Here is a 450,846-nt window from a genome sequence, read left to right as displayed (position 1 = left end):
CAAGTTGATAAAGAAACAGGTAAAAAAGAAATTCACAGCCGTACACGTGACAGTACTTCTACCAGGGGTGTCAAAAGTACCCAAGAGCAATACTTGAGAAAAAGTGAGGTCACCTTTCTGTAAAATGACTTAAGGAAAAGTAGTAGAGTGTTGCACAGTGTTAGCCATAGATTGATACAGGAGAAAGTAGAGTGAAATGACACCTTTTATTGGCTAACTAAATAGATTACAAATGCAAGCTAAACTTATTGACAAAATCAGACTCTGCCGTGAAATTTTTCAGAAAGGTCAGACTTAGAATTCTTCCATAATAAGGAGGACAGCAATACACAGGAAGCAAGCATGAGCTTAAAGGTTACACCTTGCACGATGAAGGGGCCTTAGCTGCTTCGAAAGCTTGCATTTGTAATTTATATAGTTAGCCAATAAAAGGTGCCATTTCACCCTACTTCTCCTTTAAGGAAAAGTAAAAATTTGCAATGAGCAAAGTATTTAAACAAAAGTTTTAAAGTAGGCCTATCTGATATTAACTGAAGGTAAGTAACCGTGGTAAAGTTAGCTTGAGGTTCGACATTCGTTTGACATTCAAACTTTGAAGTTTCGCATCACCGTAACGAAGCAATGTAATTAAAATTCACATTTTCCCACAGGGGCGGCACGGTGGCGCAGTGGTAGCGCTGCTGCCTCGCAGTTAGGAGACCCGGGTTCGCTTCCCGGGGAGTTTGCATGTTCTCCCCGTGTCTGCGTGGGTTTCCTCCGGACGCTCCGGTTTCCTCCCACAGTCCAAAGACATGCAGGTTAGGTAGATTGGCGATTCTAAATTGGCCCTAGTGTGTGCTTGGTGTGTGGGTGTGTTTGTGTGTGTCCTGCGGTGGGTTGGCACCCTGTCCAGGATTGGTTCCCTGCCTTGTGCCCTATGTTGGCTGGGATTGGCTCCAGCAGACCCCCGTGACCCTGTGTTCGGATTCAGCGGGTTGGAAAATGGATGGATGGATGGATGGATTTTCCCACAGTTTTTCCGGAAACTTTCTTTCTTTTGCAAGAAATGTCCCTATTTTTTGTAAAGATAAAACACAGCTATCAAAACGCAATAAAAGTCCTAAATCCGCCCGAAATGGGTGCAAAATACATAAAAAAGCGGTACCAATGTATAGAATACCACTTGTGAATTTTGTGACAGCCTTTACATTTTTTTGTGAACACTGTTTTCAAATATTTTATTTAAAATACCGCATAACTTACACCAATGTAAAGTCAAAAGATAAAACAAACATCAATGCAATTTTTGAAGGTCAATGCCTAATGTGCATTTCACAAATCATATTTTGCCTTTTTATTCCATCGAAGACCCAACAAATATTTTATAAAAGACCCCCGATTTCTGCAGCCTGGCTCTACAGCCTCGCTTATCAAACAGAAGGTATGCATTTCAAAATAAAAGACACCACATGATAACATGACAGTATTACAAGCCGTCAATTCAAAACAAATTGATGTCTGTTTTATCTTTTACGCATGTTAATTTACTTTGGTGTACGTTATGCTTTATTTGACAAAAGTATAAAAATAATCAGTATTGTTTACAAAAAATGTAAAGGCTGTCACAAAATTCACAAGTAGAGTTCTATACATTGGCGCCGAATTTAGGCGTATTCTGCAGTGATTTCTGATCGATTTCGGACTTGTGTTGCGTTTTGAGAGCTATTTTATATTTCTTTTTTAAAAAATACTGACATTTCTGGAAAAAATGAGCGCTTGTGAACAAATTGTGGGGAAAAAGTGAATTACTCCATTGCTGATTTTAATTGCATTGCTATTTTCGTTTCGAAGACTCAAAAGTCTTAAGATTAAACGAATGTGGAACGTCAAGCTAGTACAAGTAAATGTTGGATCTCTTCGTCTTTTATATATAATACTATCCATCCATTATCCAACCCGCTATAGCCTAACTACAGGGTCACGGGGGTCTGCTGGAGCCAATCCCAGCCAACACGGGGCTCAAGGCAGGAAACAAACCCCAGGCTGGGCGCACAAACACACTAGGGACAATGTAGAATCGCCAAACCTGCATGTCTTTGGACTGTTGGAGGAAACCCACGCAGACACGGGGAGAATATGCAAAGTCCACGCAAGAAGGACCCGGGAAGCGAATCCGGGTCTCCTAACAGCGAGGCAGCAGCGCTATCCACTGCGCATTTCAGCGAACTTCTTTTAGCGTGTGAGTCGTATTACAATCACAAAAGTAGGAGCCTTTAAAGCAGAGACATTAAGCGTAATCTGACTTCATATTGTTGTTTTATAATTCAGTAGTGTAATCGCTAAAAGTAGAGGCGTGCAGGCTTCCTGAAAACCGCTTTGTAAAGTGCATTTTCGTAACACAAACACCTAATTGCAATTATTTTTGGGAAAAGCATTTTAAGCGTTCCTGGCTGGCCTCCGTTTTTGTTCAAACTACACCGAAGTAAATGGAACTTGCCAGAATTAGTTTAGCCCAAATAGGACGTTGCCCAACATTAAATAATTTTGAATAAAGCACTGTACCTAGAACTTATCATTTGTAGTTTCACAGTTAAAGGAATGTCTTTTCCATGTCTTTCACGACGTAGGCCGTGATGCCCAGTATAAGGTGTGAAGACAAGTGAGCGACAACACGTGACAAGGTGAGTTTGAGCGCGCAAAGCACACCTCACCGCAGTCTGCCTCTCCAGCCCCGCCCCTTTCGGAAGGCTGCGATTGTATATTGGGACGCAGAGGCACTGCGACTGCGCATCACCAGCGTCCAGTCCTGCCCTGTTCAGTCTGGAGATTGCCTGGTGTGGTCTGTATCATTGCGCATGTGCGCACCCTGGACATCCTGTGATGGCTACGGAGGAACAGATTACAGACATGAATAGCGTGAAATTCAAGTGACAACGGCTGAATAGATGTTATAGGTACAGTATACCTTTAATCCTGCATGTGTTGACGGGGTGCATTTAATCCACCCACTTTACGATCACAGAGAGCCAGTGATTCTTGCAACAGCACTGGGTGTAGGGCCACGGTGCATAGTATACCAGTCCTTTGCAGGGCACAGCCTCACTGGTAATAAGAAAAGAATGTGCTGCATGCAATCCAGTAACGGAGACCTATAAATAAAATGGCAATTTATTATTAATCTAGTTGTTATTATTATTATCTCTCTATTATAAAAAAAATCTTGGAAGGAGATGAAACGTGATTGTCTCAGAGACACTTTCACGTCCCGCGAGATGAGTCTTTGTGCCAAGAGATGTAATCACGCATGGGGCTAGAAGTCACGCAAGACAAAAGATTATGCAAAGAGATTTGGAAAAGTCCTGCATGGTTATGTGACACATTTCTTGTAGAGAGAAAGAAACGATATTCACTCATTTATACGTCGCATTGTCATGATGTAATTCCAAACATGGAAACAAAATTCAGTGCGATATTGCGAAAAGAGATTGAATATATAGACATAGGTGATATGACAGAAGATGCAGATCACGCGGCACGGCAGCAGGAAGCCAGCAGCTGATCGAGCAAAGAGGAGGTAAAAAAATTGTATGTGTTTCCCATTGTATCACAGAATGAAACTCAAAGTGCAAGTTACAAGATGTGAAAGAAATAGAAGAAAAAAATTAAAATAAGTACTAAAAAATAAGTCAATACAAGCTTACATAACAAATATATAATCAGTAGAAAAGTAGTCTAATACTGTATGTACTCGCATTTAAGTTCTCCCACGGATAAGTTGGGGCTTGATTTTAGCGTATAATTTCCAGTATTTTACAATGTTGGTTGTATAAGTCGAATGAGGAAAACTCACGCTATTGGTGCAAGAGATTATGATATGCAATCGCCCACCTAAGAGAGTAACCACAGAGCACACGGCCTTTAATTTTTCTATGTATTGTGCCTACGTGACCACACAGTAATACCTGAACTATTTCAAAGCGACATTTGAACCGATTTGTGTTCTTTGTATCTCACACCCTCAAATACCTTTATTGTAAGAACATCCATTATCTATGATGGAGCATTCGACCAGAAGAAAATATGAAGCTGATTTTAAATTAAAAGTCATTGAAGTGGCAAAAGAAATTGGTAACTGCGCTGCTGCAACAAAATTCGATGTGTCTGAGAAACTGGTGCGAGATTGGAGGAGGCAAGAAGATGTAAAAAAAAATGTAAGTGTTGCATTTTTGAACGGGCATATAAGTCGGGGTCTGATTTTATGATTGATTTTTTTGGGTTTCAAGACTTATACGTGAGTATATACGGTATATAATATCATATTCCGAGTCTCTAAGGATGAGTCCGATGATAAGATCAGATGGCTGGGAGGACAGCAAAAACAAACAAACAAAAAAAAAAACTCCAGTTAAGGTGTGTGAAATGAAGAATGGCTGTGATATAAGAATCGTTAGGGTGCCAACCCAGTGATTCCCCGTTTAATTAAAGACCAAAACAAACAAAAAAAAACTTTGTGTCACAACAGAAAGTACTGTAAATATCACTGCTCTTGGCACAGAACAGTTAATTTCCAGAAGAAGAGCTCCATCTCTTTCTCTCTATTTCTCAGGTCCAAATGATGGCCATGATTTATAATAGCCACCTTCATATCTGCCTGCTCCCACGAGGGGTGTTTTTTTTCAATGCCTGGCAGGGGTGGGGCTAGGAGTCAACTCCCGGTGACAGTTCCACACTGCAGAGGAAACCAGAGACTTACTTAGTGGCAGCACCCCCTCCTGCCAGGCGGTGATCATGTTTGGCTTATCTGAGCCCACCTGGAGATTCCTAAGCTTTCCAGGCGTGACAGCTAATAGAAAGAAAAAAAAAATTTTGCATGGATGGTGCATATTTTTTTTTCTTTTTCATAAAGGGCAGTTTTTCTCACACCATTGGAGATGCTGCACATATTGGCAAAGCAATTGTGAAAGTATGCCTAACTTTGAAGCAGTGTCTGCTCACACACACATATGGGCTGTCATCCCGAGACAGAAACAAATAACAAAAGCAGCATCGTTTATTTATATAGCACATTTTCATGGAAATCGTGTATAAAGATGGCAAAGAAAAAGTTACAAGAAAAGTAAAAACAAATAAGATTAGGTAAGAATATTAATGAATAAGTAACAAAGATAAAAAAAAATTGGGAGTGTGCGCCCCTCGACTTTCTTGTATACTGAGATCGAGGAAAAAGTCATCATAACCACACCCAGTTGCGCAACATTTCTCAAATATCATATCTCTTTCTTTCTCATTGTAACTAATTGATAATATTGATACACAATCATTTATCTCTATTTATAATCAGATTTTATATTAAAATGATATTTACGCCCTGAGGGAGGTTGAAAATGGGAGTGGAATTTTTTCATGATTACATATGCATTACCTAGATTATGTGCAAAGTAAAGAGTTATAGTCACCTAAAAACATAGAAAAAGTGTTAGTATTATATAATATTTGTTGCAATAAATTGCTATAGGTAATCATATAGGTAGCATTAAGCTACGTTTAATTATGATAATGATGACGGACATAAAAAAAAATATATAAAATTAAATGTATTAGCAGAAACACAATGGGAACGTAGCAGTTTATTGTTCCCATTACATCTTTATATTTACATGGCATGTTCAATTACTCATTATGGTTAAACTGATGATGTATAAATTAAAATAAAATTAATAGTAGTTATTGAAAGAATATGCGTTATATCGAATACAGTTTTTAATATCGTGTACACATTTATATTTCCATGATGCAAAAAATTTGGGTAGGACTTTAATTAAAGTACACCTTCTGGTCGCACAATTCTCAAATTTCATATCTATTTTGTTTTTCATCATTGTAAATATCTATACAAACTTTCAATTAAGTAACTTTATTCAACACCATAGAGTGCATGAAAAAACTTGGATGGTAGTTTAAATAAAATACTACTTCCAGTTGAGTAATTTTTCTGAAATTTCGTATCTTTTTGCTTTTTATCATTATAAATATCTATACTAAATTTGAATCATCTATCTGTAATTATAACCATAGTTTAGTTGAAAATCATGAAATTACTCAGTTAAACTACCACTTCCGGTTTTGTGATTTTTCTCAAATTTCATATCTACTTATTTTTCTTCATTTCTAATATCCACACAAAATTTGAATCATATATCTTTATTTATATCCAGGGTTTAATTGAAAAAAATTGAAATGCGTTCACGTAAAGTACCACTTCCAGTCACCAGAATTACCCTAAAAGTTGATAGGATTCCTTATTTTTGATATAAAGCAGGTACTGTATACAAAATCTCATTGACCGAGGTCAAAGCAGTTTCCTCAAGTTATCGTGTTTACACACAGACAGACATCATTTCAAAAATCGGATTTTCGGACTCGGGAAGGTCTAAAACATCAAGATTCATCAAAATCTTGAGGTCAAATTTTTTTCACAATTCTTAAACTTTCTCTATATTATCCATCCACCCATCCATCCATCCATTTTCCAACCCTCTGAATCCGAACACAGGGTCACGGGGGCCAGCTGGAGCCAATCCCAGCCAACACAGGGCACAAGGCAGGGAACCAATCCCGGGCAGGGTGCCAACCCACCGCAGGACACACACAAACACACCAAGCACACACCAGGGCCAATTTAGAATCACCAATCCACCTAACCTGCATGTCTTTGGACTGTGGGAGGAAACCGGAGTGCCCGGAGGAAACCCACGCAGACACGGGAGAACATGCAAACTCCACGCAGGGTGGACCCGGGAAGCGAACCCGGGTCTCCTAACTGCGAGGCAGCAGCGCTACCACTGCGCCACCATGCCACCCTTCTCTATATTATGTATACAAGAAAGTAATCAATAAATCTACAGGATCTTATAAAACAGATATTAATTAGTAGAAAATAGCATCCTTATAATGCAATATTATATTGTTAAATCTCTAAAGATGAGTCCATTGATAAGGTCTGATGGCCAGGAAGACAGAAAAACAAATAAGTTAAGCTGGAGAAAAAGTTTAAAGTTTACAGAAGCTCAAGAAATATTTTAACAACTTTCAACAACAAGCCCCTTAGCCCTTCATTCCAAGGTGTCCTACAGGCACAGTGCATTTCTTTCTATTGCTCCATTGCTTTTTACAGTAATTAATTAACCCATTCTCCCATTAAGCACTCTGTGTCTAAATGTCTTTCCTTTACACACACACACACACACGAATCTAAGTTTATTCTTATTCTAAAAACTTCACCCCACCATTTTGCCATTATTTTGTGATACACCATGTCGCAGGGGTTCATGGACAGTTCTAACAGTCAGAGTCCTGGAGACCTCAGACAAGTGGCTATCTACCCCGTCCTGGACATCTTATAGTAGAGTCTGTGCTGGGCCGCCCACTCTGACACCAGAGTCATTACATCTGATGATTCCAAAACTCCCAGTATCTTAGGTGAGTTTATAATGGGCAGGAGCACAACGGCATTAAATGCCACATCACAATACCAAGAGAAACAGAATAGAGGAGGGTCAGTAACAAGATTTATAAATATTTTATTACTTATATTTTTTTTACAAATTACTCAGAGATGCAGTATGCACAGCTAATCAGCAGCTCTAGTCTGGGTATACTGGACTAAAGTCTGAGTTTTCAGCCCGATTTAAAAGCTGAGACTAAAGGGGCACCTCTTGTAGTAGCAGGCAGACCATTTCACAGCTTCAGGGCCCTGTAACTAAAAGCTCGATATCACACGGTTATTTTATTAATCCTTGGAATCTTAAGTAGGCCAGCATCTTAAAATTTTAATGTGTACTCAGGTTTAGAAGTAATGATAAGTTCAGATATGTAATCAGGCCCTTGGCCAATTAAGGCTTTGTGAGTTAAAAGGAGGATTTTGAAATCAGTCCTTAAGCTAACTGGGAGCCAGTGCAAGAACTTGAGAACTAGAGTTATGTGTTCAACCTTTCTAGCTAATGTAATAATTCTTATAGTAGCTTTTTTGAATTAACTGTAAGCTGCATAAAGAACAATTTGAACAGCTAGTGAGTAGTCAGTCCTACTAAAAATAAACACATTAATTAAATTCTCAGTATCCTCCATACTTAAAAATGTTAAAAAAAATTAAGATGGTTTCTAAGCTGGAAAAACATTTAAGAATATAAAAAATTTAACATCAGGAGACCATTCAGTCCAGTAAGTGCATTGGTTTAGCTACTGTAATTGCTAATATGTTCCAATGCTTCTATAAGGTTGTCAAGATTTTTGCTTCAACTCCCATGTCCCGGTAGTTTGTTCCAGAGTCTCTCAACTATAGGTGTAAAAAAGTGCTTCCTAGCTTCAGTCCCAAATGCACTTCTCCTTATCTTCCACTAGCATCCTCAAGTACGTGACTCAACATTAAGTTGAAAGCATTCTGCTGGATCTACTTTATCAATGTCTCTCAATAATTTTGAAAATATGGATCAGGTCCCCCAACACAGTCTACTCTACATGAGACTAAACAGGCTCAATTCTCCGAGTCTGTCAGAGTACGGCATGTCCTTAAGTCCTGGGATGCACTTGGATGTTCTCCTCTGCACAGCTTCAAGTGCTGCTATGTCTTTCTTGTAGTGTGGGGGCCAGGCCTACACACAATACTCCAACAACAGTATGTTATAGAGTTATATTACAGGAGGTGAAGGAGGTTGGAAGCAAGCAATAATGCAGGGCATTGCCACACCCACCACACAACGACCCACCTCAGGATCCCAAATTAGGACCCAAGCGCAGCTATGCAACGAGTGACACCTCGGCACCACATTAAATGTTGTAAGCAAAAGTGTAGGTGTCTGTTTTGTTGTCAAAAAGTCCACAGAAGGATCCTTTTTATTGGAGTACAAGTTAATCCTAGAAGTGCCTAAATTATTAGCCTATTTTTTTTTTGCACATACACCACACAATACATACCTATGGAATTGTTAACAAGGGGTGTATACCTTTGTAACGGATTCTGCACTAAACCTCTGAAATACCTTAATGGCCGAGGGGCCCCCTCGCCCCACAAGCAAGGACTTAACCTGAATATCTTGGCAAAGGCAAAAGAGACTTGCTCCTGCCAGGACACGTATTTTCTTCAGGTTCCAAAGCGCTACACTTTAAAGAGTTAAACCTGAACAAGGCAGTTTTAGTGAGATGGTAAACTAAACTTTTTCATTCTAAACTTTATTTACAGGGAAACTAGGCATATCAGACTCAAGTTAAAACAGAAAACAACCTGAATGATTCAATTCAATGTCCACACAGCAAGTTTCACATCAGTAAAACCAAGAGTCACCTGTGTAAAATGAGAGTTCTTTCTTCTAAAACCCAAGTAACTGTAAAAGTTTATGCCATTGCACTACCTTTTTCCTCTTAACACTAGTCTCCATTAGGGTTCATTTTTATTTTGTAAATGACACTGTACTTTGGTCTCCTGACAGCATAACGTTACATAACATCTGCATCTTTTCCAGATTCCCAAAATTGAGCAGCTACAAAAAAAAAAAAAAAAATTATTATTAATTAATTAGCTACTGAGTTGACATGGTAGGATCCAGCTCGAGTCAAACGCGTAACAAAAGAAATTCCTCAACCCAATAAAGTTTGTTTTAGTGAAAAAGCAGAAAGGTACAAATCACAAAAATAAAAAAAAAACGAAACACCGCACACACACAGATATAAGGCAAAAAAGGTTTAAGTTTCATTGCAATCTAGCTTTTTTGTGTTTAACTTTAGTTACTTTCTGTACTTAAAAGTTGTGTTACTTCTCTATGGTGAACTTACATAATCTTCACTTCAATACATTCATTATGTCCAGTCTGCTCTGTACAATTTGAAACTGTTTGTGTTCCGTGACTTATCAACTGCAAGGTTTTAAATAATTCCTTCTACCAAATGTGGTTTCACTTCACTGCACCTCCTTATTTGTGACCACGTCCATCCAGCTAATTTTGAAGATCCACATGTAACACCATAGTTCAAAGCCTGTGACTTTTTTTAACAGACATTTTAATGGAAAATGTTTCCAAGAATGAATCAGACCAGTGGCTGTAGCAGTCTTTTCAACATACGTAGAAGGAGATTGTTCCTCATCAGCTCGTTTCCCCAGAATCTTTGGCTTAGTTACCACTCTTTTCAAAATATTCCATACTACCGATTTTAGAATGCCTAAGTAGTTCACAAATTATTCTGAACAGGATTTGCTTTAATCTCATATTCAAAATTGCCTTCTTTTCTATCATAGTTAAACTCTACAGATTACATTGTGTTTTGCACCTTTGACGTCAAATGTAAACTCCAATGACTAAAACCAAGACTACACACTCAAGAGCTCTTTTATATGTTGAGAATTAAGGGAACAACTGAGCAATCAGTCACCTGGCACCCATTTGTCACAGTACTTCTGGGTGACTAAACAAAACAAATGTCACTTTTACTAATATTGATGATGTTGTATATAAAACATCACCCAGTAATAAAAGCTGATAATCATCTTTTAAAAATGGAATACACATCTATATATATATATATAGGATTATATATGTGTATAATATCATCAACATTAAAAAAAATAAACATCTGAAATACATCAGTCTGTGTGTAATGAATGAATCTAATATACAAGTTTCACTTTTTGAATGGAATTACTGAAATAAATCAACTTTGTGATGATATTCTAATTTTATGACCAGCACCTGTATGTGTATATATATATATATATATATATATATATATATATATATATATATATATATACACACACACACACACACACAGTGCAAACAGATAATCAGAAATAAAAAAATGGCTTCAACCCAAAAGTAAAATGGTTATTAAAATATTTATCATATAAATGAGCAGTACAATCAATTAAAAGGCAATTGCTATTATGCAAACATGTTTATTTCCATTGTTTAATTTCAAAATGCATAAACTCTAATCAAACTTAGACAACATATAAAAAGAAAAGTCACCACAAAACAAACAACAGTAAATTACAACATAAATAAATTTCATGTGATAAAACAAGAGGTTTACAAATTTTGAGATCAAGGCTGCAGAAAAGCAGACTACCTCAGAGAAACAAAAAAAAAAAAAACATATTTTTCAAAATGCTGAAGATCCTAGAACTTTACTTTGATCATATTACATGTAAGGACCCGTTTTCGTTTTGCTTCTGTACCACATGCTTGTATCATTTTAGTAGCAGCTCCTTATAATACCTGGACCATCACCAGAACCATAATGATCTATTTCATAAATAAGCTTAGTAAGTGTATGACTATTTATGTAAAAATAAATAGTAGCATGTTGGTTAGAACACAGTCTTGTATATTAAATACAAGTCTTAATTGAAAATAATCTTTGTGAAGATGGGCCAGATTACATAGCCAATCACAAAATGTGCAAGTATAAGAAATAAAGCTGAAGATGACCACCATCTTAGAGGGACCGAGATATCATACTACACTGTGCAGAAGACCATATTTGGCAAAGAGCAGACTGTACCGATGTAGACTACAGCCCAATTTCTGCTGACATCGCACATATTTGACTAAGTGATAAAAAGAACATTCTAATATGGTAGCAGAGTTTAACATCTTTCTTTTGGTAACAGTAATTAATTAGCACATATCACTACATCATTTGTATTTTCTGTCTTTGAAAGTAGGCCACCTGCATCTGCCATTGTTTTCATCAATCAAGACTGGCACTACTATGGGTTGAAAAAGACAGCAAATGTGCCAACATCATCTGAAATAAAGATGAACCCATTCGGTGGTCCAGCATTTACGTATTTTGTCCTGTCGCCCATGTTGATATGAAGAGCACCCATCAGATTATTATCTTTTCTGTATTGTTGCTCTTACTGGTAGAATGACATTTAGATCTTTCTTTGCTCGCAGTTTTTGCCAGGACTAAAAAAATAAATAAATAAAATACACATTATCAACATTTACATAAGCATCAGACATTATTGAAAAGCTTTTTATCTTAAACTTTATAAAGTGTTAAGGTTAAAAAGGATTGTTATAATTTTTTATTTCACTAACAGCCAAATCAATTACTATTAAGAACAGTCTATCCAATTCATAAGACTGAAAAAGAGATGAACAAAAAACAATTATTAAATATTTTAACATTTGATAAGGAGCACTTATGGCCATATCACATTACATGAATCTTCTATGGATTTTCAGTCTTAGGTTTTAATTACACAACTTTTGACAGTCGCCAGCTGTGGTGGCTCCTGTGACCATCAGTCTTACAGTTTGAAAGTCTATAAATGGTCCTGACAAAAGCAACCAGGTATCAATAGTTTTGATATCCATTGTGTATATTATATGTAAAGGGTATATCATTCAGTTGGAGAAAATGAAGGGAATAAATATATGTAAATGAAGAAAAAGCACAGTCCATCATCTCCGTGGTTCAATGTATTATTGTAATGCCTTACTCTTAAAATCACAATGAACCAATTTAGTACATAAAACTACAAATATGAAAGGACACAAATGAAAAGTCAGTTTGATCCTTTGTGACAAGGTCACGGTCCACATTTCTTTTAGTAATAGTTACTGTATTTTGATTAAGGCAGGTTAAAAGTAAAAACAACTGTCACTATGCATAGTCATAGTATACTACAGTTAAAGCCACAGCCCTGAAAAGTTTTTTTTTGTTTTTAATACTGGCACAACTCATCCAAGTCATGACAAAATAAAATTTATTTTTTAACTGCTTTCATTTAATTTTAATCTTGAGGATAAAAATACGAGCATACTTTACAAAACAGGCTATGCTTCTACACAGGGGCAATTATATGCAAAAAAGATGTTGGTCTGTAATGTAATGCATTTTAACAACTCGCCACTCTATACATACAAAATAAAAAAATAGTTGTCAATTAAAGTAATAATCAACATTTTCAAAGTCTTAAAAAGTACACAGCTGCCTTTGACTGGAAAACTAAAATCTCTTCCTAGAAAAACCGGACACTGCTAGTATGATCAGAACAGAACAGGTGTTAAGGGAAATGTGAGTGCATATACAATAGACTGCAAGAAGAAAAAACAAAACAGAAAATCTAGGAAAAAGTTCCATGGTCCTGCTCACGTTATCTAAAATCCAAGACTTGAAAAAGCATAATAAATGTAGACTGACTGAGGAAAAGATTTTTTGCTTGTTGTATAGAGCAAATGGCTTTAACATAATCAGACACGGTATAAATGAAGAATCATAGTTTTTCAAGGCATACTTATTCTGAAGCAGTTGCTAAAAAATGATTTTCAGTATATATACAGGGTGAGCCAAAATGAAGTACCATATTTCTCAAGGTCATTGCATGAGGTAGAGGCAGCCGAGTGGGTTGGGGTGGGGGCCCTTTCATAGGCAACCCCTTGTAGTTTTCAGTCTGCAACATGCCTTGGTTCGGTGTGCACCACATTCTTTAAGAATAACGAATCCATCATCACTATGCAGCATGCCTTCTGAACACACTTCAGCATTCCTCCTAACGGTGACGTCCCAAATTGGAAAACAATTCTTCAGTGGGTGGTTAAATTTAGACAGATGGGTACAACAATGAACAGAAAATCTCCACGCCGTCCTTGGACTGTATGAACGCCTGAAAACATCTAAGCTGTAAGGCATCAATTTTGCAGTCTCCCTAGACATTCAACGCACAAACATGCTTCTGCCTTAGGTGTTTCCAAAACGTCTTTTGAGGAGGATTTTGCATAGGACCGTAGTTTCCATCCATACACAAAATGACAGTAGTACAGGACTAGAGAGACTGGGAGAGCCGTAGAAAGTTCTGCAAAGCATTCATCGAGATGAAATCATCATGTGTAGTGACGAGGCACATTTCCATTTGAATGGTTGCAAAAATAAGTAAAACTTTCACTACTGGGCTTAAACCAACCCTCATGAATTTCAGAGACACCTGCACAGTGACCATGTTACAGTTTGGTGCACTGCTGCAAAATTTTGCATTGTAGGCCCTTACTTTTTTGAAGAGGGGGGCAACAGTCACCGTCACTTCAGGACATTACATTGAAATATGCTAGAGAACTTTTTGCAGCCCCAACTGGAAGAAATTGATGTGGTGGATTCCTGTTTTCAACAGTATGGAGGAACAGCTCATGCAGAACGGATATGCAAGTTTTGAGGGAGATGTTTCCGGGGAAGCTGATCTCCCTGCACGGCAATGTCGGGTGGCCTTCACATACACCTGATCTCACTGTGTGTGATTTCTTCTTGTGGGGCTATCTCATGTCGAAGGTATACACACACTGACCTCAAAACCTTGAAATGGCCCAACAAATCATACAAGTGTTCAGAAATCTTCTCAAAGGGTGTATCGCTAATGATGGCCACCACCTTGAAGACATCTTTTTTAAAACACAGTGACAAAAATCTATTCTGCATACCCTTTCTTGTGTTGTAATGAAATGTATTTTATCTTGTAGTGTTTGTGTCAAGTTCCTGGTTAACAATAACCTCCACCAGTACTGTTAGCCAACAGAGTGCTGTCAGAAATTGGGCTACTGTTGGCTAAAGGAGGAGAAGAAGGGGGGGGGGGGATGTGTCCGGAGGAAAGAGGAGAAGATGAGGGTAAAGAGAATGGAACTGAGGGTAGGAACTTTGAATGTTGGCGGTATGAATGATAAGGGGAGAGAGCCGATATGATGGAGAGAAGGAAAGTTGATATATTATGCGTGCAAGAGACTAAATGGAAGGGGAGTAAACCAGGTGGAACGGAGGTGGATTCAAAGTGTTCTGTCATGGTGTGGATGGGAGGAGAAATGGAGTAGGAGACATCTGAAGGAACAGTATGTCAAGAGTGTTTTGCAAGTGAAAAGAGTGTCAGACAGAGTAATGAGTATGAAGCTGGCAATTGGAGGTGTTATGATGAATATTGTTAGTGCATATGCCCCGCAAATTGAGTGTGCGATGGATGAGAAAGAGGATTTCTGGAATGAGCTGGATGAAGTGATGGATTTCAATGGACATGGTGAAGGGAACAGAGGAGACAAAGAGGTGATAGGTAGGTATGGTGTCAAGGAGAGGAATGAAGAAAGTCAGATGATAGTGGATTTTGCAAAAAGGATGGGCATGGCCATGGTGAATACATATTTCAAGAAGAGGGAAGAACATAGGGTGACGTACAAGAGAGGAAGAAGATACACACATATAGATTATATCCTATACAGAAGAGTCAATCTGAAGGATATTAAAGACTGCAAAGTGGTGGCAGGGGAAAGTACAGACAGACAGACACACACTTTATTAATCCCAAGGGGAAATTCATATACTCCAGCAGCAGCATACTGATAAAAAACAATATTAAATTAAAAAGTGATAACAATGCAGGTAAAAACAGACAATAACTTTGTATAATGTTAACGTTTACCCCACCGGGTGGAATTGAAGAGTCGCATAGTGTGGGGTAGGAACGATTTCCTCAGTCTGTCAGTGGAGCAGGACATTGACAGCAGTCTGTTGCTGAAGCTGCTCCTCTGTCTGGATAGGATACTGTTTGGTGGATGCAGTGGATTCTACATGATTTACAGGAGCCTGCTGAGCGCCCGTCGCGCTGCCATAGATGTCAAACTGTCCAGCTCCATGCCTACAATAGAGCCTGCCTTCCTCACCAGTCTGTCCAGGCCTGAGGCGTCCCTCTTCTTTATGTTGCCTCCCCAGCACACCACTGCGTAGAAGAGGGCACTCGCCACAACTGTCTGATAGAACATCTGCAGTATCTTATTGCAGATGTTGAAGGACGAAAGCCTTCTAAGGAAATATATTCGGCTCTGTCCTCTCTTTCACAGAGCATCAGTATTGGCAGTCCAGTCCAATTTATCATCCAGCTGCACTCCCAGGTATTTATAGGTCTGCACCCTCTGCATACAGTCACCTCTGATGATCACGGGGTCCAGGAGGGGCCTGGGCCTCCTAAAATCCACCACCAGCTCCTTGGTTTTGCTGGTGTTCAGGTGTAGGTGGTTTGAGTCGCACCATTTAACAAAGTCCTTGATTAGGTTCCTATACTCCTCCTCCTGCCCACTCCTGATGCAGCCCACGATAGCAGTGTCATCAGCGAACTTTTGCATGTGCCAGGACTCCGAGTTGTTTTGGAAGTCCGATGTATACAGGCTGTACAGTCCCCTGTGGTGCTCTTGTGTTGCTGACCACAATGTCAGACCTGCAGTTCCCGAGACGCACATACTGAGGTCGGTCTGTAAGATAGTCCACATGAATCTACTCCCATCTCTGTTAGCTTGTCCCTAAGGAGCAGAGGTTGGATGGTGCTGAAGGCGTGTGTTAGATAGCATAGCATGGTGGTCTGTAAGAGGACGTTGGAGATCAAGAAGAGGAAGAGAGTGAGGGCAGAGCCAAGGATCAAATGATGGAAGTTGAAAAAGGAAGACTGCAAGGTTGAGTTTAGGGAGGAGGTGAGACAGGCACTGGGTGGCAATGAAGAGTTACCAGACAGCTGGGCAACTACAGCAGAAGTATTAAGGGTGACAGCAAGAAGAGTGCCTGGCATGACATCTGGACAGAGGAACGAGGAAAAGGAAACCTTGTGGTGGAATGGGGTAGTTCAGGAGAGTATACAGAGGAAGAGGATGGCAAAGAAGAATCGGGAGTCAGAGATGCAGAAAGTAGACAAGAGTACAAGGAGATAAGGTGCAAGGTGAAGGCTAAAGAAAAGGCATATGATGAGTTGTATGAGAGGCTGGACACTAAGGAGGGAGAAAAGGACCTATACCAATTGGCTAAACAGAGGGACCGAGCTGGGAAAGATGTGCTGCAGGTTAGGGTGATAAAGGATAAAGATGGAAACATACTCACAAGTGAGAAAGGTGTGTTGAGCAGATGGAAAGAGTACTTTGAGATGCTGATGAATGAAGAGAGAGAGACACAGAGAGAGAGAGAGATGTTTAGATGATATGGAGATAGTGAATCAGGAAGTGCAACGAATTAGCAAGGAAGAAGTAAGGACAGCTATGAAGAGGATGAAGAATGGAAAGGCCGTTGATCCAGATGACATACCTGTGGAAGTATGGAGGTGTTTAGGAGAGATGGCAGTGGAGTTTTTAACCAGATTGCTTAACGGAATCTTGGAAAGTGAGAGGATGCGTGAGGAGTGGAGAAGAAGTGTACTGGTACCAATTTTTAAGAATAAGGGGGATGTGCAGAGCTATAGTAACTACAGGGGGATAAAACTGATGAGCCACAGAATGTTATGGGAAAGAGTAGTGGAAGCTAGGTTACAAAAGGAGGTGATGATTAGTGAGCAGCAGTATGGTTTCTTGCCAAGAAAGATCACAACATATCCAATGTTTGGCCTGAGGGTGTTGATGGAGAAGTATAGAGAAGGCCAGAAGGAGTTGCATTGTGTTTTCTGGACCTGGAGAAAGCATATGACAGGGTGCCTCGAGAGGAGCTGTGGTATTGTATGAGGAAGTCCGGAGTGGCAAAGAAGTGGTAACAGTTGTACAGGATATGTACGAGGGAAGTGTGACAGTGGTGAGCTCTGCGGTAGGAGTGATGGATGTATTCAACGTGGTGGTGGGATTATATCAGGGATCAGCTCTGAGCCCTTCCTTATTTGCAATGGTGATAGATAGGTTGACAGATGAGATTAGACAGGAGTTCCCTTGGACTATAATGTTTGCTGATTAGATTGTGATCTGTAGCAAGAGAGGGGAGCAGGCTGAACAGACCCTGGAGAGATGGAGATATGCTCTAGAGAGGAAAGGAATGAAGGTCAGTAGGAAAAAGACAGAATATATCTCCGTGAATGAGAGGAAGGTCAGTGGAATGGTGAGGATACAGGGAGTAGAGCTGGAGAAGGTGGAGGAGTTTAAATACTTGGGATCAACAGTACAGAATAATGGGAATTGTGGAAGAGAGGTGAAAAGGGTGGAATGGGTGGAGAAGAGTGTCAGGAGTAATTTGTGACAGACTGTTATCAGCAAGAGTGAAAGGGAAAATCTACAGGATGGTATTGAGACCAGCTTTGTTATATGGTTTGGAGACAGTGGCACTGACCAGAAAGCAGAAGACAGAGCTGGATTTGGCAGAGTTAAAGATGCTAAGATTTGCACTGGGTGTGACGAGGATGGACAGGATTAGAAATGAGTACATTAGTGGTTCAGCTCAGGTTGGACAGTTGGGAGACAGAGAGTCAGAGAGGCGAGATTGCATTGGTTTGGACATGTGCAGAGGAGAGGAAGATGGGTATATCAGGGAAAAGGATGTTAAAAATAGAGCTGCCAGAAAAGAGGAAAAGAGGAAGGCCTAAAAGAAGGTTTATGGATGTGGTGAGAGAGGACATTTAAGGGATGAGTGTGACAGAGCAAGATGCAGAAGACAGGAAGATATGGAAAAAGATGATCTGCTGTGGCAACCCCTAATGGGAGCAGCCAAAAAGAAGAAGCAGCAGCGTTTGTTGAATAAACGTTTGAAATGTGGTACTTCCTTTTGGCTCGCCCTGTATTTCATGCTTAAGAGAAAATGTAAAAAATTGCTTATACTGATTCAACCAGTTATTCAAGGCATATCACTTCTTTTCTTGCTTGCTTTTGTCCAAACTGGTTACCACTTTGTCCAGAGTACAAACCATATGCAATTACTATTTTAGAATTAAGGCAGATAATACATCTCCATACCTCCATAAACTCTGCTTTAATTGCATCAAACTTCACCTTTTCATGAACTGCTCTGGCAGTATTAGATCGGTCAAAAGGCTCTTAAAAAAAAAAAAAAAAAAAAAAAAAAAACACATTAAGACAAACTAAACTTTGAAAATGGAGACAAATTTTAAATGATGATTTAATCACAACAATCATAGTATATGCTACATGAATCATAAGGTCAGTTGTGACAAACTGCATAGCAATAAATAAGTTTTCCAATACCTTCCACACAAATGTACTTGTTCTTCCACTCAGCTCCATCTGGCCTCGGGAGAGCTTTGGCTTCACGAACTGAAATCATTAACTTTTCCCAGCTGAAGAAACAAATACAGAAATAAAAAGTAACTGTTATGATGCAAGACTCTCATAATAATTATTTTATTGCAAAGCTCTGTAATACTATGCACAGCAATGATAACCATTATATAACTATTCCACCTATTTATCAACCCAGTTTAAATATTTCAATTGCTACAATAACTTCAAAAAAGTCAAATGTTAAGAAACGTACACAGGCAAAAATGAATGCCGACTAAGCAAATGCTCAGACCAGGAAAAGATAAAACCCAGACCAATTCCAAAAAAAATAAATTTAAGTTGCAAAGGAAACTAGGAGTGCAGAAGTGGTAAGATCCACTCTGTAATACTTCTAGGGAACAAGGAATATATGAATGAACTACAACTGGGTGAAAAGGTGGCGGGGGCTCTGGCAGCATACAACTAAACTGTACAATGTTTTATGCATTTTTGAATAAGCCAATTTCTCACTTTTCTATTCTTGCTAGAGTATTACTCATTTTCTAAACTGTTTTACAGTGTGTAGGATGTCCATTTATTTCAGTATCTTTGATATTCTGCTTGTATGAGACACTTTATTACAGATTACAGATTCCAAGACACAGTGAAGACTGTCAATATGTGTACTACACAAAACAAAAGAAAATACAATAGGATATAATCAGTTACTACAGTTTTATAATTCCCTTTAAGTTGTCACAAGTTTCACATATTTCACAGTTTGTACACAGAACCAGCAGAAAACATCTAATGAAATCAAAGCAGGAAACAGGCATAGCCTTGATGCAGGGCTCAGAGATAAAACGATAAAGATAATTATTGCAAAATAACTTTTCCTCAATAGACGACATGGTCGATATAATGTTGATAGAACTCATTTCATCCATGTTTTGACAGACAACACGAATAGCCAATGATAATGAGAATAGCGCCATGCCGAACCATTTATGTGGCTGGAACAAAGTTACAATCACGTCAGGTTATGTTGACACACACAGCACTGAGCTTGGAGTAACAGCTGGCAGCAGTACACGCAGTAGCCCAAACATTAACACAAGTGTGGGAGCGAGATAAAAGAGAAAAAGATGACAGAAGGCTGGGTTGTGAATCAGCATTACCAAAGTTACACCCCAACACTTAAAAGATGAGGACATTGTTGAAAAGAAGGGTCTGAGGAATTCAGTAGTGTGGAGATATATTGGCTATTTAAGGTCCAACAAGAAGCTGAGTAGCGTGCACTGTAAATTGTGTCAAAAGCAAGTTCCCACAGACAGGTAATACCACTAATCTTTTGCACCATCTGAAGTAGTACAATCCTTTAGAGCATGCACAATACAGAATTTACTGCACTAATGGGGATTTCTCAGGCATTTCTTTTATTTTTATTTTTTTGCATTAGAGCCTAAGCTGACCACATTTGAGTGAATATGTCAATATTGTTTATGTTCTCTTTCATTTACATTTGAAAGCTGCTTGAATTTGTACTGAGGATATATACAGAAAGTTTGTCTATTTGTGGGTTTGTTTCCCAACCATTTCAATCAGTTTGAAGCTATACAAGTGAATGATAACAGTATAGTAGTAGTTTTTTTGAAATTTTATTTTGTATTAATACCTACTTTATTTATTTGGAACTGACCAAAGAATTTACTTTGTGATCTCATGTAAAATTTGAAAGCTTTAAGATTTCAGTTTTAGGTTTAAGAATTTTAGATTTTATTTATTTGGAGTTGACCAACAAATTTAGTATGCTCTCTTGTAAAACCTGAAAGCTTTTGGCTGGTCAGAATTAAATTTAGTTTATATATATATATATATATATATATATATATATATATATATATATATTTATATATATACCACAAGCGTTACCTGGTAGGTAACCACCCATACAATCAGATTGTGACACAGACTACGAATGTCGTGAATGTAATTACCCCGATCTACATGCTGTCAAATAAACGAACCACACGCCGTGGCGCAACGTTAGGGGCATCGCCTCTGGCGCGGACGTCCGAGGTTCGATTCCCGAGAGGGAGTGCAGTGGAGTGTGTACACCTGATGAGCCCAGAATGAGGGCGAAACACGTGTCGTGTACTCTTTGCATTTATTTGACAGTAAACTATTTCAACCATTCTATGATCTGCTCCTCACAAACTGAGGGCACCGTGGCGGATGTTAGCAGATTGCTGGCCAACCACAAGCGTTACCTGGTAGGTAACCACCCATACAATCAGATTGTGACACAGACTACGAATGCCGTGAATATAAATTATATATATATATATATATATATATATCCATCCATCCATCCTCCAACCCGCTGAATCCGAACACAGGGTCACGGGGGGTCTGCTGGAGCCAATCCCAGCCAACACAGGGCACAAGGCAGGAACCAATCCTGGGCAGGGTGCCAACCCACCGCAGTATATATAAGTTTTAGGCATATAAATACTGATTATTGTTATCAAATTACAAATTGCAAAGTGAGCGAATAAAAGAAAAATCTAAATCAAATCAATACTTGGTGTTACTACCTTTTGCCTTCAAACCAGCATCAATTCTTATAGGTACACTTGCACAAAGTCAGGGATTTTGTAGGATTATAGTCAACCAATTATACCAAACAGGTGCTAATTATCATCAATGTCACACGTAGGTTGAAACACAGTCATTAACTGAAACAGAAACAGCTGTGTAGGTGGCTTAAAACTGGGTGAGGAACAGCCAAACTCTGCTACCAAGGTGAGGTTGTGGAAGACAGTTTCATGTCATGGCAAGATTTAGCACAGCAACAAGACACAAGGTAGTTATACTGCATCAGCAAGGTCTCTCCCAGACAAAGATTTCATAGCAGACTGGGGTTTCAAGATGTGATGTTCAAGCTCTTTTGAAGAAGCACAAAGAAACGGGCAACGTTGAGGATCGTAGACGCAGTGGTCGGCCAAGGAAACTTAGTGCAGCAGATGAAAGACACATCAAGCTTATTACCCTTCGAAATCGAAAATGTCCAGCAGTGCCATCAGCTCAGAACTGGCAGAAACCAATGGGACCCAGGTACACCCATCTACTGTCCGGAGAAGTCTGGCCAGAAGTGGTCTTCATGGAAGAGTTGCAGCCAAAAAACCGTACCTTCGACGTGGAAACAAGGCCAAGCGACTCAAGTATGCACGAAAACATAGGAACTGGGGTGCAGAAAAATGGCAGCAGGTGCTCTGGATTGAGGAGTCAAAATTTGAAATATTTGGCTGTAGCAGAAGGCAGTTTGTTCGTTGAAGGGCTGGAGAGCGGTACAATAATGAGTGTCTGCAGGCAACAGTGAAGCAGGTGGAGGTTCCTTGAACGTTTGGGGCTGCATTTCTGCAAATGGAGTTGGAGATTTGGCCGGGATTAATGGTGTTCTCAATGCTGAGAAATACAGGCAGATACTTATCCATCATGCAATACCATCAGGGAGGCGTATGATTGGCCACAATTTTATTCTGCAGCAGGACGACGACTCCAAGCATACAGCCAAAGTCATTAAGAACTATCTTCAGCGTAAAGAAGAACAAGAAGTCCTGGAAGTGATGGTATGGCCCCCACAGAGCCCTGATCTCAACATCGAGTGTGTCTGGGATTACATGAAGAGACAGAAGGATGTGAGGAAGCCTACATCCACAGAAGATCTGTGGTTAGTTCTCCAAGATGTTTGGAACAACCTACCAGCCGAGTTCCTTCAAAAACTGTGTGCAAAGTGTACCTAGAAGAATTGATGCTGTTTTGAAGGCAAAGGGTGGTCACACCAAATATTGATTTGATTTAGATTTCTCTTTTGTTCATTCACTGCATTTTGTTGATTGATGAAAATAAATGATTAACACTTCCATTTTTGAAAGCATTCTTTGTTTACAGCATTTTTTCACACCTGCCTAAAACTTTTGCACAGTACTGTATACTAGGGGGCAGTGCCCCCTACTCGCTTTGGTCGCCCGCCCCACAACCCCCACTCCCAGGGGCACACTTCACGCTAGCCACTTTGCATCTCTGCCGCTCGCGTTGTGAAGGGGTGCTGAACGCACGCTAAAGACAGATCAGCTGCTGGCTTGCTGCTACCATGCTGCGTGACCTGCATGTCGCGTTGCGCGTCGATCATTTAAAAGCCTGTACAGCATCTGCTGCTGCCATGCTGCATGATCTATATATCTATCTTATTTTTATATATTTATTTGAAATACAATTATATAATGTTCTACAGTACATATGTCACATTCAACTTCTGACAAAAAAATTAACCTTATGATATCTTCACATCTCACTTTGGAATAAAAAGGGACCTTTAAGCTTGACAGAAATAGTGATTTGATTTATACTGTGATATATATCAATATCGACCGATATGAAAAAAAAAAAGTGAAACTTTTTCTACATCGCCCCGCTCTACCTTGATGTGATCAATACTTCATTGCTAATATAAATGTAACATTGTATACCTACCCATTCATGTCAGACTACGTATAATCATACTACGATTCTGAGAACTAACAAAGATAAAGAATGTCACCAAAAAAACTACATTGTGAAAAAAAACATAAAAGATTTTTTGGATGGTGTTCTACAGTGAAGGATGAGGTTCTTATCACACTGGTAGGAAACATTTGCATAAACAATTCATTTATCCAGTTCCTTCTGTTACAGGCCAAATGTCAGATTTTCACCTGTTGCAGTCAGTCATGGTAGCTAAGTATATCTTGAGCCTAGCATGGTAAAGCAGTCTCCTGTATCACACATAACACAGCTTTCATTTTGAGAAATATGCTCCTGCCAAATGAGAGCACAAAACAACATTGCATTTCAATTAAAAGATAAACAGGGATTTAAAAACCAGATAAAGAGATCACTCAACTTCACTAAGATAAGCTCACTGTGTCAGCATTCATATTACACATAAACTTTGTCATATATTGCAGGAAAGGCATTAATGCTTTAATGCAAGCTGTGATAGACGTTTATCTAGACATAACATACATGCATGTACATGCAGTAAATAACTCTTAATCATCCCACATTGTCTACTAAAAGGCAGATGAATCGATTTAAAAACATCTTTACTTTTCTCAACTTTAAGACCCACACATTCTAAGACAAGCAGTTCAACAGTTTTGTTATTTTCTCACTTATTTGCTCAAAGATTGTAGAATATCTGTCTCAAAAATTTTAAAGCAATTGCCCAGCCATCATCTGTACAGTAACCTAAGGGAAGCTTCAATTTTTTGAGTGTTAAATAAAAATATAAAACTGCTTTTAAAGAGGCAAAAATGCAAACATATGTCTACTATAGAATATGAAGCTGTTATGAACAAAGAAAGTAACACTAAAAACTCAGCTTCCTGACTACATTTCACAAATTATGCTGGATGCATTGTAAGTTTGGGGTATTTTGTTCTTTGTCTTTGTTTGTATTAAGCTTCTTTTTACTTTTGTCTGTTTAGTCTTATATACATTTCATATATTAATTGTTGTATCCTGAATTACAATCTTGCCACACCGAAGATTAAATATGTCTCAGTACGACCATTCCTAGATAACATACAATATAAAGATCAACAGAAAGGTTTATGAAGTACACCTTTCATTTTAAACACTTTTGTTTTTTTTTTGTTTTTTTTTTTAACTTTAACAATTTTACTGGAGTTGATGAGACCAAGTTTAGTCTATGGAATATACTACATGGCCTCATAATACAGTAATTACAAGGCCATATAATTTCTGTTACTGCAATAAATACATTATGTTGAAGGCCCAAATAATGCGCAATGAGAAAACAACTAATTCACTCAAAATTTAAACTCATTCTTATAATTACATATTTTTCAAGTCTGACAACATGCATGGCACTCTGACAAAAGTGCATAATTAACTGAATGAAATGAATGTAATAAAATGAAAAAAATATGGAAAAATATAGAAAAATATGATCCACTGTGGCAACCCCTAACAGGAGCAGCCAAACGAAGAAGAAGAAATGAATGTAATAAAATGAACTTGAAGACGCTTGTAATATTATTATTGTAATTGTATCATTTATGACTGTTATATTTCCAGAAAATAAAGTACTATGCTTAAACCAAAATCCTTAACTATTACAAAGACCACTTTAACAAACTTATTCAAAATGGGTTAGCAGTAACATTGTGGATGGTGATACAGAAATTCTGAACTTTTTCCAGAAATAGCATTAAACAATAAAGAACAAAATTAAATATTACTTTGTGATGACCACATCCTTTTTTCCACCCTATTAATATTAAACAGATATGTTCACTTTAGCATTTTGTGCATACTATCATGTTTTGGACTTTTTAACTACAGAGATATTTGTGTTAAAGCTTGAATAAAAATCTATTTGTTTTTAAAGGTAGATACGTCTTGTTTAAATGTAACCTACCACTAGACATTGTGATGGACTATAGGCAGAAGCGGGCATCCCGGCCAGGAAGGAGGGTGGTTCCTTAACTGAACGGGAGGCCAGCCCTATGCTACTCCAAGAAATGGAGGAAAGAAAACTCTTCCTTGCCCAGAATTGAGGCAGAGGATGTTGATGCCAAGAGGAATACATGGGCTTCCCGGCTAGGTTAGATCCAGGAACAATACCAAGCCAGGAGGCCTGTACAATGGAAGGACTGGAAAAAACAATGGATTTGGTACATTGCCTCACCCAGAACATTAGATAGCAGTGGTGCCCCAGGTTCCCACAGGTCACTATGGGACTTGGGAGTTCTTTGTCTCAGCCCTGTTGGGCACCCAGGGTACCTCTGCAATCCGGGGAAGCTGCCATCTAATGGATCTAACTCAGCCAGGACGCCTGTGTATTCCTTCTGCCATAGACATCCTTGGCCTCTATTCTTGGCAAAGGAAGAGTTTTGTTTGCCTTGTTTCTTGGAGTGGCATAGGACTGGCCCCCCGTCCGTTTAATTAACCACCCTCCTTCCCGGCTGGGACGCCCGCCTCTGCATATCGTCCATCACAACATACAAATTTGTAATTCATAATAGTTTTTTTTTTTTTAAGCAATATTTTTTTGAAAAGCTTCAATTATACATAAAATTTACAATGTTTATTTTTGGTTTTCCTCTTAAAGTCAACTTTCAGATTTTAAAAGAAATGATTAATTCTTGTATAAGTGGTTTGAAAGAGCAGGCAGATATACTTACTTGAAAACTGTAGCGTAATACTTAAGGAAGCCCTGGAAGAGTTCCCCGAGTGTGGATCCATTCTTGGAAATGTAAGGAGGAATATTAGATGGTCCTTCGTGAACAAGGTGCAGCTGCATAGTAGGATTAAAAGACTCCTTAAAATGAACAAAACATACTAGTAAGGTTATCATTCAAACATGTACCTACATTTTTTTTTTTTTTTTTTTTTTTTTTTTTTAACTGTAGTAAACTCCAGTCCCTTAAATTAACTTTTTACAAATATTGCAGTGTTAATATTTAAGTCATCTGATTCAATGAAAATATACCACAAGAGTCATACAAAAAAAAAAAAAAACAACTTCCACAGGAAAATGTGAATACTGTTTACTCTTAAGTTATGCAGTACAGGTCTTTTGATATTGATTTGTTAAACAGAAACTCACTATGTAAATAATGAGCCAAATTCCACATGCTTATAAGTCACAAACACTAATGAAAATGAGTTGGTGTCCTACTAATTTGATATGCTAATTTTTGATTATCATGAAGTGGTGTTATTTACATTATTTTCAACTATGTCTTCAAATGACTTAAAAAACAAACAGTTGTGTCTATGATTTGTATTTGATTATGACTGCAGCAATGCTGCATATTTTATAATTCAAATTACACTGCTTAATATGCACTCTTTTATTATTACAGATTTGTGTGATCATGCCAAACACTGTGTTGTATTAGAGGCCAAAATACATTTCTGCTTCTACTATGGAAGGTATTTTCTGCTTAAAATAAATAAAATAGTCAAGACTTATCTTCAGTTCACAGTTGAGCAATATATTGATGTGTGTAGCAAATTTAATTAATAATTTATTGGTTAGTGTGGATTATGCTTTAAATGACAATGCTACACAAATGTCCTTGAAACATTTGCGTGGTCTCCTCCCATTTGTCAATCTTCTTATGTATATGCTATATAAGCAGCAAATTAAGGCGTGTTTAAAATGTTTACTTACAGCAACACACAAGCAAACAAGATATTGTTGATGGTCAAGTACAAAACTTTTTAAATAACCAAGAACCTAGTGGGATATTCTAGTCACACAGAAAGAGAGGGAAGATATGGCATATAATATATATATATATATATATATATATATATATATACACACACACACACACACACACACACACACACACACATATATACATACATAATGTATCATTAGCTTAATCTTTACATAAGATTAAAATAAAGTATGGATGACAATAATTTAGTGGATAGTGTTGCTGCTTTACAGATTCACCAACCTGGGTTCAAATCCTGCACATTGTTAATGTACAGTACAGTCTGTTCTCCCCACTTCTATAAGAGTTCTCAGAGTACTCTGGCTTTTCCTTTTACATCACCAGGGTTTACTGGATTCCAAATTGGACTCTGTGAAGGTGTGAATGTGCGCGTGCAAAAGGTCCTGCAATGAACTGACACCCTATCTAAGGCAGTTCAACGCCTTGCACCAACTAGTGTCAGAATAGGATCAGACTCCTGCGACCCTGAATTGGACTAAGTGGGTTTGAAAATGTTATTGTTATTTGAATAAGAGCAATGCAACTACCCCACCTTGGCGGTTGTACAGTCTATTTGTCTCCATTCTTTAACAACTTCTTGGAGAAGTTCATCCAACACGTGGATGTCTTTTCTCCAAACAAAAACTCCATAATGGACAAGAAACTTTATATTGTCAATGTTGTACAAGAGACTCTTGCTCTCATGATAGCACTGCTTCACATATTTGCTTGTTTTTTTTATCTATGCTCAAAGTTAAACCAGCACTAAAAGTCAAGCTAAAAGTCAAAAGACTACTGCTTTTCTATAATGTTTCAAGTGTTTACTTCATGGACTGTTTTGAGTTATGTGGGTGTTTCGAGACTATCATGACTTTTCAAAATACCACTATAAGAAATTTAACAACCTGGCATAAAGCAAAAATAACCATTTTAAACCTTATGGTATACAGTGAACACTAAAAGATATTAATTTACTAAAACACTTTAATACATTTTTTCCTTAAAAACAGATTTAAAAACTTACAGGATATTCCTTTTGCAGACTAGGGATAACAGGTTTAGACAGTGCTGTAAAAACAAAATTCAGAAAAATATTTTTCTCAGGTGATGTCGCCTTTAGACTATAAAGATACAACTAAAATACATAAGAAATACAGCTAAATAATGTGCTGTATAGGTATATATAATGCTTACTCTGAAGATAATGCAGAACCATGAGTACTAAAGAGTAACTGCTTAAAGTTCCACGACTTGCATCATTAATTCCACGGTGCCGAGCCCATTTCTTTACTACAAGTATAATGGGGCGAACTCTTTTTTCAACTGCAGAGAAAAAACCAAAAAAAAAAGCATTAATTTTTATTAAGTCATTTCCTTTCTTTATTTTGCAGTATATGAAATTACTTGCACTGGCTTCAATTTTAACATGCTAAAGTACTGGCTTAATATTTTACACATATTTATATAGTACATCTTAGAAATTGAGGACTTTGCAAAGATTAGAATTTATAGATTAAGAGAAAGGATTAAAACTGAAAATAAGATGTGCCATTTTATGTTACATTTTGCAGACAAAAAATCCAAAATAATGGCACCCAGTTATAGCCAGCAGATCAAAGGAGGACAGAAGATGTACAAGGCACTACAGAACCACGTGAGGATAATAAGCTTCTCAAAGAATCTGAAATAATCTCAGCAAAATCAGCTTTTTGCAGTAGCCCCATAAGACAGTCAAACAACACATGGGCCATACGCTATAAAAAGCATTGTGTTTTCTTTGTATTTATTTTTGACACTTTAAACTCTACAAGGTTTTAAGAAGATATATGTAATACATAACTACTATGCTCAAAAGAAATGTAATGTATCAAATGACAGACAATACAGTATCTATTATGACTTGTTACTTCAATCAATACAATGTTTTTTTATGTGCAATGGATTGCTAGGGGGGCGGCACGGTGGCGCAGTGGGTAGCGCTGCTGCCTCGCAGTTGGGAGACCTGGGGACCTGGGTTCGCTTCCCGGGTCCTCCCTGCGTGGAGTTTGCATGTTCTCCCTGTGTCTGCGTGGGTTTCCTCCGGGCGCTCCAGTTTCCTCCCACAGTCCAAAGACATGCAGGTTAGGTGGATTGGCGATTCTAAATTGGCCCTAGTGTGTGCTTGGTGTGTGGGTGTGTTTGTGTGTGTCCTGGGGTGGGTTGGCACACTGCCCGGGATTGGTTCCTACCTTGTGCCCTGTGTTGGCTGGGATTGGCTCCAGCAGACCCCCGTGACCCTGTGTTCAGATTCAGCGGGTTGGAAAATGGATGGATGGATGGATTGCTAGGGTGTTTTGCGAACCATGGAAAATAGGACTTTCAGGATGTTACAAGAAAAAGCCATTCTTAATCTTTTTCAACTATAATGTAGAATTGCGCATATAGCAATTGCTGATTAAACAATAATAAAATAGTTGCTTGTAAGTTTTGAACATTTCCCATAATCTGGTCAGGTGGAATTCTGCCACCCAATATGTATGTAATTTGGTATGAAAGATCATACCAAAGAAATTAATGTGTGTTGAAATGGTTTCAGGACTCATGAGATGTCACTATAGCCCTAATGTCTATAGATTGTTAATAGCCAGCTAATGCCAGGTTATAAAGATAAAAAAAAGGCACTAACACTTTCACTCTACTGTTGGGACACAAGGTACACAAAAGGTGACTCAAAGAGACTATAAGACCAAAATAGTAAGACTGAGGACTGCTTTGGAAGTCCTGAATCATGGGCAAGCTTCCTAAACAGTAAATTTTGGGTTCATTCAAAACCAAGCCAATATGGTACAAATACTGATATCATACACAACAAAGATTTTTAGTATTTTATTAAAAAATAATGTCAAGTCAGGGAGCATGCACTGGTACAACGTGTTGCCGCTCCCACCTCACTTTAGACAATGCGTACGCTAAATGATATACTCATAGATAATTTTCACTGTATAACTAGTCAAGCACTAATTTGACTTATGGCTTTTGAGAACATCAGTCATATAAACAGGTACTAAACATCTACAGTGGAACCTCGGGTCACGAATGTCTCGGACCACGTACAAATCGGGTTACGACCAAAAAGTTTGCCAAACTTTTACATCTGTTTCCGACCACACACTCGGGTGACGAACAAGCCAGTTTCCCTTTCGGTTTGTAAGCGGCGATGATTTCCGCATGTGTTCAGTCTCTCCCTGTGCAGCGAGTGAGCAAGAGAGAGAGAGGGCTGGCCGCGTAAGGCCGAGAAGGCAAGTAAAGAATGCATCGGGATTGTTGTTAAAGAGACTGATTCGAGCATTGTTTTAACTTTGTATTTAATGAAGACTTTTTTCTATTGGATTTTAACCTCACTTCTGTTTACAGTGATCGGTTCGTAGCGTGAATTCTTGCAATGTTACTTTTCTCTGTTCAAGGTTTTCTCAGTGTTATTGAATGATTTTACATTTAGTTTACTATTACGCTGTGCATTCTATGGTATAATTAACTATTTTTGTGCTTAAAAATCTTTAAAAAAATATATATTTACATACAGTTCGTACTGTCTGGAACGGATTAATTGTATTTACATACAATCCTATGGGGGAAATTACTTCGGGTCACGACCAGAGTTTTGGAACGAATTACGGTCGTGACCCAAGGTTCCACTGTATAGTAAAAAATATAAGAGGTTCTACAGAATACTGGTTGAAAACATTCATAGCACTGTCAAAAGATGTTTTAATCAAAAATGCATTAACACAAGATTTATCAAAATGATGCACTAAAGGTAGGGTATGAAAAAAAGGAGAGACAAGACTCTTACAGTATATAAAGAGACCAACCTTTAAGTAATGAAGACATTTTCGATGAAAACAAATTCGGAGAATTAGTTTAAAAAGTTTAATTTGTATTTTTTCTGTTTTCTTACCAAATTAAATATCTACTGTACATAAGCCAAATAACTTTTATATTAAAAACAACCAGAAAAAAACATTACAAGAAAGTCAAATCCAGGGAGACTGCAGAAAAAGTTCAGTACTTACCATATGCATAGGTTCTGAGAAGGAAAGTATTTCTTATGCCCACAACATTGTTTACATTTAAGTCAAATTCAACTCCACTGGAAAAGGGAAAGAAAAAACTTCACTGTAGATGTCAAATTAATATTTTGTTAAAAATCCAGATATTGAAATAGAAGTTTCAAAATAAGATCATGGTTAATGCCAAAAATGTACTGAGCCAGAAACATCAAATGTTGATTGTTAGTTCTACATCAGGGGTAACCACAAAAAACTACAATAAGCTAAACATTTGAATTGAGCAATGTGTAGAATCCTCGGTCCAAGCATTGACATCCTTAAATATCTGTGACTCAGTGTGTTATTTGGGGGGGGGGGGGTATGGGGAGATCACCAATTTAACTGACTAAGACAACATTGCTCTTCTACAAATTCTGTAATTTACATTGTAAAAGTTGTAAAAGGAAGTATCCATGCAAGGCACTTTAAGTCTGTTGAAGCCGATTTGTTCCCACATGGCTGTAAATCCGAAATATTCCAAAAAACTGAATTTTTGTGAAAGATGCCAAGATTTTTTATTATTCAAATATTACTCATATTGTATATAACCTACACCTAATAAATGTATACCCATTCTATACAGTACATGAAAATTCTGAAAAATATATACCTTGCAAAGCAAATGACTACATGCATTAATATATTAGAGTATGTAATATGTGCTGTACTGATGACTTTTTTTTTTCCCTGTCTCTTACTGACTTTTGCTTCTTGTTCTCATAGGTGATAGGAAAATTGTGAAATGTGAATGTTTTAATAACACATACTGTAGGAGAATAAAAAATGTTCTACATTTGTCCCCACATCAGTTAAAAGGCACTCTAAAAATAATTTGAAATAATCATCTGATATGTTGGCAATAATGTACATCTGGACTCGACAAAAAGGTTTTCAGGGAAAAGTCTCTGGAAAAACTTCACAAACATCAGTCACAGGAAATTTCACTGTGATATTACTCTCCATCATGCTTGCAGACATTTCAGTGGCACTCCCACTTTGTTGTAAGAGTGAAAATTTTTAAGGATATGATGCAACAACTCTGAAACATTTAAAGAGTGCTAAAATTATGTACCAGTCTTCATTATCTGGTATACATTAAATGTGCCAACATCCCATCAACACAGGTGCTGCCATTGCAAAGTGTTTTATTTTTTAACTATGTCTTTTTATAAAAGAAAGGCAAATTTTTCAGCTTTTCAAATATTTCAGGAACACACATAAAAGCATAGGTTTCACAGAAAACCATGCATGATTTGGCAGATGTTCACAGAAATGCAAAGTTGTTTATGAAGAATGCATGAAAAAAGGCACAAGGCTTGTAGCCTTTTAAAGGGCCACTTAGAAATGTTTTCTAGTGCTGCAGCAACTCAAAAAGCTTTTTTTTTTTCTTTCTTAAGAACACATATCCTCTTAGCTTGACATGTTAAATTTACTTTAATTTACGTTTAATATTAATCCTCTTCTATTTTTGAATCATGATATTAAGAAAACTGGCAAGCATGAAGTCTTGTAAATGATGGCATACTTTGCTAACCATGTCAGCTTAAAATCAGAATTAATAAAAGATTCATATAACCGTGAAGTTAATGCTATGACCGTCACTAGTTAACATAATTAAAAAAGCCAATATTTATACAGAACATAAATATACCTTTTCTTAAGAATACTCCACGTTTTTACAAACGAGAAAACAGTAAAAAGAAAATAATTACTACTCGGACAATCAAACACATACCTGACTTTATCCCTGAATTTTAATATGGGCACTTTTGCTCGAATAAGATGAGGTCTCTCTATATAAGCTGTGAAAACAAATCGGGCTTTGTTATAGTAGGAGAAAAATACATTGTTTAAAAACATTATAGACCATGACTAATATCACTTCCTTACAATGTGCTAATTTTCATATTTTAACAGGGACTTGTGGAGATATAATTTTTTTATTCTTAATCATCCCCTCTTAAAGCACTTGTCTGAAAAACGTAGATGCAGTGTCACACATAATGAAACTCTGTTCCATGTTATGACAGTTGAGCAGTAGCAGTTAGGAATATTAAAAAAAATGCTTTGATTGTAATGAGACAGAATTTGGTGTAAAGAGCAAAAATTCATGAATCCATAGTGCCTCATGTAAACTGTGCAAGCCGGCAGTTGCAAATCCAGTAAGAATTTTCTTTTTCACATGTACTAAGCCTCTAAATACCTCACTTTATTTTTGCTTTATAATTGCATTAGTGAAAATGCTCTAAATTGTGAGTTTTAAATCTGAAAATGAAGTTAGTCTATAGCAATCCAAAAATTAAGAAAAAAAATCCAAAGTAACTTACAATTCTAGTATCTATATATATATAATTCACTAAGCAGCTGACCATGGCATGCAAGACAAAGACCATGGGATACGCACGACAGAGCCCCGCCCACCAACTCTAACCCTCCTCCCGTGTCGACCCTCGCTCTCGAGGCATGCACACTGCCTGCTCATGTGCCAGCAGGCAACACCTCACCAAACACCGCCTCACTCGCTTTCGTCTCTGCTACAGTCCACATGCACCTCTGAGCCACGTTGACTTTTCATTGTTCTTTTAGGTTCCGGCTGCTTTTCTATATATAATCCACCAAGTTGCCCGACCATGGGATATGCACGCACGCAAGACAGAGCCCTAACTGCCAACTCTAACCCTCCTCCCGCGTCATGGGATACGCACGACAGAGCCCTGGCCGCCAACTCTAACCCTCCTCCCGGAACACTACGACTACTCAACACAGAACAGAAACACGCTGTTGACAGTTTTACACGCTGCATACAGTGATTTCATCCCCGACAAACATGCTTCCTTCTTAGATGGTCCTGCAGGACCAGGGAAAACCTTTGTCTACAAAACCCTGATTCATACCATCAGAGCTAGGGGAGACATTCCTACAACCGTAGTATCTACAGGGATAGCTGCAACATTGTTACCGGGTGGACGAACTGCACATTCCGTTTTTAAAATACCTACCTCGCCACACATCTTCTGCAATCCAAATTGATAATATGGGATGAGGCGCCAATGACACATGCATACGCATTCCAGGCAGTTGACAGGTTATTATGTGACCTCATGGGTGACACGCAGCCATTTGGAGGCAAAACAATACTATTGGGAGGAGATTTTCGACAAATTCTCCCCGTCATTATGCGTGGCTCCCGAGCACTTACTGTTGCCAGTTGCATTAACAAGCAACCTTTGTGGCATCATATACATGTTCTTACACTGACGACAAAAATGAGAGCTCTTCCTGAAGAACAACATTTCGCAAAATGGCTCCTCCATGTTGGACACGGGACAAACGGAACACCTATGACATTGCCTTCACATTGTTTTCCTTTTATTTCTGATCCCGTTCAACAACTATATGGCGACATCGACTTCTCAACTGTCACTCTAGAACAACTCGGCACGCGAGCTATATTAAGCGTCACCGACGAAGACTCGCTACACCTTAATGAACAAGCGCTGAAACTTATCTCTACCGACGAAGTGACTTTCACCAGCATTGACTCTATCGTCACAGACAATTCTGCAGATCAACTTTCATTCCCTGAAGAATTTCTTAATAGTCTTACTCCCATTGGCATGCCTCCACATAAACTAAAAATGAAAATTGGTTCAGTCATCATGCTTCTCAGAAACCTCCTGCCAGCAAACGGTCTCTGTAATGGCACTAGACTTTCTGTTACCAGCATTCACCGCAATGTACTGGAATGTAAGACTATCGTAGCCGCTACCTCACAAACTGTCCTTATTCCCCGGATTTCCCTGACCCTATCAGATTCAAATTTGCCTTTTACTTTTACACGCAGACAATTTCCTGTTAGATTGGCCTTTGCAATGACAATAAGGCACAGGGACAAACTTTCAAAAAGATATGCCTGTATCTGACAAAACCAGTTTTCAGTCACGGACAATTGTATGTTGCTCTCTCCAGAGTTCCATCTTTTCATTCACTCACAGTCGTATCCTCAAACCCACCCCATATGGACAACTGTGTCTTTCAGGAAGTGTTCACCCATCAATACATAATTATGCGGCGTATGCTACGCCGTGGGTTGGCTACTGTAATATATTACAGTGTTATATCAATTTTATTGATAAGCAAGCAAAATACAAAGGACTAAAGCACTCACAATTTGAACATTTCAATCAATAATAAAACAATATACTTACGAAGCCGGTAGAACAACTGCTGTACAAGACTAAGAATATAAACAGCATCAGATTTTTGATTCACCTGTAAATGATAAGCATTTACTTATAAATACATTAAAGTATTGAGAAAATGTTATTGGAAGAAAAGGAAAATAACACGAAAACCAGACACTGATTTATACCATCATATGGATGAATAATATATTTAGAGGATACATTATACAGTACCTTTTCACATTGTCTTAAAACCATATCCAATTAAAAACCCTTCTATTAATTTTTACTCCCTGATTAATTCAGATTAAAAATAATGGATGGCCACTGCAAATCTTGACAGAATTATTAGAAAGAAAGGAGCCAACCCTGGACAGAGTACCATTTCATTGCGGGGCACATTAATAGACGAATGTTAGAGTGGTGGCGAGTGGCGAAGAGTAAGTGAGGATTTGACTGTTGGCAATTTGAGATGAGAGAAGGATGAGATGACTTAAGGTGACAGAAGGGAATAACTGAAGTGAACTGAATAACTTATTTGTCTGTATTTCATTCTTTTATCCTACCTCAAAGATATTTAGCTTTAGCGTAGAAACAAAGCATGACAATAAACAAAAAACAAAAAGCTAAAGTTACTACTTTGAAAGAAAAGGTTGGTTATTATGACATTCCTTCCCATTATGTGCAGCATTTGTGCATATATCACTTTGAGAAAGTTTAAAGTAATAAATATTTTGCATAAAGTTGTGTATATTTCCCTTTAAACTGGATGTAGACTTGAAACAACTGCTAATTAGAAAGTGTCAGTTTCAAAATGTAAGTGATAAGAATTTTTATAATGCCTTCCTTTAGTGAAGTAATACATTTCATCATGTTAATCATAAACCATGTGATGAACGGTTTTATATTTCAACCACATTTAAATTTATAAACCAATAAACCTACTTACCGGCCCATTTTGAACCACTAGGCACAGATCTGCATCACTACTCCTGGTACCAAAGCCATTTAAGGACGATCCAGCTAAATACACACGACTTGCTGAAAAAAATATCTATCATAACTCAGGATACCAGTTTTTAATTTCTTCAATTGATCAAAACCATTACCAGAAAATGGCACTGAACAGTCACAGAGAGTGGAATATACATGCAAGGTTATAAAGCATACTTTAAAGCTACCTAAAGTAAAGAAGGTGGGCTTGATAATAGTGCTAAATGCAGAAATGATGCTTGTTATGTAATTTCCAAACAATATGCAAACCTAAAATGCCTTTACAGCTACAAGATGATTTGGTCAAGCATGCAACGGAAAAAAAAATAAAAAACACAAAATAGGTTTTATTTGCAGTGGAGATGGGAAAAATAATTACTGTTGTCACTTAATTACTATACACTAAAATATCTATTGACTGACAATGTCAAATATCTTTTAAAATTCAAAGAAAGCAATATGGAGAACATCTTTGCTACTTGGCTTTTTATTTACAGCAGCTGGTGCAGTTTATAGTAAAGGGTTTGAGGTCTACAATTCTGATAAGCTAAGGAAAATCAGAGTTTTTTTTTATTTTGAAAGGTTATTACAATTGATGTATAAAGGTGGTCTGGATTCATTTTTTTACAATTTGTCGGTATTATACATTTCTTTTTTGAGAAATCCAAGTGAATTAACTATCCGCTCACCATTTAACCCATTTTATGCAGCACAGAATTACCGAGTGCTCAACATCAATGCATTGGGTGCAATATGAAAACAATCATGGAGAGGTGTCATTCCATCAAATATGAGTCACTGAGAGGAAAGCCAGAGTACATATGAAAGTGTACATACACATTCGTTAAATGTGCTATCTCCACAGACCCGGTCAGACTTCAAACCCTGTTTAGTCAACTAAAATTACTTCTAATTGCACAGGTAAACATTAGGATACTTAAACATAGCTGAAGTTGTAAGCTTACGGCATTTATTAACTGTTCTCTTACCAAAATATATTCAATTTTGTGTATTACTGTAAAATGTGTGGGTTTTTTACCCCAGTGAATATAATGTTTCATATAAATGCTGTTATTTCATATGTGATACAATTTAATGAAATTTTTGTTTTACATGGAGTATCAAACAGATGACTATTTCCCTATGACAAGAACTTCTAGAGATTACATCCAAGCAAATGACTGAAAAAAATAACAGGTTAGTTTGTAATCTACAAAAATAGTGACCAATTAGATGACATGTCCTTGGAGGAATACTATCCTTGACTAATGTTTTAGTTTTCTTTCTTTCACTCACTCTTCAGTTGATCATTTCCCATTAATTTTCTGTTTCTTCTTGAAGATGTATTTTTGGAAAGTAGATAACTGGTCTATACTTCTAAGCTCAATGTCAAAGGTAATATTTCAACCAGACAACACTTTTTTTTTTTACATTTATTAAAAATTGAAGGAATTTATAAAAAGAAAAAATACTGTCAGAGACTAATTAACCAGTTTTGAAAGGCAGGCAACCCACAGCCCTCCTTATAAAGAAAAAAAGGAAAGAAAATTGCCCAAGTACATACATGATGACACTTTGCAATCTTTCTTGGATGGATTCAACATTTGCCGATTGTTTGGCCTATAAAAAATGGCCAGTCTGATTCTATTGATAAGCCATTGTTTTTTGGCCACTGTTCACGTCTTCTGATTGCAAATGAGTTTATTTGCTGTCTTTCTTTGTAGTATAATAGTTTGAATACTGCATGAATGGGATGAAAACACAGACGGGTAACTCCAGACTCAACACAACTTTTTTTCCCCCCTGTATAACTGGCCTCCTTCTAAAACTCGCGCTGGCCTTCTTGTCCCCAGCAGCCCCTGCACCCTTGACAGTGAATTACTACTAGAATTGAATATTACAGTTGAAAGCATAATAAAACAAAGTGTGCTATAGTTAGTATTATTGTCTTATAGTACCATGAGACCATGTTTGAATCCTCTCACTTAGCATGAGCTAGTATAGGAGAGTGCATTACTATGCCCTGCCATGAAGGTTAATGTTGTAATGAAAGTCCCCAATACTCAGTTACTCCCATTTACAAAAAACTGCTTCATATGTAGATAGATTAATGGGTTGATATTTTGTTTTCTTTATTTTGTGTAATGTTATTCAAGGAAAACAGAATTATATTTGCATTGCCTACACCCTTTTCTGCAGAAATTATAATGTTATATATAAAATCTCATTTTCATGCACAATAACTTTTTCATGGGGCCTGACAGGTAGACCCTTTTCACAGTAATACTTTGAATATGATTAATTGGGCCATGTCACAATATACATAAAAGTATAGAAGGTTGCTTAATTGAGACAGTTACCTCTTTCCAGTATATTGTGAGAAAGAAATACAGTCTTCCCACTGATATGAAAAGAAAGTAATCTTTGCCAAATAAAAACTTTGCAGATTATTTTTTAAATACTCTGCAATTATTGGCACTCCTAAAGGACGTTGGTTAAAACTAACATAAAATAAGCAGTACATATAATGATTCAAACATTCCTCATAAAGTTTGGAAAAATTGCTTATCATTAATCCAATAAAAATAATTGATACAAGAACTTCTATTTTTGAGAATAGTTCTGGATGTTCCCGATGTTGAGTTTGCATGTTCTCCACATGTCTGCATTGGTTTCCTGCAGGCACTCCAGCTTCCTCCCACAGTCTAAAGAAGCCTATTTTCCTTACAGGTGCCAAAAATTGTGGAGTTGACTGCATATTTTTTGATTTATTAAGCAAGTCATCATTTATATACTTGAGTAATTTTCTTTCTTTTTAATTAGGGGATTGTGAATGGCCTGCCTTTCAAAGTTGATTAGTCAGTCTGTTAAAAATGGTTCATGCTGCTTCCTTTCACCTGCATTGTATATGAACTCCCATGACCTCTCAGAAAGTAACAGATGCTCTGCACTATGAATACTGAGATACAGACTTTGCTATACCTAACAGCTGCATAAATTAAACAAGAAATTACACCTTACTTGGAAATAATGTCTGGATTTCTCTTTGTAATTGTGCTCTGCAAAATTCTTTCTTCTCAAGATCATCCTGCTGTTGTTGGCAAGTGTGGAACAGATCAAATATCTGTTGACTTAACTGTTTTAAATAAACAGGTAAAACAAAGTAAAATACAATGTTTTACTTAAAAATCTGTCTAATACACAAGAAGTTAACTATTGGAGGAGTGTCCACTGACATGTACAGTTAGTTAAGCAAACTTTTCATATGTTTAGGTTCAAGAACAAAGAGTTACGCATCAAGTCTGGATAAATCATGTTTTAAACATTACTGTAACTAATGCAAAATTAACATTAATAATAACTGTCCAAAGTTAAAAATGTTAGTATATAAATGAAATGTAGACAATTTCTTAAGTTACTTTTCATTTAAACAAAACCTTCCAATCTCTGCAATAACTCTTGTAAATTAAGTGGTGGCATACTAAAGTCAGATATTACTTTAAGTCATATTATTTTATGTCAGATATGATCCAAGACAGTTTTTTTTGTCAAAAAACTATATGCTATTGTGTTAAAAAATTTGCTGTTTGCATAAAAGTTTTCAATTTCTATATTATGGAAATACAGGTGAAAAAAATGTTTTCTGGATAAAAGCCCTACAGTTAAGGAATCCTTATTTAAATTGTGAATCTAAATCTAAAGAGCATTACAAAAAAATATAGATAAAATAATATAACTACATAAATCAGGAAAGAGGTACAAACAAGTGTCTGGATGCTCTGGAGGACACTGTTGGTTGGGGTAACATTTTAAATGGTAGCTCTATCAAATCACTGAGATGCTGTCTAAACAATAAACAGTGCAGACAAAATGGAGACTTGACAGAGGTCACTGAGAGGCCAATAATTGCTTTGAAGGAATTGTAAAGTTTAGTGGCCAAAACTGGAGTAATGCTGCACTTGTCATCCATATCAATGATGACACTAAGAAGCCATTACAATAAAAAAAATGTATACAATATTGCAATTAATTAAATTTTCATAAAAGAACTGGTACTGTAGGTTTAGTGCTACTTATGACTAGATACTTATAAATCAAATTACAGCGAAACAAGTTAAACATGCTAATATAGAAGTTTTAACTTGTTTGTAAAAGCTTTTTATTAAAATAAAGTTAAATATTAACAAAAAATGTGTATTACAGTAACAAGATGTATTGAGTGTTAAATAGTACAGTACATGCAAGTAAGAACTTCACTGTACAGGTTACAATAATTACCCTATAAAGTTAATACATCCAAATTTAAATTTATTTTTTGTTTCCTGAGTTAACAATAAACATGACTCCAACAATGGTGAACCTTTTATTTCCTGCTTGAATGCCTTACTAACCCATTAGTTGTGGGTCTTGACTAGACCTATGAAGTGGTTATATTCATTATTTTTAATGTTAAATTCCTTCCAAAAAAAAAAATAAATGAGAATGTCAATCATAAAGCTGAGTCCCTCTCCAATTTACAATATCAGGTTCAAAACACAGGGACAGACATATGATTTGACTAGAAAAGTAAGTGTTGGGAATCTGTCTGCTTTCTGTCTGGCTGGTAGAGGACTGCTGTTGAGTGCAATGCAAGATCCACTGCTGTACAATCTCTCCTTGCTGTAATCTGTTCCTATTTCGGAATCATATCAATGAAATGTGTGTAGATGTCTACAGCTAACTACAGCTTGCTACTCTCAGTCATGGTTGAACAGATCATGAGAACTGTTTGAGTATGATGATAAGTTTGTGCTTTGCTGATCCTGATAAAGTTCAATATGAAAATGGGCCTGTGGATATGCTTGTGCATTCATGAAGCTATGTTGCAATTCCCCATATTCCTGCAAGGATGCAGATCACTAAATTGTGTGTGCGAAAAGCATAATTTGCGGGCAGAGTCCACTTTCACGTAAAATGATGTCTATGTTGTGCACAGACAACTTTCACATTTACATCATTATGCAGATGGTGAACAATTCTACCGAAGTAGTCAGTTTGCCACGGTATAACTTAGTTCTGCTTTCTCAGTCAGGTGTTTACATTTCCTGATTTCAAAGTATTTGTTTGCCATTGTCTTTCATTACAGTCATGTGGTAATGTCTCATGTCTTATGACAATGACTTGGTTGCAATGTTAACATTAGAACAGTCCAGATGAGAACAGGCCATTCAACTCGCCAGTCCAATCCACAAATTTATTATTTTAAAAAAAAAAAGTCTTACTGTCTACCATGCTATTTGGTGTGGGAAAATGTCAGGTCAGATATGACCCAATAAAGAGATTTTTGTTAAAAGAAATGTGTGGGTGAAATGTAGCAGTGTCCATATTTAAAAAAAACAAAAACACCGTATCTATAGTAAAATATGGTGATGGTAGAATTATTCTGTAAAACTGCGTTTTACTGTCAGGGACTGGCCATCTGGTTAAAAGAGAAAGTTATGATAGTATATTTTGCCATCCATCATTCTGTTTTAGTCTGCTAAAAACTGAAATGTGTGCAAATGTTAATTTTTAAGTTGGACAAAAATCTCAAAAACAAAAATAACCTTTGAGGGACTTGAAATAAACTAAAAAAAATTGCTCTGTAACATATTAAGATGTGGAAAAAACAGAATATTTGTTTAATATTTTCCTCTGGCAAAAAAAATTCTGCTGCATTAAAAATGACTTTCAGGGTCTTAAAAAGTAAAATACTACAGTGAACATAATATCAGGAAGAGTAGGGTTTGTTATTCAGTAAAACAAGACTTGTTATGTGACTGAATACTTTTCAAAGGCACTGTATTTCTCGGATTTTGTCAAGCACTTCTGACATTTTTATTTATATTCATTTACAACATACTGATTGAACAATACATGTTAAAATACCTTATCTTTCCCACTGCTGACTTGGTTGCTTGATATGTTCCGGTTTTGGAAGCCATACAAAGGTGGTACACAGCCAGAAGGCTTTGGGGTGTGTGGGGATGCTACTGTGCTAGGTGATGGAGTCGAGTTTCTGCTTTCATTTTGTAAAGGCACTGCTGCATTGTTAAATGCTATGGAAGGTGATCCAGTTGCTGAAGACAAATGCAGAGCATGTGGTGAACTGAATCTTTGTCGTTTGATGTCATAAGGACTGTGTTCATCACTCCTCCTCCTGGAACAAAATAAGGAGAAAATGTACAAATGTTTTTTGTCAACACTATTTAAACTGTTAATACCGCACTTGAAAAGAAATGTTCCAGAAAACAAAACAAAATGCCACTAGGTTCTAAAGAATACAGATTTATAGAAAGACTACATTAGGATGACATTTGTGTGAATCACTGCACTGAAATTCCAGTATTTTACATACTGCACCAGAATGCAAGGTGAAAAGCCAGAAATAAAATCTTACCTCAAAACCCATTCAAAACGCAGAATTTGTCTTAGCAGTTTAGAAGGCATGGACAGTAAAATTTCTGATCTGGGTAGAAAAGAACCTGTATTCATTTACTAGCAATCTACACTGTTATAGGAATTATTTTTACACTTCCGTGGTAGCTATCATTCGCACAATTCAATTTAACATTGCCGTTGTTTCATATTTTTTAGAAATTTATACATTTACAGAAAAGCTATTAAAAGATTTGTTCATAATCAATTCAGTAGTTTTTCTGATAGATAGATAGATAGATAGATAGATAGATAGATAGATAGATAGATAGATAGATAGATAGATAGATAGATAGATAGATAGATAGATAGATAGATAGATAGATAGATAGATAGATAGATAGATAGATAGATAGATAGATAGATACTTTATTAATCCCAAGGGGAAATTCACAATTTTACAGCTATAAATACAAAAGTATCAATGAAGAAAGAACAGTGCTACACACTTTAAAGAAGTATTTCAACAGAATTGGACACATAAGCTACAGTATATAAGCTATAGATTAAATTGCCTGCTATCAGGTTGTGTCAGCTAGTCCTTTTCTTCAACACCAGGATCTACAGTACAGATTGTCTCAATAATAGACGGAAAGCAGTTCAATCTGAACAGGTAATGTACACAACACAGGTAAACAAATCTCAATGCATATATCGCCAAAACTCTAAAGTGATTGATGATAGCTGAATATTAGACTTTAGCAGTAGTGAGTTATTGTTAATGAGAGCGGATGGCATATTAGAAGCAAAGATTTAACAGACATTGACCACAGTACGGAAACAATGCTTTATCTCAGCAAAATGTCTATGAATGATTTGAAATATTCAAGAATGGCTACACCAGTGTCACTGATAAAAAATAACCAAGAGTCCCACCCACGTCTAACACTGCTGACATGTCATGATTCTAGCAAATGGGCTTGTTCTCATTAAACTAAGCATGTTAATAACCTAGGAGATTGTGTCCTAAAAATTAATGCAAAAGTAAACATTGTATTCTTTCCGCACTCATCTTTATATATACCGCACATATTTTTGACTTATTGTATATACATCCATAATAACATTCAAATTATTTGTTTATGCATGACCTAAACATTGAACCTCATCTTTTCCATACAAGTATTATCAATGGGTGTTAAAAAAAAAATTAAACAAGTTTTAATGATAATTAAAGCATGTGTCTCATCTATATATGTATCTGTATAAAGCTACATACCATCTAATTTACTGATTGCCAGAATGACAAGAAAATGTTGGCTTTTTGGAGATAACAAAGGGGAAATGTAATTTCAGCCAACCTCACATCCCTGATACCCAAAAAATAAGCCACCTTTCACAGAAAAGTTAATATAATCATGAAATGTAGGGAGAAAGTCACAACAAAGAAAACCACAAAGTTTCATATTTAGTAGTTGAAAAGGGCAATCTTAGTGCTGGTCATTGGTAGTCACAGAATAGCCAAAATGGCAGCACCATCAACTGCAAGTCAATGGTAGTGTGATTCAGATTCCACCAGTATCGTTATTATCTGAATTTTTCATGCTCCATATACTACAATATATGCAGAAGAATAATTATAAACATGATGCAATACCAAAATCAAAAAGTATCAAAAGTATTTATTAATATAGTCATATATCATTAAAAAATAAATGTAAGATATGTACACCTTTCAGTCTTCATTCTATCCATTTCTTATGTATTAAGATGTATACTTATATCATTTTTTTTTTGTCTGAAAACCTAACAATATTTTATAAGAAATCAGAACCATCACCATCTCTATCTGTCTAACAATGTTATTAGTTATCATGTTGTAATTTTAGTTGAAAGTTAGCAATGACCACTCCAGTTAATAAGGATGTCATTAGTATGTTATATGCTTCTCTGTTCTTGCATCGAATATCTTTTTAAAAATGAAATGATTTGCATTCTAAAAGTCGAACCCTTAACAACAGGTGCAACACAATATTTTGTAAACCCTTTAAAACTATTTCACATTTTTCAGTTCTTTGCTATTATTAAATGGATCCATATATTAAAGCACCAGTAACTTCATTCCTACCCAAAATGAAAAAGTAGATTTGTCAAGTATTTAGTAGAAATGCAAGTTTTACAAATTCAGACCAACTCAAACCAAATTAGAGCTACGAAAGATTTTTCTCATTTTTGAAACACTTCCATCCATCCATCCATCCATTGTCTCCCGCTTATCCGAGGTCGGGTCGCGGGGGCAGCAGCTTGAGCAGAGATGCCCAGACTTCCCTCTCCCCGGCCACTTCTTCTAGCTCTTCCGGGAGAATCCCAAGGCGTTCCCAGGCCAGTCGAGAGACATAGTCCCTCCAGCGTGTCCTGGGTCTTCCCCGGGGCCTCCTCCCGGTTGGACGTGCCCGGAACACCTCACCAGGGAGGCGTCCAGGAGGCATCCTGATCAGATGCCCGAGCCACCTCATCTGACTCCTCTCGATGCGGAGGAGCAGCGGCTCTACTCTGAGCCCCTCCCGGATGACTGAGCTTCTCACCCTATCTTTAAGGGAAAGCCCAGACACCCTGTGGAGGAAACTCATTTCAGCCGCTTGTATTCGCGATCTCGTTCTTTCAGTCACTACCCATAGCTCATGACCATAGGTGAGGGTAGGAACATAGATCGACTGGTAAATTGAGAGCTTCGCCTTGCGGCTCAGCTCCTTTTTCACCACGACAGACCGATGCAATGCCCGCATTACTGCGGATGCTGCACCGATCCGCCTGTCGATCTCACGCTCCATTCTTCCCTCACTCGTGAACAAGACCCCGAGATACTTGAACTCCTCCACTTGGGGCAGGATCTCGCTACCAACCCTGAGAGGGCACTCCACCCTTTTCCGGCTGAGGACCATGGTCTCGGATTTGGAGGTGCTGATTCTCATCCCAGCCGCTTCACACTCGGCTGCGAACCGATCCAGAGAGAGCTGAAGATCACGGCCTGATGAAGCAAACAGGACAACATCATCTGCAAAAAGCAGTGACCCAATCCTGAGCCCACCAAACCGGACCCCCTCAACACCCTGGCTGCGCCTAGAAATTCTGTCCATAAAAGTTATGAACAGAATCGGTGACAAAGGGCAGCCCTGGCGGAGTCCAACTCTCACTGGAAACGGGTTCGACTTACTGCCGGCAATGCGGACCAAGCTCTGGCACCGATCGTACAGGGACTGAACAGCCCTTATCAGGGGGGCCGGTACCCCATACTCTCGGAGTACCCCCCACAGGATTCCCCGAGGGACACGGTCGAATGCCTTTTCTAAGTCCACAAAACACATGTAGACTGGTTGGGCAAACTCCCATGCACCCTCCAGGACCCTGCTAAGGGTATAGAGCTGGTCCACCAGGACGAAAACCACACTGTTCCTCCTGAATCCGAGGCTCGACTATCCGACGGACCCTCCTCTCCAGGACCCCTGAATAGACTTTTCCAGGGAGGCTGAGGAGTGTGATCCCTCTGTAGTTGGAACACACCCTCCGATCCCCCTTCTTAAAGAGGGGGACCACCACCCCGGTCTGCCAATCCAGAGGCACTGTCCCTGATGTCCATGCGATGTTGCAGAGGCGTGTCAGCCAAGACAGTCCTACAACATCCAGAGCCTTGAGGAACTCCGGGCGTATCTCATCCACCCCCGGGGCCCTGCCACCAAGGAGTTTTTTGACCACCTCGGTGACCTCAGTCCCAGAGATGGGGGAGCCCACCTCTGAGTCCCCAGGCTCTGCTTCCTCATTGGAAGGCATGTTAATGGGATTGAGGAGGTCTTCGAAGTATTCCCCCCACCGACCCACAACGTCCCGAGTCGAGGTCAGCAGCGCACCATCCCCACCATATACAGTGTTGACACTGCACTGCTTCCCCTTCCTGAGACGCCGGATGGTGGACCAGAATCTCCTCGAATCTCCTTGAAACACTTAATACAGATAAAAAAGGACTTGTATTATTTAAATGAAACACAAAATACAAAGAGCACTGTGATATGGTTTATTGATATTAAACTTTTCTGTGTCATTATTTAATTCATTGTTATTGTCAGCTTAGTGAAGTTCCTCATTCAAATTAGAAGTCACGGAGTTACAAAAATGGTACACAAGAATATAATGAAAACAAAAAAATGTACATCTGCACATTAACAAGACTGCATTTTACCAACCAAATGCATCAGAATAGCTCTTAAATTTGATATTGAAATATATTCCTTCTTTATTCTCCCCACCCCAACAGGGTGCTACAAGGGAATCAAACAAGTTTGGTGACTATAGCTGTCAACCATTCAAGTCTTCTGAGGAACTAAAATGTCAGCCAGTTTCTCTAGGGCATTACAAATGTGACATTTTATTATGTGAATAAAACAAAGCATATGAATCAATAGCGTGTGTGAGCGTCAGGTGTTACTAATAATATAAATCTGGCTCTAGAAAATTTTATTCTTTAGGACAATAATAAAAACCCATGTGTAGCACAGTATTAACTACTCCAAAAAAAAAAAAAAAAAACTATTCTTTCCTTACACAAAGAGTTGAGAGTTTTTCATAACAATCATGGATTTTCTTTACGTGATTGCTAACAGTTATTTTAACATTTTTTTTCTTTATACAACACATTTTGGAAATATATTTATGACATTTTTTTTCTGTATTTGTCTTCTTTGGTTGTTCACTTAATTTTAAAAATCGAAAAAATAGCAAAACATATAGTTTGTTAATGTAACTGACAAAATTCCACATGATGCTTTAAAAATAAATAAAAAGTTTACAAACCAATATATATAAAAAACACAGTTTGTTGCTACATCTACAAGTGCAAGTTAAAACTCTACCATGCAAAGCGAAAGCCATATATCAACAACACCCAGAAACGTCGCCGGCTTCTCTGGGCCCGAGCTCATCTGAGATGGACTGACGCAAAGTGGAAAAGTGTGCTGTGGTCTGACGAGTCCACATTTCAAATTGTTTTTGAAAATCATGGACGTCGTGTCCTCCGGGCCAAAGAGGAAAAGGGCCATCCGGATTGTTATCAGCGCAAAGTTCAAAAGCCAGCATCTGTGATGGTATGGGGATGTGTTAGTGCCCATGGCATGGGTAACTTGCACATCTGTGAAGGCACCATTAATGCTGAAAGGTACATACAGGTTTTGAAGCAACATATGCTGCCATTCAAGCGACGTCTTTTTCAGGGACGTCCCTGCTTATTTCAGCAGGACAATGCGAAGCCGCATTCTGCATGCATTACAACAGTGTGGCTTCGTAGTAAAAGAGTGCGGGTACTAGACTGGCCTGCCTACAGTCCAGACCTGTCTCCCATTGAAAATGTGTGGCGCATTATGAAGCGCAAAATACGACAACGGAGACCCCGGACTGTTGAGCAACTGAAGTTGTACATCAAGCAAGAATGGGAAAGAATTCCACCTAGTGTCCTTAGTTCCCAAACGCTTATTGAGTGTTGTTAAAAGGAAAGGTGATATAACACAGTGGTAAACATGCCCCTGTCCCAGCTTTTTTGGAACATGTTGCAGGCATCAAATTCAAAATGAGTGCAGATTTGCAAAACAACAATAAAGTTTACCAGTTTGAACATTCGATATCTTGTCTTTGTAGCGTATTCAATTGAATGTAGGTTGAAAAGGATTTGCAAATCATTGTATTCTGTTTTTATTTACGTTTTACACAACGTCCCAACTTCACTGGAATTCGGGTTGTATATATTTATATATATCGTTGTCTTGGGTGGAAAGCAAGGAATTCTGCCCCCTAAAGGTTATTTCATGGCCAAAATTGTGGTTTCCTTCCTCGGGCCTCTCCAATGGTGCTACCTCTAACCTGATTTTGCACAGCTCTGTCCATGCAGCTGCTCATGCTCTCATATGAATTACACAGTGCTCTTTTAGAGCGACAGGTAGCACTTTCTGTTTTCATTCCCCTCCAACTCCATAACCTAATCAAAACCAGATCCATCCACATACTTAATGGCAGCCACACACAGAGGCCTATGGATTTTAGCAGCAGAGAAATGCTTGCAGGTAAATATTCTCCATCAGTAACCTCCCTTCCATGCTCTCCATCAGAATTTCTCCGTGCTTCTGCACATGGAGAAAGAGGGTTGCAAAAGAACAAAATATATGTAGTAAAACAATCTGTTTTCTCTGATTTTTTTGCAATTCAAAACTCCAAGATCATTGTTAAGTGTATCCTATATTAAATCAGTAGTATTAGTAGTAATAGTAGTAGTATTGTAGGTGTAGGGAAAAGAAACAAACTGACTTCAAGTGACATCTAATGCAGTTTGATAGATGGACTACCAAGAAATTATGGAGACATTTATGTGGACCATGATTAAAAGTTCATAACAGAGAGAAAAAAGACAAACAAGCATCCAAATGGAAATGCAAAGTGTAATTTTCATTACTATTCTGGGCATGCAAATATTATTAAGAGTTCATATAACTAAATGCAATAGTTTTAAGTCTTCAGAGAAGATATCGACACTGTTCTCATTGTCTATTTATGAACAACAGAAAACCTAAAATCTGAATGAATAACACAATCTCCCTTTACCAGGGCAAACCAAAGGAAGCAAAATGAAAATTTCGAATTTGGGTATACTATTCCTTTAAGATTCAAAAAAGAATATTTTCATAGATAGAGTGGCTACTGTGCATAAAATAAATCTCACCATTAAAATTATTATTTTTCAATCTCATTAAAAATATAGTCTGAAATATGACTTCATAAAGATAGTGTAGATAAAATGTAAATCTCTGAAATATACAAAATGCAAAACTTAAAAAGGTAAAAATAAGAAGCATAAGAACAAAATGACTTAACTTACTTTCTTCCTTGAGATATTGTTGGCACAGTAGGTGAGCAAGGAGAGTTACGATGGCTAGGATTCACGTTATGCACTGGTCCTGTGGGGAACTGGCAAAGAACATTCAGCGGTGTATGATGAAAGCTGCGTAGAAGTGAAATTCATAAAAATGCAAACAGTGAACATTACTGGTTTACAACAGAAATTCAACACAGGACTAATCTTGTAGGATTCCTTGCACAATGCAAGAAGTTTAAAGAAAAAAAAAAAAAGAAAAAAAATAACACCACAAAAATAATAAAATATGGACAGTTTTACACTGAAGAACTCTCTTAAAAGAGAATTTAGCACAAATAATGCATTTGACCACTTACAATAAGTTTCATTGTTATTTCTCGGTTACTTAAAAATTTGCATTACTATACATTTTATATTAATGAATTCTTGCTAAATTCTAAAAGAAGCACTTCAAGGTTCATGACAAAGAATTTTATTTGTTTCTAGTATATCTTTCTCCCATGGAGTTATGGAGTGTTCAATAAGATTTCTGTCCAATAGGATTCTTTCACTTAAGTAAAATTAGGCAACACACTAATGCAGAAAGTATTAAGAGCTTATTGTTAAGATTGTTCATTTCGATACCAAGTATCTTCATCCAAAAAGTCTTTCCTTTAGGGTATTCCTAGAATATGTGATCTGATGAAGTTGGATCTACATGGCATCATTCACAATTAACATCCAATGCTACCAATATTTTTCTAATGACTAATCAAAGTATTTCCGTGTATCAATACTGAAGAATTAGGGAAGCTAGCAGAGTTTTTTATAATAAACATACTAACCTGTAAACAGAAATATAGTCATGTGAAAAAGTGTATGCCACAAAATGCATTTTCTTTTTTTCCACATGTGGACATTAGATTTAACCTTCATTTAAACAGTATTTACAGATAAAGGGAATATAAAAAATAAAATAAATAAAAATCACACCACACTTACATTTTCTAGTCCATTATATCATTTAAATTAACATAAATGCAACTTTTGCATCTGAAAAACAATACACCTCTACATTTTTCACTACCTTAAAATGCCTAAAATTAGAATTGGGTGCAGAAGATTAGTTGCAAATGATTAGGACATCATTAGAAAGATTTTGTCTGAACGGTTCTTATTAAATCTTCATACATTTTGTTTTGTTTGCTCTTTGTTTATGAAGCGCTCACCATACCTACAACGAAATAACTCTCAGGTCTTCAGAAAGAAGGTTAGTGGTGCCTAGGAGTCTGGAAAGGAATTTTAAAAAAGCCCAAACAATTATAGATCAAACATTCCGCTGTCCAGAAGATCTCATACAAGTGGAGAGATTTTCTAACAACTGCCAGTTTGTACAGGCCAGGCTGGCCCAGCAAATTCAGCCCGAGAGCAGAAATCAGTCACCAAGGACACCAGAATTTTATCATGGGAACAAAAGATAGCACTTGCCACTGTTGCTGTCAAAGTGCATAAGTCTACCATTAGAAAGAAACTGCACAAATTAGATCTAGGATGTGAAGAAGAAACATGTGCTGCCCAGAAAGAACATCCAGGCAAAATTAAAGTTTACTCATCAACACATAGGCAAAGAAAGGACTTCTGGAATAATACACTATGGAAAGACGAGGGAAAGAGAGAGTTATGTGGCCACAGAACAAAAAAAACATGTTTGATAAAAACCAAAGACAGCATTAGTGGAAATTTTTGGTGTTGCTTTGCCCCATCGAGGGCTAGACAGCTCACAATACTAAAATTCCCCATAAATTCTTCATTATACCCAGAGGGTACCAGAGAACAATGAGAGACCATCTCTCAGAAGATTAAAGCTCAACTGAAAGTGGACTTTAAGATATGACAATGACCCTAAACATACCAGTAAATCCAACAAAAAATGGCCATAAAAAAAAGAAATGGAGGGTTTTGTTATAGCCAAGTCAAAGTCTGGATTTGAAACAGGCTGTGCATGCAAAACAGCCCTCAAACATCATACAGCTGAAACGATCCTGTACAGAGGAGATGGGAGAAAAAAAATAAAGAAAAGAAATAAAACAATTTTTTGATGTCAGAGACTGGTAGACACTTATAAGAAATGCCTACTTGAGGTTGCTTCTGCAATAGGGAAAAACACTGGCTATTATAGCCAAGGGTGTGCTTACTTTTTCAATGTATGGAAATTACAAATCTGCTCTTTAAGTTGAATACATTATTGCAAAGTCAAATTGTCATTCCTTTTTTCCTTTACATTTTTCATTTCAACAATATCTATAGATAATCAAATCTTGATATGCCCACATATATAAGAAAAAAGAAAAAACATTTAATGAAGTGCACTTACTTTTTCCACATACAGTGGAAAACTAATTTTCCGAATTTGTTTTCATTGAAAATGTCTTCATTACTTAAAGGTTGGTCTCTTTATATACTGTAAGAGTCTTGTCTCCTTTTTTTCATACCCTACATTTAGTGCATCATTTTGATAAATCTTGTGTTATTGCTTTTTTGATTAAAACATCTTTTGACAGTGCTGTGAATGTTTTCAACCAGTCTTCTGTAGAACCTCTTATATTTTTTACTATACAGTGGAACCTTGGGACACGACCGTAATTCGTTCCAAAACTCTGGTCGTGAACCGAAGCAATTTCCCCCATAGGATTGTACGTAAATACAATTAATCCGTTCCAGACCGTACGAACTGTATGTAAATATATTTTTTAAAGATTTTTAAGCACAAATATAGTTAATTACACCAGAGAATGCACAGTGTAATAGTAAACTAATGTAAAAACATTGAATAACACTGACACAAACACCCAGTCTCCCTGCTCAGCTGCACGAGCAGGCTCGCTCGCTCTCAGCTGCACGTGCCCTCTCTCTCTCTCTCTGTAACATTGCAGCAGTTTGCGCTATAGCCTTGCAACCGATCACTGTATAAACACTTTTTTAATGAGTTTTAAGCACAGGGGGAAAAAAAGGAACATTTAAACAAATCCGAACTTTATTTAAAAACCAACCACAAGCAACCAAGAAAGTAACATTTACAGGAGTTCGCGCTATAGCCTTGCAACCGATCGCTGTATAAACACTTAGTTTTGAGGGAGATTCTTTCTGCTTTAGAATAGTCGAAATCGTAGGTTTTGACTTCTTGTACTCGGCGGCAAGATCAGTAACACGAAAGCCACGCTCATACTTTTCAATAATTTCTTTCTTTACTTCGATTTCAATTTTCTGCAAAACTTTCTTCTCACCACTCTTCACTTGCTTAGAAGCCATGGTTAACTGCAAAAGCACACAAAATACTGTAGAGCACAAAGAATTCACAGGTAAAGAACGCACGTCTGACTGAGAACAATGAACAGGGAGAGGCTGAACACGTGCTTAAATACAGTAATCGGCGCGTACCAACCGGAAGGGAAATGAAATACAGTACAAAGAGTTCACAGCGAAAGCACGCACACACATGCAAGCACGCACGTCTGACCGAGAACAATGCAACACTTGCGGAAATCATCAGCGCGCACAAACCGAAAGGGAAACTGGCTTGTTCGTATACCGAGTGTGTGGTCGTGAACCGAGGCAAAAGTTTGGCAAACGTTTTGGTCGTAAACCGAGTTGTACGTGTACCGAGACATTCGAGAACCGAGGTTCCACTGTAATTGTATTGGTGTTGCGGGAATTCCATTTCTACAACATAACTTATCAAAGGATGCAAACACATTATGAATAAAAAGATCTCTAAATACTGAGATACAAAATGAGTCCCATTACTTGAATACTGTGTAACTGTGGGATGGTTCAACCACAAAGTTGTAATGTAACTGAGCAGCTGACAACAGTGTAAATTGTTTTCTACATTGGTTCCATAGTTTGAGTGAGGCACAATATGATTACTAGTAAACTGGCAATAACTACTGATGATTGAAGCTCAAAGTAAAGCATACAAGAAACAGTTATTTCAAGATCTGCTTTCCAGATCCAATAATACATATGCATTGTCAGCACTTTTCATGTTCTATTGTCTCAAATTATAATTATTCATAACCAAGTAGTAAAGAGGAGTCTTTATAGTGTATTTTGTTTAAACGTAGTCTTTCTGCCTTCCATATAAACCGTACAAGGGAATCATGTCTCTATAATAAAAAAAGGGTCCATTAACGAATATATGAATGCTCAAGGGAGATTATTGAGTTTAACTGAATTAATTATGCTCAATACAGAGAGCTGAAGAGTTGACCATCTATTAACATCTTTCTTAGTGCTTTCCAACAAAGTTCAGAAATGGAGATTAGCAAATCTTTAGGTTTCTTTGTAAATTTAACTCCCAAATACGCCAACAGTTGTGGTTGGGAATGTCGGCAGAAAGCGCTGTAATATACTAACACATGTTAGTGAGTATACTGGAAAAATTACACTTGCTATTTAATGTTTAACAGAAATTGACAAAAATTAATTTAGGTCAGTGATGAACACAACTACATCATTATTGTGAAGAAACTGTTATTCCTTTCCATTATAATTCCCATCATTTGTGAGTTTTATGGGGAAAACAAAATGGTGAGCAGTTTAATAACAACTGCAAATAATGTAAAACTGACAACAGTGGACAATCCTACTCGATTCTGAAATCATCTGAATTTATATTGTACCCTTACAATGTCTTGAATAAAATTACTTGTTCCAGAACACATCTCTGAACCAAAACCAAAATTTCACCGTTTTACAGCGGGATCCTTCTAAAGCATTTTGTTTTTCCCGAATCCACGTAGCATCTCTTTTGGTCAACGACCTAATTTATGCAAATTTCCTGTCCACAGTTCGTTTCACAAATCAGAACCCCACTTCACCATCAGGCTCTTTCTGTTGTAAGACGAGCGGCTGTATTACTTGCAAATATGTTACCAACAATACTATCATATCAAGTCTCTTTGGAAAATTTGTTGTTACTCAGCAAGTCTCCTGCCAGTTCAAAAAAAGTTATCACAGATTTCCTGAAAAAAGTACTTTGCTCATCTACAAAGGTGAAACAGACAGTGGTTTTTATAGCTCACTTCATATATGAGCCGTCAAAATCAAACACCTCACAGTCACAATGATCTAACTTGGTTTGTGTTCTTTCATTAGGTCTCAAAGACAGGCAGAAGTAGTCAACCTCATTCTCAAACTATGATCGAAGGCTGCTACAATTAATTGGTGTAACTGACTAAACATTTTAGTTGAATTATGTTCTTAAGAGACTAATTGTTCCTGCCCCTCCCCACATTGCGTGCTGGCAGGCTACGACTCTGTACTGTTTCTGAGCACGCTAATCAATGGCAGTTGCACCACATTCAGCAGAAGATTCCCACAAATATACGGAAAAAATTATCCTGTATGTGTATATTACCCAAAAATTTGAGAAAGTGGTTGTTTGATCATTGTGTAGTGTTCCACAAATGCGCTAGCTCAATGCAGGAAAGCCATAATAGGAAGTACATTTATTTATAGCAAAAGACGAACCAACACTATCATAAGAAACCTTCTTATACTTATTTAGAAATTTATGCTAGTTAAAGTTTTTTTAATCCAATGCAGTTGACAAAATTGATCCAAACTGAAAGAGTTTGTGGCAAAGCAACAGCATAAGAAAGCTGCAGCTGCGCCCATGGTGTTTGTTTCTAAAAACTGTACTCCAATTTCCCCTAGCCCATGCAATTTAAATAGCAGTGGTTGCCAGTTTCGCTCAACAGTTGAAACATTTTGACTTTTAATAAGTAAAAGGTATGCAGACAGAGAGCTTGTGTTTTTTAGGCTATTTGAATTTGTGATGAACATTAAATTTTCATTATACGTTAGCAATATTTAAAACAGTGTCATTTATATACTGAACACCAGACGGTTTTAACGGTTGTAGATATCCTTTGTGATATTGTAAGTTATTGTTTTCATCTTGGGCAGCACGGTGGCGCAGTGGTAGCGCTGCTGCCTCGCAGTTAGGAGAGCCGGGTTTGGTTCCCGGGTCCTCCCTGCGGGAAGTTTGCATGTTCTCCCCGCGTCTGCGTGGGTTTCCTCCGGGCGCTCCGGTTTCCTCCCACAGTCCAAAGACATGCAGGTTAGGTGGATTGGCGATTCTAAATAGGCCCTAGTGTGTGCTTGGTGTGTGGGTGTGTTTGTGTGTGTCCTGCGGTGGGTTGGCACCCTGCCCGGGATTGGTTCCTGCCTTGTGCCCTGTGTTGGCTGGGATTGGCTCCAGCAGACCCCCATGACCCTGTGTTCGGATTCAGCGGGTTGGAAAATGGATGGATGGATGGATGGATGTTTTCATCTTCCGCACTGTTTCAGCATAGTCTACTGATACACATTTAATCATTTTGCTGTGTTACTGATCAACATTTCTGTAAATTCTGTAAATTAGTTTGACTTCCTCGTTTCTAGGTGCTAGGATTGCCCGTGTACTCATTTCTTCTGTTGATAACCCTTCGGGATGAAATTCTTCAATAAGATTTGGACATAATACGTCTTCTTTAATTGGGAACTTAAAGTGAGGAAAACGTTAAAATTTATAAGAGCTGAGAGCGCAGAAAGTGTGTCTGACAAAGGCATTCACAAGACAGAGGTGAGAGTACTGTGGTCTTGTTTAAAAATGGTTGCTAGGAGAACGTGACTTTTAAAAAATATCATGGCAATATTCTAGTCCTTTCCAAAAAGACAATTCTCATCTCCTAAAAAGTCTCATCAAAAGATTTTTTTATATAATAGAGAGACATGCTGGAAGAAGGTGGATACTGGGCAGCATCCTCCGTGATTCTGTTGGAGTGGTGTCAGTTTCATTGAGCACATTTACTGCTTTGAGCGTTTTCAGTAACAAAATCTGCATCTCCATTGGCTGTTATGAACTCTATTACAGACGGTTCTTTTTGCCTCCTTTTGATGAGGTGTGACAGACTATTTTGAATACAAGTTTGGAAATTCATATTTTCACAAACATAGCTGCCAATTCTTTCAATCTTACATCAAGTATGTCGCTAACAGCACCTGCAGCAAAATCCATTGATATCCACAAGTCCAATGATGTCTCCAAATACCAACGTATAATCTGATTTTACAGCAACACATTAGGTTTACTTTTAAGACATGCAATGTTTAGCACATAAGACACACAAATATGTTTAACTGGGGGCTTTTTTGGAGACTTTGCTGTAGACAGTGCTTGCTCTTTGTCGAACCAAGTTAATGAAAGCACCTTTGCTTTTTGCGATTCAAAATCACCGCCACCTTCATTAGACATTAGATTGGTTTAGAAATGTGACACTTGGTGAGCTGTTCAATTGTTCTCACAAACATTTAAGCAAAACTCGATCATCGTTGTCTCTAGATGTATATTAAATATCTGACTCCGTAAGATATTGTGGTAGTGACTTGCTAAACAAAATACTAACATAGTGAAGATTTTTGTGTTTATTTGCAAATGTCAGGAGTAATTTGTGACAGACGGGTATCAGCAAGAGTGAAAGGGAAGATCTATAGGATGGTTGTTGAGACCAGCTTTGTTATATGGGTTGGAGATGGTGGCACTGACCAGAAAGCAGGACACAGAGCTGGAGGTTAAAGAGTTAGAAGAGTTAAAAGATGCTAAGATTTGCATTGGGTGTGATGAGGATGGACAGGATTAGGAATGAGTACATTAGAGGGTCAGCTCAAGTTGGACGGCTGGGAGACAAAGTCAGAGAGGCAAGATTGCGTTGGTTTAGACAAGTGCAGAGGAGAGATGCGGGATATGTTGGGAGAAGGATGCTAAGGATAGAGCTGCCAGGTAAGAGGTAAAGAGGAAGGCCTAAGAGAAGGTTTATGGATGTGGTGAGAGAGGACATGCAGGTGATGGGTGTAACAGAAAAAGATGGAGAGGACAGGAAGATATGGAAACATGATCTGCTGTGGCAACCCCAAACGGGAGCAACTGAAAGAAAAGGGACACAAAGGAGAAGAAGATTTGCAAGTACAACAAAAGTCTGATAAAAGAAAATTGCTATTTGTAAAAATACATGTAACAATCAAGGATTCAATAAAATAATTACAGACTACTTACTTGGCATTCATAAAGTTGTATTCTGACTCAATCAGTTGCTGAGTAGGGAACAGAACAGGTGCAAGGTTAACTGGAAACCGAGTGAAACAGTCATTGCTTTGCTGTTGTTTAGGAGGATATGGACAGCGATCCAGGAGAGATGAGTTGGGGAACATAATCTTCTTCTCCGTCTTCACACATTTATTCCTCTTCCTATTGGAAAATAATTACATAGTTTATCCATTATAAACACATTTTTATAAGCAAAAGAACAAAAAAAAGAAAGAGAAGAGCATGGTGTTTTTGGAAGACACTGCCTCCACCTACACTCAGGGTAGGGCTTCCTTTTGCTCTCAGAACAACTTCAGTTCTTCATGGCATGAATTCCACATTCCTTTGAGATTCTGGTCCATGTTGACACGATTGCATCATGCAGTTTCTGCAGATTTGTCAGCTGTGATGTTGTGAATCTCCCATTCCACCATATCCCAAAGGTGTTCTATTGGATTCAGATCTGGGGCCTCATGATTAAACGGTGCGTACGTACAAAAATGTTGCGTAAGCGCGTTTCCACACTCAAATCGCAATGTATAAAACCTAAACTTTGTGTAAAGCCACGCACATTTTCACAGTAGCTCCAACCCTGACGTACGCAAGTTCTCTGCTCGGTTTTGCAAACTGTCGGCACCGAGCATCAAAGCAGTGCTACTGTTCCAGTGTGGTTACCCTTTCTTTTTTAGATCCACATCCCTGACGTGGCTTTATAAATACAAGTTAACTGCATATTGTTTATTAGTTTAATGCATCTGATTGTAATTAACCTGTAACAATATAATGGTCCACAGAATGGTCAAACTATTCTGAATACAATAGTTGCTTTAGCATTGTTACTCTCACTGCACCTTCTTCTTCTTTCAGCTGCTCCAGTTAGGGGTTGCCACAGCGGATCATCTTTTTCCATATTACTCACTGTACCACTCGGAGTATTTATATCACTGTATCTGAGTGGGGAATCACAGCTCTACAACAGATGATCGGAAAGAGAATTATCGGTATACAGCATCAAGCACAAGCTGCCTCAGTCATGCGGTCTATTGAACTGCTCTCATACGGCAAACACTTCAGAGCCTTTCCTCACGGTTCAGAAACAGTTTCATCCCAAGAACTATAAACGCACTCAATCAGTCCATCAAGTGCTCCTTGTAGTACGCTTTGTACTTATAAGTACAATTACCTCACTGTAAACTTGCGATACCGTTATAATATTGCACAACCTGAGCCACTTTACATATGATGACGATATCATTTTTAAGATGAAATGCAGGAAAATATGTTTATTATATTATACAGATGAAATGTTAACATCATTTAAATCAGGCATGTCAAACTCACTACCATTGGTGGGCCGCTTCGACTGCCATACGTGCGTCAGCAGGCCATACTGTAACAAATACTATTATACAAAGTTACTGTAGCATTCTTTCCAATCCTGAAAACTTTAAAAAATGTAACACAAAGTTTAAAGGAAAGCAATTTATTTCCATGCAGTCTCTATACAACACTGTAGAATTAGAGTCTTAACCTCTTAGCTAGGTCCTTATTATATTACTAGGCTCACCCGCCTTTTAAGGCGACCGACTTTTATCCTCAATTTGTGTGCGCTCCATGTGTACATCAGGCATGTAAGTGTAGGGAATGAGAACATCAAAGTGCCCATTCATAACATCTCCCGAAAACCTAAGTTTTTTTTATCCCCTCGAGTGCCTGTCCAAACTTGGAGTGTAGGACTCCATAATAATATACTTGAAACTCATTGGGGAACAACTCTCCCGCTGCCATTAGCTCAGAAATGGTACCATAAGTTTGAGACTTTGACATTTCAGTGAGATACTGAAGCTCATTTGTAGGCCTATAAGAGATTCCTGACGGCATCATTGTAAATGGCTGAAACCTTGACCAATTACTTAAAACATGTCGTACAATGTCAGCCCGAATCTCTTGTTAGTAACCAGTTCGTCAATATCAGGCTTGAAATCTTGTGCAGCTGCAACTTTTATGAGGGATGAAAGGTGCTCGACGGTAAGTCTTGAGCGATGTGGGGTTTTGGTAGCTTTCATTAACAAAAACAATTGCTCATAAAGGTAAGTGCTTCTGAACATAGACAGTACTCTCGATGCCAACTTACGAGGGTGACAGGAAAGCATACAAGCCTGGCACACCAACTTCGTTGTATTTTGCCTTCAGAATAGAATCTGACTGCACTTCAGTCAATTCCATTTGGATATTCTCAGGCGCATTCTCAACGTTGTAAGAGAACAGCGCAATGCCCTGTTTGTGTGAACTGAAATCACGAAAATGCTCACTGAATTCATTGCTCAGTAATTCAAGTTGGAAAACAAATCCTCCAAAAATCAAATTTTACTTTACTAAGTTTACTTCAAAGTTTATATTGTAAAATAAGCCGATATGCAAAAAGCCACCTGACCTACAATAATTTTACAAACTCAAAATCACAAAAATATGTTAATAAACAACTCACCAACTTCTCGCATCCACTTCAGATCTTCAGCTGTAGTCTGCACTAACTGTTCGTTACAATACTATCACAAATTTTCATGAAACTAGAGCAAAAAACGTGAAAATATGCGGGCTATTAATACTCGTGATGGTCAGTTCTGCCCAGTGGTCAGTCTCAGCAGCCCAGCCAGTAGTGTAGCCTGCCAGGGGCGGCTCTAGGCGGCCCTGGGCAGAGAAAGAATCGGTGGCCCCTTCGTCTGGCAATGTCAATATGGTATCTTATGAAAGCGTTTTTCAGACACTGCATAGCCGCCTCGTGCTCATGACACGCTTCTATATACGCGTGTCCGTAACTTGAAAACCAAGTTGCGGGCAATGATATTCTCATTACGGCAAAACATTATAATACTACATATAGCTTACTGCTCCAACTCTAGCGACATTTGTAAATACAGCGTACTAATTAACAAGAAACAGAATGCTTTTCGGCCACATTGCCGTCAGCTGTGTCGTTATTTTCTCTTTCTGTTTTATATTCAATATATATTGGCGTGGCGGACCCTGGGATTTGGCGGCACTGTGCAGGTGCATAGTTTGCACATGCCTAAGGCCACCTCTGTTGCAGCCTAGCACTTCAGTTGTGACGCTGCGGCTCATTAACTTTGGACAAGGCTCGTGGCTATACTAGCAGATGATGTTTCCGGTACCGTAATGCCATGGGAAAACGCGCTTTTGTCAGAAGGCAGAAGTAAGAAAAGTCAATAAGTAACACCAATGATGCAGAATGATTCAATCACAAACGATAGTAATAATTTTGTACAAGTTCAGTGCTAATTAGGATCTGTCATGCGGGCCGCACAGATTTCTGTTGCGGGCCGCATGCGGCCTGGGGGCCGCGAGTTTGACATGCCTGATTTAAATAATCTGTATTGTTAATAATTAAACATGTGAGGACACTGTGCTGCAGTGCTAGTTAGGAGCTGGTGCTTCGTTCACAGATTGTTCCTGCCTCGTGCTGTATTCTTGCTGGGGCTGGCACGACACTGGAAGGATAGATGGATAGAGTAATTAAACATGTACAGTAATCCCTCGCTATATCGCGCTTCGCGGCTTCACTCCATCGCGGATTTTATATGTAAGTGTATTTAAATATATATCGCGGATTTTTCGCTGCTTCGCGGGTTTCTGCGGACAATGGGTCTTTTAATTTCTGGTACATGCTTCCTCAGTTGGTTTGCCCAGTTGATTTCATACAAGGGACGCTATAGGCAGATGGCTGAGAAGCTACCCAGCTTACTTTTCTCTTTCTCTTGCGCTGACTTTCTCTGATCCTGACGTAGGGGGATTGAGCAGGGGGACTGTTCGCACACCTAGACGATACGGACGCTTGTCTAAAAATGCTGAAAGATTATCTTCATGTTGCTATCTTTTGTGCAGCTGCTTCCTGAAACGACATGCTGCATGGTGCTTCGCATACTTAAAAGCTCGAAGGGCACGTATTGATTTTTGATTGAGAAACAGACTCTGTCTCTCTCTCTTTGTCTGCTCCTGACGGAGGGGGTGTGAGCTGCCGCTTTCAACAGCTTTGTGCCGCGGTGCTTCGCATACTTAAAAGCCAAACAGCCCTATTGATTTGTTTGCTTTTCTCTCTCTCTCTCTCTGACAGCCTGTGCTCCTGACACGCACTCCTTTGAAGAGGAAGATATGTTTGTATTCTTTTAATTGTGAGACGGAACTGTCATCTCTGTCTTTCAAAAGTTTAAACTGTGCTCCATGACAAAAGAGACAAATGTTTGTTTGCAGTGTTTGAATAATGTTCCTGTCTCTCTACAACCTCCTGTGTTTCTGCGCAAATCTGTGACCCAAGCATGACAATATAAAAATAACCATATAAACATATGGTTTCTACTTCGCGGATGGCTCTGGAACGCAACCCCCGCGATGGAGGAGGGATTACTGTACTACGAAGATATTTTGAAGAATCTGCGTTCTAAGCTTACAGATGGCTTAACGTCTATTACAGAGCTGATTGTGTGGCGATTGGGTATTTGGAGAAAGAAAAGTAAGGACAGGAATTGGGGGGGTTAGTATGTAATATCACAAATGTAATGGATTCTGTGTCCTGTTGGAGAAAGAGAAAGCCCTTTAAGAACACATAGTGATTCACACACATAGCAGATCAAACACAAAACAAAGCATTTAACGTGCTACTTTTGTTACAATGGGATTTGAGAAACTAGTAAATTAAACAATTTTAAGATGAAGTTTATGATGTTCTACTTTGATGACAAAATAAACTACATGATTAAAGTGGAAATTTCGAGATTAAAGTTGACATTTCAAGCTTTTTTCCCCACTGTGTGCCTATTTTTTTTCTCTGTACCCTAATGAGCTTTCATATGACACTCAGAAGGTGGGTTACGACTCGCCTTTTCACAGTGACTTTGATATCTGACAACTTCTTTTTTATTTCAGGCACTGTGCGACTTTGTGTACTTGAGCTTCGAGTTTCTCTTACACTCTGTCACTCGATCAGCTTCCTTTTGTTGATTATACCACTGTTTAAACCAACAAATAGTACGTTTTTCCTCGCCTCCACTTGGTATTCGCTGAACTTCTTCTATTTTCCCCCGTTTTTTGCCATTGTCTTTTCACAGAAGGCTGAGCTTAAGAGCTATTTATATTGATTTGCATATTCAAAGAGGCGTAATTCTGGGAGGAGTTGGGGTGGGACAGCAGGCGCGTGCATGTGCGTTACTTTTCACACGGACCGGAATTTATGTAGCGAAAGAACGTGCAAGTTGGCGAACGCACAGATTTCTGCATCTGGATTTTTTTGTGCATACAAACATTTCCACTTTTGTCCGTACGCCATGTTATAGTGTGAATTCTACGCACAGTGTTATACGTGAGGCCCCTGGTGACTGGGAAGGCCACTGAAGAGCACTAAACACATTGTCATTTTCATCAAACCAGAATGAGATGATTTTTGGTTGTAGCATGGCAGATTAATATATTGTAAGTAGCCATTAAGATGATGGGTAAAATGCGGCCATGAAGGGATGCATCTGCTCAGCAACAATACTCAAATAGGCCATGGCATTCAAGTGATGATTGCTTGGACATAAAGAGCCTAAAGTGTGCCAAGAAAACATTCCCCATACCATTACACCAACACCACTGCCTGAGCCGTTAACACAAGTAGATTGGGTACATTGGCTCACGCTATAAAGTCTGACCCTGCCATCTGTGTGTCTCAGCAGAAATCAAGATTCATCAGGCCAAGCTACATTTTTCCAGTTTGTAGCCTCAACTGTTTGTTCTTGGCCAATTCTGCCGTTGCAGCCCATCAGTCTCAATGTTCAACATGTTGTATATTCCAAGATGATTTTCTTCTCACCACAGTCATTGAGTGTGGTTGTCCGAGTTACTGTAGCTTTTCTGCTAGTATGAACCAGTCTGGCCATTGTCCTCGGACCTCACTGATTAACATATTGTTTCCATCTGCAGAACTGCTGCTCACTGGAGGTCTTTCGTACCATTCTGAGTAAACGCAAGAGGCCGCTATATGTGAAAAGAAATCAGCAATTTCAGTAATACTCAAACCAATCCATCTCACACCAGAAAATTAGGCCAGAGTCGAAATTCTTTTATATTATACTTTCCCATTCTGGTGCTTGATGTGACCATTAGCGGACACTCCCAACCTGTATCTACATGATTTTTGGCATTGTGCTGCCGCCACATGATTAGCTGACTGCATAATAGCATGGATAAGCAAGTGTACAAGTGTTCCTAATAATTTGTTCAGTGTGCATATGTAAAAATAAGCTGAAACTTGAACGCTGGCTACTCTGAGATTTAAGTGTCATCATGGATCCTTTAATATTCAAATGAGCCCTTCTTGTTAAATGAACGAGACTATCAAAGAAAAAAAAAAAGGAAAAACAAAGGCAATCATTTCGAGTAACTACCACCTAAAAACACTATCCCTGGTAATGTTGTCAATACCAAAAGCTTAGGTTCTGTTAAATTTAAAATAAACAACATTTCAAATAGTAACGTTTTACCACATAAATCAAACAGCAATTTCTAATCATTGTCAATCATGGAGCGCTCACATTCACAGCACGTTTAGCAGACGAATCGACCAACTTCTGAAGAGAGGGAAACTGAAAAGGGAAAAGTACTCTGCAAGAAGCAAACAACCCAAAGGCATCATGACATGGGAAAACGCTCAAAAAAATAAAAAGACGATTCTGCAATTCCTCCCATGACTTTAAAACAATACACAACAAGAAGGACCGTAGTACACGTTTAACGCAGAGTTTGAATGCAGAAAGGACACATGCGCTTACTCTTCACACAAACAGAAGAATACACAAAATGCAAACACTAATTAGCTGTGTATTTTTAACCAATTATTTCCTTTCAGAATGTTTACTTAGCTCGTATCGTCCAATTATCCTCAAAGCGTGGGTCGACCCATAAACATGCGCAGCCCTGTTCCACAAACTGCTCAGACACGGTTAAATGCACATACGTACCTCCAACACTCATTAATTCATGGCGTTACACTGCTGTCTTAGTAACGGAAGCTTGTTTCACACAAATTCTTTCGATTTATTCAGGCGCATATGCTTTTCAAGGAAGGGTTAAGGAAAAACCAAGAATCTTTACTTTACAAACAACCAATGCACCGAGACTTCCGTGTGACGCTAGAGGTCAACGGGAGTTGTTCCGGGTTTCGTAATCACATGATTTATCACGTGTCTGATTATGTTTGACAACGACTGTCAGCGCAAAATCAGAAGGTGATGAGTGTCTGTGTATCTGTGTAACAGTATGTTATAATAAATAGCGAGGAAGGCGAAAAAAGGGCACAAGCTTTTCATTTAGTCGTATGAATTCTTTAAAATTAGCAAACGTGAAGAAAGCAGAAATAGTTGACATGCAGTCAGTAAAATGTCTTGCCTTTTAGTAGTTCTAGTGATGAAAAAAAATTTAACAGCTTCAGAACTTAGATTTAGTGAGTAAATAAACACAATGTATGTATAATTCCAAGTGATAATTAAGACAATGCAATCGTTCATTTTAAATATGCTGACGAGTAGGAAGGAACTGAAAGGAAAAAGGTGGAAAGCGACGGTTCGTTTAAAATCACAAGGAAGAGTGAAAGAAAGATTGCTTTTCGTAATTTTACTTTTGAGTAAAAGTCTGTGTTTTGTATGTTTTAAAGTGAGCATACACATAATGTCACTTGTCTTATAATAAAGGTATTGTCAAGGTTATTAAAAATAGTGATTTGTAAAGGGATTGCCAGATGTGTCGGAGCTAGCGGGGCGCTTAATTAAGTAAAATGCTAAATAAAATGTGGAGTTGAGAGAGCGCATTTAGTAGTATATTCGGGTTGAAAGAAAGCAAAGTAAGTGTAGACCTTGAGAGCCGAACAAATGTAAAACATTCTGCTGAGGTAAATTGGGTAAAATTATCCATCCATTTTCTAAACCCGCCTTCCCCACAGCAGGGTCAAGGGGAAGCTGGAACATATCCCAGCACTTATCGGGCGCATGGCAGGAACAATCCTTGGACAGCCCATCGCAGGGCGAGATCAAACATACCTTGTTGCGAATCAGCAGTGCTGCCACATTGCAACTATACCTCCCCAGTGTAAACAAAAAAGAGCCCTAAAAATTAAGATAGTGCAACGTCAAGATGAATGGGAAATATCTGTTAAAACTGAATACTGTACATTTAAATTCTTTTTTGTTTTCTTGGTTGACTATGATCACTGAACTGATGAATTGCACTGCTCAGACATCAAGTAGCATGAAAAACGTACAAGTACTTGGGGTTCTACATTAATGACAGGTTAGACTGGTCTTGTAACTCAGACCAAGTGTATTTTTAAAAGGGCCGAGCAGGCTCTTTTATTGTGGGAAGTGACATCCTTCACATCTTCTACAACTCTGTAAACAACATCTTCTACAACTACTGTGATTTCCATCCATCCATCCATTTTCCAACCCGCTGAATCCGAACACAGGGTCACGGGGGTCTGCTGGAGCCAATCCCAGCCAACACTGGGCGCAAGGCAGGGAACCAATCCCGGGCAGGGTGCCAACCCATCACAGGACACACACACCCACACACCAAACACACACTAGTATAGTGTACATACACTGTATAGTGTTCTGGACTCATAGCATCACTTCAAGAGAGGCCCACCAAAATCAACAAGCTAATTAAAAGGGCAGGCTCAGTAATAGGACTCACTCTGGACACCCTGGAGTTCACAGTAAAGGAGAGAATTAAAATAAAACTGAGTGCCGTTAGGAACAATGCTGCACATCCTCTCTCTAACACCCTAATACTGAGGACTGTAGTTAGTGTTACATTTTTTCTCAAAAAAACATATAAAACGTGTTGCATGTTTTGGCTTGAAAAGTGACACTTTTATTAAATGTCATCTTTCTATTGTCCCCTCCTTTAACCGTCACCTTATCGTGGTGGAGGGGTTTGCGTGTCCCAATGATCCTAGGAGCTCTGTTGTCCGGGGCTTTATGCCCCTGGTAGGGCCACCCAAGGCAAACTGGTCCTAGGTGAGGGATGAGACAAAGAGCGGTTAAACAAACCTCCTATGAAGAAAAACAATTTTGGACGGCGTTTTCCCTTGCCCGGACGCGGGTCACTGGGGCCCCACTCTGGAGCCAGGCCTGGAGGTGGGGCTCGATGGCGAGCGCCTGGTGGCCGGGCCTGCACCCATGGGGCTCGGCCGGGCACAGCCCGAAGAGGCAACGTGGGTCCCCCTTCCCATGGGCTCACCACCTATGGGAGGGGCCAAGGAGGTCGGGTGCAGTGTGAGTTGGGTGGTGGCCGAAGGCGGGGACCTTGGCGGTCTGATCCTCGGCTACAGAAACTGGCTCTTGGGACGTGGAATGTCACCTCTCTGAAGGGGAAGGAGCCTGAGCTAGTGCGCGAAGTTGAGAGGTTCCGGCTAGATATAGTCGGACTCACCTCGACGCACAGCTTGGACTCTGGAACCAATCTCCTTGAGAGGGGCTGGACTCTCTACCACTCTGGAGTTGCCCCCGGTGAGAGGCGCCGAGCAGGTGTGGGTATACTTATTGCCCCCCAACTTGGAGCCTGTACATTGGGGTTTACCCCGGTGGACGAGAGGGTAGCCTCCCTTCGCCTTCGGGTGGGGGGACGGGTCCTAACTGTTGTTTGTGCGTATGCACCGAACAGCAGTTCGGAGTACCCACCCTTTTTGGAGTCCCTGGAGGGGGTGCTAGAGGGCATACCTTCTGGGGACTCCCTCGTTCTGCTGGGAGACTTCAATGCTCACGTGGGCAATGACAGTGAGACCTGGAAGGGCGTGATTGGAAGGAATGGCCCCCCTGATCTGAACCCGAGCGGTGTTTTGTTATTGGACTTCTGTGCTCGTCACGGATTGTCCATAACGAACACCATGTTCAAGCATAGGGGTGTTCATATGTGCACTTGGCACCAGGACACCCTAGGCCTCAGTTCGATGATCGACTTTGTGGTCGTGTCGTCGGACTTGCGGCCACATGTCTTGGACACTCGGGTGAAGAGAGGGGCGGAGCTGTCAACTGATCACCACCTGGTGGTGAGTTGGCTTCGATGGTGGGGGAGGATGCCGGTCAGGCGTGGTAGGCCCAAACGTGTTGTGAGGGTCTGCTGGGAACGTCTGGCAGAGCCCCCTGTCAGAAGTAGCTTCAACTCCCACCTCCGGCAGAACTTCGACCACATCCCGAGGGAGGTGGGGGACATTGAGTCTGAATGGGCCATGTTCCGTGCCTCTATTGTTGAGGCAGCTGACCGGAGCTGTGGCCGTAAGGTGGTCGGTGCCTGTCGTGGCGGCAATCCCCGAACCCGCTGGTGGACACCGGCGGTGAAGGATGCCGTCAAGCTGAAGAAGGAGTCCTACAGGACCCTTTTGTCCTGTGGGACCCCGGAGGCAGCTGATAGGTACCGGCAGGCCAAGCGGAATGCGGCTTTGGTGGTTGCTGAGGCAAAAACTCGGGCGTGGGAGGAGTTTGGGGAGGCCATGGAGAATGACTTTCGGACGGCTTCGAGGAGATTCTGGTCCACCATCCGGCGTCTCAGGAAGGGGAAGCAGTGCAGTGTCAACACTGTATATGGTGGGGATGGTGCGCTGCTGACCTCGACTCGGGACGTTGTGGGTCGGTGGGGGGAATACTTCGAAGACCTCCTCAATCCCATTAACATGCCTTCCAATGAGGAAGCAGAGCCTGGGGACTCAGAGGTGGGCTCCCCCATCTCTGGGACTGAGGTCACCGAGGTGGTCAAAAAACTCCTTGGTGGCAGGGCCCCGGGGGTGGATGAGATACGCCCGGAGTTCCTCAAGGCTCTGGATGTTGTAGGACTGTCTTGGCTGACACACCTCTGCAACATCGCATGGACATCAGGGACAGTGCCTCTGGATTGGCAGACCGGGGTGGTGGTCCCCCTCTTTAAGAAGGGGGATCGGAGGGTGTGTTCCAACTACAGAGGGATCACACTCCTCAGCCTCCCTGGAAAAGTCTATTCAGGGGTCCTGGAGAGGAGGGTCCGTCGGATAGTCGAGCCTTGGATTCAGGAGGAACAGTGTGGTTTTCGTCCTGGTCGCGGAACAGTGGACCAGCTCTATACCCTTAGCAGGGTCCTGGAGGGTGCATGGGAGTTTGCCCAACCAGTCTACATGTGTTTTGTGGACTTAGAAAAGGCATTCGACCGTGTCCCTTTGGGGAATCCTGTGGGGGGTACTCCGAGAGTATGGGGTACCGGCCCCCCTGATAAGGGCTGTTCAGTCCCTGTACGATCGGTGCCAGAGCTTGGTCCGCATTGCCGGCAGTAAGTCGAACCCGTTTCCAGTGAGAATTGGACTCCGCCAGGGCTGCCCTTTGTCACCGATTCTGTTCATAACTTTTATGGACAGAATTTCTAGGCGCAGCCAGGGTGTTGAGGGGGTCCGGTTTGGTGGGCTCAGGATTGGGTCACTGCTTTTTGCAGATGATGTTGTCCTGTTTGCTTCATCAGGCCGTGATCTTCAGCTCTCTCTGGATCGGTTCGCAGCCGAGTGTGAAGCGGCTGGGATGAGAATCAGCACCTCCAAATCCGAGACCATGGTCCTCAGCCGGAAAAGGGTGGAGTGCCCTCTCAGGGTTGGTAGCGAGATCCTGCCCCAAGTGGAGGAGTTCAAGTATCTCGGGGTCTTGTTCATGAGTGAGGGAAGAATGGAGCGTGAGATCGACAGGCGGATCGGTGCGGCATCCGCAGTAATGCGGGCATTGCATCGGTCTGTCGTGGTGAAAAAGGAGCTGAGCCGCAAGGCGAAGCTCTCAATTTACCAGTCGATCTATGTTCCTACCCTCACCTATGGTCATGAGCTATGGGTAGTGACCGAAAGAACGAGATCGCGAATACAAGCGGCTGAAATGAGTTTCCTCCGCAGGGTGTCTGGGCTTTCCCTTAAAGATAGGGTGAGAAGCTCAGTCATCCGGGAGGGGCTCAGAGTAGAGCCGCTGCTCCTCCGCATCGAGAGGAGTCAGATGAGGTGGCTCGGGCATCTGATCAGGATGCCTCCTGGACGCCTCCCTGGTGAGGTGTTCCGGGCACGTCCAACCGGGAGGAGGCCCCGGGGAAGACCCAGGACACGCTGGAGGGACTATGTCTCTCGACTGGCTTGGGAACGCCTTGGGATTCTCCCGGAAGAGCTAGAAGAAGTGGCCGGGGAGAGGGAAGTCTGGGCATCTCTGCTCAAGCTGCTGCCCCCGCGACCCGACCTCGGATAAGCGGGAGACAATGGATGGATGGATGGATCTTTCTATTGTAAAACGTGTAAACCACTAAAAGTACAATATCATTAGTGTAGAAAGTATAATAATGATAAAATAATAATATGAACAGCACACTGCACTTGTGTGAGTGACACTAGCATCATTTTCGGATTCTCCGAATCGCTTTCGGTTTCACTGACTGTTTCAATTTCACTGCCTGAAGACAGACTCACTTCGTCATCACTTGTGATGAGAGGTGTTTCTTACAAGATACCATTATGAAGCTAGGAGAAGACACATCTACACTGTTGCCCAGGTAACGCTCGGGCCTGACACTTGGGCAAAACATGCCTTTTCTGTTGCACGAGTAATGCTTCGGCACTCACGCTGTTGGCACTTTTATGGCCCGAGTAATCCTTAGGTCTTAAGCTTGACATGTCTCTATACCGTTATACGAGTGACACTCGGGACTAACGCTTTTAGCACTGTTTTCACTGTTTTTAGGTCTAATGCTAAGGAGGTTAAGCCAACAAATTGCTCAGCAAAAGTGTCAGGAAACACAACGGGGGCTCCTTTATACCAATGGCAATTCGCAGGCATATTGTGTCACTGGAACTGTGACAGCCAAGGTGGAAGTTTTCTTTCTTTTTAATTTTCTTGAATTTTAGTCATTCTGGGTTGTTTTCAGAACATATTGTTTGTGTGTGTGTATATACATGTATATAATTATATTATATATATACGATATATGTATATATATACAGTATATATCCATCCATCCATTTTCCAACCCGCTGAATCCGAACAAAGGGTCATGGGGGTCTGCTGGACACAATCCCAGCCAACACAGGGCACAAGGCAGGAACCAATCCCGGGCAGGGTGCCAACCCACCGCAGAACACACACAAACACACCCACACACCAAGCACACACTAGGGCCAATTTAGAATCGCCAATCCACCTAACCTGCATGTCTTTGGACTGTGGGTGGAAACCGGAGTGCCCGGAGGAAACCCACGCAGACATGGGGAGAATATGCAAACTCCACACAGGGAGGACCCGGGAAGCGAACCCAGGTCTCCTAACTGCGAGGCAGCAATGCTACCACTGCGCCACCGTGCCACCTCCTATATATATATATATATATATATATATATATATATATATATATATATATATATATATATATATATATATATATATATATATATATATATATATATATATATATATATATATATATATATATATATATATATATATATATATATATTCATGTACTTATTTATGTATTTATTTATTTAGATAGCATCTGTTAAAAGCCAATTTTCTATCTGGGGATAAATACAGTTTTATCTATCTACATATCTATCTAAAATGTTAATTTTATAAGACAGAAGGAAAGTATGTGGATATTCCTAATATAGCAATGAAAAATGTGTTTATTTTTGTTAATGGCATGTTCCCAAATATTGCGTGTTAGATGGCCATGCAAGTAGAATTTCACTGTACTTACTATGTATGCGTGACAATATTATTATTTAATCAAAATATACAGTTAAGGTCATAATTATTAGTCCCTTCTCCAAAGTTGAACAAAACTGTTAATTTTATTTAAAAAAAATAACTAGTATTTAAAGTGTTTATGAGAATTGCTTATAAAAGAACAAAAACACAATTTCCAAGAAGTTTGATGAAAATATTTTACTGATGCACTTAATTGAAACAAGGAAAGCACAAAAATAGCATGGCCAACATTATCAGGCATCAGTGTACCTCTGTGTACCCTTTCTGACTCACAACTGGTAGCATCCTCTCACTGTAGTTTCTCACAAGGTTAGCACAGGTCTCCTGAGGGATCTCTGACCATTCCTCCATGCAAATTAGATGGTTTTTCTGCGTGGACCTTAATCTTGAGCACTCTCCAAAGACTCTCTATAGGATTGAAATCTGGGCTTTGAGATGGCCAATCCAAGTCCTTGATTTTGATGTTCCTCAAAATGGTATGGGCCTACTGTGATGTGTGCTTTGGGCCATTATCTTGCTGAAAGACCTTGTGATGACCCCAAGCCAGACTGGCAGTAGATTTCTTCATATTGTCCTTTAAAATGTCAATGTAATCTTCTTCCTTCATTATACCATGCATCCAAACAAAGTTTCCTGTGCCTGAAGCAGCAAATCAGCCCCACAGCATTAAGCTCCCACCACCATGTTTAACTGTGGGAGCTGTGTTTTTATGGTTGAAGGTCTGTCCCTTCCTTCACCAAACAATAGTGGTATAATGTGCCCAAACAGCTCCAGTTTTGTCTCATCAGACCAAAGGACAGACTTCCATGTTTCAAATGGTCCTGGGCAAACTTCAGTCTAGCCTTGATATGCCGCTGTGTAACCAATGCAGTTTCCCTTGGCTGATGACCTTGAAGCTTCTCACAATAAAGAACCCTCACAATGGGGCTCTTTTTTGAGACTTCAAGTCCAGAAGAGGTTAGTTGGTGACATGGCATTTGTAATGATCTGGGGGTTCTTGTTGGCATCTCTGATTATTTTCCTCTCCAAACGCTTTGAAATCTTGCACTTGTGACCATGCCAAAGTTTATTTCTGACGGAATTGGTCACTGTGTTTTGCAATATAAAACATTCAGCTGTTCTGGACACAGTGAAACGCTCGGAAATGGCTGTATAGCAATTCCCCTTAAGATAAGCGTCCACTATCCTTTCTCTGAGGTCCATATTTATTTCTGTGGTCTTTGGCATGATAAAACTACTTTTTTCAAAGAATGTAAGCGTGATGCCTCTCAATCCTGCCCTTAAGTACCATTAGGCCTGATCATTTCAGTCCATTTATTAGTGTGGGGTGCTAACTGATTGGGCCAATCAGGTTATCTGGTATTCAGGTGTGGTTTGACAACAGAACATTTAACTTTAATAATTTTGACCACTCCAATTTTCTATAAAGTTGTTATACAGCAATATAGAAGTTATTTTTTAATAGGGTTTTTACATTGATGAATGTTTTACTTTGTAAAGTTTGAAAAATTATGTTAAAACTGGAACATAATTGTAGGAAATGTCCCAAGGGGCTAATAGTTATGACATTAACTGTACGCTTTCCAAAATAGCACTCTTACTTTTCAATGGAATATTTGTAGTTTAATTGCAAATGTAAGTGCCACATGGGATGGACAGGAATCCCGACCAGGAGAGGGGATGGTTCCTTACCTAGACGGGAGGCTCCAAGTGGACAGCCAGGCATCCTGGCCAAGAGAGAGAAAGATGACATAACTAAGTGAGATTCCCCAGGTGTATGGATGAACATCCCAGCCAAAGGAGAAGAAGATTCCTTACCCAGTTGGGAAGTCCCAGACAGACAGACAGACAGGCATTCCTGATCAGGCATATTTTTAGTACTTTCCCTGACAGGGATAAAAGGACTGCGGTGGGTTGGCACCCTGCCTGGGGTTGGTTCCTGCCTTGTGCCCTGTGTTGGCTGGGATTGGCTCCAGCAGACCCCCGTGACCCTGTATTCGGATTCAGCGGGTTGGAAAATGGATGGATGGATGGGATAAAAGGGAAGGGCAGTCTCTGGGGGATGTTTATTCCCTAGATCACGGGTGTCGAACTCCAGTCCTAATGGTCATTCTAACCATCTTCTTCATTAGTGAGCTGTTTTTGCTGCTAATTAACTTCTTTTGCCTTAAGTTTTAATTAACTTGACTCAGACCCCTTAGTTGTTTCTTTTTCCTTAATGACCAGCCAAATAATAATGAGACACAAAACACGCTGCCACATGACCAGCTAACCTGAAATTAAAGAAAGGTGAAGATCTCAGTCGTGTTGGTCTGCTCAGGTCACCAAATCATCTTGACGGTGGTCTTAGAAAAAACAGAAAATCGACAGTCTGCTGTGGCAGAATGAGAGCAGCAACAAGTCCTGATATTCAATAACGGCTTTAATTAACAGTAAGAATCGGCTTCTCATTAAGAAACTGAGTGGAGTGAAATTGGCTGGAGTTTTGATGTTCCAGATCAGCAGGTTATCTGTTGGCTGTTTTCACATCTCATTTCTGTTTGGCTGCCAATGAATGAAGAAATGAATCATTTCAGAAGACTGAATCCTTAAAAACAGGGCTATTGAAATGAAGGGTAAAGGAGTTCATTAACAGTGAAAACTGGTCACTGATTAGGAAAAAAGGTTAGAATGAAAACCTGCAGCCACTGCGGCCCTCCAGTCCAGGAGTTCCATAGCGGGGAATGCCAATTATTGTATTCTAGTAACGCACCCCTGCTGGGGTCCATCGGTGCCACAACAGGGCGCTGCAGGGAGATACAATCCCTGTTATTGGGGGTTTCCATATGACCCGGAAGTTTTTCCATTGGGCCAGAGCCCTGGCACCAGATGTACTCCCGGGTCCTTAATAAAAGGGACCACACTGCCTTGTCCAGGTGAGTCGCAGCTGGGAGGAATGCAGGCAACACTCGACTGGAGGAGAGCAGTGTGGTAGAGAAAAGAGAGCAAGGGAAAGAAGAGACAACAACTGGTTTATTTGATTATACAGAAGTATTGTTGTATAATGAACACACTTTACTTGAACCCGGAACTATTTTGTGTGTTCATGTTTGGGGTTTGGGGCTCCCTGGTTCCCCCTAGCCTTCACATAAAATACAAGGAATTTAAAGATTCTTTGGTCACATATGAAGCCTTTTCTGTTTAAAACAGGTAATTGAATTGGAACTACAAAGCAAAGAAAAGAGGAAATAGCGTTAAGGTGCATTATTATCAAGAAACACTTAATTATTTATTCTAAACCGTTTTAATTGCAACTTAATGTCTGCAAATTTAAACTCATAAAAAATGTTTTTTATTGTGCATAGTTATTTTTATTTGCATTAATGAGCGCAATTAAAGAAATATAGTTAGAATGTTTCCATCATGTCACATTTAAGTACACAATTAAAAACACATTCAACTAAAATTACAAAAAACAACAATTTATTCATGTATGCAATATTATCCTAAATAAATTTAACATGAACATAGTCCATCTAATATTTTAAACATATATGTAAATAAAACAACAATCTGTATTCACTGACTTAGATATAACGTCTCTGGTTTTTGCCAGTTGTTTGTACACTTTTTCTGGTGCATCCCTATGAAACATCCAACAGTAGTCTGACATCCCAACGTCCCTGGTACCTTCTTTCCATGTCCTTGATATTCTGATGGAATCTTTCATCCTGCTTTACAGGATGATTATCCATGATTTTCAGAGAAAAATTCATAATGTAAGGCTCACGCCACAACCCAATTCCTTAAAATCAACTAATACATTTTTTACAATTTCTTTATAATTTGGACCTTTAATGTTACCTAAAAACTTGCATGTTAAATTAATTGGTTAAGCTAACCTGGAATGGCCCAGCGTGAGTGGGCACTGTGAAATGTTGGAACCCCTTCAAGAGATGGTTCCCACCTTTTGCCCAGTGTTGTTGGGAGAGATTTTAACTCCTAGTGACATTGACCTGGATAAAAGAATAAAAAAATGGACGGATAGAAGCAATCTCTGAATAGTCCAGTTTATTTTTCACATGCCAAAAATGTGTGTCATGGTTTAACTGGCAGCTCTAAATTTTATGTGTGGTGTAGTGGTTAAGGCATTGGACTTCAAACCCTGCGGTTGTGGGTTCAAATCCCACTGCTAACATTAATGTGGCCATGAGCAAGTCACTTGACCTGGAAATATGAGGAGGTTTTAGTACACGTTTTGTATATTATAGACCATACATTTAAAATAATAGAAGTACTGTACATTTAAAAGCATTAATAAGGGCAACATGGTGGAGCATGCATTGTGGATTTTAATCCCACATGGGGTTTGTATTTTTTCCCCACATATCTTCATGGGCTTTCCACCCACATTACTAAAAACATGCATGTTGGGTTAATGGATGATTCTTCATTGGCCATGTGTGTGTGTGAGTGGGGCCTGTGATGTGATCATTCATGGCTGGTTCCTGAGTTTCATGAGATGCTGCCAGAATAAGTTCCAGCTCTCCCCATGACTGTGAACCGCAGTAAGTACAGTATGTTTGAGAATGTTATTGTAATAAATGCGGTCAGTCTGATTTGTTTAAATGACGAAACAGGAATATGCTGATATATAAAGTACAAGGTGATCAAAGGTTTGTTTTCAATTGGCTGGTGAATGGGATTGGGAAATCTGTAAGGAGCTTTATATGTCGTGACCATTTCCCAATATTATAGTAAGCAGACCTGGATTAGGTGCTGTAAGTATTTCCTAAATTCAGTTTTTTGTATAGAAAATGTGTTTTAAACTAAGTGTTAAAATTAGAGATTAGTGATTTTATAGATGACTATTAGATACCAATCAAAAATGCTGGGCTAAAATAAAATTTAAAATAAAAATTAAATAAACTGTTGGGTATTTATTAGAGAAGCAGATTCTATTTGACTAGCAGATAGTTGTGCCAATACTTCAGCAACTTCTTCAGAAGTCAGACTGGCATGCCAGGACTGGTGGAGCGGAGTCTGGAAAGCACCTTCTTGTGCTCGTCTGACTGACCCGCTGCGACTGGCAAAGCTCTCTCATTCTTTCATCATTTAAAAGGCGAGGTTCTTCAATTTTTTCTAGAATTTAAAGTGTTTGTCTTAGTTAGCGTATTGCTCTTATAATCTCAGCTGTGGACTCCCAAGAGGATACTTTCACTTTTGGTTTCACTTTAACCGACGTATTTCTTTTGAAATAATAAATAACTACAAGGAATGTTAACTCATAGACAAACAAGACAAAGCAAGTTATATGCAGTTTGTTTATAGATATTTTTAAAATTAACATATAATATATTTAAATATATTTAAAAATAAAATTCAGTTTTGTTCTGATATAGATAAAAGGACATTATCTAATAAGTGAGTATTCAAAGGGTAAATAGATTGAATAATCCTGTAAAACAACAATAAAGTAATGTTACTAAAATTGATATAAGTTGTAATCCTGATGGCAAATATTTTGACTGCTTCTTTTAGGAATACTCCTAGTAATGATGAGTTATGAAGTTCAGAGCAATTTTTGTCAGTGATGATTAAACAAATCAAGTATTAACAGATAACGGTTACATGTAAACCAGGTGAATTGGCTTTGCTACATTGGCCCAAGTGAGTGTGTGTGTGTGTGTGTGTGTGTGTGTGTGTGTGTGTGTGTGGTGTGTGTGTGTGTGTGTGTGTGTGTGTGTGTGTGTGTGTCTGCATGTCTATGTTCACCCAGCCATGGACTTGACACCCTGTCCAGGGTTTGTTCCTGCCTTGTGCCCAATGCTTTCTAGGACAGGCTCCAACATCCCCGCACTCCTGCTCTTTATAAGTGATTTGGAAAATGGAATGGAATGAATAAAACTACCCCAAGGTTACTGACTGGTTCCATTCCATATATTATATCAGATTTCAGGATTGAAGCTAGAACTTGTGTTCTACGCATGTGCAAGATGAGAATCTATAGGTACTTTTAAAATTAGTTAATAAAATTAGGATAAGTAGTAAACAGCCAGTTGAGTAGAAAACAGACAGCTGGGTAGAAAAGAAAGATTTATCAGGTCCATATGATTATTAATAGTAGAGGACTGGAAATCTATGTGAGAGTAGTCTTCTTAATTTAATTTCAAAGGTAGCTGCTGGAAGATGGTATGTGAAAGACGCTAATAAATAATGAACTAAGGTGGCTATTATTCATTAAAGGAGGAAATAACATACAATAAATCTCAAGCAAAAAAGTACATAATACTAAACAGTAGCTATTTGATTTAGTAACTGTTTTATTTAATTACATATTTAACATTAGAAATGCAAAGTCAAACTATAAAGGGGAAATGTAAAACTTTGCTAAATCTTTTGAGGATAATATTAACAAATATTTATCTTTCAGTAATTCTTTCATAATTAGATGTTAAGTGCATGGCTTATCAAATAAATATTTATTATGCAGATGGAACGTAATTCAGACTGAAGCTTTCCAATTATATTCCTTACTACTCCTTTACAGATAGTAAAAAAAAAACTACCAATAAAATGTACAGTGTGATTGATTGTCGCAAACCTTTCACAGCTGGGACATTATCATGGTGGAAGGACAGGGGAAGACAGCATATACATGGCATTGTCTACCCTGGCAAACTAGATGCCAGCCCCCCGAGTTGCAGCAGCGCCCCGGTTTCCCCCATCACAGTATGGGAACTGGAGTCCCAGGGCAGAGAAGGGTCTAACTACAGCCTGTAATACCTATGACGTAGGTCAGGTAATGGCCACAACATCAGTCACGAAACACCCTTTGAGTCAGGTAACCCTCCCACAACCCCAATCTTAACCATAGTGTAACAGGACCCTATTGTTAACCATAGTCTAATGCGATGGCTGTTTCGTGATGTTGGGGCGTTACATGACTGACCTCATAGGTACTGCGGTCTAAATTTTCACTCTGTTGCCAGGGTATGCTTTGAGGTCCAGTGAGCCCTGCTTTGAAGGGCTCCCGCCTTACCCAGAAGTGCTCCGGGGCCAAGCCTCTGGGACACCAGAAGTACTTCCAGGGATTTCTTAAAAGGAGCTTCCAGCCTCACATCGGGCAGAAAGGGTCAGAAGGAGGAAAAAGAAGCTTGCTGGGAGGAGCGCAGAAGTCAGTGACAGAGAGTGAGAGAGACAAAGAAGGAAAAAGAAGACAAAAGTGTTACTGTGTACTTTATACTCTGCTTTGTACTTCTAGCTGTGGCATGGGAAACACTTACCAAGGAAGAGTTTTCCATAATAAAAACTCTGTGTTTTTATACTTGTGTCCAAGCCTTTGTGTCAGGTGTTAGGGGAGCTGGAGCTCCCTCTGCTGTCCACAACAGATACATGAAAGTTTAAAATTTAAAAGAATTACTTTGCAGCTAGAAAGACTTAACCTTAATAAAACTTTTCTTGTAATGGCACAGCAAACAAACATTGGAAAAAATAATATAAGTGAAGTTAATTTGTGCAGTAAATGGTCCTGATGTATTCAGATTTTTATTTATGCTTCAAAAAATACGAATAAGTCAGCAATTTATTAAGATATACCAAATGCACTCTTGAAATTAAAGGTGCCAGAATGGTTCCTTAGAGCAATGCCGTAGGGGAACCATTTTTGGTTCCCAAAAGAGCAATCCACATAAAGGTTCGAAAAAGAACCTTTAGATACATAATAGGATCCTTAAATAATCATGAATAGATCATAATAGATTTGTAAAATTCAGATGGGCTCAAATGAAAATAACAGTATAAGTTCAGGTTTTCTTGATCTGTTAGTGCCTGCACTATACATTAAAGGTTTTATATTAGCATTACTTATTATCTGGCTGACACTCTTATATCAAGGTGACACACAATATTGGAGAGGTGGTCACATTTCTTTTGATTGATTGATTTTTTTTCATTTGGAGCACAGGTAGGTGAAGTGACTTGCTCATGATCACACAGTGTCAGTAGCCAGATATGAACCCACAACCTCCAAATCTTTAACCACGACGCCTGCCTAACATGCTCGGAACCTTTTCTAAGCCCAAAGAACCTTTCCAAAAATTAAATTATTCTTAGTGAGGCGATAGTTCAACGAGGAACCACACAACCCAATAAAACGCTATTAAAGAACCGTTATTTTAAAAGTTGTGGCTCACGAAAAACTAGCTCAGACATATATCTCTATAAATAAAGCTAAGAATGTCTGTGTGAGAGTATTTAATTAATATCCAGACATCACTCGAGAACGGCTCAACTGACTTTCACGCACCTTCTCGTCCTGGTCCTGATCAGCGGATAGGTCTTTTTTTTTTTTTTTTTTTACTTCTTTGAGAAATCTTGCTATGCGACACATTATTTTCTTACATTTTGAGTCCCAAATCAACGATCCATACAAACAGATTATCATGGAAGTTAAGAGATAAATTACAGGCAGACAATGACTGTAGTGTATACATTACCTCGGTACTAACCCTGGCTGGGAGCGAACTAGCGGACTTGAAAAGTTAATCATTTTCGCCGTTTCTGTTTCGTTTTTATTCATTTTCAAATAATATGCCTTGTAGAAAGAGAACCAATTTAAATCCAAGATTTGTTGAAGGCGTGTGATGCAGGATACTGAAAGCCAAGAAAAGCGAAACAACTGTTTAGCTGCAGACCGCCAGTACGGTATTTATTATATTTATTGAAGAAGAGGACTGAGCTGCCTCGAAAACTTACATATTGTAATTTCTTTAGTTGGCCAATAAAAGGTGTTATTTTCCTTTACTTCTCATTGCATCCATAATGACTGACAAGGTACAACACCCTACTACTACTTATTCAAGAACTGAAGTCAAATATTGTTTATTCTTCTACAATTCTGAAGCTGTAACCCTAGCCGTCATAGACGGGTAACTCAACTAGATAAAAAGTGACATTGAAACAAGTTATTATTATTATTATTATTATTATTATTATTATTATTATTATTATTATTATTATTATTATTATTGTTGTTGTTGTTGTTATTGTTATTATTATTAGACACTGTTATTGAAAGGTGTTACTGACCGTTTTAAAGGCTGTGCTGATCGTTCTCCCCACCGGCGCCGATACCAGATTCTCTGCGCCCTAACTCGCTCACGTCGACTTGACTTTCGTGACACGCCTGTCTGTCGTGATAATCCTCGTGTCGACCCGTAAGGACTTCTTTCCATGCAATCCACAGTGTCGGTGACAGCCTGCGGGTTACGGGTGGGTGTCTTTCTAGATCCCGTTGCACTGCTCACAGAACCCGTCGTACGCCACTTTTCCACAAACGTCTGAATGGTGCGTTTCGAAGGAGCGCACGTCACAGGGTATTGTTCCAAGAATCCTTCACATGTCGACCAGAAGGAGCCTGTTCGCATGTACAGCTCCACGATCAAAATACGCTGTTCTAAAGAATACGACATGTATCGTACAAGTACCCCTAGATAACTGAACTCGTAGAGCGGGCACGGGGACTTTCCGCTAGGTACACCTGAACGCGCTCGATGCTGCTAAGACGGGTGGAGCTCCTTACTGAGCGCCTTACCTGGCCTATGGCGCTCCTCCCCAAACTAACTGCCTTTATTTTGAATTTTGAATGATTAGAAGTGAAACTATCGGTCTCCCGTGTTGCTTTGCTTTCGGTAGAATCTGTAGCCAGCAGTTACTTAGCCAAAATATAATTTCAGAAATATTACATTTAAATAACTATCACTTTTTTATTTGTGTGGATACATATGGAGATAAATTGCAGACAGCAAAGACAAGAGCAGAATAAAAAGGAGGTGGTGGACTTGGAATAGTAGATTGTTAAAAAAACATTAAATCAGAATATGCAATTACAGCCAAAATAATGAGAAAAGAGAAAACGCAAGCCATCATTTACAAGGAAACAGATGAGGTCATTTAAATTAGTGACCTTATTTAGTGGGTGAAGTTGAAGATGGGACATTAATGAAACGCACAACAACAGACTAATTTTTCTGATCAGAGTTACTGACCTGTATTGTACACTCTTTAAAATAATGATTCTTTATTTGCACTTTATGGATCTTTAATAGGTTGTGCAGTTCCTAGTAGCATCATTTCATACTGGGATTGGGTCTTTGCATTTGATGTAAATTCTTTGTGCTTTGAAAAACGTCCTAATATGCAGAAAAAAAAAACGAAATCTTTCATTTACAGTAGGTAGGCTACTTAGCAAGACACTAAGAGATTAAGAAAACATGGGTTTAGGTAGTGTTCTTGAATGCTGCAAGAGTCATTTTCAAATCATGGTGACCCATTGGTATTTCACATATCAGTTACCATCTGTTTGTGGTTATTGATTTACATGGAGCCTGGTACAGATCTACAGAGCTAAATAACCTTCATGTAGATGGGTCTTTTGAGAACCAAAAAATGTTTCCCTTATGGCATCGCTCTGAAGAACACCTCTGGCGCGTGACTATTATCTGTTAGTTTTTTCTTGTTCGCTTTTGCTGATTGTTACTGTTGTATTTTTGTTGATATTATTTATTGCCCTTGTTTGTGGATCATTCATCTTTGTTTTCTGCATAATACCTTTGTACATATGCCACTGGTGTAGCTAGGTGGGGGGCGACTTTTTTAGGGATGTCACTTTTTAAACAGACTTTAGTAATAGACTTTTTTGATAATTTTGTTTGCACCATTTTTAATGTTTAATGTCTATTACAAATACACAGAGCTGGTTCTAGGATTTTTGCTGCCCTAGGTGAAGTTGTAAATGGCGCCACGCCATGCCACCCACTTTGCTTTGAGTGGAATCATCACTGCCAGACCTGGACATTGAGACCTGGAGACAGGACTGGGGACAGCGAAGTTCTTAGGACCTCAAATTCACAGTTTGAGAATGTTGAGTTATAGCAACTTCTTTTTACAAGACTGTCTCAGAAAAATATGCTCTTGAGGGGTACCATTTCAGAAAATAAGTAGGATTCGGGCTGTATTATTAGTCTTTATTTATTGTTTTTAATGTTTCTCTGAAGAAAATTATGAAAGAAACATTGACGTTATTGCTAAAACCATACTGAATGTTTTATAGACTGCTCAAAAAAAGTAAAGGAACACTTTAAAAACACATCACATCTCAAAGGGGAAAAAATCCTGCTGGATATCTCTACTGATATGGACTGATTTGGTAATGTGTTAGGAATGAAAGGATGCCACATCCTTTGATGGAAATGAAAATTATGAACCTATAAGAGGGCTGAATTCAAAGACACCCCGAAAATCAAAGCTAAAAATGATGCAGCAGGGTAATCCATTTTGCCGAAATTTCATTGCAGCAACTCAAAATCGTACTCAGTAGTTTGTATGGCCTCAGCATCACTGAGCTCCTGGCCAGTCTGAGGTGCAACTTGGTGGCGTTGGATGGCCCGAAAACATAATGTCTCAGAGGTGTTCTATTGGATTTAGGTCAGGCGAGTGAGCATGGGGGCCAGTCAATAGTATCAATTCCTTCATCCTCCAGGAACTGCCTGCATACTCACGCCACATGAGGCCGGGCATTGTCATGCACCAGGAGGAACCCAGGACCCTCTGCACCAGCATAGGGCCTGACAATGGGTCCAAGGATTTCATCCTGATACCAAATGGCAGTCAAGGTGCCATTGTTAGCCTGTTAGAGGTCTGTGCATCCCTCCATGGATATGCCTCCCCAGACCATCACTGACCCACCACCAAACCGTTACAGGCAGCATAACGTTCTCCACGGTCTGACCAGGCCCTTTTGCGTCTGTCACATGTGCTCAGGGTGAACCTGCTGTCATCTGTGAAAAGCACAGGGCGCCAGCGGTGGACCTGCCAATTCTGGTATTCTATGGCAAATGCCAATTGAGCTCCACGGTACCGGGCAGTGAGCACAGGGCCCACTAGAGGATGTCAGGCCCTCAGGCCACCCTCATGAAGTCTGTTTCTGATTGTTTGGTCAGAGACATTCACACCAGTAGCCTGCTGGAGGTCATTTTGTAGGGCTCTGGCAGTGCTCATCCTGTTCCTCCTTGCCCAAAGGAGCAGATACCGGTCAGTCCTGCTGATGGGTTAAGGACCTTCTACGAGGGACCCTGTCCAGCTCTCCAAGAGTAACTGCCTGTCTCCTGGAATCTCCCCCATGCCCTTGAGACTGTGCTGGGAGACACAGCAAACCTTCTGGCAATGGCATGTATTGATGTGCCTGCCATCCTGGAGAAATATTGGACTACCTGTGCCACATCCGCAGGGTCCAGGTATCGCCTCATACTACCAGTAGTGACACTGACCATAGCCAAATGAAAAATTAGTGAAAAAAAAGATGAGGAGGGAAAAATGTCAGTGTCCTCCACGTGTTAAACCATTCCTGTTTTGGGGGTCGCCTCATTGTTGCCCCTCTAGTGGACCTGTTGTTAATTTTATTAACACCAAAGCAGCTGAAACTGATTAACAACCCCCACTGCTACTTAACTGACTGCATCAATAGCCCAGAAGTTTCATTGAATTGATGTTATACTCTGATACAAAAGGGTTCCTTTAATTTTTTTGAGCAGTATAGTTATATTTTTAAACCACCAGCTAAATGTGTGCCTTTGGATGATGATGACATTTTATGGAGCCTTCATTTTTTATGGCACCATATGTTTTTTTCTTAATTGCAACATTACCATAACTTATACCTGTCATTTAAATTAATAAAATACATTGAAAATATAATGATTATCTTTACCCACAATTCAAATTTACAGTATGCTTGTATATGGAAATAATGCAATCTACCCATCCAAAAACACACACAACTACTTTAGCATACCCAGAGCAAATCTCACAAATGGTGCTGACCAAGAGAAGATGATATTTGCTAAGTTTTAACATAAGTTTTCATGTATGCACCGCTCATCACAGTGCTCCTGTTTAACTGTCAGAGCGCGAAACGCACGCAAAGTCAGAACTTGACTTGAACAAAAACCAGAAACCAGAAAAGAAACCCTCCAATGTTAAACAGAAAGGATTTGTGCCAACCACAGAGCAATAATGCCTGCTCATTTTCCAGTATAATAACTTTATATAATTTCACCATTAGTTTATTTCACTGGTTCGTTGCTCTGAATGCCAGGCTAGGCAGCAGGCCACTGGGAAAGCTCCCGCTGATTGTAAGTTAGTCTGGCTCTGGCCACCTTGGACAGACACACTGCTGATGGCCGTGCCCAAGAGGTCATTAAAAGCCTGGATCTTGGTTTTTATCCAGGACACTCTCAAGCCCAGACACTCAGACTCCTCGCTCAGTTTCTCGAAAGCCCTGATCAGAGCCTCCATTGACTCAGCGAAGATCACAGCATCACCAGCAAAGTCAAGTTCCGTGAATCTTTCTTCACCAACAGATGCCCCACAGCCGCTGGACCCCACGACCTTGCCCAACACCCAGTTCATGCAAGCATTGAACAGAGTAGGAGCAGAACACTCCCCTGATGACTTTCCCAGAATCAACTGGGAAAAACACAGAGGTTCTGCCTCCACTCGGCACAGCACTCACAGTACCAGTGTACAGGCCGGCCATGATATCCAGCAACCTTGAGGGGATCCCGCGAAGTCTCAGGATGTCCCGCAGGACAGCTCGTCAACTGAGTCAAAGCTTTATGAAAATCAACAAAGGCTGCAAAAAAACTCTGCCGATATTCGTGTATGCGCTCCATGAGAACCTTCAGTATCAGGATGAGGTCAATGGTTAATTTCTTAGGTGTAAAAACAAACTGCTCTGGTCGATGGTAGGTGAGCAAGTGATCACGGATCTTACTGAGGATGACCCTAGCAAGGACCTTACCTGTCACCAAGAGCAGTGTTATCCCCCTGTAGTTGCCACAGTCCAGGTGATCACCCTTCTCTTTCCAGATAGGGATGACAAGTCCTGTTTTCCAGTCAGTTAGGATGATATAAAGCAATGTAATCGGACATTCTCTTTGACTCCAAGGTTTGTAGGTCAGGATCGTTTAAATGTTGTATCATCCAGAGCCGTTTCTGGGCAACGGATTGTGTTGTGCATTGTGCAGACAGTGCAGGCGCTGCTGAGGAGCACAACATAAACATTTCTTTGTGTTCCAGTCCGGTCCGGACAAATTTTTTAAGCAAAAATAGCATATGTTGCAAAGTTACATTTTGCAAATGTGAATCTTGACCAGTTCGCTGACTCATTCGAGAAGGGTATCGCTGCAGACTGGAGGCAGGATATCCGTCAATCAAATTTGCCTTCAGCAAATCATATTGTGCTAATTCAGAACTTCAACAAATCACATTATTATTATCACATGTCAGTCAAAAACTTATTCTGAGTGTAAGAGAAGAACCCTTCAATCTTTTTATTAATATTTTATTATTATCTCAATCTCAAGATGAAAGAAGCAAAAGAGAGCAGTGCTGCTTTTAGAAAAAGAGAAAGGCTGGGGAAGAAGTATTAAAAAAGAATGAAGGAGCATTATTGAAATACCTCAATTGTGACAGATGATTTAAAATGAACATAAAATTATCATCGTTTTCATTTTTTATATGATATGTGTTATGTTTTATTTTGCAAGGGTGAGGGGGGGCAGGCAAACTCGAAGACCGCCTCAGGTGACAAAAACAGCTATGCCACTGACATACTGTATGCACGGTTTTGTCACTGAGCCATTTTGGTTTCTCCACAAGTTGGACTAGCAAAAAATAACTTCATTTGTAATAACAAGAAATTTATTTATATTCAATGTATTTCTTTCTAAAGAGAAACAGAATCCCTTTTTGAGTGGCTAAGTACAATTAAAGTGCCCAATACATCAATAGTTAATCATACTTCTAAAATTTTTATTTTTATACTGTATTGAGGATTTGTTCTGTGTATTGTATTGTATTGTCCACCTTCTTTTTGACAGCCACTGCACGCCCAAACTACCTGGAAAGGGGTCTTTCTTGAACTTCCTTTCCCAAGGTTTCTTCCATTTTTTCCCTAAAAAGGTTTTTTGGGAGTTTTTCCTTGTCTTCTTGAATCAAGTCTGGGGGGCTGTCAAGAGGCAGGGCCTGTTAAAGCCTATTGCGGCACTTCTTGTGTGATTTTGGGCTATACAAAAATAAATTGTATTGTATTGTAATATAATTTTGCTTTTTTTCTTTGTATCACTATCTTTTTTTTGTTTTCTTTGTATTGATTTTGAAGTAAATGGTTGTAACTGTTATTATTGTAACGCCAGAATTCTGAGAAAGTCACACAAGTGAGGTCGGTGCATCAGCGGGCGAAGGGGCGGAGCTGTGACCGATGTGACATAAAAGGTACAAGGACAGTCACCTGCCTGACAGAGTCCTCTTGAAGAGCTTCTGCTAAGGAAGATGCTGCGTAATTGGAACTGAACTGAACTGAACTGCACCGTAGCACAGCGCCTGACGCCCGGAGCTGTTCTGACAAGGAGATCGAGACGACGGTTTGACATCCACAGCTGGACAAACAATAAAGCAGTTAGCAATTCTTAGTGTCTCTTCTGCAGTCTTCTTGAGCCGCGGGTCGTTATGTTATTATGTCTTTGATTAAGTAGTATGCCATTGTAATGGTTTGCTTTATTCCTGCCATGCGCCCGATGCTTGCTGGGATAGCCTTCAGGATTAGGCGGGTTTATAAAATGGATGGATGTATTTGAGAAAAGTTTTACTTATTAACTAAGTGTTGTATGAGCATGTATGACCCAACCTATTGGCTTACCCGTCATTTTTTCCACATTTTGTCGCTAGAGGAAATGAAGGAACACCTCAGTGTTGCCATTTGACGAATCAGACCACAGGTATGACAGATCTACCATCAGGTTGACTTGGGAGTATTGCGATGGGGGTGCGGGGTGGGTTTTTGAGTTTGCAAACTCAGGGGCTCATGGGGGGTCTTACTTCGGCCTTGACTACATGATTGACAAGTGCCGCTCCAGGCATCAGTGCATTTAGCACTTGTGACATTAAGAATAACTTGTGAGAGTTCCCTTACAAGTTGGTTTTAAATTATATATAACACATCTTTGAAAGTGTTCAGTTGTTTTTCAATTACCCTTTACAGAATCTGATTTTTTTTCTGCATTAGAGAACAGAATTTGGTCTATTAAGGATTCTGTGAGCACTTCACGCTCCATACAGCAGGTGGCAGTATGTCTCCTTTTTGGCATTAGAGCCCAGTTTTATTGTTAAGTGATGTCCCTTTATTAGCAGTCATTTTAATGTAAACTAGACAAAATTTACAATCGAAGGGCACACATTAACAGCAGGAAATACATATTCAACATTTAAATACAGTATACGTGATATATCAAATATTCATGGTGCTCGTCCATAAATAACTCGACATGCAAGTGTTTACTACTGAATTACATTTACTGTCCATTTCCCTTTTTAATTAGTAACCTGGGCTTGTCTGATTTTCACGTTTGTCGAAATCATGGATAAGTGAACAGAGTGCAGAAAGTAATATGTTTTAATTTGCTGGGACTGACTCTTCTAGAATTTCAGTGCATGTATCTACAAGGCAAGACGAGCTTCTCTCAGGGCCGTCTTAATGTATGGGCACAATGGGCACTGGCCACGATGTTTCTGATGCCAATTTATGTTTCTGTTTTGCTATCAAAACAGGGGCTCCAGCGGACTACAGTACTTTGCCCGGTGGCCTATGATGTTGGTAAATGGCCCTGCCTTCTCTACAATTGCTTGCGCTTTCTTTTTGGTTTGGTAGTTCAATGTGCATTGAGATGATGATCCAAGTACCCGCAGGCTTGCTGTACAAACATGCTAAAATTTGTTTGCAAAGCCTCAAGATTTTTTCATTTAAATAAGTCAAACGGTTTCCTTTTATAAGAGGCATGCTTTGTTTACAAATGTATTTATGGTATGGAAGTCTTCATGCTTTCGTTTGGTGGTACTACAACGCAGATAACGCACAACGGCCGATGCTCACTTCACAGTAAAAGTAAATCTATACAGTTAGGTCCATAAATATTTGGACAAAGACAACTTTTTTCTAATTTTAGTTCTGTACTTTACCACAATGAATTTTAAATGAAACAACTCCAATGCAGTTGAAGTGCAGACTTTCAGCTTTAATTCCGTGGGGTGAACAAAACGACTGCATAAAAATGTGAGGCAACTAAAGCATTTTCTTAACACAACCCCTTCATTTCAGGGGCTCAAAAGTAATTGAACAATTGACTCAAAGGCTATTACATGGGCAGGTGTGGGCAAGTCCGTCGTTATGTCATTATCAATTAAGCAGATAAAAGGCCTGGAATTGATAAGAGGTGTGGTGCTTGCATGTGGAAGATTTTGCTGTGAACAGACAACATGTGATCAAAGGAGCTCTCCATGCAGGTGAAAGAAGCCAACCTTAAGCTGCGAAAACAGAAAAAACCCATCCGAGAAATTGCTACAATATTACGAGTGGCAAAATCTACAGTTTGGTACATCCTGAGAAAGAAAGCAAGCACTGGTGAACTTAGCAACGCAAAAAGACCTGGACGTCCACAGAAGACAACAGTGGTGGATGATCATAGAATCATTTCCATGGTGAAGAGAAACCCCTTCACAACAGCCAACCAAGTGAACAACACTCTCCAGGGGGTAGGCGTATCGATATCTAAGTCTACCATAAAGAGAAGACTGCATGAAAGTAAATACAGAGGGTGCACTGCAAGGTGCAAGCCACTCATAAGCCTCAAGAATAGAAAGGCTAGATTGGACTTTGCTAAAGAACATCTAAAAAAGCCAGCACAGTTCTTGAAAAACATTCTTTGGACAGATGAAACCAAGATCAACCTCTACCAGAATGATGGCAAGAAAAAAGTATGGAGAAGGCGTGGAACAGCTCATTATCCAAAGTATACCACATCATCTGTAAAACACGGTGGAGGCAGTGTGATGGCTTGGGCATGCATGGCTGCCAGTGGCACTGGGACACTAGTGTTTATTGATGATGTGACACAGGACAGAAGCAGCCGAATGAATTCTGAGGTGTTCAGAGACATACTGTCTGCTCAAATCCAGCTAAATGCAGTCAAATTGATTGGGCGGCGTTTCATGATACAGATGGACAATGACCCAAAACATACAGCCAAAGCAACCCAAGAGTTTATTAAAGCAAAGAAGTGGAAAATTCTTGAATGGCCAAGTCAGTCACCTGATCTTAACCCAATTGAGCAGGCATTTCACTTGTTGAAGACTAAACTTCAGACAGAAAGGCCCACAAACAAACAGCAACTGAAAGCCACTGCAGTAAAGGCCTGGCAGAGCATTAAAAAGGAGGAAACCCAGCATCTGGTGATGTCCATGAGTTCAAGACTTCAGGCTTGCATTGCCAGCAAAGGGTTTTCAACCAAGTATTAGAAATAAACATTTTATTTCCAGTTATTTAATTTGTCCAATTACTTTTGAGCCCCTGAAATGAAGGGATTGTGTTAAAAAATGCTTTAGTTTCCTTCATTTTTATGCAATCATTTTGTTCAACCCACTGAATTAAAGCTGAAAGTCTGCACTTCAACTGCATCTGAGTTGTTTCATTTAAAATTCATTGTGGTAATGTACAGAACCAAAATTAGAGAAAAGATGTCTCTGTCCAAATATTTATGGACCTAACTGTACTTGAGAAATTCTGGCTTGTGAATGAGTGATGGATGGATCTTGTAAGGATGATTCGGAATTGGAAGAGTATATTCTAAAAAATACAGTCTCTTTAATGGTACTTTATGGTTCTTCATTGGGTTGTGTAAGTTCTTTCTGGCACCATTACTTGACAAAGCACCATTTCATTCTGGGAAGGGTTTTTGCATATTAAGTTGGTTCTTTGTGCTTTGAAAAACTTCCAAATATGTAGAAAAAAAATGAAATGTTTAATTGACAGTAGGCTACCTAGCAGGACACTAACAGATTAAGAAAACCTGGACTTGGCCTGTGTTAATGTATGCAGCAAGAGTCCTTTTTAAGATCATGACCCAAGATAATGCACTCTACCGCACTGCATAAATTGTTCAAGACTGGTTTGAGGAGCATGACGGGGAGTTCAAGGAATTGACTTGGCCTCCACAAATCTCATTCTTATCGAGCATCTGTTGGATGTGCTGAAAAAACAAGTCCAATCCGTGGAGGCCGCACCTCACAATTTATAGGACTTAAAGGATCTGCTGCTAACTTCCTGGTGCCAGATTAGGGGTCTTGTGGAGTCCATGCCTTGATGGGTCACAATGGTGTTGGTGAGATGAGGAGGACCTATACAATATTAGCAAGGTGGTTATAATATTGTGGCTGATCTGTGCTTATTCATAAACAATCTTACTAATAATCGGAGCATACAAAGACGTAGTTTAAACAGTGCAAAGATTTGCTCTGCTTATTTACATCAACAAGTCAGATAATCATACATTGTTCTAAGAGAGTGATTCCTAAGTTCTGTGTGAATTTTATCTAATGTCAGTTTTGAGTTATGCCATCCAGACCTACTGGTTGGACAGGAATTCTCACACTAGCCATCCATCAAACTCTTTGCTGTCAACACCTTTTTGTTAGCCTGAAGGCCTGGGAGTACATTAAACATCTGCTCCAGTGCACAGTGTTAGAGAAAGACAGAGGGGAAGGGAGGATTAATAAAGAAGGAACGTTTTATGAAAGATGTTGACTTGGCCTCCTAATTCCCCAGATTTCAATCTGATTGAGCATTCATGTGATGTGCTGGAAAAACAAATCCAGTGCATGGAGGCCCCACCTCGCAACTTACAGGACTTGAGGGATCTGCTGCTAACGTCTTGGTGCCTTCAGAGGTCTAGTGGAGTCCATGCCTCGATGGGTCAGAGTTGTTTTGGCCACCTACACAACATTAGAAAGACGGTTTTAATGTTCTGGCTGCTCTCTGTATATTGTATATACCCATATAATACATAGCATTCATCTAACATTCATTAATTGTTCACTCATGGTTCTATTAAAAAATAAAACTTTTGGATTGTTTTTGGAACATTTTGGCTGAAGTTGTTGATAAACCACTATGTTACGCTCATACCTAACATTTTATCGAATATTGAATTAAAGATTTTGTACTGACCAACCAATGTGTATTTACCTAGAAATCGCATGAAGGTATGAGGTGTCTTTATAGTAATTATAGTCTTCTTCTTCTTCTTCTTTCGGCTGCTCCCATTAGGGGTCACAACAGTGGATCATCTTGTTCCATATCGTTCTGTCCTCTGCATCTTGCTCTGTCTCACCCATCACCTGCATGTTTTCTCTCACTACATCCATAAACCTTCTCTTCAGCCTTCCTATTTTCCTCTTCCCTGACAGCTCTATCCTTAACATCCTTCTCCCAATATACCCAGCATCTCTCCTCTACACATGTGCAAACTAACGCAATCTCGCCTCTCTGACTTTGTCTACCAATATTCCAACCTGAGCTGACTCTCTAATGTTTTCATTTCTAATCCTGCCCATCCTCATCACACCCAATGCAAATCTTAGGATCTTTAACTCTGCCACCTCCAGCTCTGTCTCCTGCTTTCTGGTCAGTGCCACCATCTCCAACCCATATAACATAGCTGGTCTCACTACCGTCCTGTAAACCTTCCCTTTCACTCTTGCTGGTACCTGTTTGTCACAGATTACTCCTGACACTCTTCTCCACCCATTCCACTCTGCCTGCACTCTCTTTTTCACTTCTCTTCCACAATCCCCGTTACTCTGAATTGTTGATCCCAAGTATTTAAACTCATCCACCTTCGCCAACTCTACTCCCTGCATCCTCACCATTCCACTGACCTTCCTCTCATTTACACACATGTATTCTGTCTTGTTCCTACTGACCTTCATTTCTCTCCTCTCTAGAGCATATCTCCACCTCTCCAGGGTCTCCTCAACCTGCTCCCTATTATCGCTACAGATCACAATGTCATCAGCAAAAATCATAGTCCACGGTGACTCCTGTCTAATCTCACCTGTCAACCTGTCCATCACCATTGCAAATAAGAAAGGGCTCTTTATAATAATAATAGTAATAATAATAATAATACATTTTATTTATATAGCGCCTTTCCCATGCTCAAGGCGCTACAACACTCTATTACAGGATGCTCAGCTTCCACAATAAAAACATAAGGGACCATTAAAAATAAAAAAAGCATAAGTTTATTTCTGAATAAAATTTGAAGTTTGGGATTAATATTGTTGCTAACAATGAGAGAGTAGTGTGGGGAAGAGGAATTTTGGCAGTGATATATCAGTAACCTTCATTAATTTATGATTAACTGTATTAAATATTTACATAATATAATGTCCTGATGAAATTAATTTTTTTATTTGATCTTCTTCCAGCACTGAGGTCCATTGGTGGTTAAGTTTCTTCTGGGATGAAGAGTTTGATGAAAAACCTTGCAGAGAACGTTTGTGAGTTGTTCTGTGTTCATGGGATAAATGAGAAGGTACTTTTAAAGGTGACGTCCATTTATAAAGTGATTGCTAGTAAGTGTGCTTTATTTTAATTCATCACTGCTTAAAGGATAAGTTTGGTATTTTGCAAATCAATGTTATTTCTTCACACATGGTGTGTATATACATTTGCCATGCAAAATTGCATTTAAAGTTTCACTTTCTAGAAATTAAAAAAGATATGCCTTGCCCACTCTGGTGTTTCACATTGTAGGCTATGAGATACAGCGGAAAAGCTTAAAAATCAAATATGTCCATTTCTCAAGGTAAGACAGTTGTCGAGTACAGGCCTTGAGAAGCTGAGGACTGATGACATCTGGTCCAATGGCTTTTTCTGTGTGTTGCCTCCTTAAGGTATTGTGGACAGTATGGTTGACAGTGCATAACCTACTAAGTGGTTTGGAAACAAGAGTAAGGAATCCATCACTTAGGACAGCGGTTCTCAAACTGTAGAGCGTGCCCCCCTAGGTAAAAAAGTAACAAAAAAGGGGTGCAAAGATATGAAAAAAAGACAGCAAGAATCAAAAATATGAAAAATACATCTATTGAAATCAAAACAAATTAACGTAAACTACATTCTGATACTAGAAAAATAAATATAAAGTTAGATAAATGTCGATAAAAGTTAAGTAGGTATAATAAAATATGCATCTATGATATTCGTTAATTAAAAAAGAACAAATTGATATTAGTGGGCTCCTTTCAAAAAAACCTTAGGGAGCGCGATTAAAACTGTTATGAAAACTCAGGTTGCAAGTACTTAAAGGCTGAGAAACGCTGCCTTAGGAGATTTCTGTATTCCACTTGTAATGCAAAAAGCTTTTACAGTATGCTAAATACAACTCATAATAATTAATTTGTTTGTTTTGTTTCATTGTTTTTATTTTATAATTCCATAGATAATGGCTTTTACACTGTGTGACATCAACTGACATTCTGAAATAAAAATGTTCTGAAACTGAAATAGCAAGCAGGTACAAATGACCTCATTACATCGTTAACATTCATGAGGGAGTTTTCCAAGAGCATCAAATTTTGGAAGTAGATAAAATTCTGGGGTGTATGCAAAATAGACATAGACAGCAATTCTGGGAAATTAAGTACAAATTGCTAAAGAGATTAATTGTTTATTAGAATGTATATGTTTACACTTAGATAAAATGACCAGTGTGTATATGATTGCAAGAATATGAGAAACAGAGGCTTGAGACTTTAAGATTACCATGTTTCATGTCTAGCCAAAAGTAACTTAACTAACAATCAACCAGACCAAGGGAACTTATCGGTCATCCCAAATTTTCGACTGATGCAATATCTTACATAGGGCAGTGTTTTATTGTGAAAAGGGGCAGTCAGCAAGACACTAACAATTCAAAAGATTTTAAAAGGTACTATCAGAGGACAGCATAACTGCCAAGACTAGTAGGAGAGGGAGACACAACTGCCAAAAAGAAGACAACTCGTTCAGGATTTGCCATCTACAGACTGCCCCTTCGCTCCCAAGCATCAGGCCTGGTTTAAAAAAACAAAAACTGCAACTCCACCAGAAAACAAAGCTTTCTGTTGTTATAGTAGGTTTTTTTATTTTTAATGTCACTGTTCTCTGTGCCCACTGTTATGGACTCATTCATACAGGCAGACCAAGTATGGTACACAGGGGCACCGCATCTTCATTTAGAATTGCCGAGCCAGGCACAGGACTAGAGAGCCAAAAGACAACGGGAGAACTGAATAGTGAGCCTAAAGACAGACTAGTATATTTCTGTCCTCTGTCAGCACATTATCCTTGTTGGGAGAATGAGAACTGTATGTAGGCATTGTGCTATTCCTGTATTTTTGAAGGTGGGGTTTGAGTCCTTTCCTGTCCTTGTTTGGATCCAAGAGAAGGAGCCTGCACATGGAGCAACCCGAATATAAGGATGGACCTACGGCCAACACTTTGAAGCTGCTGGGCGGAAGATTATGTCTTCCGTCCGAGGCCGGGCGGAAAATTATGTCTTCCGTCCGGTAAAAATCCTTTCAGCGTGGCAAACGAAAGATGGCAGACTGCGTAGGTCAAGATACCCACATGCTTGATATGTCTGTCATAAGCTTCCCATTTGTAATACCGCGTGAACCCGTCAATAAAGAGCTAAATTATCCTTTTTACTTCTCGTGTAATCTTGTAACCGTCTTATTGCATGCTGGAGGGGGATAATACCTTTTTATTTATAATTATTTAAATTCAGGTTAATTAAAACACCGCAATTAAAAGAACACATTTCCAGAGAGCTAATGCCTCTTACGGAAACAGCTGTGTGACCCTTATTTAAATCATTCAGGTTGTATGTTTTCACATCTAGCGTTTACACCTGGTTTCTCTTTCAAATAACTATACCGTATATACTCGCGTTTAAGTTCTCCCGCGGATAAGTTGGGGCTCGATTTTACTGTACAATTTCCGGTATTTTATAATGTCTGTGCTGAGCGAATGTTGAATAGGTAAGTTTTGCAAGATGTCCATGTGAATCAATGCTAACAGTTTAGGCGTTTCCAGTATTAATCTGTCCACAAAAATAAAAAGAACCTAAGAGGTTAAAGTGCATTTTCTGGACACTATTACACCACAAAACACTACAAAATACAATAAAATTATATATTTTAGTACTTCCTTTTTTATCATATACATCTTGCCTGAAGAAGGGGCCTGAGTTGCCTCGAAAACTTGCATATTGTAATCTTTTTAGTTAGCCAATAAAAGGTGTCATTTTGCTTGACTTTTCTCTACATTCATAATGGCTAACATGGTACAACACCCTAGTACTATCATAATGCCAGAGATTCGTGAAGTATGGCATTATAGCCTGAACTGTAAGTAAGAATTCATTGCACTCATGTACACATGGCAGTACTGTTTCTGCTACTACTTCTACTACTACCAGTAAACCCCTGATTCTCTAAAGAATCGCAAATCCAAGAATGGCAATCACTTTCTGTTCCCTCCGATCTTTGGAGGGATGAAAAATCATGGAGGATGGGAGCGTCCTGGGAAAGTTTTCATTTAATTAAATAAATATATTTGTACTAACTTTAACCAATTTATTAAAACTAAAATTGAAATTTAATTGTTATATCATTTAAGTCCAAAATGTCTTTGAGTTGCTGCACTCATAAGTAAAAAAACAATATCGGAGTGCAAAGGTTTAAATGAAGTAAATTGGAAATAGAAAATTAATAAAATGGTACATTCAAAATAGTTAATCAAAAATTTCCTTATAAACAATATTTTTGGTAAAGATGGTTTCCTGTCCTTGAATCAGCTGTCCCTGGTATGGAGTAGTTAAAACCTTCACTTTAACGTCATACGAACGCTGGCAGTATGGGATCCAGTAAGCACTTGTGCCTCAATAACAGTTTGTCTCATGCTGTTCACGACCAACCATGTACCGTTGCATAACACCTTGTTTAGTATTAAGGTTTCTTAATAGCATGACTATTGTCCGTAATTTAAGGTTAAGATTGTGTTGTGGTAATCCGGCCAGGTTAAAAGTGTTTAAATATTCTAATGGGAAATTAAGATGCTCACTTTCGTCTTCAGAATCAACACTGTCAGTACTTAGGAAGACATGGCTTTCTCCAGGAAGCAATACAATCACTTGGTTATTTATCCGGTCAATGTCAATATTCTTTGGACATAATATAGCCCAGTGCATCAAAAGTGGTATCTGGTCCAATGATATTGCTTTACCAAAAACCTCTGTTACCAAGTCGTCACAAATAAAGGCGTGAGGGATTTCAATGGGTTTGACTCTGGGGCACTGAGACGCTGTGCGCGTGCGCTTTCGGCACGGCTTGCTTCTGGCGTCTGGCATCCATGCATATATACAACCTTTGTTTAGTAATGTAGATACGATCCCTTCATCTCGAGCAGGAACAATGTCAAGGCCTGTTGAAGGCATCTAGTATCTTCTCCAAGTCTTCAGGCAAATTCAACCTACTGGGATGTCCTTCTTAAGTCAGGCTCTGCACAAAGTGACCTGCTGAATGTGCACAAGGGGTGACCCATGTCACAGTAGGTAGCCAACAGTCTGTTGTGCCTCAAATGAAATGGAAGGCTGCAAGGAAGACAGTTTTGGGAATAAACAGAAGTTCAAAAAAACTGTAGTAAAATTCACGATCAAAAAGTCAAAAACCAAAACCACAACCCAAAGTAGAAGTCAAAGAATTGAACTAAGTCAAAGTCCGAAAAAGAAAACCCTTAAGAAAATAACTTGAGAAGAGTTTGTTAAGTTTTAAAACTGTATCGACAAACTTGGATAAATCCAAGGTTAAAGTTCCCATTTTTTATATGTAACAACCCATTGTAGTGGGCCCACATGGGGGGCTGTATTTTTGTGTACATACTGTATGTCCTGTTGAGTGATTATTTAATGTGAATTACAACACTGGTCGCACAGATTCCTGTTTGTAAATTGGGTTCTGTGTCTTTAGATAGGTTTGCACAGCTTGTGGGATTTATAGTTTGTGTTTTGCAGGCACTGTACAGTTAAAACAGGTACGCTTCCGAAGACTTTTCTTCCTCTGAACTCTGGTGGTAGGACTCTGTTCATTATCCAAGTTCCGGGAAAGACGTTTATTAAAAGAGAGTATTCCGCCACATCTTTCCATCCTTTAACCATTGTTTATGTTTCCTGATCCACTTTCATCACCTACACTAAAGACTTTTTCCAGGACTGTTAATAATGATGTATGGGGTGTGGCATACAGCCGGGACCCTTGCCCTGGTGTGATGCCTCCACACTGGAAGGACCGAGGGAGGGAGGGAGGGTATCCGGAGCATTACCTCCCCCAGTGTGCTAGGTGGCATCCCCTCTGGGTTGCAGCGGTGCCTCAGACTCCTGCAGGGCTCCATGGGAGCTGAAGTGTGATACAGCCCTGTTGAGTTCCATGGGCAACACCCAGAGGTGGGTAGATTAGCCATAAATTGTACTCAAGTAAGAGTAGCGTTACTTCAAAATAATATTACTCAAGTAGAAGTAAAAAGTAGTCATCCAAAAAATTACTCAAGTAAGAGTAAAAAAGTATTTGGTGAAAAGACTACTCAAGTACTGAGTAACTGTTTGAACATAATAAATTATTTATTTTTTTAGAAATGTTGTAATAAGACAGACAAAAATATAAAATAATGTGCAACTTCTGCTATTTCCAAATAATAAAAAATGAGCAAAAATACAGTAAATAACATCTTTACAAAATAAAGATGAACAAATAACACAAAGCTCCAAATCTCAGTTTTTCACAACAAAGCTTTTGAAGCCAGTACCTACAGTAGGTAACATGTATGTTTGAACAGTGCACACTACTTACAGTGACAAGATATACTGTACACTGACAGTATAATACTGCGTATTCACTTTGTGGTGTAGCGGGTCCGCAGCTTCAAAAAAAAAAAAAAGGCCAGTTTCAAATCCATAAAGCCGTGTCACTCTCCGTAGGCGCAATTGCAGGGCCGCGGGGAGTTAATGAGGTAGTTGGAGTGAGTCACACCTGCACGTGCGGGTGCGATCGTTCTCAATTGCTTCATTGGCTTTCTGCGGCATGTGATTAAGGCCCATGGAGACAGGAGTGTATATACACGGGTCTGCACAAAAAAAGAAGGGAGAATCAAAGAAAAGAGTCTGTAGGGGACCGGCATCGTCACAAACTTGCCCTCCAAATAGCACAGCTGATAGAAAATAACATTAGAACAAGGCAGCTTGTGCACATACAAGAAGTCTCACTTTACCAGGACTGTCTGTGTCTGTGCATGTATTGGTTAAAACCTGCTTGCTCTCCACTCAGTGAAGTGATGGTTAGGTTTCAGCAGGTGTTGGCTCTCAAGGTTCTTGCAGTGAAGCTGTGACCGTTTAGCAGTCAACAGGAGCCAAGCATGACTAAAAGTCTCTCACAGGCTGCAGACGCAGGAAGTTTGTGTGTGGTCATGTGACTGCATGGCTACGTCTGATTGGTGAAACGGAGTCATGTTATTATTGTTGCTACATCTGATTGGTGAAATGTAATTATGTGATTATTGTTGCTGTGTCTGATTGGTGAAACAGTCATGCAGTAGATCCACCGGCGACTTCTCTCTGGCAAAAATATAGCGTATATAATGTGTAAATGGAAAAAAGTAACGAGTTGAGCGTTGCTCAATGTAGCAGAGTAAGAGTAGCGTTTCTTCTTCACAAATGTACTTAAGTAAAAGTAAAAAGTATGGTGCAGTAAAACTACTGTTAGAAGTACAATTTTTTTTAAAAAGTTACTCAAGTAAATGTAACTCGTTACTACCCACCTCTGTCACTGCCTGCTGCTGCTGAGCCATTATGGGCAGCTCTTCCGCTACAACCGGAAGTGCTGCCAGAAGTAGGTTAACGAGCACATGGAGTACTTCTGGGTGCCTTATAAAAGGAGCCAGCAGCCATTACTCGGAGAGCCAGAGTCGGGAGGAGATAGACAAAGCTTTCCTGGAGGAGTGGAGGAAAGAGGAGGAGAGATAGAAGACAAAGATTTGGTGCTGTTGTGTTTGAGACTGTGCTATACTGGTGGGAAATGGGGGAAGGCGTTTCCCACGGGAAGAATAAAAAAAATAAAAAGTGTGTGTGCTTAGCTTATGTTCTGCGTCTGTCTGTGTCGGGTTTTGGGAGGCAGGAGTGTCCTCTGCAGGCCGCAGGAGGTTTGATCATTGTGTTTGTTTGGTACTTATGTCATTATTTTTCTTTACCATGCTTGTAAGCTCTTATCATAGTAAATAAGGAATATTAATATACACTATTTGTTTGTTGGATGTGTTTAATCTGTATGGGCATTTTCCTGGGGTATTGTTAATATTCCGGTGTCAGGGTGGATATAGTGTAGGGCTTTGGTGTTGGCCTGATTCTGTCCCTCATTTTAATAGTGTAGCGGCTTCTTTGCTACATAAATCTGGTGGCATCCTCCACACTTTCTAGAAGTTGGGGTTCACTACAGTGCGACATCACACGGTGTGCAGCTGCAGACATCACTTCATAGCAACCATTATACAAATCTGCACAAAACGGTGCTGCCAATGAATTTTAACCTTGGTGTCCTGGGAAGACACAAAAGTTTTTTTTAAAAAACTTAAAGCAAAAATGTAGTCAGTGACCGTGAAAATAAGTATAGGAAACAGATGCACATGAAGCTGGGGTGTAGGCTTACGCCTGACCTCTTCAGCTTCCACTTGGTGTCATCCTTGGGTTATAATGGATGGGTACCTCTTTTACACTCTTTTACGCTTCAATCTGTACAATTCCCTAAGCAGCTCTATTGGTTTGACTGCTGTCATTGCACCCATACCATGGCCATGAAAGAAACAGTGATACCTCTAGAGTAGGGTCACATTCTGCACAAACATCCCCACCAGTCAGGCAGTGAAAGTGGAGGCTCAACCCCGTCTTTAACACCAGCTTTCACCAACTGGAAACCATAGCTAGAGGTGAAGTGTCACTTGTCCTCTTTCAGCAGACTCAGGATGACTCTGTTTTTAGACAAAAGGTGAACCAGACCATCATCTTTTGCATCCTTCTGTACAGCTGCAAAACACTGACCTTGTGCCATAGCCATTGTAAAATAAAGAAAAAAGGTTTGGGGGGATCCCCCACATACTGTAGCATAAGCAAAGGAAATGACATCTTCACAGAGAGAGTTCAAATCGGAACTGACAAAAGAAGAAATGAAGGCAATATACTGTATATACTAGATTAGCAGGAAGTGATGTCATAGGTGAAAGGCATTCTGGCCTGTTATGAAGAGGTGGAATCTTGAGGGTTGGAACCGGAAGTGATGTTACTGTGTAGATTCGTCAGTTGTTCTGCTGGGAGAGAAGAAAAAGAGTTAGAGGGCAGCGCCAGCCACTGGTTTGGTGGGTAACTGTATCTATTTGAACCTGTAAACTGTCTCCCAAACGCATGTGTGTGACACCATATATGAATGCTCACAGCATTTAAGAAATAACCTAATACCATGTTAAACCTCACAGTGAAATACTGCACTCATATTGAGTTCATGACAGTATAACATTAACTGTTCTGTACTGACCATCTGGATCTTTGGAGACAGCCTCCTACAGCAAATTCTTTATGGCCAATGCCACTTCAACAGTGTGGCAGAACAAAACGGTATAAGAACAGCATCCCTGAAGAAGTGTGGAATCCTGGGGAGCAGCACATTTGTGTATCCATCTGGTGTCAACTCTGCTAATAAGCTAACTGCAGGCCAGAAGATGAGAGGACTATGGCGTCAAATATCCACATTATACAGTATGTGCCTCACCAGATATGTTAAATAATGCAATTACACCAAGATTGAACAAAAAAGCAAAAACATCTCTAGATTACCAGAAAGAGGGAGAAATAGCCTGCTCCTCCTATTATCTACAGTAGCTACCCATAAAAATATAAAGCAAACAGAAATGGTTAGGACATTTAACTGTTGTTCAAACAAACAAGACAGGTGATCTAAGGGACTTTGATGGAGGTACAATTGTTGGCGCCAGACAAGATGTTTCCAGCATGTCACAAAGAACTACCTTTCTGGGTATTTTAAACTAAAGTCTGTACATTTCACAGAGAATTCTGCAATAAACAACAAAAAACATCCACTGAGCAGTAGTTCTGTAGGTGAAAACACCTCGTTAACAAGAGAGGACACAGCAGAAAAGCCAAGCAAGGACAATACATTAAAAGCTATTTATAACAGTGGTGTGGAGAAAGGCAACTCTGAATGCACAAAACATCTGGCATGGAAGTGGACAGTAAGCAGTAGCAGAAGACCTTGCTGGTTTCCACTCCTGCCCACTCAAAAAGAAACATCAGTCACATAATCAGCAAAACTAGACAACAGAAGATAGGAAAAATATTGCTAAATCTGATCAATCTTGATTTCTGATGCTACATGCAGATAGAAGGGTTGGAATTTGGCACAGTCCATAGAAATCCATGGATCCATCTTGCTATGTGTCAACATTACAGATGGAAAGAGGTGTTGGTGTTGGTAATGTAACTGTGTGGGGGGTATTTCCTAGGCAGACATTAGGTTTGAGTGTCATTAAGATGCCACACTATATCTAAGCATTATAGCTGTTCATGTTTGCTCTCATTTATGCCCATAGAGAAACCATTTTGTAAATTGATTCTTCACAAAGTGTGTATCACCTCAAGCCGTTTCCATGAATATGGTAATTGCTGTATGAACTCGCGTTTACGTTCTCCTGCATATAAGTTGGGACTTGATTTTACCATATAATTTCTGGTATTTTATAATGTCGGTCATACAAGTCAAATGTGGAAAACTCACGCTATTGGTCCAGAAGATTATGATATGCTAATGGCCACCTGAGAGAGTAACCACGGAGCACACTGCCTTTTTTATCTATGCATTGTGCCTATGTGATCACACGGTGATACCCAAACTATTCCGATGCGACAGTTGCACTGTTTTGTGTTTTTTGTATCTCACACCCTCATACACCTTTATTGTAAGAGCATCCCTTATCTACGATGGGGCGTTCAACCAGAAGAAAATATGAAGCTGGTTTTAAATTAAAAGTCATTGAAGTGGTGAAACAAATTGGTAACTGCTCTGCTGCAACAAAATTCAATGTGTCAGAGAAACTGGTGCAAGATTGGAGGAAGCAAGAAGATGTAAAAAAAAAATTAATTATAGCATTTTTGAACGGGCGTATAAGTCGGAGTCTGATTTTATGATCTATTTTTCAGGTTTCAAGACCTTACTTATACATGAGTATATACGGTACTTCAGTTTAATCCAATGGCTTCCACAGTCCAATGACCTCAATCCAATAAAGCACCTTTGCATTGAGGTGGAATGAATGTTTCACAGCAAGAATGGGTGGCCAAAAAAACTGCAGTGACTGTGTGATGCTTTTGAGTCAGCATGGTCCAAAATCTCTAAGAAATGCAGTTTACACTCACACTCACATACAGAGAGCCACCAGTTTACCTTGCTGAATCCATGAATCAAAAATTCAGGCCATTCTGGAGGTTAAAGGGATCATACACGGTAGAAGATTGTTGTACTTGATAAGGTGTTCACTGAATGTATATGAACCATACATCTGGTAAATCCATTCATTTCTCAGATGTGGTAGTCAAACCCAGGGCACTGGAGCCATGAGGCCTCAGTGCAATCCATTGTGCTATCTCTAGGTGTACAAAAACCTCAAGGTATTATATTATGCATTCAAGTACTTAATATCCAGAAAAGAATGGACTAAATACTGTAAATTTGTCAAATACATAATATGGATACATTTGTAAATTCTACTTTCTCCATACTTGGTATAAAAGAAAATATTTTATCCATCCAGCCCACAGTTACTGTATCAAACCTTTTGATTCCAGTACAATGTTGTGGAAGCTGGAACTCACCTTAGTACCTCTATAACATATCCTAGTTAGATCATTACAGGCCACACTCACACTCACATACAGAGAGCCACCAGTTTACCTAACACACACTCTTTGTGGATGCAGTGTGAGAGAAAGACCCACTGAAAAGAGGGAGAACCTGCCCTCTTACATAGAAACGGTACTGAAAAGTCATTAGGGTCTCATCTGATTGACACCCTCGGAGGCAATGAGATTCAACAACTGACCTGCCATCCAACTTAAAGTCCTGTGGTGTCACCTCACCCTAATGAAGTACAGTGATCCCTCGCTATATCGCGCTTCGCCTTTCGCGGCTTCACTCTATCGCGGATTTTATATGTAAGCATATTTAAATATATATCGCGGATTTTTTGCTGGTTCGCGGATTTCTGCGGACAATGGGTCTTTTAATTTCTGGTACATGCTTCCTCAGTTGGTTTGCCCAGTTGATTTCATACAAGGAACGCTATTGGCAGATGGCTGAGAAGCTACCCAACTTACTTTTCTTTCTCTCTCTCTCTTGCGCTGACTATCTGTGATCCTGACGTAGGGGGTGTGAGCAGGGGGGCTGTTCGCACACCTAGACGATACGGACGCTCGTCTAAAAATGCTGAAAGATTATCTTCACGTTGCTACCTTCTGTGTGCAGCTTTTAAGTATGCTGCACGGTGCTTCGCATACTTAAAAGCTCAAAGGGCACGTATTGATTTTTGACTGAAAAACAAACTCTCTGTCTCTCTCTCTCTCTCTCTCCCTGCTCCTGACGGAGGGGGTGTGAGCTGCCGCCTTCAACAGCTTTGTACCGGCGGTGCTTCGCATACTTAAAAACAAACAGCCCTATTGATTTGTTTGCTTTCTTCTCTGTTTCCTTTGAAGAGGAAGATATGTTTGCATTCTTTTAATTGTGAGACAGAACTGTCATCTTTGTCTTGTCATAGAGCACAGTTTAAACTTTTGAAAAAGAGACAAATGTTTGTTTGCAGTGTTTGAATAACGTTCCTGTCTCTCTACAACCTCCTGTGTTTCTACGCAAATCTGTGACCCAAGCATGACAATATAAAAATAACCATATAAACATATGGTTTCTACTTCGCGGATTTTCTTATTTCGCGGGTGGCTCTGGAACGCAACCCCCGCGATGGAGGAGGGATTACTGTATTGTTAAAAAGCAATGGACAAAAAAAGCATCAAAACTAGCCAAAGACCATAATGTTTTCATGGAGGAATTCCTTTATAATTACCAAGGTACTTTCTTTTGCCAGTTTCAGCTGACTTGTTTTTAGTTGTGTTTGCATATAATGCACGAAGCACCTATTGCGATAGCCATGTCTGTCTGTCTGACTTGATGCATTAAAAACCTTGGCCCCCTGTGGACTAATTTGGTTGAAATGAGACACACTTATTCTTCAAGGAAATTTGTCAACTGAGAAATGTCAAACATTTTGTGTTGTACACAGTTTTAAAATTTCAAAATCTCCCATTGAAAAGTATTGGCAAATTTGCGAACTTATCTCTCTATTATATAAAAAAATCTTTCTCAGAGAGACGAGACATGACTTTCACAGAGAGACCCTTTCAAGTCCCACAAGACAAAGAGTAGATGACAAAGTAGAACGTCGTAAAGAATTCAAAAATGTTGGCACGATACACATACAGAGCAGGTTAGATGTAATAGAAGTACAAAAATTCAAAAGTCTCCAAAAAATGATAGTAAAGATTGCATTAGCGCAAACAAATGGAAATTATTATTCAATGAAATAATGGAACAGTAAAAAGAGATCAAATATATTATTCGGATTTAAACTTTAAGTCAGAGACTTGTAGATCATCTAATTCATGTTACCATCAGGGAAAAGTAGTGTTTCTTCCCAATGAAGAGGCATATCCGCGAGAATTAAAAGATCTGTTGTTTGGTGAAAGGACCTGTACCGATTGGCTAGACAGAGGGAGCGAGCTGGGAAAGATGTGCAGTAGGTTAGGGTGATAAAGGAAAAAGATGGAAACATACTCACAAGTGAGGTGGGTGTGTTGTGCAGATGGAAAGAGTACTTTGAGAGGTTGATGAATGAAGAGAATGAGAGAGAGAGAAGGCTGGATGATGTGGAGATAGTGAATCAGGAATTGCAACGGATTAGCAAGGAGGAAGTAAGGACAGCTATGAAGACGATGAAAAATGGAAAGGCCATTGGTCCAGATGACATACCTATGGAAGCATGGAGGTGTTTAGAAGAGATGGCAGTGGAATTTTTAACCAGATTGTTTAATGGAATCTTGGAAAGTGAGAGGATGCCTGAGGAGTGGAGAAGAAGTGTACTAGTGCAGATATTTAAGAATAAGAGGGATGTACAGGACTGTAATAACTACAGGGGGATAAATTTGATGAGCCACAGCATTAAGTTATGGGAAAGAGTAGTGGAAGCTAGGTTAAGAAGTGAGGTGATGATTAGTGAGCAGCAGTATGATTTCATGCCAAGAAAGAACATCACAGATGTGATGGTTGCTTTGAGGATGTTGATGGAGAAGTAGAGAGAAGGCCAGAAGGAGTTGTATTGCATCTTTGTTGACCTGGAGAAAGCATATGACAGGGTGCCTCGAGAGGAGTTGTGGTATTGTATGAGGAAGTCGGAAGTGGCAGAGAAGTATGTAAGAGTTGTACAGGATATGTACGAGAGAAGTGTGACAGTGGTGAAGTCTGCAGTAGGAGTGACAGATGCATTGAAGTTGGAGGTGAGATTACATCAGGGATCGGCTCTGAGCCCTTTCTTATTTGCAATGGTGATGGACAGGTTGACAGATTAGACAGGAGTCCCCATGGACTATGATGTTTGCTGATGACATTGTGATCTGTAGCAATAGTAGGGAGCAGGTTGAGGAGACCCTGGAGAGGTGGAGATATGCTCTAGAGAGGAGAGGAATGAAGGTCAGTAGGAACAAGACAGAATACATGTGTGTAAATGAGAGGGAGGTCAGTGGAATGGTGAGGATGCAAGGAGTAGAGTTGGTGAAGGTGGATGAGTTTAAATACTTGGGATTAACCGTACAGAGTAATGGGGATTGTGGAAGAGAAATGAAAAAGAGAGTGCAGGCAGGGTGGAATGGGTGGAGAAAAGTGTCAGGAGTGATATGTGACAGACGGATATCAGCAAGAGTGAAAGGGAAGGTCTACAGGACAGTAATGAGATCAGCTGTTATATGGATTGGAGTCGGTGGCACTGACCAGAAAGCAGGAGACAGAGCTGGAGGTGGCAGAGTTAAAGATGCTAAGATTTACATTGGGTGTGACGAGGATGGACAGGATTAGAAATGAGTACATTAGAGGGTCAGCTCAAGTTGGACGGTTGGGAGACAAAGTCAGAGAGGTGAGATTGTGTTGGTTTGGACATGTGCAGAGGAGAGATGCTGGGTATATTAGGAAAAGGATGTTAAGGATGGAGCTGCCAGGTAAGAGGAAAAGAGGAAGACCTAAGAGAAGGTTTATGGATGTGGTGAGAGAGGACATGCAGGTGATGGGTGTGACAGAACAAGATGTAGAGGATAGAAAGATATGGAAGAAGATGATCCGCTGTGGCAACCCCTAACAGGAGCAGCCAAAAGAAGAAGAAGAAGAAGTTGTTTGGTGAAAGTGAAATCCACATACAATGTCACGCTTGGGTCACAGAGTTGCACAGATACACAGGAGATTTTTGAGACAGAAACGTTATTCAAATGCTTCAAACAAACAAAAGTCTCTTTCAGGAGTGAATCAAGCTCCATGTGTAGTCAGCACCCCTCTTCACAACGGCAGAGACGCAAAGTGGCTGACGCATAGTGCAGGCATCAGCATGGGGGTTGGCGAGCGAAGCGAGCAGGGAACAAAGCCCCCTAGTCTATCCTAAAATGGAAAAACATTCTGTGTGACTTCAACTACAAATTAGATTAATATTTCAGTTTTACCTTGACTGCAGTTACACCACCTTGTATATTTGGTACATTTTCCTCCTCTTTTTCACCTCCAATTGCCTCTACTGATGACAGAGAGATCCTAAATACAAGTTAATGAAACATCAGTGGACTGCATGTATGGGGTAGGAAGTTAATTTAAGTTACGACAAGAACCTTCTATCTTGAAGTCCAGCTCAGTGCACACAGAAACCTCTGCATGTATCTCCCTCCTGTCCATGTTTTAAGTCTTAACAGGTAAGTTACATAGTAAGTAAGTAAGTAGGTCAGGTAAGTAAAGTAAATTAATCTTACAAAACGCAAACATATAAAATGCTGCAAGGAAGCAAAAACAAAGGGTTATCTACTGTAGATATGAATGACATACCCTGTGGTGTGTAAGCAGTTGTGCATAGAGCATATGAACATTTCATTAGTACTATTTAACTTACATGAAACCAAGCTCACAGCTCCATTATATGCAGATTATAACATTTCACTATTTTACTATCATTGTAATTTACTAGTGTAGCCAGTGTGAAATGAACAGCCATCGACACACACAAAAAGGTTTGGGGCACCACCCATATATTGTCCCTGGCTGCAATGGGTTTTTTTTTTGAAGCACTCATGTGCAATGATTTCAGTCCTGAATTGAGCTGTCGGATGTTGAAATGATGGCAATTTTAAAGGCCAAAACCAGAAGTGACATCATCCATGACACCAGGACCGGAAGTGGTGTCATCCGTGATACTGGAGCTGGAAGTGATATCATCCATGCCACTGGAAAACAGAAGTGGCATCATTGGTGGTGCGTCTGGTAGGTTTTCCCATATCAGGCCTGCAGAGATAACAGAAGTGGGATTAGTGCACCCTGCCACCCCCTGGCCTGGTCGGTAATTACCTCCACTTGGTCCACTCAGCTTCCCCCTACTCGCACATGTGTGACATGAGGCATCCAGGTAACAGGGACAGTCTCAATTGCAAGCTATAACTGAAGTAATAAAACATCCCGGTTTTAACAGGGTGCTCGTCTAATAAAACATTGCCCTGCCAAAGCACCCTTACAATATATGTAGGAAACTGCAAGCACCGCACCGCCCCACACACACACTAGAAATGCTATTGTGAAAGCCTAATTACATTTGAACAGCATCAGGAGGACGACAAAGAAGTGAACAATAACAGATAGTCTTCTTTCTCTTTATCTTTTCCCACATCTGTGTGGGGTCAATGTGCTATTCAATCTTCTCCATACAGCTTGGTCCTGCACCCAAACCCTAGTCAGACCATTTACCTTTTGATCTTCTTTTACTTTATCTGTCCACCTCAGCTATGGCTCCTCTCTCTTTCTCTTCCCCTGTACTTCCATTCCCATTTTGCTTTTGCCCACATATTCCTCATCTCTCCTTATCACTTGTCCATACCACTTCAACTTACTTTCCTGTACTTTCTTAGATATCTCCTCCACTTTTGTTGGACTTCTGATTCTTTCATTTCTTATTCTGTCCTTTTTGTGTAACTAAAGATATCCATCTCAACATTCTCATTTCTGCCACATCTAACTTCTTCTCCTGTGCTCTCTTTACTGCCCATATCTCTGCTCCACACATCATTCCTGGTCTTCCCACTGTCTTTAAACTTTGCTTTTATTCTATGATCACACAATACTCCTGATACCTTCTTCAATTGTTACATCCTTGCTGCACTGTATGGCTTATCTCTGCATCTAATTTTCCATCTTGGGCTACCTCTGATCCTAGATATTTAAATGTATCCACTCCTTTCAATAGCTCTGATTGCAGGCTGACTTCTGAATCTTGATCATCATTACACTTTGTCCTATTTATCTTCTATCCTCCATCTTCCAAACCCCTACTCCATTCTTCCAACTTCTTCCCCACTTCCTCTTTTCTGGTGCTACACAACACAATGTCTTCAGCAAAAAACCTGCACCAGGGGACTGGTTTTTAATCCCATGACTCAGCACATCCAGAACCAAATCAAAGAGGTAAGGACTTCAAGAAGATCCCCAGTGCAGACCTACTTTAACTGGGATCTTCTTTGTTGCCTCAGCATGGGAATACATGCTACACGATTGTCTTGGTCTGGCACTTTGAAAATCTGGACACCCTTTAATCTACCATCAGAGTGCCACATTCACCTGATATCCATAATGGTCAGTCACTGTAGTAAATTAGCCTTTCACTTCTTTAATTTCTTAATTTCTAATCAAGGACTTTGTTAAATGGTGCGACTCAAACCACCTGCACCTGAACACCAGCAAAACCAAGGAGCTGGTGGTGGATTTTAGGAGGACCAGGCCCCTCATGGACCCCGTGATCATCAGAGGTGACTGTGTGCAGAGGGTGCAGACCTATAAATACCTGGGAGTGCAGCTGGATGATAAACTGAACTGGACTGCCAATACTGATGCTCTGTGCAAGAGAGGACAGGGCCGACTATACTTCCTTAGAAGGCTGGCGTCCTTCAACATCTGCAATAAGATGTTGTAGATGTTCTATCAGAGGGTTGTGGTGAGTGCCCTCTTCAATGCAGTGTTGTGCTGGGGAGGCAGCATAAAGAAGAGGGACGCCTCAGGCCTGGACAGACTGGTGAGGAAGGCAGGCTCTATTGTAGGCACGGAGCTGGACAGTTTGACATCTGTGGCAGAACAATGGCCACTGAGCAGGCTCCTGTCAATCATGGAGAATCCACTGCATCCACTAAACAGTGTCATCTCCAGACAGAGGAGCAGCTTCAGCGACAGACTGCTGTCACCGTCCTGCTCTACTGACAGACTGAGGAGATCGTTCCTCCCCCAAACTATGCGACTCTTCAATTCCACCCAGGGTGGTAAACGTTAACATTATACAAAGTTATTGTCTGTTTTACCTGCATTTTTATCAATCTTTAATTTAATATTTTTTTTTTATCAGTATGCTGCTGCTGGAGTATGTGAATTTCCCCTTGGGATTAATAAAGTATCTATCTATCTATCTATCTATCTATCTATCTATCTATCTATCTATCTATCTATCTATCTATCTATCTATCTATCTATCTATCTAACATATGTCATAACTGCATAACTTTGCAAGTCCCATTTCAAGAAATTTACTACGGCCAGATGTGGTCAAGCAAAGAAGTAATTAGAAGTTATTGTTTTTTTTAGGTTCTGTAAATTGGCAATTGCAAATTGTCAGCATGTGTGAATATGGGGTGTATGAGAGAGAGTGGACTTTGTAATGGACTAAAGTCCTGTCCAGGCCTGTTTTGCCCAATTCTGGTGAAATAATTTCCCCTTGGGATTAATAAATGCATTTTCTGACTTGTTCATATTTAACACTAGCAAAATACCCGCGCTTTACAGTGGCGAAGCAAGTTTATGTAAAGGAGTGAGAGAGACTTTACCACCATTACAGCACAAACCAGGAAACTCACATTTCCACCTATGAGCTTGACAATACTCACAGTGAACACATGGATCCAATGTGTACTGTTTTGTCAGATTCATAATGTATGTTTGGGTCGTACGCAAATCCATAATCGGCTTTTTTGAGCCAAACCTGTTGTTTTCATATGAGCCGCTTTTCATTATTGGGATCATACCTACAAACAAGCTCTATTAACTTGTGGATTTGCCTGCGAATATTTAGCGGCAGTGTGTCTATGAACTTGTGGATTTGCCTGCGAGTATTTGCAGCGTCACGAAGTTGTTTCCGTCTAGCTGCATCAGAAAATGTACCATGACGTCTGACACGCCTCCTTTTTACTGTTTTCTCACAGCTTGGATTGCTGCTGTCATAATTGGTTTGAGTTTCATGGTTTGTTTCAATTACGTTAGTATTTGCAGGACTTGTTATGTTGAAGTGGCATTCAGCATCTGTCAACCGTTGTAAGCATACAACCAGTTTCATCGATAACTTCACATCCAGCTTTTGAGAGTTGAAACATTCATAAACATCAAAGTGTCCACTACTCAAAGCGTCACTTGTGAATCTAAGATGTTTAAGAGGCATTGGTGGTTCTCCAAAGGTGTAAAATATTTGGCCATTTCGGTATACTTGAAAGCGACAACCGAACAATTCAGCGGCAGCCATCAACTCACATGCAGAACCATAGGTGAAGGGCTTAAGCATTTCACTCTTATAGTGCTCCTGTGTAGTATAATTATCTCCTGTACCATCATCAGTCCACACCTTGAACCTGTCCCAGTCATTCAATACATAAGACACAATCTTCCTCCAGATATCAAGAGTGAGCCTGATATGGCCGTGCAATATGTAGCACAGAGAATGGAAAAGGCAGGCGCCATCTCCTGGCATGGAAACCACTTGGTGGCAGTTGTTTGATCGATGGTGATCACCTCAATAGACATATTAAAGGGGATACGGTTGGAACAATAAAGGAAATGGGTATCTGAATAATGTAAACTAAGTCTAAAATACCTACACAATAACTATAATCGTAATAAAGCGGAGAAGCCGTGGATTAAATAAAAAGGCTGCAGTTATCAGCAGGGAGACGTGAACACCGTGGCGAAGCAAGGAAGGGAATGAAGAGACCGTAACGACGGACAGCCTTATAAGGGCAGGCAGCCAACTACGTGGGAGGCGTGGGGATGGGGGACGCAACGGCGCCTCACACGGCGACCGAGCTGCAGGCTTTGAACATATATATATGTACGAAAGTAGGATTCAGTTAGCGTTGAGAACCTGCGTACCAAATTTCTTGAAGATGGGCCCATAAGTAACAAAGACCGTTGGAAAATTCAATATGGCGGCCATCATACCACTGAAATAAGTACGTACATCGGTTTCAATAAGCGCAGGAGTGCCGCCTACCAAATTTCGTGAAGATGGCGCCATAAATAAGAAAGTTTAACATGGTGGACGTTGTTGACCGTTATGACCGTTACGTGTAGAATTTCGAAATGAAACCTGCTTAACTTTTGTAAGTAAGCTGTAAGGAATGAGCCTGCCGAATTTCAGCCTTCTACCTACACGGGAAGTTGGAGAATTAGTGATGAGTGAGTCAGTGAGTCAGTGAGGGCTTTGCCTTTTATTATTATAGACTAGCAAAATACCCGCGCTTCGCAGCGGAGAAGTAGTGTGTTAAAGAGGTTATGAAAAAAAAAGGAAACATTTTAAAAATAACGTAACATGATTGTCAATGTAATTGTGTTGTCATTGTTATAAGTGTTGCTGTCTTTTATATATATATAGCAAAATACCCGCGCTTTGCAGCGGAGAAGTAGTGTGTTAAAGAGGTTATGTAACCATATATATACATAAACATATATACATATATATACATATCTACATATACACATATCTACATATACATATATATACATATACACATCCACATATACATATATACATACAGTGGTGTGAAAAACTATTTGCCCCCTTCCTGATTTCTTATTCTTTTGCATGTTTGTCACACAAAATGTTTCTGATCATCAAACACATTTAACCATTAGTCAAATATAACACAAGTAAACACGAAATGCAGTTTTTAAATGATGGTTTTTATTATTTAGGGAGAAAAAAAATCCAAACCTACATGGCCCTGTGTGAAAAAGTAATTGCCCCCTTGTTAAAAAATAACCTAACTGTGGTGTATCACACCTGAGTTCAATTTCCGTAGCCACCCCCAGGCCTGATTACTGCCACACCTGTTTCAATCAAGAAACAACTTAAATAGGCGCTGCCTGACACAGAGAAGTAGACCAAAAGCACCTCAAAAGCTAGACATCATGCCAAGATCCAAAGAAATTCAGGAACAAATGAGAACAGAAGTAATTGAGATCTATCAGTCTGGTAAAGGTTATAAAGCCATTTCTAAAGCTTTGGGACTCCAGCGAACCACAGTGAGAGCCATTATCCACAAATGGCAAAAACATGGAACAGTGGTGAACCTTCCCAGGAGTGGCCGGCCGACCAAAAGTACCCCATGAGCGCAGAGACGACTCATCCGAGAGGTCACAAAAGACCCCAGGACAACGTCTAAAGAACTGCAGGCCTCACTTGCCTCAATTAAGGTCAGTGTTCACGACTCCACCATAAGAAAGAGACTGGGCAAAAACGGCCTGCATGGCAGATTTCCAAGACGCAAACCACTGTTAAGCAAAAAGAACATTAGGGCTCGTCTCAATTTTGCTAAGAAACATCTCAATGATTGCCAAGACTTTTGGGAAAATACCTTGTGGACTGATGAGACAAAAGTTGAACTTTTTGGAAGGCAAATGTCCCGTTACATCTGGCGTAAAAGGAACACAGCATTTCAGAAAAAGAACATCATACCAACAGTAAAATATGGTGGTGGTAGTGTGATGGTCTGGGGTTGTTTTGCTGCTTCAGGACCTGGAAGGCTTGCTGTGATAGATGGAACCATGAATTCTACTGTCTACCAAAAAATCCTGAAGGAGAATGTCCGGCCATCTGTTCGTCAACTCAAGCTGAAGCGATCTTGGGTGCTGCAACAGGACAATGACCCAAAACACACCAGCAAATCCACCTCTGAATGGCTGAAGAAAAACAAAATGAAGACTTTGGAGTGGCCTAGTCAAAGTCCTGACCTGAATCCAATTGAGATGCTATGGCATGACCTTAAAAGGCGGTTCATGCTAGAAAACCCTCAAATAAAGCTGAATTACAACAATTTTGCAAAGATGAGTGGGCCAAAATTCCTCCAGAGCGCTGTAAAAGACTCATTGCAAGTTATCTCAAACGCTTGATTGCAGTTATTGCTGCTAAGGGTGGCCCAACCAGTTATTAGGTTCAGGGGGCAATTACTTTTTCACACAGGGCCATGTAGGTTTGGATTTTTTTTTCTCCCTAAATAATAAAAACCACCATTTACAAACTGCATTTTGTGTTTACTTGTGTTATATTTGACTAATGGTTAAATGTGTTTGATGATCAGAAACATTTTGTGTGACAAACATGCAAAAGAATAAGAAATCAGGAAGGGGGCAAATAGTTTTTCACACCACTGTATATATACATTATATATATATATATATATACATTTACATATACATATATATATATATATATATATATATACATACACATATACAAATTTACATATCTACACACACACACATATATATATATATATATATATATATATATATAGATATAAATATAGACATACATATATACATACATACATTCACACACATATATATAGAGCAAAATACCCGCGCTTCGCAGCGGCGAAGTACTGCTTTAAAATTTTATATAATAAACTGAGGGAAATTATACCAATAATTATTTGTTAAGGATCTCTTTGTATACCATGTTGTCAGTTCGCCCCTCCGGTTGTAATATGACCAAGTTGTGCGCTGAGCTTACTCTTGAGCATGCAACGTATACTTGGCCATGTGAAAAGCAAATCAAGAACAGCAAGACCGCGCCAACTGCGGAGCTCAGCTCGAGCGAAATGAATTGAATGAAATGAGGTGAATGGGAGGGGAGATGATCACGTGACTCCAACACCTGCCTTAACTCTCCATCCCTCCACAAACACACAAACACAGTCTCTCGGATCCCAACTCTCCTTTATATAAAGAGATAAATAGCAAAATACCCGCGCTTCGCAGCAGAGAAGTAGTGTGTTAAAGAAGTTATGAAAAAGAAAAGGAAACATTTTAAAAATAACGTAACATGATTGTCAATGTAATTGTGTTGTCATTGTTATGAGTGTTGCTGTCTTTTATATATATAATATGCACACACACACACACATAAACATATATATACATATACATATATATATACATATCTACATATACACATATCTACATATACATACGTATATACACATCCACATAAACATATATATACATATACAAATTTACATATCTACATATATATATATAGACATAGATATATACATACATACATTCACATATATATATATATATATATACTGTATATATACATATCTACTTATTGGCTCCTGTATTTAGGATATGGCAGGTTGGATAATGGATGGATGGACATTTGTATGCATAGCCCTATTTGCCCATTTTTGTTTTTTTTCTTTCTTCAGTAATATTTCAGCAAACCCGGAGCTTGTCAGTTCAAATCCTGGTACTGACACCACTGTGTGACCCTGAGGAAGTCACTTCACCTGCCTGTGCTGCAAAAAACAAAAGTAATGTAACAAATTGTACTTCAGATGTTGTAAGTTGGTGGAATAAAGGCATAAGTCAAATAGATAAATATGTATTATACACATAGGAACTATTCATTTATTTTCAGTTAAGTCATCTGCAGCAAACTTTTATAAATGAGGGTTTCTCCTTTTTAGAATGTTTCTTCTTCATTGACGTTTTCTCTTGGAGAGCTTTTTTCATTTCATTGAAAATGAAAGCAGCAGCTGCCAAAATATGTAGCTTTCTTATTAATTTTTCAACATTGTGTAAAATAAATGTATAAAGTAACATAAAAGGTTTAAATACTGGTTATTCTTTTACACTAAAATATTACTACAGAGATACAAAAAAAGTAAAATGGATATGTTCTTTTTCTTTAAGGAGATTAAATATTACTGAAGAAAGAAAAAAAATATTAAACAGCCAAATGGGGCTATGCATATGAACTTAAAAGGTTTAAATAAAACAGAAATATATATTTTATTTTTACTTGGTTAACTTGTGGAGGGTGTATCCTGTAGCAAAGCCCTAACTTTTTTCGTGAAAGCCCGTTTCAGTCAATAAGTCTTATGTGTGTGTTTATGTATGTGTGTATATATATGTAGATATGTGTATATGTAGATATGTATATATATGTATATGTATATAAATGTTTATGTGTGTGTGTATATTATATATATAATATATATATATATATATATATATATATATATATAAAAGACAGCAACACTTATAACAATGACAACACAATTACATTGACAATCATGTTACGTTATTTTTAAAATGTTTCCTTTTTTTTTCATAACCTCTTTAACACACTACTTCTCTGCTGCGAAGCGCGGGTATTTTGCTAGTATATATATATATATATATATATATATATATATATATATATATATATATATATATATACAGTATATATCCATCCATCCATTTTCCAACCCGCTGAATCCGAACACAGGGTCACGGGGGTCTGCTGGAGCCAATCCCAGCCAACACTGGGCACAAGGCAGGGAACCAATACAGGGCAGGGTGCCAACCCACCGCAGATATATATATATATATATATATATATATATATATATATATATATATATATATATATATATATATATATATATATATATACATACATATACACACATACATGCAGTTTCAATAACATAGAAATCAATATAAACATTAACATCATTATCATATGAGAATATGAAGTAATATATAAGAAGCACATTTCATATAAATATAAATTATTAAACAGTAAAATCTTCTTCTGTAATTTGCTACCGTGGCAATTTGTGTGTCTGTCCAGGATTTTAAATCACCTGTAGCTCGCAAACCGTTTCACCTATTGACTTGAAATCTGGTACACATATAGTACGTCACGTCTGCTATACGCTTTATGGGTGATGATTGTATTACTCTTTTTATCTTTATTTTATTTTATTGTAGAATCAACTCCTATCTGCGCACACCAGGGCGGCCGTGGGCGGATGCGTATGGTGTATTCACTCCATGTTATCGTGCATTGCGCTGTCACTGGTATTTTGATAAAAGAATTTGAACAACATATAAGAAGCGTATAAATTATTAAACAGTAAAACATTAACATTTAAGAAGTAAAGTTAGATTAAGTACTACTGCAGTGCCTTCGGGTATACTTCATTTTTTGTTTGCCCATTACATGCTTAAATGTATACATTTTTTGGTGTACCTACCCGGGAACACGCGACATATAACCGAGCGTGGGAGAAGCATGGATTTTAAACACGCGTTGAGTTCATCTGCTGGTCTCCCTCGTGGAAAAACTGGTAATGTTTGACTAAAATCTACAGCGAGTAAAACGACATTACCTCCTATTTTTTTTTTACGATCTCTGAGATGTTGCTTTTTTCGGTTCAAGGCTTCATAAGCTCTTTTATGTTGTATGGTGTACTTATCCCAAACCATCATCTTTGAATGTTGCAAGACTTTCGCCTTGTATGTAGATCGGGGTAATTACATTCATTGCATTCCTAGTCTGAATCACAATCTGATTGTATGGGTGGTTACCTGGCACTGTAGGGTTGCCACCCGTCCTTTAAAATACGGAATCGTGCCGCATTTGAGAATGAAATTGCGCGTCCCGTTTTGAATCAATACTGGACGGGATTTATCCCGTATTTTTTTTATCATTTTTTTTAAAGCAGCGTCTCATGCAAATCATCCCACACGCATTTTATGAAGATGCCTCCTTTCCTACTTTTGATTGGGTAATACTTGATGTCATCGTTAGTTTGATTGGTCTTTTTAACTGTCCAGTGAGGAGGGCGTGTCTTTTAAGTAGAGTCTGCAAAGTGTTGGCACTGAGATGTGGCGTCAGCACCAGAGTTGAAGCCCCTAATGTTGCGGTCAGCAAGTCGGCTAACATCCGCCATGTGCCGTTTTTCAGTTGCGAGAAGCAGATCATAGAATGGTTGAAACTGTTGCCCCTAACGTTGCGCCACGGCGTGTGCTTCGTTTATACCTCGTGTCTTCTCATTAAACTTTTATCTCGCGAATATGTTATTGCAATCCGCAGCGGGAGCGTTTCTATAAACTTAATTTAAACTTACGTTTTACACCGTGCTTTGTTTCCCTTATGAACATGCTTGTATGCTTCACTCGCTCCCTTCTCAATTGTTTAATTAATTTTTTGCTCTTCGCTGTTTGCGGTTCTTCCATCATTTCCCCCTACTTCGTTCTTTTATCTCGCGAATATGTTATTGCAATCCTTAACGGGAGCGTTTCATTAAACTGATTGAAAATAGTTTTGCATTTACCTTTTTAGTAAAAGGCGAGCTTTTAAGCCTGAGAAATCACCCCGTAAATGCACACGTTTAATTGCACATGTGTTAATATGTATGGTTACACAGTATTAAAAGACAGTGAACAACGTCAGTTACCTTTGTTCCCGCGTTTGATAAAAGGCGAGCTTTTAAGCCTGAGAAATCACCCCGTAAATGCACACGTTTAATTGCACATGTGTTAATATGTATGCTTACACAGTATTAAAAGACAGTCAAAAATTAACGTCATTTACCTTCGTTCCCGCGTTTGACTCGTGCTGTAAATCTCTTCCTTGTTTTTAGTTCACGTGATTACGTAGGAGGCGTGATGACGCGATACGTGACTCCGCCTCCTCCATTACAGTGTATGGACAAAAAATATGTTCCAGTTATGACCATTACGCGTAGAATTTCGAAATGAAACCTGCCTAACTTTTGTAAGTAAGCTGTAAGGAATGAGCCTGCCAAATTTCAGCCTTCCACCTACACGGGAAGTTCGAGAATTAGTGATGAGTGAGTCAGTCAGTCAGTCAGTCAATCAGTCAGTCAGTCAGTCAGTCAGTGAGTCAGTGAGTCAGTGAGGGCTTTGCCTTTTATTAATATGTATAGATTAGCTGACTCAGTTTCGAAAGATGTCAGTATTTTTAATACTAGATAATGTAAATTAGCTATAATCATATAAAATAACCAGATTTGATCTACAGTATGTTTCCCTAATGACTTTATAATGAAGACATAAGACACTGATAAAGAATTGGGGCACCATAGTGATAATTGCCAGTTTGAAATACAAATGAAAAAAGCAAGTTTTGGGTCTTTTCAAACACAAGTCTATTTTCAACTGACTCCACAATCTGGAGGAGAGGAACAGGCGGGTTCAGAGAGTCAGGAACTGGAAGTGACAGCATTAGGGAATGCAACTCGCAATCACTGCTTCTGCAGAGGGTGGAACAGAAAAGGCATTAGGCAACAGCGCCAACCCCTGGTTGGGAGTGTAATTACATTTATAGTATATGAACCTTGAAGTTGTCTCTGAAGCACACTTGTGTGACACCATCTTCTAAAGTTTTGTCATGTTTGTTGTATGTGAATTATTAAGTTCCTGCAATGAAATTTGCAATTGTACACCATTTAAACTTACAGCAGAATGCAGTTGCATTAAGTTATATATACTGACCAGAAAAAGGTGCCGTTGCATGACTGGCGTGTTGTTGTCTGTCAGCATGGACTCTCACACTTTAACTCTGAGACAAACATTTACCCTTTCAAATCCTGATTGCCATGTCAGTACGACACCAAAGTTGCTCCAATTAAAAAAGCCACAACATCAACTTTAAGGCAATGCATTTACATACTCAATTGATTTAAAGTGCTGGTGACAGTCTTAAGTGCTGCCAAGACATATGAAAAATAAGCTCCATTATCTCTTTTTATTGCTTGGGTATAGTAATGGCTGTAAGTAACAGGATGGGGATTCCTTGTGACATCTTCCTGCATCCAGAATAACACCACAAATATAAAAAATGGTTTGTTTATTCTTTAAATACTCAAGAGAGACATGAATAGAAGTGGCCCTAAAATCAGAAACAGAAAATTATGGCCAATGCACCATGGCACCAGTGGGATCATTCTGTACTGCAAATGGCCACCGTGAATTGCTGGAACTGATTCAACAATTGTAAGGGCTTACCTATTTATTTAGCCATTTTTAAGATCTAACAATACCCAGAACGACACGTAAAGAGTGACATCCTCAACAGCTTTGTCTTGTTGCTTTAGTTTTTTCTTTTCTTCACAGACATCCATAGTAAATCTTGTACTGAAGAGCACCTACTATGATCTCCATACCTGTCTGTTTGTCTGCATGAAACAGCTTGGCTCACGGTTGGCTGATTCTGTTGAAATTTGGCACACTTATTCTTCAAGAATGTTTGTCAATAAAATTCCATTCTCTTTGAGATATCTTGAACACATTGCATTTTACATGTTCTTGAAATCTGATAATCTTGCTTTGAAAAGTATTGATGTATTTTTGAACTTGTCTCTCTATTATAAAAAAAAAAACTTGGGACGAGATGTGATCTTTTGAAGAGAGACAGAGAGACACTTCAGAGAGACACTTTTACGTCCCGCGACACAGTCAAGTCACATCATACTGAAATTCTTTGGAAGCAAGTCCTGTTAGACGGTGTCCTTGGCAAGTCACGCCCTACTTACAAATATTTTCAAACAATCGTGACGATTATCTCCTCAGCGATAACCAGGAAAGTCAGCCTTAGTCATATCTGTTGTTTGAATGAACACTTTTTGAAATGTCTTTAAACACTTTTTTTATTTTGAGTCCCAACATACTGAATCTTTTAAATGTGGTCTGTGAGACATGTGTTTAAAGACTTTGTACCATAATTCAAGATAGGTTTCTCTGTTTTGAATTTCAGCACAGACAAACCGATCTACATATACTATACTTCCTTAGAAGGCTGGCGTCCTTCATCATCTGCAATAAGATGCTGTAGATTTTCTATTAGACAGTTATGGCGAGCGCCCTCTTCTACGCAGTGGTGTGCTGGGGAGGCAGCACAAAGAAGAGGGACGCCTCACGCCTGGACAAACTGGTGAGGAAGGTAGGCTCTATTGTAGGCACGGAGCTGGACAGTTTGACATCTGTGGCAGAGCGACGGGCGCTGAGCAGGCTCCTGTCAATCATGGAGAATCCACTGCATCCACTGAACAGGATCATCTCCAGACAGAGGAGCAGCTTCAGCGACAGACTGCTGTCAATGTCCTGCTCCACTGACAGACTGAGAAGATTGTTCCTCCCCCACACAATGCGACTCTTCAATTCCACCCGGTGGGGGGGTGGGGTGTAAATGTTAACATTATACAAAGTTATTGTCTGTTATACCTGCATTATTGTCAATCTTTAATTTAATATTGCTTTTTATCAGTATGCTGCAGCTGGAGTATGTGAATTTCCCCTTTAAAAAGTATCTATCTATCTATCTATCTATCTATCTATCTATCTATCTATCTATCTATCTATCTATCTATCTATCTATCTATCTATCTATCTATCTATCTATCTATCTATCTATCTATCTACATCATCAGCAGTTAATAATTTATTTTGCAAAGTAACCAATAAATGCATGTGAGGTAAACCCTGTTTTTGAAATTCATTTGTGTAAATTTGTATGCTCTGATTTGACCAAACACCATTTTTAGTTCATTCAATAAAAACAAAAGTTTCTGATTAAAACAATCTATTTACAAAAGTGGGAATATCCAGAGCCGATGTAGCTGGTGGCATTGTTCTCAAGAATTTACGGATTTTTGGCCATTGTGGATTGCACGTCATTGTAATAAATAAACCGGGCCGACCGATAGTTTGAGATATTGCCATTGCATCATGATGTAACTGTTGCAATGCTCTTGGACTACCTTGATATGATGATGGTAATATTACTGTTTTACCTATTTTGAATTTGTCTGAACTATTGATATTTGAATTTTGAATGTGATCAATGAGACCTTGCATATGTTCTGTTCTAAGTTTTGCTTGATTCGATTTAGTAAAGAAGAGACGATTAGCTTCCACTTTTACATACGCATTAATAATGTAATGTTGAGATAGACCTTGCTGATCTTTCTTCTTCGCTTAGTCGTTGCTTACTTTCCTTATTATCAGAATTTACACATAGATTATTATTGTTCTTTTTGCATTTTTTGGGCATTCTTTTCTCTCCAACTTTTGGGTCTCTTTTCGACGCGCTCCTCTTTCTTCTTCGCTTAGTCATTTTTAAAGTTCTATCCAACAACTGAGAGGTTAGATGACTGTGATCTTGTTTGAAAATGTTTGTAATTGGGCGTGACTTGCCAAGGTCACCATCTCATTCGACTTGCTTCCAAAGGATTTCAGTATGACATGAAAGTGTCTCTCTGAAGTGTCTCTCTCTGTCTCTCTTCAAAAGATCACGTCTCATCGCAAGTTTTTTTTATAACAGAGAGATATAAATAAAAGCAAATGTCAATCTATCTATCTATCTATCTATCTATCTATCTATCTATCTATCTATCTATCTATCTATCTATCTATCTATCTATCTATCTATCTATCTATCTATCTATCTATCTATCTATCTATCTACCAGTCAAAAGTTTTAGAAAACCTCAGTTTTTATGGACAGTTTCTTTGCATGTAACTATTTCTTTGACATCTTGTAAAGCTTTCTACTTTGTGTGAAAATACATTTGCTATAGAGATAAATTTTGCTGTTGCTCAGCATTCACAATACATTACACTAATAATCTATATATATGAAAAGACCAAGTCGCCTGACCATGGGGTATGCACGCACGCAAGACAGAGCCCCGTCCGCCAACTCTAAGACCATTGGGTACGCACGACAGAAACCCGCCCGCCAACTCTAACCCTCCTTCCGCGTCCACCCTCGCTCTCGAGGCATGCTCACTGCCTGTTCATGTGCCCGCCCCCAACTCCTCACCAAACACATCCTGAGTCGCTTTGCTCTGTGCTATGGTCCACATGCACCCCTGAGCCACATTGACTGTTCATTTTCCTAACTTGACCACCGCTTCACATGTATTTCATGGAAACAACTCTTCTTTCAAAGTTATACAAATTCCTGCATCAGGTAACTGTTTCTTTCTATCAGTCTGATATTTCTGGAAAAATGTCATCAACGAAACTGTTGCTCTCGAACTTCGCAACATGGCTGTAACCTTTGTTTGCCAAAATTGAGATAACCTTGGCGACGTGCTGTCCGTTGTTCTTAGTCACAGAAGCATAGTCATACAGTCTGCTCAACAATACGCTGATTACATGAATACTTCCAGAGTTTATGGTGGTGAGGCAGAAATTGTGGCGATGTCCCAAATACTTCCAGCTACTATTACCATTCACTTCTGAGAACGTCCTTCATTCCCCGAGAACGTCCTTTATTCCCCGAAGAATTTCTTAGCAGTCTTACTCCCACTGGCATGCCTCCGCATAAACTCAAAATTAAAATAGGTTCAGTCATCATGCTTCTCAGAAACCTCATGCCAGCAAGACGTCTCTGTAATGGCACTAGACTGACTGTTGCCAGCATTCACCACAATGTACTAGAGTGTAAAACAATCGCAGCTGCTACCTCACAAACTGTCCTTATTCCCCGGATTTCCCTGACCCCATCAGATTCAAATTTGCCTTTTACTTTTACACACAGACAATTTCCTGTTAGATTGGCCTTTGCAATGACAATAAGGCACAAGGACAAACTTTCAAAAAGATATGCCTGTATCTGACAAAACCAGTTTTCAGTCACGGACAATTGTATGTTGCTCTCTCCAGAGTTCCATCTTTTCATTCACTCACAGTCGTATCCTCAAACCCACCCCATTTGGACAACTGTGTCTTTCAGGAAGTGTTCACCCATCAATAAATAATTATGTGGCGGGTCGGCTAGTAATAATGATAATTCATTACATTTATATAGTGCTTTTCTAACACACTCACAGAACTTTGCATAGACATTGAGGATCCACTTTAACCCCCACCTAGATGATGTGATGGCAGCCATTCTTGTACCAGTACACCCACCACACATTAGATGGTGAAGGAATGAAAGCGATAACCAACCAGTAAGGGACAGCAAATGATCAGGAACCTGATTGGACAAGGCCATAGTGGGCAGTTTAGCCAGGGCCTCAGGTAGCACCCTCCACTTTTTGAACAATGCCCAAAGATCTTTTACGACCACAGAGAGTCAGGACATCAGTCTTACATTTCATGCGAATGACAGCTCCACATTTTACAGCATAATGTCCTCATCACTCCTTCGTTGCAATGAGAACCACATACAGACCCCGGGGTAAGGGTCCCCTGATGTTCTCAACAACACTCAATCCAACAGCAATCCAAGCTTTTCCTAGATGGTTTCCCATCCAATTACTGGCACAACCTGAATTGTGCAATTAGAGCTGACACTATACATTATCAACAGAGCTCCAGAACTGCTCTCCTTCGTGGTGCAGAGCACCCAACAATTTTACCTTGAGACCTACACAGATTTTAACAGGTATGGGTTTGTTTACATTTAAGAAATTTGAACGAGTCATGGACCCCCCTACAATGATCAACAGAGACATGAATCAAAGCAATTGTTGCATCACTTGAATTGAAATCTGCTGTCTATGAAAGCTACTGAATCACCACAAGCCTATATTGGCTGTGTTTTTGCCTACATGATGTTCTAAAGTACTGTTAAAAAGCCTGCATTTAAAGTAGCCTATTGATGCATGTAATTGCATTCAATTATTATGACTCACTGTTACAAAAATATTTAATAAACACAACTGTTAAAACTGACTCTTTGAAGTAAATAAAAAATGTAAAATGCTCAATCTTCCAAATCAGTTAACTTAACCAATTTCTAATTTATTTTTACTTGTGCCACCACCTTCACATCCAATACCCTACTAGGCTATCCGGAACTTTAAACATCACAAATACTCCTTTTTTCTTTTTAACTTCTTTTTTAGTATTCATTTATTTTGGCTCTTCCTGCCATGATATCACGGTCATTTCCAACTCTCACTTGTGTAATCATGTGTTTGCTTCCTGTGAGTCATAAGCATTAGCAGCCATTCTGGCAGACAGAACTCCTTCAGCTCATTTGGAAGACAGCAACAGCAACATTCTCAGACCCACTCAATCCAGTTCAGTGAAGCATGGGACCAGTATCAAGTGCAAGGCAAGAATCAAATTGGACTGGGGCACTACAAATGAATCATACGTCTTACATTTATTTGTTTACGACAGAAACCATTTATTTCTTGTATAGCCAGAATCACGCCAGGAATCCCTCAATGGCTTTAACAGCCCCCCTCACCAGCATTGACTCTCTAAGAAGAGAAGAAAAACCTTATGGGAAAACAAAAATAGAAGAAATCTTGGGAAGGGCAATTCAGAGAGAGAGAGAGAGAGAGAGAGAGAGACCCCCTTCCAGGTAGGCTGGGCATGCAATGGGTGTCAAAAAAATGGGGTAAATACAACACATTGAACAGAATACACGTAATTCTCTTCACAGAGCTAGATCTATCCTGGCCACTTCAGAAATACAACACAAAAGTCCCAACTTTGTTGTTCTTGCCCAGCACACCTCACCAAGTGAGGACCTAAAACGGAGGTGCTTATAGTGGGTCCATCAGCTAAAGCCCAAATTGGTCTTGGACTTCTCGGCTCTTTCTCTGTCTTTTGCAAACCTCAAGTCTGTAATCTAGGTGTTATCTTTGACAGTAACCTCTCTTTTGAGAAACAGAGTCATAATGTAGTCAAGAGTTGCTTTTTCCAGCTTTGTCTATTAGGTAAGATCAAGCCTTTTTTATCTTCTAGGGATCTTGAGATAGCTACTCATGCTTTTATCTTTTCTCGCCTTGATTACTGCAACTCACTGTATTCTAGGATTAGCAAATCCCTGTTACGCAGGTTACAGTTGGTCCAGAATGCTGCCGCTCGCTTTCTGGATGGGGCAAGAAAGTACGACTCTGTTTCTCTAATATTAGCTTTTTTACATTGGCTGCCTGTCAGTTTTCGATTTGAATTTAAAATCTTGTTGCTAGTTTTTAAATCTTTACATGGGCTTGCTCCTGCCTATTAATCCGAATTGTGTGTTTTACACCAGCCATCCAGAGTGCTTAGATCTTCTGGTCAGTTGTCTCTTGTTGTCCCTCATACTAAGTGTAAAACTAAGGGGGGACAGGGCTTTTGCAGCTGCTGCTTCTCGCCTGTGGAACTCTTTACCTCATTACATAAAGGAGTCGTCTACAACTGAACTGTTTGAAACAAGATTAAAGACTCATTTCTATTCACTTGCATTCCGTGACCTTCAGTAATACTGATGTTTTCCTCATTGTGATTATGTAACATTACTTCTATTTATTATTTATTTTATTTACTGTATGTTCATTTATTTTATTTCTATTTATGTTATTCATGTTAATTGTATGTTTTTCTTTAATTCAATTATTGTAAAGCACTTTGGCCACAGCATTCCGATGTTGTTTTATATGTGCTATATAAATAAAGTTGACATTGACACAGCAACAACTCTCAAGGCAAAATGTAAGAACAGATTACACCACTTACTAAATACCGAACTATCACATATGAGGATACAGACTTGTGAAGATCTGTGGTGGACTGCCTGGGGTTTGTTCCTACCTTGTGCCCTATGCTGGCTGGGATTTGCTCCTGCAGACCCCCATGACCCTGTGTTAGGATATAGCGGGTTGGATAATGACTGACTGACTTGTTAAGATACCTAACTAACATAAATGAAAAACAATAATATCTGTCCATCCATTAATTGTAGATCCACAGCCAGATTGTAGAAAAGGAGTCAGACAAGCGAAACACAATTTGGGACCTGGAGACCTCGACCAACAAGCCACCTCCCCTCTACTGGCCATTCTATGGCTAAGTCAGTTCTGGACTGGCCATACTGATGGAAGGACCCTTCTACCCAATTATTCCAGTGCTCCTTTATCTGAGATGACTTTTCCATAGGCAGATGTACAGCACAACAGTAGAGCAGTGTCACCAAGTGCCACATGAGGGTACCGTGATGAGAAACAGAATAGAGGAGGGTTAGTAACAGTTTATAAATATTGTATTTCTTATATTTTAGTACTAATGACTAACGAAGATGCAGTATGCACTTTCAGCTTCTTTTGTGTTCCTTTCATTATTCAGTCTAATTATTTCTGCCAAGCAAGGAAAACTTTGGTGACATTTTAAAGAGGTCTGTCCTGAGCATCCATAATGTGATGAATAAAAAATGCAGCCTTTTTTTTTCCTTGATTCAAATGGGGGTACAATCCAATTTCCTTGATTCCATCAAGCTGCTTTCAAAGCATTAGCCACTGTCGCGCAAAAAAACAAAAAAAACACAAGTTCTGATCCCCTCGGCCCCCATGGCTTCTGAGGGAAGCTTCACGTTAAAAGCTTTTTAATGAAAGTGTGAAACTTGTTGTGATTCTGAAGCTCATGGAGGACACAGAGCAGATCTGGCCAGCCCAAGTGTCCACACATCTGCCTCACTGGTGTGTTTGTGTCCATCGTAACAGAAAGGGGTATAAAGGGAAAGCCTTCCCCTTCTGTGGCATATTTTCACTTTTTTTGTATCTTCTGCATTTGTATTGCAGTTTTCTCACTACTCAAAGCCACTTCAATCACCTCTAGCATGTAGACTTATTTTAAAATGAGTTCATCAAAAACACAGGGACACCGTTGGAAACTTATTAAGGGTAAATTTCACACAAACATTAGGGAGTTTTTCTTTATACAAAGAACGATACACACTTGGAGTAAGCGACCAAGTAGTGTGGTAGAGACAGTAAGACTTTAGGGACTTTCAAAACTCGACTTGATGTTTTTTGGAAGAAATAAGTGGATAGGACTGGTGAGCTTTGTTGGGCTGAAGGGCCTGTTCTCATCCAGATTGTTCTAATGTTATAATCAGCAGCTCTAGTCAGGGTATGCTAAACTGAAGTTGTGAGTTTTAAGATGGCATTTAAAGGTTGAGACTGAGGAGGCACATCTTATAGTAGCAGGTAGACCATTCCACAGTTTCAGTACCTTGTAACTTAAAGCTCAACCTCCCAGTGTTATTTTGTTATTTTATGAATCCTTGGAATCATAAGCAGGCTGTCATCTTAAGATTTTAATGTGCGCTTTGCTTTGTAATTAAAGATAAATTCAGGTATCTAAGCAGGGCTTTGGCCGTTTAAGGTTTTATATGTTAAAAGAATAGCTTTGAAATCAGCCCTAAACCTGAACCAGTGCAAGGGCTTAAGAATTGGAATTATGTGTTCATATGTTCTGTTTTTTGTAATAATTTTTGCAGTAGAATTTTGAATTAACTGAAAGCTTTATAGAGAATGACTTGAGTAGTCAGTAAACACTGCATTACATTAGTCAATCTAACTAGAAATAAATACATGAATTTGCTTAGCAGATGCTTTTACCCAAAAGAGGTCAACATAACTGAGTAAACAACAGTCTGAAGGACTGTTTGGGAACAAATGTTACAGGACAAGGTGACAATTGATCATCACAAGTGAAAAGTTTGGAAGAAAGCTCATTATAATTCTTCTTTCGGCTACTCCCGTTAGGGGTTGCCACAGCAGATCATCTCTTTTCATATTGTCCTGTCCTCTACATCTTGCTCTGTCACACCTATCACCAGCATGTCCTCTCTCACCACAACCATAAACCTTCTCTTAGGCCTTCCTCTTTTCCTCTTGCCTGACAGCTCTATCCTTAGCATCCTTCTCTCAATATACTCACCACCTCTCCTCTGCATATATCCAAACCAACGCAATCTCGCCTCTGTGACTTTGTCACCCAACCGTCCAACTTGAGCTGACCCTCTAATGTACTAATTTCTAATCCTGTCCATCCTCGTCACACCCAGTGCAAGTCTTAGCATCTTTAACTCTGCTACCTCCAGCTCTGTCTCCTGCTTTCTGGTCAGTGCCACCGTCTCCAACCCATATAACATAGCTGGTCTCACTACCATCCTGTAGACCTTCCCTTTCACTCTTGCTGATACCCGTCTGTCACAAATCACTCCTGACAATCTTCTCCACCCATTCCACCCTGCCTGCACTCTCTTTTTCACTTCTCTTCCATTACTCTGTACTGTTGATCCCAAGTATTTAAACTCATCCACCTTCACCAACTCTATTCCCTGCATCCTCACCATTCCACTGACCACCCTCTCATTTACACACATGTATTCTGTCTTGTTCCTCCTGACCTTCATTACTCTCCTCCTCATATCTCCACCTCTCCAGGGTCTCCTCAACCTGCTCCCTACTATCGCCACAGATCACAATGTCATCAGCAAACATTATAGTCCACGGGGACTCCTGTCTAATCTCATCTGTCAACCTGTCCATCACTATTGCAAAAAAGAAAGGGCTAAGAGCTGATCCCTGAAACAGCCAAAATCAGTTAGACAAAAATTCACTAAACAAGAAAGTCTTCAAATGTTTTACAAAGAAATGGAGGGATTTAGAAGTCCAAATGGAGGTGGGCAGCTCATTCCACCAGGTTTAAGCTACACAAGAAAAGAGTCTGGATCGAGATTTGTTGTCAAGCAGAGATGGCATCACTAGACGCCTTTTATCACCAGATCTGAGTGGGCGAGAAGGAGCATAGGAGCTCAGGAGCTGAATACTCTGTAGGCAGGCATGAAGGATTTGAACTGAATGTGTGCTGCTACAGGGAGCAGTGATCAGAAAAGACGAGTGACATGTGCCCACATCGGCTGGTTAAACATCAGACATGCTACTGCATTTTGAATCATCTGCAGTGGCTTGGTGAGACTTGCCAGTATTTCTGTTAGTGGAGAGTTGCAGTAGTCCAGATGTGACAAGACCAAAGCCTAGACCCGGAAACTTCATCAGCTATGGTCTGACCTTGCAGATGTTGTAAAGGGTGGATCTGCAAGGACAAGGGACAACATGGTTAGTGAATGACATTTGGTCATTGATCCCCACCCCAACGTTACATACAGACTTGGCAGGTGTTAGCAATAATGAGCCAAGCTGAAAAGAGGTGGGGCTCTTTAATAGATGGGATAACAAGAAGGTCCAGCTTTGCCAGGTTGATTTGGAGATGATGCTCCTTCATCCAGATTACAATATTAGTGACAATTCTTGCTTCTTAATGTATTTGAGCTGTCCTCAAAACTTCTTTAAATGCTATATCACTCTTCGAGTACAGGAGCATTCTTATCAGTTATTTAATTGCTGAAATGAAACACTTAAGCCTTCCAGTTATACATATTGGCAATGTGAAGCACTGATAATCCTCACTAACTGAACTGGTATCAAGCAGACCTTCTGGCAAACCAATGCTAAGCACCATGCTGTCATATTTATTTGATTAAATGACCTTATTAATTACCCTATTAATTCAGTCAGTCATTAGTCAGTATCCAACCTGCTATATCCTAAAACAGGGTCACAGGGGTCTGTTGGAGCTGAACCCAGCCAACACAGGGCACAAGGCAGGAAAAATCCCTGGGCAGGGCACCAGCCCACCGCAGGGCATACACACACACACCAAGCACACACTAGGGACAATTTAGGATCACCAATGCACTTAACTTGCATGTCTTTGGACTGTGGGGGGAAACCAGAGCACCCAGAGGAAACCCACGGGGACACGGGGAGAACTTGCAAACTCCACGTAGGGAGGACCCAGCAAGCGAACCCAGGTCTCCTTACTGCGAGGCAACAGCGCTACCACTGTGCCACCTCCTATTAATTCAGTTTAAGGAAATATAGGCTGGAGCCTACACCAACAATAATGTGCACACGGCAGGAAATACTCTGGATGGGGTGCCAGTTCATTTGGGATAAGCTTTTTGCTCATCATCCAGCAGAATTAAACCATAAATGTTCCCTAATGTATTCTGAGTTGGAAACAAATTCAAGTTTAAGTTCAAACTTACTGTCATGTGTACACATCACAATGACTAGTGACGGATAGAGCACTGTCCATTAAATTCAAATTCAATCTAAATATGGAAGAAACATTCACATAGCTGTCAGTATGAGGGGCTGCTGAGTAGCCTTATGATTTGAGGAGACAAACTGTTCCTGAATCTACTGGTCTGAGTGGTGACGGAGGACAGAGAAAAGCAACTGTGTAGGATGTCTGAAATGTTTTATAACGCTACTTGATTTCGTAAAGCAGCATGTGCTGTATATAGTATGACCTGAAAGGTGGTGGCAGGAGTGACCTCCACATTGCTTGTCATCAAAGACAACATCTTTGGAAGGAACATTAGATAATCAGAACAATTTTTACAACACTGGGTCATTCAGGGTTGCGCAGTGGTTAGCGCTGCTGCCTCGCAGTTAGGAGACTCGGGTTCACTTCCCAGGTCCGCCCTGCATGGAGTTTGCCTTTTCTCTCCGTGTGTGCATGGGTTTACTCCCACAGTCCAAAGACATGCAGGTTAGGTGCATTGGTGATTCTAAATGTGGTGTGTGTGTGCCCTGCAGTGGGCTGGCACCCTGCCTGGCGTTTGTTTCCTGCCTTGTGCCCTGTGTTGGCTGGGATTGGCTCCAGCAGACCCCCATGACCCTGTAGTTAGGATAATGGATGGATGGGTCATTCAGCTCAAAAAAACCTTGTCAATAATACTCAACTAATTTATTTAAAATTGAGTTTTGGGGGTCCCTAAGTCTTACTACTTGTAATTTTCTGTGTGAAGAAAACCTTTCCATTGTTTCTGTAAAATTTGTTCTATCTGCGTCCTTGTGTTCTTGTTGAAAAACTCATTTAAAAATAACAGCTTGGATCCACTCTACTAAGTTTCTTTATAATTCTGAACTCCTGAATCATGTTACTTCTTAATCTGTTTGTTTGTTTGAACTAAAAAGCATCCTCGATTTTTTCTCATCGCTCATACCTCACAATACCAGAATCAGAATCGTCCCTCTTTTCTGGACTTTCTCTTATTCTGCCTTGTCATTTTTGCACAAAGTATTCCAGATGAAGTCCTGCTGATGTGTTATTTTGCTTAATCATACACTGCACATGTAACTGAAAACCCTGACAGTCTTCTTAATTACTCCTGTATATCTGGATGTCGACGGTGAGAGCTCCATTATAACTCCTTGCAGTATACGTTTGAGTTTCAATTCTCCCATAGCATATTCAGATTTAGCATTTTTATATCTTTTACTTCTATTGAATTTCATTTGCTACAAATTTGCCTTAATCTGAATTTTGACCAAGTCCATGGGCTAGCTCAGCTGACGGCGTATTATCTGCCAATCCAGCCGGTTTGGTATCATCTGAAACTTAAAAAGCATACTTACTGTATATACCTTTCTAGATTTGATTTATGTATATTAAATAGAGCGGCGGCCCTAGCACTGATTTTTGAGGGTCACCACTTTTAACATCACTTAATTCTGAAAACATTTCCTGCACTTTAACTCTTCGTTTCCTGTGTTCAAGCCATATTTTCACCCATCTGTGCACTATACATTGAGCTCCAGCTTCATTTAGTTTGATCACATGCCACCTTATTAAAAGCCTTCTGAAAATCAAAAAAATAATATCATATACAACTCTCTGAATGTACTGTATGCTTTTTTTACTTCCTCATAGAATTGGAGCATTGAACTTTAGAACAATCTAGACAAGAACAGGCCATTCAGCCCAAGAAAGCTTGACAGTCCTATCCATTTAATTCTTTTAAAATAACTTCAAGTCAAGTTTTGAAAGACCCCAAAGTCCTACTGTCTACTACACAACTTGGTAGCGTATTCCATGTATCTATGACTCTGTTTAAAGGAAAACTTCCCAATGTTTGTGCGAAATATGCCCATAACAAGTTTCCAACTGTATCTCCTTGTTCTTGATGAACTCATTTTAAAGTAACAGTCTCGACCCACTGGACTAATTCCCTTCATAATTTTAAATACTTCAATTTCTTCCCAAATCAAGCAACACTTAATACCCCAGAACAGGAGTGGGCAATGTTGGTCCTGGAGAGCCACAATGGCTGCAGGTTTTTCTTCCAACCCACCTCTTAATCTTCTTTTGCTTAAGATATAAGGCTTGACTCTTTTAGTTCTTCCTCATAATTCAGCCCCTATAGCCCTAGAATCAGCCTAGTCACACTTCTTTGGAGTTTTTCTAGCGCTGCTGTGTCCTTTTTGTATACTGGAGACCAAAACTGCACACAGTACTCCAGATGAGGCCTCGCCAGTGTGTTATAAAGCTTGAGCAGAACCTCCTTGGACTTGTACTCCACACATCAGGGCGCTGTATAACCTGACATTCTGTTTGCCTTCTTAATGGCTCCTGAACACTGTCTGGCAGTTGATAGTGTTGAGTCCACTACGACTCCTAATTCCTTCTCATAAGGGGTATTTTCACTTTTTAGACCTCCCATTGTGTATTCAACCCTCACATTTTTACTTTCTACATTTACTGACATTAAATTTCATCTGTCACAAATCTGTCCAAGACTGTGTGCTGCTCAAGTCCCTCTGTAATGACTAAACAGATTTTAGATTATCTGCTAACCCACCTGGCTTGGTATCATCTGCAAATTTAACAACTTGTTACTTATATTATCTTAGCAGGTCAGAGTGTACTCGCTCCAAAGAGACAGTTGTAGCCATTACCAACCACTCAAGCCAAAGGATTCTTCCTTTACTTTGGCTCAATGTGCTACTTGTATTCAAGTGTAAACTGATTCTACAAAAAATTGAACTTGGTTATGCTTCCAGATATTATTTTCTTTGTATGGTGTCTTTGCATGCAAATTACTAAAACAGTAAATGATGAATACTCCAAAATACATCTTTCATAAAATGTTCCTTCATTATTAACCCCCCCTTTCCCCTTTGACTTTCTCTAACACAGCACTCTGGAGCTGATTCTCATTCTACTCCCTGGCCCTCAGGCTAACAGAAAAGGAGCTGGAAACAAAGACTTTGATGGATGGCTGGTGTGAGAATTCCTGTTTAACTGGTAGGTCTGGATGGCAGAACTCAAAACTAACATTAGATAAAATTTACACAGAGCTTGCAAATCCCTCCCTCAAAACAGTGTTTGGTTACCTGACTTGTTTGATGAAAATAATAAGAGTAAATCTTTGCACTGTTCAAACCACAGCTTCTTACACTATGACTCTAAATAAGATTTTTTATGAATAAATATATACATCGATCAGCCACAACATGAAAACTACCTGGCAAATATTGAGTAGGCCCTCCTCATACCACCAAAACAGCTCTGACCCTTCGGGGTATAGACTTCATAAGACCTCTGAAGGTATCTTGTGGTATTTGGCAGCAGATCCAATAAGTCCTGTAACTTGCGAGGTTGGAACCCATGGATCAGAATTGTTATTCCAGCACATCTCAAGGATCCTCAATCAGATTGAGATCTGGGGAATTTGACCGTCAAGTCAACACCTTGAACTCTTTGTCATGTTCCTCCTGAACAATTTTTACAGGGTAGCAGGGTACTGCTGATACAGGCCACTGCCATCAGGGTATACCATTGCCATGAAGGGCTGAATGTGGTCTACAACAATCTTTAGATAGATGGTACGTGTCAAAGTAACATCCACATGAATGCCAGGTTTCCCAACAGAATGTTGCCCAAGGCATCGCACTTCCTCTGCTGGCTTGGCTTCTTCACATAGTGCACCCTGCTGCCATATCTTCCCCAGATAAACAGCCCACATGTACTCAACTATCCACATGATCTAAATGAAAACATGATTCATCAGACCAGGCCACCTTCTTCCATACTCATGTGCCCATTGTAGGCGCTTTCAGTGGTGGACAGGGGTCAGCATGTGCACTGTGGCTGCACAGCACCTGATGATAAATTAGACTGGACTGCCAATACTGATGCTCTGTGTAAGAGAGGACAGAGCCGGTTATACTTCCTTAGAAGGCTGGCGTCCTTCAACATCTGCAATAAGATGCTGCAGATGTTCTATCAGACGGTTGTGGCGAGCGCCCTTTTCTACGCGGTGGTGTGCTGGGGAGGCAGCATTAAGAAGAAGGACGCCTCATGCCTGGACAAACTGGTGAGGAAGGCAGGCTATATTGTTGGCATGGAGCTGGACAGTTTGACATCTGTGGCAGAGCGACGGGCGCTCAGCAGGCTCCTATCAATTATGGAGAATCCACTGCATCCACTAAACAGTATCATCTCCAGACATAAGAGCAGCTGTCACCGTCCTGCTCCACTGACAGACTGAGGAGATCGTTTCTCCCCCAAACTATGCGACTCTTCAATTCCACCCGGTGGGGTAAACGTTAACATTATACAAAGTTATTGTCTGTTTTTACCTGCATTGTTATCACTCTTTAATTTAATATTGTTTTTTGTATCAGTAAGGTGCTGCTGGAGTATGTGAATTTCCCCGTGGGATTAATAAAGTATCTATCTATCTATCTATCTATCTATCTATCTATCTATCTATCTATCTATCTATCTATCTATCTATCTATCTATCTATCTATCTATCTATCTATCTATCTATCTATCTATCTATCTATCTATCTATCTATCTATCTATCTATCTATCTATCTATCTATCTATCTATCTATCTATCTACGCAGCAAACTGTGATGCACTGTGTGTTCTCACACCTGTCTCTCATGGCCAGCATTAAGCTTTTCAGCAATTTATGGTGTAGTAGGTCTTCTGTGGGATCAGACTAGATGGGATAGCCTTTATTCCCTGCATCCATCAATGAGCCTTGGGCACCCATGACCCTGTCAGTGGTTGTCTTACCTTGGACCACTTTTGGTAGCTACTGCCTGATGCATACCGTGAACACCCTGAAAGACTTGCCATTTCAGAGACGCTCTAATCGAGTCTAACTGTTTGTGCGTATGCACCGAACAGCAGTTCGGAGTACCCACCCTTTTTGGAGTCCCTGGAGGGGCTGCTAGAGGGCATACCTTCTGGGGACTCCCTCATTCTGCTGGGAGACTTCAATGCTCACGTGGGCAATGACAGTGAGACCTGGAAGGGCGTGATTGGGAGGAATGGCCCCCCTGATCTGAACCCGAGCGGTGTTTTGTTATTGACTTCTGTGCTCATCACGGATTGTCCATAACGAACACCATGTTCAAGCATAGGGGTGTTCTATGTGCACTTGGCACCAGGACACCCTAGGCCTCAGTTCGATGATCGACTTTGTGGTCGTGTCGTCGGACTTGCGGCCACATGTCTTGGGACACTCGGGTGAAGAGAGGGGCGGAGCTGTCAACTGATCACCACCTGGTGGTGAGTTGGCTTCGATGGTGGGGAGGATGCCGGTCAGGCGTGGTAGGCCCAAACGTGTTGTGAGGGTCTGCCTGGGAACGTCTGGCAGAGCCCCCCTGTCAGAAGTAGCTTCAACTCCCACCTCCGGCAGAACTTCGACCACATCCCGAGGGAGGTGGGGGACATTGAGTCCGAATGGGCCATGTTCCGTGCCTCTATTGTTGAGGCAGCTGACCGGAGCTGTGGCCGTAACGTGGTCGGTGCCTGTCGCGGCGGCAATCCCCGAACCCGCTGGTGGACACCGGCGGTGAAGGATGCCGTCAAGCTGAAGAAGGAGTCCTACAGGACCCTTTTGTCCTGTGGGACCCCGGAGGCAGCTGATAGGTACCGGCAGGCCAAGCGGAATGCGGCTTTGGTGGTTGCTGAGGCAAAAACTCGGGCGTGGGAGGAGTTTTGGGGAGGCCATGGAGAATGACTTTCGGACGGCTTCGAGGAGATTCTGGTCCACCATCGGCGTCTCAGGAAGGGGAAGCAGTGCAGTGTCAACACTGTATATGGTGGGGATGGTGCGCTGCTGACCTCGACTCGGGACGTTGTGGGTCGGTGGGGGGAATACTGCGAAGACCTCCTCAATCCCATTAACATGCCTTCCAATGAGGAAGCAGAGCCTGGGGACTCAGAGGTGGGCTCCCCCATCTCTGGGACTGAGGTCACCGAGGTGGTCAAAAAACTCCTTGGTGGCAGGGCCCCGGGGGTGGATGAGATACGCCCGGAGTTCCTCAAGGCTCTGGATGTTGTAGGACTGTCTTGGCTGACACGCCTCTGCAACATCGCATGGACATCAGGGACAGTGCCTCTGGATTGGCAGACCGGGGTGGTGATCCCCCTTCTTAAAGAGGGGGATCGGAGGGTGTGTTCCAACTACAGAGGGATCACACTCCTCAGCCTCCCTGGAAAAGTCTATTCAGGGGTCCTGGAGAGGAGGGTCCGTCGGATAGCCGAGCCTCGGATTCAGGAGGAACAGTGTGGTTTTCGTCCTGGTCGCGGAACAGTGGACCAGCTCTATACCCTTAGCAGGGTCCTGGAGGGTGCATGGGAGTTTGCCCAACCAGTCTACATGTGTTTTGTGGACTTAGAAAAGGCATTCAACCGTGTCCCTCGGGGAATCCTGTGGGGGGTACTCCCGAGAGTATGGGGTACCGGCCCCCCTGATAAGGGCTGTTCAGTCCCTGTACGATCAGTGCCAGAGCTTGGTCCGCATTGCCGGCAGTAAGTCGAACCCGTTTCCAGTGAGAGTTGGACTCCGCCAGGGCTGCCCTTTGTCACCGATTCTGTTCATAACTTTTATGGACAGAATTTCTAGGCGCAGCCAGGGTGTTGAGGGGGTCCGGTTTGGTGGGCTCAGGATTGGGTCACTGCTTTTTGCAGATGATGTTGTCCTGTTTGCTTCATCAGGCCGTGATCTTCAGCTCTCTCTGGATCGGTTCGCAGCTGAGTGTGAAGCGGCTGGGATGAGAATCAGCACCTCCAAATCGAGACCATGGTCCTCAACCGGAAAAGGGTGGAGTGCCCTCTCAGGGTTGGTAGCGAGATCCTGCCCAAGTGGAGGAGTTCAAGTATCTCGGGGTCTTGTTCACGAGTGAGGGAAGAATGGAGCGTGAGATCGACAGGCGGGTCGGTGCGGCATCCGCAGTAATGCGGGCGTTGCATCGGTCTGTCGTGGTGAAAAAGGAGCTGAGCCGCAAGGCGAAGCTCTCAATTTACCAGTCGATCTATGTTCCTACCCTCACCTATGGTCATGAGCTATGGGTAGTGACTGAAAGAACGAGATCACGAATACAAGCGGCTGAAATGAGTTTCCTCCGCAGGGTGTCTGGGCTTTCCCTTAAAGATAGGGTGAGAAGCTCAGTCATCCGGGAGGGGCTCAGAGTAGAGCCGCTGCTCCTCCGCATCGAGAGGAGTCAGATGAGGTGGCTCGGGCATCTGATCAGGATGCCTCCTGGACGCCTCCCTGGTGAGGTGTTCCAGGCACGTCCAACCGGGAGGAGGCCCCGGGGAAGACCCAGGACACGCTGGAGGGACTATGTCTCTCGACTGGCCTGGGAACGCCTTGGGATTCTCCCGGAGAGCTAGAAGAAGTGGCCAGGGAGAGGGAAGTCTGGGCATCTTTGGTAGCTACTGCCTGATGCATACCGTGAACACCCTGAAAGACTTGCCATTTCAGAGACGCTCTAATCGAGTCTAACTGTTTGTGCGTATGCACCGAACAGCAGTTCGGAGTACCCACCCTTTTTGGAGTCCCTGGAGGGGCTGCTAGAGGGCATACCTTCTGGGGACTCCCTCATTCTGCTGGGAGACTTCAATGCTCACGTGGGCAATGACAGTGAGACCTGGAAGGGCGTGATTGGGAGGAATGGCCCCCCTGATCTGAACCCGAGCGGTGTTTTGTTATTGGACTTCTGTGCTCATCACGGATTGTCCATAACGAACACCATGTTCAAGCATAGGGGTGTTCATATGTGCACTTGGCACCAGGACACCCTAGGCCTCAGTTCGATGATCGACTTTGTGGTCGTGTCGTCGGACTTGCGGCCACATGTCTTGGACACTCGGGTGAAGAGAGGGGCGGAGCTGTCAACTGATCACCACCTGGTGGTGAGTTGGCTTCGATGGTGGGGGAGGATGCCGGTCAGGCGTGGTAGGCCCAAACGTGTTGTGAGGGTCTGCTGGGAACGTCTGGCAGAGCCCCCTGTCAGAAGTAGCTCAACTCCCACCTCCAGCAGAACTTCGACCACATCCCGAGGGAGGTGGGGGACATTGAGTCCGAATGGGCCATGTTCCGTGCCTCTATTGTTGAGGCAGCTGACCGGAGCTGTGGCCGTAACGTGGTCGGTGCCTGTCGTGGCGGCAATCCCCGAACCCGCTGGTGGACACCGGCGGTGAAGGATGCCGTCAAGCTGAAGAAGGAGTCCTACAGGACCCTTTTGTCCTGTGGGACCCCGGAGGCAGCTGATAGGTACCGGCAGGCCAAGCGGAATGCGGCTTTGGTGGTTGCTGAGGCAAAAACTCGGGCGTGGGAGGAGTTTGGGGAGGCCATGGAGAATGACTTTCGGACGGCTTCGAGGAGATTCTGGTCCACCATCCGGCGTCTCAGGAAGGGGAAGCAGTGCAGTGTCAACACTGTATATGGTGGGGATGGTGCGCTGCTGACCTCGACTCGGGACGTTGTGGGTCGGTGGGGGGAATACTTCGAAGACCTCCTCAATCCCATTAACATGCCTTCCAATGAGGAAGCAGAGCCTGGGGACTCAGAGGTGGGCTCCCCCATCTCTGGGACTGAGGTCACCGAGGTGGTCAAAAAACTCCTTGGTGGCAGGGCCCCGGGGGTGGATGAGATACGCCCGGAGTTCCTCAAGGCTCTGGATGTTGTAGGACTGTCTTGGCTGACACGCCTCTGCAACATCGCATGGACATCAGGGACAGTGCCTCTGGATTGGCAGACCGGGGTGGTGGTCCCCCTCTTTAAGAAGGGGGATCGGAGGGTGTGTTCCAACTACAGAGGGATCACACTCCTCAGCCTCCCTGGAAAAGTCTATTCAGGGGTCCTGGAGAGGAGGGTCCGTCGGATAGCCGAGCCTCGGATTCAGGAGGAACAGTGTGGTTTTCGTCCTGGTCGCGGAACAGTGGACCAGCTCTATACCCTTAGCAGGGTCCTGGAGGGTGCATGGGAGTTTGCCCAACCAGTCTACATGTGTTTTGTGGACTTAGAAAAGGCATTCAACCGTGTCCCTCGGGGAATCCTGTGGGGGGTACTCCGAGAGTATGGGGTACCGGCCCCCCTGATAAGGGCTGTTCAGTCCCTGTACGATCAGTGCCAGAGCTTGGTCCGCATTGCCGGCAGTAAGTCGAACCCGTTTCCAGTGAGAGTTGGACTCCGCCAGGGCTGCCCTTTGTCACCGATTCTGTTCATAACTTTTATGGACAGAATTTCTAGGCGCAGCCAGGGTGTTGAGGGGGTCCGGTTTGGTGGGCTCAGGATTGGGTCACTGCTTTTTGCAGATGATGTTGTCCTGTTTGCTTCATCAGGCCGTGATCTTCAGCTCTCTCTGGATCGGTTCGCAGCTGAGTGTGAAGCGGCTGGGATGAGAATCAGCACCTCCAAATCCGAGACCATGGTCCTCAACCGGAAAAGGGTGGAGTGCCCTCTCAGGGTTGGTAGCGAGATCCTGCCCCAAGTGGAGGAGTTCAAGTATCTCGGGGTCTTGTTCACGAGTGAGGGAAGAATGGAGCGTGAGATCGACAGGCGGGTCGGTGCGGCATCCGCAGTAATGCGGGCGTTGCATCGGTCTGTCGTGGTGAAAAAGGAGCTGAGCCGCAAGTCGAAGCTCTCAATTTACCAGTCGATCTATGTTCCTACCCTCACCTATGGTCATGAGCTATGGGTAGTGACTGAAAGAACGAGATCACGAATACAAGCGGCTGAAATGAGTTTCCTCCGCAGGGTGTCTGGGCTTTCCCTTAAAGATAGGGTGAGAAGCTCAGTCATCCGGGAGGGGCTCAGAGTAGAGCCGCTGCTCCTCCGCATCGAGAGGAGTCAGATGAGGTGGCTCGGGCATCTGATCAGGATGCCTCCTGGACGCCTCCCTGGTGAGGTGTTCCAGGCACGTCCAACCGGGAGGAGGCCCCGGGGAAGACCCAGGACACGCTGGAGGGACTATGTCTCTCGACTGGCCTGGGAACGCCTTGGGATTCTCCCGGAAGAGCTAGAAGAAGTGGCCAGGGAGAGGGAAGTCTGGGCATCTCTGCTCAAGCTGCTGCCCCCGCGACCCGACCTCGGATAAGCGGGAGACAATGGATGGATGGATGGATGGATCTAATCGAGTCTTCTACCCATCACAATATGGCTCATGTGGAAGTTGCTCAGATCCTTATGCTTGCCCATTTTTTTCAGCTTTTAAAACATCACCTTCAAGAACTGACTGTTAACTTGCTGCCTGATATATCCCACACCTTGACAGATACCATTGTAACGAAATATCAGTTATTCACTTCACCTGTCAGTGGATTTAACGTTGTGGCCGATGGGTGTAAATCTTATAGAAATAATATTGCATAAATACTGCAGTAACAAATATATAGTTATATAATAATAATGGTAATGCAATTTATGTTAAATAAATGTGCCGTACCGTAATGGACAGCTGGGGCCCATGCCTGGCCAGGACACCCCTTCTGTGTATGTGCCAGGGGAACAAGCATGGGCTACACAGTACCTCCCCTGGACCACTTGGTGGGAGCCCCCCTGGGTGACTGTGGTGCCTCAGATACCCGCAGGGCTCCATGGGAGATGAAGTTCTCCACAGCCCTGTTGGGATCCGGGGTGGCCACCCGGAGGTGCAATCGGAGGCAGGTGGTCAAGCACCTGAAACACTTCCGGGTGAACTATAAAAGGACCCAGCAGCCACCACTCCGAGAGCCTGAGTCGGGAGGAGGAGGAAAACGCTTGCCGGGAGGAGTGGTGGTGCAAAGAAGAAGAGTGTGGTGTTTTGGGCGTTTTGGTGCTTTTGGGACTGTGTTGGGTCTGTGGGACACGGGGAAGACATGCCCCACAGGTGAAGAAAAATAAAAGTTTATTTACTTTTATACATGCCTCCGGTGTCAGTCTGTGTCGGGTCGATGCCTATATATACGCCTATCTTACAGTAGCAATTTGTCTTATCTATTTGCACTATGCTCATTAAAGTCTTTAAAATTAATAAAACATAAAAAAGAAAAATCTGCAGTATACTGGGTTCAAACTGACATCCAGCCAACCTCTGTGTGGAATTTTCATATATTTACAGTGTCTGTTTATGAGTACTTTGGTTTAATACAGTGGCATGTGCTAGATTTTGTGCAAGTAAGCTCTGTGACAAAAATAATATTTATTTTTGTACTGTGGGGAACAGCCCAGACACAGACAGGCGGACACCACTGGTTTGCACCCAAACACACGTTTATTCATTTCACAATTATTTACAAGCACCACAACCCAGTGCCCCAGCACCAATCACCCACAAGTCCAGGCCTTTCCAATGCCTCTCTCTCTCTTCTGACCACCTCCACTCCTCTCCTCCGAGCTCTGTCCTCTTCCACCCAACTCCAGCCATCGAATGGAGGGAGGCTGCCCCTTTTAAACCCACCCAGACATGCTTCCCAATGAGCGACTGCCGGCACTCCCTGGTGTGGCCGAAGTGCCGGCTGTGCACCCGGAAGCACTCCGGGTGTCCCTGGTCTTCTTCCCCCCAGCACTTCCGGGTGTGGCAGAAGTGCTGAGGGTCAGGGTTCCTCAGGCATCTGGGCGCCCCCTGGCGGTGACCATGGGCCCCTATAGGGTTGAACTTCTAAGCTCTGTTCCTGTGGTCTCCAAAGCCACCAGGGCGGTCGCCCCATCATGGTCCGGAGGAGTCGTAACCCCCCCTCCAGTTCTTCTGGCCGTCCCGGCTGGGTACCACCCCCAGCCACTTGCAACACTACATGATACATTATCATACATGTGCTTTACAAACATTAAAAGATAATTAATGTTACAGAAGAAATAAGATGGAAGAGTCCCTATTTTGTAAATTTTTGATGTTTAAAATGGTGAAAATCAAAGTCCAGTTTGCTATGGTCATATGGTCAACAGTGGTTTATAAATACAGTGGATTCAGAAAGTATTCAGACCCCTCCAGTTTTTCCACTTTTTTTTATGTTGCAGCCTTTTGCTAAATCGTGTATATTCATTTCTTCCCAAATCAAGCAACACTTAATACCCCAGAACAGGGATGGACAATGTTGGTCCTGGAGAGCCACAATGGCTGCAGGTTTTTTTTCCAACCCACCTTCTTAATGAGAAGTCAATTATTGCCGATGAAGCACTTATTGCTTAAGTGACATTTTGATTGTTCATTTTAGTGGTATTTCCCGTTAAGGGTCCCCAACCTTAATTGCTTATTGCAATCTTAAACAGCTGCATTCACTGTTTTAATGGCTCCATATTAGCAATATGATGTAAATGACAAACAGCCATCAGTTCTCCATCTAGCTTGTTTCCATTTACATCTGTGTGTGTTCGTCATGCACCGTTTGATTTAATAAAACACTTACTGTAATAGAAAAATGTGACAGACTGACAATTATCTGTTTAAGGCTTCACATCATTTGGATGATATCTTTGGAAAGGAAAAAAAAATCTACTTTATAAGAACCTTGCATTGAAGACTAACAAGCCATAATATTAAATAAGTTTTGAGACTGGCAAGGATTGGTTTCTAATTAAGCAGCTGGGTTTGAATGAAAACCTGTAGCCACTGCGACTCTACAGGACCGACATTGCCCACCCCTGCCCCAGAATAACAAAGTGAAAATAGGATTTTGGAAATGTTTGCAAACTCGTTAAAAGTATAAAAATGAAATATAATGTTGACACCAATATTCAGACCCTTTGCTATGACGTTTGAAATATGTCTCAGGTGCATCTCATTCTATGGATCATCATTGAGATGTTTCTACACCTTGTTTGGAAAGACTCACACTTGTCTATAGAAGGCCATACAGCTGAAATGTGCATCAGAACAAATACCAAGCCGTGAGGACCAGTTGCCTTCCGGCTTAAAGACGGGATTGTGTCACAGCACAGATCAGGGGAAATGGAAGAAGTTTGGAACAACCATGATTCTTCCTACAGCTCGACTGGTCAAACCGAACAATCATGAGAGAAGGCCATGGTAAGAGAGGTGCCCAAGCACCCAATGGTTACTCTGGCAGAGCTCTAGAGAAACTGTGGGGAGTTACAACATTCCATTGATCTGGGCTTTATGACAGAGTGACCAGACTGACACCTCTCCTCAGTAAAACACACATTGAAAACTCCCAGTGTTTGGAAAAAGGCACCTCAGACTGTCAAACACAAGATCTGGTCTGATGAAACCAAGATTAGCGTCGCATCATCACCTGATCACATGTGCAATACCATTTCAAAGGTGAAGTATGGTGGTGGCAGCATTTTGCTTGGGGTTATTTTTTTAGTGACAGAGACCAGAAAACTACACAAAGTGGACAGATGAAACTACAGATATGTCCTTAATGAAAACCTGATCTGGAGAGCTCTGGACCTCAGATTGGACTTCACCTTCCAACAGGACTTTTACCCAAAGCACAAAGCATAGACAACAGTGGAGCAGTGGGGCCCTGACGCTTGACTATTATGGGGGCTCTATCGCAACCAGCAACATGGTCTGGGTAACCACTACTATCTTGTACAATGTGGTTGTTCCACAACAGATCACCACAATTTTGAATAACCATTTAATTTTTACTTTTAACTATTATTTTATATTGAATTACACTATATTAATAATTTTATTGTTTTTTAAAACCCCTTTTCATAGAGTAGACACTCAAAACAGTTAAGCAATGTGGACTAAAGTTGCTTCTGGGATTGGGGGCCACCAGGATTGGGGACCTGAAGCTTAAATCTCATTACTTTCATAGTATCAGAATCAGAATCAGGATCAGATTTATTAGCCACATATGCACGTATACAAGGAATTTGGTTTTGGTGACTCTGCAATCATAAGTTACAAAATCGACATACACACAACAGTTAATCACACACCTCAGATAAAAAAACACAAGATGGAGAATGTAACATATATATATATATATATTATATATACAGTGCATCCAGAAAGTATTCACAGCGCATCACTCTTTCCACATTTTGTTATGTTACAGCCTTCTTCCAAAATGGATTAAATTCATTTTTTTCCTCAGAATTCTACACACAACACCCCATAATGACAAAGTGAAAAAAGTTTACTTGAGGTTTTTGCAAATTTATTAAAGATAAAAAAATTGAGAAATCACATGTCCATAAGTATTCACAGCCTTTGCTCAATACTTTGTCGATGCACCTTTGGCAGCAATTACAGCCTCAAGTCTTTTTGAATATGATGCCACAAGCTTGGCACACCTATCCTTGGCCAGTTTCGCCCATTCCTCTTTGCAGCACCTCCCAAGCTCCATCAGTTTGGATGGGAAGCGTCGGTGCACAGCCATTTTAAGATCTCTCCAGAGATGTTCAATCGGATTCAAGTCTGGGCTCTGGCTGGGCCACTCAAGGACATTCACAGAGTTGTCCTGAAGCCACTCCTTTGATATCTTGGCTGTGTGCTTAGGGTCGTTGTCCTGCTGAAAGATGAACTGTCGCCCCAGTCTGAGGTCAAGAGCGCTATGGAGCAGCTTTTCATCCAGGATGTCTCTGCACATTGCTGCAGTCATCTTTCCCTTTATCCTGACTAGTCTCCCAGTTTCTGCTGCTGAAAAACATCCCCACAGCATGATGCCACCACCACCATGCTCACTGTAGGGATGGTGCCAGGTTTCCTCGCAAACGTGACGCCTGGCATTCACACCAAAGAGTTCAATCTTTGTCTCATCAGACCAGAGAATTTTCTTTCTCATGGTCTGAGAGTCCTTCAGGTGCCTTTTGGCAAACTCCAGGCGGGCTGCCATGTGCCTTTTACTAAGGAGTGGCTTCCGTCTGGCCACTCTACCATACAGGCCTGATTGGTGGAGTGCTGCAGAGATGGTTGTCCTTCTGGAAGGTTCTCCTCTCTCCGCAAAGGACCTCTGGAGCTCTGACAGAGTGACCATCGAGTTCTTGGTCACCTCCCTGACTAAGGCCCTTCTCTCCCGATCGCTCAGTTTAGATGGCCGGCCAGCTCTAGGAAGTCCTGGTGGTTTCGAACTTCTTTCACTTACAGATGATGGAGGCCACTGTGCTCATTGGGACCTTCAAAGCAGCAGAAATTTTTCTGTAACCTTCCCTGGATTTGTGCCTCGAGACAATCCTGTCTCGGAGGTCTACAGACAATTCCTTTGACTTCATGCTTGGTTTGTGCTCTGACATGAACTGTCAACTGTGGGACCTTATATAGACAGGTGTGTGCCTTTCCAAATCATGTCCAATCAACTGAATTTACCACAGGTGGACTCCAATGAAGCTGCAGAAACATCTCAAGGATGATCAGGGGAAACAGGATGCACCTGAGCTCAATTTTGAGCTTCATGGCAAAGGCTGTGAATACTTATGTACATGTGCTTTCTCAATTTTTTTATCTTTAATAAATTGGCAAAAATCTCAAGTAAACTTATTTCACGTTGTCATTATGGGGTGTTGTGTGTAGAATTCTGAGGAAAAAAATGAATTTAATCCATTTTGGAATAAGGCTGTAACATAACAAAATGTGGAAAAAGTGATGCGCTGTGAATACTTTCCGGATGCACTGTATATATATATATTTATATATATATAATTTGCATACAAAGTGCAGAGTGCAACTCAGTACAAGAAATGCTGAAATAAACACTGTAAAAAAACAAGTATTAAAAATACGGTATGTGTGAAAGATATTGCAATACGCTAGGAGGCCTGGGGGATGAAACTAACCAGTTGTGAGCTTGATGACCTGTGGGAAAAAACTGTTCTCATATCTGTCAGTTTAATCTATAACATCTGGCTGATGGAAGAAGTTCAAAAAAGGTTGTGGCCTGGATTTGAGGGGTCAGTAATGATTTTCCTAGCCTGATTCATGACTCTAGAACAATACAGGTCCTGTAAGGTGGGCGGACAGGCACCAATGATATTTTTGGCAGACCTGACTATCCGTTGTAGCCTGTTTTTGTCATGTTTAGTCACTGATCCGAACCACACTGTTATGGATGAGCTGAGAACAGATTCAATGGCTGCTGTGTAAAACTGAATCAGCAAATCCTTGGAAAGGTTGAACTTCTTCAGCTGTCGTAGGAAATACATTTGCTGTTGTGCCTTTTTTATGATGGATCCTACATTACCTGCACAGGAGTGGCTTAGGGACAACTCCAGGAATGTCCTTAAGTAGCCCAGGCGGTGCCCAGACTTGAACCCAATTGAGTATCTTTGGAGAGACCTGAAAATAGCTATCCTCCAAAGGTCTGCATTCAAATCACACAGAGCTTAAGAAGATCTGAAGAGTAAAATGGCAGAAAATCCCTAAATCCAAATGCGCGAAGCTTGTCACGTCAACCTACTCAATCCAATTTTAGAGGTTCAGGGAACTTCAGCCCACTCTAGTAGCACTGGGCATAGGCAGGAGTCAATGACACAGGTGTGTAATTCAATGTATTAAGTTAACACTGTTAGACTTGTTCTGCTGCGTTCATAACTAACGCCCTGATATCTTTAGTTTGTGATTTAATTTTAGAATGCTATGATAAACAGCTTCACGTCTCCAGGTTCGCTCATTTGCATGATCTCTCTCTTTATAGTAATACTTCCTGGGGTTGTTAGACGTCACGCTCTTGACGAGAGTGATGTCAGTCCCTGGAGCATACGGTGACGTCAGTGCGGTGGGTGGTGTGATGACGTCGGCCTATTTAACACGCCAGTGAGCGGAGGATGGAGACAGCAATTGCTAGTCACACCGCTGGAACGAAGGAAGAGCCTGCTGATGGGTGTTAGACCGTGCCTGTCAGAATTGAGCTGCTTCAAATCAACCTACGGCTCGCGGTAGCGCTTTTGTGGCTAACAGCTGCCCGTCAAAGCGTTGCCGAAAGACAAACAGTGAGACAGACTGGAAGCGGTTGCGCAATAAACGAGAGCTAGACGATGCCTGCCTGCTTGGATGCGTGGTTTGTGGAAATGCAACGGGTGATGGAGGCATGAATGCAGCAGCCCTGCCAACGTGAAAGAACGGGGGCGAGTGAAGGAGCCGCGCAGAGGCAGCCGCTTCGCAGAGGACGACTCAGGTGAACGTCGCTACATGCATCCCGGATGGGTACCGTCTCCATGTGACTGTGCGTTCTGTTATGGCCGGGGGGCATTTTGATGCTACGAGATAAGCGCGCTGCAACCACGAATGAAGGAGGAAGGGAACTAAAACAGGAATCTTTCGCTAGGCTTGGGGCGCGCTGGCAATCGCTCTTGCATTCTTCCAGACGGGCAATGCCCCTAGGCATTCGGCACAGGTTCCTCTTTTGGAAACTAAATAGAGCACAGGGTGTCGCGCAAGAGCGCGGTGCAGGGACACCCCGAGGAGATATTTAAGGGTCATTTGGAGATCAGAGGACGCGCTGGCGCTGGCCGGTCGGCACACAGACAGTGCAACCTGCTCCACGAGTCCATTTTAACTGCGTGTTTACTTCCCGTAAAGGCGAGATGGCACTCCTGTAAGATCGAGAAATCTGTCTGCCTCGGAGGTCGTAGCTGGGTCTGTCATCCTCATCATCACATCGTCATTATTCTTATGAATGGATATTTACAGCGGTGAATAACGCAGCGAGCATGCCCACGCCTTCCTGCATTTTTCACCTTTTGCAAAAATAGTCAGGTCTCCGTTGTCGAAGGAATGTCTCCCCTCCTGCAGAAGGGCAGGCGCAAGTGAAGAAGCGTCAGTTGCCACCGTACAGCACCCAAGGGAGCCGTGGACAAAGCGCGATGTGCCGCTGAAGGATCGTCTCCTACCGCCTGCATCGCAGCCCACTGGAAACCGTGCAATACAACGGAAAGTAACTAAAGCGCCCACTTCGGCTCAAAGGAACCCTCTGCTCGCCCACGGCTGCACGGACCGCCGCCTGCGCGTCCTGGCCAAGCAAAAATGGGGTAGGTTGTTTCGCCGATTGCTTTTCGAATTGTGGGACAGAGCTGGCCTTTCAGTGCAAGCTCAGATTTCGAGAGTTATTATTTTTTGGTATTTTGGTACATAAATATACAGTGCAAGTACTATTTTAATGGTTAAATCTGTGAACACACAAAAGTGCAGTGTGCTTTAAGGTTTATATATGATGATGTGTCATGAATGTCAGAGTGTGGGGATAAAAATAGTGGCGCTGTAATGTATGTGTCCACATACAGTATGCACACATATATAATTTATAGGTACTGTGTATACATGCATACTTAGAGGTACAGTATTTGTACCCATTCAAATATGCATACATTTTATAGACAAACACTCGTGTGCTTATAAACTTGTGTTCGTGAGTCTACATTTAAATAAATAAATGTATACATTTTTAAGCCTGCTTAAAAAGCAGGGTGACAGTGTTGCTGGGAAGTTGGAGCCTATTCCAGCAAGCATCAGGCTCAATGTGGAAACAAACCCCAAACAAGGGCTCTAATCCATTACAAGGTGCATACACATTCACATATACAGTATATCTTTATATTTTATGCAGGCATATACTATATATGTATGGGAATATACACTGTGTACTGTTATATACGTATATAAGGTATTTGTGAGTAGCACGGTGGCACAGTGATTAGCATTACTACCTCACAGCTCTAGGGTCCTGGGTTTGAATTGGTTCCCCTTCACTATTTCACTCATTCTTCCTGTATCTGTGTGGGGTGCTCTGGCTTTCCTCCTACATCTCCGACACATTCAGAATTGGTCCAGGAAATGTAAAACATTTTCAAGCCATTTTAGTCCAAATCAGGGTCATACTGAGGCTGGAGCCTACCCTGGCAGCATCAAAGTGACTCTGAATAGAGTGTCAGTGCATTGCATTGTAGGGTACACTCAAATCCCATAACTGATACTGTGTGACCATGACCCAATCACTTCACCTGCCTGTGCTCCAGATGGAATAAAGAAAAGAAATGTAACCAATTGTATCTTAAATGTTGTAAGTTGCCTTGGATAAAGGCGTCAGGCAAATCAGTACATAATAATAGTAATATTAATAATACACTCATTTGCACACCCACACTGCATCAGTTTAGGATTGCTGATTAATAGAGTGTGCAGATCTTTCAGATATGGGCAAGACTTTGTAAAGAAAAAGCTCACGTGGACACACGCTGACCCATTCAGGATCTGAACACTGAGTGTCTGTGAGGCAGCCATGTTAACCACTGTGCCACCATACTGCCAATGTTACTGTAATAGGTACTTCATATGTACAAGGAATATTGGAAATACACACACATATAAATATATTTATATATACAACATATGCTGTGTGTATATTAGTGTACATTATACCCAAATGTATTGGTTAAGGTAACTTTTGCTAAAAGTGAGTCATTTGTAAGTTCATATTATGTTATGTTTGATATTTCTTTGCACATAACAGTTGCAACACTTTTTCCACTCCTGCACACTTATGTTTTATATATCAATATTCTATTTATGAAAAACATCATTTTATGGGTCAGAAGCTACATAAAGTGAGCAGATTTTTGAGAAATGTGATTCTTTCAGTTGATATGGTTTGCTTCTACACTTGATCTTTATTTTATAACCCTTAGCAGACAACACTTCTTGTCTTACGTCTTTATATATAATACACTACCGTGGCTGTTCGTTTGTCTGTCCAGGATTTTAAACCACTTGTAGCTCGCAAACCGTTTGAACTATTGGCCTGAAATTTGGTACACATATACTACGTGACGTCTACTATCTGCTGTCTGGGTGATGATTGACCTCCAAGGTTATTCCTCTTTTTATTTTTATTTTATTTTATAGCAGAATCAGCTCTCGGCAACAGCCAGCAGGGCGGCCGTGCGGCGCATGTGTACGGGTGCCGTTCTCATTCCCTACCACCTTCGCCGTCACTTCCCTTACCTCTTCATATCTTAAATCATTCTTGAGGCAGATTGAAGACTTAAGTGCCAGCTTAAGTGGAAAATTAAGGAAAACATACTAAGTAATTGCAACACAGACTCTGACTTAATCAGTTTTAACGTGAAAAGATACAGACGAAAGAAGAGAAGAAGCGGGCTGCTAGTGTGGAGAAAAGAAGAGCTGCTCAGGAAACAGCAAGCGCAGCAACCTCTGAGCAAACGAATGCTAAACGTACAGAGAAAGAGGATGAAAACTATGAGTCAAGTGTATTCACTGTACGTTATCTTTACTGGTTTTATATAAAGGACAATAAATGGAGAGTTTAGTAAGTGTTAAGGGGTCAGACTACAGTATGTAGTTGAGGAAGTGTAAGATACTTGTCTGTGTTGTTTAAATTAAACTCCTAGTTATTTTTGCGTAATGTGCAAGCCAATCTGGGAGCAGACTTTTGTAATTGTTTTGTTTATGCGAAAGAAAATGCATTATAAATTCAGTAGTTGTGATATTTTTGAAAAATTGAAAGCTTTTCATGTTGGGTGATATTCTTCATTATTCTAAAGTGCTTTTTTTCCCTTATGTAATAGTTCATGATGGTAGTGTCTGCTGTAGGATTCAGTGTGCGGAATGAGATTTTTGTTGTTTATTACACATGTAGTGCTGACTTGATTAGAAGAGGAAGGGTAAAGAGGACCTGTTGAAAAACTGGATGAATGTGAAACCTTAATCTTCAAATTCATCATGCTGTTTTATTTGAATTTTAGATACATTTGATTCACTTTAACAGCTAGTACTTCTTCAGTCTTCACTGGTTTGTTGGCTAGTTGAGCCTGATAAGGGCCAGTCAGCCTGGTGGTTGTGATGGCTTTTGTAACAGTCCTCCAGGCCCGCTTCTACGTTCAGAAATATTCAAGATCCAATTCACGCTTGGATAGCTAGTGTATATCATGGCAGCACTGTGGGCGCAAGGCAAGAACAGCCTTGAATAGTCCATTGCAGAGCCCACTCACGCACACCACAAGTTATGCCAGTTTAGACTCTCAAAAAAAGTTGGTTTGACTGTGTCCAATGAGCGGTTGCTCATGGAGTCCCGAATGAGGCACATTACCTGCATTGTGCGGGGGTGTCAGTTACGGCACTACGGCCATGGAGCGCGTTTCCCCGAGGGTGATCTGGCTCGTAAGATCCTCCTTGTTGGGGACCTGAGTGGCTGGACCAGGCCAAGGGGTCGCCCACGTAACACCTGGCTGCGGCAGATAGAGGGTCATTTCTGGAGGGTGGGACTGGACCGCGTGTCTGCCTGGGAGGTTGCCAACGGAATCCCGAGTTGTTTCCTCATGTAGTGGGTACGGCAATGCACTGTATTAGTGCATGCTCCCCAACTTGACTTGACTTGACTTAGACTGTCTAGTTTGCCTAAGCAGCATGTCTTTGTGAATGTGAGAGGAAACATGGAGTACCCAGTGAAAAACCCAAGTTGAATCTGAAAACTCCACATAGACAGCTCTCAAGCTGGAATTCAAATCCAGGTCATTGGATCCTTAGGGGTGCTGTGCTTCCATGCACACACTGTCCCCTTTATACAGTAAGAATAATTGAAAGGATATGCCAGCCATGTATTACAGATTACCTTGGGATTGCTGTACTTCATGATTAAACCCCCTGTCTATTGCTTCATTTAATATTATACACATCTGCTGCTGAATCTTTTACTTTACACTCATGTGACAGTTTATTTACAGAAAATAATTGGCTCCAAGTGGCTGAAAATGGGTGGCATTTTAAAGTAACCAATACTCCATGGGCCTTTCTGCTTCAGTTTCAAGTTAATAATATGATGCTGACTCAGGTAATTCTTGAGTCTCACCCTTTGCTGTATGTGAGCTGCTTGACGTTTTCACCGGGGACACATCCGGACTGTAATTTGATAGCAGCTGGCTTGTGTGGTACTGTACATTACAGCCTAATCTCACACAATGTTCCCAAAGAGAAAGAGCCTTATAGTGTAAAGATTCTTAAGAGTGCATGCTGCTTTTCATCTGTGAATCACAGCTCTCTGATGTGTCGTGTAGTGTCAGGGGATCCAGAGAAACACAACTGTCTGTTGTATGAGAAAAAATTACTTTGCTCATAAAATAAAAAAAAACACATTGACTTCAGCAGTGTGTCATTATATTATTGTTAGTAGCAATTTCTACTTTTTTAAAAGTTGATGGGCAGCAGTGTGGCACAGTGGTTAGCAAAGCTACCTGATAGGTCCAGCGTCCTCGGTTTGAATACAGTATTGAGTCATTTCTATGCACAGTTTGCACATTCTGTGTTTGTGCTAATATCATAAAGTGAGGCAGAGGTATGAATTGAAACAGCAACTTATGATTTAAAATCCAGTGAATTAGCCACAGTATCACACTGCTTGACAGTTAACCTAACATAGACTTTAGGAATATGGAAGGAAATTCACACATACATGGAAATCTGAATCTACTAGCAAGCCTGCGATTCTCAAAAGAATCGCAAATCCAAGAATGGCAATCACTTTCTGTTCCCTCCGATATTTGGAGGGATGAAATATCATGGAGGGTGAGTGCGTCCTGGGAAAGTTCATTTAATTAAATAAACATATTTGTACTAAAGCGATTTCTTTTTAGAGCTGTGACTCATCTGGTTCTGGTGTTTCAGAAGCGCGTTGTAGGCGCCTTTGTTTATTGTTTTTATTCATGCAGTCTCTTTTTTGTTTTTCTCGTCATTTGCTGATGGCGGCGGATTCGCGTGCTGAAGTGACCATGGCGGCGGATCCAGGCATGGCGGGCCACATTACTAAACGAACGTGATATATGCGGTGGTGTGGGCGGTAGCATTCAGGCGGCTGTACAACCTGGCATGCACGCTTTACCTCAGGTTTAGTTTACAGGTCGTAGCCATGGTAAAGGTTTCATTTAATTAAATAAACCTATTTGTACTAAAGCGGTTTCTTTGTGTGGGTGCCTTCGTTCATTGTTTTTATCCATACGGGCTCGTTTACAGGTTGTAGCCATACGGGCTCGTGTTTGTATTACTAATCGTTGAGCTCCTTCCATTTGGAGCCGTGCCTCCTTTGCCTCTGCTGTGTCAGAAGTGCATTGTGGGCACGCTCGTTCATTGTGTTTATCTATACAGGCTTGTTTTGTATTTCTGTTAGTTGAGCTCTTTCATTGTGGATCCGTGACGTCTTTGCTTCTGGTGTGTCTGAAGCGCATTGTAGGAGCCTCCGTGTATTGTTTTTATCCATGCGGTCTCGTCTTTGTTGTTCTGTGACTGTGTCGTTAGGTAGACATCGTTTACTGTTTGGAATCATAATTGAACATGACACACCGACTGCTGGCACAGTGGATTAGAGCAAGTTTAGTTTACAGGTTGTGTTGTTTGGGCGCTACCTACTGACTCTGGGAAGCCGCTGCGTTTGACTCTGGGGCGCCGTGGCGCAGTGCGCATGCGCTTCGGTGCGTCCGCCGTGCATAAATTAAACTGTCATTTAGTAATATAGATGAGGTATCAGCGCTAACCATTTGTCTATCAGGCCACCTATTATGTAAAGTATCCATCCATCCATCCATTTTTAACACACGTATGCTCCTCAGAGTTGCTGGGAGCATTGGATACAACATTGGAGAAGGTGACAGTCGATTGCAGAGCGCAATTGTTTACGCAGCAGCGCTACAGGCCGGTTTATAGTTCATGATCAGAACGCTTACACGCACGCATCATGGCTGCCATGCATTCTCAGTGTTCTTTTGACATATCCTCTGAGCATGTCCTCAAAAATGAATGCGACAAATGTGCGAGCCGCTGTTCCAGCAAAAATATGGGTGGTGTGCGTGTTCAAGTCTTGATACGTGATGTCGGCACCATTCTTTACTATCAACATGTGATGGCAAGCTGCACTGTAGCTCCAACAGGATCAATCTGCGTGCTTTGATGTTGGATGAATGGCTCGATACGGTGAAGCAAATCGAATTGGAGAATTGGAGCTTTGTGGCACATTGTGGTCCGACTTCTAAGGGGAAACACCCCAGTTCTCTGCAATATTGCATATATTTCACTACCATGGGCCCGTTGTCCTCCATCCCGTTGTTTGAAGTATATACAGTACTGTATCTACTGTGTAACCTGTAGGGGGTGCCACTGAGTCCCAAACCTGAGACACAGTAAACTCCAACACATTTTATGAATAAAATAAAGGATATTTATTTTCACAGTGCACTGTTTCACATATACTGCTCTAGAAATCAGCTAAAATACACAATAATTACACAATTCTTCTTCCTTTCTCCTCCAGTTGTCTGTTGCTTGCTGCCTTCTAACTGTGGCTCATCCACATAAGGCAGCAGGTTCTCTTTTATGCCAGACCCAGGAAAACTTCCTTTGCCACAACATGTCTTCCGGGAAGGACTTCCAGGCCATAAGTAGAGAGGTCCTCTCGTGACAGCACACTCTGTTGGTACGTAGGGAACCGGACAGGACTGCATTTGCAGACTTCATATCCCAAGCACCCCTGCTGGTGTCCCAACTGAGTTCTCATGTGAGGAGCACTGCTATGTACTGTATGGGGGATGGAATTGGTCATGACTCCTGGCTATCGCTGGTCCTTCCTTTATTTTATACTGGCCAAACAGAAAGTTATTTTTTATTCCACTGGCCAATCTGTCTGTTGTTCTTCTCTGGCCTTCTCTGGTCTGGGTACAAAATCACCCCCTTTCCCGGTCAGGACACCTGTATGTAAGCACGATCAACAGTCCATGGTCAATAATCCATGGGAGATTAAGGGGAAGAGCCCTTCAAATTTGTATATATATTTTATACCGGGCGGCACGGTGGCGCAGTGGGTAGCGCTGCTGCCTCGCAGTTGGGAGACCTGGGGACCTGGGTTCACTTCCCGGGTCCTCCCTGCGTGGAGTTTGCATGTTCTCCCCGTGTCTGCGTGGGTTTCCTCCGGGCGCTCCAGTTTCCTCCCACAGTCCAAAGACATGCTGGTTAGGTGGATTGGCGATTCTAAATTGGCCCTAGTGTGTGCTTGGTGTGTGGGTGTGTTTGTGTGTGTCCTGCGGTGAGCTGGCGCCCTGCCCAGGATTGGTTCCTGCCCTGTGTTGGCTGGGATTGGCTCCAGCAGACCCCCATGACCCTGTGTTCGGATTCAGCGGGTTGGAAAATGGATGGATGGATGGATATTTTATACCACATTGTGACAAGTAAGAAGAAGCTGACAGAATTGGGATTACTGTGTGTACCCAAGAAGGCAACTTGCTAAGCATGAGCTTTTGTCCATCCTCTTCATTTCCAGTAGCAGCTTTCATTTGCATAAAGCAGCAGCCCAATTTGTTTGTGTGATTCTTTTACTTCTTTCATGGTGCTCTGCAGTCCCTAACAGTAGTCCATTTATGAAGCATTACTACAGACAAATATGGACAAATAAAAAACACATTTTGGCTAATTTTCTTTTTTCTATAACATCACCAAATTGCAATCAGAACCATCAAGGTGTTTTTGAGATTTTGCGGTATTTAGTTTTTGTTTTGTGGGGAGCTTTTACCCCTAAATTTTGATATATTGAAATGTTCTTTCTTAATGTATGGCTACTACCCTAGATATACCTTCTATATATATGGACCCTTGACTTACGAACTCAATTCGTTCGCGAGTGCTGGTTGTAACTCAAGTTGGTTGGAAGTTAAGACTATTTTTCCCATAAGAAATAATGGAAATACCCATAATGTGTTACAAACCTCCCACAGCAACACTTACTTAACCTTTTCATAATAAAAAAGGGTTGTATAATGTGCACAATTTACCAAAACACCAATAATTTTTTTAATGTATTAACCAAAAAGTTATAAAAAGTGCCTAGCCTACCAGAAACAAACAATTTCATACTGTACTCACCATTTAATTTGACATCTTTGGGTTGCAGGAAGGGAGGAGGAGAATGAAATGGAAGGTGGTTATTGTTTGGAAGGAGCCTCCTTATACAAATTTTTTCTTCGTATAATTGTCGAGATGGATTTTGTGATCGCTTTCTTTACCTTCGTTATCTTCTCTTCCTTCCTTAGCAATTATTGAAATAAATTATATAAATCATTGCACTGACCGAAATTACGTCCACAAACACATGTATCTGGGCTCCGACTGACGGTTACGAATGCTCTCGGCTGTTTGTTTACAATCGCACAAACGGATACACGTGACCGCATTTGGGTCATAACGCAAGACGTTGGTCATAATTCAAAACAAAAATTTTGGTCATAAACCAAGTTGTTCGCATGTCAGGCCAGTCGTATATCAAGGGTCAACTGTATAAATATTCATGGCATTCGTAGTCTGAATCACAATCTGATTGTATGGGTGGCTGTCAAATGAACGAACCACATGCCGTGGCGCAACGTTAGGGGCCGAGGTTCGATTCCCGAGAGGGGGTGCAGTGAGCGTGTACGCCTGATGAGCCCAGAATTAGGGCGAAACACGTGTTGCGTACTCTTTGCATTATTTGACAGTAAAACTATTTTCTATATATATATATATACAAGTATAATATATATTATATAATAAATATAATATAAATATATAAATTGTGAAAGCTAGGGGGCGCCAGTGAGCCCCAAACTCGATCAGACAAGACAGTCCTTGGTTCAAATAAAATGTGCTTATTACACAAAGTACTTTGTACAAAGCCAAAACAAGTTGCTTTTCTCTTGTTTCTCTTCCTGTCCTTGCTCTAACGCACTGATCTCCTCCTGTCGAATCTTGCCTTCCTTCCTCCCAGCTCCCAACTTGCTTGCACAAGGCAGTGTGGTCCCTTTTATTGAGGACCTAGGAGTACTTCCGGTGCCAGAGCTTTTGTCCATTGGAAGCACTTCCAGGTCGTATGGAAGTACTCTTATGGTACCCAGGGACCCCAGCAGGGCTGCATTTCCGGACTACAATTCCCAGCATTCCCTTCTGGCTTCTGACCAGGCACTGATATGCCATCTAGCATCCTTGGGGAATAAACATCCCCAGAGACAGTCCTTTCTCGTCCTTCTCTTTCGTCCTGGTCAGGGAAGGTACTACACATATATCCGGTCGAGATGCTTGTCCATCTGCATGGAGTGTCCTGTCCGGGTAAGGAATCTTCTTCTTTCCTGGTCGGGATGTCCGTCTATCCACCTGAGAAGTCCTGTTCGGGTCTGGCACCTTTCTTTTCCTTGCCCAGGATGCCTGTCTGTCCTCTTGGAGCCTCCCTTCTGGGTAAGGAACCATATCCTGTTCTGGTCAGGAAGCATATCCATTCCATGTGGCACTATATACTGTGTGTATATATATATATATATGTGTGTGTGTGTGTGTGAGAGAGAGAAATAGGTACAGACCTGTGTGGATAGCGCTTTGAGTTCTGAGAAAAGCGCTATATAAATGTAATGAATTATTATTATTATATATAGATTTGCTCATTCATTCATTTTCTGAACTAGAGTGTTCCAGCATAAGGCCATGTGTGGTCTGAACATACTTCCTTACTTGTACTGAAAGCAATGAAATGACCACCACTGGCTACCACTAGCAAACATAGACTGGGGTTGTGCTATATACCATTACTGAAAAAGTACCCAAACGCTAAATTTTTAAAAAGGTACAGTACCATCTTGTCATTAATTTCTGTATTGGAGGAAAACCCTATTTTTATAGCACCTTGCGCCCAGAGACACGTGTTAACTGGCTGTGGGATTGAAGCAGCTCTTAGACGTTAGGGGGAGTTATCCGTTATTTGCTAAAGTACCATTTTGGTACCAGTACTGAGGTCCAAAAAGTTGGTATAGTTAGCAAAGTCAGTATTTCAATACATTAACAACATTAACATACACCCACTCTCACCCAGACTTTAGAGTTGCCAATTAATGTAATCTATAAGGATGTATGAAGAAAACCAGAGTATCCAAATCAGGTTCATTCAAACTGGCAATTGAATCCGGGTACTACTGAGCTGTGAGCCGACACTGTAACCACTGTGCCTCTCCATAAGTATATAATACATGTAAAAATGTCTTTTTAAAAGGTACATCCAAAGCATACATGCATATAAAAGTACAGTTAGTGTTTTTTTTCTTTTATTCTGAGTAACTTCTTTCAGGCAACAAGAAATGTCTGTCTACCAGTGGGTCATTCTTTCTTCTCTCCTATGTCAGTGGCACCTTACAAATTCAAACAGGCTCAGTACAACATAGTGGCATGGCCTTTAGCTCTGCTTTGTGTTTTATTATACATGCTGTGTAGCATTCCTAATTCCCAACACATCCCAGTCTTTTTGAAATCATTGACAGTGGAAATCCCAGGGTGGCATTCCTTCTGCTTTTGTTTGGTTAAAGATGAAAACTTGCATATCCAGCAGATTGTCGATGTGTTACAAAACAGGCAGATTGGTGTGCACTGGCAACAGTGACTTATTCAAGGACTTGCTCTGTTTTAAAAGAGTGAGGAGAATATTCATTCTATGCCCTGCTGACTACTGTAGATAAGTGGTGTGTATCTGAATCATGTAGAGTTGCTTTTACAGATTACAGTGTCAGTGAGAGTGGCATTTTGTAGACGCCCAGTTGTCGTGTCTAGTGTTGTGTTTTGTCTTGCACAATGCAACAAGAGAGGGAAACTGTCATGGTAAAAACCCTGGACACACAAAGAATGTAATTAAATTAATTTATTAATCAAACATTAAGTCATACCAAAGATTCAGTTAATGCAAAACAAAATGCAACAAAATAATAGCCAAATGCAAAAAATATAAAGGATTCGATAAATCGAATCGAAATCAAAAAGAAAAGGAAAGACCTAACACAAGAAACTAAATTCACTTGTGGTGATCAGTATGTACCCTTGACCTGTAGCACTTATTCCAAAACAGTCCCCAGACTGATGTTTAGTTGATTATTTTGACCTCTTTTGTAAGTTGCTTTGGAAAAAAGCGTCTGCTAAGCAAATAAATGTAAATATTAAGAAAACATACAAAACTAATAATACATTCCTAAATATGGACAAAATACAAAAAGGGGGCAAAAATACAAAACACCAAAATGTCAAAAGGTCACAATTACAAAAACAAATCCAGATATAACCTAGCTAAAATCCACATTTTAGAAAACTAAAAATGTAGTCCAAAAGTCAAAAACTGGAAAATGTTCCAAAAAAAAAAACTCAAAACCTTAATGAAGCAAAAGACAGAAGTGTAGGAAAAGACACAGCAAATAGTAGCTAACTAATGCCGCACCGCAGGAAGAGTGAGTGGCAGACTAACATTTATATCGAATCAAACTGCAGCACCTGAGGGCAATTATCTCAACTGGTGACTCATTATAAAGCCAAATTACACAATTGACAAACTAATACACTAATATAAACACTAAACAAAGACAGTTAACAAAAGTGAACCCAAAATAGACCATTACAAACAGAACACAAAAAAACAATAAACACAGACAACAAAAAGGGAAAATGCACAAAAGATAACACCTGGGGTACCGTGCCTGTCCACAGTCATGTGACTGTCCAAAGACTTCATTTCATAGGGTCCATCAAGTGCAACTTAGGGTCAGTGTCCATCCATCCATCCATTTTCCAACCCGCTGAATCCGAACACAGGGTCACGGGGGTCTGCCGGAGCCAATCCCAGCCAACACAGGGCACAAGGCAGGAACCAATCCCAGGCAGGGTGCCAACCCACCGCAGGACACACACAAACACACCCACACACCAAGCACACACTAGGGCCAATTTAGAATCGCCAACCCACCTAACCAGCATGTCTTTGGACTGTGGGAGGAAATCGGAGCGCCCGGAGGAAACCCACGCAGACACGGGGAGAACATGCAATCTCCACACAGGGAGGACCCGGGAAGCGAACCCGGGTCCCCCAACTGCGAGGCAGCAGCGCTACCCACTGCGCCACCGTGCCGCCCTAGGGTCAGTGTTTGAAGACATTATACTATAACAACTGTGCATTACCTGTGTCGGCAGAGAACTAGTAACTACATTGCTAACCGTAGGGTATTACAGAACATGTGAAAAAGCATATTAGAAAAGCTATAAGGCAGTTGGAGATAAATATTACAGAAAAGGCAAAAGAGTTTCTTTCACTATTTTAGTAGTAAAAAAACGGTTAATGATGTAGAGTAGTAAGATGAAGAGTATTAGGAATGGTAAAGGTGAGTTATACAGACAATGAATTAGTAAATGCTGTCACCTTGCATTGTATTGTCTTATACTGTATATAAACATCTACGCGTGGAAGTGTGTGTGTCTGTCCAGCCCGGAAATGAGAGGTCGAGTTGGGGTAAGGGCTCCACCGCAGAGGAAACAGAAACTCACTTAGCTGCTAATACACAAGTGAGGTCAGCATATCGGCAAAACGAAACCTCCGAAGAAAGACAAAGCCACTTAGCCGCTAGTATCACAAGCGAGGCGAGCACATCGGTAAAATGAATCCTCCTAGGAGAGAGATGCCCAGAGTAGTTCCTTTCAATTACCTGACATCTCTACATTTCAATTTTTTTTCTGACGATTTCAATAGTTGCTAGGACCCCAGGCTTTTTACAGCATGGACTTACACAGCTAGTATTTTAAAAATGTGAATAGGCTGACAATCTTCCAAAAGTAACAGGGATTACTAAGGAGGTTCTGAGTGATTTGGAAATTATAGAGGGAGAAGTGCTGTTTAGATTAAATAGGCAGCAATCTAACAAATCACCAGGACCAGATTTAAGGCAGGAGGTTAGCATATATATAAACCCTTAGCACATATTTTTCCAAAGTCCATGCACACTGGGGAAATTCCTAAAGATTGAAAGCTGGCAAATTATTATCTCATCGTTTAAAAGTGTGATTGAGCTGATCCAAGTAGCTACGGGACAGTAAACTTAATGGAAGGAGTTATTAAGGAAAAGATTAAACAGCACACATGTAGAACTGGAGTGTTAGTAAATACTCAACATGTATTCAGACGAGGAAGGTCATATTTCACTAATATGCTGGAATTCAATAAGGATGCAACAAAAGCATATGATAAAGAATGTGCATATGATATTATTTATCTCGACTTGCAGAAGGCTTTTAATGGAGTACCACATGAAAGTTTAGTGATAAAACAACACTTTGCTGTACTGTTGAGCAGCAAGGGATGTGACTGATGATGCCAAAGTGTCCAATTTGATGGTTACTTTTGTTTGTCTGCCCTCATGAACCAGGGAATCTAATATATAAAGCCGAACGTTTGTTTCTGTGTTTGTACGTTTCTCTGGTATGCAGATATATACTGTCGAGCCTTTCTCTGCCATATTTTGCATCGATTATACGAGGGCAATCCCAAAAGTAAGGTCTCCTATTTTTTTAGAAATACAAACAACCGTTTATTTTCTATAATGTTTACATCATTTTAAAGGTTAAAGACTTATTTGTTTTTCTACACAATCGCCATTTCGGTCGATGCGTTTTTGTAGACGCTGTGGTAGTTTTAGAATGCCCATGTCATACCAGCTCGCCGCCATGTCCTTCAGGAAGCGTTGAACCTCATCTTTCACCTCTTCGTCGGAGCAGAATCGCCTTCCGGACAAATGTTCTTTCAACTTAGGGAACAGGTGGTAGTCACTGGATGCCAAGTCCGGACTATAGGGTGGTTGGGTGATGAAGTTCCAACCGCCGATCTTTACACATGTTTTCCTCAACCTTCGCAACTGTCTCGTCGGAAATTGATGGTCTCCTGCGTGAACTTCGCACTTGGCGGTATGTTCAACGGGAGCTCCATTTTCAAGGGCTGCCAAGCCAAGATTGAGCATCCCAGCGAAGCCGCACATGCTTGTTTGGGAGTAGAGGAAGCACCAATCACAACAGTGTGGCCACCAGCCGTACGAACAGTTTCTCTACGTCCCCACCGCTTTGGAGACCTTACTTTTGGGATTGCCCTCGTACATTAGTACAGGAAAAGACCAGTGAATCCACCCTTGGCAGTGCCATGGTCACCCTGCATGTATTTGTCTGGAATGCCAATCAACACCATTAAACCTGTCGCCATCAAATTGTGCACAGGTTTCCCATTTGAAGAGTAGAACACCAAAGGTTATGTTTCGTTCATAAATTTTGTTAATGTATCTCTACTTTTGGGCTTTACCAGTTGGTGCCCCTATCTGGGGCAGTGCTGGGTAGCCCTAATAGAAAAAAAATAAATTATCAAGCAGAAAAGGAAATCCACTGCATAGTGGGGAATAAATGAAAGGTGTATTAAGGAGCTGCGGTGGTTTGGCACCCTGCCCAGGATTGGTTCCTGGCTTGTGCCCTGTGTTGGCTGGGATTGGCTCCAGCAGACCCCCGTGACCCTGTGTTTGGATTCAGCGGGTTGGAAAATGGATGGATGGATGGATGAATGTATTAAGGAGATGTGTCAATGGTTTAATCATGCTCTCCTGCAATTATTCATAAGAAGTTTCATTGCCTTTACATTATTTCAAAAGTTGGCCAAAAATTAAAATCTGTCCAGAACAAGCGACGCTTTATGTTACCACAACCGATTTATGATGGCATAGAAGTATGGAATCATGCCTGAGCATAATGGTTTGTTATATTGGTGAAGAATACACGTTGAAAAGCAGGTGCTTGCAATGCTGCTTCCTGAAATGAGTGCGGCTTTAGTTACAATACTTTCCTCAAGAATGGGGATGCCACAGTTCAAGGAACAGCATGTATCAAGGTGAGCTTGCTGTATAGACACGTTGTTACATTTAATGTGGGTGGCATGGTGGTACAGTGGTAGCGCTGCTGCCTCGCAGTAAGGAGACTAGGGTTTGCATCCCTGCGATGGACTGGCGCCCTGTCCAGGATTTGTTCCTGCCTTGCGCTATGTGCTAGTGCGAGAGAGGCTCCTGCTCCCCCCGTGACCCTGTTCAGGACTAAGCAAGTTAGAAAATGACTGACTGGCTGAGTGACTGACATTTAATGTGTTTTCACACAGTTACTATCAGTGTCTTATACATTTTTGTCATTTAAAATGTTATCTGCTTTAATTTTGCATACACATGCAAGCTTTGTTTTCTTAATACATCAGAACCCCACTTTAACATTTCTGTGTTTAACATTTCCAACATTTTACATTTTGAACTGGTGAATGGTGGTGAATGCTGTTTTTTCAGAAGTAAAATATAATTTGGGATAAAAGGAATGTTTGTTGGGCGGCACGGTGGCGCAGTGGGTAGTGCTGCTGCCTCGCAGTTAGGAGACCCAGGTTCTCCCCGTGTCTGCGTGGGTTTCCTCTGGATACTCTGGTTTCCTCCAACAGTCCAAAGACATGCAGGTTCGGTGCATTGCCGATCCTAAATTGTCCCTAGTGTGTGCTTGGTGTGTGTGTGTGCATGCCCTGCGGTGGGCTGGCGCCCTGCCCGGGGTTTGTTTCCTGCCTTGCGCTCTGTGTTGGCTGGGATTGCCTCCAGCAGACCCCCGTGACCCTGTAGTTAGGATATAGCTGGTTGGATAATGGATGGATGGAATGTTTGTGTTATACTTAAATTTTATTTTATAAATATTCGAATATCAGTCTGTTACTGTATTAAAAAAACCGTAACACAAATTTTATAAGTGTTCTGTTTCTTTATTCTAAAAAGTGAAAAGGAAACATTATTAAGCACTAAATTTTGAATTTTTCAAGTAATCCAGCATTTAGCATTTTCATATTAACAATTTTTAAAGTGCTTTCCTACAAAGTTTGAGGTTCTACTGTACAATGTGTAACCAGAATACAGCATATGCTATTGGCAAGACAAGGTGCATTTTTTATTGTTCTTTTAATCCAAATGATTTTATATTGCTAATGTTAATAATCGTAAGTTATTAATTTTTTCATAATTGTGCACCCCTGTGATAGTGTGAAGGTTGGGGAAAGCAAAAGGTAGAAGGAAAAAGCAAGAATTGATTCCAACCAGTTGGCTGGAAATGAAGATGTTCTTGTTTCTCTTGGATACAGTTTAATTGCAGTGTTAACGTAAAAACACTTTTGACTGAATCTTTAGGTCATCAGCATTGCCTCTTGTGGCAAGATTTTAATCTGAGAATTTACCACAAGCGAAATCCTTTGCTTTGAAGCAGGTGATGACTGTTAGAATGTGATCTAGGAGTTGTAATTACTGTAGTGTTGTGTTCTGAGGTTCTTCACAGTGTATCCCTGGTGTGTTCCTAGTGTGTCATTTTTAAGTTAAACTGTAGTGGAGTTCTTAGGAGGAGTTTAATGAGCAACTGAGGCTGGGCATTGTCTTTTATCCCGATCCCAGGGAGCTCTTGAAGCTTCATATTACACTACGGCTCTGGTCATTATCAACATTGTTATAGTGCACTGATTTCCTTGGTGCTAATGCTTTTTTTTCACAGCAACTTGCAGTTCTTATTCTTATGACTGTTTAAATGTGTTTTTTCAATAAATGAACCACTAGAACGGGGTACTCATCTCCCGGATGTTTGCAGTGGGTACAAGTTTTTGCTTTAACCAAATTTTTAATTAGAACCCATTTAGAGTACCCTCCTTAATATTTGGGACAAAGACAAATTTTTCCTTGATTTTCCCTTCTGCTGCACAGTTTAAAATTACAATTCAGACGTGATTAAAGTGCACATTGCAGACATTGATTTATGGTATTTGCATACATTTCGGTCACATCATGTAGAAATGACAACACTTTTTCTACATGGTCATCCATATTTCATGGCACCATAACGTTTGGGACACAGCAATGGCAGGTCTATTAAAGCAGTCATATTTGGTACTTTGTTTCATATCCCTGGCATGCAGTGACTGTTTGAAGTCTGTGATTCATAGACATCAACAAGTAATGAGGATCTTCTCTGGTGAGGCTCTACCAAGCCTCTAATGCAGTCATCTTCAGCTCCTGCTTGCTTTGGGGGCTTGCCTCACTTACGTTTTCTGTTTGGCATATAGAAAGCCTGTTCAGTCATTTTTAAATCAGGTATCTGGATTGGCCATTCAAAAATGTTCTGTTTTTAAGCTTTGAAAAACTCCTGTGTTGCCTTTGCTGTATGTTTGGGATCATAATCCAAAAATCGCATTTTACCTCCGTAGCGTCACATTTACTCAAAACAAAATGCAAAAAGTTTGACATCCTTACAAAACACTAAAAGTACAAAATCAGAAGTGTAGAAAGTACTAATAATGATCCATCCATCCATTATCCAACCCACTATATCCTAACCACAGGTTCACGGGGGTCTGCTGGAGCCAATCCCAGCCACCACAGGGCGCAAGGCAGGAAACAGACCCCGAGCAGGGTGCCAGCCCACCACAGGGCACACACACACATACCCACACACCAAGCACACACTAGGGACAATTTAGAATCGCCAATGCACCTAACCTGCATGACTTTGGACTGTGGGAGGAAACCAGAGCACCCAGAGGAAACCCACGCAGACACCATGCAAACTCCACACAGGGAGGACCTGGGAAGTGAACCCAGGTCTCCTAACTGCAAGGCCACCGTGCCACTTGTGTAATAATGTTACAAAGTAATAATAATAATGATGTATAATAATAATAATAATACGAACAGCACACTGCACATGTGCGAGTAACATGAGGGTCACTTTCGGATTCCCAGAATCACTTTCGGTTTCAGTGACAGTTTCAACTTCAGTGCCTGAAGACAGATTCACGTCATCATCACTGCTGATGAGAGATGTTTCTTATGAGAAGCCATTATGAAGCTAGGAGAAGATGCTCCTATACTGTTGACACCCCAGTACTGTTGCCTGTGTAACGTTCGGCACAAACGCTGTTACAGTATATTCGGGTCTTATGCGAGTCACATCTATACTGTTGCTAGAGTGACACTCAGGACTAATGCTTTTAGCACAGTGTTTACAGCCCGAGCGATGCGAGGGTATACCGCTAAGGAGGTTAATATCTCTTTCAAAACAAAAAACATTGTGATTAAATAAACAGGCACACAGGAGCACTAGAGCACAAAATATCCCTTGGGTCTGTCTAACTGTGATCGCCATCCTCCTGCAAATTTGGGTCAAAGTGAGACGCCGCTTCCATGGACTGGCTCTTTTTGTATGTTTTTGACTGAAAGGGGCGGGAGTTGAGAAAGTGAAGGGCTGTGGTCAGTCAGCTTCTTGGGTCACTTTCTCTGTGCTGTGGAGGAAAGAGACAAGACAGTTCCTGACAGCTCTCCCTCTCACCTTTGGTTGGTACCACATACCTGATCAGAGCGAGTAAGGTGATCCTCAGACGCGCATGTGTGACACTGTATTATAATATACTATATTTATAAATGCAAAGAGTTCTGGGAAACATGTTTAATGATAAATGCTTAATAAAAGAATAAATAGAGTTCACTTAAAGCAAATGTTAACATGGTAGTGCTGTTGTACAGTACAAGTGCCAGCACAGTAAACCTATTGCTCACCTAAAGCTGTCACAAGGAAGTCTGCCAACTCATTCTAGATTTGCCTCCATCTGTCTTTTCTGTGTCCACTTTCTGTTTTATAAGGTTGCATAAATTCAGCTCATTATCTTTAGGCGTAATGTAGGAGCCAAACTTGGACTGGATGCCACTTTATAAGGTTGTAGTTTAGGCTCAAGCTTTGCAGTTAAATGTGAATCCTTGAGGAAATCACTTAACCTGTCTATGCATTAATTGTCATAAAAGAGAAAATAAGTGAAATACAGTAATTGTATTGCTTCCTATTCTTATAAATTATCATGGATAGTGATGAACACAAATACATAGTAATAAAAATAATTACAAGATATACAGGCACTCATACCAGACCTGTTTAGAGATACCATTCAACATGACATATTCATTGACTGTGGAGAGAAACGGAAGCAAATGTGGAGAAAACATGCCAACCATACACACACAGTGTGCTAAAATGTCACCTGTTATGGCCAGCTTTAGTCAGGCAGAGACAGATGTATAAAACATCTGTTTGGAGACAACCATGAGTAAATCTGGCTTAAAAGTGGGCGAGAACAAATAGACTGTTTACTCAATTTGAAATTTTTAAACTGATCCAACACCTCATGAAGGCAGAGCTCAGAGTAGGCTTGGGCATTTAAACAGCAAAGAGTAATTGTGCAGTTGCTGGTCCGGCATACAACATGCTTATGGTCACAATAGATCCATCCATCCATCCATTTTCCAACCCGCTATATTCCTAACTACAGGGTCACGGGGGTCTGCTGGAGCCAATCCCAGCCAACACAGGGCACAAGGCAGGAACCAATCCCGGGCAGGGTGCCAACCCACTGCAGGACACACACAAACACACCCACACACCAAGCACACACTAGGGCCAATTTAGAATCGCCAATCCACCTAACCTGCATGTCTTTGGACTGTGGGAGGAAACCGGAGCGCCCGGAGGAAACCCACGCAGACAACATGCAAACTCCACGCAGGGAGGACCCGGGAAGTGAACCCAGGTCCCCAGATCTCCCAACTGCGAGGCAGCAGCGCTATCCACTGCGCCACCGTGCCGCCTGGTCACAATAGATGAAAAACCTAATTATAATAATAATAATAATAATAATAATAATAATAATGCATTTTATTTATAGGGCACTTTACATATAAAGTGCGAGGTTGAGTGAAATTCCATCTACATTCTTGAAAAGATGATCTGTAAAGTATGCATGCAAACTAAATGGTGTGACTGGTACCCTGTCTGGCGTTGTTCCTGCCTGATGATTGCTGGGGTTCCAGCTGCCCCCACAACCCTGCCCTGAATTAAAGGGTTAAGGTAATGTATAGATTGATGGACTAAAGTTTTTTGTCTCAACCCAGTTTAATGGAGGCAACTATAACTGCTATTAAGTGAGATGTTAAAGTAGAGCCACAGGAGATGACATTTTTAGTCCTCAGTACAGCCATAATGTTCATAACAAGACTGACATGACTACAAACAAGACTGCACAGCTCCCAGCTAACTGCACACCCAAACAAATAACTAAAATATGTTATCATTACAGTTTGGAAATGCCAAACATGCCATACCTGAATATAGACCACAATCCTTCTCTAAACACAATTTGCAAATAATGATGCAATAGTTAAAATGACAAGAGGATATACAATACAATACAATACAATTTATTTTTGTATAGCCCAAAATCACACAAGAAGTGCAGCAATGGGCTTTAACAGGCCCTGCCTCTTGACAGCCCCCCAGCCTTGACCCTCTAAGAAAACAGGGAAAAACTCCCAAAAAAAAAACTTGTAGGGAAAAATGGGAGAAACCTTGGGAAAGGCAATTCAAAGAGAGACCCCATTCCAGGTAGGTTGGGCGTGCAGTGGGTGTCAAAAATAAGGAGGTCAATACAATACAATACAATACAATACAATACAATACAATACAATACAATACAATACACAGAACAGAACAAATCCTCAGTACAGTATAAAAATAAAAATTTTAGAAGTACGGAGCAGAATTTAACAGTAAATGATATCACATAAGAAGATTTGGGTATATTTAGAGTCCTGGAGACCTCATCCATCAAGCTGCCTCCCCCATTTGGCCATTCCATGGCTGAAACAGTGCTGGGCCAGCCAATCCGATGAAAGGACCCCTCCTTCCCATGATTCCTGCGATCCTCCATCAGGGATGACTTTACCTTAGGTAGGCAAAACAACTTGACAGGTGGGCTGTGGCACCAAGTGCCACATTTGAGTACAGAGAAGAGAAACAGAATAGGTGAGGGTTAGTATCCAATTCTAACTATCATGTTACTTATGTTTTAGTGCTAATGACTACAACAGAGATGCAGTCTGTACAGTTAATCAGCAGCTCTAGTCAGGATATGCTAAACTGAAGTAGTGAGTCTTCAGCCGGGATTTAAAAGCTGAGATCAAAGGGGCATCTCTTATAGTAGCAGGCAGACCATTCAACAGTTTAGGGGCCCTGTAACTAAAAGCTCGACCTCCCACTGTTATTTTATTAATCCTTGAAATCATAAGCAGACTAGCATCTTGAGATCTTAATGTGCGCTCTGGTTTGTAAGTCATGATAAGTTCAGACAAGTAAGCCGGACCTCGACCATTTAATGCTTTATATTTTAAAAGAAGGATTTTGAAATCTGCCCTAAACTTAACCGGGAGCCAGTGTAAGGATTTAAGAACTGGAGTTATGTGTTCATATTTTCTTGTTCTTGTAATAATTCTTGCAGCCGCATTTTGGATTAACTGGAGGCTGTATAGAGAACATTTTGAACATCCAGTGAACACCGCATTGCAGTAGTCAATCCTACTAGAGATAAATGCATGAATTATTTTCTCAGAATCCTGTTTATTTAGAAAGCGCCTTAATTTCCTAACATTTTTAAGATGGAAGAAACATGATTTGGACAACTTTGTAATACAAATTGTAATACAAGTTGATATACAAATTAATCAGTAAGCTTCAGATACACTTGAATTGAAAACAGCAATTTTACCTTTCTGTTTTCACTCAAGTTAAGTCCTTTTTGTTTTTGTTTTTTCTTTCCATAATTATTTTACATCTTTGTCTAATATATGAGTAGAAATGTGACTTTGCAAACCTGAATGGTTAAAGAGTATAGATTGGAGGAAATTGGGAACGGGTTTTTAGGAAGAAACTCTATGGGCGGAAATTGGGGGCAGGTTTTTAGGAAGAAACTCTGTGGGTGCAGCCTTCTCAGCAGTGGATTTCAGTGCTGTTCACTAAAAACTTTTGAGCGAGTTGTTCCCAGACAACTGTCGCGTGCTGTCATTCGAGAATCACGTCTGGCTTTGCGAGACTAGTCCAGCTTAAAAACTTTTAAGATTTATCCAATAGCTCAAATATGGGGTTAGCCCGGAATGAAATTCTATAACAATATTTAAAGCCTTGGGGACTGATTCCCATGCTTAGTAATTACAGACTTTAAGAAAATCTGTTCCTAGCAATTGCTGGAGAGTGAAAAAAATATTACTGAACAGTACTGCCAGTTGTGCTCTTATTTTACCTCAGAACCCACTATCCATTTTTATACTGGTTAACTGTGATTAATTATGTCAGTTGCTACAGGAGAAATGTAATTCAGACTTTAGTGTTAGCTGCGTTGTACTACAGTAACCACCTTCATACCCAGATGGATTGCAGTCGTCTCGCTGTATGTGACCTAAAGCCTTACAACCTGACTCATGTCGGATATAAATCAAAACAAGATGAAGCCATGTTGAGTTGTGTTCAGGTACAATATTTAGATCTGATTATACTTACATAACATTATGGCTTTCTGATTTTACCAGCACAAATAATAGGACTGAGTTGTTAAAGGTGTGGTAACAACACTGTTCACAAAGTCAATAGTGATAGAAGCCATACAGACTGGAGACATGCTCCTGAAGATCAGTAGGTTATTCATAGTCATTGATTTGTACCCTGCTAGCAGAACAACATTACAGAATAAAGCTTTTAGTGATGCATCATGGTTTTACCAATTTCCAATAATATTATACATCAAATTACTTCTCATATACCACAGTTTTTTCCATTTTTTTCCAGTTATTTTATCTAAGTATACATTTAAGCCATTTTGCTGCATTTTAAAGAGTTTAATTTAGAGAAGACTTCTACTTGATGTCCTCTGATCATCTATAATGGAAATGTTCTGAACTGTGAATACAGTTGATCATGTGTGCAGCAAGCATTGAAAGCATTTTTGTTCTAAAGGGATCTGCAAGGATTAGTTACTGTGTTTAGATTACATTAACACGTTTTCCTTGACTGTAATACAAGCTCTCAGTGTGTTAGAGAAAAAGGAGATCCAGATTGGCATCAGTGACCCACTTTAGGAGTGTCTGAGGCAGAATCAAACATAATCAGCTTTCGTCCCAGTTGAACTGTTTAAAAACAGAAAAGTAGTGGTAGCGCGTCTTTCCTGTGTGGAGTTTGCATGTTCTTCCAGTGTCTGTGTGGGTTTCCTTCATGTGCTGTACTTTCCTACCACTGTCCAAAGACATGCCGAAACTGGTGACACAGAATTGGCCCCAATGATGTATTTGATGTGTGTGTTCACCCTGAGATGGACTGGCACCCTGTTCAGGGTTTGTTTCTGCTTTGTGCCCTTTGCTATTTGGGATAGACTCTAGCCCACCCCAAGCGACCCTAGTCTGGATTAAGCGAGTTAAGAAATAACATGACATAATAATAATGTCCAGCACAGTGTTTGCCAGTGCTAAAGCACAGCTACAGATTTAAGGGTTTGGCACCGTCTGCTTAGATTTCACACATTCTCTCTGTACCCATATGGGTTTTCCTCAGGGTTTTGCTCCTACATTCCAAGAAGATGCATGTTATGCTGATTGGTGAGTCTAGATTGGCCTAACATGAGTGTAATTGTGAGTATGTGTGTGAGTGTGACCTGTCATGAACAAATTGATTTCCATTTTGTCCTTCATACTGCCAAGATCAGCTCTGGTTCTCCATTGCCGCCCTTGATTTAGCAAGTTTGAGAATGTTATGTTCTGTTATTCAAAGTGTGTGAGAGCTCCATTAATTGGCATTTCCATACTGGCCCCATATGACTGAGTGGCTATGTACACATGAGTGCCATGCAGTGGTTGGTTTCTGCCTGCTGCCCAGTGATACCAGACTAGACTTCACTGGCTGCATCCCAGAAACGACCCAGAATTGGACTGAACAGATTTAGTGTATCAATGAGTTAAGTGTCCCATAAAGGTTTTTTACCCATGGGGCCATACCACAGTTATGTGTTATATCGCAGTGTAGGAGCAGCCTTATCTTTTCCATGCTATCGTAGCAACAGCTTTGGAGTAGATTGCAATATTCATTTGGAGGTTAAAGAACACATTCCATATTTACATTTACTTATTTGGCTGACACCTTTATCCAAGAAGGCTTACAACATTTATGATACAATTGGTTTTCCAAACGGAGCACCTGCAGGTCAAGTGAGTTGCTCATGGTCACACAGTTTCAGTAGCAGGATTTGAACCCACAACCTCAAGGCCGTAATCACGACACCACACTGCCATATAATTTCATTATCAGGAGTGTTACAATTTAAACGCGGTACGGCACCTGGCTCAAGTATGGTTTTTGTTAATTTAACTTTTTTTTGTTGTTAATTACATATCTTTTTGTATATTTTGTTATTGGCATTGAGTTTATTCCTCTTGTGTGTTATGTTTTGAATATTATTTTGTTTATTAATTAATAGCCATTTTACCTGTTGAAGACATAATATAATAAATTAGAAAATAATTCTTATTTGATATCTCTTGCCCTACATATGCCTTTCGTATGCCTTTCCTTGGTATTCTCATGTCTCAACCTCTCTTGCCTGGCACTTCTCTCTCGAGCATGTTACCATAAAGCTTCCTTCTTAGCCTTTTGTCATTTCAAAATGACAATGAGCTGGTCTGTGTATTCAAGGCAGAGAGCTAGACCTCCAGACCAGTACTGAAGTTTGTGAGCATTATGAATATTTACTACTGGCTCTTGGTGTATGGACTAGACTTGTTTGCCTTTTTAGCGTACCCTTTTTTTGGTATTTTTGTGTTAATTTTTTTCTTGCTTTGCTATTTCCGTTCTTCTTTTGTTTAATATAAATGCATATTTGAAAAGAGTCTTCAATGACCTTGCCCTTTGACTCAGAGGTTTTTATGGTTTGCTCTACCTTGAAGGATATTTTTGATAACATTTTGGTCATTTAGGATATTTTTGAACTTTAAAAAAATTTGTAATCCATTTTTTGGGCCTAGACAGGCTGAAGTCTGCTAGTAGAGTATGGGGTCCGACTGCTTGGGTGGAGGCCTATTTTGGGAGGCAGAGTCATTGAATTTCTGGTCTTGCCTATATGTTTTAAAGCCCTAATACCCATTTTGCCATGTAGTTCACATAGATGACATAGCATTCAAGTAGAAAGAAATATGATTTTTTTTAAAGTAGAAGGGATATGTAATTCAAAATTCAAGCAACTATCAAGGAGGGCTCTAAGGCTAAACTTATAAAAGAAAGAACATGTTAACATTTAACAAGTTAGCACTTGTAAACCATTTTTTATAAAGCTCATCAATTGGCAGTGTGCCAAAATGTCTGGCTTCTAAGAAACATTGAATTGCTTATTTTGTTAGAACATGCAGCGGGGGCCTTTCAAATTGGTTTGTGGTAGGCCACAGCTGTTTCAGGTATAATAATCAAAAATAATGATCCATTCAATCTTATAATGATTAGATATTTAAAAGAATAATACATTCCCAATTTCTGAATTGTTTACTTATCTCGAAAAAATGTCCATAGAAGAGAGGTAACTGTGATTTGCATTAATTTTCTGAAACTGTTGTGACGGCACCCTGGCAATGGATTTACAGGGGCAAAGATGTTAACAGGATGGCACATAGACACAACAACTAATACAAAGAGTCCAAAATATAAGAAGGTGCTAGATTTCTCTGAACTTTATATAAAGTATAAAGCATGAGTATTTTAAAGTCAATGTCTAACGATACTGGCAGTCAGTGTAATGTGTTCAGATTTTTTTAGTTAAGTTTCTTGTTAGTATATTCAGGGTAAACTGCAGCCAAGTTATATTTTTAGGTAATCCTGATAGGAGTATATTGTAATAACCTAAATGGCTAAAGACAGATGCACGCATTAACGTCAGTAGCTTGCAGTGACATAAGAGATGTAACCTTTGGTATGTTTCTTAAATGAATGTGTTTAAATGTATGATTTTAAATTTAGCTCCAAATCTGTAATGGTACCCAGCAATGGACTGGCGCCTTGTCCTGGGGATTGTTCCTGCTTTGTGCCAAATGATTCTGCACTTACGGAATGGATTCATGAGGGAGATGAGACTGACTATAGGAGTCAGGGGGAGAACTTTGGTTCTTTTTGCAAAGAGAATTGTCTTCAACTAAACAACAGCAAAACCAAGGAACTGCACATCTGCTCTCTGACACACTAACACTGAGTATTTTTAGCCAACAAATTATTCACCAGAAGTGTGTCAAAAACACGACTGGGACTCCTTTATTCTAACAGTAATACGGCGGCAATTTGATTTAGCTCTCTTCTATGCTTTTTACTTTCTTGTATATGAAGTATAGGGAAAGTATTGTAATCATCCAAAGATTTGATGTCGAGATTTTGATGAATCTCGACATTTTAGACCTTCCTGACTTTCTTGTATACGAAGTGTAGGGAAAGTATTGGAATCCTCCAAAAAATCCATTTTTGGATTTTGATGAATCTCGATGTTTTAGACCTCCCTGAGTCCGAAAATACCATTTTTGGAATTCTGTCAGTGTGTGTGTATGTATATGTAAACATGATAACTTGAGTACGCTTTCACTTAGGTCACCCAAATTTTGCATACAAGTATTAGGCACAAAACGTAGATTTCTATCAACCTATGGACTATTTCCGTTGACCGGAAGTGGTACTTTACCTTTTATTCATGCAGTTGCAGAGTCCGATTTATTCAAATTAACTTTTATAATCATTGTTCAATATATTATTAATTTGATTTGATTTGTTGTTGATGATTATTTAATGTACATAATATAAAAATATAATCATTGTCTTGCAGTTTACTCCTCAAATATCCATCCCCATATCTGAGTATACGAGAAAGTCTAGGAGGGACCACTCCTGATTTTTATATATCATAGTTTGTTTTGCACAGTGCAATGGATGACACAGTGTGCCAGGCTTGCCCATGGATCTGACTCAGATATTCAAGTTTGGACAGGCAAAAATCACCTCATTTTAACAAGGGGTGTCTCTTGTCAGAAAACAAGGGCATATCTCTAGTCATCTCATGTCAGAGTGCATGTTAAATCCCACAGTCTATTAGTGTAGATAAGCGAGTGTGCCAAGCCTACCAATAAATTAAATTAGTGTACCTGCATTGGGCTGCACAAACTTCACATGCAATCAATATGTGAAGTAAGAATTGCTTTTGTAACGTGTGGGAGTAAGAAGCCAGCTGTGAGCTAGTAATTAGCTGCGAGTAGTTAGCTAATGAATATCATTTCCTTTACATAGTAGTGCAGTGCTTAGCTGTTGCTTCGCGGATCCAACGACCTGTGCTTGAATCTATTGCCTAATTTTACAGACTTGCCAATATGCATTTCTGTGGAGTGTAACTGTGTATGTAACGTCAAATGTCTAGTGCTTTGAAAAAGCATATATTTATGGACCTGAGACTCCTTCTATTGTTTAAGGAAATATAACCAGTCCCGGCTGGGACTCCCTTCCCTGCATGTGTTCCTTCATAGTAATCGACATTGAAAGAAGACAGCAGAAAGAAAAACTTTTATGGCTGATTAACTCATATTTAAGATCCATCATTTTAAGCAGCACCTTAAATCCTGTTTTTTCTAACTTTACTGATGGGGGCCTTGTCCTTCTCCTGACTTTGCGCTGTCTTTTTTGTAAGGTACAGTACACAATGAGAAAATGAAACTGCAAATGTAGCTTATTTTAAGACGACAAAATGGTGATTGGAGGCAGAAGAGGAAGAATGTGCAGTAGAAAGTTTTAAACATGCATTTTTTGTACTGAATTTTGTGTTGTTCTTTTGTAGGCATAGTTTGAATATGGCTGTGCTTTATTGCTCCTTTGACCTTTTGAAGACAAAACATTGCCATACAAAAATTCCATGCGTGTTCCCTTTTAACATATTGCTTGTTTAAAAGAGAAAGTATATGCATTCCTGATAGGTTATTTTAATGGCAAGAACAATTGTACGCTAACAACAGAGTCAAATACTCAACAGTGCTGCGTTGTACATACTACACAGAACTGTTGAGTGAACACTGTTGGCCTAACAAAAAATAAATCAATAAAGCAATTAATTCTCTGAAAACTTCAATCTTAAAATTGTACCGAATATAATCTCAGTATTCATTATCTCACCCAGCCCTAACATGTAGGTGTCATTAAAGGAAAATTTAACCTTTCTGAACATATTAACCCATTTTTAATTCTTATCAGAAGCTCTCTGGATACCCCTAACTGTTTTTATTTCTATTGCTTGTTCAGCAAGATATATATTAATAGCCTTAACCTTCCATTCTACTTTCCAGTCTCTATTTTCACATCAAGATCCAAAACCTGTGCTAGTTCTAAACTTAAATTGCGTAAAAATGCATTTTGCCTCCAACACACGTCCACTCCTGGCTGTCTCATCAGCCCCTGTGCCTTCTGGGATGTGTTTAATTGTTAATCAGAAAAAGAAATCCCCAGCTGAGATATTCATATAAATTAAGTCACACTTTATTACTGTCATATTCAAATATCCATTAAAAAACATGTGAGTAGTTTTCATTCCCCAAGTGCTTACACGATTCTTACAAATGAAACAACAAAAGCAAAACGAACACATTCACTAGGTAAAACCTTTGCTACACTGACAGTAATCGCAGTTGTGCTCACTTGTCTCCATCTCCTCTTATCTGAGCAACTCCTGGCTTTATAGCTGGATCCATGTAACTGAAGCATATCATTTTAGAGGATTAATTAAACATTAGATTAAAAGATAAATACTGAGCCCTTCATAATGTTTGCGAAAAAGACAAATCAAACAATTCAAATATGATTATTTGCACATTGCAGACTTTCATTTAAGGGGGATTTGCATAAATTTCGGTCCCACCATGTAGAAATGACAACACTTTTTACAATGGCCCTCCATTTCAGGGCACCATGATGTTTGGGACGATTACGACACAGCTGTTTGTGATGACTCTGGTTTGTTTCATGGCTTCATAAGATACCTGGGCCTGCTTCTACCCTTTGGAGTCTGTAGTTGCCAGACAAGAGCTGTGCCAATGAAAGTGAAAGAAGCCATTATAAGGCTGAAAAACAAGAATAAAACCCATAGAGACATCAGTAAAATCTCAGGATGACCAAAATCAAACTGCCTGGAATATTGTTAAGAAGAAAGAACACACTGGTGAGCTCAGTAATTACATAGGGACTGGTATGCCAAGGATGACCTCCACTGCTGATGACAGGAGAATCCTCACTAAGGTAAAGAAAAAGCCTCAAATGCATGTCCGACAGATCAGAAACAGTCTTCAGGAGGCAGATGTGTGTGTGTGTCAGAGACGACTATCTGCAGAAGACTTCATGAAGAGAAATACAGAGGTTGCAATGCAAGATGTAAACCCTGTGGCGGATGGGATGCCTGGAAGGGACAATACCTCCCCTGGGCCATGAGAGGGCAGCTGCCCTGGTCTGCATGGGGGCCACGGGAACAGAGCTGGGAACCGGAGCTCCACAACCGGAAGTGCTGCCAGAAGTAATTCCAGATACACCCGGAATGTATCCGGGTGCTCATACGGCACTAGCGCCACACCAGGAAGAGCCGTCAGAAGACTATCAGGAAGCACCTGGAGCACATCCGGGGCACTATAAAGGGGGCCGCCTCACACCATTAGATGAGCCGAAGTCGGGAGGAGTAAGACGGAGCTGGCGTGAGGAGGAGTGAAGGCGGCAGATGAAATAGAGAGAAGGAAAAGGACTGTGAGCCTGAAAGTTATTTGTGCACTGTATTGGTTGGGAAGGTGCTGACAGAAATAAACGTGTGTGTTTTTGGACATTTGGTGTTTGTCTGTCTGTGTTCATCTTCCACAACCCCTAGTTATCCACCAAAACAGGATGACCAGATTACAGTTTGTGAAAAAGGACTTAGAGTTCTGGAAAAAGGTCTTATGGACAGACGAGAGAAAGATGAACCTCAACAGAGTGATGGCGAGAGCAAAGTGTGGAGATGAAAAGGAACTGCCCAAAGCAGTCAACCTCATCTGTTAAACATGGCAGTGGTGTTGTTATGGCATGGGCATGTATAGCTGCCACAGGTCCTGGCACACTTCTCTTCATTGATGATGGAACTGCCGATGGTGGTGGCAGAATGAATTTTGAGGTGTACAGAAACATCTTATCTGCTCAATTTACAGTAAAGGCCTCCAAACTCATTGGACGATGCTTCATCCTGCAATAAGATAATGATCTAGACATACTGCTAAGGCAGCATAGGAGTTTTCAAATCTAAAAAATTGAAAATTCTTGAATGGCCAAGCCAGTCACCTGATTTAAATCCAACTGAGCAGGCCTTCAATATGCTGAAGAGAAAACCTAAAGGCACATGCTGCCAAAACAAGGAGGAGCGGAAGATGGATGCATTAGGGGCTTGGCAGAGCATCACCAGAGAAGATCCTCAGCACTTGGTGATGTCTATGAATCGCTGACTTTAAGCAGTCATTGCATGCAAGGGGATATGCGACAAAGTGGTAAATATGACCGCTTTAACAGAACTGCTATTGCTGTGTCCTGAACGTTGTGGTGCCCTGAAATGGGGGGACTGTGTAGAAAAAGTGTTGTCATTTCTACATGGTGTCACCGAAATATATGCAAATACCATAACTGAAAGTCTGCGATGTGCACTTTAATCACATCTGAATTGTTTATTTTGTAATTTTAAATTGTGGAGCACAGCGGAAAATGAAGGAAAAATTGGCCTTTTTTGGAGTGCACTGTAATAAAAGCTATTCTTTTAACAAATGCTAACACCCAAACTTTAAATGTTTTTTTCAAACATTAAAATTAAAGGTCACATTTCAGGTTAATTTCCATATCTAAATCACAAAGCTTTTAGGGCCCAGGTTTGACTGCTTTCACCCTGTGAATCAAATAAAGAGGAAGCCACAAGTCCATAAAGCCTTTACACACCCTATGCTCGAACCTGGCTGCCATTCTCAAACTCTCCCCTGGTTTGCAGCCTCAACTGTGGTGAATAATCAATTTAAATTTTAACAATTTTAATACGTACAGTTAAGTCAGTGTAAAAATACTTCATAACCCAAATTCTGGTTTTCTTTCCTTTTATTACACCATGTGAAACTCTTAAGGGGTAAACTACTGGTTTAATTGAACAAACTTACCCAATGCATAATATAAACTGACTGTGACAGTTTCCAGAGCATTAAACTAATTTAACCACTAACTAATAGAACCATCCATCGCACATCCATCCATTTTCCAACCCGCTGAATCCAAACACAGGGTCACGGGGGTCTGCTGGAGCCAATCCCAGCCAACACAGGGCACAAGGCAGGGAACCAATCCCGGGCAGGGTGCCAACCCACCGCAGGACACACACAAGCACACCCACACACCAAGCACACACTAGGGCCAATTTAGAATCGCCAATCCACCTAACCCGCATGTCTTTGGACTGTGGGAGGAAACCGGAGCGCCCGGAGGAAACCCACGCAGACACGGGGAGAACATGCAAACTCCACGCAGGGTGGACTCAGGAAGCGAACCCGGGTCTCCTAACTGCGAGACAACAGCGCTACCACTGAGCCACCGTGCCGCCCTCCATCGCACATGTTTTCTGAAATTATTGCAGACTAGCCGTACTACCCATGTAAGATGGGTTGAAATCTAAGTAATCAACGTGGACCTCAGCGTTAACGTTTGCAGTGCAGTGTGTCCGTCCAGTTGCTTTGTCTATGTTACATGCCATTTGGTATACAGGATTCATAAAAGCAATACTAATTTTTGTGATGCGCCTTCTGTTGGATAGGGGTGGCACGGTGGCGCAGTGGGTACCACTGCTGCCTTGCAGTTAGGAGACTCGGGTTCGCTTCCCGGGTCCTCCCTGCGTGGAGTTTGCATGTTTTCCCCGTGTCTGCGTGGGTTTCCTCCCACAGTCCAAAGACATGCAAGTTAGGTGCATTGGTGATCCAAAATTCTAATTGTTGCTTGGTGTGTGTGTGGGCTGGCGCCCTACCCGGGGTTTGTTTCCTGCCTTGTGCCCTGTGTTGGCTGGGATTGGCTCCAGCAGAACCCCGTGACCATGTAGTTAAGATATAGAGCGGGATGGATGGTGGAACTTACATCTGTTGGATAACTGACATATAGCAGCCGGATGGACACACAGACTCTTGTCCTTTTTGAAGGTGGATGTTTAAAATTCAGGCATCTTTGTTCTTTTTTAGCTGGACATGACAAACCTGTGTGTCATTCTCCACTCTGCTGCACTTTTCTGTTTTGTGTCTTGAAGACCAATAATAACAAAGACAGTTTCTCAAGCCTCTTGCCAGTACAAAAAAAGACGACTGAATTGATGTGCAGTGCTATTTTAAAAAATGATGATTTAAAGAAATCACTTTTAGAAAAGTACAATATGCCATTGGTGAGTAACATCATTCCTGGTGGGCCACAGTGGCTGTAGGTTTTTGTTCCAACCCAGTTTCTTAATGAGAAGTCAATTACTGCTGATGAGACACTTATTGCTCAAGCAACATTTTAATGCTTCATTTTACTTGTCTCACATGTTAAGAATCTCTCCTTTTATTGCTTATTTTAGTCTAGCTGATTTTGATTGCTCCTAGTTTAGTAAAACGATGCACATGACAAAGGAGCCAACAGTTCTCCATCTAGCTTGTTTCCACTTACACCTGTGTGTATTCTTCATAAATTATCTGGTTTATTAAAATATTTTGAAGGAAACTAAGGAGAAAATGTAAGTCCTAAGGCCAGGTTTATACTTCAGGCGATGCAATGTATGCTCCAGCGGACACTCCTGCTATGCAAGCGTTTTACTGTTTATGCTTGCGCGCGTACTTTATACGTAAATCTGGAAGAATCCACCAGGTGGCAGTGCGAGATATTATCATGGTGAGAACAGGTTCGGCATCGCTGTGTTGTGAATTGCCTGGAACACCCATTAAATTGCGATGACACCTTCCCGTAATATCTCTGAAAAGGATGTTTAATGCTTAAATCAATCTATCTAGGGATGCGCCCATTCCAGCAAACATTGGGCACGAGGCAGAAACAATCCCTAGATGGGGCATCAGCTCATCGTAAGGTGAATACAAGCACTAACATACACTAGTGTCATTTTAGTGTTACCAAATCTGCATATCTTTGGAAGGAAACCGGAGCCCACTGTGGAAACCCAGCAGGAAAACATACAAACTCCAGGCAGGGAATACCAGTGATGTGACTCCCTGTGAGACAGCAGCACTACCACTCCATCACCGAGTCACCCCCATGTGTGTAATTATTAACAGTATTCATTATTTAAATGAAATGAACTATTTATCAGTAAAATGTAACATACATACTTTAATGCATTTCATCATAAAAGTGATATCAAGTATAAATCTAAGGATTCTAAATGTGCAAAGAGTCAGAATATCATAACTTTAATGTGTACTGTGTGGCGATCTATTGCTGTTTGCTGCTGCTGTCAGGTCAGGAGGAAGCCCCAGAAAAAAAAAGATGGCACAAAAGATGGTATGTGAGACTTTTAAAATGTATCGTGTCATCACGATCAGGAATATGCAACGCTTGAATATAAAAGCACCACGAATGCATCTGTATGTCTGCATTTTGCTTCACCACATCGAACCATTCATCAAACATCAAAGCGCGCACGTCAACCCCGTAGGATCCACATAGAGGCTTTCTGTCACATGTAGATAGTAAATAGAGACTCTGACATCACATTACAACTTTTATCACACTGCATCCCCTGACTTTTTGCAGGTACTGCAACTCTCACACGCGTCGCGCTGATTTCTGAGGACGCGTCAAATAAACGCTGGAAACGCGTGGCGGCCATTATGCGTGCGCGTACACGTACGTGTTCGGATTGTGAAGTATAAACAAACCTTTAGAATCACTCATCTGTTTTAGGTTTCAAATCGTTTAGATGATTTCCTTGGAAAGGAAAAAATCTCCAATATAAGAATGACCTGACATTGCAGAGTTACAACACAACAAGCTGTGAAATGAAATAAGATCTGTTATTGGCAAGGATTTGTGTCTAATTAAGCAACTGGGTTGGAACAAAAACTTGCAACCACTGCGGCCCTCCAGGACTGACGTTGCTCACCCCTGCAGTATGCTAATAATAGTGTGGAACCAACTTGACTTTTACTCGATTTTAAATAATTTTGAAAATTAGAATTCTAGAGTGCAAATGATATTGATATCAGCATAAAAAGTAAAAAATATTAAAGGAAATGTTTATGTCAAAAAGAAAAAAGCTGAAGAAGAAATTAGAAAAACAACAGCTTCATATTTATATATATATATGTATGTATATGTATGTATATATATATCCATCCATCCATCCATTTTCCAACCCGCTGAATCCGAACACAGGGTCACGGGGGTCCGCTGGAGCCAATCCCAGCCAACACAGGGCACAAGGCAGGGAACCAATCCCGGGCAGGGTGCCAACCCACCGCAGTGTATATATATATATATTTTTTTTAACTAGACAAGACCTATTTTTACCATTCTAGACCACAATACTGTGTAAGTGCAACCAGTATGATAACAAAATTGAAATATATAGTGTGGCATATTAGCATAGCATACTATTAAAAATTAAGGTGCCAGAGTGGTTCTTCAGAGTGATGCCATAGAGGAACCATTTTTGTTTCCCAAAAGACCATCCACATGAATGTTCCATTATTTATTTAGATCCAAAACAGGCTCCTTACAGTAAATGACCATGAATAGATGGTAACAGATTTGTGAAATACCAATGGCTCCTGATTTTAAAAGGACTCTCGCTGCATACAATAGCACAGGCCAAGTCCAGGTTTTCTTCATCTGTTAGTGCCTTGCTAGATAGCCTACCATAAATGAATGATTTCAGTATTTTTTCCTACATATTAGGAAGCTTTTCAAAGCACAGAGAACCAACTTCATATGCAAAGAACCTTTCCGGGAATGAAATGGTTCTTTGTCAAGCAAAGGACCACACAACCCAGTAATGAACCATAAAGTGGCATTAAAGAACCAGTATTTTGAAGAGTGCAGGTCATTTTGGCAGCTTGCAGTACTTTGGTCATAGTTTGGTTTCTGGCCAGGGACAGCTTTATTGTAGAATTTCAATTACCTGTATCATCCACAAACTTGTGCACTCTTGTTTAGTTTAATTTCAGACAACAATTCTTCAGCTTGTGTGTATAAAGATCAGCAAATAGAAGTTATAATGTGGCACATGTGGCAAAGACAAAGGTAAGCACGGACAGAACTGCGAATAAGTATGCAACAAATCTTCAGAGCAGGAGACTGTGGGTTTAATACCCAGAAGTGTTTATTTGGGCAATATTGGCCTACTGATTATGGAGTTCTCAGTCCACTTTAAAAAAAAAAAACATAAAATCTTTGGACAAGACATAAAACGTTGAATGTGATTGCTGATACTGTAGACTGGAGAGTTCAGGAGAAATTGGTCAGCAAAACGCCAAATGAGTCCTTTAGTGAAAGCAATGCAACATGTCTTATGAGTCCAACAGATTGGTCAAATTCAGTCAACCTCAGGTATCTCACAGAGCACACCTCCAGAGAAGTTATAATGTAAGAATATTATGTTTTTGCACGTCCTCTTTCTTCTAGAGATTACATTTTCTCAGTTAGGCCAATCATGCAGCCATCCAGTCAATCAGTTATTGTAGAGTTTTTCATGGTGATACACCCACACAATGCACTTTATATAACACATATTCTGTAACTCTGTAGGCTAAAAATAGTAAAAAAAAAAAAAAAGTAGGAATATGAGTTGAGAAATCTTTAGACTTTCTAGCTTATGAATAATTATATGTTCCTTACATATATGATAGAAAGCTGAAGCAGTATTTATTACACTGAAAAGCTGATGACCACTTTGAATCAAACATTATGCCCTAAAGAAGGACATTTACTCATTACATATGATACTCTGCATGTCAACATAAGTTTTTCTTTGAGTAGCATGTCACGTCTGCCCAACAAGAGAAACAGCTAAGTAACAAACTCTTTTTTTTTTAATTCTGTGTCCACTATTTTTACATGGATATCATTTGGGGTTATGAAGGCTTTAGTTTTACAGGGAAAAATGAACACCACATTCAAAATGCGTCCTCTCAAAGAAACATTTTCCTTTGTTGGAAGTCTAACCAGTTCCCTCTAAAAAAGGCAATCATCAGAGAGATGCTTACCTTGGAGAACAAGGGTAGATCTTTGAACAGAGTCTTCTTTAATGTAATGACCATGGTGAATTTAAAGGGTGGAAGTGTCTCTGCCATGGAAGTGCTGTCTTTGTCTGCAGAAACCTCTTATTTGTTGGTATACTAGTGATGTCATTTCTTGTAGTCAGTCAGGGAAAAGGTGGTTTCCTGTTGAGCATCATAGGCTCCCTTATCTAATCCCCGGCCAAGGGTTTCCAACCCGGCCTTTTATACGTTTATATGATCATAATTATCACATGTATAGAGTACAGTGGAATTACAATACAATACAATACAATTTATTTTTGTATAGCCCAAAATCACACAAGAAGTGCCGCAGTGGGCTTTAACAGGCCCTGCCTCTTGACAGCCCCCCAGCCTCGACTCTCTAAGAAGACAAGGAAAAACTCCCAAAAAAAGCCTTGTAAGGAAAAAATGGAAGAAACCTTGGGAAAGGCAGTTCAAAGAGGGACCCCTTTCCAGGTAGGTTGGGTGTGCAGTGGGTGTCAAAAAGAAGGGGGTCAATACAATACACAAAACAGAACAAATCCTCAATATAGTATAAAAATAAAAAAAATGACAAGTATGGAGCAGAATTTAACATTAGATGATATCACATAATATGTTTTGGATTTGTTTAGAGTCCTGGAGACCTCAGCCATCAAGCTGCCTCCCCCTATTGGCCATTTCACGGCTGAAACAGCGCTGGGCCAGCCAATCCGATGAAAGAACCCCTCTACCCCACGATTCATGAGATCCTCCATCAGGGATGACTTTACCTTAGGCAGGCAAAACAACCTGGCAGGTGGGCCGTGGCACCAAGTGCCACATTTGAGTTCTGAGAAGAGAAACAGAATAGGTGAGGGTTAGTAACAAGTTATAACTGTTACTTATGTTTTAGTGTTAATGACTAACAACAGAGATGCAGTCTGTACAGTTAATCTGCAGCTCTAGTCAGGACATGCTAAACTGAAGTAGTGAGTCTTCAGCCGGGATTTAAAAGCTGAGAGCGAAGGGGCATCTCTTATAGTATTTATTATTTAAAGTACTTGAACCGAGCAAAAGCACAAAATACTGTACAATTGCAAGGCAAAAACAAAGTCAGAAAGCATTGTCAGAAGTCAGGTGCAAGAAGAGTGAGAGAACATGAGAAGTGCTAAAATAAAATAATAAATAAAATAAATGTTTCTCCTATAAACATCCAAAGCTAAGCCCATCCTTTTGCCTGAATGTTTCACCTGGCCCCTCCTTTAATTATGCTTGAATCATGTGATCGGTGAGGCTTTGAGAGTGAAAGAGGGTCTTCACTAATCAGGGGTCTTCTCTTTAACATTGTGCTTTTCTTTTTAACATGTAAAAGCCTCCAGTCAATTGCTCCAAATTGTTGTTTTTTTTTTATACGTAAGTGTGTTGGGTGCACCCAGAGTCAAACAGATTGTGGGTTTTTATCAAAGAGACAGAAATATCCAAGAGAATAAACCCAAATAGCAGACAAAAATCAGAGCCAAAAAGAAACAGTCAAAATTTCAAAGCCTAAAGTCAATCAACATCACTAACACAGCAAGGGTTTTTTGTTTGCATACAGAAATTTGGACAATCTGTAATTGTGGGATGCTGACCTTCATACCGTTTCTGCGGTGATGTCACATGATTCGACTTCCAGGTGTCATCAGCTAACAAATGGTCTAGCAAAAGATAGCCATCATGAAAAATACAATCATGCAACAAAAAAAAAAAAAACTTAGCAAATGTTAATAGGTTCAAACAATTGTTCTAATGTAAAATCAAAACCAACATGTTAAAAATATCCCAAAGGGAAAAAATCCATGTAAAAATACAGGTCAAATTCTGTTAGAACAAAGTGGTCGGGACTGAAAAAACAATTCTTTGTAGTAGGGATTTCGTTACAATGGAATCTGCACATAGCGTGGACTTTCGGCATGTACAGTTGACATAGCTGACTGCGGAATGTGAAAATCGATGGCAACATCTTTTGTTCCTTTTACCAACATCAGTGGTGGCAAAGAGTTTGGACTTTTTCTGTAAAGTAAATTGCTATCGTCAGCGCTGGTAGAAATCCATACTGAGCCATAGGGTTTGCTCCTGTTGAGTGTCTATAGTGCAAAGCAGTTAGTATTATTAGACTTTGAGGTGGTGGGGGGGGGGTGTCCTTTGGTGTCCAGAGCACATACCCCCCTAGTTACAAAAATGGTACCCTTCAGTGAACATTACACAGACTTTATGGAACAAATACTGCTTCACTTATGAACATGGCCCCCCCGCTAGTTCACATAGCATGCTCCCCTTAACTTTTCATAATTGGTGCAACAGGCTTTATTCCTATGTAGCGTTTCCCATCCTTTGGGCTATGGTTGACACTAGAGCTGTGACTATCACTCTTGCTTCACCGTGGTGGCATTACAGGAGGGCTGCATTGACCATGGCCCCCCAAACTGAATGATACGTTGTCGCAGGTACTGTATGTGCTGTCTGTTGTTCATATGTTTATAGGGTCGAAGTTCATGTAAGGCTGGAAAATTTTGGCAGCTGTGTTTGTAAAAATATGACTTACAAAATAATGCATTTGATGTCAACAATGTGTCACATCCCATCAAATGAAGTGGAAAGGACTGCCATTAAGAGAGTTGGTAATGAAGAGCCACAGGAGATGCAGATTTCACGTACTCTAAATACACGATTCAACAAATCTGTCTAACGACACTAGTAGGTGCATAGATGATGCTGCACAACATCCACTCACTGACTGCATGTCGAAATGAATTACTAAAGTAAGTTAACATTACTGTTTAAATGGAATTTCAGACTTACCCAGCCAGAATATAACTTCAGTATTTTAACACGTATACCTAAACCACAACTGAATTTGCTATTGTTATGCTATATAGTGATGCAATGATCAAAATAACAAAAGTATTTCTCAAATGTGTGGAGCCCAGTAGTCTGTCACTGCGCTCATTACAACATGCAAATTAATCATTAAGCTTCAGTTACCTTGTGCTGCTGAGTTCCTGAATGTATAACAGCGATCTTTTTATTTTCTATTAGTATCAAGTGTTCTATCCAGTTTTTTTTGCTGTGAAACCCCGGTGGTTTAAAATGCATGGACTAGAGGAACTGAGGAGTGGGTGTTTTAGGAAGAAGCCCTGTCAGTGTAGCATTTGGAACAAAGGATTTCTGTGCTATTCACTATAAACTTTTTTAATAAGTTGTCCACAGACGTGTACCACATTTGGCCCCGTGAGACAAGTAGCATGTCTGCCTTTTAAGAACTATTGCAGAGTATTGAAGTGTGTGTGTGTGTGTGTTCATTTCTTTCTCTTTATTATCCAGTGTGTATTCTGGTAGGGCAAACAAGCTTCACTTATAAATTTCTTTAATTGTGTAGGTATTCATGTGTGCTTCCATGTGCCTCTATGCATGAGTATATGTATATTTAAATAAATTATGTATCTCAAAAGCTACTCATGCAACAATTTTGTAAGCCTGGTCCCATGACAGAATGGATTACTGCAAAAATCCTGGTTAAATTAAATGGCAATTATCACTGGACATATGTCAAACTGTTTTTGAAAAATATAGAGATAAGTACTGGACCAAACTGGACTAGAAACAAAAGGCCTGGAGCCTGTAACAAAACAAACATGATGCATCTTGTTTGAAAATGACACATCAAGTTACTGTTGTACATACATATAAACAGACACACATATACACACACACAGATATAGACATCATGCTAAAATCAACGTTTCTTGATGTTTTGAACAATGTAGAATCATCTGGACTTAACTCTACAGTACATTTTTAACCTCCTTCACCAAACATCCTAAGGTGCCAGGATAACAACCTCACCCTCAATGTTAGCAAAACTGAGGAACTGATTGTGGATTTCTGCAAGCAGGTGAGGGAGCATCGTCCCATTTACCTCAGAGGGGAGGCTGTGGAGCAGGTTAGCAGCTTCAGGTTCCTTGGGGTTACCCTCACTGATGACCTTAAATGGTCAAGTCACACGACAGCAGTAGTTAAAAAAGCTTTACTTCCTCAGGAAACCAAGGAAGGCCTGGACGTCACCCACAATCCTGTACAGATTCTACAGGTGTGCTGTGGAATCCATCCTCACAGGATGCATTACATCCTGGTACAGCAATTGCTCAGTTCAGGATGGCAGAGCTCTGCAGCGTGTGTTGAAAACAGCACAGCAGATCACAGGCACTCAGCTCCCTGCAATCCATGACATCCACACCACATGCTGCCTTAGGAAGGTAAGGATTATCAGGCGGGACTCCAGCCATCCTGCACTGACACTTTTCACCCATCTGGGAAGCGTCTAAAGTCCATCTGAATATATACATCCAGATTCAGGAACAGTGTTTACCCAACTGCAATTAGATTCATGAGAAATCAGTAATCTTGTCACCTCCACTGCTGCTACTACTGTTACGATGCACATGCACTTGCTGCCACTTTTTATATTTATTCTATATTTATTTTGTCTCTGGTGTTTGTTTCCTGTCTGCGGAGGCACGTGCAAGTAAGCATTTCATTGTACTTGGTACTTGTACACATGATAATAAAGAATTGAATTGAAAAAAGGAACAATGACCACATATATCTATGTTCCTCTGTTGTCGTTATTTGGTAATGATTGCTAAAGAGCCAGTAATTAACATGTACATGTTGGGCACGATCAGCTGAATACTGGTGAGTGTAGCAGGAATATCATAGCAGTACCTAAGAGGTAGTGAGGACTGGAGGTATGGACTCAGTAAGGGCATGCAAACAATATATAACATTAACTGTATATGAAATGTGACCGATTTAAATGAACAATTTGACCACCTGTGAGCCATAACACTGATATTGCAGCAATCATGCCTAATATGGGTTGAGTGGCTTGTTCTTGTCAAAATTTCACCTTATGCCCTTAAGTTAGAGACATTTGTGATTTTTCTCTGGTCCAATATATATTTTTGGCCCCCTGGCCCTTTTACATTTACATTTATATCCCTTAAACCTGGATTCCCCCTTTTTGACCCGTTGAAGCCTGAAACAGCTTCTAAGGAAAACAAGAACGGATTAAATAAGGTCAGAACTGGCAAAGAAACCATCAAGAAACATGGAGCATTGCAGTGTGCTTAAATGTGATTATGGCAAGATCCTGAACGGCATAATGTTCGCCATCTGTTCGGCATCTTTACCTCATTCTTGTAGGATAATTAAAAAGCTTTGTTCTTTACTGGTTGTAGATGCACAACATCTGCCCATTTTGCAGCTTTAATACAATTAGAAATTCTTTTTAGGGTCTGTTTCCATAGACACATCTGCCATATGAGAAATATATGGAAACATTGCACACTTTATAGATAGATGTTTACTTTGAAATTACATGGATGACTGTCCTTGTGTAATTTAATTGACAATAACATTTGTTTTATTTCTGATTTGGCTTTATGTTTTAAAACATCCACAGTTTAAAAAATATGTGATTCCTCCATCCTTCAGTCCATTGGAATATTTTCCAATCTGCTTAATTAATTTCAGGACACATAGAGTCATCAATGCATCAAATACAGAAACCGATAGAACTGAAACCGGAACTTAAAATCTCAAGAGGACCATTCACAAAAGAGGCCCTCAAACAAAGAACCGCATTGATACACGTACTTTTTTTTAAATCAATTTCACAATTATATTTTTTCCTCTATTGAGAATTCAGACATTTGTGGAGTGAAAAGTAAAATACACATGATGTACATAGTTAACACAACTAGGTAGTAGTAAGGGTTACTCAAACATTAGTGAACAGATTAAAGAGTGACTTTCCTAAACCAAAGAGCTCCGGGACACTGGCCGTGCTGTATCTGTTTCATTTTCTATTAACTTTAGGCTGCCACCTGTTAAAAGTAAAACAGGATTTTTGGATGAAGGAGCTGGCAAACACCAGCATTTTCAACCGCAGGAAAAGTGTGCAAATTGTCAATGCAGGGTGGCAGTCTTAGTCATAGGCCAGTATTAAGGTAAGTCTCATGCCATGCCCAGATGATTGTAGACTTTGACCATGCCCATCATGTGCCATTTGCCTCTGGCCACACTTCCCATTATCATTTGTGCAGCAGCTTCATTTGTCTGGCTGCAAACCTGAAGCCATTTTATAGAGCAGGTGTGCTGGTGGTTTTAAACAAACTCAACCTTCAGTTGTGGCTCAGTCATCGAGTCTTAGGTGTCATTAATTCACAGGTACAAGATTCTATTTTTTGTTTTTTGACCAGTGCTGCATTCTGCGACTATGCTTAACTTACTAGTTTTAATATTAAAGCTGCCCCTTGTTGTGTGTCCATAAGAATTACTTAAGAACACTCTGATCTCACTTCAGTTTAATTTTTCCAGTGTTTCCTGACTCGCCAGTACAGTACAAGAAGCCCCCACATATGATACACCGTTCAACTCATCTTGATGACTAGTTATGCAAGACATTATGCTTTGACACCTAATCCCCCATTTTTGTCCCTCTAGACCTGAAAACCCCTGATTGTGCAGGAAATTGCGTATATCCTTATGTTAAATAATAAAACAATAAATAGGTCCCCTCAGCTAAAATGACTGATGAAAAATGATCTAGTCTACTATGAACCTCTATCTTTTGGGGATGACAAATTTCTATTACAATTGAGATTATTTAGATTATAATATATACGGTATGTTATAATCTAATAATCAAAGAAACAAATATTTAAATTTCATATTTTTATTTTTGACTATCGTCTTTCCGGCATATTAATTTTATTTTTTATAAATTTTATTGATTCCAAAAATATTCTTTACAAGAGACATGTAACAATATAACAGTCAAAACACACAATAATTTTTTAAAATTTTATCTTGCAATTTTTTACCTCCTTTTCCCCTGCTCCCTATTTTTTAATAATTTATAATTATTTATTGTTCCATATTTTATTTCTAAAAATATTCAATACGAAAAATGTATAACAATATAACAATCAAACAAACACATTTCTAAAACTTTTACATTCTTATTTTTGATTGCATCCTTCCCTGTACAATATTTTTTATAAAATATAATTTTTTTTCTTTTATTTTTCCCTTAAGTTTATTTATTTCCAAAAATGTACATTACAAGAGACTTACAACAATCAAAATGCATTGCTTTAGACAAAAAGAGAAAAAAAATGAGTCCAACTGGGGCTCTTACCAGTCCCATATGTCGCAGAGCGAGTTAAGATTTCTTAATTGTAGACCATACTGACAGTACTGTATGCATTTGTTTGTTTACTTTGGCCCTTTTTCTGCTTTGACCATGTCCTCTAGTCTCACATCACACAAGGCCAGGTTTACTGTGCTGATGAACATCCCAGCTTCCATCAGCACAACTCAGTGTGCTGCCACCATCAGTGGGTGTTTTCTGGTCATTTTTTGGCAGGGCTGAGAAGGCAGTAGCATGATAGGAGGTTTGCCTAATTTTATAGCAGCTTCAGATCTAATACCATTGAACTATAAACGCTAATAATGACAATAGTATAAGAAGCCAGCCACTTTATACGTACTGTACTTTTTTCAATCTGAAGAAGAGCTGCTATCCAAACTAATAGCCAAGAATCAAATATTTTCATATTATTTTTACTGGTAATGAACTCAGTATCCATAAAGTATGGGGCCATCATGAATGACTAAAAAACAGTATCGTCCGTTAAAAAAGGTAATTTAAAAATATTCCGACTGGCACGTTAATTACAACACTTATTTTTTCTTGACCAGATTGGATATCTGTGTCTCTCAGGCCAGCAGGCCGCTGTTAAGACTGATTTTCTCTAATAAGCTTTTGACCGCCTGTTGGGAATGTAGGACCAGCACCGGATCTACCATTTAGGCAAACTAGGCTGCTGCCTAGGGCAGCAAAATTTGGTGATGCAGCAATTTTTTAACTTATACAGTCTAACTTATGAATATTTTGACTCAATACAACTGCTTGATTATATTGTTTCCTATTATTTTCTCATACTAGCGATGTTTGGTCTTAATGATTAATGATCTATACAGTCCAACAATAACAAGAACATCAGCAATAACGACAGTGATGATAATTATAATAATCCACTAAGTGCCACATAAAAGACACAGATGCAGCAAAATAAAATTAAACAATCAAAAGGTGAACAGGACTGCAGCTCTTGAATACACTACCAGAGACTGATTTAATTTAAACTATAAGTATCTCTGGGCGGCACGGTGGCACAGTGGTAGTGCTGCTGCCTTGCAGTAAGGAGACCTGGGTTTGCTTCCCGGGTCCTCCCTGCATGGAGTTTGCATGTTCTCCCCATGTTTGTGTGGGTTTCCTCCGGGTGCTCCGGTTTCCTCCCACAGTCCAAAGACATGCAGGCTAACCTAAATTGTCCCTAGTGTGTGCTTGGGGTGTGTGTGTATGTGTGTGTGTGTGTGTGTATGCGCCCTGTGGTGGGCTGGTGCCCTGCCCAGGGTTTGTTCCTGCCTTGCGCCCTGTGCTGGCTGGGATTGGCTCCAGCAGACCCCCGTGACCCTGTGTTCAGATTCAGCGGGTTGGAAAATGGATGGATGGATGGATGTTATGGAGCTACCTTGCTAAGATTATAACTAGACTGTCATCATCTTTGTAAAGAACATGTTTAGCTGGCAGTATAAATAGAGACCTATATGTCTCACAACTAGTGTAAATGACAATTTGATTATGCGAAATATTTTTTTTCTTTAGAGCAGTGTTTCTTAAACTATCACATATTGTGTGAACTTTTGTAGTGCTCTGTCGTGAACCTTAGTATTACTGAATGGGAAAGGGTCATGAACAGTTTGTGGAATGTCTTGCGATTAATCACTGAGGGAAAGGAGAAATTGCTTACCCCAACATGACGACGATTGCCTGTGATTTTTCAAGAGGGAAAGGACAACAATTGGCAGCCATTTTACAAGTGGGATGGATCCCCTGGATGATGCTTTGCAGTGATCATGGGTCGTGAAGACACAGAAAAGACAAAATTGGGTTGCAGGAAAAAAAAAGTTTAAGAACCACAACTTTAGAGAAACGCTAAAAGCAAAAAATACAAAAAAAGTAAATAAATAAATAATTCCTGCTAATACAGCTCCATTCCTTTGTGTTTTTTTTAAAATGGCACCCCTCAAACATGTACCTTTCTGGGATAGCCATGTAAACAGATACTGCTATAAATAGTCAAACGCCCTCCTTGACATTTTCAAATTGTAAATTCGCTGTTGCGTCCTCCAAGTCCTCAGTATTCTTCTTTCCATAGTCCTGACTCTTCCATTGTGTCTCTAGGTGTCTGTGTAGATGTCTGGCAGTGATGAATCCACTCAGAGCAAAGGAAGTAGCTTCTATGTCAGAACCGGCCGTGCACAGGACATGGGCTGTCTGTCACCCCTCACCTTGCCTTGATTTTGTTGCCACGTTCAAGGCTTGCTAAGTACTAATGTTCAGTGTTTTCTAGTAGAATCTTACAGAGAACTTCTGGTTCTACCTGACTGACTTGCTGAAAAATAAAAATAGAAAGGGCTATTACTGACTTGCTTACTGCATGCTGCTTTTTACTGGCTCAGGCCCTCTCTAGACAAACATTTTTTTAAATGATATAGCAGCCTCAGCAGTTAAAGACATACTGCTTATTTAGGAAAAATGAAATGTAGTGTCAAGTAGTGATAAAATATAGACCCTCTTAACAGGTTATAAGAAAATACTGCTTGGTTCAGGTGAGTATGTAAATGGTAACAAGTGATATGTAGCCTATGAAACTGGCACTGAGCACAAAAATTCAAAAAGAATATTCAGCCTTTATCAGGGGTGTCGAACTCCAGTCCTGGAGGGCCGCAGAGGCTGCAGGTTTTCATTCTAACCATCTTCTTAATTAGTGACCAATTTTTGCTGCCAGTTACTTCTTTTAATTAACTTGACACAGGCCCTTTAGTTGTTTCTTTTTCCTTAATTAGCAGCCAAACAATAATCAGACACAAAACAAGCCACCACATCACACAATATCTGAAAATAAAGAAAGGTGATGGTCTCAGTAAGGCTGATCTCTCAACTCATAAAAAAAACACTTTGACAATATTCTTATAAAAAACAGAAAATCAACAGTTTTGGAAATGTCTGCTGTTGCAGAACGAGAGCAGCAACAAGCCATAGAATTAAATAACAAGTTTAATTAACAACAAGAATTGGCTTCTCATTAAGAAACTGGTTGGAGTTTGAAGCCCCAGTTTAAGCTGGTCATCTGTTGGCTCGTTTCACACCTCATTTCTGTTTGACTGTCATTTATTGAGGAAACAAATCCATTCAGAGGACTGAATCCATCTAACATGGCTGTTAAAATAAAGGGGAAAAAAGTGAATTAGCAGTGAAAACTGATCACCGATTAGGAAAAGGGTTAGAATGAAAACCTGCAGCCACTGTGGCCCTCCAGGACTGGAGTTTGACACCTGTGCTTTTTGTCATAGTGATGCTATTTGTGTTTAGGAGGATCTGATGGTAAATTATATGTAACATGGAAAATATTGCATCTTTCCAAATGTGGCATAGACACATTATTTGTTTTCCTGAAATGATTAATGTGTATTCAATAGGAAACAATCAAATTTTTGTACCTTTTCATGGCTGAAAGTACGTTTTCATGTAGTTGTATCCTAAAATACATGGGCTTGTTCTGCTGCAGTCATTCTAGAGAATCTGTATATGTAGATACGGAAAAGTTTCTAATCAGTTTGAGATTGGAGAGTGAAAGAACATAAACGTTTTGATGAGAACAAGCGGTTCTTCCCATGTAACCTTTGCAAAATATCATGAATTTAAAATTGGAATAGCGAATGGTAATTTCCCTTGATACTTGATATAGCAGTAAAAACAACTCTTTTTGGGAGATAACGGCGAGATGTGGGGGGAGGGGGTTGGGGTTTTATAAAGTCACCGACTTGGTCACATGACCTTTTCCATTATATTTCATTCTTTGCAATTACAACATCTACAATATAACAAAAAGTTACTGTTTTTGAGTGTGTCTAGCCCCTGCCGAGGATTCTGATTGGTCAGTTAGGCTTTGGTGACATGATTGACAGCGGAAGTCTCCGGCATGAGAGATGGAGTAAAGGTATAGGAGGCACGCTGAGAGTAGCCTTCAAAAACAGGAAGTATCTGTAACAATGGGAATGATGGGTAATGGAGGCCTGTCTGTCATTGGTGGTAGTCAAGTAGACAAGAGTCGAGCAAGGCAACTCAAAATGAAAGAGTCTGACAAGCAGGCTTTACGAGAATTTGCTTGAGAGTGGGAGCACCGGACAAGAGAGGTCCAGACACACGAGGAGGAGTAAAGGTAGAGGAAGCACACCGAGAGTCTCTTTCAAAGACAGAAAGTATTTGTAATAATGGGAATGATGTCTCTACAATGGGTAGTGGGGGCTTGTGTTCCATTGGTGGTAGTCAAGAGGCGAGTGAGGCAACTCAAAATGAAAAAGGCTGGGAAGCAGGTGTAAGAAGAACGACCATAAGACTTTGCGAAAGTTTGGGGCAGCCACCCGTATAATTTTTCCCGGCTGCAGATTTGATGCCGAAGCACAGTCATGTTCATACAACAGAATCCAAAACAGAACTGACTAACTGGGAGCAAGATGTCGGCTGTTTTGTCTTTAGTAGAGTAATATATATTGCTCTACTTTCCCCTATTGTATTATTAATATGTAGCCTTAGAATGCCTAATCTCACAGACTTACCACTGTTTATAAGGTATTATTGTATATAACTTATCCCCACCTTCCCTTCTATATCTATAACCTTAGGCAATTAGATGTAGTTAAAGACAAGCAGAAGTTAAGTTACAGTTTAAACAATGTATTAGTATTATTGATAATATTCATAAATAATAACAAAATGCAAAATATATTTGAATATTGGCAACCATACAACATGATTAAATGATGATATGTAGTTCAGGTGGCACACAGTCTTGTGGTTACTTAAATGTCTCTAGTTAAGGCATCATTGATGCTCAGCTTTCAGCCACATGTCTGTTCAAAATGGCTGCTGAGCTGTGCTGTTCATTGTGTTCTCTTCAGGTTAGCAAGAGAGATGCTTCTTCATCATATGTTGGTTGGTAAGAGAGAGATACTGAGGTTAAACACTGTAGAAGGGTACAGCCCGGACACAGACAGGCAGACACGTTGCAGTCCATCACCACACGTTTATTTACACTACTCACTATTTACATAAGTCACTAAATGCACCGCCACCAAACACCCCCCACAGTCTCTTCACTATCCTGGCTTCTCCTCCAAGCCGTCTCTTCACTGCACACACACTCAGGGCCTCTCCTTGCCGCCTCCTCAGACCTCGTCCACCTCCTCACCCAACTCCAGCCTTGATTGCTGGGCGGCGGCTCCTTAAATAGGCGGCTGATTGAGGGCCGCACCCGGCCACCTGCCACAACACATACATTTATAGATGTTCTGTCCAACCCCGAGAGCCAATAGGACATCATGGTACTTAAAGGCCTCTGAGACAAGCCAATTCCAAACAGCCATACTTCAGACCAATGGGGGAAATAGAACATCTTAACACCTGCCCCCAAACCATATGTTAAAGTACACCTTAGCCCATTTGCGGGGGTAGAAATGACTTTAGCAAAGAAACACTTGCCAAACTGGTTTAAAACACACATCCCCCAAATCCTGTCGTAAAAGTCAAACAGACCCATTCCTAAAGGGGGGGGGGGGGAATGGGGGGGGGGGGGGTTAAACACTAAATTACACTGCTTTGTCTAAATTACAAATAAAGATATACAGTACAAAATATTCATCAAGTTATATGTAAAATCTCACATCACAACACTCCACCCCGATGAATGTTTTGTACAATGTCTTTATAAACAGTCTTAATTGTTTAAAGAGTCTGTTGAATAACTTGTGCTTTGGTTTGTAGTATTTGCTCTCCCAGTGTTAAAAGTTGTCCGTGACCATTTGTCCATTACATATCTTCTTTATTTCAAAGACAATCTGAAGAACTTGGATGCGCTTCTGATGACTTGTATCTGCTCCGACTTGCTTCAACTGTTCCTTTAGCTTTCTGCAGTCTTCATATGTCATCAGATCTGGTGGTTCAAAATGAGACAAGTCCACACCTTCCACTAAACTAGCCCACTGCAATTTAAGTCTATTGTGAATTCTTAAAACTGACCTTTGTTCTTTACTGGTTTTGTGTCTAACTGCTAATTAGACCCCTGTCCCAAACTATCTGTTTAAGCATATGCAGCTGTACAATTAATATCAAAATTTGAAAGGTAACATGCCACAGGTGCCAGTACAACCAGTTCTGCCCAAGTGAGAGCACATGTGCCACTGCATAAACTGTTCACAAACCAACCTGTGTGGCCCCTCTTCACACATTTGGGGTTGATTTAGTTGCCTCTTGTGCTTTCCTACCCATGGTGCAACTCTTGACTGCCATCAGCCTTTACAAGTATAGGCTGGCATCTCCACCATGAGACATCACAGCTATGCAACTCATCATTCCCCCTGTAGGCCATCCCTAGAGTTGTTTGCTCACCATATGCGTACTTGTTGTGCTAAACACCTCAGTTCAGAACTGGCCCACTGGTCCTCTGCTTGCACCACAGCTGACAACCTCAGCAGGGCTTCCGTATTTTCCCAATTAAAACTATACCTAAACATCGGAACCCATATATCTTGCAAATGTACCAGCTGCACCTGCTTTCCTAAAAAGTTCACTAATTTTCTTAGTATACATTTTCCTTAATAATAGTATTAATTATATTAATTATCCCACTTAATTAATTAATACCCAGAATGTATACTGTACTGCGGTGGGTTGGCACCCTGCCCAGGATTGGTTCCCTGCCTTGTGCCCTGTGTTGGCTGGGATTGGCTCCAGCAGACCCCCGTGACCCTGTGTTCGGATTCAGCGGGTTGGAAAATGGATGGATGGATGTATACTGTATGAACCCAAAATTAATCCCCTTATTTTGGCATTCCTAACTGGTTTGTTCAGTTTCCACCCCTTGGAATATAAATTTGCTGCAGTAATGAACAAACCTTTCCTTTTAAACTATAGCTATTCTGACTAGACTTATTATTGCATGATTTGTGGACGTGTTACTCACTTAAACCTCAGTAAGTGTCTTTTCTTGCTGTCTGTTCAGTTCTTCTTCATATCTTTGTCTTTGTCTTTAGTCTTTGCTTGTTGTCTTTTCCTCTTTCTTTTTTTTTCATTCCGCTATGTAGGCAGGTCTGCAAAATGGAAGGTGACAAAGCAGTTTCTGTCCATCTCATCTTCTTGGTTGTTAACCTGGTGCCAACACTCAAACTTTGCTTCCTGGCATTCATTGGAACAGCTTGGCCACTAGTGCCACTCTTCTCCAATGTGCTAATGGTAATCCAATCTCCTGCATGGATTTTACTTTGCTAATTGCCTTCACTATTTATTACCTGCACAGACCCAAAGTCCGTAAACCTCAAATAATAGAAGTAGCTCTATTACAAAAGGCCAGAAAATTGAAACAGAAATAACTATTTTCCCTTTCCTGTCTTCCTGCGCTACCCTTCTATTTTTTTCATTGCCTGTGTGTCCTTTTTTTATTTTATTGTAACTGCTACTTGAAAGTGTGGGCTATAACCTTTCCAAAATCCCAATTCTAAATCCAGCATCTCTCCTAAAACTGACCTGTGTTCTTTACCCAAGACCAGCTCACTTTTCTCCATTTTATTACTGGGAGATTCATAGGCTGTCTTTTTAAATAACTGGTCAGTCAGGTTTCGAATTACTGAACCTAAGTGTGTGTGCTTTTTAATTACTGCTGGCCCCAGCACAGCTGTTAGGACTTTCACACCCCTGAACATTCCTGACTTGCTGCCTGAGCTTGTAAACCTTCCTGCTGCACCATCCCCCATCCTTTGTTGTTTGGCTTGTCCTGATTCATTCAAACCAAATCCTAAACTGGTGCACTTTGTTTCCAACTCAGCCATTGTTGCATTAGCACTTTTAGACCTTTCACACACAAACACTTGAATTCCACTAATTTCCATTGTTCTTTGTTTTAATTCCACACTTTCTTTACTCATTATCTTTAAACCATTATCCATTTCATGCCCTCTAGTCAACAATTGCCATTGACGCTCACCAGCTTCTCTGCCTTCTATCTGATTTCTTTGTCCTAAATCAAATTTCAGTGCAGCACTGGTTACCTTTCTTAACAGTGGTGAAATAACTATCGGTGTAGCATGTTCTTTAAATACTGGACAGACCTCAGAATCACCTGGAGATTGTGGTGCAATGGAGAATAATAATGGAAGAAAACATCCTTTCTGTTTTCCCTTCTTTTCATCTCTCTCCTTTTCCTTGCACTCACATTCCCACTCTTTATCTGAGCACCCATCTGTCTCAGGTAAGTCACCCGCCCATGTTTTAGGGTTCCAGTAAGATCCTATTACCATTGCCCTAACTTTCACCATAGGTGGTTTTCTCGCCTTGTTTCCTCTGCTTTCTGTGCTTTCCACTTCAGCAGTGGGTGTTCTACATGCTAGCACTTCACAATTTTCACACCAACTGTTACATCTTTCAAAACTCTCACACAACATTCCACAACTTTCACTTTCATTCACTTTGCTATTTTCTTCCTCACACTGATCTTCGTTATTACCAATAATACAAGATAGTAAACCTCTTATAACAGCAGCTGTCTTCTTTATACCTGATTTCTGTTTTCCTGCTTTTAATCCTTCCAGCCCCCTTCCATTTTGTGGCATGCTCAGCTCAGCTTCTGCTTTCTCTACCTGCACTACAGGTTTGCATTTCCTAGCTTGCCTGCTTGCTTGCCTAGCCTGCTTGCTTCTGCCACTCCACTGGAAGATGGCTGACTTTAATATAAATTTAGGCATTTCTGAGTCTACAATTATAATCTAATACAATTTGCCACCTTCGTTATGGGTTGGCCTACTTTTGCTCCTGTAAGCAAACATACACATACATACACAAAGATCCTAAACGAATAAGTGCCGTATGCATGATGCATGCATGTCCCATCACTCCCTGGCACTTTAACCACTTAAATGGCGTATGAATGACGCACGCATGTCCCCTCACTCCCTAGCACTTTAACCACTTAAATGCCGTATGAATGATGCATGCATGTCCCATCACTCCCTGGCACTTTAACCACTTAAATGCCGTATGAATGATGCATGCATGTCCCATCATTCCCTGGCACTTTAACCACTTAAATGCCGTATGAATGACGCACGCATGTCCCCTCACTCTCTAGCACTTTAACCACTTAAATGGCGTATGAATGATGCATGCATGTGCCATCACTCCCTGGCACTTTAACCACTTAAATGCCGTATGAATGACGCACGCATGTCCTCTCACTCCCTAGCACTTTAACCACTTCAATGCCGTATGAATGACGCATGGATGTCCCATCACTCCCTAGCACTTTAATTAGGGACTCACTACCACCAGCACTAACAAACATGTGGGTGTCCTTGTGACACACATGAAGTCTCTACACTTTGTTGGTTATATTCCATTCAGCAACCAAACAATGTTTTACTTCCACCGCATTTGTACACTGGATGCCCTAAAATTCACATACATAAACACACACATATACATCAACAGTATTTGCAAACAGGGTACAAAACATGGTTACCCCAAATCCTACCTGACTACGCCAATTGTTTTGTCTTTAGTAGAGTAATATATATTGCTCTACTTTCCCCTATTGTATTATTAATATGTAGCCTTAGAATGCCTAATCTCACAGACTTACCACTGTTTATAAGGTATTATTGTATATAACTTATCCCCACCTTCCCTTCTATATCTATAACCTTAGGCAATTAGATGTAGTAAAAGACAAGCAGAAGTTAAGTTACAGTTTAAACAATGTATTAGTATTATTGATAATATTCATAAATAATAACAAAATGCAAAGTATATTTGAATATTGGCAACCATACAAACTGATTAAATGATGATATGTAGTTCAGGTGGCACACAGTCTTGTGGTTACTTAAATGTCTCTAGTTAAGGCATCATTGATGCTCAGCTTTCAGCCACATGTCTGTTCAAAATGGCTGCTGAGCTAGTGCTGTTCATTGTGTTCTCTTCAGGTTAGCAAGAGAGATGCTTCTTCATCATATGTTGGTTGGTAAGAGAGAGATACTGAGGTTAAACACATACATTTATAGATGTTCTGTCCAACCTCGAGAGCCAATAGCACATTATGGTACTTAAAGGCTTCTGAACCAAGCCAATTCCAAACAGCCATACTTCAGACCAATGGGGGAAATAGAACATCTTAACACCTGCCCCCAAACCATATGTTAAAGTACACCTTAGCCCATTTGCGGGGTAGAAATGACTTTAGCAAAGAAACACTTGCCAAACTGGATTAAAACACACATCCCCCAAATCCTGTCGTAAAATTCAAACAGACCCATTCCTAGGGGGGGGGGGGGGGGTAAACACTAAATTACACTGCTTTGTCTAAATTACAAATAAAGATATACAGTACAAAATATTCATCAAGTTATATGTAAAATCTCACATCACAACAGCGGCTTTAAAGGCCAGTGGAGGAAGTGAGGTCATCAGGAGCAGAACCGGAAGTGACGTCACTGGCTACCCCTGAGCCAGGCGGGATTTCCCTAGAATGGTCCGTAAAAGATCGAGAGGGAGGATTAGTGCACTTTGGCACCCCTTGGTCCGGCGTGGAATTACATGTACTCAAGCCCTTTAGTTGTCTCCTAAACACGCATGTGTGACACGGGCGGTTCAGGAATGCGCTCAAGCATGGGGGCACTGGGCAAGAGAGGTTCAGACACACAAAGAAAGAAAAAGATGTAGGAGGTACACTGAGAGTCGCCTTCAAGGATGGGAAATATTCGTAAGAATAGGAATGGTGTTTCTACACTGGATACTGGGAGTCCATCTACCCATGGTGGTAGTCAAGAGAACGGGAGGCAAGCAAGGTATTTCAAAATGAGAGAGTTTGAGAAGCAAGTTTTACGGGAATGTGCCCAAGAGTGGGAGCACCAGGCAAGAGAGGTTCAGACAAGAATATGCCAAGGAAAAGTACATGAGGAACACTGAGAGTACAATTAGAGCAAGAAATATCAAATATTTCACCTGTCTTTGACAGGTAACATGGCTATTAAAATATAAACAAATAAAATAAGTTAACAAACGATAAATAACAACAAATAAATACAAAAAGGAAGTTCCATTTGAAAAAAATAGTTTCTCTAAATAAGTAGAAATTGAAAAGTAGGTACAAAGATGCACAAAAAGTGCAGCTGAATATTCAAAAGAATATGCTGGTGAGCAGTGTCTTTCTGCTTTCTTGTACATCCCTGATGTTTTAATGAGTGTCAATGTTAAGGTGAAACAATGAAATAAAGGTCCAGCAAAATTCTGTTAAAAAAACATGCAGTATACTGTAAATCGGAGGTCGTGTGCTGTACTGTTGAAGTCTCTAAACTGCCTACGTGAAACCACATACCGCAACAAAGTTTCAGTTCTGTCGCTATCTGAACACAAAGCTCTGATGTAATTTAAATGCCTACAACAAATCAATCAGGTCAAGGTGTTGCTGAAGGGTGAAAATGAAAGGATTTTATAAGGATTATAGGAAAAGCCCAAAGCAGTAATACTGATATTAGAGGAATACCTTATTTTACGTGAGGATTAGCGTCAGTCAAAATGAGTACAAGTGGAAGTCCAAAGCTGAAATAATGAGCGGGATGCAGCAGATAAAACAAAGAATTGGAACTGTGGAAAAGTGAGTCATTTTCACATGGAATTATGAAGCTTCACTGGTGTAAAATCCCCAATAAAGATCCTTTTAAAGGAAGAGATTACGACACCCACTTGGACCAAGTCAGTTAGTCATTTTCTAACTCACTTAGCCTCACTTAGTAGTGGGAGCCTATCCCAACTAACATAGTGCTAGACAGGAACAAACCCTGTGAACACTCACAAACACACACAACCAAACACACACAACTTAATATTGCCAATCCAGTGTGGCGGACGACCAGGACCCATTCCCGGCCAGGATGGCTTAGAAGTATCAGGAGAGGGATTATACCTCCCCTGGGCCACGAGAGGGCAGCCACCCTGGTCTGTATGGGGACCATGGGAACGGAGCATGGAAGCTCAACCCATTGGGGCCCATGGCCACCACAAGGGGGTGCCCGGAAAATTGTGGAGCCCAGGGTGTCAGCACTTCCGCCACACCCAGAAGTGCTTGCGGAAGAGATTCCTGGGACACCCACAGTGCTTCCGGGTGCCCATGTGGCACTTCCGCCACACCAGGAATTGCTGCCGGAAAATCATCAGAGAGCACCTGGAGCACATCCGAGTGATTAGGAAAGAGGCCGCCTCCTCTGAGTGAGAGAGTCAAGTCGGGAGGAAGAAGGCAACGCTCGGGAGGAAAGGTGAAAAGGCGGATGGAGAAGTCTGGAGAGGAGAGAAAAGGACGGAAGAAGGGTGTTTGGTGCAGGGGCACTGTGTTGTGTGCTGGACTTTTATCAGTAAAGTGTGTGTTTTTTGGAACATTGTGTCTGTCTGTGCCGAGGCTGAACTACCACACCAACTAACCTGTATATTGGTAACCATGTGCCACTCAAACCTTCAAAGAGCATGGGTGCAATTAGCTGCATAAAAAATCAGGAAAACTTTTGCATCTACCTCATCAGCACAAAGAACTTTGACCCTGTATTTTATCTGAATACAAAAAATGTTGTGATCAAAGAAATCCTGGGCAATTAACAGCTATTTAAATTAGCTCTTTGAGGGCTGAATATTTTTTCCAAACAAACATAGTTTCTGAAAAGTAATGGTTTCACACAGAAATCAACATTAAACATCTGCTGCTGCATGCTGCGGCTGCCAGTTTCCAAGAATGTGCGGCAGGCTTGCTGCCAAGCTGTCTTCGCGTGGCTGGGGCAGCAGCAGCAGGGGTCATGGTCGTAGTGTATTGCAATCTGGTTTCTACCTCTTACCATTATTAAGTGGCAGTCCTCCTGACGAATATTGCCGTAGGCGTGTCAGCTACATGAACATGTTCAGCACCACCACGATTAGCTGGGGACCAGTCAGCTGAAGCTGGAACCTCACATTCGTTTTCGATCACTTGTATCAAAATCAGAGTCCGGCAAGTCATAGTCCAGTTCAGAGATAACAGGCAAAGCTTTGCCAACGGAGTATTTTGCTTTACACATTCGCTTTGATCTCTCGCCATTATGTCACTGCTATTTTTGCTCTTGTTTGCGCCTTACAACTCACACGAGTGCAGGAAATCTCGGTCAAACCAATGAAGCTAACTTTCCTTCTAGCAATGAGAGTCCAACTAAAAGATAACGGTTAGTTTTGTCACAGTTTACAGTCAATTACCATCGTCAACTCCTCCTTTTGACAAAAGTCGACATCAGCCCTAAAAGAGTTAAAAACCCATTACTCTTCTTTATTGTGCTTTACTTTGGCCTAGCCATTTCTTAACAAATATTTTACTAGTTCTTTATAATGGCTAAAAACAATTAATCGCTCTCACCACTCTCTAAGTCATGAGCTATTTACTGTCTTCTTACATTTGAAATGTAATTTTTTCTTGTAATGTAAATGCTTCTGTTTCCTCCCACATTAGAAGGCCATGCCGGTTAAGCAGATTGGCAACTTCCAGTATGAGTGAGTGCACTTAATTCTGATGGGTGAGGCTTTGCCCCTCCAGGACCCTGATTGGAATAAATGGATTTATAAAATAAGTGAAAGAATGATTTAACATATACTTTATTTTAGTACTCTATAGGCTACTGACAACACTCCTTATTTTTTTCCATCCACGGTCTTGGTTTTAAATTAAGGCTGCTGTGGTAATATTAATTCTGGTTCACAAAAAAATGAAAATCTTCACTAGCAATCCTTTTCCATAATTCATTCTGTCAGTGGATTAATTGAGTTCCTGAAAAGTCTAAATCGTAAGACAGATTGATTAATTTTTTAAGCATCCCCCCCAACCATGTTTACAGATAGCCATATCTGACTTGGCTATGTGCAGATGCGGCCCTGAAACTGAATGCATAATGACATCAGAATTCCAAATTCGGTGTCTTTTAAAAGACAAATGAAGGCCATGAGTTTAAATGCTTTGTTTTATCATAATCTTTGTTTTGCAATGTTATTTTTAGAAGTGACGGTTTTCATTCAGAATGGCACAGTGCTTACAACTGCTGGTATATGGCTCTAGAAGACAAAGTTCAAATCCTGGCAGTGTAACTTGTGCCTGGGTTTTTCTCCAGGTACTCCTGTTTTCCTCCAACATCCTAAACAAGTACATACAGTAGAACCTCGATTATCAGGTAATATGGACCAATGCTACCTCGGATAGCTGAAAACCTGGACAAAATGGATGGCTGCTCAGAGATGGTGCAGGAGATCAGGAAAGTGTGCCACTCATAGCAGTAATAGCAGGGCTGTATTAACCATTAAGCAGAAAAAGCATGTGCTTAGGGCATCAAGGGAAAGGGGGCACAACAGATATACCACATACCACCATATGGTGCAAAACTCCAGATGGTGCAGCTGAACCAGGTTCCACAAAAAGGGGCTTCCACATTAAATGGAAAAATTACACATACAAAATGATAAAAATAATAATAAAATAGTAATAATAGAGGTTAATGATATATATTAATCTTGGGAATACAACACAAGTAGAATCTGTTAACCGCCATACGGTCCACCGAGGCTCAAGTGATTTTTCTTGTCTTAGTCAGTCGTCCACTGAGAGTACAGTCATATATATGGGGGCACCAAGGTCTTTTAAGTGCTTAGGACCTCTAAAGGTCTTTATCCAGCCCTGGGTAATAGATGAGCTCTGTGTGGCTGACAGATGGAGGTCTCCATGTAGTTCACGCCACAAAGTGCTCCCCTCTTAGCCAGAGAATGCAGTTTCGCAACTCACCACCATCGTAAATCTTCGAAATGAGATACTTTGTGCTGTGAGTCCACAATAATGCAGTCAGTCAGTCAGTCATTATGCAACCCGCTATATCCTAACACAGAGTCACGGGGGTCTGCTGGAGCCAAACTCAGCCAGCACAGGACGCAAGGCAGGAACAAATCTCTGGCAGGGTGCCAGCCCACCACAGGACACACACTCATATCCACACATCAAGCACACACTAGGGACAATTTAGGATCGCCAGTGCACCTAACCTGCATGTCTTTGAACTGTGGGAGGAAACCGGAGCACCCAGAGAAAACCCACGCAGACACGGGGAGAACATGCAAACTCCACGCAGGGAGGACCTGGGAAGCGAACCCAGGTCTCCTTACTGTGAGGCAGCAGCGCTTCCACCGAGCCACCTTTCCGCCCCACAATAATTCAATTGGTGAAATTTGTGAGATTTGCACTGTTGATGGGTGGATTGTATTGGCAACACTGTGCAGAGAAAGTGGGATCTGGGAAAGCGTACTGCTCACAGTGGTCAGAGACAGGCTCTGCAGGGCTGAAGGAGGGAGCCCTCCATTTAGCTCACGTAGCAAAGCGCTTGCTTCAGAGCCTGAGAATGCAGTTCCTACCAGAAGTACACGACAGCGCAGTGAAATGAAAAAACAAAAATCCTAAGTGAATGAAACAGTAGAGCACATGTAAACGGTTAACTCTGGTGACACACTGACAGTAGCTGAGGAGTGAAGGTGAAGAGGGGTGAGTGAGTCACGCTTCCTTTCCCAGAGTCACCATCTCCTCGACCAGTCACTCGGCACAGCTAAGGTTAAAAGTATTTACGTGACTGGTCCAGTATTCACGGAAAAGCTTTTAAGAATGATAAGAAAAGTAGTGTATTACACTTGGAGGTTCACTTTGGATAATGCAATACCTGCGCAAATTGGGTCGCGGATGATCAGGGTCCTACTGTGTTGGGCTGATTTTAACACCTCAATGTTTGTGACTGCGGACTGAAATGGATTGGCAACTTGCCCCCTGGCTGTTCCTGCTTTACACTTAAGTGTAAGTAAGTGTAAGTATAGGCTCTGGCCCCCTGTGACCCTGAATTGGATATGTTGGCACTGATAATGGATTGGACGGAATAAAGTGTTCACTTAATTGTGGTGTGGTTTACTATTATTCTGTTAAACAACTAGCAGACAATTGAAATATCTTTGATGTGTATGCTAGATTCTCCCCACAGAATTGTGGGTTTCATTTTATTACTGGCACAGTACTTTGGAAAAGCCTTCAGGAGGTGATATTCTAGATTGACATTAGTACTCATGGAGTAATGTCTCCTTTGCAAAGTGCCTGGCCAGAAGCGCTGCTGAGAGTCAGTGAGCTTAAAGCTTATATTTACATTTATTTGGTTTATCACTTTTATGTAAGATGGTTTACATTTTCTCCAAAGTTTTAGTGCAGAGTCCATCCATCCATCCATTTTCCAACCCGCTGAATCCGAACACAGGGTCACGGGGGTCTGCTGGAGCCAATCCTAGGTAACACAGGGCACAAGGCAGGGAACCAATCCTGGGCAGGGTGCCAACCCACCGCAGGACACACACAAACACACCCACACACCAAGCACACACTAGGGCCAATTTAGAATCGCCAATCCACCTAACCTGCATGTCTTTGGACTGTGGGAGGAAACCGGAGCACCCGGAGGAAACCCACGCAGACACGGGGAGAACATGCAAACTCCACGCAGGGAGGACCCAGGAAGCGAACCCGGGTCCCCAGGTCTCCCAACTGCGAGGCAGCAGCGCTACCCACTGCGCCACCGTGCCGCCCCAGGGCAGAGTCATAGAAAGATATAATTAATAATAATTAATAATAATAATAATTCTTTGCATTTATATAGCACTTTTCTCACTACTCAAAGCGATCAGCAATTGCAGGTTAAGGGCCTTGCTCAAGGGCCCAACAGAGCAGAGTCCCTATTGGCATTACGGGATGGGTTACATGGATTTACATGGGATGACTTGCACCTTGGCCAGGATGGATGGTTCCTTACCCAGCAGGGAAGCTGTGGTAAGGGAAGGATATGGATGGACAGGCATCCCGACTGGGTTGGTTAGTGGTACCTTTCTCAGTTTGGAGGACTGAGGGCAACTGCCTCCGGGGACTACGCGTCTCCCCAGTACACTGGGTGGCAGTGTCCCTCTGGTATGGCTTCAATTTGGACACCTGCTGGGCTGCACAGGAGTTGTAGTCGTGCTCGGCAGCCCTCTTGGGGTTTCCTGGTACCGCCCGGGGGGTGCTGCAAGGGCCCCTGTTACAGAGAGGTTCCACCAGAAAAAGATCCTATTGCACTGGAAGTACTCCAAGGTTCAGGTTGAAAAGCAGTTGCTTTGCTTCATTAGGAAGACAAGGCTTACGTGGAGGCGGAGGTGGATGTGAAAAAGAAAAGAAATTGTGACTGATGTACCAGCTGACAACCTCCTGTGAAAATTATTTTGTTTAAATATCTTTCCTTAAACCCATGTCTGTGTGTTTAGGTTGTGTCTGGGTGTTTGGGTTCAGGTGCACCCCCTACAGGCCACGGCAGTTATTTCCACACTTCTGCATTTGAAGTACTGGCTAGTGGGGTACCTTTTGTGCAAACAGTGGGGACAAAACTTGCCACCTTATGTTTTAAAACTGAACATCGTAGGCCACACTGCTGATAATTTAGTTACATAAACTTCCAAAATTCCATTTACAGCTTTGTTACTGTTGTAGTAGGACTTCCTATGTGATCGCAACCTTCCTTTGTACATGTGGTCCTTGTAGTAATTAAAATTTCATCAAATTTTATTATCAAGTATGTGGCTCAAATCACAATGCAGCATTATACAGAAAATCCGGACTGTCCCACTCATGTTTGTTAGTCATGTGTAGTGTCACTTGGATTCATCTGTGACAACTTGAAGCTGTCACATGTGCTGTTTCCCTGAAGTCAAGGTGACAGGAATTTAGGTGTGTTTTCACACCATTTATTATGTGCTTTGCTGCTGATTACCTTGCTGCTCTTCTGGTTTCCCATGATAGGACTGTGCCATCAACATCATCATAGTAGTAATTGTGCTTGTGCGTGTTGTCTGAAATGTCATCCTTGCTTAACATGCACCTAAGCATGTCATTACGTCAATCAAGTTGACTGTGTAAAGGACATGGAGACATAGTGCAGGTGTTAGCGTTTTCATTGTCTTGCAGAGCCTGGTGCTATTATGTATTTGCCTTTTTCAGCAAACCTTTCTTTCTTTTTTAATTATGCCTCTTGTTCTCCATGCTTTATGTTTTATTGCAATTCTTTTGATTCTTCTCTTATTTTTTTCATGGCTAAACAAGGGTGCCACCCCTGGCCTATGTTTAAATTGTTTTGTTTTTGTCTTTTTCCTTCACTTTATCATTATTGTACATTGTTTGCCATCATTTGATATAACACTATCTGTGCTACTTGTCTAAGACAGTTTGAATTATCTAAGTATTCAGCGTAGACCTCACAGTTAACATTTACTATGTCTCTGTTATATACCATTTGGTATTGCATTCATCAAAGCTGTGCTAATGTTTGTGATGTGCTACCTGTTGGAAAGTTTACTATGTCTCTGTTATATACCATTTGGTATTGCATTCATCAAAGCTGTGCTAATGTTTGTGATGTGCTACCTGTTGGAAAGCAGATAAAGATAGCAACCGGACGGACACACAAACACACAGACACTTGTCCTTTTCTTAAGATGCAGTGCTCTGTTCAGTTGTTATTTGCCTTATGTATTTTCTGTTAATATAAGTAAGCCCGCGATTCGCTAGCGAATCGGAAATCCAAGAATGGCAATCAGTTTCTGTTCCGTCCGATATCTGTATGGATGACATGTCATGGAGGGTGGGTGCGTCTGGGGAAATGTCATTTACTTACATACGCATATCTGTAGTAAAGCGGTGTCGTTTTGTGGAGACGTGATTCCGTTGCCTTTGCTGACACCGACTGCTGGCAGAGTGGAGCACGGCAAGTTCAGCCCTGCGCCCTGCGTCCATATCTGGTTTACGCTGTGTAGTTTGGACATCTGGGGATTCCGTACTGTAATACTGTAATGTGATTCACATATGCGCTGAATCCTCTCGTTTTTGTTTTCTCTGTGGCAGGCTCGTTGCAGTATGGCAGTGCGCGGGCGCCTCGATGCGCCCTGCGCCCAGCGCCCTGCATCCATATCCGGTTTACAACCTTTTTTGTGTTCTCTGTGGCAGGCTCGTTGCAGTGCGGCAGTGTGCGTGCGCCTCGATGTGCCCTGCGCCCAGCGCCCTGCGTCCGTATCCGGTTTACAACCTTCGGTTAGTAATATGGATTTTTCCATTTACTTATTATTTAGTGTCAGTGTCCTTAGATGTCCTCACCGATGTACAATGTATTTTGTCGGTGGTTCCCCAAGAAGCGGGGCCACCTGTCAATCACTGTTGAAGGACTGTGCCCTACCCCATAAAGACTTATCGGAAATGCCGTCACTTGCCATTAATTGAATGTGCCTGGTGGTTTGGTGAGTTATCATTTTGTTTATTTCTTCTTTGCATGTAGTAGCCTTTATTTATGACTTCTGCTGATTTCTGGTTTTCCTATTGGGACTTGTTAGATGAGGACTACTAGATTTCTTTTTGCCTACTTTTTTGGCTTTTGAGCATTTTCTTACATTTGATATTTTTTGTTAATAAACCTTCAGTTTTATAAAGATTTCTTGTGGATTTGTCCCTGCCTCCAGCCAGAGTTTTTTCCTGTTCTCCCCCTGGAGAGATATCCTTCAAGCTATTGATACTCTGTGCTATTTGTTTTGAATTTAAAAGGCTGACCTACATTTTGAGGCCTAGTGAGGCCTTTAGCCTCTCATCAGGCTTGCCTTGGGGCGATTTCTGAAGACCTCACTTTTTGCGGTTTTGTGGAACCAGAATATTCATAACAATTTTGACTTTTGCAAATCTGTGCTGGTTTGTTTACTTTCTAAGAGCTAGGTTATTTCCAAAGGGCACTCATGTTTTCCTATACAGGGACAGGTGAATGAAGCAAACCTTTGTGGACATGACCCTAAGCTGTCCTTGACAGGTTTTTTTTTTGCAGTTATGCCACCATTGTGGCGTCCCAGAGCATTATACCCTGTGTTCTGTTTATTTTTCATTGCCTCTCTATTTTGACTGAAAAGTATGTTATGTGTAAACAGTCATTCAGTCATTATCCAACCCGCTATATCCTAACACAGGGTCACGGGGGTCTGCTGGAGCCAATCCCAGCCAGCACAGGGCACAAGGCAGGAACAAATCCCGGGCAGGTCGCCAGTCCACCACAGGGCACACACACACCAAGGACAATTTAGGATCACCAATGCACCTAAACCGGCATGTCTCTGGACTGTAGGAGGAAACCGGAGTACCAGGAGGAAACCCACGCAGAGACGGGGAGAACATACAAACTCCACGCAGGGAGGACCCGGGAAGCGAACCCAGGTCTCCTTACTGCGAGGCAGCAGCGCTACCACTGCGCCACCCTATGAGTCGCCCTATGTGTAAACAGGTATATTTTACTACTTAAATTTTTATGTCTCTGCAAGTAATGAAAGCTTAGAGTCAGCAGTCTTATCTGAAGATCTATGAGCTTTATTAACTCTTCACCACAATTATCCCCTGAAATGTATCATGTGGCACTGAACATACTGATATCACATCCATGCTTTCATGTATTATGTTTGCACACATACAAGGTTTGAGAGTGAGCCAGGAGATGATCGAAAGTCACAAAACAATCAGAACCGGGAATTCAAAGATAATGTGCGCCTATACTAAAATTTATGGTCAAGAACGACAGCAAAATTCAAAATACCTAGGAAACAAAGATTTAGAGAATCAGTAAAGTGATTATTGATTTCAGTATTTAATTCCTAGCTCAAATAAAGATGTGTTTTCATGGATAACCTTTTATCAAAAAGATCACAACCTTAGAGGGCACATCCTTAACAAATGGTATGTTACTCTTAACAATGGGTACTAAAGATGGCAGCAGCCTTCAAAAAAAGAAAAAGGCAAATGAAACATTGTGAAAAATATTGAATGAGAAAAATGAAAAGGAATAGAAAAATCTGGACCTTAGAATTAGCATCTGTGGCCTAAAAAACTACAAAACAATTGTAAAATTACAAGGTTTGATGCAGGATAACCTATGAAAGATCAGAAAAAGAAACAAGATTCTAACTGGGGCCAACTATCGACAACTGTAATGTCAGTTCAGACTTATAACCTGGTCTTGACTCGCTGGTAGGTGTAGACACAAAAAGAAGTTTGGACCCAGCTAACGGTATTTTGTTACAAAGGCCAAAGACAGTGTGAAAGTTTTGGGGTACCTTGTGACAAACCTGTGTAATTGAATGAGTGAAAAATCGAAAAAAATGCATTGTACATGTGAAATGAATCTTCCTGAGACTCACATCCTCTCAGGGTGTCTGCCCAAGATGGTGGCTCTTCCTGTCATGAGGAAACCTGGGAGGAAGAGGCGGGTCCAGGTGGGCATGCCCTAAAAAATGATATCATAGGTGGAGAGGTGTCAATCTTCCTTTTTACAGAGGTCGGAGAAGAGAGGTCATTATCACACAGTGCCAACTCCTGAGTCAGTGGAGAATGACTATCACCTGAGCCTTTAGACCATCTCCCATGTGCACACGTGTGACAATGTGTAATGGGGAACCATATATGTCATGTAGTAATCAATCAGAAAAGCTCACAAGGAAGACTGAATTTACAGAACATAGTCAGCTGTAATTTTACCATAACATTTTCAGACCCTCTTAGTAAGGTTGAGGGTCACAGGCATCTGCAGCAGCGGGTACAATGGACAGGCTGTCAGTTCATCACAGATCACACCGACTCACATGCCCAGTCTCATATGTAAGGCATTTGAAAAAAAACAATGCCTGGAAACATTATATCAAACAAGTGTGGCATGCGGCTGGGGGTGGTACCCAGCCGGGACGCCCAGAAGGACAGGAGGGGGGCTCATGCCTCCTCCGGACCGCCAGGGGGCGTCCCCATGCCTGGAGGACTTGGGACCTCAGCACTTCCGCCACACCAGGAAGTGCTGGGGGGAAGAAGGAAAAAGAGACACCCGGAGTGCTTCCGGAAAGACAGCTGGCACTTCCGCCACACAGGGGTGTGTCAGGGGAAGATTGCCGGGAACCACCTGGAGCACATCCGGGTGACTATAAATGGGGCCGCCTCCCTCCTATCAATGAGTTGGAGTCGGGAGCAGGAACAGGACGAAGCTCCTGGAGAGAGAGTAGAGGTGTCCCAGGGACAAGGCGAGAGAAGGCCCAGGAGAAGGGAGACTGGGGCTAAAGCACTGTTAGTTGTGCGGGACTGTGAATTAAATAGACTTGTGTTGTGTGGATGACAATAAAAAGAAATCTTTTGATAAAGATGTGGTCTCAGTCTGGTGGTGTCCGGGCAAGTCTCACACTAGCCATTCAGATATTTCACACATAAGAGAGAGACAGAGACAGAGAAAGGTTGGGAGCGTGTTGCCACACCCACCACATGACCAATCAAATTAGGACCTGAGTGCACCCATGCAATGTGTGACACCTCAGCAAATGTGCAACAAAACAGTATCACAAGACCACCGCCAGTGGCTGGGTACGGGTCAGTTCAGATGATGATTCTCTGCACTTCTCATATTTTATGCTCTCACTGAACATACACGCTATTCTTACAAATCAGCAAGCCCGCGATTCTCAAAAGAATCACAAATCCAAGAATGGCAATCACTTTCTGTTCCCTCCTATACTTGGAGGGATGAAATATCATGGAGGGTGGGTGCGTCTTGGGAAAGTTCATTTAATTAAATAAACATATTTGTACTAAAGCGGCTTGTTTTTGGAACTGTGACTCCTCTGGTTCTGGTGTTTCAGAAGCGCGTTGTAGGCGCCTTCGTTTATTGTTTTTATCCATGCAGTCTCTTTTTTGTTTTTCAATGGCTGTGTCGTCAGCGAGAAGTCGTTTGCTGATGGTGGCGGATTCACGTGCTGAAGTGACAATGGCGGTGGATCCGGTGCGGTGGTGTGGGCGGTCGCGTTCGGGCGGCTGTACATCCTGGCGTGCACGCTTTACCTCAGGTTTAATTCACAGGTCGTAGCCATGGTAAAGTTTTCATTCAATTAAATAAACATATTTGTACTAAAGCGGTTTCTTTGTGTGGGCGCCTTCATTCATTGTTTTTATCCATACGGGCTCGTTTACAGGTCGTAGCCATACGGGCTCGTGTTTGTATTACTAATCGTTGAGCTCCTTCCATTTGGAGCCGTGACTCCTAGCCTCCATGTATTGTTTTTATCCATGCGGTCTCGTCTTTGTTGTTCGGTGGCTGTGTCATTAGGTAGAAGTCGTTTACTGTTAGGAAGCATACTCCAACTTACACACACTGACTGCTGGCACAGTGGATTAGAGCAGGTGTAGTTTACAGGTCGTGGTGTTTGGGCGCCACGCACTGACTGTGGGAACTACGGTCTCGGTTTTGTATTACAAATTGTTGAGCTCCGCTGTGTTTGTCTCTGGGGTGCGTTATAGGAGCTTCCGTTTATTGTTTTTATCCATGCGGTCTATGCCACACAGACTGATGGCACAGTGGATTAGAGCAAGTTTAGTTTACAGGTTGTGTTGTTTGGGTGCCACCTACTGACTCTGGGAAGTCACTGCGTTTGACTCTGGGGCGCCACGGCGCAGTGCGCATGCACTTCGGTGCGTCCGTCATGCATAAATTAAACTGTCGTTTAGTAATATAGATCTATCCTTAAACAATGCGTTTGATGACCCACAGCCCATACTAGGATCAGGGTAATGCCACAGTTTACTCATTATATCTAATGTTCATTGAGTTTAACATGTAGCTTTTATGGGAATAAGTATGAAAATTAGAGTAAAACCCAGGCACATCTGGGGACAGAATCTACACTCCAGACTGTGTGTGCCCAGACCAAGATTTCAATTCAGTGAAGCAGCAGCGCTAACTACAGCATTACCATTGCTATGCCAAGAGGTCATTCAGTGCAAGATAAATTACAAAGAAGCTTACATAAGTAAACGTGAACTGACATTTTATGGGATCTGATTTAAAAGATAGAGATACCAGCATTGCACATTGAAAATCCACACCGTCTTCACAAAAGATTCACATTAGAAAATATAAAAGAGCAAGAGACAAAGGTGAGTTTTAAAGCCTGATGTGATTACTAATTAAGCCTCATAAACATACCTTGGGTACAGTTTTAGAGAGTACAAGTCACAAAGCTAAATGAGGAGAAGATGTAAAATATTTTGATATATTAGGCACATTTATCCAAAGTGACTTACAAGTTTAGGATTTAGCACAACTGTTTCATACATATTTTTACATTTGGAGCACCAACAGGTAAAGTGAATTTCTCAGGGTCACAAAGTTAGTTGGATCAGGGTGATTGATATGGCGATCTTGGGATTTTAGGGTCCGGCATTTTAGCCACTTCACCACACTGCCTGCCATATGCGCACAGCATGTAAGCATAACAGACCAGTCCTCTCTTTTTGCTCTCAGTGTATCTGTTTGATTATGTCCTATTATTGACTATAATTTACGGGCCGGATTGGTTACCTTCATGTGCTTGATTCTGCTACAAAAGACTCTGCTTCTTTGTAGCCATCATTTGAATTAAGAAGGGTCAGAAAAGAGTGGATGGGTGGACCGATGTATCCGCTGTGTGCTCATGACCTTGTATGTTTCTTTCTTTATAGTTTATTGCTGAAGTAATGTTCAGTGCACTGCTAGAATATAAAATAGGAGTGATTAAAAATAGGAGGGTATTAACAAATAATAGTGTTGTAGCTGTTGTTTCTATGTGCTGTGAAATTTTATAACACTCTGCTCTTCAATTTGTTTTTTTTTTCTTCTATAATTTACAAGCATAACTGCAAGTCTATTTCCTGGCAAAACCAATGCTCTGTTCAGCAGTTGAACTTTTATTAAAGAGGGTTCATCCTTGTCAGCTTTTGTCTTTGGGGAGAAATGACAATGGAGGAATCACATTATGTTATGCCAGTCAAAAATGGAAACAGTCATTGGGGTGTACAGATTGTTTCTTATTATTACTAGGGGGCTCTGCCCCCTGCTCGCTTCGCTCGCCAACCCCTGGTGTTGGGTAATCCGAAATACATTGATGTATGTATGAGATATATTGGAGTGTAAAGGTGTAGATGACGAACAAAGGAAGTAAAGAATCCATAGCATGGCACATTAGAAAGATTTATTGGAATATTTCCTTATACACAACATTTGTAGTAAAGATGGTATGTTGTCCTTGAATGAGTTTTCCTCGGTATGGAGTATCTACAACTTTAACATTAATGTCAGATGAACGCCGAACTCTTGAGAAGGCTACATAAAGTTGTCCATGTCCAAGTACAGGCTCAGAGAGGTATATGCCAACTCTGTCCATGGTTTGTCCTTGGGATTGTCATGGCAAAAGCAGGTTTAATGGGAAATTGGCGTCGTTAAAGTGTAAAAGGTAATTCCAGGTCAGAACTTGTAAGGTCAACTCTAGGAATCAAAACAGTATTGTTAGAATTTGATCCTGTAAGTACTTTTGTAGACTTAGCTAATGGGTGACTGTTTATGACTTCAGTGATGTTTCTCATTATCAGCTCTGTGTATTGCTTGTTTTCAGGAAGGGTCATTCGTTGATAGATTGCGATATCTGGATCTAACACGTAGATTTGTGCATATTTGCGTTCGTGATTTGGTTCAGGGTGCACTGTTCCAATCCGATGTAATATTTGTCCACATACGCGAAAGCAGTATGGGTCATTGCCAGCTGGTGGCCTGATATTCACCCCGGTAGATGCAAAAGCAAATGAACTATTGTAGGATCCAATGCAGTCCATAAAGTTTTTACTTTTGGGTAAATTGTTAGTTAGAAGCTTCCGTAGATATTCAGGATATTCATCTAAAGGAGGCAGTCTAACCTGACCCTTTTGACAACAACGTGTAAACTCATTAGTTGTAGTGCCAGTTGTTTCTTCAGGGAAGTTAAGTCAATGACAATGACAGCAAATGATATTCATTAATCCTAATGAATGTTCATTAATAGTGGACTCATTACAGAATGCGTTGTCAGCTAATTGGCGGAATTGTTTAGCGGCTGTTTGTCGTTCCTTTCTTTGCTGTTTATCTATTGCCTCTGCTGTTTGAGAGGCACGTTGTAGGCGCCTGCGTTCATTAATTGTATTCAGGCGGGCTCGTTTCTGTATGTCCGTCATGGAGCCGTGCCTGCTTTGCTTGCGGCATTTCAGACGCGCGTTGTAGGCGCCTGCGTTCATTGATTTTATCCAGGCGGGCTTGTTTGTGTATATCCGTCAGTTGTGGTCTTTCGTTTTGAACCCGTGCCTGCTTTGCTTCCGCAGTTTCAGATGCGCATTGTAGGCGTCTATGTTCATTGTATTTGTCCATGCGGGCTTGTTTTTGTAGCTCCGTTAGTCAAGCTGTTTGGTTTTGGAGCCGAGACAGTTTTGCTTCCGTGGTTTCAGATGCGCGTTGTAGGTGCTCACGTTTAAAGATTTTATCCATGCAGGCTCGTTTTTGTAGCTCCGTTAGTTGAGCTGGATTGTTTTGGAGCAGTGACCGTGACTCCATTAGTTATCCGTTGTCTACCGTTAGTAATATGGATAATTGCACTTACTGTTAATACGGAGCGTTTTCTGTGGTTGTACTGTTAATAATGCATCACTGTAATGTGATTCACATATGCTATATGGTTTGGACGTGTGAGGATGCCGAACGTTTAATATGGAGAGTTCGTTTATTCTTATTACCCGGACCATGCTGTGTAGTGTGGACATTTAGTTCAGAAGCGCGTTGTAGGCGCCTGTGCCTTTTGTACTTTCTCGCGCCTTCCGTACTATCTTTGTGGACCTTTGCGGACTCCATTGTGTCTTCTGTTTGACTCTGGTATGCAGTGCAGAATCCTCTTTTCTGTGTGGCGTTAGTTGAGCTCTTTCGTTTTTGAGCCGTGACTCCTTCGTTCGTGGTGGATCAGACTTCGCTTACGGTTTATGAGACGCGCGCTGTAGGCGCTATGTCTCCTGCGTCCATCACTGTGTACCTGGGTCCGTGCCTTCTGGTTTACCATTCTCGTTTAGTAATATGGATAATAATTCATTACATTTATGTAGCACTTTTCTCACTACTCAAATCACTTTTCATAGTGAGTGGGGAGCCACTTCAGCCACCACCAATGTGCAGCATCCACCTGGAAAATGCAATGGCAGCCATTTTGCGCCAGTATGCTTACCACACATTAGTTGTTAGGTGGTTAAGGGGTACGAAAGAGATAGTTAGCCAGTAAGAGACAGGGGATGATTGGGGGCCAGAATGACCAGGCTTTGGTTGGCAATTTAGCCAGGACATCGGGATACACCCTACTGTTTGCACATGATGCCCAGTGATCCTTAGTGACCACCAAGAGTCATGACCTCGGTTTTCTGTCTCATCCAAAGGACGGCACCATTTTTACAGTATAGTGTCCCCATCTCTGCACTGGGGCATTGGAATCCACATTCAGACCACAGTGTAAGGGCCCCCTGCTGGCCTCGTTAGCACCTCTTCCTGCAGCAACCCATGTTTTTTCCTGGTTGCTCTCCCATTCTAGTACTGCCCAGGCCCAAACATGCTTAGCTTCAGGTGGGTGACCTGTTCTGAAGTGCATGTGGTATGGCTGTAGGCAAATTATGAATTAATTTATTATTAAACACTGAATACATCATTCTGCTCAAACTGATTTACATGTACTATGTAAAGACTAAGTCTTCAGATAGTTTGCAAAATATTTGTTGATTATTTTAGGGCTTCTGGATTAGGTTGAGGATAGCAGAAACATAGCGGTCAGTTATGAAAACTGAGTGAAGCAAACAAGGTGAGGCTTTGATACAGCAATTCAGCCATCCTGGTATGCAATACAACATTTTGATGGCAACACACTGTACTTTTTGTTGCAAGCACCTACCTGGATGTGCCCACTCGAATGGGGACCCAAGTGCTGTCGTGCAGCAGGCGACGCCTTAGCACCACACCAGTTCCAATCCCCAACAGACCTGACCCTATTGGCTCTCCAAAGGTTTTGACTCTTCTTGGGATGGGGCTTCCGAGGGCTTTCTCCCCATCCCCTTCATAATGTGAGCAGCCTTCCTATGGGTAGCTGCAACAGAGCTACTCCCACGGAGAGCAGAAAGAAGTCCTGTCTTTCTTCTGTGTGAAGTTTTTTTTATGGTGGCTGGAGTGGCAATCCTGCCACCAACCCCCATTTTTTCCCAGCATGTTGGAGGACCGCTTGCAGGGCCGGATGCAGTTTAACATCATACCCAGGACAAGATCCAGGCCTTTAATGACTTCTTAGGCACAGCCATCAGGAGTGTGTCTATCTGTGGAGAGAGTGTTTCCCTTGTCGAGAGGTTTACTTACCTCAGCAGTGACATTAATGTTCAGGTCAGTATACGGACTGGGAGAGCATGGGGATCATGAGTTCGCTGGAAAGGGGTTTGTGACACTCCTGATATCTATGCAAAAGGATGAAGGTCCAAGTCTTTGGTGCTGACGTCCTGGTGCTTTCTCTCTTGCTATATGTTTGTGAGACATGGACGCTATCCATTGACCTGAGTTGAAGACTGGACTCCTTTGGTACTGTGTCTCTTTGGAGAACCCTTGGGTACTGCTGGTTTGACTTTTGTGTCGAATGAGTCGTTTGCTCATGGAGTCCAGAATGAGGCACATTACCTGTATTGTGAGGGAGTGTCAGTTACAGCACTACAGCCATGTGGTGCGATTCCCTGAGGGTGATCTGGTTCAAAAGATCCTCATTTTTGAGAACTTGAGTGGCTGGACCAGGCCAACGGGATGCCTACACAACACCTGGCTGTGGCAGATAGAGGGTCATTTCCAGAGGGTGGGAGTGGAATGCATGTCTGCATGGGGGGTTGCCAACCAGGATCCTGAGCTGTTTTGTCGTGTGGTGGGTGCAGCAATGCACTGTACCAGTGCATGCTCCCTAACCTGGCCTGATACTTTAATTTATTTAAAGCAATGAGGAAATTAATGATTTTATGCAGTTTCTATAACAAATTTTGCCACATTGTTCAGTCCCACCAGCAGATCCAAAATAATAGGGCTGAGTTTAAAGGGTTAAACTGACATTTGGATGCTGCTGTGTCTCACCAAGCTGTGTGACATATTAACAGCACCACTGTTCACACTTCATATGCAAGTGTATGAAAGAAACTGCATTGCATGACAGACTGAAGCAAAGTGGTAGTGAGGAGTAGAAACTAATGGTTATTCCTAGAATTGATTGTCAGTGGAGTATAAGTCACCCCAAAAAATCAATCTTGCCATTCATCTGTTCACTGTTTATCTGAACCACTAGTTTCAAGTATCAAATCAAAAATCAAAAAAAAAAAAATACAGAGTTTGTCAAAGGGGAACCTATTCCAGACACATCATGATGTCAATCCATCACTAGGCACACTCACTCCAGTGTCACTCACACCAGGCCAGTGTAGTCTTAGCAGCTAACTTAATGTGTAAGTACTTAGATAGATAGATAGATAGATAGATAGATAGATAGATAGATAGATAGATAGATAGATAGATAGACAGATAGACAGATAGATAGATAGATAGATAGATAGATAGATAGATAGATAGATAGATAGATAGATAGATAGACAACAGGGGACCTTGCCACACTGGGACGCCTGGAGAAGGGGAGGACTGGGAGAGGGGCAGTATCTTCCCTGGGGTGCAACAGGGTAGCCGCCCTGTATTGCATGGGGGCCACGGTGCTTGGAAGCTGAACCCTGTGGGGGACCGTGGCCACCGCCAGGGGGCATGTGAATGGTTCCAGAAACATGGACTGCAGCACTTCCGCCACACCAGGAAGTGCTGGTCGGAACAGGAACCAGGTACACTGGAGTGCATCCGGGCGCCCATGCAGCACTTCCGCCACACCAGGGAGTACTGCAGGAAGGCCATTAGAGAGCACCTGGAGCACATCCTGGTGCAGTATAAAAGGAGCCGCCTAACTCCATTTAAGAGGCCAGAGTAGGGTGGAAGGTGGATGAAGCTTGCAGGAGAGGATTGGAGGCAGCAGAAAAGAAACAAAGAAAGTAAAAGAAAGTAAAAGGACTGTGAGTCTATTGTGGTTGTTGGTACACTGTGTGTTGTGCAAAAGAAAAATAAATATAGTGTGCATTTGGACTTGGCTGTCTCACTGTCTGTCTGTGTCCAGGCTGGTCATTTTACACTAGATAGACAGACAGACAGATAGATAGATAGATACGAAAGTAGCTGTATATATTGATAAATATGAACAGTTCTGTGTAATAAAATTTTGTGCTTGATGGTTTGTTACACTTTGTGCCTATTAATATAACAAATAAGTATGTATTTTACACTGGGATTAGTTGTTTTTATATCACATGTCTGTTAATGTAAGGAATACTTATGTGTTGTAGTTCTTGTTTAGGGACTTATATTCTGTGTTGGATTAATAAAAGACAAACTTAACCTTCAGTCATTAACAGTTTTTGCATCTCAGATAATTAACAATTGAATGCACTTAAATAATTGTAAAATTTGACAGTTTGGCTAATTAAGACTTGCATAATATTATAAAATTTAAAAGTCTTACTAATTAATGAAGAGCCCCGTGGGACAATTTTCTTCAGCTTTGGTGGCAATTAAATATTGTTAAAACTGTGCTAGCGCTTCTTTGTAGCATTTAGATGAAGACATTATCATTCATAATGATTATCATTTCACTTTCTAACTTTTTTTTATCCTCATTGAAACTTCATGTTCTTTTTATTCTTTATTCTATAGTTAGTTCTGACAGAGAGCTGAATCGGCTAAGGTGCTATATGTCTGCAGACGTTTGTGTACAAGGATGGGAAGGTTCATAGCAAAGCCACCCATGAGAGTAACACATCCATCCAGAAGTTAGTGAGTGACTTCATCATAAAGGCACTGCAGATCTGCCAGAGAGGCTGACCCTGACCTATTGGTGCAGGCCTGCAGCTGTGCCTACTAAATGAAAAAGTGGGCTACCCTATAATGTTTAGAGCATCTGATTCTTTAAATAGGATAATTGTTAATGCGTCAGTTGATGGGGCTGCTGGAGCACAATCTGGGGCATTTTGGTGTGACATCATAAACTGGGTTTTGAGATTAATTATGTAAACCACTGAATAAAACATTTAAAGGTGTGGCACACATGCGATTCCAACATCTGAGGGTGAACTTTTTTAAAGATACAAGAATGTAAGAAGAGTTGAGAAGACAAAATGTTTTTTATAGTTAGAATGTGGCCAAATCATCTATCTCAATCACAGACACCTGTGTAGTAATACTAACAACGGCAGGTTTGGGTTTCTTTTCGTCATGACACCATTTCCTTCTGTGCACACTGACAATTTTGGTAAAAGAATTGCATTTTTGTGTTGAAGCTGGTGGCATTGTATTTACATTTTTTGTGCACTGTGTTTTGGTGGTTTTCTGATACTGCTTTTACATGCTTTGTGAATTATGTTATGAAAGTGCTCACCATGAAAGATACTATGTAAAATACAGATTGTCTGATTGATTCCCTAAAACTAGCTAGTCTCTCCCACTCAGACTGTGTGGTTGATTATTGGACTGTACCATATTCATCTTATTACACAGTTATCTCCCCTGAAATTATCTTTATGCAAGCTGTGGCATTAATTCATACTGCTGATCTCAGTAGTTCAGTATTTATAGTCAGCAGTTATCCGTGAAAGTGAAACCCATTAACCTTGGATGCAGTAATAGGATCATGACAGTCATGTTGCACACAGAGAGAAAATCCTGCATTTAGAAAGGCCTCTCCAAGTTCGTTTTATATTCACTGGTATTCAGCACAACAGCAGCGAAAAAGGCTCTAATTATTTTACAGCTCAGTTTTTAATATTACTGCTTATGGGCATGAGACAGGAAGAGAGATTGCTCAGCGGAACTCAAACAGATGGTGTTAATTTGATGTGAAGTAGTGTCCCTTTACCAACAGCCCACATACTGTACATATACTATCCTCTAGCTGGGAATCACAACTTACTGTGTCAGAAATGAAGGGGAGTGGGTGGGTGGAATCAGTTTACCTTCTCATTCCAATATACTTTGTGTGTGTGTGTGTGTGTATATATATAATATATATAATATATATATATATATATATATATATATATTATTACCAAATAATCAGATTGTGATCAGACCTATGAAAAAAAAAATATATACATATACAGTGAAAATCGTTTAACACGAAACTGAGGGGACTGAAATATTTTTTCATGTTAAAAGAATTTTGTGTTAAAGGATATTACAAAAAAAAAAAGATGCAGTATATTCAACAAAATTAAGTTTATTAGAGTACATTTTATTTACATAGATATGTATATATGCATGTATTTAATAAAAATGGGAGCATTCTGAGATCTCGCTTGTTTGAACCAAACAAGTAAAGCCGTCTCTAAATCCTTGTGCTTGGCCGTTCTCATCCATTTTCGCTCTGGCTCAAACTTACTCCGTTCAAACATTTCCGTAATTTGCTCTCTTTTTTTTAATTACTGTATTGTTGATAATGTAGAGATAGCAATATCAAAATCTTTACAGATTTCCGTTTTCGTCTTCTATTTTTGATCAACAGCCTTAAGAAGCTCCATCTTCATTTTAAGCGAAATAGCAGTTTGCTTTCCCCCTGAGCTCTTTGCCATTGTGCTCGTAAAAAAAATTATTCTAAAATAGAAAAAAAAAACGCGAACCAAACTCACTGATTTTTACTCACACTGCGATGTACTCGTCACCGAATTCCAAAGCTAACTGATGAGAGATGAGATGTTTTTGTGTGGCGTTTGTAGGGGTGGAAGGTGAAAGTAGCTTAGATAAACAAAATTGGCTCGTGTCACAGGCTATTCCGAGGGTATTTCAAAGCCAAGTTTGCCTCCTTTCTACGAAACATGTGAAACCACCTCTCTTTCATTTCACACCCCTCTTAAATCTCGCCTGCGCGGCTGGTGTTTTCCGTATTTTGTTCTTTCCCAGAAGGGAAATCTTTTTGTGTTAAGCGATTTTCGTTTCGTGTTAAGAGAAAAAAAATGCATGAAAATACATAGTAGTTTGTCGGGACCGTTGTATTATTTCGTGTTAACCGATATTTCATCTTAAGCGTTTTCGCGTTAAACGTATTTCACTGTATACATGTATATATATGTATGTATATACAGTATACTGTATGTATGTGTATGTGTACTGTATATATATATATATATATATATATATATATATATATATATATATATATATATATATATACAGGGTAGGATTCAAAAGTAATGAGCCTTTGTTCAAAAAGACAAATTTATTGAGCAAATCGGTACAACTAATTAATAGTCTTCAAAATAGGCACCTCCTGCATCAATACACTTTTGTAGGCGGCTTTTCCATGACTTGAAGGCGTCCACGTAGGCCTGTTCCGGGATGGCTGCAAGGGCTGCCTTGACATTTGCTTGGATGTCCTCGATCGAGTCGAAGCGTTTTCCTTTCAGCGCTGATTTTAAGCGCGGAAACAAGAAGAAGTCAGAAAGCGGCACGTCCGGACTGTAGGAAGGCTGGGGGACCACCGGAACGTTCACCCGGGCCAGGTAGGCGCTCACGATGAAGGCGGTGTGGCTGGGCGCGTTATCGTGGTGAAGCTTCCAGCTGTCCTTGATGTCCCTTCGCTTGCGCGCGACGCTTCTTTTCAGCCTTTTCAGGACTTCCAAGTAGTAAGCAGCATTCACGGTCTGTCCTTGCGGGACAAACTCGTAGTGGATGATCCCCTTCACTCCGAAGAAGGCAATGAGCATGGTCTTCGTCTTCAACGCGTACCGTTGCTCTAACGAACTTTCCATTCCGCCGTGTAACGCACTACCACACAGGGGTTCCCGTCAAGGCTGGTAGGAGCTCCGTTGCGTTGTGAAGCCAACACCCACCATCGCCGTCGCTGGCAAGTGGGCCGCTCGGCGAGGTACATTCGCGTAAGAACAAAATGAGGCTCATTACTTTTGAATCCTACCCTGTATATATAATATATGTATGCATATATGTGTATATACTAGGGGGCTTTGCTCCCTGCTTGCTTCGCTCGCCAACCCCCAAGTTTCGTTTTCCGGATACACACTTTTAAGATTCTTTTTTTCTTTGAATTGTTGCTATTTCATTAGTTTCACTTTTATTTCAGAACTTCTGTAAAAACAATATTTGGAATCTTTGGAGTCCCAATATGCTGAATCTTTTAAATGAGGTCAGTGAGACGTGGTTAATGACTTTGTACCATAATTCAGGATAGGTTTCTCTGTTCGGAATTTCAGCACAGACAAAGCGATCTACATCATCAGCAGTTAGTAATTTTTTTTGCAAAGTAACCTAATAAATGCATGTGAGGTAAACCCCGTTTTTGAAATTCTGACTTAAACTTCAAAGCCTTACAATATTTACATACTTCTGACATATCACCTATGTCCATATATTCAATCTCTATTCACCTTTTTGTTATTTCTCCGAGTAATAATTTCTCTTTGTTTGCGCTAATGCAATGTTTACTTTCTTTTTTTGACACTGTCGTTTTTTTCTGCTTTCATATTCTGTATCTTGCTCAGCATGTATATTGCGCCTACGTTTTTTTTTTTGAGTCTTTTGAATTCCAGTTTTCATTATCTCTAACCTGCTCTGCATGTGTTTGGCCCCCTTGTTTTTTAACCTCTTTATGACATTTTACTTTGTTTTTTACTGTCTTTTATTTCTGACCTCGCTTTGTCCTGCTTTTTTTTTCTATGACACCTGGTCCGTGGTGATTACTTTCCCTTTTTCAAGTAATAATTTCCGTTTGTTTGTGCTACTGCGATCTTTCTTTTTTTATACTTCTAATTTTCCTGCTTTCATGTTCTTTAACTTTCTCCACATTTGTATCGCGCCTACGTTTTTTTTTTTTTTTGAGCCTTTCGAATTCCACTGCTTTCATAATCTGTAACCTGCTCTGCATGTGTATAGCGTGAACGTTTGTGAACATCTTTATGAAGTTCTACTTTCTCTTTTACTCTCTGTCTTGTCCACTTGTTCCGGGCTGATAATTACTTTCCTTAGTTTCTGAATTTGCACCTCAATTATTCTTTTTCTTTTTTGCTCTTTTTTCTCTCCAACGCTTTTGAGTCTCTTTTTGCCGCGCTGCTTTCTTCTTCGCTTAGTCATTGACGTTTCATTTATAACGTATTGTCCTTATACGCTTTATATGAGACCCGGGATCTGTGTGTGCTCAAATCCTTTAGACGACTGAATGTTTTGCTGCCCGTGGTCTTATTTGATATTGGTTGTAAGTAGGGCATGTCTTGCAAGAATCTCATGCTCTACATCATCGCGAAACAGTCCTGGGTCAATCTCTTGGCACAAAGTCACATGTTTAAGGTCCCCGCGAGACGCACTGTGGCCATTCTCTTTCGTCTCGCAGGTGTTTTAAGTGTCTTCTGTGATCTTAACGTGAAGGTCACGCCTTGTCTCCCGTCTTTCTCTCACAGGATTTTTTTTTTATAATAGAGAGATACATATATATATATATATATATATATATATATATATATATATATATATATATATATATATATATATATATATATATATATATATATATATATAATATGTGTTGTGAGAGGTTGCCCGAACACCATCAGACAGACATCAATACTTTATAAAACACACGCGTTTATTTAGTGTAAAGTCCACACAACACACAGTGCTCCTGCACCAAACACCCCTATCCACGGGCTTCTCCCTGAATGTATGTGGACCGCCTTTCTTCCTCCTGTCCCTGGAGCTTCATCCTGCTCCAGCTCCCGACTCTAGCTCCAAGACTGTAGGAAGGCGGCCCCCTTTATAGTCACCCGGATGTGCTCCAGGTGCTCACTGATGCTCTTCCGGTGGCACTTCCTGGTGTGACGGAAGTGCCTTATGAGCACCCGGAAGCACTCCGGGCGTTGCTGGAAGGTCCTTCCTCCACCTTCCCAGGTGTGGCGGAAGTGTAGATCTCCCGGGCTTTATGAAGCTTAGGGTGCCCCCTCATGGTAGCTACGGGCCCCCATGGGTTTGAGCCTCCCTGCTACTTCCCTGTGGTAACCTTACTATCCAGGACAGTTGCCCCCTCGTGGCCCGGGGGACATATAGATCCCCTATCCGGTCCTTCCAGGCGTCCCGGCTGGGTCAGGCCCCCAGCCTCCTGCCACAGTATATATATATGTATATGTATGTGTGTGTGTGTGTGTGTGTATATATATATATATATCCATCCATCCATCCATCCATTTTCTAACCTGCTGAATCTGAACACAGGGTCACGGGGGTCTGCTGGAGCCAATCCCAGCCAACACAGCGCATTAGGCAGGAAACAATCCCAGGCAGTGTGCCAACCCACCGCAGGACACAGACAAACACCAAGCACACACTAGGGCATGTCTTTGGACTGTGGGAGGAAACCGGAGCGCCCGGAGGAAACCCACGCAGACACGGGGAGAACATGCAAACTCCATGCAGGGTGGACCCGGGAAGCGAACCTGGGTCTCCTAACTGCGAGGCAACAGCGCTACCACTGCACCACCTTGCCGCCCTATATATATATATATATATATATATATATATATATATATATATATATATATATATATATATATATATATATATATATATATAATATATATAATATATGGCCTCCTTGTGCTTTTGTCAGTGTAAACAACTGTTGATTAGCCTTATGACTTGAGGATAAAATCTGCCTCAGAAGCTATTGGTGTGAGGGCAGAGAAGAAAGAAAGTGACTGTGCAGAATGGCTGAGACCTTTAATAAGAGTATTTACCTGTTTGATGTAATGTATTGTAATGTGACCTTTATATCATTGTGTGTTTGATTGTTTGGTTATAATTCTTTGATTGTAATGCATAAATTTGGAAGCTTAAAAATAGTTGTCTTTATAAGGTAGCATGTGTTATATGTCATGTATAGAAGAGAGTTGTGTGCCTGTAATATTCTGTACCACCTTCACCACACTCTACTGCTTTTAGACTGTGGGTGCACCAAGGGGGAACTCACTCAGACAACATAGGACGCCACCGGGTTGTGAATGTTGGTATCCCAAATAACAAGGCAGCAGAGCTTCTACTGTGCCACCCAAAACTAGTTTTTTAAATGCAGAATTAGTTACCCCAAACATTTCTTTATATCTTAATTAAAGCAGCAACTTTGTTTTCCTCTGGATTCGGCATTGGTGTGTTTCCATCAGCAATAACCACATTTACCACAAGGGAAACTGCAAATGCGTTTTCTCTCCAAGAACAACAATCCAGTCAGAAGAAAAGATAGAAGAATTATGTAGAGCAGTGGCAGCAGTCAGATAAGCAATGGAAGGGGGGCCAGCCCAGACACCTCCATGAGTCAATTAGATCATACTAAAACAATAAAGTTCTTTGTGCCAGTGTGGTATGTCACCTTCCTTCCACTGTTTCTTGTTGGGCACTCAGTTTCCATTCTAACTACAGATTAGTAGCTCTGGTGTTCTGTGCTCTCAAGATAAACACAAGCGGACACGGGATGTATTTTAATTGAAGGTGTAAATGTAAACTGGATAAATTATATATGGATGCAATTTATATATGAGATGAATGTTAAAGGAGGCCTTTGAAAAAAAAGGCAGTCTTTGTGCATCGTTTGTAACATGTTTTGAGTATTGGTGAAGCAGCCTGATGTATCATGATTGTTTATGATTTAATTATTTTGTATGCTATTTTATAATCATTTTCAGTCTACCTGCAGTCCCCCCTAGAAGTTCCCCCCTAGAAGTTTACTGGGGCTCCTGGTTGAGAACCAGTGCCTCAGACCACCTAATTTGGAAATGAATGAGGAACTCAGGCTTTGGACTAAACCTACTAAGCTGGTGAGCTCACTAGAAGGCCAGCTGGGTATCTGACATAATGTCGTATTGTTTCATTGAGGACATTCATTCACAGATACAGTGACAATATTAAGAAGGCAATAAGGGAAATGAAAAATGATGCATATTTGTGAACTTTGAAGTATTTTTTGAATAATGTGAAAGATATGTAATGTTCATGTTGGAAGAAATCCCAGGTATGCTGCAGCACTGGAATCTGATTTCTTAGTACATAAAGTTTACAGTCAATCGATCAAAAATTGGTCAATAAATCAAATCATCAATCGCTCTATAATAAGCTGAGTCTGCAGACAATTTAAAAGAAAAAAATATAAATAGAGTTGTGAACATTGGAATAATTATAGCAGTGAAGGTTACTTACCTGTTGTTTTAGTGCTCCAATGAGAGAGAACACAATAACGGGGCAAAGTCAAACCAGCGTTCAGTGTCTTAGCGAGTCGCTCCACTGATTTGAAGGCCTACAAAGCAGAGGGCTTCTCCGGGCTTGCAATCAGCACTATGCCGAGTTGTGTACCTGAAGCTGCTCCTTGGAGAAAAGATCAGAGTGCTGAGTTCAGAAGGCTGTTGACAGTGAAAATATGCTCCCAGAGAAGGAAATAATAGAGTGAACGTTCAAAACTTAACTTTCCTGGGTAGCCGTACCCGTGTGTGGGGCAAGATGGAGTTTTAAAATTGTGACCTGCACCACAAGGTCTGTGACTTGACATCACGTGCTATTGGGGTACCCCAGAAGATATGAGTAAGAACTGGCTAGGCAAGAGGGCTAGCTGTATATAACTGCAGTCCATACTGTCCAGGGGTCATCTTTTGACCAGTCTTTGGGGTTGCAGACACTTCTTTATTGCTGAGTTGGTAGACCAGAGAGGAGCAGAGGGAAAAGTGCTTAAGTCTGTATATATTAGTGAGGAAAATGTACTTCTGATTTGTATATATTTTCGGGTGGAAATATTCTGTGGTTGTGGGTACTCCTTTTTTCATTATGGTCTTGGTGCATAATTTTCCACCTTTTGTTTTTGTGTGTTTTTCTGTCTGTCCTTTGTGAACTGTTTGTGAAAGGAGAAGGAGGTTTATCTGTTTTCTCATCACTTTTTGCTTTGGAGTCAGCATAATTATTGTATATAGTGCCTGCACTTCTTTTTCATGTTTTTGTTAATGTCTTGCATTGTACCTCTAGAATTAACCACTAACCTTTTTTTTTTTTCTTGACAGTCATCATTGTCTGTATGTCAATTCTCCCATCCTCACTATCATTTGGTTACAGCTGAAGCTGTGCATCGGTGCCATTGCATGGGGCATCAAACTGTCGTGCAGTCCGCCAATCAGTCAAAAAAGGAAGCAAACAGTCATTCAGTCAGTCAACCTGTCTATCAATCAGTCAGTCAAACAGGGAGCCCCTCAATGAAACAATCGGTTAATTCATCGATGCTTATGTTGTATAATGGCCTTTGTAGCACACGCTTCCTTGTGCTCCTTTACGTTACAACACAGCTAACACTGCGGCCCCAGCTCTGGAACACGGCAGCAGATATGTGTTACTCACAGTGTCCTTTGACAGCAGTTTTCAAGGATGCAGTCATCCATATTATTTCCTAGGGTGTTTTTATTGCTTTAAATCTTTGTCTCAGGTGTAACATGTGTCTTGTGAACACAATGACTCTGAAGGATTTTGGTGTTGTTTTATTGATCTTGGCTGTCAGGAAAGCTAATGGAAATATTTAAAAGTACAATGCATTTATAAAATGGGTTTAATTCCTACCCAGAAGCAATGCAATTACAGTATATCTGTAGAAACTTTTCCAAATTTATTTTTTTTTAATATTGCACAGTGTCTTATCCGAGTCTATAATTTCCCCTTCTGCCGTCTTTCCTGCCCTGTGCAATCCATCCGGGCCGCCCCCACTCTTCTACCCACACAGCGTGCCTGCTGTTCTGTGCGTTGGATGCGCCGGCGAGAGTGCTCAGTGCTGTGACAATTTGCAAGCAAGCAAGCAGCTACCTCCAGGTTTTTTTCAGAAAGCTGATGGTGAAAGATGTTGGCTCGGTAGAAATGAATCATTTTTCCAGATTAATATATTAGCAAAAATATTTTCATCCAGACTGCAATGGGCAGGAACGTACGTACTGTATCCAGAGATAGTTCCTATCTTGTACACAGTGCTACCTTCATAGGCTCAAGTCTTCTGAGACCCTCAATATGATTAAGTGGTGTAAAACAGTTTGGGGTGCCACTGAGCACCCAAACCCCAGATATACAAGACCCAGCACAACTCCGGGTTTAAATATAAGTATTTTTAATCCACATAGTTCTATTCAGACAATAAACATAACCAAACACAGACTTTAAATCATCTTTCTTTCTCTCTTTTCTCTCTCCTTCTTTTCTCCCTTGAGTGTTGCCTGCTGCCTCCCAGCTCTGACTCATTTAGGTGTTACGGAGGACTCGTTTAAAGCTAGACATTGTGGCTTGTTAGAAGCATTTCTGGGTCATCTGTAAACCAGGGATGACCTCCCCCAGCAGCGCCCTCTGTCGTTATCCAAGGACCCCTATAGGGCTGTACTTCCGGACTTCAATTTCCATGCAGCCCTGTAGGTGTCCAAACTAGGATTTTTGGTGAGGAACACTGCCACCTATTGATTTGGGAGATGAACTACTCCTGGCTTCAAGCTCTTCTTAGTCAATTAGTTCTTCTGGTATCCTAGCCAAGATAGGAATTATAGGGCGCCCTTGCCAGATAATGTCTGTAACCAGGCTATCCTTCCATTGTGGCTTCCTGGCCGGGTAAGAAATTCTCCTCCATCCTGGCTGGGATGCCATCCTCCTGGGCACATACAGTGTGTTTTAGAGTGTGTTATGGTATGTTAATGCTAACTGGCATTCTCAATTCTCCCATCCCCTGGAGTTTCGACTACGGCTGCAGGTGCCCGGAGTCTTAAACTGTGCCATTTCACAGGGCACTACACAGTTGTGCAGTCTGCCAATCAGTCAATGAAATAAGCAAACATTTTCATCCAGACTGCAATGGGGTGACCAAATCCAGAGATGGTTGCTTCCTTGCACCCAGTGCTGCCTTTACTGTATAGGCTCAAATCCTCTGAGACCCTGATTTGGATTAAGTGGGTTTGATATGTTAATGCTAATTGACATCCAGTCCAGGGTTTGTTCCTGCTTTTTCCCCAGCGATGTGGCTCCCATGACCCTTGTTACATTGGGTTTGAAAATATATATAAATGTATTGTGGCCTATAGGGGATGTCTAAGGACCCAAAGCTCGTTATACAACAGCCAATCCAGGTTCAAACAAAACCTTCATTTAAAGTTAACACTGTCACACATTTTTTTCCCTTCAGGCAAGTGTTTTTGTCCTCCAACTGACTCTGACTCCCTGACCAATGCCAGGATGTTGCACGAAGGAAGCACTTACAGGTGAGGTGGAAGCCCCTAAAAGTAGCGGTAACTCTCCCCTGCAGATCACCCTAGTGACAGCTATGGAACCCAGCAGGATTGCCCAATGAGACTATAGTTCCCTGTATGCCCTGCGGGTGTGTTCATGAATGCACCAGTCTAGGGACACTGCCATCAAGAGTATTGGTGGATTATGCAATCTGTCTGTTCTGGTCCACACCATCCACACATTTTATAGTCCCTTCCAGGAACAGAAACACCATCCACTCCAGTCATTATGTCAGTCCAGTGTTACCTTCCATTACAGTATATAAACTGGGTGCCCCAAAAAATGTATACACACTTTGAATGATTATAAATAAAAGGTTTATTAAGATACATCAAAGTTTTATAAATCAAATTAAAGAAGACAAATGTAGGATCAGTTAATCACAAGTGCTTGAACTACTGGCTGCTCTGGTCCAGGCACTGCTGATAACATGGACCAAAGGATTTGCAGACATTACATATCTTTTCATTCTCTTTCATTGACTGTTTTCAATTTATCAATTGTTTAGGTTTGTAAGATAAATCTTATCTTTGACATGGCCCCATTTTAAAAAAAATCCATTGCCATGAGGTCTGGTGAATGCCAGGGGTACCTCTTCACCCAATCCATTTGTTTGGTAGATTTTCATCAAGACTCTCACATCATGATGGTAGTGGGAAGGTACTACATCCTGCTGGAAATAAAACTGGTCCTCATCCCCAAACTCCTCTTGAATGTGTGACATGATGGAGTCCTGCAATCAGGTCATATAAACTGCACCAGCTGCCGGGTTGTCTTAATAAATATTCAACGTGTGTATACATTTTTTGAGACATCCTGCGTGTGTGTATGTGTGTATAGTCACGGACACCAATATTGTGGAAGGAACAGGGGAGAAAGAGTGGTCAGGGCATTATCTCCCCCGGGTTGCTAGGTGGCAGCCCTCCTGGGTTGCTACGGTACCACGGATTCCCATGGGGCTTCAGGGGATTTCTCTGTAGCCCTGTTGGGTTCCGTGGATGCCAACAGGGGGAGAGGTAGAAACGGCAGAACCCTTCATGGCAGAAATGCTGCCACATCTGGAAATGCTGCCAGAAGGAGATCATAGGACACCTGGAGCGCTTCTTGGTGCTCTATAAAAGGAGCCAGCTGCCTCTACTCTGGGAGCCAGAGTCAGGAGGGAGAAGACAAAGCTTGTTGAAGGAGAATTATAGGTGAAGAGGAATAAGAGAGAGGAAAAGAGAAAGTATGGTAAAAAAAGTTGGAAAGTTAAACAGTTTTTTGGAAAAAAATCAATTTACATGCCTGTAGAACGTAAACAACACATTACTTCTGTATTAAAGCTAAATAATTTTCTTGGTATTCAGTACCTGGTTAGGTTATATTGGAGGCTAACAAGCTGGACATTGCAATGGGAAGCGACACTAGACTCTTGTCTCAAATGAGGTCTATAAAATTGATGGGCAGGGGGAGACAGCCTTCCAGAACAGTTTTCTGATACACTAAGTAGCAGTGTTTCTATGCTGCGGTTCCCTTGGGCAGCCCTATTGGGTTTCGTGGGGCAGCTGCAGAGAATGTCTCTCCCTTTTTTGAGGGGCTCCTGTCTGACCAGGAAGTGCTTCCTTCGTGCAGTGTTGCTGGCACTAAAATTACTCCCTGGTCTGGCATAAAAGGTCCTCTTGTTCTCACTCGAGAGGTCAGAGTTGGGAGGAGGAAGACAACACTTGCTGGAGCAGAGCTAGGAGAATGATCTATCTCTGTGAATTGAAGGTACAGTCTTCAAAATAAAAAGTTCTTTGAACCTGTGACTGGTATGTGTTGTGTTGAAGGTTTGGGGTTCCAAGAAGTCTCCTACTAAACATTTGGTTATCCTATTTGGGTCAACAACAACCTCCCACAGAGATTTCTCACCCACAACAGTAGTCATTCGTTGTTTGTTTTCGGTGTGCACTACACAGACTGCAGTAATAATTATATTTAGTGTTTGTTCCTTTGTATAGGAGGTGAAAGTCCTCACACGCTGATTAGATATGGCTTACACAAAGTTTAAATAGCTAAAATATCCAACCTCAAAATTCTGCTGCTTCTTGGATTCTGTGTTCCTCAGTTCTAATTCCATGCCCAGTCAATGTCTGTGTGGACTTCTCCCCAATGTGTGTTTATGTGGGTTTCTCTCTGGGTACACCATTTTTTTTCCCACATCCCAACAAGCAAAAACAAGCAAAAATATCTAAGGTGCTATTTTTAGTTTCCATCTATTAACATTAGTCATCTATCTATTGACGGCTTTCTCTAACTCACTCATCTTTCTACTTCTTAAAGGTTTTATAGAGTGAATCATTTCCTTGGTAAGTAATGCACCTTATTTCAACCATATCTTTGCTGAGAAAAAGCACATTTTGGCGTTTTTTGATCTGGTTATCTAGCCGGACTTTAAGGATGACTCTGCTTGATAAGGCATGTTCAGTGGCTGTGGAAATAAAGAAAATATAGACACAGCCGCTCAGCTTATCACGGACATGGGGACAAAATGTTGGGAAAATTGTTTTCATTTACCTGTTTTAGCACCCCCTTCCCAGATTAACCTGGCAGCGGCACAAAGTTTCACTAGCATTTGAGAACAGGGATTCTCAAAGTGCTGCCTGGAGGCCTATAGGCACTCCGAGAGCAAGCCGTGGGGCTCAAAGTAGCTAACAGCAAAGCACGTGTCTGAAGTCATCTTTCGAGCGCGCTCATGGTTTCTGGCAGCCAAGTATGAAGGTGCACTCCCATAACCACTGGTTAGAGAGAAGGAGAAAGCGCTATATTTAAATTCAGAGAAACAGGTCAGAAGGATAGAGAGCTCAGTTTCGGAATAGCCTGCAAAGGGAATTCACATGTGTGGAAAACAATGATTCCAGAAGCAACTGTGCAGTCGACCTGGACTGTTACAGATACTCTTGTTCAATTCCCGTAATCTGTGCTTCTTTATAATTATATTCGTGAATTGTTTTTTTGTCTTCATTTTGTTCTGCTCTCTGCTGTATTGTCAGACATTAACGAGAAATGGGGTGTTTATGCTCATAAATTAAGGGGAATAGGTGATCCACACAGGTGGAAACCATCAACAAATTCTCACTCCTACTTTCTCTGTTGCAGAGCAAAGAATCACATGGACATTAATAACTGGTCAAAAGTTGCGTGAAGACCTGGTTACTAGATAGAATTCTTACCACACTTTGAAGTTTCATTTGCAATTTAAAGTTTTTTTTTCTAGAATTTCACTGCCTGCTGAAGTTAAGAAAATCAGCTTGCTCACTCCTTCAGCAGTGTCACCAAATCCATCTGAGAGATTTCACAGGCACAGGCTGTACAGGCTGTTGTGGTCTGTCTACTCAACAGATGAGGAATGAATCCCTCTAATCATTAAACATGAATCATATATGAAGACTCTAATATGACCCAGATCTAAGTTATGACATTCTGTTCCAGCAATGTCTTTTATATAGGAATGAAATTTACTATGACTGCCAGAGTGAATGGTCACTATTCAGATATGTTTTAAATGTATTTGAGAAATATCTTATTTGAAGGTAAAAGCTGACATTTGATTGTAAAACAATAGTCGCACTGATTTTGTCATTTTGTTACTCCAGACACGCTATGCAATGCTGCAGTTTTTTGCAGAGCTGGTTTTGTATATCACTTCCATGACCACAACTCGTAATTTTAATGGTTAGCTTGTTGTCGTCATTAGTAAAACTTACAACCATACCATTCCTTAACATAGTTTGAGACAGTTTTTCTCCTGCTCTGTTTTTTTAAACATGTCTCTGGTACACTGAGAGTGCAATTCTCCATCTGGTCCTGTTCTGATCACTCCGAAACCTAAGATCCTTGACTGTTATTTTATGCTAAGGTGCTCTAGTAATGAACATGGAAAATAACTCATAATTGTAATTTCCATCCATCCTTCCATTTTCCAACCCGCTGAATCCGAACACAGGGTCACGGGGGTCTGCTGGAGCCAATCCCAGCCAACACAGGGCACAAGGCAGGAACCAATCCCGGGCAGGGTGCCAACCCACCGCAGACAATTGTAATTTGTCTTTTATTATTACAATGCTTTAAATCCCCTCTATAAAAAGACTTTTGAGTGTCACCAATGCACATTTTGTTACCTCAGTCAACACGCAATGTCTCCTTACCTGGCGGCTGGCTTGATCTTGTGACAGATAAGGGGCATTACTGAGCCTCTGACTCCAAACACAAGTGCATAAACACAGTCAAGTGTACACTGAGGACGTGAGGTCCTTTGTGGTGTTTACTCAAGGAGATTACATGCCTTGAATTACCGGTGGGGTTCCGTGGGCTAGCTCATATCACTGTCTTCTTTGCTTCCCACCAGCAAGGCAAGCAGACGAGTCACACTCACCAGCGATGGGCTTCTTGAGGGCTTTCCGCTTTTCCTTGCTGACATTTTGCTCATTATTATAGGTAAGACAGTCCCGTGTTTTTAAATAAAGTGCCTTTTTCTGTCTGAGCCTTTTGCCTTTTATTGAATGCAGGTCCCTGCCACCAGACAGCCAGAAAATCGTGCTGACTATGCCACTTGTGACAGAAAGGGGTGTACTGAGCCCCTGACTCCAAACACAAGTGCACAAACACAGTCAAGGATACAAATAATATATATTTTATTTTACTAAATACCTTCCACAGGTTCTTATTTCAACAAAGAATCACAAGCACCATCCAATATAGTAATTCCTCCACTGTCCTCCAGGCAAGCTTTGCCCTCTACCTCCCAACTCCAACTCACCTGGATGAGGTTGAGCGGCTCCTTTTATGCCAGACCTGGGAGTACTTCCGGTGTCACATGATTACACCTTGGAAGCACTTCTGGATCAGGCCAAGCCTCCTTAAAATGTATGAGTATGTATAAACCCACAGCTCCCTCTGGCAGCACCCATGTACGCTGACATGGCTGTCCATCAGGACTACAATTCCCAAGGTGTCCTGCAGGTGTACAAATGGAAGGCTCTTCCCGAGTGATGCTGTCATCTGACATATAGGGGGGCATCATAGCCCCAAGAGACAGTCCTTCCCTGTCTTTCTGTTATATGTTCCAGGCCAGGAAAGGTATCTGCAACTGCCCTGACTGGAACGCCTGTCAACCCATATCCTTCCCCTTATGGCCTACTGTCTGGGTAAGAAACCACAGTTCCTTTTTGGTCAGGATGACAGTCTGTCCACTTTGGCACCTGCAATCCATAATGCCTACAACGAGACATAATTAAAAATACTCAGACCACCTTTATTACATTTTTTATGCATCTGTACTGGAGAAAAAAGAACATAAATACAGCTACCACAGACACTGTCCTGGGTTCAAATCCAGTTCTTTTATTTAATTACCAAAGTTTACCTTTTACAGGTTTCTTCCCCACACTGATGTTAAGAGTCCCAACATTCGACAGTACAGCATGACACTTTCTGCAATCCTTCCTTTATTCCCTGTGATTTCCCCTCCTCAACCCTGGCAAGTGTTGTCTGTCTCCTTTCTTGACTCCAACTCCCGGGCCAATTATTGGAGGGCTCTCTTTTAACTCCAATCAATCTGTTACCTCCAGGGAGCACATATGGGTCAGGTGAGACCCCACAGGTCACGGTGCATTTGATATCTGAAAGCTGCCCCCACAGAACTCGAAAGGGCAGCTCGATAGGACCATAACTCCTTTGTATCCCAGCGGGTATCCATACTAGGGCTCATCCAATGGGATCCTGCTGCCTAGTGTTCAGGGGGTTGTCCTCCCCATGGTAGGCAGTCACCCACTGTCTTGTCCTTCCAGCCTTCAAGTTCCAACCACTGTGTTTTTCCTTGACTGCTGGGACTCCAGCCACGGTGTAGTAACTACAGCTACTCCTGGTACAGACATGGGATGGCACAGGTTCATTGTTAACCTTCTTCTAGGATGGCCTTCTGTCCAGGCAAGGAAGCAGTGTCCATCCTGGCTGGCATACTGGTTCATACCACACACCTGTTAAAAAAACTATTTTTTACTGATTTTGTAAATTGATGAGAATAACAGTGTATGTTAAATAAATATTTATAATGAGGAGGAAATTTGTAAAGATTATTACAACAGAGCATTTAGTATATTCAGTTACTTCATTTGTGAGACCCGAGTAGAGTCATAGAGCCTTGATTTATATTAACTAGAGATAGACGACCTTACATCTCCTGTCTTCAAGGAACAAAAAGGCATTTAGCTGGGGAAGAATAAAATAATTACAGCATTGAGTGTGTTTAAGTAATCATGGGCGATTTTGTTTGGGCTTCATATGTAAGTTATAGGATGTGTGAAGTGTCTTACCTGTTTAACTTTTTTTATGATCACATCACTTTGTAAGTGTAAGGAGTAAAGTTTTTGTGAAGGGCAGTGCTTTTAAATGTCACTTTGTTTGAAGGATATAGTATTCACTCCCCATTTCACAAGACAAAAGTGCTTCATGTTTTGCAGATTTGCCATATGTGAAAAGGACAAATATTAATAATAATATACCGAAGTATGGCGCCAGTGCACAATTTAAGCTACTTTTCATAGCTGAGTACATGGCTTGCTATCCTGACAAGGACTATCTCACTCAGTTCAGTCCTATAATGAAGTTTTAGTTTAATTAGAATAGTAGTTTAGTTAGAATAGTAGTTGTAAATGAGCTCATCAAGATCCCTGGGACACAGCTGGAAACTTGTTAAAAGTAAATTTCTCAGCTGAAATAGAACAATAACAAGTAATACATATGTGTTTTTTAAGTAATGCAGTTTTTTTTTTTTACTTCAAGAAAACAGGTATTGTGCTACATTACTCGTTACTTTAAAAAAGTATTTTTTACTAAGTTACACACACATTACTTTTAACAAGTTACCCCCATCCCTGGATTTGACAGATTTCTCCATTTTATGGTTCTCAGCCGAGAGTGTGCAATTGTGTTGATACTGTTATTCAAGCTGTGATGGTTCTGCAGGTAGGATAGGGTTGTACTGGACAGTGGTAAGGCCCTATAAGGTCTCAGTGACTTTGACTAACATTTATAAATAATGTCAAAACAAATCTCCGTGCCAGTATGGCAGTATGGACATAATCAGAGGTTGGTATTTACTGTGTGGGGTGTGTGGGGTGTGGTGAATCAGCAAAACTAAAGTCACGGGCACTATCCTTCTAAAATGAGATGCATTGCCTGGACAGTAGGAGGTTATTTTCCTCCAGGAAGCTAAGGAACAATCAACAATAGCATTTGACAGGGTTCATCTAAGAGAAAGATGATGGTCAAGAAGGGAATATCACAGTTGGAAATATTCTTGGACTGCTAGAATGCACATGGACTTAGGAAGCATATGGATCCATTCTGCCCCTCTGAGAAAACACAGCTTAGAGATGTGACTCTTAAGTCATACAAACAGCTCAGAATGGAAGGAATACAAACAGAGCTCTAGCCTGGTACCCCTGGACCCCGGAAGTCATTCTGTGCCTTGTCTGGAATTAACCCTGGGGAGGTCTCCTAAGGAGTCTCCTGGTCAGAAGCCTTTTGAGCACAGAGTCAGTGGGAAAGTTAGTACAAGCATTTGAGTGGTGGGAGAAGAGAGAGGCCAGAGTCGCTGACTGTTGAAAGGAACACAGAAGATGCCTGTGTCAACATGGAGAATGCCAATGTAATAATAAAGCACATTTAAATCAATTATGGTGGTTCCTGTGTATCTGTGGTGGCAAGCCAGTTTTTATTTTTTCTATACAGTAGGTACAGAAAAATTTCAGCGATGTTGGATCATGTGAGTTGACTGGTTGAGCGTTCCGGGGTGTAGTACCTTCAGAAGCAGCTAGGTGACACTGTGAGTTCTAAAACAATATTCCCCCAAATGAAAAATGGACAGCATGTTTGCAGTTTATTTCAAGTTCAAGCATATTGAAAGTGCATTTTCAATAGTGGAAATACTAGAGTTTGGCACCCAAATTGTTCGGCAATCCAGTTTCAATAATTAGAAGAGAACTATAGGTGAGTTGATTGAATTCAGTGAAGATTTCCCCTCTTGACGCGTTGGTTCAATGCATAATCAATATTGTGTTATTCCTTTTTTATACATCTCTGTATTGTTGCTAGCTTATTATAGAGATAATGATTATTAATGATCTTTTTGATGACTTAGATGATGGAGCTGAACTGTTGAATCTGATATGAAAACTTATATTTTCAATAAAACATTAACATTTGAAAGAACTATGAGAAGTTACTGAAATTGATGCAGTGCTATAATTATATGCCGACTACTTTCCATCTAAATATAGAATGTACAGGTGTTGACGCCAACGTAGTGTACTGACGAATAAGCGTCACTACTGTGAGGGAGACTTAATCAGATTTTCTTACTCCCATAGAAGGAGATGAATTTGTTCAACGGAAACAAGTATTGATGTGATGTTAACTACTTGCATGGTAGTGAAACAGTCCTGGAGTATGATGCCTTTTCTGAACTTTTAAAGTGTACATGTGTTCTCTACTTACTTGCCCTGTATAGTCCATCAGAACTGAACTTTGGAGAGGGCTAATGTAAGTCTGTCCTGTACGCAGTGTGGCTTAATGGTTTAAGGGCTGAACCACACACTATTAGGTTAACCCTGTGCCAGTCACTTAGCCAGTAGTCAAAGGTAATAAACCCAGTGCTTGCAAATGGACAACACTACTGGGATGTATTCCTGCATGTCACATATTGTAGTGGGTGGCATGGTGGAGGGCGGCACAGTGGCGCAGTGGTAGCGCTGCTGATTCCTCGCAGTAAGGAGACCTGGTTTCGCTTCCCAGGTCCTCCCTGCGTGGAGTTTGCATGTTCTCCCCGTGTCTGCGTGGGTTTCCTCTGAGTACTTCCAGAGTCCAAAGACATGCAGGTTAGGTGCATTGTTGATTCTAAATTGTCCCTAGTGTGTGCTTGGTGTGGGTGTGTGTGTGCTTGCCCTGCGGTGGGCTGGCACCCTGCCCAGGGTTTGTTTCCTGCCTTGCGCCCTGTGTTGGCTGGGATTGGCTCTGGCAGACCCCCGTGACCCTGTAGTTAGGATATAGCGGGTTGGATAATGGATGGATGGATGGATGGCATGGTGGAGAGGAAAAGTGTGAAATGGGACAACAACTGCGCTCTGCAATGTATTGGCAGGAAAGAAATACTAGGCATAAATGCAAAGATATGTGTTGTTAGAATAAAATTAAATGGTAAGACAGTAGCCAGGTTTCCATCCAAGGAGTTTTTGCGAAAAAAATATTTAGCGCTTCAATTTTTTTACCGATATAGCTGATGGAAATGCTAATTATCGATAAAATGTTGTACATGTCGACATAATATTTTTCCGTTTAACTTTAGCGCATAAATTCCATATCGATACTTCAGATGTCGCAAAAACTACATTGGAAACAGTTTTTGTCGGATAAAAGGGCTTTAAACGCAAATAAATGTGTCACATTTTCATCACGTGCAATCAAAACGAGAATGGCGGAGCGGCTCGCATGGTCTGATGAAGAGAGTTTTTTTTTTTTGATTAAACGTCGTTATTTTGTATTAATTCAAATTTAAGTTTTAATTAAAAACCTTAAGGGAAGCAGGTTAATTCAGTTGTTATCGCACTGTGAAGGGATGTTGAAAGGTAGGCTCACCTGTACAGATCCGATGCTGCAAACACAGCTGCATCATGGGCACTTCCAGGAGTGCCAACGCAAATGTGTCGTATCATGCACCTGTCATCAACAAGGGCCTGGAGAACAATAGATGGCCACCCTTTGCGATTAATGTAATCGCGGTAGCCTTCCGTCGGGGGAAGAATAGGCACATGCGTGCCATCCAGCGCACCGTAAATCTGTGGCACAAGATGCACCAAGGAATTGTGGTATGCAATTTCATTGGCCTCCGCTACAGTCGGAAGTCTGATATAACGCCGCATTAATTTTTCTTTAATAGCGGTGCACACAGCATATACACATCGATGGACGGTAGTTTTACTAACCCCGAAAGTTTCTCCAACTACTCTATACTCGGCGCAGGTTGCCAGCTTGTAAAGGGCGATGGCAATCCGCTTTTGGGTTGGAACCGGAGGTCGGTGGCAACCTGTGATGGGCGCAACATCAGAACTGATGAATCCACACAACATCTCAAACGTCGGCCGTGTCATTATAAAATGATGCAGCCAGAGATTTTCTGTTAAGTGTCTCTCCACCACCTCCTCCCAGAAGGTCTTATTCCGTCGTCTCTCCCATACCCGTGGGTTTCGTCGCACTGGGGTACTTTCTTCGAGCTCTAGGGCTATCAGACAAGCAACTGCTTCATTCTGCTGTCGTCTTCGGATATTATGTACAATTCCAATTATTTGTGAAACTGAAATAACAGTAAGCTGGCAAATTTCAAAAAACTGTCTGAATAATCTCTCCATTTCTTTGTTTCTTTGTTTAGTGGAGGGGGTGTAACGTGGAAAACAAAAGGTAGATAATTTGCGACATACACAAAATTATGTATGGAAACGGCTCAAGGGCAGATTTTTTTCGCGATACAACAAAAGTTATGCGACAGTTCGTTTTGGGGGGGATGACGTCATCACGCACACCATTTTATCGATAAAAAGCCAGTTTGATGGAAACAGGCTGGAGACAGCAAATTTCGCACATTTTTTTAACGTATATTCTGTTTGTCGATAACAAAACGTCGCAAAAAACTGGATGGAAACTTAGCTACTGAGAGGTGGCAGTATGTGCAAAATGAAGCAAAATCAGCTGGGGCACCAATGTGGAATGGAATGTCACATATGGCAACACCTCCTGGGGCTCAATGGTGGAGAATTGGGACCATACTGGTCATCAGATAAAGAGTCTTCTAGAAGGCTACCTTGGACACCAGACCCTTTGAAGGCCATGGAAACCTTAAAGGCACAGGATCACCAGCAACCGCTAGGTAGTGCTATAACCTGGCCTTCATGTTGCAAATAGGCACTTTCCCACCACAAGAGCTTTTTCAGAAACTGGGGACTTTTTAGAAATTCTGGGACTTTTGTAGTATTCCCACAGCAAAAACTCAGGCCATTTGTAGTGCCCGATGCTTTTTTTAGTTCCTACTCCAGGATATGTAAAGTATTCTTTGTTCAACCAAGAACTATCATATGTGGGGCCTGAATGATGAATTGTGCCGATAAGAATACAAATGTTATCCTTGTATTAAAACATATGTTATATTTTTAAATCTGAATTTCATTGCTATATCAATGTTAATTTTACTTATTTTTGCTTGCATCTTATTTCTGCTTTGGAATTTGTAATTTCTGCAATCCAATGTGCGCTCTAGCTTTCCTTAGTTTTTTAACCTTTTCAACTAATTCCTTAAATTGAATCTCTGAAATAGCAATACAGTAATCCCTCGCTATACCGCGCTTCGACTTTCGCGGCTTCACTCTATCGCGGATTTTATATGTAAGCATATCTAAATATATAACGCGGATTTTTCGCTGCTTCGCGGGTTTCTGCGGACAATGGGTCTTTTTACTTCTGGTACTTGCTTCCTCAGTTGGTTTGCCCAGTTGATTTCATACAAGGGACGCTATTGGCGTATGACTAAGAAGCTACCTAATCAGAGCACACAGTTAAGTTCCTGTGTGCTGATTGGCTCAGTGACGGAGTGCTGCATTAACCAGGAAGTCTCATCTCACTCATTCAGCATTAACGTGCTACTACTACTGCTTCAGGGGCCGTGTCCAAGCGCCAACAGAAGATGCAAATGATTGCAGAAAAGGTAAAAGTTTTGGATATGTTGAAGGAAGGGAACAGCTACACCGCTGCAGGACACCATTACTGCATCAATGAGTCCACTATTCTTTTTATTAAAAAGGAGGAAAAGCATATAAGATCTACGGCCGCAGTGTCCTTTAACCAGGGCGCAAAACGAGTTGCAAGTGGACGTGATAAGGCAGTAGTCTGGATGGAATCTGCTTTAGGGATTTGGATTGAAGAGTGCTGGAAGAAGAACAATGGTGGTGCTACACAGTCACCTGAAGAGGCTCCTTTAGAAGAGCTGTAACGCTGTCCTTTGTTGTGCAGTAAAATTAAACTCATCGTTATCAGACAAGTCGTCGTGTCATTGTTGGTGAGTAACCATAATTAATTATCTATGTACAGTACTTATTACATGTACATAGTTTAGTGTCACTGTACACACATTTTACTGTATACAATTTTTCTTGCATTGTACGTATTTATTGCTGGTGGCCTGTCTGTCATAATGGCTGTAACATATGTGATATCGGAGATGCTCGATATCTTTAAAATAATATTTAGGTTTTACTGTATATAAACTGTGTTTACATACATAATTTCAACGAATCTTACCTAATATCTAAGAGAATACAAAGGGTTTATGCTGTATAATTGTGCGGGAAATGTTTATAATAGTGTGGGAGAGTTTATAAGGGCTTAAAATATATAAAAAGAACCATAAGAACATATGGTTTCTACTCCGCGGATTTTCACCTTTCGCGCGGGGTTCTGGAACGCAACCCCCGCGATGGAGGAGGGATTACTGTAAATGCATTTGAGCTATCATAAAACATAAGACATAACAACACCTTTTTCTCTCATTATTGTGGTGGTACTGCTGCATATTGAAATTATGACAACTTACATCCTTTGCATGTCACATGTTTTGCATAAAGCTTACATTTCCTGTTGTGTAGTGGGATTGCAACACATGAAAGTGACCAGGGGCCACAAGTTGCCCAGGACCTATATTGCACAGGAACTCAGTAGTTCCTGAGTACAAAATCCCTGCTGTGAGAATGTGCAAACCCTGAAGGAATTCCTTGAATTGAGCCTGAGGATAAGGTTTTTGAAGCCATTTCCTCTCAAGAAGCATGCTGAGAGTCAGGATAGTGGTTGGCAAGAGTTCTACTGGTGTGAGGAGAGAAGCAAAATATAATTCTCCCAATGAGCCCTGGGTCTTCCATGGGGACTCCTCCCAGCTGGACATGCTCAAAAAACCTCCACTGAGAATCTGTATCAGGTGACCAAACCACCTCAGTTGGCTCCTCTCGATGCGGAGAGTCATCGGCTCTACTCCAGGCCTCTCTAGGATGTCGGTGCTTTTCACCCTGTCTCTAAGGGAGAGCCCAGCCACCCTCCGGAGAAAGCTCATTTTGGCAGCTTTTACCCGTGATCTCATTCTTTTGGTCATTACACAAAGCTCAGGACCACAGGTGAGGGTAGGAATATAGATCAACTAGTAAATTGAGACCTTCACCTTTTGAGTCAGCTCCTTCTTCCCCACTATAGATCGGTATAATGACCGCATAACTGCGCTCGCCACCCCAATCTGTCTGTTGATCTCACCATCCGTTTTCTCTTCCCTTGTGAACAGCACCCCAAGGTATTTAAACTCCTCCACTAAAGGCAGTAACTCACCTTCCACTTGGAGATGACAGTCTACCTTTTTCATACTGAGGACCATAAACTCAGATTTGAGGTGCCGATCCTCATACCTGCCGTTTCACACTTGGTCGGAAGCTGACCCAGTGAGTGTCTGAGTTCGCAGCCCGATAAAGTCAACAGGACCACATCATCTGCAAAAAGCAGTGACGTTATTCTAAGGTCAGCAATCATTGGTGGCTTAGGATGTGGGTAGTGAAAGGGTCTGAATGTGATTTACTTCACAGTACATATATTTATAAAACATGTTTGGCTGTGTTTCTGGTCAGTTTCGTGTAGTTTATATTTTGGCTTAGGATGTAATAACAAATGCTGATCAGTCAAATGTGCAACCATTCATACAAAAGAAGTAAAAGTAATGCAAAAGTAATGCACTCTTTGTAATGCACTGCATTTTATAATAAGTAATTACAGTATATTATATATTTCATTAGTTTTTTGTTAGTGAAGAGCAATGTAACAAAGTTACTTTTAAAAGTAACATTCCCCACCCTGCTCAGGGGATGCATGCTCAATTCTCGTTTTCAGATTCACGGTGGTCATTGATGATGTTTAATTTTTTTAGAGCATTTCAGTGACATTGGAACATTTTGCCAATGGCAAATTCCATATGTGGACTTGAACATGTAAACGGAGGTTTGTAAGAAACCTTTTTTTTGCCTTAATCGGGTTACTCACTCTATCCTGGTTTTGTGTGCGTATGTAAATGCACTCACTCAATGAGTAAATGAAGAGCAAGGATCGAGCAAATCACAGAACCATAAATACTGAAAATCTCCAACAGCTAGAAGAAAAGACTAAACTCAGGGTGCCCAACTTCAATCCTGGACTGCCACCGTGGCTGCAGGTTTTCATTCTAACCATTTTCTAATTAGTGACCTGTTTTTGCTGCTAATTAACTCCTTTTGCCTTAACTTTAACTTGATATTTAAGACTCAGACCCCCAATTGTGTCTCTTTTCCTTACTTAGCAGCCATACAATGAAATACAAAATGATCCAACACAAGACCGCCATACAATGAAATACAAAATGATCCAACACAAGACCACCTAAAATGTGTCCATCATACAATATCTAAAAATAAAGAAAGGTGAAGGTTTCTGTAAATTTGATCTGTTCAAATTGTTTGATTTGTTATTGCTCAGAAAATAAGAAAATCAACAGTTTTGGAAATGTCCAGTTTAGCAGAATGAGAGCACCAACAAGCCATGAAATTAAATAACGGATTTAATTAACAAAAAGCATCGCCTTCTAATTGAGAAACTGGTATGGTGGAAACTGGTTGGAGTTTGAAGCCCTGACTTAGCTGCTTATCTGGCTCACTTCACATGTCATTTAAGGAATCAAGAAGCAATTCTGGAGACTGGAGTCTTAAAGAAGGGTGGTATAGTGGTAGCACTGCTGCCTTGCAGTAAGGAGACCAGGGTTTGTGTCCTGAGACCTCCCTGCATGGTGTTTGCATGTGTTTGGGTGGGTTAGGTGAACTGGTAATGCTATATTGGCCCTAATGTGTGTTTGGTGTGTGTGGTTGCCCTGCGCTATCTGGGATAGGCTCCAGCAACCCCTGCGGCCCTGATCTGGATTAAGAGCATTAGAAAATGACATGATGTGAGTCTTTAAAGAACAAGGCAATTAAAACAAAGGCAAAAGAAGTCAGTTAAAAGCAGAAAGAAGGAAAACCTGCAGTCAAGGCAGCCATCCAGGATCGGATTGGACATCCCTGAAAGTGATTGTGATTAATTATACCCTGATAAAATGCAACAAGGCTGCCCAAATCAAAGTACTAATAAGCTCAATGGTGACAGGTGAGTGACATGTTTTGTTCTGTAATGCCAAACAGCATATGGACAAGTTAGTCCAAGGTGGCATGGTCATTCCAGATGTGAGATATCTAACATAGCATTCTCTTGGACATCACAATTTATAAGGGTAAATGTATAATGTAGAAAAATGAGGTACAGTTATATGCAGTTCTGCTTGAAATGGACAGGAACCCATTGTTGTGTAGCCAGCTGAGGGTTTACAGTTGGTGGCCTTCAGGATGCTGCTAGTGGCATTTCAAATTGGCTGCCATTAACACCCAATAGCAAAGTAAACTTACACACAACTTATTATTTTAAAAAAAGAAATTTCTTTAGATGTCAAGAGTGCTGCTGGAACAGAAAAGAGCAGGAATGGAGTTTTGATGGACAGGGCAAAGACACAAGGAGACAACAGGCCTCAGTGACCTCAATACTTGAGTTAATCTGAAACATATGACTGAAGTTTTTTCTGTCAGAAAGATCTAGCGGCTTTCATAATCAACCAAGACAGTACCAGAGATGTGCTTTATTAGGCTCTGTATGAATTTCCAAGCTTTCTGTCAAATCACAGTACACTTTTCTTTTATCAGAACGTCTTTTGATCTGTTCTTGTAACTGATCTTTTGGTGTAAATGAAGGAGAGGGCTTCTGACCTTTTCCTTCAGCTTTTGTTAAAGCTCTAACCTTAAGTTTCATTCGATCGATCTTTTCATCCATTTTCTGATCCTACATAACCAATTTTATGGTTTCCTGAGACTGTCCTTTAGGTTTCAGTGCAGAACACACTACCCACAATAGCCTAATATTGAGTCTCCATTGCAGAAACTACACTTAAGACACTGGGAGAATTTGCAGGTGTTAAATCATTAGCAGCACTGACCAGTATGCCACTGTACCATCCCCAGTTCATTTCATTCAGCAGTCAAATTTCATAGCCTGACTCATCATTGTACCTTTTCATTTTATTATGAGAGGAAGCTCCGGTTATCCATCAGTTAAAATTTACATTGCTTGATACTGTAAAATAAGAGGTCTGGCATACAGTGCCCGCTCTGAATACAGGAAAAGGAATGGTGAGTATTTTGAATGTAGCTAGTAGAACATTTTTTAGCAAAATAAGTGCAAGTTGAAAGTAATAATCAATGAATTAAAATGATTTTCATAATAAATTGAATGCGGTACGGTGCATGCGAAATCCAATTTAAACTTCAACCCTCTGGCATCTTCGAAATCTCAACTAATGAGCTTAGCTTCCTTTAAGTGCCGCATTATGTGCGACATTGAACACCCAGTAAACCGCCCTCAGCCCCCCAAGCACAGCATAATAATCTAAAAATGCCAAATGATCTACTGCATTAACAATAAACTTTCATCAGAAAAACAGAAGGGAAGACTGACATGAATGTCAAATAATTTGGATGAATCACTCCTAATTGTTTCATCAGGGGCTTAGGAGTTTGTCTTGCAGAATTCATTTTGTGATGAGATCAGGGCAAAACAGAAAAAAAGCACATTGAGAGGAAAGGTAGTGCTGGGGAGATTGCTTTCCCTGACAAACCTTTGTCAGCCAGGCGAGGGTCCGGTTCTCTCTGGGGTACTGCATATGCTTCCCCTCTGCAATGTACTGTTTTCTACTGTGAACAGAGATGGTTTGTAGTTTTGCCATATTTTTTCACACACACATTTTTTTGTTCATCTGCTTTCTCATGTGGTTTTCATTCCAAAATGTTTGTGATAATTATTGTTTTGAAATTTACAATGGATTATGCTTACAAGGCTCCAGAGCACAACATTATACACACCTGGGCTCAGTTCTCCTTCCCACTTTCTCCACATTCTCCATGGGTTTGTCTGGGTGTCCTCCAGTTGCACCTCACATCCCAGAAGTTGCCTCTTACTTAGCCTTAGTGAAGGTGCATGTGTCTGGTCTATGGAGCTGCAACTCCTCCAGGTTTGGTTTTTGGCTTGCTGGTTCTCAACCTTGTGCATTTCAACATGCAACTATTCAGACAGACAGACAGACAGACAGACAGACAGACAGACAGACAGATAGACAGACAGATAGATAGATAGATAGATAGATAGATAGATAGATAGATAGATAGATAGATAGATAGATAGATACTTTATTAATCCCAAGGGGAAATTCGCATACTCCAGCAGCAGCATACTGATACAATAAACAATATTAAATTAAAGAGTGATAACAATGCAGGTATACAGACAGTCAATAACTTTGTATAATGTTAACGTTTACCCCCGCCGGGTGGAATTGAACAGTCGCATAGTGTGGGGAAGGAACGATCTCCTCAGTCTGTCAGTGGAGCAGGACAGTGACAGCAGTCTGTCACTGAAGCTGCTCCTCTGTATGGAGATGATACTGTTCAGTGGATGCAGTGGATTCTCCATGATTGATCACTTTTTCCACATTTTGTTATGTTACAGCCTTATTCCAAAATGGATTAAATTCATTTTTTTCCTCAGAATTCTACACACAACACCCCATAATGACAACGTGAAAAAAGTTTACTTGAGGTTTTTGCAAATTTATTAAAAATAAAAAACTGAGAAATCACATGTACATAAGTATTCACAGCCTTTGCTCAATACATTGTTGATGCACCTTTGGCAGCAATTACAGCCTCAAGTCTTTTTGAATATGATGCCACAAGCTTGGCACACCTATCCTTGGCCAGTTTCGCCCATTCCTCTTTGCAGCACCTCTCAAGCTCCATCAGGTTGGATGGGAAGCGTTGGTGCACAGCCATTTTAAGATCTCTCCAGAGATGTTCAATCGGATTCAAGTCTGGGCTCTGGCTGGGCCACTCAAGGACATTCACAGAGTTGTCCTGAAGCCACTCCTTTGATATCTTGGCTGTGTGCTTAGGGTTGTTGTCCTGCTGAAAGATGAACCGTCGCCCCAGTCTGAGGTCAAGAGCGCTCTGGAGCAGGTTTTCATCCAGGATGTCTCTGTACATTGCTGCAGTCATCTTTCCCTTTATCCTGACTGGTCTCCCAGTCCCTGCCGCTGAAAAACATCCCCACAGCATGATGCTGCCACCACCATGCTTCACTGTAGGGATGGTATTGGCCTGGTGATGAGCGGTGCCTGGTTTCCTCCAAACGTGTCGCCTGGCATTCACACCAAAGAGTTCAATCTTTGTCTCATCAGACCAGAGAATTTTCTTTCTCATGGTCTGAGAGTCCTTCAGGTGCCTTTTGGCAAACTCCAGGCAGGCTGCCATGTGCCTTTTACTAAGGAGTGGCTTCCGTCTGGCCACTTTACCATACAGGCCTGATTGGTGGATGGCTGCAGAGATGGTTGTCCTTCTGGAAGGTTCTCCTCTCTCCACAGAGGACCTCCGGAGCTCTGACAGAGTGACCATCGGGTTCTTGGTCACCTCCCTGAATAAGGCCCTTCTCCCCCGATCGCTCAGTTTAGATGGCCGGCCAGCTCTAGGAAGAGTCCTGGTGGTTTCAAACTTCTTCCACTTACAGATGATGGAGGCCACTGTGCTCATTGGGACCTTCAAAGCAGCAGAAATTTTTCTGTAACCTTCCCTGGATTTGTGCCTCGAGACAATCCTGTCTCGGAGGTCTACAGACAATTCCTTTGACTTCATGATGGTTTGTGCTCTGACATGAACTGTCAACTGTGGGACCTTACATAGACAGGTGTGTGCCTTTCCAAATCATGTCCAATCAACTGCATTTACCACAGGTGGACTCCAATTAAGCTGCAGAAACATCTCAAGGATGATCAGGGGAAACAGGATGCACCTGAAGCTGTGAATACTTATGTACATGTGCTTTCTCAGTTTTTTTATTTTTCATAAATTTGCAAAAATCTCAAGTAAACTTTTTTCACATTGTCATTATGGGGTGTTGTGTGTAGAATTCTGAGGAAAAAAATTAATTTAATCCATTTTGGAATAAGGCTGTAACATAACAAAATGTGGAAAAAGTGATGCGTTGTGAATACTTTCCGGATGCACTGTAGATACTTTATTAATCCCAAGGGGAAATTCACATAATAATTAATATGACATTTACATTTTTTTTAATTAAATGTTTAAAAATGTGATTTTTTTTCTTTTCTACTGAAACCCTGATGCAGTAGACAAAAAAATGAACATCAAAGACAAAATACTGTACATGTACAGTGTCTTGCGAAAGTATTCAACCCCCTTGGTGTTTGACCTGTTTTGCCACATTTCAACCTCATTGAGGGTGCAAAATAACTTTTATTGTGAAACAAACAGTAATTAAGACAAAACAAACCCAGAAGTCCTGAGTGTGCATAGCTGTTCACCCCGAAAGTCAATACTTTGTAGAGTCACCTTTTGCTGCAATTCTAGCTGCAAGTCTCTTGGGGGTCTCTCTCTCTTCTCTCTCAGTTTAGCACATCTAGCCAATCCAATGGGGTTTTCAAGGCAAAGCTGCTCCAACTCCTATAAGTTAGATAGCTTGCGTTGGTGTGCAGCAATCTTCAAGTGATGCCACAGGTTCTCAGTTGGACTGAGGTGTAGGCTTTGATGACACCATTTCAAGACATTTAAATGTTTCTCTTTAAATCACTCCAGTGTAACTTTAGCAGTCTGTTTTGGAACACTCGTCCTGCTGGAAGGTGAACCTTCATCCCTGTATTAAATCTTTGAGAGACTGAAACAGGTTTTCCTCAAGTATTGCCTTGCTTTTAGTGCCATTCATTTTTCCTTCAATCCTGACCAGTTTTCCTGTCCCCGCCAATGAAAAACATCCCCACAGCATTATGCTGCCACCACCATGCTTCACTGTGGGAATGTTGCTCTTCAGGTTATGGGAAGTGTTGGGTTTGTGCCACACTTGACGTTTCACATGATGGCCAAAAAGTTAAATTTTAGTCTCATCTGACCAGAGAGCCTTCGTCCATGTGTTTGGGGAGTCCATCACATACTGTTAGATGAACTCCAAACATGTTTTTTTGCTTTTTTCTTTAAGCAATGGCTTTTTTTCTGGCATTTCTTCCATAAAGCCCCGCTCTGGGGAGTGAACGGCTTAAAGTGGTCCCCTGGACACATATTCACATCTCTGCTGTGGAAGCTCCTTCAGTGTTGTCCTTGATGTCTTTATTGCTTCTCTGATTAATGTCCTCCGTGCCGTGTCTGTGAGTCTTGTTAGGCAGCCTTCTTTTGGTAGATTTGTAGTGGTGCCATTCTCTTTCCATTTTATTATAATGGATTTAATGGTGTTCTGTGGGATATTCAAAGTTTGAGATTTTTTTTATAATTTAACTCTGATCTATACTTCTCCACAATTTTGTCCCTGAGCTGTTTGGAGTGCTCCTTGGTCTTCATGTTGCTTACTTAGGGGTTTTAGTAGAGTCAGGGGGCGTTTCAGAACAGGTCTGTTTATACAGACACCATGTGAAAGATAATGTGACACTTTGATTACACACAGGTGGAGCCTAAACAACCAATTATGTGACCTCTGAAATTAATTGGTAGGACTAGATCTTATTTAGGGGTTTCATAGCAAAGTGGATGAATACAGATGCACTTTTCAGTTTTTTAACTTTTCAGTTTTTACTTGGTTTTTGTTTTGTAAAAGATATACAAGGTATTTTATTTTCAATCCACTTCAACAATTTGAACTATATTGTTAAGTCCATAACATAAAATATGAGTGAAAATCCATTTTATTTCCAGATTTTAATGTAACAAACAGGACAAACACGGGGAGGTGGGGGTCTGGGGTGACTACTTTTGCAAGGCACTTTAAAATATCTTGGGCGCCTGAGACAGTTGCACAGTTCTATTGTAGGAGTCAAGCTTAGTAAGTTAACATTAATGTTAAATTCATGTAAGTATTTACTTAATTATAAGTACTGCTTTTGATACAATTGACCATACTATTGTGCTAAATTGTGTTTGGTAGTCATTAAGAGTGCAGCTCTAACCTGGTTTAAATCTTATATTAATAACTGACCTTTTTTGTCTCTACTGGCACTTTTTCATCCTCTTCTGCTACTCTTTCTTGTGGAGCTGCTCAAGGGGCCATTGTGCCCCCAGTTCTCTTTGCCAAATTCGTACTTCCTCTAAGATCAGTCATACAACATCATAATACTGCATTTCATTGCTATGCTGATGATACACAGTTGTGTTTACCCCTGAAGCCAACCGATGAGGGTTCAATAAAGTAACTGCTCAACTGCCTTAGGGATGTCGAATGCTAGATGGCCAATAACTTCCTTCAGTTAAATGAGAATAAGATAGAGATGTTGCTCCTTGTGCCTTCTTTTTCTGTTGTTAGTCTTGCTAATAACATTGGTCCTTTGTCCCTCCATATTAAAAAAGCACGTAAAAAAAACTTGGGGGTGATTTTTGATTCTCTTGTCTGCTTTGACAGACAGAGCTTCTGTACATGCTCATGGTCACACAGTGTCAGTTTCAACAAACAACCTCAGGGTTGAAGTCCAAAGCATTAACCACGACACCACACTGCCTACACTGCCATCCAGAGTGAGCAAGACCCAAAAATCACAATCCAGTAAGACAGAGCAAAAATAATCATATAATCACATCAAGAAGTATAGTACTTACAACTCCAAAAGACTTGACTCCCTCCGAACTGCCTGTCTGCACAGCCTTTATAGGTCTCAGGGCAGTTCCTAAGTAGAGATTGACAGACGACCCTACTTCTTGGGGTTTCACCCACAAAGGACAAGAAATACACTTACATTTAAACAGACAGCACAGCAATGCATAATCACATATGAGACGAATAAAAAAATAACAAAGACATAAAAGTTATAACTCAAAATAAAGAAAAACATTAACAAAGCATAAAATATATGTAACTTCATCTCGATACAGAGCAGAAGGCAGCCCTAACTGGGCAATAATATTAGCATAGCTCTCTTAAAATATACATACTTATTTGAAACATTTGTGACTTTCAGTGCCGAGGTTTGCTGTTTGCTGGACATTTCCCAGCCTATCAGATATTTGTACTGAAAAAGCAGTAACTACCAGATTACATAATACATTTTGAACAGCAACACAATAAAAAAGTGGATAATGCATTTCAAATTTGTTACCAAAGACATACGTTATTGTAGTAATTAGTTGCTGTTGTTAGAAGAAACTGATGATGTTATCAGTAACACATCATAATTGCATTAACTGGCAGTATATTGCATTATCCGCTTTTATTACATTATTGCTGGAAAGTTATTATGTTATCATGAGATATTAAATTATCCAGAAGTGATTTAATTAATTGCTTGAATAATTTAACTTGACCAGCAAGTTATGCTTTTCAGTATGCCTGACACAAATATCGTTAAACTTCATCTATCCATTCATTTTCCAAGTCCTAAAGTCTGATCCAACAGCACCACAATGGACCTTAACGGGATACCCATCCACTACCCGGCACACTCACATTCCCATGCCTTCATAATGGGCCAGTTTAGAGTCATAGTTGGACCTAACATGATGCTTTTTGGCGCTTAAGAGGAAACTTTGGACACAGAAGAAAACCAATATGAGCACTGGAGAACATAAACAGTGACCTAAATAAAGAAGTAACAGAACCCACACCCATGAACTGGGAGACAGCAGCACTTATGACTGCATCACCATGTAAGAAACCTTCAGCTTTTAATGAAGTTGTATAAAAAGATAAAATGTTCCACTCTATCATTGAAGCATTATATACCAAGTCATGCCATTTTCTAACATGCTTAATTTAAGCCAGGGTTAGGGGTGTGCTGGAGCCTATCCCAGCTAGCATGGTGCACAAGACAGAAATAAATCTTGGACAGATCACCAGTTCCTTTCACATGCATACATAGTCACACACACATACACGGGCCAATTTAGTATTGCAAATTCACCTAGCCTGCATGTCTTTGAACTGTGGGAGGAAAACGACGCTGACACCAGAAGAACATGCAAACTCATGCAGGGAGGTCCCAGGATGTGAACCCTGGTCTGCTTATTGTGTGGCAGCAGAACTACCAATGTGTCACCGTGCCACCCTTAAACAGTATACTAACTGAAAATAAAAAAAAAATCTAAATTAATCTTACATAACATAACATTCTGAGTCCATTATGTTGAGAATTTATCTGAAGCTCTCTAATTTTTGTCCTTGGTTGCCTTTTTGGGAATGATCAGTAAAAGCAGTTGTGACTGAGCATGTAAATCTCCATTTATGATAGCCATCAAGCAAAATCTTATCATGTACAGTACATTACTTGAAGCTATACTAGAACTTTGTGAAGGAAAGAATTAGTAGACAGGACTTCATTTGAGGGCAGTGTGTACAAACCATACGGTGTGTAGTTTGGAGATCTGCTATAAATGACTTTGATAAATCAAACACCATCCAGTCTAGTGGTCCTCAGGTTCAGTCCTGATGGCCACCCTATGGCTGCAGATTTTCATTCCAACCAATTTCTTCATTTTTTATTTAATTCTTCAAATTACTACATACCCTGATTGTGAAGCAATGGTGGATTGTAATGCAGGGCGCTAGAGTGTTGACCCCCCCCCCCTCCAAATATTCAAAAAACCCTTTTTAAATTAATTAGGTAATGTGAAATAATCATGAAATGAATTTGTTTATTTGTATAACGTGCATGGTTTTAGAGCAAGTCCATCCATCCATCCATCCATCTTCTTCCGCTTATCCGAGGTCAGGTCGCGGGGGCAGCAGCTTGAGCAGAGATGCCCAGACTTCCCTCTCCCCGGCCACTTCTTCTAGCTCTTCCGGGAGAATCCCAAGGCGTTCCCAGGCCAGTCGAGAGACATAGTCCCTCCAACGTGTCCTGGGTCTTCCCTGGGGCCTCCTCCCGGTTGGACGTGCCCGGAACACCTCACCAGGGAGGCGTCCAGGAGGCATCCTGATCAGATGCCCAAGCCACCTCATCTGACTCCTCTTGATGCGGAGGAGCAGCGGCTCTACTCTGAGCCCCTCCCGGATGACTGAGCTTCTCACCCTATCTTTAAGGGAAAGCCCAGACACCCTGCGGAGGAAACTCATTTCAGCCGCTTGTATTCGCGATCTCATTCTTTCGGTCACTACCCATAGTTCATGACCATAGGTTAGGGTAGGAACATAGATCGACTGGTAAATTGCGTTTCACCACGACAGAACGATGCAGCGCCCGCATTACTGCGGATGCCGCACCGATCCGCCTGTCGATCTCACGCTCCATTCTTCCCTCACTCGTGAACAAGATCCCGAGATACTTGAACTCCTCCACTTGAGGCAGGATCTCGCTACCAACCCTGAGAGGGCACTCCACCCTTTTCCGGCTGAGGACCATGGTCTCGGATTTGGAGGTGCTGATTCTCATCCCAGCCGCTTCACACTCGGCTGTGAACCGATCCAGAGAGAGCTGAAGATCACGGCCTGATGAAGCAAACAGGACAACATCATCTGCAAAAAGCAGTGACCCAATCCTGAGCCCACCAAACTGGACCCCCTCAACGCCCTGGCTGCGCCTAGAAATTCTGTCCATAAAAGTTATGAACAGAATCGGTGACAAAGGGCAGCCCTGGCGGAGTCCAACTCTCACTGGAAACGGGTTCGACTTACTGCCGGCAATGCGGACCAAGCTCTGGCACCGATCGTACAGGGACCGAACAGCCCTTATCAGGGGGGCCGGTACCCCATACTCTCGGAGTACCCCCCACAGGATTCCTCGAGGGACACGGTCGAATGCCTTTTCCAAGTCCACAAAACACATGTAGACTGGTTGGGCAAACTCCCATGCACCCTCCAGGACCCTGCTAAGGGTATAGAGCTGGTCCACTGTTCCGCGACCAGGACGAAAACCACACTGTTCCTCCTGAATCCGAGGCTCGACTATCCGACGGACCCTCCTCTCCAGGACCCCTGAATAGACTTTTCCAGGGAGGCTGAGGAGTGTGATCCCTCTGTAGTTGGAACACACCCTCCGATCCCCCTTCTTAAAGAGGGGGATCACCACCCCGGTCTGCCAATCCAGAGGCACTGTCCCTGATGTCCATGCGATGTTGCAGAGGCGTGTCAACCAAGACAGTCCTACAACATCCAGAGCCTTGAGGAACTCCGGGCGTATCTCATCCACCCCCGGGGCCCTGCCACCAAGGAGTTTTTTGACCACCTCGGTGACCTCAGTCCCAGAGATGGGGGAGCCCACCTCTGAGTCCCCAGGCTCTGCTTCCTCATTGGAAGGCATGTTAATGGGATTGAGGAGGTCTTCGAAGTACTCCCCCCACCGACCCACAACGTCCCGAGTCGAGGTCAGCAGCGCACCATCCCCACCATATACAGTGTTGACACTGCACTGCTTCCCCTTCCTGAGACGCCGGATGGTGGACCAGAATCTCCTCGAAGCCGTCCGAAAGTCGTTCTCCATGGCCTCCCCAAAGTCCTCCCATGCCCGAGTTTTTGCCTCAGCAACCACCAAAGCCGCATTCCGCTTGGCCTGCCGGTACCTATCAGCTGCCTCCAGGGTCCCACAGGACAAAAGGGTCCTGTAGGACTCCTTCTTCAGCTTGACGGCATCCTTCACCACCGGTGTCCACCAACGGGTTTGGGGATTGCCGCCACGACAGGCACCGACCACCTTACGGCCACAGCTCCGGTCAGCCGCCTCAACAATAGAGGCACGGAACATGGCCCATTCGGACTCAATGTCCCCCACTTCCCTCGGGACATGGTCGAAGTTCTGCCGGAGGTGGGAGTTCAAGCTACTTCTGACAGGGGGCTCTGCCAGACGTTCCCAGCAGACCCTAACAACACGTTTGGGCCTACCACGCCTGACCGGCATCCTCCCCCACCATCGAAGCCAACTCACCACCAGGTGGTGATCAGTTGACAGCTCCGCCCCTCTCTTCACCCGAGTGTCCAAGACATGTGGCCGCAAGTCCGACGACACGACCACAAAGTCGATCATCGAACTGAGGCCTAGGGTGTCCTGGTGCCAAGTGCACATATGAACACCCCTATGCTTGAACATGGTGTTCGTTATGGACAATCCGTGATGAGCACAGAAGTCCAATAACAAAACACCGCTCGGGTTCAGATCGGGGGGGCCATTCCTCCCAATCACGCCCTTCCATGTCTCACTGTCATTGCCCACGTGAGCATTGAAGTCTCCCAGCAGAACGAGGGAGTCCCCAGAAGGTATGCCCTCTAGCACCCCCTCCAGGGACTCCAAAAAGGGTGGGTACTCCGAACTGCTGTTCGGTGCATACGCACAAACAACAGTTAGGACCCGTCCCCCCACCCGAAGGCGAAGGGAGGCTACCCTCTCGTCCACCGGGGTAAACCCCAATGTACAGGCTCCAAGTCGGGGGGCAATAAGTATACCCACACCCGCTCGGCGCCTCTCACCGGGGGCAACTCCAGAGTGGTAGAGAGTCCAGCCCCTCTCAAGGAGATTGGTTCCAGAGTCCAAGCTGTGCGTCGAGGTGAGTCCGACTATATCTAGCCGGAACCTCTCAACTTCGCGCACTAGCTCAGGCTCCTTCCACTTCAGAGAGGTGACATTCCACGTCCCAAGAGCCAGCTTCTGTAGCCGAGGATCGGACCGCCAAGGTCCCCGCCTTCGGCCACCACCCAACTCACACTGCACCCGACCTCCTTGGCCCCTCCCATAGGTGGTGAGCCCATGGGAAGGGGGACCCACGTTGCCTCTTCGGGCTGTGACCGGCCGAGCCCCATGGGTGCAGGCCCGGCCACCAGGCGCTCGCCATCGAGCCCCACCTCCAGGCCTGGCTCCAGAGTGGGGCCCCGGTGACCCGCGTCCGGGCAAGGGAAAACGGCGTCCAAAGTTTTCATTCATCATAGAAGGTTTGAACCGCTCTTTGTCTCATCCCTCACCTAGGACCAGTTTGCCTTGGGTGGCCCTACCAGGGGCATAAAGCCCCGGACAACAGAGCTCCTAGGATCATTGGGACACGCAAACCCCTCCACCACGATAAGGTGGCGGTTAAAGGAGGGGTTCAGAGCAAGTCAATATCCATTAAAACTGGTTCTGACCTGTATTTGTTTCATTTCGGTGTACAGTAATCCCTCCTCCATCACGGGGGTTGCGTTCCAGAGCCACCCGCGAAATAAGAAAATCCGCGAATTAGAAACCATATGTTTATATGGTTATTTTTATATTGTCATGCTTGGGTCACAGATTTGCGCAGAAACACAGGAGGTTGTAGAGAGACAGGAACTTTATTCAAACACTGCAAACAAACATTTGTCTCTTTTTCAAAAGTTTAAAGTGTGCTCCATGACAAGACAGAGATGACAGTTCCGTCTCACAATTAAAAGAATGCAAACGTATCTTCCTCTTCAAAGGAGTGCGCATCAGGAGCATATAAAGTCACAGAGATAGAGAAAAGCAAACAAATCAATAGGGCTGTTTGGCTTAAGTATGCGAAGCACCGCGGCACAAAGCTGTTGAAGGCGGCAGCTCACACCCCCTCCGTCAGGAGTAGAGAAAGAGAGAGAGAGACAGAGTTTGTTTTTCAATCAAAAATCAATACGTGCCCTTCGAGCTTTTAAGTATGCGAAGCACCGTGCAGCATGTCGCTTCAGGAAGCAGCTGCACAGAAGGTAGCAACGTGAAGATAATCTTTCAGCATTTTTAGACGAGCGTCCGTATCATCTAGGTGTGCAAACAGCCCCCCTGCTCAATCCCCCTACGTCAGGATCAGAGAAAGTCAGCGCAAGAGAGAGAGAAAAGTAAGTTGGGTAGCTTCTCAGCCATCTGCCAATAGCGTCCCTTGTATGAAATCAACTGGGCAAACCAACTGAGGAAGCATGTACCAGAAATTAAAAGACCCATTGTCCGCAGAAATCCGCGAACCAGCAAAAAATCCGCGATATATATGTAAATATGCTTACATATAAAATCCGCGATGGAGTGAAGCCGCGAAAGGCGAAGCGCGATATAGCGAGGGATTACTGCAAATGCCTATATTTCCCAAGTGAAAAATGCTGGTCAAATGACAGTCTGTGTAAATCCTTGATCTTTTGGCAAGCAGGTTACCTGAGGCTGCCTTTTAATTGGTTGCTTTCAGGTTTTTTCTCTCTATGTACCCTGACACTCCCACATTTATTGGCAGCGAGTTCTTACCTTTGAGAATCTTCATTTTTACGTCTCTGAACACAGACCTGATGTGACTTGCCAAAAAACTTCAGTTTTGTCTCATCTGTCCAAAGGACGTTCTCTTAGAATCAGTGTGGCTTTTCAGTCTGCATTTTAGCAAATTCCAGTCTGTCCTTTTAATGTTTTTCAGTGTTTTTCACTATTTTACAGTGGAGTCCTCCTGGATCTCCTTCAATTGAGCCCACTTTCACTTGAAAAGCGACAGAGGGTACAATCAGACACAAATGGATCCTGACCTTGGAGTTCAGTTTATACCTCATTGGAAGTTGTTCTTAGCTTTTTGACTACCATTGTCACTGTGCTTCTGCCCATTCTGGGGTTGATTCTCTTCTTCTGGCTGCATCCAGGGAGGTTGCATACAGTCCCATGGATCTTAAACTTCTTAATAATATTTACAGCAGTTGTCACAGGAATATCAAGCTGCTTGGAGATGATCATCTAGTCTTTGCCTTTAATCTGCTTGTGTAGAATTTTCTTTCTGATCTCCTCAAACAGTTCTCTGCTTTGCTTTTTCTCTGCCATGTTCAGTGTGGGACACCAAACAGCAGAACAAACAGCTCCATTTAAATAGTCTGAATGACTGATTGCACGATTGGAGACATATGTGATACTAATTAAAGAAAATAGCTAGTTTGAAAAATCCCACAAATCCAATTATTTATTATCTCTTCCTAAGGGTATGAACAAATGTGTCCAGGCCATTTTAGAATATCTTTGCAGACTAAGTAATACTTGATCTCTTTTCACATCTGCTTTGCTTTACTCGTTGACACTGCAAAGGCATGCAGGTATATGTGGGACAATTGCTTTTCACTGAATCTGTTTTCATGAGGCATACAGCAGTTTTTCAATGAGCTGTGAAGGGACCAACAAATTTGTCCCCATCTGTAGATAACTTGAATACAATGCAGTTTATGGAGAGCTGGAATAAATGATTATCATGCAGAGCAGCAATTGTCAGTAACATCCAGGCCTTAAATCATCTCCTATAAAGTCTGCTTTATAATACATGGGGGGTAATAATAATAATAATATTTTATTTATATAGCGCCTTTCCCATGCTCAAGGCACTTCACAGAGTTTAAGAAAGAATGGCAGGGTATATAGTATATAGTATTGTACTAAACCAAATTAATAAATAAAGAAGAGTAAGATAGTAAATTCAGAGAAAAAGCCTAACAGACAACATAATTGATGGTCTCGCACACACACACACACAGGTTACATGAGCATCTTGACAGAGAGGTAAACTGAAAGAAGGGTAATAAAGTCAAGAAGAGCTAAAAGCCTTCCTGAACAGATGAGTTTTGAGTTGTTTTTTAAAAGAATTCATGGAGTCAGCTGACCTGATTAATTTCGGTAGGTCATTCCAGAGTCTGGGCGCTATACAGCTGAAGGCCCTGTCACCCATGGAGTGTAGATTAGTGTGGGGTACAACAAGATTGCCAGAATAAGAGGATCTTAGTGGGCGGACAGGCACATAGTGATGGAGAAGGTCACTGATGTAGTTTGGCGCAAGGTTATTTAAGGCTTTGTAGGTTATTAGTAGGATTTTATATTCGATTCTGTAAGACACGGGGAGCCAGTGGAGACGGAGCAGGATGGGTGTGATGTGCTCACTGCTGCTGGTTCGAGTAAGGACTCTTGCAGCCGAGTTTTGAATACGCTGGAGCTGTGATATAAGATTAGAAGGGGCACCGGCCAGTAGGGGATTGCAGTAATCAATCCAGGATGTGATAAAAGCATGGACAAGTTTCTCAGCATTAGAAAAGGAGAGGAAGGAGCGAACACGGGAAATGTTACGGAGGTGAAAGTAAGAAAGTTTCTTAATGTGATTTATGTGGGCGGAATAAGAAAGGGAGGAATCAAAAATGACACCGAGATTCTTTGCAGTAGTGGCAGGTCTGATGAGATCACCGCCAAGATGGACTGGGAAGGAGCTCATTTTTATTAAGTTGCACTTTAGTCCCAATTTGCAGGAGTTCAGTTTTGTTGCAGTTTAATTTTAAAGAGTTCTGCTCCATCCAGGTTTTAATTTCACTGAGGCAAGTTGTGAGCTGAATATCACATTCTTGACTGGTTTTGGTGTGTGAATGGTACGGCTAAAAATGACATCTGAAGGTCAATCCTTTAGCGGAAGTTCCTGAAGTGAACAGACTGAAATAAAGGTTATAGTTTGCTGAGGCTGTTTTTCAAGCCAATATGTGAGGTGTTTTCTTCGTCTGTTCTTGCAGTGCTCCAGCTCTGAAAATGTGGTGAGTGGCATTTCAAGGAGCCAGAGATCTAGGCTAATGGAATTTAATGTTATATAACAGAAACTGCGGAAGGAGACATGCGGGGGAACACTGAGAGCTTGATAAATATCTGGCTTCCAGACTAGAGATGGCAGTCTTACTGCTTACTCACCAGTAATCTCTCTAAGGTGATGCACATCTCAGTCTTATTGAGGTCATGCTTGATCCTCATTGTTCGTTTGCTCATGGTTAGTTATAAAGATTTTAATTTTTAGTTACGTGCCCTGTAAATTGATGCCAGGAAGCACAAAGGTGCAGTGGTTGGTGAAGGGGACCCAGATACACTTTGTGGGTCAGTTATGGTATGTGTGTAGTTTGCATGTTCTCCAAAAGTGCACATTGTGTTTATCTGAGTACTTTGGTGTCATCCAAAAAATATGCTTGTTAGTTTTTTAGGTGGTTCTGAATTTGTTTTGGACTTAGGACTTAGTCTTGACTGTATCTGGAGAGTATCTGGCACATTTCAGGACTGGAGCTTGGCAGCAAAATGCCCGAGCAGATTGTGCATACATAGTCATTGACAAGTCCTGTAACCTTGTCAGTGCACTTGGGATATTGGTACTCCATTATTGTCTGACCAATTCATGCACCTACAGTATATGAAATGTCTACTTCAAGGATGTATAGTGAAATACAATATTTTTTGAAATGCATCGATAACAGAAATTAAATGAAGTTTAGTGTTCAAATGTAAAAAACTAAAATAGAAATGAAAGTGAGTCTTTGAAACTAAACCAAGATTGAAAATAAAGGAGACCAGGGTTCATGTCCAGGATCCTCCTTGCGTACAATTTCAATGTTCTAACCATATCAGCGTGTGTTCACTCCCACATTACAAAGCCATGGTGATGCTAAATTAGTCCAGGTATGTGTTTGTGTGTTTGTGTGTGTGTGTGTTCACCCTGCGATGGACTGGCACCAATTGCAGGGATTGTTCCAGCCTTCTGCCCTATGCAGCTGGGATAGGCTCCAGTTCCCCCAAGACACTCCTCAGGATAAAGCGAGTTTAGAAAAGGATAGATGGAATTCAAAATATAAAACTAAAACGGCCTTAGTAACCATGGCATTAGTATCAGGGATACTGATAAAATATTGTCACAGTTAAAAGAAAAGCATACTAAGAGCAAACTGATTTCTACCTTTGAAACCTATTGGTTCTTTTTCTAAGGGATTTTTTAAACCTTTATGCCTAAACTTTTATTAAAATATGACCTCTAACCAAAATAAATCAGACAAGCAACATTAATGGACATATTATAGCCTGACACTGCCTCATCTTCAGCACTGTATAAGGGTACACAATCTGGAGAAAATATATTTTTTTATGTCACAGACTGTTCCTATCTCACAAATACACACCTTAATTTTAAATTGAAAGATAAAGACCACTTGAGCATTTGAAAAAAAGTTACTTTGCTTGACCTTTAAAGCTGATTAAACTTGTTGGAACAAATTACAGGTAAAACCCACGGTGTGACTGCATGTCCACAACAAGAGACTCTGATGCAACACAATCATGGGTGAAGTGGTTCTTGGTGGGTGAGGTCTTGGCTCTTCTGTTGTTTCTAGTTGGCTTGGTTCAGAATAGCAGCCCAAAGGCAAGATGATTGGGTATAAAAAGATAGCAAACCTGTAGTAGGTCATGGTAGCTGCTCTTTATTATCTCATTTAGGTATGACATAGCATTCTCAAACCAGCTTAATCTAATTCAAAGTTGCCAAAGTCCATCCTGGCAGCATTGGGTGCAATCGAGGGATTTAGACTTGATCTGTGGGCTTGTCTATCATAGGGCTTGCTCATACACATACTCACACAGAGCCAATTTGAAATCACGGTTAACTTAACATGTCTTTCTTTGGAAATATTGAGGAAAATCCAACAGTATTAATAAGGAAAGCCAGAGAGACATGAGGATAACATACAGATTCAACACAAGCAACCACTAGGTGTGGGATTTGAACACACAACAATCAGTCCATAATGCAGCCATGCTAATCACTCTGTAAACATGCCAACCATTGTATTCAAATATTATTTAAGAAAATTAGTCCAAAACACATTTTGAATGCCCTTTTTTCCCCTCTATATCTCTTAGTAGCCAGAACCTTCTTCTCCTTCCTCTTCATTTTTTCCCACTTCTATATTGGGTCGCTGTGCTTGATCAAACTTCTCCATACAGCTCAGTCCTGCATATCCTCCCCAGTCAGATCCTTGTCCTTCAGATCTTTTTTTTTCTTTATCCATCTACCTCCACTTTGGCCTCCCTTGCTTTCTCTTCCCCTGTACTTCCATTCCCATCACTCTTTTCCCCACTTATTCATTGTCTCTCCTTATCACATGTGAATACCACTTCATCCTACCTTCCTATATTTTTAGATATATCTAACACGTTTGCTGTACCTCTGACTCTCTCATTTCTTATTCTGTCCTTTTTGTAACTCTACGTATCCATCTCAACATTCTCATTTCTGCCTCATCTAATTTCTTCTCCTGCACCCCCTTTACTGTCCATGCCTCAGCTCCATATATCATTAGTGGTCTTACAGCTTTCTTAAAAACCTTAACTTTAACCTTCGCCTTAATTAATCGATCACACAATATTCCTGATACCCTTCTTCCAGTTGTTCCATTCACATTGCACTGTATGGGATATTGCTTCATCTAGTTTTCCATCTTGGGCTACTATTGACCCTACATATTTAAATGTATCCACTCTTTTTAACAGCTCCCCCTGTAGGCTAACTTCTGAATTCTGATCATCATTCAACCTCATGTATTATGTCTTCTTCCTATTTATCTTCAACCTCCTATCTTCTCAAGCGCTACTCCATTCCTCCAAATCCTACTCCACTTCCTCTTTTCTGCTGCTACACAACATGGTGTTATCAGCAAAAAACCTCCACCAGGGATATTAGTCTTTTATCCCATGACTCAACGCATCCATAACCTGAATACTGATGCAATTTATTGGTTATATAAACGTTGTTATATGTTACATCCATCCATCCATTATCCAACCCGCTATTTCCTAACTACAGGGTCACGGGGGGTCTGCTGGAGCCTAACCCAGCCAACACAGGGCACAAGGCAGGAAACAAACCCTGGGCAGGGTGCCAGCCCACCGCAGGGCACACACACCCACACCCACACACCAAGCACACACTAGGGACAATTTAGGATTGCCAATGCACCTAACCTGCATGTCTTAGCACTGTGGGTGGAAAGATATATGTTACATTTCACACTATGTTGATTTTTGTGAAAAGATTCATAAGTACATAAGATATATGACAAAGGAGGTGAGGAGACCATTCAGTCTATCAGGCTTGTTTGTTTAGCTAATAGCTATGCTGTCCCAATATCTCATCCAGGTAGTTCTCAAAGGTTGTCAAGGGTTATACTTCACGTCTAAGCAGTTCTTCCTGCTATGACTGTTGGTAACGATTCTCCATGACAGTCTCCATGGACTGGGTCTCAAAGATAATAAGAAGGGCAAGATTGGGTCACAAGAAAAAAAGATTAAGAAACACTGATTTAAAGCTTGCTGATTATTGATTATGTTCACTGCATACTAAGGAACCTCTCAGACATCCAATGGAAGACTTTGTGATAGCTGTATGAGGACTAGTTTGCTGTATGAGAGTTTAAGGAAAGCTGGAAAGAACAGAGAATGATCAGTTCAATGTGTGGAATTCCATGGAGTGAGAGGAAGATAAATGTGGAGCTTAGAGAAAGGCTTGCTGTAAAGGTGATACGTGTGCTGAGGAGAAACACACTAAACTGGTTTGGGTACTTGGAGTAAAATGAAGAAGGTGATTGAGTAAATAGGTGCACTAAGAATGAGGCCTAGAGGGAGAATAGAGAAGACGTGGTTGGAGGAGGTTATTGGTTGATATGAACAGCGTAAGTCTCGCCCCAAAAGATGCTAAAGACCACAGAAATTGGAGGAAAAAGATATGGCTAACATGGGTAAACCTGGAAAATGGGCTGTAGACCGGGTGATGAATGATGCACTTACTGCACACTACATCTTCTTTCTTCAGCTGTGGATGTTTGCAATATATTTTGCTTGATTCTATTTATAGAAAACTTCAGATAAAAAAAAAATGGTTGTTTATAACATTTTCTGTATGGGTGAGGAAGTAAACTTATTGCAAACATTTGGACAGCAGACTTGAAGGCAATGAGATGGTAGTTTTGCTCTTTTTACTTTTCTTTTTTATTTGCACCAATGTAAACTTATGTAAGGCTGCATGTTCTACTTAAAGACTGCTTGCATCAATATGAAATTGAATGTGGCAGATTAATGGATTGCGCTCTGCCTCCTACTTTTGCTCTGTATTATTAGAGAAAGAAAGTAATGGAAAGTCACTAAGTTATACGTAATAGCACTTTAGAATATACCAAAGCATAATAAGTAGTAGGAGTTAAAATGGTAATGCATCGTGCTTTGCCAGTTATTTTTGTGATAGTTTAAATTACTGGTAGAATTACAATATATAAACTCCATATAAAAATGGTACCCCAAAATAGTTTACTGTATTGCTTAAGAACCTGCATGAGAGGTGAGTTTCCGTTCAAATACATCAGGAACAATGGAGCCTGCTCTGTGGTGTGCTGAGTAAGTAAGACCACTGCAAGGGAAGCCAACCGAATCAACAAACTTATTAAAAAGTCAGGGTCAGTTTTGGAATGCACTTTGGACCCTTCTGGAGGTAGTAGTGGAGGAGAGAATGAAAACAAAATTGAGTGCCATTATGAACAAAGCTGCACACACTGACACTGAGGACTTTCTGTGAATGAATTGTTCAGCAAAAGTGTGCCAGGAAACACCACTGGGGTTCCTTTATAATAACAACGATTCACCTGCATATTGCCTTACTTTGACTGCTGTTTTATCTTTAGCTAAGTCAGTTTTTTTTTTTTAGTGGTTCTGGTGTGTATTCGAGGGGGTTGTTGTTGTTCCTCCTTGGGACAAATAAAGTACTGTTTATCTAGACTGAACAACTCTGAATCACTGTGGTGGAGGTCTTGTTTTAGGGCAAGTCAAGAAGAATTGCCTAGACAGACTAAGGTGAGTCACTTCACTACTGGCTAGTAAATGTGTAACCTCAGAGCTCAGAGTTGAAAGCAAAATTGGGTCAAAACCAACAGTCAGAAAACATCAAAAGGAAATTTTGGGCAAAGCTAGTTTTCTCAAGCTACCATCAGATCCGGTCTTTCTAAACAAAATTCAGACAGAGACTGTAACTCTTGTCTGAAAGAAGAAGGCTGTCCAAACCATGTGACCAAGCCCCTTTGACACTGCATCACTAAAAGTGACGCGTGGCACAATCTGCGATGACCAAAATCCAAGATATCAAAATTGCATCTTAATTATCATACAATGTCTGAAGAGCAAAAAATAACAGCTAACAACCATAAAAGTATTAATAATATAACTTTACGGTTCTTCTGGTAGTGTTAAGAAAGAAAGCTAAACATCAGCCAAAGTTTATTTACAAAAGCTCAGTCAACAGGTAGTATCTTTCTCCAAATTCATTTGCTCTAAACTTGCAAAGTGAATTACAACAAATCACCTCTTTGCAGTGTATTACTGTAATCCCTCCTCCATCGCGGGGGTTGCGTTCCAGAACCCCCCGCGAAAGGTGAAAATCCGCGGAGTAGAAACCATATGTTCATATGGTTCTTTTTATATATTTTAAGCCCTTATAAATTCTCCCACACTTTTATAAACATTTCCCGCACAATTATACAGCATAAACCCTTTGTATTCTCTTAGATATTAGGTAAGATTCGTTGAAATTATGTATGTAAACACAGTTTATATACAGTAAAACCTAAATATTATTTTAAAGATATCGAGCGTCTCCGATATCACATATGTTACAGCCATTACGACAGACAGGCCACCAGCAATAAATACGTACAATGCAAGAAAAATTGTATACAGTAAAATGTGTGTACAGTGACACTAAACTATGTACATGTACTAAGTACTGTACGTAGAAAATTAATTATGGTTACTCACCAACAATGACACGACGACTTGTCCGATAACGATGAGTTTAATTTTACTACACAACAAAGGAGAGCGTTATAGCTCTTCTAAAGGAGCTTCTTCAGGCGATTGTGTAGCACCGCCGTTGTTCTTCTTCCAGCACTCTTCAATCCAAATCCCTAAAGCAGATTCCATCCAGACTACTGCCTTATCACATCCACTTGCAACTCGTTTTGCGCCCTGGTTAAAGGACACTGCGGCTGTAGATCTTATATGCTTTTTCTCCTTTTTAAATAAAAAGAATCGTAGACTCATTGATGCCGTAATGGTGTCCTGCAGCGGTGTAGCTGTTCCCTTCCTTCAACATATCCAAAACTTTTACCTTTTCTGCAATCATTTGCATCTTCTGTTGGCACTTGGACACGGCCCCTGAAGCTTTAGCAGGAGCATGTTAATGCTGAATGAGTGAGATGAGACTTCCTGGTTAATGCAGCACTTCGTCACTGAGCCAATCAGCACACAGGAACTTAACTGTGTGCTCTGATTAGGTAGCTTCTCAGTCATCCGCCAATAGCGTCCCTTGTATGAAATCAACTGGGCAAACCAACTGAGGAAGCATGTACCAGAAGTAAAAAGACCCATTGTCCGCAGAAACCCGCGAAGCAGCGAAAAATCCGCGTTATATATTTAGATATGCTTACATATAAAATCCGCGATAGAGTGAAGCCGCGAAAGTCGAAGTGCGATATAGTGAGGGATTACTGCATTATTATTATTATTAATTAACAAAATTCATGTTTACATTTTGATGAAAAAAAGACATATAGCCATTCATCCCAACCAAGCTCATCAATCCTTTTCACCAAATTTGTCCAAACTAACATCAAATCAAGTTTCGAAGGTCCCTAAAGTTCCACTCTCTATTTGTAATGTACGTATTCAATTTCTCTATGTCTCTTGCTTGGATGAGATTGAGGCTCAAGCTGAACAGCGCCAAAACTGAAGCTGTTTTAATTGGCACTCCCCATCAACTTCATTCCTCTGTAAATTGTATTTCCTTTTCTGACCGTACCATTACCCTCACCCCTTCTGTTACAAATCTGGGTGTCAAGTTAGACTCCCATCTATCATTTGATACACATGTCCATCACCTTTGTAAAATTGCATTCCTACATCACCGAAACATAGCCAAACTCCGTCCCTACCTCTCCCTCTGTGATGCTGAAAAGCTGGTTCATGCCTTTGTCTCATTAAGACTGGACTATTGTAATGCACTCCTCATCGGGATACCCAACAAGAGCCTTCAAAAGCTCTAACAAATTCAAAATAGTGCTGCAAGAGTCCTGATGAGGGTGCGGAAATATGAACATATCTCACCAATCCTTCGGTCACTTCATCGGCTCCCTATCCATCTCCATATCGAATACAAACTCTGTTTGTTTACTCACCAGTGTATCCATGGAAATGCTCCACAATATCTTAAAGAACTCCTTATATTACAGTCCACTACAAGAAACCTCCAATTTGCATATACCTACCTCCTTCGCCCCCCTGTGACCAAACTTCATACAATGGGTGACCGAGCCTTTACAGCCGCTGCTCCACGGCTCTGTAATGCCCTACCAGAGAGCCTGAGAACACAGCAGATTGTGGGCTGTTTTTAAAAAACAGCTAAAGACTTTTCTATTTAGGAAAGCTTATTAACAAGAATGCTATAATTATTGTTGTATTACCTCTGTTTTTATCTTGCTTTGCCTTTGTTTAAACTTTTTATGTAGCACTTTGAGATTTACTACTATTGTAAAGTGCCCTATAAATAAAATGCATTATTATTATCTATAGTTCTCTGGGTAAAGAAAAACTTTTTGTAATGTTTCTGTAAAATTTACCCTTAACAAGTTTCCAACTGTGCCCCTGTGTCCTTGATGAACTCATTTAAAAGTAACAGTCTTGATCTACTGTACCAGTTTTATTCCTAATTTTAAAAACTTCAGTCATGTCACCTCTTAATTTCTGTTTGCCAAAACTGAAAAGGTTCAACTCCTTTAATCTTTCCTTATAACTCATACCATGCCGCATTGAAATCACTCTAGTCGCTCTTCTCTTGACTTTCTCTAGTGCTGCTATGTCTTTTTGTAATATGGAGACCAAAACTGAACACAGTACTTCATGTGTGACCTCACTAGTGTGTTTTTTAACTTCGAGATTTATAACCTAACTAGGGGGGCAGGCTCCCTGGCGCTTTTGGCACCCAACCCCGAGTTGCGGCCAGTCTGCCGCTCGCATTGTGAAGAGGGGGGGTGCTGAACACACACCAAGGAGATGCGGTCGCTCCTCCGAAACCCCCTCTTAAACGGTGATACATTGGGAAACAAATGCGTTTTTTTTTTTACCTACTCTTTGCTCGATCAGCTGCTGGCTTGCTGCTGCTGCCATGCCGTGTGATCTGCATCTCCCGTGGCGCTTCGAATATTTAAAAGCCTGTACAGCAGCTGTCCTACTCTTTGTCTTTTATTTCCGGCCCCGGGTGTGGTTAAATCTCTTGGAGGTCTTGGTTAAGTCTCATCTCGCGGGGCGTGAGTTCTTGATATTTTTTAGTTTATAATTTAAAAATGGAATAAGAATCTCCATCCATCCATCATCCAACCCACTATATCCCAACTACAGGGTCACAGGGGTCTGCTGGAGCCAATCTCAGCCAACACAGGGCGCAAGGCAGGAAACAAACCCTGCGCAGGGCGCCAGCCCACCGCAGGGCACACACCCACTCACAAAGCACACACTAGGGACAATTTAGAATCGCCAATGCACCTAACCTGCATGTCATTGGACTGTGGGAGGAAACGGGAATACCCGGTGGAAACCCACGCAGACACAGGGAGAACATGCAAACTCCACACAGGGAGGACCCGGGAAGCAAACCCAGGTCTCCTTACTGCAAGACAGCAGCGCTACCACTGCGCCACCATGCCACCCGTGGAATAAAAATCTGAAGATCTAAAAACATCACATTAAAGTTCGATAAATTCTGAAAAGAATGATACCAAACATATATATGTAGGTTTTAAAATAAGTCCAATTTAAAGCGTGACAAAAAATGTGACATCAAAACGTGACATAAAATCTTTGCACTTTTAGGCTTAGGATTTTATATACAGTATATTGAGTAGATATCTTATTAGTCTTCTAATGGATTCCAAATACTGTCTTAATATCAATAGCGATGAGTCCACTACAACTCCTTGATCCTTCTTTTAAAGGGTACTTTCAAATTTCAGACGTCCCATTGTGTATTCAAACCTAACATTTCTACTTCCTGCTTGTAGTGCCTAACATTTACTTACATACAATTTTAGAATACCTTTGTAAAATACACAAAAAGTCATTTGTATTCTATTATGCTATAGAATGTAAGTAACGCTATAATCAAATGTGCTAGTGAATATTGACACACATGTGCGTTGGAGGATCGCCTTCAGGGCTCTTCACAGTTATATCATCACCTTTTCTCTCCACAGTACAGAAACAATGCCCAACAAGGGCAACTGGCCACGCCCCTTACGGTCACAGCCCAAAAAATCCCAGGCATCCTTAGAAGGAAGTGTTTCTTTTGTAGAATTGAGCAGACTGCAGGATGGGGCTCCTCCTAAGACTGACCTGCTCAACTGAGCTACAGTATTTAGGATAAGCCAGGAAGGCTATACACTTTGGTTTGTTTTGATTTTCTGTGCCATCCTGTGCTTGTTTTGTTTGACTGACCAATCTGAGTTAAATGTTGATCCCCTGTTTCTTTTGGACTCGCTTCTTGCTTCACGTGTCCTCAGTATGCTCAATAAGATATTTTAGTATTACTTTTTTATTATAGCTACTTACTTATAAGGTATTTTACTGTAAATAAATTGATTTTTGCCTAATTGAGCAAATAATTACTTGCAGGCTTTGCTTTGAAGAGATTATCATAGGATGGCAAAAGTTTCCCAGAAGCATATGCTTTCTGTGCTTGCTACAGAGCTTACATGAATGCATTGGACGGACGGACGGACGGACAGACAGACAGACAGACAGACAGACAGACAGACAGACAGACAGACAGACAGACAGACAGACAGACAGATAGATAGATAGATAGATAGATAGATAGATAGATAGATAGATAGATAGATAGATAGATAGATAGATAGATACTTTATTAATCCCAAGAGGAAATTCACAAAATATAACAACTCAGTCTGTGGCCTGAAATTACCCTCGGACAGAAGCCCGTTAAGTGCCTCCATTACTGTATATGTCACTGAAAATGTACCTTCACTAACTGCATCTTGACATGTGATGGACTGGATCAGCCTGCACTGCCATAGACAAGCAGTGAGTCATCTTTACCAATTAGTCCCATTTCTTCCTTGGGAATTACTTGTAAAAATGAGAGCTTCATTTAGTCTTATTAAGCAGTAATTAATGATTCACAAGTCTTGTACTAAAGTATGCAATGCTGTGAGACATATTATCACCCACTTAAGTCACCAGAGTCAAGTTATTTTAGTATGACATGTCACAATTACCACTTTACAGATGCTTTATTGTAACCAAAAGAAGCATTTTTAATGTATTGTTGCATAACATTGTGTGACTAATCAGTGCATTATAGATAGTACTGAAACTAAAGTGTTAGCCAAGCTACATTAGTTTCAAAAAGTGAATATCTGAAACAAAATAGCTAGTGATGTGCACATTCTAGCCACCATTATATACAGATCTGTTCTTGTGACATCTGTATGTTCATCCAGCACTGTCGAGTTAACTTGTGTTAGACATTTGTGCTGTCCGCAGCATTTCCTGACTGCACATGTGAACTGTCCTGTGAACTGCCTGTATGATAAACAAGCATGTCTTGAGTGGCTATCTAGGAATGATTTATGGAATTTTGCTTTGCATTGAAGGGTTTCAGCTTCAAATCCCACTCCAGTTTTTGCCTTCATGTCAAATAAGTAATGTTGTGTACTGTGTGACAGACGTTATGCTCTGGACATCTTTGTAAATTTTAGTGCATTGTTGTACCCCTCTTCAGAAAAGGAGCTATATAATAACATGTGACACTGAGTCAAATGGCTTAAGCTGTGTAGGCGCTCAATGAGTGATGCCTGCTGTGTGCAAAGATGAATATGGCTGTTTCCATAAAGGTTAGGGAGCAATTTATATTTATACATATAATGCATTAGATAGACAGACAGACAGACAGACAGACAGACAGACAGACAGACAGAGATAGATAGATAGATAGATAGATAGATAGATAGATAGATAGATAGATAGATAGATAGATAGATAGATAGATAGATAGATAGATACTTTATTAATCCCAAGGGGAAATTCACAGTTTCACAATATTCACATTCATTCAATATCTAATCTGCCTACCCAGTCGAGAGTTGCAAGGAGCTGTTGTCTATCCTGGCAACACTTGGCACATTGTGCATACAAACCCTGAATGCAGCATTAGTCCACCATAGAGCACACCAAGCCACACTAGGCCAATTTTGGGTCACCGATTAAACTACCAAACATGTCTTTGGATGCAGTGAGGTATTGGTGGCCCCGCCTCTTGAGGTTCCACCCACAAAGTAGGAAAAACATAGGAGAAAAAAAATTTAAGCACATAGAAGCTACAATAAAAAACAAAACTGACAAAAAATATGTAATTAGACAAGTCGTAAAAATAAATAACAGCATTGACATAAACAAAGGATTCAAAGATTAATAAAATTGACATAGAACGGAATTTATGTATAAGCCAGGGGGGAATCTCTGGCTTACACATAGCAGGCAGAAAGCCAAGGTTCATTGATCTTCTTTTTGGGTGTTGCCAACTGGGTTGGCACATTTGGTCAAAGCAGACAGATTTGTGGGCATTTTGGCAACTTTTTAAAAACCCTCATCTCCGACTCCCTGTTCTTGGCGCTATCACACATGTGTGATTGATCTTGTCCTGGACACCATCCTTTCCTATTTTGAATTTGCTTTTCCATGTAAATGTTAAGGGTGGGCAAAATCCTGTCCAGATACCATTGAGTGCAAGGCAGGAGCCACACCAAGATAAGGCATCAGTCCATTATTAAACACACTCACATACAGTATGCAGGTGAATACCAACTAGAGTACCAAAAGGAAAAATCTTTGTGGATCTGGGGAGAACATGTGAACTCCACAGAGATAGTATCCACGCTGACGATCAAACCCAGTCTCTAGGAGTTATGGCAGTTGTGTTAACCACTGTGCCATTTGCTTTGCTATTAGGTTAACTGGGTCATTATAGGTTTACAGGGTCATAATTCTCAGATGTGCCAAGTATAGTGAAAACTCTTTCTTGCTTGTGCTAATGAATATGTAAAATTTTGCTTCCCTATTGTTGATAGCCATAAATTAAATAATGCAGATGTCAGGGAGCAGGGGATAAGGGGCATGGGAAAAATGGGGGGAATCAAAACAGCATCGCAGTAAAATATGATTAAAATAGTTAGCCAAATGGGGATTTTAAACTGTGGAGCCTCTACGAGTTTAATAATACCTGTAGATATTGGATATAAGATGAGATGCAAGTTGTATTGTTGGAGAAAACTGCACAAATTTCTCACCCAAGGGCAACTGGAGGAGCTACTGTATTCTGTTTCTTCCTGCACATAACTACAAATGTATAAATTAAGGGTAAATTAAATTTGATTCCTTAATGTAAGCTTTCTTTGTCATTTTGTGCAATGCTTATTGCCTACAGTATGCTCCTGGCTTACCTCCATCACTGCCGGGATCCCTCAGTGAGATAAATTGAGTTTGGAAGTAGATAGGAAAGCAGGTGAATGGATATCCAGTAAGTGCTGTGTAAACCGTTTAGTGTTTTTGGGATTCAAACGAGGTGTTAAATGAACAGGCCTGTCAAAGTGGAGTCCATAGAAGGAAAGAATTTTCACATTTGATCGGATGCCATGTGGCTGGGTGACATAGAGATGCCCTGTGGTAATGATTCGTTGGCTCTTGATTGTAGGGCATCGCTTCTGAAGACTGGTGCCGGCTTTAGGCTTATTGGTAAATCTCTGTCTTCCTTTCATGTTTTGCAGCATTAGCATTAAAGCCATTAATTTGCTTTTAGGAAGAAATGCAGATTTCTTTAATTTTGTGTATGTGCGTGCATTTTCTTTTTTATTAATTAGCTGGTCGGCCTCACAGTTTGATTACCTAAGGGATCAATTCTGCAGCCTCAGCAAGCCTGATCTGCAGGTTGCACAGAGCTGATTTGATCTTAAGGGACTTGATTACTTAAAAAGCTTTATTCTTCATGAATGATTTTAAATGTATGCAGTTAAAATAGATAGTAATATGTATCTGTGTGAACTGTTGACCAGTTGAACTCATTTAATCCTCTATTTTATTGTGTTATTGGATCACCTACGACATGCATCTAACATGAAAGGTAACAGCTGGCCTCTTAGGTTCTTTCCATAAGAAGAAATGTCATAACCATCCACAGAGCATCTCACTGTCTGTATTGTAGCTTGTGTATTGAACCCTAGGGCTCTATATGGTGCGCTACTTGCCGACAGGTGTTGAGCTTCCTTCCAAACCTTTACTTCAGCCAAGTTTTACCACCAATAGAGGGCATCACAAAGGCGCCCCCTTGTAGTGTTAAGGGACTGCAGCCTGACATGGAATGGCCAATCCAACTTCTTGGCTACACTAATACCAATCACCAAACCAAAGAGACACTGGCTTTTGCTTACAAATTATATTTATTTGCATCAAAACCAATAGAAGCAAATATAAGTAATACAAAGAATTATACAACCAGTAGATGATGAATCCCAGTCCAGTCCCATATTGCCATAATTGAAAAAAATGAAAAGAAGAAATTTTTTGGCAGTGAACATGTCCAGCGGCTTAATAGCATAGAAGGTTCCATAGAAGTATTTGAGGCCCTTCCCAAAATGTCCATACCTGCAACTGTGCTGAGCTCTTTTCAAAAATATCAAAAAAGCAGCAACAGAACTGAAAAAACACTTTTTGATAAAATACAGCCATACTCCTCCCCTGTTCTCACCCAAAATGAGAACCTGGCTTAATAGTCAATTTCATCCCATTATAAGTTTCTCAAATCACAAAAAATATTGTTAAATCATTAGATAGATAGATAGATAGATAGATAGATAGATAGATAGATAGATAGATAGATAGATAGATAGATAGATAGATAGATAGATAGATAGATAGATAGATAGATAGATAGATAGATACTTTATTAATTCCCAAGGGGAAATTCACATACTCCAGCAGCAGCATACTGATACAAAAAAAAAACAATATTAAATTAAAGAGTAATAAAAATGTAGGTAAAAACAGACAATAACTTTGAATAATGTTAACATTTACCCCCCCCCGGGTGGAATTGAAGAGTCGCATAGTTTGGGGGAGGAACGATCTCCTCAGTCTGTCAGTGGAGCAGGACAGTGACAGCAGTCTGCCGCTGAAGCTGCTCCTCTGTCTGGAGATGACACTGTTTAGTGGATGCAGTGGATTCTCCATAATTGATAGGAGCCTGCTGAGCACCCGTCGCTCTGCCACGGATGTCAAACTGTCCAGCTCCATGCCTACAATAGAGCCTACCTTCCTCACCAGTTTATCCAGGCGTGAGGCGTCCTTCTTCTTTATGCTGCCTCCCCAGCACACCACTGCGTAGAATTATCAGTCATTATCACTAAACTCAAGGTTATTTTCCCACGGAAATCAAAGCTGCACTTTCTAACAAAGCATAATACTGCAAATCAAGCTTTGCCTTTAAGCTTTCAGAGAATACAGTGCATTCATGTTTGGCTTCCCAAGACTGGCAGACTTTAGTCTTGAAACATATTGATATGAACAGAGAGGTTTCTCTCCGATATGCAAAGCAAAAAAGATTTTTGCCTTTGCTAAAAAAATTGCAGTAATGGGTTTAATTGTAATTCATACATTGATTATGAATCTAATAAAGAAATTCTTATAGGATCTTTGAATGCTAAATGGCCATATTGTTGTGCCTTAAAGTGGACTGAGGAAGTATCGGGAATGTGTTGCAAAAGTGGAAAAGTTCAACTAGTTATAAGCCGATTTACAGCTTCATTTGGGACTGTCTATTTGACTGTATGTCAAATCGGCCCAATGTCTGTCACAAAGTGTACAGGTCACTGCAATTGAGACTGTGGGTCTGGTGTGGGTCACAGGTAGGCATACTTGGCGTCTGCATGCTGGGTCAATGTAAGGCAGTGTTTCTCAACCCCTGTTGTACTGCCAATCGACCATGGGTTGTGGTGCTTGGTTCACAAGTGGGTCACAATGGGTTACCAAAGTCAGTGTTTCTCAACCACTTGGTCTCAACCCAGATTGCTACTGATGGATCATGAGTGGGTCGTCTAAGTGATTGGCAGTGCTGTGGGCTATGTTTCCTTGTTTCTAAGTGAGCTTGTTTCACTTAGACTTGGATCTCTTTTAGGTATTTTTCTGGGTGGAATGCATTCGTCTTATAATCATTCCATATTGGCATTTTGTTCAGAATACAGTGATCCCTCGCTATATCGCGCTTCACCTTTCGCGGCTTCACTCCATCGCGGATTTTATATGTAAGCGTATTTAAATATATATCGCGGATTTTTTGCTGGTTCGCGGATTTCTGCCGGACAATGGGTCTTTTAATTTCTGGTACATGCTTCCTCAGTTGGTTTGCCCAGTTGATTTCATACAAGGGACGCTATTGGCAGATGGCTGAGAAGCTAGATTGCTTACTTTTCTCTCTCTCTTGCGCTGACTTTCTCTGATCCTGACGTAGGGGTGTGAGCAGGGGGGCTGTTCGCACACCTAGACGATACGGACGCTCGTCTAAAAATGCTGAAAGATTATCTTCACGTTGCTGTCTTTTGTGCAGCTGCTTCCTGAAGCGACATGCTGCACGGTGCTTCGCATACTTAAAAGCTCGAAGGGCACGTATTGATTTTTGACTGAAAAACAAACTCTGTCTCTCTCTCTCTCTCTCCCTGCTCCTGACGGAGGGGGTGTGAGCTGCCGCCTTCAACAGCTTTGTGCCGCGGTGCTTCGCATACTTAAAAGCCAAACAGCCTTATTGATTTGTTTGCTAGAGATTGTTTTCTCTATCTATGTAACATTCTGTGCTCCTGACACGCACTCCTTTGAAGAGGAAGATATGTTTGCATTCTTTTAATTGTGAGACAGAACTGTCATCTCTGTCTTGTCATGGAGCACAGTTTAAACTTTTGAAAAAGAGACAAATGGTTGTTTGCAGTGTTTGAATAACGTTCCTGTCTCTCTACAACCTCCTGTGTTTCTGTGCAAATCTGTGACCCAAGCATGACAATATAAAAATAACCATATAAACATATGGTTTCTACTTCGCGGATTTTCTTATTTCGCGGGTGGCTCTGCAACCCCCGCGATGGAGGAGGGATTACTGTATGTCTTTGAGAACATTAAGCTGTTTTGACATTTTATTGTGTTTATAGGGAGAAAGTATTCTTCTTATAATCATCCTTCCCCTATATTTAGTTAATTATATACTGTAAGTTTGATAACTTGATGACTTCAATTTGTCATGATCATAGCTTAGGAAAGATTCTCCTTTTAATCTATCCATCCCTTGAGTTTTATTAATAATTTTTTTTGGGATTATTCTGAGATTGATCATATTCCACCTATAATCATCACTGTGTTAGGTTTTATTAACATTAAGTGCCATTAGCTGTGATAGCATTGACCTCATTTGGCATTTATATTGGGTTGGCATGTATTGTGTTCTTAAGAATTCTCAATCACTTTAGTTTGTTTTTGAGTGGCATTTCCTGACTCAGAAAACCCTCACCTACAATATACCATTAGACTCATCTTGATGTCTAGTTATTTGATGTTTTTTGGGGTTGAGCCCTATTTTTGGCCTTTTAGACCTGAAAAAAAATAATTTTAGGACATTTTTGCGCCATATTTTTTGCTGAAATGATACCCTTATTGTAAAGAGTAAACCAACAGGTGTCTTCAGCAAAAATAACCAGAAGGGCTTAAAGTTGAATACAACACAACACCCACCCCCTAATGGGATACAAGATAACAAAACTTGGGGATCAGTACTATAGGCATGTGGAGTGTCGTTTTATGCCATTTCAAAGTTTCTGAACACAAATGTGATAATATTTTTGAAATTTTTTTATCACTGGTCCTAGCCTTGTTACAGTCATGCTCAGAAGGTTACAAATGACACATTTCAAACATAAGCTTGTGGGGTATCGTTTTAGACTATTTCAATGTTCGTGATTACAATTTTGATGTAATTTTTCTTTTTTTTTACTAGGGGTCTGCTCGTCTATGGACATCTCTCAGATGTTGAAAGTGACAAATTTCTATTAAAATTAAGAATATTTAGACTTTAACCATTTAAATTGAAGCACACATTTTAATACTTTAAATATTTTGAGAATTAGGCCTGGGTGAAAATATCAATTTTCCAACTAATCCATCCATCCATCCATTTTCCAACCCGCTGAATCCGAACACAGGGTCACGGGGGTCTGCTGGAGCCAATCCCAGCCAACACAGGGCACAAGGCAGGAATCAATCCCGGGCAGGGTGCCAACCCACCGCAGAACACACACAAACACACCAAGCACACACTAGGGCCAATTTAGAATCGCCAATCCACCTAACCTGCATGTCTTTGGACTGTGGGAGGAAACCCACGCAGACGCGAGGAGAACATGCAAACTCCACACAGGGAGGACCCGGGAAGCGAACCCAGGTCCCCAGGTCTCCCAACTGCGATGCAGCAGCGCTACCCACCATGCCGCCCTTTCCAACTAATCATTATTGTTTATTTAAATAATTCAAGATAGATCTTGTGAATCTCTAAACCTGTTCAATTATCAAATATAGTATGTAGTGTAGATTTTTGCTTATTTTCGTTTTTGGTATCTAATCTTGTAGAGCACAGGTGTCGAACTCCAGTTCTCGAGGGCCGCAGTGGCTACATGTTTTCATTCTAACCATCTTCTTCATTAGTGAGCTGTTTTTTCTGCTAATTAACTTCTTTTGCTTTAGTTTTAATTAACTTGACTCAGGCCCCTTAATTGTCTCTTTTTCCTTAATTAGTAGCCAAACAATAATGAAACATCAAACAAGGCACCATATCACAGAAAAAACAGAAAAATCAACAGATTTGGAAATGTCTGCTGTGGCAGAATGAGAGCAGCAACAAGCCATTGAATTAAATAACGGGCTTAATTAACAGCAAGAATCAGCTTCTCATTAAGAGACTGGTTGGAGTGAAATTGGTTGGAGTTTGAAATCCCAGTTTAGCTGGTCATCTGTTGGCTCGTTTCACGTCTCATTTCTGTTTGGCTGCCATTTAATGAAGAAACAAATCAATTCAGAGGACTGAATCCTTAAAAACAGGGATATTAAAATGAAGGGAAAAGGAGTTCATTAGCAGTGAAAACTGCACACTGATTAGGAAAAGGGTTAGAATGAAAACCTGTAGCCACTGCGGCCCACCAGGCCCAGAGTTTGACACCCCTGTTGTAGATGATGCTAATGCGCCTGTTAAGGCTTAATACAGAAAAAGCACTTTATTTTGTGGCATAAAATGGTGTGTCCTCTTTAACTGAAATCAGAGTCTTATACACGTAGATCAGATGTGTCGACTTACTACGGATTCAAACAGTGTGCTGGTAAAGAAGAACTGGATAAAAGAAAAGCCATATGTAAGCTGTGCAGCTCAGAAGTTATTTATTGTTGTAACACAACAGATTTTAGAAATCACTTATCCTGACGTCACCCAGAAACGTAATCTCAGTCGATATCCAAACAAATAGTGTCTAAATCTACACTGGGGACAGCATTTAGCTCCAAGCTTCTGTTTAATTCGCCTCATGCCTAAAAAATAGCAGAAAGTATAGCGGCTTTTACCTTTAAAGATAAGAGACCCTACAACATACCTCAGCCAGCAAAACAAGCTATCAATTGTTGGAATTTTCAGAGCAACATGCGATACAAAAGTGAGCGTTTGTTCAACGCAGCCGACTTGAAGTAGCTCCATAACAGCAGCATTATCAGTTACGATGCCCAGTTCTTTTTCTTTTATGCTCCATTCATTCCATGCTGCTGTCAGCAAACATTAGCTCTAGATCTTGCATTTTAAAATGATTCCTTTTTGTCTGCAGACTGTGAGAACACATTTTCGAGACTGATTAACATGACTGCTACAAATGAGCAACTGAAGATGTGCATAAGTCTTCCCGACGTATCTTTAATTTTGACTAATTCAAGATTAGTTTAAATGTCCAAAACTGGAATAAATTTGGCTAACATTTTAGTTGAAGGGTGTTTACATGGAGATTTATAACACATAAATAGGTTATTGAATAACATTTATTATTTAAGAAGCAATATTTGACTATTTTATAATGATATTATTCACAAGATTATATAGATGTTTTATAAAGTAGATGCCATTGTTTTGTATTAAAGCAAGGACCTCCCCACCCAATATGTGTGGACTCTGATGTGGTGATACATATGTTAGTTAAATTATGGTGCAATGTTATTTTTTGTTTTCTTTTAATAGTAATGATATTTTTTTCTGCATCTTCTAAATTATGTTAATTGTTCATTACTAATCAAGTATTTCTTCTTTATTGTCATTTCATGCTTATGCATATGTTATGAATTCGCTATGTCGACACCCTTCAAATAAAGTGTTTCTAAAATTTCTCACATTTTATTAATGTTCTCTGTGCATGGTTAAGTACTTTCTAAAAAAGCCACCACTTCAAATATATCAGTGCACACTAATTCAGTCAAGATAGAATCGATATCAAATTGAATCAGAGCATTGTGAATCAGACTCAAACCAGGACATCAGTGCTGATACCCAGCCCTATTGGTGAAACATTTGTTGTTTATTACATACTCCTACCTCATGAAATAAGTCATTGCATTTCTAATGAACAGTCCAAATTAGAGAGGCGTATACTAATTCAAACTTTTTCTCCTTGAAATCATTCCTAGTTTGCATTTTTTTAAGAAGTTTGCGCTCTATTGAGCATTCATTCCGGGTTTGAATGTATTCTCCCTATAATCATTCAGTCTTTGCATTTTTTTATAATATGTCTTTGAAGACTTTGAGCTCTTTTGGCATTTTATTTTGGGTTAGAACATATTCTCCGTAAAATCACACCTTGCTTACATTTTGTTAATAACTTTGATCTCTTTTTGTCATTTACTCTGAGTGTGAGTATATTCTCCCTGTAATCATCCCATCTTTGCATTTTGTTCATGATAAGCCTTTGAAGACTTTGAGCTCTTTTTTTCGTGTTTTATTTTCATTTAGAATGTATTCTCCCTGACGTAACCCTCCCCATTTATCCGGGCTTGGGACCTGCACAAAGAAACATGCTGGTTTGTGTATCCCCTGTGGCTGGGTGCACCACAGATGCGATGTTTGCTCTGAGGGTGTTGATGGAGAAGTATAGAGAAGGCCAGAAGGAGTTGCATTGCGTCTTTGTGAGCCTGGAGAAAACATATGACAGGGTGCCTCGAGAGGAGTTGTGGTATTGTATGAGGAAGTCGGGAGTGGCAGAGAAGTACGTAAGACTTGTTCAGGATATGTACGAGGGAAGTGTGACTGTGGTGAGGTCTGCGGTATGAGTGACAGATGCATTCAAGGTGGAGGTGGGATTACATCAGGGATCGGCTCTGAGTCCTTTTTTATTTGCAATGGTGGTGGACAGGTTGACAGACGAGATTAGACAGGAGTCCCCGTGGACTATGATGTTTGCTGATGACATTGTAACTTGTAGCGGTAGTAGGGAGCAGGTTGAGGACACCCTGGAGAGGTGGAGATATGCTCTAGAGAGGAGAGGAATGAAGGTCAGTAGGAACAAGACAGAATACATGTGTGTGACTGAGAGGAAGATCAATGGAATGGTGAGGATGCAGGGAGTAGAGTTAGCAAAGGTGGATGAGTTTAAATACTTGGGATCAACAGTACAGAGTAATGGGGATTGTGGAAGAGAGGTGAAGAAGAGAGTGCAGGCAGGGTGGAATGGGTGGAGAAGAGTATCGGGAGTAATTTGTGACAGACAGGTATCAGCAAGAGTGAAAGGGAAGATCTACAGGACGGTAGTGAGACCAGCTTTGTTATATGGGTTGGAGACGGTGGCACTAACCAGAAAGCAGGAGACAGAGCTGGAGGTGGCAGAGTTAAAGATGCTAAGATTTGCATTGGGTGTGACGAGGATGGACAGGATTAGAAATGAGTACATTAGAGAGTCAGCTCAAGTTGGACAGTTGGGAGACAAAGTCAGAGAGGCGAGATTGCGTTGGTTTGGACATGTGCAGAGGAGAGATGATGGGTATATTGGGAAAACGATGTTAAAGAAAGAGCAGCCAGGAAAGAGGATAGAGGAAGGCCGAAGAGAAGGTTTTACGGATGTGGTGGGAGAGGACATGCAGGTGATGCGTGTGACAGAGCAAGATGTAGAGGACAGGAAGATATGGAGCAAGATGATGTGCTGTGGCGACCCCTAATGGAAGCAGCTGAAAGAAGAAGAAGAAGAATGTATTCTCCCAATAATTATGCCTGGTTTGAATTTTGTTAATTTCCTTGATTGTTTTCACCAGAGGGTGGGGCTCTTCTGTCACAAACTTAAATTTGAGAAAATCTGTAATGGTGTTCCCTCTTCACCTTGGAATACAATTTAAGGTAAGAGGGCTACTAATTGGAATTTCCTATGGAAACAGAATAGCATCGGAAAGGCTGACATTGGAAAATCACTGTAGTCTAGAGAGATGGGTTTCTACTCAAGCTGACATGTTGCCCCAAGAGCCTGGACTTCCCATTTTAAATGACAAGCCCCCATCCTCCACCCCTCTCCCTTCTTTTTACACTCCTGTGGTACCCACGGGCTGCTACTACAACAGTATTGGGAATGTTGCTGTTCTGCCATATTTGATGGCAGCCACTTTGAGTACTCACCTGTGTATGCACCCCCGGCAGAACGGACCTCCTTAGGTGGTACTCGACATTCACCTGTCAGTCAAGGGAAGAATGTATTGATTGTAGAAGTCTGGCAACTTGTAACCAAAGAAATGAGTGCAGAGACAATTGTATTCAGCTCTTAATCAGCAGGAGGCTTTAACAGACAGCATCCTGGCATCAGACTGACACAATGCTTGAATGTAACTTTTAACAAAACAACAGACCAGTGTGTTTAACAGTGAATTCTTCAGCACTCAAGAGTTAACAGTTGCAAGAACTCGACGTTCAAGCTGTTATGCGGCCTTTACAAGTGCTGTAATTGATTATATTCAGGAAAGGAAGCATTTGAAATGTGGCTGTTAGAGGATAATGGATCTGCTAAGAGCTCTTTGAACTTCAGTGACGCTGCAGACACATTTCTGTAACTTTTTTTTTATTTCAGTGATCTATAATGCAATTTCCATTTATCTATTTTTGACACCCACACTCTTTTGGCTATATATGTGCAATATGTGTTGCAGGGTGATTATGCAGTATGATAATAATAATAATAATAATAATAATAATAATAATAATGAGAAGCCACTGCACTGCCAACTCTTCAGATCTGGCCAGCACGTACATTGAGAAGGACCTGATGCACACATGGCTTTGAAGTGCAGGTCTCAAGGGTGAAACTAACAGCCTCATCAAAGCCGCTCAAGAACAGGTTTTGAACACTGGCACCACCAGAAGTATATCATGGGCACACCAGTCAACAGCAAATGCCATTTGTGTGGTGAAGCTGAGGAGACCATGAGCTACATAGTATCTGGTTGCTGTGTATTGCCCCTGAAGGAATATCTTTGAATATTACAGCAAGACCAGTATGTGCATGCACTGGCTGCTGTGCCAACAGCTAGGTGTTTCAACGGTGGACAAGTGGTACAAGCATATACCATATACAATACAATACAATACAATGCAATTTATTTTTGTATAGCTCAAAATCACACAAGAAGTGCCACAATGGGCTTTAACAGGCCCTGCCTCTTGACAGCCCCCCAGCCTTGACTCTCTAAGAAGACAAGGAAAAACTCCCAAAAAAACCTTGTAGGGAAAAATGGGAGAAAGCTTGGGAAAGGCAGTTCAAAGAGAGACTCCTTTCCAGGTACGTTGGGCGTGCAGTGGGTGTCAAAAAGAAGGGGGTCGATACAATACAATACAATACACAGAACAGAACAAATCCTCAATACAGTATAAAGATAAAACTTTTAGAAGTACAGAGCAGAATTTAACAGTAGATGATATCACATAATATGATTTGGACTTGTTCAGAGTCCTGGAGACCTCATCCATCAAGCTGCCTCCCCCATTTGGCCATTCCACGGCTGAAACAGCGCTGGGCCAGCCAATCCGATGAAAGGAGCCCTCCTTCCCACGATTCCTGAGATCCTCCATCAGGGACGACTTTACCTCAGGCAGGCAAAACAACTTGGCAGGTGGGCCAGTGACATTTGAGTACCGAGAAAATGCGGTATTTGACACTGAAGACTGTATGGGATAAGATCGTTCCCATAGACTGTACTATCACCGCCAACAGGCCAGGTATCTTGTTCCACGTGAAGAAGAACAAGTTGTGCATCTTCGTGAATGTCAGGATCTAGGATGATAACAACATCCTGAGCAAGGAGGCCAAAAAGATCATCAAGTGTAGACCTTAAAATCAAAGTCAGGTGCACATCAAACATGAGGATAGTCATGGCATGCTGGGAACCGTCAAGACTGGGTCCCAAGAGCAGTTGGACAAACTCCTGTGTAGAGTAAACATTAAAAGGGATCCATCTCTCCCCTCTTTTTCTATTCTATCTTTATTTATTAATTTACATATTTTTACTATTAATAAAGTGCTACTCTGCTGACCTAGCTCTCTTTCTCATGGGTGGGGGTCGATTTGCTTCAAACTAGTTTTGTTAAATGTGACTTGCATGTATGGAATGTTACCTGATTTTATATATTAAAAAAAAAGGATCCAGAAAATTACACTGGACAAGTCCTCAGCTGAACATCGAGCTAAGTTCAATCCAGAGAGGTCATTAGTGTGCTGAGAGGAAAGTAGTGATAATAATAATCCATCCATCCATTATCCAACCCGCTATATCCTAACTACAGGGTCATGGGGGTCTGCTGGAGCCAATCCCAGCCAACATAGGGCGCAAGGCAGGAAACAAACCCTGGGCAGGGCGCCAGCCCACCGTAGTGATAATAATAATAATAATAATAAAAGAAAGAGTTTGGAGTTTTTGCATTTTCTTCTGTCTAGTCTAAAGTGGTGTCCGAACATAAAGCATCCCATCTCTCTTAACCTTGCAAACAAATGTGGATGAACTCTCATAACTCTTATTTATCTTCTTCTTCATTTTCTTTCATTGACTGCCATTCACCTCTGGCACTGCTCTCATGTGGTTTGAGTCCAACCTCTTGGGCAGATCCTACCATGTATTCCATTGAAGAGATGTCATGGGTACACTAGGCAAGCAAGCACTTGGATCAATACTGGGTCCTCTCCTCTTCTCTCTTACATCTTCTTCACTAGGCTCTATCATAATGTGCCATTGTTTCTCTTTATCAGTACTATGCTGAAAATACGCAGCTGTATCTGTTCTTCCCTCCATAGGACCGCATGGTATCAGCAATGATCTCTGCTTGTCTCTCTGATATTGCAACCTGGGTGAAGGAACACCATCTTTGGCTCAATCTGGCTAAAGTAGACCTTATTGTTATCCCAGCTCACCTCTGTTGAGCTTGACTCATTATCACTAACACCTGCTGTTCTTCAAGGACCATGTTGCAGCAGTCTCTCTGCCTTTCAGATTCACTCTATAGAACATCCACAAGATCAAACTGTATCTGTCAGAACATGCAGCACAACTCCTGGTCCAGGCTTTGGCAATGTTACTTCAGGACTATGGCAACTCACTGTTGGTAGGAGTGTCAGCAGATTATCCAAAACACAGAGGCATGGTTGGTGTTTAACCAGCTGAAGCGGGTATATATCACTCTGCTTTTCAGATCACTACATTGAGCCCCTGTAGCAGTACGTATTAAGGTCAAATCCTTGATGCTTGCCAATCAGGTCTGCTGTTGCATCACATCACAATCCAGGCTATTTTTGTGTATAGCTCCTAGTTGGTGGAACAAGCTGCCTTCCTCCATTCAAAATTATGACCCCCACAATGTGTTTAAATGGTCAAAAAGCAATATTGTTAAATACGTTTTGAAGAAATTTGCTTAAATAACAGCTGAGATCACCATTAACAATGTTTCCAACATGTCCTTTACTATATCAGTCATATGCACAGCTCAGTTCACTATGAATAGAAATGAGAAATATGGGAGCTTTTCATCCATACATTCATCCATTTTCAAAACTGCTTATCCTGAGCATTGTCAGGAGGTTGGAGCCTATCCTGTTACTTATCAAAGATCAGATAATTCATATAACACTGTTAAGAAATGCTGTACATTAGTCTGCACCAATCGGCATACAGATAAATGGTATAATCCATAATACATGCTATGTAATGCAGGGGTACTCAGTTTCTGGTCCTGGAGGCCTGCAGTAGGTGCCTGATTTCATTCCATTAGTTTTGTAATTAGAAGCAAGGCCTAGCAGATAATGAAACTTAGAGTTTAGTTATATGACTTGTTAAAGTTTTGTCTTTTATTGTCCCAAGACAAATCTCTATCACATTGTAGACTTTTCATTTTCTGAGAAAGTTGTCCATATGTTTTGTAGTCTATAACAGATTAGTACCTCTTGGTTGTTCCCTTCTCCTTTATTTTAAAATATTGTATATTAACACAGATTCTTCTTGATGCAGGTACACTGGTTTAAATGGAAGCACGTTAGCTGGAAAGCTGGTGATTCCTTTATCACTGGCACCTTTTTATTAACCAATGGCTGGTTAAGAAAATAGGTAACAATTTAAACCTTAATGCATCAGTTTAAAACTAAAATAGTAAATTAGGGATTCTGAATCATAACAAATGAGTGAACTAAAACTAAACCCAAAAACATATTGAATTAGTAGTAAATGAATGGGTTCTAATTAAAAATTTGATTAAAGCAAAAACCTGTAGCCACTGTGGACACAGGACCAGAGTTGAGTACCCTGATCTAAAGTTTTCAAAATAGGTTAAAAGCCTTTGGTAAAAATCTTATCATTAAATATTAACTTCTTATATATACAGTAATACTACTGTTAAAAAGTTAGAACATCTTATTTCAGCCCCTCCATAATACATGTGCTGGAAATGATATGTGTAGAATGTCTTTGTTGCACAGGACACAGCCAAAAATACTTAACAAATTCACACAGAAAATTTTCCCTAACAGCAAGTCGCCTCCATAAAATGCTCTCATGAACAGACAGGAAATCGAAGACTTAATGTATTCCTTTAAGTGTCTTGTGTGGAAACAGAACCTATCCTGACAACACTGGGTGCAAGGTAGAAACTTACCATGGACAGGGATGTCCATCACTAGACCCACTATGCGTACACCTTGCATGAAGTAATTTGGAATCGCTAGCTAACATAACCAACAAATCCTTGAGATATGGAAGGAAAACTAGAATAGCCACAATGACAAAGGCAGAACATGCAGACTTCAAATACACAGTGACAAGGAGTAGATTTGGACTCAGAATTTATCAGATAGCAATGGTTATCACTTTTCCACCCCACTTAATTTTCAGAAAAATTGAATTGACCATTCAAATTGAGCTGTGGGAAGGCTGGTGGTGCAGCAAATATTCATATTGACTGACATTGGTTAGACCTCAGTTTGATTCTGTTTGGATTGGCTTGTTTGTTTGGATTTTGTCCCACAACCCAGCACTTTGTTGAACTCTATATTTGGTCTATGAGTGAGTACGTATGCCCTGTGATGGATTGGCATGTGGTCCATTTGGGCTCCTTTAATACTAGCCTGAGGTAGATTTTGGTGCCCCATGACTTTCAGGTCATGTAACAGATGGGCAGAAATTCCCTGTCATGTCTCTCTTTGGGTTACTGTCTGTGGCCTTCTTGCTTACTTTTATAGAACATCTTGTAGTGGGAGCCAGATGAGCTTAAATGTAGTCTAGCACAGATTTCAAGTCGATCCTGTCAGGGTAACATGCATGTCTTTGTTCAACCTAAAGAAGTGTTGCCCTTTTGCACTGAGCACAGACCCTCGTCTTTGATAAATTGAGTCTTACAGGATCTGTCCCAGGGTGCGCAGAGTGTGACGAAAAGAAGAGGAGCACTAATGTGATTTCCCAGTTCGGCGCACTCAGGCAATTGAAGATGGCCCCTCAGTACTGGCAAATAATATTGTCCATAAACATACGCAATACTGCAATACAACTGCGTCTTCACTAATCAATGCGTACCTTTGTAGAACACAATCGATTTGTATACGTTGGACACCATGCAATCTATTTTGAAAAGTGTTTTAATAAGTGAGAAGATGATAGAATATGCGACTGGGGATCATCCCTTATTGTGCGGATGGCCACTAAAAGGTGATTGTAAAAAAAGCATGGAAGTAATTGAGCACTATAGCCGGCCAGGTTTGGTGGGTTCACTGGCTGCCAGTGTAATTCCTTAATGAACTGCATCCATCTTCTGCACCTCTTGTGGGGCTAATCATATTAGCAGCAGGCACACGGGAGGGACCAATCAATCATGGGGCCCACTCCCACGCACACCCACACAGGGCCAAATTAGAATTGCCAGTTAATCTAGCCTTCACATCTTTGCATCATGGACAGAACATGCAAACTGGACATAGAATTAATTCAGGCTGGAAATACAATACAATACAATACAGTTTATTTTTGTATAGTCCAAAATCACACAGGAAGTGCCGCAATGGGCTTTAACAGACCCTGCCTCTTGACATCCCCCAGCCTTGACTCTCTAAGAAGACAAGGAAAAACTCCCAAAAAAACCTAGTAGGGAAAAATGGAAGAAACCTTGGGAAAGGCAGTTCAAAGAGAGACCCCTTTCCAGGTAGATTGGGCGTGCAGTGGGTGTCAAAAGAAGGGGGTCAATACAATACAATACAGTACACAGAACAGAACAATTTCTCAATATAGTAAGAAATAAAAAAAAAAAATATATACATTTTAGAAGTACAGAGCAGAATTTAACAGTAGATGATATATCCCATAATAAGATTTGTATTTGTATAGAGTCATGGAGACCTCATCCTTCAAGCTGCCTCCCCCATTTGGCCATTCCACGGCTGAAACAGCGCTGGGCCAGCCAATCCGATGAAAGGACCCCTCTCTCCCACGATTCCTGCGATCCTCCATCTGGGATGACTTTTCCTTAGGCAGGCAAAACAACTTGGCAGGTGGGCCGTGGCACCAAGTGCCACATTTGAGTACCGAGAAGAAAAACAGAATAAGTGAGGGTTAGTATACAATTATAACTGTCATGTTACTTATGTTTAAGTGCTAATGACTAACAACAGAGATGCAGTCTGTACAGTTAATCAGCAGCTCTAGTCAGGGTATGCTAAACTGAAGTAGTGAGTCTTCAGCCGGGATTTAAAAGCTGAGACCGAAGGGGCATCTCTTATAGTAGCAGGCAGACCATTCCACAGTTTAGGGGCCCTGTAACTAAAAGCTCGACCCCCCCACTGTTATTTTATTAATCCTTGGAATCATAAGCAGACCGGCATCTTGAGATCTTAATGTGCGCTCTGGTTTGTAAGTCATGATAAATTCAGACAAGTAAGCCGGACCTCGACCATTTAATGATTTATATGTTAAAAGAAGGATTTTGAAATCCTGAACTTTGCAGAATTATACAGAATGAAAAGACATGTATTCAACACACCTTACCCTGCAGGGAGCATCCGTACCACATTTGCTCATTTGTGATTTTAGAGATGCCCACCATATTTACAGACTGGGAAGGAATCAGATTACCTCTAGAAAGTGTACTCAGGTACCAGAATGGATAGTTCCTTGCTTCCAGAGCCTTTGGGATAGGCTGTGACCTTCTAAGACCGCATAAATGAATTAACTGGTATCAGAGTGGATGGATTGAGAATACGTAATGAGTAACTTTATAGTTCATACTCTAGAAACTTTTGCAATTTTTTCAGCCATGCCTGAACACCAAAAAAAAAAATAAATGACAGAAAGTCTAGCATTATAAACAGGGTGCCTTTAACAAAACTAGCTGAGTTATCCGGCTTCACCCAGGAAATTTTGTAAGGCAGTGGGAATCAGCTGTAATGCCGTTGGTTAATCGGATGTTATCAACAGTGCTATGTAACTAAACAAGTACTTTTCTGTATACAATTTGTGTTTTTGTTTTTTATATCATTGGCATGAAGTGTGTAGTGGTGTGTAAAGCTTTGGATCTTGAACACACCCTGAGGTTGTGGGATCAAATCCCACTACTGACACCATGTGACCACGAGCAAGTCACTTCACCTGCTTGTGCTGCAATTGGAAACAACAGAAATGTAACCAGGTGTATGTCAAACATTGTAAGTCGCCTTCGATAAAGGCATCAATCAAATAATAATATTATTAGGTCACTGGAGCTGTTTACAATTTCACAAGCTATATACAATTGTTCCAAAGTACAATATTCCTGCCATAGATCAGTTCCCATTTTTTTTCTGCTTTTCCTAGTGACTTTGTTTTTGTTGATACAAAACACAATTTTACAGGAAAGTGTATTATTTTGAATTGACACTGGTAATCAGTAGGAATAATTTGAAATTTGAGTATATACTGTAATGAGCCACCGTAGTGAGATAAAGGAAATAAACACAGCTTGAAGATTTATTGGAATTTGAGCCAATTGCCTGTGTGTTATTAATCATAACACTAAAAAAACTGAAATGGGATGAGAACTATTTACATCAAGTTGTTATTCCATTCCATTAAAGGGGAGGAAGGTTACCACTTAGAAGCTCAGATGTTTCAGGCTCAGAGCATGTTGCATATGTTTCTGTAACCCATTCTGATGTCCTGGCCCCTGACTACACCATATATCATCCACACCCTGCACCACGGTTCCAATCCCAGAGCGTAGTAACATTAATCCGTCAAGTCCACTTCTGTATTCCGGCTTTGGAGCACGGCTGTTTCCCAGACAAAGTTCCACCTCAGAATCCTGCTGCACAACGATCTTCCTCTTACATTCAGTTCTCCACAGCTTCACTTCTTTCTTCCTGGCAACAACCTGCTTTGCACTGTTCACCCATTTTTGTCCAGTCTCCCCACAATGTTTTCACCCTTTGAAGTTTGTGGACACCAATATTTGCAGCCATCCCTCTCAATGCTGCCTCCTTGCTGCAGTGCTGACTGGCAACTTATAATGCAGCGATCCAATGTTAACCTATTATCATCCATATTACTAACCGAGAATGCTAAACCGGATGATGGACGCAGGCACATCCGGCCATGGGCCGTAGCTGCAAAAAGACGTACTGCGCAGGCGCAAAAAGAGTCCGCGAGAGTTGGCTGAGGAGCCGAGAAAGGCGGACAAAAAAGGGCGAGAGAGGCGGATGAGGGGCCGCGAGAGGCGCAGGCGCAAAAAGAGTCCGCGAGAGTCGGAGAAAGGCGGAGAAAAGAGGGCGACAAAGGCGGATGAGGGGCCGCGAGTGGCGGACAAGACCACAGAAAAAAGGAGTGAGCACATACAAAAAGGAGAAATGAGGCGCAAAGTCAAACGCAGGAAAAGCACGAAACACATTGCACACGAAACTAGACCCGAAAAAAAAAAAAAAAAAGAGGCTCGCGCACAACAGCAAGGCACCCCCCCCCCCCCCCCCCCACAGGCACCGGACGGGACACACACCAAGAGGGGGATTCAACAAGACACAGGAACACAAAAAGAAAGAAGACGCTCGCGCAACAACAATCCTCAACAATCCCCCCCCTCCCCCACCCACATCCATAAGAAGTCACACCCAAAGCCACATATTCTAAAGTGAACGTCAGCACCTTCACACTAGACAGCATAGGTGTCAGCATTGGTGGATCTCCTTACAATAAAGCACTATTAACCGTTCAACTGCAGAAAAGGAAACATATTAACAGTGACTGCGACCCTCCTTATTACTTATCCATATTTCGGATGCTGAGAAAGAAACAAGTCATGAATACACAGTCACGGGTACAAAACGAAAAGGAAAGGATAACAGGAACAAACACACGAACACGAAAGAAACAACAAAATAGACGGCTATGCAGCATAGGTGGATCTCATTACAATAAGGCACTATTAACCGTTCAACCGCAGAAAAGGCTCCATATTAACAGTGAGTGCAATTCTCCTTATTACTTATCCATATTTCTAAAAGAAAAAATGTCTCGACTCCAAAAACGCAAAGCTCAACTAAAGCTTCTAACTAACGATGTACCTAAAAGTAAAAGCTTTATGAACTGCGTTAGATCCTACAATAGTTCATTTGCTTTTAGTAAATATCAGGCCACCAAAAGGCAATGGCCCATACTGCTTTCCCATATGTGCACAAATACTGCATCGCATTGGAACAGTGCACCCTGAAACAAATCAACAACGCAAATATGCACAAATCTACATCCTGGATCCACATGACGCAAACTATCAATCAAGGTGCTGCATCGCAACAGGCACGGATTCAAAACGAAACACCTCCCGTCTCAGACATACGTTAACGGCAAGGAAGGCTACAACGGGCGTCTCACACAGCACAGGCAAATCGATTACAGCTCCAAAACAACACGTCCCAAATACTACACATGCAACAACGCGCCTCTCAAACGGCACAAGCAAAACATACACCAGGAAAATTCATTCGGATTAATGAATGTCATTTGCAATCATTGTCATTCAGTTCACTTCCCTGAAGAAACAACTGGCAATACAAGTAATACATTTACACGTTGTTGTCAAAAGGGTCAAATTAGACTGCCTTCTTTACATTCATATACTGAATATCTACAGAAGATTCTAACTGACGATGTACCTGAAAGTGAAATCTTTATCAACTGCATTAGATCCTACAAATCGGTATCCACTATGAACATTAACGGTGGCACTGCACGTGACATCCGTCTTCAAAAAATGTTGTTTATTGATGAATGTACAATGGCATGAAGTCACTTACTCAACACCATTCATAAACTTCTACAAACGTTTATGAATAATAATATTCGATTTGGAGGAAAGGTACTTTTTATGAGGAGGAGATTTTAGACAGTGATTAGCTATTCTTCCAGATGCCATGCACTCAGCTATTGTTCAGTGCACCTTAAAATACGCAGACAATTGGCATTGCTTTCAAAAGATACAGTTAGTAAAAAAGATACGATGTCCAGAACCAGATCATAACAATTGCTTATTACAACTGAGAGATGGTACACTCACCAATACAGATGGACTTCAGCCACATATTATTACAATTCCTCAAGCCTTTATCTGCGATGACTTAGTTACAGAGAGATTTGGAACAGCATTCTCATTAGACCAAATGCCCCTATTAACACAACGCACTATATTATGTCCAAAAAATATTAATGTGGAAAACATAAATACCCAAGTCATTCCATTACTTCCTGGAGAGACACAACTCTTTCTAAGCTCTGACAAAATTGACTCTGATCACGATAATGACCATCTTCATTGACCTTACAAGTTCTGACCTGGAATTACTTTTTACACTTAAACGGCGTGTACAAAGAAATTTTCCAATAAACCTTTACACTGTGCCACACACTTTCTTGTTTGCTTTCTATTTGCATCATCTACACCGTCACACTATTCTATATCTCATTCATACATCACGCTCTTTGTCATTCCCAACACCAGGGGTTGGCGAGCGAAGCGAGCAGGGGGCGGAGCCCCCTAGTTTGTATATGTTTGCGATTTATGTTTCTTTATGGCATTCACTCAACTACAGCATTTCTTCCTTGAGCTTCACCAGACCTTCTGCTTCCATTTTACATTGTGATGACATCTCTTTTTTTCTGTCCAGGACACAGCCCCTTCCATAGTCATCTGTCCTCCTTATTGTCTACCGGAGTGCTATCCTCATGGCCTGTCAATCACTTCTTCTCCGTCTTCATTGCATAAAGTCTGTTCTCAGCATAGTACAGAGGACATCCATCCATCCATTATCCACCCTGCTATATCCTAACTACAGGGTCACGGGGGTCTGCAGGAGCCAATCCCAGCCAACACAGGGCGCTAGGCAGGAAACAAACCCTGGTCAGGGCACTAGTCCACCGCAGGGCACACGCACACACCCACACACCAAGGACACACACTAGGGACAATTTAGGTTCACCAATACACCTAACCAGCATGCCTTTGGACTGTAGGAGGAAACCCACACAGACACGGGGAGAACATGCAAACTCCACGCAGGGAGGACCCGGGAAGTGAACCCAGGTCTCCTTACTGCGATGCAGCAGCGCTACCACTGCACCACGATGCCACCTGCAGAGCATATATGTCGCATAGTATTAATAAATTTTGAAAATTTAAAAAAAAAATTGGCAATTAAAAAAACAAGTGCCAGTTAATTTTCTGCTTTCTGTAATGTCACCAAATTTGAGTCAAACCTGTCAAGGACTTTCTGAGTTTTTGAGGCATTGAAACTTTTACCCCTAAATACTGATATATCGAACTGTCCTTTCTTAGCTGATACCTACTGGCTTAGATGTACCATCCTACAAAATTTAAGCCTTTTAACTGAATGGTAAATAGTGATTTTTGATGATGAGTAAGTGAAAGAGTCAGTCAGTCAGTGAACTTTGCATTGCACATACAGGACAAATTTAGTTTGAATGAAGTGCTTAGATTGATAAAATAATTCATTATAATGGGTATTTTGTTATAATGGAATTGGAAAATAGCGTGGAAATTTTCGAAACTTTTGGCTAACTTGGCAAAATGCATTAAAGTCAATGTAAAAGGAGAAAGTGAACTAGTTTAGAGTGTATTAGAATGGTGCAAGGATATTTAAAGTGTCCCTGGGGGCTAGGGAGGTGTCTGACAGCTATACTGGACTGATTATTGTGGCCAAGAATGTGACCTGAGCTGAGCCAGCAGCGTTAACCACTTCACCACTGTGCCTCCCTGAGATGAAATTATACTCCACGTCCACAATGTGACGGTCCTTTATCTCTCTCTTTGTCTCCTGAGTTCCTGTCACTAAGACTAACTAACACTCACAGAGCCTGTGCTGCAAGAGATTAGCGTTATATACTCCGGGGGGCTGACTCTGTCACTACCCGATCTGCTCTGCACAGAGAGGAGCACATCTTGCTTAACCCAGCAGTACACAACATACAATGAATCTACAAAGAACAACAAAGCATATTCCTAATAGTCTCTGTATTTTCAGCTAATGTACCCCTCAAAAGAAAATACTGCATGTTTTTTTTAATGCATATGGAGTGCAAATAAAATAACAAGGAAGTGACATCACAATAAATCGTTTATGCATGCATGCGGCATATTGAATGCTGTAAAATGTGAGGTGGATTATGTATGTGTGAAAGTACTGTGTGTGCACAATGCAAATCAGGCAGGTAGGGCAGATTGGGTAGTGACATCTTCACCCAACATGGCTGCTACAGCTCTGTGACATCATGCTGGCCTCACAAAGCATCATGCCGTGCTGGGGATAGAAAAATGGGGTCATCTAAGCTGGATGCACTAGTTTGAACCTCTGTCTGTCTGGTAGTGTGTCTGTTACACTGGTTGACATACTAGTAGCCCAACTATGAAGTTGTCTTTGTTTCTTCCACTCCTTGGCCTCCCTTCTGTCCTCCACTTTCTCACCTCTCCACTCCAAGTTCAGTGATAGGCTAGACTGGTGGAGCTTTTGTGTGCTAGCCAGGAATGATATCTGGGGACAGCTAGAAAGACTTTTGAAAGTACTTGGTCCGTTCTGATAGAATTTCACCTCGTGGCCACACATGCCCATGAAGTCCTGCTGGCCACATACAATATAATGGGCCACCATACTGCCAGACTGGAGGTAGTCAATATTTAAAACCCCCATTAGCTCCATACCCCTGCGGTATTTAATTCTGGAGCATCCATTACTGCACCCTGGTAGTGTTACATTATTCACATGTCTCTAAATGTCATTCCTATTGCTTCACCTATCATCAGGGCCTTGTAAATACTTGTCCTTGTTCAACATTGCCTCCTGTTGTCTGTACTTCTAGCTCCTAAGAAGCCAACCCTCAGCATTACCAAGATAATATAACATTCGTTCTGCTGGCTTTCATTCCAACTAAGATCTTCCTCACAAAAATAATATATATATTGCATGAAACATGTGCCATTTGTTTCTACAAAATTAAACAATTAGTAGAGTCAGAGCACTGTGTGTAAGGCAGGAATCGCACACAGAATGAACTGGCACTTCAACGCAGAGCATACTCTCGCACTAAGAGGCAATTAAATCTCTTTCATTAAAATAATTATTAGCTTCATTACAGCTATTTAAATTAAATTGATGTAATAAAGCTGGATGTCTGAAAGAAAAGCTCAGAATCCAATAAAACTATCTTGAAGAGGAATAGCATGGCGGCTTACCTTGTGAGCACACAGTAGAGCTGTAGTTTTAGTCTTCATCTTAATGTGACATCTTCTTTTTAGACATGTGTTACTAGTTGGTATTCTTCATTATGGACAAGTAAATGGAATCTACAATCAATCAAAATAGCCATGTAAGTTGGGTGTGCACCCACCAGTGATGTTTTCCATTTTTAAAAGTATAAACCTTGTGATTTCTGAGACAGAACTGCACTTTTTGCCTTGGGCTGAATACTCAGGAAATAATTTCTTGTGGTCAATTTACAAATCATTGTTAGCATAATAATTTAAACCCAGTATGTTTTACATTCCTTTCTAAGTTAAGATTAGTGTTTGTAATCAATTGGGGTTTCGGCATCCAATGGTTCATTCCATTTTATGTATTTACTAGCTGTTTTACCTGGCCTAACCCGGAAGAGTGTTAAAATGTACATTACATGCATAAAATAAATAGATCTGACACTTATTACCTACTTATCACGGCAGAAAAGCGTGTTTGTGTAGTATCATGTAGTATCTAGTGCTTCTGAGCTTATTAAGCCCTTGAGAAATGCTCCTGTGAAATTAAGTGTAAGATTTAGAGAAATAGACGTAATTCTGCAGCAAAGAACAATTCAATGAACAGTAATACTAGTAATTCCAATAGTTCAGTAATAATACTGAAATGTTATAGAGCGTGTAGGATGTGCCACAGTGATAACATACGACTCGACGTCCTCGTCCTCCCTGAGCAGCACTCCAGGCGGATCCTCATGAAATGTCCCGCCATCTTAAAGACTTTTGCTACTCCAACTCAACCTCGTAACAAATGGATCTTTTTTTTGTTCATTATAAAATGAGAATTCAGAAAAGAGAAAACGGATTTTTGATATGAGCAACAATTAAAAGAATTATTGAGTGGCAAATTTATTTTTCAGAACTCTTAAATATTAAAACATTCTCAATAATTATTGTGGTCAACGTAAACATCTTAAAATGGTGTTGTTTTTGTTACACAGTAGTTTCTAATTCTTTTGGTGTATAAATCTCATGGATATCATGTTGTTTTCTGGAGATGTTCAGATGCTAAAAATGCTAAGGTCCAGAGAAAATGGTAACGTTTAGTGGTATTGTTTCATTTACTTTTTTCTATAGATTTATATGAAGAAAATATAAAATTTTGTTAGTCAATAACCAAAATATGTACAGGGAATATCTCCAAGCTCTGCTAAAACAGACAGAAATTGAATTTTCTATACCGTATATACACTAGCCACTTGTTATTTGAAGACAGGTAATGGTTTAATTTTAAAATATTTGCTTTGTGTTGCACTTTCAACTTTTTTCCTTAGTATTTGCCCATGTGTGAATGTCTCTTTACCGGGGCTCTGTCTCTCTCGTGCATTCCCATGAAGCCTGCTTCTCAGACTGTGTCATTATTTTCTAGGGGGCTTTCTCGTGTCCTGTATGTTTTTATACTTGCTATCATTGAAGTTGACTCTCCTCATCCCTCCCATGTTGATTCTCCTCCTCATGTGTCTCATACTCGCACTTCCTCTTCCATTACATCACCAAAGCTAAACTGACCAATCACACCAAAGCCAAAGTGACCAATCAGATTGCTCAGAGGGACTGGACACACTTTTGTGTTTTATTATATAGTAGATAGATATATGTCTGTAAAAATAAGATAAAATAGATTGATTCTAAATAGCCAAGTGCCATTTCTTCTGAGCAATTTCATTAAGCACACTGTTGACCTGTTATTGCCATCTAGTGGATATGCAGTGCTATTATTTTAGTATTGTTTCAGCTGCTAATTACTTTTAATGATGCTGTCTCAGTTTTTATTTCTTTCTAGATAGTCATTGGTCAAAAATCTAAACTTTTATTAATCTTTATTCCAAGTGAGAATATAACAGAAAGTAATGCAATGCTTTGTAGAAACAGATGCAGTGGTTTTTCATACGAAGCTTAGAACAGACAAACAGAAATTTAATGTTATATATATGGAATTGTTTTTGGTTGTACATAATTCTTATTCTTGTCACAGTGACATTATTTTGGGACCATTTTAAGACCATAGTTTTTGAGGTACTGTTGCTTGGAGTTGTTATGCCTGTTGCCAGTTGCGTAACATGTTGATTCATCACCTATTTAAGAAGGTGACACAGAGCTTCTGATGTCCTAGCTTTTGGATTCCTACCATAGTTTTTGTATTCTTTGTCAGAGAAGTAGAAGCGAAAAGACATTAGTATTAGAACTCTTATTTTATTACTAGTTTTTGCATTTTAGATTTTGTAGTTATATTGTCCTTTTCTTTCTTGTGGTTTTCAAACCCCTTCCTGTTCTTTACACTTAGATTTTGGCCTGTTTCTTCATTTTAATCCATCCTCTGATCATTTTCCCATAACTTTATTCCACTAGACTCTCAACATCGTTATGTGTTTAGGTGTTTTATTCAAATTTCAATATAGCATAGCAGAGGTCTAATCCAGTAAGACAGAAAGAAACCATTCACCAACACCCAAAACATAACCCAAAAATCTTAGTCACAAGAAAAAACCTCAATTCACAACAATTCATAAATCTCTAAAGTTGTTGAGAACCTAGCTGCCGCACAGTTTTGTTTTAATGTGAATCCAAAACCCTGTATGCTGCAGATAGTGCAATGCTGTCCTACATGATGTCAGAACAAAGATGTCAGTTGATGAGGCTTCCATCTATCACAAGGAGGCAGTGGGAGTCAATTCTAGCATAAACCATGCATAGTTGGCAGAATGGTGTCACGGAAATGTAATAAACATTACAATAAAAAGTAATCACAAGTTCCAAAGGAATTCATAATCACAAAGACACCTCAGAATTATAATAAGCATGAGTCAAAACTACAAAAATCACAATAATCTGTGCCTTTTCAGTATTATTACTGAATTACAGTAATTACAAGTTTTTGTTATGATGTGGTGTCTTCTCCTGGGTTTTCTCTACACATTGTCACCACAAAGTGCATCCAAGATTAAAATAATATACAGTATGTATTTGTTGGAAAGCTGTCTGAGGGCCATACAGTATATAAGAAAGATACTAAATCAAGAAATCAAGCAAAAAGCCTTTACTTTTTTATTATGAAATTCAGATGAGCTGCAAACCCTTGGCCTTCTATAAGGTGGTCACGTGCCAGGTATGAAACCTTCCTTATCCAGAATGCCTGTCCTTCCCTTCCTTTTTATATATATATATATACATACAGTTAGGTCCATAAATATTTGGACAGAGACAACGTTTTTCTAATTTTGGTTCTGTACATGACCACAATGAATTTTAAATGAAACAACTCAGATGCAGTTGAAGTGCAGACTTTCAGCTTTAATCCAGTAGGGTGAACAAAACGATTGCATACAAATGTGAGGCAACTAAAGCATTTTTTTTAACACAAGGCCTGGCAGAGCATTAAAAAGGAGGAAACCCAGCATCTGGTGATGTCCATGAGTTCAAGACTTCAGGCTGTCATTGCCAGCAAAGGGTTTTCAACCAAGTATTAGAAATGAACATTTTATTTCCAGTTATTTAATTTGTCCAATTACTTTTGAGCCCCTGAAATGAAGGGATTGTGTTAAAAAATGCTTTAGTTGCCTCACATTTTTATGCAATCGTTTTGTTCACCCCACTGAATTAAAGCTGAAAGTCTGCACTTCAACTGCATCTGAGTTGTTTCATTTAAAATACACTGTGGTAATGTACAGAACCAAAATTAGAAAAAAGTTGTCTCTGTCCAAATATTTATGGACCTAACTGTGTATATATATATATATATATATATATATATATATATATATATATGTATATATTGTGGTGCCCGGCGTGCATCCATGCCCGGCCGGGACGCCCAGGAGGAGTGGAGGAGGGCTTGTGCCTCCTCCAGGACACGAGGGGGCGTCCACCCTGGTGGCTTTGGGGACCACGGGTACGGAGCTTGGAAGCTCAACCCTGTAGGGGCCCATGGTCACTGCCAGGGGGCGCCCCAATGCCTTGGGAGTGTTGGCCCTCAGTACTTCCACCACACCGGGAAGTACTGGGGGGAAGAGACTTGAAGACACCCAGTGGACTTCTGGCTACACCGACAGAGCGTCCGCCACACAGGGGTGTGGCTACAGGAGCCCTGAGGATGCACCTGGAGCCCATCCGGGCTGAATAAAAGGGGCCGCCTCCCTCCAGTCAGGGGCAAGAGTCGGGAGCAAGAAGGACAAAGCTTGGTGGAGAGGAGTGGAGGCGGACTAGAGACTGTGAAAGGCATTGTGTTGTGGCCAAGGACTCAAGGGGTGATTGGTGCTGTGGCACTGGGTTGTGTTCACTATAACTTGTAAATAAACGTGTGTTGGGTGAAAATATGATGTCTACCTGTCTGTGTCCGGGCTGTTCCCCACTATATATATATATATATATATATATATATATATATATATATATATATATACATACAGGGTATATACAGTATATATATATATATATATATATATATATATATATATATATATATATATATATATATATATATATATATATATATATATATATATATATATTCCATTCCACAGGAGACTGGAAAAAGGGAACAGGTTCCTGAGGCAAAAATATCTTTATTGCTGAACTGACAGGTACAAACACGAGACCCCTTTCCAAATGGAGTTTGTCAACGGCAGAAAATAACACAGGAAATGGCTGTCAAATATGGCTCCCGTCTTCAGATCAAAAGAACACAAAGTCCTCCACATAAAGTGGGTTCAGTGGCTCAGAGGCAGCCATTGGAACAGATTCTGTCTGAGGGAGAGAGGACAGGAAAGTGAGCCATTATGTTAGCCACGTGAACAACACCTCCCTGGACTACAAAAAATGTGTCCAAGTATTCTGCACTACAACCTGGAAGAAGGTGTGTAAATAAAATTGGTCAGAAGAAGAGAAGGGGCTCCATGTTTTACAATATAATACAAAAAGAGGTGATGCAGAACTTTTGATCTGGCCCATAGTAATGGGCTCTGGAGAGATCTAAAGTTACACAGGAGTGTTCTTCTCTCTGTGGTATGAATGAGGAAGGGATGAAGCTGGAGGCTGGATGGAAGTTACGGCAGGATTCTTCTGGCTGCTCTTCCTCAATTCCCAAGTGGGAAAAGTAAAATGTGAGCGTAAACATTTCACCCTGTTACTCCAGCACATACTAAAGTCAGCTTTTATAAGAGACATGTCAATCCTGTTTATGCAGCACATGACATAAGCATATGCAATAATTCAAAAAAATAAAGAAATAAAGACAGTCATAAAAATAAAATTAATATCATAATGACTCAGAGTGCAAGGGACAGAGAAATAGAATTAGCTGCTTTAGGCTGATTGCTAGTGAGTGGCCCTAAAAAAGGACCTTTGGCTTCTTCAGCAGCTGCTTCCGCTACGTGAGAACATGTGCTCCCAGCCGCTTTGTCCCTTTGCCCACACATACACACTGCCATACTCCGATGTCACAGACAACCCATATTCCACACTATCCCCCAGCTCTGTGAGCAGATCCAAGGCCAGGGTCTACATCTGAGGTTCACCAGTGGCCACACACCTGGGCCAAAGCTGGAAGGCACGCACAAAGTGCTCCCTACGTGGAGTGTCTGTATCCCACTCACTGCTCACGGGCTGCTTTTACACCCAGCTTTTCCAGATATTCCCACCCTCTTGGACAGTCTGTGGCCACCTATGGAGTGTGTCTCTTTTTGGGGTGCTACAATGTCTTCTGAACAAAACTTAAAATATGCCAAAATAATTCCAACAGAATGCCATAGGTGTTCAGAACCTGACACAAGTAATGTAGTCCCACCTGTCTGTAACTCGGGCACTGAAGAAGTAGCTTGAAGGAAGAGCAAATCCCCACAACGTACTGTCAGTGCACAACTAATCATCGTGTAACTACTGTGGGATTTTTTCCACTCAGCTTTCATACATTTGTGCTAATGGTGTCTTTTTAGCAAGCACTGGAACATCTGTAGAAATGATGCTGTGTGTATCTGTTTGTTTATTTTACAGGATTATTTCCCGAAATTTTGCCTTGAAAGATATAAAGAAAACAGAATAGTTAAAATGTTTATCTTCCTGCTCTTCAGGTGTTCATTTGTACTCCAGTGAGTACAAGCAGTCTCACTAATTTTCTAACAGAATGTTGTAATTTGTAGTCAGCTGGATGCTAAAGGTGATTAACTGGAAAATAAGCCGTTCCTATAGTGTAAGAACTAACAGATTTAGTAAATTTGCCAAACCCCTTTATTCCTTTAAAGGCTCACAGGGAAATAAGGTCAGCTATGTCAAGTGATAACAATGAAGGGGCATCCCTTACTTAGACAGGAAGATCTTCCCTGTCTTTGGAGCTGGAGGTGGGAATTGAATGATCAGCCTTGAAACATAGAGTTTGATTTCTCAGCCAAACTTCTTTGGTTCACTGTCCATAAAAATTTTTGACTTATGTTTGAACTTGTGGTTTGCCTTTGTTGGAGGATATAATCTCATGCATGTATCAAGGTAAATTTGTACTTCTGAAAAGTGGCTATCATTTGAAAGACGGCATCTTGCCTGAAGAAGGGGCCTGAGTTGCCTCGAAAGCTTGCATATTGTAATCTTTTTTAGTTAGCCAATAAAATGTGTCATTTTGCTTGACTTCTCACTCCCTCCATAATTGCTAACACGGTACATCACCCTAGTATTTACAGAAATATGGCATCCAAATCAGTATGCTGGGGGACTTACTGTATTTCCCCCTTTCTCTGATAATCACGCTCAATTCACCAAAGGGGAGACCTGATATGAAGGTTGTTGTACTTGTTCCCCTGCAGTGTTTTCCAGCCTTTTTTCTGTGGTGACACACTTAACTGTAACCACAAACATCCCAAGGCATAAATCCTAGTTATCTCGTGAAAGCGGACAAGACATACAGACAGACAGACAGACGTTGGATTTTATATTTATAGAGATACAGATATATATGTATGTGTGTGTGTGTGTATAGTGAATGCATATACATACAGCATACAGTGCATCCAGAAAGTATTCACAGCGCATCACTTTGTCCACATTTTGTTATGTTACAGCCTTATTCCAAAATGGATTAAATTCATTTTTTTCCTCAGAATTCTGCACACAACACCCCATAATGACAACGTGAAAAAAGTTTACTTGAGGTTTTTGCAAATTTATTAAAGATAAAAAAATTGAGAAATCCTATGTACATAAGCATTCACAGCCTTTGCTCAATACTTTGTCGATGCACCTTTGGCAGCAATTACAGCCTCAAGTCTTTTTGAATATGATGCCACAAGCTTGGCACACCTATCCTTGGCCAGTTTCGCCCATTCCTCTTTGCAGCACCTCTCAAGCTCCATCAGGTTGGATGGGAAGCGTTGGTGCACAGCCATTTTAAGATCTCTCCAGAGATGTTCAATCGGATTCAAGTCTGGGCTCTGGCTGGGCCACTCAAGGACATTCACAGAGTTGTCCTGAAGCCACTCCTTTGATATCTTGGCTGTGTGCTTAGGGTCATTGTCCTGCTGAAAGATGAACCGTCACCCCAGGCTGAGGTCAAGAGCGCTCTGGAGCAGGTTTTCATCCAGGATGTCTCTGTACATTGCTGCAGTCATCTTTCCCTTTATCCTGACTAGTCTCCTAGTTTCTGCTGCTGAAAAACATCCCCACAGCATGATGCTGCCACCACCATGCTTCACTGTAGGGATGGTGCCTGGTTTCCTCGCAAATGTGATGCCTGGCATTCACACCAAAGAGTTCAATCTTTTTCTCATCAGACCAGAGAATTTTCTTTCTCATGGTCTGAGAGTCCTTCAGGTGCCTTTTGGCAAACTCCAGGCGGGCTGCCATGTGCCTTTTACTAAGGAGTGGCTTCCGTCTGGCCACTCTACCATACAGGCCTGATTGGTAGATTGCTGCAGAGATGGTTGTCCTTCTGGAAGGTTCTCCTCTCTCCACAGAGGACCTCTGGAGCTCTGACAGAGTGACCATTGGGTTCTTGGTCAACTCCCTGACTAATGCCCTTCTCCCCTGATCGCTCAGTTTAAATGGCCGGCCAGCTCTAGGAAGAGTCCTGGTGGTTTCGAACTTCTTCCACTTACGGATGATGATGGCCACTGTGCTCATTGGGACCTTCAAAGCAGCAGAAATTTTTCCGTAACCTTCCCCAGATTTGTGCCTCGAGACAATCCTGTCTCCGAGGTCTTCAGAAAATTCCTTTGACTTCATGCTTGGTTTGTGCTCTGACATGAACTGTCAACTGTGGGACCTTATATAGACAGGTGTGTGCCTTTCCAAATCATGTCCAATCAACTGAATTTACCACAGGTGGAGTCCAATTAAGCAGCAGAAACATCTCAAGGATGCTCAGGGGAAACAGGAGGCACCTGAGCTCAATTTTGAGCTTCATGGCAAAGGCTGTGAATACTTATATACATGTGCTTTTTTTTTTTTTTTAATAAATTTGCAAAAATCTCAAGTAAACCTTTTTCACATTGTCATTATGGGGCGTTCTGTGTAGAATTCTGAGGAAAAAAATGAATTTAATCCATTTTGGAATAAGGCTGTAACATAACAAAATGTGGAAAAGTGATGCGCGGTGAATACTTTCCGGATGCACTGTATGCGTGAAAAGGGCCTTTTGGCCACATCCACTGTATAGCTGACTTCTAAGCCAACTCTCAATAGAGATTAAACATCCCATATTTTTCTATGACTGCCATGCCAACCAAGCTTGGCTGGCACAGCCCCAGCTCCCCTCAGATCAACAGCAGGTATAATTTGACAAACTCTGTATCTGGCAGAAGTATTCCAGGGCAGTGAGTGACAGATTGCAAATACTAGATTAACACGGGTCCTGGTATTCTGCCTCTTTCAATTTATCTCTCAACCCTGAGGCTAAAAAAAAGTGGGAAGCCCTGTTTGGTTAAATATTTTAGCAATAAATGTCATAGAAGTGCTTCCTCATGTAGTTTGTTTTCTTTCCAAACATTTTTTTAATGCACTTTGCCAGGCCAGAGTCACGAGAAGCAGGTGTGGCGCCTATGCCAACAGCAGTTCTTAATAGCTGTGACATTAACAGTGATGCAACAGGGCTAATAAGATGACATCCATCCATCCATCCATTTTCCAACCCGCTGAATCCGAACACAGGGTGACGGGGGTCTGCTGGAGCCAATCCCAGCCAACACAGGGCACAAGGCAAGAACCAATCCCGGGCAGGGTGCCTACCCACCACAGGACACACACAAACACACCCACACACCAAGCACACACTAGGGACAATTTAGAATTGCCAGTCCACCTAACCAGCATGTCTTTGGACTGTGGGAGGAAACCGGAGCGCCCGGAGGAAACCCACGCAGACACGGGGAGAACATGCAAACTCCATGCAGGGTGGACCCGGGAAGCGAACCCGGGTCTCCTAACTGCGAGGCAAATAAGATGACAGCACACTATCAACTTTAACAATCGAACACTGCAGCATTCGGAATAAAAACACACATAGTAGGTTCAAGAAAGGCATCACTAGTTGACAGTAGGAGGACCTTGGAGGAGTACTTGATAAATTTTACACAGTAGGTGTTAAAAGAAGCTCAACAAATCGTCTCACTGCTCAAGAATGGCTGCAGAGACAGAATGCACTCTCATCAACTTGAACTTGATCTTTTTTTCCTTTGATTGATAAGGTGCTCCCAGTGATTGTGGGATGCAGGCTGCTTCTGTCCAGCTGTATTTTCTGTCAAATGTCAAACATTTTTCAGAATTGATAGAGTAGCCAGGGTACGGAACTACCAAAACTCAGTCCAGAAATCACTGAGGTCTTGATATTCCCATACATTAATAACATTGTTTATCTTCAGACCTTTTGTCCTGTTTCAAATACGTAGTGTGGATGATAGGGGAGACTTCTGTGCCATCCCACAGTCCTGCATTAGGCTCACGAGCTTCAAGAAAGTGTAGGTTATCTGTGAATAAAAAAATGGCTATCATCTGAATTTTGGGATTTATTATTTCATGCAGGTTTCGATGTGGTCCTAAATTTGTCCTTTACCTGAAACTGTGACTTTGCTTATACAAACATGTTCACATTTTTCAGGGCACATTTTTAAGTCAAGTGCTGCAGTTTGAGCGCCGTTCCCCACAGAATCATGATAAACATCTCTAAGATTTAGTTCTAGGGCATCTAAGGTGATTTACAAGAGCAGCATATGTTTCAGCTGTTTACAAGTATGTGGCGCACATGTAGACTAAATGACTCACTCAGGGTCACACAGTGAGGCAGATGTGGGAATTGAGCCAGCAATGTCGTGCTTCAAAGCTTAGTGCCTTACCTGCTATACCATGCCGCCTACCCTGGAATGTAATGTGGGTCTGAAAACGTTGAGCAAATACGCGCCGAGAGATTGTTGTCTGAAGTACATTTAACAGTAGCAGGCTTAATGTAGCACCGTCAAGGATGAGCAATAACTCCAAGTGCTAATTAACTTACTAGGCGAGCCTTAAATTACAGACTTCTATTTTTGGAAAGGTGAGTTTGATGCTATCGGGCAGAACGGTAGTGAGTATTGATTTAAATTATGCATGTTGGGAAACATGTCAGGAGTCCTTGGGAGCGTTGCAGTATCCTCCTTGGTGCCTCCTATAGTGGCTGCTTCTGTTCCCTCCCTGCTTACTATATGATTGTCTGGCAGTGGTGGTTTGACAAAGGCATCCTTCCGAATGTAAATCCTGAAAGGTGTGAAGCATCCTGGGCTCCTTGTAGTTCACTAAAATTGCTCTTGTCCAAGGTGGTCACTCATTAGCCCTTTGAAATCCAATTAAAGCTTGAAAATCCAAATTGTGAGATGTGTCAGAAAATGTTCCAGAAGCATGTTTTGGTGTTATAAATCACTCAGTTCCCACGTTAGGATTTTAGAGAAGGTATCATACAGAGAAGGGTCCAACTACAGACCTCCACAGCTCCACTGGCAACCAATTGGACTGCATGTTTTTGTCACTTGTCAATCCTAATCTTAACCATTGTGTAACCAGCTTATCACGTAACATCACTGACGTATAATTTAAAGCGACAACCTCCTCAGCGGAGCAGAGCCCTGGACGCCTGCAGCTAGACTATTTATTGATTGTATCAGCTCATCACAGGTGAGGTGGGAAGGCAGATGTTTCAAGAGATTCACAGGACGGGTTACCGAATGCTTGAGTGGCAGCAACTTATTGGCCAAGGAAGAGATGGGCATCCTTTAACAAGCCTCAGGAGTAGGGCTGCACGATTAATCTTTTTTTTCTCATGATAACGATATTTATGACCCACGATCAGTTAATAAATATCGTCGCGATTTTACAGTATAAAGACCAAACTGTTTTTTATGGGCTGAGTTTACGGATTGGACTGCGTCACTATGACGTTACTGCGTCTAGATTGCAAGCGCTTTCTGAAGCAGTAGAAGTCAATAGCAGCAATAACAGTCGGTCAGAATAAACCTATGATGGCGGAGCAATGTGAGGAAGGTGCAGAAGTGCGATCGTTAGTTCCTAAAAAGGGGTCATACTCAGTTGTCTGGAACTATTTCGATTTCGAGGAATGTGATGTTGATCAGGTACAAGTCTTGTGCAAACTTTGTTCCTGTTCCGTCCAAACGTCCCAAGGTAACACAACAAACCTCATCAACCACCTTAAAAGCCACCACAAAGTACACTATCAAGAATTACAAAGACTGACGGCACAAACAGCAACAACAAAAAATTACCAGCCATCCACAACACAGACAACAATATCAGGGACATTGTTCAACGCAATACCATATCTGCCTAGCTCGCAAAGACACCGGGAAATAACAGAGGCGGTCGCGTACCATATAGCCAAGGATATGTGTCCAATAACCACCGTGAGCAGTGAGGGGTTTAACAAAATGATCGCAACACTTGATAAAAGATATAGCATTCCCTCACGCACTGCCCTGGCTGTATGCGAAATGCCGAAAAGAAATAGAAAGAGAAATTCTCAGGCTCAGCCTTGAATATTTTGCTGCCACGACCGACTTATGGTCAAGCAGAACTGCGGAACCGTATTTGAGCTTGACGGTTCATTTTATTGACAGCGAGTTTGAGATGAAAAGCAAGCTTTTGCAAACTTCGTTTTTCCCACAAGACCATACAGCGGAGTTTATTGCAGTGGGCCTCAAAGAAGCGATGTCCGCTTGGGGCTTGGTGGAAGAAAGACTTGTGTGCATCACAACGGACAACGCAGCTAATATGATTAGGGAAGCATCTGTGAATAACTGGCCGAGGCTACACTGCTTTGGTCACAGACTTCATTTACCAAAGGAATAATCGTCATTATTAATCGTGATAAAAATTTTGAGCAAAATAATCGTGATAATCATTTTTTCTGTTATCGTGCAGCCCTACTCAGGAGGATCTGAGAAAGTATGCAGAGACTTTTAAGAAAAAGTAGAAATGGAAATCCCCTGTAGCCATTGATGATTAGCTTGGTCTCATTTATCTTGAAGTGTTGTGTATTGGGCAGTACAAGTGGAGTTTGCTAATGCTGTGATACCAACAGAAGTGCATTCTAATGTTGCTTTACATTGGAAATGGCCTCTTTCTGTCGTCTATGCCTTTAACTAACTAGGTTTACAGCACAAGTCAGTGATAGGATGGAGAATTGGTTCTCGGCATGAAACCATACCACATGCACTTTCTATAGAGGTCATCCACCTGAAGCTAAGCATGTTCAGGCCAACCAGGAAAAGCTTGTGTTACTGCTGGAAGAGGTGTTGGTGAGGCCAACAGGGGGCGCTTACCTCTGTGGTCTGAATGTGCATCCCAATGCCCCAGTGCAGTAATGAGACGTAGTACTGTAAAAATGATGACGTCTTTTGTATGAGACATAAAACCAAGGTCCTGAATCTCTGTGGTCATTAAAGACTTCTAGGCATCCTTCGTAAAGAGCAGAGTGTATTCCCCATGTCCAGGCTACATTGCCCACCACGGCGGCCTAGTCGTTCTGGCCTCCAATCATCCCCTGTCTCTAATTGGCTATCTCTCTCACCACTTTACCACCTAACAGCTAATATGTAGTGAGAGTACTGATGCAAAAATGGCTGCCATTGCATCCTCCAGATGGATGCTACAAGTTAGTGGCAATTGAAGTGTCTCCCCACTTATTGAAGTGCTTTGAGTTACGAGAAAAGCACTACATTAATGGAAAGAATTATTATTAAGAAATTATTAACAACCTTTAACTATGTCATGAACTAGGAGACCTAAAGCACACAAGTTCTAAACCCACTTTCAAAATTGCCCACTAAGAAGGAAATTTCCATTTTATTACTACATGCATTAAAAAGTACATTCCAGCAGATGGTGCATCACAAACATTTGTAGAAATAAAATGCATTGCATTTGTCATTTCAACAGATAGCACTTCACAAATATTAACACTGCTTTTACAAATACCATACCAAATGGCATATAAAAAGACATATGTATTGCATTTGTCATTCCAAAATATGGTGCATCACAAACATTTGTAGTAATTCACTTTATTACTACAAACTAGCGACTTGGCGCGCGCTGCGCGTTGGATGACCACAGTTGAAGGACTCCCTGTTTAAACACGGCTGCCAGTCGTGAACTGGGTCCTTCATCACACCGCATTTGATTTTTGCATGGGAAACAAAATTTCAAAACAAAACCCATGATTCACGAAGTGTGGGACGCAGACTAATCAGAATCGTATACGTTGTGTAAATGGTTGTAAGGAAGAGGAGGATCATACCGTTGAGGATGTCCTGTGCTTGTCGAGGGGGCATGTAGTGGTACTTCATTCTGAAGAGCAAAGCGATGTAGGTCATTTGAGTGGTCTTCATTAACTTCGTCAGTGACATGCAGCACTGTGTCATCGCGTCCGTCACCTTCATTGCACATAGTAATGTCTGTGGAGTCACACAATCCCGTGGCATTCGAGTGGACAGAGTCGAGTACTTCTTGGTAAGCAACGTTCTGTGTGAAGTATTTATTAGTATCTTGTAGTAATTTCCCTTGACTTTTGCAAGGCAATATTTTGACTTTCACTTTTGGAAAACGTTTTCCTCTGGAGAAGGCGACATAGAGCTGGCCATGTGTGAAGACAGGCTCAGGTAGGAATATACCTACAAGATCTAGTGTTTGACCCTGCGCCTTATTTATTGTAATAGCGTATGCCAATCGGAGTGGGAATTGCCTTCTGTGCATGTCAAAAGGCAGGTCAGAGTCATCCATAGTATCGAGACCTATCCTGGGGATGAAGACGTGTTGACCACAGTGTTTACCAGTGATTATGTTTGCTTCAAGTAAGTCGTCATGCGTAATGTGTCCTCTCTCTCTGTAGGAGTTTGTCTATTACGGTTGTTTTGCAATCGTAAGGACCTGTCGTCGGGTGTCTCATTGGCACGCTTTTGCCTCTTTCGTGATCACGGCGTAATCTGTCTTCTCTCTCTGTAGGGGTTTCAGTTGCCTTTCGTTGTGCGGCAGAGACGCGTCGTTGAGCTAATCTGTGTGAATGCTGAGTGTCCGTTTCTTGCGACTGGCACGCCTTTGCCTCTTTGCTTCGTGATCACGCTGTAATGTGTCCTCTCTCGCAGCAGCAGGTTCAGTTGCCTTTCGTTTCGGCATTGTTCCGTAAGGTCTCCTCCGTACAAGTGCACATGGGTATCTGAAGACGGAAAGGCATAGTGGGCCGGAAGGGAGAAAATCGCGGCTTGAAACACACGAATTGGTGACCAGGGGAACCATCCAACTCAGACGCAGGGCTCGAAATACTCACATGCACAAAGGGGAAAGAACGGAGGGGGGTAAGCAGGAATTCTGAGAGGGGAAGGACTGGGGCGTTTTTACGGGGGCGGCTATACAGCCAAAAGGAACCCGGACACGGACACGGACGCCGCGCTGGGCTTTTTTTATATAGATGTTTGTGATGCACCATCTATTAGAATGACAAATGCAATACATTTTATCACTACATGCATTACAAACTACATTCTAATAAGTGGTGTACTTCAAACATTAATGCTGATAGTGTAAGTTCATTAGATTTCAACTCATCTTATATGGGGAGCATAGCTACTAATGAAATACAGTGGTGTGAAAAACTATTTGCCCCCTTCCTGATTTCTTATTCTTTTGCATGTTTGTCACACAAAATGTTTCTGATCATCAAACACATTTAACCATTAGTCAAATATAACACAAGTAAACACAAAATGCAGTTTGTAAATGGTGGTTTTTATTATTTAGGGAGAAAAAAAAATCCAAACCTACATGGCCCTGTGTGAAAAAGTAATTGCCCCCTGAACCTAATAACTGGTTGGGCCACCCTTAGCAGCAATAACTGCAATCAAGCGTTTGCGATAACTTGCAATGAGTCTTTTACAGCGCTCTGGAGGAATTTTGGCCCACTCATCTTTGCAAAATTGTTGTAATTCAGCTTTATTTGAGGGTTTTCTAGCATGAACCGCCTTTTTAAGGTCATGCCATAGCATCTCAATTGGATTCAGGTCAGGACTTTGACTAGGCCACTCCAAAGTCTTCATTTTGTTTTTCTTCAGCCATTCAGAGGTGGATTTGCTGGTGTGTTTTGGGTCATTGTCCTGTTGCAGCACCCAAGATCGCTTCAGCTTGAGTTGACGAACAGATGGCCGGACATTCTCCTTCAGGATTTTTTGGTAGACAGTAGAATTCATGGTTCCATCTATCACATCAAGCCTTCCAGGTCCTGAAGCAGCAAAACAACCCCAGACCATCACACTACCACCACCATATTTTACTGTTGGTATGATGTTCTTTTCTGAAATGCTGTGTTCCTTTTACGCCAGATGTAACGGGACATTTGCCTTCCAAAAAGTTCAACTTTTGACTCATCAGTCCACAAGGTATTTTCCCAAAAGTCTTGGCAATCATTGAGATGTTTCTTAGCAAAATTGAGACGAGCCCTAATGTTCTTTTTGCTTAACAGTGGTTTGCGTCTTGGAAATCTGCCATGCAGGCCGTTTTTGCCCAGTCTCTTTCTTATGGTGGAGTCGTGAACACTGACCTTAATTGAGGCAAGTGAGGCCTGCAGTTCTTTAGACGTTGTCCTGGGGTCTTTTGTGACCTCTCGGATGAGTCGTCTCTGCACTCTTGGGGTAATTTTGGTCGGCCGGCCACTCCTGGGAAGGTTCACCACTGTTCCATGTTTTTGCCATTTGTGGATAATGGCTCTCACTGTGGTTCGCTGGAGTCCTAAAGCTTTAGAAATGGCTTTATAACCTTTACCAGACTGATAGATCTCAATTACTTCTGTTCTCATTTGTTCCTGAATTTCTTTGGATCTTGGCATGATGTCTAGCTTTTGAGGTGCTTTTGGTCTACTTCTCTGTGTCAGGCAGCTCCTATTTAAGTGATTTCTTGATTGAAACAGGTGTGGCAGTAATCAGGCCTGGGGGTGGCTATGGAAATTGAACTCAGGTGTGATACACCACAGTTAGGTTCTTTTTTAACAAGGGGGCAATTACTTTTTCACACAGGGCCATGTAGGTTTGGATTTTTTTTCTCCCTAAATAATAAACACCATCATTTAAAAACTGCATTTTGTGTTTACTTGTGTTATATTTGACTAATGGTTAAATGTGTTTGATGATCAGAAACATTTTGTGTGACAAACATGCAAAAGAATAAGAAATCAGGAAGGGGGCAAATAGTTTTTCACACCACTGTAAAGAAACAAGTAACAAAAACATATCTTTGTGGTTTTACTTGTTCATAATCACATTTTACAATATTCGTTTGTTTGCATATTTATTTATTTAATTTTATCCAAAATAGTCCTCAATTTCAGAGAGCCCAACACTCCATTAATTATCAGGTAAAAACTGTTAGTTGCACACTGAGAGCCTCACCATAGTAGTCAGTGTGGCCTAGCAGTGGCACACTGGACTTTAAATCTGTGGCAGGCTGTGCAATGTCAGAAGCCATGTTGACAGCTGCCTGCGGGAGTTCCCACTTTAGCTCAGCTTGTTACAACAGGTGCTGCCTGATCCAGTGATCAGTGTGTGGCAGGGTGGGCATGTAGCGGTTGAGGGAAGGGGTGAGGCCGATACGACCCTTGTGAATTTCTCATTGATGACAGGGCTGGTGACTCACTGCGACCGACTGTGCTGTGGTTGTCAAAATTATAATCTAAATAATAAAATTAAAACTACACTATCACCTGCAAAATGTTGCTCACTATAGAAAGGTCCATGTATCCATACGTATATTCATTTTCTAACCTTCTTATCTAATTGAGGGTCACCAGTGCCTATCCTTGTCAACTGGCAACAACAACAACATTTATTTATATAGCACATTTTCATACAAATGATGTAGATCAGAGTGCTTTACAGGATGAAGAAAGAGAAAAAAGACAAAACATAAAAATAAAATTAGGCAATAGTAATTAACACAGCTGCAGTGGGCTAGCACCCTGCCCGGGGTTTGTTTCCTGCCTTGCGCCCTGTGTTGGCTGGGATTGGCTCCAGCAGACCCCCGTGACCCAAGATATAGCGGGCTGGATAATGGATTATTATTAACACAGAATAAAAGTAAGGTCCGATGTCCAGGGACGACAGAAAAAACAAAAAAAAAAACTCCAGATGGCTGGAGAAAAAAAATAAAATCTGCTGGGATTCCAGGCCACAAGACCACCCAGCCCCCTCTAGGCATTGTACCTAATTGCATTAGGTAATAATTAGGTAATAATTGGCATTGCACAAGGTAAGAACTAGCCCTGGGTACCACATTCACCCATATGGTGCCAATCAAGAGTCACCAAGTACTCTAACCCAGAGGTCCCCAACCACCGGTCCGCGACCCACTACCGGGCCACAGCCGTCTGACAGCCGGGCCGCGAGAGAACTGCCGGCAACGGAGACTCACTCAGATTTTTCAGAACGCTTTGCAGCGGCGCAGAGAGAGGAGGGAGACCAAAGTGAGAGAGTATTACAACAAAGTATTGTTACGGTCCCGACAGTTTCCCCATATGACACGAGTCTATAGAAATCGCGTTACTACGAAGTACATTCAGCAGATGCTTTCAATACAACAAAGTGACTTTGAAATGCCTGAATGAATCATCCACAGAGCAGTGAGATCTGTGGTCGCAGCTCAGATGTGACGTTTGCACAATGATCCCCAGACAGAAACATTGTAAAAAAAATTCTTTCTTCAAACTTTCCTCGTACTGTTTTTTTTTTTTTTTTTGCTGTTTTTGTTTTCTGTGGTTTTCAGCGATACCTTTTGCTTATTGCTTGTCAACATTTGAAAAACATCCATCGGAATTTAACTCATTGTCACCCTCCTATAGAAACGGCAGACACGAAAAAAACGATAACAGTGTTAATGTTTGTGATGTGCAATCTGTAGGAATGGCAAATGCAAAGCATATGTCTTTGTTATATGCAAAAAAAGAAGAAAATCTTAGGTTGCAAACGTATGCGAACTGCTTAATAACTTAATAATAAAAAAAATGTAATGTAAATTGTGTATAAAACTGCCCCAAACCCCCCGACCGGTCCGTGGAAAAATTTGCATCTAATAAAGTGGTCCTTGCTGTCAAAAAGGTTGGGGACCACTGCTCTAACCTGCTTGCGTTTGGGATGTGGGTGTAAAAATCATATAAATGAAAAACAAAAAACACCCAGACAAGGGGAGAACATGAGAAACTCTACACAGGGTTTGTTTCACCTCACAAAACAGATGTTGTCATTAGAACATTGGAACAATTTGGGCGAGAACAGGCCATTCAGCCTAACAAAGCTCACCAGTCCTATCCACTTAATTCTTCTAAACTAACAATAAGTTGAGTTTTGAAGGTCCCTAAAGACCTACAGTCTACCACACTATTTGGTCGCATATTGCAATTGTCTGTTGTTCTCTGTGTAAAGATAGACGTCCTAATATTTGTGTAAAATCTACCTTTAACAGGTTTCTAACCGTGTCCCCATGTTCTTGATGAACTCATTTAAAAATAACAGTCTCAATCCACTCAACTAAAGTCCTTCATAATTTTAAACACTTCAGTCATGTCTCCTCTTAGTCCTATTTTGCCTAAAGGTCAGTGGTGTGTGCAGGTATGCAGTACATCAGGGAGGGAGAGAAAGTGAGAGAAAGAGAGCCAGAGATTGGGAGCATGAACTGATATAGCACGTCACCACACCCGCCACACGACAAACCACCTCAGCATCCCAAATTAGGACCCGAGTGCAGCTGTGCAACAGTTGCCACCTCAGCACCACACTAGTTTGAATGGAATGGAACAGTGTGAGGTATTTTACAGTGCATGGAGTGCCAATCCTGCTGCCAAACCCCAAGTTTTCTCATGCAATTTGGAGGACCTGCTTGCAGAGCTGGATGCAGGTTAACGTCAAACCCAGGATGGAACAATTGCAGGTTAAGGGCTTTGCTCAAAGGCCCAACGGAGTGGAATCACTTCTAGCATTTATTGGATTGAACGGGCAAGCTTCCGATTGCTGGCACAGATCCCTAGCCTCAGAGCCACCACTCCACCTCAGGGAGCTTAATATTAAAGTGTATATTCTGCCACTAACCTCTCATTTTCCATCTACTTGATCTGAGGAGGTTCTGTTATGCAATTAACTGTCTATAACCAGGCTGTTTATTCTAAGACTTTTGTCCTCAGTAAAAAAATAAGTAAACCATACAATGGCATGCAAAAGTATGCTCTCCCTAGCTTAAAATGTCTTGTTACTGTGAATAGTTAGGTGAGCAGAAGATGAACTGATCACCTAAAGGCATCAAGTTAAAGAGGACACATTTCTTTAATATTTTAAGCCAGATTACACTTTTATTTCCATCATTCACAGGTACAAAACACCAAAAAATGGCCTGAAGCAAAAATTTGGGCACCCGACATGAACAGTACTTAGTAAGACCCCCTTTAGCGAGTATCACAGCTTGTAAACTCTTTCTGTAGCCAGCTAAGAGTCTTTCAGTTCTTACTTGGGGTATTTTCGTCCATTTGTCATTGCAAAAGTTTTCTCATTCTGCAAGATTCTTGGACCATCTTGCATGCGCTGCTCTTGAGAACTATCCACAGATTTTCAGTGATGCTTAGGTAGGGGGACTGTGAAGGCCATTGCAAAACTGTCAGCTTACGCCTCTTGAGGTTCCCTGTTGTAGATTTTGAGGTGTATTATCTTGTTATAGGACCCATCCTGTTTTTAACTTCAAATTTTTTACAGATGGTGTGATGTTTGCTTGCAGAATTTGCTGGTATTTATTTGAATTCATTCTTCCCTCTCCCAGTGACATGTTCCCTGTGTCAGTGCCTGCAATATAAGCCCAAAGCCTGATTGATCCACTGCCATGCATGTTGGAGATGTGTTGTTCTTTTCCTGCAATTCAGCTCCCTTTTTTTCTCCAAGCATACCTTTGCACATTGCAGCCAAAAAGTTCTATTTTGACTTCATCAGTCCACAGGACTTCCTTCCAAAATTCATCAGGCTTGTTTAGATGTTCATTTGCAGACTTCTGGTGCTGAATTGTGTGGCCAGGACACAGGAAAGGTTTTCTTCTGCTGACTCTACCGTGAAGGTCATATTTCTTCAGGTGTCATTGCACAGTAGAAGAGTGCACCACTACTCCAGAGTCTGCTACTTTCTAAAGGTCTGTTGTAGTCACACACGGGGTCCTTATCAGCCTTTCTAGCAGTTCAATGAGCAGTTCTTTCAGAATGTTTTCCTGGTCTTCCAGACCTCAACTTGGCATCCATCATTCCTGTTAACTGCCATTTCTTAATAACATTATGAACTGAGGAAACAGCTACCTGAAAACGCTTTGCTATCTTATTATAGCCTTCTCCTGATAAATTGGACTGGACTGCCAATACTGATGCTCTGTGTAAGAAAGGACAGAGCCGACTATACATCCTTAGAAGGCTGGCGTCCTTCAACATCTGCAATAAGATGCTGCAGATGTTCTATCAGATGGTTGTGGTGAGCGCCCTCTTCTACGCGGTGGTGTGCTGGGGAAGCAGCATAAAGAAGAGGGACGCCTCACGCCTGGACAAACTGGTGAGGACGGCAGGCTCTATTGTAGGCACGGAGCTGGACAGTTTGACATCCGTGGCAGAGCGACAGGCACTCAGCAGACTCCTGTCAATCATGGAGAATCCACTGCATCCACTAAACAGTATCATCTCCAGACAGAAGAGCAGCTTCAGCGACAGACTGCTGTCACTGTCCTGCTCCACTGACAGACTGAGGAGATTGTTCCTCCCCCACACTATGCGACTCTTCAATTCCACCTGGGGGGGTAAATGTTAACATTATAAAAAGTTATTGACTGTCTGTATACCTGCATTGTTATCACTCTTTAATTTAATATTTTCTTTATCAGTATGCTGCTGCTGGAGTATACAAATTTCCCCTTGGGATTAATAAAGTATCTATCTATCTATCTATCTATCTATCTATCTATCTATCTATCTATCTATCTATCTATCTATCTATCTATCTATCTATCTATCTATCTATCTATCTATCTATCTATCTATCTATCTATCTATCTATCCTGCTGTGTGAGCATCAATTCTTTTATTTGACAGACTGCTAGGCAGCTGCATAGAGGAGCCCATGGCTGCTGATATTTGGGAGAAGCTATGAGGACTCAGAGAATCTACATCTCCTGGGGTTTCCTTACTATGACTGTGAACAAGCCAAAGCCCTAATGAGCCAATGAAGGTCCAAGACCCTGGGAAAAGTTATCTGAGACCTTAAATGTCTAGGGGTGCCCAAACATTTGCATGGTGCTCTGCAGTTGTACAAAACCAAAACAATACACTAATCTTGCATAAAATGCTGAAAAGAAATGTGTCATTTTTAACTGTATGCTATTTGGTGATCAGTAACAAACATTTTAAGCAAGGGTGCCTGAACTTTTGCATGCCACTTTTATGGTTAAACGTAGTAAATGATGCCTATGAATATTTCAGCCCCTGAATCTGTACTGCCTTGAACAGTACCGGCGCGCCATCCAGTGGGTCAGTCCTGCTTACACCTGATGCTGCTGGGATGGCGTCCAGCCTTCACCACCCTGCACTGGATTAGGTGGGGTCAGTAATGGATGGAGAGATGGATATATTCCAGAATCACATGGGCTTTGTATTGATACACATAATGAAACACATTTGTATTTACTTGGGGTTATTATACAGGATGATTCTAATCTATTTTATGTATAAAAATCGATAGCATTGATTCAAGTCCCAAAGCGCTTCACTTTCAACATTTACCAACACACACTCTAGCTGGACTCTCCACAGTGCTTGCTGACAGTCGCTACTTCATGTAGTGAATATATATACATGTTACTGTATGATAGTCCATATTCTGATATGTAATCATTATTTATCATTACATAACATTCTGAAACCCAACTAGTCCTGGTGAAAGATGTGAGGGCTGGAGCCCATCGTGGAAGTGTCGGGCACAAGCCAGGGACCAGCTGTAATCACAGAATATATCATATTAGCCAATGTACCTGGTGTGCCCAGGTATATTTGTAGAATGGGTTAAGGAAAGAAACCAAAGGTTTATGTGCTGTTTAAATGGTGACCCTGTTGTTACTGCTAACTGTCCTGCCTGTCATCCACACTGCCCTTCTATCAATTTCTCTGCACTTGTGAATCGAGAATTTGTTCTTTTTGGGTCTTATTGGATAGCAGAACTCTGGTAACTGCTTGCTGGGTGGTAAGCATAATAATAATAATAATTCTTTACATTTATATAGCGCTTTTCTCACTACTTAAAGTGCTCAGCTATTGCAGGTTAAGGGCCTTGCTCAAGGGCCCAGCAGAGCAGGGTCCTTATTGGCATTTTACGGGATTCAAACCGGCAACCTTCCGATTGCCAGTGGAGATCCTTAGCCTCAGAGCCACATGAAGGCTGTCATGTCTGACGCATCCTCTTACCTCAAGATGGACAGTTTGTGTACTTAAATTATGAAGAAAAGCCGACCAAGAGTTAAACAACAACCCTCTGATTCTCCATTGTGTTGCACTGCACTTCCACTTTCAATCAAGCCCCCTGCAAAAGTGCACAGTACTCCTTTGTACATTACATTAGACCTAAGCAGCATGTGGCGTTGCCCAGTTAAGTAATGTTAAGCTCTGTCTGCTAGTCTGGCTTTAGTCTGTCTGGGTGCTTTACTTGCTCTGAGCCAGCAGGTGGCATTGGTGTGTAAACTTTAGCACACAGGAAAATAAAAAAAACACTTGGACCCCCAGGGTCAAAACTTTGGGTTCCAAAGTAATCTGTCTTGTCTGTATGGTTGTAGAGAGCAACTATGCAAAATTTGTACCAAATTGGTGAAAGGATGTAGGATTGTATAGGAAACATACAGAGAGAGAATGACATTCTACTTTATATATATATATATATATATATATATATATATATATATATATATATATATATAAAATATGGTCATAAAATTAGAATATCATGACAAAGTTGATTTATTTCAGTAATTCCATTCAAAAAGTGAAACTTGTATATTAGATTCATTCATTACACACAGACTGATGTATTTCAAATGTTTATTTCTTTTAATGTTGATGATTATAACTGACAACTAATGAAAGTCCCAAATTCAGTATCTCGGAAAATTAGAATATCAATTAAGACCAATGCAAAAAAAGGATTTTCAGAAATGTTGGCCAACTGAAAGGTATGAACATGAAAAGTATGAGCATGTACAGCACTCAATATTTAGTTGGGGCTCCTTTGGCCTGGATTACTGCAGCAATGCGGCGTGGCATGGAGTCGATCAGTCTGTGGCACTGCTCAGGTGTTATGAGAGCCCATGTTGCTCTGATAGTGGCCTTCAGCTCTTCTGAATTGTTGGGTCTGGCGTATTGCATCTTCCTCTTCACAATACCCCATAGATTTTCAATGGGGTTAAGGTCAGGCAAGTTTTTCTGGCCAATCAAGAACAGGGACCCATGGTCCTTAAACCAGGTACTGGTTTCTTTGGCACTGTGTGCAGGTGCCAGGTCCTGTTGGAAAATGAAATCTGCATCTCCATAAAGTTCGTCAGCAGCAGGAAGCATGAAGTGCTCTAAAACTTCCTGGTAGATGGCTGCGTTGACCTTGGACCATAGAAAACACAATGGACCAACACCAGTAGATGACATGGCACCCCAAACCATCACTGACTGTGGAAACTTTACACTGGACCTCACACAACGTGGATTCTGTGCCTTTCCTCTCTTCCTCCAGACTCTGGGACCTTGATTTTCAAAGGAAATGCAAAATTTACTTTCATCAGAGAACATAACTTTGGACCACTCAACAGCAGTCCAAAGGCGAGACGCTTCTGACGCTGTCTCTTGTTCAAGAGTGGCTTGACACAAGGAGTGCGACAGCTGAAACCCATGTCTTGCATACGTCTGTGCGTGGTGGTTCTTGAAGCACTGACTCCAGCTGCAGTCCACTCTTTGTGAATCTCCCCCAAATTTTTGAATGGGTTTTGTTTCACAATCCTCTCCAGGGTGCGGTTATCCCTATTGCTTGTACACTTTTTTCTACCCCATCTTGTCCTTCCCTTTGCCTCTCTATTAATGTGCTTGGACACAGATCTCTGTGAACAGCCAGCCTCTTTAGCAATGACCTTTTGTGTCTTGCCCTCCTTGTGCAAGGTGTCAATGGCCGTCTTTTGGACAACTGTCAAGTCAGCAGTCTTCCCCATGATTGTGTAGCCTACAGAACTAGACTGAGAGACCATTTAAAGGCTTTTGCAGGTGTTTGGAGTTAATTAGCTGATTAGAGTGTGGCACCAGGTGTCTTCAATATTGAACCTTTTCACAATATTCTAATTTTCCGAGATACTGAATTTGGGACTTTCATTAGTTGTCAGTTATAATCATCAGCATTAAAAGAAATAAACATTTGATTAAACATCAGTCTGTGTATAATGAATGAATCTAATATACAAATTTCACTTTTTGAATGGAATTATTGAAATAAATCAACTTTGTCATGATATTCTAATTTTATGACCAGCACCTGTGTATATATATATATATATATATATATATATATATATATATAGTATATATTTTATATAAATATTATATTTAGATTTTATATATATTAATATTTTATATATATATATATATATATATATATATATATATATATATATATATATATATATATATATATACTGAATATTCATGGCATTCATAGTCTGAATGACAATCTGATTGTATGGGTGGTTACCTACCAGGTAACGCTTGTGTTTGGTCAGCAAGTCGGCTAACATCTGCCACCGTGCCCTCTTTCAGTTGTGAGAAAACTATTTCAACCATATATATATATATATATATATATATATATATATATATATATATATATATATATATATAATATATATATTATTTATATATATATTATTTAATTATTATATGATTATACTAGGAAACACACAGATCACCAGTCCTCATATAAAGGTGGTTCATATAGATCAAACTGAACTTTTCCATTTTGGCGAGATAGTGTTTTGTTTTCACCATGAAATAATACAGCTTCACAGATGCTGCTGATCTTCTTTCTCATTTTTAATATTACAGAGTTCTTCATTATAGTCAATGATCAATAAACACAATACTTTCACTTGATTATGAATTTGGAAGATGAATGTATCATGTCCTAGGGGATTATCAATAGATTTGCTTGCGAGGAGTGAGATTTTATTAAAATAAGCTTTTCTGCCCACCAGTAATATACTCTTTCTGCCTTGTCACTTTGTCAATCACTTTACTTTTCCAAGGTCCCTGTAAGCTCATTTTTTTTTACTTCCCAGAACTTATCAGATTGTAAGCATTTGATTAAAAAGGTCAAGATCAAGGTTCTAGCCTCAGTAGTCCACAAGTACCAGCAGGCTGCCACGTCATATGTGCTTAATGGTCGTGGATGCCACGGTTGTCAATCTTCTTCTTCCTGTCATGTAATTGGCTTCTACAATTTGCTTCACGTTCAACAGATGTCACCTTCTTGAGCAGTTTGCCTTAAGATACACACAAACCTTAATAAATTCAGTGAGATTGGCACTACGCCAATTGATTTTTGCTTTACCAATGCATATCACTTCATACACTTTCGATTAAGACCAAGATCATCATACTTACTGTTGTAGTTTGTGAGTAATCATGTGAAAGATGTTCACAACCCTTAGCTTATTATATTATACCAGCACGATAACGTACAGTGAATACACATGACTTGAGCATTCCTAGTTTTCATCCTCTTTCTCTGTATGTTTAGCATTCGTTTGCTCAGAGGTTGAAGCACTTGCTGCTTCTTGAGCAGCTCTTCTTTTCTCTACCCTACTGGCCTGCTTCTTCACTTATTCTGTCGGCATCTTTTCGCATTAAAACTGATTAAGTCAGTGTTTGTGTTGCAATTACGTAGTATGTTTTCTTTAATTTTTCACTTAAGCTGGCACTTAAGTCTTTAATCTGCCTCAAGAATGATTTAAGATATGAAGAGGTAGGGGAAGTGATTGCGAAGGTGGTAGGAATGAGAACGGCGCCTGTATGCATGCACCACATGGTTGCCCTGCTTGCCGCTGCCAAGAGTTAATTCTACAGTAAAATAAAATAAAAATAAAAAGAGGAATAACCTTAGAGGTCAATCATCACCCCGATAGCAGACGGTAGACGTCACGTAGTATACGTGTGCCAAATTTCAGGTCCATAGGTCAAATTGTTTGCGAGCTGCAAGTGATTTAAAATCCTGGACAGACAAATGAACAGCCACGGTAGTGTATTATATATAAAGATTATATTATATTAGTTAGTCTTTATTACCTGTTGTTGCATGAGTGTCATGATTGCAGTGGAAATAGCATTAATTCGAGCCTGTTGAGGCCACGGTATGGACTTTGTATGTTTGAATTTTCTCTGTGGGAGACCTAATTCCACTCACAGTCCATACTCTTAGATTGATTGTGGACAATAAACTTCGCCAAAAGTGTTGACTGGCAATCCTTTTCAGAGTTGGTTCCTATCGTGCAGCTGTTGCCCCCCACCACACTTGCAGAGGGTAAATAGATTTAAAGGGTGTTTGAGTAGATAATTGTACTGCGACATCATCAATATTTACAGAAAAATATAAAACTAAAAAAACTATCCTGAAACATTTCAACCACATGCTGTGCCTGTGCAAACCGTAATTTTACAGTTTTTAAACAGAAATCATTACAGTAAATCATCTTTAATTCTGGTGCAAGCTTATGGGGGCTGGAGGCACAAAGAAGAAACCATCCCAGAATGGGCTGCCAGTCCATCAAAGAGCCCGCTCATACACACACCCATAATGGAACAGTTTAGACTTAAAAATTAACATATGCTTGACACCATTTAGATAGATAGATAGATAGATAGATAGATAGATAGATAGATAGATAGATAGATAGATAGATAGATAGATAGATAGATAGATAGATGCAGTCCTAGTCGCAATGTGACATTATAGAGATGTATTGCTGTCGGTGTGAAGCAGACCCGGTGGCATTTCCTGACACACTTCTGCTGAAAAATTCATTGGCTGAAAGTCCTCAGTGTTAGTACGTCGGAAAGAGAATGTGTAGCATTGTTCATAATGGCTCTCAGTTTTGTTTTAATTCTCTGCTTTGGTACGACCACCAAGGGGTCCAGAGTGTGCCCTATAACTAAGCTTACCCTTTTAAGTAGCTTGCTGATTCAGTGGGCCTTTCTTGAAGTGATGTTACCAGCCCAGCACACCACAGCCATCACAAAGTTATAGAAGATGTGAAGGATGTCACTTCCCACATTAAAGGAACTCAGTCTCCTATGGAAGAAGAGCCTGCTCTGCCCTTTCTTATTTAGGTGCGAGACCAGTCCAACCTGTCATCAATGTGGACTACATCCACTCCTTGAATAGTGACCGGACATGGAGGCTCTTTGGTGCGTTGGAAATTAATAGCCAGTTTCTTGGTTTTACTGATCACTTAGCACCAAGAAACAAAGTCCTCCCCCTGACTCCTCTCCTCTGTCTCATTCCCTTCATCAATACACCCCATAAGTGCAGAATGGTCAGAGAAATTTCTGTAAGTGATATGACAGTACTCAGAGAAATCTGCATGAAAATGGAAAAAAATACACGGGGCCATGGTTTGAAACCTAGACTTTGAAGATTTTAGGTAGTGTTTCTAATCGCTGGACCCCTATGATGACCCTAAAGAGAAAAAATTACAACTAAATAACAAATCCATCCATTGCAGAGTTACAAAGTACAGTCTTGTACATCTTGTCAGTATTATGTGCACTACCGGAATTGATTGCCAGATGAAATGCTAGTCCATAGCTGGCCAAACTCCCACTCAAATTCATACCAGGCCAGTCAAAGGACATCAATTAACCTAAGATATTCAAGTTAAAACTAGAAGAGTCCCAAATGAAAATGGGCAGCATGTGCCACATAATAGCTCACAAGGGAATCAAACCCAAGTCTCTGGGGGGGCTTAGGGAGCAGTGTTAACCCACTGTGCCACAGTCCAGCCTTAAATGAACACATAGAAAATAACATTTAGTTTTTGTTTCATCCTGAAAATGGTCTCTGATGTTTTTTGTTGCCATTCTGTGTCAAGGAATGACGTGTGTGTTCCAAGCTGAGGGCTGGAGGCAGTGTTGCAACATTTCCCTTCTAATTGGTGGCCAAGTGTGCCACTTTCCTGGCCATTAATACTGGAGGATGTGCCTCTGTGAGGTTAAGAATAGCATGAGGGTCAGAAAGGTCAACTGGCTGGAATGCACAAGTGTCGCCAGGCTCCCTTGAGAGAATTGATTGGAGTCTCCAGTGGAGCACACACTATCTGTCAAAGTGATGTGCCAGAACATGAGAATGTGCACGTTAAGGAGCCGCACTCACATACTGTATATACACACGGAGAGTAATATGGAGGTGATCCCTGGTTTTTAGTTTAATAAAATCTATCCCAGAAGTGCATCTATAAACTGCTCTTTTTCTTTTTGCTCTTGCTTTGAGCTCTCCGATTCCCAAGCAAATGGTCATTAAGGAACAGTGCTGATTTTACTCTCCCATTAAATGATCAGATTTCCTTCTGAATGCAGTAGCGGGTCCAGTTTAAATCAAATCAAGAAGAGCAGACCAGGGGTGGGAGTGGAACTAAGGGAGGAATGGGGGGCTGGGGAGGTGGGGAAGTGGGCTGACACAGTTTACTGTTTCTTGTTCTCTATTTTTGGTTTGACACTCTTCCTTTTGCCACTTAACAGGCAGCACCTATGTTTCAGTGCAGTTCGTCACTCTTAGATTTCTTTGTAAATTTTCCAAGCACCCTGTACCAAATATTGCAGAATACACAACCCGCCATGCAGGGCGAGGTGATCTGCCAAGTTCAGGACAGGTCCGAGTCACCTGGGGGACTCGGTAAGACAACAGTACTGCGACCCAACCAGATTCATCATTTCTTCTTTCTTCCTCTCAGGGAACAGCCCATCTACAGCACCAGAGCTCATGTCTTCCAAATTGACCCAAGCACCAAAAAAAACTGGGTCCCAACCAGCAAGCATGCAGTGACTGTCTCCTACTTCTACGACAGCACGAGGAACGTGTACAGGATAATCAGCTTGGATGGGTCAAAGGTAAGGACATTTATTTTTTGGATGTCTATCTGTGGGGTGGGAGCGTATTTGAATGTCAATTTCAGACACCTTTGTAATGGACTGCATGTAAAAGAGGGCAGTCACGCCTCAGGGGTTTCTGACTGTTAAGCATTCTTTATGCTGTACTTAAATTGATCACTTTTTTGATTGAGCTCATAATAAAGATGCTATACAACATAAGGTTTAATTTACTCATTTTATATTACTTGGCATGCGGGCATTTCTACATCATCAATATACTGTAATTCTCTCTAGCTGTATATAATGTTGTTATGGTGTCATGCCTTATGTATTGTGATGTTAATGGTATTTACAATGGATTCAGAAATGATTCAGATCTCTTCGCTTTATGCACTCTCTATTGTGTTTTAAATTTAATTTACAATGGATACATTTGCTATTTTTTACCCATCTATACTCAATAAGCCATAATGACAAAGTGATAACATGTTTTAGAAAGATTTTTCACATCTGTTAATATATCATAAACTGAAATCTCTCATTCATGTAAGTATTCAGACCCTTTGTTGTAGCACCCCACACTATCCTGTTTGCTTTAATTATCCTTGAGATGTTTCTAGAACTTGATTGGAGTCCACCTGTGGGAAATTGAATTGACTAGACATCTTTTAGAAAGGCACACACCTGTGTATAGTAGGTCCACAATTCACACTGCATATCAGGACAAAAAACAATTTGTGAAGTCCAAGGAACTCTCTGTAGACCTACGCGATCAGATTGTGGTGAAGCATTGGTCACAGCAATGAGATAAAACCATTTGTAATGCTTTCAGTGGCACAGTGGCCTCAATAATTTTGAAATGGAAGAAGTTTGGGACAACCAGGACTCTCCCTAGAGTTAGCCATTCAGTTAAACTTAGTAATGGGGCAAGAAGGGCCTTGGTCAGGGAGGTGACCAAAGAACCCAATGGTCACTCTAACAGAGCTTCAGGTGTCCTTTGCTAAGATGGGAGAACCTATCAGAAGGACGGCCATCTGAGCTGCACTCCATCCATCGGGTGCATATGAGAGCCTGCTTGGAGTTTATCAAACAGCATTTAAAGGACATTGAGAGCATGAGGACAAAGAATCTCTGGTCTGACGGATCAAAGATTGAACTCTTTGAACTCTAAGCATTATGTCTCATCACCTGCCTAATACTATCCTTATGGTGAAGCATGGTGGTGGCAGTATCATGCTGTGGGAGGCACTTCTCAGTGGCAGGGACAGGGAGACAGGTCAGATTTGGGGGAATGATGAATGTAGCAAAATACAGAGGGGAAGAAAATCTGCACCAGAGTGCACATGACCTAGAACTGGGGAGATGATTCAACTTGAACAATGACAATGACCTAAAGCGTTCAGCCAAGACAATGCTGGTGTTGCTTAGGCACAAGTCTCTGATGGTCCTTGGTTGAACCAGGCAAAACCCCAGACTTGAACTCCATAGAACATGTGGAGAGACCTGAAAATGGCAGTTTATAGACATTTCCCATCCAATTTAATGGAACCTAAAAGGATCTTCCAGGAAGAATGGAATAAACTGGCCAAATCCAGGTGTGGAAAGTTTGTAGAGACTTACCCAAAAAGATTTGAAGCTGGAATTGCTGGAAAAAGGGCTTCCTCAAATTACCGAATTAAGAATCTGAATACTTACTGTATATAAATGAGAGGTTTCCATTTTTGATTTTTAATAAATTTGCAAACCTTTCTGAGAGCATGTTTTCACTTTGTCATTGTGGGTTATTGAGTGTAGATTGATGGGCAAAATGACAAATCCATCCATTTTTAGTTAAGTCCACAACATAATGAATTGTGTAAAATGTGAGGGGGTCTGAACACTTTCGCATTTTGCTATGTGTATGGATGCAATACTAAGAGAAATTCCTAGAAACGATGTTGCCTGGCAGTATAGTTCAACTCAGTTCCATTGCAGCATTTTGGAATTAACAGCTGGCTTGCAGCAATACTTGGGAAAATGTTCTTAAAGACTTATTCACACGTATACATGTGCAGAAACTCAAATGTGACTGTGAATTTTAGTATGCACTAACTCAGCATGCATCTGCACGTCATTTTGCGTTTAAATAAAGTTCCCTAAGGAAAAAAAAAACATTGCCATCATATCTCCTGTCATGTATAGATGTGTTGATGAGCAATGTGGCGTGTGTTGTGATGGTTTGGTAGTATAAGGCCCACTTTGCCAATTGTAAAGGCAATTATGGGGATTCCAGTCCTAAAGATGTGCTACAGACAATGACAATACTGGGGACTCTCTTTCACAGTGACTACAGTGTACATGTGGTCAAACTCATTTGTATGAAACAAGAAAGAGTAGTTGCATTGTACAGTTTCCTGCATAAAAAAACATTAATATACATGATGGTGCATTTTCCTGTGTCTAAGAAAATATGAAGCATATCAGTCAGTCATTATCCAACCTGCTATATCCTAACACAGGGTCACAGGAGCCAATCCCAGCCAACACAGGGTGCAAGGCAGGAACAAATCCCCGGGCAGGGTGACCCAGCTCACCACAGGGCATACACATACACCAAGCCCACACTAGGGACAATTTAGGATCGCCAATGCACCTAACCTGCATGTCTTTGGACTGTGAGAGGAAACCCGCTCAGATACGGAGAGAACATGCAAACTCTACGCAGGGAGGACCCGGGATGTGAACCCATGTCTCCTAACTGTGAGGCAGCAGCGCTACCCACTGCGCCACCGTGCCGCCCTGAAGCATATCACATATATTAAAATTGCACTGTGCTCCTCTGCAGTGATGTGAATGAGAGCCATAGAATATAATCGATTTTACTGGTGTACTAAGAAACAGTGATGAGTGAACCCTGTTGAATTTGCTTTGCCTTGAGTTCAATGAAATAGCCAAGAGGTTCGGAAATTTTGTCAAACTCAGTGATCTGGTTTGAAGTCAATGGGGAAGGACAAACAGAACCAATTTTAAAAGATTATAATAGTGCAATGGTCTTTTCAGTGTCCCTGTGGGATGGGGATGAGTCTGCCAGCTATGCTGGATCAGTAATTGTTGCCAAAAATGTTACCTCAGCTGTGAAGCAACAGTGCTAACCACTGTGCTACTGTGCTTCCCTGAGATAAGATTGTATTGCCTATTGGAATGCATTGTTGCTTGCCAGAGCTTTCTTGATTACAGAGAAAACACACTTTCACAGTCAGGAATGCTGTCAACTATGGGCACACAAAAGTCTCATATTTCATGGTAACAAAAACCTTTGTAAGTGCAATACAATACAATACAATACAATACAATACAACTCATTTCTGTCTAGCACTCTTCACTGAGTGCAGGCACAGAGCACTATAAACTAATTCTCAGGTAAAATGTATATATGTATAAATTATACTAATTCCTAAAACCAGAACTAATACACTTATAAATGTAGATTTGTGAAAAGCACAAAGACAAGGTAGAGACTGATTAAACATAAATGGAATCCAAAAATATCTGTCCATTAATAAATTGATGAACTATGGCCAGTTGACAACAGGGGAGATGAAAATTGTAAAAATCACCCCTTCTTGGGTATTCTATAGTGGAGTCTGTGCTGGCCATCCAATCTGATGAGAGTATCTTTCCATCCAAACATTCCAATGTTCCTTCATCTGAGATGATTTTTCCATGGGCAGGAGAGCAGCGTGGCAGCAGAACAGTGGCACCGAATGCCACATCCAGATACCAAGAAGAAAAGCAGAACAGAGGAGAATCAGTAACAGTTTATAAATGTCATACTACTTATATTTCTGTAAAAATGACTAACAAACAGAGATGCAGTATGCACAGTTCATCAGCAGCTCTAGTCAGGGTATGCTAAACTGAAGTTGTGACTCTTCAGCTGGGATTTAAAATCTGAGACTGAAGGCGCATTACAGTCCTACATTAACAATGCAGATCATTCCACAGCTTAGGGGCTCTGTAACTAACCTTAATTAGACTGGAGGGGGGTGGGGGGGGCAGTTCTAGGGGGTGTAGAGAAAGGAGCCTTAAGTAGGCTGGCCTTAAAGTGCACTCTAATTTGTAAGTAATGATACGTTCAGATACATAAACAGGGCCTTAGCCATTTAAGACTTTACAAGTTAAATGGAGGATTTTGAAATCAGCCCTAAGCTTAACTGGGAGCCAGTGTAAGGATTTGAGAACTTTGTTGTCCTTCAATTTTGTTGTTCCTTTGTAAAAGTGACAATGACAATAAAGATCTATCTATCTATCTAATAATTCGTGCAGCAGCACCTGAACACTACATTAAAAATTCAACAGACAGTGAAAAATACATGACAGTAGCCAATCCTACTAGAAATAAATGCATGACTTAATTTCTCAGTGCATAATATATAGAAAATGTCTTAATGTGTGTTTTATAAGACATGGTAGGTTCTGAAGATAATGCCTAAATGATGCGCTAATTCAGTAAAACCAATGGTGATTCAAACTCAGTTAAAGAGTGACAGAATGTTGTTGCGGTTAACATCATTCCCCCAAGTAAATAACATTTCTTTTTTTTCTGTATTCAGAGACAAGTGGGTCTCATCCATTCACTCCTTTAATTCACTGACACAACTAATTAAAGACACCATTGGAAAAACGTTATTTGGTCTACAAGAAAGGCGTAATTGGGTGGCACCTGCATACAAGTGAAAATTAACGTTGTCCTGCAATGATAGCTCCTAATGGAAGCATGTAACATGAAAGCAGTAAAGGTCCGAGTCAGAGCTGTGCAGTCGGAGTCATGAGGTCGGAAACGGTTTTTGGGTTATTAGAGTTAGATTCTGACTAAATGTAAATTGTAATATAATGTGTTAAAATTGCCAGTTTCACATATGATTCAACTATTTTTTTTCTACTACACTTTTGAAAAAAAAAAGCTTTTTTAAAATTTTGTAAGTTTAATATTTACTGTTATTCAGTGTTTGTATGCCACAACAACGTTGCTGCAGCGTTTAAATACAAACTTTAACAGGTCAGAGTGCTAAAAAGTAGCCTGATGATAAACGCTGGCAGTGATGAAGCGCCATGTATCTTGTAAGTTGTGTGCTTTCAATCAACATATTAGTCTAATTATAAATAGAGGAGTTGGAGTCTGATTCAGTGGTACCATAAACTAAGAAGTTGAAATTGGAGTTGGTGTCGAAGGTTTGGTATACCGACTCCACATCCAGTACAGAGCCCTGTAGGACACCATATTTATCTGTCCGCACATTTCTGTACATACTGGAATCCATCCATCCATCCATTATCCAACCCGCTATATCCTAACTACAGGGTCATAGGGGTCTGCTGGAGCCAATCCCAGCCAACACAGGGCGCAAGGCAGAAAACAAACCCCAGGCAGGGTGCCAGCCCACCGCAGGGCACACACACACCAAGCACACACTAGGGACAATTTAGGATCGCCAATGCACCTAACCTGCATGTCTTTGGACTGTAGGAGGAAACTGGAGTACCCAGAGGAAACCTACACAGACACGGGGAGAACATGCAAACGCCACGCAGGGAGGACCTGGGAAGCGAACCCAGGTCTCCTAACTGCGAGGCAGCAGCGCTACCACTGCGCCACCGTGCCGCATACTGTAATCGATTTGATTAAATAAGAACTAAACCAGTGTTTCCAGCCTGTAGAACAATATACAGTAGTCAATGGTATAGAAGGTGATAAGTTATAAGTGATTGATTACATGATGCATTTTGCTTAACTTGCCAGAGATGCCCTCTATAGCAGGGCAGCTGTCTACAGGATGCCTCTGAATTCTTCTAATTGTTAGGACGTTACATAAGGACTTAAACTCCTTTGAAAATTAAGTTTAGCTTTTGTTTTGAAGGAAGTTTTAATTGTGATGCATGACAATTAATCTAATTAAATATCAGGAAAGTAAAACTTCTTGCAGAGAGTAGCAAGGAAGCTTGAATTGACAAAGGCTATGCCCCCACAAGTCTGTTGCACATAAGAGGCACAGAAAACCAGAGGGAGAACAATGAAGAAGGACAGACAAAGGACTTAGGGGAATTCACTGACCCAGGACTCATTCATTTTTATGAACGTCAGTGTGTCCACAGAATTGCAAAGTAACGGCAGCTGGTGATCTGCCGTTAGGGATGTGGCAGTTGATTAGTGGACGTAAGGGGGCAGGAACAAAAGGATACAATCAGAGTGCTGCATATGATATTATTAATTTTGACTTTCTAAAGCATTTGATAAGGTGTCACATGAGAGGTTGGGCAACAGACTTAAAGAAGTGGAAGTTTAGGATGTGTTGTGCACTGTAGATGGGTGCAGAATTGGCTCAGACACAGGAAGCAGAGGGCTATGATGTGAGGAAAATTATCAAAATAGGCTGATGTTAAGAGTGGGGTCCCACAGGGGTCAGTGCTAGGGCCACTACTATTTTTAAAATATTTAAATGATTTGGATAGGAAGATAAGTAACAAGCTGGTTAGGTTTTCAGATGATACCATGCTAGGTGGATTGTCAGATAATCTTGCATCCGTTGAATTATTAAAGAGGGACTTGACAGCATACAGGCTTGGGCAGATTTATGACAGATGAAATTTAATGTCAGTAAATGTAAAGTGTTACATGTAGGAAGTAAAAATGCTATGTTTAAATACATAATGAGAGGTCTGAAAATTGAAAGTACTCCTTATGAGAATGATTTAGGAGTTGTAGTGAATATATAGCGCCCTGATGTGTGGAGTACAAGTCCAAGGAGGTTCTGCTCAAGCTTTATAACCCACTGGTGAGGCCTCATCTGGAATACTGGGTGCAGTTTTGGTCCCCAGACTACAAAAAAAAGACATAGCAGTGCTAGGAGAGGTCTAGAGAAGAGCAACTAGGCTGACTTCAGGACTACAGGGAGTGAATTATGAGGAAACATTATAAGGGCTGAGCCTTTTCAGTTTAAGCAAACAGAGATTAAGAGGAGACATGGGTGAAATTTCTAAAATTATGAAAGGAATTGGTCTAGTGGGTCGAGACTTTAAAATGAGTTCAACAAGAACACGGGGACATAGTTGGAGACTTGTTAGGGGTCAATTTCATACAAATATTAGGAAGGTTTTCTTTACACAATACAGTACAATACAAAATGTATTTATATGGCACATTTTGCACATACTGCGGTGGGTTGGCACCCTGCCTGGGATTGGTTCCTGCCTTGTGCCCTGTGTTGGCTGGGATTGGCTCCAGCAGACCCCCATGACCCTGTGTTCGGATTCAGCGGGTTGGAAAATGGATGGTTGGATGGATTTTGCACATATATAGCACATATAGCACATGTAGCTCAAAATGATGAAGAAAGAGAAAAAAGTCAAATCTAAAAAATAAAATTAGGTAATACTAATTAACATAGAATAAAAGTAAGGTCCAATGGCCAGGGAGGACAGAAAAAAACAAAAAAAAACTCTAGATGGCTGGAGAAAAAAAATAAAATCTGTAAAATCTGTAAAAAGGGGCGACAATGTTACTACTTTTCTTTCTTAGGAAACTCAACCATTTTAAAGTGGACACCACCATAATAAAACTTTTTTATAAGTCATTTATTGAATCCATTGTTACATTTGCTTTTATTTGTTGGTTTGGTAACCTCAGCAATAAGAATATAAACCATCTTAACAATATTATAAAAATTAGCAGTAAAATTATTGGCTCACAGCAGGCCTTTATCACTGAAATGTTTTGCACACAGGTTAGAAAGAAAGCCAACTGAATTCTGTCAGAGAGCAGCCATCCTCTTTTCTTTAAATTTAGATTTCCAAACATGAAGAACAACAGGTTGAAAGACTTTTTTTATTCCTAGAGCTATAAGTATTTTAAATTCTGTTAATGTTAAATTCTGCATCATTGTTTTATGTACTATTGAAAGTAATTATTCTTCTTGTGCTAATCTTGAGTGTATGTTTATGTAATAATTTTGGTTGTCAAATGTTGTGTCTTTGTTTATCTGTTGGATCTGTGTAACAATGTCTTCTGCTTTTTGTGCTTTCCTGCTGCAAACAAATTTCCCTCTGGAATAATAAAGTCTACCTAACCGAACCTAAACTAACATAAATAGTTTGACTGCAGAGAGATAGAACTTTATTTGTCCCCTGTGGAAAATTTGTTCTTTTTACAGAAGCACTTTACTTAAATAAATACCCCAGAAAACAAATGCATACACACGCAAATATTGCTGACTGCGTATTCTTGTATTTGCATACACTGTCATGTCTGCCATGTCTGCGAAAACATTGCTAGTGAGCTGCATTCAGTCATGGACTGCTACAGTATGTCTACAATGCACAATCGTGTGTGTTCTCCTTTCCCCATGTAAAACCAATGCTGGCTGGGCACTTTCTGACAGCCCTGCTGCTATATCAGTGTCTTGGCACACTTTGTGTACAACTGCATCACGCGTTATAAGGAAGGGCAAAGCAAAGGGTCAGTGCCATGTACTTGTGGGGCTGTTCTATTCAAATTTGACTGCTACAGCTCTGTGATGTTACCCTTGCCTTGTAAAACATCATGGGGCACTGGGAAAAATTTCTGGAAAAAATTTGGCAAACAAGGTCACCAGCAAAGTCAGCAAATTCACTGCGTAATTTCGCCACCTATCACTACTAATCATGTCAAATAGCCTACCATGAGGGATGCCAATTGTGTCAAGGTTCAAAAACCTGAAAGCCCCCCTACAAAACATACCATATAAATGAAAATTGGATACCGTGAGACTGTGACTTAAGTAAGTCTTGCTGTGCCATGTTGCTCTCAAACACTTTTTTGTCCTTCAGAATCCACAGGCTATTCAAAGAGCTTTTCACACAAGATAGTGTAAGGAAGAGACCAGTGTGTTGAGCCAATAATATAGAAAGGTGTGAGTACTTTTTGACTTAAATGTGATTTTTTGCCAACATTTGTCAACTGATTATTATGGATTGTTTATATTATATGTTTACAGGGTCATTATTGGCCTTTGTGACTCTAAGTAAAAACCCAAGTTTTTCTCAGTCTCTCCAGTATTTCATTTTTTACTTTGTCTAGATGCAGCACATTCACTCTCTACGGGCCATGCCTTACCTTGACAGACGGCCCTAACTTTTTTTAAACTGATTTTCAGGAGACGTTCATATGATAATTTTCCAATTTTAGAGCGACATCAGGGCAGAGGCAGGCTGGGGAATATTATGATTCCATTTCCTTTTGCCCTTTGGAGCCTGTGTACCTCACCATTTATTATCCTTAACTTTTTTTTCTCCTTCCTCTTTATTGCCTGGCTCATTGGAGGCTGTTCTTGAGTTATTGGAATCCTGTTGTCTTGTTTGTGTTCCCATTTTTTAAGCTTTTTTCACCTTTATTATCTCCCCATTGTCATTAATCACAACAGTGCTCATGGGAAGTATTCTGTCTTTCCTGAAGTTTAGTAACTATCCCAAATCAAGCAAAATTCCATAAGTTTTAGGAAGTCATACAATACACCAACACATTTAATATACTTGAAAAGAAATTGCAAATCAGTTAAATAAACAGTGCAGCACAGCTGTCATGAAATTTCAATATAGTGACTTGTGACGGTTAACAAACTTCTGTCTAGGAACTCTGAAGGTTGCCTCGTTGGCAAGAAGGCACCACCAGACTAGCACAATGCTAAGTCACCAAGAAAGAGATAAGCAAATGGCTGGTTAGGGGTGGCAGGCCCTGCATATATGCTCGGTGTCCATAAGACACAGGTGATAGTTTAACCCGGTCCCTGAAGTCGCCTACAAAAATGCATCATAAGTTGATTTCAAATTAATCAATTCACCATACCATTTTATTTTCTAAGCCTGCCTAATCCTGAGTAGGCTCACAGGGGGCTGGAGCTTATCCCAGCAAGTGTAGGGGCGCAAAGCAGGAACAACCCCTCTGAGCAGGGCACCAGTCCATATAAGGTGAACACATTTACCCCCACGTACATACCATATACCCACGGGGGCCAGTTTAGTGTCACCAGTCCACCTAACCAGCATGCCAAAAGACTGTGGGAGGAAACCCATGCTGACACAGGGAGAACATGCAAACTCCACGCAGGGAGGACCCGGGAAGCGAACCCAGGTCCCCCAACTGCAAGGCAGCAGCGCTACCCACTGCGCCAAGACAAACAAAAAAAGAAATGATGAGCACACACTGTAAAACAAATCCTCACTTTTCTAAAAAGAGCTACAAGTAGTTCTTCTTTCAGGTGATTAAAGAGTTGTTTTGTAGTAAGGCAAATGGCAGCCTTTTCACGAAAATAGCAAAAACAAAAGTGAGATAAAATAGCAAAGAGAATAAATCCCTGCACATCACAGCCCAGCTGAATTCTCTTTTCAGACTTTTCAAAAACCACCTAGACGACCCATTGGCAATTTGTGTACATATTTAATGCATATAAAACTTTCTTTTTTTGCAATCCTTAAATGAAGAAGAGTAAAAAATTCTCTTACAGTGGATTCGGAAAACATTGAGGCCCCTTCAATTTCTGTACACTTTATAGTGTTGTAGATATAATTTAAAATGGAGAAATTTGCCATTTTTGCCCATCAATCTACACTCGATTACCCATAATAACATAGTAAAAACATGTTTTCAGAAAGGTTTACAAATTTGTTTAAAAACAACACCTGAAATCTCTCACTCATACAGGTGTTCAATCCCTTAATACAGCACTTTATAGAAGCCCCATTGTCAACAGAAGAGCTCGGGTAAGTCTCTATAAGCTTTGCGTACCTGGAGCTGAGCAGTTTATCCCATTCTTCATGGCAGATCCTCTCAAGCTCCATTAGATTAAAATGGAAGTGTCTGTAAACTGCCATCTTCCAGTCTTTCCACAGATGTTCTGTGCAGTTTAAGTCTGGGGTTTGGCTGGGCCACTCAAGGACAGTTACAGACTTGTTCTGAAGCTACTCCAGCAGTGTTTTGGCTGTGTGCTTGAGGTCATTGTCATGCTGAAAGGTAAACGGTCACCCCAGTCTTAGCCTGTCTGCACTTTGGAGCAGGTTATCTTCAGAGACCTCTCTTTTTTGGCTGTATTCATCCTCCCCTCAGTTCCCTGTCCCTACTGCTGAGAAGCACCTCCATAGCGTGATGTTACCACTACCATACTTCACTGTCAGGATGGTTTTAGGCAGGTGATGAGCAGTGCCCGGTCTTCAGCAGACATACAGTAATGTTTGGAGTTCTGCATAAAAAGATCATTGTAAAAGGTTTGAGGAAATGAAGGAAACGTCCATAAATAAGAATAGTTGGATGAATAAATTTGCAAGCACAAAATTCAAAGAGGCATTCAAATGCAACATTTTTTATAAAGATTATGGTGTGCAGGTCATAGGGTTAAATCTTGGCAAATTTATGAAACATGTTGAAATCTGGTTAGGTGGCATAAATGTGAAGGGAGCTCAGCTGTAAACACTTTCGTTGAAGGGCGAACCAAAAATTTATCCACAGTCTAATCATTGTGCACAGGGAACTGAAGCCATACCTTGAGAAAATAAGCAACAGAGTTAAGCTGGGGCAAACCTGCAGAGTAAAGTACAATTGAAGCCAAATTTGACTGACACTTATCCCACCCCTAGATACGCCCACAATGCCTCTGGTCCGCAGTAACCATTCTCTAGCTGTATAGCTGTAAGAATGTGACAACTATCAAGTAAACCAAGTGACTTAAACATGCAGTCTAATTGGCAGTTCAGTGGAACTCCTGAATCGCGATTGTTGAGCCAAGTACAGAAGAAATACACATGGTTATTTTTTGCTTTTGCTGTGGAGTCCTCTTGTTTCAGTGTAAGGGAGGCTATGCCTAAACAGTTCTTCTTCTTGGCTGTTTTTTCAGTGCAAATCTGTCTTTTCAGTTCATCCATGCATAAACAGCTTCGTTTTAAGTGTGTTCGTATACTGTACAATATGAGAAGCACCAACTGCGATGTCCACACCCATCTGTCTGTCTATCTGCATGAAGCAACTCAGCTCCTGATGGCAAAACTGATTCCCCAGTACAATTTAGTCAAATGCCAGAGGAGCCGCACATACAGGCAGCTTGTTCACTGGGTTACTTCTCCTGCTTCTTGAGGCAAGTTAACCACAAAAGTAAAATAGAAAAAGCAAAGGTTATTTATCTAGAAGTTGAATGTATGAGGGAATAAATTATGTAATGGAGATGTTTAGGTGAGATGGCAGTAGAATTTCTAACCAGAATCTTGAAAAAGAAGAAGACGCCTGAGGAGTGGAGAAGAAGTATATCAGTACCAATTTTCAAGAATAATGGAGATGTGCAGAGCTGCACTAACTACAGGGATATAAAGTTGATCAGCCACACCATGAAGATATGGGAAAGAGTAATGGATGCTAGGCTGAGAGGAGAGGAGGCGATGGTTTATGCCAGGAAAGAGTACTGCAATGTGATGTTTGCTATAAGAGTTTTAATGGAGAAGTACAGAGAAAGCAAGAAGGAATTGCATTGCGTGTTTGTATACTTAGTGAAAACATATGACAAGGTGCCAAGAGAGGAGTTATGGTACTGTATGAGGAAGTCAGGAGAGTGGTGCAGGATATGTATGAGGACAGTGTGACTGCGGTGAGGTGTGCGGTTGGAATGATAGCTTGGTTCAAGGTGAGAGTGAGATTTAGGTTTAGGTTTACGTTTAGGTTTAGGTTTCTTTTTTTAGTCATGTCTACACAGGAAAACATGAAATTTGCCTTCTCAGTTGCATCTAATAACAGGTAACAGACAGAATGAAATAAAACAGACAAATATAAATAAGAAAGGTTAAGGTAAGGCAGTTAGATAAAACATATTTATACCAAAAAGGATCAGCTCTGAGCCCTTTCCTGTTTAATTGGTGATGGACAGGTTGACAGGTTTGGTCAGACAGGAGTCTCCATGGACCATGATGTTTGGGGATAACATTATGATTGGTAGTGAGAGTAGACAGCAATTTGAGGCGAACCTGGACAGGTGGAAGTACACACTGGAGAGAAGGGGAATGAGAGTCAGAAGGATTGAGACGCAGTACATGTGTGTGAATGAGAAGGAAGGTCTTGGAAGGGTGTGACTGCAAGGAGGAAAGGTGGAGAAGGTAGATGAATTTAAAAACTGCGTTTCAACAGTCCAAAGCAACAGAGAGTGTGGCAGAGAGGTGAAGTAGAGAGTGGAGACAGGGTGGACTGGGTGAAGAGTGTCAGGAATGATTTGTGATAAAAGAGTGTCTGCAAGAGTGAAAGGGAAGGTCTATAAAACTGAAGTGAGACCAGCTATATAGTAGAATTTGGAGATGGTGGCCCTGACGAAAAGACAGGTGGCAGAGTTGGAAGTGGCAGAGCTACAATTTTCACTTAGTAATGGGATTTGACAGGATTAGGAATGAGTATATTAGAGGGATAACACAGGTATGACAGTTTGGTGACCAAGTGAGATAGGCTAATTTGAGATGGTTTGGGCATGTGCAGAGGAGAGATGATGAGTAAGTCAGGAAAAGAATGTTGAGGATGTAAACCGCTAGGCAAGAGGAAAAGAGGAAGGCCAAAGAGAAAGTTTATGTTTGTAATAAGGGAGGACATGAAGGCAGAAAATGATATAAAAGACAGGGATAGATGGAGACATATGATCCGCTGTGGTGACCCGTAAATGAGAGCAGCCTAAGGAAGAAGGTGAAGGCTATGTGAACAAATACATACTCCATGTTTACAGTACAATATGCAAAAAACAGCTTGACAGCTGCATTATCTGTGCACACTAATGATTCAACATTTTTCTGACAATATCATTTATCAGCAAAACTCCATTGTGGTCTGAGGCAGCTATGTTTATCTTGAGATGTTAACAAAATTAACTTCTCAGATGCTCCACTCAAAAAATGTTATGTTTAAGAAATTTGAACTACAGGTAGTCAAAGGCTTTCCACAATCAACCATTAACAACAGCACATCAATTGACGCCTTTGTTAGTGGCCTCTGCTGTCAGTGAAAGCTACTGAGCCACCACAGGGCTATTTGGGCTACGTTTTTAACAGTATTATATTGTAGACTACTGCTTAAAAGCATCCACTTAATGTACTTTACTAACATATTCGACCACATGGTAGTATCATTCTTATCTTTGAATAGGACTCATTGTTACAAAAATATTTAATAGTGAAAAATGTGATTTTTTGAAGTAACTAAAAAATGTAAAATGCTCCAGCTTTTCACATCAATTAGTTAACCAAGTACCCAATTATATGTGAATGTTATGCCATGCATACATTTTCTAACTTGTTGAGAAATGTGCCATACAATTGCTTACATTTATCCTCTAGCAATCATTAATTAATGTATTTATTTCAATTAATTTTTATTCTGACTTCATCTCGTAATGCAATGTGCAAATATGCCACATTAGGTTACATTTATCTCAAGATGCATGTGAGAAATTAATGTCCTAAACTTTTTGTGACATTTTTAACTTAAGGCAAATCATTTTTCAGTACACTTAACTGAAGGATGAATTACAGGGTTTCATTATGTGGAGGTGGATGGTGCATTTCTTACTGGTAAAAGTTAAAAACTGAAGTGTTCTGCCTATGATGTTTACTGCATAGAACTGGTTTTAGCAGTAAAATAATAAAGACCCAACATTTAATTGTGTAGACTGAAATTATCTTACAGTTACATAGTGATATTCACAAAAAATTAAAATCGCATGTGCAAATTAAAAACTACTGCAGTGTTCTTTCCTCAAAATCAATAGGCTTCTAGCATTTTCCAGTGCTAATTAATTGTGGCAGTGAGTTACTTTCTATGAATTGATTCGTTTTTTAGTTATCATGTCCACTGTCTCAACACATTCACACAGACAGACAGACATCACAATGAAAGGGGTCAAATCATGGCTAAAAACAGAATGACTTAACCATATCATGTTTATATTTTGTGACAAGATGGAGGCACTTTAGAGCAGACCCCTTGTTTTATCATCTTATCCGATCATCTGTGCATGTAATAATAATAATAATAATTCTTTGCATTTATATAGCACTCTTCTCACTACACAAAGCACTTAGCAATTGCAGGTTAAGGGCCTTGCTCAAGGGCCCAACAGAGCAGAATCCCTTTTGGCATTTTATGGGATTCAAATTGGCAACTGTCCAATTGCCAGTGCGGATCCCTAGCCTCAGAGCCACCACTGAACACAAAAGGTACCAACATAACCTCTTAGGTTCTTTTCTTAATGAGGTATTGGAAGAAATGTCAAAAGTAGCTATGTACCTGTTATCTACAACCTCTTACCTTACCTGTCTCACTGTCTTTCTTGTACCCTGTGTATTCATCCCCACGGACCTCTAATGGCAGACTGCCCACTGACTGGGATTGTCTTTTATTTTGACTTCTTTACTTCAGGCCAGTTTAGCACCAATAGAGGATTTCACAAAGTATCATTTGTAACCTTAAGGGTCCACAGCTAGACCTGGAATGATCATTCCAGCACTATGTAATGCCAGTAATTAGAAATTTTTCAGAGACAGTGAGCTTTAGCTGTTACTTAAAATTATATTTACAGGTTGGCCCTTGCAATTTGCAGCTTTATGATTCCTAGATCCACCTATTTGTGTGTTTGTCATTGATAATTAAATGGAAATTATTTTGCAAGTTTTGGACCCTAATGCAGGAAACGGCAGACAATGCTGTAGCCCTGCTACTTTAATGGACTACAAATCCCAGCAACCCCTGCATCATTGGGCAGCTTCCAGATCCTACATTGAAAGACGAGGGCACTAGTTTTAAAAGTGAGCCGTAACAAGGAGGCAGGATTTCAATCAGAGGTATCTTTTTTGCTTTAACAATACATTGCACAATTGAATTATAACTACATCTATCAGATTACAGTTTTCTCTGGATTTATGTTCTTGTCCTTTGCTCGCTTGTTTACATGGTCTCATCTAGGTTGAAAAATGTCTTCATCTGGGAACACTTGCAAATTTTACAAATCTTCACATATAACATAATCTTGGTAGGAGAAAACTGGCTGTGAAACTTATTTTATTTTATAACTACACCACCATCATGTACATCTGTAAAACTGGACTGTGTCTTATTTATCATTTTTGGTTTAATGTGTTGTTGGATTTCTTTTGTATCTGTAATATTATTTTTGTCATTTATTACTATAAATGTACATACATATCTATTAAAATTTGTTTTATAAAAAGTTACAGTTCGCTAAAGAACTAAATGAACAATGCATTTTGTCTCAGCAGCAGGTTTTACACATATGATTTGGTTGTGCAGTGTTGTTTCGCATTTCTCACAATTTAGTGCAGTAAACTTACAATATACAGTAATCATTGGCCCAAAACCTATTTGCAGATTTTCAGATTCGCAGGGGTCCTACAAACTAACCCCACAAATCGCAAGGGGTTACTCTGTTTGCATAACAATCAACAGAGGCAAATATAAGCAATGTAAATAATTACGCAACTTGGGTGGGTTCATGCAGTCTTCATGAAGTCTTCATTCTGCCCCAGATCATAGTTCCTAGGTGGTCCAGTTCCTATAGGTTATACACAGATTAGCCACAACATTAAACCACTGACAGATGAAGTGAATAACATTGATTATCTTATTATAACGGCACGTGTCAAGGGATGGGATATATTAGGTAGCAAGTTAGCTAGAAGTTCATGAAGGTGATGGATTAGAAGCAGGAAAAATGGCCAAGCACAAGGATCTGAACAACTTTGACAAGGGCCAAACTGTGATGGCTAGATGACTCGGTCAGGGTGTCTCCAAAATGACAGGTCTTGTGGGGTGTTCCCAGTATGCAGTGGTTAGTATCTACTAAAAATAGTAGGACAACTGGTGAATTGGCAATAGGGTCATGGGCGCCCCAGGCTCATTGATGTGTGTGGGGAGCATAGGCTAGCCCATCTGGTCTGATCCCACATAAGGGCTACTGTAGCACAAATTGCTGAAAACCTACATAGTGGCCATGAGAGAAAGGTGTCAGAACACACAGTGCATCACAACTTGCTGTATATGGGGCTATGTAGCTTCAGACTGGTCAGAGTGCCTATGCTGACCCCTGTCCACCGCCAGAAGTATCTACACTTGGCACATGAGCATCAGAACTGGACTGTGGAGCAGTGGAAGAAAGTGATCATGTCTGATGAATCACATTTTCTTTTAGATCATGTGGACGGCCGGATGCGTTTGTGTTGTTTACCTAGGGAAGAGATAATAAGCAAGGGTGCACTATGGGAAGAAGACAAGCAGGTGGAAGCAGTGTGATGCTCTAAGCAATGTTCTGCTGGAAAAACCTTGAATCCCGGCATTCATGTAGATGTGGCCTTGACTCATATCACCTAATAAAGATTGTTACAGACCACATACACCCTTTCATGGCAACAGTATTCTAACTAAAACTAAACTATTAACTGAACTGAGACCCCTTTAAAAAAATTCAAAAAAGGCCGCCACTTCCTCTCCTCACTTCTCATCCAAACTAAGTGCACATACCTGGCTTACTATCAATCTGCTAGCAAAGTGGCTTATGCTTTTACAGTTTCTCAAAACTCGGAAAAAGTATTTTGCACAAGTTCAAGGTCAATTCTTGTGGGAATCAAAAGCTGTAAACATTCTAAAGTACAGTTTTGCTTGTCAGCTTTGCCAGAGTACACTTCACTCCAGTACTGCTTGACAAGTTTTTCCATGCCTAAGCCGTTTACCTGACATATGTCAGTCGAAAAGGTAACAGCATCCCCTATAAACTCATAAACTCAGGGTGACACCGAGGCAGGAAAGGTATTTTATCACATAACACAATGTTTAGGGGAAGGGAAAGGGAATGAATGCACAGAGCAAAGTCTACCTATGCTTATTCAGCCTATCTGCTGGAGTATAAAACTAAAGCGCCTTTCTACCTCTTCCTCTTTCCCTCTGCTAGTCTCGGGACTCCACTGAGGTGGAGTTCTTCAAAAGGTTAGTTGGTTCCCAGGAATACGTCCAGTGTTACCTCAGCCAACCAAGAAGCACTTTGTGGTGACCTCTGATCCAAAACACCAATACAATATTTGCCAAGAGTCTCTGCAAGGATCTGAACCATTGCAGTAGAGTAGCAGCCAGGTGATTTCTGGTCTTTTTTAGGTTTGCTGTAGGTTTATAATATATTGTTAGTATCACCACATGCACATTGTACAGTGAAATTCTTACTTACATGTGGTAATTAATAAGTGTCTGTAGTCTTTTGTTTTCTGACATGAAGATTCCATTTACAAGGTTTATTTTTAATTTAGACTTCATTTGAAAGAGTTTTATTTTATTCCCTTAGTTGTGCTTGTGTCATAATGGAATGGACATCACATGCTCACCGGAAAAAATTTTTTGTCACCCCTGGCTAAATCTTATCTACTAATGTAAAACTCATCAATGAGACTGGAGAGCAGGTGCAATTCTGTCTGGTATGGACACCACCAGTTTGCAGATGTAGGTGACATCAATTTACCTCCACTCTTACTGTACCAAATCCTGCAGCTCAGCCTAATTGGTCGGATAGTTTTGTAGGCATTTCACTCATTGCTCCAAATAGTCCCACAGATTTATGGTGGAATATAAATCTGGGAATTTTGAGTGTCATTCGAGATGTGAGAATGCTTCAAAATGTTCTTTGTGCCAATCACACACATTTCCAGCCATGTGCGGTTGTCGTCTTGGAAGACTGGGGTAGCCATTTTGAGTTTATGGAGATGAAGTACAAAAGGTAACTTGGCTTATTTCATCATTGCTTTTATAGAAGTAATCAACAAAAATTGGGACACCTGTAGGAGTTGTTTATTATCACAGTGCATGACACAAGTGGCAGACCCTATCTGTTAGCACCATCTTTTGACCATAGTTGTTGCATTGCTTAGTGATTGACTATGATGTACAGCATGGAAGATCCATTGGACAGTCTGCTTTGACACACTTGCTAAGAAGTGTATACTAAACCCTTTGGCATGGCCAAAACATTCACGTCTGTCGTGTGAGCCATTTTTCACGGACATAACCAAACACACGTTTTACACCACTACAAACACGCGTCGTCACTCTACAAACCTCATAGCACATGGCATGTCATTTTAAGGATGGTATTCATTCTTGGCTGCCCTCGGTTGGTGTCAGAAGTATAAAGGTGATGACTAATCTTTTGTCAGGCAACCTTAAATTCGCAATGTCTTTACAATGCATGCTACCCATCAGGGGATACTCTTATGTGAATTTCCCCTTGGGATTGATAAAGTATCTATCTATCTATCTATCTATCTATCTATCTATCTATCTATCTATCTATCTATCTATCTATCTATCTATCTATCTATCTATCTATCTTATTGGTTCTCTTTATTGTTGTTATCTTTTTACTGACATCACAAAGTTTTGTTTTCTGGTTTGTGACAATTTTTTGCCTTTGACGTCTGAGTAATTTTTTGCCCTTTGATTCTTGGCTGGCTACCAAGTTAGTTTTGATCTTGCGGTTTTGACTACATGTTTGTCCAACTGTCTTGGTCTTATGAATTCTCATAATAATCAATTAACACTTTACGTGTCTCTTAACAGCACCACGATAAGTGCTGTTCGGAACATTTTACTTTTTTTGTATTTTATTATGTTACAACCTTATGCTAAAATCATTTAAATGCATTTTTGTCCTCATCAGACAACACTGAACACCCTAGAATGACAAAGAGAAAACAGGTGTTTAGGAATGTATTAGAAATTAAAAGCCGAAATGTCACATTGACACATGTATTCTGACTCTTTACTATGACACATCCCATTCTATTGATCATCCTTGAGATGTTTCTACTCCTTGTTTGAAGCTCATCTGTGGTCAAGTCAGTTGCTTGGACGTGATTTTGGAAAGCCACACACCTGTCTATAGAATGTCCCACAGCTGATAATGTGTATCAGAACAAAACCAATCCATGAGGTCGAAGTAATTGCCTGCAGAATTTAGAGACAGGATTGTGTTGAGACACAGATCTGGGGAAGGGTACAAAAAATCCCTGCTGCATTGAAGGTTTCCAAGAGTCCATTGGTTTCCATAATTTTTAAAAAGAAGACATTTGGAACAAACATGACTCTTCCTAGAGCTGGTCATCTGGCCAAAGTGATCAAATGTGGAAAACAGATTGCAAAATTAAAAAGCATAATAATAATATACTGTAGTATAATATTTGTGTTGCCAGTAAATTGTTTCATTTGATGTACGTTGAGGGCTAAGCTTTCACCAAGTTAATTGCTATTTTTTGTTCCCCCCTGTACTTTGCAGGCAATAATAAACAGCACCATCACCCCAAACATGACTTTCACAAAGACGTCACAGAAGTTTGGACAGTGGGCGGACAGTCGAGCTAACACGGTTTATGGCCTTGGATTCTCATCAGAACACCATCTATTGAAGGTGGGTGTTTTAATAATATTCTTTATTGCAGTATGAAAAGCACATACTCCTATAAGCAAATTTGTAACTATGGCATACATCAATTTGTGATGTCTGTAGGAGGCTTTAATATTTATGGCCTGGTCCGGATGCCCGGAATATTACAGTTTTTAAGTGGTGAGAACTGAGATATGTACTTGTGCAGCTGCTGAGCAGTGTTCATGCAAAAGAGCTTCTTCATCTTAATGCACTGCTGGCATGCACATACGTTACATAAGCTGGCCTTTTAAAGTTTTGTCTCATTATGTGACAAAGTAAGGAAAGCAGAATTAACTTGCTGTCATTAAAAACTGAAAAATGAAAAGTCATGATCATATTGTGACCTTATTGTCACTTTTAAAATATTTTTATTGGCAAAACAAAAATGGCTAAGAAATGCTGATGTTCCATAAGGCTAGCATGCTGGGATTTGCCCGAGGCTAGTGGGGCACCATTTGAGCGTTCACGTGACAAGGGTCCATTGAGGATATGTTTTTCCCCCCAGCTGCAGTTAATAACTTTGGTGGACTAGTTTCAGCCTCTTGTCATTTTTTTGGTGCATTAGGGGACTTTTTGGGGCAAGGTAAAGACATTATGGGATAGATGGTGGATACAGAAAGTATTCAGATGTCTTCACTTTCTGCACTTTATTGTGTTGTAGATTTAGTTTTAAATTGATAAATCTGCACATTTGTGCACATTGCACTTTATATTAAATATTACTGCTAATTTTGCAAAGTAAATATCATGCTTGTTTACTCCCTTGCCATTGGTTCATCCCAGTCATGACTATCGACAGTCTCAGGTTCAAAGACGTTATGGCAGCTGCACCCAAACTGGAGCGTCACAGTTGGTGCTCTCGTTCTGCCATAGCAGATATTTCTGAAACTCTTGATTTTTTCTAAGGGCACCATCAATATTTTGTAGACTTCAGCATTACTGAGACGTTCACCTTACTTATTTTCAAATATTGTATGATGGACACAGGTTAGCTAGTCATATGTTGGCTTGTGCGGCACGATGGCGCAGTGGTAGTGCTGCTGCCTCGCAGTTAGAAGATCCGGGTTCGCTTCCCGGGTCCTCCCTGCGTGGAGTTTGCATGCTCTCCCCGTGTCTGTGTGGGTTTCCTCCGGGTGCTCCAGTTTCCTCCCACAGCCCAAAGACATGCAGGTTAGGTGCATTGGCGATTCTAAATTGTGCTTGGTGTGTGGGTGTGTGTTTGTGTACTCTGTGGTGGGCTGGTGCCCTGCCCAGGGTTTGTTTCCTGCCTTGCGCCCTGTGTTGGCTGGGATTGGCTCCAGCTGACCTCCGTGACCCTGCAGTTAGGATGTAGTGGGTTGGATGATGGATAGATGTAGGCTTGTTTTGTATCTCATTAGTGTTCGAGTGCTAATTAAGGAAAAAAAAAAAATAATTAAGAGGTCTTAGTCTTAAATAGAAACTCAATAAAATGAAGGCAAAAGAAGCTAATTAGTGGCAAAAACCGGTCATTAATTAAGAAAATGGTTAGAATGAAAACCTGTAGTCCTGCAGGATCGGATGCTGGACACTCCTAATCTGTGGTCTTACTAAACTCCTCATGTTCCCAGTCTTTCCCTTTTGGCCACAGCTGTGACTCCTGCTGTTTCTTGGCATACCAGAACCTTTCAGACAAATCAATATCTAATGTGACTGAAAGGCCTACTTCTGTAATTTGATGGCTTCCCTTACAAGGGGTGTCCACTGGCATACGTTAGGGCAGTGTTTTTCAACCGGGTTTTTGCTTGTTCCGTGAGTGCTAGCCAAGGGTTCCGCCGAAAAAGTCCTATATTATAGGACATACTGGTGGATAATTGCACAGGGTTCTGTGAGCAAGGTAGCCATTCGCACAGGGTTCCACTCCAGCGAAAAGGTTGAAAAACACTGCCTTAGGCAATGGCCTAAAGTCTCCATGCAGCTACTCCCATTAACGCTCTCTAAAAGCCAGATTATACTTCATACTCAGAATGCATACATGCATGCATCATGGCTACCACACGTTCCCAGCGTTCTTTTGTCGCGTCCTCTGAGAATGTCCTCAGAAATTAATGCGACACGTGCGCAAGTTGCAGTACCAGCAAAAATCTGGGTGGCGTCAGCATCGTTGTTTACTGTCAAGCTTGTTAAGCTTGCAACACCAACAGGATCAATTTGCATTCTTCAGTGTTTGATGAATAGTTCGATGTGGTGAAGCAAATCATCAGACTTAAATGCTGGCATGCAAATGTCTTCATGGTGCGTTGCATATTCCCCATTGTAATGACACAATACATTTAAAGGTATTACATACTATCTCAACATTCTGTGTCGCTGTTGCCATCTTTTTACTTTCTCGTATATGAAGTATTGGGAAGGTATTGGAATCCTCTAAAAACTCCATTTCGAGATTTTGATGAATCTTGACGATTCATTTTTCTAATTATGTCTGTGTGTGTGTGTGTGTGTGTATATGTGTATGTAAACACAGTAACTCGAGTGTGCTTTGACTTAAGTCAACCAAATTTTCATGCAAGTATTAGGTACAAAACGTAGATTTCTATCAACTTTTGGGCTATTTCCACTAATCGGAAGTGGTACTTTTTTATTCATGCAGCTGCATGAGTCCCATTTATTCAACTTTAATTTTATAATAATTGTTCAATATATTATTAATTTGATTTGATTTGTTGTTGATGGTCCTTTAATGTACATAATATAAAAATATAATAATTTACTCCTCAAATATTCATCCCCATATCTGAATATATGAGTAAGTCTAGAGGAGACCACTTCTGATTTTTTGTTTTGTCATCTTTGCAACAGCATCAGAATGCAAATAATTTTTATTTTTAACATATTTCTTCCATCAACTCACAACACAGCAAAACCGGACATTGTTTTCTCCCTTTGATGATTTCTCGCACTGTGTCCTGGTGGAATCCTCCAGATTTACTTCAGAACTCGCTCAAGTATAGACAGTACACTGCTTGCTAGCAGCTGTGTCCTCAAACTCATGCATCGTGTAGCATTAAGTATATCCCTGGCTTAAGAGAAAAACAGATTGGAAACATCAAGTTAACCAATTCATGTTAGACCTATTGCTAAAAAGAACAAAGAATACAAAAGGAAGACAGCTATTTGCTTTCCTGAGCACAACCCACCTATGAAAATCTGACTTCACTTGTGCACTTCCTGAAGACAACCCTGATCCTCCTGCATGCTTACCTTTATCACTGTAACTAGCAAAATACCCGCGCTTCACAGCGGAGAAGTAGTGTGTTAAAGAGGTTATGTAAACATATATATACATATACATATATATATACATATCTACATATACACATATCTACATATACATATATATACATACATATACACATCCACATATACATATATATATACATATACAAATTTACACATCTACATATATATATACATATCTACATATATATACACTTATATATACATATGCACATATATATATATATATAAATATAGACATACATATATACATACATTCATACATTCACATATATATATATAGCAATAGTTATTATATAATTGCTAGTATTATATATACAGTGCTCAGCATAAATGAGTACACCCCACTACATTTGTCAGAAAACCTTTATTTTCCTTTCAGTATCAACATTGTCTAAGAGATAATGTACTACAAAATACTCCCACAAAGGTGGGCCATTGATTGCAAACAAGATTTGTTAATTTGCACACACAAAAAAGTGATTATCCTAACAAATTCATTCAAGCCCATGTAGCAAAAATGAGTACACCCCAATTATAGTCTTAGGAGAAAAGCCACACTTAAGACTACAAAAGTCCAATTAACAGACATTCAACCACAGGTGAGTCTAATGATTCATTTAAGAGGTGTCCAGCAGACAGGTGACTATGAAAGGGCATTACTTAACAAAGAAAAGCCCTTCCCATTCAATGCTGTCAGCGATGGCTCCACATGGAAGAGAAATGTCAAAAAATCTGAGAAAGGAAATCATTACTTTACACAAAAAAGGTGAGGGCTACAAGAAGATCAGCAAAGCTTTACATATCAGTCAAAATACTGTAGCAAAAGTGATCCAAAAATTTAAGAAAGATGGAAGTGCAACCATCTTACAGAGACGTCCAGGCTGTCCATGGAAGTTAACATCTCGACAGGAGCGTCTTCTGATGAGAAGGGTTGAAGAAAATCGCCATGCAAGTTCACTGCAGTTAGATAAAGCAGTAGAAAGCCAAACTGGAGTGACCGTTTCCCGTGACACAATACGGCGCACACTGCAGAGGAATGGCATGCATGGGTATCGTCCACGAAGGAAGCCTCTCCTAAAGCCCGTGCACAAAAAAGCACGCCTAGAATTTGCTAAGGCCCATGCTGAAAAAGATGAAGACTACTGGGACTCTATACTCTGGAGTGATGAGACAAAGATCACTGTTTTTGGAACTAATGGTTTCAAAACTGTATGGCGTCGTAAAGGTGAGGATTTCAAAGAAAAATGCATGGTGCCTACAGTGAAACATGGTGGTGGCAGTGTCCTTATGTGGGGCTGCATGAGTGCTGCTGGTGTTGGGGAGCTGCATTTCATTGATGGTATCATGAACTCAACAATGTACTGCTCTATACTGAAGGAGAAGATGCTGCCATCACTCTGTGTGCTTGGCCGTCGTGCATTTTTCCAACACGACAATGATCCAAAACACACATCTAAAGCTACTGTTGCATTTCTGAAGAAGAACAGGGTGAAGGTGATTGAATGGCCAAGTATGTCTCCTGATCTGAACCCAATCGAACACCTGTGGGGAATTCTGAAGCGACAAGTTGAGCATCACTCTCCATCCAGCATCCAGGCTCTAAAAGAGGTTATTCTTGAAGAATAGAAAAAGATAGATGTTGCAATATGTCGCCAACTTGTTCATTCCATGCCTAGAAGACTTGGTGCTGTCCTTAAGAATCATGGTGGTCATACAAAATACTAGATGTAGTAGTTTTTGTTGCGGGGTGTATTCATTTTTGCTTCAACCAATTTGAGTGAAACTGAAGATTTTGTGACGGAGTTTAATAAGTGTTCAATAAAACTCAGCCTTGTGAAAATTTTGGACATTGTTCTTTTGTTCATTGAGCTACTGATTAAATTTGTACTTTTTAAAGACGGTGTACTCATTTATGCTGAGCACCGTATATACATATACACATATATTATATATACATATACACATATATATACATACATATACACACATACATGCACTTACAATAACATAGAAATCAATATAAACAACATTAACATCATTATCATATGAGAATATGAAGTAATATATAAGAAGCACATTTCATATAAATATAAATTATTAAACAGTAAAATCTTCTTCTATAATTTGCTACCGTGGCTATTCGTTTGTCTGTCCAGGATTTTAAATCACCTGTAGCTCGCAAACCGTTTCACCTATTGACTTGAAATCTGGTACACATATAGTACGTCACGTCTACTATCCGCTTTATGGGTGATGATTGTATTACTCTTTTTATCTTTATTTTATTTTATTGTAGAATCAACTCCTATCTGCGCACACCAGGGCGGCCGTGGGTGGATGCGTATGGTGTATTCACTCCATGTTATCGTGCATTGCGCTGTCACTGGTATTTTGATAAAAGAATTTGAACAACATACTGTATAAGAAGCGTATAAATTATTAAACAGTAAAACATTAACATTTAAGAAGTAAAGTTACATTGAGTACTACTGCAGTGCCTTCGGGTATACCTCATTTTTTGTTTGCCCATTACATGCTTAAATGTATACATTTTTTGGTGTACCTACCCGAGAACACGCGACATATAACCGAGCGTGGGAGAAGCATGGATTTTAAACACGCGTTGAGTTCATCTGCTGGTCTCCCTCGTGGAATAACTGGTAATGTTTGACTAAAATCTACAGCGAGTAAAACGACATTACCTCCTATTTTTTTTTTTACGATCTCTGAGATCTTGCTTTTTTCGGTTCAAGGCTTCATAAGCTCTTTTATGTTCCATGGTGTACTTATCCCAAACCATCATCTTTGAATGTTGCAAGACTTTCGCCTTGTATGTAGATCGGGGTAATTACATTCATTGCATTCCTAGTCTGAATCACAATCTGATTGTACGGGTGGTTACCTGGCAGGTAACGCTTATGCTTGGTCATCAAGTCGTCTAACATCCGCCACGTGCCCTCTTTTAATTGCGAGAAGCAGATATATATAGCCAAATTCACGCGCTTCGTTGCGGCGAAGTACTGCTTTTAATTTTTTATTAAGAAGAAAAGAAAACCTTTTTAAACGGATCGAAAATATACCAATAACAATTTGTTAAGGATCTGTTTTTTTGTGAACCTCCCTTTTCACAGCTGTCGCGCTACAGCGTGTGTTTCGTTTATTTGACAATATGTAGATCGTGGTAATTACATTCATGGCATTCGTTTTCTGAATCACAATCTGATTGTATGGGTGGTTACCTGCCAGGTCACGCTTGTGATTGGTCAGCAAGTCGCCTTACGTCCGCCACGTGCCCTCTTTCTGTTCCCAGAAGCAGATCATAGAATGGTTTTAATAGTTTACTTTCAAATAATGCAAAGAGTATGCGACACGTGTTTCTCCCTAATTCTGGGCTCATCAGGCGTACACACTCACTGCATCCCCTCTCGGGAATCGAATCTCTATCGTCAGCGCCAGAGTTGAAGCCCCTAACGTTGCGGTCAGCAAGTCGGCTAACATCCGCCATGTGCCGTCTTTCAGTTGCGAGAAGCAGATCATAGAATGGTTGAAATTGTTTACTTTCAAATTATGCAAAGAGTACGCGTCACGTGTTTTGCCCTAATTCTGTGCTCTTCATGTGTACACACTCATTGCATCCCCTCTCGGGAATCGAATCTCGAACGTCAGCGCCAGAGGTGAAGCCCCTAACGTTGCGCTTCGGCGTGTGGTTCGTTTATACCTCGTGTCTTCTCATTAAACTTTTATCTTGCGAATATGTTATTGCAATCTGCAGCGGGAGCGTTTGTATAAACTTAATTTAAACTTACGTTTTACACCATGCTTTTTTCCCTTATGAAGATGCTTGTATGCTTCACTCGCTCGCTTCTTATTGTTTCGCTCCCTTCTCAATTGTTTAAGAAATTTTTTGTTCTTCGCTGTTTGCGGCTCTTCCTTCATTTCTCCCTACTGCGTTCTTTTATCTCGCGAATATGTTATTGCAATCCGCAGCGGGAGCGTTTCTATAAACTTAATTTAAACTTTCGTTTTACACCGTGCTTTGTTTCCCTTATGAAGATGCTTGTATGCTTCACTCGCTCGCTTCTTATTGTTTCGCTCCCTTCTCAATTGTTTAATGAATTTTTTGTTCTTTGCTGTTTGCGGCTCTTCCTTCATTTCTCCCTACTGCGTTCACAGTCTTTTCACGTGATTACGTGGGAGGCGTGATGACGTGACACTCAACTCCGCCTCCCACGGCCATCGAGCTGCCGTCCTTTCCAGTATATTGTGAAAAAAGAGGTTCCAGTTATGACCATTACGCGTTGAATTTCGAAATGAAACCTGCCTAACTTTTGTAAGTAAGCTGTAAGGAATCAGCCTGCCAAATTTCAGCCTTCCACCTACACGGGAAGTTGCAGAATTAGTGATGAGTGAGTCAGTCAGTCAGTCAGTCAGTCAGTCAGTGAGTCAGTGAGGGCTTTGCCTTTTATTAATTAGTATAGATTAGAATTCACCAGCATCACAAACAGAGATTAAAAACAAACACGATTTAGATGAAGTAACTAAAATAAACTGCAGAGTGAGCCTGTCTAGGAATATTCTGATTGCAGTGCCTGAGCAAAGACCTTTCCGTGATGCAAACAAGTGGCTGCTGTTAACCGAGAATGAATGTAAATTTGATTAAGCATTCACTTTTACTATAAGGAAACAATATTGTTGATATCAGTAAGTGTTATACAAGTTGAACAGTAGTGGTGGGATAAACAATACAGAATAATACCTCAATATTTTTGTGTCACTGATACATAGAGGACAAGCCTTAGATTTTTTTTGCCAGTTTTATGTGAATTGTTTCTAAGGGAGTTTTGACACCCACTTTCTGTGGTGTGTTTTTTTCTAACTCTGGAGAGATTTCCACTGTAGTCCAGTTTGCTTATGTAGCTGTGAACAAACCAATCGCATTCTAGTGCAGACCAAAGCAGCCAGGCCAAGGAGCTTTAGAAACGGTGTTCTAGGTGCGGTATCATGTGTACCCTGGAGCAGTCCGTGTCTGGTTTGAATGTAATGTGACACAGGGCCGAGGTAACTTCAGGAAATACTGTGCACTGTGGGATACATTTAATTTGATAATTAGACAGCATAAGAATAAATCCACACACGCACACAAGTTTGTATAGAATGCCTTTCACATGTTGTAATGGCACATGGTTGTACATGCATTTTGGCATTATTTTAATTTTTTTTTTTAGAATCGAGAGTGTGCTTATGGAAATTTATAACTGTTATAAAATGTTTTTGCATTTTGTTTTCACTTGTATCACTCTTTGTTCACGTGACACGGGAGACTAGTCACATGACCGGCTTACATGAAGGGAAGTGACAGTATAAAGATAGATAGATAGATAGATAGATAGATAGATAGATAGATAGATAGATAGATAGATAGATAGATAGATAGATAGATAGATAGATAGATAGATAGATACTTTATTAATCCCAGGGGGAAATTCACATATTCCAGCAGCAAAAATATTAAATTAAAGAGTAATAAAAAATGCAGATAAAAAAACAGACAATAACTTGAATAATGTTCAACGTTTACCCCCTCTGGTGGAATTGAAGAGTCGCATAGTTTGGGGGAGGAATGATCTTCTCAGTCTGTCAGTGGAGCAGGACAGTGACAGCAGTCTGTCACTGAAACTGCTCCTCTGTCTGGAGATGACACTGTTTAATGGATGTAGTGGATTCTCCATAATTGATAGGAGCCTGCTGAGTGCCCGTTGCTCTGCTACGGATGTCAGACCGTCCGGCTCTATTCCAACAATAGAGCCTGCCTTCCTCACCAGTTTGTCCAGGCGTGAGGCATCCTTCTTCTTAATGCTGCCTCCCCAGCACACCACCGTGTAGAAGAGGGCACTCGCCACAACCATCTGATAGAACATCTGCAGCATCTTACTGCAGATGTTGAAGGATGCCAGTCTTCTAAGGAAGTACAGGCGGCTCTGTCCTTTCTTGCACAGAGAATCAGTATTGGCAGTCCAGTCTAATTTATCATCCAGCTGCACTCCCAGGTATTTGTAGGTCTGCACCCTCTGCACACAGTCACCTCTGATGATCACGGGGTCCATGAGGGGCCTGGGTCTCCTAAAAAAAAGATGGCAGCAGATTCGTGTTTTAGTATCCCTCAGTCGGATAAACTGCGAAACATGGACACTATTCAATGACCTGTGACAAAGGCCAAGTGCTAACTTTTGTTTTGGTTTATGAACTCCCTTTGTGCTGTTGTTCTCCACTTTGCCTTTGTGTCTTGTTTGCTTGGTCTCTCTGATTATTCTGGCTGTGACACCTTTTCTGTCTCTCAGTACATTTAGTCACACATTTGCATCTCCTGCTCATCTGTTCTATTCTCACAATTAATGCCTGCGGCACCATTCAGTCAGATCAGCCCTAGCACTCTGTTTAGCCTCAGAAAGGGATTGGCTCCAGCAGACCCCTGTGACCCTGTGTTAGGATATAGCGGGTTGGATAATGACTGACTGACCTCCTTATCTCTCTCAGGATTGGAGAGCAGTTTGTAACACCACTGACTCACTTGGCAAACCTGGAAGGCGTCACTCATTCACATCAAGGACAATTAATGCTGATATACCTGTATGTTTTACTTTAAAAGGTTTGGGAACTCAGGTGAATATTAAGCCCTAAGTGTTTTGTCTTGGTAGAGAAATATATTACTGTACTTTCCCCTTTTGTATTATTAATATGTAGCCTTTGTCAGAATGCCTCAAATCTCACAGACTTATTACTGTTTCTAAGGTATTGTACCATATAACTTCTCCTCACCTTCCCTTCTACATTTATAACCTCAGGCAATTAGGTCTAGTAAAAGACAAGCAGGAGTTAAGTTACACTTTAAATAATATATTATTGATAATATTCATAAATAATAAGAATATGCAAAGTACATTTGAATATTAGCAACCATACAACCTGATAAATGGTGATGTGTAGTTTCAGGCTGAACACAGACTTGTAGTTACTGTAAATGTCTCTAGGTAAGGCGTCATTTGTGGTCAGCTTTCTTCAGAACAGGCTGCATGCTTGTCTCAATATGGCTGCCGAGCTGTGCTCTTCATTTTGTTGTCCTTTTCAGTTCATGGTGTGTGAGATGGTCTTTCATCAGTTTGGTAAAGAGAGAGAGGGTGAGTTAAAACAAGCAAATTTATAGGTTTTCTGTTCAACCCCTAGAGCCAATAGGACATCATGGTACTTAAAGGCTTCTGATACAAGACAGTTCCAAACAGTCATACTTCTGACCAATGGGGGGATTGAACACCGTCACACCTACCCTACAAACCATATGTTAAGGTAAAGCTTGGCAGTTAGGCAGCCTGGCTTTCCTGTGGGGGTTGACTGAGAGACTTTAGCAGAGAAATACAGTAATCCCTCGCTATATCGCGCTTCACTCTATCGCGGATTTTATATGTAAGCATATTTAAATATATATCGCGGATTTTTTGCTGGTTCGCAGATTTCTGCGGACAATGGGTCTTTTAATTTCTGGTACATGCTTCCTCAGTTGGTTTGCCAGTTGATTTCATACAAGGGATGCTATTGGCAGATGGCTGAGAAGCTACCCAACCAGAGCGCATATTACCTATTAAATAAAACGCCTCAAATATATTGTTAGCACGGGGGCTGTTCGCACCCCTAGAAGATATGGCCGCTCCTCAAAAAACACTGAAAGATTACCTGAAGATCATATTGCTCTCTTCCTTGCTGGGCTTGAATGTGGCTGCTTTGTCAAGCGATATGCTTCCTGCATGGTGTTTCGCATACTTAAAAGATCAAACAGCACATATTGATTTTTGATTGTTTGCCTTTCTCTCTCTCTCTTTTGCTCTGACATTCTCTGCTCCTGACAGAGGGGGTGTGAGCAGGGGGGCTGTTTGCACCACTAGACAATACGGATGCTCCTCTAAAAAAATGCTGAAAGACTAACTTTACATAATCCTCCCTTCCTAGTAGCTGCGTTGTCTGGCAGTGCTTCGCATACTTAAAAGCCCAAACAGCCCTATTGCTTTCTGATTGTTTGCTTTTATCTCTCTCTCTCTGACATTCTCTGCATACTGACGCGCATGGTGACTTTCCTGGCTGGGAGGCCATAATGGATGAACAGGGAGATATTGTCTATCCAGAACAATTCCTTCCCCAGTATGCTAAATGGCAGAATCCCTTAGGTGATTTTCCAGGTGTATACCCACAGGGTCGACGTGGAAATTGTTGGTCCAGTAGGCAGCCCTGCTGGGTGTTTTGGACACCACTCAGCCGTGCTGCAGAAAGGAGGAGTCCTCATTTTAAGGAGGTTCCACCTGTCCCAGAAGTGCTACCTGAATTCAATATGTTGGTAGCGGAGGTACTCTCAGGTCTGGCATAATAGAACCTGCTCGACCTCATCTGGGTAAGTCAGAGTGGGGAGGCAGAGGGCAGCACTCACCATAAGGATTGGAAGGAGGGGAAAGAGCAATATTATTTATGGTTGTGGAAGTGGATCATGCACTTTTTTGAAGGCACTGTGTTTAATAAACAAAATATGTTATTTAAAGTCACCACTGTGTTGTAGGTGTCTGGGGTTTGGGGGTTCAGTGGCACGCCCTACTGGTTAAAACCTGTATATGATGAAAGTATTTTGACAGGTACAACATGGACTGCAAAAGGCATTGGCAACATGGGGGTCACAAAGTAACATGGGGGAATCTGATACACCGAGATTGCTGTAAGACCTCCTTACTACAGGATCAGAGGTATAATTAAAATAGCTACAAATCACAAATCTCCATTGCCATTAAAATCTAAAAAACAGAATTGCTTCACCACCTCATGGTTCTAAGAGTATGGCCCACAGTGTATTCATCTACCGGTAAGAAATGGTACAAAGTTCCAAATCATTTTTGCTCACTCAAACATGCCGTGCTCAAACATTTGCTTTCTGTCTACCATATGCTCAGTTAAAGCGACTTGGCATGCAGTTAAAAATAAACCAGTAATTGGTTTGTGGAGTTTCTTTCCATTTCCTTTCAGCTTAGTAATATCACATAATGTGTGTTATGTTATTTCCTCAATGTTTTCAGCATGCATACTCCATGCTACAGGAAACGCATAGCGAATTTAGCCATACCAATCAACACTCCGTTAATTGATACTGCGAATGTGGTGGCCACGTGCATGTGAATCTTTCAGAATTGAAGGTTTTTATTTGATAACACAAATCACAAGTCATAGATCCTTCAATAAGATAATGAGCCAAAATACACAGCCAAAATCACTCAAGAATGGCTAAGAACAAAACACTGGACTGTTCTGAAGTGGCCTTCTGTGATGTCTTATCAAACATCTAAGAAAAAAACTGAAACATGCAGTCTGGAGAAGACCCCCCTTCAAACCTGACACAGCTGAAGCAGTTCAGTCAGGATGAGTGAGCAAAACTACCTGTTGACAGATTTAGAAGTCACTTTGAGAAGTGCGGGAATCGCTTATTTGCAGTGATGGCCTCTACAGGTTGTGCAACAAAATATTAGACTAAGGGTCCCATCATTTTTGTCCACCCCATTTTCATTTGTGTTATTATTTGAAATATTCTGTTGAATTAAATCTCTAAAGCAAAGTCTGATTTTTTGGTTAAATACAGAATAAACAATGATGGGTGCCAATTACTTTTATCAGTTTCAATTTCAGAGAAAATTGTGGGTTCTTCTTTTTTCATGGATGGTGTTACAAACTCCACACAGAGCCATAGCAAGGTTTGGGGCAGCCACCCGTATAATTGGTATCCAGGCTGCAATGTCGTTAAAATGAATACAGCACTGATGTGCACAAAACAGAGTCCAAAACAGAACCGAGGGAATAGGGAAAAGGCGGAGGCTTTTAAAGGGGAAGACAGGAAGTGAGGTCAAAGGGGTCGGGCTCATGAGGGTCTTCAACCATAGGCTCTAGCCCGGACGTGACATCACAGGGGCCGGAGCCGGCAAGGTCTTCTTCCATAGGCTTGGTCCCGGAAGTGACATCAAGAGGGCCAGGTGGAATCTCCCGTTACTGGTCTGCAGGAAAGGGAGAAAAAGAGTCAGTGCACTGTGCCACATCCCGGTATGACTCAGAACTGCCCTTACTCAAGCCCTTTAGCTGCCTCCCATGCACATGTATGTGACAATGGGTACTAACAAATTTCTCCACATCTGTATGTGTTAGATATGTTTTTCTTTAATTTGTGTCTCCTTCTGCTGATAGGGGGGTAGAGTGTGTGAACTGAAAGTGTAAACGCACAATTTATTAAAGCTGTCAGTTTACAGTATGCACGTGACGTTTGTTTTTGGCCTGGTCTACCCCAAATGAAGTATGCTTTGCCCCATAGTGTCCATTTTTACTTATTGGAACATGTTAAACCTGCCTTATTAAAATAATAACCATGATACTGTGGTGTTGATGAACACAATAAAACTGTCTTTTTTCTAGTTTGCAGAAAAATTTCAGGAATTCAAGGAAGCTGCTCGAATAGCTAAGGAAAAATCTCAGGAGAAGATGGAGTTAACCAGCACCCCATCACAGGTGAGTGCCAAGGAAAAAATGATTTTATTTAGCATGTGCTGTAATTCAGAAAATACAAATTGCTGGGATCTGCACTTTCATACCTTCAGGACTGTCAGCTGTAGGGGGTTAGCACAAAAGAAGAATTACTGATTGACACACTCGCACAACAAAACTGTTATTCAGGAAATGTAATTCCATTATACATTGTGACGGGCATTTGGCAGCAAGAGATGCAGAGAAAGGGGGGCAGCTTCCGAGGGAATAATCAAAGCTTTGATACTGCAGTCTGGCCATATGAACATTATGTAAGGAACTGTTGAAAGGCGAGCGTTAAAAAATATGGTGACACACACTTGAACCCTGGTGAGACACTATTTGAAATATGACATCAGTGCAGTGAGTATTGTGTTAGAGATGTGATTGGATTTTAGGGTTGTGTTATTCCCCCCCTTCCCAATCTCCTCCAAAATGTACCATCACGTTGAAAGTGAAACAGATGAAGGTCCGCACACTCACAGAGAATATATTTAAAAAGGAAGCCAAGACTTATCTGGGTGGCATCATTATTCACAACTCTAGATAAATGAATTTTATTGGCCAGGTTGTTCCTAGTGCTTAATTTGTATGTTTGTCCCATGTCTGTGTGAGCCTACTGCATTCCAGAAACATACATGTTAGGTTAATTGGTGACCCAAACATGACCCTGCATGAGTAAGTATGAACCTGCCCTGTCATTCACTGGCATCTTCCTTATTCTTGGTTCCTGCTTTGTGCCCAGTGCTGGCAGAGTTTAGATGAACACTTTCACAAATGAACGGATGGCTGGCATTATACTGACACTGTTAATTGTGAACTACTAGGGAGTGTGGCCTAGTGGGTAAGGCACTGCTACTTAAATCACAAGGATAATAATTTAATTTGCACTTACTGTGTGACCTTGAGCAAGGCACTTAACATCCTGATTCCCCAAATGTTAAAGAAGTACAGAAATATATCATATCTCTCTGTTATATAAAAAAACTTGGGACGAAACAGCGACGAGACATGATCTTTTAAAGAGAGATCTTTGAGAGACAGAGAGATAGAGACACTTTCACTTTCCGCGAGACGGGCAGATCACATCATACTTACATCTATCTATCTATCTATCTATCTATCTATCTATCTATCTATCTATCTATCTATCTATCTATCTATCTATCTATCTATCTATCTATCTATCTATCTATCTATCTATCTATCTATCTATCTATCTACAGCCTTTGGAAGCAAGTCCCGTGATATGCATGCAGAGCAGGTTAGAGATAATGAAAGTAGGAAAATTTGAAAGTCTCAAGAAAATGAGAGTAAAGCTCACATCAGCGCAAACTAACGGAAAATATTACTCTGTGAAATAAGGATGTCTGGGTGAGAAGAGAGACAAGGCAATGGCTTTAAAACATTTGAAGCGCCACATGAAATGCAGGTCACGCCACACAGGAGCAGCAGCAAGCCAGCAGCTGATTGAGCAAAGAGGAAGTAAAGAAAATAGCTGTTATTTGCTTCCCATTGTATTACCCTTTAAAGAGGAGTTTCGGAGGAGCAACCGCGTCTCCTTGGGGTGCGTTCAGCCCCCCTCTTCACAATGGCACATAGCACTTGCAAGGGAAATGGTAGGTGAGCAAAGTGCAGATCACATGGCACAGCAGAAGCAGCAAGCCAGCAACTAATCGAGAAAAGGGGGGGGGGGGTTGGCGAGCAAAGCGAGCAGGGGGTGAAACCCCCTAGTCCTTTAAAAATAAATGACATAAACAATTAAGGTTGTTTCTTTTTAGATAGATAGATAGATAGATAGATAGATAGATAGATAGATAGATAGATAGATAGATAGATAGATAGATAGATAGATAGATAGATAGATAGATAGATAGATAGATAGATAGATAGATAGATAGATAGATAGATAGATAGATAGATAGATAGATAGCACAGGGAAATTAAGACTTTACAGAAGTGCAAGAAAAGTTTAAATGTTATAACAAAACACAACCTACCAAACACACACAAGAACTTCTGGCTTGGCTAATAAGATGAGAGCTGCTTGTAGGTGTATGACAGGTCATATCACGGAGTGTATTAATAGATTTAAATTATTGCATTTACCAGCTTTAGTGCACTTCCCAGTGAACATGTGCAATCACTTGTACTATTTAATTAGTGTGGAAACGGCGCAGTAATTTACTAGTGTTGACTGATGTTCCCAAAGTGTAGATTGAAAAGGGGAAGTGCTGCATGAGGGAAAACTAGCAACAGTGAGAAGAACATGAATGAAAGAGAAGAACAGTTTGAGGGTGAATTCTAATCTGAGAGTGTTAGGACAGATGGCATCAGCTCTGCTAAGCAATGTGCGGTTACAGGTCTGTGGTTGTTGAGAAGTTCTGTGGTGCAGTAGAATTGTGGTTTGCTGAATTACTTTTAGGGAACAGAGGAGAATGGTAGAGTCCCCGCAGGAATCAGGGAAACAGTGTACGGACAAAATCCGTCGTGTTGTGGCATGGGTATGGAGATTTTTGAGGTCTTCATCACAGAGGTGTTATTGTAATAATTTAATTTGTCAAGTGAAGAATTCCATGGTTGCAAGACATGATGCTGAGGTCTTTGCAGAGGGACTATTGGATGCACTGTGATACTTTAATTCTCCTTCCTTTAATTAATAATATACACTTTCTGCACTTGAAAGTCATGCCTGCCATCTTACTTGCTGCTGCTGCATCTCAGTCATGAACTATAAGATGCCCCAACAAGGGTGTCCATTGGTTGTGGGCACCGTGGCCTCACAAGGTGGCGGTAACGCATTGTCAGATCTTTCCAGTTGTGCCACATGTAACATTTGAACAGAGCAGGTCCAGCTTGTGGTGTCTACAAAACACCCCCTAAACTGTGGAATGGTCTGCCTGCTACTATAAGAGATGCCCCTTTGGTCTCAGCTTTTAAATCCCGGCTGAAGACTCACTACTTCAGTTTAGCATACCCTGACTAGAGCTGCTGATTAACTGTACAGACTGCACCTCTGTTGTTAGTCATTAGCACTAAAACATAAGTAACATGATAGTTACAATTTGTTACTAACCCTCACTTATTCTGTTTCTCTTCTTGGTACTCAAATGTGGCACTTGGTGCCACTGCCCACCTGCCAAGTTGTTTTGCTTGCCTAAGGTAAAGTCATCCCTGATGGAGGATCACAGGAATCGTGGGGTAGAGTGGTCCTTTCATCGGATTGGCTGGCCCAGCACTGGCCAAATAGGGGAGGCAGCTTGATAGCTGAGGTCTCCAGGACTCTAAACAAATCCAAATCATATTATGTGATATCATCTACTGTTAAATTCTGCTCTGTACTTGTAAAATGTTTATTTTTTATACAGTATTGAGGATTTATTCTGTTCTATATATTGTATTGTATTGACCCCCTTCTTTTTGACACCCACTGCACGCCCAGCCTACCTGGAAAGGGGTCTCTCTTTGAACTGCGTTTCCCAAGGTTTCTTCCATTTTTTCCCTACAAGGGTTTTTTTGGGAGTTTTTCCTTGTCTTCTTATAGAGTCAAGGCTAGGGGGCTGTCAAGAGGCAGGGCCTGTTAAAGCCCATTGTGGCACTTCTTGTGTGATTTTGGGCTATACAAAAATAAATTGTATTGTATTGTATTGTACAAAAGGAACATGCTATTCCTTCCAAAGTTTCCCTGATTGAAGTTATCAGCATTCTAGGATCAGAATGATTCATTATGAAAGTGTTGGATAACAGAGAGAATCATTTCTGCTTTTGAACTAGTAAACTTTAACAATGATGATTAACTTATCTCTCTAGACAGTAACAATTTGTCCAAATTATTTAAAAGTGATTGAATATTCCACATTATTTGGGGGCAGGCCAGATCTGAAACCTCTCCAACGTACTTCTATCTTCACTGTGACTCTTCACCCTTTCCATCCTCAGATGAGCTGCTTTTCCATTGTAACAGAGCTCCCTAGGCAATAGTGATCGCAGTGCTACCAGCTGAGTATGGGAATATTTAATATAACCCACTTTACATTCCTCCGAGTCTGTTATGATCATAGATGTTGTAGACATAAGGAAGACATCAGATCCTTTACTCCCACCCTGTGACATCTCTCAAGTTCACAGCTTGTCCGAAATGCAGTTGAGACAAGCCAATGCTTGAGTTTGTGACGACAGCAGCATATCTTCATTTAAAAAGTCAGTTTAAAAATTTATAGTGACAAGCCAGATGCCAGATAACATATAATCGTAACGTTAATAATTAATACTTGTTAAAACATTTTTTTAAAAAAACTAGGAAAAAAATCAGAGAAAGAGAGAGAGCTTCTATGAAAGACTATCATGCATGTTTATTCCCTAATGGCTTTAAAGAGCCATGCAATTTTTGGACTCACATGGCTATAAACACACAGCAGGTGGTACCTTTCTTTTGCCATGTATGTAAATCTGCCTTGTGGAGCAGCTGGGTACAGATCTGAAGCTGTGCCCATAAGTTCCTGGCCTACAGCCTTCTCTCCTGGAGTACTTGAATCATTTGAACCTCAGCATGGCTCTGTGTTGGATGTTCTGGAGCCCCAATAGCTGAAGAGGATACAGCTTTCCAGGCATCCATTTTTGGAACTGCCTTGATTATAAATTTGCTATAGTGGGGAAGTGGGAAAGTGTCTAGAATAGGCAGGCACCGTGCTGCGTGTGGGCCTTCAGAATTCCAGGCGTTTTAGGAATACGAGACTATGGCAAGGCGTCGAGACAGCTGCTTCACCGAACCTAAAATTAATCACAGAGCATGTTAGAAATATCATAATGGTAGAAATGAATTGGAAAGTCCATACTAGCTGCATTCAAGTCCATATGTTGCTGCAGGCTGCTAAAGCTACATACATGTAAAAGTGTCACAGTTCTGATTTTTGGGTCATGCTAATTTTCACCTCTTATGCTATGCTAGTTCAAGGATTCTTCTTCGTCTTCTTCTTATTATTGTTATTATTATTTTTTTTATTATTACTGGATTATTATTTATGTTGTAGCCTGTAAGTCGGTGTCCATGTATATGAATAAAGATAGACAATAGCTGGGAGTGAGGAAGATAGAGCTGCTGTAAAAAATAAGCATGCACATCCATCCACCCATTTTCTAAAATTTGCCTGTGCTGTGGGGCCAGGAGCCATAACCCCTCCTAGCAGTACTGACACTGGCAGATACCTTGGCACACAACAAGCTAAATTGCATGTCTTTTGGATGTTGGTAGCAAATCAGAATTCAAGAGAAAACCACACAATGAAATAGGGAGACCATGCCAACTCCACACAGATAGTTTCCTGGGCAGGATTTGAATCCAGTACTATAGAGCTGTGAAGAACAAGACCTAATCACTGTGCCTTCCATATACTGTATGAACAAAAACTTACAGAGTTTTATGAAGATCTCAGCCTGGTAGCTATAGTGTAAGGAGTTTTTGGTAGCCAGTAAAGATCTGATCATAAAGAATCCAGCATAGAAGAAGGAGAAGATAATGCAAAGATGAGCAGACAGGGTTTATTTATGTTTTAGTGGGGAGTTAGGAAGCCATATATGGGAATATTTGATTAAAAACAACATCAAACATTTGTGGTGTCCCCACTTTGTTGAATTGTCTCCATGTTTTTGTTAATCTAAATCCTTTAGTGTCAGTCTTTATTCTGATAATCTTAAACAAACACTTAACTCAGCTTTGCCTTCCAAAATGAAACATCATCGCCGTATTCATGCAGTTCATACATTCATGCTTGTATTTTCCAACATGCGGAATTTGTTTCAGATACCTGTGGCTCTGATGTAGACATTGGTGCCAGGACAGGTTCTTAACCCTGTGCCCCTGAACTTGATTAACCACACTTGATAATGGATGGATGACTTGTGCGCCTCAGTTGAGTCTAAGTAGGTGCACTGGTTGCCACTTCCCCAGAATCTTGGTTTTGAACCTTCTCGTAAAGACACACATTTTTTGTTAATTTGCAGTTCTAAACTGATCCCATATGCTCTGATCAGTGGCGTAGCTCGAGTTCGTGGTGCTCGGGGCGGTGCTTCAATTTGCCACCCTCCAACATATCTGAATATGTTAACCTATTTAAACAGAAAATTAAAATGACGTTTAGAGAAAAATTAAAGTAAATGTTGCATAGATTTATTCACATATAGAGAAAAAGCAATAATTTTTCACATATAATTATTTATAAGCATCAACAAGACAAGAATATAGTATAGACGCACTGATAAGCCGTGTTCTAATTATTAGTTTAATATAATTACGCTGCGAAAACCAAAACCAGTGTAGTGTACAAGTGATAGGTGGGGATGTTTTCTGTGCAGAGCAAGAACGCATTCGGATTGATAAGAAAACGAAATTATAAATTGTAAATTAGTTGTTTATCTTCCTAGAAATTATTATTGGTGTAATGTTTATATTTATTTTTGTTATTGCCTCATAAATTTCAACTGCTGTGTCTGATGCCGCCACAGAACGACAGTCTGAAAATCATTTTTGAAGCATTTGTGGATAAAAATCATAGAATTTTATTTTTTCATTCATGAGTGATATTTTTCCGAACCCTGCTGCTTACACACGAATTGTGCTGAGCCTTTTGGCCAATAATGCCGCCTCCAAAAATGTGCCACCTGCGGCGGACCGTCCCCTCCGCCCACCCCTAGCTATGCCACTGTCTGTGATGAACTTTCACCACTTTGCAGGTTGACTCCAGCTTCCTATCTTGTGGCATTGTGGTCAGAAAAATGGATGGACATTTAACCAATATTAATGCTTGCTATTTTGGGGCTGGGAACATCTCAAATTCATAAACTCAAATAGCAAAGTATGTTCAGAAATGTGGTCTTTGTTTAATATTGGGTATTTGACTCTTCTGATGCAGCTTTAACAGATTGAGAAGGTTTCAATCAATGCACTGAAAAGCCATAGTAGAATAAAAATGAAAAGTTTAGGACACTGTTAATTTTCTTTGAACTGTAAGAAATTAAAAGTAAAATGAATAATTAAATGGCACAATGTCAGCAGACATACCGCCTGCACAATAGAACAGGTCATCCACCTAAAGCTAAGCATGTTCAGGCCTGGCCAGTACTTGGATGGGATAGCATCTAGGAAAAGCTTGGGTTGCTGCTGGAAGAGATGTTGGTGAGGCCAGCAGGGGGCGCTTACCCTGTGGTCTGAGCGTGGATCCCAGTGCAGTGACGGGGGGCACCATCCTTAGGAAGAGATGTAAAATCAAGGTCCTCATTCTCTGTGGTCATTAAAGATCCTTGGGCATCCTTCATAAAGAGTAGGGTGTATCCCGATGCCCGGTCTAAATTGGCCATCATGGCCTTGTCCGTTCCGACCCCCTAATCATTCCTGTCTCTAATCGGCTGTCTCTCTCTCCACTTCACCTCCTAACAGCTAATGCGTGGTGAGTGTAGTGATACAGTAATGGCTGCCATCACATCATCCAGGTGGGTGCTACACAATGGTGGTGGCTGAAGTGGTTCTCTTCTGTCTATGAAAAGCACCATATAAATGTAATTCATTATTATTGTGTTTTAATTACAACAAGAATAAATATGACTGCACTGATCAGTAAAGAACACTTTCATTGAATTCCAAAACCCACGTAAATGTCAGGGTGGTCAGAATATACCAAAAGACCCCTTTATTAAAGGACAGGCGTGCCATTTTTGAAGCCAGAGTTGTTTTTTCACAATCATGGCATAGATAAATTTGCCCCAGAGATGGATGTTGTTATGAGAGACATTATGTATCATTTGAAAAATAACAATCTTCCCCAGTGACTTATAATGGGAGTCTAAGGACACTTGAAACAAAAGGCTTAAAACTTTACTGAGTATTGTTTCACACCTTAAGATTGCACACATTTTGGAAAATTGACTGTATCTTTTTCTTATCTCATCTTCTTAAATGTGCTGTCCTGGTGAGGGTCACAATGGCAGCATGTCAAGCAGGTCAGCCCAGACTTCCCAGTTGCCAGCTGTAGAGTCCAGCTCTTCATTCCAGTTCTCCAGGGCAACAATCCTGGTGTAAAACATAAGAAATCCACCAGGACAGGCATCAGCTCCTCCTGACCCCATCACAGTGGTGGACCGTGCATTTCACACCTAGGCCTTCAGTAGTGCTCCGTCTGAATCAACCCGCCCCTCAAAAACTAATTTACGGTTATAAAAACCATCTTAATATGCAGATATACAGTATAAAGAGCCGTTGCATCGCAGATAGATAACTCCTGTAGCCACAATAAATGTCTTTATTGAACAGACAAACCAGGGGTGAACAAGTTCCTTTCTACTGCAGCTACAGCCGCGCACACATAAAAAAAAACAATAATAAGTCATAAATTTGCAATATTATTTAGGAAAATCTCAACATTTTACTCACCAAAAATTCAGATTATTTGTAAACAAAATCCATCCTCCTCTCTTTCCTCAAAAACAGTTCAATTACTCTGTCAATGGGTCTGAATACGGTGACGTTGCCGTACGCCTGCTAGAGGGCCCTAGTGAAACCAACTCAAAATCTGATTGGTTGAAGCAACAGTTTAATCGCCATTTATTTTGTGTTAGAGGGCCTGCAGAATGGATTGTGAAGACCTCCGGGCAGACGTCTTTGACTTTGACCCTGCCTGGCAACAAATGATGGCTGAAATGTGATTGGTTAAATGCTTTAATACGAAAATACATGTCTGGAAGCAATGAAAAGCTATGAAAGGAAGCAGACAGACTATTTGGAATTACTGTATTTAATAAGTATTCATGGACAAAATATGATTAACATCAGTTTGTGATTCAGATATTTTTTTAGGCCAGCAGAGAAGGCCTTGCAGGCGCTGACGGTCCGCCACTGCCCCAACATGGATAAATAAAGCTGAATGAGAAAATGGATGAACATCTGAGTGTTTCTAGCTAAAGATTTGCAGATGCTGTGGAGTGGCCTACATTTTACATTATTGATAGTATTGAGTTTGTATTTTTTTTTTAAATTTTAATCCAAAATGATCTGCTCTCATGTATCAAAGCAGTTTTGCTTGCTGACATGGCATTATCGTCTGTGCCCCAAAGCTCAGTTCAGTGTGTTCCACTTTGAATTGTGTAAGCACATTATGTATTCATTTATTTATTTACACTTGCTTGGCACTTGCAAATTTGTGAAATTCTTTTGGCCCAAATGGAGGAATATGCAGCTGTTGCGTACAGAAAGCCAATTTAAAGAGCCATTTTACTGCCATTAAATGCAAAGCCTAATGCTTGTCATTTTGAAATCAGGCCCCTTTCTTTATGAAAACAGCACCTGCACTCCTTCATACCACTACAATCAGGTCTCTAACTGCAGTCCTTACAAGTCATGACATTTTCTGTAGTTGAGTGTAATTATGAGAGAACACACAGCAGGTTTTCTAAACCCACAAAGTTGAATAATCATTTTTTGAAAGCAACAAACTGAAAGTGCCAAGAGACACGTATTTAAATAAAAAGCAACGTTGGCTTGTAACATGAGGAAGTCGCTGAAAAGTAACACCTTTATACAATACTGGATCGAAGTTCTGTGCTATCGAATAGGTATTTTTAGGTGCTGTCCCCTCGATTAATGATCTTTTTCGTTTCTCCAGCCCACTCCTGTTATAACATTCAAAACCCACTTCATCTGGTCCAGGGTCACCAGTGGACAAGACCTGATACAGGCAAGAAGCAACCCTGGGCCAGGTACCAGTCATTGAGAGGGTACACACACACACACACACACACAGGGCCAGTTTGAATCATCATGTAACCTAACCTGTGAGAGGAGAGCCCATGCAGATGTGTGACTCCACATGAACAACAATCAGGCTCTGGCTTTGAACCCAGGACAAGTGACCCATGAATCAGCAGCATTGACCACTGTGGTACCCAGATAGATAGATAGATAGATCGATTTTGTCCTCGAGGAAATTTGATGTTTTTACAGAAGCTCCTTAAGTAAATAAATATGTAAATAGATAGATAGATAAATATATATATACACACACACACTATGGTCTGAACACTTATCAGAATGACTAAAAATGAAATAAAATTTAAAAAGGAAGCAAATACCTGCCTTGGCAGTCACAGTCAACAGTGAGGTGCTATACAGGCATATTGCTGTTGGTCTCTAAAGGAACCCCGTGACATTTCTTGACTCACTTTTGATGAATGATTAATTGTCTGAAAGTCCTCAGTGTTAATATGTCACAGAGAGGATGTGCAGCATTGTTCATAATGGCACTCAATTTTGTTTTCATTCGCCCCTTTGCTACGACCTCCAGGGGCTCCAGAATGTGTCTGCGTCTCATAACTGAGCCTGCCACTTTAATTAGCCCGTTGATTCGGTAGGCCTCTCTTGAGGTTGTGTTACCATCCCAGCACAACACAGCACAGAAAATTACATTGGCCATCACAAAGTTGTAGAAGATGTGAAGGATGTCACTTTCCACATTAAAAGAACACAGTCTCCTAACTAAAAAGAGCCTGCTCTGCCTTTTTTAATGTAGTAATAATAATAATAATAATAATACATTTTATTTATATAGCGCCTTTCCCATGCTCAAGGCACTTACAGAATAAATAAAGAACGGCAGAATATACAGTATATAGCATTGTACAAACCAGATAAATAAACAAAGAAGATTAAGACAGTAAATTCTGAAAAAAAAACAGACAACATAATTGATGGTCTCGCACACACATACAGGTTACATGAGCAACTCGACAGAGAAGTAAACTGAAAGAAAGGTAATAAAGTCAAGTAGAGCTAAAAGCCTTCCTGAACAGATGAGTTTTGAGTTGTTTTTTAAAAGAATTCATGGAGTCAGCTGACTTGATTAATTTTGGTAGGTCATTCCAGAGTCTGGGCGCTATACAGCTGAAGGCCCTGTCACCCATGGAGTGTAGATTAGTGTGGGGTACAACAAGATTGCCAGAATCAGAGGACCTTAGTGGGCGGGCAGGCACATAGTGATGGAGAAGGTCACTGATGTAGTTTGGCGTGAGGTTATTTAAAGCTTTGTAGGTTATTAGTAGGATTTTATATTCGATTCTGTAGGACACAGGGAGCCAGTGGAGATGGAGCAGGATGGGTGTGATGTGCTCGCTGCTGCTGGTTTGAGTAAGGACTCTTGCAGCTGAGTTTTGAATAAGCTGGAGCTGTGATATAAGATTAGAAGGGGCACCTGCCAGTAGGGAATTACAATAATCGATGCGGGATGTGATAAAAGCATGGACAAGTTTCTCAGCATTAGAGAAGGAGAGGAAGGAGCGAACACGTGATATGTTACGGAGGTGAAAGTAAGAAAGTTTCTTAATGTGATTTATGTGGGCGGAATAAGTGAGTGAGGAATCAAAAATGACACCAAGATTTTTTACAGTAGAGGCAGGTCTGATGAGATCACTGCCAAGATGGACTGGGAAGGAGCTCATTTTATTAAGTTGCATTTTAGTCCTAATTTGCAGGAGTTCAGTTTTATTGCAATTTAATTTTAAAGAGTTTTGCTCCATCCAGGTTTTAATTTCACTAAGGCAGGTTGTGAGCTGAGAAAGCTCTGATGAAGTTCCACTTTTAACATTGAAGTATTATCTGCATAAAAATGATAACCCAATCCATAACTACGGATAATATGGTGAGGGGGAAGCATGTAAATACAGAAAAGCAGAGGACCGAGGACAGAGCCCTGAGGGACTCCTTGTGTGACTGGTGCTGAGCTGGATCTGCTGTTGCCAAGACTAACAAACTCTTGCCTATCAGTCAGATAGGACTTGAACCACTGGAGGGCAGTGCCAGAGATACCCAGCATGTTCTCCATTCTGGACAGTAGGATGTCATGTTTAACAGTGTCAAATGCTGCACTGAGGTCTAACAGAATTAATATGCTAGTTTGTCCAGAGTCTGCTGCCATAAGCAAATCATTGGTTACCCGTAGCAGAGCAGTTTCACAGCTGTGCCGCGCCCTGAAACCAGACTGAAAGGGTTCCATCAAATTATTAGAGGTTAGGTAATTGGTGAGTTGGGAAGCTACAACACGCTCAAGAACTTTTGACAGGAAAGGTAAGTGGGAAATAGGCCGGAAATTGTTAAGATTGTCAGCATCAAGGCCAGACTTTTTTAACATTGGGGTTACAGAAGCAATTTTAAAAGTGAGCGGCACAGAGCCAGTGTCAAGGGATGAGTTTATTATTGTTGTAACAGTCGGGATTATGGCATGAAGGCAGGATTTAAGTAGTGTGGTGGGGATGGGGTCCAGTACACAAGTAGTCGGCCTCATCTTATAAAGCAGGTTATTAACAAACGTAGATGTGACTGGTGAGAACTTAGAGAAGGAGCTGGATGGAGTGGGAAAACAGGGAGAGATATAAACAGATTATGTATTTGTTAGTTGAATTATTTAGATCTTTAATTTTGTTACGGAAAAAGTGGAGGAATTCCTCACAGACTTCAGTAGAAGAGGTAGTTGGACCAGATGCGGGTTCGAGTAGTTTATTAACTACAGAGAACAAAACCCTTGGGTTATCATGGCTACTTTCTATTATTCTGCCATAATGGGTGTTCTTGGCAGAAGTTAGTGCTTCTCTGTAAGCTCTTTGGTGGTCAGAGAAAGCCTGGATGTGCACAGTGAGGCCAGTCTTACGTGACATTCTCTCAAGGCGTCGGCCAGCTACTTTCATAGATCGCAATTCTGAGTTATACCAAGGAGCTGAGTGTTTAAAGGAAACCTCATTATGTTTTAAAGGAGCTGTTTTATCTAATGCTGAGTGAAGGGCTGTGTTATAGTGGTGAACAAAACTATCTAGTGTTGATGGAATAGGTGCAGACAGTAAAAGATCAGAAATGGATCCAGAAAGGATAGAGGGGTAGTTTCTCTGTGTTCCAAGACTAGTCCAACCTGTCATTGATGTGGACCTCCAAAGTAGTTGTATGAGTGGACCACCTCTGAATTCACATTTTTGAATAGTGACCAGACATAGAGGTTCTGTGGTGCAGTGATAGTCAATAACCATTTCTTTTGGTTTTGCTGATGTTATGATGCAAATAATAATATTATAAATTAATCAAATATTGCTTCTTAAATAATAAATGTTATTGAATAACCTATTTGTGTGTAATGAATCTCCATGTAAACACCCTTCAACTAAACTGTTAGCCAAATTTATTCCCCTATTGGACATTTAAAATAATCTTGAATTAGTCAAAATTAAAGATACAGTCGAGTCTTCCTATAATTCTACAAGTTACACACATCTTCAATTGCTCACTTGTAGCAGTCATGTTAATCAATCTTGAAAATGTGTCCTGACAGTCTTCAGAGAAAAAGTAAGCATTTTAAAATGAGGATCTAGAGCTGATGCTTGTTGACAGTGGCATTGAATGAATGGAACATAAAAGAAAAAGAACCGGCCATCGTAACTGATAACACCGCTGTTATGGAGCTACTTCAAGGTGGCTGCTTTGCTCACATGCTCACTTTGTATCACAGGCTGCTCTGAAAATTCCAACAATTGCCCGCTTGCTTTGTTGGCTGAGGTGCATTGTAAGGTCTCTTATCTTTACAGATAAAAACTGCTATAGATTCTGTTATTTTTTGGGCACAAAGCAAATTAAACAGAAGCTTGGAGCTAAACGCTGTCTCCAGTGTAGGTTTAGGCTCTACTCATTTGGATGTTGACTGAGATTATCCACTCAATTGTTCCAAAATAACTTCAAGTTGAGTTTTGAAGGTCCTAAAGTCCTACTGTCTACCACATTACTTTGTTCTGCTGATGTTTGTTAGCTTTTTCCATGTGTCTGTGGTTCTCTTTGTGAAGAAAAACTTCCTAATGTTTGTGAGAAATTTATTCCAAACAAGTTTCCAAATGTGTTGCCGTGTTCTTGAATGGCTCATTTTAAAGTAACAGCCTTGGCCCACTGCAATAATTCCCATTATAATTTTAAACACTTCAATCATGTCTTACTGAAAAGGCTCAGCTCTTTTAATCTTTCCTCATAATTCATCCCCTATAGCCCTGAAATCACCCTCATTCCTCTTCTCTGGACCTTTCCTAGCAATGCTATGTCTTTTTTGTAGCCTGTGGACCCAAACTGCACACAGTACTCCAGATGAGGCCTCACAAGTGCATTATAAAGTTTGAGAATAACCTCCTTGGACTTGTGCTCTGTATATCAGGGAGCTATATAAGCAAACATTCTGTTAGTCTTATTAATGGCTTCTGCACACTGTCTGACAGTTGATAGTATAGAGTCCACTATGACTCCTAAATCCTTCTCATGAGGTGTACTTTCGATTTTCAGACTTCCCACTGTGTATTTAAACTTACCATTTTTACTTCCTATTGTGTAATGCTTTACATTTACTTACATTAAATTTCAACTGCCACAATTATCCCCAAGCCTGTATGCTCTCTGTAATGATTCAACAGATTCAAGATTATCTTCCAATCCACCTATCTTGGTATCATCTGCAAACTTAACCAGCTTGTTACTTATATTCCTCTCCAAATCATTTATATATGTATTAAAAATAGCAGCGGCCCGAACATTGACCCCTGCTGGACACCTCTCTTAACATCAGCCAATTCTGATACAGTTCCTCGCACCATCACTCTCTGTTTCCTGTGTCTGAGCCATTTTTGCACCAATCCTCACCTTTTAGTTTAAAAGGTGTGTACTATGCTAACCCTGAAAGAGGCAGACTGTGAATGACTGCAGGTGTGTATGACAGTGCCTGCAGGGATCCCATCCCACACTGAGCTATGCCTTGCACTCTACACAAGAGTTCCAGCTCCTGTGTAATGATAGATAGATAGATAGATAGATAGATAGATAGATAGATAGATAGATAGATAGATAGATAGATAGATAGATAGATAGATAGATAGATAGATAGATAGATAGATAGATAGATAGATAGATAGATAGATAGATAGATAGATAATCCCAAGGGGAAATTCACATACTCCAGCAGCAGCATACTGATACAAAAAAACAATATTAAATTAAAGAGTAATAAAAATGCAGGTAAAAACAGACAATAACTTTGAATAATGTTAACGTTTATCCCCTCCGGGTGGAATTGAAGAGTTGCATAGTGTGGGGGAGGAACGATCTCCTCAGTCTGTCAGTGGAGCAGGAAAGTGACAGCAGTCTGTGGCTGAAGCTGCTCCTTTGTCTGAAGATGACACTGTTTAGTGGATGCAGTGGATTCTCCATAATTGATAGAAATAACTAATAATAAAAATAATAAGATACAAATTGTGAAGTTCTTTGGAAGTTTTTATTTTCTGTTATTTTGCAAATACTCAGTTAATTCAATTATTTTTACGTCATAATATTCATGGACAGAATGAGGCACAAGCTGACTGTGTGTATAACATGGAACATGACTATGTGACTCCTTCGAGTGATCCATATTCAGTCCCCACAATCTTCATTATGAAAATGATGTATCTGGAGCTGTAATGTGGGGATTGCCATTTTAAATATCAAGTTTGCACAATTTCTTCTCTCTTTGTTCTCTAGGAATCCACAGCAGGAGACATTCAATCCCCTCTGACCCCAGAGAGCATCAATGGCACTGATGATGAAAGGGCGACCCCTGATGTTACACAGAACTCCGAGCCAAGAGCTGAGCCCACGCAGAACGCATTGCCATTCACACACAGGTAATTTGTGCTGACAAGAGGAGGTTCGTCAGGGGGCCCAGCAGTTCAGCTTGGAGATCTGCATTGGGACTCTTTGTTCTGCTGATGTTTGATCTCTAAGCTAACCCCACTTGGGACCCGGCTGTTCCTCGTGTTATTGGTGCGGAGCTTTAAAGCATGTTTGATATTGAAAGAAAAGTGTCGGATTGAGTAACAAGGTGAATTCACAAGGGAGCGTTGTGTTTATTACTTTTATGCATTCCTATATGGGAAAATAGCACTCCATTCAGAATTTTCAACTTTCTGCTGTATAGCTCTTTTACTGTAGATATATGTTTGTTGGGGATGAAGATGCCAAATGTTTCTTCTGGGGAAAAAAAAAAACATAATAATTCCACCAGTGCGGAAGCAGATTTTTTTTTTCCTTATTTAATGTTCAGTAAACCTCATTCACTTTTCTGAAGGCAATTTATCCAAAGTAGCAGCTGCTAGGTGTCATAACTAGAGCTTGAAAATTCCGTTGAGTTTTCTGCCTGCGGTCAGAAACAAACAAAACACCATATACTGTTTTTCAATTAGCTCCATCTTAGTGCATAAATAAAAAAGCAGCTGCAATGTGCAAGGAGTCTTCTTGTATTTAACTCTTATACACTCTCAGTACAGATCAGACAGAGGCTGAATGTTGACTTAATGTCGTACTTATTCTTGGTACTTTCTGTTCTCTTTGCCTCTGGTTTTTATGCCTTTGGAAGTTGTTTTTATAGATGAGTAGGGTTCATGAGCACAAGACATAGTTCACTCTGAGCACAAAGCCGAATGAGGGCGGCTCTCACTGGCTTGGTGTGTCTTAGCAATTGGGCTGTCACTGCAGTTTATGTTACATGTTTTGTATGATGTGGAAGATAGCCCTGCTTTGGAGCTGTCTACAGACCCACAATATTTTTTAAGGAGTACAAGAAAGGCATGTTTATTAGAAAAATAGAGAGAATGAAACACAAGCAGTAATTACACAGTACGCTTAAGCAAAGGCACTGTGGGTAGGGACAAGTGTAGCAAGGCTGAAATGGAGTAAAATGGAGATGAAGCCTGACTGGTTTCTAGACAGAGGGACTTCTCCTTTACCTTGACTGGCTAAGACTGATGTACTCTGCCCTCTAAATCCAGCGGCCTAAATTTGCATCCTGCAGGACTAAGTGAGTCCACACAACCCTTGCAGAAGTGTAATCTGAGGATATTTCTCACATTTTGTGGGCTCATTTAGGATTCATTCAGTTAGGGAGAGGCAAGTGTAAGTGAGGCTGAAATGGAGAAACTCCACTCTGAAGGAAAGATGTCTTTACATTCAGAAGCTCGACTGGTCACTAGACAGGGGGACTTCTCCTTTAGGTTGACTAGCCATACTCTGCCCTCTAAATCCAGCAGCGTGAATTTATATGCAGCAGAACTAAGTGAGTCCACACAACACTTTGAGGAGTGTAATCTGAGCATATTTCTCACCTGTAACATTTAAGGTCTCATCCAGGATTCACTTACTTCGGGAGTGGCAAGTATAGTGAGGCTGACATGGACAGACCCCAATGTGAAACGAACACACATTTGCAGACAGATACCCAAGTGGTCACTAGACAGAGGGGCTTCTCCTTTAGCTTGACTGGCTAAAATGGCCATACTCTGTCCTGTAAATCCAGCAGCCTGAATTTGCATCCAGCAGCATTAAGTAAGGACATGCAATCCACGGGAGCTCAATAAAATTATAAGTCTCACAGTTAACATTTAGGGGCTGTACATAGGTGCTGAGCAGCAACTTTAGTGAGGCTGAAATCATGTGAAAAGAAGATGAAGCCCAACTGGACACTAGACAGGGGAACTTCTCCCTTACCTCAGCTGGCTAACACTTGATGTACTCTGCACTCTAAATCCAGCAGCCTGAGTTTGCATCTAGAAGCCTCAAGTGAGGACACACAACTCCAGGAGGAGTGCAGTCTGAGCATATTTCTCATGGGTTACATTTAGGAGCTTGTCCTAGATTCACTTAGGTGGCTGACTTAGGGGGATCACACTGCCAAACAAAGCCATCCTCATAGCCAGAGGTCCAACTGGTCACTAGATAAGGGCAGTTGTCCTTAAACTTGACTGGCTAAGATGGCCATACTCTGCACTCTGAATCCAGAGGCCTGAGTTTACATCCAGCGTCCTCAAATGAGGACACACAACCCAGGGGAGTGCAATCCAAGCGTAATTCTCACCAGTTACATTTAGGGACTCATCTAGGATTCAGTCATACAGGGAGAGGCGAGAGCAGTGAGGCTGAAATAGAGAGACCCCACTGCAAAAAGAAGATGCCCTTGCAGCCAGTAGCCCAACTAGTCACTTGACAGAGGAAGTTCTCCTTTAGATGACCATACTCTGTGCTCTGAATCCAGCAGCCATAATTGGTATCCACAAACTTCAAGTGAGGACACACAACTCAAGGGAGTGCAATCTGAGCACAATTCTCAACAGTAATATTTTGGGGCTTGTCCAGGATTTACTTGGGAGGAGGACGAGTGTAGTGAGGCTGAAATGGAGAGACCTAACTATGAAAAGAAGATGCTCAAACAGCCAAAAGCCTGACTCGTCACTAGAAATGGGGGAGTTCTGCTTTAGCTTGTCTATCTAAGATGACTATACTCTGTACTCTGAATCAGGCAGCCTTTGTTTTTGTCCAGCAGCAATAAGTGAGGAAGTGAGGACTTGCAACCCAGGTTAGTGCAATCTGAGCAAATTTTTCACAAGTAATAATTCAGTCAGGTGGGAAGAGACGAGTGAAGCGAGGCTGAAATGAAGAGGCTCCACTGTGAAAGGCACACATCTTCACAGTTGAAGCCCAAGTGTCACTTTAGTGAGAGTAGTTCGCCTTTAGCTCGAGTCGCTAAATGGCTATATTTTACTGTGCTGTCTAAATCGAGTGGGCTGAGTTTGCATCCAGCAGCTTCAATCAAGGCCATGCAGCCCAGTGGAATGCAATATGATCATCCTCACCAGTAACATTTAAGGTCTCGTCTAGGGTTCACTCAGGTGGGGAGTGGTGAGTGCAACGAGGTTGAAATAGAGAGACCCCACTGTGAACCTCGCAGTCAGATGGTTATTTGGTCATTAGAGAGAAAGGACTTTACCACAACAACAACAACATTTATTTATATAGCACAATGTCATACAAAAAAGTAGCTCAAAGTGCTTTACATAATGAAGAAAAATAAAAGACAAAGTAAGAAATTAAAATAAGACAACATTAGTTAACATAGAATAAGAGTAAGGTCTGATGGCCAGGGAGGACAGAAGAAACAAAAAAAAACTCCAGACGTATGGAGAAAAAAATAAAATCTGCAGGGGTTCCAGGCCACAAGACCACCCAGTTACCTTTAACTTGACTGGCTAAGGCAGCTGTACTCTACTCTATGAATCCAGAAGTCCGAGTGCATGTTTAGCAGCTCCAAGCCCCAAGCGGGGGACCTCCACAGCAGATTTCTCACTAAAGACAAGAGGGATAACAAATGACCTGCCTCCCCAGAGACAGCGTTTCTTTTAGCGCCTTCTCACATTCCCACAAAATGCTAAATTAACATTCATCATGCACTCCTCATGTACCATAATGTCACCTCTGACCATTGTTCCTCCCACCAGTTGAACCCTTGTCAGCTCACCTCTCAATTCCAAGTTCAGTATGTCTTTGACTTTTAAACACTGGCCATCAGTCACTTCAGGTAAATCCTGGCAATGGTCTTTTGGAACACCTGGCATCGCTTATCTAGGACTCACCTATTACAGTATCAGACAGTCACCAAGAAAGGATGTACCTCCTACCTGTACCAGGATCACACCTGAAGTGTTCCCAGGTCCGGACTAAAAGAAGCAGCCCAACCTCATCAAAGCTTGCCTGGAGGAGTAAAAGGAGAGGAAGAGAGGAAAAAAGACAGAGAAAATGAGAGGAATTGTGCTTGTGCGGTATTTATACATCACCTGTAGAGGTATTTGTGAAAATAAATCATTATTTGAACTGGTACTTGTGTGGGTATGTTGGAGGGTTTGGGAGCTCACTGGCACCCCCTACAGGTTACAAGTGTGAATGATTGAGTATAAGCCAGCCAACTGAGCACCACCCTCTTCTCCCCAACACCACCCAAACGAACATGAAACCCCCTCCCCACTTCCCATTTGCTGGTAGAACAGTGGATTCTGATAGTGGCTGTGTCCTTATCCCTTAGCCTTTTAAAATGCTGTCATTGCGGCTAAGGTACCATGCTATCCTAAGCAAGCCATTTCCTTGTCACCTATTCCAAGTTGACTCCCATAAACGTCAACATATCTGCGTAAGTTTGAAGCCCCTTTGGAGTATTTGATCAATTTTGGGCTACATCCTCATTGACTCCCATAAACGTCAAAGCATATCTGCGTAAGTTTGAAGCCCCTTTGGAGTATTTGATCAATTTTGGGCTACATCCTCATTGTCATAAAAATGTGCACATGATCTAGCCATCTCTGGCTTGGACCTTCAAAATATTTGATGTTAGAGAATTATGCGGCTTCTATTGCTTCCATTATTGTTTGAACTCTTGTGTCATATTGTTATAACAAAGTTTAATCCCCAGTTAATCAATCTCTTCCAATCTGAGGTTAATTATTATCATTAGCTCAACCTTGTCCTTAGAACATTTTATGTGGTGATGGCTCATTTCAGGAGTCAACATTCTGGGCACCCAATGTGCACAGACCTTGCTCATGTTTAACTATTCATTAAGTATGGATACAACTGACCCAGCTAATTCCTGTAGTGTCTGCTATCTCACACACTGTCACTCTTCAATTCTTCATTACAGTTTGCTCCACGGTGGCAACATTCTCTTCTGTCGTTAATGTCTAAAGCCAGTCATCTTTGTGAGACATCCTGCCAAGAAGGAATTCTACAGCCCATCTCCTGCCTGTGGTGTATGAAGGAACTGGTTCTATACACCTTGACTAGGCAAGAATGAATCTCCAAAGACGTCTTGTTCTCTAACACTAGAAATTCAACGATACTTGATTTTCCAGTTTTCAACGTCCATCTAGACTTGAGTCATACACTACAAACCACAAATGCTAGAAACGTGTAATTCAGATATTTTAGTACACAGAAACAAACACTGTAGATTACCCCTTTCAGGTTCCACTCAAAATGTTTGATCGTTCCTCATATACACTGTATGGCCAAAAGTATGTTGACCCCCCTCTAAATTATTGAGTTCATGTTCATAAAATGAAGCACATAGCCTTGGAATCTCCATTGACATTTGCAGTAGAATGGGTCGAACTGAAGAGCTCAGTAACTTTAAACGTGGCACTGTCATAAGATGCCACCTTTGCCACAAGTCAGTGCATGATATTTTTTTTCTGCTAGATCTGCCTGGTCAGCTATAAGTGCCATTAATGTGTGGTAGAAGTTTCAAGGATCAACAACAGCTCAGCCACGAAGTCAAAATCATCAGGTGCTGAAACACATAGCGTGTAATCATCACATCACCTCTGATTCTTCACACACAACAGAGTTCCAAATAGCCTCTGAAAGCAACATCAGCACAAGAACTGTGTCACAGCATCTTCATGAAATGGACTTCAATGGACAAGCAGCTGCACACAAGCCTAAGATCACTATGGGCAATGTTAAGAGTCAACTGGAATGGTGTAAAGCACGATGCCCTCAACTCTGGAGCAATGGAGATGTGTTCTCAAGAGTGATAAATCACATTTCGCTTACTAGCAACATGATGGATGGATCTAGGTTTGGTGGACATCAGGAGAAGACTACCTTCTGGACTGCCTAGTGCCTACTATAAAGTTTCGTGGAGGAGGCATAATATGTTGGTTCTGTTTTTCAGGATTTGAGCTAGGCCCCTAGGTTCCAGTGAATGTACCATTAATATTACAGCATACAAAGACATTTTAGAAAATTGTGTGCTTCAGACTTTTTGGCAACAGTGTGAGAAAGTCCCTTTTCCCTTCCAGCATGACTTTGGCCCTGTGTCCAATAAAGACGTGGAGGATCTCGAGTGGCCTGCACAGAGCCCAGACCTCAACTCTACTGAATATCTCAGGAATGAATTGGAACTCCGATTGTGAGCCAGGTCTCCTTATCCAGCATCAGTACCTGACCTCACAGATCTTCTTTTGTTTGAATGGAACAAATTCCTACAGTCACATTCCATAATCTTGTGGAAACAAGAGTGGAGGCCGTTATAACCGCACTGGGGACCCAACTGCATATCAATTACTGATAGTTTTGAAATGGGATGTCCAACAAGCTCTTATAGGTGTGATGGTTATAGTACACAAATGTTTGATCATATAATGTTTTATAACAGAACTCCAACATATTATATGATAAAATGCTTAATATGCGGAGAGACACAGACTGAACGGTTTCATTCATCAATTATTGGATGACATAGTAGCATTGCTGCCTCACAGCTTCAGATCCCAACCCGGTCACTAGCTGGCCTGTATCCGCGTTGAGTTTTTCTTCTACTACTTGAATTTTCCACCGCCATCCCAAAGGTGTACAGATGAGATTAACTGGGGACTCGGAATTGTCCCAGTATGGATGCGTACACAAATATGTCCTGAATGGAGTGTCGCCTCATCCAGTTTTGGTGGGCTTCGCACTACAACTTTGAATTGGAGTAAGCAGGACTGAAAATGGATGGGAGGATTTTATAAATTCCTTTCACGTGGAGAATAAATGTGAGTCGTCAGAGGGACCCGAAGTCTCCAACTGCCTGCTTATGTGTGTATAAATTAATTTCCAAAATGGCATCAGTAAAATGAAAGTGATTCAAGTTAACCCTTACCTGAAGTGAGACAAACACACATATTTTTTTTCTCCAAAGATTACACTTTTATATTTGCAAAGAAAAATATGAAACAAAAGCCTGGCTGTATTTATATGTGGTCAGTCTCAGAATAATTTGAAATGGTGAATCAGATAAATCTTATGCAATCCTCAGTAGAATATTGGAGGATCTGCCATTCAAGAATCCTTATTGTATATGGCGCCCTTAGCAGTCAGCTCAAGGCGCTATAAAGAGAGTCATTAAAGCTGTTCAATGATTTAACACTTCATTGTTCTGTTCTTGTTACACACTAATGCTATAAAATGCTTGCTTCAGGCAGCTGATTTCACCCTCCAGTTCTCTAAATATTCTTGACACCTTGGTATTTGGTGTATGGAGTCTTTTATCTCCATATTTGTATTTCAGTCCCTTTGGGATGTTGTGATGTTGTTTCTGATTCCTTTTGACTAGTTGGTGCTGTGCTGTTTGGTTGTGAGCTGTAATAATGAGTCTGGCTTGCTTTGTTATACTAAATCTATTTAAATATGCTTGATATGAAATGTAATATTTTTATTAAAAAAAAGAACACAGTAAGGGTTTCAGTATTTCAGGGTGAGTGTGTGCTTCCTTTGATTCACTGTATTTGTACAGTATGTACCGTAGATTTATTAAATATATCTCATGGATACATTCCAAAAGTTTTTATGTGTATTTTTACTCATTTTCTTCAGAATCATAACTGCACAATGTTGCCATGGCTGACATTTCAGTCATATTCTTTCTGTTCGAAGTTGTCAAGGTGTTATTCACCGTCACTGTCATCAGTTTCTCTCATAGCCAAGCCTTTCCCTGGCAAGCGTTGCTCTGTCTTCATTCACCTCAATTCACTTTATTGTCATTATACGTCCAGTGACAATACAGAATATGGTACAACAAGACAGCACAGAAAAATGACTAAACAAAGCAATAGAAATGAAAAAGAAATGGATTAGCAAGTCTAAGACAGACATCAGATACAGTGTTAACGTGCGGTGAAAGACACTGTCTGAGAGGAAGTGACCTCTTAAGGTTTTAGAAATTGACTGGCAGAAAAAATGCCAAAGGGTTAAGACAGAGTCAGAGTTTGAATGCTGGCTGGAAGTCAGAGAAACAGACTGAGAAAGGAACCTTCAAAACAGTAGCGATCAAGAAGGCTAACAGAATGTCAGGTTACAGTATATAGCACCCTGATGTGTGGAGCACAAGTACAAGGAGGTTATGCTGAAGTTTTATAACACACTGGTGAGGCCTCATCTGGAGTACTGTGTGCTGTTTTGGTCTTCTTATTACAAAAAGACACAGCAGCAATGGAGAAGGTAATCTCAGTTCTGTTGAATCATTACAGAAGGACTTGGACAGCATAGTGACTTAGGCATAATTGTGGCAGCTGAAATTTAATGTTAGTATTGTAAATGTAAAATATTACATAATAGGAAGTAAAAATTGTAGGTTTGGAAACACAGTGGGAGGTCTGAAAATCGAAAGTACATCTTATGAGAAGGATTGAGGAGTAATAGTGGACAGCACTAACAACTTCCAGAAAGTGTTCAGAATCCATTAATAAGTCTAACAGAATGTTAGGTTATATAGCGCCCTGATGTGTGGAGTACAAGTCCAAGGAGGTTCTGCTCAAGCTTTTTAACACACTGGTGAGGCATCATCTGGAGTGCTGTGTGCAGTTTGGGTCCCCAGGCTACAAAAAAAGACATAGCAGCGCTAGAAAAGGTCCAGAGAAGAGCAATGAGGCTGATTCCAGGGCTACAGGGTCTGAGTTATGAGGAAAGATTAAAAGAGCTGAGCTTTTTCAGTTTAAGCAAAAGAAGATGAAGAGGAGACCTGATTGAAGTGTTTAAAATTATAATGGGAATTATTGCAGTGGATCAAGACTGTTACTTTAAAATGAGCCCATCAAAAACACGGCAACACATTTGGAAACTTGTTTAGGGTAAATTTGTCACAAAAAATTAGTACGTTTTTCTACACAAAGAAAACCACAGACACATGGAATAAGCTAACAAACATCAGCAAAACAAAGTAATGTATTGGATAGTAGAACTTTAGGAGTGTCCAGAGTGGACTTGATGTCATTTTGTAACAATTGAGTGGATAATCTCAGTCAACATCCAAACGAGTAGAGACTAAATCTACATTGGAGACAGCGTTTAGCTCCAAGTTTCTGTTTAATTTGCCTCATGTCCAAAAAAAATAACACAATCTATAGCAGTTTTTTTCTGTAAAGATAAGAGACCCTACAACGCTCTTCAGTCAGCAAAGCAAGCGGGCAATTGTTGGAATTTTCAGAGCAGCCTGTGATACAAAGTGAGCAGCCGACTTGAAGTAGCTCCATAACAGCGGCGTTATCAGTCACGATGGCCGGTTCTTTTTCTTTTATGATCCATTCATTCAATGCTGCTGTCAACAAGCATCAGCTCTAGATCCTTATTTTAAATTGCTTACTTTTTATCTGAGGACTGCCAGGACACATTTTCGGGACTGATTAATGTGACTGCTACAAGTGAGCAATTGAAGATGTGTGTAACTTGTAGAATTATAGAAAGACAATAGTCTTCCATGTGTATCTTTAATTTTCGACTTATTCAAGATTATTTTCAATGTCCAATAGGGGAATAAATTTGGCCAACAGTTTTGTTGAAGGGTGTCTACATGGAGATTCATAACACACAAATAAGTTATTCAATAACATTTATTATTTAAGATGCAATATTTGATTATTTTATAATGATATTATTCGCAAGATGATATAAATGTTTTATAAAGTCGATGCCATTGCATTGTATTAAAACAAGCAGCCCCACATAAAATGTGTGGACTCTGATGGGGCGATGCATATGTTAAATTATGTTGAATTTGGAATGAGTTCAGTACTGTGAAAAAATTTTTTGTTTTTTATTTATAAAGAGCCATGATATTTTGTTCCACATCTTCTAAATACTCATGGTAACTCTTCATTACTAATCAAGTATTTCTTCTTAAATGTGATTCCACACTAATTCAGTTACGATAAAATCGATATTGAATTGAATCAGGGCATTGTGAATTGGAATTGAATCGTAGCATTACTTTAAAATAAATCCTTCAACAGTAATATACTAATTTGCAAAAGACTAACAGAAAAAAAGAAAAATGATAGGAAGACGCGCAGTCAAACAGGCCAAAGTCAAAATTGGAAGTCAAATCAATCAAGTCAATTCAAAGCCAATGGGACAATCAGAAATTCAGGGTCAAAAGTGAAAGATTTGTTACCAAGAAAATAAAGTTTTTTTTCAATCATGACCTTAGAGTAATTTATCCATCTCAGATACCCCAGGTTAGGTTTAGGGTTAAGCGGGTTAGAAAATAAAATGACATGTATTTTTCTGGCTGAAACATATTTTATAACACATGTACTACTGACTGATTATGCACACCGATGCGACTCTTGATAAAGTCCCGCTACTGAAGCAGATTTGATAGCATGTATTCCCAGATTTGTTTTTTTTTTTCACTTGTTTGTACTCTCACGCCATCACTGCTGCCAAACAAACACAGCACTACAAAATGTGGCTGCTTCATATCCCACCTTCCCCTTTGCATCACCCTCAAGGCACATTGTGTAATACTATTAAAGACATAGTCTCACATATTGCACGCAGATCTCTTGAAAAATCATACTAAAAGACATTAACTTTAAAGGAATGCTCTACCCAAAAATATTTTTTGTATGTTAATTACCCCATGTTGTTTGTAGTGGTGGCTGATAAAAAATTGTAATCTTATGTTCTTGTGGGCGGCACGGTGGCGCAGTGGGTAGCGCTGCTGCCTCGCAGTTGGGAGACCTGGGGACCTGGGTTCGCTTCCAGGGTCCTCCCTGCATGGAGTTTGCATGTTCTCCCCGTGCCTGCGTGAGTTTCCTCCGGGCGCTCCGGTTTCCTCCCACAGTCCAAAGACATGCTGGTTAGGTGGATTGGCGATTCTAAATTGTCCCTAGTGTGTGCTTGGTGTGTTTCTGTGTGTCCTACGGTGGGTTGGCACCCTGCCCGGTATTGGTTCCTGCCTTGTGCCCTGTGTTGGCTGGGATTGGCTCCAGCAGACCCCCGTGACCCTATGTTCGGATTCAGCGGGTTGGAGGATGGATGGATGTTCTTGTGCATAATAATGGTAACTAAGGTTTTAATATAATGTGGGTCTGTGGTGACAAACACTTGACAACAGCAATGAATATCAGAACATCCATGAAAAAAAATCACGTTACTCGTGTCACATCCTCCAAATGTTCGTCTAGTCATATGCTCACAACAACCTAAACACATGTATTCTTACTAAAATATTTTTAAATACATCTCTTGTGAACTAAAATGAAATATACTCAGACTCACCTGAACATTTGAAAAGAAGATGCACCCCCATGACTCACTCTTTGGTCACATGTCCAACCCAGTAACAACTTATTCATTGGCTAACATTGCATTTCACATGATAAGAAAGGTGCAGACTGAGAGACTGTGAGAGAATAGTTTGGAGGTAACAATAGTTATGTATTTTGGTTTGCAGTGCACGTTGAAATATATAAGCATTTGTTTTAGAAATGTCATGAGGAGAACTACTAAAATCCATCCATCCATTATCCAACCCGCTATATCCTAACTACAGGGTCACGGGGGTCTGCTGGAGCCAATCCTTTCCAGCACAGGGCACAAGGCAGGAAACAAGACCCCAGGCAGGGTGCCAGCCCACCGCAGGGCACACACACACACACACCCCAAGCACACACTAGGGCCAAATTAGAATCGCCAATGCACCTAACCTGCATGTCTTTGGACTGTGGGAGGAAACCGGAGTACCCGGAGGAAACACTACTAAAATACTCAATTAAATTAAAGACGAGAATGTACTAGAAGAATGGTTGATGTAATACACAAAATGTAGCGGCAGATGATTAAGAGATCAGCAGATGTCCTGTAAACCACAAGACTGGACAGTTGTCACATACACAGGGATTTCAAGGGTAATACCATGTTTCCCTGAAAATAAGACTGGGTCTTTTATTAATTTTTGCTCCGAAAGATGCACTAGGGCCTATTTTCAGGGGATATCTTATATTTATTCATGTACAACAATATACATTTATCCAAATACAGTCATGGCATCTTCTTCTGGAATATTCTCATAACTCTCCACATTCAAATGCTGAATTTCAGCCTGAATTTCTTGCTACTCCAGCTGCTTTTAGGATCCTCCAGGATCGATGTGCCTGCTTCGATGTTTGATGAATGGTTCGACGTTGTGAAGCAAAATGGCGACATACAAATACATTCGTGGTGCTTTGATATTCAAGCGTCGCATATTCCCCAAAGTAATGACATGATACATTTTAAAAGTCTCACATACCATCTTCTGTGCCGTCTTGTTTTTTTTTTTTTGCACCTTCACAACAGCATTTGAATGTATGGCGGCGTATTTGAGCCACAAAAAAATAATAAAAAATAAGGACATAATGAAAATGTCAATTTTGTGATTAAAGTGGAAATTTCAGCTTTAATCTCGAAATGTCCTCTTTAATCCCGTAGTTTGTCATTAAAGTAGACTGTCATAAACATCATCTTAAAACCGACCCAGTTGTTAAATAGCTATGCGCTTCTGGGGCTTCCTCCTGACCTGACAGCAGCAGCAAGCAGCATTGCCACACAGAACACATTACATTTATGATATTCCAGCTCTCTGCACATGTAGAATTCTTAGATTTATACTTGATATCACTTTCATGATGAAATACATCAAAATATGTATGCTACATTTACAGATAAATTGTTAACTTTGTTTAAATAATGAATACTGCTAATAGTTACACATATGGGGTGGCACGGTGGCAGAGTGGTAGCACTGCTGTCTCGCAGGGAGTCACGTTCCTTGTGATCCCTGCCTGGAGTTTGTATGTTTTCCTGGTGGGTTTCCACAGTGTGCTCAGTTTTCCATCCAAAGACATGAAGGTTTGGGGATTTGGTGAAGCTACAATGACACCAGTGTATGTGTGTGCTTGTGTTCACCTGTGCGATGAGCTGATGCCCCATTTAGGTATTTTGTTTCTGTCTGCTGGACTGGGCGCATCCCTGAATTGATGGATGTAATCATTAAACATCCTTTTCAAAGATATTGTGGCAAGATATCCTCGGAATTTAATGGATGTTTCGGGCACATGCGTTGCATTGCATGAAGTATAAACCTGGCCTTAGGCACCTTACTTTTCAGCTGACGATCTTGACTTGGCTTATTTTTGGGGTAGGGCTTATATTAATCAGCACTGTTAAGTAAATTCAGTACTTTATAAAATAGACCTCAGCCCTTATTTGTTTTTATCATTCTGTAAAAGACTACCATGATGAATGCTTTCTCATCAGCATTTGCTGTAAACAATGTAACAGACAAGTTTCCTCCTGCCTGGTTTCTGTCTCAGAGATTTTAGTAAAGACAAAATTTCTTTCTTTAATAGGCAATTGTGGCCAAAAGTTATGAGAATGACACAAGTATTGTTTTTCACAAACTTTGCTGCTTCAGTGTTTTTAGATCTTTTTGTCAGATGTTACTATGGCAGTGTTTTCCAACATGTCGCTCACGAGCTACCGGTAGCTCGCAACCCCTTTCCAAGTAGCTTGCCAAAGGGTTAATGAAACCTACATAAATTTGAAAACTTGATTAGTGAAATTAGGGGTGGGCGATCGTTCCAAAAAATCATATCACGATCCTTTTAACACAAAATCACGATCCACAATCTGAATTGCAATCTCTCTTTTCAAGGTGGAATACACTTAAGAGAAGTCTGGACTCAAACTCATCAAGACCTAAGTAACACTTTATTTTAAATATCAAAGAAAGTTGAATTCAATTGTTCTCTTGTTCGCTAGCTAAGCAGAGTTAAGGAACGCGCCCCGCAGCTGGCGAGTGAGTGAGGAAGGCCCTTCCCCTCGGCCCGGATTCATGTAAATAAATCGGTACTGTAAGCGAACTCTGATACATAGTGAAATGAGAGAAGTCGCAAAATCAACCAGAATGTTCTAGCGAATTATAGAAAAAAACCCAATCTAAATCTGTTAAGTAGTTCTCTCGTGAAAAGTGGACAGACATAAAGACATTGGATTTTATATATTATATATTAGTAAACCATCAAAATAATGTGCAGTTAAAAGTCTCAACAGCATTCTCAGCATTTCTGGAGCTTAGCAGAGCGAGATAACTTAAGAATCTTCACCAAGCGGCTCTGCTTTGTTTGGGTCTCCATACCTCTGTGAGTCTGACATGAATGTCATGAAGTCAAAGTTCAGAACAAGACTGACAGACGAACATTTAAGTGAGTGAACCTGAGTGGCTCCACCCCACCAGACACCTGCCTCTCTTGTTGACTCCATGCAGTGCCAGTCATCTAACTGAAAAACACATCACACATGCAACTGGACCTGTGAATAAAGTGACACAGTGACATGGAACAAAATGACAAATGAATAAATAACATCTGTGTTTTTGGAATTGCATTGTTTGGTTTTGACAGCATTCATGTTTTAACTCAATAGTGTGAGATACACTAGAAAATGCATACAGACATACAAAATGCACTTGCAGGTGAACTAAATATTTTTTGTGATGTTTTAATGCAAGATGTGAGTTATGGACACCAACATTTTGTAAATGTCTGGGCAAAACAAGCTTATTCAGTTTGTTTGAGTTGAAATAATCTATGAAAATAAACGTTAGAAAACATGAGTAGCTCTCGGCCATTTTCATTTTGTGAACATAGCTCTCAGGGAAAAAAGGTTGGAGACTCCTGTTCTAGGGTATGCTGAAGTATAATTACAAACATTTCATAAGTTTCAAAGGCTTCTATTGACAATTACATTAAGTTTATGCAAAGAATCAATATTTGCAGTGTTGGACTTTTTGTCAAGACTTCTGCAATTTGCCCTGGCATGCTGTCAATCAACTTCTGGGCCAAATCTTGACTGATGGCAGAACATTCTTGCATAATCAATGCATGGAGTTTGTCAGAATTTGTGGGTTTTTGTTTGTCCACCCGCCTCTTGATGATTGACCACAAGTTCTCAATGGGATTAAGCTCTGGGGAGTTTCCTGGCCATAGACCCCAAATTTTGATGTTTTGTTCCCTGAGCCACTTAGTTTTCATTAAGCACTTTTACTTTATGGCACGGTGCTCCATCATGCTGGAAAAGGCATTTGTCATCACCAAACTGTTCTTGGATGGTTGGGAGAAGTTGCTCTCAGAGGATGTTTGGATACCATTCTTTATTCATAGCTTCACACCAGGCCATCCTGTAAAACTCTTCACCTCACTGTGCATGCAAATGCACTCACACCTGCCTGCTGCCATTCCTGAGCAAGCTCTGTACTCGTGGTGCCCGATCCCGAGCCATGAATAAAGATTGGTACCAAAACATCCTCCGAGAGCAACTTCTCCTAACCATCCAAGAATAGTTTGGTGACCAACAATGCCCTTTCCAGCATAATGGAGCACCAGGCCATAAGGCAAAAGTGATAACTAAGTGGCTCGGGGAACAAAACATTAAAATTTTGGGACCATGGCCAGGAAACTCCCCAGACCTGAATCCCATTGAGTACTTGAGGTCAATCCTCAAGAGGCGAGTGGACAAACAAAAACCCACAAATTCTGACAAACTCCATGCATTGATTATGCAAGAATGGGCTGCCATCAGTCAGGATTTGGCCCAGAAGTTGATTGACAGCATGCCAGGGTGAATTGCAGAGGTCTTGACAAAGAAGGGCCAACACTGCAAATATTGACTCTGTGCATAAAGTTTATGTAATTGTCAATAAAAGCCTTTGAAACTTACGAAATGCTTGTAATTCTACTTCAGTATGCCATAGAAACATCTGACAAAAAGATCTAAAAACACTGAAGCAGCAAACTTTGTGAAAACCAATACTTGTGTCATTCTCAAAACTTTTGGCCACAACTGTATATCTCCAAATTTAATTTCTTCCATTTGATGGGTACAACTAAAGATTAAAAGCAAAATAAAAGCAAGTGGAAGTATTATCTGAAAGAGAATACATCTCAGTCTTGTGCATATCTGAGATGCTTCAACAGGCAGAGGGTCATTTCACCCGTGTCTTTTCATAGCCTGCCGCTAAATAATCCGGAGGTACTCCGGTTGTGGAAATAAATATAAATGTAACGACATAGGGCAGGTCTACAATTCAAATGCTAAATTTGTTACAGTTTTAATTCACAAAAGCATTTTCTGGAAGTGACTTATTTAACAATATTTTAATAAAAATACATGTGTTGGGAACTATGTGAGCATATGACTTTCTGTGTGAATTATGCAACACAAGCAATATAAGATTTTTTTTTAAGGATGCTTTGATATTGTGTGTTGTTGTCCATCACCGTACACCCCATTATATCAGAAACCTTTTTTTTATCTCCATTCATGAAAGCATGAGATTCAAGTAAGCAACACATTAAAATATTATTTTTGTGTGGAGTAATCTTTTAAGACATGAACACACCGACACAAAATCCATTTCCTATTTCCTTTTTCATGCAAATTTTGTATTTGAATGTGTTTACAAATATTTGCTCATTTTTATCTTACTATTAAAACTTTTTTATGAAATGAATACCCAGCACACACAACACACCCAGAATACATGTAATTTAGAATGCCCCTAATACATGCTGCCGTATGTATTATGATTGGCTGTGGTATACCCAGCCTCTCTGGGAGGAGTCAAAAGGAGCCCCAGCACTGAAAGTTAGCACACCAGCATGGCACTGAGCCAGGCAGGGAGGACAGGCTGTATTTATAATGAGAGCCTCCGCCTCTGCCACCCTATTTTCTGCCAGTGTTTCCACTGAGTCAAAGGTCAGTCCTGTAATGAAGGTGGCCTTCCCAATCAGTGTTTATTCAGCAGGTGTTACATTACTCCCCCAGAAGACCACAGCACTGCACCATGAACTTGTCACTATGGATTGATAGGCGAGCTTGTTAGTCACATTAATGGACTCAAACCATCTCATAGAGGATCAGGGCATCTAACAGCTTATTCCACAAACAGAGAGGCTGGACAATATCAATCACACAAGAGAAATCTAGAACATAATCCTGCCCATGGTGCCAACTCTCTCCAGGTGGAGTAGATGAGAGCTCTTTTTCTATACCAAGTCTATGTTTTCTGTCCGATCCTGTTTCTTCTTCACATTGACACTCAGGTATTTGTTAGTCTGCACCAGCTTCATCTCATCCCCAAGATTTGGGAAATCTATGTTTTTTCTTTGTAATGTTCAGTTGTAGAAGGTTTTTCCTACACCACAAGACAAAGTCCTCTGTCATCTTTCTGTACACCTACTCACTTCATCATCTGCAGTTGACAAACTTGGTCACCTCCTTGACCAAGCCTCTTCTTCCCTGGTTTCTCAGTTTGGTCAGCTGATCAACTCTAGGAAGGTTCTTGGCAGTTCCAAACTTCTTCCATTTCACAACTACTGAGGCATCTGTGTGCGTGGGGACACTCAAAAGCTTTAGAAATGGTTTAATTCCCTTGCCCTGATCTATGAACATAATCCTACCCAGAGATCTACAGAGAGTTCTTGGACTTCTTGGGTTAGGTTTTGTCCTGACATGCAGTGTGAATTGTCAGACCTCATAGACACAGGTGTGTATCTTTCTAAATGATGTTCAATCAATTCAGTTTGCCACAGGTGGACTCCCATCAAGTTCTAGACACATCACAGGGATAATTAAAGCAAACAGAGTACCTTTGGAGCACCACAGCAGAGGGTATGAATACTCATATGAATGTTTTGATTCTTAAATTTGCAAACCTTTCTGAAAACATGTTTTCACGTTGGGTTATTAGGTGCAGGTTGATGGGCAAAAATGGCAAATGAACGAATTAAAGTTAAATCTGCGACACAATAAAGTATGCAGAAAGTGAAGCGGTCACAATACCTTCTGAATACGTGGCTGGCATGCTTACTGCTGGAGACCAAACTTTAACTAGAGGTGGTGGTTTGTTGATGATCAGCCTCTCAAAGGTCTTCAGAGTTTATGATGTGACAGCTACTAGTTGGCAGCCTTCAAAATTCAGATGAACAGAAAGGGTGATTAAAAGTTAAGAGGAAAACAAACAGAGTGGTGTGGTCCATGCAGGGATGTCACAAGAACTGATACTTCAGTACCAAGCCGATACCAAAGCTTCAAAAACGTAACAGTAACCGCTTTATATCAGGTGTACCAGATTAAAGTTAGCACCTGCTTGACTGCAAGTAGATGAATTATTTCGGAAGGCAGAATATGTGAGGAAAATGTGAGGAAAAACTACATATAAAAATGGCTCACGGTGGTGATGATACAGCATTGCATTGACACATGCTGAAAAGAAGAACAGCAGAGGTCATGTCCAGAAATGCAGCAAACATTGGTCATTTTAATAACGGAAGTACTTTTAATAAAAACGAGTTGAATGCAATTTTTGTTTTTGCAGTGTTTTTCAATAGTTATCGAATATCGTGAAATTTCACTGGTATTGTTTTTGAGCACTAAAACTCTGGTAACGTGACATCATAGGTTCATATCAGGAACATCTTTTTTGGCAGTGCAAAGCTTCTCCAACTCTCCTCCTTCCTAGTCAGCCTTATAACAGAAACATAGATGGCCTTAGCAATAAAGAAGCATCATCTCACCATAAACGCCAAGTGTAAATGCAAATGACAAAATAATGTCAGCAAATAGCAGATAATTGGTTGACTTACAATTCATCCAAATCGTAGAATTGCCTGAGGGCAGTGGTGCACTGCTTATCCTTGTAGGACTAGTTTGCTTGCACTGAACTCAGCTGTTTCGTTGACTAATTGCCTTATTACCATATTACTCTAAATGGCGCCACTCCAACATTTGTGAGTTTGTAAGCTGGCGAGTGCACCGGTCTCCTGGGGGTGGCCTTAGGGTTTCCTGATGAAGGCACAATGAAAGTGTCAACATCTACAAATCCTACTCCGGCTTACAATGGCGGTTCAGCATGAGTGATGCGTCTTGTCAATTCATGTTTTTTAGCTTTCTCTGTATTTACAATATGGCACCCAAAGGTGGATGCCATAGGAAAAAAGTACAGACATATATTATTGTAAAGAAATAAAACACTTAACATATGAGGCAATTATTTATGAGAACAAGATAGATTTTTAAAACCAAACTCCTGGGCTTTGAGTAGAGGCAGACCTCATGGATTTAAGGTTGTAGCTAAATAGCTGGGAAATACATTTATTTCTTCAAATATTCATGTCAAGCTGAATCCAGGATTCTTCGAAATTAGCTTGAATGTTTCCATCCATCCATCCATGTTGTGAACGTTAGGATGGCTGGAGCCCCTAACAATATAATAGAGTACAAAAAAGGAAGCGGGGTGCCATTCTGCAGCTGGGAACATTTACTCAAACCAGGCCAATCTAGAGTTTCAGTAAACTGAACAAACACGGCTTAAGGCTGTGAAGAACTGCACACAGACAATGACTAGGGTAGTGATTGAGCTCTAGTCTCCTAGAAGCGATGGTGACTGCAAAGAATTCTAAATGCTAAACCGAGAAAACGACTACACTTAGTGCCTTTTGAAAAGAATCGTTTCCACTTATCACCAGGCAGTTATTGTGTTTTGAAAGTCTCAGGAAATGAACTCCCACTGTACCCTGACTCATCTGATCAAGTATCATGTGCACCTTGTGCCCATTGAAACAAACCACCTTTTCACCAACTGCCAGGCAGTGTGTCTTGAAAGAACCAATGTAAAATGTTGACAGGGATCGAAAAAATTTTAAAGAAAGAAGTAACACTGATTTTACACTGAAACAATAAAGATTACTTCTTGAACACTTTATTGGTGTATTTTACAGATTTTGTCCAGCCGATCACAAAATCACTTTGAATTTTCCTATCACATACCATTTTATTGCAGTCACCTGTGATTTCCTCTCATAAGTATAGAGTACATTGTCACACATGTGCACCAAAGGGTCACCTTCCAGGTTCACCTAAAGTAAGTAGTACCACCCGAGGACGAGAGGGGGCACTATCGCTAACGGTCTTGTCTCCTTTATCCCCACACGTCTTTGAGAAATCACCCCTTGAGGGTAGTGAAGTAAAGTAAGCCCCAACTCTTCCTGTCCACCCAGTATAAAAGCAGAACACTCCTGGAAGGCAGCATCTCATTTTGGTGTAGACCTTGCTACTCTGCAGCTCTAAACTAGTACTTACTACCACATCATTCTGAGAGAAAGACTATACCTCTCAAATGCCACACTAAGGCGTATAATTTTTGTTGATTTACTTGATCTTTTTTTCTTCCAATTAAACAGGGTTTTGCCCAGTTGGCACCCCAAGCATTTGGCTTTGCCCTGCCTTTTCATTCACCCCGCTACAACATCTGCAGTACAAGAAGTACAACTGGGATATCTGTGGTCATGTAAAGTATTGGCACTGCTACTGGGAATACAGTTTGGATATACCAAGTACTGATGTTTCATTTGTGCATGGGACAGCCAAACTAAAGAGTCTCATTAAATTAAAAAGAACTGCCCGCTCCATAAGTGTGGCACACAAACCACCTGTCGACCCAACAAAGATATTTTTGCCTCGTCTTCATATAAAATTTAGACTCATGAAATGTATGGTACTGGACAGAGGAAAGCATAACATTATAGAAAAGTATTTTCATAAAATTTTGGATTGCACCAGACCGTACACAAAATAACAACTCCAAAAATTCAGGAATTAGCAGTTTGTCTGGTACCCAGACCAATATTTGGAGCACCGTATTATTCCCTAAGGAGAAATTGTCTTTTCACATGACCTTTAGAGATCAGATATAGGACTCTAGGCTAGGCTACTTTGATTTCTGCCACATTAAGCTTTGTAATATCTGAATAAATTCGTTTTTGCCCAAATGTAAAAAATGTTCATATCATTAAGCAAAAGCATTCACTGGAAATGTAATTCATTTGCTTAGATTCATCTTAATTCCCGGAATCTGACAAAAAGTCCATTAAATGCAGATTATAAGTATCATGTCCTTGGCACATAATGAAATGTTTTGTTTTATATTTCTCCTCTCAGTTTCATAAACTGTCACAGTTTCAGAAATTAATCAAGACTAACTCAGTAACAGATGTAAGTACATTAGAGAGACAGAACAACCCTATTGTGTACCATGGGGTATAACATGCCCAACTTCATGAATAGTAGCATATACGTAATCCCAGTTAACATTTTATACATTTAGAGAGAGAAGTAGCCCTGGATTCTCAGATGATGAAGTATGCATTATATGAAATAGGAGACAGAGATTATAGAAGAAGTATTTACCCATAATGCAACTGGTCTCATCATGTTACATAATAGAACAAAAGATGTTTTAAACACTTTAGCCAGAATATTCCTACCATTGTTGAGTAGAGAAATGGGTCTATAAAAGTTTGAAATTTACAGAGCTCAGAGTTACAAATGAATTTAGACATTACTCATCTGTATAGGTTCTTGATTGTATTCCTCTTTTTGCTCAAACATCATATTATAAGCCCTTGAGGTCTTTAATATACTGTGCATGAAACAGTGAGTTGATTTGTTTATCCATTTGTCACCTAATGGATAATGGTTTATCAGAGTTTCGGAATACAGCAATGTGTTTAAATGTTGAATTTATATTTTAGTTTTTTCCATTGTGGTTTCAGTCCATCTAAGCTAATTCTGTCTCTCTATTCTATCTAATTTGATGTATCTAATTTTGTGTTACCTTCATTTTTAATGTTTTCAAATATCTGTGTTTTTTTCTTGCAAGTGTTTGAATAGAATAGTCACAGTATGTTGCATGTTCACAAGCATCAATTTTCTTTCACTCTTGATGGTCCATCTTTCACAATTGTAATTTAATATTTGGTAGATTGTTGCATTAAGTGTTGTGAGGGATGCCATGCAGAGACTGGGAGCTGAGATCCTTACCAGGAAACCCATGGTGTGGAAGGAAGAAAGGAAGACAGTTTGCACAAGGCATTGTCTCCCCACCAAATGCTAGATAGCACCCCCTTGGGTTATGGTACCACCATGGAATCCCACAGGGCACATTGGGAACTGGATTTTATTGGCTCAGTCCTGTTGAGTTCCATGGATGCTGCCAGGGTTTGCTGAAGGGACTAGCAAGCCCAATTTTTTCGGGCTTTAGCCTTAATCTGAAGTGCTCCCAGGCCACAATTTCAGGACACCAGACATGCTCCCAGGTGTCTCATAAAAGGAGCAGCCTGCTGAAGTTCAGGGAGCCAGAATAAGGAGAAGGGCAAAGCTTGCTGGAGGAGCAGAGGAGAGTCGAAAGAGTTGCAGTGTTGCTGAGAATTAAAAGTGCAGTTAAAACCTCAATTAGTGAACTTGTGTTCAAGCTTTTTGTGCCAGGAGTTTAAGGAAATTTTGTTTTCAGTTCTTCATAAATGGATATGATTTTTTTGGGTCTATCAATGCTTTTTCCCACAGAAAGAAATATCTTATCTGAATGAATGCAGCCTTATTAACGTTGTCTTCTTCTTTGTTCATCTTCACTTAACTGATGTAGTCTTAATTGTACAACTGGTCTATAAAGATAGAGGAGAAGCCTACTCAGTGTCCTAGTCAGGGTGATTCCATCTAATATTTACACATCTTTGTGATGAACATGTTTAATAATTTTAGAGATCATTTTGTGTTATTGTTTTTCTTTGGAAAGTCAATATTTATGACTGTGACCATAAGTGTGTTTATTTAATTTTTTATGAAATTTTGCAGGGGTTATATCAAAAGGATTCATGTGCAGAATGTACGGAAGATTATTATGAACAAAATTAAATGAAATCCAAAGTGTTAACTACATTGCAATGCAATGCGTCTGCATGTGGTACATTTAGTTAAACATTAATTTAGGATTGTGTTATCGTGTTATAATTTAAAATATGTCAACCAACTGATCAGTTACTTTTTACTGTAGTTTAAAATGCAATACAAAATGCAATATTCTGGTTACCGAGTCTTTGTGTTTGTTTCACATTCATGCCTTTGTCATTTTCATTTTTGTATGACCTTGTCTGACTTTGATGACATTACTTCAGTGCCATTTTGTAATGAGTTGTTAGTATTTCCATGAACATAAGTTTGCTAATAACAACGCTGTTTGCTGCATTTTCCTTAGAGCTTTTGTGTGGTTTTATTCTTGCATTGGAGGTTTTCAGATAGATAGATAGATAGATAGATAGATAGATAGATAGATAGATAGATAGATAGATAGATAGATAGATAGATAGATAGATAGATAGATAGAAGGCACTATATAATAGATACATTTAGAATACTGTTTTCAGCTTTCCCTTTAAAAAGGCCTTCATCTACTGTTCCCTTTTAAAATAAATGAGTCCTCTGGCTTGCCATATTTACATTTTAGCACAACACCCTCCAGAGACAGAACGTTGGACTACTGTGGGCTACCCTTACTACTCACAGAAGACTGAACAAGGGCCAAATGCCAGAAAGCTTTTACTAGAAACTCAACAACTGAATGGAAAACAGCATGGGGTGTAGTGGTAAGATGAGGGGCTCTTTCGTGCTGGACAAATGAGCACATGAACCCACACTTCATTTGGAGGGCTTAGTTTGCATAGCCTAAGCCAAAGTGGGATTGAGTTTTATTTTCTGCATTCTCTGCCCATGTTTATGTGTGTCAGTCAAACTGCCACTCGTCTCTGTGCTGAAACCTCCGCTGTCAGAGGCAGGCTGCTGTTGGATGCCAACTGTCAGGGTGTTAATGCTGAAAATATGCAGACCTTGGCAGCTGAGAGTAATAAACATATTTGCAGGATGTTGTGTGGGGGAAAAGTGACATTAGGTAGGTGTCAAGTAGTGCTTTGGCTCACGGTGAGGGACTCCTTGGAGTGTGCTGCTGCTTTGTCTCTCTGGAGATCAGCGTTTACTTCTCCTGATGACAAGCTATTTTCAGAAATGAATGGCCATCCGGCCTAAGTGGATGCCAGAAAGCCGCCTCTTCCTACGTAAACTGAGCCAACCTTTATGAGACTGAAGTGCTCACATCTGCATATAGCAGCCCATAATTTGTTAAATTCACCTGTTTCCAATTTATCTAACTATATGCTGTATATGCACACAGCACATGGTCATTGAAAATTACTTCCAGCATTTCAAACTGTCACCCATTCAAATCCTGAACTGATTTTTTTTTTAATGACAGGGATAAAGTCAACATAAGCTGGAGACGGATCAGCAGGACCACACTCTTCATCAGGGCCATCTCTGAAAGGGCTGTAAATCCACACCAGGCCACACTCTCACATACAGAGTCTATTTATAATCATCGGTTAACCGCAAATATTCTTAATGTGGGAAAGATTGGAAGCGTAATGAGTGCTAACACAGAGTCCATGAAATTGTTACACAGACATTCATTATGATCGGCTGCTTTATTAATTTTTTTCTTCTTGGTCCTTGTTCATCGTCATTTAACTGATGTTGTCTTAATTGTGCAAATGGTCTGTAAAGACAGAGGACAAGCCTAGTCAGTGTGATTCCATCTAATATCTATACATCTTTGTCAGGAATATGTTTGGGAATTTTAGAGGTCATTTTATGTTATTACTATTTTTCTTTGGAAAGTCAATATTTTTGACTGTGATCATAAATGTGTTTAATTTTTATGAGTTTTCCTTGGGGTTTTATCAAAAGGATTATTGTACAAGAATAAATTACAATCCAACATTTTAACTACATAGCAATACAAGCAATACATGACTTATGTTCTTGAGCCTTCAAAGAAGTCAGCATATCCCTCGTAGCCCTGGAGTCGGTCAGACTTGGTTTTGTCCATGAAGACTCACTGCAGACCCCAAGTTCGTAGTTTATACTGGTAATGCAGTGGTATTCTCTGAGTGGAAGAGGTGAAAAGAAGGGTCCAAGAAATGGTTTTCTTCTGACTAGTGAGATGTTTTAAATACATACTTCATAAAGATCGATCTATCTATCTATCTATCTATCTATCTATCTATCTATCTATCTATCTATCTATCTATCTATCTATCTATCATATGGTGCCTTTCATCTATCTATCTATCATTTAGTGCCTTCTATCTATCTGTCATTTAGTGCCTTTCAACTATCTATCTATCTATCTATCTATCATTACAAAGGTACATGTGTTAATATTATCTGTAAAATCCCACCAAATGATTATTTAGAAGTCCACCCTCGTATCTCTCCCTGTAGGTCGAGGGTCAGTCAACTCTGTATAAATGATTTACATGACAATTATTAGATTCTGGGTGGACTGCTTTCTGGCACACTGGAGAAACATGAGCATTTCCACCATGGTTGCAGTTCAGTTTTGCCCTTGTTGGTTTCCCCACCTGAGGTCCTTCCAGGGCTCCCCGGATCCCCTCTGGCAGTGGCCGTCTACCTCACATTTCCCAAGGTCTCATTTCCATGCCACCATCATGTACTGCATTGTCCTGTTCTGGAGCAGGTCCCCTTCTATGGTATTTGTTATTACTTTTAATGCTTTTTAACCACAGACAGAGTGAAATGTTTTCAGACATTAATCTGTTAATGTTTATTATCTAGACTTTGTTCATTTTCATAGTTGTATTCTTATGTTGTTTTTTTTTTTCTTTTTTTGGTTAGCATTCGCCGTTTATGCAGAGACTCGTGGGCTCCCGGTGTTTGACAGAATGCTTTGTTTCCCACACACAACCAACAGATTGAGCAAGTGGCCATTAGTGTTAGTTATAAAGCAGCTCTTACCACCACTGAGCCTCTTACATAATCCCACCGTGTGGTTAGCGGATGACCCATATCTGGCGCCTTGTTTTTGGTCCCACTTTAAGAGTACAGAGGGATTAAGAAGTGCAGGCCAGGCCAGTGTGACTCAGATTAATTAGAGCACTAAACTCCCAGAGAGAGCGGCCAAGCAGATCATTCACAGCTGTTATCCTGTTGGTTTAGTGAACAGAATGAATTAAACAGATACTTAGCCGCCCAGAACTGCAGGAATCGCACCAAGTTGGAGCGAGAAAGAGGGAATGCTGGGACAATTAACAGGATCTTTACAACAGTCGCTCAATATGTGTAAAGAGGTGTTCTGTATACTGAGGGTCCTTGAATCAGGATGCCCTGACCCCCTCATTAGGCCATTCCTCTAAATTGCTCCAAGAGCACAGATTTTTTTTGTTTTATTGTTGTTAAAATGTTGCTGATTCTTACTCATTTAGTCACAGAATGGCACCAAGTAGAAGACTGCATTACACTGAATTAGTGAAGGCTTTTTTAAGATCAAGTATTTATTGAAGTTTAAATTACACTAAAGAGCAATAGAAATAAAAATAACTAACAACTGTCTAATAAAATAAACAGTCAAAAGAAAACAGTTGTAAAGACAGTTATAACAGTAAATGATACCCCACCTCCACCCACCCACAATATGAACCCTGTTAGAAAAGTAAAAAAAAAAACCTGCCAGAACAAAACCTACGAGGGAAACGCAGGCCAAACACCAGACCCCACTGAGACAGGATTTAAGAATCAGAGAGAGGAGAGCAAACAGCAACCACCAGCCATCTGGCTCTGCAGAACTTCCACTAGAGCACACCATTTTGTAATATATGAAGCGTGCGAGTCATCTGACCCATCGAACACAACCGGGAGAGTAACATTGACAAATGAAACTTGCTAAGATTCAAAGAAGTTAGAAAGATCAGATTTCCAATGAGAAGCTAAGGATGCATTTGCAGATTTTGTGCCAAGAAAAAAAAAAAAAAAACAATAGAGTGCAGCTGCTGAAGAGACAGATTCAGCCACCTGAGACATTCTGAGGCCCGTAAGCTGACACCCCTGTCAGCAGCCTGTCTTGACTCCACCCACTTTCCAGAAGCCACTCCTCTGTTTCGCTGACACATATATTACACACACCTCTCAGTTCCTGCTCTCAAACCAGTGGACTGACAGTTTTGAGGCCTGTTTATCTCCACATTTATTAAACTTCTAAACTATTGAGGTCTCTCAGTTCTGCATCCAAAGCAAAACCACAGAATGGATGCGTCTTTTCTTATTGGTTATATATATATATATATATATATATATATATATATATATATATATATATATATATATATATATATATGTTCAAGGTCTGCCTATTAAATAACGAGACTGACACAATAATTCACTTTTATTTATATGAAAATTCTAATTCTTGTCCCCTTCAATATACTCCCCATTCGCAATTACGCACAGATGCCGTCTTGGTTTCCACTGGTCAATGGCATGGAGCAGATCAGTTTCTGTCAGCTGTTTCAGGACATCTGATGTGTTCTTCAGTAACTGCATCCAATGACTCAAAAACATGTTCCTCTAAACCAGGGGTCCCCAATCACGGTCCTGGAGGGCCGCAGTGGCTGCAAGTTTGCGCTCCAACCCAATTGCTTAATAAGAAGCCCTTATTGCTCAAGTAACAATTCTGCTTCACTGTAGTTGTCTCACTCGTTATGATTTTGAACCCTTATTGCTTATTTTAGTCTTAAACAGTTGTATTCTTGGTTTTTAATTGCTCCTAATTAGCAATACCATGCAAATGACAAAAGAGACCAGCATTTCTCCATTTAGCTTGTTACCATTTACACCCGTGTGTATTTATCATTCTTTATGGGGTTGAATTAAATACTTGGAAGGAAAGTGAAGAGAAAAAAGTGAAGGACTGAGAATAAGCCTTCAGATCATTTGGATGATATCCTTAGAAAGGGGAAGAAAATCTAGGATATGAAAATTACTTGACATAGCAGAGTTAAAGCACTAACAAGCCATTAAATTAAATTATTGGCAAGAATTGCTTTCTAATTAAGCAACCGGGTTTGAACAAAAACCTGCAGCCACTGCGGCCCTCCAGGACTGTTACTGAGGACACTTCTCTAAACCAGTGTTTCCTAAACTCGGTCCTGGGAACCCCCTGTGACTGCAGGTTTTTGTTCCAACCAGATTCCTAATCAGTGACAACACCTGATAGCACTGAGCTCATTTAATTAGCTGGTATTATTTTTCTTTTATCCTACATTCAGAATAGCACAGCAGCATGATTTTTACATTTATCAGACATTTACAAATATTTCTGCTTTTGCTATAGATTTAAATGCTTAATTCTCTTTTGTTGATTTCATCATATTTTGCCCTTTCTCTGTGCAGTTTTTCCCCCTTTGTTGTATCTTATTAATGAGAATTAAAAATGAGCAGAGCAGACACGCTGGCAAACAACACTGAATAAGCAAAGGCTGCAACTACTTTAGCATCAGATCCACAATTAGTAAATAATGGATTAGTTAAACAATTAGAACACCTAGAAAAGTAGAATGAAAATCAAGATGAAAATATTATTAAAAAGAAAAAAATACATTATTCCCATATAACTTCTTGGTACATTTTAATATATATATATATATATATATATATATATATATATATATATATATATATATATATATATATACTAGCCATGTGCGCCCAACTACGTTGCGCGTGTTAAAGTTGTCTGTGAAGGGCTCCCTGTTTAAACGCGGCTGCCAGTCGTGAACTGGGCCCTTCATCGCACAGCATTATGATTTTTTATAAGGGAAAATTACAAAAGAAAATCCTTGGACATTGATTCGATAGGAACGGCCTACTCGGAATCACTGTCCGAATAGTAGTTATGTGGTGGTGTAGGAGCATTTCTGCTTCTCTCCGTTCACAGTCCGTCTCGTTTTCACGACGCTGTCGTTTCCTCTCACGATCTCTTCTCAACCTTTCTCCAATCTCGCAGGTTGCTTTGTGGCAATCCAAAGAGTAAGGCAATATACATGGAGCAATGGTTATAAAAGGGGGACACATAGGTATCCAGGCTCTTTAAAGCATAAATAGGGATCACTTCACTGACATGTGAGCAAGCCACGGTACAACTGTGAGACGCGCAGCACTCGTCGGCTACAACGTAACTAATAATTTCCAGAACGTGCTGTTACGTTGTCATTCATTTTACCCACTGTCTGTCTTTCATTCATATGTTACGTAGGCACGTACCTTTTATCTTCGGCAATCTCATTCTCTAACCAGGCCTCAGGAGCTAACCAGCGTAACACTGTCCACCACCCCTTTCGTTATTCCGGCACATTGTTGACATCCGTGAGTAACCACAACGTACTAAACTGGAAGGTGGTCTACGCATGCGTGGAATTCGCAGACAAAGATCAAGATCCAAATGAAGATTATATATAAAGATTAGTTAATTTAAAGCACAACAATTTGTTTAGTTTGAATGTCTGTGTTTTGAGGTGTGACTGGAGTACTACAGTCTTCAGTAGTATAAGCCTGGAGGAGATTCTTAATGCAATGCCTATGTTTTAGCTGTCTCTCTACTGCCATCTAGTGCTTCTTCTTCTAATTCATTCGCGGACAAACAAAGATCAAGATCCAAATGAAGATTATATATAGAGATATATTTGTTTTTAACCAAACTTAGTTTTCTAATGTCCATATTGTTCCCAAAACACAGAACTTGGGAAATATCAGATCACTTAATGAGCCCAGGAGTCCAATTAAAAACAGAAGCTGGTTGGAACAAAAACCTGCAGCCACAGGGGGTCCCCGGGACCGAGGTTGAGAAACACTGATTTAAACACCGATTTCAATTTAGGAAAAACACACTTCCCCATAAGCCTCAGTAGAATTTGAAAAGATTCCGTTGGTGTTTTGTTCAGTTTTACTAAAAATTTCTAATTGACAAATTGCTCAGCTTGTAAACTTAGCAGGATTCCAGCACACAAGGGAAAACACAACTGCATTAAACGGTGACTGACAATCAACTAAACGGCAGAGATTGTTGTCGTTTGTCGTGCAGGTTTGGACAGATTTAAACCTGCATGGCAAGTGCTCATGATCAGTTCTAACTGCTTTGTTTAAGAGATAGAAACACAGTCTCATTATTTAATAGACACACTTTGTTATGTGTGTTTTCAGAAGTCAGCTTTTTTGTGTGAAAAAAAAAATAAAATGAATCCATTTTCTAGGTAAAGCAACACATAACATGTAGCAGTCCAGTGCCGCTAAGATTCACACCATCAAGATGACGGTGATTTTATTTATTTTTATAGAGGATCCCAGAGATGCTCCCAGCCTTGGCTCGACCCGCACACACTCATAATCAGAGACGAAATAAAGCACACTGGGAACTAACAACAATTAAAGAATATAATGAAATTAAATAATATAAATAATACCACCCCAGTACCCCTACGGCGATATTACATTAAACATATAAACACAAACAACTCCACACAGCAAAGTCCATGGAATACCACACCGGATGTAATGAGAGATGACGCGAGTAAGTCCAGAGATGTGTATGTTGTAAGAGAATGAAAAAACAGTCCTACCTTTACACACTGTGAGGGTGAAGATGGATGGATGGTTCAGGAGCGCTCCTATACTTGTGGGAAAACCGTGAATCCACAATCAGTCCTCAGCACACAGGTAGACAGACGATCCAGACCCCAACAACAAATACAATCCAGGACACAGCGATTAAATATGGCTTAATTGACAGAAGGCAGTCTGACAGGTAAACGAAACACAAAATACAACAACAAAAAACATTTCCCCTTTCGGACACCTGCCCTCCTTTTAAACCCCTCTGACCACCTTTGACCCCAACAGCCCCTGCAGGGACAGCTGGGAAATGCAGTTTTAACTCATAGTAGCACTGCTACAAACATTAAAAGTGTCCACTGAATTCAATTAGTAAATTATTTAATTGCACACTTACACAAGTAAAAATAAATGTTGCGTCTCTCACATGAATACGAAAAGGTTCCGTGCCTCATAGTGTCTGAAGTGCTCGGATTTGTCGGAGGCCTGAAACTGTCCTGACTGCAGCTGGATACTTCTCACCAAAAAACAGCCCATGCTGGACAGAAGACAGGGCCAGAGGTGAGGGCCAGAGGTCAGTCCTATAATCAGCCTGGTTGCTCTGCTCTTCTCTGGATTTTCACCAATGTCTTACTTGTAATATGGAGTCCAAAACTGTACACAGTACTCCAGATTTGGCCTCACCAGTGCGTTATAACTGGTAATTCACAGCCACAAGTGCAAAGTACAATTGATTGTATGTTACTGATGAGAGAATTGAACCAACATCCCTGTGCTTTTACCTTTGCCACAACAGGCCGCATGGTCTGATTGTTGCCTTTCACAGTAGGACCTTGTACTTGAAGACCATACATTTACATGTTTTTATTTACCAGTCTACCTTATCTTCTGCACTGGTCTTCTGTTGGTACTGTATTGGTCACAGAGGTAACAGCCTTTCCATGGCAAAGCAAATGTCCCTGCAGCAGTCTCCTTGGCATTTCCAAATGTTCTCAGACCATCTAATTCAGTGTTTCTCATTCTTTCTGGTGTCATGACACCCTTGGTGAATTGTCAGCAATCGGCAGAGTGAATCACAGCTGGTCCCCCTTGGTGAATCGAGTACAAACAGTAGAGGTGGGGTCCCCCTTGGTGTACCAAGCGCCATCATCAGAATGGTGACCCACCCATAACGGACTTCGCGACCCACTATTGTTATAGACAGTAGCAAGTCATGATCCACCGGTGTCAGCCCATGACCCAGTGGTTGAGAAACACTGATATAATTTACCCAACTCCTTTAAAGTGCTAATAGATAATACCCAGATTTATTTTTTGTGGGAATGGCCAGGGTTGCACCTTCTCCATGTACCCCACCCTAGAATACTCCAGGGGCACCTCATTCTTCTGGTTACAATTCGAGAAGCATTGCTGTTGGTGAAAATATGAATGTGGACAGACTACCCAGCCCAGGGCCTTCACTCCGTGACCAGTGTCCAGTCCAACTTCCAGAGCCAGGTGCAAAATCTGGGTGTTCCTTGGGGTGGATGAGAGTGGGAAGGGGGTCCTGGGACCCCCGATTTAACATTTTGGATTCCCTTAACAATAATAGCATTTGTTTATATAGCATAAAAAAAGTGTAGCTCAAAGTAGTTTACATGAAGTACAGTAAAATAAATAAATATGAAATAAGCAAATAAATTAAAAAATGAAAGTGCATACTTAAGGAAATGATGGATAACAACAAATCAACTGCACAGCTGTCTGTCTGAACTAAGATCCTGGATGACTGATAATTTTCTTGATCTGAATCAAAATAAAACGGAGGTGCTTATAGTGGGTCCATCGGCTAAAGCCCAAATTGGTCTTGGACTTCTCGGCTCTTCTCAAATCCGCAATCTTGGTGTTATCTTTGACAGTAACCTCTCTTTTGAGAAACAGAGTCATAATGTAGACAAGAGTTGCTTTTTCCAGCTTCGTCTATTAGGTAAGATCAAGCCTTTTTTATCTTCTAGGGATCTTGAGATAGCTACTCATGAGTTTATCTTTTCTCGCCTCGATTACTGCAACTCGCTGTATTCTGGGATTAGCAAATCTCTGATACGCAGGTTACAGTTGGTCCAGAATGCTGCCGCTTGCTTTGTGGTTGGGGCAAGAAAGTCTGACTCTGTTTCTACAATATTAGCTTCTTTACACTGACTGCCTGTCAGTTTTTGAATTGATTTTAAAATCTTGTTTCTAGTTTTTAAATCTTTACATGGACTTGCTCCTGCCTATTTATCTGAATTGTGTGTTTTACATCAGCCATCCAGAGTGCTTAGATCTTCTGATCAGTTGTCTCTTGTTGTCCCTCGTACCAAGTGTAAAACTAAGGGGGACAGGGCTTTTGCAGCTGCTGCTCCTCACCTGTGGAACTCTTTACCTCATCATATAAAGGAGTCGTCTACAATTGAACTGTTTAAAATAAGATTAAAGACTCATTTCTATTCACTTGCATTCTGTGACCTTCAGTAATACTGATAGTTTCCTCTTTGTGATTATATAACATTACTTCTATTTATTATGTATCTTATTTTATGTTCATATATTTTATTTCTATTTATGTTTTTTAATGCTAATTGTTTTGTTTTTCTTTTATTCTATTATTGTAAAGCACTTTGGCCACAGCATTACTATGTTGTTTTAATTGTGCTATATAAATAAATTGACATTGACATAATGGCCAAAGACGGAGTCCATTTTGATAACTTACACTCAGATCAGTTGGCCAGGGAGGAGAGGAAGAGAAAACCTTCAGAAATTTGAAAAAAATAAACTCCCAGGGGTTCATGGACAAAGGACCACCCAGCCCACCCAGGTTTTCTCCAATAGATACATGTGATAAAGTTATTTAATATCATTATGTTGCCCCATCCTAGAAGGTTTGATGCAGCAGGTCCAGTCGGTGTATCCGCGTCCCTTCCAGAGTCACAGATGGCTGCAGAGTACTTGCAGCAGGTGGCAGTGCTGCTGGACGTGGTGACAGAAAGTTAGAAAATAGAAAAAAAAAACACAGAAAAGTCCAGAAAGTCTTATAAAAAAAACAATGTTTATTAATAAAACAAGCAAAATACACAAAAGGCTTTAAAGAACAAACAAGAAGTTGCCAAAGGCAATCCTGGAAAAGTAAATCCCAAAAGACAAAATCCAAAAGAATATCTTTAATCCAGAGCTGTAAGAAGTCAAAAACCCCAAAAAATAATAAATCACAAAGAGCACAAACATTTTCAATTCCACCAAACACCAGAGCTCATTCGAAATGAACCTCAGACTTCAGTTCCCAGCAGCCTTTATAGAGCTGGGGACGGCCCCTTAACTATGATGGATGGGTGGTCCTGCCTCTTGGACATTGATCCCCTGTGTCTGTGGTCTCCTCAATTGAGAATCTTCAATAAAGATCTGCTCTGTTTGCAACATTTGAGTCCTGATGTTGGCTCAAGATCTACGTCAACAGGATCCACCTACAAAATACAAGGAATTAAATAAACAAAAAATAAAATAAAACTGACTTGAAATACCTGACCTACACAAATAGTAATAATACACTACAATCCCCCATCATAAAAGGACAAGTGTCTGTCTGCATCTGTGTGTCCCTCTGGTTGCTATGTCTCTGTTATATGCCCTTTGGTATGGGATTTGTAAAAGCAGTGTTAATGGTTGTGATGCATCTTATGTTGGAAAGAAAAATGTGATGCATTATGTTGCCACAAGCATTACAAAACATCCATCTATCCATTATCCAACCCGCTTTATCCTAACACAGGGTCACGGGGATGTCTGCTGGAGCCAATTCCAGGCAGCATAGGGCGCAAGGCAGGAACAAATCCCCGGGCAGGGCACCAGCCACACACCAAGCACACATTAGGGACAATTTCGGATCGCCAATGCACCTAACCTGCATGTCTTTGGACTGTGGGAGGAAACCCACGCAGACACGGGGAGAACTTGCAAACTCCACGCAGGGAGGACAACAACAACATTTATTTATATAGCACATTTTCATACAAATAGATAGACAGAGATAGATAGACAGATACTTTATTAATCCCAAGGGAAAATTCACAAATTCAAATAATGTAGCTCAAAGTGCTTTACATGATGAAGAAAGAGAAAAAAGACAAAATAAATAAGAATTAAAATAAGAGGACACTAATTAACATAGAATAAGAGTAAGGTCCGATGGCCAGGGAGGACAGAAAAAAAAAAAAAAAACTCCAGACGCCTGGAGAAAAAATAAAATCTGCAGGGGTTGCGAGGCCACGAGACCACCCAGCCACCTCTAGGGATTCTACCTAACATCAATGACCTCAATCAGTCCTCATGGTATTCAGGGTTCTCATGGAGGGACTTGATGATGATGGTCATGTGGACTTCTGGCCTTTAGTCCATCAATGGAGGGACATCACGGACCGTGATGGGAAGTTCGGATCATTTTACCGACTCGGACCTTTGAGTCTCGTTCAGCAAAATGAACGAATCCTTTTTCGAGTCATTTCGTTCATTTCAGCAAAATATAATTAAAATGTTACCTGCTACCTCCCTAACACATCTACTGCTTACACAAATGTTGATCACACTACAAACAAGACAAAAGTATAATGCTATAAGAAACAGAAAATATTAATTCATTGTTTACCTGGGTCTTTAGTCTGTGATTCACTCACCTCGCCTCTTAATCTGACAAGTTTTCGGGTTTGAGTCGTTCGTTCATCACGTGACAGCCCCATAAGCTTAACCTACTGTAGTATGCAGTCTGAGCCGGAAAGAGAATTGATTAGTTCATTCCTCGAGTCTTTCGAGTCGTTCGTTCTTTTGTCATGTGACCACTCAGTACCTCAGTCAAATACTAACGTAAAATTCCATTTGTTGTATGTTGGATCATATTTAGAAATTATCATAAAATTATCAAAAATATCTAAAACGCATTTTCTTATAAAAGAAAGTGAATGAGTGAATGAATCACTCCCACGAGACGACTCGTTCTTCCCGAGTCACATTAAAGATTCGTTCAAAATGAACGAATCGTTCAAGAACGACCCATCACTGATCACGGTGCTTTGCTCAGGTGGTGGTGGCACAGATCACCACCACAGAAAACCAGAAAAAGAACAGAAGAGAGAGTAGGGGTTAGTACGGATTTTGGAGCCACCATGAATAATAATGATAATTAATTGAATATACAGAGCATCAGGATTAAACCAAAATTAAAAATTAAAAGGACCCGGGAAGCAAACCCAGGTCTCCTAACTGCGAGGCAGCAGCGCTACCCACTGCGCCACCGTGCCGCCCGTTACAAAACACACTCCAATAAAAGGTGCACTGCAAATAACGCTGAAGACGTCCAACAGAGAGTAACCAGCAGACAGACAGAAATCAGCTTATCCACCTTAGCAAAAGTGTCGATATGTGTGTCTGTGCGTCTGTGTGTTCATCCAGTTGCTAAGATTAGGAAGAAAAACGTGGAAAAGGGTAAAAAAAATTTAAAAAATGATAATAAAAAACCAAATAAGAGTCTAAAAATAAGAAAATTGGTCTTCTCAGCTTATTTTGTTGTCTGATGCCAGGAAACAGCAGGGTGGTAGTGACTTTCTTGCATCCACTCAGGCCCTGTGAATGAGGTTTATACTGTTGCTGTGAGGCTAGTGACTGATAACTTTGCGTGGTGGGCAACGGATGAGTAACAATAACAATAAAATGGCGCGCTGTCTGGAAACTAAAGCCTCAAAACGACTAGGCTAGAGTCGTTATACTGGGCCAACGTGGTAGCAACCACCGCCACATTGTCCTTACAAAACTCTTGGACTATAAAAATGGGGTGGTGGGGAGGCTTGGGGGGCTTGGGGGGCTTTGTCCAAACAGAAAATGGCCTCTGTAAGTAAGAGCTTGGGTGTGTATTATTATACCAGACCAAATGGACGATCCATGGATCAAATAAAAAAGGGATGTCTGCGTTTACCACTTCAAATTTCAACACGTCTCAGATGGGTAGCACAGCTAGTGTTATAAAACAATGACTGGTTATGAAAAGAGCACCAAGATGACAAAAGGAAGTGCTTTAAACGTGAGCTGGAGGAGGACCCCTGGCTTGACTGTAACACCAGGAGCTTCAGGAGGCCACATTGCACATTGTGCTGCCCCGATTCTGAGAGGGCAATCAGGGAAACTGCAACGTCCCGTCACACACGAGAGCTGTCGACGTCCAGCTTTCATTTCATTCGTCTCTTTTTAAAACCTGCAGTTTCAGATCTCCTGACCTTATAAAGTACAATGAATACAAGCATCCCCCATAATGGAAACAGTAATAAAAAATGTCAGCTGCTTGTTGGGTCTGCTGCCATAACAGTTTTGCTTTGTTTTCTTTGCCCACAGTTCCACAATCAGTAAGCACTGGGAGGCAGAGTTGGCAGCTCTGAAAGGCAACAATGCCAAGCTGACGGCGGCCCTCCTGGAGTCCACAGCCAACGTCAAACAGTGGAAGCAGCAGCTCGCCGCCTATCAGGAGGAAGCTGAACGGTTACACAAAAGGGTAAGTGCGGGGAAAAACAGGCCATCAGTGGTCCTGCTAGTAAGCATGAGAGGCCAGATGTGACACTGTGCTGGCATGACCCGGGATTGACTGGCACCCTGGTTAGGGATGGGTCCTTGTCATGTGCCTGGTCCTATCTGGATGGGAATTGGATTCTTTAAGTAAGTGGGTGGTCTTTCTGTGCTTAGCTGTGTCGGAAGGTTGACATTGTTAAAGCCCAAGAATTTTTTTTGCAATATCTTTTCGCTTGTGTGCATGTGTGTGTATTGCTAATTAATGAATGTAATGAGAAGTCAAGCAAAATAACTAAAGAGATTACAATATGCAGGCTTTTGAGGCAACTTGCATGTTGTAATCTTTTTAGTTAGCCAATAAAAGGACTCATTTTGCTTGACTTCTCATTATATCCATAATGGCTAACACGGTACAACACCCTGGTACTAACTGATGAATATGAAGCCTGGTTGGTCTGTCTGATAGCACACTCTTCGTTTAATATCCCAATCATTTTGTGTGTGGTGCACGGGATGCAGAAAGCACCTCCAGTACGAGGGCTCGGAGGCGCATAAAGGGCTATGTTTGAGGCGGGGTGATGGAGTTTGCAGCATTCAGTAAGGTCATGAAGATAACCCAAAGTTCACTTATTCAAAGTATACAAATCACAACTCCGTATTGACAACAACGAAGTGCCTCATCAGGGAAGGTCTATAAAATGGTAGCGAGACCAGCTGCGTTGTATGGTTTGGAGACAGTGGCCCTGACGAAAAGACAGGAGGCACAACTGAAAGTGGCAGAGTTGAAGATGCTATGGTGTTCACTTGGAGTAACGAGGAGAGACAGGATTAGGAATGAGAACATTAGGGGGACAACGCAGGGACGACAGTTTGGTGACCAAGTGAGAGGGGCGAGAGTGAGATGGTTTGGGCATGTGCAGAGGATAGATAGATAGATAGATAGATAGATAGATAGATAGATAGATAGATAGATAGATAGATAGATAGATAGATAGATAGATAGATAGATAGATAGATAGATAGATAGTCTGTCAGTGGAGCAGGACAGTGACAGCAGTCTGTCGCTGAAGCTGCTCCTCTGTCTGGAGATGATACTGTTTAATGGATGCAGTGGATTCTCCATGATTGACAGGAGCCTGCTCAGTGCCCGTCGCTCTGCCACAGATGTCAAACTGTCCAGCTCCATGCCAACAATAGAGCCTGCCTTCCTCACCAGTTTGTCCAGGCATGAGGTGTCCCTCTTCTTTATGCTGCCTCCCCAGCACACCACCACGTAGAAGAGGGCGCTCACCACAACCGTCTGGTAGAACATCTGCAGCATCTTATTGATGAGGGGTACATCAAGAAAAGAATGTAAACTGCTGGGCAAGAAGAAAAGAGGAAGGCCAAAGAGGAGGTTTATGGATGTGGTGAGGGAGGACATGAAGGCAGAAAATGATATAAAAGACAGGGAGAGATGGAGACGGATGATCCGCTGTGGTGACCCCTAAATGGGAGCATTATAAAAAAGAAGAAGAAGATCAAGAAACAGGAGAAGGTACTCATATCTTTTACTCACTTGGAAGTGTTGGCCCCAGTTGTTCTTTTTCTAACTTCTTCATGTGCTACAATAAAACTTGGGCTTCATTCAGTTTCATCACAGCTTATTTCTGTACCATAATTTGCATTTTTTTATTGTATTATATCTCAGTTGTGAACTTTAACATCTTATTAAAGAAAGAAACATCCTTAAACAGGACAAATCAGTTATCAGACAGGAGAAAAGCTGTTCATTGTATATTTGAATTACTCCTCAACAAAAGCAGTCTGGTACAGCGTGGTCAGCATGATCAGAGAAACAAAGGGTAGACGTTCATTTTATAAACTGCTGAATTTACAGACAGTGTCAATCAATTCATACATTTTACTCTGGTTGGTTTGTTGGTTTTTGGACATATAAAATAAAAGTCTTATTTTATTTATTTCTGGTTCTTCTTTATACCCTTGAGTTGAGCCACCACCCTTGAAATTTCTGTGCCTGCAGCAACTCTCCGTTGTCGTTGTTAACAGGACATCTGCTGATCCCTTAGTCATCTCTTAGTCATCATTTATACTTCACGCTCAGAACGCATACACGCCCGCATCATGGCCGCCACGCGCTCTGAGCGTTCATTTGATGCGTCCTCTGAGCAGGTCGTCAGAAATTAACACGATGCGTGCGCGAGTTGCAGTACCAGCAAAAAGTCGGGGGGCGCAGTGTGCTAAAAGTTGGAATGTGACGTTAGAGTCCCTGTTTACTATCTACATGTGACAGAAAGCCGCTTTGCGGATCCTACGAGATATTTGATAAATGGCTCGATGTGGTGAAGCAAAATGGCGACATACAAATGTATTTGTGGTGCTTTTATATTCAAGCATCACATATTCCCGATCGTAATGACACGATACGTTTTAAAATTCTCACATACCATCTTCTGCGCTATCTTTTTTTCTAGGGCTTCCTCTGCTCCTGACAGCAGCGGATCACCAGCTATAGATCACCACACTGAGCACATTAAATGTATGATATTCCAACTCTCTGCACATTTAGAATCCTTAGATTTATACTTGATATCACTTTCATGATGAAAAGCATTAAAGAATGTATGTTACATGTTACAGATAAATCGGTAAGTTCGTTTAAATAATGAATACTGTTAATTACACACATGGGGTGACACAGTGGCGGAGCGTTAGCGCTGCTGTCACGTCGCGGATATTCCCTGCCTGGAGTTTACACGTTTTCCTGCTGGGTTTTCTCAGTGTGCTCCAGTTTCCTTCCAAAGATATGCAGATATGGGGATTTGGTGCCACTAAAATGATGCTTGTGTATGTGTGTGCTTGTATTCACCTTGCGATGAGCCGAGGCATCGTCCAGGGATTGTTTCTCACTCGTGCCTAATGCTTGCTGGAATGGACAGATCCCTGGATTTAATCAATAAACATCCTTTTCAGAGATATTGCGGTAAGGTGTCATCGGAACTTAATGGGTGTTCCAGGCAATTCACAACACAGAGAAGCCGAACCTGTGCTCACCGTGATAATATCTCACACTGCCACCTGGTGGATTCCTCCAGATTTACGTAAAGTACACGCGCAAGTATAAACACTTCAACGCTTGCATAGCAGGAGCGTCCGCTGCAGCATGCGTTGCGTCGCGTGAAGTATAACTCCAGCCTAAGTCATCCTTCAGCACATTTTGTGCATCACATCAACGTTCCTTCTGGTACATTCATAATTTACTTGACCATCTCAGTATTTTTCCTAAACCAGTTCTTATATTTCAGTGTACATTTTGTTGATCACTTGACCTTTATCTGGTTTCCGACATTATTAACCCTTTATGCTATTTCTTTAAGATGAATGCTATGTTACCCTAAAATTATTCTTCCACACAGTATTCTTCTTGTCATACATGTACATGACACAACACGAAAAACTACTTCTTTATTTAAAATGTATTTATTGACAATAGCTTTTTTAAAACTGCAAGGTTTTGCTATGATAACAAAAGTATAATAAGCTTATTTCAGATTTGTTGTCACACATACATGGTGTAATGACATTCTTATTTGCACGCTTTCTCGACATGCACCACACCGTCCCCGTCCTTGTCCGGCGGCCTGAATCTCACCCTCTAGATTATGTCAAATATCTTCTTCTTCTTCTTCTACTTTCGGCTGCTCCAGTTAGGGGTTACCACAGAAGATCATCTTCTTCCATATCTTTCTGTCCTCTCCATCTTGTTCGGTTACACCCATCACCTGCATGTCCTCTCTCACCACATCTTCCTCACTTAGGCCTTCCTCTTTTCTGTCAGCTCTATCTTTAACATCCTTTTCCCAATATAACGGTACAAAATATAGTAGATAGCAATGACTGAAAGAGGCAAGTGTCCTTTCGCATGCAGCTTTTGCAAAATTGACGCCAACATTGATTTCATGTGCACTTTCTGTATATCTGCAGTGCGTCTCAAAATGATTACCAGTAGCTTGTCACCTTTTATGTTAATACTAGCTGGGGTTAGCCACGTAAGAGGGGTTGAAATCTAAGTCAGTTAATGTTTGTGATGTGCCATCTTTTCGAATGACGGAGACACAGCAACCAGATAGACACACAGATACTTAACTCAATCCCATCACCTTCACTGCTCTTTCTATGTCAACCCATAGCATCCATCCATCATAGTTTTCTCAGACCCACCAGTTCAGAGTCATGGGTGTCCAAAGCCTACCCGGACAGCATTGAGCGCAAGTGAGGAATCGGCTATGGATGTAGGGCGTGTGGGCTTCTGGGCCCTGTCAGTGAGCTGCGTGTTGCATGAGTCCTAATTTGGCATCTGCTTTCTTAAATATCTCTGGGGTGGGGTGGGTTTGGATGGGCACCAGTGGAGGGTTTTTTATCAGAATTTGAATATGGAAATGTCTTTGCTTTTTTTGTTGCTTCAACATCAATAAAAAATTGATTACAAGGATCCGCCATTGTAGCGCCTGCTCACGCACGGTGATGCCAGGTTAGGATGGTCAGTTACATTAACATAACATGCATATGTTTGGGATTTGCGAGAAGAAAGCAGCACTCAGAGAAAACCCCCATGTAGATATGGAGAGGACTCTCCGTAAAGGTAAACTTCAAATGTAGCCCTGACCACCACCAGCTTCTGGTGACGTGCGCTGGAAGAAGGGTAAATCTGCCCAATTAATTCATTGTGAGTGTAGTGCAGACCACATCTGACACATCTGATCAGGTCCGACATTCAGTAAAGTTCTGTTAATAAAATGTAACTCTTCTTATCACTTTACACCCAATGCTGAAATGATTCCCTTTTCAGTAAAAGTTAAAGTTGGCCTTGGTGTACTCGGTACCCTTCCACTCTGAGGGTCTTGCCATTAAAGTCACGGTTATACAGATGTTGCTTGGTTCTTCACAGGTGACAGAGTTGGAGTGCATGAGCGGACAAGCCAATGTGATCAAATCCCATAAGACCGAGCTGAACCAAACCATAGAAGAACTGGAATCCACACTGAAAATGAAGGAAGAGGTAACAGCATCCAGCTCCATTATTGTGCCTTTTGAAACATCACGTTGGCACCAAATTTGGACCTTTCTGAAAATCTGGAACTTACATAATGACTGTTTTGTTGTTTTTGTTTCTTTCAGGAAATCGAGAGACTGAAGGAAGAAATGGAAAACGCACGTCAGTTGCAGGCTCAGAGAGATACACTTACAAAGAAACTTCAGGTAACGGGACACTTTTGTAATGGCTTCCCTCATGAGACTTTGGAGGAGTTCCTGGTACAGAGCTGTACGGCACTCTCAGGACATATTCAGATGCCTTCACTTTTTACACATTTTGTTTTGTTGCAGTGTCACACAACACCTCAGAATGACAATGCAGAAAGAGGCAGGCAGAGTGGCACAGTGCTTAAGGCTTTGGACTTCAGACCGTGAGGTTGTGGGTTCAAATCCCACTACTGACAAGTCATGTGACCTGCCTGTGCTCCAATTGGAAAACCAAAAATAAATGCTGTACGTTGCATTGGATAAAGGCATCAGCCAAATAAGTAAATGGAATGAGAAGAATCTTTGCAAGTTTATTAAAAACTGAAATATCCCATTGATCCCAGTATTCAGAGCCTTTGCTATGACACTTGAAAGTTGGTTCAGGTTGCTCTTCTATTGGTCATCATTAAGATGTTTCTAGGGCTTGTTTAGAGTCCACCTGCGGTCACTTCCATTGATTGCACATGATCAGGAAAGGCAGCCACCCCTCTACAGAAGGTCCCACAGTTGAGCAAAAACCAAGCTATGTGGTGGAAGGCAATGCCTGCCGAGCTTAGAGATAGAATTGTTTTGAGTTACAGATCTGGGGAAGACTACATTACTAATGTGCTGAGTGTTCCCAACAACACCATGGCCTCCATAAGTCTTTGGTGAGAGAAGTTTGGAACAACCATGACTCTTCGTAGAGCTGGCTGCCCAGTCTAATTGAGGAATCATGGGAGAAGGGCCATGGCAGGAGTGGTGACCAGGAACCCTAAGATCACTCTGTACAGCTAACCCCCATAAAACCTGTGTAGAGTTGGAAAAAACTTACCAAAAGACAACTGCCATTGCAAGACTTCACTAGTCTGGGCTTTATGATGGAGTAGCCTGATTTGCAAAAAGGCACCTGATGGATTTTCAGACTATGAGAGTCAAGATGCTTAGGTCTGGTGAAACTGTTTGTCTTCAATTCTAAGCATCAACTTTGGAAGAAATCAGGCAATGCTCATCACCTGCACCTTACCATTCCAGCAGTGAAACATGGTGGTGGTGGCAGCATCTGGCTGTGGGGTCGTTTTGCAGCAGCAGGATCTGAGCGACCAGAGAGGGTTGAGGGAAAGCCAAATAGAGAAAAGTACAAGATCTCCTAAATGAAAGCCTGATCTGGATCTGGATCTGGAGGTTCACCTTCCTCCAGGACACAATGACCCAAAGCAAAGACAACACAGTGAATGTTCCTGAGTGGCCCAGCCAGAGCCTGGACTCGAACCCCATTAAAAATCTCTGCAGAGACCTGACGGAGCTCGAGAGAATCTGCAGAGAAAAATGGCTGACAATCCCCAAGTCCAGGTGTGCAAAGTTAATCACGTCGGACCTAAGACGTGTCCAGGCTGGAATGGCTGCCAGTGGTGCTTCAACTAAGTACGGAGTAAAGGGTCTGAATACTTGTGTCAATGGGCTGTTCCACCATTTTCAAAAATGTCTAAGATCCTGTTTTCACTTTGTCATTCTGGGCTATTGAGTGATGATGTAAATGATTTTAGCACAAGGCTGCGACATAACAAACGTGAGGGGGTCTGAATGCCTACTGATGGCACCGATGTCTTCCCCGTAACTCACATACGGCATTCTGGGATGTGCTGTACATACTGCTGGAGTTTGAGGGGATTTTCAATTTATTGTCGATATATTTTACAGTACAATGAAAAGCATTTACAGTGACCCTCCATAATGTTAGGGACAAAGACTCCTTTTTCCTTGATCCACAGTTTACATTTACAAATGCAACACTTCCGTCATTGTGATTAAAGTGCACATTGCAGACCTTCATTTAAGGACATTTCAGTCTCACCCTGTAGAAAGGACAGCACTTTCTCTACGTGGGCCCCCCCATTTTAGTGTAACTCTCATAAGTTTAATCTGATTTTTTTTATTAAGTCGTTTCTTCACCTCAGAAAATCGTTAAGCTTCCGAGGTCAAGGAGTTCAGTGGTTGCCTTCATTTTTTGTTCCGATGACGCTGTATGGCTTTTGTATAAACGCTGTCCTTTTTGCACGTTGTGTGATGGGTTAAAGGTCAGAGCATACAGAACGCTGCGTGCGGCTTATTATATTAGTTGGATCGCTTGGTTTTGACTTGATTTTCGTTCTTGTCTTTCGTTTTGGCTAATTTATAAATCGTCTTTCTGGCCCTCAATCCTCTCGCTTCATGTTTTGTGCTCCGTTTAAATAGTCGAAATTTGCTTATTTTACTGACTCCCATCTCCCGGCCCTTATTCAAATTATTGATGACTGTTGTTTTTTTTTTGCTTTTGTGCAGTCATTACAGTAACAACATTAGAGTACAAGGTAGAATAAGCTCTGCACCTCCGCGTCTTTTCTTTTGACGGGTATAAGAAGACCGTGTGCTACTTGGCCGGAAGACAAAACGTTTATCTATTTGGCTGGCGCTTTGATCCAAAGCGACTTACAACATCTGAGATGCAGCCGCTTGCATTTCTTTGGTTTTTCCAATTGTAGCACAGGTGGGTGAGGTGACTTGCAGTGTCAGCATTTGAACCCAAACCCTCCTGGGTTGAGGTCTAAAGCTTTAACCGGTGCGCCACAATGTCTGCCTAAAAGTTATCCAGCCTGGGTTGTGGAAATATGGAGGAAAAGCGAACTATGAACTTGACATTTGGCACATACTTCACAGCTAAATAAAAAAATTTGGATGTGAGCGTCAGTAGGCTTTGCACCCTGGGAATCAAGTTACCTGAACTATTAAATAATACTTTAGTAATTATTTACCGCTCTGATGCTGATCTTTCTGATCATAAAACAGGTGCTTATGATAGCCAAACTGAAGAGAAGAATTCATAATGAATCACAGAATTACGATTAGTGAGGGTTCCTCTAGAGCAGTGGTTCCCAAAGTAGGGGTCGCGACCCTCTGGGGGGTCATGAGATGATTTCCAAGAAATCAAATACTTTTTAAAAACTTTTTAGAAATTCATTAATTTAATTTTTTAGAAATAACATTTTATCCATAACTAACAAAAGATAAAAACTAGTAGTTAATAGTTACATTTAAAAAAAACATGCAAATTAAAAAGCCATCAGCCTTTCAAATTTGTTTCCGTTCGATCGCGACCCCTGAGGTGATTACGACAGTTTAACGACACATCAATGGCGTCAGTTGCAGCAGATCAATTTACAGCACCATGTTAAACATTCCGACATATGCACGTAACGTGTAGGTAATTTTCATTGCTTTATGCTTAGAATATTATTTTTGTTGAAATGAAATGTTGGTTAATATCGACCAATGACAACGCAGATAGGCCAGCGGAGGAAAGTGGAGAAGCACCACCGTCAGAAAGCCCATCGTCCTCAGGTACGGAAAAACACCGGAGTGTGCATAAAGAGGACATCCATAAACAGTCGGCTCAGCCTTACTCCAAGAGTCGAAATTATCGAGAGGAATTTATCCAGTATGGATTTACATGCATCATCGTCAATAACGTACAGCAAAAATAAATACAGGTCACGACTGAACTTGGAGGATGATCTCCGAGTCGCGGTCTCCAAAATTAACCCAAGAATGGACTTGCTGTGCTCCAAGCGTTGTGCCCACCCTTCTCATTAGGTGAGGTGTTTTGTTGAAATTAAACGAATGAGTAAATAACAATTTTTTAAAAAGTTATATGGTTGTTAGAGCGTTATGTTCTTTTTTGTTGTCATGCTCTTGTTTGGATAGGATATTTTGTTGAAATTAAACAAATGAGTAAATTACTATTAAAAAAAATTATATGGTTGTTAGACCATTGTGTTCTTTCGTGTTGTCATGCTCATGTTTGGATAGGCCTATTGGCGCATGTGCACCGTTGCGCGCAACATTTGTATATTTTAACCACTTCCGAGGATAGTGGGGGTCACGAGTCACTGGCACGGTTATTTTGGGGGTCGTGAGCTGAAAAGTTTGGGAACCCCTGATCTAGAGCACCTCTTTCTCTTGCACAATTTGACTCAAAAACTACTCCACACATCGTCATCTCATAACAGGCTAAATTTTCGAGTTTGGTGTTTTTCCATCCAGCCGTTTTAGCTCTGGACCGTCCTCAAGAAACTGACACACACAGAGACAGACAGACAGACAGACACACATCCATCATCGAGACAGAGATGTTTTTGTTATCAGGGGACCCTAAAACATCAAGAAGTGTCGAAAACCAGAGATCGAAATGTTTGATAAATCTAAAGACGATAGGTTATGGGGTGGGGGTCTGGGGGGTGCAAAGCAAAAAATGACATGTATATGTTACTGCCAGAAGGGATCCTTGAGCAAGGCCCTTAACCTAAAAAGGGGTGCTGCACAAACAATGGCTGACCCTGCACTCGGACCTCCAAAGCTCATGCAAAATGACAATTGCTCTAGCAGGAACTTCAGGATTTCTTTTATTTTTTCCATGGACTTTTGCAATTGTACAGTATTGGTGACCAATGGGTTCTGTCAAGTCATAAAGTTTTTTCTCTCCATTCTGCATTTAATCGTAAGACCACATTTTTTACTTGGGCATCACTGCAAAGTACTCTGGGTAAGTAACATAATAACAAAAAACATTTTTGGGTAGAGTGTTCCTTTAAAAGCTGAAGCTGCATATCTGCCTTTATCTTAGTTTACAGATAAAAACAAAAGATTGTTGATTGTGTGTGTGAATTTTTCATTGTGATTTATAGTTACGAACTTCAGGGCTAATGTTTTTGGACTATAATTTAGGATTATTATATTTGGCTTCAGATGGACTCTTGGTAAACAAATCTTCTCGCAATGTTTCAGAGTTTCTTCAGGTCAGTTCAATTTAAAAATCTGTGCCTCCTACTTAAAGAGCCAGAATGATGATGATGATGATGTGACCTCTGGGTGGGCCTTGATCCTGATGATGGGCAGCCATGTCTTAGAAACGAGATTACAAAATGGCAGCACCCAGGGACACGTCTACTGTGAAACTAATGAAGATTTAGCTTTAGGACCCCTGAAGCCACATTGCTTAATAATTTTGAGTGTCTACTGTATGTGAAATGATTTTTTTAAATAATTCTATTAATATTATAGTGTGATTCAGTGCAAAATATTTGTTAAGATAAAAACTAAAAGGTTAATAAAGTAAACTGCATGATGGCCTGGTACAACAGCTCCACCGAGGCTGCTAAAGAAGCCCTGCAGCAGGTCGTAAAAACAGCAGAGGCCATTATTGGGACTGAACTGCCATCACTTGAACTCTTGTATAAGACTTACTGTGTGAGAAGGGCCAAAGACATTCTCAAGGACAAAACTCATCCTGGAAATTCTTTGTTTGAGCTCCTTCTGTCAGGCAGATGCTTTAGGTCAATCTGTGTACGCACAAACAGACTAAAAAATAGCTTTTTCCCATCTGCCATAAACTTTCTGAACTCTGAATTTCCTCAGTCTGAGATCATTTTTAATTGAACATGTGCAATAAGCTATACTGGTATTGTGCAATATACTAATGTAATACAATATATAATACTAGCCATGTGCGCCCAACTACGTTGCGCGTGTTAAAGTTGTCTGTGAAGGGCTCCCTGTTTAAACGCGGCTGCCAGTCGTGAACTGGGCCCTTCGTCGCACAGCATTATGATTTGTTATAAGGGAAACAAAATTACAAAACTAAACCCTTGGACATTGATTCGATAGGAACGACCTACTCAGAATCACTGTCCGAATAGTAATTATGTGGCGGTGTAGGAGCATTTCTGCTTCTCTCCGTTCACAGTCCGTCTCGTTTTCACGACGCTCTCGTTTCCTCTCACGATCTCTTCTCAACCTTTCTCCAATCTCGCAGGTTGCTTTGTGGCAATCCAAAGAGTAAGGCAATATACACGGAGCAATGGTTATAAAAGGGGGACACATAGGTATCCAGGCTCTTTAAAGCATAAATAGGGATCACTTCACTGACATGTGAGCAAGCCACGGTACAACTGTGAGACGCGCAGCACTCGCCGGCTACAACGTAACAATAATAATTTCCGGAACGTGCTGTCACGTTGTCATTCATTTTACCCACTGTCTGTCTTTCATTCATATGTTACGTAGGCACGTACCTTTTATCTTCGGCAATTTCATTCTCTAACAAGGCCTCAGGAGCTAACCAGCGTAACACTGTCCACCACCCCTTTCGTTATTCCGGCACATTGTTGACATCCGTGAGTAACAACAACGTACTAAACTGGAAGGTGGTCTATGCATGCATGGAATTCGCGGGCAAACAAAGATCAAGATCCAAATGAAGATTATATATAAAGATTAGTTAATTTAAAGCACAACAATTTGTTTAGTTTGAATGTCTGTGTTTTGAGGTGTGACTGGAGTACTACAGTCTTCAGCAGTATAAGCCTGGAGGAGATTCTTAATGCAATGCCTATGTTTTAGCTGTCTCTCTACTGCCATCTAGTGCTTCTTCTTCTAATTCATTCGCAGACAAACAAAGATCAAGATCCAAATGAAGATTATATATATAGAGATGTAATGTACTATTCATTAACAGGTGCAATAACAGTTTATGCTGCTGTACTTTGAGCAATAATAATTTGCTGTGCTTACTTGATCACTTAACACCGTATACGACATATTTGGAATTATTTGACTTTTCTTTAAATGCACATTGGGGCTGTCACAAAAAGTAATTTTGTTGTGTTACACAATGAGAATAAAGTGCTTGAACTTGAACTTATCATGTAGGCTAGCTGTAAATGGAAAACAATTAAAATTAAGGATGTTTCATTTTGAATACATTTCATATAACGTTTTAAAACATTATTAATATTTGTGACAGAATTTAAAATTGTTATTAAAATTATCATAAGCTAGGTAATCGAAAAAATGAAAGTACATTTTGTTGGTGGTGCTCATTGTAAAGGACAAAATTTTGGTAACTTTTTATTTATTTCTCGTAGGTGTCTAAAATAAGAGGTGATGTTGATTGGGGTCTTTTCTGTGTTTCATTTCATCATTGTGTGATGCACATGCATGTATTTAACATTTCCCAAATTTTCATCCCCCCATAATTTGAAAACTATAAGGCACTGTTGGCATGTCAGATAATCCAATACCGTACAGCAGTTTTTAATCACAATTTGAGATACACTCGTTAAAAAATGTGTGTTGTGGAACAACCCGACTGAAGAAGATAAAAGAGGTTGCCCAGACCTCATTGCTGGTTGTGGACCCCATAACCTTTGTGACACCCAGGGTGTGTACAGCCACCGTATCCCCGACACGACTTTGCCACACAGCACACAATGCTCACAGTGCACACAACACAGTCCCTTTTGCCGCCAATCCTTCCTCCTCCTCCCTGAATGGAGGGAGGCGGCCCCTTTTATGTTGCTGTAGGTGGTTCATTAGCGTTACCTGGAATCACAACAGGTGTGATGGAAGTTCAAGAAAAGGCTCTGCAGCTCCCCATGGCAGCCCCCACGGAACCCAACAGGGCTGCACCAAACTCATGCCCTGTAGGAATCTGTGGTGCCACAACCGCCCAGGAGTGCTGCCCTCTAGTGTCCCAGTGCCTCACGAATGTGGTCTCCCCCCGTCCTTCCATACTCAGTTCAAGTTCAAGGTCCCAAAAATGTAGGTCTGCCTCTGGCACCACCTACTGGAAACACTCTGAGACATCAGGACCAATAAGGACTTTTGCATTTGTTGCAGTGACGAGGCATCTGAAATCACAACACTAATCGGTTCATTCATTTTTTTCATTTCCTGCAGGAAACAGAAACGAGGAACAAAGACTTGGAACTTCAGTTGGCGGAGCTGGAGCAGCGCTTGGAAAAAAGTCAGACGGAGCAGGAAGCCTTCCGCAAGAATTTAAAAACGCTACTCGAGATCCTAGACGGCAAAATCTTTGAACTGACGGAACTGAGGGATAACCTGGCCAAGTTGATAGAGTGCAGTTAAAGCCTCACCTGGGATTTTCTTCTTCTTCCTCCTCCTCCTCCTCCCCTACGCCCACCCCGATGTCCCGTTAAACCCTCCTCACCCACCCCAGCTTTACCACGCATTATGAAGAAAACAAGAGTTCTTCCTGCATCATTCGTCTGTCACAGACTGAAAGTGTTTGAAACACTGCAACTGCTAATGATGACGGGGGCGATTTTTGGTAACCAGTCCTTTTGGATTATTCCGTCACACTGAGAAATTGTTTGCTTTATTTTTCCTTTCTTTTTTGTTTGTTTTTCGACTATTCCAACAGGTGATATATTGTGAGTCTGCTTCACTTCCAGTCAGTGAGCATTATGATTAATATTGTTGTTATTACAATTATTATTATCAATATTAATTTCTTCATGAAAGGTGACATTGCTATGGCAGCTGAAGTTCAGATTGCATTTTTTTCCCTTCAACTATTGTGTTTCTAATATCATCGGTCCAACGGGATGTGTTACCGACTTTGTAAAGCGTTACCAAGAAGACTATAATGCAATTTTCTTAATAAATAGGTAGCTACAGGAAATCTGTTAGAACAGCCATATTACTTACTCCCCAGTGAACAACTGCCCGTCGAGTTTTTCGGAGGTCTGGTCAGAAGTTCCGAGTCGTTTGCAGTCAGACACCTTGGACCAGGCTGGAGTCGCACGCCCCTGTTTACACTGAGCAATACTAGAGGGAGCCTTGGGAGACACTGGAAATCTCTGAGTCAGGTATTCTACACAGTTTAGTTACTGATTTATTTATAGTGCTTTTTAAAGTCTGCCTGTAAAAAACAAAATATATATATATATATACAGTATATATATGAGAAGAGGAGGTCAGGGATAGCGGACCTACACACCCCTAGGGGGCGCCTCGTTCTAGAGAAACCTAGTGCAAAGCGTCTTTTCTAATGAAGCCGTCGGGGGTTCTTTTCTTTCTATTCCTACTCTTGGACTAATTTTTACTTGTAAACGTAATTAAATACCAGACTGTTTGGTGACATTCAGAAGACATTTTATTGAAGTGCAACGTTACATTTGAATCTTTTTTCTTTTTTTTTTTCTTTGATCTCATGTGTAAGTGAATGAAAAGGAAGGAAGGCGATTGTTTCTTCCTTGGGATTTTAATTATTTTTTGGTTTCTCTCGTCCCTCTTGAGTTTTCCTTTCTGTTTTATTTTTCTCTTGAGCAGTACTTGGTATTATGATTGTATTTTTAAAATGACATAAAATATTTTGAACTGTTTTCAGAAACCAGCGGCTTAAGTTGGTACTGTCTGAAGTCAACGACGTGATGCAATTAATGATTACAGGAAAAGAACGAATTGCCAAATATCTTTTCCTGCACAGTATATTTATAAAATCTGTCTTTGTTTGAAGGAGGCCCTCATTAAGAGCTTACCAAGACTCCAGGTATGAATTGTGGGGTTTTATTATTATTGCCAAATAAATCTCTTGACGCCACTTGATGAGAACTACTTGTTAAGAGCCGCGTAGCGACCTCCTGATTATAGTAAACTGTACGGGGGGCTGCGGGCCTGCAGTCGTCAGCTTTAAAGCCTCAAAATGGGGGAATATCCTTTGACTAATTCTTTTATTAACTTAATTTATCTTGTGATGGATACAAAATTGTAATCTAAAGAATTGGATTGGTATTCTTTTGGTAGAACCTTCTCTCCTTTCTAGATACTTTAGACCGTAGTTTGACCTTAAGTAGTTCTCTGCAGGTTGGGAAGTTCAATTAAATGCTGTTGTATAAAAATGAACCCCCTTGGTTTGGGCGCAAAGGGACCCTGCAGTATCCGACAGAGAGGTGGCTAGGAATCTACCGTGATACGTGGGTATCGGTCGTCTCGATATTCTGTTTAGCTAATTGAGCTGAAACAAGGGAGTCCTGTAAAACGACAAATTAGGAGTTTTATTTTGAAATACAGTGACACTATTATAAGAAGTTGTGTTCTTTGGTCTTTTTTATGTGTTGTTACTTTACAAGGTTCAAGATACTTCTGGATGCTGATAAGGAAAAATGAAATCTTGATCCGGGGCTTAATTCAGCGCTCACACATGAAAAAGTTCTTCCGACTTCAGCAACACGTAACTATAAGAAATTTATTTAAGAAATATGCAGCCGGAGCACACCGTGCAGGGCATGACGCTTGTATTGCAAGAACGGTTGTGCGGACGATCCTTTATTAGGCAAAGGCTTTATAGAGTGTGATGTCAGCAGTCAAATGAGCCGAGAAGTCATCAGGAACAGTTGGAGGACCAACCGGGCCACCCCATGTAACGTAACAGTCCAATAAACAGAACTTTAACCAGGGGCTCGAGGGATGCAACAACAGAAAAACCGTGTAATAACTCTTTGAAGGCTGAATATTTTTTCCAAAGAACACAGTTTTCTGAAAAGCACACAAAGCAATGGTTTCACCCAGAAATCAACATAAAATGTCTGTTGCTGCGTGGTGTGGCTACCAGTACACCAGGAATGTTCATAACCAGGCTGTCTTTGTGTGACGGGAGGTGGCAGCGGCAGTCGTGGTCATTGTGATTGGCGGTCCTCCCAGGCGAACATTGCCATAGGTGCGTCAGCTACACGATCCTGTTCAGCACCACCATCAGCCGATGCTGGTACCCCACGTTCATTTTCAATCACTTATATCAAAATAGCAGTCCCACAAGTCAGAGTCCAATTCAGCGATAAGATGCAAAACGTCGTCCACGGAGTATTTTGCTTTACGCATTCAATTTGTTTTCTCACCAGATGTCGATGCCATCTTCGCTGCTGTTTGCTCCTCGCTACTCACGTGAGCGCAGGGAATCTCCGCCAAGCCAAAGAAACTAACTTTCCTTCTAGCAAAGAGAGTCCAACTAAAACGTGACGGCGGGTTTTGTCACCGTTTACAGTTGATTACCGCCGTCAACTCCTCATTCTGACACAAGTCGACATCCGGCCTGAAAGAGTTAAAGGCCCGTAAGGCCAACGTGGTTTCTCAAGAGTAAAGGCTTTATAAGAGCAGGTCAGGGTCTGGTTCCCAAATGTCACCATTCCTTCTGGGAACATCCAAATTTATAGGTCAGCGTGCTCAGGACATTGTGGGCATCTCATAGTTGCCCTCACTGGCCATCCTCTTGGTGCTGCAAAGCGAAAACATGATGATACTATTAGTGACAGCGCCCCTCCTCGCCCCGGAGTGGTATTGCAAGCATCAGCAGAGTGCAAAAGGTGATCCTCAGGTGCCCACGCGTGACAATGACTATACAAGAGAATATTTAACATACTGCTGATAACATGTTACTCTAATGTAAATAGGAACACGTACGGGGTGTTAGATCATCCTTATTAGGATGGAGATAGATAGATAGATAGATAGATAGATAGATAGATAGATAGATAGATAGATAGATAGATAGATAGATAGCCCTCCATAATTGCTGCAACAAAGACACATTTTTCTGTAATTTAACCCTCTGCTCCTTTGTTTGAAATTACAAATCAAACAATTCAGACACTGTGATTAAAGCGGTTAAGTGAATTTGCATACATTTCATCACACCATCTAGAAATGACAACACTTTTTCTACAAGCCCCCCCCCCCCCCCCCATTTTAGGGCACCATAATGCAATTGGCCTCACAAGTGTTTGTGATTCCTCAGGTGTGTTTCATTGCTTCAGTAGTGCAGGATTAAGATATCTCAGCCAAGTCAGGAGTCTACCTTGGGGGGCTACAGACTTGGATGAAGTCGTCCTACTTAAAGCAGTTCAACAAAAAGAAAGCTTAAAAGACTAAAAATGTTACATAAAGGCTTTCCGCTACAGTGCATCATCAGTGAGGTTTCCTTGGGTCATTGGGTGTTTTGAATTTTTCGACCTCATACACCCTCATCACGACTGGGAATGATCAGACCCCATCCTACATCACAGCAGCAACAGCCCACGCCTCTGTCCTCTTCATGCAAAGCCACCCAGTGCTTCGACGCGGATTGTATGGCTGTGCCCCCAATAATACCCAGCAGGCTGAATGGTCTGCAGAGTCTGCCAGTCTTGAGTTTGACGTAATGCCACCATGACCCCTCCTACCAAGACACAAGTATGTCCATCAGCCGCGGAACTCACTTTACTACACACCTCTGCTAGTTGCACAGGAAGGCTCCATGACTCATCCAACTCTGTACAACTAGTGGCACAGACCCACAGTGTGGTCCTACACTGCACTAAAAACAACAAATAATAAAGCACTAAAGCAAATCCCACTAAAACCAACCCAAGCCCCCTTGTAAAAACAGGACATTAAAAGAATCTTCTTCTTCTTCTTTTGACTGCTCCTGTTAGGGGTCACCACAGCGGATCATCTTCTTCCATATCTTCCTGTCCTCTCCATCTTGTTCTGTTACACCCATCACCTGCATGTCCTTTCTCACCACATCCATAAATCTTCTCTTAGGCCTTCCTCTTTTCCTCTTCCCTGGCAGCTCTATCCTCATCATCCTTCTCCCAATATACCCAGCATCTCTCCTCTGCACGTGTCCAAACCAACGCAATCTCGCCTCTCTGACTTTGTCTCCCAACCGTCCAACTAAAGAATAAGAACTTTAAAAAGACAATTAAAACAATCAACAAATAAATGTCCATTAAAAAGCTCAGTCTTTAACCCTTAAACTGCCACATACTTGGCGAGTTGGTGCACCCCTGGACGACAAATACTTTTTAAAGAAACGTCACAATTCACTGAGAAAATGTGAAATTTTAATGGAACTAATTTTTTTCCATGCAAAAAGCATCACAATTACTGCAGCGCTGATCATGTTACACACTGCTAATGAACTGTAAAAACTACTGCAACAATCTATTATTATATGTACAAAGTGTAACGGATGCCATTGATGAAATTCAGTAAATCACAGAGCCAACGCCACTTGAACTGGCTGCACACAAACACACAGAGGCCAACGCCGACGCTCGCAGGCTCAATCCAGGGGCAGTGAAGCTGATTCACTTGGGGACGCCGGTGGTCATGAGCTGGCTGATCAGCTCTGGCATGCTGGCAAAAAACACTGGGAACCAACTATAGTTGGTTGTGGCGTTCAACAAATGTACGTCGCCGAATATTCTCAGCTCCGGCTTGTTGGCAAATTGCATTGGGAACCAACTAGAGCCGGTTGCGGAGGTTTAAGGGTTAACATGTCCTCGTCCAGCTTGGGTCGTTGGGAACAGTCAGACACCTATCCCACTTGCACCTGTTCCCATCACCAGCTCATCCCACCCTGCCACCATTTGGGGTGGAAAGTTCATCCAGGATGGAAAGCAGGAAACGAGACAAAGAGAGCACTGCGCCATATTGGAGACCCTGATGGCTTTCAGAAATGCAAACAAGACTTAAGTTTGAGGAACTGAACCGTTTCATTTGTAACATTTCCCGAGGTAAGTGATGGCTGACCCAGTTTAGTTACTACACTGCCGTCGCTCATTCCCGTGTGTCACAAAGACAGCAGACAACAACCTCCACACTGAGCTGCTTTGATGGAAGATCTCATCTCCCGAGTGAAGTGCGGGTCGGTGTTTGCGGACAGGATAAGCACACTTGCCCGTAGGCCCATTCATCGATTTACTCGAAAACAAGATGGGGAGGCAAGCGCTTGAAGGAAAAGAGAGGAAGATTTCGTCGTTAAGCCGTAGTCACGCTGATCAACTAGAACTAGAACTTGAAACAGAGAAGCAAGGATTGCGCCATTCGTATGCGGAGACTGTTCATAAAATGCCCTCGGGTTCGAGTCAACACCATTAAAGTTGTTCGTTTTTGTGACTTGTGTCCAACTTGGGCTGTAATGACGGGTGTTCCTCCACAGATTACATTTAACGTAAAGCTTCAGTTTCAAGTGATTTGCGGTTTTCTTATGTAACGGCCAGTATTTTTGTGTTGTCACGTGGGGGGGACATTTTATTTGTTAATAACTGAATAAACTAGTAGCAGTAGTATGGAGAATACAGCCGGAGCAAAGAAATGAAATCAAGCAAAACCAAATTTGACGGAGACGACGCTGAAAGAACGTGTGCCACAGTTTACAGCGTGAGACGCTAACACACACACACACTTTATGTACCGTATGTCACACACTGGATAGTAGTTAGACATTGTAACGGATTCTTACCCGGCTTGGGGAAGGAGCTTAGATGGAGCAATACCTCCCCTGGAGGACAGAGGGCAGCCCCCCTGGTGTGCCTCAGTGCAACCCTACTGGGACCAGTATGGAGAACAGCTGAGCCCACCTCACACCCACGAGTGCAGCTGGAAGGCGATCGTGGACCAGCAGGAGCATTTGTTGGTGCTCAATAAAAGGGGCCGCCTCACTCCATTTAGGGAGCCCGAGTCGGGAGGTGGAGGACGAAACGTGAGGGAGGAGGAGGAGGAGTGGAAGGAGAAGAAAGGGACTGAGTATTGGTGCTGGTACGTTTCCACAGCTGAATAAAGGAGTGTTGTGTGCAGCACGTGGCCGCTGTGTCCGGGGTTTGGGGAGCTGCACGCCCCCCCGTTGTTATACGTATACACACATACAGTACTTATACATACATACATTCAAACTGAGGAGTCAGGAAGTAGATACATAGACCTCTTATAACTTTACAAGACGCTGAGAAATGAGTTCACACTTTGGCTTTTAGTCGACTACATTACTGTAATGTGCTCTTTACAGGACCACCTAAGAAAGACAACAGTTGGTTACAGTGAGCCTGCGCCTATAATTAGCCTGTTGTTTCGGTGGTCTGCCCTTGAAGTGGTGTTACCGGCCCAGCACACCTCACTGGCCATCACAGAGTTGTAGAAGATGTGGAGGACATCACCTCCCACATTAAAGGAGCGCAGCCCCCTAAGGTAGAGGAGCCTGCTGTGCACCCCACCAGAGAGTATCTACTTGTATGTCCTGCCACTATTCAGGGAGTGGATGTTGAGGTGGTACTTTGGGGGTGCACATCAGTGACGGGTTGGACTGGTCCAGTCAGATCCTTTCACCTTCCGATTCTTTATTGTGTTGTAGATTTAATTTTAAATGTACAAATGTGCCATTTTTGCCTGTGGATGTGTAACCCAAAATGAAAAAGTGAAAACGTCATGTCAGTCTGTGGCCTCTCCACATTGTGGTCAGGTCCTTGCCATGTGTCCAGCACTTGACTGGAGTCCTCCTCTGTGCCAGCAGGCCCCTTAACTTGTGTGGGGTGACAGCCAAGTGACTTTTGTTTGTCTTTATGACAAGACCGTCTTTCTAAAGGAGCTTCCACTCTTCCTTGTTTTGATCCGAGATGATAACCGGTGTGGTGTCCACTCTTATTCCATGTGACTAACGCCATCATCTTCTAAATTTGATTTTTTGAAGGGTGGAGGAGGAACACGTGGATCAAACTGTCTTGCGTCAGCCATTCCTACCTCGGACATCAGTGGTGGTGGATGAATGTCATCATCTGGTATGGTGGACCTCAGGTTACCTCTGTGGTGTCTGCCGAGTACAGCTGTGGGAGTTCGGGGTGACGCTTATCTGTAGAGCTGTGCACATTTATTTTCTATTCATCTTGGTTTGCTCCACACACCTGACCTTTCATTGGCCGCTCCTTCCAAAAACAGACCTCCTCTTGCCTTGCTGCTGCTCCCAAAAAGTGTTGCCATCCTCCGTACCCCTGAAGCTGTTAACTGTGGACCACCTGCTCCCGTCCTATGGTGATTTTTCAATGAAAACCAGACCGGTAGGGGCATCTGAAACAGCACACACACCTCCTCTTAAAAGAACTACCGTATATGCTCGCGAATAAGTCCGTCTTGAATCCTGAAAAATCGATCGTAAAAAAAATTACACACCCGTTCAAAAATGCGACACTTAAATTTATTTCATTTTTTTTACATCTTCTTGCCTCCTCCAATCGAATTTTGTTGCAGCAGCGCAGTTGCCAATTTCTTTTGCCACTTCAATTTAAAGTTTCCTATTTTCTTCTCATCGAATGCTCCATCTTTGATAAGGGATGCTCTTACGATAAAGGTGTATGAGGGTGTGAGATACAAAAAATACAAATCAGTGCAAACGTCATTTCAGAATAGTTCAGGTATTAGTGTGTGGTCACGTAGGCACAATACATAGAAACAAAAAAAAGGCTGTGCGCTCCGTGGTTACTCTCTCAGGAGGGCGTTAGCAAATCATAATCTCTTGGATGGTCCAAGGTGAGTTTTCCTCATTCGACTTATATGACCGACATTATAAAATACCACAAATTATACGGTATAATCAATTCCCGACTTATCCGTGAGTATATACGGTAAAAGCAAACCAAATAAAAAATCACATCGCTGAACCCGCGGCTCACCTCACTCACCACATTCTAGTGACCGAGTTGTCTCCCCCCTGAACTTCGAGTTGTAGACTGAGGCCAAATGTGCATACGTGTTGTAATCAGGAGTCACAAACCTGCTGAAAAGAAGACGTGTTGCCTCCGTAGGCCCATAAAGCAGGCCTGGGCCCTCACGGACCACTTAAGCCAATCAGACCCCTAACTTCTACCTGCAGGCTTCTGCCTTCACAGGGAATGGGAAGCTGACTTTAAATGTTCAACAAAACGCAGTAAAGTCCCGAGTAGAAGAAAAATGCATGATGAGGGTGAGAAACTATAAAAACTGTGGCTTGTGATCATAACGGCAACATTTTATAAATGAAGAATTTATTTTACAAAAATAAAAGACTAAAGTCAAAAAGGATTCGCATTAAAAGGGATTCTAAAGCCAGCAAGTGCCAATACACTCAGATATTCAAGATTCAGAAAATATGGCAAAATGACACACACACAAAAAAACAGTTAATCCAAATAAAATGGCAAGTCTTATTAACTTCATCATCAAGTCAGTGAATCACAACTGAATCCTTCTCTTTGGCCGACTTATAAAGCCAGAGTTGAGGCAGGAATGTCAGGGTGGCCCCGCCTCCTGAGGCTCCACCCACAAAAAGCATGGAATGGTCGCATATTTAAAGAGACATCGATACGTTTAAAACACTAAGGGTCGTGTTCGTCTATCACTCCGTTACTCGTGAACCACTGGGGATCGAACCTTCAGCTTGGTCTTAATCAGAAGTTTATGACGTGACACACGCCGATGACGCAAATAAATTTCCACTGCACAAAGTTATCGGGGTTCACCTCTTTCTTATGGCAAACTGCTCGACAAGATAACATGGCAGAAAGGAAAAGAACAACAGCGACATCTGCTGAGTGTGAAGTGCATGGCTGAGACTTGCTGATAGGAAGAAGAAAAAGAACATCAGCGCCATCTGCTGACCGTCAAGTACAGGAAACAGAATGCATATGCGACAACTTTGGTGTGAGGATGTTAACACAGGTCAGTCTGTGCACACATTTGTCTCTCTTTATGAGCACAAAATAGGGGGCTACACACCATGAAGAGAATGCCAGCGGCGACATCTCCTGAGCGCCAAGGCAAACACAGGAGGGGCTTCAGTGACGAAGAATAGTGAGAGGTAAGCCTGAGCAGTGTGCTAATACCATGGGGTTCACAGTCTCCACACTATGGAACGCAAGAATCAAGTTGATTTGGGATTAAATTACAGCCACTATACACATCTGGACAGAGGTGGATGAACATGACCAAAATCTGTTTATTAATTCCTTTAAAGTTACACAAATGTGAAGGTATGGTCTGGAATAAATAATAAGCATGAGTTAGCTATCACAGTTTCATTCGGTTAAATGGGTCAGTGTTAACAATAGTTATTAACTGGGTACTTTATTTATCCACTAGGTGGCACACTACACTCAGGATAACATCTGTATTGGAAACTGCTAGAATGTAAAACAGTAAAGTACTTACTCTATTTAAATAAATAAATCAATCAATCATTATATATGCGGAAACTATAGTACTGTAATTGTAACGCAAACATGTATGAAATTCTAGAAAAATGGCGTTCAACCATACTTTAGTTTCTTCTAAACTCCTACATTTTAGAAACTGTACTGAAACATTATAGAAATAATTAAATAAAAAAACGTAATCACATAAACAACAGTTTCTAAGGACAAACCATTAAATTACACTTACTTTATTTATATAAAATTATGCAAACTTTCACATTTGACAAACGAAGTTCCTACTCTTCTGCTAGGACGCCACCAAACTAATCTACAAGGTGGAGCACTCTGATTGGCTAAGTTCCCACTCAGCACAGGCCAATCACAATGACTAATAAATTCAAGGTGGACTACAACTTAATTAAAGAGAACCAACACATAAAACGCTCTTTTGCCTTTTCAACGACGACAGAGAAATGAATGCCGACAAACAGGGAGATTGTCAAATACACAGAACTTCGGCCACATGCTGACCTCACTTTGACGTCCTCACACTGGTGTCCGCTTGAGGTGCTACTTCTGAGCGTTTCATCGGCGAGGTGTTCACTGTGGGTGTCATTTTCTGATACTGGCCACATTAGAGATATTCAGCCTGCTCTGTATGAGGACCGGAGGTCCACGTGTTTACCAACAGAAACGACACAAGAATATAAATAATAATATTTCAAAATTGACAAAAGCAACAGTAAAGCAGTGAATAAAATACAACCCAGGGGAAATAAACAAACCCTCCCAGTAATAGAACGATAATACAGTATTTACGAATTTCACTCGATGGAGTTTAATGCGCACTTTACCATAACCTTCTGTTTCTTGTCCAGGTGATGACCACCAGAAATTGAGGGGAAAAAAAAAAGAAAAAAACAAACCACAGGTTCTTGGCACGCTGCTGGTGTGTCCAGTGATGGAGTGGCATATTGTCCAGGGCGGACCCCCCCCGTGACCCTATACTGGAAAAGGCAGATTAAGAAAATCAATGGCTGAAAACCCGTCTTGAGTGACCCTATTAGGCGGCTGTTAGCATGGCTGCCTCACAGCTCCAGGACTGTAGACTGCAGTCTTGTTACTCCAATGGTGTCTTACTTGACTTACCCTCTCTGTCCGACTTCAAGATGGAACATCCATATGTGTCATTGCAAGAAGTTTTGCTGTGTCTCCCAGCACAATCTCAAGAGTATAGAGGAGATACCAGGAGATGGGCCATTACACAAGAAGAGCAGGACAGGGCTGTAGCAGTGCCTCAAACCAGCAGCAGGACCAGTATCTGTTCAAGAAGGACACTGCCATGGTGATGACCAGAACTGTTAAAGCTTTGCGAAAAATGTGAAACAAACTGCGGGACATCAAACAAGCAAAATGGATTTCAAGATTCCAGTTGTGAAGAACTCAAATTTGATTTCTATTCTGAACACCTGGGCCAGAGGGAAGTATTTTCAGTGGTCAGATAATCAATGTACAAAACACCACAATAGTGGACTGATCTTGAGAGAGAGAAGGACCTTAATAAATTTCATGGCAATGTGCTGGAGGAGTCAAACTGGAGAACTATTTCTGAATTTCACTCGATGCGGTTTAGCTCGCACTTTTCCATAACCTTCTGTTTCTTGACCACCAGAAATTCGAGAGCTACGCCTGATCAGTGACCTTAAAAAATTCTAAAATGATACGCCACATGCTTATGTTTGAAAGTTGTCATTTTTAACCTTCGGGGAGGGGCTCTTAGAGGGTACCAGGACCACCGGTAAAGAATCAGATTCATGAGGACTTCTAGTCAGAGGGGATGTCAGCTGGATAGCTACAGAATCATTTTTTTTATTGATTTTAATTAAAAGCAAATAACAATCCATACAATCAAATCAAACTTAACAAAACGAAAAGTCAATACCCCCCCCCCCCCAAAAGGAAAGAAAGGTGAGCCAACAACAAAGCAAATTTTTAAAAGCAGCAAGGAACGAAGAGAATCCTCTACCCTGATATAGAAGCTTATTCTAAAATATTATTAATTAGAACCTGCAAGGTTTTAAAAATGGTTTGCACAGATCCTCTGAGTGAGAATTTGATTTTTTCCAATTTCAAATAGTAATGGACATCAGCTACCCACTGACTTAGAATAGGAGAGCTAGGATTCTTCCAGTTGAGCGTGCCAATCAATAGTGAGGTAAAGGAGATTCCAGTTTGTTTGTCCTTCTCCACTTTCAGACCATCTGTGAGCCCACCAAACACAGCTGTTAGTGGATCAGGAGGGATTGTCACACCAAGGCTGTCTGAAACGAATGCAAAGATGTTAAAAATTTGGAACAGTGAGGCTGGAGCTTGATTGCAACATTCACAGGTTGAATCTTGTAATGGACACATTTTGAACAATTTTAAATGAGACAAATGTTGTCGATGAAAGATGTTAAGTTGAAGGACTGAATGCTGTACTCATAGGGAGCTCGGGTGTATTCTGTGCATGGCTGCCTTCTACTCCTTTTCTGAAATATTAAGTGACAGATCCTTTTCCCCAATGTACCCTGGGGTCTTTGAAAGGAAAGGACTTTAAAAAATATTTTTATAAATTGTAGAGATGCTACCTGAGTCTTCAAGACTTATCAATATTTCATCTGGAATAAAGCGGAGTTTCTAATTTGAAAGTAGTGGAAAAATTATGTTGATGAGAAGTCAAATTTGAAATTTAATTGCTCGTAGGATGCAAACACATTATCGATGTACAAGTCTCTTAATGTTTTAATTCAAGACATGTTCCAAACATTAAACCACAGATACAGTAAAAGCTTCTCTGTCTTAAAGTGCTTCCTACATATTCTGAGTGAATGAAGGGCAATTGAATTATTAGTATATTCACACTAATTTGTATTTACTGGAGCAGAGAGCAGGGAATGTAAAGAAGTACTGTAGGATTTTAATTCTGTTGCACACCAGGCTTGGGAATATTCATTGATTTGTGTCAATGTCCAGGTTTTTATGGCCTGTATGTTTGCTACCCTGTAATAAAGTTAAAAGTGAGGTAGTGCCGTGCCCCCTTCAGCTGTAGGTCGTTGTAGGGATGCCCTTTGGATGTGTGGATGTTTCAAATTCCAAATAAATGAAGTTATGATTGACTAATTTCTTAAAAAAAATATTTATTAATGTATATGGGAATACAGCGGTACCTCAGTATACGTCCACTTTGTAATAAGTCCAACTTGGTATACGTCCTGTTTGGACGCAAAAAATTTTGCTTGGTACACGACCTTTGTTTGGAATACGACTCGCGTGCTAGAAGACTGCGCGCTACCCTTGTTTACCTCTCTCGAGACAAAGCCACAACTGCCCACGAGCGTCAGTACGCCAGTTGCTAGCATTCAGTGAACAACCTGCGCTATAACTCTGTGAATTTTCACGTGATTTTGTGTTTTTTCACGTAAATTTTTAGTAAATTCATTAACCATGAGTTCTAAGAAAGTTAATGAGAAGAGCCAAGCAACGAAGAAAATGATTAGGATCACCATGGAGGTGAAAAAAGATTGTTGAAAAGTATGAAGGTGGCATGCACATTCTGGACTTGGCTGCTGCATACCGTATGCCGAGAACGACGGTATCTACGATTGTGAAAAACAAAGACGTTTATTAAATCAGCTAACGTTGCGAAGGGGGTGAAATCGATTACCAAACAAGCAAGGTAAAGTGAGGTTAAATTTTCATTTACTTCATCTAATTGCTTTTGTATTTATGTATTTTAGTATTAAGCAGTGTTTAAATTACATTGTAAAACCCCATCAATGTATAATATGCCAAAAACATTAGGATTTTTTTTCATGAGAACGGATTAATAATTTTCCCTTTATTTCTTATGGGAAAAATTTGTTTGGTATATGTCTTCTTTGGTATAAGTCCAAGGATCTGGAACGGATTAAGGACATATACCGAGGTACCACTGTAGTTTGAAAGAGAAAAAGAAGCTTGGGAAGGAAGTTCATCTCAACAGTGCTGATTCTCCCTGCTAATGTGAGATGGCGGGTAGACCATCTATTCACATCTGTTTTCATTTTTTCTGTGCAGACAGCAAAGTTTGTTTGAAAAAGACCTTTTATAATTTACCATTAGGTATTTAAACTGATCTGCTAAGATAAATGGTAAGGTATCCAGTCTAATGTTGTGTACTAGAGAGTTCACTGGAAAACACACTTTCATTCAAAATGATTTGGTATGTTAGCCTTTTAAATGTATCACGTCATTACAGTGGGAAATATGCAATGCTTGTATTGCCCAATCGAGAAGTGGATAAGGCAAAGCATGATGAAGACATTCAAATATCAGCATTTAAGTCTGATGATGCTCTTCGCCGCATTGAACCATTCATCAAACATCGAAGCACGCAGAATGATCCTGTTGGAGCGGCACTGCGGCTTGCTGTCATGTCAATGCTGACGTCACGTACCAAATCTTGAACGCACGACACCCGTATTTTTGCTGGTACTGCAACTCGTGCACATGTCAAATTAATTTCTGAAGATGCGCTCAGAAGACGTGGGAAAGTGTGGCTGCCGTGATGTGTGCACGTCAGCCTTCTGAGCGTGACTTATAAATCTGAAGCAAACTAGCAAAACAAGAGTCAACTTTTCAAAGGTTTCTGGGTGGGATATTGGGGCACCTTTGCAACTAGCTAACCAAACAAACCTGAAGAACTACTAGTCTCTTCTCCTCAATACGTCTTTTGACCAGTTAGCGTTACACAAGTCTGCTTCTGTAACCATGAAAACTGTAATTAGGAGTGAGCTACTGCAGATTACACATTGGATTTACTACATCTTCAACTATATAATAAAACATTGCTCAGTTTGTGAGCAATCTGATTGGTCAGTTTGGCGTTGCTTGCTCAGTCGTACGGATGATGACACGATACTTTTGAGGTGCGAAGTTCAATTCCTGATAGTGACAACTTTTATTTTTAAAATGGAGCCTTTCAAAGTCAACAAAGCCAGTAACTTACTGAGTGACGCTAAACACTAACGCGGTGCAACCCGAGTCGCTTTTAAAGATGGGAAGGACTTGCAGGAATATGAATGATGCCTTCACAGCAGATAATGAATGGGGGCCTGTCTTCCACAAGTAGCAGTCAGACAGCAGAGATGAGAAGGTGCCTCAAAATGGTAACGAGATCTTACAAGCAGGCTGTAGTGGTGATTTTGCGCACAAACGGTGATGGCTGACACCAAGAGAACCGCTCACAGTGTTCAGACAGGCTCTGCACGTCTGATCGAAGGGGCTCTCCATTTAGCTCACACTACCGTGATGCTCACCTCGGAGCTGGAGACAGTGAGTTTGTGACTTGCTGCCAACAGTTCACTGCTGAGCAAACTCCTCAAAATAAAGTCCAGTGGTGTCACAGCGCGAGGCGGTGGGGGCCGACACACAAAGAGAGAGACCCCAGCGGACAGACGTCACCAGGAGGCGCACTGCTCACAGTGTTCTGAGACGGGCCCTGTGTGGCCGACTAGAAGAGCAGCTCACATTACAAGATGCTCGCCTCTGATTTGTGACTTGCGGCCGACAGTTCATCACAGAGCACATCGTCAAAGTAACAGACAAATCTGAGCTGCCACCATCTTACGCAGTGTCGCCACTACACAGAGCTTTATGGAAACACAAGCGGGCAAAAAGAGGCCGAGACACACGAGGACACTGACAAGAGGCATAGGAGGACGCGATGTGTAAATGTAGCACATGTAGCAGTTACATAAATTCAGTGACAGAAGCAGAGCAGTGTGTTCAAATACTTTATTGAATCAAACCAAGTTATAATTTCATTCAGCACCAAAACCTTAAATACAATGTTAAATCACATACAGAAAAAGAGGCAAGTTCAGTTTTTGCACTACAAGGTTTTATTGACCTTGAACACAAGTAGGGTTTGAAAACAAAAAGTCAGTAATACATTTGTAAAGAAGAGGCGGAATAAAGGCCAAAGCTATTTCAAGAAATGATCTAATAATAACTCTGTAATTGTGCTACTGCATATAAATGCTTGTTTAATTTTAAAAACTGTTATTTAGGAAATACATACTTTTAGAACATTAGGCAATTGGTCAATTCAGTCTGAAAGTCTGAATGTCATCTATTACAATATAACGTACAGTTTCATAGAATGTCTGTTTTCATTTTCCTATGTCAGATATAATATTGCACATATCAGTTTCAAAGCCGAGAAGTTTTTAATGAATGTTATCCATGACGCTGTTCAGGCAAGGCAGATACGACTGTGGCATTAAAAGCTTTAGGCAGCGCGTTCAAAGTGTGATCTTTGATGGAAATGCAGGACAAACGGTCAGAGAACAAAGAAAAACCTAAAAGTTTCAAAGGTTGTAAAACTAGTAATATTATTGAAGCAGATATTAAAAAGAAGAGAGGACAAATCTTAATACAGTACAGTAAAATAACCCAACTTAAAAGAAACAAAAAAAAAACGCTAATATACACGGTACAGACGGGTGATGTTTGCACAAAGGTCATCGACGCTTAAACACCTGAAAATCTCAACAATGAAACATGCGGTAAGACAGGAAACAGCGAAACAACACCACTGCCTCCCTATGTGATGTTTTGCACTTTTCTTCTAAAGGTTATACAATAAAAATCAGATAATAATGTGACTGGCCAGTTCAGAGGCGGCCGGTGGCTCCATTACTGGGTTACCACACCTCGTATACCGTACTGGGCTGGCAGGGTCAGCATAACAATCAAATATGTCTGCACCACACCACACCACACCGAGTACAGAGTTGGTTTAGCTACGTGAACTTCTGACAAGTCTCTTATATTCGGTTACGTTTAATTATCAGTGAAGAATACCCGGTAGCACACGAGGAAGAACAATTTGTTACCATCAGCGACTTGACCAGCTCTATGTGTGAAATTGAAATAGGAATCATCATTTATTTTTCCCTCATTTAAAAGTTAAAACAATAAAAAAAAAAACCACAAGTCTTTGAATATTGCTTTGCACTGAATAAATTACAGCCACAGTAGAACATCTCTCTTGTTCTACGTGTTAGTTTTTAATAAGGTTTCAAACAAAGGCATACAATACAGAATCATAGGAAGGACACAGAGAGACGCACACAAATAAACCATTCTTCATAATTATTGCAGTGCTCTTAGATGTTTTGTCCCGAGACCCTTATGTGGTCTAATACACCGTGTTCCCGTTTTTACAGATAGAATATTTAATAAACGCTGTGCTTGGTGGTGACTTGAGAGCTGCGACGCGCCCAGACCTCTGTGGGAAAGTGTGTTTCACTTATAAAAAAAAACAAATACATTATAAATAAGACAATGGAAATGAAAGAACAAAAAAAAAGTTAATGTCAATTACAATATAATACAATATAAAAGGATGAAATGATAAAAAAAAACAAAAAAACACCAAAGTAACTCTTGTACATTTTTTAAATGTTCCTTCCACAACTGAAAGCATAAATCTGCAATCGATGATTATCACATAAATTCATCCGCAGGCCCGGAAATTAAATTACAAGATTTGGTAACACTTTGTAATAACTTTCATTAATCAACCTTTACACAGAACACATAACTTCCATTTTGGATATGGCATTGGAAAACACAAACAACTAATGAACAAATGAATTGTGAAGATGTCAGGAAATCTTACATAATCTTTGTTGCTCATTTTTACAATTGTATTTATTTGAATGACTTTTACAGCTATTTGAATGTAATAATCTGTTCAGCATTACGTAACATTTGTTAATGCCTTATTAATGAACATATTATAAAGTGTTACCCAGGCTTTTAAATGATCCACTTATTATTACCTTCTGGCTGCAATGAACAATAAAATCCATGGGGGGGAAAACGTCCAGGCTTCATTTCTTCCTTGTAAGCCCATTTAAAGGGAGACACAAACACAGCAAATTGCATTAAATGGTAATAAAAGAAAACTCAAGCTCAAGCCCAAAATATAAACTATAAGCTCTAAAGGAGCCCACGAGCACCAACCCAACAGCAGAGCCCCCCCACCACACACATTTTAAACGTAATGTAAAAAGAGTCTGAAAACTGATCTCACAGTGACACCCAGTGGTTTGTGAAGCAGCCCATCTTTTCCAAAACAGCTTAAAAAATAAAATCAATTCAAACACACACACAATAAACATTTAAACTTACAAATAAAACAACTTGGATATATAAAATCATTGGTTAGTAAATGGAGAGTGCCGTGTTTGTGGTAGATTTCTGTGTGAGCGCTCTCTCTACTAAAAGCATAAAACAAGCGTCTGCTTTAAACATTGTGTTAAAAGAACGTCTTAGCTGTGCTAATTTATTTTCTTATACTTCAGGAAGTAACAAGACACACTACTCAGAGTGCGTTGCTTGAATTCCTTCTGCTTAAAAATCTCAAGTACTTTCTTACAAGTTTGAATTGATTGTCCTATCATGAACATGATAAAGTGCGACATATTACATACAGTATATGGCATGAGAGATGTTTGCTGCCCCGCGGCCCTGCTCTGGATAAGCAGGTTAACTAGATGGAGACTAAAGACACACGTATGGGTTACCAGAAATCTATGGCCCTTTTAATGGAAAAAATATATAATCTGCTTTCATTCTTCATAAAAAATGTTCACACATCATGAGCCGTATACAGACGAATAAACATGGACTGTATATTAACTTCAAAAGAACCACTGATAGAAGAACACGAAAATGAGGTTTAGTTTTTAAGGTGGGGTAGTAAAGCACAAACATTAAAGTATATACTGGAAAAAATCAAACCAAAATTGATGGCCTCCTGATTCATGAATTATTTATAAGTATTGGCTCACCATGACCCTGAACTAAACACGAGGGCTAGAAAATGGATGTCTATATAAAACAAAACGCATATACAGTACAAGAAAAAGTAGCTGCAACCTATGTGCATTATTGCATATCTACCACCACCACCGCGAATTTGCTCAAGACTTTTCATAGATTGTAGAAGAGGAACCGCAGAGGAAAATCTTCACCATGATGCCACTCTGATTTGTTTGGCATGTTAAGTCTACTGACCCTCTAGTGAACTCAACCCAATTAAAAAAATGATTTGCTTAACAATCAGGCCTCACTGAGCTGTTTGACAGAAATTGAGAACTTTGGCCTTTGCCAACAGGGAAAAGCTCTAAAGGGGTGGTGGAGGGGGGACAATTTACAACTCCCCAGCCTGAAAGAATTATAAAACCATTTTAAAGGCTCTGGGGTTCCACACAACAACAAGCAGAAGTGTCAAACAATTTTAGGAGAACGATTAGTCTTCCTAGTAGTGATTATTATCCTGCCAAAATCTCTTCCAAGGATGAAGCTTAAAATCTTCTATAAAATGTTTATTAACAGGAACACATCTAATGATCTGCAAGCCTCTCTCTTTGTGGCTAAGGTCCATTTTTGACACTCCACCATTGGACAGATACTAAAATTGTATCCAAGGCAGAAAGGCAAACCACTGATCATCAGTATGAACATGTTGGATTTATTGCACATGGATGATTCTCTAATGGGTTCTGTAACAATGGACTATTGGCAGAGGGTGAAAAAACAAATTTGAATTTAGGAACGGCCCTGTCGAGGTACAAGCCTAACTATCACTTAGATATCATGGCAGTTGAAAATACACAAATGTCATTAAGACGAAGGACTGCTACATGAAAGAGTTGGAAAAATGAACAATTCTACACGGTGACAAAAAGAACAAGAACTATCAGAAAACATGGTTGCATGTATCACCCCTGAAGTTCAAGACGGTAATTTTTTTTCATGATGCACTACGTATTCTATTCTTTTTATTTCTTTAATAAATACAGGAAATACATTTTATACAATCTGGATTAGCTTTTAATATTAGATTTTGTAAAAATATTTTACGACACTGACTGTGAAAAATATGCAGTAAGCAAATTTATCACAGCAGTGTGAACAAGGGGGAAACATAAAGGAAAATAATACACAACCAGAGGTCAGGGGAATGGCAAGCTCTGGATTATCAGGAAGCCAGTAGTCCATTGACAAAAGAATGAAAGAGGATCATGAGACTGCATAAAAGCCTCCAGGCAGAGCACAGCAACAGAGGAGTCGGCATTTTTTATTACTATATACCTGGCAGATGTCCTTACTGAAGGTGACCTTACAAAGATTAGCATTTTTATAGCAATATTCAGATTTTTTGTAAGTCTTCTCAATAACAACACTCACTTGGGATCACCTAGCCACTTAAAACTGAGGACTGAACTGGCAGCTTTATGTTTTAAGAGCCAATATACCCTTACCATTACACCACACTGGCAGCCTTCTTGCATTAGAAGCACAAAACCCCATCGTCAATTACAGATCCTTTGTAGCCAATTTCTTACAAAAGAATAAATAGAGTAGCCTCTTGGGTGTAGTTGTTAAAGAAGTAAACCAGAGAGCACTGCACTTTGTTGGAAGTCTAACGGGGTACAACAGGAATTGAGAAAGCGGTTGCTCAAATCCACTTTGAGTTTTGAAGTCAGAAGGTATGTTTTGAGCAAAGGTTGAGAGAGAAGGGGTGGCGTGAGAAGGAACGGTGTTACAGACTGATGACTGCTTGAGATGTTCTGAGATCACCAAATAGAAGAGCCACATTATCAGAGGCATGTGAAAAAACCTGACTCAGTCGGACCACTAGTGATTTGTCTCACTGGTTATCCTTTTGCTTTTTATGTTCTGCTTGTTGGCCCATTAAAACAAGAAATTACTCCTTCCAAGATAACATTATAAGATATTTTGATTTGCCCTCATATTTAATTCAGTAAAAAACTAGAATAATCAGCATCGAGGATTTAAATGAAGGTAGTACGTGTACAATGCAAACAGTACTAATCATGCAACATGTCAATACGATTGTTACAGTTTCTTCAAAGTAACCCACTGAGAAAACACATACTGTATTAAAAAACACTTGTGTGCTGGACACAATACTGCCAAATGCAAGGCAGGCTAAATAC

General features: G+C 40.8%; 2 protein-coding genes across 2 annotated transcripts; one reads left to right on the top strand and one right to left on the bottom strand.

Moving 5' to 3' along the window:
- Nucleotides 1–11,616: 11,616 nt before the first annotated feature.
- On the bottom strand, nucleotides 11,617–81,194 carry tent2 (terminal nucleotidyltransferase 2). Its single transcript, XM_051929484.1, has 16 exons — nucleotides 80,812–81,194; nucleotides 57,914–58,105; nucleotides 49,840–49,962; nucleotides 42,949–43,017; nucleotides 42,438–42,708; nucleotides 39,552–39,666; nucleotides 36,487–36,578; nucleotides 35,562–35,625; nucleotides 33,089–33,155; nucleotides 31,318–31,394; nucleotides 28,460–28,588; nucleotides 28,290–28,333; nucleotides 26,219–26,355; nucleotides 18,951–19,042; nucleotides 18,702–18,781; nucleotides 11,617–11,942 (listed from the first exon to the last, which is right to left on the bottom strand). Exons 1-16 carry the CDS (start codon nucleotides 81,192–81,194, stop codon nucleotides 11,868–11,870), a joined length of 2,010 nt encoding a protein of 669 aa, XP_051785444.1. The 3' UTR covers nucleotides 11,617–11,867.
- Nucleotides 81,195–147,834: 66,640 nt separating this feature from the next.
- Nucleotides 147,835–431,896, top strand: homer1b (homer scaffold protein 1b). The gene is made up of 9 exons (XM_028805720.2): nucleotides 147,835–149,036; nucleotides 329,588–329,744; nucleotides 350,075–350,206; nucleotides 363,968–364,060; nucleotides 379,644–379,786; nucleotides 416,520–416,676; nucleotides 421,639–421,749; nucleotides 421,869–421,949; nucleotides 429,744–431,896. The coding sequence occupies exons 1-9, from the start codon at nucleotides 149,032–149,034 to the stop codon at nucleotides 429,930–429,932; spliced, it is 1,068 nt and encodes a 355-aa protein (XP_028661553.1). The 5' UTR covers nucleotides 147,835–149,031; the 3' UTR covers nucleotides 429,933–431,896.
- Nucleotides 431,897–450,846: the final 18,950 nt, after the last annotated feature.

The sequence above is a fragment of the Erpetoichthys calabaricus genome, chromosome 7 (genome assembly GCF_900747795.2).
Source record: "Erpetoichthys calabaricus chromosome 7, fErpCal1.3, whole genome shotgun sequence".
NCBI lineage: Eukaryota > Metazoa > Chordata > Cladistia > Polypteriformes > Polypteridae > Erpetoichthys > Erpetoichthys calabaricus.
This window is presented reverse-complemented; position numbering and strand designations above follow the sequence as displayed.

Coding starts and splice junctions, on each gene's coding strand:
- tent2 (XM_051929484.1), bottom strand. CDS start 81,194: ATGTCGTATTCTTTAGAACAGCGTATTTTGATCGTGGAGCTGTACATG. Junction 28,589..31,317: donor TCTCAGAACCTATGCATATG/GTAAGTACTGAA, acceptor TTTTCTCTGCAG/TTGAAAAAAGAGTTCGCCCC. Junction 28,334..28,459: donor GGTTCTGCATTATCTTCAGA/GTAAGCATTATA, acceptor TTGTTTTTACAG/CACTGTCTAAACCTGTTATC.
- homer1b (XM_028805720.2), top strand. Junction 329,745..350,074: donor TCAGCTTGGATGGGTCAAAG/GTAAGGACATTT, acceptor TGTACTTTGCAG/GCAATAATAAACAGCACCAT. Junction 350,207..363,967: donor CAGAACACCATCTATTGAAG/GTGGGTGTTTTA, acceptor TCTTTTTTCTAG/TTTGCAGAAAAATTTCAGGA.